The sequence below is a fragment of the Pangasianodon hypophthalmus genome, chromosome 6 (assembly GCF_027358585.1).
Source record: "Pangasianodon hypophthalmus isolate fPanHyp1 chromosome 6, fPanHyp1.pri, whole genome shotgun sequence".
NCBI classification, from domain to species: Eukaryota; Metazoa; Chordata; class Actinopteri; order Siluriformes; family Pangasiidae; genus Pangasianodon; species Pangasianodon hypophthalmus.
The window spans coordinates 8,917,942-9,488,302 of NC_069715.1; the positions used below are offsets into that span (position 1 = coordinate 8,917,942).

The 570,361-nt window shown below is 38.5% G+C and overlaps 20 protein-coding genes and 1 pseudogene across 33 annotated transcripts in view; 10 read left to right on the plus strand and 11 right to left on the minus strand.

The window, feature by feature from the left end:
• Nucleotides 1–41,902: 41,902 nt before the first annotated feature.
• On the minus strand, nucleotides 41,903–81,172 carry sema3d (sema domain, immunoglobulin domain (Ig), short basic domain, secreted, (semaphorin) 3D). 3 transcript variants are annotated; one of them, XM_026927334.3, is made up of 18 exons: nucleotides 80,954–81,172; nucleotides 69,979–70,182; nucleotides 63,861–64,021; nucleotides 59,456–59,518; nucleotides 59,153–59,272; nucleotides 58,908–59,001; nucleotides 57,081–57,209; nucleotides 55,120–55,262; nucleotides 53,757–53,871; nucleotides 53,533–53,602; nucleotides 53,008–53,152; nucleotides 51,446–51,668; nucleotides 51,134–51,222; nucleotides 51,011–51,052; nucleotides 50,223–50,380; nucleotides 49,232–49,296; nucleotides 48,558–48,694; nucleotides 41,903–43,510 (listed from the first exon to the last, which is right to left on the minus strand). In XM_026927334.3, exons 2-18 carry the CDS (start codon nucleotides 70,091–70,093, stop codon nucleotides 43,115–43,117), a joined length of 2,265 nt encoding a protein of 754 aa, XP_026783135.3. In that variant the 5' UTR covers nucleotides 70,094–70,182; nucleotides 80,954–81,172; the 3' UTR covers nucleotides 41,903–43,114. The 3 variants fall into 3 exon arrangements, with proteins under 3 accessions (XP_026783135.3, XP_053090972.1, XP_026783133.3); XM_053234997.1 differs by having other exon boundaries at nucleotides 50,223–50,377; nucleotides 58,908–59,007; XM_026927332.3 differs by having other exon boundaries at nucleotides 58,908–59,007; nucleotides 80,954–81,171.
• An 83,188-nt stretch (nucleotides 81,173–164,360) lies between these two features.
• Nucleotides 164,361–204,300, plus strand: grm3 (glutamate receptor, metabotropic 3). Of its 4 annotated transcripts, XM_026927502.3 has the most exons (7): nucleotides 164,375–164,489; nucleotides 164,814–164,956; nucleotides 175,216–175,816; nucleotides 178,215–179,088; nucleotides 197,236–198,311; nucleotides 200,333–200,510; nucleotides 201,842–204,300. In XM_026927502.3, the coding sequence occupies exons 3-7, from the start codon at nucleotides 175,361–175,363 to the stop codon at nucleotides 201,916–201,918; spliced, it is 2,661 nt and encodes an 886-aa protein (XP_026783303.1). In that variant the 5' UTR covers nucleotides 164,375–164,489; nucleotides 164,814–164,956; nucleotides 175,216–175,360; the 3' UTR covers nucleotides 201,919–204,300. The 4 variants fall into 4 exon arrangements, with proteins under 4 accessions (XP_026783304.1, XP_026783302.1, XP_026783303.1 ...); XM_026927503.3 differs by lacking the exon at nucleotides 164,814–164,956 and having other exon boundaries at nucleotides 164,361–164,489; nucleotides 200,333–200,539; XM_026927501.3 differs by lacking the exon at nucleotides 164,814–164,956 and having other exon boundaries at nucleotides 164,361–164,489.
• A 1,228-nt stretch (nucleotides 204,301–205,528) lies between these two features.
• elapor2a (endosome-lysosome associated apoptosis and autophagy regulator family member 2a) lies at nucleotides 205,529–232,213 on the minus strand. Its single transcript, XM_026927453.3, has 22 exons — nucleotides 232,042–232,213; nucleotides 226,331–226,451; nucleotides 223,706–223,895; nucleotides 222,871–223,018; nucleotides 222,653–222,742; nucleotides 222,396–222,501; nucleotides 222,109–222,261; nucleotides 220,407–220,495; nucleotides 220,122–220,302; nucleotides 219,766–219,894; nucleotides 219,431–219,521; nucleotides 218,091–218,193; nucleotides 217,798–217,935; nucleotides 216,533–216,796; nucleotides 215,226–215,399; nucleotides 214,954–215,134; nucleotides 212,548–212,644; nucleotides 212,310–212,411; nucleotides 210,805–210,931; nucleotides 209,393–209,571; nucleotides 208,688–208,853; nucleotides 205,529–207,040 (listed from the first exon to the last, which is right to left on the minus strand). Exons 1-22 carry the CDS (start codon nucleotides 232,186–232,188, stop codon nucleotides 206,972–206,974), a joined length of 3,045 nt encoding a protein of 1,014 aa, XP_026783254.3. The 5' UTR covers nucleotides 232,189–232,213; the 3' UTR covers nucleotides 205,529–206,971.
• Nucleotides 232,214–235,832: 3,619 nt separating this feature from the next.
• tmem243a (transmembrane protein 243, mitochondrial a) lies at nucleotides 235,833–237,643 on the minus strand. Its single transcript, XM_026927775.3, has 4 exons — nucleotides 237,181–237,643; nucleotides 237,031–237,081; nucleotides 236,816–236,920; nucleotides 235,833–236,583 (listed from the first exon to the last, which is right to left on the minus strand). Exons 1-4 carry the CDS (start codon nucleotides 237,256–237,258, stop codon nucleotides 236,461–236,463), a joined length of 357 nt encoding a protein of 118 aa, XP_026783576.1. The 5' UTR covers nucleotides 237,259–237,643; the 3' UTR covers nucleotides 235,833–236,460.
• A 2,728-nt stretch (nucleotides 237,644–240,371) lies between these two features.
• On the plus strand, nucleotides 240,372–256,913 carry gan (gigaxonin). 2 transcript variants are annotated; one of them, XM_053234653.1, is made up of 12 exons: nucleotides 240,372–240,472; nucleotides 240,600–240,833; nucleotides 242,773–242,887; nucleotides 242,968–243,318; nucleotides 244,495–244,715; nucleotides 245,740–245,861; nucleotides 247,752–247,864; nucleotides 248,097–248,249; nucleotides 248,357–248,493; nucleotides 248,894–249,028; nucleotides 249,135–249,244; nucleotides 252,112–256,913. In XM_053234653.1, the coding sequence occupies exons 2-12, from the start codon at nucleotides 240,634–240,636 to the stop codon at nucleotides 252,291–252,293; spliced, it is 1,839 nt and encodes a 612-aa protein (XP_053090628.1). In that variant the 5' UTR covers nucleotides 240,372–240,472; nucleotides 240,600–240,633; the 3' UTR covers nucleotides 252,294–256,913. The 2 variants fall into 2 exon arrangements, with proteins under 2 accessions (XP_053090628.1, XP_026783579.1); XM_026927778.3 differs by having other exon boundaries at nucleotides 240,384–240,833.
• Nucleotides 256,914–259,611: 2,698 nt separating this feature from the next.
• cmip (c-Maf inducing protein) lies at nucleotides 259,612–289,785 on the plus strand. The gene is made up of 21 exons (XM_026927673.3): nucleotides 259,612–260,600; nucleotides 274,918–275,043; nucleotides 275,336–275,386; nucleotides 275,993–276,154; nucleotides 276,767–276,808; nucleotides 277,079–277,141; nucleotides 277,378–277,458; nucleotides 277,564–277,667; nucleotides 278,404–278,508; nucleotides 279,247–279,585; nucleotides 280,022–280,087; nucleotides 280,661–280,687; nucleotides 281,585–281,633; nucleotides 281,809–281,916; nucleotides 282,038–282,154; nucleotides 282,256–282,396; nucleotides 282,671–282,718; nucleotides 283,805–283,951; nucleotides 284,988–285,093; nucleotides 286,384–286,454; nucleotides 286,562–289,785. The coding sequence occupies exons 1-21, from the start codon at nucleotides 260,256–260,258 to the stop codon at nucleotides 286,613–286,615; spliced, it is 2,352 nt and encodes a 783-aa protein (XP_026783474.3). The 5' UTR covers nucleotides 259,612–260,255; the 3' UTR covers nucleotides 286,616–289,785.
• Nucleotides 289,786–290,477: 692 nt separating this feature from the next.
• plcg2 (phospholipase C, gamma 2) lies at nucleotides 290,478–318,077 on the minus strand. Its single transcript, XM_026927401.3, has 33 exons — nucleotides 317,824–318,077; nucleotides 312,713–312,910; nucleotides 311,676–311,825; nucleotides 311,341–311,434; nucleotides 309,425–309,472; nucleotides 309,255–309,339; nucleotides 309,031–309,114; nucleotides 308,892–308,935; nucleotides 308,694–308,766; nucleotides 307,985–308,086; nucleotides 307,773–307,891; nucleotides 307,566–307,651; nucleotides 305,712–305,829; nucleotides 304,996–305,164; nucleotides 303,946–304,041; nucleotides 303,046–303,129; nucleotides 302,729–302,907; nucleotides 302,243–302,443; nucleotides 301,262–301,381; nucleotides 300,839–301,019; nucleotides 299,973–300,041; nucleotides 299,492–299,601; nucleotides 297,731–297,827; nucleotides 297,549–297,615; nucleotides 296,913–297,079; nucleotides 296,702–296,804; nucleotides 296,386–296,589; nucleotides 296,039–296,178; nucleotides 294,850–294,964; nucleotides 294,516–294,695; nucleotides 293,133–293,221; nucleotides 292,723–292,919; nucleotides 290,478–290,917 (listed from the first exon to the last, which is right to left on the minus strand). The coding sequence occupies exons 2-33, from the start codon at nucleotides 312,888–312,890 to the stop codon at nucleotides 290,875–290,877; spliced, it is 3,792 nt and encodes a 1,263-aa protein (XP_026783202.1). The 5' UTR covers nucleotides 312,891–312,910; nucleotides 317,824–318,077; the 3' UTR covers nucleotides 290,478–290,874.
• A 697-nt stretch (nucleotides 318,078–318,774) lies between these two features.
• meak7 (MTOR associated protein, eak-7 homolog) lies at nucleotides 318,775–324,768 on the minus strand. The gene is made up of 8 exons (XM_026926968.3): nucleotides 324,422–324,768; nucleotides 324,128–324,290; nucleotides 323,670–323,897; nucleotides 323,022–323,166; nucleotides 322,344–322,742; nucleotides 322,096–322,214; nucleotides 321,579–321,761; nucleotides 318,775–320,482 (listed from the first exon to the last, which is right to left on the minus strand). Exons 1-8 carry the CDS (start codon nucleotides 324,583–324,585, stop codon nucleotides 320,366–320,368), a joined length of 1,518 nt encoding a protein of 505 aa, XP_026782769.3. The 5' UTR covers nucleotides 324,586–324,768; the 3' UTR covers nucleotides 318,775–320,365.
• A 6,178-nt stretch (nucleotides 324,769–330,946) lies between these two features.
• On the minus strand, nucleotides 330,947–336,518 carry cotl1 (coactosin-like F-actin binding protein 1). The gene is made up of 4 exons (XM_026927586.3): nucleotides 336,133–336,518; nucleotides 335,364–335,446; nucleotides 332,048–332,205; nucleotides 330,947–331,913 (listed from the first exon to the last, which is right to left on the minus strand). Exons 1-4 carry the CDS (start codon nucleotides 336,207–336,209, stop codon nucleotides 331,803–331,805), a joined length of 429 nt encoding a protein of 142 aa, XP_026783387.1. The 5' UTR covers nucleotides 336,210–336,518; the 3' UTR covers nucleotides 330,947–331,802.
• Nucleotides 336,519–339,050: 2,532 nt separating this feature from the next.
• klhl36 (kelch-like family member 36) lies at nucleotides 339,051–343,047 on the plus strand. The gene is made up of 5 exons (XM_026927429.3): nucleotides 339,051–339,432; nucleotides 339,794–339,879; nucleotides 339,969–341,042; nucleotides 341,440–341,597; nucleotides 341,727–343,047. Exons 1-5 carry the CDS (start codon nucleotides 339,411–339,413, stop codon nucleotides 342,307–342,309), a joined length of 1,923 nt encoding a protein of 640 aa, XP_026783230.1. The 5' UTR covers nucleotides 339,051–339,410; the 3' UTR covers nucleotides 342,310–343,047.
• zgc:56622 (uncharacterized protein LOC326033 homolog) lies at nucleotides 342,693–347,412 on the minus strand. Its single transcript, XM_026927430.3, has 10 exons — nucleotides 347,147–347,412; nucleotides 345,813–345,983; nucleotides 345,450–345,566; nucleotides 344,971–345,048; nucleotides 344,765–344,881; nucleotides 344,282–344,394; nucleotides 344,071–344,158; nucleotides 343,892–343,975; nucleotides 343,076–343,158; nucleotides 342,693–342,962 (listed from the first exon to the last, which is right to left on the minus strand). The coding sequence occupies exons 1-10, from the start codon at nucleotides 347,234–347,236 to the stop codon at nucleotides 342,929–342,931; spliced, it is 975 nt and encodes a 324-aa protein (XP_026783231.1). The 5' UTR covers nucleotides 347,237–347,412; the 3' UTR covers nucleotides 342,693–342,928.
• Nucleotides 347,413–349,316: 1,904 nt separating this feature from the next.
• Nucleotides 349,317–358,130, minus strand: tat (tyrosine aminotransferase). Of its 2 annotated transcripts, none has more exons than XM_026926992.3 (12): nucleotides 357,997–358,130; nucleotides 356,884–357,189; nucleotides 355,718–355,822; nucleotides 355,355–355,422; nucleotides 355,070–355,228; nucleotides 354,442–354,580; nucleotides 354,233–354,285; nucleotides 351,689–351,841; nucleotides 351,468–351,596; nucleotides 351,226–351,309; nucleotides 351,015–351,113; nucleotides 349,317–350,829 (listed from the first exon to the last, which is right to left on the minus strand). In XM_026926992.3, the coding sequence occupies exons 2-12, from the start codon at nucleotides 357,182–357,184 to the stop codon at nucleotides 350,689–350,691; spliced, it is 1,431 nt and encodes a 476-aa protein (XP_026782793.2). In that variant the 5' UTR covers nucleotides 357,185–357,189; nucleotides 357,997–358,130; the 3' UTR covers nucleotides 349,317–350,688. The 2 variants fall into 2 exon arrangements, with proteins under 2 accessions (XP_026782793.2, XP_026782794.2); XM_026926993.3 differs by having other exon boundaries at nucleotides 356,884–357,201; nucleotides 357,997–358,109.
• A 3,521-nt stretch (nucleotides 358,131–361,651) lies between these two features.
• LOC113534306 (uncharacterized) lies at nucleotides 361,652–367,320 on the minus strand. 2 transcript variants are annotated; one of them, XM_053235049.1, is made up of 8 exons: nucleotides 367,057–367,320; nucleotides 366,595–366,899; nucleotides 366,057–366,280; nucleotides 365,788–365,889; nucleotides 364,477–364,578; nucleotides 364,025–364,138; nucleotides 363,388–363,496; nucleotides 361,652–363,206 (listed from the first exon to the last, which is right to left on the minus strand). In XM_053235049.1, exons 2-8 carry the CDS (start codon nucleotides 366,701–366,703, stop codon nucleotides 362,005–362,007), a joined length of 1,962 nt encoding a protein of 653 aa, XP_053091024.1. In that variant the 5' UTR covers nucleotides 366,704–366,899; nucleotides 367,057–367,320; the 3' UTR covers nucleotides 361,652–362,004. The 2 variants fall into 2 exon arrangements, with proteins under 2 accessions (XP_053091024.1, XP_053091023.1); XM_053235048.1 differs by having other exon boundaries at nucleotides 361,652–363,302; nucleotides 367,057–367,308.
• Nucleotides 367,321–369,376: 2,056 nt separating this feature from the next.
• zgc:112052 (protein C19orf12 homolog) lies at nucleotides 369,377–371,741 on the plus strand. The gene is made up of 3 exons (XM_026927505.3): nucleotides 369,377–369,511; nucleotides 369,748–369,924; nucleotides 370,640–371,741. Exons 2-3 carry the CDS (start codon nucleotides 369,765–369,767, stop codon nucleotides 370,903–370,905), a joined length of 426 nt encoding a protein of 141 aa, XP_026783306.3. The 5' UTR covers nucleotides 369,377–369,511; nucleotides 369,748–369,764; the 3' UTR covers nucleotides 370,906–371,741.
• Nucleotides 371,742–373,607: 1,866 nt separating this feature from the next.
• LOC113534316 (cytochrome b-c1 complex subunit Rieske, mitochondrial) lies at nucleotides 373,608–376,564 on the minus strand. Of its 2 annotated transcripts, none has more exons than XM_026927010.3 (2): nucleotides 376,361–376,564; nucleotides 373,608–374,293 (listed from the first exon to the last, which is right to left on the minus strand). In XM_026927010.3, exons 1-2 carry the CDS (start codon nucleotides 376,503–376,505, stop codon nucleotides 373,683–373,685), a joined length of 756 nt encoding a protein of 251 aa, XP_026782811.1. In that variant the 5' UTR covers nucleotides 376,506–376,564; the 3' UTR covers nucleotides 373,608–373,682. The 2 variants fall into 2 exon arrangements, with proteins under 2 accessions (XP_026782811.1, XP_026782810.1); XM_026927009.3 differs by having other exon boundaries at nucleotides 376,334–376,563.
• Nucleotides 376,565–376,961: 397 nt separating this feature from the next.
• Nucleotides 376,962–383,945, plus strand: rxylt1 (ribitol xylosyltransferase 1). The gene is made up of 6 exons (XM_026926966.3): nucleotides 376,962–377,197; nucleotides 378,573–378,743; nucleotides 379,489–379,591; nucleotides 380,706–381,020; nucleotides 382,440–382,610; nucleotides 382,892–383,945. The coding sequence occupies exons 1-6, from the start codon at nucleotides 377,053–377,055 to the stop codon at nucleotides 383,292–383,294; spliced, it is 1,308 nt and encodes a 435-aa protein (XP_026782767.1). The 5' UTR covers nucleotides 376,962–377,052; the 3' UTR covers nucleotides 383,295–383,945.
• Nucleotides 383,946–384,969: 1,024 nt separating this feature from the next.
• Nucleotides 384,970–479,205, plus strand: srgap1a (SLIT-ROBO Rho GTPase activating protein 1a). Of its 4 annotated transcripts, none has more exons than XM_053235094.1 (22): nucleotides 384,970–385,582; nucleotides 416,382–416,577; nucleotides 425,337–425,499; nucleotides 432,438–432,500; nucleotides 436,841–437,023; nucleotides 438,599–438,727; nucleotides 441,344–441,565; nucleotides 442,191–442,292; nucleotides 447,964–448,161; nucleotides 448,329–448,413; nucleotides 449,960–449,987; nucleotides 451,303–451,399; nucleotides 453,488–453,548; nucleotides 454,791–454,868; nucleotides 455,224–455,358; nucleotides 462,127–462,232; nucleotides 462,478–462,702; nucleotides 464,580–464,659; nucleotides 470,395–470,575; nucleotides 472,536–472,667; nucleotides 474,562–474,916; nucleotides 476,390–479,205. In XM_053235094.1, the coding sequence occupies exons 1-22, from the start codon at nucleotides 385,513–385,515 to the stop codon at nucleotides 476,741–476,743; spliced, it is 3,243 nt and encodes a 1,080-aa protein (XP_053091069.1). In that variant the 5' UTR covers nucleotides 384,970–385,512; the 3' UTR covers nucleotides 476,744–479,205. The 4 variants fall into 4 exon arrangements, 3 of the variants coding, with proteins under 3 accessions (XP_053091069.1, XP_026782923.3, XP_026782922.3); XM_026927122.3 differs by lacking the exon at nucleotides 451,303–451,399 and adding an exon at nucleotides 452,311–452,344 and having other exon boundaries at nucleotides 384,973–385,582; XM_026927121.3 differs by lacking the exon at nucleotides 451,303–451,399 and adding an exon at nucleotides 452,311–452,344 and having other exon boundaries at nucleotides 384,975–385,582; nucleotides 474,559–474,916.
• Nucleotides 479,206–481,122: 1,917 nt separating this feature from the next.
• LOC113534324 (protein mono-ADP-ribosyltransferase PARP12) lies at nucleotides 481,123–487,385 on the plus strand. Its single transcript, XM_026927019.3, has 12 exons — nucleotides 481,123–481,628; nucleotides 481,885–482,020; nucleotides 482,111–482,408; nucleotides 482,500–482,595; nucleotides 483,410–483,542; nucleotides 483,650–483,818; nucleotides 483,920–484,040; nucleotides 484,134–484,230; nucleotides 485,464–485,539; nucleotides 485,712–485,842; nucleotides 486,167–486,318; nucleotides 486,588–487,385. The coding sequence occupies exons 1-12, from the start codon at nucleotides 481,309–481,311 to the stop codon at nucleotides 486,866–486,868; spliced, it is 2,010 nt and encodes a 669-aa protein (XP_026782820.1). The 5' UTR covers nucleotides 481,123–481,308; the 3' UTR covers nucleotides 486,869–487,385.
• A 1,672-nt stretch (nucleotides 487,386–489,057) lies between these two features.
• LOC113534814 (protein mono-ADP-ribosyltransferase PARP12) lies at nucleotides 489,058–498,582 on the plus strand. The gene is made up of 12 exons (XM_026927784.3): nucleotides 489,058–489,482; nucleotides 491,161–491,296; nucleotides 491,443–491,719; nucleotides 492,934–493,032; nucleotides 493,233–493,365; nucleotides 494,764–494,932; nucleotides 495,133–495,253; nucleotides 495,355–495,451; nucleotides 496,707–496,791; nucleotides 497,096–497,226; nucleotides 497,330–497,481; nucleotides 498,113–498,582. The coding sequence occupies exons 1-12, from the start codon at nucleotides 489,175–489,177 to the stop codon at nucleotides 498,364–498,366; spliced, it is 1,962 nt and encodes a 653-aa protein (XP_026783585.3). The 5' UTR covers nucleotides 489,058–489,174; the 3' UTR covers nucleotides 498,367–498,582.
• A 1,082-nt stretch (nucleotides 498,583–499,664) lies between these two features.
• On the plus strand, nucleotides 499,665–505,278 carry LOC113534705 (protein mono-ADP-ribosyltransferase PARP12-like; annotated as a pseudogene).
• A 1,472-nt stretch (nucleotides 505,279–506,750) lies between these two features.
• The window catches only part of tbxas1 (thromboxane A synthase 1 (platelet)), a 64,678-nt gene continuing 1,067 nt past the window's right edge, over nucleotides 506,751–570,361 (minus strand). The window contains exons 1-14 of one of the 2 annotated variants that reach the window (XM_026927328.3): nucleotides 567,556–567,627; nucleotides 567,330–567,414; nucleotides 553,518–553,611; nucleotides 546,135–546,187; nucleotides 542,792–542,888; nucleotides 539,003–539,119; nucleotides 532,170–532,258; nucleotides 531,836–531,984; nucleotides 531,434–531,564; nucleotides 530,153–530,476; nucleotides 512,381–512,469; nucleotides 512,072–512,209; nucleotides 507,376–507,538; nucleotides 506,751–507,225 (exon numbers count right to left, since the gene is read on the minus strand). In XM_026927328.3, the coding sequence (XP_026783129.1) occupies nucleotides 507,127–507,225; nucleotides 507,376–507,538; nucleotides 512,072–512,209; nucleotides 512,381–512,469; nucleotides 530,153–530,476; nucleotides 531,434–531,564; nucleotides 531,836–531,984; nucleotides 532,170–532,258; nucleotides 539,003–539,119; nucleotides 542,792–542,888; nucleotides 546,135–546,187; nucleotides 553,518–553,611; nucleotides 567,330–567,412 (1,626 nt within the window). In that variant the 5' untranslated portion in view covers nucleotides 567,413–567,414; nucleotides 567,556–567,627 and the 3' untranslated portion in view covers nucleotides 506,751–507,126. Of the gene's footprint in view, nucleotides 507,226–507,375; nucleotides 507,539–512,071; nucleotides 512,210–512,380; nucleotides 512,470–530,152; nucleotides 530,477–531,433; nucleotides 531,565–531,835; nucleotides 531,985–532,169; nucleotides 532,259–539,002; nucleotides 539,120–542,791; nucleotides 542,889–546,134; nucleotides 546,188–553,517; nucleotides 553,612–567,329; nucleotides 567,415–567,555; nucleotides 567,628–570,361 lie in introns of those variants that run through there. The other variant, XM_026927329.3, reaches the window with a different exon arrangement.

A 570,361-nucleotide genomic window follows, 5' to 3' on the forward strand; every position in this document is an offset into this window, starting at 1 on the left:
ATAAATTACTAAGTGATAAGTTTTTTTTGTTTTTGTTTTTTTTTTTTTTACATAAGAGAAAATCTATGATTATGATTTAACATGAATCCTAATTTTCACATCCTAGTTTATTCTTTTAGATTTTTATATTGTGAATTTTAAACCACCATTTCAACAAAAACGATTATACAGTTTATGTGCTGCCCTAGTATAAGTGGTATCAGTGTAATGAACACACTGGAGAAGGATAATTACCTTCATTATTCCAGTGCCTATACATACTTCACCACATAATTAAACTGCAGTACTATTTTTGAAAAAAAAAAAAAAAAGTTAATTTAGTAAGATAAATGGTTGCTTATCTATCTTTAAAATTAAAGTGAGCAGAAAAGCTGAGTACACCTTGCTAGTTAAGCTGCATGATGGATTGTATTTGCTTAGGTAGTCAAACATTATAATTCATCTAGTTGGAAGTGTCTGGGCTTACATTACATTAGCATGGCTGCTGCAGCTCTGTGGGGAAAAAAAATTGTAGCTTGTGACTGATGGCTTGCTCTTGGACAGGATCTTTTCCATCAGCAAGAACTCATTTTAGCTATACAACAGAATAATTACAAATAAAACAATTTCATACATTTGACATGGATATTTTTCAGTAAATATGCAGAATAATTCCATTTAGAAAAGCTGATTTTTATAAACACAGAAAGTTGGTAGTTATGTTCAATAAAGAAACACACGTCTTCCTCTTTTTTCCCCATAAAGTTGTCAGAAATGGCAAAAAGTCCATAATGTTTGTTTATATGCACGTAAATGCATTTTAATTAGATTAAGACATTAAAACCTTTCACCATGTCCAAACCAGCTTCATTAAAGCTCCATAAAGTGTATTTTAGCTAGAAATAATACTGGATAATTCAATACGGTTAACAAGACTGATATTTATTGCTTTTGGAGCTGCTTTAATTCATTGCTTTAAATGAGCTTTTCACTCCTATGTAAGCATAACAATGGACTAAACACATGAAACTTTCATGCAGTCTACAATTAAGAATGAAAAATAAAAACACTGTAAGAAATTATTTTGGTGATTGAAATTTTCACTTCCTAGCCCACTTACATATCTTTCACCATTTGTCCATTATTATAGATTAGTGAGGCTGCGTTTTTGTGAATGTGTGTTTCTCCGTTAAACACACCCACCGCTCTGGTACATATTCTGACCTTGACATGCGAACAGGGAATGTTATTTCACAGAAAAGGTGAAATGTATGCTCATGTACCAGCCGCTCTCTGCAGGTCAGAGGAAAGGCATTTGAGTGTATGAGAAGCGTATCTTTGGTCACTCTCTTCAGATCAGAGTACAGCACTGTCAGCTAGCAGTACAGACACACATTTCACATCAATGGAGTCCAAAATGCTCAAGATAAGCAACAATGGTCATACAGTATGTAGGTCAAAATGCTGTTGTACATGAACATGACCTTCATTCATTCTGAGTACAAAAGTTAGATTTTTCAACCCGACTCTGGACTGGTAGTGTACACTGATCACAGACTCAAATCTGAAACAAACAGAATTTCAATAAATAAAATTTAGAGACTGGAAGTAAGCGATTTTAAAAAATGAATAAAGGGTAGTAATTAGCATCTACAGTGGATGTATTGAATATTGATTCCTTGCAGGAGCAGGAGCCTATACAATGTTAACTTGAGGAATTATCACAACCACATTTAAGGGAAAATGGGGGGGTGAGGAGGAGAACAAACTGCATAGCTGCTATTGCTTCTAGCAACATGGAAGCAAATGTTTGTGTGAGTTTGGTTTCAATTTAGCAGCAAATAACAATGTGGTTAGTGTGTGAGCTCTGGTCATTTACTGTGTGGAATTCGTAGTCATTTAGGTTGTGTGTGTTCTCAAATGTTTCAGTCCACACTTCAGTCCAAAATTAAATTAAATTAAAACATTAAAATAAAAATTAAATAAAAAATAAAACTAAAATAATTTTCATAATCTGTTGGGATTTTGAAAGTTGTATAGTATAAATTAGGTGAAGTTCAATAAGTCAGTATATAAATATAATATAAATATAAATCAAAATATTTTCAGAATTCTTATTGTTTTGATGAGCGTCACTGTTGGATCCTGTTCCCTCCTTAATTTTGCACTGACCATCAGTTGTCTTTACAAGCAAGATCACAAGCAGTGCCATAAAAAGTTGTTGGTTTTCTGAAGCTGTACCTTTCCATGTGTGAATCATTACTGCACAGAAATGTATAAAAGAAATAAACACATCCTACTAGAGCCCATCCGGACCAGTCACTGCGTTTATTATTTCAGGAAGTCAGGCAATCACTGATGGGAAATTAGAGCTGTTCCAGAGTACCACTGTCCTTAACCATATTGCATAATGAGAAGCTTTGTCACATGTGCATGTGTTCCTGTTAGAGAGCAATCAGAGGAATGGTCCCTAACTTGTCCATGACCAGCTGATGAAACAGAACTGCTATACATACACACCCATAGTTGGCCTACTACAATGCTAGAATGCTCTGCCTCATGGAAATCCTTCACACGTTAAAACATGACACTGTATTTGTTTAAAAATTCATTTCTGCTTATTAATTCACTATGGACATCACATGACCCTGAGTTCACATAAAGCATCATGGGACTCTCAGGATATCCTACACAACAGGAAGAGGTTGTATGGCATTGAGGCAGTAGCTTGAGTCATCCACAGCTCAGCGTATGACTTCCTGTAACTGTGCTTCACTATTTCGCCTTTGCCCATTATAGTCACTACATGACAAGGATATTTTGCTGCTCCTCCTGCTGAACAGCAAACTGTCAGCATTTCAGATAATATAGTGTCCATGAAATAAAAAATAGACCACTCTGCAAATTTACTTGGAAAATCTGCCACTCTGCAATGCTAGTAAGGGCATTCAGTCTCATGAGGAGACTTTTCAGTAGAAATGGAACAGGAAGAAGTGTCATAGGAAGGGAGGAAGGGCACGAGATGAAAATGGGAACATAACGGAAATGTAATGCTTTGACAGCAATAACAGTTTTTGAAGTAGGACGGATGTGCGTGGTTGTGAGTGGGGGGTGGGGGGTGTCTAGGGTTGAGTCATTCTTATCAGCACTCGTGTGTATGAGTATGTGATGTCAGATGTGTGCGCAACAGTATGTTATGTAAGAGCAGAACAGAAAGGAGTCTCTCATCCGGATGAATTTCTGTGGTGCAAAAGCACAACACAGCAATCCTGCCCATTTAGGAGTGGTTCTTGGGAGATCATATGTGATTCTAGCTAGATGAAGCTCAAACCCGAGGTCTTTAAAAAAAAACTTCTAAACTTTCTCATATAGTTGTGTCAAGAATAGACACAGCTACTGCAGGGGTCTTCAACTAAAATTGGTAAAGTTCCAGTAACATAAAATTCATTGCTTACAAAGGGCTGGATAAACCATTAATGATTAATTCATAGCAATAAATAAGACACATCAGTTTGAAGTGGTTATGTTTTGTTTGGTAATGGCACTTCATGTTACCACTTTTAACTAGCGCCACAGACTCTACAGACAAGAAACGTGTTTACAATTTGAAGTGAGGAGAATAAACATACACTTCTCTGTCCATTATGTTTTTATCAAGGACTTTTTTAAGCAAGTCCTGTCATCAAGCCGCAAATCAGACTAGAGAGGGTTAATTAAATAGAAATTTCTGAATGTTTGTGAAAACGCTCCCTCTTCTGACATAATATCTCTAACCCTGTATCTAGCCTTTTGTCTGATGAGCTGCCTTCAGCTAAATAATTTACAGAAATGCATGTGATTGCAGCAGAGGATCATTTACCGACACTGCAATGTTTCATATTTTGAACACTAGAGTCATTGAACAACAGGTTTTTTCATGTTTAATGTCTGTTCTACAGTATCTTTTCAAGTTCTTAATTTGGTCCAATGAAATACTTTGCTGGGTCCTCATCCGGACCACAGATTGCTGCAATAGTACTTCTTGTATTTCATAGGGTGCACGCATAGAAAAAAGGTCAAATCTAGACTTCTTAAATGTTCTTTAGTTCACCCCTGTGGGGAAACCCTGAAAGGTTCATGTGGAAGAAGGCTACAGAGCATCTGGGTCAAATCTAACAGATTCATGCAGTTTGTTCCCATAGACAACTGGACTCCTAAACATATCTACCTGATCACTATTTCACTTCAATTCACTCTGCTTATCCTAAATACTCTACCCACTGCACTCTATAGTCCAGACTGAGAGGCAAAATCTATACCAAATTCCCAAGCCACTTTCAAACTGCTGCTCAGGACGACTAACAGAGCCAACATTATCAAAATACTATGATGCATTAGAGTTTATTGTGTAGAGCTTAATGTCAGCTGTATAGTTTATTGTATAGTAGAGTCTAATGCAGGGGTTTTCGAATGGCTGGGCGTGGTCTGGATTTTTCAGAGGACCTAACTTAATCCTTGAAAAAATATTGTAGCAGAACTGATAAACATATGAAAAAATTGTCATTCAGCGACTCTAGTTTTTAAAACATGAACAGGCTCAGCTTCTGTAGCAGATCCTATGTTGTGGTTTATCCAATCACATGCATTCATGTAAATTATTTAGCTGAAGGCAGCTCATCGAACCAGAGGCTAGCTACAGAACTACATGTCATGACTTTCTTGTCCGATTAACAAACTGACAACATGATTTGTTTTTTAAAAAAATAATAAATGACAATCAGAATGGACAGAGAGGTATGTGTTTATTCTCCTCGCTTCAAATTCAAATACATGTCTCATCTGTTGAGTCCATTAGTCAAAAGTGGTAACGTGGGGGTTCCCAAGTGGAGCAACAGAAGAGCACTTGCCCTATCATCCTGAGATCGCAAGTTTGAACCCTGACGATGCTACAGCCGTCCGACAGACTGAGAGAGCAAAACTGGCTGTGAGGGAAGGAGGGGTGGCATACTCTCTATCTATCTCTATCAAAACTCTCTATCAGCAAAACAACCAATCATGGGCATCTGTGAGCTCATGCACTCTCAGAATGTGTTGCACCGCCCCTGACATTTAAAAAGATGTATTCAGCTGGCTTTATGTGCATTGAGGAAGCACATGATAGCCTTCACCCTCCCTGGTTGGTAGCTGTCATGTGATAGGGGAGCCGTAACTGGAGGGTGAGAATTGGCCATGACTAAATTAGGTTTAGGGAAACAAAGTGGTAACATGAATCGCCAGTGTGAAACAAAATATAACCGCTTCGAAATGCCTAATTTATAGCCATAAAATAATCATTACTTGTCTATATTTAAAAGGTAATTGAGTCATGTTAACTGCTTATTCAGAAATTTGTAAGTAAGGAATTTTATGAAACATGGACTGGAGGTTGACTGAATACCCCTGGTCTGTTGTCAGGATTTATTGTATTTGACTTTCCACTGTTAGTCACTGTTTTCTAATCATCTTGTCTGTCACTATTTGACGTTAAGTGAAGCACCATGATTCTGGGGAACTATATTTCATTCCTAATATTGCATCTGTCTGTGATGAGGAATGACAGAAAACCCAACTTGGCTTGAATGGAACCCCTATAGGAAGCTAAAACCTCCCAAATTTTCCAAAGGACCCTAGAGGAACATTTTATAAGAGTTTTGTCTCCACCTGAGAGTGATCAGGTGAGGGATTATTTGTAATGGCAGCTGGGCAGAAGTGTATGATTGAGAAAGTGTGTGTGTGTGAGCATTTGAGGATTGATTGGGAAACCACATGGACAATTGAGAGGGAGATGAAGACGAATGAAGAGGACTGGCGTAGGTGCAATTGGTCGTAGTAAAAGGTTAACGCAGTGTCCAGATGCAACCTCAGCTCCATTCTGTGAGAACACACATTCTCACGCTCACAGGTGGAACGGTAGAAATCCAATCCTACAATGCCAACCTGCACTACAAACAAACACAAACCAGACTTCCATACCGCTGCTGGATGCCAAGTGAGCACTTTAATTCAAGATGTTTATTACAGCCATTATCTGCTTTAGTTGTAAAGGTGGATGTGACATGATGCATAAAGACTTGATGGATTAGACCTGTGTCCATACATTCAGCTAAGGGTTCACAGGTTAGTGTTAAGTCATGTGTATCGGGTTACTATTCCAAAGCAAAACTCATTTCAGAGATTCCATTCCGCTTATGAGATTCAGTCCTTCCTGTTATGAGCTACACAGTCTCATTAATGTCCTCATATATTAGCAAAGCATATAAGGTCACACACTGTTCATTTGTATGCTTGCGTAAAAGAGGTGAGATGGGAGATTGGAGGAGAAAGAGGATGAAATGCTGATGGGAGTGAAAATGTGTGGCATAATGATTTGCACATCAATGAGTCAATGAGCTTTGAGACATCGGAATGAAGGCATGCGAATGTTCAGACCAGTAGGTCAAATCTGAATTTCTGGCATATCCAATTTGAGCAGGAAAGATTTTCTGCAGTATTAAAAACACATGAAATCCAAATATTTTTCCCATCGTATTCGACTCAAATCTTATGAACATAAACTGTATGCATATACACAGTCATGGAAGAAGAGATCATCTAACTCTAGTACCCACAGTGGCAGCTGCACCAAACATGGCGTAAACCAGCCTCTTTAGCTTTCGTCACTGTTATCTGTTCCAAATAGGTGACTGCATATTTATCTAAACGTAATCTATGGCAAAATCTTCATGGTTAACAGCCTCCAATTGCATGCCTTAAAATACTCACAGTCGTTACTATTAAAACAAATGTGCATATGCATGCAAATGCACCTACAGTCTAAACCACAAGACACATCCAAAACCTGACCTGTGACTCATCTGCGGTTTGTGTTCCCTGATCATTTCCAGGCAAACACTGATGAAGATGATGAAACTACATACTTAAATACAAAATGCTCAGAAGTATCTCTGTGAGTGTACAGCAGCCAGCTGTTGAACACAATTGGTTAGATCCTGGGTTCAATCCAAGCTTGTGTTACTGTCTGTGTGGAATTTCTGCACGTGTTCTCCTCATTTTTGTGTGGGTTTCCGCTGGGTTCTCTGGTTTTCTCCACTGTCCAAAAACATGCCAGTAGGTCGCCTAGTTGGCTACTGCCCCTAGGTATGAGTGTGTGTTTGACTGATCGGTTACTGAAAGTGTCTTTTTCCTGAGAACTTCATATCTGACCTCTTACAGGCATGAAAGTGCTATTCCAGTGTGCCTCCTATATGTATCAGCATTTATATCAGTTTATTCAGTTACATTCCTAAATGATGCACAGTGAAGTTTTTAGATAAAGAGTGGATGACTTGCTTACATTGGGAAGGAGATAAGAGGGAGGCTCATCACCGCAAACCCTCTCCACCCCCTCGGCCCCTCAAACACACACACACACACACTGAGTTGTATTGTTCACAGGTGGCAGCAGTTAACAGCAGGAACTAACTTTTTACTCTCGCTCTCCCTCTCTCTCTTTCTGATTCAGTGCACACATGTTCTCATTACCAACCCTAACATCACTCATTATCCATTTACAAATAGTGTGGAACAGTAGAGGTAACACTGCACTCCAGTGCACATATTTAACACACTCATCCACTTTTCAATCTGATTTCCTCCACATCAGGAGCTGTCATAAATCATCCTTAACAAACGATGTGTGAACACACCTCATTTACGATATGTAATTCACAGCAAAGGCTGAAATATCCCCCTCTCCCACCTTCCTCTTCAATCTCCCAGACAGGCCTGCAGCAAAACGCCTCACCTGTTCCCAAAAAAACAGAGTGGGAAGGAAAAAGCTACTGACTTGTACAAGTGTTTAGGTGGCTCGCTCTAAACCATTTGCTGTGGCGATGATTTATGCAGACAGTGAAACAGTGTTCTCTCTGTCAGCCTAGAGAAACAGCAATGGCACAAGTGGTAAAACCATCAGGCTGGAGTGTGTGGGAGAGAAAGTGAGACAGAAAAAGAGGGGGGAGGAAAGGGCATAACATTATTGTAAGAGTGTTTGGGTCATTAGTATTTAGAGAAGAAACTAGGAGGGAAGAATCAACAGGAACAGCCAAGATATGAGCTTAACCATGCAACTATGCACTTGGGGCTGGAGTGCTGGGGCTGGTTATAACAATTAATATTTTGTATATGGGGGGGTGGCATTTAAAGTCAGACAAGGCCACTTAAATTAAGGGTATTAAATTTAAACATATTATTTATTGATTAACACCAGTAACCTAGGCTCTGAATATAAAATATGATGTTTCTAATAAAATGAATGGCTTTCAGAAACTATTCTGCCTAACTGCAGGAACTATTTATTAAAATGCTAACAATTATTATGATAATGTTTAATAAAATAGTTTTTTTTTTATGTATATCAGTCTTCCAAATATAATGTAACACAGGATAATGTCTGCTAATAACATATAAGCCCTTAGTCTGCTATCTCTCTTGTCTTCGCAATCTATCAACACTTTTTTTAACATAATTTTAGATTTCTACATTGGGTGATACTTTTCAAGTTTGGAGTCAATCACTGAGTCACACTAAAAGCTAACACCTGATGGGTTTCTGAATCATTTTGTCTGATTTGCAAATACAAATCAAATCAAATACAACAAATAGGTGCAGATTTTATCCAGTGTTGCAACCCTGTAAGATGTGAGCGCATGTGCTCTGAACACTACAGGTCTGCTGTGAATTCTAGATACTGTGAAAATGTTGAGTAGTCGGCACTATGGGCTGTATATTATTCAATATTATTTTTTGTAAGTTCAATCCTTGAGTTTAGCACTTTTCGGTTAAAGCAAAGGGCAGGAGTAATTTGAGATATGGATTAGTAAGATCCATATCTCATTCTAGTCTCAAGTGTTCCTCATCTCCACTATCTCATGTATATTGTACATTTTGTTAGCCACAACTATCATAATCTTGCCATTTGGCTATTGGTGTGTCATTGGATTCTCATGGGGTCTTCAGTTCATCCCTGTGGACAAACCCTTGAAGGACTCATGTACAACACAGGGTTTCCTTACAGAGAGGGTTGCAGGTAAAACCTATTTATATATATATACATACAACACTTCTACAGTTTAAACACTTCTACAGCCCTTTCTGAATGGGAGACTACAAAAAGAATAGAGGAACAAACAACAACTTTAAACATCAACAATAATTAACTTTTTTTTTTTTTTTGGAGGAAGATAGTATAAGTGCCTGGATGAAAAGGAAGCTCTGAGGTTCCCTGCATCCCGTCTTTAAAGGTTATTCAACAATTTAGCATGAAGCTAGATTTTCTACCAGAGCATTCAAGGGTGAGATTGCTGTATTGTTGTTCAGGGACTTTTTGTTGTAACACTATTTTCTCGAGTGTCTACCACTACATGTCTGCAGTTTATTTGCTATTTCAGACAAATGGAAAAGGTGTCTCAGGAAACGGTTACACTGAGTGATGAAAACTATCAAACTACAACTAATAGAATTGTTATTCTAATGAAGGTTGTCTTGCCAAGGTTGCCATTTGTAAGCATGAGAGTGTTGACATATTGAGCTTCCTTTTAACCATTTTAAAAGGTTAAAAGCTTTTTTTTATTATTTCATTTTCACAGATGCGAAGGATTCATTTGAACTGTGAGACATGTCCATAATCTGATCTGTGGATCATCTGCAAAAGGTTGGTCTCTGAACAGTTCCAGTCAAACAGGATTGTGGATCACTTTAACAAAAAAAAACATTTAAATACTAAATGTTAACTACAAGAAATGTTCAAAATGCGCATTGTAGTGTGAGGGTACATGTAGAGCTACATGACACATGCTTAGGGTCAACAAAAATGGTTTGGTAGAAAAAAAATAGCAAAATGAAAGAAAAGAAATCTGAAATTTAATAAATAAAAGGAAGTTCTTAACTATGCCAGTATTAAGAGGTAAGTAACTCAATAAATTGTGGCAGCATGAGGATTCTGTTTTTATTATATATAAAATATTTATTTCTTCACAAGTAATGTCCAGTGCGTAATATCTTTCTAAAATTTATATACAAATGATTACTGTAATATCTACATAAATGAGTTGTCTTGGAGAGATTTTGCCTTTTATGAGCTGATTTTCACAAGAGAAGTATTAAAATACACAGGACAGAGCATGCACAGATACATTGTCCACATGCACCTGGACTGGACAATCAGTATGGATGCAGTTCACTGAATCAGAGGAAAAGCAGCACAATGACCTCCTCCTTCTCCTCCTTGGCTGAGTGCTTTGGAACATTCACAGTCGAGTGTGTTCCTGTGACATTGACCATTCTCCCCATATCCTGTGCTTATGTGCATTTTCATCAGAGCTCGTCAAATGCTGCCACCAACATCTGCAGCCCAACAGAACTCAGAAACACAACAAAAAGCTCCTTGGAACTCTTGTCCTTTGGGATCAGCTGCACCTTTGTCCGTCGTAGCCGGTTTCCTGAAGAGAGATCCTAAGCACAGCCACTGAAACCCAATCTGAAGGAGTGCAGATGAAGTCCAGAAAACACTTTCCCCACAGGCCTCTCCAGTTTTACACTGCTGGGGTTCCCACCGCTGCACGTCACCATTAAAAACTACTCTTCACCTCGAGGGAACAAGAGAGGAAACTCCAAGGGCATCTGAAGAAACAAGAAAGGATTATACAATATGGTAAAATATATAGTATACCACAGCACTGAATTCTCAATTCTGATTGGTTAAAATGTGTTGATTAATTTTCTAGAACAGCACAGCTCTGACAGGACTTTCTGGCTGCACGGTTTACATTAATACTCATGTCCTAGAACATTAAGTCATCTGCTCCACATAAACAGATTAAAAATGTATATAATCACTGATATTGTAAAGTTTGTTCTGAAGAGGTGTTTATTTAGCTTTTTTGGAAGGAGTCCCAGCATCAGTGGTTTGTAATAGAGCAGTGCTTTTCAGTTTTCAGACACAGGAAAGTCATCAGGAAGAACCTTTTTTTTACTTTTTTATTAAGATGACAAAAAGGCTGGGGAGGGAACGGCTGTTTATTGCTCTTATAATGTAAGTGATAACAGGAGCTAACTTGTTTCACAGATGTTCCACAGCATTAAATATAACTACAACTGAATAATAAGTATGATGTGTCATTGTTTAAACAAATGTAATTGGCAAATTGCTGTATTATAAGAGTAACAAGACACTTCAGGGTGTGTTGTTATTAGAAAATAATCGACTTTCTTGAGGTAACAGTGACTCCGCTTTGCATCAGCCCACATCACAAAACCCCACTGTTGATTATTTTCCTATAACAGCATGCACTGTTATGTTTTATTTCTGACTTACATATATAAAGGGTACCTGTTTCACACGTTTCATACGTAATAGCAGTTAAGCAGGATTGCATTAATGTGTTGTGGTTTAAGGTAGAATCTTATTGTAAACTACTGAGGTGCTGAGCTCAAAAACTTCTGAGCTGTCTGTTCTCCATGTGTTTGTTCATTTTTCACTCAGAAAGAATTGCTCAGTTAAAAAGAATTGCTTAGAAAGTGATCTTTATTCAGCGGCCACCTCATAAAATATGCTTCTAGACTTAATAACAAATTTACACTTATTCTACATTCTTTGATTTGATTTTTTTTACAGCTTATATATTTTTAATTATTCAGTGAGTAGAAACATTGTGTATTTTGATTTTCAAGTTATTTTCATTTCCCATACAGGCACAAAACATCAGTATGAAAGCCATAGAGAGCGAGACCCACAGCAGCCATAATGGAAAAAACATTCCATGAACAGAATCCCTTAGAGGACATTCTCCACAACATAAACATGCTGTATAAACTCCTGATAGATTATTAAAGAGCTTAACGTACTAAAATAATGAACAGATGAAAGATTGAGTTTTCACATATCGTGTCATAAATATAATGTGCAATATGACAGAGTAACAGCTAGTCCATCAAATCATTTGCAATATCCCAAAAGTGTTCATAAACCTGTTTATATCATGTCCGATATGCCAGCTCATGTTCACACACAGCCAGTGTGTCCTCGGAAACTGTGTGATGGGAATAGCTCTGTCACACGAGCCGTACGGCGCTGCTAGAGTTACACACGCTCAGGATTATTAATTACACTGTCGCCAAAGCTGTGTTAAACCACTTTAATGGCATACAACATAACTATGGATATTCTAATTAAAACACTAATTAAAACCTTCATTTCAGCATCCCATATATAACAAGAAGGAAATTTTTTCCAATCTTTTCGTAAAGTTGTGTGTAAATGTTTTCATAGGCCAAACTGACTTAAAAATTCCTGCCAGATTTACAAATGTTTCAGTAATGTTGATTTTCTTTGTAATTACTTGTATACATTGATGAGTGCCTATCAGCCGTAAATTGTAAATTGCATATTACAGCTGCATATTTACAACGCCTCTATTTTATGTTTAGTGATGCGTACAAAACTCCAAGGCAAAGCTCACACTGAAATAACTGAAATAACTGAAAACTGAAAATGAAAAAATGACTACTAACCAGTGAAACAGCACCTCCTAAGCATGGTGTGTGCTGAGTGTTTCCAGTACTGCAGCTCGGCCATTGCAGTGCATCAAGTCTTCAAGTATTTATTTGTCATATACACAGCTGCATAGGGTACTTTGCTTATTACAGAATATGAATGTTTTTCTGAACTATCTAGATTTTCATGAATACCACATTTCTTAAGCATTATTAAGTAGGATTTGTCAGTTGTAGTAGTAAAACTAGCTGTTACAACTGAATCCACAGGTAATCCAGGAGCCACTACAAATCCACAATCCAGTCCAGACCCTATGTTAGCTTGCTCTCTCACCTGTCTCTCTAACTCACCTGTTTCCTGTTCCTCACATTTACTGATGTGTATTTATACCAGTTCATTCACCACCTATCTTTTTGATGTTTCTCAGGTTTTTCTATTTGGTTTTTTTTTCTGTTTCTTTTTTTATTTGTTTTTGATTTAGATTGTCCTGCATTGCTATATTTGCCTGATGTTCATTTAACCATCTGCCTTGACCAAATCTCTTAGTCTGTATCTATTTCAGTCATATATATTAATTGCAAACTACACCTACAAGGTTAAATTATTCTGTCCTAAGCAACTAAGTTCAGTGATAAATTGTATGTTTCCTCCTGTAGCCAAGTCCAAGGTCAGGTGTCTGAGGATTAAGTCAGAAAGAAAAATAGAACTTGGCAAGCAGGTTTGCAACCTATCTATCTTTTCACTAGGAGTGCTTAATAAGGATACAGATAGTGTGGGTGTTAAAATGATATCTAGATGCTACAGACAAAATACAAGACCATCTTATCAGATTTGAGCAAATCACACTGTATATGCTAGTATAGTCATATCATAGTTAACTGTGTGATGATAGATGATGCAAAAACTGGGAACTGCGGAACGCTCTCCAGGTCTTCACTTGTTTGCCTGTTAAGATCTGAGCTTAAATTTATGGGATTGAACTCATAATTTAGCTTTCAAATGTAGTTTAGTTTGGAAAAGTACAAGCTATTCCTTGGGTTTAATAAATAACCAAATCAGAGCTCTTTGTTTCTTTTGCTTTGTCATAACCACAGGTTCTTATTTGGCATTTCAGTCATACTCCAAGGTAATACAGTCTGACATCGCTGACATATTGAACCCCTCACCGTGGGTATGTGCCCCCTCATGAAGATGAGTCTTGGCAGGATGATCAACTGGATGTGTCAGCATTAAAAACATATTCATTACCAGCTCACAGCCAGACTACTGGTCTCTGTGTTATTCTATACGCCCATTACTCATTACTAAATAGCCAGAGAACACACACACATACAGAATATACAGCCACAAGCTGAATTTCCAATATTATTAGCAAAAAATGTATTATAATTTCTCCAACCAGGACACTAGACCCGGTATCTGTAGAACCAGTATCAGGAATGATCTGTATAAATGCAAGTGAATTTCAGAATGTTACAGTGTCAGGTAAGGGTCAGTCAGTGAAATAGTCCTGTTCTCTGTGACAACACCGTTCCTGCTTCAAAGCTTCATCCTGGACCAAAAGTGTGTTATTACACTGTCGAGCCTTCCAAGAGAAATCACAACCAAGCAGCATGTTCATGTTTAAATGAACAGTGAGTCCCTGCCAGAGAGTCTGAGTTTGGATTTGCCCTCTGTAGAGAAAATGAAAACAGTGCAGATCGATGAGGTCGAGGATAAGAACAGACAGAAAAAAAACACCTTTGCACATGGACCAAAAGAGTTTATCGATATTAAATTCTGTATTACAGGTTCCCCACTGTGGCACATTGGGTTAGATTCAAGACCACCAGGTGTTTTATTTCCTGGCAGGATGTTACGTTTTTACGAAATGTTAGTGACACTTCCGCATCAGGGCAAGACCACATGTCTGTACGTGCATGGCAGCAATAAGGCTTGCTAAAAGTTAAAAAGCATGCATGTTTGGATGTGTCTGGAGGAAATGAGACACCAGCTGTTGGGCCAGGGCGGAGATGATGTGTCCGGGTCCTCTATGGTCTCTGAAGAGAGGAGTGTGTCTCTGAAAGGATCAGATAACCTGGTGTGTTTAGCTTGAGCTGCTCTTCTTGTGAAGGACAGCAGCTCTGAGTGTTTATCTAACCAGCGTGTGTTTGCATTGGACCAAGCTTCTCCTCCTTCCACTGAACACTTTCAGACAACTGGAGTGCTCACTGACTTTAGTGGAAGATGTGCCAGTTTTTTGCTTGTTGCATATTGCTTAACTTGCTTGTCTGTTTTTATATACAGTACAGCAATTTTTCATTTCAGATACTGCATTACTGTCTCTCCCTCATCCACCTCTTTTTTTTCACCTTTCTTGAAGTTAATAAGACAAAAAATGTAGCTTGTCCTGTTACTGAAAAACTATAAACCATAAAGTTGTCCATCCTGAATACTTAAAAAACTTAAAAAGTTAAAAAGTTAAGAAAACTTAAAGTTACACATTTACCTCTGACTGCTACAAAGTGCTGACACTGGAGACTCCTTCCAAAATGCTCAATCAAAGAAAACATAACGTTGTCAGCAATTACATTCTCTTTTTTTATTTGTTTATGTGGAGCGTCTACCATATACAGTAAGTCCCCACAAGGAAACTATAACATGTTACATCAAGTGCATTAAAATAAACCATGCAGCAGGAACTATTGTCAGTGTTGCTGTTATAGAAACTTAATTAACACCTTCAGACCAATCAGATTCAGGAATTCGACAGTGCTATAGTGTAACTATATTTAAAATATCACATCAAATCTACAGGAATCATCTATGCATAAAGCCTGGTTATTAGACTCATTGCTCTGTATTCCTTGTCCTCTTCATATTTTAAGATACAAATGGTACCTCCACACTTAACCCCATCCTTAACCCTTGAAATATTCATATTCAGTATATTCAGTTGTGCATATTGTTAAGACTTTGCAAATGTGAGAACTGGAAAATAACCTGACTTCAGTTGAAATAATTAGCTTTTTTTAATTTAGTGTGGAAATTGTACAGCATAATTTTTTCTCTACCTTTTCCACCCCTGGCTAAAGTTAGTATCCAGTATACAATTCAAACTTTGCATTTCTATAAGGAAGTCCATGGACAGTCATTCACAATTCCACATGGGAGGAACTGAGCAATAGATATTACAAAGTTTGTTTTGTGTAGAGATATATTGATTCAGCTAAATGTCTGCTGAGAATCTGAGTGCAGCTCTTGGCCTACAGAATTTGGTACAAGTCCTACAGTTGAGGCTATAGACTTCCCCAAAGGGTATGAAAATAACAAACACCTAAAAAAAAAAAATGCGCTCCAAAAAAAGAGATATGTTGTTTTACAGTACATGCACAATCACAAAATTCATTACTCAACCTGACAAAAACTTATCTTCCCAGCAAAAAGTCACATGAAAGTCAGAGGGGGGAGAGTGAGACTGGCTGTATCTCTTGCCCACGGCCCAGTTTTGCCAAGCGAGTGAGTGTATGAGACACATGCATGTTGCATTAAAGAGGTGCCCGCTGTCCGTGTGGTCTGTAAGACTATCCCCAGCTCCTGCAGATGTACGTGCCTCTTTCCCCTTTCACACCACTGTGGCTGAAACTCCAGCCAGCCTGACTCTTAGAAGCACTCACTCTGCTTTTATGTGTTAAACGTTATGCATGTGCCTGAGTGGCTGTAAAATAGCATTATGTCACATCTACAGTCAGGGCTGTTGTCACAGCTGATGGTCAGCTCTAACTCAACAAGTCAGAGAGTTTCCATAACACGATACATGATACAGTGAGTTAAGCCACATATTTCCAATGCAATTTAGATTTCTTTAACCAAATGGATTAGCTTGTACAGCTTTTTATTGTTACTGCTTTGCTTAAAATATCAGTTGGCATTAACAGTATCTAAAGTACTTTTAAGACTATGTACCACATCCAAATAGGCTTTTTTGTCATTTATTAATATGAGACTTAAACGGGCAGAGCGTATACATCATAAACAATTTTTTCATATAACATTTTTAGTTTAGAAAATATTCAAATTTTATGAGTAAATAATTAGGAAATAAAATATATTCTACTTTGCAAATTTCAAAAATAAAAAAAATCAACAAATCCTCTCAGAATTTTATTTATTTATTTATTTATTTACTTACTTACTTACTTACTTACTTACTTACTTATTTATAATTGAATCAAGGCATGAATAAGATGACCAGTTATAAGGCTTCCACATTACAGGTTACAGTTTAATATGTTATTTTGTGTAATTATTCAAACACACTGTTTTCACATGCAAGATAGGTGAATAGTTTTTGTTTCTTTGTTTGTTTCTATGTTTCTTTGTTTTTTTGTTAAAAGTCAGACTTTAAGATATGTGAACCAGCATGTAAAATGACACGTATGTACTTATTTGAAGGGTGAGAAAAATATCATGACCTACGAATGAATGCAAAGAATCTTTCTGCATGACACGATTGTGTGATTTAAGAAAAAGCCTATATAAACAATCCTTTTTTATTCTTCTTTATCTTATTTCTTCTTTATCTGATTTCTTTCTTTATTTATTCTTTATCCTTTTTTAGCCTTCCAATGATCGTTTCAATGCCTGAAAAATAAATAAACAGTACAACTAAATTTATGCCAGCTCTTGGGTTTTTATATCACCAACTCGTAACATCTAAAAGTGTCTACAGCCTAACACAACTAATATTTATCTTTATCAGGAAAGCTAGAAGATGATCTGGTCCACACTTACCAGCTTGCTGTATCTGTAACAATAACTATCACCACAAATGAGCCTGTAAATAACTTACATTTTACAGTGTTAATAAAAATTAAGTTAAGATGTACCAGGAAGTGATAAATCTTCTGCAATCCACCCTTGTGAAAATTCCTTACACTCTTCTCCGAGTGCGAAGACAACGTCGACACTCTTTCTCAGGAACCTTACTGGATATCTGGATATCTGGATAACACATGAGCTCTGTCTCTCTCTGCGTCTTCATTTCAACTGACATGAAGGAGGTCAGCATGTTTATGGCCAATCTCTTATTTTTAGTGTGAGTAAACAGCAGCTACAGGGATGGAGAGAGGCATAGACAGGCTAATTAGTCAGGGTCAAGGCCTTTCTTCAACATTCCTCAGCTGAACTCTATACCACACAGGGTTAAGGCTCCACTGCACAGACACGGGTCTCAGGATGGGTTTCCTGTGTGTACCGTACACTGTACAACTTTACACACACAATATAAGCGATAGTAACCAATACTCAGGATCGACCCCCTGCTGTGCTACAGTGTCACTGAGATTTCATGCAAATGACATCAAAATGAATTGTATGAATGTTAACCCTGCCTCTAACCCCAATCTTTATACGTGTGTGTGTGTGTGTGTGTGTGTGTGTGTATATGTATATACACACAGTACTGAGCATAAGCCTTAGGCACCCTATTTTTTTTTTTTTAGTACAAACTTTGTTATTGATTTTTATTTTATGACTTCTACATTATTGATTCAGTACAAAAACATTTTAGATTTCCAAACATTAGTTTTCCAGCACAAAATTAAATGTTACAGAAAAATGTTTGTATGTCAGTAAAGAAAGCAGCAGATTACATAAGAGACACTTTTCAGACAAAAAAACATAATGAAGGCTGCTGGGTTTTGCTGCAAAAATAAGAAGCAAGTGTGACAGTTGTACCTGTAAAATTGTACCTGAGATTACTATTTTTTTTAATCAAAGGGACACCAAAAATTGACTTTGTTTCACTGGTTACTGTTTAGTGCTCTTTATAGCATTTTTTAAATGAATAAATATTTAATTTCATTATTTTTGAAAGCATGTTTGCTCTACAGCATTTCTTTGCATGTGCCTAAGACTTTTGCACAGTACTATATATATATATATATATATATATATATATATATATATATATATATATATATATATATATATATATATATAGTGTATATATAAGAAGGCTTTATTTGTCACATATACATTAAAGCACAGTTCTTTTCTTCACATGTCCCAGCTTATTAGGGGGTCAGAGCACAGGATACAGCACCCCTGGAGCAGGAGTTAAGGGTTAAGGGCATTGCTCAAGGGTATAACAGTGGCAGCTTGGTGGTGCTGGGGCTTGATCAGTAACCCAGTGCCTATACAGAAACATGTACAGATTGAATTGTTTTATTTAAACTAAACTGTGCAGCTTTAAAACTGTGATGTTTCGCCTCTTTTACAAAGGGGTGTTCCAGGGACTGAGAGCAAATGAAAAATAATATATGAAATATTTTTTCCATCTATTTTTAATATTTCTTGGGTGTCAGTAATTTTGGATGTACAGTATATGTTGTTACAAGTTTATTGTTAGATTTTTTTTTTTTCTGGTCAAGTTGTCTAGTGGACCAATTATACTGTTACACTGCAGCTAGTAATTAAAGAAAATGTGTCTATGGATTACTGATGTCGCTTTGTGCGACCCCAGATAGCAGGATGCATTAGAGTAATGTTTTTGTAGTTGTTGAAGTGGTTGATGTGCCTCTTCTACTACCAGAGGAAAATGGCTTTCGTATCAGTACTTTCATATCAGCGTGTGTGTGTGCGTGTGTGTGTGACATTCATCCTGTCCACTCTTTCAGCATGGAGTGGGTGATGGTGAAGCCAATGACCTGATATAGCACAGCAAAGAATTACTGACACTGTGTTACTGAGTTATCACTCAGGATGCAGGTGTGACTTATAAGACAAAAATATTCCCCATACAAGCCTCTAATTATTACTTTTGGAGAAAAAAAAAATTGCGTGTAATTTCTGACATATGCGCAAGTGCACTTCTTGTAGTTCTCCTCTGAGGCCCTGAATTACTAAAGTTTGCATGTGTAAAAACAGACGAACTTGATAACTAACAGGGTCTGTTGAGGAGTGTGTCTTTCAAATGGTGTGTTTTGCATGTTTGCTGCAATAAATTTGCACTCTGGGACATTTAAGGTAGGTGCAAATTACAGTGTAGTGTCTATGCAAATAGACTCATTTTGCACCTGCAGTGTGATTTGCTAAAACAATGTCACTCTGATGATATATTTATATATTAATATAAATGAAGGGTCAGTATTAAACTGGCTAAAACAGTATTTCAGTAAGAATTTCTCAACATTATGGCAATATTACTGCTGTAAAGTTTTATATTAAAGTTTTATATTTTGTACATCCAATACCAATGTCACAAATTCCCTTCCTAGCATGTGTCACAATTCCTAATGCAACAAGGTCTGCTTCTGTGTTTTGGGTTCTTGTTGTGTTTTTGTTTACTATGCCATGTGCTTTTGTATCTTTTTTGGTCAGTTCTCCACCCCTGTCATGTCACTGGTCTGTTTCCCAATTGTATTTACCTGTTCCGTGATAGTTCTTAAATAGTTTACCATTTTGTATCCTCTGTGTCTGTTACTGACATGAAGCCTCACAAATAGTATCATATCTCTCTGACTATGTTTACATGCACATCAAATTCTATTTAAGGTCTATATTTGGGTTGCAGTCATACTCCGAATACGATGTTTATATGCGTACTGGAATTGGAATATTCTTGTATACATGGTTGCTGTAAGTATGCCTGAGTTGCCATTCCTAAATACCTAGCCTACAGATAAGTATCTGTCAGCACCCACAATTCCTTGAGGACTGAGCATGCAAGGAATATATCTCCTTTCAGTGGATTTTCTGAATAAGGTGTTTACATGCAACAAATTTCCATTTGGCATATAAAATGGGCATATTCCAGAGGTGGGAATCGGAATTTTGGGAATTAGAATATTGTCTTAATCTGAATGGGGCAATCAGATTGACAGATTGAAGATCGATGTGCATGTAAACATAGCCAGTAAGCCTTTGTCATTGTGTCCCTATTTTTTTTTAGTTTTGCCCATCTTTACCCTAGTATGTGAGTATTGAATTTTCCCAAATAAATCCCACACCTAAAGCTCTCATAGTTGTTTCCTGAATCTACACACCATATGTTAGAGGCAACAGAAAAAAGAGCCTGTTAAAATGTTTACTTTACTTTCTGAACTGAAAAAACATTTAAGCCTACACTTTTATTTAGTATTCATATTATATTTTGAACAGTTTTCCGACACATCCCACTGCCTTGCACTGGTATTGTACTGGTACACTTATAATGTCTGTGTGTGTGTGTGTGTGTGTGTGTGTGTTTCTGTTGCAGTTGCTTTTGCAGGGTTTCTGAGATTCAAACTCGCCATAGCTTTGGAGAAAATTTAGCACAACCTCCACACAAAACCTCTTTGTTTCCTCCATGTACTTTGCATATGATGTCATTAACGTATTTTTTTTTCTATGCAGATCATCTGGAAGACTTCTTCCACTTACCGCACATGCAGTTTATCAGATTGCACCTGCATTATTTGGGATCTGGGTTTGAGTATGTTGGGGCGTGATAAGCGGCTGGAGGTTCACACTGTTTTATACATGTGGAGGAAACACGTGAGGTCTTAGCTCAGGGAAGAGATGGAGAAAGATTTTGGCTTTAGCAAATAAAAACACAGTCAGAATTGTGACCTTGTGGCAACATCACCGTAAACCAAAATCAAACATTTATTTGAGTAATTACAGCCGTTTCTTGTAACACGGATTATGGAAAATGTTCTTATGTCCACAAAGAAGGCTTTCTGATTTAAACAGTCAATGGTAACACATAATCTCTGACTGACTTGGCTTAAAGTAATGGCACCACTGCAGAGAGCATTTGGCTGCCATATCCTTCCCTCTCTGTCTCTCTCTAACTCCTCGTTCTTTAACAGCAGGGAATATGTAACACTCTACTGACATCCCACAGATCAAATGAAATGGCTATTTCCTCTAAAATATATCTTTCTGGCAGCTCATCCAATGGGCCTTCAAACTGGCTCCAATTTCCACATCTTGTTCACACACTGACTTGGAAAGAACGTAGTACGAAGAGCAATGATGATCATATCCACTGATTGTTTTCAGCACCAGTAACCATGCAAGGCAGATCAACTAATGTTTTATGTTTTATGAGATCAGCATTCATCCCTGAGGTGTTTTGTCGAGGGTATTGAGTGGGAAAAAAGGCCTGGCCCTTCAGCAGCTGTATCCTTCATGCTTTCTGGAGTATGAAATGACTCTGTCATATTGGTGTTGGATCCATGCAGTGAAAAACAAAGGCGGAGGACAGAGCTAAGGGCTTTGCCTGCAGCCATCAGCAGTGCCAACTTTTTTGGCTTTAGTTAAAGGATGGAGAGGTTGGGTGCTCTCGGCTGAAGGATAATGTCTTTATTCTTCATTACGCTGCATCTGGTGCGTCAGTGGGGTCCAAATCTCCTCTGGATCCTCTGCCTTCTGCTGTCACAGCGTAGTTTCTCATATAAGCCCACAGAGCTAGGTGGGGATAAGCGACGAATATCATACTGCATAAGGTTGGGTGCTACGTCGATGGATTAAGGGTATTCAGTGTTGGGTTTAAAGGCCTTTTATTCAAGCTGATATGCTGAGGAATGAATGCTGATCTCATAAAACATAAAACATTAGTTGATCTGTCCTGCATGGTTACTGGTGCTGAATGCAGTCAGCAGATATGATCATCACCACTCTTCGTACTACGCTCCTCCCCACATGTGGAAGAAGAGTTAATAACAACGCCCACTAGCCGCAGTCACATGGCAATAAACTTCTATTCTATTCTATTCTATTCTACTTTGTTTAGTTTGACTTTGTTTTGTACAAACTAGAACTTTTCTGTTCTAGTTTGTTCTATTCTGCTTTTTTGTTCTGTTCCGTTCCTTTCAATTCTACTGTATTCTATTCGATTCTGCTCTGTGTTGTTCTATTCTATTATGTTCTTTACTGTTCTGTGATGTCTTTTATTCAATTCTATTCTTTTCTATTCTTTAGAATATTCTATTATGATCTATTCTATTCTATTCTATTCTATTCTATTCTGACTTATTTTATTCTATTCTATTTTTCCTTTCTATTCTAATCTATTCTGCCTGTTCTTTTTGTTCTATTCTATTCTATTCTATTCTATTCTGATCTGTTTAATTCTATTCTGTTCCACTGTATTGTATTGTAATGTATTGTATTGCATCGTATTGTATTGGTTACGCACTCTAGCCCCTTAGAGCTGTGACTGTTCTTTACTGTTCTTTATTTTAATAGTTAATATGTTGTTCTTGGTTGTGTTGCTGTTTGGTCTCTGTGTCTCTGTTGCATGCTAGGTTCTCTGTGTGATATCTGGATCCTGTGTGGTTCAGGTACAGAGGAGGAACACACCAAGTGCTGAATAACGGCACTTCAAACAAACCGCCATCTGTTTCAGATTATTGAGCCCAAAGCAGTCTGCACACTCTAATATAACCAGACGGAGCGGGCACACACACACTCAAATGCCATCATCAATCACTAGACTCATTCCATGTGTGTACAATGGAGTACCATTTTTATTACCATTATTGTCTAAAGTCTGTGTTCACGGTGTTGTGAGATTTCAGTTCTGTTTTAATGGAGTATAATTTGCTCTTTTCTCTAACATACATTCCCACACACATTGAAAAGTACTTGTAATGCATGTTTTTTTGTTGTTTGTTTGTTTTTTTTTAAATATTTGTATAACTTGTAGAGCAACATGGTTTTACAATAATAAGTTTATTATTAGTAGTAGTATTAATTTATTTATTTACTTATTTTTGTTTGTTTTTTTATATATTATTATTCTGAATGACAATCTTGCACTTTTTATGCTGTTATCTTGGAAAAAAATATCTTTTACAACATCATTAACAGTAGCTGTTTTAATGCCATCTGCTGTGGCAACTCATAAATGATGCATTTTGAAAAATGAAAACATCTGCTTGTTTTTAGATTTACATTAGTGGTGACAAATTACCAGCTCCCACGTGTCCTTAAAAAAAAAGATACCACCTGACTTCCTGAATAACATGAACATTACTGATTACATCAATAAAGAGTTCCAATGATAAAGGCCATGTAGTCTTAGATGTAGCAATAGATGTTTTAAGCAATAGATGTTTTTAAACCATGATTTCTCAACTTCAAATGCTGAATTCTCTCCATGACCACAAAGACATAAGATATTATACCAAAAAAAACATGTGATGAAATGATTAAGTGGAGGATATACAGTAAGTGCTTGTCAGTTTATTGACACTTAAAGACAAGCCTGAAATACAAACAACAGGCGCCACTAATTCAGCTGAATATTCACTTCATGGACTTCACTTGTCACGATGACACGTTCATTTACATTATAAAAGACACACGCAGAAACATTTTCTCTCTAAGTGTTCTGAAATGGACTAGCATTGGCAAGCGATAAATAGAGCAACCAAAACAAAGTCATCTGTGACAGGAGAAAGCTGGAGTTTTGGACATCGCCCAGTTAAAGCCCAGTGAGGGTCCAGTGGCCTCTTTGAGTTAAAATCTAAAAGTTACAACATGCCTGCAGATACTCCGTCCTCTAACCAAAAGAACGACACACTAAATCCTCTAATAAAAGAAACACGTTTCAGTTTGAAGTCCAGTTGTTGCACAGTTGGAATTGCACTGATTGGACAAACTGCAAATAAGAAACATGAAATTAGGTCCCATCTTTCCCATTACTTTTTTTCTTGCTAATAATGACTGATGAATCAGTATAGAGTTCACATGGCATCAGTGGGGGACTTTACAGGAGGCCAGAAGTCACTCATGTCTAATTGCATGCTATCTGCGTTTGCTCTATGAGTACTATTTAGGTTTTATTGACTGAGTTGGCAAGCTTACTGCTTTTCATTTACATAAAAGTGGCGTGTAAAGCACAGCAGTAAAATGGCTAACGAAGGCACACCATAAAATCAGACAATTGTATAACTGAAACCTGGATGCCCATAATTCAAACAATGCCGATGATTACGATTACGATGAAGTGCATTACAGATAATGTATGAAGCTGCTGTAGAATAAAGGCTGATTGTGTGCAGTCTCATGGCAGACTCCCAGCAGGCAACATTCACCTGAACAAAGGCTTTTCAGCACTCATTACTGTTTATTCAGCTGAGGTTATTCTCTTATTCAACACTTTAACAATGTGCAACACACAATGACTCGAGAGAAACATAATGGAGCGGTTCCACATCAAACAGAGATATAAAGCAAGATATTAAATTGAGTTTTCGGCTTATTACAGGCTCAGAGTGTCTCAGCCCGCAGCACACTCACATATCTGTATGCAATCATGTGATTACTTAGAAATCATTCAACTGTGCTAACGTTAACAGGGATATAAAAGGATATAAAGCATTAAATTGTGTCCATGGTAACAGAGAAATGTCTTCAACTCAGTAAAACATAATGTTATGTGTAAAGCACATTTATTGAAGTGTAGTGATTTTAATCCTGAAAAGATTAGATCAATTTAAAGGGATACTCCAGCATGTTCTCAACCTAATTTGTAATTATAAAAGACAAGAATTTTACATTTTAGTAGAAATTCTATGCTGAAAAAGCATATCACTTATAATGGAAGTTTAAGGGCAGTCAGTGGAATGGTCAATATACTTGTTTTGTGAGCTATATTTTGCAGAACTTGTTTATTAATCAGTCAAAGGTATGTGCAAATGAACCTGTAAGACTCTAAGTTATTAAAATTACTAAAGAAATAAAAGCAAATTTACTAACAGCATCTACAGAGGATTATGCCTTTCAAATGAGGAAAATAGCATGTATTGTTCATTTTGTGTTTAAACAATTCATTTGCAGCCACACTGTGATGTCCTGCAGCGTATTAGTACAACCGAAGGGGGTGTATTAAATGTGCATTAAATTAGGAAGTCTATTTCTTCCACTTGAAGACAAAATAAATCAATTAATTTATTAAAGTTTCTTAAAATTGTATTCCAGTATCTCAAACTGTTGAGAACTATTCCTGTAATTATGATGTAATATTATTTATTGCACAAATTGGTATTTTTATTGGATAAATTGGTTTTATTTATTGATTCATTTATAAATTGGTATTATTTATTGCATAAATTAGTTTCATATTAGATATATTTACCACACGATGACATCCACGATAACAGCATCCAAAGATCCCATGAGAAGGTTTTTATTCACATGTACCCTATGAACAAATCACACACTCATGTCTGCACTCTTCTTTTGCATCTATTTCGTATTTCGTTTTTGGATTTGCCTAAAAATCTGAGTTATATTTAAGTTTCAGTTTCATTTTTTTATTCCAGGAGTGTCTTGGATAACCAAACTTTCCACAGCTATCAATAGCAATTAGCACACACAAACCTTAACAAACCTTATTTACACTCATGGTGTATTCCTGCCTCATGCCCAGTATTCCTGGATCCACCATGATCCTGACCAGGATGAAGTGGTTAATACCTCTAACTTCCGTGTGATGCCATTTTCCAGTTTTACTGGGTGCAACACTCCCACGAACTGCACAAGTAATTCATCAGATGGATCCCATAGAACCAGACATAACCAGAATTATTTTCCTGTATTACTCCAGCTTTGAAAAGATAAAAATGCACAAGAAGAGCTTTGATAAGACATGCATAAGATAATGTCTTATCATAAGACCTTTGTTGTTGAAATTCTTGGTTGTAGTTTTGAATATGAGATTATATTTTTACATGTTTCAAACACTTATTAATGGAATTCCACAGCTGCCCTTATCAAGAGCAGTTTCTTTATTCTTTTCTTATGTGCTAAAATCTTTATCTGTGATTATCACACATATACTACATATGCACTGGATAAAGGTATTCCTTCGAGGTATTCTAGACATCAGACATGAGATGGCCAGCTGAATCATCCTCACCCTTGTCAGCTGGCTAAAAATTATATAATCCATTGCTCTAAGCCATGAGTGTGCTCAATGCTGTCTAATTATATTAGCCAATATGAATACTATCATTCAGGCTATTTACAGGCTGACTCTGATTGTGTCACCAAGCAAAACTCAACTTTAAAAAATAATAACATAAAAAAGAAGATGGTTTATTTCCTTGACCTAAGCAATCCTGCTCAAAACAGTTTTGTTGGGGACAAACATTGCTCATGGCTTGTTCAAAAGCAGACAAAAGCAACATTTGTGCAAAACTACAAAGAGTTTCTCAGGTGATACCCCCACAAAAAGGAGTGGTAATGCTAGCTCTTACAAGTTTAGCCAGCTAACACAAAAGTGAACTAGTCCCTGGCCCCAATGACCACAACAAACAAACAGGTGAGCAAACACTGGCCAAACCTTTTTTTATGTTTACGATATTCATTATTTGAAGGCATACTGTAACATTGCATTCTTCAGCATTATTAGCTACCTTTACAATTATGGCATAGGCAGACACCTTTATCTAGATCAACTTACAGAAGTGCTTTGAAGTCTCTATCAATAAATACATCCTAATACTGATTCACTAGGTCAAGTACTAAGAGTACAATCAGTCTAAAAACCTTGTTGGGGAGGTGATATAGTATGAAATAAAAACACAAGACAATGTTTTTTAAGTGGTAATTTAAGTTCTTCATGAAGAGGTAGGTCTTTAGTCATCGTTTTAAAACAGCCAGTGATTCAGCTGTTCGGACATCTAGGGAAAGTTCACTCCACCACCAGAACACAGAAGAGCCTTGATGTATGCCTTGCTTGTACACTGAGAAATGGTGGGTCCAACCAAGCAGTACTAGAGGATCAGAAGGAGTGTGGTACAGTGTGGTGTGTTATAAGTGCTTTGAGGTACAGTAGGTGGGTGCTGGTCCATTTTTGGATTTGTAGGCAAGCATCAGTGTTTTAAATCTGATGCAGGCAGCTTCAGGCAGTGGTGTGTGAGAACTAGGGAAGGTTGAAAACAATTCTTGCAGCTGCAATCTGGATCAGATGCAGAGGTTGTAGGATGCTTGGAGGCAGACCTGCCTGGAATGAATTCCAGTAGTCCAATCTCAAAATGACAAGGGACTGAACAAGCACCTGATTGGCGTCGGTGGATAGAAATGGAAGAATGCTCCTGATGTTGTATGGGAGATTCTGGCATGAGCATGTCAGTTTTTAGCAATATGATGTGAGAAGGACAGCTGACTGTCCATGGATACTCTAAGGTTGTGTGCAGTGATAGATGGGGAGATCTGAGAGTTGTTCAGGGAGATCATGAGATCCTGATGTGGGGATGCATCTCCAGGGATGTACAACAGCTCAGCTTCTGCTGGGATTAAGTTTCAGCTATGAGCTGCCATCCATGACGAGATGTCTTCCTGACATGCTGAGATCTGAGGGAAGAAACGAGAGGATGAGTTGAGTGTCATCAGAATAGCAGTGGCATGAAAACCCATGTGAGGATATGACTTCACCAGGAGATCGAGTATAGAGAGAGAACAGAAGAGGACCAAGTATTGAGCCTTGTGGGACACTATTGGAGTGAAACAGATGTGGATCCATGTCACCTGAAGCAAACCATTGCCATGCCATGTCACAAATTCCAAGACTCATGAGGATGGACTGTATTGAACGCTGATGAAAGGTTGAGAAGGATGGGGACTGATGATAGTTTGGCTGATCTGGTGATGAAGCTTCTCAGTGATGGCCACATGGGCAATTTCTGTGGAGTGTGCCACTTTGGAGCCAGACTGCTTAGGATCTTGGAGGTTGTTCTGGGTGAGATAGAGAGACTGTTGTTTAGACAGTGCTTGTGAATTTTAGAAAGAAATCATTAGCTAACAATGTTGAATTTGTAATGCTAGTGCTCTTCATACGACATAGCCTAATCTTAAGTTATCTATGACTTTTTTGTTGCTTGCAAGATGACAGACAAATGTTATATGGTGTAGGTAAGTGGTGTATGGTTTTTATGTCCAACTACTCAGATCCTCCTCAGGCCATACACAGATAGGGGTAGCCACATGTCATTTTCTATGGAGGGGGTTTAGTATTTTGCCTACATTGCCACCCCTATAAAATCTTTGGGTCTAACCTGGGAACTCTACTGTAAACTGGCTACAACCTTGAAGTAAACATGTGACACTGTGAATAACTTGATCACTTGTGTAAAATAAAACCACATGCCCTACATGTGAAAAATTACCATATGAAAATGAATAAATAATGTGAGCAAATGATGTGTGGAAAGATGAAAATACATGCGCTACACGTGAAAAATGTGTCTACAAACCACATGTGAATCATCTGATTATCCCCATGTGATATTTTTCCGTAAGCGTTCTTTCCATAACTGTAAAACAAATAGTTAAAAGTAAAATAAAGTGCTTCTGTGCTGTTCTGAGAAGCTTGCTACAAGATCTCAGAGTAAATCTGATCCTGGCATCCAGCATTGCACTCTCGCTCCACGAGCATGTGAGGCAGTGGAAATATAGCAGTGATCGATAGGATGCCAGAAAATACACACAGACACACACACACACACACACATACACACCTTTAAGGTTTTGTTACATTGTAAGATCTGTTTCACTATAGACTATCATAATTAGTGAGAACAATCGCATGTAAGGCTGTGGGGCAGTAGATGTAAAAGTAAAGTCGATGGGAAAATGTGGGGGTGTATGGCTCCTGGTTGAGCTGTAAAAAAAAAATAATAAAATAAATAAATAAATAAAAAAACAGAAGAAGCAGATGGGCCAGTTCATCCTGCCACTGTTCATTGAGAGAGCATGTGGTGAGAGAGAGTTTTTACGTTCTCGGCACCTCAGAGATCAACAGCTTTGATAGAGACAGATGAGTTTTTTGGTTTTTATGGACGAAACTGCACAGGACAGCTAGAAAAATGCACACTGATTTCAGCACAGATCAAATCTGCATGGACTCAATTAAACGGATCAACTTACAGATAACTGGACAAAATGCTCTATTCAGCATTTTCCCTCCACAGAGAAATTCTACATCAGTCTCCAGAAATATTAATCATTCCTATCATCCAGTCAACATTTCAAGTGTGTACACAGCATCTTCTACAAACTAATTGATCATTCGGGAAATCAGAAAGAGACAGAAATGATTACATTCGTAGAATGTTATTTCTATGAACATGTTTAACAGTCCCATGTGTACGCTGGATTACAGTTGTGTCCTCATATTATATGTATGCACATGTGCGTGGTGTTGTGATAGGAAAAGTCAGCCAAAATTCACTTGCATGTCTGTCAGCAGTAGACTGTCACAGTACAGTGTGTGAGTGTGTGTGTGTGTGTGTAGGGGAAAGAGATAGTAGATCTGCGGATACTAAAACATAGTGCTGACATGTGCAGCTGTCTTGATTAATCACACTGATGTACTGTTATAGTGAGCCACTAGATCTCCAACATTTGGCACATTTTTACCAAACATGCAATATGTTACAGTTGTGTGTATCATGTTTCCTTCACTGCTATACACTAGTGCTTGCTTTTCCTGCAAATTTTCTAGGATTGGTTCCCACTGCTGTCACTAGAGTACATCTGCCCCGCATGGTTTGTTGTTTTTCCTGCTCTAACACATTTATACAACTGATCATTGTATTATATGCAAAACATTTGAATTCAGAGATGCAGAATTACCTGTTAAAGGAGAATAATCAACGTTGGGTTGGTGTGATGGTGTGTTAGCACCCCCCAGTTGATTATTTTCCAATAACAGCACATCCCAAAGTGTTTTACTCCTCTTACTGTACATTCACACATGCTACGATTTTATCACTGCAAGTTGCCAGTCTATGAAGTCTGCAAAGTCTCCAGTAGGCGTTCCTGCTACTGGGCAACTGGTGCAACTAGCATTCCACTTTTGACAACAAATCAAAGGAGAGCATTTGCATATAAAATTCACCAGTGAATATATGCATCATATCGTACGAGATGTCGGAGAAGCAGTGTGTGCTCTTTGCCACTGCGGCCATCTATCTGCGGCGAAAGTGCAAGCGCTGGATCTGGGTCTACGAAACAAGTCTGACTCGCAGGCAGCATAGCAAGTACAGGAGCTGCGGTTGGATGAGGTCCAGTTCTAGCAGTCGATCAACCAAATCTGAGACATATCATGAAGAATTGGCCAATTGCTAACTGCTAGAATTAATTTTTCCTCCATCTTTTCTGCACAACAGTATCTGACATGAAACTGATTAATTGCGCTCTACTGTCTTCACTCCCATTGGTAGTCACTGGACCCATCGCTCCATATTTGCACAAAGGTAAACTTTTCTCAGCTTTGTCGCATCTCTGGACTCTCCCACATCTACTCGCCAACAGTCACTGTCACTCATCTCACCAGACGTTTCATTGAAGAGCTACCATTTAATAATCTCTGTGTTGTGAGGGTTTTGGGAAACTCAACCCTGAATCTAAGACATTTCTATAGACAATAATAAGATAAATGTTATGAATGTTAGGAGTGACGACAGGAGGGAGATTTCCAGAGACATATATTTACTCTCATACACACTTATGTAATAGCTGGAAGTCTGTGTATTATTCCTTTCTTTCATAATAGTGATCATAATCAGAGCATAAATCCACACTGAAGGAGGATTTGGAGGATTGTAGTGGATTGCAGTGAAGGAGGATCATAAATCATAACATGGTGTAATACTAGTAATGACAATGATGGCGTAATACACTTTCGTATTGCTTTACATAGAAATATGTTCACTCGAAATTCTAAATTTATTTTTCAGTCAACGAAACTGATAAATGCTGTAAGCATGGAATTAGGCATTAAAGTCTGTTTATATACTGTGGATGCCAAAACTGACAAACAAGGAATACTGAAAATATAGGCTAAGTTGAATAAGATTAAATTAAGTATAGATAGATAGATAGATAAATAGATAGATACTGGCCACTTTATTGAGACTGGCCACTTTATTGGAAACACCAGTATCTGCTCAATCATGCAATTATTCAAACTGCCAATCATGTGGCAACACTGCAATGCATAAAATCATGCAGGTACAGATCAATAGCTTCAGTTATGTTCACATCAAACAACAGAATAGGAAAAATATGTGATCTCAGTGATTTTCACCGTGGCACGGTTGCTGGTGCCAGGCAGGCTGGTTTGAGTATTTCACAAACTGCTGACTTTCTGGGATTTTCACACACAGCAGTCTCTAGACTTTAGAAAAAACATCCAGTGAGCATTCCACAGCTCTGTGGGTGGAAATATCTTGTTGATGAGAGAGATTAGAGGATAATGGCTGGACTGGTTTGAGCTGGCATGAAGTCTACTATGGCTCAAATACTAACTCTTTACAACAGGGGTGAGCAGAAAAGCATCTCAGAATGCACAAGATGTTGAACCTTGAGGCATTTGGGCTACAACAGCAGAAGACCACCTCAGGTTCCACTTCTGTCAGCCAAGAGCAGGAATCTGAGGCTACAGTGGGTACAGGCTCACCTAAACTCGACAGTTGAAGACTGGAAAAACATCAGCTGAACATGCAGGTGGTAGGGTCAGAATTTGGCAGCAACAGCATGATTCCATGGACCCAACCTGCCTTGTTTCAACAGTTCAGGCTGCTGGTGGTGGTGAATGCTTTCTCGGCACACTTTGTGTTGAATCGTGTGAATCTCACAGCCTATATGAGTATTGTTGCTGAGCGTGTGCATCAAAGTGGACCAGAATCTCTAAGGAAGTTTTACAGCACCTTGCGGAATCCACTACATGAAGAATTTTTAATAATAAAATATAAAATGAACAGTACTGTTTTCAGATTGTTGATCTCTATATAATAATAATAATAATAATAATAATAATAATAATAATAATAATTATTATTATTATTATTATTATTATTATTTAATTTATTTATTTTTTATTAATGCTATTCATTAATATCTACTCCATCAGTACTGCAAGTTCACCTAGAGGAAAGTCTTCATCTCCATGTCCGTGACTGTATTAAATAGATCCACAAATAGAGAAACTACTGTATTATTTAGCAGTTGTGGATTCTACAAATCTACATATTTATGATCAATTCCTGAGCCATATCTTAGAAGATCTTGCTGCAAAAGTATGTGGGAGGAAAGGAGGATTTCATCTAAAACAAAAATGCAAGTTAGAAATATCCAACCCCAAGATAGAATGTGCATATTTAGAAATACTTGAAGACTTGAACTTCAGCATTGTGATAATACATTCACTCAATACTAATGTGTGAGGAATTGAAGCTGTGTGTAACACAGTCAGTGCTGGACGAGATCTCTGCCACAGGCAGGGTTACTACAGGGTCGGCTCCTATTGTGCGAGCAGTGTGTGTGTGTCTGCCTCAGCCAAGCCTGTGCTAATGTACCATTACACAATAGACCTAGTCCTCTGAGCTAAACCTAAGTGTAGCTAGACTTGAAGATGGACTGCTTGAAGATAATCACTTTTTAATGGCTACAGATTGTAAATCAGCGTGAGATCAAGACCTTTCCTCTGAGAAAGATGCATGTAATTCATTTCCAGTGCAATGATGTGTAACTTTGCAAGTAATCACACTGTTTTGTTAGATGAGAGATTATTGTCTAACTGAACTGCCCATACTGTTCACTATTGTGCCTGGTGGGATTAAATGGGTTAGTACGTCAGGGGTAGACAAATCATACATTTATTAGCTAGCCCACTGTGCACAGAGAAGCTCCCCAGTCCTATGTTTTGTTGTCTTGGAACCTAACTGACTAAAAGTGGTAGCTAATGTAATATAATGATGTATATTGAGCTAGTTTGCTAGTTAAGTACATTAATACAGACTAAGGTAAACAAATCTCTATTCTCTTCTAAAAACATTTCTAATGCAGTCCATCATGTTTGCAGCCTAGTCAAAATGTCATTGTTGAATGTTTAGGCTATAAGGTGCAGAGTTCTGTCCTTGCATTGAGTGTAAAAGACATTAGAGTCTGACTAGCTTTATTTTCAGTCATGCTAGCAGGAGATTTTATTATTTAGGGTTTTGCATTTTATTTTGCTAGGGTTCATCAGTGTTTCCACAGACCTGTGTTATGTAAGGAATAACACGCAACAGGCCGTGCTGTTATACGAAAATAATGCACATTGGGGGGGTGTGATGTGGCATGGCGCGCAAGCAGAGTGACGCATCCCCCCCTCCCTAGTATTTTCATATGTGGACACAGTCTGGAGTGTGTTATTCCACTTATACCACAGCAATTTGCCAAAGATTACAACGTTTAATTCATTAATGTATAAACATTGTGCATTTTATAGTTTATAGCAATGGTTTATGGTTATTATTTAATGTTGTGGAACGTCCCAGAGACAAGTTAGTTCCTGTTCTCCCTTACGTTATTGCCGCAATAACAGTCATTCCCTCACCAGCTTCTATCTCTGTCTCTCGCTATCATTCTGTCTCTCGTTCTCTCTCTCTCTCTCTTGTTATTTAACCCAGAAACTCGAAAGTGTTAACTTCTCAGTGCTGAAGACTTTCCTCTGCTGATAAACCTCGCAAAGCACCATGGCTGTTACAAAGCGCTTACAACCAAGACTCTTTCCATAAATGTTAAATAAACATCACCTCACAAAAAAAGTCACCACATCAATGATGGTAGGGTTTACCTTGTTAAATAACACATTTTTTATATCCATGTATTATTAGTCTTAGTCAAATCCCTGTGTATGAGCTGTTACTATAGTAACAATAACATATTTGAACGAATGCATTAATATTAACCTATAGTTCATGTTACAGCCGGAACTACTTTCCAAGCCGAGCTGTTATACATAAATAATGTACACCTTCTGGCCAATCAGATTCAAGCATTCAATCATGCTCTGGTTGAAAATTAAATAAATAACTGATCAAAGCAAATACTTTTGGCTAGATTGTATGAAACTGCACCTGGCAAGCTGAACATACAATATACATCAGGGTGTGATGATAATGATGTGAATGGATTTGAACAATGTGGCAGTCAGGATTGGATTAGCTGATCCATGTGAGGTGTGTGGACTGAGCCATGCGCTGATTGAGCTGATGAGGCTGATAAATCCAGACAAACATTCTCATCATCAAACCTAGACAGACTGGAGCAGAGGTCAAACTGATTATTGGAGAATGTTGTTGACTGACAAGTCATTCTCTTGTCTGAAAGAGACGAATGTTCAGAAGTCATAACTTTTCTGTTTTGTGCAATCATTGAATTGGATCTGCTGTAATGTAATAATTGCACTCAGTAAATAACAGTAATCATTTTGAACAGCTCAGTATTATGTGTTCTTCTGATTATTTCAGATAGAATCAGAAACAGCAGATTCAAGCCAAAGCCTTCTGCTGAGGCTTTGATCTCGTTGGCCTCTTCTGCAATGCTTACAGTCCAGATCAGCAACCATTTACCTTTCATGCCTGATCAAAACCCTGGCAAAACTCAGCAGAGATACAGATAGGCTGGAAAGATTTCATCCTGTCTTCAAGCATCAACCTAAAATGACTCACTGAATCTGAATCTTACAGCTGGTCTATTCTTAATTATTACAAATAACTAAAAACTATTCAATCTGACATGACTACTGTTTTGTGTATATTTGTTGATCTTCCATCTGTCTTCTCAATCAGACCTATGTATAAAAGACTGAACAACTGGCTAGAATGAAGCCTGATATTTCTTTCCTTGCTTTCATTTATTAAACTAACAGTGGCTTGTAATGACAGGGTGTGCAATAATAAATAAGAACATACGTTCATGTGTTTCCTGTGAATGAAGCCATCACTCAGTCTGGATGTGTGTGCTGCGGGTGTGTAAGTAGAGTGTTGGAACCGATGTAAAGGGACAGAGGCTATAAATCAGATGTGAGCTTCATAGGTAGTCATTACCCTCTCACAGAGAACAACTGTTTCACCCTCTGTCACACATTCTTTCAGCTCACTGCCCTCAGGACACTGTCAATATTCCCCTGTGTCACTGATTTCTCTATCGCTCACTCTTTCTATCGCTCTCTCTCTCTCATCACATCTGTCTTGCTCACATCTGGAGAAGTGCAAATGCCCTGTAATACTGCACTAACTACATAAGCAACTCATTGTTATTCCAGTCCTGTACTCAAGTGTCAGTTTACATCATTCTTGCTGCTCTTTTGACCTGTATAAGACAAATACGACCTCACTACTGCATTTTTCGTAGGAAAGCGCTCGCACCATTCATCGCGAGATGGTAGCAAGTTCAAATTCAGACAATGCCACAGCAATCTGGGCCAGGAGCCAAGGGAGCAAAATTAGCCATGCTCTCTGGGTGGGAGAGATGGCATCCCCCCGCCTCCCCTGTCAATCATAAAGACACTAGCCAATTGTGAGTGTCTGTGAGCTCATGTATGTGGAAGAGGGCCGACAGTGCTTTCCACTGAGTGTGCTATGCTAACCTGTGACACAGCATGAGCAGCAGTTTGAAAAAGAAATGCACTTGGCTGGCTCAAAGGGAGCACATGTTATGGGGGGGGGTTGGCTGGTGGCTGAGAATTGCCAAGTGACTAAATTGGGGAGAAAATTGGGAAAAAGTGACACATGAAGATCAGGCTGGTTACAACCACACACATGTATCTTCTTTTTGTCTTCTCAACAGCCTCTGAATCCTAAACAATCAGCATTACTGAAACATATCCGAATAAAAGACCCACGGACACACAGCCTTACCTAGATTCAAATGCTTACACAGTCTGTAATGTGGTAGGCACTACCATGGCATCTGGACCACAATTACAAACACTTTATTCAAGTTACACAAAGACAGATACAGTGGCTGATTAAAAACAAACCTCTTTGTAGTTATATTGTACTGTATCGTCCCGACTATGTAGGAAAACACAAAAAATAGGAGTAGCCTACCTCTTCAGGACCAGCAAGATAATAAGTCATGTCATATTTTTTATTTTTATTTTAAAAACTAAAAGAGTAAAACCATTTCTTTGTGATTACTGAGTTTAAGGTGTGGGTTAGATTTAGAATTAGGTGTAGAATTTTCTTATTACATATAGCTAGTTGCATAAGTACAATACATATGTTACATACAGTATATATAGTGTACAGTGGGTATAAAATGTCTACACACCCCTGTTAAAATTGCAGGTTTTTGTGATATAAAATAAATCATGTCAGATCTTTGTCCACCATTAATGAGGTTATAGTAACCAACAAAATCCAAGTGAAAAACAAATGGAAACGTTTTAGGGAAATGTTTCCATTTTTATGCAAGAGTCTACCAACTTAGCACCTTGATTTTTTTTTTTATTATTATTATTCCACTCTCCCTTGCAAAAATGCTCCAGATCTATCAAATAGCAAGGGGATCTCTGGTGCACAGCCCTCCTCACATCATTTCACAGGCTTTTGATAGAATTTAGATCTGGGCTCTGACTGGACCATTCCAAAACGTTGATCTTCTTCTTCTGAATGCCATTTCTTTGTTCACTTGGATTTGTGCTTTGGGTCATTATTCTGCTGGAAGGTGAAATTTTTCTTCATTTTCAGCTGAAAAGAAGCAGCCCCATAGCATGATGCTGCCACCACCGTGCTTCACCATGGGTATGGTGATCTTTGAGTGATAAGCTGTCTTGTTTTTGTGCCAAACATGTCTTTTAGAATTATGCCCAAAAAGTTCTACCTAAATAGGATTGCGAAAATGTTGATTTGCATTCCTCAAGATGTAATGAAGATATGCATCAAGACTCTGTTCTGGCACCCAGGTGGTGGAATAAACTTTCCCTGGCTGCCAAATCAACTAAGGCTTCAAACAAACGCTGAAGACCTAGCTCTTGATAGCATTCATAAATCCTATACCCTGCCCTGTTTGTACTAGATGAGGATATGGTTTTGTTTCATTCGATTTAGTTGGATATGTCCGGCTTATTTCCTGTAATAGAAAGTAGTTGGCATAAATGAAAATGTTTATCAGATCTGGGGTTGTGGTGACTCAGTGGTTCTGCACTACTGCTTGTAAGGTTGTGACTTCAAATCCCAGGATTGCCAGAGCACCTCTGTTGGGTTCTTGAGCGCCAAAAATCTGAATGAACAGAATTGCAGAAATGTGCATGCTATGTAAAAAGATGCCCAATCATGCATTACCAAACCAGGACTACAGCCACCCAGCTACAATCAAGTCATTTCTCATTGTAGCAGTTTCAGGTTTCAGGCTTAATGCTAAATTTGTATCCACAGTGTCCCTTTGTCCCTTCCAATGTGGACGTCTAGAGCCAAAACCATGATCGATTCTGACACTGAGCTCTATAATAAGCACAGAAAAGCCACAGCAGTTAAAATACATTTATTTGAAATGAAAAATAGCTTTTCCAGTATTATATTTCTAATTCAGCAAACCCACTTGGCCTCCCTCTTTTCTATTATTTTATTTATTTATTTATTTATTTTTAGAGAGTGTTTGTTACTTGTTTGTACTTTCCATGGGGTCTGCTACAGTCTGTCTGGGTTCTGCTTCTATTTTTATTCTTTTTTTCTCTCATTTTTAATGGACTCATGAGAGCCAAAGTGTTTAGAACATTCTATTATGTGTTTTCTTGCGTCTTCCTAATGAATAAAAAGGCGACATGAGTATTGGGCATGGGACTCATTCTGTTACATTATATTTCATTTTATAGCCTATTTGTCTGCATATTCTCGCCTCTGCCTCCAGTCTGTGACTGCACTGCTCACAAAATATGGCACTATATTACTTAATTCTCTCGCTCTTTCCATCTCCCTCCTGTTTTTATAGTCAACGGTGATTTGTCCTGAACAATAAATAAGCCATGGGCCTTCAAAAACCCAACAGCCTGCAATATTAATTAGCTTTGCTAGCGGAAAGAAAATGGTTGTGGGAATGATTCATATGTAAATATGAATAAATATTTCATAGGTCATTTCTAACCTTGTAAAAATATTTAATTGAGTCGAGTAAAATGTTCTGCTCAGCAATTCAAAAAGACATTAATTCCAGAAGGCAGACACGCAAATAATTATCCGTATGACTGTGACGGAGAGCCTGACGCCCACTGAGAACATGTCACACTAGTCTGAAGCAGAATTACTGCAGCAGGGAATCACACCATGTCTTATTCACTGACCATTCACTCAGCAAACACTCACTCAATTATAACACACCCGCAGGAGGACTGACCTGATAATGGGTTGTCAAAGTTTGTGTCTGTGGCCACAAAAGCAGTCAGTCTGAGTGAAGAACAGCTGATGGGATTGTGCTGTTCTAGAAAAATAATCCAGGATAGGGTGTTGTGATGCTGTTACCACCCCGAATTTGGTAACTTTCCAATAACCGCATGTCCTGAAGTCTTTTATTCATCTTATACCATAGCAATTTGACTAAGTTTATAAATTTGATTTATTAAAGTCATATCATCATATTTTCTTATCGTTATTATAATTTTATTGTTACTTTTAATGTTGTTGGATTTCCGCAAGACAAGTTATCACTGACAATATAGCAGCTACAATCAGTCGTTCCTTCTCCAGCCTCTTTTTTTCTTTCTCTGTCATTTCATCCATATACAGCTAGTTAGTACTCAGTGAAACGAAACAACGTTCCTCCAGGACCAAGGTGCTACATAAAGCAAACACAGAACTACAGGGGACTACATATATTTACATAAAGTGCACAGTGCAAACATGTGCAGACAGCACAAGACAGTATGAAACTACCAAAACAAGACAGTGGGCACAGGAAGTTACAGTGCAGCGCCCATTAGTCCACTAAGTTACTAAGACCAAAAAGAAAAAAAAAACACACACTGCCCTCTGCCCTGAAAACTCTTCTGAATCTGAACACTTTTATAAAGACTGTTACAAGGTACTGACACTGGAGACTCCTTCCATAAATGTTAAATAAACATCTCCTAATAGAAACATTCACCATATCAACCATTATATGTTTTTCTTTGTTACATAACATTTTTAAATCCATTTACTGGTCTTAGATTATGTGGAGCATCCGCTGAACGTCCCGTTGCATTCGTTGTTACTATAGAAACATAATTATTATAAAACAGAAATAGAACATACATACAGAAAGCACATTATTATAAACCTGTGATCTGCCCTATTAGAAAATTACTCAACACCTTCTGACCAATCATATTTGAGAATTCAACAGGTTTGTGGTAGAAAGAAAAAAAGAAAGAAAGAAAGAAAGAACATAGTCACATAAGACGTCACACATACACAAAAGTGAAACAGGTCAACAGGGACTATAAACACCTCATGCTTTCAGCTTTCTGCGTGCTATGTAGTCATTAAAATAAGCATGATTGCTAAACCTAAAATAATAACATATCATAACCGTCTGATTCAAATTCCTAACCAACCAAGTAGAATAAACAGATTGTCTGAACCAGAACGAAAGACACACCCGGGGCAGTCAGACACACTGCTAATGACCCTGCTGACCAGGTCAGTTGACTCGCTGCCTAAACAGGCCCCATTAGCAAAGAACTTCATTTTTCTCCACTACGCCCAGCTGGACCAAATTCACCCTGCCATAATCTCCCTCCATCAACAGCACTCTGCTTCACTCATTGTTTGGAGCATTGCGGATGATTTTTTAAGGCTAAACGGTACTGATTTATGACCTGTGCAGTGTGACATGATTGGAATGATGTGAATATATCATGCTCTGCTTGTGTTGTTGCTCATACAGGAAGAAGAACCAGTTCAACAGATTAATGAGTTTTCCCATCAGCCAAAAATCCTGTTTCCTCTAACAGGCCCCATGTGGTCATCACAGCAATCCCCCTTACCCTGGCATGACACATAGAAGTCCTGCTGTCAAGCATAGAGCTGGTGAATTCATGACAATTCACAAGAGTTAAGTCAGACAGTGTTGCGAATTATTGGAACGTGAGTGAAAGGTTACTGACCGTGATTCACTTGTAGGAATTCTGCATTAGATTAGCTTGAGAGTTGTTATAGCTTGGTAGGTATTTTAGTCTTGTGATAATTTTTCGTTAACTTTCTACATGTGTGTGCAATTGTATGAAGCCAAGATCATATCTAAGCCAATTATTTATATATTATTTTGTGACAAAATAATATAAGCAAGGAATAATGTTATTGATTATTATCTAATAACAGGATGCCCAGACGTGTTTTATTCCTCTTATACCATAGCGATTTGCCAATGATAACAAATTTATTAATGCAACACTTTTTAACTGTTAATAGTTATATTCACTGTTGTGGAATGTCCACGAGACATTAGTTCCTGACAAGGTAGTCCACTGTGCTCTTATTGTGACATGTCTTTGTTTTTGCTTCCTGGTCCTGTCATTTTCAGGTCACCCCATTGTTTCCAGCTGTTTTGTGTTAGTTTGTAATTAGTTTGTCTATTTCTACATTGTTGTGTCTTTGTCCCAGTGGTATGCCCCTAAGTCTTTTTGAGCATCTTTTGTATTGTTAGGTTTTGAGCCGTGGTTTCCTGTGTCATGTTCATGCTGGTTTTCATTCTTGCTCGTGTTTTGCTTTTGATCATTGATCATCCATGTTTGTCTCTACCTGCTTGTGTTCTGACCCCAGCATGGTATTATGACAACAATTATCAGATTTGTCCAAATAAACATTATGCTTATTATAAATACTTGCATCCTCCCTCCAATATGCACATATTACAGTTACAAAAAAACCTGAAAGCACAAAGTCTGCTGTCCTGAAACTTTCCTGTGGTGGAAGCTTGCTCTTACGAAGTGCTGACACTGGAGACTGTTTGCTATTAATCTTGGAAGGTGTGGAGTATCTGCCATATAAGCACAACTGTCTGAGATACTGGGACACATTCTATAAAAAAATATTCTGACCAATCAGATTTAAGAATTCAACAGTGACATGGTATAATTATGGATATAACCTGTATTGTGTAGGTGCATGAATAACTTGTTAAACTTGACCCCTTTTATAGGTCAACAGAAGCTAAACCAACTGGTAGTGAGAAGTGAGTCCTGATGTGGACAGAGTCTCGACCTTGAACAAATACTACACACACAGTGTGTGCAAGAGTCACCGTTCCAGGCTGGAGGGTAATGTGAGGTCAGTCTGTGAAGAATGATGGATGGCAGTGAGGTTCACCCGCTCCCTCTAATCTCATCTCCGTGTGTTTGACTGCTCTTCCAACTGACCAGACTGGCGGCATTTCTCAATCACAAGAGCTGGAGAGCATGACTTTAGTGTAAAATTCCAGCCACGGCATCGGATGTTTGTGTTTATGCTAATTTCTCCACTTTAAAAAATAAAGAAATAATACTAAGAAGAAGAAAAAGAAGCAGATTTAAGAGGACAGAAACAATAGATTGATCTTCCTTCAAGTATCAGTCCTCAAGTATTTGGCAAAAAACATCTGGAGTCAGAGAGCTTTAAAAGAAAGAGTTTATTCCAACTGTGTTGTAATTATAAATAGTTTTATATACCATAAACAAACAAACTAGCTACAAAAGACACAATGGAAATATACAGAACTATTATACTTCTTTCTACCAAACCTTTATTATATTGCTTATCATCTTAGGTTGTGTTCAGACAGTCAGGCAGTCAAGTTCTTTTTTTTTTTTTTTTTTTTTACACAGGAATTATTTTCTGCAGTCTGAAAAGCAAAAACACATGAAACATATCTTTTTCCAATCAGATTCAGGCCACATTTGTATGTAGTTTCAAATCTAGTTAAAACTCCGATAAGAAGTTCTGGAAATGCGAATCAGTTTAACCAGTCCAAAGTTCAAGTTTCTTTTCGTCAGTCATCTTCAGTAAGCGCTCTATCCTGGTCAGGATCACGGTAGATCTGGAGTCTGTCCCAGGAATACCTGGTGGGAATACACCCTGGGCAAGACGCCAGTCCATCAGAGTACATGCACATACTAAAGGGCAATTTAGCATAGCCAATCCACCTACCAGCATGTTTCTTGGAGGAAACCGGAGAGTCCTGAGGAAAACCACGTGGACACGGGAGAAACATGTGAAACTCCACACAAACAGTAACCTGAGCTCAGGACTGAACCGGGGACGCTGGAGCAGTGAGGTAGAAACACTACCTATTGTGCCACCATGCCACCAAACAAAACATATCAAATTTAATCACTTTTGCAATACAGATCTATTTAAGAAATTGATTTGCCCTTCTATGTGAACACCACCATAATCTGAAAACAATTAAAACGTCAACAATTCTACCGCATGCACAATCTGCTGTACAAAACATATATTTACAGTCATTCAACATGAATGCACTTTCATTACTGGTTACAATTAAAGCATTGTGAATGGGAATCCTCTTGCTTCTCTGGAGACGTAGTGAATTTACTAGATAAGTATATGAGCAGAACATTTCTGCTGTAGGTCTGCAAGTGGAACCTGTTCTTCACTTACACAGCTGTTGTAGATTTTGCAATTTCATACTTGAGTGTGTCTTTGTTGTGTCCCGATGACAGGAAGAGATACTGCTTCTGCACCCCGACAGCCAGAGTGCTGGTTCTAAGAGGAGTTGTTTCACCCCTTTAAATAGTTGAAATAGGTTAGATTTGGGCCATTATCCCTCCCTCCCCTACCTGCATTTCTAAGTACCATTCACTCAGATGGCGGCTCCCTGGTGGTGCCGTCGGTTCCTGCTCTTTCGGAGCTCCTGGACATGTTTCCACTTAGCTTTCTGCCTCTGCTTCTTCTCCTTATGCCACAGCACTTCACAGTACTCCTCCAGAGAGGGTGTGCTCATAGCACGTACATAATCCTTATAACTGTGCCGCAACTCTGACGTCATGTCCTGAATGGAGTGATCAGGGGGTCCGCTGGAGACTGAGTGGTGCCCGGGAAGGTGGCTGCGTTCCAGGACTCTCAGTGAGAGGTGGAGGAGAGTGCGGGTGAAGCTGTGCTCCTGAGCTGTGCACACGTACAAGCCAGCATCGCTACGCTGCACCCAGCGAATTAGTAAACCTCGCTCTGTTACCAACACCCGCTCATCCTCTTTTACCTGTAACACACAAACATAACATTTCCTCTTCATCAACACACTAACGACAAAAAGATGCAGCATTACTGCTTTCCAATCTAGTTTCAAAATAAGTGCACTTTCTAATTCTGTGCAATAATTAGGTGTCACCTCCAACTGCATATGGAGAATTCACATGTCACCTGTGGCGTTTCTAGCCATAAATCATTCTGATGGTTTGTGCACAGCCATGCCGAAGGGAGCGGTGCACAGCATGGCTCCCACCCTCCTCCAAACACAGGGGCAAAGGTCACTCTTTCACCTTTGGGTTCAGCTTCCTGCTGACCTCTAATTACTGCATTTGATTGGTCATTACAGTCTTATTAGATACATCATGAAAACTGACTTTATATTAATAATAGTTAAGTGAGAGAGAGAGAGAGAGAGAAAGAGAGAGAGAAAGAGAGAGAGAGAGAGAGACACATCCTTTAGAATGATTACTTGGCCTGACCTATCTAAAAAGAGTGTGTCTGTGTGTGTGTGTGTGTGTGGACAATAAGCAGATCTATGTTCAAGGTGCGTGTTCACTTCTTTGGTGGCCTCTGACACAGGAAGTTCACTCTGTGTGCATGTAAGGGTCAGCCCTGGGAAGGCTGAGAGAGGATGCAGTGTGTTCCAGTAATAAAGACGCGATGACATGGTCAAAGAGAAGGCTGTCTAAAGCATGCTAATAACTGTCTCCTTACTGTCGCACTGTCTATCAATTGCTGTCTCATCCTAGACCTTTCTCAGAAAACCTAGATTCCTTTACCTGAAAAGTGTTTATATGCCTGCCAGTTCTTCATTCACTTCATGCGGTTGTCAAGAGCTAAAACAATGCAGCTGTGCTCTAGAGAAATGAGGGGGCTTCAAAGCATACCAACTCCTTTTTAAACAAGTGCACACTCACTCATTCACACACACACATATGTGCACACACAAAAAAATTCACACTCAGGTAGGTTTTATTATACCTCAGACACAACTTAGAATTGAACAATGTTTATAACAGGAAGAAATACAATCTCTCAATGGAAGACTACTCTGAATCAATAGCTTTAGCCAATTAAGAGTTAAAGCTCTGACTTTGGGTCTTGTGATGCCTGTGACTGAAACACAAGCAGCCTGAGGCATGTAAGGATGAAACATGTGTGTGTATATGTCATGGTGATGTCACAGTGTCTGTGTGTAATAAGGCCATGTGTCAGATGTATGTCATATCTGATACTGAAGGGTGAGAGTGAGGCATTGGATCAGCTTCTCTGTGTAAAAGCAGAACCGGGTCACAGTTAAAGCTGTGGAAGAGGCCTCTGACTCTTTCATGTTCTGAGTGAGGAGAGCAAGGTCTTCTGTTCAGAATCAGTCACAAACACAAGTCATAAAGCCTTCTGGGAAATCAGTTCAACAGAGCATACATAAATACAGAACAGGACATACAAGCCTCTCTCTCTCTCTCACTCATTCACTCATCTTATGTTATGCCATGAAGAGGATTTGGAAGTGACCACAGTCCAGTAACCATACACATTTTTGAAGCATAGATGTTGGGCAGTCAATAAGCGTTCATGCTATGTGTGTATTTTTTGTACAACACTTTCACAAACTCAATTATTTACACTTACATTCTAAATTTGTTTGTCATCCTTTCACAGATTAAATTACTTTTTATAAGGAAATAATCTGTGGTTATGGTTACAGATATACTTGATATATGTGTATATCACAGAACGCACAAAAGGTCGTATGTACTGTTTGTATACGAATCTGAATTATATATTCACATATTTTAAATGTTTACTGATGGAATTCAACGACTGTCCTTAAGACGTCCAACCCAAGTGAGCAGGTTTCTGTTCATGCACGGAAATGTGTTAAAAATGTTGTTTGCCCTAACTGCCCATACTCTACAGATGTGGTTTATAGAGATTACATGGCATGGTTGGAGTATTCCTTAAAAACCCATGAGACTCTCAACAACTCCTGTCTCTCATAACAGTGCCCTGAAGGCTCAGAATTTCAGCGCTGTGGGAGGAAAACATGCTGTTTTAGGGATGGCATGCTGCAATCTGTATCTGTTTAGTTTGGATAAACATTTGCACCAACTCACACACTATATTCACACAAACACTAAGGATGAGTTCCTTTCCCATCACTCAGCATGGTTCTTTACGAGTTGAGGTGTTGGGTCATATTTTAGGATTGCACTGCAGGTGTAAAGTATGTGAATGTTTGTGTGTGCATGAGAGTGTCTGTTTTGCAGGTGCTCTGAGCAGCTGGGTCATCCAGCATCTGTTTGTCCGGGAAGGCCAGATAAAGGGAGATAGTCGTAAGAAGAAGAAGGTGATAAAAGAGAAAGTGTAAAATATAACCAAAGCTAAAACAGGGGGCTTCTGTTTACTCACAGAGCGACTTTAAACAGTTTTCTGTGAGCAATATATAGCACATTTCTCTAGACCCCCGCAAAGGTTACGCAAAGCCTGACACACATACACACACACTCACACACAATTCATGCATGAGTGTTCTGGCTATTCAGGAGTGATTAAGTACAGTAGTGATGGATCAATACAACAATGCTGCTGATATAACACTCAGAGGAGTTAGTCCAGGGCCTATCCATTCATCATAACACACAAGCACACACAAAAACACCCACACGGTGCACAAGGTCAAATCCTCCTTCATATCCGCAGCATGAACCACTCTCAGAGAGAAAGAGGAGGTGAGGATATGTGGGTGATGAGGGTGTTGGATTAGTAGCGGCAGTGCATATATGAGGGAGAATAAGGGCAATGGAATATTTTCAAATGTCCAGGGTAGAAATGGCTTTAGGGGATAGATGGAGAAATGTGAGAGTCTTGAGAAGTTGAAGAAATACTAGAGGTGAGGTAGGGTCAGGTTCAAAAAGTGAGAGAAAATGGTGAGTAGATGACAAATGGATTCTGCAATCTCCCTTTCTCCATCCTTATCAGTTCATCTGTTAATCTCCCTACCCATTATTTTAGTTTTCATTCTTCCAAATGCCTTTTTCTGAATAAAAAATAGCACAGCCATTAAAATAAGATCAGCAATAATATCCATCTTCTTTATGGAGAATGGCAACAAGAAAAGTCAGTTATCTGAGGAATGGAGGTGCTTCAGTTTATGTTCACATCACTCATTAGGATGGGAAAAAATGTGATATCAGTGGCTTTGACTGTGGCACAGTTGTTGGTGCCAGGTGTGCTGGTTTGAGTATTTCAGAATCTGCTGATCTCCTGGCCAGGAAGGGGAATCTGAAGCTACAGTGCACACAGGCTCACCAACACCGGACAGTTGAAGATGGGAAAAACAGTCTTACCAGTTTTCTTCTAGCAACAGTCAATTTGAACTAAAAATAGACATTTAGCCTTATACCATTCTGCATAATCATACTATATGACCTTAAAGCACAGTTTTGTTTTATTGAACACATATAGGTGGACAAAGAGTTAAAGCAGACTTGTTTAACCAAATAATTGTTTTCCCATTTCATACACATCAGTAATTTGTACTCAAGATAATGTCCCGTGTAATCTCTTGAGTTATGCTGATATAAGTACTTCAGTTATTTTCATTAGCTGTTTCTGTTATTCATCTGCTTGTACTGTAAACTAATCCCTTTTCATTGATGGGGTCCATACCATATTGTTGTTATGTAACCACTGAATTTTAGAACCAGAGATATGAACATTAACATGATTCAACTGTTGAAATATGCTAAACCCTGCAGCACCAAACACTTGTTATGATGGAGAAAGTTTTAGCCAAATACACAGCAGCATGTGCTTTCGATAGACCCACTGTGTGGGGGGGCAGAGTGAGAGCAAGTGTAGGCATGTTTACGACCTGGATTAAGACTGTCTTAAAGCATTGACTGCACATGTTGTACTCTCTTGCACCACAATGTTCCACAGAAAGAGCACAAAACTTTAAATGAGAGGACAAGCTTATCTGGCTGCGTCCTCACTGCTGCCAGCATCTCTCAGGTGTAGCCAGGTTATAATCAAGCTGTGTGTTTTATTTAAGGGAGACATAGAGACAGGACCTGTGATTCAGACTTGCACCTTTAGCACTTACACTACAAGTTTCTCCAGCAGTTCTCCTCTCAGTGGTGGTGTAGAGAGTGAGAGCCTTAAGGACTTGCCATAAATATCTTGAACAGGGACTTTTCACACATCTCACCTATGGAACCTGTCTGACATTTAATTTTAATGCTTGCATTTAACAGCCCTTCACACTGTAATTACATGTAATAACGGCTGATGTTTACTGTAAAATATTGTATATTTACTGTATATTGTGTAAAAGTATTGTATATTGTGTGAATTATGTTCTCTTTTATTGATTCCAATACCAAGACAAATTCCCCGTACACTTGTACTTGGCAAATAAAAAATCTGATTCTGAAGTACTACTTCCTGTAATATATACTGTACATCTCATAAAGTATACACAATTGACTAATACTAAAGCGTATTGCTTCATAAGTTTTCTTGACGTAAGCCGCAGTTACATTAAAATGTTGAAGACTATGAGTCTCCATGAAAAATGAGAGAACAGAATTTACGGTTCTAATTCAAGTCCTACATACTCATAACGTTTGTACATTGACACTTTGTTAGCAATCAACCATGCTTGCCAACCTGTCCAGGTGCATTGCTATCTATCTTTGCAACCATGAACACTAAAACAACAACAGCAAAAGGAATACTATGCTGCCCCTTTTTGTGGAATAATTTATAGTCAGACCAACCAAAGGAGTTTACTCATTGGTCAAACATATAAATTTTCACCAGTGCAAATTCATACCACAATTTGGTGATGTGAAGTCACTGATCACAACAAATTCTGTTGAAATAAATGGAATTTTGCTGATAAAAAGCTAGTGTGTCTGACTAAGTTTGAGAGAATGATACTGCGTGCATATTGTTTTTTTTTTTTTAGCATTAGCATTAAATATTATTACTATGGCCTTGATTGTAAGCAAACGCATGCTCACATATACAACCAAACAGTGTGTGTTAGTTACCTCTTGGCGGTGGTCTGCTCCTGGTCTTTGTATAAACCAGCGAATGTGGGCCTGCTGGGATTTAGGCAGACACTCCAGAAAAGAGGAGTTATTCTCCACACCATACAGCACCTTCTCCTCTACGTTCTTCCCCAACACTGCTCACAATTGTAAAGGAAAGGTAAGAGAGAATGCATTTAGATGATGGGGAGTGTAAGCACATGCGTGTATGCTTGAGTATGTGAATGACAGAGGGAGAGAGTAGTTTTAAAATTTGTTTGTGAATTCCATTACATGAGCACCTCTGGAAAATGCTACATTTTCTCTAAAGTACAATGCAGAGCTTTTAACACACACACACACACACACACACACACACACACATACACGCGCACACACACACACACACACACGCACACACACACGCACACACACCCCTTTGCTTGTCTTACTATCCTTGTGAGGACCTTCCATAACAATAATTAGTGCAGCAAATGGTACACTACACCCAAACCCTAACCTTATCCTCAGTAACCAGAAGGAAACCTTCTGAATCGTTTTGGGGTTTTTTTATAATCTTTTTTTTTGGGGGAAAAAAAAAAGGCAGTTTTCCTCATGGGGACCAGCCATGTATTCATATGGTCAAAACTCGCAGATATTCCAGTCCTATCACACACATACACACACTTTCTTACCGTCGTCTGCGTCCCAACAATGGCTGGATGGGTCTCCATGTTTGATGTCCTGTCTGCGAGCCCTCCTATAACAAATTTCAAGAGTTTTGCTGGGTCACATGATTGGAAAAGGAAACAAGTGTCTGAAAGTCTCATCTATACTGACAATATAGTTCTATACCTGTGCTGCTGTTTCTGCATATGTTCTTGTAAAAATTTCTCCTTACTGTCTTCTTACTGTTTCACAGCACTCCATTTTATTTGATTTTATCAGTTTTGTATGTTGGCAAGGTATTTTTGTAACAGTAAGAGGTAATGAAGTTGTGTGCTTGAGCTGCAGACCACCTGACAATCAGTATGTGCAAAACATCTACTAAACTAATAACGCTCTCTCTTTCTCTGACTCAGCATCTGCTAGCAATGACCTGACCTGCTTGTGTCAGCAGCAAACCTAAAAGTGAGAAAAGGGCAAGAAAACTTCTTTGGCAGCTCACATACATCATCTCAACAACAAAGCTCCTCTAATCAATTTGCCTGTCCAGTCCACTCCCACAACACCCTATAGCACCAGAGCTGTGGAGCAAAATCAAATATTTATCTTTTCTTCCTGGGCTGAAATCTGGAGAAAAATTGAAGAAGTAGGTCAGAGTGAGGGCATGGTGGAGAACACTTGCTCTCTACTTTAACTTCTCTACCCAAGTATTTACTAATACTACTCAAGTCTACTAACTCATACAGGCTACACACTAACACTACTTTCTCATACCACACCCTCCTGCATGTACTATGCCCTTACACTCATACTTATTTCTCAGGCTACTCTTACATTGCTTATCTAAGCTGTACTCCTCTCACAATACTAACCCTTACTCATTTGCACTTTTGCACTATTTGTACTTTTCCTAGTCATACTATTCTCAATTGCTGCTCTCACTGAATAATCTACTCAGCAAACTATCACAATATTGCTAACCACCACAAATTGTAAACATGTATGCATGTGTGTTGTCACCTCTTTGATGCAGGAATGTATCTGGAGCAGTGGGAGCCATCCCAGGCGCAGTATGGGTCTCTGGCCAGGCAGCATTCAGCGCAGCCCTGACCGTAAATGTGGCACCTGTGCAGAGCCACCAGCACCAAGCCGTCTTCCCCTCCGACAAACAGCTGCTGCTAAAGACACACAGTACAACACACCCTCACACACAGAACAAACAGACACAAGGCCAGGAAAAGTGCTTGCAGGCAGTATCATAGCTGTTTTATTTATATCGTTCTGAAAGAACCATCAGTAAACGTGATTTATTTGCTCTGTCCTTGTTGCTCTGTAATTTGTTCAGATGCTTTCATCTTTAGGTAAACATTGTTTTTATTTGTTCTTTCACCCATATGCCTAGAGAGCTCATGTACTTTGAGAAAATGCAGACTAGGCAGAGAATAAATACAAACGTATATGGAAGATGCAGGGTCTAAAAAAAGTCAGACTGAAAAGGGGAGAGAGTGAGTGAGAGAGAGAGAAAGAAGAAGAAGAAGAAAAAGAAGAAGAAGTGGCCTGGAGAAAGTGACCGAATTTGGTTTGTCCTGTGACTGACCCAGCCACGTACTTAAGCAGATAATGAGACAAACAGGAGAAGGAGGAATGTGTGTGTCATGTATAAGAGAGAGACATAATGGTGGAAATTTTGAGAAAAAGAGGTAATAAAAGTGGAGTTACATTGCAATCTCAAGGACTCAAATATATCAAACAAAATAATTACACAGAAAGTGTAAACATAATACCTGTCAGTATCATATTGTTTATACCTGTTTAGAAGAGATTTCCATATTGAGGATGGGAGACGGATTCTGAAATAAGACACAAAGCAGTTGTGAAAGATAAATTTAAGAAACAAATTGTCTTTGTTTCTTTGTTTTCTTTATCTTTACCTTGAACACTTGTAATTCTTCTAACACCACCTCTTCTGCAGCCCAGTTTTCCTGTGTGATGCTAACCACTTTTAAAATTGAACCAGCATCTATAAAACACACAAACACCAACACTTTGTGTGCTTTTTTTTCCTGAAATTTGACTCACTTCGCCCTCTATTGGTGTTTTTATTTAACACTTTGTCAAACATATACATGCTGTATGTATTTATGCAGGCCACAGTAAGTACTGATCTTTATCATGAAGACACTAAACATCCCTCTGTGCATTTAGGAATTGCCAGTAATTTGCCAGGATGTGTGTAACTTTACCTGTGCCCAGGAACATGACAGCGTAGTGGCCATCCTCAGCAGAAACACGGTCTACTGCGATCTGCGTCAGCCGGTACTTGGTGTTGATCCTCGTGAAGATGGGCCGACCAGTGATCGGGTACACAGAGTGGTACATGAGTGGGTGCATGCGGATAAAGCTAATGACATCATCTGGGAAATCTTTAGTGGTCTTAATACGTGGGTCATATGTGCGACTCGGACACTGTTTGGGAGAAAGATTTACATTTAGTCATTTGGTAGATGTTTTCGTCCAAAGCAACTTACACTATAGTTGAAAGTAAAAGCTATGCTTAAGAGCCAAGCAGTGGTTCTCTGGCAGCTGTGGGATTTGACCTCACAACATTCAGATCACTAGCTCAGAACTCAGCCACTGCTGCCTATTATATCTGAAACACAAATATAAAATGTCCTATACAAACATCAGAATATGAACATATACAAGAAAAAAAAAACGTTAGTGTTGTGGATAATGTCCTTCTGTTTAGAGAACTTGTTCGGGCTGATACAGCATAATCCTTAGGTTGTATCGCCCTCTAGTGGTGAATCCTAACGCTACACTATACAGTCAGGTCCCGAAGTATTTGGACAATGACAGAGTTTTTGTGATTTTGCCTTTATACACCACCACAGTGGATTTGAAATTAAACAATCAAGATGTGATCGAAGTGTAGACTTTCAGCTTTATTTTAAGAGAATAATGATACAATGATATGCCTACCTTCTCCAGAGTATTCTTGACTTCTGCTGATGTTGTGAAGGGGTTTTTCTTCACCAAGGAAAGGATACTGTGATCATCCACTTTAGTTGTCTTCCGTGGTCCTCCAGGCCTTTCGATGATGTTGAGCTCACCAGTGCTTTCTTTCTTTTTAAGAATGTACCCAACTGTTGACCTGGCCACACCTAAGGTTTTTGCTATCTCTCTTATAGATTTATGTTGTTTTTTCAGCCTAATGATGGCCTCCTTCACTTGCATTGAGATCTCTTTGGACTTCATATTGGTAGCTCCAGTCGAACAGCTGCCAAATGCCAACTCAATACCTGATATCAACTCCAGACCTTTTATCTGCTTCATTTGTTTTGAAGTAATGAGGGAATGGACCGCACCTGGTCAATTAACTTCTTGTCAGTCAGTTGTCCAAATACCTTTGAGCCCCCGAAAATGGAGGTACTTTGTTGAAAATGGCTGTAATTCCTAAATGGTAAATACCATATGTCTGTGGAACCTCTTAAAATAAAGCTGAAAGTCTACACTTCGATCACATCTTGATTGTTTTATTTCAAATCCATTGTGGTGGTGTATAAATGCAAAATCACAAAAACCCTGTCATTGTCCAAATACTTCCAGACCTGACTGTATATGAATACAGCTGTCTCTTCTGAAAGTCACTCTTCGAGTAGACTAAACTTGTTTGTCATTGTGAAGAATATATTTGACATTTGAACAAAAATGACAGAAGGTACAGCTGTACAGAAAAGATGCTACTAAAATGTGGAATGGTGAAAAGTAAAAAAAAAAAAAAAAGAAGTAATGTGGTCCTGACCGTGCCAGGTCTTGGGTAGGGGATTTTCCCCTCATATTCCACCCAGCGATGATCTGGTCCCTCTTTATGGGCATAAGGCCCATTAAATACAGCACGGATGTCCTCCATATTGTACAGACACACTGCTGATCCTTTAAAGATAGAGCTGATGGTACACAGAAGAACACAAACAATGGTAAACTTTCATGGATATTGTGAAATACAAAGTAATTTCATTTACATTTGAAGCAAACTGTGCTCATTCACCTTATCTTTAATGTAAAATTTTGGCAACATATTTTAAAACACAGAAAAGCAGAGAATTGGAGAACTGGAGGTCTGCAGAAATGGAAGCAAATCTTTGTATGTGCTGTGTCTGTGTATGTTTTGACATTTAGATGAGCTGATCATAATAAACTAAGTATGCAACACTGCAAGGCTGCTAGAGTAGTAAACACTGTGGAAGCCAGAGCTCTGGGTGGTTTTATATCCAGACTCGTAATTGTGCCTGTATTCTTCCAGTGACAGCAATAAAAGAAGGAGTACCTAGTAGTGGTGAAGACTCCATACACTTTGGGGTTTTTCTCATCTCTAGTTGGAACCATAAAGATGTCCTCTATAATTCACACATACACAAACACACATGCATGCTTTAAGGTGGCTAGAAATACAAATATGTGTGGTTATGAGATAAAACATTGCATCTAATAAGCACATCATTTGTGTGTGAGAAAGTGTGTACTTGGCTGTGTGTAAAATCACCCACTTACGGAGCTCATCAAAGTGTGTATCCACACCATCTGTGCCTGGAATGGAACACACCAGTCGGGCCTTGAGGAACGTTGTCCACTTGTTGGTCAGACTTCTCAAACCACCTACATCATTCTGAAACACACAAATACATACACAAACATGCAGACCTTAGTCAAGCATCTTAAATTAGCACCCACAATCAAAACCCACAGGTGTACCTTTTTAACAAACCATTACACTTTATTTTATAGACTCCATAAATAAACTCCCATTATATGAAGTGATCTCCATCTGTCCTTAATCAGACTAGCTTATTTAACTAAGACAGAGTGGGGAGGAGAGCTAACAAACATCAATTACCTACAGAGACAGAAAGAGAGAAAATGAGAGGGACTTAGAGTCTAAATCTAATTTCTTCTGTTAGTAAGAATGAGTATGTAGGGGCCTCTTTGTTAATTCTTAGAATCAGGTTAACTGCAGCAGCAGTTAGGCAGCCTGTTAATGGAGAGATTTGCTATGGGCATGAGCTAACATCCTTGTTATTTCTCAAGAGTGTTTGATCAAATGCATCCACTGAAGTCTGCAAACACACACTGTTCTATTCTTTGCCATTATCTGTACTGAACAAGACACTCACTTGAGAGCAGGAGAAAAAAAGTAGAACCATAAAAGGGCTTAGCAGTAGTGTTTTTAAACACTTTAAACTACAAAGATTCACTCTCTAGAGTGAGAGGAATCTGGCCTTGGCTAGCTTTACAGCTTACTTCTTAAGTATTAAAAGCCTCAGAGCAAAGATTTTGCAATCTCAGAATGTGTATAGCATTTATACAAAAAGGGGTAGGAGAGGATGTAAGTGTACAGCACAAAGTAAATACAGATAGCTCAAAAACCCTTGATAAGCAGCAGTGATGATGACAAACGAGTACTCAACGACTGCAAGTAAACAGTATACTATTTCTTTTAGTTTAGAACAAGGACCGTTTTTGGGTTTGAGAAAGCATTACTGGTTATGTGTATATGACCAATTTGACTCCTGCAATGAAGCCTTTTTAAGGCATTTCAGCACTCTCCTATCAGAAGTAAGAGTTCGGTTAGCAAGATTATAGTCTGGCACACAGGAGCTCTGGTGTCATCATGAACAATGGCTCAGACCCTGACTACACAGCCAGGCCTCTACTGTGATTTACCCTGCTGACAACACTGGTTTAGTCTGTTTTCAACAGATCTTGTCACATGGAAAGTACCAGGAAGCCTGCTCTCCCAGGAGGAACATAAAATGTATATGATTTGCTAATAAAATGACTGAATCAGAGAAGTGGTGAATGTTTTGATCAAGAGGAGCAAGGATGGCTGCATGTCTGGTCCCGCAGGGATTCTTACTTTACAGACACGGGCTACACGGGACAGCACGCCTTTGTCCATGGTGCTCCCATCCCGGGACGCCTCGCGGAAGAAAAAGTAAATCTTGTCGTCATCAGGGTTGTAAGTGTCTGCAATAGGATGAGCAGCTATAAATTTGGCCTCTGTGGAGACAGGAGATAAAAATCAGTGAACTCTTTTTCATTGCCCTTTTAGATTATATCTGCAGAAATAAGAGAGATGAAAAGAGAGTGAGAGATAGGCAAAGAAAAACCTAAAAAGTATATAGTAAGTATAATAATATATACTAATATATAGTAATTAGCCATTCTTTTAAACAGAATACATCTTTAACCTTCCTGTTCTGTTCACAACTTAGTGGTCCATCCCGTTGGTTTAGTCCATCTATTTTGACTTTTGAGAATATTGTATAACCACATCTCTTTTTTTATTAAATAAACAATATTTATGGAAGAACACACAAAACCCTTTCCCAAGATTAGGGATCCTCCTGATGGCAGGAGAAAGTGGATTATAATCACTTTTTTATTTCATATTTGCAAAGATTTTTAACACTTTTATTTTACATGGTTACTCTCAGGTTAAACTACCTGAATACAAATGAATAGTGTGCACTTTTAGTTAGGATGATTAGAGAAATTGAGCACAGCACATAAAGTTTCATAGTGCAAAAATAATTTAGTTTGCATTTGTATTTAGTAATCAATTAGTTTTTACTTTTGGAAAAAAAAATCAAATGGGTCACTCTGATATAAGCAAAACGTAAGGGTTAATGAAGGAAAAGCAAATAATATATATGTTATTTAATTCCCCCCCTAGTTATAAGTGGTTTTACATCCAGATGAGAACCTCTTCAAAAAAATAAGTTATATACACACTGTACACAGAGGGCCTTTGTACCTCAACCAGAACTTAGCAGTGCCTTTAAACCAGTTCCACCAAGGGCAGGAAAGGAAAGGGGATGAGAGAATATAAAACAACAAAGTAGACAAATTATTGCACATAAAGCAGGAAAGTATAAGATCTATGAGTGCTGTATAGCTCAGACCGTGAAGAAGGAAGATAACATGATACATGATGCGATGATCCAACAAATGATATGAATTAGGTGAGAGGAGGCACAATGAGCTGTAGTTTATCACACACTCACACACAGTGTAACATGTGTGCACACATTGACATTCATTTTTCTGTAAAGTAGCATCGGAACCAGAAACTAATCTTGGGTGGAGCTGGTACAGGCATTGTGTGAATCTTTGTGGTATTTAATCTGTTGTGCCTTTTGGCTTGTCTGGAAATATTAAATTGTCATTGGTTTTGGTTTCATTCTTCATACAGCTTGCTTATGTTTGTAAGGTCTTATCTGGATTTTCTGAGGGGTAATTCCACTGCAATTCAACCTTTCTTCTGTATATAAAGAAGATCTTTGTAGTAACCGAATTGGTGAAAATTCATCCAGACTGTCTACTCATATATTGCATTTTTCATGTGTCTCTGGAGACTTTTCCAAATGATTTAAAAAAAAAATTATTGAAAGAACATTTGAAGAACAGTGTGCGTGTCTATATCATATATAGCCAGGTCCATATTTGTTATTTTAGCTGTCTACCACAGCATACTGGAGTTGAAATTAAATAATAACATGAGATCAAAGTACAGACTTTCAGCTTTAATTTGAGGGTGAAAATCAGGTGAACAATGTAGGAATTACAGAGCTTTTTATATGTAGCCCCCCTTTTTAAAAGTAACTGGCCGAAAAGTAACTGGACAGTTCCATGCTCAGCTGTTCCATGGCCAGGTGTGTGCTATTTGTAGGTAAGTCATGTAAGTCATGTTTTGGTATAACACTGTAGCTTGATTTACTCAGTGAAACACAGATTTTGCGAAATTGAAGTGTATTTCTGTTGGTTAGTGTTGTGCATATTTGTGTATATTGGTTAGTCTTTGTGTATAATTCTGACCATTGATCCAGTAGTCCTCTGAGATGTCTGTCCGGATGTAGTGCTGATCTGGAGGAGGACCCAGAGAGCGACCAAACATGCTGTCCTTCCCCAGGAAATCAGATACTGTTCCAGCATACAGGTACTGATCTAAGAACAGATAGTAAATCACAGACAGTAAATCACAGTAAAAATTTACTGCTGACCAGAAAATCTGTCATAGGTACAAGAAGATTACTGTTTGGTCTCCTGTCTGCATCTACTCTCTCTCTCTCTCTCTCTCTCTCTCTATCTATCTATCTCTGTTTGATATCTGACACCATCTGAGTATCTTTCTTATACACGCATAAACAAGTTACTCTTAGTCGCAGCCATCTCCAAGGGAACCACACCAGAAGAAGTTTGGGAACATGAGTTACTGCTACAGAGATTTAAAATATACACAATCATTCAGATGTCTGGGTTTCACTGTCATATTTTGTTCACAAAACTAATAAACCATACCTGATTTATAGCAATATCTATTAATGAAAATGAGGGTTTTGGATCACTACATTATATATATATATATATATATATATATATACACACACACACACACACTCACACACAAACACTAATCAGCCATAACATTAAAACCACTGACAGAGTGCCCTTGCGGACCCCTGTCCATCACCAAATGTGCCCATTAGAACTGGATGATTCGCATTTTCTTTTACATCATAACTGGGGAAGAGATGGTACCAGGATGCACTATGGGAAGAAGACAAGCCGGTGGAGGCAGTGTGATGCTCTGGGCAATATTCCGCTGGGAAACCTCGGGTCCTGGCATGCATGTGGATGTTACTTTGACATGTACCACCTACCTAAACATTGATTGCAGACCAAGTACAAGCCTTCATGGCAATGGTATTCCCTAATGGCAGTCACCTCCTTCAGCAGGATAATGCACACTGCAAAAATTGTTCAAGAATGGTTTGAAGAACATGACAAAGTTCAAGGTGTTGACTTGGCCTCAAAAGTCCCCAGATCTCAATCCGATCCAGCATCTGTGGAATGGGCTTGATAATCGAGTCCGATCCATGGAGGCCCCCTTCTCTCTACTTACAGGACTTAACGGATCTGCTGCTAATGTCTTGGTGCCAGATACCACAGCACACCTTCAGAGGTCTTGTGGAGTCCATGCCTCGACAGGTCAGAGCTGTTTTGGTGACATAAGGGGGCCCTACACAATATTAGGCAGGTGGTTTTAATGTTATGGCTGATCGGTGTTTGTATATATCTACATCTATCTATCGATATCTACATATCTATAGATAGATAGATAGATAGATAGACAGACAGATAGATTTTTTTTATTATTATGAACATCGATTCCAAATCTTTTGAGCAATGTTTCCACACCAAACCAATAAGTGATATCTAGTATATGAAGGCTCTCCCACACACACACACACATACAGTATAGACACACAAATACATATTTCTGTTTCACTATAATCCACTCCTTTTCTTTGGAAAGACCATTTACCCCCCCCCCCCCCCCCCCTCCCTGTTTCTGCCTGCCTGTTGTGGTATAAATCTTCATGGAGGAGTGTTTGTATCTCCCTGCGAGCACAGACTTCCATGCCCTCTAGTGAAGTTTTAGTGTCCTCCTTCCTCAGTCGAGTTTTCCTTTAAAGGCTACAGTAAACCCATCTAGCTTTTACCATATCTGTCAAAGCATTTGCTGTGAGTGAAAAAAGCTGATCTGGGTGCATTATGCCAGAGAAACTGATTCTCAGTGTGATAAAAGGTCAAACTTCCTGTGTGAGACGCAGGAGAGCATTATAAAAAGTCCATACTCACCGGTAAGTACTGAAGCAAAAGGTTGGCGGGGGTCAAAAGGGCATTTCAGCCTGCCTGACTCCATACTGCTGCTGATCAAGTGAAGCCCACCATCCTTTACCTCACAGAACAGCCATCAAGCAAAGTTAATACATGGAACAGGGTGAAAACTATGTAATTACTCACATAGCTACAACCTGCAAGTCACATAAAGAAATAGTCATTATGCAGTGTTTGGTTGAGAAACCTATAGGTTGACCTCTCACCTCTTTGTGACCCCTGACCTCCAGGAAAGCACATGTAGGATGAAAGGCTCCAGTGCCACATGTGTAGACGTGAGTACGATTATAATTGTGCAGAACACGAACAAAATTGGCACACTCGGTCTAAAAGATAGAGGGACAGATAAAGAAAAAACAAAGCATTAAGTGAAAGCATAAAGAATCAGAAAGGGAGTCTGTGTTAAATCTGTTTATAACTTTCATGTGCAGTTTAATGAGGTAAAAAAACACAGTGGGCAGTTTGCAGAAATGTTTGCTTTACAGTCATATATTCTGGGTGTTACTTACAAGAGAGTTTTTACCAGCCAGGATACACATATCCACCCTGTCTCTGGGAGCTGGCCAGCTCAGCTGTTAAAGAAAACACAGAGAGAGAAAGAGAGAGATGCAGAGAGAGAGACAGACAGACAGAGAAAAAAGAGAGAGACAGACAGACAGAAATGAACACAGAAAAAGAGAGAGGCAGCACAGAGAGAAATAGCGAGAGATAACAGAGAATTGTGTTGAGTGTGTGTGCGTGTGAGAGAGAGACAGGTAGACAGACAGAAAGACAGACAGATAGACAGAGAGAGAGAAACAATCAGTGTATGCTAGAAAAACAATGTTGCTTTGTTGAAGTCATGTGATTGTGTATTGTTATGCAATGTGACTGAAATGTCCATGCAATGTATTAAAACAAGCTGGAGTATGAACTGGAGATGTGTCGAGGTTAACTGGTGGGCTAAATTATTTAATTAATTCAGTCATTCCTTTACTTTTCATTTATTGGGATTAATCAGACTGCTCACAGAACATAATAAAATGTGATTTGTTAAAAGGCTTATTAAAAAACACCAGCACTGTAAAAGCCAATACTGCTCCAACAATTAACACACCATAAACTGTCCAGCACTAATTTATAGTGTAAAGGAGGCTGTGCCAGTTCATCTTTTCTGTGCACATGTGTTATAACAGGCTTAAGAGCTTAACATGTACTGGGCCCACCTCTAACCTTGACCCCTGAGAGCAGTCTCCACATGCAACACAAAATCCCACAAACTCCTCTGACTAAACGGAATCAGGCGTGCACATGAGACGACTTTACACAGCCACACTTTGAAGCTGCGCACACTAACACACTCTGACAGAACCTCTCAAACCCCTACAGTTCCTCACACGCTTATGCACATGCACACACCCACACATGTTATGTGACGGTATGAGCTCAGACACATGGACATTTATGTTGATTAAGATGGAAAAGCTATCATGCCGTGTTTCTCACACACACTGAAAGGCAAGACCAGGCGGTAATTAAACGGCATACATACATCCCACAACCCTTTGCACTCTAATAAACATCATACATGTTGCAGCAAACTTGCACATCCCGGCACAAGCACGCACACTAGCACATGGCTTGAGAGTTCAAAGAGGGAGAAAGAGACAAGGCAGCTTTCCAAGTAGCTGTTAGCCTGTGCAGCTGTGTCTGTTCATTTTGATAGATCAGGGTGGAGTGCACTCTTCTGACGCTTGCGTTTGTGGAAGTGCACATGAAGGGCAGTATGACAGACTGTAAAGAAGTAGTGTTGTGTGTAAAGTAGAGGTTGCATAGACTAGTTGACTAATATATTCACTAGTTGTCGGTGTGGAGAGATGTCGACTAGTCGGGTGGTGGAAAAAACAGGGGGTTGACAATAAAACATACTCTGTTCGTCTGGAAAATATTTTAAACTAGACAAAACCAATTCTGCACAAGAATACACTGTGAAGTCTTTTTTTATTATCTTTTGATTTTATGGACTGTTAATGCATTTATATCACTTGAACTAGAATCCTTGCAATCAATTACCTTTGACAGAGAAAATTCTGTTGTGAAAGAGCACTTTCGGAGCCATGGGGTGCACTTCAAAATCCAGTCTCACTTTTTGCTTATCCAATTTGTTTTCAAATGCTACAAATGCTAGAGTTGAAAAGGACGAAAAAACTTCTCAGACACTGCTATAGACATTGCATCCTCCATCCAACATTGCTATAAGGAGCTTTGCACCACTCCGCACACTCTCGGTTTCAGAATCAACTTTCAGCTGAGCCACCATCTTGTTCACATGATTACATTTCAAGAGTTGATACGTCCTTAAATTGTGCAGTTTGATACATTCCTTAAATTACATAACATGATACTTTCATTGTTAGCCTAAAAGCTTTAAAGATTAAATGTGTAGCCTTAAAAAAACAGCAATGTCCTGAAACTGTTTTTTCTTTAACTATGGAAAAGATGACTAGAATTACTGGTCAGTTAGTAAAAATTAGTAGTCATGCAACTGCTATGTGTCACAGAGTTACAAGCATTTATCCTGAAATATCTCCTTTCAAAAACGTGGTAAAATCTGGCACTGGATGAAATCTGGCACTGGCACATCTCTGCACCACTGGTAAATGTGAATGAATATATGCTGTGGAACATCCACAAAACAAGGGTATTCTTGTTATCTATTTTGTTATAACAGCTATAAACTAGCCTCTGTTTTTACTCTCTCTTGAATGAAATAAAATGCAATTTGTCACATAACTAAGAAAAGGTACAACATTACAACATCACTACAAAAAGCACAACATTTTTTGTCAAGTTTTGTCAAACTTAGAGGAGCAACTTTAACTCAAAGCACTGACTGAAGTCTTCTTTTGTAATTGTTAAATTAATGTATATTAACTGAAAATAGTGATGTTTATACATTTTTCATTGTTAAATATATGTAAAAAATGTTACATTGCTTTTTTAAAAATGTGTGTATTGTTAATGTTAAATGATATAAGCGTCCACTCTACAAGTCTGTGCAAATGTATCAGACCTGGCAAATTAATATACAGTATATCTGAAATTTGCATTACTGGCGATATTACTGTCAGTGCAGTTATGGAAAATTAATCAACACCTTCTGATAAATCAGACTGAAGAACTCAGTAGCACTATGGCATAATCAATTTTAACATGTCAGTGTAATCCAAACAAGAACTCCTACATGTTTTTTGTTATTGTTTTTGTTTTGTTTTGTTGTGTGTGTTTGTGTGTGTGTGTGTGTGTGTGTGTGTGTGTGTGTATACGTTAGGAGCGTGAGTGAGAGACAGCCTGTGCATGCTCACTGCTGAGCTGTGACTGCCACAGGACTATTGTAGCAGAGGCATCCCGTGTCGTCATGGTGACAGTGATTGGCAGGTGTAAGGGGAATGACGTCCGTGGGATCCAGAGGAACTCAATGGTTCTATAGAGGGATGTCGTGGGAATATCTAGATCTGACACAAGTGTGTTGTCTTGCTGTGGGGCAACACAGGAGATGGATGCATATATTTTGTTGCAAACATGAGTGAATTATGCGCATGCACTTACACACACACACACAATAAGAAAGCATTACCTCATCCTTCCAGATATTCATAAGCTAATAACTCTCACACTCACATCATGTTAGGCATTTATGTAGGGTTACCATAGACAAGGCAGTAAACACCATGGCCTATAAATTTCTATCACTGTAAATTTTCATTCATCTCTGGCCTTTAGCAGCAAGACTCAATATTAATATTACATTTTTTTTTGTTATGTACATATTGCTATCACTAGAAAAACATGAATTATTAGTGGGGCAAACTGCAGTTACAACTAGCATTATGCTGTGTTCAATTAAGGTTGGAATTCCAACTATGAAAAACCAAAGAAAAAGAAAACCAAAGAATTCTTACTCAGAAAGTCACAAACATCTCCTCAACCCTGGAGTTCAGCATGTCACATATATCTGCTCATGCCATGAACAGTAAACAAAGAACCACTTCTCCACTACTGTACTCAAACACTAAGCGTATAGTAGTGTTTGCTTTAGATCTATCAACATACAGACATGTTAGTTGGTTAAATCTATAACATTAGCTGGCTATCTTGTTGCTAGTTTATGAGCTTTTGGAGCTTGGACAGAACAAAGCTGTCATAGAGCATGAGTGTTTATTTGTGGCAATTCTGATAATAAATGCCAACAAATCACAAATAAGGAATGAGTAAGAAGTTGTTTTTTTTAGGACATTTGCATTTGTCCACTGACCATGTACACACTTTATCTGTTAATCTTGTAATATCAGATCCAAGTCAATGAAAGCATTCACTAAACCTGCCTGAACATGAGAGCGTTCCATCCTAGCTTGCACCAGACCTTAGACAGGCAAAATCACTTGGTGAGAAAAGAAATGTGCAGGATACATGAACCGAGACTGAAAGTAACTGTTTCACTAAAATCTATTTACTCCTGTCATCACAACTTTAAGCCTACACACAGGCAGGTGATGATGAAACAGAAAGCAAAAGAATGAGCAATCAGGTGCTAATAACTTGCATAGTTCTAATCAAACAAAACACACACACTGTCACATACAAGCATGTCTTTTTTAAGAGAGCAATTAATCACTACTGTGTGTATTGTAAAACAGCATACCATGATTTGCGGTTTAGCTACAGTGTCTGACCAACTGATTTCCCTTTAATCTATGTGTCAGGCAGCTAAGACACATTGTGTGTTTTTATGGATAACTCCATGGAAAAAAATTCCTCACATTTAGCCCCAGAGCACTCATAGCTAAAGTAACTAAATACCTGGCCTGCAGGTGTGCGAGTGTTTTTGTGAGCATCTGTGTGTGTGTGTGTGTGTGTGTGTGTGTGTGTGAATACCTTTCTAGGGTTCTTGTTGATGTTGTCTGGGTCCAGCAGGTAGATGTGATCTTTGGCCCCTACAAGCAATCTGCTCTTCTCCTCATCTAACAGGAATGTCTGAAACTGCATTCCTTCACCGGAGCCTATAAACGGCACCAGACTGCCTGAGTGAACCAGTTCTGCAAACGAGAGACAGCAGTTAATAATGCAGACACACAACTGTGATCATAGTAGGCTTATACATGCATATTACTGCATCCATAACCATTTTTAACTCATTAGGACAGCCATGAAGATTCATTTATCTTCAGTAACTGCTTTATCCTGGTCAGGGCTGTGGTGAGTCCAGAGCCTATCCCAGGAAAACTAGGTGTGAGGTGGTAATGCACACTGGATGGGATGTTTTTCTCACATGTTTTTGTTTTTTTTTTCCAGACTTGAGGCTGTTTGCCCAGAGAGTTTGTACAATTAGTGAAGTGTGAACACTGTTTACAAGCAATGAACTGATCGAGAGAACTGATCCCTCATCCTCTTGAAAGCGTCGTTCTGTGGCTTGCCTCCATCGAGCCATGGTCCACAGCAGGTGTGGAAGCTATCCACTCTCAAAGCTGCATGCCAAGTAACACAATTGGTTCAACTTGTCATGTTACTTCCTGTTTCAAGTTTTGTGATGCCGGGGAAAGGGTTGTTATGGTTATTGATAAAACTAAACTTACAGGTCTGGAGCACTGCAATTAACTCACCTTTGTAATTAGCTCACTGAGAGTATCGCGAAAATTGTACGTCTCATGCCAGCCTGCTTGGCAAAAAAATCTTCTTATACAAGAACAGCTCCTCGTTTGCAGGTGTTTCTGCACAGTATGCCATTCATTCAAAAAGAGCTGTACCTCATTGCTAAGAATGACTAAAACAGCAAATAACTGTACCTACTGGCTACTATTTTGCACACCTGCATGCACAAATGTAATGTACTGAATTGCACAATCAATCCATGGATCGGAAAGGAATTCTTCCTATGAAGAAATCATGTGAAGAAATAATTCATACTGACTCAAGTATTCATGGTAACTGTGAAAAGGCCCGTAGACAAATGCCTCTACAAATGCTGGAATAAATTAATCAAGGTTTAAGCCTACTCAAATAAAAAGTTTGAATAATTGCTCCATTTACTTATTACTAATCGCTATTAAACAGTATTTTGGAAAATTTTTGGAAACTTTTTTGTAGGCAGAAAACACTCAAATTTCAGCCTTCCAACATATTTTCTCCAGTCCATCCTCCCTTCCTTTGGCCCTCACACTGCCTATCTAATGTATGCAAAGTAAATCGATGACATCAGAGCTTAGCTATTCACTCGATTCCGATCTGTCTATCTCTCCCAATCTATCCTTGTATAATACACATCAGTCTGATAGGCCACTTACAGAGTCAGGGCTTGTGCTCCCTCTCTGCTGCTCCCTGAGGGAAAAGAGATATTGCAATTATATCTGTTTAATCTCGTCAGTTAGCAAACAAGCCAACTACGATGGGAAGCTGTGAGGAAGAGTGGCCAAAATTTCAGTAAGTGATTGCACATGGTGTCCTTCACACACAATAGGCTGCAGATTCAAATACCCATAAAGTCTCTAAGAGAAAGTCTCGAAGACAACATGATATAATTTACTGTGCTTGAAGACATGCACATAATTCTTACATCTTTCATACAGATGCAGAGCTGTCAAAATAATGGATGTGCTTGGGCCTGTTTGGTATGCTCACTTTCAGTATGCTCTGTCTGCTGGTTTATGACGCCATGAGATCACTCTGCATCAAGATCGTGGCATTTCTCCTTTGGAACACACTCTTTACAACACCTGCTCATTGACATTCTTACACGCTTCCTAATTTCCACATTCCCTCCATTTCTTTGTTCTGATTTTCCTTTCTCTCACATGTGCACGTCCTACATGGCAATTCTTCCTTTGTCATGTTTCTTAATTCTTGGTCTGCGGTAGGTATTCAGTAAGCCTCCATCCTGTTTAAACCCCCAAGCCCATGTCTATGAGTGTTATGAGATGAAAAGATGTGTATGCTATCTAAATATGCAGTCAGATTGACGCAACCATTATCCTCCTGAGGCGTGAGGGTCTTGGATAGGTTACCCACAATCAATATTTATACAAAGAGACCCTCGCTAAAGAACCTAATACACCTCCATCCTGCCAACCTCAGCACAGCCCTGGCTAATCTGCTCTACAAACAGTGTCAAGTCTGATCCCCACTGAAAGATCAGTGTAGTCTTGCAGCCCACAATATCCTATCTGTGGCTAAATCTCAGGAGACTCAACCCCTCGGTCTGACTCAACAGCCTACGATTAGCTCTTGTGCTCTAGTTAATCCCCCGGTTTGTTTATGGCCATCAATGCAGTCTCTTGTGCTACAGTTGCACATGGGATGTTACATGGAATTCTTGTGTTTAAGGGCAAGTAATGGTTAGCAAGTGTTTTTTTAGCTCATACCAAAGCTCAACAATCATTTTAGATAACTAATTTGCTCAAATCTTTATCACAGCTGTAATATGGACTGCATATAAACAGTTTCACAGGTTTGTTTATTTACTGGACAGTTCACAAATGAATTTAATTTATGTCTGGACAGAGTATAGTATAGAGTATATAGAGTATATATAATCAGATTATAACCTGCTTATGTTATTCCTCTGAAATATCAAGCTGTTGTAGTAAAGAGTTGTTTTTAATAATAAGAGTTCCCAGATCAGACTCTTTAGTGCTGAAGAAAAGGAAACAACAGTATTTTGAATCTATTCTCTGAAAATATTCAGAAAAAGTAAAAAGGTTTTTGTGTCAGCTTTTATTTCAGTAGCTTCTAGGCTACCATGGGGAAGTGCTTTTAGTGCTTAGTAATTTTAGCATTAAATAATGATGACAGGCAGCACGGTGGGGCAGCGGTTCACTCCAGGGTCCTTGATTCCATCCTGAGCTCGGGTTCCTGTCTGTTTGGAGTTTCACACGTTCTCCCTGTGTTTGTGTAGGTTTCCCAGGTTCTCCTCCCACCTACACCACACCAATAGGTGGTATTGTGACTCTAAATTACCCTCAGGTGTATGTGTGTGTGTGTGTGTGTGCAGTGCCGTTCGATAGACTGGCACCCCATCCAGGTTGTATTCCAACTTCATGCCCATGTTCTGGATTCACCATTACCCTGACCAGGATAAAGTGGTTATTTAAGATAAATAAGTGAATGTAAGACAATTGCAGGCAATTTGTAGTGATTTTGTATGTGTGTGTGTTTTGTGTGTGTGTGTGTGTGTGTGTGTGTGTGTGTACATGCTCATTCCTAATTTGCCATAAACCCTGTAGCCCCAGACCACCAGGCATGTTCACCTTTCTCTGTTAAATGCAATAGCAAATATCATCACATTAACTCAGATGCCTGGCATACAGAAACACTGAGCATCCACTCCACATAAACTACATTATGAGGGCTATAAAAGCTTTCACTGTTATTGATCTTCACTTGCGGAGAATTAAAGCTGGGCTCAGATGTGCGAATGTTTTTTCCAGTGCTTGCACACATATGAATGGCCTCATGGCTGCCCTTTAAGTGTGAAGTTTTGTGGAACTAATATTTCCAGAGTTTCATTCTTCAGAGATGAAGCAGTCTGTTTTTAAGGTGTGCAGTGACACAGAAACGATTCTGATGTTTTGAGTTCACTGATTCAGAGATGATGACTCAGGGCTATTTTTTTCTTTCTGCAATGCCATCTTCAATAGAAAGATCAGACATGGAGAAAAACAAATCTTTCCAAGTTCACTTAACATGAGCCTGAATTAATCCATGTCATCAGCCATATCTTTATTTGTCTTAGCTCATCCAAAGACTTGATGGACCCCGATGATATTCGAAGATAACTTGAACTTGCATGGCTAAAATGGGAAAGCTTAGAATGACAAAATTTCACGGATGTGCTATGAGGTCTGATTTGTCTTCTAAAAGACCACCCATATACAGACAGGTGAGTTGAAGAGGGAAGGATCACTGTAAATTAATACAACATTCTTCTGTCTGATCACCTTAATTCTATAATGAAACATTTTTTATTCTGATGGGAGTGGTCTCTTCCAGGATGACTCCACCCCCATCCTCAGAGCACGAGGTCTCACTGAAGGGTGCGATGAATATGAAAAAGATATAAATCATATGCTATGGCTTATATGGAGACAGGGGATTTTAGAGAGAGGTTAGACCGTGCTCTCCACCATCATCATCAAAACACAAACTGAGGGATTAATAGTGTTCTTCTCTCCAGTGCAGTTCCAGTAACTTGTAGAACTGAGACCTATGCATATTAAAGCTACTCTGTGACCTATGGTGGCCCAACACTTTACCAAGACACATTATAACCATTTACACATATTTAACCATTTACCAATTAAAATTGTTATTTTAAATTAAAATAGTTAAATTAAATGGTTAAATTTTCTATTTTCTAACATCTTCTATTGACCCTCTGACCTGCACGCATTTACTGAATTAGCAATTCAGCATTTCTATAACAAGCACTATATCCCCTTGTATTCTGTCTGCCTAACAACCCCTTATACTCAGAATGAAATACAGCCCATGCACTGTACTTACACACCTATATTTTCTATATGCTATAGAATGTCAAAATAAATGGTGCTTTTCCACCACTCATATTTTCATTGACCTAAGGCTGTTGATGTAAATGTGGCTCTATTTTGAGTAAAGCTAGCTTGCCAGAGCTCTCAGTCAGCAAGGGTTTTGGGGGAGCTTGAACTTTTATTTCCCTTGGTGGCAAAAACAAACATGCTGCACATTTGCATAGCTAAAAGCCACAGCAGAGTCTGAACATGAGGCATAATGAAAGGAAGGGCAGAAAAAAAAAATAAACATGAAGAAGTCTTTAATCATTCCTTTTTGGAGCACAGAGAAGATGTAATTAAGAGATTTACTGGTTTATACATCCACGATTACAAGTAACAATGTGAAGCTTGGCTTAAATGAGCCAAAATGTATAAAATATATAAAAATGGACCAGTGCACACAACTCACGGAGTCACAAAAACCTACAGTGCTCTCTTAAACTTAACTATCCATGGCCAACATGTGACATGTTTCAAATGAACCATGACCATTTCTTTTTGTTTCTTTTACGCCTCATATAGACTTCAGTAGCGGCACAGGTTTTTCTATCCCCTAATAGCTCCTATTATCCACATTTGAGGGTTGTGTAAGTGTGTGTTGTCACAGAAGTGTGCTAGACCTCCCCTTAAGATAAAGGGTGCAGGATTACCTGGGCTTATACTAAAAGCTTAATCTAAATTCAAACACATTACAGCTGTGAAGTGACATTTTGCTGGTTTCACCTCAAATTAACCAAAATAAAATAAATATATTTGTAGAGTTCAGAGGAGAAGATTTTGGAAATCGTATAACATTCGAAAAGCTACATGGTGGTTAGGAAATAGTCCTGGAAACAGCCAGGTGTAATGAGAGACTTTCAATTCTTGAAAAACCAAACCCTTCAACCACATCAATGTGCCTCTTTTTAATGCCACCACACCCAAAAAGCCAAACACTAAATGAATAAAACAGAGACAATGAGAGTCATGTAGAGAGTCATGTGGTTTTCTCAGAGTTTGCTTTGTTAAAAAAATTATGAAACTGCATTTATTTGAATGAACAAAAATCTCTTTTTATGTAACTTTGCTCATTTTACTGTACATATTAAACATAGGGGTATATAGTCTATATTAAATAGATACATAGAAAACCTTATAAAGAGTGCTTGAGTGTGTGTTTTAGTGTGTGTAGTAAGTAAGGTCCACGCTTTATTGCACACACACAAACACTGGGACAGCAGCCCCATGCCCAACATTACAATAAATCAAGTACAGAGCATAATATTTACATGTAAGTAAACAACGAACCACCGAAAAACCAAGTCCTTTCTAAATGACTAATGGATGTTTAAACCCAGTAGAGATATATCTACCATGCAGGACAATGCTATACTGCACAACCATGGCTGTAATGATCAAAAACTATTTTAGGATGAATATGTCATTATGCTGTCTCTCTGAAGTATCACCCAGTAGGTGTTGGTGCCTACCTTTATAGCCGAGTTTGACCCTAGGGACACTTTCTTTCGTGCAGTTTACATCAAGCAGACAGAACAGCGACAGCATCCCCATCACTCCCATCCAGGCTGATGAGAGTCCAGCCATCCTGGCGTCTTCAGTGTGTGTTCTCAGTGGTGTCTGATCTCCTCTCACTGGTTCAGGGTCGCTGTCTTCACAGTGGGGGACAAGCAGCCCTGTGATGTAGAGAGCAGAGAGTCTTGTTAACTTGTTAGGGGCTGAGCATCTCCGTGGGAGGTGCATGTGTTTCTTTGAGTGTGTGTGCACGTGTGTAACCTTGTTATCCTGTATGAATGCTAGGCCTTTTTTTTTTTTTTTTATATATACCATGGTCTCCTTTAGGCATCTCTGTCCATTTCAACACTTCTATATCTGCTGCTGTCCTATTCAGGTCCATTCTTTTGTACTCAAACACACACACTCTTTCGCTCCCTCTCACTCTCTGCGTCTATTTGTCCCCAAACAAAAGATCAGCTTGTGGAAGACTGCCACTTCCAGCCTCTTTTTAAATGCCTGTCTTTCTTTCTCACATTCATGGTTCTCTGCTCCTTTATTATGCTTCTCCACTCCTTTTACAATATAAATGGTCTACGGTACTGTGAGTCAGTGATGATGTCTGAATTCTCGCTTCATTAGTCAGTAAAGTGGTGTGAAATTGTGGGAAAAAAGGAATACTACACTATGAGAATTTATTCTGGACTAGGACATCCTCTTCAACAAGAAATCATTCCCCTCAACTATTCATGAACTTCCCTGAGAGAATTCCTCCAATTCCAGAAACTAGAAGTTGAATTCCTTTAAACAAATGAATGAATGTTTGAGTAACCACACAAGACACTCCTGCTTTCTGTACGCATTCATCTTTTGCATTGCCATAACTAAAGAGAAAGTCTGTAGCAAAGAGCTGAGACTTGCTGTTCATTCCACAACCAACATTAGGACTGACTGACAAAATTACTAAAAAATCAACAAAAAAAAGAGTTTCACTATTGATTAGTTGGGCTGTGTTATGAAGCATGCTCTGGCGCATTACATCACACTTAGTTTAAAATGCTTTTGATGGAAATGGCAGAGCACATTGCAACCTCTCAAGTATGAAAACGCTTTACATTACACTATGCTGTTGGCCTCATGATACAACATGTTTTCATGTGAGTAATATTTGTTTGTGGGAATGTGACAAACAATAGAACAGCATTGTCCCTGGTTGAATCATGCTTATTAAGCACTGTGTATTGAGTTATATTACCTTATCTGGTTTTCTAGCTGTATCACATATTCTTAGTTAGACTTCACTATCAGAAAATATTATCTCATGCGTCCTTGGCCCAAAAAGTTGGTAGATTGTAGGAAAACTCAATGGGTTAAAAATGACTGAACATGGTCTCAAATGAATTAGACAAAGTAGTTAATCTAATTTTTAATTGATAAATGCAATATTATTTAATTTTCATAGCATAAATGATAGATATTTTAAAACAGCTTGTGTCTTCATGTCACCATCCTGCTTTTGGTTCACGTCGAAATCGATCCCAAAATTAGTCAGTTCACTGATTCAAGGCATTGAAAACTTCAAAACTATGAACTTGATTTCACAGTCCAAAAATGATAAATGATAGGCAGTAAAAAGTGTGAGGCACCAATAAAAAAAATGCAGTCACCTTACATTAATGTCTCATTTGGTTGACATAAGCACTTGATAATCTTCTCATGCTGTGATAGATTATCTAATAAATATCAGAAATGTTGTACTGCAATTAGTGACCTGTTATTTAATTAAACCTAGTTAAAGATGCATTAGGTAAGATTAGCCTCTAACAGTAAGGTGGGTTCGACAATTGAATGTTTTTTTTTAATCCTTAAGCCCATTCACACCCATGTTCACAAAACTACCCCCAGGATCTACGGTGGCCCACAGACTCATCCAAACACACATAAGCATTTCGGACCAGAAGTCCATTTTCCAAACAGGTATCCAAACAGGTAACTTAATACACTTTTGCTAAGGCCATGACTTAATCCACTTTTTTTTTTGTTAGATTCATGTTCTACATATCTTCCAGGTTATTTGTACAAGTAAGGAATGGACTATTGCATCTTTAAGAGTTCTGTAGTAGTATTATCTGACTGAAATGCTGGAAATAAATATTTTTTAACAAAATATTTTAGATAAGTTAATATATACATCTTTCAATCTAATCTTTCAACTAATTAATTAAAAAATCATTAGTTGCAGCCCTAGATACTGTACACATGCTTACACACATTCTGTCCACATTCCTAGCTGCGACATCCCATCCAGGCACAGGTCTGTTTACTCAAGGAAATGTTGCTGTCCTCTTTTGACCATGGTAGAGGAGATAATGTTGGAGGTGATGGATCATACAGCAGCAGAAACACGCAGCAGTGCACAGAGGGCATGGGGAGTGAGCAGGGAGTGAGCAGGCAGTGGCATTGTGGGAACTGAGGTTATCTGGTCAATTCACTCTGGGCACACACAAAACTCCAATACAAATGATGTGACAGATAAATTAGTGGTTGTTGTGCCCACTGTTCATGATCACTAGGTTGACCTGTCATAAATCATCTTATATATGGAGAACATGCTGATTTCTTTACTTTCATCCTTTTCTACCCCATCTCCCTTTGCTTCTCGTCTTCTTTCTTCATTACTCTTCATCATGTTCTTCTTCTCTATTTGAACAAATTTGCTTGTTGTTACTGTGCTCTATACTTGTGTAGCTTCATTTCTTGTTTTACTTTTTTATTTGCTGTTAGTCATGTTTTTACTGTTTCGTAAGTCGACGTAAGATTTTTTTTCTTTTATTCTTGACAGCACTGTGAATTAGCAATTGCTCAGTAATGATGGCACACACAAGTTAGATTTATAAATGACATGCAGAAAAAAACAAATCTGCCTTCATTAGTACAAGTGAAACTTTGGATCATACACATAAAGACGAGGACTTTCTGAGACCAGCATGGATTTCCAAAGAGGAAAATTTAATTTTTCTTGCAGAAAATTTATAGCAGAGTTACGTAGAAATAATCTGAGTTAAGGAAACAACCGCACACTACTTGAACACAAGAAGCTCTGTTTTGTTGTCTATAAATGTGGATGTTTATGTTCATCAGACAGTCACATATTTCTAGTGAACTTCTTTCTGCACTAATAAAGAAAGAACACTCTTCTTGTTTCTTTTCCCCTTTTTTTTCTTTCCATTGCAGGGTGTCTTACGACTGTCTTGGGAACAAAATGCCTAAATATACTAAATTAGCTTGTAATTGTTTATGCTGATTAGTTACAACATATGCTTTAATCAATCAAATAATAATGAAGTAGTATTGTCCAAACGTATCAAATTGGAGTGAAGAGTTCAATGTTTTATGTCATTGCTGTGGCAAAAGGGCTGGTATAGAATGTATGTAGTTGAGGTAAAATTTTGGTGTACCAGAGTTTTGATAAAAAACTGATAAGTGGTCAAGACATCAAGTGAAATATTGACCCTCAAAAATCTGCTGTATGGTGAGAATGGTGCAATTCTGTCCTGAAAAGACTTGTCAATTCATAAAATAGTGGTTTAAGGCATTATGACTAAAAGTAAGTAGATGATTCACCAGAAACAACAACTCACATTAATAACTAATGGCATGTCTGTAAGTAAAGGACACATGATACTGATCTGATCTGTGTGTGTGATCTGTGTGTGCGTGTGTGAGAGGACAACTTAACTCGTGTTATTAGGAAAGCTCCAGTTCCTGCACTCAACAAGCCACTAATCATCCCTATATATCATACTGGCAGCACAGCTGGCAGGCAAGCATTTGTTTATTTTGTGCATAGTTATTTAAAAACATCAAGTATTTACTTTTCTTCTTTCAGCTATGTTGCAAAATCTGATGTAAGTTGATGTACTATTAATTCTATATCACTTTATATAGATATATAAACCTAAATATGGTTACATTTTTAGACTATACTGATCAAATACACTTGTAACTGCATTGATACACTATATAGCCAAAAGTGGACACCAGTTGTTGAACATTCCAAAACTATGGTCATTAATATGGAGGTTGTCTCCACTTTGCTATAAAAGCCTCCAAAACAGCTCTTCTGAGAAGGCTTTCCTCAAGATTTCTGAACATGGTTGTTGGGATTTATGGCAATTCAGCCACAAGAACATTAGTGAGGTTGGGCACTGATGACAGTGTGCAGTGTGCAGTCGCCATTCCAGTGCAGTCAGTTCTTCCACTCCAACCATGGGAAACCATGTCTTCACGGACCGCACTTTATGCACAGGGGCGTTGTCTTGCTGGAACAGGTTTGGGCCTCTTAGGCCCCGTTAACGCCTGGTATTAACATGCTTGCTGGGTGATCAGATCATAAGTGGTCAGCGCTAAGAACAGGTGTGAACAGGGTCAAATCTGTCTCGAAGACGCACTGTGATCCGTTTACTCAAACCACATTCAGAGGTGGGCTGAGACAGTAATGACAACATTTCTAGTGTGAGTGCATCTCGATGTGTCCCAGTCAGCAGCGAAGGACCACCTGATCGACTCTGTCATTGCCCTAACCATTAAATATTTAATCATTGTGAGACATTGCGCTTAACAGCAGACCTCTCTGCCACTAGGCTAATAGATAAAGGTGAAGATGTAACATGGTGTAACACAGATAACACAGATCACAGTCTTAACACAGATAACAACAACACAGTCTAAACATCTAAACTCCTATTTCCACAATCTGATTTGAGAATTGCTGACTTCTATCATGTTAAACAAATAGCATTATTATATAATTATTTTTATTATCTTATATTAGAAGAGCATATGAACATTTGCCTCTTATTTGAACCCACTGCACACAAGTGATATACTGATTCACTGTATCCCAACACATTGAGAAGAAAGGTTACAATAATCTCTTCTCAAATTGCATACTGTCAAAATTGGTAAGACAAATCTGTAACTGTAAGAATGCAATATCTGTAGGGAAGGTGATTGAAGATATCAGTTCACGGATCACTGCCCTGCCACTAATATAGAAAAGACATTCAACAGATAAGGAGTGGAAAAGTATCAGATATCGCTAAAAACCCGGTGGATAAAGTGAACGCTTTCTGCTTTCCTCTTCCATATTTTCTTTAGTCAAATCCATGTTTAATGGCATGTTTTAAACCCCCTCTTATCTCTGCAGAAGGAAAACTCCCATTCCTGTACTCAGCTGGGAGAGATCCAGGTAGGTATCTCATGACCAGGAGAATGAGGAGCAAAGAAATTCCTTCAAGCCAAAAACTCCTAAAGCCCATTACATGCACAGAATGCCTGATCTCTGACTGACAGACCTTTGGAATTATGGGTAACTTTAGACATCCTGAGAGGAACCCCGATAGCTATAATTAAGGAGTGACAAAGTGAACCTACTCTAAAGTGCTGGGATAATGTCTCTACTCTTTAGTGAAAACTCTACTGTTTCCCATGTGCGGCTTTAGAGGGATCAGACGGTGAGGAGTTCACTTGCTTACATACTTAGTGTCAGAGGAGAATAAAGAGGAGCTGCTTTACTTTGTTCGCTGCTCGTTGGGGTGTTTGACAGTACTGTCAGGGGGTCTTAGACACGAAGAGAGCCAGAGAGCATGAAGTTAGTGAGTTAGGTTCATTTACACGCAACAAACACAGAACCAAGAATACACACTAGTGTACAAGCAATCAAATGTTCCCCTTCTTTCTTTCTCTCACTCTGTTCCCATGTACTCTCCTCACCCTATTTAGCTTTCTGTCAAAGACACACACTTGTGTAGTAATTACCCATTCAGTGTACTGATTTTGTCTCCATGAAAATCCTCTAATGCAGGGTTTTTCAAGCCCTGGGACACGACAAAAATAGGCCTCAGAGAACACAAAAAAATGAAACCCGTTTTAACAGGTACAAATCTGTATCTTCAGATAATGTAGATGAAAACATGAAGTGAACCTGCTCGTAACCTCCATCTTGAGCGGCGCTTGTGTTCCTTTATTTAATATGAATGACATCGCTGCAATCCAGTCAAGTTTATGTCCGGTTCACCTTGCTGAAACTGTTAAACATTACATTACCTTTTCAAGAAAAAGACAGACTAAGCCACTGGCTCCACGAACAACTGAAAACGTTTGCCATCCTTCTGAGCAAGCAGGAGGAAGCACAAAAGAAGATGGCAGTGAGCAGCGAGCTTCTGAACCAGCCAAGAAAAAAAAAGGGAGCTATGTTAAGAATGCATTCTTAAAATTTGAATTTGTTACCTATTACACTATTAATCAAGATGCTAGGCCAATGTGCTTTATTTGTGCAGGGCAGCAAGGGCTTAACGGTTAGGGGTCTGGGTTATTGATCAGAAGGTCAGGGGTTCAAACGCCAGCACCGCCAAGCTGCAAGTGACTATTCGGCACTTTAGCAAGGCCATAAACTCTATCTGTTCTGTGGTGCTGTCTCAATTCCTAACAAGCTGAGATATGCAAAGAAAAGAATTTCTCTGTGCTGAAATGTGCATCAAATGTGCTTCTTCAATTTCTAGGAATATGTTAGTGAATCATGGTTATTGGGCAAATAAACCCCATGGGAATTTTTTTTTTCAAAGATAGCAAGTTTTCGTTTTTTTTGTTTTGTTTTTATCTGCCCTTTACAACTACAAATACTGTATGTATAAAAGTGAGATTCTCCATTCCTACTCAGTAGAAGACAAAGCCAAATGAAAGCTGCTTCTGATACTTCTTACAGAGTAGACAGGCCCAGGCTGTTCATTAAGTATGTGTATCTCCTTTAGTGAAGTAGTCATTGTTCAGTTAGACGCATTGTTTATGTTGTATGCGTCATGTTAAAAATCAACGTCACAAACATGGGTCATCTGAAAAAATAATGTGAGAAAACCTGTTCTAATGCAATAAAAAGTAACATTGCACTGAAGTTCTCTTCGCAGTTTCACAGGATGGGACAAAACTGCAGTGTGAGTTGCATGTGAATCTATCATTTCATAAGAAAGTAGGTATTCTTCAGAAAGTCCTGCAGTATATCATTATCCATCTGTTTTCCACACATGTTCACATATTGGGATCTTCTTCAGCAGCAACAACGGGTTACTTCAATCTGAGAGTGACTTTTGGTACAACTTACTTGACCCCAACCTGCCAAAAAAAAAAACCTTTAGAGTGTAAATGTTCGAGATGGAACCCCTCATTGTGAACTTTAAAATGCACAGATATTTACATTGTGATTTATACAGTGTGAGCGTAAGTCTGTCATGTATCTCTACTACTAATCCAAGGTGCCATCACTCACCTTTAAACATGTGTTGAGCAAAAGGAGGATGCTAGACATATGTGCAATGCTATCGCCTGAATTCGAGTACCCATTTTCTTTGTTGAGTACTCGAGCTGTCACAATGACCAAAATGGTGATGAGGGATGCACCAATCCCACTATTTGCATTTTTGATACAATACCAACATCGCAGCTTGGGTATCAGCTGATACCTGATGCTCTTGTATTAAAAGTAAACAACTTCACAAATTCTTGCCAAGTATGGAGAAACATCAGAGGCGCAAAGTTGTCTTCCAAACCAAATCGAACATACCTAACCACCTACTGAAAAGAAGGATTGGCTCACACAGCACCAGGGACATTAAAACCTCAGTGAGATCTGATTGAATTATCTTTGTGCAACATTTATTAAAAATTCCATATCACTATGGATGGGAAAGGCCATACTGAAAGAATCAAAATGAAATGAAAACCGAAGAGATTCACAATGAGCCTAACAAATTACCAAAACTTCCAACATTTGTATATTTCTTGTGACTCCATCATTCCATTCCATCATTCCTCAAAGGTCAGCAAATGGTGTTATGGAAACCACAGCAGAACGTTTGTGGAAACCTGTTCCATCCATCCCGAAACTCTTGAACTTTCATTACATTGTGTTTTTCATTTTTGCCTTCTTGGCTCTTGTACAGTTGATATAGTGGAAGATAATAGAGGTGAGGGGAGACAGACAGGGCGAAGGAGTGAGAAAAAGACAGCACACAGACAGAAAGATTGGTAGCACCTCAGTGTTATGAGCTTTTACTACCCAGACACCATAGTGCTACCACACACACAGACACACACGCACACGTACACACATCACACATAGCATTCTTCACGTTAGCTCTAACTGGACAGTTCTGGGAACCTTTCTTCTGCTTAGAACAGCTATCATGTTTTGTGTCATTAACCTACATTTATTTATTAAAGTCACTTACAAGTGAAACAGAGTACACTCTCTAGACATTCTCAAGGGCACTCCTGGGAACTAACAACCTTCATAAATTCATTAACTAAGTTCAATAAGACAATAAAGGTCCATTTTTTGCCCAGAAAAACTATTGATCATCACATTCATATGTGCTTTTTGAAAATCCCATTCCAGATTTAGTCCCCCTTTGCTGTTATAATAATCTCCACTGTGGGAAGGTTTTCTAATAGATTTTAAAGTGTGGCTTTGAGGATTTATCCAGTCAACCACAAGAGCATTAGTGAGGTCAGGCACTGATGTTGGGTGAGGAGGCCTGGGGTGTTGGCATTCCAGTTCATCCCAAAGGTGTTCAGTGGGGTTGAGGTCAGGGTTTTGTGCAGATCACTCGAGTTCTTCTACTCCAACGTTGGCAAACCATGTCTTCATGGACCTCACTTTGTGTATTTTCATGCTGGAACAGGTTTGGGCTCCTTCGTTCCAGTGAAGGGAAATCTTAATGCTACAGCACACAGACATCCTATACAATTGTGTGCTTTGATGAGGCAAAAACTTGCGACTGACGCAGCAAAAAAGTTATACATATAGCAACATAATAAGTGGACTAATACAGACTAAGAGGAATGAATGAACGTATGATTATCCTCTTCTAATAAAATTTCTAATGCAGTAGGTCATTGTCCAGCGTTTAAGCTATGATTTGGGGTATTCTGTACTGGCATCATGCATACAGTTTATGATTAGACTGTGGTTAGTGTGTTTTTCTCAAAATGGTTGTAATATAATCAGTAATATAATGGCTTTCCATCGAAACACTAATGAAACTTCAGGTTCATCAGTGTTTCCATGTACCTGCATGTTTCTGATTCAGAAAATATAATCTGCCATGTACAAATGCTAATTAACACGCTTAGTAAAAACAAACCAGCCAGATTGTGACTCAGTTGATGTGTATTAAAGCACAAGCTATATGTAGAGCATCATGGTGCGTCACATTGCATATGTGTGTTTTCTTTTTTCTGGTTGCTACACATGCTTGTTAATTGAGCAACTATGCATAAAAAACTAAAAGCCTGGACATGAAATGTGCTTGTCCCACTGACATGGGCTACTGAAGTTTCAAATCAAAAACATAAATTTTAGTAAATTTTAGACAGTAAATCATTACTCTGAGTGGAAATTGAGTTAGTCGGCGTTAAAAAGTACCTCAGAGTAAAAAACACTCAGAAAAGTGTGTAGTTTATCATGATATCAATATTATATTGTCATATTGTCCAGTCTTAGTGTTTCACCATTATTAATCAGACTGAAGGCTGGCATAAATGAGAAACTCCACTGTTTATTTACTCCTGACTCCTCTTCAAGCTGACGCCCTGGACTTCTGCCAGCGGCGCTCTCTCTTCTCATTCCGTCTCTCTCTCTCTCGCTCTCTCTCTCTCTTTGGATCACTGACCACACAGCTCATGACTGGAGCTTTCTGTCTGACTCCTCCTGTAAAACACCAGGGCGTACGAAGGAGACTTTCCACAAAGCGTCTAAGCATCACAGAGAGTTATTATCTGGACGAACATGTCTTGGAGAAGAGAGATCGCTCTCAGTGGTTTTAGATTCAAGCCAGCGGTGTTTCCCCTCTTCAGTCTGAGAGTCCACAGAGTCAGCAGTGAACTGGCGTGCTACAGCTCTGCTCTTGGCACAGAGGTGCGAGACGGAGCAGAGGCGGACTGCGGGACGGCTGTTCTCTCATTCCTCTGACACTCAGCCCTGATCTTTTTTACTCCCTGTAAACATTCCTCTCCCCAAATCTCTGGCTCAGCCTGCTGAAAATGGCCCTTATCACCTTTCATAACCCTGTTAATCTTTCATTAATTGAATTGCTCGTTCTTATCTGTTTGCACTGGTCTAATGTGGAGTGGAATGTTTGTCTTGCTCTAGGGATAGTGGATTAATGAGGTGTGTGAAGTTTGCATCTCACAGACATAGGCAAAGAGCTTATTAAAGCTGAATATAACCTTGGTGTAGAATAAGGGCAAAATACTGTAGAGACAGATACAGGGAGAGGTGGTGTGGAAAGAAATAAAGAATTATTCAGTCCTCAGGAATTTTGTCCTTCCACTGAGTCTTTTATTACAGTTGTTTCATGCACTTGTTAAAAGCCAAAAGCGTTTGTTCTACAGTAATGATATGTCTGATAATGTTTATTAATAAGCCACAGGTCAGGGGTTCTCTCAGGAATCCTCCCAAAACCTGACTTTTCATCACATAAAAGGAAAAAAAAAAGAAGAAGAAGAAGAAGAAGAAGACAAACAGGGAAAGCAGTCAACTCCCTCAGAGAAAACCCGCACAAATAAACAAAAAAAACCTGCTCCTTCACCACACTTATTTATTACTATAGCAAAAGCAGTTAGCAACTTCATGGCTGTCCTAGGTAATAAGTATCAGAAGTAAATAAAAAATATGTCATTTCTGTCTATATACATCTTATACTGTCTGTCCTGGCTTTCATTTATCACCACTCATAGCCTATAGCTAAAACAAACACTCAAACAAACCAAGAAGACACCTAAGAGGCGCTTACTTTCTGTCTTTACACATCTTATACTGTCTGTCCTGGCTTTCATTTATCACCACTCATAGCCTTTAGCTAAAACAAACACTCAAACCACCTCAGAGGCGCTTACCTTTCTCTCTGGTACCAAACTTTTTTTTTTTTTTTTTTTTTTTTTCCAGGCCGAACTGTTCCACGTTATTCTATAACACCAAACGTCTGTTCGTTTACGTGTGAGGTTTTAAAGCCTTTTAATATTTAATTAATAAACACCGGGGGAGAAATCCGACCGCTCTGAGTGAGACTGACTCACTTTCTCCTAACGGAGTCGAGCGCGTGCCGATTTAACTCCTGCGCTCGCGCCGCAGAATCGAGTCACAACTGGAGAGCGCGCGCGGCCAATTAGCGAAGGGTGGAGAGAGAGAGAGAGAGAGACTGAGACTGACTGTGTGTGTGTGTGTGTGTGTGTGTGATGTATCTAATGTAAATCCTATAGGTTATAATCTTAACTGACACACTACTGTACAATACTGTGTGTTAAAATAGTACACCACCATACACATACCATAAAATGACCAAATCAGAGTTTATATGTATAAGCTACAGATTATGCAGTAGGACTTCTAAAACCAAATAGTATAAATAGCATAAGTGCCGTCTCACAGCAGAGTCCGTGGTTCAATCTTGTGCTCGGGTAACCTATGCCTCTATGTAGAGTTTTGCATTTTCTCCCTGAGTTCGGGAGATAGGATTCCTTCGAGTTCTCTGGTTTCCTCCAGCTGTCCTAAAAACATGCAGGTAGACAGACTGGCTATTCTAAATTGCACCTGAATGAGTGTGTGAATGTGTGTGCATGGTGTCCTACAATGGACTGGTGTCCCATCCCATACTGGGATAGACTCCAGATCCACTGTGGACAGGAGTGGTACTCGATGTGTTCTCCTGCTGTTGTAGCCCATTTGCTTCAAGGCCGTGCATTCTGAGATGCTTTTCCGCTCAACATGGTTGTAAAGAGTGGTTAGTTTGAGTTACCGTAGTGTTCCTGTCAGCTCGAACCCTTCTGACCATTCTCCTCTGGCCTCTCTCATCAACAAGATGTTTCCATGTAAAATCTATAGATCAGCAGTTTCTGAAATACTTAAACCAGCCTGTCTGGCACCAACAACCATGCGAAGGTCAAAATCACTGAGATTACATTTTCCCCCGTTCTGAACCTTAACTTAATTTCTTGGCCTGTATCTGCATGAATTCCTATGTAAAGCACCTTGAGAGGCCTTTTCAAAGGTGCTATATAATATATGGGTTGATTATTATTATTATTATTATTATTATTATTATTATTATTGCACTGATACCACATGATTGACTGTGACTGACTGGATAATTGCTTGAATGAGAAAGTGTACAGGTGTTCCTTTTAAAGTGGCCAATACATGTATATGCTACCATAAATAGTACATCAGCAAGTAATCTTTAGTGCTATGTAAGGAGTATGTACTGTATGTGATTGTATACAAAAAATCAAATGTAATATCAACCAAAATGGACTTAAATTTATGAGACCAATTGAGGCAGACCAGGATCGGCTTACAGTCACCCAATAACAATGTGTGTTTGTGGGCCAATTTACGTCATGCCTAATATGGTATGCATGTCAGGTCCAAAACCACATGTGATCATAATGAATAGTCTGCCAAGTAAGGACTACTCCACTACAGAGTTTGGAAGTAACTGCATTCATTTACAGACTTTAAACTACACAAGTCAATTATTTGCAAGTATTTTAAACAAAACAGAAACAAAACCAGTATAGCAAAAATAAGACCGATGCATTGGTGGTCGTGGTAGTCCTTAATGAGTGTGAGGATAATGAGTAAAAGTTTAAACCTAACCAATAAAACCCCTAGTGTTGAATTAACTCTGCCAATGTTGGAGTCCAGTGAATACCATAAGAGTTCCTTCAATGTTGGGGATTGTACTGTGTATACACAAAGCTACAATAAACGTCGTTTCAGTCATCTGGGGCTGTGATGTCATTAGGTCTGTACAATGAGTTATACTGGGCATTATGAAGGATGGTACAGTCATAAAATTCCCCAGAGCTCTTATAAAAGCTACAATTCGGTCATTGTCTGGAGAGCTGTGCCATGTGCATAGTCCAGTCAAACAAAGTCTTGGTGTACAAGAGAGATATTCTGCTTTATGAGCTGTACAGTGTAATGTGGAAGTGGATTAGACAGGTCAAGAATAAAAATTCAATTAAAAAAAAAGTTCTCAGAACAGAAAATGACTCAATGGAGAATTCCCATGTAGGAGCAACTAAAAAAAGTTACTCCTAACTAAACCTTAAGACCAAAAGGAGCAGCCCGGAAACTATGATTAAGGCACATGATTATATGTTTCTCTGTGTGTGTGTGTATATGTCTGTGTGTGTGTGTGTGTCTCCATTTAGTAGAATGAACCACTGCACTTTAACCTACATTTCACATGAATTTCACCATAAGACACCATTTCCTTAACATACTGGCATGAATAGGAAATGTTCATGGAGTAATATAACTGGTTTTGTACAGTACAACTTTGCTCAAATGAGCTAAATGAAACACTATGTCTTTAAAAACCCAAATCTGCAGATAGGAATCTCTAAGGATGTATTTAGGCTGTTAGGGGAATCAGATTTGATTTGATTTATAACATTTTTCTTGTCTAAACACATAGAATTTAATGCATTTCAAACCTGAACATGTTTACATTCACACATTGGTAGCTTGTTGAAACATACAAGTCTGATCATGACATGGACATTACAGATATTCCAGACTGCTCTCGAAAACACGAGTCTCTGTGTCTGACAGTAAACCGGTGCAAAGGGCGTAGCACAGTGAAGAGCACATTCTCTGAGCCAGCAGGGTGTGTTCAGAGTGGACTGACCCGTGTGTGTGTGTGTGTCAGTCTGAGAGATGACCTGGCTTGGGTGTTGATAGTGTGAAGTGACTGGATATTTTCTTCACACTGAGCAAAGGTGGGGACTTTTTATATGGACAAACTGTGCTCTAGGCTATAATATTTCACAGTTTATAATATGAAGCTTCAAATCAACACCAGATGGAGTTTTTTTTAACATACTTCATATGCAGACCTATGAGACATATACATTCACATAGCGTAGTTTCTGACAGAAATATTAATGCTTTGAGACCAGTCACCTGTCATTGCTGGTTTTGCAATAGTTTGAAGAGAGGAGGATTTATTTTTCCGATGTGAAGCACCTCATCGACATGGCTTTTAACTCCCTCACTCACGATTAGCAGGTGGAGGATTGTCTAGAAATCTCTCCAGGAGCTATTACTCAAACAGCTTTGGTGTGCTTCGTTGCTGAAACGAAGGAAACTGCACCTGCAGGATCTGATTAATGTGTATATTATAAGTAGCCAAATGCAGGCTACATTGGAATCTGAATTTTAATGTTTTTACTGACATCTGTGACATTCACTCAGTCAGAACAGCTGTCAAACCAAACACAAAAAAGCCAATTTACTCATTCACTCATTTACTTCTGGTAACGAGTAATTTCTTTTCACGCTGACTTCATCTAGGTGAGCATTAAACCCTGAAAATGCACAATGTTCAGAAGCATGACCGTAGAAAATAATAGAGCAAACCATGGTCTCTCCATGTGAAAAAACCCAAAATCTTAAGTATCACCTGACTTTTGCCTCACTTCTTACTAAAAAAAACCTATATAGGTAGCTAAAGTTACCACTACATTTTCTCCAAAATCGCATATCTACCTATAATCCTCTGTTTTTGTCCAGCAAATAATGGGTGTAACTTCTGTTTAATGATCAAAGCATTCACTGAGCTAATTAAATATGATATTATACACTGAGTCTAAATCACATCTGGGTATAATTCACATAATAATATGCACTCATTAACCAAATGCTTCTGTCCAGGATAGATTCTCACATTACAAATACAAATTACAGAGCTGTCAGGGATAATGTATAAGCTGCCTTTGCACTGAAACTGTAAAGAAATAACCCTCAGGTATAGAAATTACTTTATTGCTGACTTCTTCTTTGTAATAATTTGGATAGATTTAAAGTCAAGTTAAACTGAATATTAAAGGTCAAATATATGATATGATATAAGGTCATATACACGAATAATTAGTTAGGTAGTAATAATTGTGAATGTAGTAAAAGTGTAGAAAAAGTGCACAAAAACTACAAAAAGTTACCAAAGAAACAAGATCTTCGTTAGGTGTGCTAGCACTTTTATGGCTACAGGAGGTGAAGCCAGTAGATTCAAAATATACGTATATACAGGGCTGGAAAGCATGAACTACATGTAGTCTCATTATGGTACTTGAGTACATGGTTCAATATAGATGTACTTTTTTGAATATAATTAAATTATAGTAATTGACTTTTATTTGAGTTAAAGACAGTTCAATTAAAAGACAGTAAGTGTACATTTTAAATAATTAAATTTCAAGACTTGATCAAAATAAAGCAGTTTCCTCCTGAAAGTCTGCACTTCAGGCAGCAAATCAGTCAGCAGCAGCAATGTCTGAGACAGTGGAGACAGCCGAACATCCCCTGCCCAATTTATTAGTGTGATAATGATCTGCTAATTATCAGACCAAATCCTGTGGAGATATTAGCATTTCACAGTTCAACATCCAACCTGCAGAAACACGTATCAGTACTAGTTTTCTGAGTGAGCTAGACTAGCTAGTCAGATCTGTTAATGTTTTGCTCTGTACTAAACTTAAGATGGTACTTCAATGTTCTGTAATGGTAAATATATTTAAGCACTGCTCAGGATAATGTATTAGGGGTTTCTTTTCTAGATAGCTAACTATGTAGCTAGCAGTGTTGGATAAGTTACTCCAAAAAAGTAATCCACTACATATTACTAATTACTACTTTAAAATTGTAATTTGATTACATTACTGATTACTACATGTCAAAAGTAATCAGATTACTAATTACTTTACTTTCCAGTTACACTGAAAACATCAAACGTAAAAAACTACAAAGTGAAACTCAGTTCTTTCAGTAATTTAATTTCGACTGAAAAATATTACAGAAGTATGAAAACTGCAACTTGACTTAAAGATGTAATCAATCTCTAGAAATAAAACTAAACATTCTTCATATAAGCCTGCCTAACAATGAAAATGTATCTTTAAATGTGTCTGTACAATGTATTATTTTCTCAAGTATGTCTCTGAATGACTGCGATTCCACGGCATTCACTAAATTCCAGGGGTTTCACTACCACAACGTAACATGGGCGTTTCTGGAGGTGTTGGGAAAACGCCCCCTTTCCCAGAAAAATAAAATAAAACAAAATAAGAGGTCACCGATCATGCACAGAATACTGTTTTTTTTTTTGCGCGGGCATTTCCAATCCCAGGATCAGCTCAGATGGATAATGAAGGAGAAAAGCATACCTGCGTGTTCATCTTTTTTTTTTTTTAGCCACAAGTTTGCTAGCTAACTGTACTGAATATTTATATTTATTAGCTAGCTAACTGTACTGAATATTTATATTTATTAGCCAGCTAACTGTACTGAATATTTAGATTTATTAGCTAGCTAACTGTACTGAATATTTAGATTTATTAGCTAGCTAACTGTACTGAATATTTATATTTTCCTTCTCAAACAGCGAGTATAGTAAATGTTACAGATTTAACAAACGAATATGTCTGTATGTTGACTGCTCAAAAGCAAACATACTTGTATATACAGTATAACTCATTTAGAATAAGAAGTGCGATCAGGACAGGTATCTGAAGTTACTGTATATAATATAAAAGGTATTTGACACGAAACCCCTGCGATCAGGACAGGTATCTGAAGTTACTGTGTATATAAAAGGTATTTGACACGAAACCCCTGCGATCAGGACAGGTATCTGAAGTTACTGTGTATATAAAAGGTATTTGACACGAAACCCCTGCGATCAGAAGAGGTATCTGAAGTAAATGGCTTTTCCTAAACTGCGCATGATCGGTGACCTATGCAGATTCTCTCAAATAGGCCACGCCTGCCTGATGACGCAGTTTCGATTACGCTGTCCTGAAACCCCTGGAAAAAAGTGAACCCCGCGATTCCTCCGTGGACAAGAGCAGCATTTCTTCACTTGTTCTGAAGTTACTTTCCCTCCCGATCCTGAACAAAAATCCAATTTAACCTGTTTAGGCTTGGGTGGGCCGCTTTTTTTTTGTTGTGGAATGCTTTCTGCTTAAATGGCTCGTCGAGTTAAGAGCGCTAGAAAGTTCTTTAGGAACTGCACACAGTTTGCATTTAACAGTAATATTTTTGTTTTTACGCTCAATGAAATCAAAATAATGTCTGTATTTCCACTTGAAGAAACAACCACCACACTCTGCAGCCATTTTAGCTCGCGTTCTCCGAGGATTGATTAAAGCGCATGCTCGTTAACTGACGCTGCCGCGCAAAACGTGATTTTTAAAATGCATTTTAATTAATTTTTAAACACTACATTTGTAACGCTAGTAACGTAATGTTATTGACATTGGTAACTGTAATCAAATTACATAAATTTAAAATGTAATGCGTTACATCACTGCGTTATCAGGAAAAGTAATTAGAATACACTAACGCGTTATACCCAACTCTGGTAGCTAGAAACATGTATGAATTAATATGAGCTAGTGAGCTAATGAACCTAGCCACCCAAACCCCAACAGAATTTGGCTAAGCTAGCTAGCCAGCTAGTGTTTCTTTATAATGTTTATATACTGTTGATAATAGAGGTAATGTTCACTTCAGTGTAGCTCACTTGGTATGTTAACGTAACTGTTCAGTCCTCAGATATAGAAAATGTTAAGATTAGTTGTGTCAATTGTAGACTAGTAGTTTACTCAAGTAGTTTTCTACTTGAAGACTTATATACTCTTATTTGAGTACTTTATTTAATAATTTAAGCATATTACTACTAGAGTAGCAGTTCTTTTACTCAAGTCACTAAAGTTGGCCTTGAGCATTTAGACAAAAATATTTTTGTGGAAATTGAACATATCTGCAGCTCATTTCAGTGTTCATTACTATGTAGGTTTCGTCTGCCAGACTGTGCTGCTATGTTGCATGTTTTCGTCTGTAACCGTATTGCCCTTTGGGAGAAATCTGTGAGTAATTTCTGCTTTATCTAAAGGAGATCTTTCATTGAGTGCCTTTAACCAAAAAAACAACACCATGGGACTACTTACACCCCTACTTCTCTTACAGAACAACATATTAGCACTAAGAGAGAGGGGCTGATTAGACAATCATACTATTAGTGCACCATAAGAGCCAGGGCTTTTTTCTAAGCATTCCCAAATTGCAGCATGCCACATTATCATTACCAATAATTAGGATAAAATCAGTGATAAGGTTGGACCCACTCAGATCGTTTTTTGGAGCTTATGGTTATATCAGGCTTGATGGTCCTCAAGGAGTTTGGATATGTATGAGGCAATAAGCCACCCAGAAACAGTCACACAAACACACTGGAAACATTTTCTCACTGATAAAAACCATTCAGTTTTATGATACAACAAAAGAATGCTTATGATACAGTGTTATAAACAAGAAGAATATTTCAACATATGATTCAGCTTTCTATCCGCCCAAACAGATTGCATGGTTTCATTTTAATTTAAGATCAACATGAAGAGCATCTGAGATATTTCCTAAACAACCAATGAGCTCAGAAGAGTCCCAGGCCCTGAGACTCATGGGGTATGTGCAAAATAAAGCATGAGAGTGGAATATTATAAATTCTTGATACTTTTGTGATGTCTTAACACGTTAACTCCCTCCTCTTCCAGGATCACCAGAATATTAGATATTAGATATTAGCTAGCTGCCCAAAATTGTACTTATACATCTTATTTTGGCATACAGTATGCTTGCCCCTGAGATAAATATGGACTACCAATAAGTTCATCTGAAGGTAAGAATAAAACTATATCAATAAAATCTCATTTATTTAGGTGTTTTGGTCTGGCAGTGGGCTTTGTGCTAGAGGGCACACCACACTCTCATCCATGTTGTGGTCCACCCAAGACGGGCTCTTTAGCATCTCTACCAGAAGTAGAGTTATAGCAGTTTTAAAATATGGTTACTCCCAAAACCAAGGTTTAACACATCTTTAGGCAATAGCTTAAGCAAGATTAAAAGGAAAATAAAAACATTTCCACATAGTTTCAGTAAAAATATTTATGGATTCTTAATGTTAAGGTGTCAGAGTATGTTATAGGCAGAAAAAAAAAAAAAAAACAATTTTGGCCAAAATCTGATGTTGCTGTTTGCCAGAATTCAGCCACAAGGGGTTTTCCCAGATCCCCACACAAACAGTATCCACAACTGAGTTGTTTTTATGTGCTATGGATAAAATAATCTGATCAGTTATCGATTGAGGTGATACAAATACTTCCACAAAAACATGCTGTACTGTATGAAATAAGACTGGTCTTTTAAGTCTGCACTTGAAGTCAGGAGAATATCGATTTACCCTTGTTTTGGGTCTCAAAAGAGGCAGTAATGTAAATGTCAATCCTCGATCCAAGTGTGTTCAATATACCACTACCAGCAGAGTTTGAATTTCACACCATTATGTTGTAGAGGTCCATTCATTTCTTTTTATCCCCTAGTTTCTGCCAGTTTGGTCGCCTGCCAGTTGGCACCCACCAGCCAGCTCTTTACTATCATCCTGTAGACCAAAAGACCTGACCATCACACCCATATGTGGGTCTTTCCCAAACTGTATCCACAAAGTTGGAAGCACACAATTGTATATTGATGTTATTGTATGCTGTAGAATTAGAGTTATGGAGTCCAGGTCTATTTCTTATAAGAAAAATACATACTCATTTTTTGCACAAACAGAAAAACCTGGAAAGGGCCCGACAAAATTAGCAATGCACTGGCATTATACTGGCAAATTGTGCTTGCACCAGTAGGAAAACAGAAACTTTACACTTATTCATGTTTTAACAGAGTAGTAGGTTTATGGCTATAATTAATGCATTGTGGAAGTACTGTCAGAGATGATCATTAAATTACTTTCATAGCTGGAGAACATGAGAACAAATAGCATATTATAACACTGAGGATAAGTTGCTCTAAAAATATGAGAGTGTGTAGACAAAGCATGTGTGTTTTATAACTTGTCGTTCTTGGAATGTGCTTAGGGAAGATCTGTGTGCCAATGTGGGTGTGTGTGACCGGAGTAGAGGGTCATCTCAGTATGAATGAGAGACATAATAAATTGCCATAATGTCAGTAATGATGTAGTAGTAGTGATATCCTTCCTCTGTCTCTATCTTTCACATATCCTTTGATGTCTTTGCTGAAAATCCTAAAAATCATATCATAGCTTTAAAATGTTTTATGATGCCCACACAAATATTTTTCAAATATGTCAGAATAGCTTAGCATTTTGATCAAAGCATCAAATCAAAGTTCATGCTCTGCTCTGGTTTTCCCCTTGGCTGTATTCTTTTATCCAAAACAAGTCATGTTTGGATAGCATGTATCCAGCACCAAGCCATTACGAATCCACTGTTTGCATTCTCAGAGACTTTTGGGTCATTCTTCAGTCCGTATAATCTGAAACCATGAGTAAATTACCAGCAAATAAACAGTCTACATAGTCTTATTCTACCATAAATAAACATACACCAGGAAAGAACCATTAAGTCACAACTGCACTGAAAACACAAAAACAGGGGAAATAAAGATTTGGCCCATTTTATCCAGGCTTTATTTATACCAACACTTTGTTCACCATTGGTAAGCGTCTGTGCATAGGATTATTTGTTTGTTTCTGCCAAGTCTTCACAGCTGAACTCTTTAGTGTTGTTGAAGCACTTGTGGACCTGAACGATAGGGATTAAAAAACATATGAGCTCAAGCATGCCCGCACAGGCACACACAGGCACACACACACACACACACACACACACACACACACATAGACACATGCACAGTGTTAGAGAGGAGCAAACTGTCACACAGAAATATGTGGATTTTGCTTGACGTCCGGCTATTCTGCTCTATAAGCAACTCAAAATAGCAGTGTCTGAGGTGTGTGTGGGGTTTTTTTAGCCCTTTGTGCAGACTAAATGTCTCCTTAATGATAGGAATGCAAGTCAATTTTGCGATTTTATTCAAAATGTTGCTTTCTGAAAATTTTTCCAAATTTTCTTTTGGTTACTAAGGTTACGGTCATGATGATGGGTACGCCAGCATTCTTGTGGTGTGTGTGTAGATGGGATCTAAGTACAAGAATGTGTTCTTAATATACTTCTGTAATCCTGTTTTTTTACAGGATTACACATCATTCATTCGTTCATCTTCAGCAATCACTGTATCCTGGTCAGGGTCATGGTGGATCCAGAGCCTCTCCTGGGAACACTGGCCGTGAAGCGGGAATACACCCTGGATGAGATGCCAGTCCATCACAGGGCACCATGCACACACACACATTCACACACTCATGTACACCTAGGATCAATCCAACTACTGGCATGGTTTTGGCAAGTGGGAAGGGAAACACTCAGACACACACACACACATATGGGTAGAACATGTGTCTAGACAGACAGACAGTAACCAGAGCTCAGGGTTAAAATTGGAGCTGTGAGGTGGCATCATTTCTATTTAAATAGACAGTTTGGGGTTTTTTTTCATGCTGTTTATCATGCTGTACACAGACATTTTTTTACAGGTTTTTTCCAGACAGGCCTTCTACTAACATCTGCATTTTTCATTCACATTCTCTGGCCAGAGAAGAACCACTATATTTCATTGATCTGAATCATGATCACTTATAAAGTTTTGAAGTACAAGAGAATGCCATTATATCATATTGTTTTATGATAAACACACATAAGTAGAACTGGATGTTCTTTACAGCTGCTGTGTAAATTCATACTGTGAAATGGGAACAGGATTCTTTTTGTCTATACCGTTAGATGCACTCCTTAGATTTTTAAATGGCTAAGAACAAATTCCTGTATTAGACTAATAAATACCAATAGGGCCATTATTAACAAGAAATTTCCCCATTGTGACTCAAATAGATATAACAGGAAAACTGAATTAATTTACATTCGTTCACTCAGCCTTCTTTAGTAAGTGCTTTATCCTGGTCAGGGTCATGGTGGATCTGAAGCCTATCCCGAGAGCACTGGCCATGAGGTGGGAATAAACCCTAGATGGAATGCCAGTATATCACAGGGCACCATGCACACACATAGTCACACACTCATTCACACCTAGGGGCAATTTATAGTAGCCAATCCACCTTTTTGGAGGAAATCAGAGAACTCAGAGGAAACCCACACAAATACGGGGAGGCCCCAATTGCGCCATGGATTAAATAAATGAATGAATGAGTTAATGAATGAATAAATAAATAAATATGGTGCATGGTAGCATAGTGTTTAGCACTGTTGCCTTGCACCTCTGGGGGTCGGGGTTCGAACCCCGCCTCCGCTCTGTGTGAGTGGAGGTTGCATGTTCTCCCTGTGCTTTGGGGGCTTTCTCTCTGAGTCCAAAGACTGATTTGCATATCCAAAATTGTCTGTAGTATGTGCGATTGTGCCCTGCGATGTGTTGGCACTGCCTTGTGCCCCAAGTCCCCTGCAAGAGGCTCCAGGCAACCCTGCAACCCTGTGTAGGATAAGCGATAAAACATTATTACTGATAAAAATGAATACTACACCAAGGGTCTATATGAGCCACACAGAAACAAATATTCAAATGTAGAACCCAGACAGAATGTGTGATTTTTAGTGGAGGATCTTCAGTCATCAACTCACAATTATGTTGCTTCCACATGATTAGGAAAAGTTAGTGAGCATCAGACTGATGAAACTGAGTTGTTAAAGAGCGTCTCAGATATAATCTGGGAATTTTCTTTTCATTTCGGTTATTTTGTATTCTTATTATGTCTTATTTTGTTATTTTGTATTCTTATTATGTATTGTTATTATGTTCCTGAAGTTGCAGAATTGCACATTTTTGGTGCAACAGTACACTCAGTGTGAACTGAAAAAGCGAAGCAAAAACTCTGCTACACGACATGGGAGTGAAAAAATCTAGCACCACATCATAGAGCAGAGATTTTTTTTTCTCTACCAGTAAAGCACCCAGCAGAAATTAAATGGGCCGAATGCAGACCTACCGCTCCACAATTACCCACAATTACTGCCGAAATAATCAGACATGCCCCCAGTGACTGAGCGTCTATGTGGCCTTGAAGCTTTCAGAATCGCCTGCCAATATCAATAGGATTATTCAGACGATATCGCAGTGCATGAGGGGCAGAATAAAAGGAACAAAAGTGGGAATAGAGAGCAAGGTCTGTGGAGTGGGAGATGTAGAAAGCTGGGACGAATGAAATGTGATTATGTGGCTTTGAGCTACAGGCAATGTTTAGGAGAAAATCTGCTCAGACGGTAATGCCAGCCAGCTGCACTGCTGATTGTGTTTCTATAATAATAGATGGACAGTGTGTGCATGTGTTTAAGGAAAAAAGTGTGTGTGCAGGAACTTTGTGCACCAGGTGTTATGAACCTAAGCCCAAAACCAAATAATAGTGTAGACCAAAGGTGGAGACATTGCAGTATTGCTGTCTAAGAGTACATTCTTACCTCCTTGAGCTGCCAAAGGGCCATTTGTTGGATTTATTGAAATAATCAGAATGTGCAAGTTCATTTAGAAATGTACTAAATTCTTAGTTAAAAGGGGTCCTCAAGGTTACTTTAGATAGTTAAGGGTTCTTAGCTTTCTAAAGGGCTTCTACTCTGACAAGGGAACATTCTGGTCTAATAGGTGTCAACATAGAACTTTTAAGGGTTCCTATAGGAGGGACAAGCCAATGGACCCTCAAGGGTTCCAGATTTAACCTTCATTTCTAGGAGTTCATTACATTAACATTACATTTAGTAATAGTAAATTATAACTTAAGGGAACAAAACAGGATTTATCTTCTATAGGGTCCATGTCTTTATTGCTACCTGCACATGCATTTGTTCGGTGGCCCATATGTGCAAAACACATTAACGAACCACAAACACAGATTCAGAAATACAACAGTAAAACCAAAGATACAACAACAAATCCAGAAATACAACAGCATCACCTCAAAATGGAAAGGGACATGCTCGTTGCTGATTGGCTAAAGCATGCATCAGTCTGAGAGAGTGTGCTTTTGCTGTAGTTTTTTTCTGAATTTGCTGTTGTGTTTTTGGTTTTGTCACTCTATTATTGACTTGTTATTGTTTTTTGCCCTTCAGGCCACCATACTTTTGAATGTAACTCCTGGAAAATTATTAACACACTTTATTTAGTATGTTCATTGAGTCTTTTTTCACCCTTTGTGTTTGTAAATGATCAAACTTTACAAAATCAGACTAAAATAAAACTGCTGGAAGTGTAGGGACATTTTCATGGCTTGTCCACTGTTCCTGTTATGTATTACATAAGTACAAGCAGTTGTATGACATCAGGACACCAGCTTCATCTTTACAAAAAGACTCTAACATGCACCCTAAATAACTGATGCCTTCAACTCCTACAGTGGAGGGACCTTTAGAAATTTCTGTCAGAAAGATATAGCCTTATCAGATAGAAGAGTGCAGTCACGATCATTTCAGAATGGGCTTGAGCTCTTCCTCGGCTCCTGTTTGGCTCACTCCTTCACTGGCTGCTCCAGGCTGCACCCCATGATCAATGTTCTCACCTGTATCTCATTTGTCTCACTTACATTCTGTTGTTATATTACACCAGTCTATATACGTCCAGTGCCTCTAGTGTTAATATTTCTTTAAAGTCATGCATGTGTTTTTCATTACTAATCCATGGTTCTCAGTTTCCTTGCTTTTGCCTTGGTTTCCTAAACTTCTTATGTTTTCTGGTTTAAACCTCAGCAGGCCTGACTGTTGACCATGACTACGGATATGTCCCTGTTAAACATACTTGCCTGCTTTTCAGCCCTGTTTGGAATTAGGACTATGGCTGGAATGTTATTGGAAGACCGTGATCGGAAAAAGACACACATCACAAAACTTTATTCCATATACTCTCACTGTCCACTTTATTAGGAACACCTGTACACGTGCACATTTATGCAATTATCTAATCAGCCAATCATGGGTCAACAGTGCAATGCATAAAATCATGTAGATAGAGGTCGAGAGCTTTAGTTAATGTTGAGAATGAGAAAAAATATGATTGTGACCTCAGTGCCTTTTACTGTGGCATGGTTGTTGGTGCCAGACAGGCTTTTGAGTATTTCAGAAACTGCTGATCTCCTGGGATTTCTAAAGCTAGAGTTTACACAGACGGGTGTAAAAAACCATCCAGTGAGCAACAGTTCTGTGGACAGAAACGCCTTGTTGATGAGAGAGATCAGAAGAGAATGGCTCAGACTAGTTCAAGCTGACAGGAAGGCTGCAGTAACTCAAATACCCACTTCTTACAACTGTGGTGAACAGAAAAGCATCTCAAAATGCACAACACATTAAACCTTGAGGCAGATGGGTTTCAACAGCAGGAGACTCCACTCCAGCAGGGATTCCACTCCTGTCAGCCAAGAACAGCAACCTGAGGCTACGGTGGGCATAGGCTCATCAAAACTGGACAGCTGAAGGCTGGAAAAAGACCACACAAGGTTTTTCCAAGCTTTACCTATACAGGTTTGGTGAGTCTGTGCCTACTATTCATATTAAAGTGCACATGTTTCAGAGTTTATTATATATTATTACATATTTCCTGTACACCGCCTGTCAGCATTTTTTGAACACCCTGTATTAACATTTTGGGTTAAACTTCAAGAAATGGATTCAAGTTGAATACTCTAAAATTAGAAAATCTAAGTCTTTAACTGAGAAAAGGTCTGTGATTTTACTGGAAAAAATCTAGATCTAAAATCTAATCTGGATTACTTCAACTAGGCACTTATAGTCCACAACATATAGCTGTCTTACTGTTGATAATGCTGTAAGACAACAGTAAGATAAATATACACTTACATTCTTACAGTAACTGCTTCACCAAACAAGTGTACTTGCCTTTATTAAAGCATTAATTTAGAGTCCCATTAGAATAGGGAGTAGACGATTCATGTATTCAGTAACCGCGTTATCCTGGTCAGGGCTGTGGTGGATCTGGAGCCTATCCTGGTAACACACACACATTTTATATATATATATATATATATATATATATATATATATATATATATATATATATATATATATATATATATATATATATATATATATAAGCCTCCCCCCCCCCCCCCCCCCTCTCTCTCTCTCTTTTTCTCTCTCTGTATTTGTGTGTGTTTTGTGGCTGTCTCCCTCAGACAAAGCTGCATAATGAACGTTTACACTTGGACTCCATGTGCTAACTCGACCTGCCTAACTGTTTGCTATGTAGAGCCAAGCGGGACCTGTGTGTGCACACACACAACTGCAGCTTCCACTCGTTTATTCTGATAGTCTAGACTTAGGTGTATACTTACTACTGTACTTACTGTGAGTATGTTTTGAGAATATTTAAACTTCAAATCACAGTGGAGTGACTGAAGTGTGCTTCATAGCAGTAAACCATCCATCTCCATCTCCAGGCTTTTGTGTAGTTAAAATCAACAAAGTCATGTAAACACACACTACTTTATTCAGTAATTTTTTAAACTAAATTTAGTAACTGCTAGCAGTTAGCTCCTTCCCCACTGAAATAGGATAGCTAAAGTTATGATGGTTAAGAGCGTCCAAGCTATGTGGATGGTATGAGAATGAACCAACTCATTTCAGTTCTTTATATCTGGAAAGGTTGGAGTTATTTCATGACTGCTTAAATGTATGTTGTTGTTCTTCTTCTTTCAGCTGCTGCCGTTATGGGTCACCACAACGGATCATTGGTCTGCGTATATTTGATTTGGCACAGTTTTCACGCCGGATGCTGACACAACCCTCCCTGGTTTTATCCGGGCTTGGTACCAGCACTGAGAGCGCACTGTTACACACAGCCCCAGTGGCTAGGGTTGGTTCCCTGGCCAGGAATCGAACCTGGGCCACAGAGGTGAGAATGCTGTGGCCTAACCACGAGTCCTCCAGGGACCCTGACTACTTAAATGCATGTACTGTATATAAAAATATAGTAATTGTATTTTTTTATAAAATATAAAAATTAACCTTCCAGATAAAGCAGGAATAGTGTGAGGAGCCTTCAAAATGGCTTATTCTTTCTTTATTAATATCTTCTTTATTAAAAAGCATATTGTGTTTATTTTATCAACACATATATATCAACAAAGTACTGTTGGGGGAAAAAATTGTTTAGCAGGCAACTTGTTCTTATAAGAAAATGTTTTGAACAAAAATGTGTGTAAAATCCTACAGCTTTTACTTACTTTTTACTTTTACTTGTATATTTAAGTTATTTACTTAAGTTACATACTTAATAACTAAAATATCATATTTAAGTTGTTGTCTCATGGAGTGTATTATCTTTTGTCGCAGTCTAGTAAGATAACTTTACTTTTATTTAAATTTGACTATTGTGTGCTTTATACAACACTGTGTCCTTGGATGGGCCGATCCTCAAAGCTACTCAGTGTAATGCATGAGTAGAGGAAATGACAGAGCTGTGAAACTGTCGCCATTCCTGACCTTTCTTGCTCCATGAGATCTGGCATCAGAGTAAAGAGCCAGTCTCTTCCTGCTGGAATCCAGATGAGAGGGTTGAATCTGCCCATTAACTGGGTGTTTTCTCCTCCTCCCATCCTTCCCGCCGATCTCTCTCTCTGTCTCTTCTTATGTTACAATACTTCTCATTCTTTCCTCACAATGTTTTTGACATTATTGTCTGTTTTGGCATGGGATACAGGGAGATTTTCCCCTCGAAAATCATTTAAAAGTCATCTCTGCTGTGACTTGATTATCTAATTGAGCACATTTATGTTTCACCAGGAAGACCTCGGAGCTAAGTGTGGTGTTCTGCTGAAGATGATCATGTTTTCAGGAATGTTCTCTTTACCTTTGTAGGTTTATTTTTTTATTATTTGAAGTAATAAATCATTTTTAAAGGCAAAAGGCATACATCCAATTCGAACCATGAAAATGTATTAAGACAAGACACTACAGATGGAAAGACACTACAGATGGAAATATACAATTTCTATAACATAAAATCTATAACATGTCTTTTCTTAAACTGTAGCAATAAAACAAATTTCAAATCTCAAAAGAAAAAAAATGACTCATTTCACTCATGACTCATGATTTGATTTGGATTTATGTTAGATTTTATACTGAAAAATGGCTTAAAATATTTTTTATAACAGTGCATGATATTTTCTTGATTAAACAATCAATAAATTATATTCCAACAAATTTTTCAGTGAGAAAATTCCAACAAACTCTTTATCTTGAGAGCCTATTCACAGTGAAATAAATATTTTAATTCTAACAACATTAAATGACTAGAGTTTTAATAATTATGCAAATTTGTGCATATTTAGTTAGACCAAGCTTCATTTGCATAAATAAAGTTAAATAAAAAAAATTCCAATACAAAACAATACATCAATCAGCTGGCAAATATTGAGTGTGATATCTATAGTTTAAAAACCAATGCCTCCAAACCATTCATTGTGAAATTTTATCAGCATGCATGCATGAGCCAGTCAGAAGTATGTGTTTTGCAGGTCTGTCAAAGTTTATTAGCATTCTTAACTCTTTACCAGTTTGAACATGCACAGCGTCGACAAAGCAGCATCATGACAGGTGTCAGAGCTCGTAACTATGTCTCATTCCTTCAGTTCATTTGTCATTTTGCTGGAGAGCCCCAGCCTGGGAAAGAAGAGAGCCGTAAAAGAGGAAGTGGTGGTGAGAAACGTGTTCTCAATGCTTCCTGTTCAGTCTGAGACTGATGGCCACTGTTGGGCTTTAGCCGTCTCGTACAGTCAGTCTGCTGGGTCCTCTGTGGCCTAATGGCTGTCTGATTGACTGATAACCACTTCCGTTAGGACAGAGAGGAAAAGGAACAAATTTACAGTCCCCTCAGTAGAGATCTATTTTATAGACATATTCCAACTACTGAACTGCTATGTTAAGCTCATGATTCAAAAGAGTACTATAATATTTTGGCTATTTCTTAGAGCATTACAGCTTATTATTTTGGAATTTTCTAGTGAAAATATAGGTCCAAATTAACATTATTTGTAGATTATATTTTTTTAGTTTTGGATCAAACCCATTCATTTGAAGTGACAAATCAAACAGGTTAATAACATTGAAAAAACTCAATAATAAATATGATCATTTTGATATTGGTGGGTTGTGATTTCTGCCACTGTAACAAAATTAAAAGAACACAGACTCCCAGCTATGCTTCGCAGACCCCTAAGAGTAACATTAGTGGGTGGAGCAAGCACTTGTATCTTTATCTTTTCTTACTCCCTCGCTTGCATGATTTTGTAATGACATCAGGTTGGCTTGAGTGTGTCTTTGGGTGTAATGGCATAAAATGAGAAGAAACTGTAAAATTGAATTTGACGTCACTGTCAACAAAATGTGGTTTTACTGACAACAAAATGAAGTGTTGGTTTATTGTAATTAAGTATCGAGGGAAGAGGACTCAGGAGGAAATTTATAATAACTAGATCAGGAATCTACTCAGCAAATGAAACATCCATAGCAATACTAGCATGTTAATTATGATTGGATTGGGGATTAACCCTGGCTAATTTTCAAACAAAGTGGAAAGTATTGAGGCAGCTGAGAAATTATCTAATATAACTGATAAAAACTGATTGTACCATTTATGTGCATTAGTAATATTACTGTATTAGTGTATTGGATTGGATTGGATTGGATATTAGTGAATTTGGAAGCATTATAATGGACTTTTTTTTCTCAGTGATAAAATATTTTAATTTGTGCAGCTTTTTTAGCACCAGTGCAACCTTCTCAAAGCATTATCCTACATACTGGTGACACTGGTGCCACATATTTTCTGCCAATTACTCCGCATTAGTATTACCAGTAAGACTTTTCCCAAAGTGTTTTTTTTCTTGTCACTGTGAGCATGGAATGCAGCCACATCATTTCCTTCAACCAACTCCCCTTCCTTATTGCTGAATGGCCTTAACAGGAAGCTATAACATGATCTCTGCATCCAGGCTTCATTAAGGGTCAAGTCTACAAATAACTCTGGAAGATAAAATCACTCTACTGAATATGTGTCTCCAATTCATGCCACCGTATAGAGAGAGAGAGAGAGAGAGAGAGAGAGAGAGAGCAGGATACAGTGCGACATTCCCAATGCCTGTGGTCTAGTTCAATCTGAATGCTGCAAAATTTGTTCCTCTTATCTGCCATCTTTTTGCTCTAAAGGGAAATTATAGTCCAGAAGACCTCACGGCCTGTCCATAAAGTTGCTCGCCATTGATAGAGGTGCCTTTGGAAACATAAGCACACTCAGGTTTCTGCAAGACTGTGGGATTAGTGCATACATAACCAGATCTGTAGGCATGCATCGATAACCACATTTGTGTGTTTTGGACTATAATGCTGATCGTCAAAATGTCAGTGACCAACAGAGTAAAACCCAGGCATTTATTTGTATAAGCATTTGAAACTCTGATTCTGCATTCAGATTGACAAGCTTCTAAAGTTTTGGTACTAACTTATTGTAATGAAGAAAAATAATCAAAGCTCTCATCTTAACATGCGTATCTGTGGGTTCTTCTCTGCATCCGGGTGTACGTGCGTATACTGGACGTGGTTAGAGTGTGTGTGTTCTACATTCCTCATATGAATCAGTTTGAGCTGTGGCTGTATCCTGTGAGAGGCTCTAATGACCACTGTTTGTAATTGTGCTCACTGGAGTGGAAAGTGTAGGCCAGCGATAAGCTCTCTGTCCCTGGTTAAGTAAACTCAGCTGGTCAGAGGGGAACGGGCAAGGAGATGGCCCGTTTTATTCTGTCTGACCATTAAATGTTTTGAACAAAATGCTTTTTCTGCCAATTTCTCTCTCAATTTTTCTCACTATAGTTTTATCTTCTCACTAATGAGAACCTAAGGATGTTTACTTTCAGTTTGTTCAGTAACTTAACCTGCAGTCTGACCTCACACATTGTGTATACAGTAAATATTATATATAGCTTAATTACAAGAATACAGTAATATGATGATGTTAGATTGCTGCCACTTATCACCACACTCTTAGCTTGATGACATGTTTCAAGCTCTGGCCAAATTAAATAGAAATTACCAGATTTGTATTCTCAATGAGAAATTGGCAGTAAGAAAGAAAAATAAAGAAAAGCATAATGTAATATTGTGTCAAAAGTGCAGTCACTAAGGCTCTCGCTGTATAGAAGTGCAACATGGGAAAATGAGTAGACAAATATCAGCTTACAAAAGGGTTTTTTTAACATAACCAGAGCGTGTAAGACACATAGTTAAGCTTAGCTTAGATTACGGGTAATACCATAACATGAAAATGACTCTGCTCTACTGTACTATGGTTACAATATGCTATGGTATGCACATGTGAAAAATGTGGTTACTTAATCATAGCATAGACGTCAAACAAGCATAGAGGACAAGCATTACAACTCTATTTGCCTTTGTGTGGATTCTTTCATGTTAATTTGCAAATGTAATCTTAGCAAGCACCATACAGACACAACAAACTCCTTCAAAGCTTATAAAAGCTTTTATTTGCTTTTTAAGGTTCCAGTTGCAAATTACCATTAAAGAACCCATGTACCTACTAAGCAGAGATCATTTATGATCTTGGGTGCTTTTGTGCCATTTAAAACTACAGTGCATATGATTTTTTGTTTAAAAAAAAAATCAAGATTATTGAGTCAAAGGACAAAAAAGGCTAAAGTGTGATGTTTCTGAGTGTGATAGTGGCAGAATTGGCAGGAATATTTTCTATGCACTTGTACGTCAAACGTCATCACGTCCCAAATTCAGGCATGAAAGAGGTTCAAGTACACAGTGACAGACCAGAGCTGGAGCCAATCAGGCATGAGACACAATGAAAGAGTCCTACAACAGGTAAGATACTTATTTCTCCTCTAATGTGGCAGGAGAAAGTAATGAATAATCATCTAATATAGCCTTGTTGTGAAATTTGTATCGTTATCCAGTTGCAAAGTTGTTTTATCTAAAGAAATTATGATATGTGAGTGTACGAGTAGTGGATGACTAGTTGCGTTTCTGTGTACTTCTGTACTTCCAGCATTGGTGGTGTATTTCATCCATCGTTCTGTGTTTTTTAGCAAACAGATATAGCATTGTTCTTGACGCTGTATTTTACAGGTAAAGTCACTATATGCCTAGAGTCAAGTGGCAGCTGCGTGCTGTGAGATTACAGTGGAGCAACCCTTCAAACAGAACTTATATTTTAGCTACCTAGCTAATGTCAGGTGAATAGTTTATTCTATAGGATATGTGTTGTTTATGACAATACAAAGTGATCACATTTATACCATGCATGGGTACTGCACTCGCAGTCATGAGACTAATCCATGTGGCGCAGCAAAACCCATGTAACATTCTTCAGCGAGTAGCGTGCAGTACCACTTTTCTACCAGAGAGGGCAAAGTTATAGCTTTAATTAAAACTAAAACTTTACTTACAGTAGCTGGCTAACACTAATGGCATCACTTGTATGTAATTAATGGTATTTGTTTTAATATTCCAACCTATTTAAACAGATTATTAATTTATAAATGAAGAGTATTCAGCCTTATCAATATGTTTTATCAACTAAATTAATAAATCAGAAAAATGTACAAGGAAATATGCAGCGTTTATGTTCTGGCTGTTTATATGCATATGTGTGTATATGTATTCTCTGAGGTAATGAGGGCCAGTTTAGAGGAGGTGTGTATGTGAGTTTGTGCATGTGTATATGTGTGTGTTATAAAGAGGTGACAAAGCTGATGCAGAAGAAGGCTGTCTACAGCAATGTAGCAGTGCCTGACTCTGACTATTGCCAATGGTGCAATAAAAAAGCTTTTCCCTGCAATTAAGGAATAATGCCACCACTGTGGTATAAGCCAAGCAACAGTGTGAAATAAAACATGTGCTGCCACAATGGCATTCTGTGTGGAGGTGAAATGGACTGGAATGGCTTCACTGTGGTCCAGGTTGCTGGTTCTCATTAACAAAAGGGTGAAGGTAGGAATGGTACTCAGCTACAGCTACAACTACAACTACAGCTTTGTGATCAGGCTCATTAGATTTGGACTGTAACAGCTTCCCTGCCATACGCCAGAGTCTCATAATTGCAAATCATACCTTTCACTTTCCATTTCTGTCTTTCTGCTTTCTCCATCCAGGTGTGCTGCTAGTGGCTAATGGTTAGAGGGTGGTTATGAATGAACTGGTGCCTTGGTGGCTGTGTTTTTAATGTAGGTTCCCTTCTGGAAGGTATAATATATTTTAGTAAGTGTAATAAAAGGTCCCTTTGGAAAACATATCACATGTTCATGATTCCATCCCAATTTATTATTTTGAAACTAATCAAACAAGTTGTGAACAGTGAATTAGCCCTGAATGGCATGTACAGTCATTTGGTTTCTATAAGGCAGGTTTCATACAGCACATGCTTGTTCAATTTTGTTATAACAAAGTAGCACTTCCAAAAAAACCCAAGTCGAGTTATAAAAGTTAACTGAAACATATAGAACAGCCAATGTGGCCAATTAAGGTACCCAAATAGCATGGTAGTGTTCCAGCACACAGTGTTAATGTCATTCATTAGAGGAAACCAATCCTGTTATTTTGTTCCTCTATAATATTTTCAAATCCAGACTTGACCTCAGCCTTGCTCTCCCTGACCTGTCATTAACGGCATCTGAACACTCTGGCACAAATGTGTGCATATGTGTTTGCGTGTTTGTTTAAAACATGTGTAACAAAGTTCAGAAACGCTGGTGTATCCAGCCTCATTAAGGAGGACCAAACTTGGGCACCCTGGGAAGGGAAGGGCCATTTGGCCATTTGACTCATTGACACCAATAACTTTACTGCCAAACTAGCGGTAAAAGCCAGATGGACCATAATACTTAACAAAGCCAGATTCAGTTTCTGAATGGAATTTACCATTGATGAAATGTGTGCTGATTAGTTTTAATAAACTGAATTTAATCAAAGCCATATGGTGGTGAACCCAGAAACAATTAACTGATTCAGGGCTCCTTCTTAAAACAGTGCTATGGTTGTCTATATGATTTGGATATTTGATTCCAGCGTGGTCATACTTTAAATTAAATTTTCATTTTAGTGCAACCATACTTATAACTTTACTTCTTTCTGCCTCTCTCGGTTTTACAGAAACTAGGCACAGCTTCAGAGAAGTATCAATGTGTGATGTAACGTTAACTGAAGCATTATTAATTCTGCTGCGGTTACAGTTACTACTGTGCGGTAGTATAATAATCTCCCTCAGTGTATTTTATGACTGCTTAGTGGTCTGTCATTCTGTGATTCATGCCTCTGATGTTTCTCTGGATTGCTCAGATATAGGCTCTGATTTGAGAGATGTTCAGTAAGCACTTTATCCTGGATCAGTCCGAGGGACACTAGATGTGAGGCAGAAATACAACCTGGATGGGACGCCACTCACAGCTAAGCACAATTTAGCATAACCAGTCCATCTTCTGGCATGTTTTAGGAAGTGGGAGGAAACCAAAGAACCTAGAGGAAACCCACATTGTGTGAAACGCCTCACAGACAGTAGCCTGAGCTCAGAATCAAACCATATGAAGCGCCATGGTACCTGCCATGGAAACCATTTCACTGCTAACTATTAGCAGTGGAAAATCATCAATAATTATAAATATGACTTTAAAAGGCTCCTGTCAAGTTAGCTTGTGTTAGCTAGCTGGATAGAATTAGAGGTTTATGAATGTTTATGAACTTAAAAATCTTCTCAGAAATCCTGTCAGGTTTGGTTATATAGCTAATTAATGATAGTTTATGTATATGACTTAAAAATACAATCAGTAAAAGGTTAGCTTATGTTAACCAATAGCTAGCCTTAGCAGTAGTGCAGATTATGAGCATGAAACTTATGAAACCTAAAAATCTTTCTGAAATCTTGTCATATTAGCTCATGTTAGCTAGCTGACTAATGTTAGTAGTGAAGATTATGACCATGAGTTTTAAAAATCCTCTCAATAGCATGCTAGACCTTATTGTTACAGTGTATTACATGGATTTGTGCAGTCATCAGGATTTAAGTATCCTAGATTGTCCTTTTTTCATAAAAAGTTTCTTTCTCTAGTGTTACATTCAGAGAAATTCAAAAGCATTCTCTTGCATACTGTAGCCTGGTTTGCATAGTCAGAAAAATGATCATGACTGAAATAGATAAGGAAACAGGTATAAATAGGTATTCAATAGGTATTAGTAGTATTTTGTGTAAAGTGTATTTTTATTAAACCGTTAAAGACCAAAGATCCGTATGCGGGTCCAGACATTTCTCATTCTCAAAGCTACATACGTTTCCTCATAGTTTCTCTGTTATTACTGAATAATTCATAGTAAGTATACATAATATCCTTTAGGATGAATAACTAAATAATAATACGCTGGGACTTAAACCAAAATCCAACTTAAGTAATTATGATGTTTACTGCTAAATACTCGTAAAAGGAACATTTACAACTACTTAGCTAGCTAACAGTGTCTGTTAATCTCACTAATCACATTTCCATGAAATCACTGTTAAAAAAAAAAAAAACTACATGCAATAAGACATAAATTGCACAATACTGTTCCTACATTGTTGACACTCATTAAATAAATATGACTTCCCTACCTTCTGAATCACAGGTTAACCTCTGGCTATAACTGACACCACTATTTGAAAAATAATACAAATACACAGTTCCCCAGGGAATTATCTTAAAATACTCACTGAGACACTCATTTCACAAGTCAGGATTTCTGTGTAATATTTCTGTGTATGTGGAATTGAGTTCATTCATTTTTATTTGAATGTATAATTTATACTCACCCTGGGAATATCAGGCTCTTAAGCATGATGAAGCACTTCCTGTTGAGCTGAGCTTAAGCCATTGTATCCTGAAGGCTCATCATGCTCATGACCTTTGTGTGTGTGTGTGTGTGTGTGTGTGCGCGCGTGGATGTGAGGTTAAAATGAAGGGTGGAAGGTCACAGGAAGCCCTAAAGCAGTTAAGAGGCTCAGTGTGTATTAGACTCAGTGCACCTGTGTAGTAGCACCCAGGGGTTAGTGTGCTGCAATGGCCTGTGGGCTTTGCTTCAAATACGCCATTCACACTACACACATTACCATACGTCCTGTTCTTCCTCAGCATACACACTAAACAACCTTGTTGACGATATTAATGTGTGACCTTTCAAGCCTACAGTGTTTCTTGTATGTTGAGTATTGATGTGATTGTGTTAGAAACTGCTAGATAATTAACAGGAAATCCACTTCCTGAAAGTGACATTTGAGTAAGGAATAAAACATGATGGGGAATGCTGATATAGGAAAATAATCGACAATGCGGTGGTGCAATGCAGCCTGATGTGAAACCAGCCTGAAGCTGATTATTTTCCATTAACAGCACATCTTGAAGTATTTCGTTCCTCTTGTGACACATCATAATTATTCTATCCATTTATAGTTAGTTTTAATGTTATGGAACATCCACTAAGCTAGCTATCATTTACATTATAACAGCTATAAACCATTTTTTCCCTCACTGGCTTCTCCCTTTTTTTGCAGATTGCCAGGTTACCAGAAAACAGCAAAGCCCTCTGTCCTAAAGACATTCCTGTGGCAGAAAACTTAAATTTAACTCTGTTGCAAAGCACTGACGCTAGAAACTCCTTCCATAAATGCTAAATATATGTCTCCTCACAGAAAACATCACCATATCAATAATTACACACATCCTTAAATCCGTTTATGTGGAATGTCCACCAAACAAGTCCCTGTGTTCACTGTTACTATGGAAATGATTAAGTATTAGACATAGTGCATTAATATATACCTGTGATTTGAATAACAGCCAGCACTACTGTCAGAGCTGCTGTTAGAGAAAATTCATCACCTCGGCACCAATCAGAATTGAGAATTCAACAATGCTGTGATATAATAGTATAATATTCTTCTTTAGGAGGGCATTTGAAAGGACTTTGAACACATGCAAGGACAGTTGAGAGCATCTGCGTGACCTTTAGCAGCAATGCAGTGTCTCTGTAAGAAAGCCTTTTTTGTGAGTTGACCTCATTTTACCTTTGTGTTACCAAGAAATCCACCAATTACCTCCTAGGCAATATCTGTCAGCCTGGCATTCTAATTGATCAATAACTCTTCCACGCATCGTTAAAACCAGAGCTGAAACACAAGAGGTCCAGAGAGCTTGTACTGTCCCTTAGGCAGTCTCAGATAAGGAGCCGGTGTAAATGACATTCTGGGAGGCCCACTGGCAGAATGTATGGGCACGAGAGCGATACCTCTCTGAAAGTATGAAAGTTTGTGCTTTTGTAAGATATAAAATGATGACATACAAGCGACTGCACACTGATATACCATGAGAACATACCTTAAAATTCTTCTGGCCAACTAGTGACTGGCAATACACTGGTCTCAGATTTTAATAATGGATAAGGCCACAGCATCATGTTGAGCAACAAAGTCCTCGAGTACACTCTGGTCTCAAGTCTGCACTCATGATCAATGTTAGTCTTGTTTCAGTGAACATAATCGGCAATTTATACATACAGTAAATTAATTTCTTCCAAACTACAACTGCACAGATTTATTGATCACTTTTGCTGTGCTTGAAATCTTTTCAAAACATGAGATAATACACTCTTAGGAAAAGAGTGTAGGTTGAGAATTCTTGTAGGCTTTATGAAGGTCTCCCATTCAGGAAAGTTTTATAAAAGAATGCTTTAGGAAGCTAAAACCTTTTTAAGGGTCTTTATGGGTCTTATTAATGTCTTATTGAATCAATGTCTTATTTATTCAGTAGTTTTGCTTACCACTGAACAAAAATTTGGGTGAGTCCTTTTTGTAAAAGCTGCTTGTTTTTATCCTAAAATAATTCAGTGCACTTACCTGTTTGCTTTCTTTGTTTCAAATATCAAAGGCATTTTTGAAGGCACTTAAACCACAACATGCCTTTTCCCGACCAATCATTTTTTTTTATTCCTGGTCCTGGATTCATAAATGATACATTTTGCCCTGAAGATCACCATTTTGAAATGAATCAGTGATCAGCTCCCTAGACCACACCCAAGCTGAAAACGCTCAAGCTTGACTTAATGTACTGGCGAAAATGGCCTCAGTTTCCAAAGAAAGGGCCTTAACCCAGTATTAGTAAGTTTGTTATTCTGTTGCTGTTTATTTCTCAAACTAATGATCACACAGTGTATTTATGCACATCTTATGAATCAGATATTATAGCAATATACCACCTCTCCCTAACATCCCCAGAGAATTAGTCCACTTTGTACTTTTAGAAAACGGTGACTAACTCAATGATCTCAAAGCAAAGGAAATATGTGTGTAGCTTTATTGTGTTAATACATGACTAAACACTGACAGCTCTGTGCTAACTCTGTGTTAACATATCTCACTCAGTGTGAGCCCTGGCTACCTCTTCTCCTCTATCACTCTATCACTGCAGGGTTCAGGAGCACTGCATGACCTAACGTCTATGCCTCTGTTTGCAGTCACAGCATCACATATTTCACTCCAGGGCAGGGATATCCAACACCTCCATCCATCTTCCTCCGGGGACAGGGCTTGGCCTATAACTCCCAACAGACATCAGGAGGAAATAAAGTGTCACTGTCCACCAGGAGAAATGTTTCCAGATTCATCCCTCTGACAAGTCATCCACTAAACCAGATGAACTTTCTTCTCCATCACCAGAGGTCTTACACTTTAAAGCAAGTCCCTTTAATCAGTCATATTGCTGAGATCTTGGCATTTTTCATCTGATTAGCTTGGTGAAAGTGGAGAGGTCTGGGAACGATTGCTGTGATTGGGAATATGCATAAGTCTATACAGTGTGATATGACTCACCTGTCCTAAATGGCTTTGATGTATTTTCTACAGAAGCCTGAAGATTAAACAGAAGCGACTGATTCTTTTGGTTTCCTCATTAGGAACACTTTTTGGTAATACCAACACATGTTTCTGGAATGCTGACAATCACATAATCTGGCCAAAACCAACTGTGAAGTGAACCATCCCAGGAAGAAACCTGATTCTCACCTCCATTCCCATTAAAATGCCTAATAACGTGCTGTGTATACTTATTGAAATGATTTCTGTAGGTGTGTGTACTAGCACAAGTCTTTGTGGGGATTTGTTAACTCGTGTTAGCTAAATATCTCTGAACTCGATCTATAAACACACTACTTTTGAATCATGTCCATGAACTGTTTTATATCAGTGACAGTATTGCTGTTCAGTCTAAACCCACTGTTTCTACAAAAAGAGCCTGACCTCATGGGGTTTCACTGAGAACCTTAGGAAATATATGTGTGTAAACAGAACATGTTTAACATAGACAAATGTACTCAAGAGGGAAGAGTGTAACAGTTCACACTGGTGTGTGTCTGTGTGTACTCTGCTAAATGGACCTCCATGATGATGTTTGTTCTGATTGTGTTTTAAATTTTATCCATGGAGGAGACATGAGACTTCTGGCAAAGGGAAAGCGGCCTTGGCTTTTGAAGTGCTGATGTAGTGGCTCCAGCTCTGGTGGTCTTACAGGGACTGACTGGATCATTTGACAGATAAACACACCTGCAAAGGTTTTGCTCACAGTTGGATAAATTTTGGGAGGGTTTAAGTATTTCTTTCACCATTTACATGCCAAACTATGCTGCATCCACTCTTAGGAAAAAATAAGCTTCCATCAAACACCTTAACGGATTCTGTGTTTTGTCTGTCCGGATGAACCCTAAAAGGATCTACATAGAACCCAGTGACAAAGTGATAAATAAATTATAAATCAATAAATAAATAAACTTTGCACCCTAAAAGGTTTTTTTAGTTTGTACCTTCAGTAACTCTTAAAGGTTTTGTGTAAAACCCTTTATACAGAGTCATTATCTTACAAAGTTCCAAGTAGAACTCCTTTTGAAGCTAAAACAATTAAAACTCTTGAGGAACCCTTTTTTAAATGCTAGAATGATTAACTATCCAAAGAGCCCTTGAGGAACTCTTTTTGAAAGCTAGAATGATTAGCTGTCAAAAGAGGAGCCCTTTTTGAAAGCTAGACCCATTATTTATCCAAAGACCGCTTGAAGGACACTTTTTGAAAACTAGAGCCCTCAACTATCCAAGGAACATATGAGGAGCCCTTTTTTGAAAGCTATAACCTTCACTATCAAAAGATCCCTTGAGGAAGCATTTGACATTGGACATTTACAAACATTCAAGTGTTTCCAAGTTGAAAATGATTACAAGTAGAACCAGTTATGAAAGCTAGAACAACTGGCCATCCAAAGAACCCTTAAGGAATGTTTTCTGAAAGCTAGAACCTTTAACTATCCAAAGGAACTTTATGTTTAATAGATCTGAAACCGTATTGAAAATGTAAGGTAAAATTGGGAGAATGTATTGTGGAAATGCGTCAGATGTGCTGGGTGCGTGCAACTTCACAATCACAAAAAGTGTGTGTCACTGTTGTCCTCTCAGTGACATGGGGATGGGTGTGTTGCAGAAAGGTCAAAGTTCAATGGGCCATGGGTTCATTTTCAGTCTGTTTCCTGTCTGCTGGATGCTGTTCTCTTCTCCATTCAGTCACCAATCTACTCACACACGCACACACACACACACACGCACACATATTCTCATATTTCTGCCCTGCTAGAATGTGGTGGTGGTGTACTGGTGAATGGCATGGTTCATTAAGATGACATATTGAGGCCATTTTGATCAGGGTGGATCTGTCGCCAGCCCAAACAGCAAATGTGTTTGGACTTTCATGCACAGAGGTTTTTTTATTGATCTTGTGTTCTGCTAATCTCTCTTTTTTCTTACACACACATACACACGCACACACTCCCACTGTCAGGACTGTCAAAAGGAAACCACGTCACTTATGATGTAATGCAACGAAAGGTCTCTCGCAGGTTCTTCATAACATTCATGTTTTCATTAGTGAGCGCTGACACAATGATAAAATATTGCAGAGAGGAAATCAAATGCTGACACATCATTTATAAACAATAAAGCTTGGACCAAAAATAATATGAGCCACAGGGCACCAAGCACATTTGATTTTCTCAATAATTCTGATATTTCATAACCCTGTAACCTGTTGAACCTAAACTAATGCAATGTAGACGCATGACCATGCACTTTGAGACCTTCATAGCAGGGTTGTTATAAATGAACTATCAGGACTAACCTCTTCCTCTTGGCTTAAATTGGATTTTTTTTTTTTACTTTTGTGGAACCAAGAACAACAGCACCACCAGGTTGTATGTAAAAATCAGAGAAAAATATAAAGTAGAGGCTGGGGCTGATTTCATTCTAGCCCAGATTGTAGATTCACACAGCTTATTTTTTTGGTAGTCATGTCCAGTGATTACCCAGAGTGAATTGCCTCCTAGATTTCATAGATACCTGGGCTAATTTATTTAAGCCATCTTCTCTGAGACACCCATAGCACATCATCAGCAGTGACTGAGAAACATACATGAAATACAATATTGGGTAATAAACATGAACAAATTTTTCAAAATGTCTGTGGGAGATAAACGAGAAGTAAATAGACTAAGCAAACATTGTCAGATTAAAGTGTGAAATACACAAAGGGACAACAGAACTGTAAGTTTTATGCCTATGATGAGACCCAATGCTGCCATTTCAACCATAATGGTTTCATAACAGTAATGCCAAGTTGCTGATAAGAAGTAGAATACAATTTCACAACCAGCTGTCACTACTTGATAGCTTTTTTTCCACCAAACCATCTCACTTCACTTCTCACTACACAAACCAACAACACTGAGAGAATGGCATTAGTTAAGTGTTTATTATAGCCTCTACCTCTTAAAAGCTGTCCCACATGGCATTTATTAACTAAAGAATTTAATATGCTATAAATCAGGTTAATGGTATAGACTGAATGTGGATTTCCAGACACAGACCGAGCCTAGTTATCAACTTTAATTAACTTCAAACTTCTTAAGCATATTTATTATAAGCTACTTAAAGATTCACTAATATCAGTTTTGCTCCGTTATTGGATAGTTTGATCTGATCTGCATTTTCTGATCTACCAGATGATGATAACCCTCAGTAATTTTGCATTTCATACCCAAATTATTTGTTTAGATATGAAATACAAAGCCAGTAATGGTTATCATCATCTAGTCATGCCAATGGAAGATGAGGAGCAGTGGATTATGTAAAATTTTCCAATAATAGAGCACAACTATTTACTAGCAATATACTGAGCATGAGAAGTTTGAAGTTAATTAATCCTGATTTATAAGGTCAAGGTCAACGCTTAGGCTAAGGCTATGTCTGGAAAAACCATACGATCCACTCCACACCATTAACCTGAGTTATCTTGAATTCCTCTAAGCTTTGATGAAGAATAAGTGTCTTGAAGGAGGTGACCACTAAAATATTTCTTGTCAAAAATAAACACTTACTGTAGGTTAAGTTAAAAATAAATATCAATGTCAATATAAAAATAAACAGTTAAGGATATACAATATTGTCATGGTGCTAGTAGCTACATCTACTTTAATGAAATTCTGTGTGAGTCTGTTAAAAGTTTTTGTTCTCCAAACTTTTTCAGAAATGGATGGTTTGGCTGCAGGCTCTTATTCCAATTAATCTTGGTATATAAACATGTAAAGTTGGGTTTATACTGTAGGACTTTTGGCCTGATTTTGCTCTCACAGACAAAAATTGCCCATTATAAAAGATTTTTTTGGTCATTTGGCAGTCTAAAAATGCATTATTAGCAGCTGATTTAGTGCCATTACAACCAAACACAGCCAACAGCAAAGTTCTGGCAATTAAAATCTAAGAGTGCGAGCGCTGCTATGATGCTTAGCTAAAACTGACCAATAGTAGGGCAAAACTCCTAAAAAAGCTAGAAATACAACACTACTCATAGCAAAATATAAACAAAACATGCTAATGGACAGAAGAATACAGTAAATCCTTTATACCTCAAGAAAGAAAAATGTTTCTGGTTAGGCGAGCCCATTTTCTGCACAACCCCAGATGATGTAATCAGAACGTAGCAATTTTCTTTAATCTTCCACATATAATCTAAAATGGAGAACTCATGTTTGCTACAGAATTTGGCCAAGATTTTATTGGGATCATGCACAGCATAATCTTAAAAGCCCACTGTGAACATACAGTGTAAAACTTACTTTTTTTAACATGGCTGGAATAAAAATCCCACAGCCACACTGACCCTTGTAGATAAAACTGAGGAATCTTGGTGCATGGATGCATTATTTGTATATCATTATTGAGATAACATTCTATATTATTAAAGTATGTTTACAGTGGCGAATACTGGAAACTCCTAATACTGAAGGAATGCTGAAAAATCCCAAAATGCCTAAATAAAATTACTCTCACCTCCCAAATATATACTGCGACTAGAGTAAAAGTATATAAAAGTCCTAAAAACCTACTTAAGAAAGAGTAAGAAGTTTACAAATGTAGCTCATAGATTGTAATCCACGTTCCCTTTTATCCCTGTTTATCAAAAAGAATGAACATAGGGATATTTTAAATGCCAGTGTTTACAATCCACAGGCCTGTCAAGTATAAAGTTTCATACATATAGTAAGCATTAAATGTAAATAAACTCTGGTTCAGAAGTTATATGCGTCTACGGTATTTAGCTAGTTAAGGTAATTATTATAAAACCAAACCTTGCCGCTATATGTTTCTTCAGATCAAAGGCTGAATTACTGAATGCCGGTCTCAACGGGCTTTGGAAGGTAAACCTGACATGACATGCAAACGCTATTGTTTTTCTCAACTTGAAGCTCTTGTTCAGTAGGTGCAGCCATGGATGTTCTGCTGTGGTAAAGTTAACCACTCAAATTTTCTATGTAATTTGATATAACTGGCTAAGGAGAATAAACAATCCAGTCACTGTCGGTGGACTCAAAAGATGTGGAAAACAAAGGACAAACATAAAATCAGGAGATGGTCATAGCAAGCAGATTTGAAGCAAACTAGTGGAGTAAAAATACTGTTACTGCACTTCAAACATACTCCAGTAAAAGTATATCCATTTTAACTACATAATAAAGAATGATTCCTGAGGAAGACTACTTAGCTACAGGAATGAGAGTATTTCTAATTGCACTGTAAAAAAAAATTATTGGTTCAATCTTTGCAACTGTGCTGCATTGGGTTTTTTATGTTTAATGAGCATAAGATTTTTAGTTGTTGGGACTAACCAGAAACAGTTGGGTTACCAATATTTTGTTAGGTTAATTAATCGTTTTTATGCTGTTCTCACTTACCAAAAACAATTCAGTTAACAATGCTTTGTCAGGTTAATTAATCTTTTTTATGCTATTCTAACTAACCAAAAATAATTCTGTTAACAATTTTTTTACTAGTCTTAGTTTATTCTACTTAAAAAATTACAAGTTAATTCAACTTAGGTGGAGATTACCATAAATGTTTTGCCAAAACTAATCTAGATTTATGTTAACCATCTTGCCCAGTTAAACTATACCTATAAATGTTAAACTGTAATTCAAACACTATATAACTATACATTGTACAGTTGATTCAGTCAGAAACATTAAGTGAAGCAGTCAAGCACATTTATTAAAAGACATTTCCTTCAGTCTGTATGTTATATATTCTTAAACATTAATGAACAAAGTAAGGGTGTAATGATAAACAGAATATACTATTTTTTCCAATGTTCTACCTCCAATAAGGCCATGCTGACTACATTATCAAAGTACTTGCTTCTAGGGTGATGGACTATTTGTGCCAATGGCTGTAAGCTACTAGACATAATACAGCAGCAATTAACACCAGATACTTTTAACAGCTAGTGACACAATTAATTGTAACCTTTTTGCTGATGCTAATATAATTAGCAGAGTGCTAGTCATACAATGTCCCCATTGCATTAGTTCTGTACTGAAATTGAACCAAGGTGTGATGTAAAAATGATGGTATATATCAAATACTGTGCAAAGGTCAGAGACCAACCTTTTAATTATTCATTTTTTTACAAGGCTGGAAACTCACACAGGCCATCAACTCACTGCATCAACTCCGTGAGCTTATTTTGTGCAGCTCACTGCTTTTTCCACCTCATCAAGCCAGTTAGTTTTAGCTGTTTAGAGGTTATACACTTTCCAACAATGTGTTACTTTACACCCTTTACATGTCTTTATATTTCTGCTACCAGCATTGTTTTTTTAATTATCATTTTTAAAAATCTTAGTAGCTTTATTTCTACCTCCACTTGATTGGGATGATCTACTCTGACTATGCACTAAGGATTGTCCAGCTCCACCTTGGGAGGATTTAATTCAATGGATAATTAAGCAGTGCTTCAGCTCATGGTTAATTATCAGGCAAAGAACTACCACAGCAAGGGTCATGCTGAACTCCATAATGCTTCAGACCCTTAGGACTTGCTCACTGAGCTAATTAGCACTTCATTAGTTTCTACACTCGCAGACACTTGACCAATCCCATTCACACTTCATTAAATGAGATTTCAGACGATGACTGAAGTTAACTCACTCCATGCCTTCCAACTGCACAGTTAACATCTCCATCTGGACTTCTAAGGGTTTATTGCCTTACTCTACTCGTTATGATAAAAGACAAAGACTGGGGTTAAGGAGCTGATAAAAATAAACCCGCAGAGAGACACAGAGAGAGAAACAGCCTGCAGACGAGTTTAGGCATTGTGCCTATAAAAAAGAAAGGTTTTCTGACAGTAACACAGCAGTGTCGTAATTACACCTACACATGGAACTGCTCAGAACCATCCAAACAAGCTAAAATCAAATATGTAAGCTGTCCAGGTCAGCACATAGATCACAACACACACATTCAACACGTCATTACACAGTAGAACCAGGACTATATGATACCACAATTCAGGAGTGGAAATATTTGCTTAATTGTACATTGTTACTGTATTTAAGTACTATTTTGGATTATTTGTACTTGTATTAATACTTGTACTCCTACTTGACTAAATTTACAAGAGGAAAAACACACTTTTTACTCCTTAGATTTTCATTTTGACCTTCAAATTACTTGTCACAGATCTCAAATGCCATTTTTTTCTCCGTAAAGTAAGTTTTGTAAATTAGCTTGTTAAACTGGTTAGCTAGTTAAGTTTTGTAAATTAGCTAGGAAGGTTAGGTTTTGTTTTTGTTGTTAATTTGCCTTAGCATTCATTCCAAATGGGCTATTAAGCATTAGAGAAGCAGCAAACCAAATTCTAGGTTTGCCTGAGTTATCAGAACATCTTCCTTATGACTCATGCTTAGCTTAGTGAACTAGCGAACTAGCCAGTCATGGAGGGTTGGGCATGATGAATTTGTGATCAGCTCTTTTCATCAGTTAAAAATATTTAAAAAATAAAGAACTTTACTTGTGGTTGAGATATATGCAAAAAAGAAAATCCTGTAGTTTGTATAAAGGATTTTCCCAGGCTGTCCACACATATTTTTCTGGGGATAGTATAGATATTTATTCACTGAAAATAAGCACCATTGCCAACGTAAACTTTTACCATTTTCCAAAGAAGAAAAGACTTTTTAAAGGCATCATTAGAAAAGAGAACATCTAGACTAAAACATGTTGGCTTGTTCTTCTTATAACTATAAACGGGTGGTACTTGCGAAGAGTGAAAGCAGTAATTACTATAAATATTAGAGATTGAATACAAGCTGAGCCTGATATTAATTTGGCATAAAATTAGAGTGAGGAGAGGGGAAAAGTGGAGATTCTTAATGAAAACGCCTGCAAGCTCCACATGTGTGCAACTGAGGTTGATTGGAGTTCGCAGGTCTTATAAACGCTATGTGAGTTCAAGAAATGCCTTAGAAATGTCCTTATATAGAAGAAATTTGGGGGGAAAAAATCCTTATTATCTTCTAATCTAATGCACTGATTGTTGCAATATTTATTCCTGTTTAAAAATCAATAAAATCTATGTTTAAAAAAAATTAGTTCTAGTCAACTTGGTCAAAAAACTAAATTTACCACCTAAATTCTTTGGGGTTAGTTTATTAAATTCATAATGTAAGAAATAGTGAAAGCTACCATTACAGTTTTGTGAAGACTTTGATGTGGTATATAGACAGAGACGATGAAGAAATGGAGGTGGTGTATAGACAGAGACAGTGAAGAAATGGAGGTGGTGTTTGGACAGAGATGATGAAGAAATGGAGGTGGTGTTTGGACAGAGATGATGAAGAAATGGAGGTGGTGTATGGACAGAGACAGTGAAGAAATGGAGGTGGTGTGTTTGGACAGAGACAGTGAAGAAATGGAGGTGGTGTTTGGACAGAGACAGTGAAGAAATGGAGGTGGTGTTTGGACAGAGATGATGAAGAAATGGAGGTGGTGTTTGGACAGAGAAGATGAAGAAATGGAGGTGGTGTATGGACAGAGACAGTGAAGAAATGGAGGTGGTGTGTTTGGACAGAGACAGTGAAGAAATGGAGGTGGTGTTTGGACAGAGACAGTGAAGAAATGGAGGTGGTGTATGGACAGAGATGATGAAGAAATGGAGGTGGTGTTTGGACAGAGACAGTGAAGAAATGGAGGTGGTGTTTGGACAGAGACAGTGAAGAAATGGAGGTGGTGTATGGACAGAGACAGTGAAGAAATGGAGGTGGTGTTTGGACAGAGATGATGAAGAAATGGAGGTGGTGTTTGGACAGAGATGATGAAGAAATGGAGGTGGTGTTTGGACAGAGACAGTGAAGAAATGGAGGTGGTGTATGGACAGAGACAGTGAAGAAATGGAGGTGGTGTTTGGACAGAGACAGTGAAGAAATGGAGGTGGTGTTTGGACAGAGACAGTGAAGAAATGGAGGTGGTGTTTGGACAGAGATGATGAAGAAATGGAGGTGGTGTTTGGACAGAGACAGTGAAGAAATGGAGGTGGTGTTTGGACAGAGACAGTGAAGAAATGGAGGTGGTGTTTGGACAGAGATGATGAAGAAATGGAGGTGGTGTTTGGACAGAGACAGTGAAGAAATGGAGGTGGTGTTTGGACAGAGATGATGAAGAAATGGAGGTGGTGTATGGACAGAGACAGTGAAGAAATGGAGGTGGTGTTTGGACAGAGACAGTGAAGAAATGGAGGTGGTGTTTGGACAGAGACAGTGAAGAAATGGAGGTGGTGTTTGGACAGAGACAGTGAAGAAATGGAAGTGGTGTTTGGACAGAGACAGTGAAGAAATGGAAGTGGTGTTTGGACAGAGACAGTGAAGAAATGGAGGTGGTGTATGGACAGAGATGATGAAGAAATGGAGGTGGTGTTTGGACAGAGACAGTGAAGAAATGGAGGTGGTGTTTGGACAGAGACAGTGAAGAAATGGAGGTGGTGTATGGACAGAGACAGTGAAGAAATGGAGGTGGTGTTTGGACAGAGATGATGAAGAAATGGAGGTGGTGTTTGGACAGAGATGATGAAGAAATGGAGGTGGTGTTTGGACAGAGACAGTGAAGAAATGGAGGTGGTGTTTGGACAGAGATGATGAAGAAATGGAGGTGGTGTTTGGACAGAGATGATGAAGAAATGGAGGTGGTGTTTGGACAGAGACAGTGAAGAAATGGAGGTGGTGTTTGGACAGAGACAGTGAAGAAATGGAGGTGGTGTTTGGACAGAGATGATGAAGAAATGGAGGTGGTGTTTGGACAGAGATGATGAAGAAATGGAGGTGGTGCTTGGACAGAGACAGTGAAGAAATGGAAGTGGTGTTTGGACAGAGACAGTGAAGAAATGGAGGTGGTGTATGGACAGAGATGATGAAGAAATGGAGGTGGTGTTTGGACAGAGACAGTGAAGAAATGGAGGTGGTGTTTGGACAGAGACAGTGAAGAAATGGAGGTGGTGTATGGACAGAGACAGTGAAGAAATGGAGGTGGTGTTTGGACAGAGATGATGAAGAAATGGAGGTGGTGTTTGGACAGAGATGATGAAGAAATGGAGGTGGTGTTTGGACAGAGACAGTGAAGAAATGGAGGTGGTGTATGGACAGAGACAATGAAGAAATGGAGGTGGTGTTTGGATAGAGACAGTGAAGAAATGGAGGTGGTGTTTGGACAGAGACAGTGAAGAAATGGAGGTGGTGTTTGGACAGAGACGATGAAGAAATGGAGGTGGTGTTTGGACAGAGACAGTGAAGAAATGGAGGTGGTGTTTGGACAGAGACAGTGAAGAAATGGAGGTGGTGTGTTTGGACAGAGACAGTGAAGAAATGGAGGTGGTGTTTGGACAGAGACAGTGAAGAAATGGAGGTGGTGTGTTTGGACAGAGATGATGAAGAAATGGAGGTGGTGTATGGACAGAGACAGTGAAGAAATGGAGGTGGTGTTTGGACAGAGACAGTGAAGAAATGGAGGTGGTGTTTGGACAGAGACAGTGAAGAAATGGAGGTGGTGTTTGGACAGAGATGATGAAGAAATGGAGGTGGTGTTTGGACAGAGACAGTGAAGAAATGGAAGTGGTGTTTGGACAGAGACAGTGAAGAAATGGAGGTGGTGTATGGACAGAGATGATGAAGAAATGGAGGTGGTGTTTGGACAGAGACAGTGAAGAAATGGAGGTGGTGTTTGGACAGAGACAGTGAAGAAATGGAGGTGGTGTATGGACAGAGACAGTGAAGAAATGGAGGTGGTGTTTGGACAGAGACAGTGAAGAAATGGAGGTGGTGTATGGACAGAGATGATGAAGAAATGGAGGTGGTGTTTGGACAGAGATGATGAAGAAATGGAGGTGGTGTATGGACAGAGACAGTGAAGAAATGGAGGTGGTGTTTGGACAGAGATGATGAAGAAATGGAGGTGGTGTTTGGACAGAGATGATGAAGAAATGGAGGTGGTGTTTGGACAGAGACAGTGAAGAAATGGAGGTGGTGTTTGGACAGAGACAGTGAAGAAATGGAGGTGGTGTTTGGACAGAGATGATGAAGAAATGGAGGTGGTGTTTGGACAGAGACAGTGAAGAAATGGAGGTGGTGTTTGGACAGAGATGATGAAGAAATGGAGGTATATACACCTAAACAAAGTCTTATATGGTATGTATCAGTGTAAAAGCTTGTCATGAATTAACCATAGAGGTTTAAAGTGTTATTATAGAGTTATTATATATGCTATTATATATAATATATTATAGAGTTATTATATATGCTGCATGGATTTACAGTATAATTATTTAAACATAGGATACAGCGGAAGGCGGATGCTCAGAGGGTACAGGGTGAGTTCCTCTTAAATCCCGTCACTCATCTGAATGAGTAAATTACTCTAAACAGCAGGAGTCCAGAGAAAGACCATGACTCTGTGACACCTATATAGTGAGCTATATCATCACCATTTTACTACAGCGGCACATGGGGACGTACGGATGTACATCTGTGACACACCTATATAGGAAACTACATCATCACCATTTTACTACATCCGCACATGGGGATATGTGTGTGTGTGTGTGTGAGAGAGAGAGACCATAATTTAAAGAATATGTGACTGGTGAACTAGTGGGGACTTTTTTGCCTGGTCCCTATTGAAAAACTGCTTGGTTTTTGTTTTGTTGTCTGCTTGTTTTTCAAAAACAGAAGCCTTTCTTTAATAAAAAGTACATGAGCAAAAAGATTTATTTTAACTTACAGACTCAGAGGGTAGTGTTAAAAGTAGGACATTTAGCTACACTAGCACAACCAGGCAATGGAAATACCCATATCTGTACAGAACAAAATTCCTCACAATAAGCCTCATTTATCAAGCTGAATACACACAGATTTATTCATAAATATTTTTGCAGGAGCATTTACACAAGAAATATGGTGTTCATGAAAATCCAGTTAATTCAGAAAACATTCATATCCTACAAGAGCTCCCTGAGACTGTGTAAATTTACATCTAAGGAAACTTGTTAATGTGAACGTTGATTGATCGGCTTCAAATCGTATAATCAGCAGCAAGTTACTGTAATTTTATATATGGATTATTTTGTCAGGTTTAAATTTCATATGTATTTCAAACTCACACACATACAATACATAATACATGTATTTAAAGATAATTTTGTGAAACTCTGTCACTTCATGTTAACGACTTGAAAGAAAGCAATCCAAAACAAATCCATACATTAAGACAAGTAATGGCACCATATAAAAAGAGGAAGAGTTAGTGTGTGTCTGTGTTAGTTGATGCATTGCAACGGGTACGCTACATTACTGGAAGATTTAGCTGCACTTAGAAGGCGCTCTTTGACCAGTTTGTCATCATGTTATCATTTTCAGCTGCATGAAAAGGTTTGCCTTTTATGGAGTTTTTTGGACATCACTGAATGTTAATCAGCTGTGCACTTGAAATGTTACAGGGGTTTGGCATTTATCAACATATGGCCCACACAAATATTTACACACAAATTTACTAAAAGACTAAGAAATGAGATCCAAAGATAGCATAGTGTCAAATGTCCTCTTAATCACCTGGTCTTCAATACAGTGTTTTTACACCTTTTTTGATAAATCTATTGAGGGTAGAGTTGTGTAACATAGCATTAATTAGCCACAGTAATCATTATGCCTATGGGAGATTCTCACAGACATAGAAAAACCAGTGTGTGTGTGTGTGTGTGTGTGTGTGTGTGTGTGTGTGAAATGTGGTTCTAATGAGAGCAGCAGACAAGGCCAGCACAGACACACAGACTGTCAGCAGTTGCTTAGCCATTTATACAGTGCAAGCATCAGTGTGTCTCTTCCTCTTAAACTGATGACACCAGGCCTGCTGCAGCCTCCAGTCCCCCAGCCCCAGATAACTCATATCTCTTTTAGCCTAGAAAGAGTGGAGACATCGGAGCGTCGGGTTCACCGTCAGGATGAAAGATTCATACACACACACACACACCCACACAGACCAGATGTACTGCAGAGAAGGAGCAAAGCTGAACCAGCTAATGTAAAAGCACAGCCAGAGCACTTGAAACCACAGACATAAGAGTAGAGAGAACGACTCATGCCTGGAATACTAATCCCACATTGAACAGAACAAGAGCAGCTTTCAATACACAGGTGTGTTCTAGCTGTACAGTGATTGCCCATGAGACAAGGGTTTTACTGTGCAGAAATACAGACACTATCACACATACATATGAATCCAAGATGTTAAGCGTACACTATAGTTTTAATCCAACAAACGGTTCCTTAGAAGTTTATATGCCAGAAATTTTAGGACCGTAATTTAGAAGACAACTACCTGGACAAGCTTGTAGGTATGAACATACAGATTTGGATCAATAGAAATTGTAGTGTTAAAGAAGCAATTACACACAACGGTGAACAGGAACATGATGTGTATTAGAATTACAAGGCTCAATAAATATATAAATAATAATAATCAATAGAAAGTGTACAGATTTTTTAAAAAGACTATAAATTCTAAAATAAAAGGTACCAGGATTAATAGGAAAAATGTATACTATACAGTTATACAATTATATGGCTTGGGATTCCCTTTATCCTCTCTTCTGCTTGAGTTCCCTGTATTACCAGGATAGTCTCTGGATCCACAACCACCCTGACCAGGATAAAGCAGTTAGTGATGATGATGATGATGATGATATGCCATTATAATATGCATTGTCACTTCGCTTTTTACTATCGGGATCAACTACAATGTAACAAACCAGACCTGGCAGCTCTGGGTTCTCCAGTTTCCTCCCACCTCTCAAAAACACGCAGGTGGATTGACTACACTAAATTGCCCTTAGGTGCTAATGGGTGTGTGTCAAGTCAAGACAAGTCAGGTCAAGTCAAGTGGAGTTTATTGTCATTTCAACCATATACAGCCAGTATATAGTACATAGTGAAACGAAACAACGTTTCTCCAGGACCAAGGTGCTACATAAAACAAACACAGAACAACACAGAACTACAAGGGACTACATAAATTTATACAAAAAGTGCACAAGTGCAAACATGTGCAGACAGCACAAGACAGTACAATGACTACTGCGACAGACAATGGGCACAGTAAGTCCCAGTGCAGCGCTGACCAGTACACAGTTCTGTTTAAAAGTGAATCTTGTGACAATAGTGCAAAGAGTACAAGAGTACAATACAAGTAGCTGAAATAGTGTAAACATAAGAGTAGCAGCCTATGTACAGCATAAGTATTGTAGCAGAATAATGTAATGTGCAAAAACTTGCAAAAAAATTGCAAAGAGGTTGGAGGATGCTCAGTTGTGTGTATATATGTATGAGTGTGTTCTTTCAGTCCAGTTTCTGAGTATTGAGGAGTCTGGGTATGTGTGTACCTGTGATGGACTGGTGTCCCATCTGGGGTGAATTCTCCCACCTCTGCTGCCAGTGTTACTGGGATTGGCTCGACCACGACTCTGACCAGGATAAAGAGTTACCAAAGATGATGAAAGTTTGCATCACCCAAAGGAAAGGAAAACAACAGGATACCTATACAATTCCTCAGAGGAAAGTGGTATGAACATCTCCATTTCTATCTCAATCACAAATATCATTTGATTGATATCAGGTTTTATTTATTTCATGCTGAAGAAACACCCATAAAATCTAATTCTGTTTTGTTGGTCACAACATTCTGAGATAACGATATATATGGTTTTCGCCATAAGAATTATGAAGTCAGGGTGTATGTAAAGTAGAGATGTAAAGTTTTGGAAACATTAAAGTCTACTGTACTTTTGTTCCTTTTGTAAACATTTAAAATAATCCAACACATATACACCATTAATGTAGCTGCAGTATGGACTACTACTAAGTTATAATGGAGAATTGCAGCTTGTTTTGTTTCTAAAAACAAACCAAGGCTGCCCTCTAGTGCTAACCTCAGATATGCAAAATTGTGGCTTTAAAATGATTAAAATGATTACTTCTATCAATCTTGCCAGAACAGATCTATATAAACCAAGTTAGGTTTTTGGTGTTATTATATATGTTCTCAGCCAAAAAAAAAAAAATTATAAAGGTAGAAAAGAAAAATGAAATATAGTACAGGGTTACGTTTACATGTACACTCTCAGAAAAAAAACTGTGCTAAACTGTACCTTGCTGCTGTAGTAGTACCCTTAAGGGTACATCTTTTGCACCTTTAATACATATCTTTCACCTGGAAATGTGAATAAAGTGTACCCTTACAGTTGATTTAAGATACATAAATGGTAATTGGAGTAAAGCTTTTAAGGTACACTGCATGCACCTTTCTAGGTAACACATACTGTACATACTACAGGTACCTGAGGGTTCCACCCCTGTAACAAGGGAAAGTACAGCTTACTACCCTTTCTTCTGAGCATATGTGGTGTATCAAAGGATATCAACACAAATCATCTAAATGTGATATTTCTTGATTTCTACTGCATTCGTGAAAAACAATATTTTTCTCCTAACTTAGTGTTCAAGTGAGAATATACAAATTATGCACTGACTTTCTTCAATTAAATCTTATTAAATGGTATTTTTTAACTGCTCAGCTTATTATTTAGTTATACTCCAAAGCATATTATTCAGAAATTACTATAAAAGATAATACATTATGTACTGTATATAATTACAAGAGTGATGAATCTGGCCTTTGGAGTCTAAGGGGTTAACTTAATAACTGAATAAGGACCTGTGTTTCAATCAATACAGAGTAAACCAGGAATGATTTATAATGTATTATAAAAATGCTGTATTCCTAACACAAGGTGTAGCTGTTGTACATTTAATGGTGAATTTTTTTTCTTTATTTTTTTACATCAAACTTAGCAATGCATCACAAAAACTAATTCCATGACATTTGTATATGTCATTTCAATTTTCTGTTTTATTTATATTTTGCTGATCCATATTATAATCCTATATGTGACGTTGACGCATGTAGACATGTGTTTTCTGGTTCTTTTAAGTGAAGAAATACAATGATGCTATAAGCCTACAATGCACACTGAAAGAACTATAACCCAAAATAAAGTGTTAAAAATAGAAACAATGAAGTTGCATAACAAAACAGTCTAACATCTTTTGGCTTGTTAGCTGCATATTGCTGCAATCCTCTACAAGACGGCGTCTTTAATGAAATTCTGCAAAGCTGTGCAGTAATCAAAATTCAGACTGAAATAGTTTAAGAGCTCAGTGAGCCAGAATAAAAGGTTGGGGATTGAACGTCTGAATTTGTCAGTACTGGAATAACAAATTAGACACAAGAGCAAAGCATTTGTAAGTAAAGCAAGTTATTTTATCTACAAATGCTGTTCGCTGCCTTTACAAAAGAATAAAACACAGCTCGCTGTGATGAGCAGAAATAAGTAGCCAATACAACTAAGGTAATACTTTCTTTTCTTTATGTTCTGAAATCTGCTGGAAATGTAATCTTTTCTGCCAGCCATAGGATGTTTTCTTTGACCTCTGTTTCACAGATCCATGGTATAGGACACAGCCCAGGTAAACAGAGGTTGTGCATGGAGCAGTGGTGTGTGTAATGGAAACAGGTAGTGTGGCGTGGAAGGGGTTGAGGTGCGGCCATTCATCTCAGGTTTCATCTCAAGTAGCCAATGTTCAACTGTTACCCGAAAGGTACTTCAAGAAATGATAAGACGATACATCTTTTTGTCATTTGTGTGTCAGGGTAAATTAATCAATTGTCCATGAACATCATCAGGTCAGGATGGAGAAAGGATCAGGCAGTGACTACAGCACTATTTTATATCATTAGTGAGTCAGCAGAAATTTCCAGCATTTTTTTTACAAAAATGAATTGTATGCGTGTAATTAAAGAGACTGTCTGTGAGTCCTAGGATAGACTCCAGATCCACAGTGACCCTGACCAGAATAAAGTGATTACTGAAAATGAATTAATATAGTTTAAAAAAATAGATATTAGGTAATAGAATACATTTGGGTTAAAAATATCACGGATGCTGTTTTTGGACTAGAAGAAGAAGTAAGTGTGGGACCGCACTGGGGATTGGGACCACACAGCACTGCATCATTCAAGAAGGAGGCACAAATTAACTCCCAGGGGTGAACAAACTTTGGTCCAAAAGGTTCAACTGAACCCCAAGACCACAACAAAGAAGTGGTGAAGGATTTGGAGGCATCAGGAGTCTTGCATCGCTATGGCCTGGGAGGCTTTCATGCAAGGAAGACACAGTAGACTAAAGTTTGCAGGTGATCAACAGGATGAATACCTAGCCATGTGGAGGATTGTTCTGTCTTCAGATGAAAAATTAAACTATTTGGCCAGAATCATCAGCATTATGTACGAAGGAAAAAGGGTGAGGCTTTGTGTGAAGCATGGTGGTGGCAGCATCATGTTGTGGGGGTGTTCTGTTGAAAAAGAGATTGGTGCACTTCAGAAAATAAATGAGGAAGAAGGATTATGTAGAAATACCAAAGCAACACCTCAGGACATCAGCCGGAAAGTTAAAATTTGGCCACAACTGGGTCTTAATTGGTCACAAATGGGACAGTGATCCTAAGCATACCTCCAAAGTTGGTAACAAAATGGCTTAAAGAAAGCAAACAGTGAAAGTACTGGAGTGACCATCACAAAGCCCTGACCTGAATCCCAGAGAAAATTTGTGGACTGAACCGGAAAAATGGAGTTCTTTAAGGAGCAGTGCAACATATAGTGAGAAGCTTGTGGAAGGCTACCCCAAGCGTTTGACTCATGTTAAGCAATTAAAAGGCCAAGCCACCAAATACTAAGAATATGTAAACTCACTGAAAATCTGGTGTTGTAAATAAAACCTGAAATAAGTCTGTCTCTTAACTATTATTTTGAAATTGCCTCTTATGGAAATAAGAGATACTCTGATTGACTTATCACAGGAAGTATGAAATCAGTTTGCATGGTTTTTATGAGTGTTTTCAAGTCTACACGTGATTTTATACAAATAACCCTTTAATAAAACAAGGGCCTAAGTGAATCTCAGTCTTGTGGACATCGGAATGAGGTCAACGTCATTCTTGATCATCCTGTTCGAGCAGTGGGAAATCAAGAAACACACCGTGTTAACACTTCCTCAGCTGGTTCTGCAGTGACTCCCAGGAGTACTGCTGGCATCCAGATAGTCTGAAAGTATCCTATCACCCATTTAATCAACTTTCCTCCACAGCTTTCCTGCACAAACCTTCCTCCAGCAAAGATGCAATGATAAAAAAATATACCAAATAAATAAATAAAATTGAAATCTCCTGCCTGCATAGACTACACAAGGTAGTAATCAGATTTGATCTACTTCCGCATTATTTGAACAAACTGCATAGCCTCTTCTCTACTCAGGTGAGGTGTAGCTCATGAACATTCAACAGACATTATCAATCAATTAGGAGTACATGGAGGGTATTAGACCATCAGAACCATGCCCTGCTGATCCAATTTAGATTAGTTTAGGAAAGGGGGCATGGGGACAAGGACTGAGCTGGCTTGTCTGTGGAAAAACTGTCACACTATGGTTGTTACAAGCATAGACAATGTGCTGTAAATAAAGTCATAACATTCATACCAGTTAATTCTGCATTTCTTTTTCAGGATAGAGATTGTTTCAATGCAGCCTGAGTGCTGAGTAGGCATTTGTTTAACACTTTTGGAAAAAGTCTCCAGTGTCAGCACTGTGTAACAGTCAAATATAAAGTTTTCTGAAGCTTTCTGGAGGGCTTTTCAGTTTCTCGGTAACATGACCAGCTGCAGTTTTGGTCTTGTTAATTTCAAAAGAGAGTAAAAAGAGATGCCGGTGAGGGAAATGCTGTTTATAGCTGTTATAACATAAGCAGGAACAGGAAATAACCGGTTTCACAGATTTTCCATTGCACTAAACATAAATATAGATGGACAAAACATACAACAAGCAGATACATAGCTATAGGACAGGCGAGGCAGAAAATTGCTTGGGGCCCCGAGTTTTGCAACCAAGTCCATGAAAATGTCAAATCTCAAAGTACAGTACTCCAAATCCTCCAATCTGTCATGTACAATGCTATACCAGGAACTGGTCTAAATAGGAGATCCTTCTCACTAGCATGTGGGGCTGTTGTGCGTTTCAAAATGAAGAGAACCTACCTGTCTGGAAGCCAGAAAAGTAAGAGAAAATAAAAAGAAGAGGGAACGAGTAAGCAGAACTATGGTTAGTGATGGAGATTGTCTAATAAAGGATGACAACTGTAAGCTAAGCCATAAAGTAATATAACACTAACTCAATTCATTTTGGCAATCAAGCAGCTAGGAGCTGAAGCTTAAAGTTTGGAACACTCAGAGTTTGGAGCATGTAATATTAATTATTTACAAGCTTTCTTGGTAGAATTTGTCATTTTGCATTGATAGTCTTAATAGCTTGGTCTTTTAAAGTGTATACTAAGTATAAAAGGCAACAGTTTACCGAAAGTGTTCTGTTATAGCCTATGTGATGTAACGATAGTTTATCAAATTTGTAAACTAGCATGCAGAATATGAGTTATGAGTCAATGAGTCATTCTTTAATAAATAAAAATTATAATCATCGACAAGTTTCTGTGGATTAAAAGGAGTAAAACACTTCCAGACATGCAAAAGAAGCAGCTTTGGTATTATAATAGCATCTCACTACCCCATCATTGAGTGTTTTCCTATAACAGCACACCCCATTGAGTTTTCTGAGTTCCTTACTTGATGAATGAATTATATATGTGAACTTTCCAACAACTCAAAATCCAGCAAGGATGCAGTGATTTCTAGATTAACAAATCATTAGCAATCGTAACAGTCTGAAGAGTTTGATGTTCTGCTGTGGACGGCAATCCAGTTTTTTTTTTAATGAAGATCACAGAACATTAAAATGCTTTTACAATTTCTAATTTCATATTAGATTTATATCACTTTCTTCCTTCACATAAAAAGGGTCAAATTAATTCCCAGTGGATACAATTCTGCTTTGGATGACCAAAGCACTGAATATGGAAACATTTGAACAGATTTGGATTTGTTTAGATGACACAGATCTGGAGAAACGCAAAACACAACGGCACCTTGTGATGCTAATTTTATAACAATAGTGCCTATTGAGGAAGGTTCTAGACCACCACACCTGCTGCATTCTTCTGCCGGTGTCCTTAGCTATAACATCTGCTTTATACAGGCATGATAGGACACTCAACTGGACACAACACTCACAATAGATATCAGCTCAGAAATATTAGCATCTCAACATGACCCTTTAGGATTGGTCCTGTTTGAATTGAAACAAAACACTATTTCGGGAATACGAGTTCATTTACAGGCAGTAATTGTTAATTAATGTCCATCTCTAGATTGCTCCTGTTTAGCATATCATAGATTTGGCTTTAATTAGCCTAGTCTTAATTAGCATTTATGTGAAATCAGCATCCACTTTAAATCAGTAGGACTAGCCAGGTCAGCCCTAATGTGCAAACACAATGAAAGCAGGGTCAGAGAGAATTCATAATCAAGCCTTTTTTGACTGATGCAGTGCCACCGTATTAGCAAGTGAAAATATGTTGTTGTTTTTTTTTTTTTCAATGACACAGCTGGGTCTTTATTTTTAGTGAATAAAAAAAAAACAGGAGAGCGCAGGAGAGAGTGTGTTGTGATAAGGTTTCGTCCAGGCCACTTGTCATCAAAACCGCATTAAGAACAGTGTCAGATAGCATCAATGAGATCATTTGCTCATCCACAACGTAGCATACTGTATCACAGCGCATATTCAGACATCCTCCTTTGACACGCTGTGACGATCGAAACGAACTCAGGCTGTAATGTTGTCCTGCCATGTTTTGTATTGCTTTAGCTGCGTGTCCACTTCCCATCTTTAGCCTTTTAGTCACGGCGATGTGATAGTGGTCTGAAGCTGAAATCGAGCTTTTTGCTTCATTATTTCATTACAATCTGAATCACATTATCATCACTTCACTCCTGCAAGCTGATTCATGTTTTACCAGAATGCAGACGAGGCGTGTTCAGAAGAGGTGAACACCATGCAACAGTGAATTAAACAGCCATGAAAATAACTCACAAAACAGTGAAAGATTAGAATTCTAACAAGAATTAAACTTTTTTTCTTCACTACACTGAGAGTTTTGCTTTTCCAGCTTTTAAATAGCACGCTTCTGGGTGAACTTCACGTTGTTTTAAGACATGACCCTGTCATATTGGCTCTTACAGAGCAACATACTAATGAGCAGCTTTCTGGTATCCAGCCCTAACCCCAAACTTCACATGGCTTCTAATGTGCAGCCTCATTAAGTCAATGGAATATAAATCCCAGGCAATTACAGGCTATTCCTCCTCACATTTCCAAACAAACAGGCCTATTTGCATATTGCCTAAATGGATGGCATGCTGGCAAGAAGGGACTAGATAAGAAGAGGTAATGCATCATATACTCGTTGGAACTGTAAGAAAAAATTACCTATATGTCTATATAAAAAATGATATATCAGATGTAAGAACGCAGATGAGATAGTTGAGAACTGATAAGAAGGTAAGTTATTTATGGAGAAGATTCTGTGCCAGTTAGAAAAGTGATCACGCAGAGGAGAAGAATTTGTAATGCAATACAGTACATTTGCTGTCGTTGTCACATAAAGACAACATGCCACACTGAAAAGCAAAAACTCTGACTGCAGTGATCTTATGCCACTTCATCTGCTCAGTGAAAAACTACTTTTTTTAAGAATTAAACACTGACTTTGCATCAGCAGTGAATGTAATTCTGTCTTGTATTGCTTTGCAGTTGCATCACTGTGTTGCAGTAGTGCCACACTGAAATGCAATCACTATCCAAGCACAGCACTGTACAACACTCAGGAGAGTGTTTGTAATCAGAAAAGAGTAGAAGGGCCTGTAGGAATCATTTTCCAGGAGGCGTGGCCATCATTTTCCAGGAGGTGTGGCTGCCAATATAAGGGAACGCCCTCTACAGGCCCATCATTTCTTCATTCCTACTGCATTGAACCTTTAATTATCAAGCTTTTCAAAACAACTAAAACATGATAAAGTGTTAATTTGACAAAAAAAATGCTTACAGCTCAATGCAGGGCCTAGGAGCTATGCTATCAATTTCTTAGACTTTCAGCATTGTTGTATCTTTAGACATCATAAAGAAGGCATTTGTTTATGTTCTAAATGTGGATGCTTTAATAATACATTGTCCTCATGTCACAAATGAAAAGCAATACTACCTGAGTATTGCATTTCATGTTTTTCTCCTGGTGTGATTGCTCGTCTGCCTGCCACGGATGCTCCTCCATAGTTATGGGAGCTGAAAACTAAAGATAACAGATTTATGGTGCAGGAAAAAAAATGTATTCAGGTCAGAAAATGACTGGGAATCAATCCAGGATAAGTGTTGCATGACACACACACACACACACACACACACACATACACAAAGTATCTTTATTGTCTCTATTTTGTTTCACAGTAATAGAATGTGCATCCTTTGTTTAATAGAAAAAAAAGTTGAAGAGCAAAGAAAAGAGAGGGATTGATGTGTCTTTTTCATCTCAGTTCAAACGCACCAAGCGACAGACGGAGCACCTGTGCTGCAGTGGCTCAGGATGATGACCTACTGGGATGTGTCTCCCTACACAGACTGCTGAAGTCGACTACACACTTAGTAATACTGCAGAGAAAGTCGTTAAACCAAGCTTATGGTGTGATCGTGAGGCTTATCTTTATAGTGCAGCTTATCTTTTCAAGTACTTTCCCATACCTGCAGTACAATGTGCAGTGGTATGAAGTGTATTTGGAATTTTTCAAGCGTGTTGAATTTCAATCTAAAAATCTTTTAATAACTAACCCTAAAATTAATAATTTGAAATGACTACAATTATCAAAATTTCATATATTTGTCTAAAAGTCAATGAACTTGACTTTTCCAGTGTATGGAGACCAAGTCCTTTCCTGCTGTAATATTCTATTCATTCCTTCTTCATCCTCATTCCTGACCCAGTTTATAAAGTGAAGTGCCTTAATGCGAGATAACATGAAAGGTTATAAGGGTAAACGCATGATAAGTGCAGGTAGAGACTATCGTTTAAGTGGGTATAAGAAGGTCATAATGTAACCCGGCTGTAGGCGGCAGAATCTGGCAATATTTTGCAGTGATTTATTGTATGCTGAAATGGTTTACATTGTCCCACAACATAACCATTTATCTAGTGATTAGATCAATCTTTTTAACTCCCTCCATTCCTCCTTCCCTGCCCTGATTCCCACCCTCTCTCCCAAAGAAGGTAAAAAGTTGTGTACTATACAGTCAGCTAGTGTATATTAGTAGAAATCAATCATTGTGTTTTAGTATATGAGATGGACACTGGTGATACTCACATTATAACTCACTCAGGATACTCTAACATTACATCTAAGTCAATTACTATGATTACTACTATATTATAACACAATCAGGGTTAAAATGATAACTCATTACAGGTCAATCAGAGTAAAAGCACCATTATAACCCACATTCTAACTCAATGATGGCACTGTGACCATTATATCCTACATTTTGGTCAATAAGGATTTAATTGTACCATCATAACTTATATACTATTAATCAATCAGGGTATTTTCAACAATCCAACTTAAATATTGTAACTTAATCATAGTATTATTACTGTTATTCCACAGCACTGTTGAATACTTGACTCTGATTGGTCAATAGGTATTGAATAATTTTCTACAGCAGTTCTGACTGTAATTCTGGCTGTAATTCAAACTGCAGGGTTATTAATGTGTTTGTTCTAATGTGTTATCATTTCTACAACTCATTCACAGGGATTGGTACAGTGGAAGCTCCACATAATCTAAGGTCCTTTTCACAATTGAGGTTTTTTTCTTTTCTTTTCTGGACTCTTTTTGTGCCATTAGTGCCCAGAGTTTGATAAGTGTAGTGGAGTGTGAACACTGTTTTTGAGCACTGGATCTGTCCAGAGAACAGTCCTCTTATAAACAGCATTCCCTTCAACCAAACTGTGGTGTGGTCTGCATCAGGCATTGAAGCTATCCACTTTCTGTGCTGCGATTCCAAGTCATGTGATTGGTTCAACTTGTCAAATTACTTCAAGTTTCAAATTTGGTGACTGCAGAGAAAGAATGGAATGCCTTACTGATATATAAAACCAGACATTCATAGGAGTTCACCATTGTTGGGAGAGTGCATGCACTGAGAACATCACAAAAACACACATCTCATACCATTCTGCATTGCTAAAAGTCTTCTTATATGAGACTGACTCCTTGTTTGCAGGTTTTCCTGCACAGTGGCATGCCATACATCTAAAAATGCCAATATACTCTGCTTGGGTGTTTGTATGAAAGGAAAATAATATAACACCAAATTGATAACCATAGAATGTAAAATTTTGCAAACACGCATGCACAAAAGTGACTTATGGAATTGCACAAACAATTCACAGTTCCAAAGAAATTCTTCAATATGAAAGCAAACCTCTGATTATGAGCCGTTCCCCCAAATGAGCCTAGAATCGGTCCTGGTTGGCAGAATCAAGCATTGGACCAATTGTGAAAATGCCCTTAGACTAATAATGAATGGATTTAAAAACATGTTTTTTTTTATTATAATCCATATAGTGATATGTTTATTTAACATTCATGGAAGGAGTCTCCAGTGTCAGTGCATTGTAACAGTCAGTAAGTCTTCCAGCACAGGAAAGTCTTCAGGACAGAGAGGACTTTGCGTTCTATGGTTTCTCAAAAATATGACATGCTGCATTTTTTGGCTTATTCACTTAAAGAAAGAGAAAAAAGAGAGACCATTTAAAGCTGCTATAACCTAAGTGATTACAGGAACTAACTTGTCTTGCAGACATTCGACAATATTAAATATAACTATAAACGGTTAAAGGTATGATGTATTGCTCTTTAGTAATTTTAAAATGTAATCGTTGGGAAATTGATGTGGTAGAAGATGAATAAAACATTTCAGGATGTGCTGTTATTGGAAGATCATTAACTTTGCATCATTCTACCCTGTCATTGATTATGTTCCTATAGCAACACCATTGTGCTTTATTCCTTACTTATAAGTCAAGCAGTGGATCAGTGTATCATCATATAACAGCTCGATCAGCAGGTAAAATATTCCTGTTCTAATACTATATTCCGGCTTATAGTAAAGGCTGTGGCAAAATGTGCCTGAAAGATACAGCCAAAGTAAATTCCATGTATAGGTTATTGTAGTATAGGTAATTCTGATGTTTTTTTTTTTCTGAGATGAGCCCCAAATTTTATCTGAACCATTTTGTTCTTTTGGACATTTTGGCTCCATTTTGTTCTTTTGGCTTAAGCTTTTGTTCTGCTTTTTTTTTTTTTTTTTTTTTTTTTTTTTTTTACAGTAGCTAAGCATATCAGCTCTGCCTGGCTCAACAGCCGTTTTTAAACCTCAGATGTTATGTAAGAGCTGTTCTACTCTTATTCATAACTCCTCTATTCAAAACTCTGAGAAAGTTGCGGATCATGAAATAAAAATCCTGCTGTCCCACAATGTTCTAAAAAGCAAGCAGGAATGAATCATCCAGTCAGCAAAATAAAATAAAAAAATCCTAGAGAAAAACATTCTTCCACATCTCAACAGAGCCAACATTCAAGCAGTTGGGAAAGTTTGTCACAGGTCCTTTAAATGTGCTTTTAAAGTGCAGGCTGAATGAATCCCTCCACTTCGGGTAAGGCCCTGCACTCTCTAATCTGGACATTGGTATTCGTGGCCGTCGGCATTTGTGCTGATTGTGTAGTGGGATTTGAAGACGGGCAGGAGGAGAGGGGCTCTGTGAGAGGCCAGGAACATTGTGTGCTGAAGTGATACTGGCCTGTAAAGGTGGGCTTCTCTGAGGAACTATACACACAGGAGCGGTTCCCATGCTCCGGTTCTCTGTGCAACACTACAGTGTGTGTGGCCTGTACTTACAGGCCTGACAGAAGCACTCCAAACTCTCAATTACCCACAAAATCCTCTTTCTGTTTCTCTGCCTTGCTTTCTCTTTCTCTGTATGGACATTTGCTTTCAGGGATTTGCTATGCTAAGATGAAACCATGATATTTTTCCACATGTACTGTTGCTGTCCCTTACAATTCATGCTCTCTCTTGTCATGTAGTTGAGGGTCTCAGTTAAATGTTCAGCTATAAACATCATGTGTATTGCTAATTAATTTATACCACAGCACTGCTGAATGCTTGATTCTGATTCTAACTTGAAGTTTTCTGCCATGGGAAAGTCTTCAAAACAGAGGACTTTGCTGTTTCTTGTTAACACAGCAAGCTGAAAAAAGGGAGAGACCAGTGAGGGAACAACTGTTTATAGCTGTTATAATGTAAGTGATATCCAGAACTTGCTTTGTGGACATACCATAACATTAAAAGTAACTATAAATTGATAAAAAAAATTATGATGTGCTGTTCAGTAATTAGAAAAAAAATCAGTTTAATTGTTAGCAAATTGCTGTGTGCTGTGGTATAAGAGAAATAAAAGGCATATAAGAATAAAAAATAATAGAAAATATAAAGAAAATAATAAACTTAGGAGTGGTAATAGTAATTCCACTTGATGTTGGGCTGCATCGCACCACCCTATCGCTGATTATTTTCCTTGAATACTGACCACAGGGAATGAAAAAGGAAGCTCTTCAAAAGTTTTGCAGAAAAAAGTCTCCTCACAAAGGGTGTTATCACTGATGTAACTCGGCCTTTCACATATATGTAATAACATGAATATTTAAAATACAATCAAAGAGACGAGAGTGAGCCACATTTGAAATATGAATTTCCACATTGAGCCTTATAAATATTAGACTTAATAAGCAGCTGGCCTGATTAATGATTAGCTGAGTTTAAATTGTTAATAGGGACACAGAGATGGCGAGAATGAGTGCCATTATGTGCAGTCATTTCTGTCATTATAACATCAAGCTCAGAGCTCATACAGAACCAAAAAGCCTAGGACTATATGATGATGCACTGAGATCTCTCTCTGTCACCCTCAGACAATCCTTACTGTGCTCTTTCCCGGAAGGACATCGAGCAAATGCACATAGATAAAACATTTTAAAGCGTGAGTTATGACAGAGATGATGCTCTGATTGCTCTATAATGTATGTGCTATAATGTATGGGTTATGATGGTTATATTTAAATGCTGCTTGAGCTATAAAGTGTGAGTTATAATGTGTGAAGTAGAATAGAATGTCGTAATAGTGATGATACCCTGATTGAATTATAATGTGTTATAATGTACAAGCTATAAAGTGTGAGTTATAACAGTGATGATATCCTGATTGAGCTATACTCTGTAGAAGATTTGAAGCCACATAGAAAAGGTTTTCTTCCTCCTGACTAATAAAATAGCCTAGAAAACTTTGGAAGGTTGACAAGACTCAATTATCTTTACTTTGTTTACCATTTAATAGCTTGGTACCTAGCTAAGAGCATCCCAACACTATAAGTGATAAGAGTTTGGTGCTAGTCAGCATTTTGGATACTGAATATTTCATTTCTAGTTGGCATTGAGGACTGAGGATCACACAGTCAGACCAGTGCATCCAACATCACATACCCTGCAGATACTCTCTCTGTCTGAGACACACACACACACACACACACCTCTGCATTGTAGTATCTTAACCATCTGCTGCTACTATTCAGATCAGCTCAATTTATCTGTCTCTACTAGTACAGAAGGCTGCTCCTGAAGACCTCAATTAGCTGGACCAGAGCGTTAAGGTCAGTCAGCATGTATATGTTATAATGAATATATTATATTCTTACAAAAGAATGAACGAGAGAGAAGGGTGCTGTCTTCACATGCTCAATGAATAGCTCTTTTCATTGAAATTTGTCATTACAAAGTAACCTATTTTCCTATCATTTCTTTTTATTTCCCCATTTTCTCCCAATTCCCACCCACTAGTAACTCTCCCCTATCACATAACAACTACCACCTGGGGAGGGTGGGGCAAATGTGAAGCCAGCCTCAGCATCTTTTCAAAACTGCTGCTCATGCTGCTTCATAGGTCTGAGTAACACACTCAGAGCTATCTGCGCTCTTCCTCATACCTGTACATAAGCTCACAGACACCCATGATCAGTTAGTGTCACTGTGACTGCGAGGGGAGAAAGAGTAATGCCATCCCTCACACTCCATAGAACATGGTCAATTGGAATCCTCAACGATAGGATGAGCACTTTTCTGTTGGCCACTTGGGAACTATTTTCCTCATATTTTATCCTATATTCCTCATATATTAAAAAATATAAATAATAATACAATTAATGGTTAAATGACATGGTTGGCATAATAATTACTTACAAAGCTCCCATTTATATTTGGGTCATTCCATATATATGGTACCTATAGGCCTATCCCTGAAGAAACCATCTTATATTAACTATAAAACATAGTTTCAGAATGCTTTTAAAAATATAAAACAAATATATTCATATAATTATACAGAACGGCACAGCCACTTCTATTGTTTTTGTTATACACTAAAGACACTTGGGTATGAGATCGAAAGATGAATATGAGACGATAGATCAGAATTTCAGCTTTCATTTCCTGATATTTACATCTAGGGTTAGACAACTTAGAAAATGACACTTTTCGTTTGAACCCACCCATTTTTTCAAATGATCAAAAATATTGGAACGTGTGACTGTCAGATATTTCTTGTTGCGCTGTTAGATTGTTTAAAGAATTAATAGCTCTGAATGTCTACTGTTGTTTTGAACCCTGGGTTTCACCTGTGAAGACAGCACTTCTTGTTAAAAAGGATAAACCAACATGAAGACCAGAGAGCTGTCTATGGGAGAAACACAGAACCAGTGTGAAGCTGAATAAATAAAGAATCATAAATATTTTTGAAATTTTATTAGAAAGCTCCCTCAACATGTTCCATTAATACACATTCCACCCTGTTTGGCAAAATCACATAGGAAATCAATTACATTACATTAAATTAATTACAGTACATACAATTACATGATAAAGGTCAATCATTATTATTTTTCTACTCAAATTATTCAATTTGCTGATGAGAGAGTTAATCTTGTATCAGTATTTCCACTTTGTCGGGCCACAAGAGGATCTCACAAAAGAATGATGGCAGCATCACTGTACCAGGCTTCTCAAGGCAGTGCTCTCTCTCTCTCTCTCTCTCTCTCTCTCTGTCTCTCTCTGTTACCTTTTGTGTTAGTGGGTGCACACAGTGTCCTCTGTTCATAATGTCCTCACTCCGATTGTCCCCTTGGGGAGTTAAACAGGCACATTCATGTTCACAGTCATATCCTCAGTGTGTTAGTGTTAGTCCTCAGATATCCAGCACAGCCACTCATGACCCTCTCTCAGGTGAAACCTCTTTGCTTTTAGCACATGTAGCACAATAAAGCTGCATGATGTGCACCCCCGAGGATACAGTTGGCTCTTTTGGTGTGTAGGTGCCCTTGTTTATTTGTGAACATGTGAAAAATAGCAGAAAAGGACATACACAGTGAACTTTTAAATCTGATTCCACATTCACACAGACCCATATACAGACGCTTAGGTGAAAAGAGAAATACATTGGGGTATTGATTTCTCTTTTCTGACTCACTAACTCAATGCTTCCCAGCTCCAGTGCTGGAGTAACCCTATCCTACACATTTTTGTGTGCTCCCTGCACAAACACACCAGCTGTGTTAAAATAGCATGCTTGTATACTGTAAACTGCACTAGTATATCCTGTACTCATATGCATAAATACATAGTAGTGAAAGATGTCACTCAAATACACTTGTGGATGCAGTTACCTCAGATTTGCTTTAAGTCTTTTATGTTAGTGCCATGCATTTTCACAGTTAAATATAATGGGGGCATGCTGTTATAGGAAAATAATCCATGATGAGGTCTTGTGATGCAATAATCAAATGGATTATTTTCCTATAACAGCACAACCTTTAGTGTTTTATTCCTTTTATATCACAGTAGGTCTCCAGAATTACCATTTAAATTTATTAGGTAATGACACTTTGTACTTTTTAATCAGACACATTTAATGTTGTGGAATGGCTGCAACACAAGTAAGTTCCTGTTATCACTTCTGTTATAATAGCTAATAGATAAACAGCCCTTCTGACCAATCAGATTCAAGAATTCAATAGTGCCATGGTATGAATAGTACATGTTCTATAGCATAACTAGTTAACTAGCATAGATTTTCTGCATCAGAAAAGCCATTAAAGTCAGTTATGATTTATAGATTTAATATATGTAATAGTAACATTTGAGAAAAAATGTTACTATTACATATATTAAATTGTTAATAATTGACAGTCACAACAACATATAAGAAGAACTAGCAAGCTAACAAGGTACTAAGCTGCTGCTACTAGTTATTAGTTAACATTAGTTAAAGATACATTTGACTCATGGTTGCACCTTTTAGAAGAAAACATACTGCAGTATAACCATGGTTTTTACCTGTAATTTCTGCTACTTCAGCTTTGACTGAAATTTAGAGATTTGGGAAATTTTCAGGAAATGTAACCTGAGTAGTAGGCTACATCATCCAATTATCTTCAGTTTATTTGTCATATTGATTCATAGACTGTGTACCACATACTACAAAACAACAAAGGCTCTCTCAAGTGCTGCAAATGAAAAACCTTCTTCCTATTATCGGAAGATCAATTGATCAAATCCCAATTATGCCACAGCTATCCATGTCTGGGACACATCTCTGAGCTCATGTATGTGGAAGAGGGCAGATAGCGCTTTCCTCTGAGTGTGTTATTCTGTCCTGTGATGCAGTTTGAAAGGATGCAGTAAGCTGGCTTCACATGTCTCAGTGGAAGCACATGTTAGCCTTCACCCTCCCTAGTTGGTAGCTGTCATATGATAGGAGAGAACTTGCTGGTGGGTGGGAATTGGCATGTGAGCAAATTGGGGAGGAAAATGGGGAAAAAGCCAAGAAAAAATACACAAAACAAAAAAAGGGCAGGAATGCACCAGGAGTTGGGGACTAATCAATTCCATTTACTTTCACAGAGATGACCAAAATAGCAGAAAGAGTGGGGGCATAAACAAATATTTACGCAAATATTCAGCAGCGCTCTGTAATCAGGTGTGCCTGCTGTAGACAACTCTGTCATCAAGCAAGGAGAGAGAATATATCAGAAAGAAAAGCAATGTGTTTGACAAACATTTGAAAAAAACCACAGCTGTTATGAGGTGTGAGGCATCGTCCTGGTGTGGTTTGGAAGCACTTGTTCCCTTATACAGAAAATCAATACAAAGTTCTTCTGAATGATAACCTTTATCTCACGGTGAAACAGTTCTCTCCTGATGGGAGTGGTCTGTTCCAGGATGAGGCATGAGGGCTCACTTAATGGTTTGATGGAATGAAGTAAATTATATGCTATGGCCTTCACAGTCACCACAATCCAACTGAACACCTATAAGAGATTTTGGAGTGACATGTTAGACAGACCATCATCAAAACACCAATTGAGGGATTTATTAATTTTTTTTGTAAGAATGGTATTTAGTCTCTAGCACAGTTCCAGAGACTTATAGAATTGATGCCAAGCAGCACTGAAGCTGTTCTGATGGCTCGCAATAACTCAGTACCTTACTAACACACTTTATATTGGGTTTTCCTTTATTTTTGTCATTTGTGTGCTTGCAGCATAAAGGCATTACTTTGTTTTAAGTCACAAAGGCACCACAAGGAATTATGAATAATATTTCATATCTGAGACATCTGTGGACAACTTTTGCATGGGAAACCTGTATTTATTTATTAATTCCAATAAGCACATGAAGGATGCTAGAGAAAAAAAGGATGATGGACTCGTAATGTGAAATGAGATTGTGAAGAGCTTTGTGTACTAAAGTGACACATCCATTCATGTTTATGTGCTGTTAAAGCTTCTCTATTCATTCTCAGCCACCAAACTCTTTAAGAGCTGGGTCTTCTGGGGGTGATCATCATACACACACACACACACACACACACACACACACCTTTTCCTATCTCTGGACAGCCTCCAACAGCACATGAATAGCAGGCGTTTAAAGTGTGTAGCGCCATAAAGAGATGTATCATACAGCGATGCCTAGCTGCCATTTTCACTCTGCATTGATTAGTTACACACCCACACACACTAACACTCCCTACGGAATTCATGTGTGCATACATTTGGAAGCACATACACACATATCAGAGCCGGAAGTCACACACATGCAAGCGTTTCACTGTTCTATATACAGGCTGTGAGTGGACGTGATTGCTTTTTTATGCTTGCATTTACCACTATTTGTCAAGCCGACCTTTGAGACCAAAATGACAATGAAATTTTCAAACCATAAATAGTCAACAGAAAATTTTGACCCAGCTATGAATAAACAACACATTTATGTCCCAACTGTAGCACCCACACATTCAGTGACATACCGCCAATGTTCGAATCACATGGACTCCATAGTCAGATCACCCACTTCCTATTAAACGTTCATTTATCAGTGTGTAACATATATATATATATATATATATATATATATATATATATATACTTTTTGCTGTGTTAAAAAATAGTTAATCCCAAAACTTTAAATGCATTCATTTAAAAAAAAAAAAAGCAATATGATTTGATGTAATATAATTTGGAGTGTAATCTAATTTGGGTAGCTTAGCGGTTAGCACTGTTGCCTTGTACTTCTAATGTGTTGGGGGTTCAAATCCCACCTCCACTCTGTGTGTGTGTGTGTGTGTGTGTATGCTCCCAGATATGGCAGTCCCCACCCCCAGTCCAAAGACATGTGTTGTATGCTGACTGCCATTTCCAAATTGTCCATAGTGTGTGTGCGATAATGCCCTCGATAATCCAGGGTGTTCCCCGCCTTGTTTCCTGAGTCCCTGGGATAGGCTCCAGGCTCCCTGCAACTCTGTGTAGGATAAACGGTACAGAAAATGGATGGTTGGATAATATAATTTGATATAGCTCGTGTTCATTTTGTTTTTCTGTGTTAATTTAACATCAATAAATTAACTAGAGACACATTTGAACGAATGAATAATGCATTTATTAAACATAAACTCAGGTTCATTATATATTAAACACATTTGTGTAGTGTAGTGTTGTTGCATAAATAATGTATGGGTTTGTTTTTTTAATTAATTTTTGCTTCAATTTGCATAATGGTAATGAAAGTCAAGGTTTCTTTTTTTCAGTGTGCATATTTTCTATGTGTTATTGTGTTTCTGTGTGCTTCCATGTCCAATGTTGTTTTGTCAAATTTTTCTTTTATGTGTGTTAAAGACTCCTGTGCTTTTGTGCGTCAAGTGTGTTTTTGGTATCTCACCAACTCTCACAATTATTATCACATTACTGTCCAAACATTCTACAATCACTGCAATACTGATACACTGGAGCTGTCTTCTTGAACAAACTCAAAATATATGAGGAACAGAGTGGCTTGCAATCAAACACATTAGCCGCTTTCATTAATGCTGAATTGAGCTTGGCAAAGCATAGTCGTTATTTATGTAAATCATGATTCTATCAGAAAATGTTCCAATCTAATGCTGAAATCTGAAAAGAGAGGATGGTTTACACTCTGTATTGCCAATGGCAGAAATGGGATAAAACACAAATGAAATTAAAAAAAAAAAAAACACTGAACTGTCAGGAGAGGATTACAGGTTTTGAATATCTGGCATTTAAAAAACTGGCAATAAAAACACAGAAAGAAGGAGACAGATTTTTAGAGGCTCAGTAGGTTTAGGGTGAACTGAAAGAAGTTCACTATGCTCTACTGTAAGAAATTTGTAAGATAAGATGTTAGAAGTTCATTTTAGAAAAACATTTTAAATGGTTTCTATTCACAGTATTCACAACAGCTCTGGGCATTTAGTGCCATTTTATTAGAAAGCTCAAATAACACATGTTAGGGATGGGATACTTTCCAGTGTTTCTGTGTGTGTGTGAGAGAGAGAGAGAGAGAGAGAGAGAGAGGGAGAGAGAGAGAACCATGAACTTCCTCAGATATCCTTTCCGAGCAGCTACGTTTTTCTACCTGCTGCTGTTTTTGCAGGAAAACCTCCTGACCTACAGCATTCACAAAATAAAGCTGGAAAAAATCATTCTTTGGGTTAAATCAATGAAGGGATGAATGAAGGAATGAGAGTTCAAAGAATGTCAGCAAAACAGAAAAATAAATCTGGAATTTCAGAATACCTTGCATACCGGATTTATTAAAGACTTTGAAGAAAGTCAGAAAAGGATGTGCAAATGATTTTGTACAACCATGCAAAAAATATGTGATGTCACAACATCATATTTGTTTTCACACTAACCCTTCAGAGCATGTCATAGAGTATATGTAAATTTTTTGACATTTGGGTTAATGGGATCATAAGATTTCACAGTTTTTGCAGTTGTTGTACATATCAGGGGCAAGTACATTTGAAACGGAGCTTCATTTTATCTTCTCAAGCTGTGAAATGAGGCTGAGAAATCATCCTATTTGTAGCCGATATTAAAATCCTATTAATGACATTTTAACCACATTATGTGCCGGTTTATTAAACTGATTAAAGGAGGCTGTGTGGTTTTTTTTCTGCTCTCCTCTATATTTAGCTGTGAAAGTGTTTTGGCAGGGCTCAGCGTGTGTGATTAAAATGTTATTGAATGCTTTATGTCAATGATATTGCACTGCTTTCTAAAGGAGACAATTTGTGCCAGCTCAGAACAAACAGCCCACGCTTTCAGCTGAGCATTAAGAAGATGGAGGCAGGCTTATGAGTTCTAATGGTGTGTATTGGGATATGAGATAATCTAACTGTGACAGCGAGGCAGGTCTGCGCAGAAAGGCAATTTCAAAAGCATTGTCCCAGTTCTCTCCTAGAAAATCCAAACGCACGACGGTAGAGTCCTAACAGAAAACTGCCATCACAACACATTTCACAATTCCAAACAGTTTTATAACCAAATGAATGCCAAATCAATCAAATTTAAATCGTTTATATTAATTTACTTGTCTTCCCAATCCACAATCCATTTATCGGTTGTTTTTCTCTGCACATACCGTGCATTTTCGAGTCAACTGATTATATCACTGTATGCCAATTAGACATTCCTGACTACATTAGCATGTTAGCCAAGCCGCTTGTCTCTCAGCTCACATCACATTACACAGGAGAAAATTCATAAAACGCTCCCGAGTTTACTTCGTCAAACTGACACTTTAGAGGAAATGAAACCTCAAACGTCCTGCAATGCACAACGCTGATAATGAAGTGCTGAGTTTATTAGAAATCAATCTAAATCATATTGGATGTGTTTATTTCCGTCATCTCTGTGGGGGTGTTGGCCTTTTTCTGTATAGTTGTATGATTGATTTGGTCCAGCTATCATTAAATATGAGTGAACAAGCTGTTTCCTCAACAAAGCTGCCATCCATCATTTATTTTAGCTGCATTTCAACTGCCCATGGTATTCCACATGCCAATAAATTACTGCCTTGGTGTGGTGTTTCTTGTGTTTGTGTGTGTGTGTGTGTGTGTGTGTGTGAGAGAGAGAGAGAGAAAGAGAGAGAGGGAGTTAGACAGTAGTGTTAGTGGAGCACAGAAGCGATATCTCCAGAGAAACAGCCCTGCAAACTCACTGAACTACGGGCCGTTGCTGAGAGGGGAATGCGTCCAGCTCTGTGAGGCTCAGAGATAGACAGCAAGAGAGTGAAGGAGGGATTCAGGCTATTCTCTTCTACTCTTCCGCTCTGGAGAGGCTCTTTTCATGGCGAGCAGCTTGAGTCCTCACAAAGACATGAGAGCACAGTTTGTGTAGGCTGAGTGGCTTAGCCAGCACTAGCCTGTTTCAGAGAGAGACAGACAGATAAGAACATCATAACGAAAAGAGGTACATTAGGTTTGAATTTGATAAATGATTCCAAAACCATACACAGATAGTTGGCTTATTTTGTGTTTACTGTGTTGGCTGACATTAGATTTCAGCTGAATGTGAGCTAGACTGCAGCTCTCACAAATACACACACAAAGAGTCAACAGCATACAGAGTTTCAACAACTCAGGTTCTATGCATTGGAAAAGCTACGAGTGTAAAAAAAAAAAAAAAAAAAAAAAAAAAAATCTGTGTATGCTCTGCACAAAGATGTGTGTGGGTGTGTGTCTATATACTTTAATGCTTCCATCGTGGCCGTAACCAGGATCAACATTTATTGTCTGTGCATGTGCTCATCCTCCTTTCTCTCTAGCTTCTCCTGATTGATTACTGAAAAATCATACATTAAAAATGGCACAGCTAACACAATGTACATCATCTAATGCGATCAGCTAATGATACTGCAATCAGATAATATTACTGTGATCAGCTAAAGCTACTGCGATCAGCTAAAGTTAATGCAATCATCTAACATTACTGCAATCAGCTAATGTTACTGTGGTCAGCTAACTAGCAAGCTGATTTGGTTAGCAATGTAACAAGTAGGACAAGGTGTAACAACCACCAGTTGGACTCATAAATTCTCACATTTATATCATATGTTCTTGCAAAAACTCAAACATTTGAATCATATCTATGTCAGATGGGTGTCTGGAAGCAAAGTGTCTCGTGAGCACTGAACATAAAGTCTTTGGGCAAACCTACAGTGTCTTCCTGAGCTGCTCTGAGGTCAGTTGAGAACTGATCATCACTATGATTGAGTATCCTTGAAATTCAGGTTTTTCAGCATATTAGGTAACATCCTGCCACTACATTGAACTATATGAAAACTGGAAGTAAATAAATAAATAAATACAGAGATCCAGTACCTCAGTGTCCTCATAGTTAGTTACAGCCATAGTTACCACCATTGGATTACAGAAATGACCCAAATTGGTTTAGCATCTTTGACTTATGGAAGTATTTGGTATATGTAGCTATTAGTGGAACTGAGGTTTTGGTTATTATTATTGGTTACCTCTTAATATATATTCTGAGACTATCCACAGTGGATGTACTTTGAAATGTTTTGGGATAATTAGTACATGAAGACAAAGAAAGCCTTGTGGATAATAAAGAGCAGACAGGTTACTAGATGTGCATAATGCCCAAAACGTGAACATTACATACCTACGTTATAGAAATAGAAAAATATAAAATGTCCAAAAGACAGCAAACTCAATATTTATATACACAGACTGTGACTGAATTTTCAAAGAGTTTTTAAACTCAAACATTTTACTAGTGATGTTCAGGTATAACTTTTCTCAAACTTGCAGACAAAGTAAGATAACTGAACAAATCCCACACATGGTCTATTTTTTTTTTTCTTTTGGTGTTTCGTTCGTGGAAGACATGAAGTGTACCATTCATTTTGTCCTCAGCACAAATAACCCACAGCTCCATTATTTCTGAATCCAGTTCTGATTTCCTCTTCTTCAGCGACTTACTGTACTATGCTAGGTTTGAAATCACCAGCATCAAAAGATTTCAGCAATAGGATAGTCATACAGATGTTATACTCTTTCCTGGTAATGTACTGGCTTCAGTTCACACGAAAGGCCTCATGATAATTTCCAAGTAATTGTACTAGGTTAGTTGGTTCCTGAGATTTCACTCTGGCAGAAATCTTACTGTTGTATTCCAATGTAAATGTGGATATGTGAAAGAAGCTATAATGTGTGTGGTAATTGCAAACAAACAAATGTGTGTGGTGTTTGGGTTCGACTGCTTCCTATCGTATCCATTTGCGCAGTGTTTCTGGAATCGACTTACATCCAAAAACAGTAGAGCCCATCATCACTCCATAAAGAAGAAAAGTCAGCTGGAATCAGAAAACAAATCACATAAACAGAACAGTATTCTTGAGAGAACAGACCTCTAGTGCACTGACTTTCAGTTTTCTGAGTTTTCTGACTCCTTCTGCATTTCTTTTGCTCTAGTTGAAGTAAGGGAAATGGAGAGTGAAACAAGGGATGAATTGCTGGCCTTGTGCAAGCCCTTTGGAGGCCAGAGGAACACACAGAGAGAGGGTAATTAACCCATTTAATGAGCGGAGTGTGCTGAAGTGTGTAAATCACTTTCTCAGATGGGCAGACGATAGGACACGGTCACTGTGGACAACCACAGAGTAGACATCTGAGACCTGTGAATAGCATCACACCTCCACATACACAGAGCAAAGTGGGACGTCATCAGTTTGGCCATATGCAATCTTCCCAAACTCTAGCATGTTTTGTAATGGCTTATAATTGACCACTGTGAAAAGCATACACATACACACACTTCTCTGACAATTCAGCATCCGAAGGCTAAACTGGGCCAACATTTCTGTCATCTGAATCTGAGAAGAAAGCTGAAGAAAACATCTTTCAGTTAGAGGAAAGTTCAGCTGAAATGAATGTGTCTGTGCGACCCTGAGACAGATCACTTCATAAATGTTACATCACTTTTTCAGATCGCTGAATTAAATATTAAAAGGAGAGATAATGAACTGCACTGTACCTTATGCTGAACTCTGAAATCTTCCCAGCTTTGTCAAATATGACAATCACTCAGATCCCACAACTGTCTAAAGGAGACATAAGTCATTACATTTATCTATTTGCTATAATAAGCTTATAACCTTCATAACAATCAAGCTTTACAGTTTTGTCATACATAGTATGCCATGTTTATTGCATAGACTTATTTTAACAAAATAAAAGAACATCAAAGATTTTTGGTCCATTGTGAGCTAAAATAGTGACAAAAGCTAAATACAGAGCTGAAGAAAGTCTAAAAGATTCCTCTCATGTGTGACATTTTCCCCATTACCTCTGTGACTGCTGTGCTTTATTGAGAATGTATCTGCAGCTCAGATCTCTGGCACTCTCTGTGTGCACCTCACGCTAAGAGAAAAGAGTGACACTATCAGAGTCTGGAGCCAAACCTGGGGAATTTGCTTCTTCCACTCTTTGACCTCTAGTATCATACTGCACCAGGCCCACAATTCAATTCAATCTGATTTTATTTGTACAGCACTTTTAACCGACATTGTCACAAAACAGCTTCACAGAAACCCAGGTCTAGACCTATAATGAGCAAGCCAAAGGTAATAGTGGCATAAAAAAATTGCTGATGGCATTTGGAAGAGACATTGATAGAAGCCTGACTCAAAAGGGAACCATATTTTCCTCTTATACCACAGCAATTTTCCAACACTAACTTTTTTTTTTAATTTATTAAAAAAGGACACATCTTATATTTTACCCATTCATAGTTACATGAAATGTTGTGGAACATCCATATAACAAGTTAGTTGCTGTTATCATTTACATTATAACAGCTATAAACAGCTGTTTCCTCACCAGTCTCTTTTTTATGTCTTTTGATGATAATTAGACAAAATGCAGCTTCTTATGTTATTGAGAAACCAGAAATCACAACACATCTCTTCCTGGCTTTACTGTGTCGGAAAACTTAAAGTGCTGACTCTTGAGACTCCTTCCAAAATGCTAAACAAAGGACTCCTCACAGAAATCATAATCTTAAAGATCACACATTTTCATGTTTATGTTGAATGTCTGCCTTGAGTCCCTGTGTAAGTCATTATTATAAAAACAATAATGTATTAGAACTATCATATTAATATAAATGTGTGTAGTAATCATATATCATCACATACAGGCAGGTTTTCATATTAGAATTGACTAGAGTTGATCCTCTATCACGAAAGTTATTCCATAGCTGGAGAGGGTAGCTGTAATTTTTGTTATTCTAGGTGCTAATAAAGAACCTGCACCTTTTGATTCAAGTAGACATTGAAGATCTTAATTGACAATGAGTTCAGCCAGGTACAGTGGGGCAATATCTGAGAGCTTTAAATATAAGTAGTAGTTTGCTGTAATCGATGCAAATAGACCAAATATAGTCAACATTTCTTATTCCATTAAGCACAGTGGTTTCTGCATTTATTCTAATTGGAGTTTATTAAGGTTCCAGAACATTCATACAGCAATGTATAGTGGTATAGTTCCACCAAGAGATGATATAGCTAAGGACACCTTTTTGCATCATGTAATTACAGCCACACTTAATGAAACTAAAAACACTTTTGACAAATCATCAGACAGATTTTGTCATCATCAAGAAAAAGATCATCAAGAAAAAGCATTTGTTTGGGCAGATCTGGTGTGCTTTAAAAATCAAAATAGTGTTGATTATCTGGTATGGCTAATACATACAGATGCATGTCGTCAGAAAAAAAGATGCAACCTAATATCAAAAATTGTACTCCAGAGGCCACATATGTAATGACAAATGAAATGGACCTAGAACAGAGCCTTGTGGCACACAAAACTTTTCTATCACAAATTATATGTACAACCTGATAAGATTTGAGCTAGGACAATGCAGTTCCCTTAATCTTAACAAAATTTTCTAGACTATCTAATAGAATTTTGTGATCTCCTCTGTCAAAAGCCATATTAAAACCAAGTAGCAAAGAGATGTGGCCTTAATTGAAGGCCAGTAACTGGAATTTTTACTGAGGCCTAAATCCAAAGTGAAATATTTCACCGATGCCTTTCCAATAGAAGTATGTACTTAGTGACTGACCTCAGGACAAAAAGCGGGTGGGTTGAAATAATCAGACAATTAAAAAGTCACAGGAGTCAAGGTCAAATTTCTTAGTCAACAGTTTGGTAACTGCTAATTAGAAAGTTTTTGGTATATAGCCAATGATAATGGAAAAGTTTACTATGGACTGATTACTTCATACGCCATCTTTGAACAAATGCATAGGGACCAGATTTAGTTAATAAGCAGATCATTTTGAGGAGTAGATTGGTCAAACTTTCTCACTCTGTTGGACTGTAAAGGATTTCAGCCTTCACTGCTGACCTGGCTATATTATATCTCTGTGTTAATGCAGGCCATTTTAGGTATTAGATTAGATGTGGTTAGAGGCATACTCTAAATCTTTTCGTGTAATTTCTTCTTTTTTTGTCTACACACTGTGCTTTAGTGGCTTTTTGGTTCCTAGTTAATTTAGCTACTGTACTGAATAATTATCTCGATCTTTTTGCCTATCAGGCTTTGTTGTTGCTGAATAAGAAGAACCCTATTATAGTCCTTCGATGCAATTTGGAAAATTACCAATTTAAAATGATGTGATTTACATTCCAGTTTTCAAGTGGTTTGCTTTTTAGTGCAGGTACTATCATTTTCTTTGTGAGTGGGGCAACATTATCTGGGGTGAAATAAAAAGTAGACTCTAAGCTTTCAGTCACTTCAGTCATCCTGTGTCATTGAAAGGCAAGCCAATCAAGGTTTAAAAAAATCTGGGTGACATTCAGTAAAGCTGATTTCTGTGGTAGATGTGATAGCACGCTTAATGTGGTAGTGAGGTAAAGACATTATAGATAAAGCACAGTTAATACAAAACAAGATAATGACCTTAGGTAATGAGATAATCTCAGCCTGAAAAAAAAAAACATTTTTCATATTGATGCCAAACATCAGTATTAAATCAAGTGTATGCCCACAGTAGTGAGTTGACACCATTATTTTTTGAGTGATGCCCTGAGATTAGACTTAACCCGTATCTCACAGGGTCTTGTGTATTATAAAAATTAATACTAAATTCTCAGATTATTGACTGGAAAATTTAAATTGAGACAGACATTGTAGAATTACAGCTTCAGGGCCCCTGGTTCAACCCTGAGCTCAGGTTAATATGTGTGTGTGGAGTTTTGCATGTTCTCCCAGTGTGTGCATGGGTTTCATTCTCATCTGGTTACCTTCCACCTTCCAAAAATATGCTGGTAGGTGGATTTGCTATATGCTAAAATGCCCTAAATATTGTCTGGATAAAAGCAGTTATAGTTCTATTTACATATAATGACTGCATTAAATATAAGGATCTAATATTGAGCAGCCCTAGGCTCAGATCAGTGGTCCTGCAGCATACCTGGCATGATCTAATATTGCTAATTTGAAAAAAGAACAAAAGATGTTTCCTGTATTTTTCCTTTATTAGATATAGAAATTGTTTTGAGAAGATGGAACCAAGTTGGCAGAACTAGCTAGTAAATGGGTCAATTTAGTGATTTTGTCTGCCATGGCCCTGGATCATCAAAGACTACGTAGACCTCCTCTACGACTACGAGTAGCAATTTCCCAAAATTAGCCTAATTTTTGCCACAGTGCCGAACTGGACCAGGACCATAGTTTTGGCTAAAGCACACATCTCTATAATATTACTCTTAGTCATTTCTACAGATACTTTTGCAGCATGAAGAGTATTTGAAGCGTATGTAAAGTACTTTTATTTGTAAGAGAAAATGTCAAGCTATTCCGAAATGCACAGATTGGTGTAACAATGAGATACTGTGTTTTATAGGTATATTATTGGCAAAGACGTGAGATTTCAATATGAATAACCATTTTAATTTTAAGTAGGGCTATGGTTAGACTAACTGAAGTTAATGTTCTGCAGAAAAGTGAGGGCAGCCTGTGGGACAGATGTCCTCCCTACAGGAGGTTAAGGGACAAAAGTAACAGAGCAAACCAGGCACGGCACCTCTCCAGGCTTGAGTCGCCAGCTTAGGGCCTTCTCTGTGGGTCACCTCCAGAAGCTAATGACCCTCTCTGGGTCTGCGCTAGCCCCCCACAGGAGCCACCTCATTCTCACAATCCTGAGGAGAAAGCATGTGGCGAAACATTGCAGGTCATTGCACATAGTGATAAAGGATGAGTTACATCATGCAGACTTGCAGTTTCTTTTCTGCTACTTTCACAGTTTGTCTTGTTACTTCAACTTTAGAAACACTGCATGGTCTGCAGCTCTAAGCAATATTCGTGTACAGTGGATCATACTGACATACCAACACAAGATCCTACACTCTTACCAGAAACTACCACTTCACTGATGTCCCACATTGTGAAGAAGTCTCACAGAGTTGCTGTATCAGTAATCTTGAGGAATCAATAATTCAGCATGCCAGTGTTAATCTTTGATGAGCAGGGCTTCTGTGGTCAAGCACTAATGAATAGTGGCCGTGCTGGTTAGCAAGCTGTGTTCACTTGAGACTGGATGAAGAGAAAGCACACAGAGTGAGAACACATAGTGACATGCTACTGCGTTACACACACTGACCTGCTTACTGTCGCCCAAATGCAAATCACCATCAGTCAGCGAGTCGAGCTCAGAATCAGTGTATTCATTCATGTGTTAGTGGTGCTGGCTTTGAACTGCGAACTGTGATTGTCCCAAGTTATTTCAAGTTAAAGTTTACCTGTTAATAATGTAGATGAACTTTATCGATACTGCATAAATCACTTTATTAATTAACAGAATGAGTTAACAGAATATGTTAATAGTTATGCTTCATTATTTCCTGATGATTAGTGCATGTTAACTCATTAATGCATTATCATTAGCTTATTAGTGTATGTTTATTTGTGAATCTTATAGTAAAATGTATATGAATATAGTTCATAACTGCTTGTACACAGATGATTTGTCAGGCAATAGGCTGTATCAACCACATATTAAGTGAAACATTACAGAATTAATTATCTAATTTAAAAGAAATTGGAAAAAGGTTTTACAGTTCTGTCATGAGGTTATGGGTCACTGGTGAGTTAAGAAAAACAATGGGAATGTGAAATTCCCATTTCCAAGAAGACGAAAATAAACTTTCCATACATTTTATGTTTCATTATAAAAAATAATACAGTTGAAATTTTACTCTCAAAACAAACTACAAGACTTAATCTTGAACCCAAATTGGTCTTTGAGAAAACCTTAAAAGTTCTATGTAAGACTATACATCAGTTTTCCACTCAGAAAAGACCATCAACCATAAGCATAAGTAACTCTTTTTTTCTAAAGGTGTAGAAGTAAAGTGAGTTGTAATTCAGCCTGCGCCTTTATTTTTGCAGCACTCTGATTGTTTGAGGTCATATGCGTCCTGCAAAGGACTTTTATTGCCTCAATCTGGCACCCATGCTTGTGTTACCAGGATTAATTACTGTCCAGCCCTGCAGCCATACAATCTATCTACATAAACAGCTAACATATGCCTCCTCTCCTTCACTTGTCCTATACTGAGAGAAAGAACATAGCAAGCAACAGTTACTTTTGTGTATGTATATGTGCGATATTTAAGTTCAGACAGTTTTACTTCTGAGTATAACTCATGAGGGGATATAAATATGTGGTATATGTGCATTAAGAAGCTAAGTAATTTGAGCAATTCCGGGGAAGAGCTGCAGGAAATGTTTGGTAAATTGACAAAGATTGCATTTCTAGAGGTATCTGAATGATACCACATTTCTGGGCATAGTCTAACATGACTATTTTAATTATGAAACAATGTGCCATCTTTGGGTTACACATTACATTTTTGTCATGCTTACATTTTTGTCATAGGCTATTCAAAAGCTTAGTTAAATAATGAATAAAACACAATGGGACAATGGGGTGTGATGTTATAGGAATGAAATCAATGATGGGGAGGTGTAATACGGCCTGACCCAAAGTTGATTATTTTCCAATAACAGCTAGTTTTATTTATTCACACTAACAGTTTTATTTATCAAAGAGTGACATATTGTACTTTAAGCCATTTATAGTTACTTTTAATAAACAAGTTAGTTCCTGTTATCACTTACTTAATAACAGCTATAACCAATCAAAAAACCTCTCTTTTTTAATAATAAAAAAAATGCATGTTATGCTAAAAATATATCACAAATCCCTCTGTCCTGAAGACCTTCCTGTTCTGGAAAACTTAAAGGAACAGCTTTAGCTCTACCTGTTACTGTGACACTTGAGACTCTTTCCAAATATGTATATATATCGCCTCATTGAGGAAAAGTTCATAATATCATGAATTACTTTTTTAATCTGTTTATGTCAAGTGTCTGTGTAAATTGTTACTGTAGAAACAGTAACATATTCAAGCAACTGCATTAATATGAACTTGTGATTTGAATTACAGCTGCTATTGTAGAAAATTAATTAACACCTTCTACCATGCCAATCACATTACCATCTACCAGTCAGGTTCAAGAATTCAACAGCACTCTCGTATAATAATATCCAATATCTAATGTTTTATTAAGAATAAAATTTCTTGTAGATTATGTGATTTGGGTCTGTCACATTTGATGTGGCAGATTTATTGAAGTACGTGTTATAAACATCATCTTTGAAATATTTCTGTGCTGATGTAAAGCAGGTACATTGATAAAAATAGCCCAGTGCTCAAAAGCGAGAGTCAGTTAAAAAAAAAACAAAGATGAGTGTGTCACACAAATCTTTCCCCCTCAACCTCCAACTTGCAGTTAGCTGTAGTCAAACAGATGCTTGCATACTGAATTTGTTATGTTAAGTGCTGCTTTAAAAAAAGAACAAGCAGATGCACAATATATCTGTCCCTCCTTTATGCTGCAGCAGCATCTACTAGTTGTTCTATCACTCCGTAGGCCATTTTCAGACAGGAAGATGAATGACTGTGCAAGCTGATTTAGACATCTTAAAACCGGGTGTGACCAGGGGTTAAATTGGGGTGAAGGTCAACAGAGCAATTTTAAACAATGTAGAGATTTGCACGTTCAAAACTTTTCAAAAATTCAAGCTCCTCTGTCTCCTAAATCCCAATTTAACCCCTGGTCTTACACTGACGTGTATCAAAACTATTGAGATAGAAGCATATTGAAGCTTTTTTCGATACTTTTTACTTTTTTTGCACACTTGTTTTTATATATGAATACCTATTTTACATACTTAATATTTGGTATCCATGCTTATTTTAAATTAGATCAGTATACACTTATTATTATGCACTTTAGAGAATATAATAATAATAATAATAATATTAATAATAATAATAGAAAGAGGTCTTATGTCTTACAAATATGTTTTTATAAATGCATGTCACACTGTGCCAATTTTATATTTATTGAAGCACTGCTTGCATGCTTATTTTGCACACTTATTTTAATTATGCACACTTATTTTGCATACTGTTTTTACTATGCATACTTATTTTTAAGTGGTAGGCCAGTTGGAGGGCATTTGGCATGTGATGGACAGTCGGAGACCCTTGGAATGCAAACTGACTTTGGGAATGTCACTTCACTTGTGGCAAAAAAGCCTGAATTGGAAAAGTATGGACTAGATATAACTGGCCTTACAACCACACACAGTAATGTCTTGATCAGAGCTACTCCGGAGTCCCCACAGGAGAGCTAGTCCCTATAGGAGCGCTAGAGCTCAGTCCCAGGCTGAGGGACTTGCAGTGGGAGTTTTTCCCAGTGGACCAGAGAGTTTCCACCATGAGATTTTGAGTCTCAGGAAAGAAAACTCTAACTGTTGCTTGTGCATATGCACCAAATAGCAGTTCGGACTAATCCACCTCCATAGTGTTCCTGGGAATATAATCATTGCTGGGAATGAGGGTAATACTTGGAGGGGTGTGATTGGGAGAATCTGAACCCGAGTGGTGAAATATTATAAGACTTCTGTGTAAGCCAATAATATACCAAGTGTACTTGGTGCCAGAGTACCTTGGGTTAAAGGTCAATCATCAATTTTGTGATTGTATCTTCAGGCAATATGCATTGGACACTTGGGCAAAGAAAGGGGTATAAGGATACATATGTATTTTGCAGGAACACCTGGTGACCATAGATTTTGGTGCAGCAAGACAATATTAATAGAGACATAGCCACGCACATGATTATGCTATAGCTACTATCTAGTACATTTTTAGAGAAACTCCATAATAGGCAGTTGAGATTCGAATCGACAACAGAGTTCAATATAGCAGGTGTGCTTCCTGTCCTAAAAAGACCTCAAACTAGATCAAAAACTTCAGGAATATTCAGGAGACACATTTATCTTCTTTTTCTCAGCCTTTGCGTGGGAAACACAGCTGATGTATGGACATTATCCACTCCATAATTCCCCTTTTCCTCTCCCAAGCTTTGCAATTATGCTTAAAATGGAAATAATTCTGTACATCACTGTATGCATGTAAAAGATTTGATTCCAGTTATTTGCTACAAACCATGATCTTGATGGCAGTTAAGAATTTTTAACCTAGCCTAATTTGGCTGCCCTGTCATAAACTGCCCTGTTCGGTGCGCCTCCCTTTTCTGCCCCTATGGATGAGACACCAGTGCTATTTTGCTTACTTAAATTTTCAGTATGCATACTTAGTTTGCACTTTTATTTAATTTTAATTTTAATTTTATTTCTAGTTTTGTTTACTTAAGTTTGTTTTAATCATATTTACATGATATCAGTGTTAATGGCTCCATCTAATAACACAGAAACTGAACTGTACAATCCCCATGTTGTTGATACCCATGAATTAAGTGAGGTTTGCTTACCTACTACATCCAGGTTGAAGACTTTCCCGTGTCAAAAGTGTCTCCTGAAAACTTCACCACATCCACATTTTTTTACCTTTTCATGTGGCACACCAGCTGTAAAATCTCTGTGTGAGCTGTTACTATAATAACGTAATATACTGTAGTAATATGTTAGAATGAGCATATTAATATAAACCTTGCAGTGCTGTGAGAGATAATTAACCAATGCCTTCTGACCAATCAGATTTGAGAAATCAAAGGCACTGTGGTATAAAGTAAATTAAAGATTTTTTTCACCATTAATTTTTGTATGCATATTTATTTTGCTGTTTGTAACATCATTGCACCACTGCAGAATTTTAGGGCATAAACACTAATTATTCTGCAGAAATGGATACTTCCAATCAGCAAAGCATTCTCAGCCATCCATACAAAGTCATAAATCATGCAGTTTGCTATCTCTTTCTCTGGTGAAGCTGCACACAGTCAGGTCTGAAAGTTTTGAAGGTTCTGGATCAGCTGTTTGACACACACAGTGCATTTCCATGCTACATAACACGCGCCTCATGAATTGTTTTGTTGTTGTTGTTGCTCTGAAAAGCAAATCAGAAAACAGTCTTCAATAAAAGCAGGCAGTCATGATAGCCAGGCTTTTTGTCTTTTGACTTCTTTTATAAACTGTTCAATGCAGAATGAGTTTAAATACCCGGGTTACTTTCTTCCGTGCCCCTGAATAACACTAGTCCGTCTGGCCAGTGAGGAATCAACATGGATAATATCGATTATAAAGGAATAGCACTGGAAGTAAACAATTACAAATATGCACAGTAAAGAAATCACAGATGGATTTAATAGTGCGTAAGGCCCGATTTTTTAAAAAATGTGCTGACAAACAACAAAATAATTGGCCCTTAAGAGAATATAAAGTAAAGTGAGCTTTGTATCTGTATGCAGTTTATGATGAATATTTTATTTTGATTTTGTTTTGAAAGAGAGAAAGAGAAAAGGAGTGCGCAAGCATCCACTGAATAATAGTCAATCAGTGGGTCATGGCTGCCATTGCACTGATGATAAATGAGGCATTGATAATTGTGTTAATACTCTGATTCGGTCGCTTAGTTAAACATTTGGGCTGTGCTTGTCTACAGAGGGAACAGCAGATGGACTCACCCTATGAGGGGGAAGTGTTCAACTCTCTCTCTCACTGCAACACACACACACACACACACACATACACACACACTTTCCTGTCTAAAGCTACTGATATTTTCTTCTCTACTTCTAATTCTCCTGTCCCTCTCCTCATTCCCATTTTCTCCCTATCCGGTATCATCTCCTTCTTTTTTTCATAGACACCCTTTTTCGCATTTCTTTCTGCTGTCCTTTCCTTTACTGACAGCTCAGTTGGATCCTATGGAGAGTCACCAGCACAAAAGCGCCTGCTCCTGCTCTGCTGTGAGAGAGGCTTCTGACCAAACAAAGCACTTCTGTCCAGCATACATGCATGCAAACACACAAAGCTGCCATTCTTCACAGTCCCAGCGTGCATGGCAGAGGATAGCTTAAGACTGATCCATCAAAGCTCCAAACCAACAGCAGGGCTCTGAGAAAGGGGACTGGAAACGTCTCCGAGTGACAAGCAGATCAGAGCACTTCCTTGTAGTCAAGGAAGAAAAGTCAAGAGTTAGCCAGTTTCTGATACACATTTGGTGCTGTTTTTTTTGTATTATTAAAATAAAAAATAAGAAAAATGAGAAAATAAAATATAAGTTTGGGGTTGGGGTATGATAAGGATTCATGTCCTTTTTACTTTGATACATTGTTTTCCTGAAATTCTGGTTGAACAAGTGAAATTACATTTTAAACTCATTTTCTTCCCATTTTTTTTCATGACTAATTCTAAACACTAGCTAATTCTGCACTACCAGGACAGTAAAAGCTAACATGCTGCTGATATAACATTGCAGAGCGGTGCTTAGAGGAGCGTTCTGACTGTGCTAAATTTTCTTAGACCACAGCACTGTTAATTTAAAAAAATTCTGATTGGTCAGAAGGTGTTAATTTTCCATAACAGTAGCTCTGACAATAGTGCTGGCTGTAAAGCAAATCACAAGTTTATAATAATGCGCTCATTGTAATATGTTACTATTTCTATAGTAACAGCTAATTCAGAGGGAGTTGTTTAGTCGATGCTCCGCATAATAAACTGATTAAACTTGATTAATCTGATTAAATAAATAGACTTAGTATTTAGCAAAGAGTCTCCAGTGTCAGGGTTTGTAATGGTCAGTATGTTTTCCACCACAGGAAAGTCTTCATGACAGAGGACTGTGCTTTCAGGTTTTGGGTTTTTGTTTGTTTGTTTTTTGTTTGTTTGTTTGTTTGTTGGCTTATTAAGAGAGGCTAGGGAAGGAACAAACATTTATAGCTGCTATAAAATGATCACATCAAATAATCAAATAATCACAAATCACTCCATAGCACCCTGTTGTTGATTATTTTTCTATGACAGCAGAAGTGATTTATATTTCTTTGCTTATTGATAACCTCATAGGTGCCCAAAATTGGGTAGGGTCTTGGATCTTTATCTCAGTATAACACAAAGAAATTAGTTGCTCTGGCCTTTACATCTTTAATAGCCAGCCGCTGTCTGTTGCTCCTTTGGAAATCCTCCAGACCACCAGCTGTATGTCAGTGGCTTAAAGACACCATGTCATTTTTAAAATTGGAACAAAATAAGATACTCAATTAGAGGAAACTGTGAAAAATTACCAGTAGATGGCTACCATTTCTCTGTTTTCATTTATTTTTCTTTTGCCTTTTTTCTTTCATCCTTTTTTTCTATCTATACTAACTGGAGTGGGAGGGGTTTGTGCTGGTCTCTTTTTTCTTGGTTTTCTGGTTGTATTAGGAATAGCTGTAGCACCATGCTATTCTCTTTCTATGGTATTTATTAGATTTGTTAATTTGTCTACTGGTAGAAGAGGTAAATTGCTTTAATTGTATTAAATAAAAATGCTTTTCCTAATAAATAAAAAAAAGATTCAACAAAAAAGTGGGTAGTGTCACTCCAGGGCCAGCTCTTTCAGACTCCCAGCCAAGAAAATGGCATCAACATGGCTATGCTGTCACTGAAAGATCGTGAGGGCAAACACTTAGATTGTTGCACTAAGTCTGGGAAGAAAGCTTAACAGCATAATAAATACTCCATGATCATTCTAAAGCCATGTTAATGCATTTCACATTGCACATTAGTGTTTAGACATAATATTCACTCTGCAGTGGTGGCTCAGTTGTTAAGAGGTTCTGATTAGACGGTTGTGAGTTCAAATCCCAGCACCACCAACATGCCACTGTTTGGTCCTTGAATAAAGTCCCAATTGCACCTGTCTCAATTTTACATCACTTTGGATAAAATCATCAGTCAGATATACCAAAGTAAATGTAAAATGCAAAATTTAACCACATATACAGTACTTATAAAGTACATTTAAAAAAATTGATATATTCTATTCTGAAAACCTCTGCAATAACACATGAAACAGGTGCTTCATATTCCTTAGTAGACATTTTCAACTTTGACAAAAAGATTAAATAATTCACATTAGGAAGCTCCTCATAAATGCCCTATATCAGGAAGTCAGCATCCATTCATAATAACATACATCCATATGCAATAACATAGGAGCATTTGTACATGTCATGTGTAGCTATAAATGGTGTGTAGGATAATCTATCATGTCTAGATGAGAAGAAGGTGGAGAGACAGAGATCCTATCCCTCAGGGGATCCTTACTGAAGTGCTGTCTTTCTAGCTTCGTTGTTTTAGATGCAGGTCGAATACAGGTTTAATAAGCACTTCCTGTCTCTCCTGCCACACTGTAGGTTACTCTAATCATCTAAAGCAGATGTTGCTATACTGGGTCACCAGCACACTGACACAGATTCTCACAGGCCCTGGCATGGGGAGTCCATGTTTTTATGTACAGCTGCTACATGCATGCATGCATGCTGTCTCAGTAATGCCTATGATTTCTCCCTCGAGGCTAGGGATGGAAGAAACATTTATAGTTGCTATCAAATGATCACATCAAATAATCACAAATCACATAACATCACCCCATTGTTGATTATTTTCCTATGACAGCAGAAGTGAGTTATTTTTCTTTGCTTTTTCTTTTCTTTGCTTACCAAAATTGTGTATTGGGTAAAATCTTGGATTTATCTCGGTACAACACAAAGCAATTAGTTACTCTGGCCTTTACATTTTTAATAGCCAGAAGCTATTAAACCATATAATATAACCATGTCATTTTTAAAATTGGAAAAAATAAGACTCAATTAGAGGAAACCGTGAAAAATGTACCAGTAGATTTCTATCGTTTCTCTTGTACTTTAACTCTCTGCAGTGTCTGTCCCCGGATTAATCCCCCCTTTTTTTGTTTGTTTGTTTGTTTGTTTGTTTGTTTGGGAGTCCATGTTTTATGCACAGCTGCTACATGCATGCATGCTCTCTCATTATTGCCTATGATTTCTCCCTCGTGCTGCATCCTGGGCTCGGGTTACTGTCTGTGCAGAGTTTTGCACTTTTTCCTCATGGGTTTCCTCCATATCCTCTAGTTTCCTCCTATACGATGTCCTATCCTGCGTGTATTCCCTACATCACACTCAGTCTTCCCAGCTCCAGATCCACCGCAACCCTGACCAAGATAAAGAGTTTACTGAAGGTGAATGAATGTAATCGCTTAATTTTGTTTGCAAAGTGAGTGAATGAAGATTGGGAAAAGATTTTCTCTTCTGTCCAATCAGCTATTTCTATGATACATTCTGATCTGATACATTTTTATCTAGTTGTTTTTTTGTTTTCTTCAGACAAAAAAAAGTCATGAATAAATATTTTTCATCTTACTTTTCATCAGCAGTATTAACACAGGCTGTGTAAAAGAAAAGCTTGTACATGAAGACTCTGTTCATTTTTATGTGTGCATGGGATTTCTCTCCTCTCACATGCTTTTGACAACAAAATTAAAAATCACATTTTGTCAGATTCCCTTCCACACCGTAATGACTTTGAGAGAGATTTTCTCCTCTCACATGCATTTGATGCTGAGTTCAAGTCGTTGGTGCTGAGCACAAGTGCACTAACAACTCACCATGCATGTGAAGCAGCTAATGAAACACACATACACACACACACGCACAACCTTTTTAATTTCACATGGAAAAGAAATTAAAAGACATGCTAATTTCTAATTCCCCTCCACACTTCAGCAACTTCACAAAGTGCTAAATCATTAATACGGAGTGAATTATTACATTTTTTCCTGAAATGAACATTTTGTATTTTTCACTTGGTTGAACATGGACAAAAGTGGGAGGGGGGAGTGCGCTCCTGTTCAGCCATGCATGCGTTCTTCCCTCGTCCAATCCCGGCCCATTCAAGAGGAAGCACAGGCTTAAATACTTGCATTTTAATGACACATGCTAAACAGTTCTGCCTTGACGCCCAAGACCAGCGTCCACAGCAGGAAAGAGGGATGAGGTGAGATGGGAGAGAGAGATAGGAGAGGGAATTTAAGAACACACAGCTCCTGGAAAAACTGTGAAATTCATTCACAGAACTCCAGCCAAATTGGCCAGATGACTTTTCCTCCCTCTGTGCGAGTCACGCCAGGGCCGTTACATCGATGCGCAGGGTGAGACGGAGGTTACTGGTGATGTCATTCGGATGGATGTTTTAGGGCTAATCATAGCCAATGGTTGTCATTATGAGCCGATACTTGATATGTGTGGTGCTCTTCGAAAATCCTTCACATGATCAAATGTGATATTTTCTACTATCAGGTTTTCCTGAACTGAAATATTTTATCTTTTGCATGTATCTTGGCGTGAGAGCATCAAGTCAGTATCTGATTTTAAACTGAATTGATTAGGCTGATGTCCATTTCACTGCAGCACACTGCTATCCAACACCTTGATCAAAGCCTGACATTCATTGTGTGCAGAAATCCCATGTAGCTATCAGGGCTTAAGACATCTTTAGGCAGATTGACTATTTCTACTGCTATGTTTGTTTACATTTTCTCAGAATTTGGTCATTTGACAATTCCCACCCACTAGCTAGCGTTCCACAATCCCATGACAGCTGGCTGGACAGGAGGGTGAAACTTAGTACCTGCTTCCTTCTGGACACATGAAGCCAGCCACCCACATCCTTCCAAACTGCTGCTCATGCTATATCAGAGTGCAGCTGAACACACTCAGAGGATAGTGTTCTCTACACCCTTCTGCATACATGAAATCACAGATGCCCATAGATTGTTCCCCTGTTGCTATGATTGACAGGGGAGGGAGTATGCCGTCCCTCCCACCCTGAGACCACGGCCTATGATGTTCTCTTGAATTCCTGCCCACGATTGGCTGTGGCATCATCAAACTCACTTTAAAGCATAGGCAAGGTTAAAATGTAAATAAAATCATTCAGCCACAGAGACATACAAGATCCCAGATCTCCATACATATATGAGCTATGTGGGACCAGTTCATTTGTGTATTTGTGTATTCTCTCTAATTGTCAGTGTAGACCATTCTACATACTTGGAATCTAGTACTCTTTGAAAAAATATAAAGCACAATATTATTTGTAGTGTGACATTTCTGGAAATTTTTCATTTTTGGTCTGAAGTTTACATAGTACTACATATATTTATTTCACACATACACAAACTGACTTTGCTGGGATGTATGTACATTGTACTGAATTATAAAACCATGCACAGTGATCAAACAGTCAGTGATTTTTAAAGTCGAAACACTTTTTTGTAAGACTTGAAGTTTTTCTCATTTCATTTTACAGCTGTCAATAAAATATCTGCTCAGAGGAGAAACTCCAGTCTCTGTGACACCCCAGGTTCTGTAAGCACGAGGGAAAAAAAGCCAATGACCCCTAACACCAAACCAATGAGGACAAGGAGAAACCTCTATTTATTTGACAATTAAAGCTATTAAAGCTTGAGAAAGCTACCCCTCTTGCACTAGCGTTCAGGTGTTCCAGCCTAGCCAGTGCACATTCATGTGTTTTAGGGGGAGGGTTTGGAGGGAACACTGAAAGGAGAGGTTGCATATGTTTCCATCAGTCACTACACTTTTAAAGATGTTTTGAAAAAGCTTGTTCTGATGTAGGTGGTAGGGAAACAAAGCTACTCGTGAAAATTTCTTTTCAGAGCAAAATCATAAAGTTAGAATTATGTACATGTATATTCAATGGCATTCGATTCACCTTGGAGCAATGGTTGTTCAGTTTGTCCAGCCTGGTCGTTAAATGAAACAGCAGACACATTTTGCATATACAGCATGGTCTCATGCTTGTAACTTCACAACCATTTGCATGACTCAGTTTGTACTGAAAGTTAAACTAGTTAGGGTTAAGGCTGTTCATGGTCTACATTTTCTTAATATGTAGGCTATAAAATTGGACTACATGCAACCACATTATCCTCCCTCATTCAGATTGGTCCAATGCTCTGTTTACACCATGGTGCATAGTTATTTGCAGCCAAACGCCCACTCTGAGTGCATACACTGTGCAGGTGGAATACTTTTTTTTTGTCTCTCACCCTCCCACACATCCACATACAGTCATTCATCACTTCCTCTCCCTGCCTCACTTAAAATAGTCTGATCCAGTTGTTGTGTTTGTGCTTATACCTGAAACCGTGTGTAACCTGGCAAAGGTGAGTCTGAGCGACTTCTTCTGTCTTCATCCGATTCTAAGCGCATCCGCACCACATCAGCTTTTGTTGCTAGGAGACAGAAGCATCCTGAGGCGAGGCCGCCTCCTCAATGCCAGACGCGTTTTTCCCCTCTCTCTCTCTCTCTCTCTCTCTCTCTCTCTCTCTCAGTGGCTACAGTGCGTTCCCGTGTGCGCACCCACAGAACTGGAGTTTATCTTCTCAGTAAAGACGGCAAAATGCGGGATGTGACCCTCTGGGATCTCTGCTTCAGGTACAGCTGCGGCATTTTAAAGAGTTATTTTTATTATTCTTTATGAGAAGGTTAGTAGCTACTTTGTAATCTACAGTGCGGGAATTCCAAAAACGATGCTCTACAATAAACAACATACAAGGTATATTAGCAAATCAGGGACTGGATGAATCGCATGGAGAATATTACTTTTTTATTCCTAGAAAATCTGCTGTAGATAATAATGGTTTCGAGTTGCAGTGTTAGTGAGGGAGTGAGGGCTGAAGTTGCAGAGGGAGTTGTAAGGCAGTTTGTAGTAGGCGAGCATGATGTCAGGAGAGTAAACTTTGCTCTGATCGCCTCCAGCTCAATTAGAGGAGCGCTGATGTGGATGCCCATGCCAGTCGGGTGTGCGCTTAGGACAGTGAGGTGAGGCTGTAGCCTATCCCTACGCTTACCTGCGAGATAAACAGATGCTGATTGGACTTTTCAGCCTAACTTTAAGTCAGGTAAGTCATCCTATAAATGCGCTGTGTGTGAGTGATAGGTCTATTAAATATTGCTTTGCGCTTCCCGAGGCGCAGGTGCGCGCGTGTTTGCGCATGTTTGCGCACTGCTTTATCACATTTTTGTTCATTTGGTATGCTTTTTACAGAGATCCAAAATAGTCGAGTAGGACTAAACTACCTGATTTGGGTATTCAAAGGTTTTATTTACTCCGATATTGGCTATTTTAGTGTGCAAATCTTAATCGCAGAAAAATCCCGACTTTTGAAATAACACCTGCAGTGTTGCCAGGTAGACTTCTAGAGAACTAAAAAAAATAAAAGTGTAGCGTATGATATGTTAATGCATCACTTGGAATTTTAGTGTGCATGAGAAACCCTGAAAATATCGAGCGAAGAGGGAATCGATCCATGCACCTCAGGTCGGGTTAGTCGGGAGCGTTGTGGAGAAGCGCGGTGTGTAACAGAGCTGAATGCTAATACTGCTGTTTACACAGCACTGCCGTCACACCGCGGGGAACTGGGCTCGGAAAACCCACAGAAATAAACCAGTGATGAATTAACACCATTCATCACTAACACTAACAGCGTAAAATGCATGGACTCAGTGTAGAATACAGAACAGAAAAAAATGAACACAGGCTTGGTTTCCTCCTGCCCGTCTTGTAGATATAAAGGTGAAGCTTGGTTAATATGAGGGAATGCCCCAGCGGTGCCTGCACACCTACACACTTCATTTCATGTGTTCTTGGTTTTCTTGCTTGGATAAACCTTGTAGATGTACAGGATAAGCAATGTAGAAGATTTCAGATTTATCTTCTGTTGTGAGGTGAGCAGTAAGTGGCAATGTAGAAGATTTCAGATTTATCTTCTGTTGTGAGAGGTAAGTTATGCAATTGCATTATAGTGTGTGTGTGTGTGCTCAGCAATCAGATACAATTGGTGGCCTTGGACAGGATAGAAGTCCTTGCTGAGATTCTGTGTGTATGCTGGACAGTGGGATGTTTTTACTTTACATGTGCTGCAGGCAAACTTGTAACAGTGAATACAGCCTACTCAGTTCACACTCTCTGTGTGTAGTAGACAGTCAACGTAAAATGCAAAACTACTTAAAATGTATATGAAGCAGTTGTGTATAAATGCATCCTTGTATAGACGGGTGACAAATCAAAGGAACAACCAATATAAAGTGTCTTAGAAAGGTTTTAGGCCACCTCAAGCCACCAGAACAGCTTCAGTACACCTTGGCATCGATACTACAAGTCTCTGGAATTCCACTGGTGAGATGAACACCGCTCTTCCAAAACATATTCGCTCAGCTGGTGTTTTGAAGATGGTGGCGGGGAATGCTGGCTAACACATCGATCCAAAGTCTCCCATAGGTGTTTAATTTGTGTTTAATTGTCAACCAGCTATTCAGTGAGTCCTTTTGTGCCCTGTGGATGGGGGCGGAGTCATCTTCAAAGAGACCACTCCCATCAGGATAGAAATGGTGATCAGTCAGAGGAACTTTTTATTCATTTGCAGTGAGACTTCCCTCTTAGAGTTAAGTGGACCCAAAGCATGTCAGCAAAAATAAATGCCCCCTACAGTATAACAGTGCCACTGTTTTTTCTCCTTTAATTTGTCACCCATTTGTAAGTGTGTTTGTACTTGATTCCTCACCAGTCTACATCCTCAGATGTGCATTTAATTTCTTGGAGGTGGATGTGACCGAGAGCTGCACTCGATAAGATCATGCTTAAAATGACGCAGTGAAAGGACTGTGTTCGAATAATTTGCTATTCAAGAGCACAGCATGCATTGTGCATATAAATAAGTCCCTGAAACCTGTCTAAAACACTGTTTACTTTACAGACACATCCGCCGGATGCTATCAGCTATTCAGACGAGCAGGGACGAGTTCACAATAAGAGTTCACGCTAATGTACACTAACACCAGAAAAAAATATAATGTAGAAAGATAGGTAGAAATATAAGGTATTTGAATGCATGTCCAAGTCTTGATAGCTCCGTACGCTAATTTATATTCATCTGTGTGAACCTGAGAAATGTTCTTCTTCCTACGTGCATGTCCTCAATAGAGGTAACCCACCTTTGTCACTTTCTTCATGTTTGCCTCAGACGGAGCCTCGGGGTGCGGAACTGTGTTATCAATTCTGCCTTAATCACATACTCAGAAGGAGCATCAGCTTGCTTGTACCTTTTTATAATTATGGAGGAAAAGCAGCGCCTTAGGCATGTTTCATATCAAGACCTTAGTATTGTCAGATGGTGTACTGTAATAATTCTGTCTTCATCCAGATCGAGCCATATAGTCCTATAAGATATTATATAATACTCTCTCTCTCTCTCTCTCTCTCTCTCTCTATATATATATATATATATATATATATATATATATATATATATATATATATATATATATATATAGTGAGAGAGAGTATCATTTCAATGTAGATTGAATGATGAATGCCTTCTGAAAATGGTTCTGTAAATTAAGCTCTTAAATTTCCACCCAAACAGGCGGCAATGCTGCATAAGTCTTGCGTCAAATCAACAAAGCGCTGTGGTGGTATGCGTCTATCTGTGGGTGTGCACAAGCAGAAGTGTGAAGAGATTTCAGCAGCCTGTCAGTCCCATTCGCTGCCAAGCAAATCTGAGCAAAAAGAAGAGCAGCTTTGTAGTTGTGGAGGTTTTTTTTCTGGGTCTGTTGAGGGGGGTGGGTGTGTGGGGTGGGGTGGGGTGGTGGTTGCGGTGTTGTGTGTTGTTGGTGCAGAGCAGAGCTTCACATTTCCTATTCTGCATGGCTCACACGTACTTTGGCTTTAAAGCACGACTAAGCTTTTTACACGCTTAATACATGTTTCACATGTGCAAGTGTGTTTCACTTTAGTGCAAGTGGAAGTTTCAACCCAAATTTACATTTTTTTTAAATTTGCCAAGCCTGTTGCTGTGATAATAGTGTTTGCCGGAAAGTGGTGCAACAAGAGCGGACTTAGCCATCGTATCTTGATTGAAGAGTTTGCTTTCAGGTGATGAATCAGTACGCATTTGAAGAGGTGATGGTTTTGCCAGATAGTAATGCACATTTTGGAAAAACAGAGATGAATCTGCTTCCACTCAGACACACTTGTGCATAATGATGGTGATTATTGGAGATGGCCAAAGCATGGCGAACAAGATTACATTTCCTGTGCATGAGCCGGAGGAAGGGGGGCAAGGGGGGACAGTTCATACTTCATTCAGTATCTAACAAACCATCTGTAAGGTGTTATCACTGTCAGGTACAGGAAATGTTACATAACTACACTCGTTAACAGTTTAACTTTTAAACTTTACCTGATGACAAACAGCAATCCTTATAAATATATTAAATCAAGAGTCATTTCTTTGCTGTTATTTCCACCATAAACTTTGGTTCCAACTTCAGCAATTCTACAGCTGCTCTATAGGTAGCCTATATACTCAAATAGTGCACTTTTTTTGCAGATTTGTGCAATTCATATTAATATTTGTACACCTGACCTGCTGATATTGATCCAATGTCGTCTTATACATTTCAGTATACCACAGTAATGTTGAACACTTGTGCCAGCTGCTAGGCAAATCACAGGAACGACTGTTTATAGCTTTTATTACGGCTGCAAGACTTGAGTCTAGTCTCGAAAAATGTTCTGTATTGACTTGGACTTGTCTCGGCCTTGGGAAGTTTCCTCGTTAATGATGGTCTTGGCTTCAGCCGAGAGTTTGTAAAAAAAAATAATGTTCATGTTCTTTTTTGTTTTTGAATGCACAATGTTTGACAAGAAGTAATTTGTTCTTGTAGAAAACAACTAATTATTGGTGCAGTGCAAGAATTAGTTGAAGCAAAAGCTTGGCCTTGAAAAGAAATTCATGGTTTTTGGTCTCAATCCTGAATTGTGCTCACTTTCATCTGGACTCAATCTTGCCTTGCCCCCAACCTCTTTCAGTCATGAGATTACTGTGGATGGTACCACATAGAAACCATAAGGATGGCTGTGGATGTTCTTCCTGAGCACTTTTTGACAATATAATATACAGTTATAGAAGAGAAATGATTTATAATAATGACTGCACTATCTGGTGTCCCACAGATGAGGATGGGTTCCCTTCTGAGTCTGGTTTCTCTTAAGCTTTCTTCTTCATGTTGTTTCAAGGAGTTTTTGCTTGCCGTTATTGTCTCTGGATTGCTCATTAGGGATACATTTATATATATTTATAAATCTAGATCCAGAATTTATATATTTCTGTAAAACTGCTTTGTGACAATGTGCATTGTTAAATGTGCTATACAAGTGAAATTGAATTGAACTAGACAATAGCAGTCTTGACTAAAACCCTAGCTTATATGTAATGTTACAGTGATTAAAGGAACTAACCTCTTTTGTGGACATTCCATAACATTAAACATAACTATAAACATATAAATGTACAATATGCTGTTCTTTAATAAATAAAAAAATGTATTAAAGAAATTAGTGTTGACAAACTGGTCTGGCATAAATCACTTACATGTTGTTGAAAATAAACACTTTTTCCTTTAACAGCATGTCCCATTATGTTTTATTCTTTACATAAGGCACAAATAACCTTCCATATAGTGCATACTTTATTTATGGCAACATTGTATATAGTAACTTTGATATAATGCATATACAGTAGTTATGGCAACACCAGACGTCCTGTTTTGTTCTTATGTATATAGACGTTTATATTTCATAATTCACCTTATTTTGTAGTTTATAAATTTCACACCCAAGGACTTTCACACCCAAGCAATCCGGTTTTGTTTTATACACAGTAACAGTGCATAAAATATTTGCATTTGTATGTGTTTTGTGTTCATTCACGCTCATCAGTGGCCTGTGCGCTAGAAATACTAAATCAATGTGTAGTTCTCTCTCTCTCTCTCTCTCTCTCTCTCTCTCTCTCTCTTTAAAAAAACAGCAGTAACTAAAAACACCTGATTTATTTCAAATGCCATTAAGGATCAATGCTATTAAGCATATGAGTTACACATAATTGCACACACACGAGTATAAAACCACCTCTCTTCCTTTCTACATTTCCACAGAACTTAACTTCCTCCCAGTTTGAGTAACACACTAACACATAATCAAAACCTGCCTATTTTCTGTCCTTTTTAGTTTTCCACTCTACCTTGGGGTCTTGTTTATGGATCAATAGCCTTAGTGCAGTAAGGAGTGTTGTGTTAATATTTAATAGTGTCCCTCCCCTATGGCTGTTAAAAACAGAAACACACTCCCTCAACTCTGACTTCATCCAACATCTCCAACATCCACTGTGGTTAGACAGTGTGTGTTGTGGTGGTTTTAAATATTTGCAGGACATAAAACAGTGGGATCAGTGGATTGTGTAGGGCAACTAGGCACAGCAGGACTTGATATTACAGCAGGATCGTGTGTGTGAGTGAGTGAGTGAGTGAGTGTGTGTGTGGTATCAGGTAGTTTTGTGGGGACATTTGGCTGGTCCCCACAAGGAGAGAGAAAACAGGTACCCAGTGCAAACAAAAATGTTTTTTAGTGTGTTAGTGAATTATTTAATTAAGATATCTTACCAAAGCAGAATATTTTGTGCTATAATGACTCAAGAACCAACGACAATAGTTTTTAATAGGCCTATTCATAATCACTTTAATATTCCTAATTCATAATCATCCTAATACTTTTCAAAATATATATATTTTTAAATACTGCTACTTGGTGACAACAAGGATGGCGAATCAGTGAAGTATAATAATGGCTTATCATCCGTTCCTGCTTTCCTCAAGTCTAATGGGATTTTCTCTTTACAAATAAATGTAATATTCAAGGCAAAACAGCGCAGCTAAAGAACATTGTTGCTGTGGTGAGAGGCAGTACTTGGGGATTTGGCGTCTGAGTTTGGAATTGATTTTGTGAGCTGACTGTTTGATTTAAGCATGGCGTTAAGGAACTGCCTGCAAGCAAAAATCCAATTATATTCAGAGCTTCTCTGTACCCAAAAAAAGCCCCGTACCCCCTCCTGACCCACCCCACTAAGCTAATTAACACGATTAACCAAGGGGAACTGCTAAACGTACGTGGCTCAGGGAGGGACCGAGGAAGCATTTGATTGCTTGCTGGCGAAACTTAGCAAACTCCTCTCAACTTTGGATTTGGGGAACTGTTGTAAATGTGGGTGATTTGCATGAGCCTGAGTTTTATACTGATGGTGTATTACAAGGATGCTCAACTATACTGTATGTCTGGAATCCAGCAATGTTTGTGATTTCCAGACTCACATACATTACACCCAATTAAACTCCTCAGGTAATCAGCAGACTTACTAGAATATGGAAAGGACCACAGTGTGCTGTACCCCGGAAAAACTTAGCTACTGTTAGGCTTTTCTTGTACATGCTAACACACTATAACTAGACTGAATAGTGTAATTTGACTGACGTTTTGTTTTCTCTGCACAGACAGTAAATCCAGTGTGCTTTGTGCTTTGAACATATCTTTTCCTGTGGAAACCAGTAGGAATTAAGTACGCTCTGTGCCTTTTTGTACATTCAGGGCAGCTTTGGCACCAACAAAGAGCAGCAACTTGAACAGTCAGACTTCCGTAGTCTCAGTGTGCTAAAATGACACCAGTCAGCTCTTTAACAGTCCAAGTTTCTGTCGAAAATCAAAAGATTTCACCCCTAACATCTTCTGCTGATCGCTCAGGGGAATGTGGAAGAGAAAGGCAAAAGGACACACACTGAAACGCATTGCACACAATCAGTGTGAGAACTTTTGTGGCAGCTTGGCTGGAGCCTGAAGTTTGTGGCTGGCAGACCGAATCGGTACAGAGAGATAACAAGGCTAGCTGCTGTTAACGTGCAGTCACCAGAGGCCTGTGCGTCTCGTTTTGTGGAGGATAACGTGCTGAAGATAGCATCACAGGGGATGACTGTTATCTGGCACCAGAGCCGTCTCCAGTGCGGTCCTTGAGGCTTTGTTGAGCCTGCCAGAGTGCTGCAAAACCCAACTGGCTTCTCTCAGGGGCTCGTAAATGCCTCCTCCACAAGGGAATGTGGAAAAGAAATCAGATTAGAGAAGCTTCTCTAAGCTCCAAGATCAAAACACGGGCTTAGATATCATCTGAGCAGCTTCAGCATCTCATCACCAGGAGTGGAACAGCGAGCACAGATTTGAGCCATCAGTTAGGAAGCTAGAGCATCCTGAATGAAATATGCTATAGTTATAGATTTTAGTTATTCATTCATACATCACTGAGTCACCACAATTAAAAGGGAATAAATAAAACTTTGAATGGAGACAAATAGGTAATTAATTAAATATAATTTAGTGGAAAAATAACATTAAAAAATGTAAACAGCATATTGTAAATATATTTACACATACATTATTTAGCAGATACATATAATAAAATAAATATAAAAGTAAAATGTTAAAATGTTAAATGTTAAAAGGTAAAATGTAAAAATATTAAAATGTAAAATATAATGTAAATAAATAAATAAGCATAAAATATACTATATACAGTGTGGACATTAATTTAGTAAATAATAAATAAATGTAAAGTACAGTATAAATATTGGCATAATAATTAACTATATTAGACTATAATTTAATGTACACTGGCATTCAGTAAGCTTTGTAAAAAATAATAATTCATTAAATTATTAATTAATTAATTAAAATAATATTTTGAAAAAATATGTACTATATTACATGCCATGGGAATTTTTCTTTTTCAGAGTTAAGTAGGTTGGTTAGTAATCTTCAAAATAGCTTTTCAGTAGGTCTTGCAGGACGTGGCAGCTCTTTTAGCATCATAGCTCCCATACAAAGAAATCCCCTGCTGTAGAATCTTCCACTGTATCCGTCACATTCTAAATACTCTTTTTTTTCTCCCATCGTTTCACTCTACTTCCTATGACTTTCCCATTTCTCTTTATTCGTTGCTTTGTTCTGTGCTCTTGTGATTGTGTTGTGTTGTTGTTGTTGAGATGTGGCTCAGTGTCATGTGTGTAAAATGGCCATGGGATTGATTTGATCTTAGGCAGGGGTTAAGTTGATTTATAAGGTAGGAAGCTTTACTTCTTTCATGAGTGCCAGTGATGTGTGAGCAGTACAGATCAATTATGGTATTAGCTCTTAATATGGAAATGTGATTAAAACAAGGTTTGGCTAAATTAAGCCCTAACAGTTTAATTAAACTTACTATCTATGGATAAAGTACCTATGAAATGGTTTTCTGTACGTTGACGTATTTCCTTTTGAAACAGGAGGTCAGAATGCAGTGTAGAAATGTTTGACTGATTTAGACAACAGCCAGTAGCATACTAGATACTCCATACCCCAGCAAATCTAAGCAAAATTGCCACTATCTTAGCAAACTAGCTAAATACGGAGAATAGGGAAAAGTTTTAATGAAAGCTTTACCCAACTGCTACTGCTCCTAACAAGCTAACAAACTGCTACTGCTGTTAATGAGCTAACAAACTGCTACTGCTGCTAACATGCTAACAAATTGCTACTGCTGCTAATAAAGTAAAGAGCTGCTACCGTAGAGCAAGACATATATGGTTCTAGACAAACTGTATAATTGAACCAAGAATATCTCCAAAACAATTTTGTTGTATTTTTTTCTAGATGAAGTATCGTATTGGTGTCCATAACACTAAGGGACAAAAAGCTGAAACATTGATTTCACTGGCACTTTAAGTTTTCTTGTTCCTTGTTTGTCAGTGTTAGCAATTTAGCATGCTGTGTATCATTAGCATTTTCGTATAATTTTTAATACACAGCAGTTAACAGTTGCCTAGAATGAACAGTTGCCTAGAATGATACGCTTCATTCATTCATCTTCAGTAATTATTCTGGGAACACTGGGCATGAGGGGCACCCTGGATGGTACAACATCACAGGGCACCATACACACACACATTCACACCTAGGGACAATTTAGAGCCACCAGTCCACCTACTGGCATGTTTTATGATATGGAAATTAAATAATTTCTTTATAAATGTGAAACTATTGTACTATTATTATTATTATTGTTATTGTTATTGTTATTATTATCATTATTATTATCACCATTGTGACATGATTTCTTTTTTGATCTTAAGATTTTTGTGTTTTTTCCTTGAATTTTTTTTTGTATATTGTAAAAGTATTTGTAGGATTTAATAAATTGTTCAATGTTTAAACTGTACAAGTGCAATGTGTATAGATATACAGTGGGGTCCAAAATGGTCTGAGACCACACTGAAAATCTGGGATTTTTTTTTTTTTTATTGGAAATAAACTGAAGATTTTAGAATTCTAAAATATTTAAAAGAAAGAAGCTAAATGTTAAATTTCTTAAATATTTCAACATTTCTAGGTCCCTCTTTAAATGTAAGCAAATTTGTGATACTGACCATTTTAACTGCTTTATACAAAAGGTCAGATCTCTTCTACTGAAGCATGCGTTCAGACGACACTCCGATGGATCTGAAATGGATCATAAGATTTTCCACAAACGTGTGTTCATGCCAGCTCCAGTACACACTGTCGTTAAAGTAAAAAAAGGGATGTCCCAAATACTAAGAAACTCTGAAATTCATGTAAATATTTATATTTATATTTATATTTTATAAGATTTTACTTGTCACTCACATTATTGTTAATAATATAATTTGTAATGAAAATTGTTGTATTAAATTAGAAAAGAATGCAAAATAGAATTTTCATTTTCATTAGTGCTCTCAGACTTTTAGACCCCACAGTATTTTAGGGATAATAGGAAAAATTGTTTACCTTTGAGCAGAAATCCTTATATACGTTTTCAGTGTGCAACAAGAATAGAATAGATTTGTTGTGTAAAGTTTTATTGAGTGAGATTTTGTTTTCCGAGCTGTCCAGCAGTGATGGATTGTATTCGCTTCTAAAATTCACTTTGTCATATTCATTCAAGATTTTTCATTCCAGTGTTGTATTCTTGCCTTCTCTCAGATGCTGTGTACTTATTGATTTACATGTTTGTATGTTTCTTCATCTTAGTGTATCTGACATGTCGATTCACAAATGAGGGTAGGATTTTGGATGTTGTGTGTGTTTGTGTGTGCTTGTGTGTATGTGCTTAAGCATTCATCCAAGCACAGACTTAACAACCAAATTTTTATCTTCCATCTCTCTCTGCAAATGCATGCCTATTTTTAATATTTCTCTCTCTCTCTCTCTCTCTCTCTCTCCCTCCAGGTCCTAAGCTGACTCCTCATTAGAGTATCTTCATGTGTGATCATACACCCTTCCCTGTGTCCAGTTCATGGCTCTTCCGTGCCTCTGACACTCCCTCATAAACCATTAAACTGCTCGCCTGCTCTCGCTTTGTCTCTGTGTAACCATGTCATCTGCAGTTCGAGCCCTGTTGCTTGTGCTGCTAGGAGCCGGAGTCCTGCTGTCCAGTGGCGACTCTCCACGCCGAGAAATTAAGATAGACGGAGACCTGGTTCTGGGAGGCCTCTTTCCCATACATGAGAAGGGCCTGGGCATGGATGAGTGTGGGCGCATCAATGAGGACCGTGGCATTCAGCGTTTAGAAGCTATGCTCTTTGCAATAGACCAGATCAACCGAGATGTTAGTCTGCTGCCCGGCGTCTCTCTGGGTGTCCACATCCTGGACACGTGCTCCAGAGACACATACGCACTAGAGCAAGCACTCGAGTTTGTCAGAGCGTCGCTGACCAAGGTGGACGACACCGAGTTTATCTGTCCTGATGGTTCGTATGCGTTTCAGGAGGACAGCCCATTGGCTATTGCTGGAGTCATTGGAGGTTCCTACAGCAGCGTCTCCATACAGGTTAGTGCTGAGCTACTGAGCCTGGAAAATGGTTTCTGTTTGGGCCCTTGAAGAAGGTCCTCAACCTTCAACTGATTTAGAGGTAGTCCACAGTGACTAAGTGTACCAGTTTCTTTACAAGTTGGGTATGCAAGTAAAGCCCTATTTGGTGATAAACAGTTAGGCAAGTCAGGTTCATTCATTGGTAACACTTAACACTACGGTCTATCTGCAGGTAAAAATTTAATGCTCCATTAAATATCTAATTAAAGCAAAGATTCCTTCCGTCATGTTGGCTTATGGTACAGGCTACCTGCAAGTTCTCCGCTCTGCATATGAGTCATCAGTGGAGCACTCTGCCCACTTTGGAGTGTAATCTCTCTCGCTGTGCAGTGTTGCATTTAGCCAATCAGGTAATGGCTTTGTGAAGGGAAAGACTTTTTAAATTAGCCATAACCAAATCAATGAAGCTGTGATATAAATGCCCACTAGACAAATAATAAACCTATCAACTGCAAGCTTCAGCTGGGGGAGGGAGGCATGGAAACGTTTCTACATCTCAATGAAAACAGAGAAGCGGCAGTTTTTTTCTCCTCGTGGTTACCGTAAAACCCTGCACATACACACACTCCAGTATCTATCATGATAGGCTTGGCCGTGCTGTTTGAACGTGGTCAAAGTTTTCTGACTTTTTTCTCTTTCAGCTGAAAAAGTGGCATTCTTGACCATTTGCGATCTAAAATTTTCAGTGACTTCTCCAATAAATATGCTTAACTGATGTCAGCTATGTCAAACATGCATTGTTTTTTCAGATTTTATTTCACATCAATGAACTCGAAATATTCTCCATTTATCAAAAACCCAATCTCAGTGGATGACACCTATCAGCTGAAAGTGAAAAAATACTCTGTACACATTCACAACCATCTACAAACATCTCTCTTTTAAGTCCGTGCATTGCAGGCACAGCTACATGGACATGAATTATTCTGTAGTGCTCTTTGTATGCAGAGGTAATAATCATATATTCTCACAGAATTACTACAGGCCACTGAATGATTTCACCACCCTCTAAGAAATGAGCAAAATACAAGAGTGTAAAGACCTTGCCCCTGTACAGCTCTGGCATACCTGATCCATTATTTAAAGAGCAGCATTTGGGAAAACGAATATACACACCACCCCTTATTCATTCCTCCCCATTTAAATACAGCACGCTTGCTCCAGTTCCTTCCCTCATGCATACGTGCCTGGATTAGCACTGTGGCTATGCTATTGTGTGCTTTGTCTGTTGCTGCCTTCTTGCAGCACTGGAAACTGAGCACAGCGCTGGGGGAATTTGCATAGTTTTACATAACCTCCTCCATCTGGGGCTCCACAAAAGCCAGTTTTCCCTATCGGTTCTAAAATCCATAATCTGTGTTTTTGTCATTCTCTCTCTCTCTCTCTTTCTCTCTCACTCTCTCTCACTTTCTCCTGCCTCCCAAAGTCTCCCTATTCTCTTTTCCTTCTGTGATTTCTTCAGATATACTGTTGTGTGTTTCTGGAGAAAGGCAGTGAGGCCATGACCTCATCATGATCTCTTGTTAAAAAAAAGCATTGTTACTTATGGGTCTCTTCTCTTCAGCAACAATTAGTCACCATTTATTTCCCGCTGCTGTTGTTTGGCCATCGTCTCTATGTTCACCTTCTGACAGACACTCATGAGAGCCTGTAGAGCCTCCTACACACCGTCTCTTAATGCCAAGCCACTCTTTTACTTACCACTCTTAAGAAATGAGAGGCTGCTTCAGGTTTATGTACCATAAAACTACAGAAAGCACAGTGATTACCTGAGTAATTTACACAGCAGTGCAGAAATCATGTCAGACATTTACAAGCTTGTTTCTGAATTGCTATGCACTGTATCACAGCAAATTATCGCTTTTTATAACAGTACATTACTGGAATATGAGTTGCTTAATCCAATTGTTCAATTATTTAATGTTAATTTCAGATCCATTCTTTCATCCCAGACTTGTCCATGCTACAAAAAGCTTGACTGCAATAAGATGAAAAAAATTATTATGGATTACAACACAGTGACAGTCTGGATTTCTGCAAGCTGACAGTGAAGTGCTCAATACGAGCTCAGTCTTGCAGCAGCATAAGGCAGTGGCAGCTCGTGTCAGTTGTGCCTCCGCACTCAGCGTGAGATGTGATGTGCTAGAGCCAAGCTTAGTCTGACCACAGAGAAACCTTTTCTCTCCTTTTCTGCCTCGCTCTGTACACTCTTATTGGCCTTATCTGATCTCATAAATTGCCTTAAAAAGAATGTTTTATGTACGATACACTTTCGCTAAATCATTCAAAAGGCCCTGATTTACTCATTTCAACAATATGTGTCATGCAGTGCCACCATTTGTGTGTTTACTCCTAGGTTGCAAACTTGTTGCGCCTGTTCCAGATTCCTCAGATAAGCTACGCATCTACGAGTGCCAAGTTGAGTGACAAATCACGCTACGACTATTTTGCTCGCACTGTCCCTCCGGATTTCTACCAAGCAAAGGCCATGGCTGAGATCCTACGTGCCTTCAATTGGACATATGTCTCTACAGTGGCATCCGAGGGTGATTACGGTGAGACAGGTATCGAGGCCTTCGAGCAGGAGGCACGTTTGCGCAACATATGCATTGCTACGTCAGAAAAGGTGGGTCGCTCCAATGCAAAGCGCTCCTCATATGAAGCAGTGGTGCGCCAGCTTCTACAGAAGCCCAACGCCCGTGTGGTCGTGCTGTTCCTGCGCAGTGATGATGCCCGAGAGCTGCTGGGTGCTGCCACCCGCCTCAATGCCTCCTTTCTCTGGGTGGCCAGCGATGGCTGGGGGGCGCAGGAGAGCATCATCAAAGGAAATGAGTTCACAGCAGATGGCGCGATCACATTAGAGCTCGCAGCACATCCTATACTCGAGTTCAACCGCTACTTCCAAAGCCTCAATCCTCTTAACAATCACCGGAACCCGTGGTACAAAGACTTCTGGGAACAGAAGTTCCAATGCTCTTTGAGCACAACCTCACAGGCAGGGACAGGAACTGTGAAACCACCCTGTGACCCAAAGCTGGCGGTGGATGATTCGAACTTTGAGCCTGAGTCGAAGATCATGTTTGTGGTAAACGCAGTGTACGCTATGGCACACGCATTACACCGTATGCAGAGGACGCTGTGCGCTAACACCACACGCCTGTGTGATGCCATGCGTAGTCTCGATGGCAAGAGGCTCTACCGGGACTTCCTGCTTCACGTCAACTTCAGAGGTAATGTTAATCAATCTGTGGGTTTCTTTATCCCTCTACATTTCTTATAGACAAACATGATTTTTTTCACGTACAACATGTTCCTGGATCAACATTATTTTTAACCAGACACTGTCATCTGATGTCATCAGCCCTGCAGCTTGGATTGACCAACTACCAGCTGCCAAAACACAGACCAAGCTGGTAATAACAACATGCTTGCCAGCTGGAAAGTGCTGGTAAATGCAAACAGTTTCTGAATTACTGCTACTTAAGCAAAATTGTAGCAACATATTCTAAAAAAAAAAAATGTAGCAATAGTATCATCGCAAACAAATCTCAATCAATTATTGATCAGTTTAGAGAAGAGAAGTCTAGGAGTTTGACCAGAGCAACCTGTGTTTTAGCTAGTAGCTACTTAGACCCAGCTCGATTTTTCCACAGGAAGTGTACATCTCCTACTTCCCTTCAAAAAATATCACTGATCCTCCAGACAACAAAGCTATTTGTAGCTCTTAGTTATAGTTCATAAAAGTGAGGATTACTTCTACATTATATTGAGCAAATTTTGCTGCAGTCAGATATTTCAGTTCAAAGAAGCACTTTTTGTCGCATGTCTGCTAATGCTAAAGCTAGCTAATGTTAGCTTATCAAGCTAGACACAAGACAAATACTGAGTCTTGTAAATTAAAGATGAAAGAGGTGGAACTTCTGTATTTTTAATAAATGCTGGTTTTGTTCAGTTTTTATGAACTGAAATGTTCAGTGCTTTCTGTGGAGTGTTTTATGGTGTGCAGCTAGCCAACACCTAAACAACATAAATGCTTTCATTTTTCAACAAAGTTAACCATTCTGAGTCATTTTAGGAACTAAAATGCAGAGCTCTGCAGTAAGCTTCCCTGTCCGGGAGCCAAATGGTGTGTCTGGAGGGAATTTTCATGTGGCTCGGGAGAATTAGGAGGCGCACACTGATGACACTGATCAGATGGCAGTGATTGATTAAAAGAAATGTATTTCCAGGAACAACAAATGTTCCTCCAGGTACATGTCCTACTTGAAGAAATCAGGTTCACCATTCCATCTTTCTGTGATACTCAAACTGCATACTGCCTTTGCCTTGTTATTTGCAGTGGTATGTACCAGGATGTGTGTAGGTCTACAGAGTCATGCTGCGTTTCTGTGTCAGTCTGTGGTTAATGTGTGTGGAGGTGCACAGTGGCGGTGTAATTAGAGCCAGTGTGAGAAGTGTTTGCTGCGCTGGCAGACCTGTGGCTGTGACGGCAACATGAGCTGAGACACTGCGCTCACTGCCGCTGAGAGGATTGTGTTTGACTGACAGGTAGAGAGCAAAGGGAGCAGGTAAAAATAAACCATGTAAAAGTGCTCAGGCTGGCATGGCAATATTAGATGAGCTTATGCCACACTTAGCCGTGACTGTACACAAACACACATGGAAACCGAGTTAAAGAAAAGCAGGGAGGGAGCGGAGAGGATTCTTAACTCCGTCAAGGCAATGCAGAGATGTAGATGTTAGGATGTGGGGAAAATATACTCTATTTTTCCAAGAAGATATGATTTAGAGATATAAGGAGAGAAAGAAAGAGTATATAGGTTGTGAATATGTACGTGCAATAAGAGTGTGAATCTGCATCTGTTTGTGTTTCAGTGAGAGAGAGAGAGAGAAACTGAGAGACTTGGAGAGATAAAACGATGTGAGTGGGTTGGTTTGTGTCAGCAGAAGAGGATTCTCTTTGAAATTCACCATCTTCATTTTTCAAGCACAAAATCAAAGGCATATGGGGTTTGCAGTCTGGGCCAATCGGGAAGAAGGAGCAAGCAATGCAGGAGAGAAGAAAAATGACAGGAGCTTATAGGAAACAGAAAGAAAGGATGGTGTACATGGAGGAAAGAGGTGAGGAGAAAGGAAGTTTTAAGAAATGCTGTGTAGCCATCAAAGAAAAGGAGCAGAAAGCTGATCTAGAATGGAGAATGGAAGATGGAATAGGGAGAAGAGAAAGAGAAGCTGAGGAAGGATGAGGTCCACGTAAGCGTCCAGTAAAATTCCACTTTTCTGAGATATACTCTCTGCTTCTCTATCAATTATTCAGTCCAGACTCAGGCTATAAACGCCATGGGGAATTAGTAGTTTCACCTGATTTATTGAAATTTCATTCCATTGAAACTTTTTAGTCAGCAGGATTTGGCTGACTGGAGGAAGACCTTTAATCTGAGGCCCGGGTGCTACATGTCTTTTTTTTTTTTTGTATGTGTGAATCAAATCTTTTACTCCTCAAATCATGCAAAATATCCCCATCAAACAAGCGGTTTAGAATTTGGCACACTTGAAAGTCCTCTTAAACCCATTTTGTTTTTTTGTTTTTTTTTAAAGAAATTTTGACAGATATTTTCCTGTGTCTGCACCCTAGATAGCTTATGTAACATTGTTTTCTTGGCAGATTTATTGGTACCCTTCCGGAGCATGGACAAAAATGTATATTAAATAAATAACTCACAGCTCCAGGTTCCTTGGTTCATTCCTAAGCTTGGGTTACCGTCTGTGTGGAGTTTTGTATGTTCTCCCTGAGTTTGCGTGGGTTTCCTCCGGGTTCACAAAACATGCCAATAGGTGGACTGGCTACTCTAAATGGCCCCTAGGTGAGAATGAGTGAGTGAATGTGTGTGCACGGTGCCCTGTGATTCCTGCCTCAGTAAAGATTAAAAGTTTAAAAGATAAGTTTGTTTGCATTTATTTAAAAAAAAAAATTAATTGATATCCTCGAAAAAGAGCTATATTTTTTATTGCTCTCAGTCTACAGGATTTTTCTACCTTAGGGAAAAAAATATGAGGTTGCACATACTGTGTGTAACTAATAAACCATTTCAAATATCAGTAAAAGAGGCGTGAGCATGAATTAGACACTATATACACAACGACAATAACTAAAAGCTCTGACAAAGTGTTTCACAAAAGAAGAGCAAATTCAGCAACCATCACTAGAATTACAATTAGAATCAAAATCTAATATATATATATATATATTTTATGACTTCTACATTATTGATTCAGTACAAAAACATTTTAGATTTCCAAACATTAGTTTTCCAGCACAAAATTAAATGTTACAGAAAAATATTTGTATGTCAGTAAAGAAAGCAGCAGATTACATAAGAAACCACTTTTCAGACAAAAAAAACATAATGAAGGCTGCTGGGTTTTGCTGCAAAAATAAGAAGCAAGTGCGACAGTCAAAGTCTCCAGAAGAACTGTGGCTGCTTCTGCAAGATGCTCAGTAAAACTTACAGCTCATTTCCTTATAAAACTGCACACACTGTACCTGAGACTACTATTTTTTTTAAAGCGAAGGATCGTGACACCAAATATTGACTTTGTTTCATTTATTACTGTTTACTGCTCTTTATAGTATTTTTTTAATGGAGAAACATTTCGTTTCATTATTTTTGATGGCATCTTTGCTCTACAGCATTTCTTTGCATGTGCTTAAGACTTTTGCACAGTACTGTATATAAATGAACAGTCAGTTTTCGAAGTTGATGTGTTGGAAGCAGGAAAAATAGGCAAGTGTAAGGATCTGAGTGACTTTGACAAGGGTCAAATTGTGATGGCTAGACAACTGGATCAGAGCATCTCCAAAACTGGTACCTACAAAAAGTTGTCCAAGAAAGGACAACCAGTGAACCGGCGACAGGGTCATGGGCACCCAAAGCTCATTGATCCGTGTGGGGAGTGAAGGCTAGCCCGTCTGGTCCGATTCCACAGAACAGCTACTGTAGCACAAATTGCTGCAAAAGTTAATGGGCATCAATAATTCTGCAGTTAACTGTATCTCTGGCAGCACTGTGGCCTTCCCTGTGTTGAAGAGATCAGCAAACCTTTTTTTCTCTAAATTAAGATTCTTGTCTGTCACTGGTGAAGGTGATTTTTCACACAATGTTCTGCTGCAGTCTCATCTTTTAATTCACTTCCTTTCTATCAATTCTATAGAATATGTGGATGAAATAATCTGACTTGTTTTGTGCTTCACATTTACCTGTGCCAGTGGAGCACTGAAACATAAGTGTGGCAGAATTATAGGTTTACACCAAGAAATGAGTTTCTACTTTGATTTCTACATCAGTCTCTGTCTCATCATCTGAGTTAAAAACTTTGTTATCTGTACAGAGTGTCTGAGCGCTCTTCTCTGTTTTGATGATGATGATGTGATGGTGCAGGTGCATTGTGGACATTTTGACAGCCGGTATCTGATTACAAACGAAATTGCTTGGGCTTATAACCATTTCAATATGGCCCGTAACTATCCAATGACTTAATTAAATAATGCCATTCATTGTCTGACAAAAACACATTTAAGTCTAATTACACTGTATGATTACAGCCACCATTTAAAATTATTACATGTCATATTGTACAACATGATCTTAATAAAATCTTAGCCAAATTCTATATATGACTGTGCGATAACGAGTTCTTTATGTCAGATTATGCAATGAAGATCCTCTAACAAAAGACCTGCGATTAAAGAAAATTACTACATTCTCCTTACGTCATCAATCAGAGCGATCTAAGAAACCAGGTTTGCAGAAACAGAAACAAGCCCTCAGTAGAATGCTAGCAATTTTATGCATTGAGAAAACATATTTTAAAAGGCAAAAAAGAGGAATGCCCATTCTTGAAACGTGAAATGCCCATTCCTCAAACAGACCTTGAGGCAATAAGAATATTTTTTCTGTCCATTAAGATGCATCGTAGCTTTGCAACTCACTGTATGAGGGGACAGGCATGAGACAGCTGAGACAATGCTAAAAAGTAGCCTAAATAAAGTATACTGATATTTTCTTTAAAAAGAGACATCAAAGTATATTATTGGCAGAAAAAATCATTTTTGGCCATGTTCGAGAACATAATCCAATGGGTTTTTTCCATCCGATTCTTATATAATGGTCAAGAGGTTCTATTTGATGTAAGAAGTTGCATCAGAACTTATGTCTTTAGCATTCGAGTGTGTCTCCCAGCTCCGCAGATTGTCATTTTTTTCAAAGCCGGGCTCTTCACTCAGACTAATGTACTGTGGCAACATGCCGTTGCTATGGTAATTGGTTCTGCACATGGCACCATTTGGTGAAGTAACCCAATAGAGTGCAAGGGGGATGATATGTCCACAGCTGAGAGAGAGAGAGAGAGAGAGAGAGGAAAACGGAAAGAGAGATACTTCAGATTGTAATGATCCTACACCTACTGAGTAAACACATGCCCATGCACATGTAGCGATGGAGGAGCACACACACATACACACACAATCAACAGGCCATTCGGGACATTTGTGGTTTTGCTTTTCTCCCATAAAAATCTCAGACACCCTCCACCCACATGCAACACTCTCAGACCTACACACAAAGATTAAATCTCTCCCTATCGGGGATGATTTAATATGATTTATCCTACATGGATATTATTATTATTCATGTGATATCTTGTAGTGTGTGTGTGTGTGTGTGTGTGGTTATACCTGTTATGCCCTCAGTCCATGCTCACACACGTATACAGTATACTTTTCATCTTTGTCGTCCTTTGTCTCTCTCATACCTTCTGTTTTTTCTCTCTGTACTTGATAGATAAATGCACACAGACATGCAGGTGTCTGAGCTGAAATTAAAGCATTCCGCGTTTGTTGTTTCATTGAGAATGCCCTGCAGTACATTTAGGATAGAAGAACAGTCAGCCCTAGATATAATCTTCAGTCTTAGTCTGATGTAAGCAACTGCATCTTACATCAAAAAGTGAGGCAAAAAAAATCAGCATACTGTATAGCTGAACAGAGGAGAGCTAAAGCCTGGTTTATTCTTCCATCTGAAAGATGGGCTGGAATCTTTGTCACTTTTTAAATGAGGTAGCTGTTCAATAGTGAAACGGTTTGAGTAGCTTTTAAACACTACATTGTTTACTTCCTTTACATATTCGACATTGAACTGATGGATTCACATATGAATGCAACCATGTAGTGTTTATTTCTGCTAATCCTTTATTAAAATAGTTTACCAAGTTGTTGGTTAGAGGTGCTTTTCTCTTTCAATTCAGTGCAGTGCAGCTGTTTCCTATGGAATCAGTGTTCAGAGACTGTAACTTGATCACTAACTACATTTTAAAGCTGCCTATTCAAGTTTTAATCATGATATGGGCTGAATCTTACAGTCATTCAACTTTAGATAAGGTCTAAATAAAATCCAAAGGCACAAGCTGCAGCCTGATGATCACGTAACACTATAATATATAAATAATTTTACATCATCTAATTATTCAGAACATGCTTCCAAATAAATCTTTTCCCATTAGCCTGTATCATCTTTCATGGTTGAGGATATGACAAAATTCATGTCTCAGTTGAAGCACCACATATTATTTAAATTATTTACATTTAAACTGACTACAAAAAAATATCCAAATATCCAAATATCATATCTTGCTGTTTACTGTTAGGTGTCAAATTAAATCAGTTAATCTTTGGCTAATGAGTAGGTTAGGTTAGTAGCCTTCTAACTCTGCTGATTAGCCTTCTTCTGATTAGCTGCTTCTAACTCAAACTGTTTTTAATAGGGTTCCCAGATATTCTTAACTTCTGAAATAAATTCAGTCATTTCAAATAAATGCAGAGGCAAATATCACACAGAAGAGGAATCTACAAAAGTATAAAAATGCAGCGTAGTAAATTGCCCTTATCTGCAGTCACCCTGTCAAATATTTGTCCATTCTGAAATCAATCTGAGCAGATACAGTAGAGATTATCACCATATAAGCTTGTTCCGTTTTACTGTAACACGTTTATCTGTCAAAGACTGTGATATAATGACACTAAGGGAGTTTAGAAATCAGTTTATGGGTGACCGCGCATGTTGGTCAACAAAAACCTCATGGTGAAGGAAACGAACTGTTCAAAGCACCTTAGAAATAATGGCCTCGGTTAAACCATTATTCTCACATTTTCTCCTGGGAATTCACCAAGTCACTGGGATTTTAGACCTGACTTCCCACAGATTGCCACAGAGTCCATGTCTGACAGATTTAAATTTAATAGAGTCATCAGTAGGATAGGACACCAGTCTGTGTTCCTGCTTGGTGTGTTTCTTTTTAAGAAATATGATGTGTGTTTCTGTCAAGCTTAGAGCAACACATCTCATTTCTTACCCTCTGTGATAAAACAATGGACTGATCCTATGGGAAGACAGTTAGTATACATTTCCAAGATTGTGTTTGCCACTTGGCCATTCCAAACACAATGTATTTCAAATTTAAAATGGGAAAGATGTACAAAATCCAAGTATGAAATAAGGAAGCATTGAGGGTCTGTTTTGAAATCACAGACTTGCATGTAAGACTTGCATGGTTTCCGATTTATATATATATATATATATATATATATATATATATATATATATATATATATATATGTAAATCGCAAACCAAAAATCACAATTGGCTTTGTCAAATTTAACATTAGATTATGCAGGATGACAGAGTTAGTGTTAGAGTTAGGGTTAAACAACTAAAACAAAAGTTCAAAGTTGGAGAAAAAAAGAAATACAGTAAGAAAGTGGGCGAGATATTAATAGTCCTGACTCTAACCACTGCATGTTCATCAGGCATGGTATGCACCAGAGCCACTCCATTAGAGTATTACTTGCCACTAAACTCTATTATTGTCTAATATTGTGGATCCAAGTAAGGAATGTGCACCTTCCTGCTCTGATATCACCCGTCCCCTGTCAAGGGCCAAGTTTAGAATCCCCAGGAAGGTTCCTAAGCCTGATATAGGTTTAAGTGCACTGTGCTCCAAGAGTGCCTGGCACAGCTACGGCTGTGTTTTGGCACAGCTTTTCAGCTACTGCTTGATTCCAGCTTTGATAGACTACTATCAGCCCTCTTACCAAGAAGGTCAATGCTAAAGATGGAAGAGACGATAGGCCAGTGGTGTTGACATCTGTATTGAGCCATGGAGAGAGCAGTTTGCCAGCAGGTCTCTGTGGAGGTAAGGGATAACCTGGCAGCATGATATGATAGTTTGTAGGGCTTAAGCATGGCTCCTGGCAAACAAGGAGGACAACCTGGGATCGTTGCTGTTTGCCTAAAATGTGGAGTCCAGGATACCAAGTTGTGAACCTCCTTGACTCCCCCACTAGGATAGAACTAGGGGTGTAATGCAGTGCGATTATCTGTATCTGTGTCTGTTTAGTGCGCCAAATATCCATCTCTGTGGCTGTATTCAGATTTAAACCCCAAGTGGGTGTAAACCAGAAGTGGTTTTCTTTCTTTTCTTTATTAAATATGAACCCTACCACTATGGCACTGGAAACACTGGAAAACAGTGGGGGAAAAAACAGAGGTAGAAATGCCTTCACTGTCAGTATGATGTGTGAATTCTGGCTTTGACGGTTTCTCAGCCTCATCAACATCAGTTCATAATTGGTGAAATCCAAAACCCATAACAAATTTAGTTGTTCTGTTTCCAAAAGTATAAACACACTAGTAGCCTAACTTAAATCACACTAACCCTGACCAGAGAGGTTAATGAATGTGGCCTTTGCTTGTCCCACAACCTTCATTTCAAGACTGCATGAAAGTAAAAATCCTTGTCCTGATGCACACTTCTAATCTCAACCAGATGCCATTTGAACCTTCCTGGTGTTCTCGGTGTTCCTGCTATTCATATCTGTAGTTATATCTGTTTAAAACACATTATCTGTTCATTCCAAATAATGTGTTTGTGTATTTCTTGTGTTTCAGTTACATCCCTAGTTAGAACAGACCATCCTGAAGCAACTTGATGATACAAAAATTTTTACGTGACAGGGCACAGCATGTGGTAAATGGTTTTATGCTGACTATAAAATCCAAATGCCCCCCCTAAGGCTGCTTCCTATCTCCTGCACTGTTTTTAATTTACACCAGTGAAATAACACAAAACAGCAATCATTTCAAATCTGCATAGGCATGGCACTTGTGGGATTTCTAATGGACAACTCTTTTATTCTGCGTATGTGGAAGCACTCACTATGTGGTTAGAGGAGCGCTCTCTGAAACTGAATATTACTAAAAATAAGGTGCTGTGGTAGGGGTATCAGTGCGCTGAAAGCCTCGAAACAGGTTGTCAGAATCCAGTGCTAATCCAGGAGCCACCACAAATCCACAATCTAATCCAGTCCAGACATTAGTTCACTCTCACTCACCTGCCTATGGAATTCAGCTGTTTTCTCTTAACCCTCATTTACTTCCTTGTATTTATACCAATTCAGGCAGCACTTTGTGAGATTTTGTCATTTCTGTGTGCAATACTGGGTGTTGGATTCTCTGTTCATTACACCTGGCTTAGTTTTTAAGCTTGATAATACACACCTAGATTATTTACATCAGTCTGCCTTGGCCTTGTGACAGTATGCAGTAAGAGACTTTTTCAATGTCGTCAAATGTAATTTAAGACATTTAATGATGCTCTGAATATAAAACACTTAATACTTCAAAATGATCTATTTATGTATATTCTATGGCTAGAAAAAAATGTAAATTATGTAACACTTATCATGAAATAAAAGTCTAAAATCATATATTTATTAAAAACAAAAGGGAGTAGTCATCCTTTAGGCATCTCCCAAGTGGCATATATTGCTTACCTGCATTTTATTAGTTGACATAAAACTATTTTTGAGACATTTTGTAATCATTGTAAAATTCTCCAAGCCATCAAGTTGCTTCAGGATGGTCTGTTGAAAAACTAATGGCACAGCCTGCAGTGAGTTTCAGGGTGATTAGTGGACAGGATTTAACCAGTAAGCGTGTTCGTTGTTCTAGAGCTGCCATATGTAGGTGTGACATGCTGCAAAAGTTTTCCACCCGGTCACATATAAAAAGACAAATTAAGACTGTTAAGCACCAGCAGACACTCTGTGGAAAAGAAATAAGGTTGTGTAGGTGGGAATTTGAACCCCATTCAGATCCATCATGAGTGAACAGAGCTAGTGTGAGTACAGGTCTGAATGGGGTCAAATGTGCCTTGTCTCGTGATCTGATCATTCAGTTCATGTGAAGAGGTGGTCCAGGCATGGAGATTGATTCACAACACAAAAAAAGATCCACAATGTTCAGAGAAATCTGGGAAGATTTAACATAAGTGAAGACGTTATAACTGCTGTCTACAAGTCACTTATTGAATCTGTGCCGTTTCGTATTACATCCTAGAGTAACATTCTGTCAAAAGCAAATATAAAATTTTATGGATTATCACCTGGCAGAAAAATAAGTGTCATCACAACAAATACAGCTCTTTGAATGACATATTCAGACTGTGTAAAGAAATACCTCTCTTACAGCAGACTCTTCTTATTCCCTATAAGTTCAGCTGCTTTCCCTAGGATGCCTTTTTACATTCCCCTTGCGAAAATAACGTTCTTCAGAATCTGCTATTCATCTGCAGTTATTATCAACCTTAAATGATTTTACTGTTGATTTGCAATTAATTGCTGTTTATAATGAATCAGTGTAATTTTACAGTAAGCACATACAGTATGTTTGCCTAATTAATGTAGTGTATGTAAACTACAAGCCTATATATAAACAAACCCATAAGCAAATGTTTCATTTATTTTACAAGCTGCATTTTTTAATTTTTTTTTTTTAATGAACAATGTGGATACTTGAAGAATGGCAGTATAGCATAAAAGTCGCTTTGCTAGCAGTAAAGTAGCATTGTTAGTGCCTTCCACTGCTAATGTTCAACCCTGTATTGAACAGCTCAATGATCAGGTGTCGTCACTGGCAACGAGGCTCATTGTGATTTGCATGACAACAAACATGGCCGTCAGATACCATCTGTTGTTGTTAACCATGATCGCTTCCCCATGGCATATTCCCACCCAATCTGAGACTCCATAAGATCCAACTTCATTATGCCATTAAGGACTTGGACTAACTGTTTGACTAAAATCCAGCTTCATTATGCCGTTATGCAGTTTGACGGGGACTGTTCCAGATTATGAGTGTTTATGCTGAATACAGCAAGGCCTCATCTCATAAAAGCAAGATAAAAAGCATAAATGAGTCTATGCAGCTGCTCTGATTCTGTTCGTGTTTCAATTAGTCAGAGCGTCTAATGAGTGCTGTGTAAACCTTCGGTTATAATGCCTCATGTCTGGAATGCGAGGATAGTTTTGTGTCTTTTGAAAAAGTTTGCTGCAGTAGTGAAACAATATGGCTTTCTAAGCTGAGAGAATAAAATTGGTCCTTTCTTATACAGAATACATAAATACACCAGAAACGATTAGACATTCACACACTGATCCATGAGCTCAGAAATGAGTGGATGTGAATGTGTTTGGTAGGAATTTGTTTTAGACATCATTCACTGCAACTATGCAGATGATGGAAAATAGTTTTATATTATAATGGTTGTAAATTTACCTATTTAATTTGTAATAATACACTTGCACACACTCGTTCAGTCATCTTTCTTCAGGTGAAGATAGAACACCATCGTTCATATTTCATTTCTCTTTTTCTGTGCCTATTTATTTATTTAATTAAATAATTAATGAGTACCTGGGTTTGTTATCTGTATAATGAAAAATTTGCATTTCCAGCTTTTTGTCCAATTCAGAGTGCAATATGGAGTGATGGATAGCTAGCCAGGTCTGAATGTTTCAGCAAATGCACTAAATTAAACTAATAAATAACACAGCAGATAAAGGGTTGCCAGAGATGGATTTTATTGACCAGACGATTTACATTGCTGAGGACATATTTCTGTTTCTGTAGAAATTTTATGATTTTTTCTTGGAAAAGCACTGACACCCTACAAAGCTATTAGACATTTTGTCTCCAAGGAAGAGACTCGTCCATTTTTAAAACTTGTGGGATACATTGGAATAATCTTATTATAAGCTTATTTTCTAATTTTTTAAGCACCTTGCATTTCAATTTCATTTCTATTATCATTTGTTTTCGTATATACCGAAGCAATTCAGATACAGCTCACGTTTTAGTACAAGGTGAGAATGGACATCAATCTCCCATTACTACGATATTCATTCATTAATTTTCAGTAACCACTTTATCCTTACCAGTGTTGCGGTGGATTCCCGGGAACGCTAGGGATGAGTTAGGAATATATCCTGGATGGGATGCAACACACTCATGAAACACCTAGTGGCGATTTATTGTCGCCAGTCCACCTACCATGATATTTTTGTGAGGGGGAAAGAAATCGGAGAACCAGGTGGAAACTCTGCACAGTCAGTAACTTGAGCGCAGGATTGAACCAGGGACCTTGGAGCTGTACAGTGGGAACACCTCCATGTCATCCTTCATCCCTCACACTGTAATATTTCCACCTAATTTCACTACAAACCATTTCTTTACACATTCCAGTCATTTATGGTATTTTACTGTATGTATATATAATAATAATCCATCTTAAACATATGCATATCCTTTCTTGTGTCTTACCCTGGAATATCAGCTATAACGTCACTGAACTCAACACTCTCAGCTGTGACTTGCTAATGTGGGTTTCCTCAGCCATTTTGTTTTCTTTATTTGATCATATAGCGCAAGTTAGGCTAGCATTTTTCCACTGGAACATGATCTTGGCTCAGAGAATGAGCGTTATTTTTTGATATCAGCAGTGAGACACGTTCCCAGGTGCAGCTTCAGTGATGCAAGATGTTGCCACTAAGGGAAGTGTTGAATATAAGATTACCATGAATATACTTATTTCCTAGACATTCTGAGTTTGAGGCACTTTGCCGTGTATAACCGGTGACCCAAGAAGTTGTAGAGTTTGTTTGCACTCAAGCGTCACCTCTGCTACTGAGGAGTAACAAAAACAAAGGTTTTTATTAACCTTCTTATGGGCTGTGCTTCGTGTTTGTTTTATCTCTTCAAATATCTGGTAATTGCATTCGACTATTCCTGGTGTTATATTATTTCTATTGTGAATATTGAGAAAAAAATGTTTTGTATGTGCACAACATTAATAGGGCTGATATACCAAGACCTTGGGCTTTGTATATTTTTACACTTTAATGTTATATTTTAGTGTAAAACTTATACAGATGGGTGACAAATTAAAGGAAAAACCAATATAGTGATTTAGTAAGGTGTTGTGCCACCAAAACAGCTTCAGTGCACCTTGGCATTAATTCTTCAAGTCTCTGTAACCATACTGGAGGCATGAACACCATTCTTCCAAAAGATATTTCTTTAATTTGTGTTTTGACTATGATGGTAGAGAGCGTGGACTAATACATCACTCCAAAATCTCCTGTCACTGAGCCCTCGTGCCCTGTGGAAAGGGGCGGGGTCATCCTGGAAAACACCACTCCTATCAGGATAGAAATGTTTCATCATAGGATACTGGTGATCAGTCAGAATAACTTTGTATTGATTTGCAGTAAATTTTCCCTCTAAGTGGACCCAAAGCATGTCATCAAAAATAAATGCTCCCTACAACATAACAGAGCTAATATTTTTTCTTTAATTTGTCACCTGTCTATATATTCAGTGGTATGTAACTAACAAGTCTGAATGGAGATTGTGTGGAGGAGTGAGAGGATGTGAGAGTTGGCTGTTAGAGCTGTGAGAGTCGTTTATTCCTCACCACTTGTAAGATGTTATGGAACCTGAGTCACTGATTGCACAAGCTCAGTTTCTGCATGACAAAACTGACAGGCAACAGGGCACCATGTCACCATGGAGTGTAAGGAGTTTAAAGTGACCTGACAAACAGTACTTTGGAAGAGAGAGAGAGGGAGAGAGAGCAATTATGACACAAATAAAAGTGGCACTCATTTTGTGTGACTATGTGACAGAAAAAAACTGTATACTTTTGTTAAAGGTAGAACAGTGTTTGACTCTTTTTTTTTTTTCTCAGAGGAGGAGATGACCTTCAAAAAATTCTGCTAAGCTATGTTTGTGTCTGTGTACTCAATAGCTTAGTATATACAGTATGTATAATAATCCATCATTATCTCCACATAGTCTCTTAACATCATCTACTATTCTATGTACCTTCTTTTTCTTTCTGTTAGGTATAATACCTTGAGCTCCATTCCACTGCTGTGGTTCATCATGCCTACTTAGAACAACATTTACTACTAGAACACTGTCAGCTGGATGCATAATTCATTATTTTCTTAGACAAACTGTGTATAAACAGTGAATGTTTATTCTCACCTAGACTGTACTGTTGTTCCAGCTCCATTCAGATCAATAGCTACAATTGAGTGCAGTTTGCACACCACATGGTGTGGGGAAAAATGAAAATGTACTTCTATTTTTACAATATAGTATCTACAAAAAAAATTCCAATACGTTAAACATGAAATGTAATTGTACCCAGAAAAATGGAGTTATGAAATAACTTAAGTATAGGAGAAAGATCATGAATGAAGCTCCATCTTCTGATTGTGAGACAGTTTTAGTTTTGTGTTGACAATATTTTTTTTTTGTTACTGCAGGAGATATTAGTGACATTTATTTCAACACAACAGGTAATTGGGGAAATATTACTAGCCGTCCTAATAATGATATTTGCAAGATTGCTGTCCTCAGCAACCAAGATTTTAGCTGTCTAAACTCCCACACCTTAAACTAGTTAACATCCTATAAATTCCCATTTCTCTCTCTCTCTCTCTCTCTCTCTCTCTATCTCTTCACACCTACCACTTCCCAGTCTCCTCCCTTGTATTCAACAAGTTCTATCCAAGGCTCTTTAATTAGAGCTCCTGGTTGACTAGTGCAAAGCAGAAGTCACCCAGATCTCAAGTCAAAGTTACAATCACTCTCCATGCCATTTAGCTCCATGCCCTTACGAAAAAGTTGGAGCAGTCCCAAGAATAAAGAAATCAAGGTTTCCTCTGACAAACTCTGTCTCCAGACTTTATTTAAATAAGCCAGTGCATGACATCTGGCAGAGTTACAGAGATGTCAGGAAGAACGAGAAAAGACTGGCCCAGCATTTTGGCAGAGTTAAAAAAGAATGAGAAAGTATGAAGGATGAATATTACAACTGAAAGATCAAAAGCTGTTCAGAAGATACAAAAGAGGTTGGGCATACACATTATCCCAGAATATATATTTATATATCATATTCAGAAAGGGAGATGCAAACTTATGAACTGGTTTTGATTTTTTTTACTCGCTGTCTTAAAGGAAAAGTCCACCATGAAGCATATTAATGTTTATATGGCAGTATCTGTGATATGTTTAGTGATTCTGTTTCTAATTTGTTGGTTGATGCTGTAAATAATGTTCATATATTTAAGCACCATTTTGGTGTAAAGCATACAGATTCAATCTGTATGCATATCAATACCATAAAAAAGGCAGAGCCTTATAATTCTAAAGTCTTGTATTTTTCTTAGTGATAACTAAGAAACTTCAGTAAAAGGTCTGTGAAACCTAACACATTAAATGTCTGTAAATAGTGTAAATTGCCTTTTGTCAAGGGTATGCAAATGTTCGCACTCAACTGTATATAAAGTTTCACTTGCTATCCTGATAATACACTTATTATACTTTAATCATATAAAACATTATTTTGATAAATAGGAATGTAAATCCTCTTTGTTTTGTCTTGCCCTGTATCAAGAAGCTTTTGATGCTTTACAAAATGTTCACCACTTCCCCTGGAGCCTCAGTGCAAGCTGATTAACTGCAATTTGTGTTTGTCGTGAGTAATTTTATTAAAGGTAATTATCCTGTTACCAGATGCTGATTACTTAATCTGAGGGCGTGTGGAGCGTCTGCTGAGTATAAAGATTAATGCTAAGTGTTGATGATGTAAAATGAGATGAACAGATAAACTAAAGGTTAATTTGTTCTAGTAAGATGAAGTGCTGAAATGTGGGGATTGTATTCTTGCATTCTTGGAGTACATGTAGTGTCAGAAAGTGTGTGTGTGTGTGTGTGTGTGTGTGCGCATGTGGGCATTTGTACAGTATGTGCATGTGTGTGTGAGTGCTCAAGTTGATATTATCATCGTGATGGATGGGGTTCATAATGCCTAACCTCTTTTCCCTATCTGACGAGTCATCATTCCCCTCAGAGCAATTATGCTTGAAGTGATAAATCACATGCGGACTTTCCTGAGACCAGTGTTAAGCGCCATTTAATGCACTCATGTCCATGTTTCTCATAATAGACCGAAAGATTTTCGTTGCATTGTACATAATCATCATATGAACTGAGGTTTTACACTTCTTTGTCCCTCTTGGTACACTACAGAAATATTTCACAGCCTCAGATGCAGCATTTTTTTTTCCACAGTGTGTGATTTTCCAGCACATCCCTTTACTCCACGAGACTGAAATATCAACTGTCTATCTAACTGAGTTGATTTGTTTATTTTGCTCTGAAGCACGAATGTGTTGACAGGGGATACATCACTTTTCAATCCTTTGTTATGGTAACTGTTTCCATGACTACGACCTTGGTTGTTATCCATGTGTACATATAGTGCTTTGCTATGTACATTCACTGTTACCTATACATAGCACTAATAATGTTTTCATGTCAAACTGGAATTATGCTAACTACAAGATGATTTACTTCAAGCTGTTTATCACCTCAGACTCTAAATTAAACCCAAATAGTGATGTAACCAAATACAAATACATTATTCAGGCTGAACAGATGATGTTCTATATGGATATAAATACAGATACATATAGGAGATGCCCTATTCAGGGTTTTAGTTTTTTTTGGTGAGTTTTTTTAGAAAGCTTGTCAGAAAGGTACATAGTGTATCTGCTTGAGAGTAGAGGTGTGCATCAGGATCTCACAGGAGGTTTTTAGCTGTCGGATCTGAAGCTTGCGGGAATGCCTGGTCAAGGTCAAACTGGTTTAAATTAGGATGCTAGTTTGTTTATATTTTGGAAAGTAAAACCAACTAAATTCATTATAAAATATCACAGGCAGGTACAAACAAAAATAATTGTGCAGGCGCGCCGCTCTAGTTGAGACTAATTACGAGTGATGTAGCTGAGGTTGAGGAACTGTCAGAGAGAATTCAAAGACTGTACTGAGAACGCTGACATTTCTACCCCTGGGTTTTTCCAAGTGTTGGTTTACAGCTCAGACTTTATGCATTTGGATTTCTTTGCCTCTTCAAATTTACAAGTGAACATCAGCTTCTGAAATGGGTGGCGGTGTGGGGGGTTTTTTGGTGCTCAGTCCATTTGTTAATTAGTCTTCAGAGGGCGAAGGGCATAGTCATGATCACTTCAGAATAGACACCACCTATTCCATTCAACTGTCAAAATTCCTGAATATTCTGCAATATCTTTTTGGACTTGACTACAAAATAGGAGTGTAGATTTGGACGTAGCTCCTGTGTCTGTACAACATCTGGCTAATGCTAGCAAACCTGGATATGTTCATATATCATCCTAGTCAGTGGTCTAGTATCCTCTAGTGTAGTATACTCAGTTTGTGTATCTCACCTGGCTTTTGTGCTGTTTGTACTTCTATTATACGATAACCGAAAAAAAAAACACTTACCTCCTACCTCTGTGTGTCCTAAGAGAGTGTGACATTGTGTGGGTGTCAAGTTTAGGAGAGATCTCATAACTCACGTAAGCCAAATGGCATATACAATCAAACACAATGAAAGAGCTTGTAAAGTCTAAAGCAAATGCTTTATACCATGAATGCATTTGCTCTCACAGACTGATGGTGCTGTTTATAGTAAGTCCTATTTCAGTATACTGGCATTTTGTTTAGAATGTGTAACCATGGGGGTTCATTATGCTCCCCTATGGTTTTAGCAGCCTACTGTTTAATTGCTTTGTGTGCCTGCAGCCATGTTGTAACGCTTACTGATTATAATTGAAGTCAGTATTAGACACAGAGAAGTACACATTTTTCCTTTTGTGGTATTTCTTTGTTGTGAATAAGAAGCATGCAAAGCAGAAACTCACAGTCTTTTCTCTTTCTTTAACAGTCTTGTAGTTACATATTTATGGTTGGTATCCAATTTAGCCTTCTGTCCTGATGTCTCTTTTTATTATTCTTCCCCTTGCTCATTCTCTCTCTCTCTCTCTCTCTCTCTCTCTCTCTATCTATCTATCTATCTATCTCTCTCTCCCTCTCTCTTTCTTCTTCTATAGCTCCATTCTCCCCTCCTGGCTCAGAAAACATGGTAAAGTTTGATCAATATGGAGATGGCATGGGCCGATACAACATCTTCAACTACCAGAGAATGCCAGGTAACGACCGGTTTGGCTACATCCATGTTGGCGAATGGGCAGAAACGCTCTCTCTTAATGAGTACCTGATTGGCTGGCCACGTGGAACAGGTGTACCCACCTCACAATGCAGTGACCCATGTGCTCCAAATGAGATGAAGAAGATGCAAGCAGGGGAGTACTGCTGCTGGATCTGCACCCCTTGCGAGCCCTATGAATATCTGCCAGATGAATTCACTTGCGCACCCTGTGCTTTGGGCCAGTGGCCTCGGGCAGACCTGAGTGGTTGCTATGACTTGCCTGAGGACTACATCATGTGGGAGGATGCCTGGGCTATTGGTCCTGTCTCTATTGCTTGCGTGGGCTTTATTTGTACTTCACTAGTCTTTGCCGTTTTTATCCGCCATAATGAAACACCACTGGTCAAGGCCTCTGGCCGGGAGCTGTGCTACATCCTGCTTCTTGGAGTCCTCATGTCCTACTCCATGACTTTTGTCTTTATTGCCAAGCCCTCACCGGCAGTGTGTGCATTGCGGCGTCTTGGCCTTGGAACCTCATTCGCAGTCTGCTACTCAGCGTTGCTGACGAAGACCAACCGCATCGCCCGCATCTTCAGTGGTGTGAAAGATGGTGGTGTACAGCGACCACGCTTTATCAGCCCTAGCTCACAGGTCTTCATCTGCCTGGCACTCATCTCTGTCCAGCTTCTGCTTGTGTCCATGTGGCTGCTGCTGGAGGTGCCTGGCACTCGGCGCTTCACACTGCCTGAGAAGCGCCAGACGGTCATTCTCAAATGCAATGTACGGGATTCCAGCATGCTGTTGTCACTCAGCTACGATGTTGTTCTGGTGGTGCTCTGCACTGTCTACGCCTTCAAGACCCGCAAGTGCCCTGAGAACTTCAACGAGGCCAAGTTCATCGGCTTCACCATGTATACCACTTGCATCATCTGGCTTGCCTTCCTGCCCATCTTCTATGTCACATCTAGTGACTACAGGGTATGTGCCGTCTGTATACTGAAAAGGGATTAACTGAATTGACTTAAATGTTACTGAATCAGCAGGGCTATTGAAATTATCAGGAAATTGTATTGCCAATGCCCTGTGATGGGCTGGCATATCATCCAGGCTGCATCCTGCTTATGCTCAGAGTTCCTGGAATAGGCTCCACCACAACTAACAGGTTAATGCAGATGAATAAATGAATGAATTATTTGTACTTCCAAAGCATAGATGCATGCCTAAACAATAGTATAACATCCTAGGACACACAAAGGATGCACGGAATTAGCTGAAAAAAAAGTAGAGAGATGTTTAAATCCCCAATAAACATGGCACAGAATCAGTCAGCCCTTCATAATGAATATTAGTGGACTGCAAGGAATGAAGCTCATCAGCATTTCCCAGATAATTAGTCATGTATCATATGGATTGCATACACAGTCAGAAGTCACACTCTCTAACTCCGCACTGCTGTATAGACACATGACCTGCTGACGTGAGCAGGACATTTCTCAGTCTGCTCAGTCTGTTCTGTGGGTCTTTCAAGGCTACAGTCAATGAAGTGAGGAAAAAAGAGCATTTCTGTAAGAGAGGGTCTGGTCTTCTGAGACACGAAGTTGTAACAGAGAGTGCTGACGCCTGTAGAACCACTGCGAGACTTTAGAGATATGACCAGGCTGAGAAAAAGACAAGACAGAGAGGAAGACAGAACAAAGCAGGTGAAGGAATACCAATTCCACTATCAAGAGCTGAGACAAGGGGCAAAGTCACGTATAGTGTCATGCGCTTGCTATTATGCCATGTGTCCAGTGGAGTACTCAAACTAAAGATAAACTGAAACAGTTACCATACCTTTATTCCCTTCAATATGAAAGCATCCACACTCATAAAAACAGGGTTTTCTCCTATAAAGATGATCTCAAGTAAAACCCTGTTAGAAAGATAGGAACTCTTAATCATCCAAAGACCCCTTGAGGAACCCTGGGTTCCCATTCAAAGTTGGTTTCAAGTAGGACCCTGATTCACCTTTAGGTGAAAGCATCCACACGCTTAGAAAATAGGGTTCCTCTACAGTCTTAGAAAACAGATTTCCTCCACAATGTTAGAAAACATGTTTCTTCCGTACTATCAAATACAGGGATCCTTTACAGCCTTAGAAAATACTGTTCTTCAGTGGTTCTTTAGATGGTTAATGGTTCTTACATTTCTAAAAGGGTTCTACTTGGCATGATATTTGAAGGGTAAACCCTCTATTCTCTTAGAAAACAGGATTTCTCCACATTCTTTGAAAATAGAGTTCCTCAGTGGTTCTTTGGATAGGTAAAGGTTCTTAAATTTCTAACATGGTTCTACTTGAAACCGTAGTTGAAGGGGAAACCCTCTATACTCCTAGAAAACAGGTTTCCTCCACATTCCTAGACACCAAGTTTCCACCACAATAATAGAAAACAGGATTTCTCCACATTCTTAGAAAATAGGGGGTTTCTTAGTGGTTCTTTGGATAGGTAAACATTCTTCTTGAGACCATATTTAAAGGTTAAACCCTCCACACTCCTAGAAAATAGGGTTTTTCTATGCTCTTAGAAAAAAAGGTTCCTCAAGGGTCCTTTGAATGGCTAGGGGTTTTTAGCTTTCTAACAGGGTTTTACTTGAGGTCATCATTGAAGGGGAAACCCTTTGTTGCATTTCAGTGTCCTCAGTTCCTGTCTATTCTTCAGTCATAGCTGTAATCCAGGAAAGATTGGCAGGGAGGCACTAAAAGAGAAAATCAAACCTTCAGGGGAGAAGATTAGCCTGTTAATGGAAGATGTCCAAATAACATCTAATCAAACACTATTTATGCAGCCACAGTGTTAACTACCATTGTAATTATCCCCCATGTTCACTCAATCACTCTCACTGTTCAATGCAACTCCCCTTATTCTACTTCAGCTAATAGCATTTGATGATCAGCATGATTATAAGTATCTGTGGAGGTGTTTGAAGTATTGAGTGAACTGTCACTGTCTCTCCACCAGGTTCAGACCACCACAATGTGTATATCGGTGAGTCTCAGTGGTTTTGTGGTACTGGGCTGCATGTTTGCTCCTAAAGTCCACATCATCATGTTCCAACCCCAGAAAAACGTAACCAGTCACCGGCTCAACCTGAACCGCTTCAGCGTCAGTGGTCCACCTGCTACCTACGCGTCACACGGTGAGGAGCCATCAAAGACTTCTATTGCAGTAAGAGAACACAGTCTATCAGAGCTTGCATAAAGAAATATCCCAGATCATCATTTTTCATATTTGATTTTTTGTGATTACATTGCACATTGTATATGAACCAATATAGTACAAGAGCTATTTCAGCAAGTTCACTTCCTCATGAGGTTGTACAAATTACAAATGAGTGGTTTAATGGACTCCTCAAATATTACCTTAATTTTTCATCTGGGTAGCTTGAAAGCTGATTAGGTTCCTTTCCAGGTGTCAGCCAAATAGTTTCAACAGAGATGTAAGATTTGACTTCTTGCCTTGACTAACCGAAACTATAATATTAACCTGGTATTTTGGTTGAATGCAAAAGTTTGTACATGATAAAATAAATAGTATCAGTTTAAAAAAAAAAAATGCATTTCCCTTTCTTAATGTGATGTCCACCAGAGTTCTGGTCCTTAAGTAAAGCATGTTTTATATCTATATGATTTTTAAAAAATAATTATAACAATCCCAGGACACTGTAATGGCAGTTATGTACATTTTTTTCTTATAACATCCATGACATTTGTCATGTGACTTAGCTCAAAGGGACTAAAGCAGCCTTAATGACATTGCCTGTTGACATTGCCTGTTGTAATAAGCCTTTTATACCATAAATGTTAGGTACAGTAGATTTGTCAGGAAAGGCATATGTATGTGTCGTGAATGCCACTCTAAAGTGCTCCCAAATTAACAAGCAACACTTCATCTTGGATTATTTGTAGGGAGAATTGTGAGATTCATTTCAAGAAACAATAACAGGTATCACAAAAGGCTGAACAGATTCTGCTTCCGCTGGTTAAATAAGCAGCTTGCAGTGATTGTTAATTATTGGTTTCTCTACGTGAGGCATAATTTGTGTATCAGTATTGTCACCTGATGAAGACGTTTATATCCTGGAGCTGAGAAGAGAACAGTAATTCCCGCTGCTGAATATGAACAGGCCCAAGCAGAGCCCAGTGCCTTGACTCTAATGATTAATTCATAGGCAAAAAAAAACAAATCATGTAAACAGTTTCATCTTTATTTATACTTTATTTCTCATAAATAATATGACAGACACAAAGAAAAGGAGAGACTATTTATCCTGGAGGAGTGAGAGAAGGTGAGATGGATGAGCAGTGGAGGAAAAAGTCTAAAAGTCTTTTTTTGCTTTTTAAACTGTAGTTAGCTGAATTAATATTGTGGTGTTTTATTTTCTCTTCTTTGATCTATCTATCTATCTGATTCTCTCTCTGATTCTCGTTCTCTCTCTCTCTCTCTCTCTCTCTCTCTCTCTCTCTGCAGCATCTGTGAGTGGCCACTGTGTTCCGACGGTGTGTAACGGCAGAGAGATCGTCGACTCCACCACTTCCTCTCTGTGACCCCTCGTCAACGTTTTGCTCTTTAGCGACTGTTAGCCAATCAGCACACATTGTGCTCCATCCAAGAACTCCTCCTGTCCACAGTGTGTAGAAAGTGTGTATTATTATTACTATTATTATTATTAAATTATTTTCTAGGGCTTGTACATATTAACTGAAATTGTTGTAGAGAAACAGAGGAGCAAAAAAAACTATAAAACATTTCTAGGGTGATTTTGGAGACCTTTTGTTTTTTTGATAGCTTTATTATGTTTGTTGTAAAAACTATGATAAAATGTTTCACCATTGGACTATAATGAATTTATTACTGAAGGGAAAGTGTTGAGTGGCTATGCCTGCAATACTGGACAAACCTGGTCATTTTCTTTTGTAGGCCTCATTGTAACAATCTATTCTGTATGTATTTCTATGTTGTATATTTTGTAAATAGTCTTACTGACAGTTTTAACCACACAAGGTGATAGTATTATAGGAGTGAAGTTGATGTCGGGAGTGTAACGAGTGGCTGACCAGAGGAGGGAAGTCTCACAGTCCTTTTAGTAAGCTTTCATATCGTCCGCTAGTGCTTTTCATAAACTGCTTCTCACAGAGCATGCACAAAGTGCTTCTGATTGTTAAACCTTTACAAATGTGGTATTTCTGCAATGCATAAAGTGCTTGGTGAGACAGGAGGGAGTGTAAATGGTGATCCAGTGTTAATGGCTCTTTGTGCCTTATCATGTGTGTAGTAGTTTGATATGAAAGCTTCCTCTAGACCTTTAGGGGTTGCTGAGCCACTTTTTTTACATGTGTATTATTTTTTACATCTGAGTGTTTTATACATTTCTACATTTTGAAGGAGGGGGGTACATTTTATGTGACAGGTTGAAATGTGCAGTCATATCACTGGGCTTGGGTCTGTGTTTAATCTTGCTTTGGCATGCAATCATCTCATATGACAGTTTACTCAAGTGTTAAAGACAAAGTACATTTTAAGTTTTACAATTTTAGAAATGGAATGTAATAACTTGGGGCAAATGCAACACTGATGTAGAAATGGCGCGTTCATGATTTACTGCTGTGACATTAAGCACAAACAATGTAATGGTATGGAACGTTAAAGTAAAAGAATCTATTTGGACCCAGGTACATATAACTATTTGCACCCTTAAATGACAAAAAAAGGGTGCATACCTAACAGATTGGGATGTAACTGAATCAAACCGAGACTACAGGTATGCATTGGAGACCACATTCATTCATTCATTCATTAATCCTCAGTAACTGCCTGCTTAAGGTAGCTGTGGTTTAAATTAGGCTACTAATTTGTGAACATCACCTCTTCAGTAGCAGCTGTAATTAACACCTAAAAAAGCTAGCTAACATTAGTCTTATTATTGAGTAAACCTGAGGCCAAGTGTTAGCCCTTAAACTCCCAGACTGGTGGCAATATGGAGACCCAACTAGTACACAGAAACTGGCCAAAAAGATCGGTGCAAATAGTATACATTTTATTTTCACCTGGCTACAAATAGCTTCTGGTTAAAATAAATACAGTTATATAGTAATACAGTAGTTATGGGGGAAAAGGTCATTTGCCAGATCAACAACATGGACTTTGTCTTCCAGTAAGATAATACATGCACACAAATATACTTTTCAGAGAATACTCAGCAAGTTTCATCCTAGCTGCGTTTATTATAGAACAACATGCAGGAATGAATCCATATGAATCCAGGAATGTTGTCCATTTTACTGTAAATCTGTATTGTAAAATATTCTCTAAATCCCAGTGTGAACTGGTAAGTGTCGACAACGCAAGAGAGACATGTAAAGCACAAATAGAATGTTGGTGCTTGAAATGAAAGTACAGCAGACTATGTGTGTATGCAGAAGGAAAAAAGTGTAGGATTATGGACAGCGTTTTTTTTTTTTTTTTCCCTCAGTGCTCCACCAGCCTCAGCAGTCTGAGGCCTATCTGCAATGAGGTTTGCACCTTTCACTCCCAAAATCTGCAACTCCCTGATTCTTCCTGCATGTCACGTTGCTAGCAGAGTTGACAAAAATATTCTACATAAAAATGAGCAGACATTTTTATTTATGGCTGAAGTCAAAGGTTTATCACAAGTAATGCTCTTCTGATTGTGACTTGGATTTGGATCTGTTATGATGAACATTTACGTGTGGATCCAGTGTGCCAGGTGTGGATTTGATACAACACTCTTGCAGAGGGGCGTTTGTCTTCCTCTGTCTATCTGTATGCTCCCAGTTTATATACAGTGTAACGTATTGTTAAGGAATCCTGTGTTGAATTTTTGAACTCTGGTCAAACACAAAGCAATAGAACAGTACCCATGGTGCAGTGTGTGCAATAACAAGGATATGATGATATAATAAATAATAACCTACTGTTGTTGTATATCTGTTGTCTGTCCATTTTTTGGTTACAGGCTTATATACACTCCTGGGCAAAAAAAAATGAGCCAAGCACAAAATGGCAAAATATGAAGCTTGTAATAGTCTCAACAACAAATCATTGGTCAGGAAATTAGCAAGAATTAAACAAATACTGTAAATCTCTCACTGTTCTATCAATCCTGGTTCCATTCATGAGCTTATTAACGCGGGCCCTTGATGGGCTGCATCAGGTGTGGCAGATAATCAAATAATGATCTTTTAGAGAAAAAAAACATCCCAGAAGATATTTTTGGAAAATTTTGTACACCCAGACATGTGTTAGTATGAATTTTACATCAAACATTTTAATGATTATCATGATTTTACCTTTGCGACTGTATAAGTGAATTTTCCTGTTTCTAGCTTTTCCCCAAACAGTTCCCTGCAGCAAAAGTAAACAAGCAAATGGAGGCACAGGAGCTCTCAGGAGAGCATTTGTTTAATTCTTGCTAATTTTCTGACCAATGATTTGTTGTTAAAAGACCATTAAAAGCTTAATATTTTGCCATTTTGGTCTTGGCCCATTTTTTTGCCCAGGCGTGAACAGTATATAGGGTGAGGGCGACGAGCAAAAAAATAGTGTATGGTTATGTCCTTCAAGACTATCAATAAGATCTCCCTGGAGTTCTTTGCGCTCAACAACTCAAGAAATTAAGGTGTCTTGCAATGACAAAAAGCCAAAAGCTCTTTCTTCAGAAACTTCTTTCTGCTGTGAATTATTCTGCTGATGTCCAGCTGAGTTTCTAAAGTGGCCTGAGCATTAAATATGAGCAGGGAAAATGGAGAGCAATTTTTTTTTGCTGGAGATTTTCCAGCCGGAATAATGCAGTGGAAGTGCTGAAACCTTTGAAAAGCCACCCTTTTATCAACTACAGCGCTTCTTCTGAGGAAAAAGAGGACAGGTGACTGAGTGTGAGTGAGAGCTAGTGTGTGCTTGGCAAAGGTGTGAGTTTTTGGGTTGAACCTGTGAATTGCACTTCCTCTGTTCTCTACAGTTTTCTAATGGATCTTGTGAATGGTTTTATTAAAAAAAATAACAGCAGGATTGCAATTTCTCAAGTTTCAGTCAGTCCATTCTAGTCCAATCTCAGCGGAGTGAGGAAATATAGAAAAAAGGTTATACATGTTCTTATTAAAAATAGTTCAAAAGCCACTGCAGAAAATAATGACACAATTTCAGTGCAAATCGTAATTTAATATCAAAACCCAAATCGGAAAACCCACAGTTCAGTTCAACACAATGGTATGGCTTTCATTTCACTCCAAGCACAATATTAAATAATATGAATATTCACTCAATACTATTAATTACTTCACTGGCGTCAAAAGCAGAGGAAAAATGAAAGGGAACAACAAAGGCACTCCATCTTCCTCTACTAGAATCAGTTTATCCTGTCTAAAGAGGTCTTATCTCCTAAATGTCCATACATAGATATCGAAGCATTCAGAGGGCAGAGTTAATAATCATAATAAGTACAGTGGGGTCCAAAAGTCTGAGACGACTAGTGAACATGCTTCTATTTTGCGTTCTTTTCTAATTTAATACAACATTTTCAATTACAGTTTATATTATCAGCAACAAATTGAGTGAAACATAGAATCTTAGAAATAAGTACAGAAATTTTGCTTTAATGACAGCGTGAACTCAAGGCATGTATCCACAAGTTGACGTGATCTTTGCTTCAGTTTAAATAGTGACCTAGAACTAGAGCAGAATCTTTCATCATGAATAGTTGAGATATTCACATGTCAAAATTCCAAAACTTTCTGTTTATTTTCAGTTTTAAGTGGAAACAAGAATCCCAGATTTTCAGTGTGGTCTTATACTTTTGGACCCCACTGTATGTTTAGACCAGCTCCAGTCCTAGAGAGCTGGATTCAAGCACTGAGTTTCATGATTTTCCTGCTCAAAAATTCCTACAAAGTTAAATTGGGTGCATTTCAGCAAGAAAAACCTCAAACTATACTGGACTGCAGCTCTTCACGTGTGGTATCAGGGAATCCTGATTTAGATCCATCAACTGGGTGCCAAAGCTGGCAGGTTAATTACTCCAACATACAGCTCCCCAATTTATAATATAAACAGTTAGATCTCCTGAAAATACTTTGACTATTTAATTAAGAGAGGTGTGATCACACTGGATTTATTTGGGTTGCTTTTCATTTGTTCAGTTGATTTGGAGTGTCTGGCTTCCATTACTACACTGTTGACAGAGTATCACATTCAAATATCACAGCCAGTATATCTAACATCGATGCTATTTTCAAATATTTTATAATTGTTCCTGAATTCCAGCATTTGTGTACAGCCCAAAGTACCATAACCCTTCTAATAAAGTCCCAAATCCTAAATGGTATAATAATATTATTACAAAAGGAGACACACAACCCAACAGACAGACAGATTGCACAGCGACATGATAATGACATCAAACAGAACCGTCTTACAGGCTCTGCTTTTCTGTTCTTCTGGCCCAAATCCCCACGGCTCTTTTCTCCAAAGCTCTTCCACTGTCTGGCTTAGTGCCACTGCATGCGTACATGTTCCCAAGTGAAGAGCGGCTTCAAAGTCTCTATCCATCCATCCACCATGTCTCTTTTGCTCTTCTTCCTCCCTCTATCCCCACACCCATTTCTCCGGCTGGGAGGATTTCAACTGGACAGCCTCGGAGCTCTGCTCGTTGCCCTAGAAACAGCGACATGCAGTTTACATGGTGGAACAAATGTAGCCAGGCGCACGGAGCTGGACCCTGGCCCATGAGGTCAGCTCGCTTCCAAAAGCACGGCCCTTATCCAGCCCAAGGAAGAGGCAGCATCGCTGCAGGTTACCTAGACAACCAGCGCACACATTCAACTGTATTCATGAAGTGTGTGGCTGTGGACAGGAAAAGAAAGGAAGGAATCTACCACCAACGGAGTCAGAGCCCAGCAACATGCCTACACTGCTCAAGGGCATCATTACTCAATACCGGGCTCTTTTGTTTGTTGAAAATCCCAGTGCTCTCAAGACAGGCTTTTATTACTGGGTCCACTTTAACAACCTTCACTTATTTTTACAAATTAAATTGGAAATCAACGTGGTGCATATTAAGCATTCCAACATCTGTGGAAATCACATAGTGAATATTTACAACTATGATTAACTGAACTAATTTAGTTAAGTTTACTAGCTTCCACTGATTAACTTGTTTTATCATCCTTAATTAACATTTTGTGGTCTGAAAAGGTCTCTGTCTGCTAAAGGAGATTTAATTGTGTTCCCACCCGGAGACTTCTTCATCTTCAGCTTCAGTCTGCATTCTATATTCTTGTATATCATTAAGTAACAATACCACTTCCAAAGGGAAAAAAGTCCTTCCTAGCACACTCTCGGTCTGTCTGTATTTCTGTCTCGCTCTCTCGCTAATTGGCTGCAAACACGACGTGGCACGCTGCATCTTTCCCTGCAGCTCAACATAGTCTTTTAATCTTAAAGAAGCCCCTCAGTGATTACTTCAGCGGGCTTCAGTTAAACATCAAGGCACATACTCACACAGCTGCGCGCACGCACACACACACACACACACACACACACACACTGATTTTGCTATTGCTGTGAGCATTAAAAGGGAAAGGGACCCAGACATCAAGAGAGGCAGATGGAAGAAGTCTGTCTAAGGTTCATCCAAGGTCTCTGTCTTTCTAAAAAGCATGCATTTCTTGTGTTCAGACATTTTACACAGTAACCACAGATAAGCAAGGTTTAATTTCAAATGCTAAGGCAACAGTTATACACATTAACTACACCAGCCTTACAAATTACCTTTGCCTTCCCCAATAGTCCACATTTAAGAGAGAGTCTCGCCACAGCACATGATAAATTAAGACTTAAGAGTTCCTTTAAACCTCTTTATACCACGGTCCCGTTGAATTCTCAGATCTGATTGGTCATTCTGTGTTGATTAATTTTCTATAACCGCAGCTCTGACAGTAGCCTAAGCTGTAATTCAAATTTCATGTTTATATTAATGTGCGTGCTTATTTCTGTTTCTTTATTTTATTATTCACAGGGACTTGTATGGTGGACACTCTACATAATCTAAGTCTAATAATAGACAAATTAAAAATGTGTTAATATAAACCTTGCAGCTAAAACTACTGCCTGAGATGCTGCTATAGAAAATGAATCAACACCTTCTGACCAGTCAGAATCAAGAATTCAACAGCGCTGTGGTATAAAACTCTTGTATGATGTATGATTTCCACACTGAGATCTGTATTCTTAGTGGCATTGGACATACTGAAAGAACAATACACACAATTCACCAATAGTATCACAAGGTGGAGCATGTACCTTGGTAGCGATGGCCTTCAGCTTGCCCAGTAAAGAGGGCTTGGTGTAAACTACATCATCCTCTACCTCCTCTCCCTCGCCCTCCATGATGGCACAGCTGTCTGCTCCTGGTAACTCACACTCCTTATTGGCTGACATCACCAACTTGGAATACTTGTACTCCAGCCTAGACACAGAATGATGAAAAAAATGGGAATCACCATTCGTATACACACGTTTGCAAACAGGTACTGAAACAGCTAATCACGCAGCATAAGCCAGGTTTACTCTGGAAAGATTTAGAGACAATTTTGCCTTCGTCAACTACTTGTCACACTGTGGCTAAATCGCATTCCATTAAGGTGTCAGAGATTACAACAAATTTCTGACAAGTCTGAAATTTGAATTGAACACCAGGAGGTGTGTGCATTGTCACAAATCAATGTATGTATCAGAAGCCTTGTTTTCATGGTCAGTTTGCCATGATAGCATGGTGTGCATATTCACATACTGAAGGCTGCGCACGATGAGTGACCAGCTTGTTAAAATAGTTTGAATATAACCGCAAACTAGATAAGCAAACTAGGTGCTTAAGCTTCATAAGAAAATGAAAGGAGAAAGAAAATCAATCAGTGCTGCTAACATACCTGACATTTTTTAAAACATTTTTTTTCAGACTAAGGTGACTAGTGTTATCACTGGTGTTTACCCAGCTGAAGGTCTTACTTTTTGTTCTTCTTCCAAAAGTGGCACGTAAGTGCGATAAGGAGGGCGGCACTGAACGCACCCACTACAGCTCCCACCTTCAGCCAGAAATCGATCATCTCACATGGCTTGCTCCTCCTTGCTGGCAGAGAGACACCTCCTGTACAGAGCCGTGGCTCTGTCCACACATACACAGTGTCCTGAAAAGAAAAACATGCCAACACTTACACATTCAATCACATCTTAACTATTCCATATATCATCATGTGGTTTGGCCGATTCACTTAAAAAGTCTCTCAATCTCTTTTGAGAAACTTATGGTTCAGGATGCTGTTTTTGGAACAAAATAAAAGTGAATTTGAGTGTTAGAAATGCTTTATATAAATGGAACTTATATAGAACCTACTGTAATATGAAGTCTTAGAGACTGTATTTGTATTTATGACACATCAGGGCTCATCTGAGACACTTCATTAGTTCAATACTAATACTGAATACTGGGGAATCCACACTATTTAAACACTGTATGTTTATACACTGTACATTATGTGATAACTACGATATCAGGCTCTAGAGGTGTGTATTGACCTAAAATCACCAGGGTAAATATGCCATGACAGCTCAGTAAGTAGGGGATTGGTGTTTCACATAAATGGCCTAATTCATTCACACTGGGAGGAACATGAAAAAGTGGCCAGATGTCATTCATTTTCAATGCATGGTTTTCAGCAATAAAAGGTGAAGTGACCACCGGCAACGAGAAATTGGGGGGACAAACAACAGAAATAAATTGAGCTGTGTCTAACTTAAATGAAAAGTGAAGCAATATGGTGACTAAAGCACTGAAGACCAGTGCTACACTTCTCATTCATTTACTGTATAACATTACTCATGTTGTTTGTTGCAGATATTCTTGAAGTGTTGGGTTTGAATTGTTCGATATAACAGAATATATAACAGTACTGTGCCAATGCTTTTGTCGCAAATAGATGGCAGTAACTGAAGTTAAAGTTTTTGGCTCATTCTGATGCACTGCACGGATGCAATTTATACACAAGCATTTCCCTGCAGAATTTTTTTATTTTTAGCTGGAATACATCTTGACTTGCCAAAATAGGCAAGACTTTTGCGCAGTAAGAACACCCACTGGCAACTAAAGTAGAGCAACTTGAGGATCATGAGGCAAAAAAATGACTGTGATGTGAACACAGGGTGATGTGAACACAGGGTCATCGTCTTTGTCCAGAATGTGTGCATTGTTTTGTTTAAGGAATTGTCTCTTGCCCATCAGGTTGACAGGTTGACATCCAGGAGTCCTAACCGGCTAAGTGGTGAAACATCATCACGAAAAGTCCAGCTGCCAAGATTACTACTACTAGATATTGAACATTATCTCTATGCCTGAAATCTTTCACAAGCTAAATAAAGAGCACCTGCACTCCTCCCTTGCAGGCTCCCTCGATCTGGTGGTAGTCTTCTTCAGTGCAGTGTGGGCAGGCGCTTGAACTCTCCCATAGGAAGTGGAAGGTGCAGCCATCACAGGTTCCTGCAGGACACTCCCTGAAAATCAACACACACAACAACACAGCTCTCAGCCAAGCCATCACTCCAACCCACTTTGCTACTCAATTATACGGAAGCTCAGAGCTGTCAACTGACTTAAATCATGCAGTACAGTAAACACACCAATAATCAAGAATTTAACGAAACTTTTGAATAAATAATTCAACTCTGAATCGTTTTCAGAATAAGACTCCCAAGTGGGAAAGTGTTTGCCTTAATAGTGGCAACAATGAATGCCACAGGCATTGTAGCTGACAGTCCAAGATAGTATAATTGGTCCTGCTCTCTGGCTTGAAAAAACGATCTTCCTTCGTCTGTCAATCAGAGCAAGACTAGGAAATCATAGGCGTGTGTGAGTGCACAGAAGAGAGCAGTTGGAGCATTCGGCTGCCCTGATGTTGCATTAGCATGGAGGAAACGTGTTGGATTTCACATTGTCCATTAGAGGTTACTCAGCCAGGGACTTGGGGATGTCTATGACTAAACTGGGAGAAAACTGATGGTGTAAAAATGATTCACAATCATGAAAGATCTTGAAACAAGAAAACAATTATCAAAAACATCCTGTTTTTGAAATTAGAAGCTAAAGAGAGAAATTAGAAGCTAAAGACAGTGTCTCAGTGCCAGTGACTCGACGTCATTCATTCATTCATTTATCTTCAGGTCAGAGTCAAGGTGGTTCTGGAGTCTATTCCAGGAACATTGGGCACAAAACAGTAACACGCCCTGGATGGGATACCAGTCCATCACAGGAAACCATGCACACAGACAGATTCAATTTAGCATTGCCAATCCACCTTCCAGCATGTTTTTGAGAGGTGGGAGAAAACCGGAGAACCAGGAGGAAACCCATGCGGACACAAGGAAAGCATGCAAAGCACTACACAGACAATAAATTAAGCCCAGGATCAAACCGGGAACCCTGGAGCTGGGAGGCGTCAATGCTACCTGCTGCACCACGTCACCCTTCAGAATTAAAGCAAATCATTATTTAAACGCAAACCCCACAAACTCTACAGTGTAGAGACTTTCACTGTAGTCAGAGTAATATTACAAAAGTTGAAAAGTAACACAAGAACTTTAGCAGCTGGTTCTTTAGCAACAGAGCCAAGACACAAGCTTTGTTCTAGTGGCACAGTCTTTATGATATATGATCCAATATAAGAACTGTCTTATTGGGACTTCATAATACAAGCCCAATGTTTAAAGAACGAATGAACCCCATAGTTCCATGAGGGCAGGCTGGTTGCAGACAAAGCAGAAATATCACTGCGGTTCCCTCGCCACAGCGACTTCCACTACAAAACAAGATTAATGTTCATTTAAAGCTTGTACTGTAAAGACTCGGCACACGAAGCATATGAAGGTAGTATACCTGGGTACAGATATTTCTCCTTTAGAGGACTTCTCAGGGTTACAGCGTAGCGTGAGCACTGTATTTCGCCCGTTCTGGCAAGAGGATGTCGTCTGTGGAGATCTGCACAAGTTAGCACAACACTAAATCTTGTGCATTATGTAAAGAACAGTATGGCCAAAAACAGAACGGCTCCCACATGGATTTTATATAATACTAATAAAAAAGGAGAAGAGTTTAGTGTTTCTATCACTGATACCGATAGAAGAAGTTGACGTCTGGGACTCTCTTGGATGAAGCGGCAAAGAGTTCTGGTCTAGCATTTACTCCATTGAGTGATTTCTCCACTGTGGCTCCTGGAAAACAGATTCAATGAGTTATACAAGGCTAAGAAATGAAATTTTACTCTCAAACATATACATAAACACAGCAAGCATTATGAAAGAAGACAGGAAGTAAGAGCTCAGCGAATCCTAGTCGTGGCTTAGGTGAATGTGTATATCTATTTTCTAGCACAAAACAATGCCAAAGTATTATTTGAAAAGCAGCTATCAATTAAAATTTTGCAGTATGTAAAATACAAACGTGCCGGTAAGAATGAGGTACACTGAAAGATGGCACGCTTAGTAAAAGAATAAGTGTGTGTATGACCATATGGTTGGATTAAACAGCCACAGAATTGTAAAGTTTGCTCTGGGCACCACTGTATCCTCTCTCATTAGCAACAATGATGAAACCACCTACAGCGCAGTAGCAGAGCTAAAGCCACAACAACCGCCTCACACTTAACACAGACAAAACAAACCAGTTTGTTGTGGATTTTAGGAGACACTGAGGGAGTCACGATTATAGGTTTAATAGGTTTATTATATTTATTTTATAAGGAACCAGACCAAACTCTCAGCAACAGCAGGGTTCTCAACATCCACATCGTTGAGATGCTGAGGACTTGTCCACGTTGGTGTGAATACATTTTAAAATGCATACAGGTTTACCTTGTGTCCATAATAAACCTGTTTGTGATTACACAGTTTTTGAAATGTGGCGTTTTTCTTTTAAATATGCTGTCCAGGGCCAGAGATATTCGAAAACGCTAATGTCTGTGGTCACCTGTCCATCATGTTACCAACCTTGACTATTTTTTTTTGTCACTTAAATCACATTACTCTGTGAATCGCATTACTCTGTGAATGGCGTAACCTTCCTGGTTCAGGTAACATGCTCAGTATAGTCACTTTTCTCTAGTAATTTCTCTTCTTTTAGACAAAAAGAAACACATACAATGTAAAAAAAAAAATGCTAAAGTAGACAACACTGTACTGAAAATGACTTTCTCGAATGTATCCGTATTAGTGTAGCTATGGGCCGGGGTGGTGTGAGAACAATGCTGCCATCTTCGCTAAAGACAGACAGCATAGAAATTCTACTGTAATATCATCACGAGTGTCCCGAATGCTGGTATAGTGCAGTGAGGCAGTACAAAGGGATGTAAGTATCTCTGGAGCGGAACATCAAATTTTTCAACTACACAGACATTTTATTTTTTTTGTATCGATGTTATTTCTGAAAATTTGCTGAAAGTTTTATTTGCTGTCATTGTTCAGCTCTCCTTGAAGGCAGTGTCATTCGGTCTCTCTTTATTGCAGCCAATCAGAGCAAGCCTTTTTTTTACACAGCTTTAATTTGACTTAGTATAATTAGACTTGGGTATAATATACTATGGCAGGCGAACAACAAATAAAAAGCGCATGGCACAACTAATCTCCACTGAAAATCCCTGTCCCCAAGCTACTGAACACTCTGAAAGCATGTCCACAATCTGCTGTTCCTACTGGGCTTTCACTGGTCATACGGCAGCTTTGAAAACACTGACCAACACATTTAAGATCTGCTTCTACTCCAACGTGGCTCGTCAAACATTTGCATAAAGATCATAAGCATGGTAAGGATCATAACTGCTGGACTATTGCACAGATTGCAAATGTTTACAAATTGCTATCTGGGGTGCTGGGACAAGGAGATTATGTATCCACCAATTTTTATTCATTATTGCTCAGAGGACATGTGACCAGTGTTCTTTTCTCTCATACATTAACCAGAGCTAAAACTCTATTTGGTTTCATTTTAGAACAATATTTTAAATTTGATATGTACTTTTGGGCACAACACTTTCTATTTATTGCTTGTGTGACTCACTTCAGTGGTGTATTTTAACTCCTACTGGTAAGAACTCTTTTTATTAGTCAGACAAATAACAGAAACTCTAGATTTACTAGTTGAATAAATTATATAAACTCTCAATATACCTAGCTGATTAGCTTGTCATATATTTGGGTTAAATTACGTTAGTTAATTTTTTTGGCCTAGTTAACATTGCTAACATTGCAACTAACTAGATAACATTAACATTAACAATAACGTCTGTAAAATATGCAACAGGATTAAAAAAAATTATGCATTGCTATATGGTCAGTCAACTAAACATACAGTTCCATATTTGATTATGAGATTATGGAGTTTTTGGACCACCAAAAAAGAGACACATTAATTATTGCAGGTTATGTCTCCATTAGAGTGTTTGTATTGTTTAGCATCATTGTAATGTCTGAATTATTTTTCTAATATTGTAAAGCCCTTCATCTGTAAAATCCCGTCACCAACTTACCAAGAAATGTGTCTGCCAAACTGATCGACTGTGAGGCAAGAGCAGTCCTGAAGCCCCGCCCATCAGAGGGAATGATAGTTGATTGACAGATAAAGGTTTCTACATAGTTGGCCTCACCACTGTGAGAATCTTTATCAGATAGGTCTGTAACATTATCTGTACAGATCGCTGGCCTGTGACCCTAGTGGGAACAGAAACCAAACAAGAACAATAAAAAACGGCTTTGAAAAGCATCACATAATCCCAGCGCAAACCTGTGTGTGAGTGTATACCTGTGTCCCACACAAGCTGATGTTGAAGAGATGGTAGTACTTGGTGCCCTTGGAAGTGAAGCTGGGGCCGTTCATGACGGAGCCAGTGGAGCCCAGGGGACTGAAATCATACTGCAGAGTTCGGTTGAGCTCCGTGTGTGTGAACGAACAGTCACTGTAGCACAAGCTGTGCTCCTAAAGCAAACAGAATACATTTCAAAGCCCAATCCTACACAATACATTGCAATTTCACTACCAGAGTAATCACTGTCTACAGATTGCCTTATTTAAATTCCATTAAATAGACCTTCACTTGTTTCGCTCCACTGGCCACACATCCAGCAGCTCAAACTCTGGTACTACCAACCAAATCAATAAAAAGCACCGTTGAAGTTTATAAATAGGAGCCAATCAAATCATACACATCTACAAGATCCCATTGTTCTGCTGCAGGGCTCCAGCATGAAACATCTGGAGTGGTTTGATCTATTTTTGGTCTGCACTCCTCTCTGCTGGAATCAGCTACTACAACACTACCACAGTGATAAATAAAAATAGCAGGAGCTCTCCCAATGCGCTTATGAAGAAAAATTCTATTGCTGTCTTAATTGTGATTACCAAACTGATAATACCACAATAGAAAGAAATAAAGTGAGTACTGTAACCACATTGCGATTTAAAGAGTATTAGCGTAGTGTGGGAGGAATTTGTTTATTATAATGTAACAATAACTATGGCTATTATTCATGCCATAAACAATCATTAAGTGATAGCAAGAATTTTGAAAGGCTAACTTCCAGAGTGGTTGTGTGGAATGAACAGCTGGTGTGGAATCTTTGTTAAATCTTTGGTTATGATGGAACTAGAGGTTCAGTTGAGCACAGTGTGTTTAGATCTCTCAGAAAATAAACTTGCTACTAGATATTTTGGAGCATTTTTGCTGCCAAGACAGACAAGACCCTACACACCTTATACATAGACTGCACTGCAAGATTTGTACACTCCTAACTGACGTGGAAAATGTGATTTTTCCACAAGATTTACTCAGAATGAAAACACCACACACTTTACAATTTTGCTCATGAGTTCCAACTAATCAGAATCCCACCTTTTGGAACCTGGGATCTTCCAGAATTTCTCAGGAACAAACAGAGGATGACAATTCAAATACGCTGTCACTGAATTTTGGACTTTCATATAGTATGTCAAACCTGTGTTTTCAGCGTTCCCCCCGCCCTACACTACAGGATGTTGAGTCCTAAACACTGGACATCAATAAGATCAGCAACCTGATTATCCTCTAGCATGGCTAGAAGCAATGACTGTACCTTGTTGCTGCGGCCACCTGGTCCACAGGGCTGGCATGCTTCTTGGCCATAGATATGGTGTCCTGAGAGGAAGGTGTTGGGTGGGCATTCCTGGCACTGATTGGTTTCCTCGTCTATATAATAGCCGGCAGGACATGGCACGCAGGCCGAGCCAGGCTGCTGAGACTCAATAGCACAAGCCCTGCATGCCCAGGCTACACCGTCCAGAGCGTTCGTTACCGTAATTGAGTAGATCTTCGCCATGTCATTGACATATTGACGCCCCTAAGAAAGACACACAAAGTTCGTTTATTAGGTTTCTCCCTTTATAAAGTGTAGTAGGCAACTACACTGCAAATACACTGTTGCATATAAAGCCCAGATGTAATTATCACATTAACGTCCATGCAATATGGTTTCCACCTTCATTATTCAGCAGCTTATAAAACAGCACTTGATTCAGCACATCCTATTTTGTTGCACAATGAACTAGGCATACAGTGGCAGAAAGCATGAAGGTGTGAAAAACTCTATATGTACAAGTTAGTGTTGTAGAAAGTGACTAGACAAGCCACAAGAATGTATTTTGCTTTTTTATTGGGCTCAGAATTTAATCTGGCCACAAGATAGATATTCGAACTCAAGAAGCTGTAATATGTACACGGGATGCAAGCTATTTTATCATGCTCATATTTCATTATTTGACGTTTCAAATTTATAATATAATGCTAATGTTTTTGTTAAAAAGATGTACTAACTGTTTAAAGGATAAGCTGCCTGAGCAGTTATGCTACACTTACAGTTTACTTTATCTAAGTGTTGTTCATAATTTTACCCATAAAAAATTTGGTTTAAAATCTGTGATTAGATGCTCCTCTGATCTCCTCTGTGGAAAAAAAAAGTTTAATGGATAATATAGGGATGAGGCATATAATTACTTAATTAATTGCACCATATTTATGTCTTTAATGTTGGCCACAAATGGTATTTGCAGTCCAAAACATACATTTTAGCATGACGTGAACTGTCAGACAGTGGTGCTGGACTTAATACAGCTCCTCGCTTGAGTTGATATCACACAAGAAAAATGGGCTTAAGTCTAAGGTCAGAAATGCACATAACTGAGACACAGCTTTTTTGTTGAGGATAAATCTGTAGCTACTGTATGTCTGAGGTCTGAATACCAATGAGCCCAATTTCAGTATTACATCCTCACTGCGTGCTTAGCTAAATACTGAATATAGCCATACATATCTATGTATGTGAGTCTGAGTGTGTACACATACATCTTTAGCCTGGTTAGTGCGTTGAAAAGCCCATGTGTAAGACACAGATGCATTCTTAGTCATGATGTGCGTGTAGGACTGCTTCTCCTTACTGCCTTCCCACGATTCCACCACATTGGTGCTCCGTCTGTCTGTGTCCTGCAAAAACAACAACACATATGCAAAAGAGCTTCCTTAGACAGAAAACTAACCCAAACTAAAGTTGGACACAAAGCATGCCAAGGATGATAAAGTGCTGATAGAAGTGTGAGGACCACACACACACACACACACACACACACACACACACTCACCATCATGAAGTAAAGCTGACAATCAGCTGAACATATGGTTTCAAACACAAAGGTGATGCGTCCAAACTCAGTTCCACTGGTTCCACTAACTGATGTTGGTAACCTGAGACACATAACCAGAAAACTTTTAAAAACTGCGGCCTTTCATAATATGACTGCATGTGATCTTTCATAACTGAGACTACAAGCTAGCAATAAGTATTAATTGGTTTTTGGTTTATTTGTGTTTTTTTCAAACTGAAATTAAGAAGGTTTATCCAAACTCATCACTTTTATCCAAAATCATCACTAAACAGAGGAAATCACACCACAGCACTGCTGAATGCTCGAATCAGATTGATCAGAAGGGGTTGATTAATTTTCTATAACAGCAGTCCTGACAATAGTGCCAGCTGCAAGGTTTATATTAACACACTCATTCTAATGCATTATCATTTCTAAAGTAACTATCACATGGGAAATTGTATGGTGGGTGCTACACATAAACAGATTACAAAAACATGTGCAATAGTTGATATGGTGAGGGGATTTATTTAGCGTTTATGGAAGGAGTCTCCAGTGTCAATGCTTTGTAACAGTCAGAGGTAAATCTGTAAATTTATGCTGTCAGGTCATGGGAAAGTCTTCAGGAGGGAAGGGTTTTACAGTTTCTCTGTAAAATGGCAAGCTGCATTTTTGTCTTATGAACTTCGAGAGAGAAAAAAAGAGGCTACTAAAGTTTGTAGCTGTTTTAACATCAGATATAACAGGAACTTGTTTCACAAATGTCCAACGACATCAACAATGTAACTATAAATGAATAAAACGTATGACGTCATTCTTTTATTAACTAAAAAATGTAATCGTTAGAAATTTGCTGTGGTATAATAGGTCTAATCACTTCAAGGTGGTAACAGTAATGCCGCTTTGCTTCAGACCACATCACACCACCCCAGTGTTGATTATTTATCTTATAACATCATGCTGTGTCATGTTTTACTCCTTACAAATCATTAGGGACAGGACTCTGAGTATTGGCAGACACTGAGTGGACACTGCCATTCTCACAGAATGCTCACTTCTGCTTCCAAGTTATACAAAAACTTTTTGCAGACATGTGACATATTCTAAGACAGTTTGTGTCCTGTGCTCACACTAACAATCTGTGTTGGTGTCAGTAAACATTATGGCCATTTTTTTTTTGCATAAATACAAGACTGCCTCTTAAAATATGTCAAATGCAATCCAATACCAATACATTAAATGCTCTTCATTAGGTGCAAACGTCTTTCTCTTGATTTTTCCACTGGAAACCTTTACCTGATTTTACCTGATCATTACAGAGAGCTGGTTTGTCTCACCTGAATCCAGGCACTTTAAGGTTCAGGATGAGATAATCATTATCTGAACCTCCAGCTCCAGAACGAATGTGATCTCCTGCCACCTCCCAACCTAACACACACACACACACACAAATCAGTAAAGTATGGACTGCATAAAAAGTGCATGAAAATGTATATGCTCACAAACAAAGCACAGTTTCAGAAAGAGTCGACTTGTTTAGCCTAGAACAGCTGCTCATGGTGCAACAGTGCCATCTGTCTGTCACCAACTGGCTCTGCATCTGTATGCCACTGGGCCGTAAGCTGTTTCCTACAGTTTCATACAGATGGATGTCGTGCACTCTGTCTCTCACCATTCATGCCATCACACTTGGTGTTGGCCACATTGAAGCAGGATGACTTCATGCCAGAGGGCAGAATGTTCCACCACTTATACTCATAGCCCAGGGCTGGCTCTGTGCCCGCGGGACAAGGCTGGCACTCTAGACGGTGACACAGAAAATCCAAAACACATACCACATCAGCACTAGCTTTCTATTCAAGAAGAAACAACAAATATATTTTGTATTTATTCAGTTCTTCACTATATTTTATTAAAGCCCTCACGCGTGGATACAACACAACAAATCAGCCTCAATGACTCCACCCACTCAAAGCCCTAACATACTTGAAAAGACATTTACATTGAAGAAGGAATTCTGGGAATAACCTTTGAGGCCTTCTGAGTAGGTTCCTTGTGGGCAAGGAGAGCATGTAGCAGTGTTGTTGTTATAAAAGCCAGGGTTGCAGGGTGGGCATGGCTCCCGTTTTCCAGAAGGGGGCAATGTTACAGCATCAGGAGCGTCTTCCAGGCAGATCTTAGGCTTGATCCATTTATACATAACCTGTGTCTGGGACACACAGACAGAGAGAAAGGTCTCAACACATTTAATTAATCAGCATTATAAATAGATCATTAGATATAAGATATTAATGTAAAGTATGATTGCATTACCTTGCCCTCTTTATCACAAACACTGTGGATCTGGAAGTAGTCTTTCTCTGAGCATGCAGGTCTGGGCTTACACTCTGTAGAGCCCTCCACTGGCCCATATAGAAGGAAGAGACAAATTTCAAAACACATTCAGACTATTGTATATTATACACATGGACCTGGCCATTATCAAATCTGCCATCATTAATGTTCTTTGGACTTATAAACTTTCATGAAAATGTTGCTGATAAAGCACTGACAATATATCATTAATGTTCCATAGAAAAGCTCATACAACATGTTTTTATAAAATCATGCTCTTTTGGATGAATGTGGCATCATCAAGCTTCAAACATAGAATTGATAGATAGATAGATCACTATAGATAAATTACTGGATTAATCCCAGAGGGAGATTAACAGTGATGGATATATTGACACATGATTAATCATACTGTTATCATTATTATATAATGTGTGGATCCAGAGTCTATCCTTGGAGCACTGGGAATAAAGTGCCACTATGGAACACCAATCCATCACAGGGCCCCATGCACACATACATTTACAGCTAGGGGTAATTTAGCACAGCCAATCCACCTACATGCATGTTTTTGGGAGGTGGGAAGTAACCGGGGAACCCAGATGAAAACCTACAGGGGCATGGGGAAAACTCCGTACAGACAGTAACTCAAGTCCAGGATCGAACCAGCAACCCATGCTGCACCACTGCACTGCCGGATAAAACTGTAAAACTGCACTTCATCATTTGTAACAATTCATGATATTCAGCAACGTGTAATATTTTTCTGCATATTTTATATTTCATCCATATTATGCAGCCCTACTTGCAATCCCACAGACTTTAAAATTGCTTTTCTTCAAACGTTCAGCATTGTTAGAGTTTGTTATTTAGTTATTTTAAAGTAGTATTTTTTTTTTTTATAAAAGATTTGTTTTATGTATATGGCTTTTGCTGTTAAGCCCTATTTAACCAAACTTACTGGTGTCTGCTTAATTTCTGATCACCTATAATCATTCATTCATGAATGCATTTATTTTCAGTTAGGACAGTATCCTGGTCAGAGTTGCAGTGGATCTGGAGCCAATTCTGGGAACTCTTGCCGTGAGGCGGAAATACACCTTTTATATGACACCAGTCCATCACAGGGCACCATGCACACACATTCTTAGCTCATTAAAACCAATAGGGAAGTGGGCAGTGGTAGCCGACTGGTTAAGGCTCTGGGTTACTCATTGGTAGGTCGGGGGTTCAAGCCCCAGCACTGTCAAGCTGCTGCTGTTAAGCACTTGAGCAAGGCCCTTAACCACATCTGCTCCAGGGGTGCTGTATCATGGCTAACCCTGCACTCTCACCCCAGCTTCCTAGCAAACTGGGATATGTGAAAAACTGCATTTCACTGGCTCTGTACTCGTACTCTGCACAATGACAATAAAGCTGAATCTTAAGATTGTTATTATTTAATAAATTTCATACTGGCGGGGCCATTTGTAGACCTACAGACATGCAGTGTAACCGTTAACCAAGTTTGATTTCAGCCTAAGTTGATCTGACTGAGCAGAATACTGAACACACTGTTCTCATTTGGGGAGGAACTAAACCTTATATCCAGCAACTCGTTACACCTCCAGGGCAGCAATCAACATTTAAAAGCACTTGTGTTAAAAATATACGGTATATATTATAGTAGTGATATGCTTACGTGCATAGTGTGTGTCCGTGTCACAGGGAGTGCAGGAGCTGGCTCCTCTGCCTGAGTATGTGTTTCTGGGACAGGGTTTACATGAGGAAGAGCCAGGAGTGTTACTGAATGTGCCCGGCTTACAGGGCAAGCACTCTGACATGTACGCCACACCTGAGAGGGAAAGAGAAAAAGAGAGAGTGGAAAGAAGGAATAGAGAGGAAAATTACATTAGGAAGGATAAAAACTACATTAGAGTCAACAAAGCCATTTAAATTAGATCAATGTTTCCTTTTTTTGTACTGCACCTTCTATCTGGATGTTCTTTAGCAGCACTGGTTTGACGACTTTAGCTCCCACAGTAACTCCTGTGGTTCTCCAGTACAGCACGTTTGTACCAGATTTCAAACTGACCTACATGGGTGAAAAAGGCCCTGCTGTAAACACACACAATCACTGATTGCAGAACAGATTTTACAGGATTTTACACTCTACACTTTAACAAATACTTCAGAGGGAAACGCAAAACAAGCCAGCATGTGTAGGAATTCGAATACTTCTGTACCGTGTGTTTGGCCCACTCTCCATTGTTTGTCAGCTTCATCCATTTCCTATCAGAAGTCTTGTCCATTTCCTGGCACTGGTCATTCTGAATCTGTTACAGTAGTCACCATAATAAATTGAAACACATACTCAATGTCTTTCAAATCATTTAAAAAGCTCCACCACCTCCTGCCATGGTTGCACAATTAATGAGGTGTTTAAGACAGGTGAGCTACTTACAAAGAACTCGAAGAAGATGTTGTTGTCCACATACTGATAGTCAAAGGAGACAGAGCCTGGCTTCTTGAGATGAACAGCATAGACAAGAGAGACACTACACTCATCTCGGTTCGACTCTACATAACTACCACGAGTGATCCATGAGGAGCTGAAAGGAAAACGGGACAACACGCACACAGAAAAATAACAGTCACACACAAACAATGCAGGACAAGTACAGCTTGACGTCAGCAACTCGATACCTCTGCCGCCAACAAGTCTAGTCCTTCTTGTTACTAGTTCATAACCCTCAAATACCCTTAAAATATATTTCAAACAGGAAAGAACCTATTGAAGAAAATCTATTTCAGACATTTGACCTTGCTGTGACCTTAACCCTGTTTGGATCAATTCCAAAATCTAAACAGTTCATTTGGCGGTTACAATGATAATTCCATAGAAACCTTACAAACATTCAACCACAAGTTCTTGAGATATCGCCCTAACAAGAAAAAAAAGATGGACACACAAAAACACTTTAGGTTTGACTTAATATCTCATATGACCTTACGCTATCAGACTTCCAATCTCTTATGTATAAGAGATTAGAAATTAGCAATTGGTGTAGTACATATTCAGTGTTGTGGTATATTAACAATGAAGTGGGTCACATTTTTGCAATAATGTGGACCTCACTAAAATTTTGATCCTGTCTATGGCCCTGATTTAGAACCAAAAATTTAAACAGAACTGAATTCTAGATGAAATCGGAAAGTAATTTAAACAATATAATAGTACAATGACTTAAAATATCAAAAATGTGATAACACTGCATAGAAATTTACATGCCACTCACCCATTACAGCTCGGCCCCTCGTGTCTGTTTGGTGTGTTATCAAGAGATGTCACCAGGCTGCTGAATCCAGGGGGAATGTCATCCCACTCATCAAAGCGGATACCACTGCCAAGAGAGAAGGACCCGGCTGCACACTGAGTGCACTCTTGTGAAGACATCTCCAAAAACTCCCCAACTCCACAGGAGAACGCTGCCAAAGCCAGGTTTAATCACTCACAAAATAGTAAAATATCACTAAGGAAAAGCTCACTATACCCAGATGACATGAATCTATATTGCAAAAATTTAAGAGCATTTTGATAGACACAGTAATAGATACACAACCAAACGGACACCTACACACATAATTTCACTATAAATGCATACTGCTAAGTATGGGTGTAACATTTGTAGATATTCTGGTGAGAATCACTTGAATACATTGTGAACTTACACTTGCAAGCCTAGACCTTCCTAGAAACTCACATCATGTTGTATAATGCAGTATTTGTAATAAACGCCTTCGTTCCCTGGAACCTTCTCACATTTTACTGCTTATTTCCAAATGACAAGGAACCCAGTGGTGGTTATCCATTGTACATAGACCAGAGTTATTGACACAATCATTCTATTTCACAGCTTCTAAAAACCATCAGTGAAAACTGCCTTCACCACTGCCTTGAAAAGGTGTTCAGAGATGATCACTGCACTTATTCCACTGAGAGGGGCACTGTTAACCTTGTAGAAGTCACACAGTGATTTCCAGGTAACAGAAATCAGACTTCCTGAAGCAACAAGTTTCTAACTAATACCCATGAGGAGAAGGCACTCCTCATAAAGTGGCAAATCACTGTAGGCTCTGGGCATCCAACCCATCTATTAGATCCTTGCGATGACGTCCACCACCAACTGGCCATTCACTGCTTAGACAAGGAAGCCTGATGGCCAATGGACAGTTCATCTGATGATCTGATATGTGCTCTCGGGTCTAAACAGTAGAGTAGGGTACGTGCTGGCACAACAAAGAACAATCTCTAGACTTGCCTTAATGGAACACTGCAAGGTCCTCAATTGATTTACATAATGAGTCATAAGAGCTTAGGGAGAAATCCATATTTCACTCAAGAATCATCTGGCCGTCTATTCCTTCAGGGCAAGCTTATCAGCAAAGCATGCTGTTCTCCCACTCTGAAGTGATCACTTGAAAAAAGCTTACAAAGTTTTCAGATACCCATTTCAGACTGGCTCATATAGATGGGCCTTAAGGGACCCTAGCACAAGGGGGAGATCCCACACCAAGCACTTGGTGAAATGTGGTGAATGGAGGAAACTTGCCCCTTTCAGAAAGGTCCTAAAAATTATAAGAGCCCCCAGAGAGATGCCATCATGCTGTAGTGTGTGGTGATGATCCCAAATATGCCTTCACTGTAGATTGGGAGTTGCCGGGATCTAGCAGTCCCTGAAGAAACATTGTAGGCAATGCACTGAATCTAGATAATGAGGTGCACACCATTCACAGAACAGTTTCCACATAAGAGCATACAAGGCTCACATTCAGAAGTGCCTCCTGGACTGCTACTCCTGTTCTCAGTTGGGTATTCAATTAAGGAGTCAAACCCACAGGCATAAATGATTTTGTTGGGGCTGCCAAAGCTCTCCATCCATTTGGGACAGCAGATCTGCTTGAGGGAGGAAATAGCCAGAGTTTTCCAACCACTAGTGAAAACAGCAGTGGAAACCAAGGTGTTGTTGACCATCTCTGGGACACATCCAGGACTCAGTGGCTTAGTTACTGAATTCTGATGAATGTAAGAAGAATCAGTCGTAGAGGAGGAAAAGTGTATAGTAAGTAGACGGTGAGGCCAGTCTTTGGCCAATGGTGCAGGAAGCTGTCCAGGTCTTCTAAGAAAAACCACAATTGGCAATGCATTGATTTCTACCATATACTCTACCATACCATGCAAGATCTTCACTTGTCCAAGGGCAGCATTTTCTGTATTAATGCACCATGTTGGTATATAATCCAGGACCCAGAACCTACCTCAGGGGTAGCCAGGTTATAACCTGTCTCTTGCAAAGTTTCAATAATCTGGCCTTTAACCTTAGTGAACCAGTACCTGATGCACCACAAAACTTGGAAAATTTATTACAAATTTTGATGTAGAAATATAATATTCGCAAGATTCTCCATTGACGCTATTTTCAAAAATATTTTGGACATATTTTGGAGAGCAAAATACTGGTTGCACTGCAATTAAATTATTTCAAAAGATCAAGCGTATAACTGGAAACTAGGTACACTACATGTTTAAGGAAACAATAATAGACCATTATCTGCTCTTTGCAGGATGACAAAAAATATATCACTTCAGAGAATCAAAAAAGAAACAGTTAGTTAAAGAACATCCAAGAGAGTCCAAGAGGAAATTCCTTTCAGCAGATAAGAGTGAGAAATGTATTAGCCAAAGCACCCTGCTGCTGGAGTGTTGGAGTGTTTCTGATACTTGTTCTTGTTGCTGTCGTGATTGTGAATATTCAAACTCTTCTTGGCTGTTGGCCAACAAACAATGAATAAAATCTCTCCAAAAATATGAACCCTCTATCTTTCACTACTTCACACATATACAGACACACAAATGGACCTACTGCAGTCAGTGCCCTGCACAGGGTCTGGCAGTCCCTTGCACTCGCCTGGCCTCTGAGGAATGGCTACTCGCCATCTGGAGCCACTGCTGTCACATTCTGTGTACTCAAAGTAGTAATCCCCCTGCAAACACAAACACACTAGCAATTTAACACATGCACACACAAACACTCTCTTTCACACTCACACTCCTTGTGGTTACTTTGTTTTGGCTAAAGCAGCCAGAGAAACAGAGCTTCTGTATTACTGGATATGGACAGTAGGTGAACACTGACCGTAAGTGCTGCCAATGTAAACACAGCTCAACAATAGACAAAATGTAATGAATGTGAGTCATATGCTGCAGTGCCACCACACCCTTTCCCCTACAGATACCCTCAAGTCCAACACCCTGGCAAATAACACCACATTAAAGCAATTAGAATACCTTACCTACAGTTTATAGTAATTTTGCTACAGAGGAGAAAGACAGAGAGGAACACAGTAGGAGAGAGACGAAATATTAGAATAAGACAAAGGCAGGAAAAAGTTCTCATTTTCACAACATGAGAAATGATGCATTTCAATACAGCTTTAATGGTATGTTTTGAACTGTAAACACATTCATAAAAATATTATTTCTGTATTCTGTTCATACAGATTATTAGCTCAATGCTTTAATAAAAATATTTTCATTCATTCATCTTCAGGAAGTGCTTTATCCTGGTCAGGGTCCCAAGAGGGATCTTGGGAGTTCCTCCATACAGAACATTTTAAAATCCTTTATACATGTTCAACACCAACCTCAGCACAGACCACAGGTTTTCACTAAAATCAAATTCAGGGACTGATGTGGGTATTTTTTGTCTTGCAACCAATTCAACCATGATTTGGGGGCATGTTTGGATGTTGAAAGACTCATCTATGGATAAATGGTGTATTGGAGTATTCTCATTAATAGATTAAATACTGTAATTCATACTGTAATAATTTGAAGTGTGCCGATTTATTCTGGACTTGATCTGAGGGCTAGAGGAGTCATGCGATCCTGTTTTCATCTCTCTAGCTGCTGACATATTTCAGACAGACTGAGACATGGGCCTCAGTGTGTGTACTTCACAGAGTGATATTGGTATAAAGCACACATTCTTTTGCTGACAACACACAAAAACCAGTCTCTTCCGGTGGTGATTGAGGCAGAAGGAAGGAACGGCTGCCGTCAGGAGGAAACTGATAAACCCCTAGAATGCCCTGCAAATCAACTACACCAGAGCAGAGTGGAGTGCAGCTTAACCAACCCACATGGCTCCAAACGGACAGCTGCACTCACTGACACAGGAGGCCCACAGTACACAGAGTGCCAGGCTACAGGTCATCACATTAACATAAAAACAGTGGCACTTTCAGGAGAAAAAAAAAAACATTAAATGTAGAACCCTTAAGTATTTGTCAGTTTGTCCCTCTGGATGAAACCCGTAAAGGTTGCATGTAGAATCCTACAACAAAATGTTTCCCGATCAAAGAGGGTTACACATAGAATGCTTAACTATCCAAATAACCTTTTGAGGGACCTTTTTCTAAGAGTGTACCCTTAATCTTAATGACTAATACTGGAGCCTTGTATGGAATCTACTGTAATCTACTACAAATCCAGACAGAGGAGATAACATGGTTATTCATCCTATTATTCAATATCTACTTTCCCACCATTTCTAAAAGTAATGCGTGTGCATGCATGGTTATCTCTGAACCGCAAGTGACATTAAGTCTCAGTCAACACGTGAGGGAATAATCTTCCCATGTACAATATCAGCAGTTCAGCAGATTAAACTCCATGAATGCATAAAAGCCAAAAAAAAAAAATCACATATTTGATGAGATTGCCTTATGTTTGCCCAAGTAACAGACTTTATTAAAAAAAATATGCTTTCTAAGTATTTCCTTTACCCTAACTCTGACTCTTTTTTTATCCTTAATGCTTTGAGCTGAAGACTTCCGATCATAGTCTGAAGAGGACTAAAGGACTAGACTCTGTTCCCTCCAGAATTACTGGCTCCCTCAATTAACCTGAAAGAAAAAATGCTCAGAAAAATGCACTTCTTTGCTTATTAATTACTTATTAATACAACCTTTATACTGTGATATCAGGGCTCAAAAAACAGGTTTATTAGCCCTCTTTTAATTTTATTCATATACTGTATGTATTCATTATTACACTTTATTCCACATCAATGTTGAATGCTCGATTCTGATTTCTCAGAAGTTGTTGATTAAAGTTGTTGATTAATTCATGTCATATTTTATTTTTTTAATTTTGCTAATTTTATTAATTTTAGCAGCACAAACCTGACAGTAGTTCCGCCCGTGAGGTTTATATTAATGCACTCGTCCTAATACGTTATCGTGTCTATTGTAACAATTGACACAGGATTTTATGGTGGACGTTCCACATAAACAGATTAAAATACATGTAATCGTTGATATGGCTAACTTTTTTGTGAGGACACATTTATTTAGCTTTTTGGTAAGGATTCTCCAGTGTCAGTGTTTAGTAATATTCAGAGGTAAAGCTGTTTCTTTATGTTTTCCGACATGGGAAAGGCTTCAGGGTGGAGGGCTTCAGGATTTCTCTTTAACATGAAAAAACTGCATTTTATTTCCTTCTTAAATTCTAGAGAGAGTAAAAAAGAGAGGCTGGTGAGGGAAAGACTATTTACAGCTGCTATAACATAAGTGATAACAGAAACCAGCTTGTTTTGTGGACCTTCAACAACATTAAACTTAACAAATAAAATGTATGGTGAGTCATTCTTTAATTAATAAAAAAAAATTACCATTAGTAAATTGCTGGATATAAGAGGAATAAAACATTTGCTGTTATTTGAAAATAATCAACTTTATGGTGGCAATGTATCACACAGCATGCTCTGTCATATTTTATTCCGTACTTGGCCTTTTCTGTAATCCTATATAAAGTTGAGAACATATTGCACAGGATTTGAGGTCACTGCATAATTCTCTGTACGCCCCATAATTCACTGATTTTCATTTAAATTTATGTCTGTGCACTGGGATGGTCACTGGAACTGCTTTGTCAAATCAGTCATTTTTGCAAAAATCTGCTTTGGATTATTGTTCTGCTAGAAATTTTGTGATGACCAGCTTTTGCTTTAAAAAGATCTGGCACCTGAGGAGTGTCTGATGGTATGCATGTTTAATGAAGTTAATGGACGCAGGAAGCAAAACAGAACTATAAGAAGGTGCCGTGAGGAGTAGGTACATCAATATGTCTGTTTTATGGTAAATTGAGCTGACTCAATTTTTCATTTGATATTAAAAATAGAACCCATTTGCAACCGCATATCCAGGAGCCGCGCCCTAGAAGCAATGATCACTACAAATGTAGAGTCATGCATTTTTAAAAACATTTGACTATTACTATTTCAGTTTTTTTTAAACAATACATTTCCCCATGGGCTTTATGCTCTTTTTCACCAAAGGTGGAACTGCTTTCATAGAACACTGTATAACTAGACGTTATCATTAATGTAGATTATCATTAATGTAATGGATTAAAGCTTTTTCACGCCAGTCTGCTGACTCATATTTAAAGAAAGTAAAGTCCTTGCATGCACGTTTTCATTATTGTTCTGTTTTTTCTCCTTGCTAATTGCATATTAGCCTCCATTCATTCTGCCTCCTAAGGAGCAAACACCCAAGGATGTATTCAGATTTAAAAAGAGCTATGTGAGAGATGCTATTTTTGGCTTGCCTATCATCAAGTACTTGAGATGAGAACGCAGACGTGACCCAAGTGTTGAAAATCAGCACTTAACACTGCAATAGAAATGGTCTCATCCATTAACATAATATTACAGATAGCACTGCCAGTCCAGAATTTAAAGCACCACAGACAGAATATTCTTCTTACATAAGATACGTTAAAATCAAGAAAATAGTTTGTCTCAGTGTGGTAAAAAAAAAAAAAAGGAAATTAATGTAGTATGGTCTCTGCTGTTATGAATGTACGACTAAGAGAGAACTGGGTTATATCAAAATATACTGACTATAGATGTATTATAGCTGTAGATGTTCACTGAAATTAACAGAGTAATGCATTGGCCATATCTGAATGATGAAAATAATATGAAAAAGTCAGAGTCAGCACCGTGTCAAGTACGTCATGCTGTATTTGTTGGGATATTTCCATTACACATACATTATTACATTACGCCACTTCAAACATCATCATGCCCCAGATTCAGGCACAAAAGAAGGCCAACTACATGGAGACTGGCAGGAGACACAGCCAATCAGGAAAGAGAGAGTATACAACCATGGGAGAAGTCTGCATTACATAAAAATGAACAGAGTAGTGCATAAGCCACATCTAACATCATTAGTTGTGCATTGTTATTACACACATTTAGAAAAAAATGGAGGGTTATTGGTCCTAGCTTTCTAAAATGGTACTCGGAATGGAAAATATTCTGTTGTATATTTCAGAGTACATACAGTCCTGTAAACAAACAACTACTTTGAACACAACAGGGCACACTGTTATCGTGAAAATAATTAATGATAGAGTGATGTGATGCAGCTGAAGGCTGTTACCACCCAAAAGTTGATTATTTTCCATTCATTTTTCAATTTATTTAATAAGGAATGGGACATCGTACTTTCTATTCATTTATACTCAAGTTCATTGTTGTCTGTAAAACACGTTACTTCCTGTGATACATGGATTATAACACTTATAAACGTCGTTCCATCACCAGTCTCTCTTTTTCTCTCTTGAAGTTAATAATAAAAAAAATTAGCTCGTCACGTTAGTGAGAAACCACAAACCCTCTATGCTGAACACTTTCCTGTGTCACAAAACCTTAAGCTTTACCTCTAACTGTTACAAAACTCTGACAATAGAGACTCCTTCCAAAAATGCTTCCCAGAAAACTTCCCCATGTCAACAATTACACACATTTTTAAAATCTGTTTATGTGAAGCATCCTCCATTCACTAATCCCTGTGAATTAGCTGTTACTATAGAAACTATAACCTAGCCCATAAGAACAAACACTTCAATATAAACCTTTGATTTGAAATACAATCAGCACTATTGTCAGAGCCGAGCTGTTCTAGCAAATTAACACCTTCTCACGAAATGTGGTCTGAAAATTCAATGGTAATAAACACAAACATAAACATAAACAGGCTATAGACACCTCACTTGTTCACTTTGCACTATAGAGAAATGCAAGGGAGAATAGTTTATTTGGAAGATCATGTCTCTGTGGGATTTTAGGAACACATAAAAATGCATATTTATTAGAAAAAGTATAACCAAATCCATTAGGATTGATAGACAGAGTGTGTTTCACATTTTAGCTAAGATGCAGCAGTTTCATTTGTTCATGGAATATTCCTAATTATCAGGAAGCTGCAGAAAGCCTTTAGAAGCATGTGATAATCTGGAACAAACCAAATCAGCACCTCATATATTCATACACACACACTCAGTCACACACACACACATATATATATACATACACAGTCACACACATATATTCACTCACTCACACACACACAGTCACACACATGTATACATGCACACACATATATACATACACACACTCTCACACACACACACACACACACACACACACACACTCAGTCACAGTCTCACACACACACACACACACACACACATTAAGAGCCGGTGTTGATGTGTTCTCACCTCTGCGCACTGAGGCAGGTTATGCGCAGTGCTCACCGGAGAAACAGTGCCTACAATGATGAGACACATCCACGCCAAACACCACATTAACACCATTTGCTTCCTCAGATTCTCCTTAGACCGGCTGAGAAACATTAAGCCTACCATTCAGGGATAAGTAGCTATCAGCAACGAGAGAGAGAGAGAGAGAGAGAGAGAGAGAGAGAGAGAGAGAGTTTCTATGGAAAGCCAGAGGTGTCAAAAACAGTTTCTCATATCCACCTTCAGAACAGAGCACTCTCACTGGCAGGCCTTTTAGTGACATCACTCCTCTTAAAGTCCCCATGAAATCAAAATTGAAGTTTTGTGGATTTTAGTATGAATTTGTAAGCCTTACGTTTATCTACACTCCTGAGCAAAAAAGTGGGCCAAGCCCAAAATGCCAAATATTAAGATTTTAATGATCTTAACAACAAATCATTGGTCAGAAAATTAGCAAGAATGAAACAAATGCTCTCCTGCGAAAAGCTCCTGAGAAAAGCTAGAAACAGGGAAATTCATGATAATAATTAATGTTGGTAAAATTCAAACTAACATGTCTGGGTATACAAAATTTTAAAAAATATCTTCTGTGTTTTTTTTTTTTCTAATAAAAAGTTAGAGATTATTTGGTTATTATTTTCGACTTAAACAGTTCAAAGGGAAATCAAAGGGAAAAGTTTCTCATACTAACTTCATTTATCTGTTTGTTTAATTCTTGCTAATTGCCTGACCAGTGCTTTGTTGTTAAGACCATTAAAAGCTTAATATTTTGCCATTTTGGGCTTTGCCCAGGAGTGTATAAATTCTGCACTTCAGCTTCTCATCAGATTGCTGTCCAATCAAATGCTCTCTAGAATGTGAAGTCCCGCCCCCAACATTATAAAAATCACCTTGCCAGAGTTGCCACTGTTGGGGGAGAGATATCAGCAAGCTTGGGTCGTACATGTGTCTTTGGCTGTTCGAACATGCACGTTTTATTCAGTTTTCCAACTGTAAGGTGGTTAAGAAGGAAATGGCTTGAATTCATTCACTTTGAAGAATGTGGTATTGCTCAGGCTCGCGTCCACGGTACTAACTGTCAAGTACAGCTTAGCCCAGGCTGTGAGGTAACCTAAACACTACTGGCTATTTAAAAAGGGGGAGGAGCCACTCAATATGTCCCACCCTGGGAAATTACATCAGCACTTGACGGGGACTTTAAGCCAGTTTTATGCTGTGCAATCCCATAGTCTTTTATGATTATTACTTGTCATGCTGTACGAGATGATCCCAAAAAAATTCTGTAGCAGAATGTGTGATAACATATGTTTTTCATATCAGAGTTAACGATGAATATAGCTACAATGTTCTGCCATACTGAGGGCGCAGCGACACAGCACAGGCTTGTAGCTCTTCAACTGGAAAGCATAAAAATAGTTTCACGTTGTCATAACAGTAAAATAAATAAACTCTATGAACAGAGTGTTTGCATGCTAATTAGCTAGTGTGATGAGATATTATAGAGACATTCCATCCGCTGCCGCAACTCAACAAACTGCACTTCTTTGCCCTACGTTTCGCCATCACCACTATCGTGTTTGTAGCTGTCCTGTGAGTTTTGTGTAATCATATGGCGTCATCATATTGGTAGGTTTTAGCTGATTGTCGTAGAAGCGGTGACACTGAGTGACACTGTAATATTTTCAGACGACCGATCTCAGCTCACGACCAGTGATTATCCTTTGTGATGTACGATTGTGCCTGCGACAGCAAAATCAGGCCGACAGCATAAACCCGGCTTTAATTAAATTCAGACCTTGATATTAAAGGTTCGCTGTGGTCTTTAAAAGAATCAAACAATGAAGCTTGGGATTTCTGTATTGCTTTCAGAAATATAAGACCTCTGAATTCATAAAGAATTCATAAGAAATTTCAGACATTTCAGACACAATATGGGCAAATATTGTGTTTATTTGTATGCCGTTAATGGAAAAATAGAGCACCGTGTGTTGCCATGCAGTGCACATACTGACTGACGGCCCATAGTAGAATTTTATGTAGCGAACACAGACAAGCAGAGTGATACAAACACTAAAATGCAACAGTGCTGTTATACTAAATATCAGCACTCTTGTTACGCCACTTGTCCAATCAAATTAGTGGACCGGAACCTTTGTATAAATAGTATTATATTTAAGCAGTTGCAGTTAAAATAGCTCTACAGATTATATTGCATAATTAAAAGCATCCAACTACAATAAAATTAGAATTTCGCAGGGAAATTACTCTAAGCTCCTAAGTCAATTTAAAGCTACAGTTCATAAAATATTTTGTTAACCATGAAAAAAAATGATGAAAAAGTACTGTATAATATGATGTTTTGGGGCTGCTGTGAGTAGCCCTGGCAATCCTGTAATAGTAATTCACAAACAATGTTGCGTCACATACAAGCCAGCTCATTTTAGGCACAAAAGAAGTCCAAGTGCACTGTGACAGGCAAGAGTTGGCAGTCAATCAGGGGAGACAGAGAGTGTGACAGTCTCAATAAATGCGAGTAAAAGAGTGAAATAGTCAAATTTACCATACCAGTTTTAGGATTTTTCTTAGCAAACAGGTATGGCATTTAATTGTTCTCTAATCGGATGAGATGTTAGTGAATGTTGGATGATAGTCAATTTATCCTTGTACCTTGTATTAATTTGCAGTGACCCTTTCGTCCAAGGGGACAAGTGAACTCAAAACATTCAAAATGCCCCCTACATCACAACAGAGCCAAGAAACACTCTTTCTGTAGGGGTCGAGCATTCAGGCTTCTCTTTGTGTTCGCCACACACGCACCCACCCACTTGTTGTGACTATAGTGAAAGATGACTCATCTTACTGTATCACCGTGGAATTTTTTGCACCACTGAACTCCCAAATGTGCATTAATCATTGTAATGAGGGGCTTATACACTGGTCTTATACACTGAGTCTGTACTACTATATACGTACATACATATATATATGTATATATATGTATATATATATATATATATATATATATATATATATATATATATGTGTGTGTGTGTGTGTGTGTGTGTATATATATATATATACAGTACTGTGCGAAAGTCTTAGACATCCAATTCCATCACAAAATTAAATGTTACAGAAAAATGTTTGTACGTCAGTAAAGAAAGCAGCATATTACATAAGAAACCACTTTTCAGACAAAAAAAAAACATAATGAAGGCTGCTGGATTTTGCTGCAAAAATAAGAAGCAAGTGCGACAGTCAAAGTCTCCAGAAGAACTGTGGCTGCTTCTGCAAGATGCTCAGCAAAACTTACAGCTCATTTCCTTATAAAACTGCACACACTGTGCCTGAGACTACTTTTTTTTTTTTTTAAAGCGAAGGATCGTCATACCAGATATTGACTTTGTTTCATTTCTCACTGTTTACTGCTCTTTATAGTATTTATTTTAATGTAGAAACATTTAATTTCATTATTTGTGAAGGCATCTTTGCTCAGCATTTCTAATCAGCATTTCTTTGCATGTGCCTAAGACTTTTGCACAGTACTGTATATATATATTTGTGCATGTGTGTGTGTGTGTGTGTATATATATATATATATATATATATATATATATATATATATAGATATAGATATATATATAGATATATATATATAGATATATATATATATATATATGCCAATCTGATCACCTCCACTGACATCCTCTGTCACCTCAAGAACAGTTGTGTTTCTGTTTTTCTTTACACTATTGCACAAACATCCCAGTCATTGCATGTGCACCCAATGTACAGATGTCTTTCCCAATGCAGATGTTACTTTAGTCACTGTTTCTATTCAGTCCAGAATAAAAATGGCCAACAGTCTTTGCAACTGAAGCTCCTGCATCCGTGCCACAATAATGAACCCTCTTTTAAAGTTATTTAGCGCTTTTCCTCTTGTCTTCTTGATCCAACTTGGTCAGGTGGGCCTGCTCAGCATTTTTCTACATTCCACAGAGCATGGCAGCATGTTCATTGCTTAATTGTATCATGCAGTACATCAATCTGGAAGCATCTGTATTCATTTTGTTTCTCCACTCATTTACTCAGGTTTTTCCTTTAATTTGCCATCCATCTGTACATATTTAAGGTAATCTACCATAAACAGTGTAGTTTGACAGTGAGCTATGTGTAGATACATTCTGTCCTTATACATAAATACATTCATTTCTGTTAGATGTGTCAAACAGCATAATTAATTAAATAGGTTAAAGATAAAGCTCTCAATTTTCTCTATAATATGAATTCTCTCTACTCTGAATTTCTCTCTACTCACATACATGACGAATCATTGGATTGCTGTGAAAAAGATGACAAACGTTTTTTTTTTATAGTTTTAAGGTGTATGAAAAATGGTTATCTCCCAACATCATGGAAGTAAAGGTTTGCGCATAAACAAAGCAGGACGATCGAGGCTATGGTGTAATAGATGAGGTGTCTGAATTTGGGCTCCAGGTCACCTTGGCGATACCAATATATCTGCAAATTAAGAAATGTATTGTTAATTGGTCTAATAATAATAAGATTTTTTTAAATAATCAAATGACATGATACTGAATAATACATTTACAGTTTTAAAGAGATTACAATGGCGCTCAGTGTGAAAGATCTGTCTGATGAACCTGTGATAATTATCATAAGTAATCAGCTGATATTTTATATCCTAACCCAAATGGAGAAGAATCAAAGAGCTGAGGTTATCAGTACTAACCAGAACCAACACTGAAGAGCAGATCATGATGATGCAGATCCCAAAGAAGACGTTTAGAGCATTTGGAGCAGGTGTAGGAAAGACAAATGAACTGATGATGGTTACCTTGTGAAGAATAAAATATACCAGATAATCATATTAAGATTCTCTCCTCAAGCAGTTTCAGATGTAAACTAATCATGTCTCCAAGTTTAGATTTAAAATAATTTACTCACAATCACTAAAACAGATGTAAATCCACCAACAGTAAGGTTGACGATTCGATTCTGGAAGAAAACAACATTTGTGTCTCACATACAACCAGAATTTCTTCTGCATTCTGAGTTTAGTATAGTATAAGATCTCTCTAGCGCTCTATCGCTCACCCAGGCAGATGTTTCTCCAAAAAGTAGCCTGCTGTCTGACATTTCGGTGCCATAGCTTCGTCTGATGCGGTCGTCCATTTTAAGGGCTGAGTTCTCTCAGATCCTGGTCATGAGCACCGGCTAATCCCCGAGCCCAACCCCAAGCCCCTTGAACTCATGAGGCTCACCAGCTTCCATCGTTCTTCCAAGAAAAAAATGCATTTCTCTGCCCAGACACACACATGCATAATTTTTTACCACTGAAGAAAGAAAAGGAATGTCCTAAATAGTGAATTCTGTTCTAAATAAACTGATTGTTTTAATGTTTAAAAGGTTATTAGAGGAAAGAAAAATAATCATAATACTCTATGTGATGTTACAATGAGTGCTAGAGGTCACTGTAGTCCAGGGTACTACAAAACCCATAAGCCTCATCACTGGCCATGGACAAAGTACAGACTTTCTGTGCTAAACAAATATATTTGTTATATTATATTATTAATTTTAATATTATATATTACATACACATGTAGCTGCTGATAAGACCTACACAGCACTTAGGAGTTCAGTCACTGTTTATCCTGCTCACCTTCAGCATTTTCTGAGAGAGAAAACATAAGTGTAAAATACAGGTGTGCCGCATCACCTGTCAATCTTTTGGCTCCTCCCCGAAATCACACCCTACCCATTCTGACTTTAGCTAAACCACGCCCCCAACTGCTACAGTGTTAGTCACCAGGTAACGTCATAGAGTCAAAACTTATTTCTGTTGAAGGAAATTAATTGGTAAATGGAGGGGTTATTAAATGGAAGAAGATGATTGGAGGTCCAGTTGTAGCTTCTTCAACATCATCTGCACTAGAATGGCCAGGCAGAATCTCCTGGACGTTCAGTAGCCCTGTGCTCTACTGAGGCCGGGCAGGATCTCCTAGACGTTCAGTAGCCCTGTGCTCTACTGAGGCCGGGCAGGATCTCCTGGACGTTCAGTAGCCCTGTGCTCTACTGAGGCCGGGCAGGATCTCCTGGATATTCAGTAGCGCTGTGCTCTACTGAGGCCGGGCAGGATCTCCTGGACGTTCAGTAGCCCTGTGCTCTACTGAGGCTGGGCAGGATCTCCTGGACGTTCAGTAGCCCTGTGCTCTACTGAGGCCGGGCAGGATCTCCTGGATATTCAGTAGCCCTGGATTTGACTTCAATTGTGGCCATGATTGCTGAGGCTTCATCAGGAAAGATGATACAATTCAAGCAGGGTCTTGCAAGTTCTTGAATACAAAATGGTTTGAATGACAAGTGTGCAAATTTCCCTAGTTATTGTGAGAGACCTTTATTTACCCCTGAAAACTAACTGCCTTTTAAGGAAAAGAGGTAGAAATTCATTCCAGATGGGGATAGAGCTCATTTCTGGGCCAGGAAACTGTAAATAGTAGCATAAAATGACAACATTAGTGAGATCCATTGCATTACAATAATTGTGAATCAAATTTTAATAATGCCTGGTGGTGTAGCAGGTAGTGCTGATGTCTCACATTGGCAGGCTCCAGGGTTCGATCCTAGACTGACAAGGATGAAACAGTTAATGAATTATTTATTGACTGATTTTTTTTATATGATTGATTATTCAATCAGTTATAAATATTTAAAAATGGCAAGCACGAATGGCAAGCAGAAGCTATTTCCAGTGCTATAATTTGAAGAAATCTAAATCACAGCAGAGCATAATGGTAATAATAACAATGATGATGTAAAACAATTTCACACTGCTTTATAGAAAAAAATTCATATAAAATCTGAAACTCATTAAATGAAAATAGGGTTCTCATTTTGCTACTTTAAAGGCGTTACTGTATCATCATCTTTTACAATAAAAATCAGATATCAGAAGAAACTGACAAACAAGGAAATCTGAAAAATTAAAGAAAACCCCCACCATGAAACATTAAATATGTTTATACACACCAATATTTCACAGTGATAGTGATTCTCATGCTAATATGATGGTAGGTGCTGTATTTTTGTTATTTCTTTGAGAAGTTGGTGGCTGTGTACCACGCTGACATCACAGGGTGACAGTGCTAGCTCAGGTACAATGTTGTTTAATAGAAGAACAAAAAAATTCAGTGATCTCAGATATAACAATCATCAACAGAAAAAAAAACAAGCAAAAGACCTTATTTTCTCACTATTTTCCAGCGATGTTCATTAATGAGAAATCAGTAATGTGAAGCAGTGGAGAGAGCAAACATTGGACTCAAAGTTCCAGAATGCAAGGCAATTATGCGCCACAGTTGCACTGAGTTACGGCGTAGACTCTGCTCGGCTAGTTAGTGATCTGCAGGATGACAAGTGTAATGGCACTGACGGTGATATTAGCATGAAAGCTTTTGTACCTGATCTGTTTGAGAAGAGTGTATAGATGAGGAGATGAGAGAGCTAGACAGACTAAAGGCCTCCGCATACAGGATAATGTGGGAAAACATCCTTTGCAAGGGTTGCACAAAGACCAAACCACCTTCTCGCATACTCTACAGGTTCCTACAACTACAGGAAGAAGACCGCTCCTCCCTGGCATTCATCTTGGAATGAATCGGCTTGGTTAGTTCATAGCTTGATCATCCTCAGAGCTCACAGAGCTGCCCTGTGCACGACACAGTGAGCGAACCCTCTGTATGACATCTGCTTGTTCTGCCATCACGTCACACTTTGTGTAAGCCACCCAAATGCATTGTCTCTGCATGAAGTATGCTCAGGCCTTTAAGCGCTGCTGCATCGCTCTCTTTAGGCAGAAATGAATCAGGAGCTAGTCAGACGATTTATTGTGTGTAATGTAGGAAACATTTTACTAAAGTTAACCTTTCAATAGACCAACAGATCTAGGAAAGAACTTTAAACTAAAAAGGTCAAGGCAGAATTTTATTACAAAATAAATCTTGGATGGCATTGATGTTAATTTTAAAGATTAATATGAAGGATGGATTTTATTTATGGTCTTAGGACATAGGCATTAGGCATATTAATAAAAAAAACTTATAATCACATTTACATTGTATCATTGTTGATGATATTAATAATAATAATAATAATCTAAACTCACCTTATTGACCCATGAAAGACCTCTAGCTCCCTCGTGTGCTAAATCCTATTGAGCCCTGTGTACACTGGCTGCTGTTTGCACTCTCGGCCAGCAGGTGGCGGTAAGCAGCTCTCCACTCCGCCATAACCCGTAATAAGTGACGAGGAAGAAGAAGTTGCTGTATTTACATTCGTGTAGCTTTAGCAGTGACTAGAGAATCCTCCCCGGAGCATGAAGTCATAGGTGGGGAATTAGATTATAAAAACTAATTATACGACTCGTTCTATTTATAACACTAGCTAATATACGCGAATTGCACTTTAATCCAGATTGTTTACTCATGTTATGGGTCCTCGTTAATGTTTTATAGGTAATTTTCTTTCTAGTTAGATAGTTTGGAGAAAATGTCGAAAGCCGGGGCAGAGGCTGGAGCTGAGGCTGATCCGGGGTCAGTTGTCTCGGATCCACAGCATTCCCAGAAGCTTTTAAGATCCCTGCGATCCTTCAGAGAAGATGCCAGCTTTCAGGACGCTGTTTTGGTCCTGGACGGAGAAGAAATCCCTGTGCAGAAAAATATCCTGGCAGCCGCAAGTCCATATATCAGGTACTAGAAAGACATTTCCAGGAAAATGTCACAAGCTTGACTACATCTCGCTTACATCTCGCCTACATCTCGCTTACATCTAGACTACATCTAGACTACAACTTGTCTACATCTATGCTACATCTTGCTTCCATCTTGACTCCATCTTGGCTACACCTTGACTACATCTAGACTACATCTTGCCAATATCTATCCTACATCAAGACTACATCTAGACTACAACTTGTCTACATCTATGCTACATCTTGGCTACACCTTGACTCCATCTTGGCTACACCTTGACTCCATCTTGGCTACACCTATGCTACATCTTGCCTACACCTTGCCTACATCTTGCCTACATGTAGACTACATCTTGCCTACATGTAGACTACATCTAGCCTACATGTAGACTACATCTTGCCTACATCTTGTCTACATCTAGGCTACATCTCCCATAACAGTGTGCTACATGGTGGTGTTGACATGGTGTTACACTCTAAGTGGTGCTCAGGTTTGCATAACACTGTAGCATGAGGCCTTAGTCATGCTTGTGAAGACATGCTGGAGCAGCAACAGGGTGTGTCATAACACTCCACTTCTCTACCTTTCCTTCAGGCTCATATGGAAGGATTTCTTGCACGTGGTGTAGCTTTTGATAGAAACAAAGTCTCAGTGATAAACACTGAAGAAGAAAGGGTTTCATGCAAGCTGATTATGCACTTGTGCAGCAACCAACATAAAAACTATTTGTTGTGGTTTGGCATGATGCATAAGAGCTGAAATAATAAAAACAAAAGAAAAAACAAAATAGGTTGCCTAACCCTGTTGAGGTTACATTATAACACAACACACTGTTTACTGGCTGTGAGCTGGATCAGGTGTGTCAGTTCAGGGTGGAGAGAAACCCTATTAGGCTACTGGAGCTCCAGGAGCAGGGTTTGTTAGTCACGTTTCATATCTTTATATCTTGTCGCGACTATTCACGTTCCCATCCTGCATATTACGTACTCCTAAGCTTCAAGAACAACCTGTTTTTCAACCTAATTTCTATGCACTGCTTACGTAGCCTATCAGCTGCATCCCTTTGGGACAGAAAAGCTGTTTATGTAAAACTCGCTTATAACGGAAATGTTAGGGCAAGTGTTATTTTCCTGTAATTGCACACACTGTAGAGTATAAAACGTGACAGAGTGTGCAGTTATAGCAAAATAATCAACAACAGGGTAGTGAGATGCCACTACCGTTTTTCAAAAATGGCACGTTTTATTCCTCTTATACCACAGAAATGTGCTAACTATCCTTTATTTATTAAAGAATAACATTTCATATGATTTATCCGTTATGTTTAATCTTATGTAACGTCAGCGAGGCATGTTAGTTCCTGTTATCACTAACGTTCCCTCACCAACATCTCTCTTTTTTTTTTTTTTCACGTCTTGATGTCAAATTTTAAAAATGCTGTTTATCATGTTATTGAGAAACAGAACAAACAACTCTGTCCTAATTTTTTTCCCATGTCAGAAAACTTAGTTACAGTTTTAGTGTTGAGTGTTACAAAGCACTGACACTGGAAACTTCCGTAAATGCTAAATAAATGTCTCGTCAGAGACAACGTCACTACATCAACAATTCCATGTTTTTCTTTCTGTTTTTTTTTTTTTAATATAGAAATAAGTGTCTCGTATACAAGTCCCTGTGAATGTTATTCATCTGAAAAAGTAGTGCCATCTGCACGGTGGTCATTTATAGAGGTTTAAACCTTTGATCAAAGAATTCAGGAAAGTATTATACAAAAATGCTTTGGATAAGTGTGTTTTAACTGCCTTTAGACATCGATTATAAGTGAGTTTGGAGTAAACAACACTTTTCCGTTCTTTCCTTGGAAATGTGTCAAAATTGTAATCATGCATATGCTACCAATTGCTCAATTTTTCCCACCATGTTTACAAATTTATAGGACCAAGCTAAATTACAACCCACCCAAAGAGGATGGCTCCACATACAGAATCGAGCTGCAGGGCATCTCTATGCCCATCATGAAGCAGATCCTGGACTACATATTCAGTGGAGAGGTGATGTATTTGATTATCTGGATGTGTGTGTTACTAAGCAGCTGTCAGGAAAGCATGTCAAACCTCCTGTCTGTTTATAGATCTCTCTGAGTGAGGACACGATCCAGGACGTGGTGCAGGCTGCTGACATGCTGCTCCTCACGGACCTCAAGTCATTGTGCTGCCAGTTCCTGGAGAGCTGCATCACGGCGGACAACTGCATTGGCATCCGGCTCTTCTCCCTGCACTACTGCCTGCACCACGTGCACCACGTGGCCACCGAGTACCTGCAGACGCACTTCAGGGACGTGGTGGACACGGAGGAGTTCCGCGAGCTGCCGCCCGAGCGTCTGTGTGAGGTGTTAGCCATGGAGAAACTCAACGTGGGTAATGAGAAGTACGTGCTGGAGGCCGTGGTGCGCTGGCTCGGCCACGACATCGAGGCCCGTCGGGTGAGAGAGGCAAACTCTGTCATTAATAATTACATATTATAATAGTATTAATATTATTACTAGTAATAATAAAACTTTTTAGGGTTAGGGTTTCCCCATTTTCTTTCCTCTTTGGTCATCTGCCAACTCCAAGCCAGCTTTCCCCTGTCGTACGACAGCTACCAAAGTGCTGTCTGCCCTCTTCCTCATATATGAGCTCACAGACGCCCACGATTGGCTAGTGTCACTGTGATTGACAGGGGACAGAGAGCAATGCCATCCCTCCCTTCCTGAGAGCACGGCTAATTTTGCTCCCCTGGCTTCCGGCCACAGATGGCTGTGAACTTGCAATTTCCTGATGATAGGGTGAATGCTTTATTGTTGAGCCACTTGGGAGCCAAACCTCTATTTTATTTTTATCTCAGTTTAGTCCTGAACGGTTCCCTTATAGCACAACAGGCTGCCCCTCATCTCAGAGGACGAGGGCTGTCACATGCTTCTTTTAGCACCACAGCTGTCTTGTTCTATGTACGTGTTCTAGCTGTCTTGTTCTATGTACATGAACTGACAGATAAATGTTCATGATAAGCTAATAATGTTGCTCTGATTGTTGCTCTGCTCTACAGTGAAGGGAAGGGAAGGCTGTCTTTCCTAGCTCGAGAGCAGAACTAATTATTATAGATTAGTAATAATGTAAATGAAAATATTATGTATTAAGGAGTAGATATGGGGACAAATAAGGATTGCATGGACTAGTTGACTAATGCATTCACTAGTTGCCACTATGGGGAGCTGTTGAGTAGTCTGGGCAGTGGAAAAACACAGTAGCAAGGCAGACAGTAAAGAAATAATGAATTTATTTGACATTTGAACCTTTAAAAATCACTGCTTGCTTCATACTGTACAGAAAGGACATCCTTTCTGACATTCTCAGAATGTTCCAAGAACATCTTTCTGCTATTATAGAAACATTTCCAGGACCAAATATATCTGTTGTCGAATGCCTTCTCAATGTCAGCAAACTGCAACCTCATTCTGAAACATATATAGGACCTGTGTAACATTTTATAAAGATACCCAAACTTCCAACAGACCAAAATCAGATCTCTGATTCTAGGAATATCCGTTGTTAGTTGAGATGTTTGCTGTGATGTGTGCAGTCGTATGTATTTGAATCCTCCTGCTCTCTGGATGTAGGTGCACATGAAGGAGGTGATGTCTGCAGTGTGGGTGCAGGGACTGGACCAGAGCTACCTGCAGGAGCAGATGGTGGGAGACCCGCTCATGAGGGAGGTGATTGGCGAGTGCTGCATGGAGTCATTGAGAGGCGCAGCGCAGCAAGGAGAGGCACTGCTCGCTGCCTTCAAGCCCCGCGGCTACTCCGAGTGCATCGTCGTTGCAGGGGGTGAGGACAGGGCGTGAGTATTAGAACAAGCCACAATCAGAACATGGTGCAACGACAAGGTGAAGCGTTTATAGCCAGTCAAACCTGGATTCACCCTGATCACGTCCAGTATTGTAACTGACAAAACAAATCTGATTTCGCTACCAAGATCTGTCATTAAAAATCGTTCATTAAAAATCGTTCATATTTGAAATTTAATAGGAACAAAACACAGCATGGTGTGCTGTTCTGGAAAAATAATCCAGAAGTGTTTTATTCCTCTTACACTGCAGCAATTTACCAATGACTACATTTTTAAAAATATCAAAGAACACCCTATTGTACTTTAATAAACAAAAAAAAAAAAGGAAAGTATCTTGTCATGTTGCAGAGAAACCGTAAGAAAGTGCAAAGTCCTCTGTCCTGAAGAATTTCCCGACTTCACAGTCACAACAAACTTACAACTTTTCCTCTGACTCTGGCACTGGAGACTCTTTGAGAAATGCTAATTACTCATGTACCTCACAGAAAACTTCAATATGTCAATAATTATAGAAGATTTATAATGTTTAACATACATTTTTGTATAGCATCCCCTGTGCACGTTCCTGTGTAAATTACTATAGAAATGATAGCATGCTAGAACGAGCATATACATGTTGAACTACTGTCAGAGCAGCTGGTTTAGAAAATGAATCAACATCTCTGGGTCAGAATTAATAATTCATCACTGTGAGGTATAAGTAGATTATTATTCATTATTTGAAACTGAGACAAGTTGATTTTTTTTTTTTGTTTAGTTGTGCGGGAAATCATAGTGTGAAATTTTAGAAGGATATCTGAATAAATATTCACACGCCACTTGTGTCTTCTTTTCTATTGAAATACAGACACAGTGCTAATTTTTGTCCCTTAACTAGTCTTGGTAGTCTTATTTATTTTCTTTTTGTAGGTGTCAGTCCATGAATAGGGCATAACAATGCTATATTCAGTGTAATTTTTTATCATCTTCATGTCTGCTCACACTGAGTGTGTTTTCTGCTCTGTTTCCTGTTCAGCACTCGGAAACCATCTGCAGTGACACGCTGCATGTGTCCTCTTTATGACAGGAACCGGCAGCTGTGGATCGATCTGCAGCCCATGAATGAGAGACGAATTGGTCATGGGGTGGTCACTGCCGGTCAGTACCTTGTTCAAGACAGAGCTTCATTCCTCTCGTGTATTTATGCAGAATATTATTTATGTAGAAACACCCTCTGCAGAATATCTTGAAATGATGATCATTTTCTTGAAGATATCTCTGTTATCTCTTGCTCTTGAAGATATCTCTGGTAATGCTGATACAGCTCCAGTGCTTAGGGTGGGAATGCCCGGGCCTGACAGTGCTGGGTCTCGACAAAATGCAAATTCTTAAACCTGTCTAACCTGTGTGCTTGGGTGCTCTTATCCATCAAAGTCAAATGATCGTTATCTGATGTCACACACAGGGAGCTTAAATTGGGTAGGAGGACACAGGAGCTGCAGCACATTCCTCTTACCTAAAACTGCACGCAGATCTGAGAACTAGTAGTATAATTTAATGAAAATGTTAACCATAACTAATGACCTTTATTTATTTAAGTGAAAAACCACACCTGATGGACTACTAGCTGCAGTCCACCCCTTCTCATGCCCTGAATTTTTTGAGTGTTGCATGCTTATAGCTATGATTCTTCTCAGCAGGTTTTCTCATTCACAGAACCTGTTGCACGGTATTTCAGCTAGTTATTGATGGCTTAACCGATACAGGGCCTAAGTTATTTGCATTGTGTTTTTCTTTTACTTGCTATTGTTATCCAAACTAATTCCAAAGCATTCAGCATTCTGCATGAATAACTAGCTTATTCTGCATCACCAGAATAACTTGTTCAATCTGAATAGATATGTATTTTGAGTTATTAAGGCAGTTTGAGTACGACTGTTCATTTTTGTTTTGCCACCAGCTGTTGCCTCAACTCAGATGCGTATAACCAGACTAGTTAGTTATCTAGATAACAGTGTAGACTAAACTAGTTAATTATATTCTCAATTAGAACAGAAACGTACAGTACTGTGCAAAAGTCTTAGGGACCCTATTTTTTTTTTTTAGTACAAACTTTGTTATAGATTTTTATTTTATGTCTTCTATATTATTGATTCAGTACAAAAACATTTTAGATTTCCAAACATTAGTTTTCCAGCACAAAATTAAATGTTACAGAAAAATGTTTGTATGTCAGTAAAGAAAGCAGCATTTTACATAAGAGACACTTTTCAGGCTGCTTCATTTATTACTGTTTGCTGCTCTTTATAGTATTTTTTTAAATGTAGAAACATTTAGTTTCATTATTTTTGAAGGCATCTTTGCTCTACAGCATTTCTTTGCATGTGCCTAAGATTTTTGCACAGTACAGTATATTGAAAACTTGTTTTGATCCCATTCCCATTATGTAGTGGCTCTCATGAAAAAGCTTTTCATAATTTCATAAGTTTTTTCCCCTCAAAAAATTTTTAAGGATTAAAGTAGCTCTTAACAGCTAGCTTAGAAGAAATGAGTTTGTTTGTCCTAATGTTAGTACTAATGTTTTGAGAGTACTTGAAATACTAGTAATAAAAGTATTTTAGCACGAAGATCAGCTGAACCTGGACTTAGGCACAGTCTAAGTTCTACCTGTTGATTAATGATACAGTGTGTTAGAAATATTAAATGATAATGTAGGTTATTGTCTCAGTTACATGAGTATTGTAATAATTGTTACTCACCTACTGAGAGAAGCACTGCAATACAACAAGAGATAAAGACTGTGTATTTGACAAGTAATCTAGTAAGTATCTGGATTTTACTGTGCGAAAGTAGCAGCATGGCCGTTTTTTTTTTTTATTGTAGTATGTCACTTGGAGTTTTTTCCTACTGTTGGTGGAAAGATAAAATCTGATTTTTATAATGCTAATTTTTATTAGTAATTACAGTGAATACCGTTCACTAATAAGAGCGAAGAAAATACTCATTGTACCCTCGTGAGAGGTTCATGTTTACTGTTCCCTTGATCAGATGGCTGCCTTTTTGCGATTGGGGGAATGGATGAAAACAAGACTGTGTTGAGTAGTGGAGAGAAATACAACCCAGAGACTAACACCTGGACGCATATTCCACCAATGAACCAGGTATCTTTAGCAACACCAACAAAGGGCTTAACCTTCAGGAAAAATCTTTTCCATTTTATGTAAAAGCTTCTTCCTGTTTATTGAATAGTTGTGTTACCTCCACTAGGGGCAGTGCACACAAGCTTTTCTACTTGCATGGTGAAACAACATGGCTGCATCAGATCTGAAAAGACAAACCGTAGCTTAACACCAGATGTCAGTGTTTGACCGTTGTTGTTTCTGGTGTGGTTAGGCGAGGCAGCACTTCTGTATTGCTGAGATGGATGGACTAATCTATGTGCTGGGTGGGGAGAATGAGGACACTGAAGTCCTCCTCACAATGGAAGTATTTGACCCTCACCTTAATAACTGGACAACCCAGACCAGCATGACTACTGTCCGGAAGGTGAGACAGAAAAACACAGCAGTGTGTATGGTGTTGCAGTGTGATTCAGTGGTTTAATCACGCAACTGGTCAGTGTTACACAAATGCATGCTTGTCTCGTTCTTCAGTTTGGTTGCTGTGCTACAATGAAGAAGAAGCTCTATGTCATGGGAGGAGGGTCTTACGGGAAAATTTATGACTCTGTGGAATGTTACGACCCCAAGACTCAGCAATGGACTACTCTCTGCCCTCTAAAGGAGAGGAGGTAGAAAAACATGCAGAGAAAATTACTGGTTGTGTTGAAATGCTACAAAAATGGAAGTAGTGTTAGTATAAAGGGAAGCACTGACACACTCGGGTAAAAGGGGAACATGCATCAGATTATATCCTGATAATATTTCATACAACAATAATACTTTGTCTTGTTTCCTAATATTGTGTCTTGTTTTCCTAATATTCATCTATGTTGTGTAAAATGCATTATTAAATGTACACATACTAGAAAATGGAATGACCGGATCTTCTTGTTAGTGATTGTGTGCTTGTGTGTTTAGGCAGACTGGAGAACAAGAACATGATGTTTTGTTTCCGTTTGTCTCAGTTTGAGCGATTGTGTTTGTGTATACTCCAGAGAAGCTAACATTAGTTATGGATGTTGGCCACAGGTTTGGCGCCGTGGCCTGTGGTGTAGGTCAGGAGCTCTATGTGTTTGGAGGAGTGAGGAGCAGAGACGCAGACAACCCCGAGTCCAGTCAAATGACTATCTGCAAATCTGAGTTCTTTCATGATGAGTTGAAAAGGTGGGTTTTTCACGGTGACAGTCTCATAAAGATTTCTTATTAATACATTATGTTATATAATGAAATACATTCCTGTAAATCTCTTGCTTCTATTATAAACCTACAGATGGGTGCTGCTCGACGATCAGAATCTGTGCATACACACCACATCATCATTCGTATATGGTGCTGTTCCCATTGGGGCTAGTATATATGTGGTAGGAGAACTGGACACGGGTAAGCTCGGGACACACATCCAATTTTTCTAACATTATGATCTCTCTCTCTCTCTGGGCAAACTTGTTTCTTTTTATGAAACCTCAGATACCCCTTTTAGCTTCGAATCTTCACTTTCAAGGTCCAAAAGCATGTATTTTAGCAAATGGACTCTCATGGCCACTCATTTTTAATTACGCTAAGATCTGAAATTCCAAATAAAGTAGAGATATACATGAGTGAAAAATGCTCTGCGCTGGACTGCCTTCCCTTCCAGGGTGTATTCGCCCAGTGCTCCCGGGATAGCCTCTGGATTCACCACAACCCTGACCAAGATTCCATTGTACTATAGAAAAGAACGGAAAATCGTTTCAGTGAGAGTCTAAGGGCAGTTGTTGTAAGGGCATCTCACCAATAAATGTTTAAACATAAATTAACGCCTTTGGCTGTTACACAATAATAATAAAAGTCTTACAATGAGACAGACTTGGGAAAATGTCTTACTAAAGCTTTTATAGAGGTTTGGCCAACTCAGTAAAAAAGTAATTCTGCTTACTTCCACTTTTCCGAAGGTTCTGTGGTGCCATCATGTAGAAACTGAGGCACTTGCAAGTTTAAGACTTTATTGGTAACATAAAAGCACAAAGTAAACAGATTTGTAGCTTAATTGGAAAAAAAGCCTTTGACTGAAGAATTCATGAAAGTGTTTTACAAAAATGTTTTTCACTTGAATGTTTAGCTCCATCAACTGCCCTTAGACATCCATTATAAGTAACTTTTAGGTAAACTGGTTTCCCTGTTTAATTAATTAATTAATTAATTAATTTTGAAAGTACAGAGAAACGTGTTCGGTTTTGGTCTCTTGTAGTAGTTGCACATATGCTACGGATGCAGTGGATAGATATTAGGTTAAAAATGTTGGAGTATTCCTTTAACTGCTTTATAACAACTGCGTGTAGTAAAGCCCTACGTTAGATTCTCAATTGGATCTGAACACAAAGAGAACACAAAGCTAAATGTATTTAGATAGTTACGAATACCTATTTTCTATTTGTTTTCCTTATGCAACTCCTTATTTAATCCTTGTTAACATTTAATTTAATAATCCTTATTTTTTAATCCTTGTGTACGTGTGTGCGCGCCTCTAAACATAATTAAACTGTAATAAAACAAATGCCAGGTGTTCGATAAGAGTGTATGTTGAGTGATTATCTCATTATGAGCATGTTAACTAAGTTGTGTAACATTACTAAATTGAAGTATGTGTAGTAATTAGATCTTTATGAATTTTTTAAGACATCACGGCACAGATGTTTTCCGAATCACTAAAGACTTAGATTTTTATGACTGTTAAACGAGCTTTAAATGAAGGAATAATTGCTGTTGTGGCAACAGAGAAAACCTTGCTGTATGTGTTATGTAAACTTTTTTCTCTTTATTTTTTCTATTTAATTTATGTCTTGCTATGTTATGCTAATACAGAAAACCTCACCGGTTGGAAGCTTATTGATAGATGTTGGCATGTTAAAAATTCAGCCACTAGATTCCTAAACAAAACACAGAAAAGCAATTGAAACTTCTTAAAGCCAGCTCATGAAGTTTTTACTGTATCAGCACCAGAGTTTCATACCGATATTTTAAAGTATAACTCAAGACATGCTGACAGATCCTCAGTTGTAGACTGTATTCCGCAAAGGTTAAACCCAAACCAACAAGCGAGGCGTGTCTTCATTAGCAATAGGGAATAAAATTCCACTGTTCAGCAGAGGTGCAGATTCAGTAGAGGCAGCTCAAAACTTTTCTATAATCTTGCTTTTAGTTGCTGCTTGATGGGTGTTTCTTTTTGATTGTTTTAATTGTTTCCGTTAGTGCTGTACTTCTTCTTCTTGTTCTGTGCAGAGTCTGTACTGAATGTAGTAGTGGTTGGCTGTTGCACTAAGCTCAATAACGCTACAAGGAAGCTGGAGCTAGATAAATATCACCTAGGGGTTTTTGCCAGGACACTCGGTGAAGCAATCGACCTCTTGATAAAAGCTCATAATAGACTGCAATATGTGAAATGAAGTTCAGTGTTTAAGTGAGACGTTGATATTTTAGGTGTTCAAATGTATGCACGCTTTGGCTTTATTCAGAGTTGTAAACATGGTCTTTATTTAAAAATAGACATGAACAGATATTAATGTTTGCTCCATCGTTTGCTCAAAGGAGAATTTGTTACTCATGATTGGTTCCATTTGCTTTACAAGAAATATTGCTTTTTTTTTTTTAAAGTATTTTTAAAATATTTTTATATGACTTTAAAGGAAAAATCCACCCTCAATGACTTGCTTATTAATCTTTAGATTTATCTTTAATCAAATTCAAATTCATCAAATTCATAGAGGTGCCACTGAGATTTAGCCCTTGCTTCATCTCTGCTAAACACTGATGCAGCAGCGCTTTAGTCCATCAGTCTGTCCAACAGAATAACTCCAATAGTTTCAACTTTCACACAAACACCGCTGTCAACACCACTGCGCCCGTCATCTCTTAGATCACCAACTAGCCAAGCCGAGCCTCTTCCGTATCTCAGCTCAACTGTGTCTGTAGCTGCATTGCATTCTGGAACTTTGAGTCCAGCGTTTGCTGTCTGTGTTGGATTTCTCACCAATATGACATTGAAAGTCACTAGCAGTGTCACCCTGTGACATCAGCGCATCACACAACCCACTAACTTCTCACTGGAATACTGTAAACACAGCACCAAGCAACAAACTAGCACCAGAATCGCCAAACACATCACAAATATTTAATCTGTGTCAGAGTGGAGTTTTCCTTTAAATCCTTTTTGCTCAGGATGATAATGTTACTGTAAAGTTTTTAAGGCTTCTCTTCCACTGTGTGTGCAGGCACCAGTTACGACTACGTGCGAGAGTTTCGGCGCAGTACAGGCACTTGGCACCCGACTCGCCCCCTCCTGCCTTCGGACCTGTGTAAGACCGGCTGTGCTCCTCTCCGCATCGCTAACTGTAAGCTGTTCCGGCTGCAGCTGAAACAGGGCCTGTTCCGGATCCGAGTGCCATCCATGTAACGTGCACATCCACGCCCATGTAATCATCTTCTCTCTGCTTGCTGATTGGGTAAATTAAAAAAAAAAAAAGCACACATGGCGCTTGGGAATCGCTGGATTTTAGGCGAGGATGCTTACTTGAGTGAGCTGTGTAGGGACATTTTGTCCACTTTGTTTCATGTCTTCTTAAAGGAATGTGTCTTATTTTCTTTACTTCTTTTTACTGTAAGGGATTTGAATGTCATTTTGATATGTAGCAGTTTAGCTGCTTTTTTTTAGTGTTAATACTGTGTTTTTAGAGTTGACCACAGGTTGTTGCTTCCTGCCTTTTGCCTTTTAAGCCAGCACTACTACATATGATAGCTTTGACAAGTAGATCACGATGAGGAGGCAGATTGACTGCGTTTTTTATTTTTTTTATTTTTATTTTTTTTATTTAATAATTTATGAATTGTCTTACACTTGGATATACTGTTGATGGGAACAGCTTTTGACTGTCAGGAGAAGAATGATGGGAACAGTGGTGTATTTTTAGCCCATATTAAACACAGCTTGAGATATAGAAAATATTAGCCCTCATGTCAGTCTAGTATGAAAAGTATTTGGGAGAAATGGATGAAAGTGTGCATATTTAGCAGTGGAGATTGTTTGTATAGCATTATTAACTTCATTATTAACACTATACCTCCTGGAGTTACTTCCATGTAATACACTACAGTAGGGCTTAGGCATGCTACATGTGTATAACCGGTAGTAGGAACTGTATTTCCTGTATTGATAAAATCGTACTCAAGGATTCTCACTCACGTATAAGTCGCTGTGTGTTTTGAGGGTGACCTTTGAACTGGCTTTCCAGTCACTGCAGACCGTTTTGGCATCCGGTGACCCCATTTGTTGTGTGCGCGTCACAGCTGCTGCTGTCTATTCTAATCGGTACAGATTGGCTTCTAGAGAAACTCGTAAGCACACACGACTGCCCAATGATAGAAACAACTCATGTTAAGCAAACATTTGTGATAGCTTTGTTTTAGGTGTTCCTAATATAACGTTATATGATCACACCTTCTACGTACACGACTATTTTGTGATTCAAGGCTGTTTCATTGCACTAAAGAACTCGTAGCATAAGACTAAATGTTTTTTTATGATTATTGGAATGAGATAGCGCTGATAAATTCTACATGTTCATCATGCACTGGGTTAAAAATCTGTGTAAGACGTATAATATTCCTGTGTTTCAGGTATGAACAATGGCGTGGTGTTTTCATGATCATGTATTTGTTGACTCAGGTGTCTGTGAGCTGAGAGTCTATCTGTGGCTTGTGTAACACTCCTGCATCGTTTTCGAAGAATTTATTGCAATTCTTCCCAGTCTCATTGTGCATACCTCTGTTTTTAACCTGACCCTCTCATCTTCATGCAAAACACAGCCAGAGACTTGATATGCAGAAGCTATCTACAAGATAGTACATGCTATACTTTATCACTATTTGGCTTGATTATTTATATGTTTTTCCTCCTCACTATGCATGATCAGTGATAACGTCCCTTCCCTCATCTCCTGTTAAACAGCCTTGACCTTTGCTCTAAAATTGTTAAAGCACGGTGTGATGCTTCGGCAGTCAGTAGGGACGCCTCTCTGCAAGGGTTTGTGTAATAATGTAACACTAGAACGGCTGTATGCACCTTTGACAACTTGGCTCACACCCAGCACTTAACCATACAATGTGTGCGTGCATGTGCAAACATAGGATAACTATCAAAACACACTACACATTCCTTCATGTGCCATTGTTTACAGTACACGCTGGACCCTTCAGTTAAAATGTGTGAAGATCTAGTTACAGAAAATTCCTTGCTTCCAAATAAGCAACTAACGTGTCTGAACGGTGACGACTTTTACTTTTTAATACCTGTCTGTTATTGCTTAATCATAAATGGTTTATGCTTATAAATAAAACACCTCGAAGTAGGAGTGGGCCATATGAGAAAAATACATGAAGCCATTTCTGATGCATAATATGTATCACTATATATAAAAAAAACTACCATCAAAACAGTAGTGTTGTGTAAAAAAAAAAAATAATAATAAGGAAAAAGAGATTTTATCTTATGTCTTGAGTAAATGAATTACTTAAAACTGAGAAGGAGAAAATAAATAAATTCTACAATTTATATTTTATAATTTTAAAATTAAGATTTTTTAAAATAATAATAAAATTTTATTTAAAAAATGAAATAAGACCGAAAGGTAGAAAGTCTTTGTAATCTGTAAAATTGTTAATATTTTACGATTTTAAGCATTTAAACCAGCAAAAATTTTTAACACCAAATCAGCTTCTTCTAATCAGTTTGTAACTAGTACTAAATAATGTTAGAAAAAGATATCACAATACCTACTGTTAAATAATTCATCGTATATTGTTATATTGCCCAGCCCTACTTCAAAGCATGTATTGTTTTATACTAGTATGTCACGTTACTGCTTTTGACTAGCACCATGGACTCTGAACAGATGAGATGCATCTATTCTGAATTTGATGCAGAAAGAATAAGCCTGCATTTCTTTGTCCATTCATCTTTCAAACTAAAAAGTAAAACAGAATCTTTTAATGTCGTCAGTAGCTAATCAGACCAGAGAGGGTAAATAAATTGCAAATCTATGAAAATCTGAAAATCTCGTTCCTGTCTGAACTGCTGTCAGTAACTCGTCTCTGGTCCGATGAGCTGCCTTAAGCTAAATAATTTTACATATACGCTATATGGCCAAAAGTTTGTGGACACCTGACCATATGTGCCATGTGACCATATATATTGCACCAACATGTGCTTTTTGAACATGCCATTCCAGATTTATAAGCTTTATAAGAAGCTCCACTCTTCTGGGAAGGCTTTCCACTAGATTTTGGAGCATGGATATGGGAATTTGTGTCCATTCAGCCACAAGAGTATTAGTGAGGTCAGGCACTGATGTTGGGTGAGGAGGTCTGGGATGCAGTCGACGTTCCAGTTCATCCCAAAGGTGTTCAGTGGGGTTGAGGTCAGGGCTCTGTGCAGGTCACTCGAGTTCTTCCAGTCCAGCCTTGGCAAACCATGTCTTCATGGAGCTCACTTTGTGCACAGACGCATTGTCGTGCTGGAACAGGTTTGGGCTATTTAGTTCCAGTGAAGGGAAATCTTAACACTACAGCATAAAAAGACATCCTATGCAATTGTGTGCTTCCAACTTTGTGGCAACAGTTTGGGGAAGAACCACATATGGGTGTGAGGGTCAGGTGACCACAAACTTGTGACCATATAGTGTATGTGTGTTACAGGATAAACCACAGCAGAGGAGCTGCTACAGAAGCCAATATGTTCATACGTATCAGTATTTTTAGTACCGGTTCAGCCTAAATACTTAGCTGCGTCTTCATCTGTACCATGGTCCACAAGTTAACAATCCTGGTCTAAAGTAGGGGTGTAAACCTCAGGCTTTCATTCAATACGACACAATTTCAAGTCATAGAGCAGCGATTCGATATTTGGCGATGCCACTGAACCTGCTGCTATATGATACAATTCATTTTAGTAGCCTCTGACAGAATCTGGGGTAAGCCTACCGATAATTTGTGAATGATGGTGATGTAGAGAAGGACTATTTTTGCTAATTAATTTTAGTCATTGCCTTTTAAATCGGTTGGATAATTACACCCTTAGTCTAAAGTCAGAGGTGGATTCTCACACAGTACCTACACAGGCACCCCGAGGATGAGTTTGCACATCAGTCGATATTAACCAGAGTGTACTGAAAAATTCCATCTTTACTCATCTCATCTTGGTTGATGATGTTCATTGGGCAGGTGGTAAATGAGTAGGTACTATTGTATTATTACTTTTATTTTGACACAAATATTAATAAAGTGACCACCAAACAAAGCTGTATGTCATTAGAAAATATTCTCTCATACAGATTGAGTCATTTGTTGTGAAAAGACTGCATATGAGTGTTTGCATGTCGTGTGTGTGTGTACTACAGAAACGGTTGGGATTAACACAACAGGTTTACAGAAGATGGTGGCATTAATCATTAAAACCAAATTGCTCTCATGGTGAGAGTTAATTTAACAGGAGTTCTTGTGACTTGGGACAGTGATGAAGCTCAGATTGGGGCAATCTGGCCTCTAGTGCCCTACATTAGGAGCTTGGGAATTATCCTCTACGGCCCAAAGCCGTCTGGGTGAAACACAGAGCAGACCGGACATGTCTACGTGTCTATACTCTGATGTGAATGCTAACCCATCTGACCTGTAAATGAATTTCATAGGTGAGGTCAAAGGAGTTTGGGGCTATTTGAACAAAACCATGGGTTAAAGCATATGCAAACTGGACAAAAATGTCATCCGAAATGCTTGATATTGTTTTGTTTGTTGTGTTTTGTTTTATTTAATGTGTGCCAATTTGTCTTCCTGTTCTTCTTCTTATAATAGTGATAATCATATATGTATATACAATAATATCCTATACAGATCTGTTTACAGGGTATAACATTCCCTTACAATTTTACCGTAAATATTGGCATAAATACATCATGTCAAGTTAGTTGAGTAAACCTGTAAAGAGCATACACAGAATAAAGGCACTGCCTGCTTATACACAGTCTGACATTTCACACTTGTGCCATTTTTTTTTCCACACTAACCTGAAAATGTGTTTATATGACTACTGCATTTTGTCTAGTGTGTGTGTGTTAATAAAGAGTGGCATATAGTAGGAGCTTTCTGTAAAGATCCACAATCTGATCAAGTCATAACAGATGCTTGTTTCACTGTCTACTCTAACATGTGATTCTGTTTGTGGCTTGTGACTACATGTTGCAAAAAAAACCCAACCAGACCTAAATCTTTTCAGAGTAAATGCAGCAATTCATGGGTAAGGTTGAGTAATGAGAGTGGGTGGTCTGGAAAAAAAAGAAAAAGGGCACACTGTGCGAACTATGTACAGATCATCCTAATCTCAAAATTGAGACAGTTTAAACATTTGTTTGGTTTTTTTTTTCAGTGTCCAGTCCACAGCCTCTTTACATCCATAACAAAACACTTCCTGTGGTCTGCTTCCTGTGCCACAGTCAGCCATGTGACAAAGTGCTAGGTCACTCTGGCTGGTATCGTTTTGCATGATATGGTAAGTCTTATTCATTCCTGGTTGGGAAGGATGACAGCCAGGCCGAGAATGCCAAGTGGTATGGAGTGCTTTTTGCCTCAGCCTGGGCTCTGTGGGACTGCATAGTCTATCATCAGAGTATATCCAGCAGGGACATGAGCACCTTGTCTCGGCAACCACACGCAGTTCAGACTGTCAACAAAACAAGAGCGCTTAAGATCTTTCTCATGGGTACTAATCAAGCTAGTATCTTTGCTTGGTGTCATGACATCATTGCCTTTATGAGGTAAAGACAACACACGGTATATGTTACAGTAAAGTTTCCCACTGCATAAGTAGTCTAGAGAGGAGCATTCAGATGCCAGTAATGTGTAACTGTTTGTAATGAAGGCCTTGGGTTTAGAAAGATGAATGCAAGTTGAAACAAAACATCTGCTCTTCATGGCAGCAGTGAATTAGAGAGGAGATAAGGATTGCCTTTCCCTGGCTGATATGAAATGCGATTTTGTGAGCTAAGGTATAGCTGGTGTGTGGACGCAACAAGGGCTGACACATTAAATTTCATCAAATCCGGCTTTTTTTTTAATGTTGCTCATCTATCCCTCAGCGTCCCACGATTGAAGACAGTTATGACGTCAAGGGAAAAGATGTTGCCACATTCTTAAGGAGTGTTAGTAACCGTTCTTTGTAGATTGCACTGGATGGCTTCCTGAGCAATCTTGTGCCGTTTCAAGCGTGTCGAAATGGATCAGACACAGTGGCTGGTAATCACGGAGGTGAAGTACGTCAGATTCTGTCAGAATATTTCTCTGAAAGAAGACCAAGATTAGAGAGTTCTTATTTTTTCATAGTAAATGAATAAATGAAAAGCAAAAATAGATTTATGACAAGCTTATGTCTGTCAGGACTAGGGTTGTTATGGTGTCGTGGTTTCAGTCACGGTGTATGATCAGATGGTTAACTCACAGCTGTCTGTTTCAAAATACCAATTAAATTGCATCTCTGTCTGTTACAGTCTGCTTTCTTTTCTAAACGAGAAATTTCCTTATTCCACTGGTTCTCATTCCTTTTGTGTATGACTGCAACTCTCCAGAAATTTCGCAATTTGCTTCCTCCCTCAGGACTAAATCATACTACAGCAACCTCCGTTTCTCCATGCAGGAGACACGGACTGCACTGAAAACCCTGTGTAATCTGCTCCTGTTGTAAACACGTTACATTTCTATCTCTGTTGGTGCGCCTAGCATGTTTGAAACTTTAGTATTCATGACAGCTATCAAACACAGATGAACATTGCTTTGCTGACTATAACTAAGTGAAACATCTGTCTAGTTTTGGCTAAGCAGCTCTGCATAAATTCGTTTTTTTTTTTCCCAGGTGCACCGCAGTTTCTCGTCGGCGTGCTGTCTTTCCGCTTATAACGACAACGTGATAAATACAGACAATCCCAGAGATTTTATGGAAAAGTCATTCTGAAAAATATCTTTGTAGAAAAAAAGGACAATTAGTAGATTTGAACGTTTTCTGTTAAATATACGAGGATGACACTTGCAATGACACTTTTGTCAAAGAATCGATGGATAATTTTTTTTTTTTTTAATTTAACTGTCACCGCCAGCTTGTGTGTGTTTTAAACAGAAGATTTAATATTGTAAAACTGTGATTTTTTTTTTCAGACTAGTTTATCATACCATTAAAGGACGCAGCTGTAATTGGTAGCCTGGAGGACATTCCTTTTTAATTGAGGCCCTGTAGCGTGGAGGCTCCATGCCCACTCTTGTCACTGGTCTTTTATTAGGCTAACTGTCTTTGAACAACCTTCACAGCAGAAATGTAGCTGATAGACATGATGGCTGGTAGATCCAGACAAATATCACTTCTCAGGCATTAGATTAATCCTACACTGCAGTGGTGTTGGACCTGCTTTTAGTTTCAACTTCATTAACTTGAACTGTTAACAGGCCACTACACAATTCACAATCTTGGATTTTCTATTTTTTATTTACTTATTTATTTATTTATTTATTTACAGTATACCCCAAATTCGTGCGCCTTCTTCTTTCTCCATTTTGTGTGAAGGGAAATCTATGGCCTTTCTCTCTCTCTCTCTCTCTCTCTCTCTCTCTCTCACACACACACACACACACAGTGGTGTAAAGACGCACAACAGCGCATCCGCTCGCCTCCCCATTGACGTCACTTCGAGGTCATGTGACCAGGCGTGAACCAATCAGAAGGATGCTGTCGAAGCGCTTGGTTCCTTCACCGAGATAGAGAGAGGAAAAAAAAAGAGAGAGACAGAAAGGGGAACCATGTCTACAAGCGTTTAAAAAACAAAGCCAGCAGAGGTTACCTGTCGCGCTTTGGATTGTCTTTTAGGCTGACGTTAAACGCGGTGTTGTGTTGGAATACCTCAGAGGAATATACCGTCGTGGAGAGTGACAGAGTGGATATGGATAATGGCCCGAACATATTGAATAGCTTCGTCAGAGGAGGAGGAGGAGGAGGGAGTGCTACAGCGCGAGGAAAGAGGATTCAGAGCGAATAAAGGCAGCGAGACTAAAAAACTAAAACAAAACAAACACTCGGACTGCTCTTTATCATAGCTCGCATTTCATGTAGACGGCTTTCACAGGGATTTCTGAATGGCTTGTCGGTTTTTCGCCCTCGCTGCTAATAAAACGACCGAGGTCGAGTCGCGGTAGCTCTCCTCTCTTCTCCTCTTCTCCTCTTTTCTCCTCTCCGTCCCAGTAAAAGCCTGCGCTAATCACCGAGGCGACCGGTTTAGCCTCTCAGTGTTTCCGTGTGAACTGACCGCTCTGCTCGGAGCTCGCCCTCGACATGGATTTTAACGGCAGCGGCTTGGGCAACGAGCTGCACAATAACCAGACGTACCAGTGCGAGGAGAGCAAGCCTCTGCTGGAGCCGGAGGGTAATAATAATAACAGTAAGGTGGGCGCGGGGCCGTGCCGCCGGAGCGCGCTTCACTGCAGCGGTGGTGGTGGAGGAGGAGGAGGAGGAGGAGGTGGAGGTATGCGCTATAAACTCCTGCACGAGGGAGACATCCAGGTGTGCGCCGTCAAACACCCGCGCACCTTCCTGAGCAAAATCCTCACCTCCAAGTTCCTGAGGAGATGGGAACCCCACCACCTCACCCTGACCGACAGCAGCATCGTGTCTGCCACGGTAAGATCCCGTGATCTCTCTCTCTCTCTCTCTCACACACACACACACACACACACACACACCTACCTCCTCCCCCTTCACGATAGCCATGTTGAACCACTGTTACAGCAGCTACGCTATTTCAGAAACAAGATGTCGAAGAGCACTGTGGCTTTGCTCCTACTGCACCTCCTCCGCCATATCATTTGCTTTAGAAAGCCAGAAAAAAGAAAAAAGGAAAAACGGCCACGTAATTGAGACGCCGTGTCCTTGTTTCCTCGTTCCTCACATTCAGATTGTCAGCTGATAGGAGATGATGGCTACACTGTGGCTTTGTCTCCAGCCTGGCATTCACAAGGACCATTCCAGCTTTCCTCAGCCTCCATCCACTGGCTCATCCATCCATCTGAGCATGTTGATCATGAATACAGGGCTTGATTAAACCATTTTGTCCATCTGAACATCTTGATCATTAATAAAACCATTAATAAAGGGCTTTAGTAAGCCTTTCTTTCTATCTGAACATCATTAATAAAGAGCATCACTAATCTTTTCCATCCATCTGAACACTTTGATCATTAATAAAACCCTTTAGAAAGAGATTTATTCATTTTTTCCATCCATCTGAACACCTCGGTTGTTAATAAAATGCTTTATAAAGAGATTTATTAATCTTTTCTATCCATCGGAACATCTCCATTGTTATTAAAACCTTTTATAAAGATATTTATTCATCTTTTTTGTCCATCTGAGCACTTTAATTGTTAATAAAAACCCTTTAAGAAGAGATTTATTAATCTTTTCCTTCCATCTGAACAGCTCGATCGTTAATAAAGCCGTTATTTTCGCACAGTGAAAACCAAAACGCTGCTGGTTGACTGTTTTGTCTTTCTTTTTTTTCAGTAAAGGCCTGAAAGGAAAGCAGAAATGTCTTTAAAAGCTACCAGCAGCACTTGAAATTATAACATCTAATGGAAGCCAAAAGATTTTGAGGCCAATTTGATGTCCATGCATAATAAGTTGTTTTGTTTTTTTTTTAAATGCACATTTTCTGTGTTGAATATATTTCGGTATGAATGGGGCCTTCTAGGATATTTAGTCATACCACCGTGGGTTAAAGATGAACCAGATTCTGGGGAAACAAAGCCAGACTGGTTTGTACATGTTTACACATTTTATGAGATGGAATAAAATGTAATCATGTAAACAGACATGGCAGCTGATCCTACACTGGTAGTTTAGTCCTGTGCGTCATGTGGATCCTCTTCTACCATTATAGTGACTACAAAAATAGATGTTTACAATGGATTTCAGTTTAATTTAAGCCAGTTTTGAGCGAGTGTGGTGTGGTGCACCCAAGTTTAGTCAGCCAGTCAGTAATAATTAAAGGCAAGACCTTTTATTTATTTTTTTAAGCAGTCTTTTACTGATGTCACACACTTTTATATCTCACTCCCTTGCTTCATGTTGTGCCGGTGTCAAATCAGTGACTCATGGTTCACAATAAATGTATTGGAGATATGGTCTTGTTGAAACACGTCAGATAGACGCAGCACAGGCAGCGTACAAAAGGCATTCGACATGCTCGTGGAAAAGTGGATTGTTTTTTTATCAGAATCAAGACTTTTTCAATGTAGTCGTGCTATCAGAGTTCTGCCTAAAATGGTTCAAAATAACCCGTGTTTCCACGTAGGCGTAATATCAGTGCGTTTCCCATGGATGGGTTTTCGTCCAGGTTTTTGTTGAGTGACTATATTTAGTTCCTGGATTTTTTTTTTTTTTTTAAATATATTCATGAGCTTGAAAGATTGTTTCAGGTCGGTCTGGTCTAACTTTGGCTTTAAATCTGTAGGCTTTACTTCATATACCATATCACAGTGAACTGTTTTGGCAGTAAGAGTCAGCTGATTGCCCTGTTTTCTCTTCTCAAGCTCTCTAGGCTAATAGCTGTTTAGCAGGTGACCTGTGTTCAGTTGACCATAGCTAATAGAAGGGTAGTTGACTGTGGCTAATGTTTTCTTTTGGCGAAGGTTAAGATGTTTTACTTGGCGTCTGTAATGTTTGTAATTTAAGAACATTCCCCACATTTGTTTCAAGCATTAAACCTCTGAACTTGTGCTCTTTCGAGTGATGCAATTATATTTTTTTCCTATAGCTCGATGTTTTTTCCATTTCAGACTGAAGTAGTGTGTATGTGATGCTAATCTAACAAAACGTAGCATTTTACTTAAATACCTTTTCATCCATCTCTGTTTCCACCAGACGCAGTACCCGGTATTAAAAACCAAAGCCTGTGACATTTTATAGCTTTTTCTCAGGAAATGCTGTGTCTTTTTTTTTTTTTCTTTTTTCTTTTTTTTTTTTTTTTACATCTGATCTCACTGAAAGATATGAAAGATGTGACTCACTGTTTTCCTTAAGCACAGAGGACCTACATGATATTTGTGTAATGCTGACATATACACTTCCTGTCAGCCTTTCATGAAAAAGACACTAAAAAGCTTTTCCTCCTGAGGTTCTTGCGTGAAGCTGTTCTGTCATAGATGGAAGAAACAGTTTGGTTTACCCATCCTGCCACGTGTAATCAGAGTTTTTCAGTAGGATCAGATCAGAATAGCCTCATGATGAAATATAACACCAAGTGCAGGAACTAAAGGAACTGCCATTGTCCTGGAATTAACGAGATGAGTGGAGGGTTTTCCAGGATTTTATGGTAAAGCTGGGTTCAGTATGAGCCGAATGCTGGAGACAGAAAAAGGCCACAATAAAGGAAGGGTCTTAAGACACTGCTATTAAATCCACCACTTTGTTTGCCACAGACATCTCTAATCAACATTCTCAAAATTCATCTGTACTAAAATGTTCCCCATGTTCTTTAATCAGTGCACTTTTTTGTATCTTGTTGTCCAAATCTCATTCAGCGTCTTGGTAATTATCCAGATTTTGGTTGTTATGGTTGAGATAGAAGAGATGAAGCACCTCTTTTGTTCTGCACAGATCTGCCATTACGAGGACATTCTCAAACACTGGCACGTATCCATGTGAACTGTTTTTCATATTTCCACTTTTGGCCTACAGTAGTATTTGTTAGGGGATTTTTTTGCCACGGTTATCTGACAGGCCTGGTATGCTTACAATTGTTTCAGTGCAATATATTTTAATAAAGAGTCGCATTAATTTGCACTTAATTTGTGATAGCCTAACTTAGTAGTAAGTTTCCTCTGGTTTATACTCATTGTCAATAAATGAAACTGAGTTTCTTATTGAACATAGTGTATAATTTTATACATGGCTTTTTTTGTTTTGTTTTGGAAATGTTAAAACGGTTATATTTTAAGGACTAGTTGAAAAAGAAAAGAAAAAAAATCATATTAAAATTGCAACAGTAGGCCTAATTCGTTCCATCGTGCATTGTTTATTAACAGCCTCAAATCTGCTGAATGAATCAGGTAACCCTTACATAAAACCAAGCTGTGATACCCTCCCCCTCATTCACTGGGACCACTGAGCAAAGCCATAGTACCACATGACCTCGAGCACGCACCTGAAGCACTGTGTGTACAGATATACAACGTTGGAAAGCTGTGGGTGAACAAATCCCAAACCCAACACAAATTTGTCTGGAATAAACACTTCATGCGATGTACTGAATATGAAATTTTAGCAGAGTGGAAAAAAATGGCAAACGCTACAGCTTGCCATCTCTTGCTTTCAGACAGTGATGTGCTTAAGATGGGATATAAAGATCATAATCAATTCTGGTTTTAATTCATTTCTCTGCAGTGGACTGGCAAAACTGAATCCCCACACTCGGGTTAAAGAAAAATCATTTAATTAGACATACAGTTTGGTCACACTGTGATGTCTAAAATCACACATCCAGTCTGTGGACTGTTTAAAGCTGCTTCAGCCTTCAGTGCAGTCGGTCTGGAACAGAAAGTAAGAGCATAAATAAAGAGTGGTGAAAGAAAACGCAGCTGATCATATGGCACACAGACTGCATCAGCTTCCTCACTTGCCGTCATGTGAGAGCAGCTGGAAATTCCTCCACGGCTGGAGGAATTAGTTTTTATTTTTACTTTTGTTATTGAAAACTAATTTAAAAAAATTATTAAAAAAAAGATATTGCTATATCTCCGAAAAGCTTATTATGACAATATAATTTATCACAGTATTGGTGTTATATTGTCATATCGTATCGCCCAGTCCGAATTCCCACTACACCAGATTAGCATCTGTAGCTTTATATACTAGAGATCGAAAATAAATATGTTCATAGAACAAAATTAAAATAATGGGATGCACCAAATGTTTGGCCACCAAATATACTCAGTCAGAAATTTCAATAATTAAGACAGCGTTACGCTAAATTAGTAAGGATTCCCAATATTTTGACTGTTTTTGTGCTTCTGAGTGGGTTATTGACAATTCGTTTAAACAGCAACAGCATGACGTTCTTCACAATGAGAGAGCACTACACACCAGTCATCTCTGTAGTGGTACTCTGTAGCTAATGAGTTTCAAGTTGTAAGAAAACGTCAGTAGTAACCGAGGTAAAAGTCTCAAACTGTATCTCTTATGTAGAATTGGTGAAGCACTGAAATAAACATTTGAGGCCAAAGAGAAAATTGTGAAATAAATTGCATCTACGTGTGAAATTCTAACTTTTCTTTTTTTTTTTTTTTTTGTACAGATAGTATACTGATATTAGAAACTCTAGGTATTGGAGCAACAGTAAGGTGTGGCTGTAGTGTTGAAACCACACAGCACTTTGGGGCCCAAAAAGCAGTCAATCAATAAATTCTTTGCAATAGTACAAAAATGAATAGGAACACATTCTGCAGATGTTTGTCACTTAGCGGTCGGTATTGAGCTCTGTGTTTCCTGAAATTTGGCTTTGGACTCGATCTTTTATTTTATGCATTTAGTGCATAAGTGCAGAAGTCCATAATAAGTGCACTCTACATAATTCTACATAAGACGTACATTTTTGGAGTTAATAATGATTTATCTCAAATGTGGAACAATCATTAGCTACAGAGTAATGATTATAGAGTAGACATTACTGATAATTAAGCAGATGGTGTATTATTGTGTCAAGGGCCAGACTTTTTTCATGGACTGCTGAAGGTTTTTCAGTTATTTTGTAAACTGTCTATTAAAATGTGATTGTTTAGTGAAAATGAGAGCGAACTGGGCAACAAAGGCTTTTAAAGCTGTCATAACTGGCTTTTCCATTCAACTATTTCATGTCGTCTGAATTTGCAAATTTGTTTCATTTTCTAAAAATAAAATTGATGATGATGATGATGTGTGTGTGTGTGTGTGTGTGTTCCAGTATCTCATGACTGTGTGCATTTGGCTCATTGCGCCTCCTCAGAAATTCACATAATTACAGGACTTGGAAACAGAATGGTTTGCATTTTCTTTTGCAGGCTTTTTTTTTCCCCCCCCCAGAAATTTGCTTCGAAATTGCAAAACATTTGGACAGAACCATAATTACAGAAATCATCTGTATGGATCTGTTCAAACATTACATTTAGTTTCAGTTCTAGTCAACCAGAGAAAGGCTGGTTACCTATCTACAGGTAACATCTCACATGTTACCCCATTACAGTAAATGTGACGAAACAATACTAAAAGTATGAACAGTGCAGTGTATACCAGAGAAGGGTTGTGTAGCATGCTATACATGATATCAATAATGATATATGAAATGCCAGGCAAAACAGTAGTGCCGCATTAAAAAAAAGGACACTTTAAGTTAATGTCTACAAAAATATGTTCTTTAACACTGAAAAAAGGAAATAATTCTGTGAAATCTGTTGCGTATATATTTTTAACATAAATTTTTAATTGTTAATGAAGAAGTTATTAAAAAGAATAGTGCCATACCATGATATTTATTTATATACATATATAAAAGTGTATTGTGAGATATTTTATCATGATATGGATATTATGCTGTCATATTTCCCAGCTTTATACCCCTGGCAGTAATTTCTAGGTTCTGCCATTCGAGTGCGTGACTCTGTGGTGTTCCTATTCTTCAGAGAAAGAGTCATGTGATATTTCATGTTATGATCGGGGTTTTTTTGTCATATTGTATTCAAAATGTGTTGCTGATCTAACTGACATTTTCACCGTCATCAGAGTGAACATTTCTTTAAAGGTATAGCTGAGAGGTTGGTCCGTGTGCCATCACTTTCTTTCTTTCAGCCAGTGCTCTGCTTAAAAAAGATAAAAAAGATCTTAACTAATCTAGCTGACATTGCATCATAAAGTAAAATAGTCAGTCAGTGTCATATTTATTCACTGCATGTGTAAAAACACCTCAGATTCTTTCAGTTAACTGAGAACAGTAGTAGTTTCAGGCGAATGTCAGTTTGATTTTTTTGATACTCTTTTAGATCTGCCATGTTTTTTGTGTGTGGCTTTTTGGGTTTTACCTGGTCTACACCGTTTCTTATATCTAGATTAGATTTCTGTTTGCTACCTTAACACCATCCAGACTTTATAACTGTAAATTGCAGTCAAGTTTAGTTTTACCGTGATGCTGTATTTAGTCTCATTAAAATAAACGATCATGCATTTTAACACACACGACCTGTTTTTTAAGGGCTGCACTGAATATTTGATAATTAAATAAATTCAAAAACACTAAAAACATTCTGTAGCTGCTGTAAGAACTCTGTAAGACGGCTTGACCAGCATTAAGCTAGCTGTTAGTAAAACAAAGTTGAACCACAGCTGATATGTTTACTGCAGCCTCCATAAATGTACCATGTGTCGCTCTTTCCAGGCCACATTTAAGTCTTAACACCAGACGTAATCTGAATAAGTGTCCTAAACTGCACCGGTCTGCTAGCTAGCATTGCTGAGAGGCTGGAATTGAGTGTAAGTAAATGAGTGTGTGCTAGCTGTCTCTCTCCGACCCCCCTGCAAGCCCCCTCCTCTTTTCTCACATTAGTTTTTTCAGTTTTTAGAAACGCTCTCCTGTCTTGATGTATTTGCTTGAAAGGTGCGGCTTCGTATGTTTGCATGCATGGAGAACGTTTTGTTATTAATTAATCAATGAAATTAATGAATGTTCTGTTATTTAACTGTATGTCTGACTTGGCTAACATTAGGCAAGTATATATTTAACAACAGTTATATTACTGTTGTAAAACTATTGTTATAACTATTATATATCATATATTACAATATTTATTAATGAAATGCAGATTTTTGGCAGAAATTAGTCAAAAATGGCTTTTTTAAGCCTTTTAAATCTATTTTTCTGTCAATATCTTTTGCCTTTTTTCTGTTTTTATATATATATATATATATATATATATATATATATATATATATATATATATATATATATATATATATATATATATATATATATACTGTTTTTGGTGAAGATTCTAATGCTAATGATAATTCAATGGTAATCTTAATGGCAATGATGATTAGCCATTGATTAAAAATGCTGTGCCAGTCACCGCAGACAACTTTAAATGGTGCAACGGCTTCTGGAAAGAATGGTGCATGTATGTGTGTGTGGTTTTACATAAAAGTTTTTTGCACACTTTCTGAGAAAATTGCTGTACGCAACACATGTTTTTCCTACAACAAGAAGAAAGAAATTGTGCATTTTCTCCTGTGTACATTTTAACTAAAACAGATGAGTGGCAGCCTTTTCCCCCCTTGTGCCTGGTTGTTGCCGTAAAAACCCCACATACTCTTGTGCTCTCTGGTTTTTACTTTAGACAAGTTATTTGTGAAAGGACTGTATTGAAAAGGTGCTGCATCTCCCCCACGAAGGGACTTCACATTATTCCTCCTCAGGGCTGGCAGGTTTGCACGCTGTGAACATGAGGTAGGAACAAACAGTAACAAAAAGTTTCTGATGAGGCGGTGAAAAATATGTGTGAATTAAATACACAGTCATTAGATTGTCATTTGATAACCATTTATAATTTATGCTTTTTGTTACGTCTGTGTCGTTTTATCAGTGAAGCAAGCATTTTGACCTTTAGAGTTTAGAGTTTGGTATGGGGAGTGAATGTTATTGGATGGATCTTAGTTGTTAAAGAAGGATGAGAGCAGAAACTTGGAAAATACAGTCTGCTGTAAACAAGTTGTCTTGTTTGGACAAGTTTATATTGTAAGTTTGTGTGTTAATGGGATCGTGTCTCACAGAATTGCCTTTTTGTGTGATTTATATTCTACCGTTGGTTTTGTTTTATTCCATTGAATGAATTCTTTGAGCTTTTCTTATCTTTATAGAATATTTGAAACAATATCCAGCAGAATATTAAAAATAAAGAACTAAATCAGTCAATAGTTGGAGGCTTACTGTCAGTGGCTGACCATCTTCCAGTAAAAATTTATTTATTTATTTTTTTTGAAGCCTGGTTTATATTAGAATCATTTTGATTGAATCGTTTTAACTGATCTTTTGTCAGTATCTGGATGTGTCCTGATGACGTTATGTTTCTGAAGTATACAACACATTAGAAGCACACAAAGAGCCCTATAGTCAAAAAATTGAAGTAATATTTGAGTCATGCAGAACAGTCATCTTAAAACAGTGCTGACACCAACGGTGACTCTTTCCATCGAATTCTGAACTCCATTTTAGCAATCATGGTTTATCATCACACACACTCATTGGAGATTATTTCGGAGACTTGTTCATGCTCAGGATGACAGTTGGGGTTGTGTGTGTAAATTTAAACACAAGTAGCTTCATGTCATATTTTGACTTGCTGTCAGAAGGACCAAATCAATACAATCAAAACAGGAAAAAGTCAAAATGTGAGGTTCTGTGAAAGGCGTCTGGATGAGGATGAACAGACCATGTGTCAGAGGTGAAAGTCACATTTTTAGTAATTTCATGAGGTGTGAAAATTGTTTTCTTTCCATTGTTTTCATTCATTTGTGAGGTTCCAGTTATTTTTAAAAATCCTTAAAAGATCAGTATAACATTAGGACATATACAAGTGCACATACAAGAAGTATAACAGTTGAAAACATTCATGGACATCATTCTCAGTCTTCAGTCTCAGTCTTCAATCTCATGTAGCATATTTCTCTCATGTAGTGCTTCTCCATCTCTCTTCTTTTGTTTTACTTTTCTTCTAGTTACAGTTCTCATTTGTTGTCTGTATCAGTCATTCATCAGTTTCATCCAACACGACAAGCCTCGAGTAAACTTTCAGTCGTAACAATCAAACATGTTTGAAAATATTAGGAGGCCCATGATCAATCTGGAGTGAGATCATCTTTGTCGAGTGAGCTTCCGACCTGGAAATGTGCTTCCAATTTTAAACATTTGTCCAAAAGGAGAAAATGTGAGATTTGTGTTATAGATGTGTCATTATCCATGTGAAGTGTCCTGTTGATTGTGTACAGAACATTTTCTGTTTTTTCTCACAAGTAAATTAAGATGTCTTAGCTTGTGACCTGTACAGTTAGCTAAATGTACATGGCCTGAGCCGTTGCCTAATTTGTACTTCTGTTTGCCTTAAAGTGATTCTACTTATAAACAGAGCTGAGCTCCACCACTATATAAAGGGTTGAACAACACTGTAGCTAACAGCTATACAGAAAGGGTTGTGGGTTTTTTTTTTTTTTTCAGTTTATGTCGACAACAGTTGTTGAATGTAGCAAAAGACTAGTTTTTACTTCACTACAGAAAAAAGGGGTAGCATAAAGTGAAAGAGGTAAAGGAAGAGGTAAAGTGGTCAGCGGTCCATTTCCACCACAGCTGAACAAAACTATGAAGGGCATTTAATGTGTTTTGTCGTAAAGTGTTATTTGTCCCCAAAATGCTGTACACACATTAGTGGCAAGCGTGTATATTTTGTCTGGTTTGCTTTTTAGCTTATCCATGTAACTGACAACAAAAGGGTCACATGGTTCTCACAATCAAAAACTAGTTCCACAAATTTTGTATCACGATGTAGCAGATCAATATCTGTGTGATGCCGAATCTCGTGGCCGCATCATCTGTTGTTTTAACCGTGCTGCCCTCGAGCCTTGGTGCATCCATCAAGCATAAATCAAGCATTTTGTTCAGTGACTGCAGCTCTTTCAAATCCATATGACAAACAAAATGAAGACAAAGAGCTCGCTGGGAAGAGTGATCTGTCCTCAGTCATGTGGAATAGGTTTTTTTTTTAACAGTACATTGAGGGATTGTTGCACTGCTACCATACAAGTTTGTGGCACAGCACCTCGAAATTGCTCACAACAAATTAATTGATTTATCAATCACTTAAGAAATTTGTAGAGCTTCTTTCTTGGTACCTTATGTTTCACAAAAATGTACTTTTTGTTTAATTTAAAATTAGTCACTATTTTAGTATTTTTAGATTGCATTTCCGTAACCGTTTTAGATTGCATTTCCGTTCACGTCCAAAAATAAAATGAAATATAAATTGATTAAGTACAAAAATGATTTAGGTTATTTTGTCCAGTTGATGACAAGATGGAAAAAGAGTCCGTAAGTGAAGGTTTTTACTTCTCACTCTACAGTATACTTAATGATTTCATTATAAATTTGGTGAATAACAGCTCTCACTCAAATGCCTGTGTTCTCTCGGAGTTTATAACTCTTCTAACATTTAGCATCTATAGTACGTTGTGAATATTGCTAGCAATCACAAAGGGCTCTATGTAGTGTGCATTGCGTGTATTAGGTTGACATGGCAAGCTTTCTAGCACTTGTGTTAAGCAAACAGGTAGTGTTTGAGATAACACACAGATGGGTTTATGTTTTCCCCGTTCTATTAAAGTGTTTATCGCCTGCACAGTGAGGCTGATTATTAGGTATCGTGAATGCCTCGTGTTTGTTAACAGAAGAGTCAGAATCAATGACATGCAGTGGTTTCAGTATCTGTATTAAAATTGTTTCAAATAATTCTTTAATTTATAATATAATAAGTATTTACTTTAGTTTTACGATTGCAGATGTCAACTTTTTTCTATAATTAGCTTCTTATTGTTATCTGTAGCTTCTGTTTGAATTTAACCCCAACTGCAGCAAATGTTTTTTTTTTTTCTTTGAATTTTTTTTTCCCAACTTTTTTTTATTTATTTATTTTTTGGCCATTTTCTTCTGGCAGATCTGAGATTGGCAGAAATATATTTGTTAGGAATGATGTTAATGTTACCAGTCAGAATTCGCCATCTGCTTATGTCTTGGCTTTTGGATGTGCCTAGATTCTGCCTTTGTACAGTGTAGATCATGATTATTTCACTTGCAGTGCAGCTGCTACTGCATAAACTACTGCACTAAAATAGCGTATCTAAAATGCAAAAAAAAAAAAAAATCACAAGCAGAGGCTGAGTAGGCAGGAAAGAAGTCACTTTCTGTGGTTGGGGTTAAAAAGGAACTGACATAAGCAGATAGCAAATTCTGACTGGAACTTTTGGTAACATTGACGTCATTCCTGCCAAATATATTTCTGCCAATCTCGAATCGGCCAAAAGAAAATGGCAAAAAAAAAAGTTCAAAAATTCAAAGAAAAATGAAAACAGATTTGCAGCTGGTGTTAAATTCATAACAGAAGTAGTAAGCCACTCGCTGAGGACAGTAAGACGCATTTTAGTTTATTATATCAATCCAGTCGTGATGCGCGCTGCTTCTGCATGTTTACATGCAAATTTTCGCATGCACACTGCAGATTAGTGCAGCTTTTTAAATCCTCTGGAAAGTGGAAGTAGCAGTGGATTGCACACAAACCACATTATTAGCTGATTTTACTGCCAGATATAATTACAAATATACATACACCAACACACCACACAGCGTTCATGATTTATGTGTAAAACCAAACTACAAACAAAGTGCTAGTACTAGCACTTTTCCAGAGTTGTTTACATTACCGGCGAGACGCTGCTGTCAATCATTATGCAATCTGATACGCCCACACAGTTCTGATCAGAGACAGAAAATTGTAACTTTTTGTGGCAGTTGTAAAGACTTTTGTGGCATTTAGTTATAATTAAAACGTAGCTAGGGATATTAATTTCTTCAATCTACTACTGATGTATTCTTGCTAGAAGCTCGATCTTTAGTACTCAAAAGTTTTTTTTTTTTTTTTTTGTTTTTTTTTTAACATTTGAAAGTGATATATATATATATATATATATATATATAATCATGGCCATGATTAAATTTATGCAAAACTGAAATTGATGCAAGTGCTAACTGTACCACATGTAGGCACATAATGACTTGTCTGCCTTATGTTTCTCCTTCTCTTTATGTGTACGAAGCTTTTTTATTGCCCTCAAAGGTTTGCCTGCAACATCAGGTTTTATTGAACCTGTTCGCTCTCACCAGGGCTGAGTTGATTTAGATTCCTGCTCGTTATGGCGTGTACTTTGCCTCCGCTGGGCTCTGCAGTTTACTTTAGGTGTGCATCAGACACAAGACGAAGGCAGCCAAGCTCAGTGGTTTATTCAGATCCTTACACAGTGCCAAGACACTATTATGACAAGCCTCTTGTATGGCTGTAATTCTACATCATCAGATTTGCATTTAGTTTGCATTTACATCATTTGTGTGTAACAGTGTGTTGTGCTGTTGAGTCATACTGTTTAGAGTGTCTACTTGTGTACTTTATCTTTCATCAAGGTCCTGGATGTTGTTTCTAGCATTTCAGATGAGAATTTCTTTGGAAACAGCATAGCAACTCCTCCATGATATCCACTCGGGGGCTTTGCTTACGTATCTTAAACTCCTGTTTATATTCATATCCAAAATAGGAAATTTGCAAAAAATCTAGATCTGTCCATCATTTCCAGGGAAAGGATCTGAATATACCGACGTTCAACCCCCACCCCCAACATCTTTTTCCATCTGGATCTCCCTGGTAACAACAAAAAAAACATATGTCTCTTTTTCATCTTTGTTTCCATGGCAACATGGCAATGTGGCGACAAGAGCTGTTCAGCTCCTCTTTAAGGAAGAATTGCAGCATGAAAAAGAGGCTGAATGTGATGAACCAGAGGGATACAAGGAGCTTGGGGAGGAGGAGGAGGAGAGTGCAGTAAGAGAGGGAGATGGCCACAGATCGAAGTGAGAGCTAAAGCAGAGTTACCACGGCGAGCTGCCGCTCAGGATACTGTCACTATGACAACCTGGCCAAGAGGTTCAGAGCCGTGCTGTACGCTCACTCCCATGTTCACGTATTGACTTTTTATTTCCCCCTTTTTTTTTTTTTTTTTAAGAACGCTTCTGCTTCCGCAATTGAATGTTTTTTTTCCACCTTGCGTGGTCATCGGTCTCTTCTCACATGCCGCACGTGTTGAAGGTGCACATTTAACTGCAGCAGCAGAGGGAGGAGGGCAGACAGGAACAACAGCCAGTTGCTCCATCATCTAGAAGAGGAGTTGTAAATAAAAGAATAGCCCATTCGATTCTGTTACGAAAGGAGAGATAGAGGGAGGAATCGCATATTTGTTCGAGAGAGAGACAGCGAGCAGAAGCGAGACATGCAGAATGAGTCAAAGAAAGGAACAGCTTGTTTGCTCTGTTGAACTGGGTGGCTGACACAAATACAGGAACTGCGGTTTGGTTTGAGTCTAGAGGGAGGGCAGTGCAAATCAAGTAATAGCCTTGTTTGTTCAACATCAGGGGGAGGCCGCATCTAATAACGGAAGAGCCTGTAGCCGAGCTATAGAGGCGGGAGGGAGGCTAATAAAGGAACAGCTCCAGTGTTCTATTGTAGAGAGATGGAGACCGGGAACAGCCTGTTGACATTTGAAGCCATGTGACCACAAGCACTACAGGCAGGATCTGGTGAAGCTGAAAAAAAAAAAGAGATCCAGCGGCCTGGGTGATGCATAACGAGAACACAAACTTTTTACAGTCAATCTGAGATCAGTTAAAGCGGACAGTTATAGTGAAACTGAAATAACCACAAAGGAGATGTTAAGAGCAGATGATTGGAACTTCACTTCTTTAAGATGTTTAAGGTGTAAGCAGTTTTTCTAGTTCAGAATGTATGCAGACCTCTTCTAAACAGATGTCTGAATACTTTCCAAAACCACTGTATGTACAATTTATATTGTAATGTTATATTGCAAATAATATAACATGACTTATATCATATTATTTTTAGCACTGAAAATATTTACTCGGGTTGGTAAGGACTTATATTCTGATTGAAATATTTGTAACTGTAAAGACATATGAGCAATATGAATTTGCTTTGAATGTCAGTTGAAGTAAATAATGAAGTGCGTAGTGTTTACACGGTGCATCTGGTTGACTGTGTTGTATGTTTTTTCACATGAAATGAAATGAGTTTTTCCTCTCGTGTCTCTCTAGCCTACAGGCTACATGGAGGCAGCTCTGTCCTACAGTACTATAGAGGACCTGCAGCTGTTGTCTTGGGACAATGCCCCCAAATACTGTGTCCAGCTCAGCGTCCCTGGAGGGACCGTTCTTCTGCAGGTACAGCTCTGTCCAGCTAAGACGTGCCTTATGACTGCATTTTGTATTTCATAGAGCATACATAATCTTCTCTGAATTCTAGCATTGTATAGAAATATAATCAGATTAAAGGTAATGTGTTTTACACATAGTTCTCCATTCCAGCTGTTTCATTTCTTTGACAGTATTTTCAGTTGTAAACAGAAACCTGTTTATATTCACATTCTTCTCACTGACAGACACGCATCTAAACAATTCCATGACGCTCACACTCGTATACAAATGCACGGGGTGTGTGTGTGTGTTTTTTCAGGCCGCCAACAGCTATCTGCGGGACCAGTGGTTTCACTCTCTACAGTGGAAGGTAAGGTTACTGACATTAAGTATTTATGTAGGCTTGAGAGAAACATCATGTATTTACACTTTGCTTAACATTCCATAAACCACAGATTGTTATGTGGATGTTATAGACATGATGCGTTCAGTAAAACGTTTAGTTTATGTTGTTTTCATGATTGATCCGTAAAAGCCATTTATGGCTATATTAATGGCACCCTTAAAGAATATTTACAATCAATACAAACACATTGTTATCCTTGGCAAGCATAAGTAACTTGAAATGTTCTGCGTGGAGAGTCATCTAGGCTCAGTGCGGCTGTTGTCTCCAGGGATGCTTCAATAAATATCCATTTTTGGGGTAAATCAGTGAAACCAGTTGTTTGCAAAGAAAAAAATACCCTACTTAAGAAAGCACTTTCAGTTTAAAAAAATACTGGGTTAAAATAAAACTATAAAACTATGCAGCATCTCCATATGTGTTTTCCTTTTGTTCTTCACATGAGGGGTACTAATGCTTCTGGAGTTGACTATTTATAAGCTTACAAATTAGTGATATACATGAAGCTAAATGTTTATTGTGTGTAAATTGCATCACTTTTTTTTTTTTAACCGGTTTTCACCCTGTCAACAGAAAAAGATTTACAAGTACCGCAAGGTCCTGAATAATCCCAGCCGCTGGGACGTGGTGCTGAAGGAAATCCGAGCTCTGGTGGACATGGCACTTACCTCTCCACTGCAGGATGAATCTATCCACCAAGCCCCGCTTCACATTATCTCCACCCTACTCGCTGAGGTAACACACACACACACGAGAAAGAATTTGTGCTATAATTAGGATTCTACTGCATTGCTCGTGATTTCAGAGGTGCCAGCATTTAAGGTTTAGCTTTAGCGTGTATCATTTTTTCACCCTTCGCTATAGCAATGCAGGAGATACCTGAAAACTACACTTTTCTGCTTTTCCATCTAAAATTACCTTTGGACAAGTCAGTTCACTGAAAGAGAATGGATGCAGTATGTGAAAGACACACTTGTATCTTGTGGCAGTTACTTTCACATTGCCTCACCTATATCTAGACTATGATTTGCAAATTTCAGAACCTCAGGTCATGTGACCCAAATAGATAACAAGAGCTCATTACTGTGGTCTCTTTGGCCAGTATGAAGGAGTCACTGATTATTAAGCAGCAGTCACACTGAACTTTTGGCTTGTGTTTTCTTACTGTGTATATACACACACACACACACACACACACACACTATATAAAACAGCACAACAATACAGGGTATTTATGTTGGCTGGAAACAAGGCTTGTTGAGTGTCGACTCATTGCTCCATGGCTGTAAGAGGGAAGAAACAGGCCCATGGATTCTGAGTAATCTGTTTATGTCACTTCCTTCTCAGAACACCAACCTCAGTGCCCAGGACCATGAGAGCATCATTGTGGTGAGTGGGTTTGCTGAGTTATATTTACTTCCTGCTCTTAGAACTGGGATGTTTTTGAACTGTAAACTTAGTATGGGATAGTCCTGGGACTAAATTCAACAGAGTGGTTATTATGTCTTAAACCTATGTAAAATGAGCTTTAAATAAATTATGACTTTATATGAGCTGAAAATGGCATACATACTATATTACATACTATGTAATGGGCGAAAAAATTATTTTACGTACTGTGTGTGTATGCTCAGTAATGGTGCTGTTATCTGCCCGTAGGCGATTGCTCCCCTGCTGGAAAATAACCACCCTCCCCCTGACCTGTGTGAATTTTTCTGCAAGGTAACACGCACCTGGTTTCCCCACTACAACCGCTAACCAGGGCAGGAAACACTGAAACAGCTGATTGATTGCACACATTCTTGGTTCTTAGGAAGTTATTTGGCTAGATTATGTGTGAAAGTTTCACTCATTGGTGACTACACTGTGATTCACAAGTACAGCATGAGTCTGTGCAGAGGATGGTTAGTGTTAGCTAAGTGGCACTCAGCGTTCAGAAGTTCTGTTTCTTTCCACAGCACTGTCGCGAGCGTCCACGCTCCATGGTGGTCATTGAAGTGTTCACTCCAGTGGTCCAGAGAATTCTCAAACACAACATGGTGAGTGTGTGTGTGTGTGTGTGTGTGTGTTTGTGATGGCCAGTGCACTTACATGTACACACAGACCACTGCTGTTTGATTTAGCAACTGTTCTCGTCTCTCTAGGATTTTGGGAAGTGTCCCAGACTGCGTCTCTTTACTCAGGAGTATATACTGGCTCTGAATGAACTTAACGCAGGCATGGAGGTAGTCAAGAAGTTCATCCACAGGTCAGTATTGCTACTTGTGAATGTGTGCCCACATCCTGTACAGCTGAACTAATTACCCCCACACGGCTGATAAACTCAGAATCTACTGGCGCCCTTCAAATGAATGGACAGAAATCATTGTATTAAATCAATATACACTATGAGTAAAACAAGAAACCACCTTTCTTTCTTCTAACGAAAATCAGTCATAGCTTTTTGGATCTAAAACATCAAAATTATTAATACTCCTAAACAAACTGTCGGCATTTTATAAGTGAGATTGCACACGTAAAAATCCTTTGTCATCACTGTGGGGAAACTAAAGAGCTTTCAACACAAAAGATATGTTAGTTGCTGACCTGCACATTATAATGAAGATTTAAAAAATATATATGGCATAAAAATACCATTATGTGTGATCAGGCCTATTTTATGTTTTATATATTATGTTAATCATAAAGGGATGATGTATAATTTTATTTTGGGATCAAAATATCACTTTTTACATCTCTATCTATGTTGTAATCTTTATGTTCATAATGGGTGCCAATAAGTCTAGACTGTGCACGTACAAACTTTCCTATCACATACATGTTTACACACTGCTGCACACCCTGTTAGGTCTGTCATATTAATGGCCTGTTTAGTGCTGGGTGTGGCTAATTCATGCCCAGGACCTTGGTTTTGTACTGCTGGATTTAGTGTGTGAATTGTAAAAAAAAAAATTTTTTTTTTTGGCATGTGTGTGTTATTTCAGCATGCATGGCCCCACTGGACAGTGTCCTCACCCTCGGGTTCTCCCTAACCTGGTGGCAGTGTGCCTGGCTGCTATTTACTCCTGCTATGAGGAGTTTATTAACAGGTGAGTTCAAGGAATGTGAGCTGAGCTCTGAAAATTTCACTTAAAATCTCCAACTGTCCCACGCATCTGTGTGTTTTAAACTCCACTAAAATCTAGTGAAGTTTTGGTGAGAACATACAGTTGCATTTTGTGTTTCAGTCACGTCTACATTTATGTGTTAACAATCTGAGATTGTGTGTGTTATTTTCAGGCTTGCCTTTAATAATTACATCACCTCTTTGAGTCCTTGGGCCCTCTTAGGCATACCTTGTAGGAACTATGCTCAGATTTTCCATGAACTATTAGTCACCTTTCTGTCCCGTGGGAATGAGATGTCCCAAACCACGTCTTTGTTGTTCCCTTACCTCCTTTTCTTAATTTGCCTGTTTGAATAGTTTCCATTTTCTAGTGGGTATTTCATGGTCTTTGTTTGATTTGGACATGTAGAAGTGTTTATGATGCCTAATGCATTATTCTTACAATCAGATTGATTCAAGTGTTACATTTGTTTACATAAAAAAATGTGTATTTTTTGCAAGGCTGTAGTTTTATCAGCTAAATATAAGCTTGCAGGTATTGTTGCAAACTGAGGCTTCCTAAAAACCAACAGGTTTTGTGTATTTGAATGTTAAGTCGTGTAAATTGAGAATGTACTGTCATCTTTCTCATTTTCTTCCTTATTCTCTCTCCCTCCCTCTCTCTCTCTCTCTCTCTCTCTCTCTCTCACTCTCTGTCTTGCTCTCTGTGTGTCCCTGTCAGTCGTGATAACTCTCCTAGTCTAAAGGAGATAAGGAACGGTTGTCAGCAACAGAGCGAGCGGAAGCCCCCGATGCCCATACGGTTGATGCGTCCCGATCCTCCAACCGCCCTTTCGCCCCCTCCTCCCTCTATCGTCAACTCCAGTGAGATCTTGGTTGAGCTGGAGCGCAACAACAACACTGCCAACACTGCGTTGCGTAAGGCGCCCGCAGGGGGCGACAGTGAACCCAGCCTAATCGAGTGCTTGCTGGTGAGCCCAGCTCTCAGCGCTCTGTCCATTCAGCTCCCTGCCCAGGCTGACCGAGTGCTGGCCTGCTTTGCTCTCATCCTCAAAATGCTGTGAGTGTCTGAGCTCTGGCCTCCGATTATTCAGAACAGTAATAAATCCTGTATGTCCAAAAAGCAAGACCATGCATGTGTGTAGCTGATCAGGTGCACATGTGTTTAAGGCTGCCTTAGCATTATTTAGTACATTCATTGTATGGTGAGGTTGTAAGCATGCTGAAAGAACTAGTTTTTTCTACACAAGAGTGGATGAGGGACCTGAAACCTGCTTGTAACAGCAACTTGGTTAAATAAGTGCGCTAAACTGCAGTACAGTTTAACACCTGATCCTGCAGCTTGGCAGTGTTTGAATCCCAGCACCACTGCTCAGGTTTCATCTCTTAATTTTATGTCTTGCTCCCCTGACAAACATAAGGCTTTGATTTCCTCCTTTGTTATTCTTCCTGTGTATAACACTAATCTGGTGTTTCCTCTGGCCTGCTCTCTGCAGCTCGGACTATGATGACTGGAGACCAGCGCTGGCTAGCCTGCTGCAGCCCATCCCATTCCCCAAAGAGTGAGTGTTGCTCTCTTTTTTTTTTTTTTTTTTTTTTTCCCCCCTAGCACTCAGCCTTCTCTATTTTCACGTTGTTTGATGCAATTAGAAAAGAATATCTCTACTTTAGAATCATTTTATTAATAGAGATTATATAATTTCTTTTCAATGCCTGCATCCTGTACTGCGGAGGTGTGTGTATGGGAGGGTGGGGTCGGTCTCACTGGGGTCAAGGAGTCAGGGAGCCTGCTGACGTGGCTGAGCCGTAGCTGGGCTCTGCAGGGGGACGGTGTGTGTTGGGTCTACAGAGCCCACAGCACCCGAGAGCTCACTGTAATTGGCCCTGCTGGCCGGGGACTCATTATGTGTCTCATACAGAGCCCTGCGGTTGCCACAGGTGGGGAACTCACCTGCGTTCACATGTTAATCTGAGCCTTCAGACCTCATTAAGAAAAAGGCAACAACAGGCAGACATCCCAGGGCTCATGGCAAAAACATGAAACGTGCACACGCACAAGTACGGATATGCTCACAGACTGAGTTATGTGTTTCTCTCTCTCTCTCTCTCTCTCTCTCTCTCTTTCTTTCTCTTAGGGCCCTTGCTCATGCCAAATTTACGAAGTAAGTGACATCAGTAATATCTCTGTGCATTGTTTACCTCTGTTGTCTCAACTTATAGTTTTAGGTGGGGCTGGAAGATAAAGTTAAATAATAGTCATAATTAATTTGCTCACACACATTTAATCAAAATAATAGACATGCACATGTAAATATGCCACCACGGGACTCCGGTTTAAGAATATTAATAAGGAGCATGTGATTTAATGCACCAGAGTTAACTGTAAGCTTCCCAGTATCACAGTTGATTATGTTCAGTTAATTGAAGAAGCCATACGCATTCTTATTTTTGCAAGAGTATAAAGACAATTGTGTTATAAAGGGAAAGTAGAAAGATGAATATGAGCTGTAAGTGTTTAAGAAAATGTAATACCTAGTGTGCTGAGTTATGTCCAGTAGGCTTGTGCGATATTGATTTTTTTTTTTTTTTCCCTGCTCACGATTTACCATTTAAAGAAATCGTGAAACTATTTAATAGTCCAGAGCCTAAAAAAACAAAGGAAAATGAGAATTTCCACTGTTTCAGGTTTAAGGAGAGTAGAGGAGGGCAGTATAACATTATCGGATGTACAGTATTTTTCCTGGCAGAAAGCGAGGGCTTCCCACAAGTCTAATTTAGAGCAGATGAGATGGGGAGAAGGGGGCGGAGCTTCCAGGCAGTGTCAGTTAATATCAGAGAGTTCAAAACACCTGTGCAAATCATTCAAGATTGATATGTTGATTGGCTAATCTTCCGTTTTATGGGGGAGAAAAGGACCGCTCTTTTGGCATATTTTTTGAGTGACTCTTGGCAGGTCTGGTAATATAATGGGAGTAAATGTCACAGGATATCATGGCAGTGTAAAATCGTGTAGGGATGAATAAATCTGTGTATCACACAAGTCTAACATGTTTTTGCAGAGAGCTGAAGTACGTTATTCAGAGGTTTGCCGAGGACCCCAGACAGGAGGTGAGTTTACTGGCCTACTAAAATTTCTAACATGTCCCTGTTTAATCACTTTTTATTGCTGATGTTATCTTTTCAGTATTTTTCTTCTGAGAGAAGAATATTTGTAAATAAAGATGTAATTAATCTGGTAGCTTAGAATCTACGACACTAAGGTGTGTGCTTGTGTGTTTTACAGGTGCACTCCTGTTTACTCAGTGTGCGTTCTGGAAAAGATGGCTGGTTTCAGCTCTACAGTCCAGGAGGCGTGGCCTGTGATGATGATGGAGAGCTGTTTGCCAGCATGGTGTGTATATGTACAATGTGTGTATGAGAGAGAGAATGAGAGAGAGCAAGAGAGAGCTACTCTCGTCTGCTGCGTTTGCAGTACATCTGTGTTAATAGCTGACACCTCAATGCCACCACAGGTTCACATCCTCATGGGTTCTTGCTACAAGACGAAGAAATTCCTTCTGTCTCTGGCAGAAAACAAACTGGGGCCCTGCATGTTGCTGGCACTGCGAGGGAACCAGACCATGGTGGAGGTTTGTACTTTTGTGCATGTGTGCATGCTTAGAGCAAAAATGTCAAACAGTGTTAAAATGTATAGCAAGGTCACATATTTATGTTTATATGTGTGGAGCAGATCTTGTGCCTGATGCTGGAGTATAACATTATAGAGAATAAGGACACTCAGCTACAGATCATCTCTACCCTGGAAAGCACACAGGTCGGCCTGCGCATGTACGAGCAGCTGTGTGACAGACAGCGAGAACTTAAAGAGCTGGTACGTAAACATATGCAGACACATGGTCGAATGATCATTTTATGGAAACCGATATTATCACACCACACCACAATATGGTCGTGGCTCTGTTTCCTGAGAATATGCAAAGTTACACATTGCTATGGCTGGTTTAACGCAGTGCTCTCATTTCCAGACCTCTCAGTGACCCATTTAACTGTCCCACATTCTGATCTCACACACGCCACCTGCTGGTGAGCCGCAGAAATTCAGAAAGTCTGTAATCTCGCCTTCTCTTTCTCCTTTACTTTTATAGCAAAGAAAAGGAGGGCCTACCCGACTCACTCTGCCATCCAAGTCCACGGTTAGTCTTTTATTTGTACTTTAGTGTATATCACTTCTCCTTCCTTTAAACTCTGTGTATTTATTTATTTATTTATTTATTCTGGACATTCTTTTGTCTCTCTTGTAATGTGATAGTTTATATAATCTCCTATAGTCTGTGTAATTATGTAAAATGGTAACGTCTGCTTAAAGTTGCTTAATTAACATTGGTAAATTATTATAACCTGCATGTTTTAGTTGTGTGTCAATATTAAAATAAATATTAAAATAAATTCCCATGTTTCTTTCTTAAAGTATCTATAGTGTAAGGAATTTGAAATTTAAATGCAAAGATCTTAAATTGAGCATTATTGTCTTTGAAATTGTGTCATACCATCTGAACCTGAAATTGAATTTTGTGGTTTGCAAAAGAGTAATCTGAATCTGAATTTCACACTTAAGGATTTTTTGATTCACTAGATTCACATAACATCAGGGTAAATTGCAGACTAATGCAGTTGAACACAGAACTCATCTCCTGTCTTTTATAATAGAGGATAATAAAAGAAACATTTTAATGATTCATTTGCACAAGGTGGTTAGTGATTACAGTGTTACTAATGTGAGGCTGGGAACATCCCGCATTCATGGTTTCACATGCATTTACTGCAAAGTTTTTTCTACTGCAGCAAAATGCTGCTGCTGTGTCTGTGTGCATGGGGAAGGGAGAGGGCTTCTGTGTTTGACTGCTTTTGTGTGCAAGTTACATGGATGATATTTTGGAAACAAATATAAAATGTGACTGGATGCTTTTTTTTTTTTTTTTAAACACTTTTACACATACTTTTGAATTTCAAACATTTGTCTCAAACCCTTAAGCTTGAAACTCAGCTGCATTTAGTCTGCACTTTTGCAAACCACAAAATTCAATTTCAGATGGTATTATAACTTATAAAATTCAAATAAAATTCAAATTCACGTTGTTTGCATAAAATCACCTTTCTAAATGGCATTTTTCTAACTACATGGTTTCTTCCAAGCGCATGTATGAATACTGAATGGCGAACAGCAGCCAGGCTGCACTCTCGCTCATGTCACATCTGACTGTGCTGTGACCCTTGTGCAGGACGCTGATCTTGCCCGTCTACTGAGCTCTGGCTCCTTCGGGAACCTGGAAAACCTGAGTCTGGCCTTCACCAACGTCACCAGTGCCTGCGCTGAGCAGCTCATCAAGTTGCCGTCCCTCAAACAGCTCAACCTGTGGTCCACTCAGGTAATCCTGGAGGCTTGTGCGTTTAGATAAACTGCCAGAAACCCCGTTTATCACATCAGATCATAAATAAACCATTCTGTCATGTTGGTTAAGCCAGTCTAAAGCCCTGTTCTTTCTGACTGCATGAGGAGTCGCAGTATTTCCAGCCTTTACTTGTACCACTCAGAGATGTAATTAACATGCTTGTTTTTCCGCTTTCATTCCTGACAATATATTAGGCCAAAATACCTCATTTTTCCAACTATTCTTGCCTACCAGTACACACTGTATTTAATCTTTGTACGCATATCTAGTGTATTTCCAACAATTACTGTACATGACAATTAAATGACACAAAATTCAGCTTGGATGGGTTGTAGCACTTTATCTCATTGGGAGCCCATCAGAAGAATAAAGAGGAGAAAGGTCAATGATGAGTGTGAGCCTTAGTACTGTTTTACTGTATTGTATACTGTAATGATTTAATATTATAATTTTGGGTGTCTCCCTGAAGACGAAAGGTTCCCATATGAGTCAGGTTCCTCTCAAGGTTTCTTCCTCATGTTGTCTCAGGGCATTATTCTTGCCAGTGTCACATCTGGCTTACCCAATAAGGATCTAAATCTAGATCCAGATTTCTGTAAAGCTGCTTTGTGTCAGTGTCCATTGTTAAAGGCACTGTGCAAATAAAGCTGAATTGAATTTATTTTGCAAGCAGATTAAATGGGTGATTGTAATAACAGCTTACAAAATGTACACCATCACTTTGTAATATCATGTGCACTTTGTGCTCTGTAAATAAACAGAAACATATTATCATCTGTGATACACAAACACAGTTTGTTATAAGCTCGTTTGTCCTGAGATTCATTCATAGCCAGCTCCAGTTACATGAATTTTATCAAGGAGTAAATACACAAATATTTTATTACAGATGACCCCTGAGAAATGAATTCCATTTGAGCAGGGCTCAAGTTAATCTCACCTGTATTCGTCACACACTGATTTCTGTATCTGCACTTTAATAATTGACCAACTATTGAATTTTCTCTGTCAGTTTGGAGACGCAGGGCTGCGACTGCTTTCGGAGCACCTGGCCTGCCTGCAGGTCCTCAACCTGTGTGAGACACCAGTCACTGATGCTGGTCTGCTAGCCCTCAGCTGTGAGTGTATACACACACACACACACACACACACTTGTCTCATTATCCTTGTATGGACCTTCTACTGACATATTTATTAATGCAGCTAATTAATGGTATGCCTATACTTAAATCATAACCTAACCTTAACCACAGTAACCAAAAAGAAATTTTAAAATTTTATTTTATTTTTAAATAAAAGCTGCAGTTTTGTATAAAAGCAGTTTTCCTCATGGGGACCAGCCAAATTCCCCCACATGGTCAAAATGTCAAGATATTCCTATCTGTAGAGATTTGCCCACTAGGACTGTTATTTGAACAGTGAAATTCATACTACTATTCAAAATTTTGTAATATTTATACATTCGCATTCAAAGACCAACAATTCACATTTTAGTTGCCTAATATGTCATTCGCTATGTCTATCCTAAAATTTGTATGCTAAGTTACCATTGCCAATTGATGTCCAGAATTGATCTTAATAAATGCCTATTGTTACTGAAATTCGTTTTCATGTATATTAAAATTTTTGCAATATGTTTTACCGCACAGTTATTTTATACTCTGTGTAGTGAGCATATACAATTTATACTCTATGTAGTGGGCATGTATAATGACTAGAAAGCCATTTGTGTTTGGCCTGTGTTTTGAGAGGAATTAGATAAAAGTATTTTTGTGTGGAGATGAGTTGAAGATCCCAGTTATTGTATGAAATGAGTTAAAATATAAGTGACAAGAAAACAAAGTGTGTTATGTATCGATGTAGTCAGCTTCTCCATCCTTGGTTTTTCCATCTGAGTTCCATCAACATTTTGGTTGATGGAGAACAGTGGTTCTCAAATTATGGAATCTGTGAATCATAGGGAAGTGATCTGTGATGTTTTGATTTGGTTACAGCAGTGGAAATCACATCTCGCTATTATCAAAGGTATTGTGTGTGTATATATATATATATATATATATATATATATATATATATATATATATATATATATATATATATATATATATAATATAATATACCTTGAGTTCTTGTAGTTATTGGCCTATTTGATTAATACAAACCTAAAATCAGAAAAACAAGTCGGACTCTAAATAATGTCGACATAGATGTAATGTGTTCTGTCAGTTTAAAGTTCAGGAATAGAAAGCGTTATGGCTCTATGACAAAAAAAAAAAATATTGTGCATATTTAAACTGAACTAAATCTGTCCCAAGGGTGTCTGTGGAATGGGTTCACTGACTCTGCGCACCCCTGATGTAGAAGTACAAAATAAACCATTAGGTTTCTTACTGTGTTTTGCTTTACAGCGATGAAGAGCCTGTGCAGTTTGAATATGAACAGCACTAAACTCACTGCAGACACCTACGAGGACCTAAAGGTACCATATTAACCCATGTTCTGAAAATCCAATTGATCCAAACCGATTCTTCTATAAATACTTCAGAAAAGTATTATCTTCATACTTGTCTCTCCTCTACCCAACAGGCCAAACTCCCCAACCTGAAAGAGGTGGATGTTCGTTACACAGAGGCCTGGTAAACCTAATCAGCACCCCCCAATTCTCAAGGAATCTCTGACATCATATAAGCATAAGGATTTGCTGACGCCATCAACACACCAAGCCTTTAACATCATCACAATCAGTAATTTGCAGACAAGGACTGTCTTTATAGGAACATTATTCAACACCAAGGACTTTCTGGTGACATGAGCCCAGCATTTGTGTATTGTCATCAACAAAACACAGAGAGGACTTTCTTTGTAGCCACATTAAAAGCGCAAGAATATTTATAGTGACATCATCAAATGAAAAGGAGGCCCATTCTATTTATATCACATAAGGAGACTTTAGCTTGTTCTCTTTTTTTTTTTTTTTTTTTTTGTCTTTCCTGATTTTTCACCTCTCGAAGGCAACCCCGTCAGCTCCAACTGGTTCTCCTTGCAAGTGTGTCTGACCAAAACAACACCACTCTTTTTCTTTTCCCAAGATCAGAGACTTAAATGCTCAGAAGCTGACTCTCCTGCCTTCATCCTTTTCTCTTTTTTTTTTTTTTTTTTTTTTTCTTCCCTTCTTCTTCTTCTCCATGGGGAGCCATTTCCCCAGAGGTGCACCCTGACTGGCGAGAGCCACATTCCAGTACAGTTTTGATGTCGCCTCCCTGCGGAAAAGCCGTGCGTTCGTGCTTGGTCGTCTCAATTCTGATTCTGCCATTTTTCTATCCTTCATCACAACTTGATGCTGTTGCCTCTGATGTAGAAAGGTGGTAACCTGAGTGTCCACTACTGTATACACTCATTTTAACCTCTCTCTTTCTCTCTCTTGAAAATTTTTATCAACTTGAATGAGCATATTTTTCCACACATCTCTGCTTTCATAAATTGTGTGTTTATACAGTATAAAGTATATATATCGATATCTATATTCCCTTTTGACATTTTAACAACTTCAGGAGCTTGGTTGTACAACCTACTAGAAGAATTTTATCTTTTTTTGCTTCTTTGTTTTGTCCACATTTCTCTGGTCTCATTGTACAAAGTACAAGTTTGTTCCTGCACCCGTATTTAAGTCAGCGGTCGTTTGGAAGGTAGTCTGGGACTACTCAATATTTATGAAGCCTCTTTCTTCTCAGTTTGGGCCCTAGCTTTTCCTCACAATCCATCTCTCTCTGACTTTTTTTTCTTCTTTTCTTTTCATGTTTGTTAAATCAAATCAGCCAAGATGGTGCCTACAGGACATTTTCTATGAAGAGTGCACCTCTTAAGAAGTGGCGTCATGATCGCTGGATGCAATCTGTGTAAATATCTCAGCAAATATCATCAGCTTTGGTGAAATGTTTGATTTCCTATAATGCTTGTTTTACAATGCAGGATTATCACATATGACCTACTACGAAATGTTGTGCACATTTATAAGAAATCAAACATCAAGCCATAATTTGTAAAACAGTCAAAAGTTATTCATGTTCTTTATTTTCCCACTTAACATTTCCAAAGGTTCTACTGTTACTGGTCACCAAGTCAGGTAAACCTTAGAAGGAAGAGATCATGGAGCATGTTGTTGAATTGTGCAACAAAGTGTCTTCTGTAAACATCCATATATAATATGCAAACGTTCCTGTAGGTGGTGGGCCAGTTGGTTATAGCTGATGGCTAAATGAACGCTTTGTTTAGATGTAATAATAGATTTGGATTACAGCGCCCTCAGAAACTGTACCAGTCTGCTCGTCTCTTCTCTCCCTGCACTTCCAACTACAGACAGATCACGCTCTGATTTGCTACCCCAGTCTGCTTGACCAGTCTCTGATTGGACAGTTTAATTTTGCCATTATTACGATTGGTCCAGTGGAGGAACCTGAACTGTGCGGTAGCTTTAAACAGAGCGTGGAGATGGACATCGTGCACTGAGAGTTTAATACTGTGTGTATCGTGGATGGTAGCGGCACAGAGGTCCATCGTGTTCTACCATCTCAGGTCCAGATAAAGACGCTGCGTGGTTGCATCCTGTATAATGTACATACAAGTGTATATAATTTCCCTCACCCACTCTGTCTGTCGTATAATTCTTTATTCCTTTCTTTCTCTCATCTTTTTGAGAGACTGCTGTTGCCTTCATTTTCAGGATATGTCTGTGTGTGTGGTCAGCTTTTCTTTTTTTTTTTTTTTTTTTTTTTTTTCTTCCCCAGACCAAGTGCACTGTAATAACCTTCAAAATGTCATCTTTTAATTGTTTTTGTCACTTTAGTTCATGTTTTGTTGCTTGTTTTGAAATGTTTTTTCTTTTGCTGCATGTACAATGTTGCATTAGCAGATGTTTTAATTTTGTAATTTCATTTCAAATACTTAAATCAGATAAGCGTCAGAGCAAGGAAGAAGTGAGTGTGTAATTACAGACCAAGGACTTCAATAACTGTAAACTGTAGGCAGCAGAAATGTAATTAGTTGCCATTATAAACGAGAAGCCAGTTCGCTCGGTATGAGAGAGTGAACTGAACGCTATAATGGTTGTAAACTAGTGCGTTGGCTCAGTAGAGGAAATCTGCTGTCTATGCCCCCACTACAAGTCCTCGGAGAAGATGTCTGGAATGGTTCTACTGTGTAAAGTGGACCATATCTCAGTGAGAGAGAGCTACATATCGTGAAGAGTTTCCCAGCCATTGTTTTGTTTGCAGCCTCTCAAAAAAGGGCAATGGGGCTAGAATAATTTGGGAATCAATTTTTTTTTTGTATAAAAAGTGGGGATAACTGCTTTTATGGAGCTTGTCAACTATTAGTCATCTTTCTGTTGTCACTCACTGCTTTTTGCATTGGTTTATCTCCTCTCACACCCTCCTACCCCTCTCTCACAATAGTACAGTTTTTCTGCAATTTCTAAAAAAAAGAAAAAAAAAAAAAAGCTTTCTATCATTTTGAATTGTGACTGAGTCTTAATGTGGTGATGAACGGGACGTCTACCACTGCAGTCCCCTCCTGGGCGCAGTCATGTACATAAATTAACTACATTTCCCATGATTCCTGGAGTTTTTTGCAGATAGAACTGCTGCCTTTATTTCCTCCTGTCTGTGTTTAACTGCTTCTACAGCTGGGTCGCTGCTGCTGCTCTGTGGCTGTTGTAATGACAATACAAGACCTTGAACAGGAAAATAAGTCAGCAAAGATGTGAAATAATTTCAATCAGAATAAACTCTCTGTGAATATGTTTCAAATGCAAATCTGTGTTCGTTATTGCAGTGTATTTCACAGCACAACAGACAGATTCATACTGAAGCAAAAAAGAGACAAAGATTTGAATGTTAAAAGCCTTTGAATAGATTCTCAATAATGACACTTATACACTACTGAATTCATGAAATATATTACTAAAATCTTAATAGTATCAGTTTGTTTTGAATTAATACTAATAAGATTTTAGTAATGTATTTCAAGTCTATGAATTCTAATCTTATTAATATGTTTTGAATGAATATACTTGAAACTCAAAAGTAGTTGCAGTTTCTTTGTTTCTTTTTAGATTCAGTAGTTGGGTCAGATATTTGTCCAGTCAAATTCAGTTTGCAAAATTTACTTTGGAAAAAAATAAAATGTTAAGAGATTGTGCAAACTAAATTTTGCTGGTTGAATAACTGAAAACCTGAATTATTGAATCTGAATTTTTGTGAACCCTGGGGAAAAACTCCTATTTGAATATAGCTGTTTGGGGTTTTGTTTATTTGTTTTTCTGAATATCAGTCTCTGAACACTGAAATAAATGCGTTTGTACATTTAACTGTGATCAGGATAAAGCAGTTAACAGTGTTATCAGTGTTATTCACACATTGGGCCAATTTAGAGTCACCAGTCCACCTAGGAAAAGACTTTAATCTTTTCCTTTTAACACCAGGCATCAAGATTTATCAAAAGAAAGTTCTTTAGCTTAGTTCTTTATTATTATTTCATTAAACAATTGGCAGTAAATGAACCACAAATGTTTATTACACTGCAAACAAATATGAAATGTAGTTTGAGTAAAACGGTTCAGCCAAACTGCTTTTCTTCATATAAAAGCATCTCCAGAATCCCAGCTCTTCACAATAAAGGATTTTCTGCTCAAGTCAATAATCAGTGTCATGGAGCGTCTGACAGCGTTCTCACCCCTGAACTTTCCTCTCAGGAAAGCAAGACTATCACAACTCCCATCCAGTCTGCTTTTATCTGCCTGTTCTGTGAGTTTCGGCAGTAGGGCAGCTGAGCGAGGGAGAGGAAGCCTTATAAATAAAAGATGTGTGGAGGGGTAGTGAGTGAGGGATGTACTGAGCACTTCTTCACGAGTAGAACTTGCTGTTGTTGATCTTCTTCTCTTTCATCCTGCAAGGAGAAAGAGGGCACACATCAGTCTTTTTTAAGGATCGCATACACGCACCTTCTTTAGATGAGCAAATTCAAAACTCAACTGAAAAATGCTGCGTTTGACTAAAATTTCCAACCTCTGACTAGGACAAACCAAAGAAAACGCCCCCACAATGCAGGAAGTCGGGAAGGCCTACTCAACCCTGAGCTCAGCATGTGATGTCAACACAACATGGCTGTTCACAGCATCAACAAGAAACAAAGCAGCACTTCTTACCTTTAAATGAGTTATGCTGTATACACTAGTATTTGCCTCAGATCAATTAATATACAGACGTATTAGCTTGTTAAATCTATAACATCGATTATACACATCACTCATCCCGGTTAGCACAGCGGTAAATACGTCACTCATCCCAGTTAGCACAGCAACAAATACAGCACTCATCCCAGTCAGCACAGAGGTAAATACGTCACTCATCCCGGTTAGCACAGCGGTAAATACGTCACTCATCCCGGTTAGCACGGCAATAAATACGTCACTCATCCCAGTCAGCACAGCGGTAAATACGTCACTCATCCCAGTCAGCACAGCAGTAAGTATGTCACTCATCCCGGTTAGCACGGCGGTAAATACGTCACTCATCCCAGTCAGCACAGCAGTAAGTATGTCACTCATCCCGGTTAGCGCGGCGGTAAATACGTCACTCATCCCGGTTAGCACGGAGGTAATAAATACGTCACTCATCCCAGTCAGCACAGCAGTAAGTACGTCACTCATCCCGGTTAGCACGGAGGAAGGAAATTAAAGAATTCCCACTTCCAAGTTAAGTCAAATGCAGCATAAATGAAGGCGTATGTTTAAAAGTAACAATACAGAAGTAACTTTAAACTTAAATGCCCCTGAAATTAAAATTGGTGTTTCAGAGTCTCCCAATATTATGGACACCAATACAACACTACATCTGGCAAAAAAATTCTAAAAATTGTTTTGGAGATATTCTCATATTAATTTCCTACTTCATCACTTCCAGGAAGATGATCAGCAATTTTTGATTATTTGTATCTAGGCTAAACTTCATGATCGTCCAGTTAAATGCTCTCTAGAACAGTATGCTCCGCCCCTGGAGGCGGGTCTTGCTCTATAGTAGCAGCACATGAGCTTGTTAACAGTAAACATGGTCAGTCTGTGTGTTTTTGGCTGTCTTCCTGCACACTGTTCACTTTTCTATCTTTCCATTGGTTGAAAAAAAACTGATTGGAGTTTATTTGTTATGAAGAGGGAGGAATTAGTACAAGGTTTAGGCTGTGACAGGGGCATTTCAGAGGTGTTTTACCGACTTGGGAGCAGTTCAGTGCTGGAATATATCGCTTCCTGAGACTGAGTGAGTTTCAGGAAACTTAAGAGTAAGAACAAGGCTCTCGTTAATCTCTTCGCTCTTCTCCATGTGTAGCTAGCTCGCTAAGCTACTGTCAGGTTTGTTTCTTTCAGCAGGGGCGTGGCATATCTCAAATATTGGCTGCTGTGACTTAAACACTGAAACTAAACAAACCTGACAGTCAGCGTCACTCTGACTTCCTGTTTCAGAAGGAAATACGTCAACATATGGAATCAAATCACAGCTAAGAAGCCATTTCGTGGGGATTGGAAGTCTCCATGCTGCTGATATGCCACTGAACACTGATGCCTCAAGTCTGACCACTACAGCAAGTTAAGCATGATATTTAAGTGTGTATTCCTGGGGTTCTGTCATTTATGGATGTTAATCAAACAAGCTAGGACATGATGCTAGTGTGAGCTGACTGAGTTTATTGGCACTCACTTCTGCCTGCATGCTTCGTTGATCTTCTGGAGCTGATTTTCATTAGATCTGAACTCCTGCAGGAGGACATCGTGGCGATTCGAGGGTGCAGCACGCTGGAGGCCGGAGTGTGTGTCGTACAGGAAGAGCTCGCTGCACAGCTCAGCCTGTCTTTTCCGCAGTTGGCTGGAGGAAGAGTACAGCTCCTCTTCTGCTTTCTAGTAACCAAACATTCACCAGAACATTTTGAAAAAGAGATAAAATTGCAAATCATGATGAGTAATTATATTTCTATGACTAATTACAGGATATTCGTATTCTGTTAAATCGTGTAGTGTAGCTGTACTGTAGGGAAACGGCTTACAAAATGTGAAATTCTCACAAAGTGAGAAGTCAATCAGACATCTGTGTAGCAAAGCTGACAGACTTACCTCTACCTGCTGGATGTCCACATACACCAGAAGAGAAGCAAGCTCCAGGTTCTCACTGTAGCCGTTCTTCAGAGGAACTGAGCGATATCCTGACAGGGAGAGACACAAACACACACCACTCCTGCTCACCTCAGAATGATCTGTTCTGACATGGATGAAACTAGCATATGTGACACAGAGGGCTTGATCCCTCTGTGTGATAATACTATTACCCATATATTAAACCAATTCATGAGATTTACACACCATATTGCCATCGTTGGGATGTCAAACCAATTTAAATTAGGATTAGGGTACAGCATGCGTACAGGTAATGTAGAAATCAGATTAGATTGGTTGTTGGCTGCCTTATTCACTCACAGTTTAAAACCTGAGCCATCTCAAGCTGCCGCCAAATTACATCAAACAAAATCTTCCTTCTTATATATATATATATAAAAGAATGAAGATTGTTTGTTTCCAGACCAATGGGATTATGAATATTCCAGTTTGTGCAGCACAGTCTGGCAACCCTACAGAAATCCACCCTTGTGGAATTCACCCTTGTTGAAAAACCCAAAGTAAACAAGATGTAGACTTTGGTTAAAAATGAAAAATGACAGGTCTGATAACTAGTGCTATCTAGTGATAGAAGTCTGAAGTGCTGAACTCTGCTATGTAAGAGTGCAGTATTCCGTACACTTGACCTTTTCCCACTAATAAAACAATAGAATAATAAATTACACTTGACAGTCTTGTAGTAAATATAAACTGATATTTTAATTATTTATTTAAACCATTTATAAGGCACACTGTCATGAGTGGCCTTATAAACGGTTAAATGGCTTTATAAATGCTATGGGGTGGGAAAACTTTCTGCTTAAACTGATTAATCATTCACATGTTCTCTTAACTTCAAATGTGAGGACATTAAATAGAATGTTTTTTACACAGAAAACACAACATAGCATTATATTAGATCTCAAAAAAATCTTAAGCTTTTATTTAATGGAGTAAAAAGATATGCTGTAAGGAATACTGTCACTCCCATGTAAGCATTTGCTTGGAATAATGATTCCACATACTTGATTAGACAGGAGACCTTTTCTATTTTATTCTATCACTTAATCAAATTGCATTTTGTTTGCTGGGTAGATTAGATTTTACATAACCCAGACAATCATTACAGCCTGTATCAAATCAGGAATTTCCATAAAATCACTGAAAGGTGAAGAAAAAGTGATTGAAATATTATTCTCCTATGCCCAGTGGCTTATGGAACTAGCCAGTTGCAGCTAGAGCTCCCATCCTCCACTACAGTTTAAACTGTTTTTTTTTTTTAACCACTGATATTTTATGGTTTACAGCTGATATTTTATGGTTTACAGGTCCTGAGTGTCTTACCTGTGCGAATGCCCTTCACCGGGAAGGTAGCCTGAGCGAGAAAATTGGGGTCTGAGAACATGTCCTCCTCAAAAACCACAAACCGCAGGAAGCTCAGCTCTGGTTCATATACAGTGAAGGTGACGGTCTCTGCATCCTGGCGGTGAGGTCCGAGCCACACAGGGTTCAATCCGTTATCATCTACACACACACACATACACTGAAATGCTGCACACACCGTTCCAGACCCAGTTTCTTCAAAATGTTTAACAGTGTATTATTATCATTCATGATTACAGTCTTTAAGAAAATGTTTTGCTAAACTATTGCTACTCATCCATCCCCCATTTCTTACGGCAGACTGTGGTCTTGAACTTGGAGGTGTCGTCTGTCTGGCCACACAGCTCGATCTCCACGAAGGGGTTGGAGATACTGCGGCCTGTCTTGGGCAGATGTCTGGCTGCTAACACCTACAGCAAATGTACACATTACCTAAAATTACCATGGTTCTCAAAATGTAACAATGGTAGGTATCACTACTAACATTTTACAGTTGTTAAAAATTACTTAATTACAGTTATATAATATATATTTCTGTGAGGAGATATTTATTTAGCATTTTTGGAAGGAGTCAGAAAGTCTTCAGGATAGAGGACTTTGCGGTTTCTCGCTAACAAACTGCATTTCTTTGTCATTAATTTCACAAGAGAAAAAAAGAAAGATGGTGAGGGAGTGACTGTTTATAGCTGCTGTAAAGTAAATGACAATAGAAACTAACTTCCTCAACATTAAATGTATGTAAAAAGTATAATGTGGTGTTCTTTATTAAATAACAAAACCATTAACACTAGCAAATTGGTATATTGGTATAAGAGGAATAAAACACTTGCTGTTACTGGAAAATAACCAGCTTCAGTGTGGTAACATGAAACTTCACATCAGGTCACCTCACACCACTCTATTGTTGATTATTTTCCTACAATAGCATGCCCCGTCATGCTTTATTTCTTACTTAGACTGTACGTATAGTCAACAGGTCACTGGAACTGAATGGGTTTAAAAGTAAGAAGTTATTCAAGAAGTTAATCATATCCTAAAAATGAGTAAACATAATATGATTACTGTTATAATACGATTAAATTCTGTTAATATGACAAAGAAATTTTAATCAATATGTAAATAGTCTTGGGTCTATGAGTGAAAAGAATAAAAAGCAGCAACAGGAAAAAAATGATGTATAATAAAACGAAATAAAATGATGTCTCGTAATGTATTTGTACTCCTAATGTAAATCTATTTTGATCATAAGGGAGGGTCCAGGAAAAAGTATTTCTCACTGGAAGGGGTCATGCAATTTAACTACAAGCATCTAAAGTATTGATAATAATGTCACTATTTTATAACTACAGTACATATGACTTTCTGTTTTCCAAACCATCAGGAAAATAAATTGAACTATAATATACATAAGTTGAGAGATATGGAAGAGCTGTTTGTAAAAAATGATAATATAATAGTAGATATGTAATAGATCATAGTCGTACCCTGACAGAGAGGGTGAATTTGACGGTGTTCTTCTCCTGCTGAGGGTCGTAGGTGTCTGCGCGCATGAGCTCAGGCTGTAGCACATATCCTGTGCCTCCGTTCAGACTAAAGAGGGCGCTGTTCAGCTGAGTAAACTTATCTGAACAGAATGGAGACCAATTTTTAACACCTGACCCCAGCTTTCTTATACAGGCTCTCAAACATAATAAACAACAGTCAACCTGGGCAATATTATTTGGTAATATTGTAAATTAAAAAACTAACTCAAAAGATTTGAATATTCCAAAAGTCTACATAACACATCACATTTCAGAAATGCATGCTATGCTTTTCCAATTTCACCCACCAGCAGTTTGGAAGTTGAGTGCTACCATTTGGCAGCCACATGTCCATAGAGCATAGGGGTCATAGTTGGAGGAATCCACCCGCTGGCCTTTGGGGTAGATGCGGCTCAGGGCTTTGCGGTTATACAGCAGGAATTCTCTGGACTTGTTCTTGCTGGGATACTTATTCTCCACAAAGGAGCGGACTTCTTTATAGCTGTAATTTTCTAATAGGAGGCACAGAGACACAAATTCAGTTAGTTCGTAATTTCCTGGTTACATGAAGTTTACTGTCACACAAGCCAATTTCAATAAAATGAGTGAGAAGTTGAAATGTACCAAATCGATCCTTGTCTTTGCTGCGTGGCAGACAGTACACCACCAGATCAGACATTTCTTTGGCCACCTCATCTCTGATCTCCACCTTCTCCTGCTGCTTTTGCTGTATAAAGAAAATAATGGCTGAATACTAATGATCTAACGGCTTTATTCTTATTCGTATTTTTGTACAATGTGTAATTTGGCATGTGTGGGATAACATTATGATTACCTCAAACTCACGGGTTCCCTCTCTCTGAGTGATGTCCCAAGCCACCTGGTACCATTCGTACAGGTCCTCTGTGGTCTCTGTGGCCAAGTGGAATGGCAGTGTGTTCTCTTTAATGTCCTTACTCTGCAGCGTCACCACCACAGGCTTGCCGTGTTTGGCTGAACGCACTGAGGACCCCGATAGAAAGATGGTATTAAATTAGTATGACAAATACCAGCGCAGTGTCAATGTAGTTTAGTAAGTTATAGTTGAGTGCAAACGTTTAGATCCCCTGGGTTTCTGGTTACTGAATGAAAAAAATCACCCAAATTTTACAGAAATTAAGCCAGCAGTTATCTTTATAATCAAGGTGAATAACTGCAAGTGGAAAAAAAACTGGAAAAATGCAGAATAAAAAGCAAGAGACCTGAAAGAGTCATTAGACCCAAGTGCACATTTACATTATTCAGGAATTTCATTCTGATACCGGTATAACACTTGTTGACCTTTTTGTTACAGAAATATCTGTAAAACCTAGAAAAACCTATGCAAACTTTTGCACTCAACCATAAAACACTAAATGAAATTTCATTTTCTTCTTCTCTCTTTTCTTTTCTCTTCTCTTTTCTTTTCTTTAAACATTAGAGAAACTCTTACCAACGTTGCACTTGGAAATATCCACTACACCTTTACACAAGTCACCCAATGGATTATCATCATCAGCCTGAAACAGAAGCAAATTTGTTGATAAAATATGAATTTAAATGACTTTACATAATCACATATACAACAGAATAAAGCACAAGCTCTTGTATGAAAATGAGACAGGTCTTTCTTACCAGGTCTTTCTGCTCAGCAGCAGCAGAGTTTGCAACTTCTTCAACATAGTTTGATGGGAAATAGAGCTGCACCTTCCCACCATAATCACCTTTCCACCTGCAGGAGAGAGACAGACAGAGAGAGAGAGAGAGAGAGAGAGCATAGTCTTTTAGGAACTACTAATTTTACATTATTTTACATTATTATAACTTTTATTTAATAAGCATCCACACATAAAACATTTCAATTCTATCTGCTGCAGTGGATAATTTCACCTGAATACTACAGAGACCTGCAGGTGATTGTAGTGTTTTCTGCCCATCTCGTTTTTAACACATTTACTGCATATACACTCACGGAGCACTTTATTAAGAACACTATAGTAATACTGAGTAGGGTTTCCCTTTGCTCTCAAAACAGCCTCAATTCTTCATGGCATGGATTCCACAAGATGTTGGAAACATTCCTTTGAGATTCTGGTCTATGTTGACATGATTGCATCACGCAATTCCTGCAGATTTTTCTGGTGCACATTCATGCTGTGAATCTCCTGTTCTACCACATCACAAAAGTGTTCTATTGTTTTCAGATCTGGTGACTGGGAAGGCCACTGAAGAACACTGAACTCATTGTCATGTTTATGAAACCAGTTTCATGGTGTGACATGGTGCATTATCATGCTGGAAGTAGCCATTAGAAGATGGGTAGGCTGTGGCATTCAAGTGATGATTGGTTGGTATTAACAGGCCCGAAGTATGTCAAGAAAACATTCCCCACACCATTACACCACCTCCACCAGCCTGGACTGTTGACACAAAGCAGGTTGGGTCCATGGATTCATGCTTTTGGCCAAATTCCCTACCATCTGTGTGCCTCAGCAGAAATCAAGATTCATCAGACCAGGCTACATTTTTCCAGTCTTCAACTGTCCAGTTTTGGTGAGCCTACGCCCACTGCAGCCTCAGCTTTCAGTTCTTGGCTGACAAAACTGGAACCAGACCAAGGTCTTCTGCTGTTGTAGCCCATCTTCCTCAAGGTTTGACATGTTGGGCATTCTGAGATGCTTTTCTGGTCACCACAATTGTACAGAGTGGTTATTTGAGTTACTGTAGCCTTTCTGTCAGCTCAAATTATTCTGGCCATTCTCTGTTGATCTCTCTCATCAACAGACTTTTCCATCCACAGAACTGTCACACACTGGAAGTTTACTTGTTTATTGCACCCTTCTGAGTAAACTCTAGAGACTGTTGTGCATGAAAATCCCAGGAGATCAGAAGTTATAGAAATACTCAAACCAGACCATCTGGCACCAACAATCATGCCACGGTCAAAGTCAGTGAGACCACCTTTTTTCCCCATTCTAATGGTTGATGTGAACATTACCAGTAGCTGCTGGCCCGTATCTGCATTATGTTATGCATCGCACTGCTGCCACATGATTGGCTGATTAGATAATTGCATGAATGAGTAGGTGTACAAATGTTCCTAATAAAGTGCTCTGTGAGTGTATACACCTATATATACAGCATTTGTCAATCTCACTATCTGGTTTCACCCAGAAGAGTATGAGTTCCTTTTTCAGTCTGTTTCTTCCTGATTCTATCTCAGCAGGTTTTTCCTTGCCAATGTTGCCTCTGGCTTGTTCATTAGGGGTCTATATCCAGCTTGATTTCTGTAACACTACTTTGTGACACCGTATATTGTAAAACGTTATAAACAAACAAACATAAATAAACTGAATTAACTCTCATTACAAAAAAAAAAAACCTGGAGTGTCTCACCATCCACTGCTCTCTTTGGTAACGTTGTGGATCAGAGCGCCCTTGCAGAAGCTGAGCTCGTCTGGCCGCATGGCCCGGTAATCATAAAGAGCTTTCACTGTGCTCTGAGGCTGCAGAGAAACATATCATCATAAGATCAGGAGCTGTCACAGAACAAGCTAGATGTTTATGCAAACTTTCAGCACTTTTGGAAAGGGTCTCAAATTAAAACAGTGAATCACCCTTTGACATGTCAAATATGAACGTGCAAGATCACACACTGCAAAGCTACATAGCTGGAGGAGAGAACATAATCTAAATACGCTCAGGCATGACACTGCTGTATTAGCCGTGGCACGTTTCCTCTTTACTAAAGATCCATTTCCTATCTGAGAGACAGTGATAGCAAACAAGTACTTTTCCATCTTAGGCTACTGCTAATAATGTAACATGGGGCTTCACCGGATTTCAACATGTGTGTGTGCTGCATGACTGTACATACCGGAGATGGTTCAATTTCATTGGCCTCTACATACTGCTTGCTGTCATAAATCGAAGCACATTTGTCCGTCTGCAACAAAATAAATGAAAAACCGTTTACAGAAAGCTCCATTTTATTATCACTAGGGCTGCATCGATACCACATTTTTCAGAGTGAGATGTTTTCTGACACTCGTTGATACTGATAATGATAATGACATGAGTAACCTACAGGTGGCCAACCTGAGCTCACAGAACACAATGCCTTGAACTGCACTTTAACGCATCAGCAGAAAGGACAGGAAGCGTGCGTGTCTCAGGGCTCAGTGCTCGCAGAACTGAAGTGCTCTCAAGCATGACAGTTTCTCTGCACAGTCACTTCATTGCTCCATGCTTGTGAATACATTTGTGTGAGCATTCTGTGAAACTGTGCTCATTTTTAATAGCCACGCTCGGTGATACTGCTCTGCTTGCTCACGTCTGTCATCTTTTCACTCTTTATTAAAGCCATTATTTAAATGCCATAAAATGTATTATCAGGTTACTTGTATATTAGTACGATGCTCTAGTAGCTCCTCTTGATATTTCCACAGCGCACAGGCTGCAGGTTGCTCTGTTTTGACTGCCATCATTAATTCAGAAATACATCCAGATCGCTGTCAATTTTGTGTCATCTCTTCATTATGTCACATAGTACTACACGGTATTAGATGTTAGTATTGAAGCATTTTTACAAGTATGAGAAAATGATCATGGTATCGGACCAATATCTGATACCCGTATCTGTATTGATGCAGCCCTAATTATTACTGACTACATATCTTGGCTACACATACTTTGTTATGTCATTTTGTAAATGAGGTTTTGAAACATGACAGAAGGACTGACCATGCTGAAGCGCTTCACTAGCTCTGGTGTGACTGGGTAGCGCAGTTTTGTCTTGCGGTAAAGAGGTTTCTTGCGGAAGTAGTTGACCAGCTCCACCAGACTCTCAAACTCGCTAGAGGAGCCCAACACAAAGAGGGATCCATCTTTGTGGATCCGACAGTGCTTGACCATGCCTTCACCTCTGCAAGACCACAGAATCCCAACAGTTTCATTCCCCCTCGTTAAACTCAGTCATGCAAACAAAGTCAGCTGACATTTTACTGGTGCAAAAATAAGAGCGCACTAAAGCCTCATTCACACAGATTTTAACATTAATGCAAGCTGAATCTGTGAACCACAATATCGTGTTCAGTTCCTTGATGGAGGGATGATAAGGAAGAAAAGTGAGTGAGAGTAAAAAGAAGACAGAAGCTATAAGAGCACCTGAAGGTGATGGCGTAAGAGTCTGATTCTTCCCTCTGTCTTATGAGGAAGGCTCCATCTCGAGGGATTCGCAGTAGGTTGTCTTCTGCCTCACCTCGACTCATGTTACTGTAAAACCACCTGCACAGGAGAAAAGCACAGTATTATCAAAGCGCTGCTTTAACAATGAACACATCTGAAACCATATTTAAATAAGTGCTATGTGGTGATATGTGAGTAGTCTTCCTTGGAACAGGGATGTGTGTGCACTATAGGGAACTATTGTAAAATTACAGTAACGCTGAAACAGCAAACTGTTGTTTCACAATACAGCAGATCTCTCTCCTGTGGGATTTTAAGACGCAGTGCAAAAGACCAAAGAGGCTATTCTGATCAACTGATCTGAAATTGTACTTTTAAAAGGTGTGGTTTTCCAAAAAAAGAAATCTTATACAATTTTCTTCGATCAGAAAAAAAATGTTTGTTCCTAACCTTATGTAGTTTAAGGTTAATATAGTTTATTTTTACCACATTTTCTCCTGTATTTAATTTATAGCTTAACCTTATTTTCAATTTAGTCTGTGTTAAGCACAGCTGGATTTCTGTATGAGCTAAGCGGGGATGAGATGCTGCAACCTGAGCATTCAATTCAGCATTTAACTACACAGTGAAATTTAGTTCTCTTTTTTATAGAGTACAATAAATCATACTATGTTCTAAACCTTATCTCAAAGTCCGTGTTGCATTACTTATGACCCAGATGTGGTTTATAGCAGATATTTACAAAAAACATTATGAGTAAAACTTCCATTAATCGGTTAGCTATTTTAGCCTTGCTCCAGTTCTAATCTAAATGAACAAATATCAGACATTAAACATGTCCTTGGCTGATCCACTAGATTTGAGGAAAGTTGTATATTTAATGTTTGACCAAATTGTTCCTTTAGGTAGGGCACAGTTTTCATAGACTTTTTCTTATTGGTGTCCACAGTAGTCACTGACCCTTCATTGAGGTGCATGTTGGGCCGCGGCACAAAGTCAGTGAGGCGCAAGTTGAAGTCATGGCAACGGAGTGGGTTCTCTCTGTAGTGCTGGATCAGAGCATACACGCTGGGGAAGTGCAGGTTCTCCGTCAGAAAGAATGCGGTGCTGCCCCCGTCTGAGGCTGAGCGAATCCGGCAGTGCTGTACTCTACCACTGCGCCTACGCAACACACAAACACAAATGATACAACCGCTAAAAATTTATACTAGAAATTTATATAACTATACAGAAGTGCCAAAATGGATGCCTGTGTCTGTGGAATATGGTTCTGTGTGTGGAACAGTTATGTGAAAGAGGCTGGTTAGGAATATTCACAACATTATAATTCATATATGTTTTTGGATTCCATACAGTTAGAAGTATGTTATAATGAAAAGATTAAAGCAGCTGAATTGACTGTTTACCACTTGAACCAGACTTTTTTACTAAGCTTGCTGGACGTACCAGAAGGACAATGTGCAGTCAGTAAGGAAGGTGTCACTTTCTCGCACCAGAAAAGTTCCATCTCTGCCCCCAGACTCAAGACAGAATTCCTGCAGCAGTCTCTCAGCTCTCTGCCTGCCCTCAGCCAGACGTCCGTGGAACCAGGGCTCCGAACGGTGCAAATCCACACTGCTTATACCCTGACCATGAGAGCAGAGGACACAGCAGCCAATCAGAATACGCTTAGCCCTGACGCAAAATTCACTGAATTCAAAGGCTATGTTTTGCTTTTAAATTGTACCATTCTCAAGAACAAATATAATTACATCCTGAATTACCTTCCCAATGTCCTCATCTGGCTCATTCTCCTCTGCATAGTACAGTTTGTTTTTGGAGATCACACAGTAGTGCTTATACCATGTCTATAAAACAATTATACACATTTGTCATACACACTGAAATGATGTATGAATGAATGTAAATGCATACAGTCAACTCCAGAATTATTGGCACCCTTCAAGAGAAAATGAAGAAATGCTTGTATAACATAATCATTATGCACAATGCTTCATATTTTCAATCAAACTACTGGAGGAACTATTTAACCTCCCTCTGATATAAAACATTTGCATAAAATGTCTTTTTTGCTCTATTTTTGGTTCTCATGTGATAAAATTATTGTGAAGAATACTTTATATGAATAAAAACAAATCGTCATTTTTTTTTTCTTCTTAATTTAATCTGACAGAAAGAGGACCCACACGGTGTGTCTGTAAGGACCCAAATGTGTAGTGCGGTCAGATAAGCCCGTGCACATCATCGACATGTTTCCTGCGTAAGAGGAAACCCCCAGTGGTGGATCATTGACCCTCAGGGGCTATTTTGCAGCTGGTGGTCCAGTGGCTGAAAATGGATCCTAGCATTAATTCTGTTAAGCACCAGGATATTTTAACCATACACCTAGATGCCTCTGCCAAGAAGGCACCACTTACAACTAGGATGTAGATAGAGATTTCAACAAGATAATAACATTCAATTGTGGAAACGTAAAAAAAAAAACTCTTATTGTATCTATTATTCATTTTATATATTAATATTTATGAAGGGTACCAATAATTCTGGAGTTGATTATACAATCCAGTTAGACACACTTCTGCTCAGTATTAGTAAATTAAACACTATCTATTAATTTAAGGCCATTAAGTCATTAAGGTGGTATGATGGAGATTTTGGAGCACCTCATCAATGGGGTCCCAGATGAAAAGTTCTCCCTGCTTTTCTCCTCTGGACAGGTCTTTCATTCCGATGGTCTCACCGATATTCAGCTTTTTATGCTGTTTTAAAGAAGAAGCAAACAACCACATGTTATCCCTATATTCAAACTACCTACCACAACCTAGCAGCCTACAACCACTGCTTCTTTTTCTCCTAGCCTGTAACTACACTGTATTTCCTGTGTCTGTATACATGGCAGCAGATGAATGCATACTGCAGCAAATATAGTTTTCAATGTTCATTTTATATCTGCTTATACAATAGAAGCAATGATTTGTAACAGTGTCTGACATGAACTGAAAAAAAAAATATATTGCCAGTGTTTTAACACAAAGAGGCCGTTGACCAATAATCTAGTTTTATTTTTTAATAGTTTTTGGTTTTGATAAAAAACTGAATTTTAAAATATTTAAGTTTCCATTGAAATATGTTTACATAATTTTCAATTCCAACTACCACCACATTACAGTGGGCTTTACAACTGACCAATCAACAGCTCTGCTTTAAAAACACACACACAGTGCAGATGCACACCGCAGGACTGCCCTTTCTCTCACTCACTGTATCTTCTTCATTTCTCTATTCTCTTCTTTTTATATCTCCTTCTCGTTTTCTCTCTATCTGTTTATCAGCATTTTGTCTTTTCTCTGTCCTTATTTCTATTCTTCCTTCCTCTTTGTCCATTTCCTTTCTTTCATCTGTACTTCTATCATTTCTTTATGTCATCCCTCCATCTCCTTCAGCTCCTTGTAAGGAAATGTAGATCTAGATTAACTATTACAAACACCTCACCACTTAAACCATTAACAGATATATAAGCCTATAAGCAGGTTTTCATGTAACCGCTTGAAGTTATTTATGCTAATATATATTATTCAGTGAAGCTGCAGTGAAACTAATATGAAAGGTATGTAGTTACAATTGACCTGGAACCTTACGAAAGCTGACACAGCATCTGCTTTCCCGCTAAAATCCAGCATACTTTAGTATGAGTGGAGTTATGTAGTGAGTACCTTGATGATGATCTTGCCCTTGAGCTGGTTGGGCGAGGGCAGCTGCTCCGCTTCCAGCTCCACAGGGTCAGTGAGCAGCTTGTCCTGGAACACTTCTCTGAAGTACTGCGCCATCAGTTTCTGCTGCTTCACATCACAGTGCTCTTCTATGGACAGCACCACGGGATACCTAACCACAGTCACAAGCTGCATTCACAAATCTGGACACACATCTGCCATCAACATAACTCCCAAGCATTTGATTTGATCATTTTGATGTAATTATTTAGATTTAGATAAACAGGGTGCCGTGAAAAAACTCATAGTGCTGTGAAGACATGAAGAAATTCAGAAGAAATGGCCTGGGTGTAAATATGATATCCAGTACTATATAAGACAAGACTTGAATAGACTTGAGCAAGCTAACAATGTACACCAATTGTCAAAACCAAACAGAAAGATACATCATAATGTTGCCACTGTGTGTGAGAAAAACCCAGAAGAGATAGTATCATGTCAACTGTCCTGTCTGCTGGCCCTCCCCCACTCATAAACAAAACTTTCACAAAGCAAGCATGGGGCAAAGTGATTCCTGCCCTCTGTTAGAGCTTGCTGTAGTTCCCCTTTTTGACACTAGATGCAATAATTACACTAGAAAGCTATAAAGGAACCAAATCAATGTCACATCAGCTTATATGGGGAAGGGGGGGGGGGGGGGGGGGGGGAGGTTAACTTACTCAGATGTTACAAAGGCATGATCGTTGATAGCCTTCACCACGTCTTTAAACTTAATCTTGGTTGTTCTTGTCCATCCGTGGTAAATGATGGGCTCCTCTGGCCCATTCCAGCAGTCCACTGTATTACAGCAAGATAAAGCAGTTACTTTTGACAGGCCATAGAACAAAACCTTTCTAAAATGTATTCACTTCTATGAATGACACTTTGCAGTTTTATTTACTTTATTTGTGCTTCTACTAACATTTTGCTTTATCAGTTATATTCCTAAATTATTAGGATTATTCTGGTTCAATCTGTTGTGCTTTGAGCTTATCTAAAGGTCTGTTTTCTGCACATATTTTCAGAGGATTATTAGGGTGTCCTAAACAATATTTCTGAGAATGGGGCAAGTGTGAAAGACATGAGGAGTCAGATTTTTGAGAGTAAAGAACAATAAAAGCAACCTGATCACATGAAAACAAGGCTAAAGTGGTTGGATTCTGCTCATTCTGATGTTTTGTACAAATTAATTCGAAAAAAACGGTATGAATGTTAACCCTGTTCATGACCCTAACCACTGCATCATTTCATATGCAAACTGTTACAAATTTCAAGGTGTCCGTGCATGTTAATAGCTGGTGTGTTTGTGGACCAGGAGTGAGGAGAAAAATTGACTAAACTTTAGTACTAGCTAGTTTTAATTCATTTTCAAGTAGCTCAAGGATAAAAGACATGGAGAGGAGTATTGCAAATGCAAGAGACCAAGAAGCACTGAGCTATATCATTTAGAGAGTTTGAAATTTTTTTGCCACCCTCAAATGACAAATGAAAGACTGGTGAGATCAACACTTGAATGTATTTGTTTTTTTTAATGGTTACTTAATCACATAGACATTCCTTCATTAATATTAACAACCAGAATTCAACAGGCTAAAAATTAACAATTAAACTTAGCCTGCCTCAGTAATCTGTGAAATTGCTGCACATATTTTAGGACTACCAAAAAAAAAACCTGCTTGAATGAAACGTAATATGAGGCTATAACGTACAGGTTATAACGAAATGGCACATTTCACTCACCAAGGAGGAGCTTGCAGCTGCTTTCATTTTTAATGCTTGTGCTGCTATGAAAGGCATCTCTGTTTTGTGCAGACTGCATCGTACCATACTTACTACCAGTGGTTTTATTTTAATTTCTCTCTCGTTGTTGCCATCGTTAAAAGATCTGTCTACAAGAGAGAGAGTGTGGCTCTCACACTCAAGAGATATGAACTTGGCACGAAACAACATTAAACCTTTTTTTCACATTCAATCTGGCTCCGTTTGGCTTCCAATTATCTAAGTGAAAGGCCTAAATGTTGCAAGTGAAATCTGTGAATCCATTTTTGTGTACTTCCAAACTGCCTCAACAATGTTGTGGCTGAAAACAGCTTTGCACACAGTGCTGTTTCAGTGCTGCTGTTTACATTTCTGTTATTGGTTGACTAGCCGAATATAAAAATCCAAATTGATAATTTGTCATAATCAACATTATTGATTATTCAGACTAATTGTTGAAGCCATAACTGGTTTGGTTAAAGTTTTGTTATGAGTTTTTTTTTTATTTTTATAATGTCAGTTAGGAGCACTGCACTGGGTCTTTAATGTGCAAAAGAATCAAATAAATCAAGTAAAATTAAATCTATAAGGTATCGGACTATATTTAAGGCTTCACTGAGTTTATAAAATGCCTTATTTCCTTATTAGCATGAATAGCCTGTCAAAGAATATTCTCTCCCTACCCCTTTATTTTTAATCAACTACTGTAGCAGAACTATAAGAATAGTTATAATATGAAAGGTGCCATATAATAAAGGTGTATTACTGTCACTAACACTCAATGCAGCGGCAGCCTAGTCTCAAGCAGCGCACATAGGCCTCTGTAGAAGACTCGCTGCGTAGCTGGTCACCAGTCAGATAGCTGTAAAAAAAAAAAAAAAAAGTGACACGTATCACACTCTGCAACAGGAAGTGCCCCATAAAAAGAAAGCCACTGTGTTTCAATGTGGCTTTGTGAAGATTTCTCAGAGGTCCATACTCACGTGTTGTGAGACGAGTTGATCCAGTAGTGAGACAGAGGGTTGTTCATGTCCAAGCTAGACAATTCGGAGAACTTCTCATCCCAAATGGAGTTCTCTTTTGAGAACAGAAAGCTGAGGAACTAGAAATAAATGATAAAAAACAGAAGTTAAGAGGTCCAAAATTACGTAAAGGTACTACAGTGTAGATGTAAATAACCTTGAAGATTTTGTACCTCCCCAACTGTGAACTCTGGATCGTTGGTCTTTCTCATGGTGTCATCGATGAAAATGGTCATCAGCTCTCGCACCTGGTTTGTGTTGTTAGCCCAAGTCTCCTGCAGAACAAACATTAAAAAAATGTATTAAAATCTCAATTAATCGGGAGCGGTTTATTACCATAGGTTTTGGTGGGAAAGGACAACATTAAATAATGACATAGCCTCAGAAAAAATTAAGTAAACAGGTTATCACACTTGATTCACGCTATAGCTTAGAATCCTGTGAGTAACCCTGTAATAGTCAGTTGACAGTCAACAAGATTTGAATGGATTTGAACAAACTAATTATGTACACCAATTTCCAGTGAGAGAACAGAAAGTTTGAATGGGTTTTTAAAGAAATTCATCTGTGTTTGATATAGCCGGTGTGGTTACCGTCGCCATTTTCACAGGGTGCGAGGCAAACACAAGACAGGTATTATCATCAACTGTTATGTCTTCACTGTCAGAGTGATCCCTGCTCCAATGGGCCTCTTCTAGTGCTTGTTGTAGCTCCTATTTTTGCCCACTAAGTGCAATAATAACTCTATGGAGCTAAATGGGGTAGTGAGTATTCTGCCCCATGATCACTATAAATTCTATAAAGATCTATAAAGATGACCAAATCAACAATGGAACAGCTTATATCTGTCAAATAGCATCTACACAAAGACATTATTCTTACTTTTTGCTGATAGAGAAGGAATCGTTGGAAGTCATATAGGAGAACTGCAGAGGAATCTGGCCTATCTGTGTTACTACAAATACAAACACAACATTCCCATTAAAACTACAGACAACACAATTATTACAGGCTAATATACAACCAACACACACTTTATTATGTTTGGTGAGCAAAATAAAATGAGGGACTACATCTCACCCCATGATGAAGGCACAAGACTCCTTTTTAAACTCATCCAATATCTAATAAACATGCAGTACAGTACACATGCTTTAGATCAACACATAAAAGTGCATGGTTTAAAGTGAATAACTTATAAATCAAGTGTAACACTCACCGACTTCTGGTTTTCAAACATTAACTCATTGTATAACTTGTGAAACTGCTCAAAATCAATGGTGTCTTTCTTCCCTCCAACAGCCTGGAAACAGGACACAAATATACACTCACATTGTTCAAGAGTTTAATATATTTTTGAAAGTTGGCATCACTGGGATTCTGAAATGCTCCACAGGTTTAATATTAATGTAAAAGGTGGCTCCATGCTTGGTGTATTAGTACCGTGAGTCTGTCCTTCAGAAATCGTCCTCCAGGCACTTTATAGTTGCTCTGATTCAACAGAGACTTGACCTCCTTCTGAGTGATGCTGTGGAATAAGACAACATTTCCTCAGTGCAAATTTTAACATGGAAATCATAAGACAAGAGGGCAATTAAGTGGAAGAATAATACCTGTTTTTCTTGGTTTGATCAACAGAGTACATCTGCTTCCGCAGCCAACTACACAGGAGAAAAAGCTCACAGTCAGTGCATGAACAGGAAACAAGGAGGCAGCGGCAGTATGAGTGAGTATTTATACTCAATGTATATGTGCTATACTCACTGGCTTTTTATCAGATAAATCTACAATATACAGTAGGACCTTTTGCAGGCATACACTTCCTGACTTGCATATCTGTTGCTGTGTACAACTTTTCAGCCTCATTTTACTATAACCATTAGCAGACCACATGAATATCACTGACCAGATATTATTTGACTTGTGGACTATTCTCTACACAGCAATAATAATTACATGTTAGTGAAATGGTAGTGTCTGTTTCTGGTTACTGGGGTTTTAAACAGTGCGGTTGCTAAGTTAAGAAAAGACTGCCAATAAAAAATATCCACCCAACACTGGTGCTGTGGTCAGAAACCAATACTGATAAAGCCTCTACAGCAGAGTTACTAGGGCAGGGGATGCAAATGGCGGACCGTGGTCATAAATGTGATCCAACAAAGTATTTCACCTGGCCAAACCTAGCTTTTAAAAAAAAACTGTCGCAGAAGCAATCAGTGAGTAAAAAAAAAAAAAAAAAAAAAATGTATGTAGTTCAGTGATTTCAGATTCCTAAATATGAACCACTGTGGCTTCTGTAGCCCTACTGCAGCCTATCCAATCACACACATTTATGTAAATTATTTATGTGCAGGAAGCTCATCGGACCAGAGACTAGCTACAGAGAGAGCGAGAGAAGTCAGAAAGGGATGTTTTTCATTTCATTGGTCTCGTCTAAAAAAAAAAAGTCAACAGCAAAAACAAAATGTTTAAAGAAGAATGGACAGAGAAGTATGCATTAATTTTCCCTGCTTCAAGTTCAACACAGACATCTGCTCAGAATAGAGGTGTGCATCAGAAAGTCGTGGATGAAGGCGGTTTTTACTTAATACAGTATGAGGCTTGACAATTCATTAACATGGGAGTGTACAGGTTGCTCAAGTGGCTCTGTGCGACACATTTACAGCATCAATTTATTCATCTTCAATAACTGCTTTATACTGGTCAGAGTCACAGTAGTTTAAAAGACTAATGTTATTATTTATATATTTTGGGAAAGAGTGCCATCTAAGTTTGTTAGAAAATATCACAGGCAGGTACAATCTAAAATAATAATTATATATAAATAAAAACTTCAAACTGCCTTATTTATAGCCATGAAATAATCATTAATGGTTAAGCATTAAAAATTAACTTAGCTGAATACATTACATCCGGTCTAGAGGTTTATGGTGGCATTTTAGAGAGTTTGTGAGACTGTGATGGAAACGTCAATGTCACATTAAATTACAATTTAATAAAAAAAAGTTAACATTGTAATATAAAATTGTAACCATTATCATATATTTTACAAAGCAAGAGAAACATACTCATTGTACTTAATGTAACCTACTTAAAATCTCAAGGAGAACTTAAGGCAAATAATACACGTTAAAGAGGTTCAGCTAAAAAAAAAAATTGGTACTCAAGAATGACAGCACAAATTTTGCGAGGATGAAGATTAATAGAAAAAAGAGCTATAGTTTATGATTGTAAAGCATGGTAGGTGTGTCAGTAAGTCACAGAGAATAACACATAAAACGTTATGGTTGCTGATGTATTTGATACACATACCAGCACCACAACCACTGAGATGCCACTAATATGTCAGCAGCAATGCTGTGCTAAATATCTTGACCACTCAAACTATATCTGGTCAGTGGTGATTCTATGGTGTCTCTTTTCAATGATGCAATCATTAGTGACCACCTGATAAAATGTAGCTAAAATAAATAAATAATGTTCCTTAATCAACTGGCAATTCAGTATAAATGTACACATATAAACATACCTTTCTATAATTTCTGGTGTATAAGCATACAGTGTCTCTTCTCTAAGCAGCTCCAGTCCTCTTAGCCATTTCTCTGCATCTTCTACTGAGTCCACTGTAAAACAACACACACAATCACATTCAGATTCATTACAACTCATTCTGCTTATTGATTTGAAATACCATCTAGAAGTGCATACATTTTATTACATGCCACTGTTGTGATGTTAAATGTCATTCCAGTGCACTGAATATAATAAAACAATAGCATTCAGAGAAAGACATCAGTGATATCTGGAGATGATTCGCACAGCCCTGCATTTAGCCCTGCATTTAGGCCATGGAGACACACTCACCCCCCAGGCTCAGGGTATTAAGGACAAACTGGGAGCCGTAGAAAATGGTGAAACACGTGTTGTCTACATGCTTGTCCTTGCTGTCCTTAAATCTTTCAAAGTCCTTAGAGTTTTTTCCTGGACGTATCTCACGGATCTCTGATAGGTCCACTATAAAACACCAAAACAGATTTGACCAAGGATCATAATCATATAGCAAGCCACAGACCAACAATTTAACATGTCACAATTTATAACCTTCCCAATGAAATCAAATAAAAGCAGCAAAAGTTTCCAAATTTATTCAAATTAAAAAAAAATGTCATAATGTCTACTCTTATTGAGGAATTCCTAATATCACCTAATTTATGGAAATTTAATGGATAAATCCTCATAAAAAACTTGTACTTATGAAAAAAACTGAGAAAAACCTGCAAACAGAATATGAAACAGTTACAAGAGGATTCTCTATTGCACACTCGGGGCAGAAAACAGGAGTTTAAGTTCAGTGAGGAAAGGAAATAAACAAATGTGAAAGAAAACAGATGACTAAGAATAGTCAGTGAGAGAGGGTGATGGTGCAAGTAGACTTGTGAAATTTTAGATAACAGAGGTGTCATAACACTATTTATACCAACTAATACTATAATGAGATTGACTTTAAACTAAGTCATTAAACTAAACACACTCTCTAAAAAGAACGTATAATGATGAGACAAAATATTATACTGTGCTTCTGGGGTCTCTTTTCTCCTTAGCTACAGAACAAATAATAAGAAACTAAAGTTTAATGAAATTGTCAAATGCTTGATATTAGTAGCAGCCCTAGACGTGAAATGGGCAATGGCACCACAGAGTTTGCTTTGCTCTGTGCTTTAACACACCTGACTGAACACATCAATCAAGCTAGGTACATTTCCATTCTGCATTTTGTAGCCTTCCTTGCCTGAAAATGTACTACACTGAGTATGGCAACAAGATTTCTTTACTCTGATCCACGCAGCAGCTAAATCAAGACCCAGGTCCAGATCTAAGTAAGTCCAGGATGAGTTACTCACACACTCCATCTGTTTTGCCAGCAACACGCGTCCACGCCACCTGCCTGGTCTCCATAATGACTTGTACACTGAGCCTCTCCATTTTCTGCCTGTACACAGTCATTATGATCCCACTCTCGAGGTAGCGCTTTATCAGACTTTTCTGATACTCCGTCAGGTCTCCGTGTCGCCCTGCCATCTTGGCTTCTGGCACACACACTGGTACACACACACACACACAGAGTTCATATATTTAGAGTTCATGTATTTACCATGCATTGCTTGCTTTGCAGCTTAGAAAATGATGATGCAAAAAATGGCAGTTTCTAAGACAGTTCTGGGCAATGGGCAATTCTGAAATATCTGACAAAGCAACACTTAGGGTATGTTACTAAGAAAAAAAAGAACGTTGCATGTATTGTCTTAACATGTCTATTTGTGTCATTTTGGTCTTCGTGGCTGGTGAGACTGACAGTAAAGGTATTGTGTACCACACAGAAAGACAAAGTGAGAGGACAAAAATCAGCAGTAGACAGCTAGCTCTCTGTGGGTTTAATTAAACAGTATACTTTTCTCTGTAAAAGTAATACATGTCTGTTTTTCATAATGCTTAACCACGACAGGCAAAGCAGGCGGGGACGCTGTTCCATACAAGAGCTCGCCTTTGCATTGCAAATGAAAGTGAATAGCAAATCGTGAAGACCCAGACAGTTGGGAGATTAGAGTCCTTCAGCTTTAGTAAAGCATTAACCCAGTGAACTCAGCAGTACGCCTCTAGAAAAAAACTCTCTTGTCAAAGCAAGAGAGAGTGAGAGAGAGAGAGAGGTAAAGTGCGAGAGAAAAAAATGTGTTAAGAAACATCTTCACATACAGTTGAGTGCAAAGGTTTTCAACACCCCTCCCCAGTTATTGATCTATTTAAAAAAAAGTATTACAAGAAGTTACAAATGAAATGTGGGTGTATCCAGCAACAGAACAACAATCCAAAACACAGCAAAAGCAATAGAAAAAGATTGAAAAAAGCATATTCTCTTATAACTGATATTAGGAAAAAGCATTTTACAATGTATGAGCTGCTCAAAGCATACAAAAAAGACTGGAAGCCATTTTACAGGAAACCAGTGGGCATACAGGTTATTAGGGATTTTTTTTTTAATCACATTCAGAAAGTACAATGAAAAGGGATTTTTTTTTACTATTAATATCACTAGTACTAATAACACTAGTACATTATTTGATTATTTTTGTTACTTGTGATAACGAACACACATCTGTGAAACCTTACATATTAAATGCTACTTAATCATTGTTTGACTTCATTTTGTGAGAGAACTTATGAAAATATGTGTACTCAATTGTACACTAATACAATTAATACACATAAACCAGTATTACCTGTGAAGGAGGAAACAGAGTGAGACAGAAAGAAAGAACCTGCCCTGGGCCTACGTTAATGCCTTAAACTCCCAGGACCTATCAGTAGAGCCACACTTTCATTATTCTCTTATGGGTACATACCTTTTTTATTCATTTCACTGTAGTTAATGAATAATTTGTAGTAGTTACTGAATAATACACTTTACAAGAAAACACTGAATAATAAGCCAGGAGTTTAAGGGCTTTTTTGCTAAATCCCAAGCATCTCCCCTATGGTATAGATGACACTATTTTATGCAATATTCTCAATTGTTTTGCAGCCAGGAACTTCTTCAACTGTAACATAATTTGCACAAACCATCGCAACACATTTTATAATTGAATAGTAATACAATTAAATCTCCAATATGACCAATAATATTTTGGCGACCCATTGGAGCCATAGACGCAGCAGGTAGTGAAACTGCCACAAAGCTCCAGGGTCCTTGGTTCAATCCTGAGTTCAGGTTACTGTCTGTGTGGAGCTTCTGAGCATGTTCTCCACATGCTGGTAGGTGCACTAGCTGCACTAAACCCTAGGTTTGAATAAAGGTGTGAGCCCTGTGATGTCTAGTACAACCATCCATTGTGTGTCTCTGCCTAACACCTAGTGTTCCTGGGACAGGTTCTTGATCCACCTCTACCCTGACCAGGATAATGTGCTTACTGAAAAGTGACTGAGTGATTTGAGCCATAGAGGTTTTTAATTTCTTAACTTTCCAATGATCGACTACATTGGATTAAGATGACATCATTTGTAACTTGTTCTCACTTATGGAGGTATGGCGTAAGTCCATTTGATTCAAGCTCCAAGTCAAACCACCTAATAAGTTTAGAATTTCAATAATCAATGTAATAACTTATAATGGTAGTTATGATTTCTGACATGGTATTAAAAAAAGAAGAAAAAAAAAATCCCCTTGGCTATGCTTCACTGACCTCACTTTGAAAACCACAGCCCTATATAGTTAACAGAGGAGATATGCGGGATACTTCCTGTAAAAACTACGCAGTGCTAAAAAAAAAAAAAAAGTCCAATACACACACACACACATTCAACAGCACATCTGTACAAAAATAATTGTTCAGTCTGGTTAAGTCTGGTGTCCATATTACAAGAAAACACAGCAAAAACTAATATCGCAGGCCAAATGTGATTGAGTTTAGGCACATAATGATCAGTTATGGCAATGATAAGTGTATTAGGACCCCAAATGTAATTTAGTTTGGGATGCTTGTGCAGCATTTGAGTTAGGAATGGCTCCAGTCCCTGTTATACCTGAGATCAGGTCTCATCAGGTTTGAGCTGAGGCTGTGTTCAGGCGTTTAGACTTAAGCCTTATTCGGATCAGATTAGTTTTACATGGGAGAAGGAGTGTACAGTGGATATAAAAAGTCTACATACCCTGTTAAAATGGCAAATTTTTGGATTAAAAAAATGTAACCAAGATAAATCATGTCAGAACTTTTCCCACCCTCAATGTGAAATTACAATGTGTAAAAATTAAGTGAAAAACAATCAGAAACATTTTAGGGAAAAATAGGAAAAATAAAAACATACGATAACCCAGTTGCATAAGTGTGCACACCCTTTTATAATTGGGGATGTGGCTGTGTTCAAAATAAACCAATCACATTCAATCTCATGTTCAAAAGTAATTAACATACAGCTGTCATCAGTGCAATTATTCTGATTAACCCCAAATAAAGGCCAGCTGTTTCTGTAGGATTTTCCTGACATCTTCTTGGTTTCATCTGACTGCTGAAGCCGTGATCTACAAAGAGCTTATAAAGCCTGTACAGGGTCTCACTGTTGAAAGGAATCGATCAGGTGAGGTGTACAAAAAAAATTCCAAAATATTAGATGTACTATGGAATACCGTGAAGGCCATCGTCAACAAGTGGAGAAAATGGAGCACCACAGTGACATCACCAAGACCAGGACATCCCTCCAAAATTTACGAAAGGACAAGACAAAAACTTACCAGGGAGGCTGCCAAGAGACCCATGGAAACATTAAAGAAGCTGCAGGAATATCTGACAAGTACTGATTACTCTCTGCATGTGACACCGATATTCTTCACATGTCTGGGCTATGGGGTAGGGTGGCTAGACAGAAGCCCTTTCTCACAAAAAAAAACATCCAAGCTCAACTAAATCACCTCAAACCATGTGGCAAAATGTGTCACGGTCTGACAAGACCCATTCCAAAAGATATAATAATTCTATAATTCCATAAAGGTATGTTTGGCACAAAGAAAAAGCACACCACCAAAAGAACACCATACCCACGGTGAAGCATGGTGTTGGCAGCATCATGCTTTAGGGCTTTTTCTTCAGCCAGAACTGGGGCTTTTATCAAGGTGGAGGGAATCATGAATAGCTACAAATATCAGTCGATTTTAGCGCAAAACCTTCAGGTGCCTGCTAGTAAGCTGAAGATGAAAAGGCATTTCACCTTTCAGCATGACAATGACCCAAAGCATACATCAAAAATCAACAAAGGAAAGGCTTAACCAAAAGAAGATCAATGTTTTTGAATGACTTAGCCAGAGCCCAGACCTGAATCCAACTGAAAATCTGTGGAGTGACCTGAAGCATGCTGTGCACAGGAGATTCCCTTACAATCTGATAGATCTAAGAGCGAGAAAATATTGCCAAGTCAAGATGTGCCACGTTGATAGACTCTTTGCCAAAAAGACTGAGCGATGGAATAAATTCAAAAAGTGCTTCAACAAAGTATTTGTTTAGTTTTTTTAGTTTTTCCTTTTCTCCCTAAAAAAGTTTCTGATTGTTTTTCACTTTACGTGTATAATTTGCAAGTGCACATGAAGGGTGCGAAAAGATCTGACATGATTTATCTTAGTGCCATTTTAACAGGGTGTGTAGACTTTTTATATCCATTGTAACTGTTACCGGAGTATCTCTAGAATTTTAGTCCTGTCCAAATCTGTCATGTCAGTAATCTTTTACAGACTGTGTGTGCATGCATCTATAATTTCTATAAAAAGGACAAATAAAAATAACTCCAGATAATATATATCCCATCCAAATTGATGACGTAGATGCAGTTCTTTACATCACATTATCCTGTAGTCTATTATTATGTTCCTTGTTGTGTACAGTACTCATCTTGTTCTATGATATGTGTTTGTGTGTGTTATTTTAAATCATTTTAAATGAGGTTATCCCTGTTATTCCATGGGGCTTTGTGTCTCAGAATGTCAAAGTGTTAAATAAGTGTAAAACAACCCTGCTGAAAAAAAAAAAAACAATAGAAACCATCACAGAAATTCTAATGGTTTCCACTACAGACACCACTACAAACCAATCAGCCTTAATGGTATCCATTAGACATCAAGAGAAGAGAAGGCAGTATAGGGGACCCTATAAGGGACCACTAGGGTTTCCATTAAAACCAGCAGAAATTCAGTGAGGGTTTCTATTGTTTTTGTTTGTTTGTTTGTTTGTTTTTTTCAGCAGTTTAGAACCGGCTTAGGGTCATGAATGCTGTCTGAACCATAACAGCTTTCCATAACATCTTATAATATACACTTCTGTCTACTTCCTATAATAAAAAAGTGCCCTCGCCCTCTCCAGCTCTCCATTCAGTACAGTTTATACACAGCGACCTACATACAATGTACGAAAAACTTCTCTTCCCCTTTTACAGTAACTTCATTCCACTACACCGCAATTAATCAATTAAAACTCACCCGCGTCCAAGCTGAATACTGGTCACGTCGAAGTACAGTCCTCCCCAACACACAAATTCACATTTTATATTCAGGAAAAGCTCCAAAACTTGTTTTAAAAAAAATAAATAACACGGTTTTCTCTCAGCTTAGTTGAGCAAAGTGCTCAGTTCCTCTATTCTCTAAACACAAGGAAGTAAGCCTTATAAGCTACGTCCCGGAGCCTATACTATTGTACTAAGTAGTGTGTCAGTGTAAAGAGGCAGCAGAGTGAACTGACCCGTCAGTTGTGACATACTATGAAGTACGGTAGTGTGCGGTTTGGGACGTGGCCAATAACCTTAATAAAAAGACACGGAAGTGAAGATGCTATCGATGCAAATCACCACTGAGGAAGGGAGAGCGGCGCGTAGGGTTTAGTTTCAGGGCTTTACCCTTTTTTGTTTTTTTTAAAGAATATCTCTCTTTATAAGGCACCTGAAGGGTAAACTTTAATACAATGTGTCGTGTCATATGTTTAGTTTAAGTCAGGACGCATTGTCTGTGAGGTGTTTCTGAGTTGAGGTGAAAATGAAAGCACCTGTTCTCTGCCCCTCAGGGTGCACTAAGAGAAACTACAAGAGGGAGGGGGGGAGAGGGGGAGGGAGGGGGGAGGGGGGTGTCGAAGCGAAGGGAATCAGCCAGCAGCTTGGACAGGACAGCCCACACACTTCTGTAGAAAATACTCCCAGAAAATCATGTAAATGTAGTGGCAGGAAGAGCACAGACAACGAAGAGAACACGCATGTAAATGTGAGCTCTGTGCGGAAACCCAACATTTGCGTATCTAACGTCATTTTTCCATAATTTGCATTGGAGCAAAGCTGGAGCTACCTCAGATAAATCATTTTACAGAAGATGAACACATGAATGAACTGTAAATGATACACATTAGGCCTTGAAATGTTGATATGAAGCCAAAAACATCCTTGCATTTGTTTTTTTTTAACATGGGAAAGGGAAAAAACACTACTGGATATATGCATCAGGAAACTGAACATATGAATGAACTGTAAATGATGCACATCAGACCTTGAAATTTTGATATAAAGCTAAAACCATCCTTGTTTTTTTTTTTGTTTTGTTTTGTTTTGTTTTTTTAACATAGGAAAGGGAAAGAACACTACTGGATATATGCATCAGGAAACTGAACATATGAATGAACTGTAAATGATACACCTCAGACCTTGAAATTTTGATATAAAGCTAAAAACATTCTTGTTTTTTTTTTTTTTTTTAATATAGTAAAGAGAAAGAACACTACTGGATATATGCATCAGGAAACTGAAAGGTTTCTGAGCTGACTTCTGGAGTGTGTGTGAATTATCAGTAGTGTGTCCTGTAATTACAGAGTAATTCACTGTCAAATATTTAGGTAAAGGTAAACAAAAGAATGATGGCTTAAACATTTCCCCCTATGTGTGGCTGGAAAGTGTGACATTCAGATGTGGGTGGTGACATTTTAGAGCAGTTAGATAGGAATCATATCTAACCTCTACAAAAACACAACATTTCATTGTATAAGCTTTGTCTACTGCATGTACCTGTGAATTCCTTCAAGAATCATCAAATTGTTGTTGTTGTTTTTTTTTAAAGAATAAGACACTTACTATGCAACACTGAAATGCAACACTGTAATACTGAAATGTATAAATCTAGTCCCTTTAAAGGAAAAGTCCACCCTGAAACACATTAAATATGCTTATGTTTAAACGTTTGTGATTTATTTAGTGATTCTGGTTCTAATTTATTGGTTGGTGCTGTATTTTCGTTATTCCCGCGAGAAGTTCATGGTCACGCTGACGTCACACTGCTAATGCAGTTACAATGGCACTTAATACGAGAAAAAAAAAAATCTACGATCCGAAACTTAAGGGCTAAAAGTCAGGTAACAGTCCGTTCACTAGCTACTAAAAACAAACTAGCAAGAGCTTCTTTTCTCACGAATCATTTTCCAGCAACCTGTAACGTCATAACAAGAAATTCAACTTAGAAATAGTGGAGACAGCAAATGTGGGACTCAAATTGTGGTGTGGGTAATGGACAAAACTATTAACCAAAGTGAAGACAGACCAGACTTATCGATGAAAGAAGTTTAAACTAAAAAAACTCGACGCAGAATTTCATTACAAAATAAATATTGGACGCTACTGAAGATCGCATGTTAATGATAATTTTTTAATATACAAGTCGTTCAGGGTGGATTCTTCCTCTGAATAGTGTCACCAAACATATTTATTACTACATTAAACATTATTCAACAACTCATTAGAGCTTCTGCATTTTCTTCATATAGACGGAAACCAGCTCCATTCCTTTATAAATCAGCATGACAGCTTCAACAATATCTATATACCTTGCTACATATTGCACCTCTTGACTTTATTATATTATGAAATTATAGAAAAAAGTATAAAGACTACATATTTTTTGTCCCCCAACCCATCCATGTAAAAGCAGCACCAGGGTTTTTTATGTGTTGCATAAATCCATCCATTCTCTGTCTTTTTTCATCCTCTCTTCCTCATCCATCATCTTCTTCTGGTTCTCGGAGGCCTTGGCTGTGCAGGGTTTTCCCAGTCATCTCCATTATAGCCTGCACCTCAGGATCGATGTCCAGAACACTCTTTTTATTCTCATCCTGTAAGCAGAACAGGGAATGCCAAGGTCGTAATCTTCCACATTAACAGATTTGCCAAGATTTTAAAATTCACAGAAAACTATTACTTCTGAAAGATGAAACGGTTCTCATCCATTCTCATCCAAGAATTAACAAAACAATTACAGAAAAGACAAATCGATTACTAAATATGAATGAATTAACAAAGATATTGTACAAATAACAAAAATTGAAAAAACTAATTGGCACGACGGCAAACTATCAGCTATCTACCAACTATCAACTATTCCTACCGGAAAACTATCTGTAGGACTGTAGAATAACAGCTAAAATAATAATTACAAATATTTATAGAAATATACTTTATATATATAAATCTTATGAATAAAAGTAAGAATGGTTGTTAGTCACTTTACTTGACTAACGATGAATGGACAGATGGACATTCCACTGTAGTATACATATGTTAACTATAATTAGCTAGCTATAGCTACGCTTACCAATTTGATTATGTAAGGAATAAAACACTGTGGGATGTGCTGTTATAGAAAAATAATCAATGACAGGGTGGTGTGATGCTACTACCCTGTTACCACCCATGAAGTTGATTATTTTCATATAACAGTACATCCTGAAGTATTTTATTCCTCTTATACAACAGCAATTTTCCAAGAACGATACTTCAGACTTTTTATCTGTTTATAAATGCATTTAATGTTGTGGAGACTCCACAAAACATTTCCTCTTATCACTTAAATTTCAGCAACCCCAGTCTCTCCTTTTTTTCCCCTATCTTGAAGTTAATAAAAGAAAAAATTCAACTTGTCATGTTACTGAGAAACCGCAAAGTCCTGAAAGTCTTTGACAAAACACTGACGCTGGAGACTCCTTCCAAAACTGCTAAATGAACGTCTGCTCACAGAAAACTTCTCCATAACAACAATTCCACGTTCTTAAGTCGGTTTATTTGGATTCCATGTGCAAGTTGTTACTATAAAAATGATAACGTATTAGAGCGCATTAATATAAACCTGTGATTTGCCTTGTAGCTGGCAAGATTAACAGAAATTAGAAATAAATCAGTTCTTAATGAAAATACTGTAGGCACGTCACTGACCTGTTCCTGTTCCTCAGGAGGCACACCGACTCCCCACACCTCCACTGTGTCCACTGTGAAGTCCTCATCCCCTGAGAGTTGAGGACTACCGTATGTGGTACAGCGTGGACGAGCTCGACTGTGACCACGGCCAAAATCGCCATCCAGCCACAAACCGAAGTATCCATGCTGTCCACCCATACCCTAAAATCAGACAGCAACAAATGGCATTGCTGTTAAAGGTATAGTCAGTGCTATACCTTTCAAGGACGCCAAGCCCCCAAAACATATGCCTAGTCTAAAACCCCTGAATGTGAGTGCAATCAACAGGCAACATGACTGACAGGTGAAGAGAGACGCCTCTATGTCCTAACTGGTTGGATGTTCCACATCATTTGCTTTTTTTTTTTTTTTTTTTTTTTTTTTGAAAGAGCATGGGGTGCTACAGAGACTAATTTTGCCTCCAAGCAAATATTTTGTTTCATGTTGCTGGAGGAGAACTTAGAGCTGGAGAATACAAAGTGATGTATAGTCTCACCAGACCATTGGGCATGGTTTGCTGGCCCTGGTTCAGGTACATGTAGTGCTTGTTATAGCCGGTACTTGTGAACACTCGCATAGATGGTGACACAGAAAACAGGAAGCACCTGGAATCACCTAGAAATAAAGGAAACGAGAATGCATTGATAATTATGAAAAAGCATAACCTGGAACACTCATGCAGTAAAAATACATCAGAAAACACACAGTCTTTATGAGTTTGGCAGCTCTCTCCCCATCACTCACCCTGAAACTGAGGTTTGAGCTCCCAGCTGTGAGAAGCAAAGCCTCCAAATATGTGGCCCTTGGTGTCTTTCACCAGTAACACAGTGGAGCCCCGGTTTTTACAATTTCCAACCAGGCGGGTAAAGCTTTCACCGTGTACATTGGTGGAAAACAACAGCCTCCAGGGGGCAGTGTGTCCTGCAGGCAACTGAGAGGTCAGGAACATGAGAAGTGGTATATCTAGAAGACAGCGCAGCTCGGTCCAGGGAGTGTCTCGGCACTTGGGTAGCAGAGTGGGAGGTGGGCGCGAGGTCAATCCAACATCAAGACCCTCACCAATCAGGAGCTCCAGGAATGTTGACACACCCGAGACTCGAAATAGCCAGTCCTCGAGACAAGCAACGTCACACACGTCCTGATCTACAGGGAAGAAAAGGGGAATCTGTCAAATCAAATTTATCAGTGCGTGTTTAATGTGTAAATCACATTTATTCAATATTCATCTTTATTTTAAATGCATTATCCTAGTAAATCCTGTATGTCTAAAATACAGCCTACAGAAATCTCATTATTTAAATTTAGATGCCAGCTATAAACCTTTTCTTTACTATTTCTACTCTTTAGTCAGTGTAAATATTTATGCAGAATTTAATGCAATATTTAAATATGAGTCAAATAAATTTAAGTGCTATCACTAACCTGAGGTTTTTAACTCCGAGCTCAACTGCTCGGCCAAAAGCTTCACCCCCTGAGCACCATGACCCATGCGATCTGGTCTCCATCCTCGCAGACGTCCCCTATGTGTGAGAGTCTGAACTACAGCTGAAACCAAGTCCTCTAAAAACTGTAGATAAGATGTCAAATAGAAACCACAAATGTCTCTGCAAATGACTTTATATCAAACTAAATTAATATGCTTTTTATTGCTGTTAGATATATTACAGATTATATCACAATCATTATTAGTAAACGATAGTGGCTAAATATAGTTTATCTATTTGAATTTATTTGGGCTTTTCACAAAATAGCAGAATGTGCTTTGTATTACTTTGTTTTAGCATTTATTTATTTATTTTCAGCAATAAGCAAAAAAGTTTTTACTTCTTATTCTTGAATTTCTCAGAGTATAATTAGCCTAAAACTCTAAGCTGTTTCCATATCGTACAATGGCATCATCAATGTGGAACGACAAAACAAAGCGCACACACATTCCCCCAATGCCTCCACAAATTCTCAAGAAACCACAAAGAAAATATGTGCCTGCAATGAGCCAAGCGAGAGTCACACAGGGGAAGGAGGACAATATTTGGACAATGTTTTGAAGCTCCAGCCCGTACTCATACTTACTTCTCTTATCTGATCAGTCGTAACTGTTGCTTTGGTCCTGTGTGCCATCGCCATGACAAGCGGTGCTCTCTCCTCTGCTGTGCCCCGAAGAGCATCTGCCAGGAAGATCACCAGCCGCTCTCGACTTACCCCACCACCAGGTGGCACAGACACTCCAGGGTCAATACTGCAGATTCCCTCAAAGACTCGCATAATCATTGAGTCTGAAGCCATTTTACCCATAGTTATCTTTAAAAAAAAAAAAAAAAAAAAAAAAGAGAGAGAGAGAGAAAGAAATAATTTTGTACAGAATGTGATGTAAACCACATGGGACAACTTCCTAATTCCAAATCCCTGTTTACTAAGTGCTACATAATTACAGATCACACTGATTAATTAATGCTCATCACACATGCAAGATGATGTGCATCTGTATCTCTGTGCAGAACTGGAAAGAGCTGCAGATGTTTTATTCCAACCTTCAGCGTGTCTATGTATAAAACCTCCTCTTTTCCGGGAGGCCCAGACAAGCTGCTGATGCTCTTAAGTCTGTCAAAGACCCCTTCAATAACAGGTCGCTCATCGGGACGAAAACGGACCAGCCGTTTCTGCACTACAGCACTTTCTGTGTTTCCCATGGATCTGAAGGGCAAAGCAAAAGATGCATAGCTATAGAATGGACAGCGAGTTCAACTACAGAACATAACATGATTACGATTCAAGGAGTTCAAATTGAAGGGAATTACTGTTAAATCGGTAGAAGAAGCTTATACCTGCAAAATGTCTGAAAACAATGCCAATTACTTATAAATGAACAGGATGTTGAACGAAGAAAATGCAACACGTGATCACATTTCAGCGCTGGATGTAAACAGAGCGATTTACTTCCTGATTCCCGTGACGCGTCATTCCCGGGTGACCAATAAAACTGCTGCATATCTAAGCCAACTCTGATTGGCTAGACTGTGTCCAATCATTTACCTGCTTGCCGTGCTTCCCTATATTGATTGGTCCATTCTGTTTTCTGTTTGCGGAAGTGATACAGTCAGCGTTTTTAAATCGTCAGTTTTTAATGTAAAGGTCTATGAATGTATTTAATGCATATTACAAGCCAAATGATGATCAAATATGTTTATTAATTTATAGTATCCACCCTGATTTTTAGAATGTTAAAGAAATTAAGTGTCCCGCTTTAGCAGTATCAATGTAAATATATACAGCAATCACTGTGGAGAGTGTAAAATAAAATGCTTAAGCTTTGCAATATATTTATACTTGAATAAATAAAAGATCATTTTTAAAGATAATTTTTAGATACTATAAATTCTATAATATTTCAAATAAATAATGATATTAATTATTAATATTAATTATTAATTTCGAAATAATAAATTGTCAACATATATTTAATAAAATAGATTTATAGATAAATTAGATAATAAATTATTAAATTATAAATTATAAATAGAAATATATATATCGCTATTTACGAGCTTCTTTATCTTGATATTTATGAGCTCATTCCTGAGCTCCACCGGTAGAGGGCGGTCGTGTTTAGGCGATCCACAGGGCGCCCTGTCCGAGTTTGCAGCGCTTTTCCTCAAACCAGCAGGCGATGAAAAAGCGCCTTTTAAGGGCATGAGATATGGCTGAGAGCTGGGCGTGATGAGGGGCTGAGCTTAGCACTGTAAGAGCTACAGGCAGTAGACGTGGGCCATAAGATCTCAATAGATTTCAGTACACAATTTAATGAGAGGGAGGTTAATTCAATTGAATGAAACTGAATAAAATGCAAAGTAGCATTAATTATAAAGACATGGTATTAATATTGATTAGCAGTAGTGGTGCCACTCCCTAATATCCATACTCCATTCATCAATACTAACCTTTTTTGTTAGAACTAATACTTGCTAATACTCTGAAGCACTTTTGAAGACTTCAGCTGGACATCCACTCAGCATGTCTTGATGACCTCTTGAGGCTGAGCTGTTAGGATTCCCTGCTGGCCTGTAATGTAACTGCAGACTGGCTGAGGAGGGCTGGCCAGGCATCAGCAGGGCTTCACCTGCCCCAAAGTAGCTGACATAGTGGCTTTTACAGTAAATACTGCTCCAATCTTTACACACAGCTCATAAGGAAGTATTTGGTGCTCCAGGTTTCCGGGAAAGAACCATACTTGTAATTACAATTATACCACTGAGCTGTTGAATTCCTGTGAGCTTTCTTGTGAGAAGATTTTATTTTATGTTTATAGAAGAAGTCTCCAGTATCAGCACTTTATAACAGTTAGAGGTAAAGTTGTTCTATTATGGGAAATATCTTCAGAACCGAGGAATTTGCACTTTCTGGTTTCTCAGTAACATGACAAGCATTTTTTTTTTTTTTTGCATTTTTAACTTAAAAAGAGGAAAAAAAGAGAAGCTAGTAAGGGAGTTGCTGCTATAACATAAGTGATAAAAGGAACAAACTTGTTTCATGGGCGTTCTGCAACATTAAATGTAACTATAAATAGATAAAAAGTATGACATTCATTAATGTTCCAACTATAACAATTTCTATTTTTTAATGAATGACATATCATTCATTAATAAATAGACGTTATAATTGGCACATTGTTATAGTTGCTGAGGTATAGAGGATGTGTCGTGATAGGAAAATAATCAGGATAATAAATGCACCTTTGTATTTTATTGCTTTCTTTGAGAGATTTATTACTTGATGTTGAGGGGTTTTTTTTTCGGTGAGAAGCTTTAAACACAGATGCATCGCATGTGCCATTACAGTGTTAAAGCTCCTTTACACTTAACTGTAGGTACTGTACATAAAAGCCCCAGCAAATATATAGATCAACAGTAAGTGCAGTGTTGCATGCAAAGCATGCCCACCACAAAGAGGTGCAAATCTTTCTGTTTCATTTTGGGTAAATTGCTCTAGTTTGCATTTTACCTACTATCTATAAGAATGCAGGAAATTGAACACCTCGTAGTGAAACAGGTATACCATACTGAGCAGAGTTCTTTATGAAAGGGAAATAAGATATGTGGGTCATAGCCATGCCCACATGTCAGTCAGAGCAAAGATTTAACTACAGATAAGACAGTTGTAGTAATATATTCAGACTGCTCCTGATTCCAAAGCTCAGCCCACAACATATTATGCAACTTAGACCATACATTGTATTATAGGTATCCTTGTACACCCATGATAATGTCCTACTTTTAATCCCTTTCACATTTTCTTCAGTTTTTATATGTTTCTAAACATAGTTCTTAATCTGCTCCTATTTCCTTAATCTTTCTTGCAATACATCCTGAAATTCTAGTACAGAAACATTACTACATTATGTTGTTAACAATGCATTAACCTTTAACATATTGATGTGAAAGTCCTGCATTACCCTGTGAAAGTAGGTTAATAAAATAGGTTAAGCAGTAAATTGTCTTGACTGAGTGGTTAGGTTTTTCTACATGGACCCTTCATATCTCTTTTCAGGCATGTGTAATGCAAGCACAGGCAGAACAAAATGTAGCAACATTTCAGCTGTGCACATGCACACAAACTCATAAAACACTCTTTACAAAATAGACGTCTCTGGCAGTAGCCTTACAGTCACTACCCACACCAGCACAAAGGTGCAAGTTGAGACATGAGAGTAGTCTCTTTTTCTTCACTTCTTCTTTTCCTCTTGCTCCATCTGCCACCTTCGCTTCACTGCCGTATATGGTAAAAGGCCTTTATCATAGCAAATGTACAGGAAATGACGAAGAACCTACGCGCAGACATTCATTCATGTGGAACATGCAGCACACAAAATATCACCAAACTAATTACACATGCAGATTCATGCACAGGTGGTGGCACGCACAAGCCACACATATACTCACAGTTGTCTTCGTCTTCCGTCTGTTGTTTCATCGGCTGATAGAGCAGTATTGACCAATCAGCAGATGCCGCTGTTTATTGCAGCCAATCCACTTCAGCTTTAAACAGAGAACTCAGATAACATTCTTCACTTTTAACTTTTACAAACACTCTTAACACACGTGGCTGCATATTCTCTGTCTGTATGAATTATATACCCCATGGCGTGTGTCATGTTTTTATTTATTTATTTATTTATTTTCCTGGAGCCCTGTGGCATACAGTCTCTGTCTGAGTGTATATGTTGACTATCAGAGTAGTTATGTGTAGTGTGACTAAAGCATGACTAAGGTGTCAAAGTCTGTGTTTCACTGCTGAACTTTAGAGGTCATAGTTAAACAATTTGCCTTGCAAACCTTTCTGAGGTAAAATGATCTGTTTGGATTTTAGCAAATATACAGGACTCTCACAGCCAGCTTAATAGATAATCCTGGAAATTACATTGCTTGAGGTTATATGTTGCCCAAGATTGAATGTCCATGGCTACATGAGTCATGCTCACTACAACGCCCAAAGAGGCTTGATGAAACACTGAACCAAGACAAAGCTATAGCACTTGAAACAAACAAATAGTCAGGTCACGGGTACTTGCATTGCAATTAGTATGTTTAGATGAGCCATAAACGAAATGCGGTATGTAGTATCTCTATCTAGTATCTCTTACACATTTATACCTGTTCTTTGTAAATGCAGGGCTCATTTTTTGTGTACATGTGCTTACATGTGCTGATAAGTGCCCTTGGTGTTCAATACCGTGACTCACCAATCAAGCCATAAAAGACTGAAAGACAGAACTTTAAGACACACATGTACATAATCTATAGCATTTTTCTAGAGGCTGATGATAAAAAAAATCTTATAGCAGCTATAGAGTCCCTCAGGGCCCTTAAAAAATGACCTTTTTAAATGATATTTGCGACCTTTCACGTGGAAGCGTGTCTCGTCTTATTAACATGCTAATATTAGAGGTGGAATCAATAAATGAATAGCTATTTTATGAAGCTCATTGATCCATACTCACAAGAGTTATGGCTTAATTAAATGCAATGAGACAGCCGCGTGAATGTGAGTGTAGTGACATTTAAATGAGAACTACAGGAAGTCATATGTACATCTCTATAGGCCAAAGTGGATTTATATCAATGCTTAGTTTGTCCTTCGTGTTGTTCTGATTCCTGACCACCCGAGCCCAATCACCAACCACAAAAACAAGCTTTAAGGCCATGTTTGAGGTCAAGTTATTACGTAAACAAGGTTTACAATGAAAGCCTTGGTAGGGATTGCCAAACAAGCAAGTTGTCCAATGGACATGACTAGAATGTACTAATATTTTCTTAGAATGTGGTGTTGGTTGTTGCAATGCCTAAACCTGTCAGTTGCACCACTTGAACAGTATTTTGTACAGGGAAATTCTGGGACGTGGTTGTTGAAGCAGGTTATTGGATTGTGTTTTGGCAGCAGTTACTTGGTGATGACGAAACCTCGGCACCGATTTGGAGATTTGTGGCTCAGCTCATTAGCTGCTGACAAAAGCAGCACTGTGCCATAGCTTGAGTGTCACACAGGAGCATTGAGAAATCCATTCACTCTTGCATTCTCTCCCCATTCACTCAGCCTCAAAGGGCTCCCCTTGCTCGCCCCAGAGCCCTCCCCTTCCTCCTACCCTAAAACATCAACCAAAAGGGCCAACCAAATCAGCCTCCAACTCTGTCTCTGAGACTAGGCTGTCCCTTAGTCCAGCAAGGCAGCAAGGTTGTCCTCATCTCTAATTCTGTGTCCTGAGCACGTAAGGACAAGTTTTAAACTTGCTTGCTGCTGGCCAAGTCATAGTACATGTAAATGCATGTGGTTGGATGCATGCAAATCCCCCACTGACACTATGAATGGAGAATTGCAAGATTCAATAACAAGTACATGGCAACAGTAGCCTTGTGTGAGATCTCAGGCAATGTCACAGTGGTCATTTGAATCTCCTCCCACTAACCTCGTGTCTACATGTTGTCAGATTTTTTTTTTTTTTTTTTTTTTTTTTTTTTAATTCACAAACACTGAAATGAGTCAGGAGCTACTCGGCTACTCAGGCTCAGCTATAAATCTGCAGTGACACAATTACTAGGATAACAGATTATTAGAATAACAGTGTATTCACACACACACACACACAGCGCATGATTCCAGAAATGTGTGTGGGCTATGAAATATCTGAGAGGCCCCTGGAATGCAGGAAGGATCTGAGGAGAATAGCTAGCAGGGACTTCCTTGTGACTCTTATTGTAAACAAGATGCTAAGCAAGCTTTCGAAATATGCTCATACACATACACACACACACGCACACACACACACATACACACACAAGGATCAACAAAACCAAACAGCAACCCTCGCGAAAAGAGCCATGGAGCTGTTTGAACATGCACCAGTCTGGAATCTCTGCTGAGAGGCAGTGAGACTAGACCAAGGTTGCCTCGAATGTGTGTGGAACCGTTGAGTCAGTACACAGCTTGAGACACTGTGACAAGAGACTAATCAATCCCCAGCAGTCATTAATCTCATTAATGTAGTCCCGGCAGACACAGAGGAACACCTGTCCCACCCCTAAACGCAAGTGCGTCTCATTCACACTACATAGTTACTCCCACGTATTCACCTTCCTGATCAGTTTAGAGAAAGGTGTCATCTTGAGCAATGCACAGACTTGTTTTTTTTTGCCCTCAGAGAACTAGAACTATGCTAAAGCCTTTCCTGGCTGCTGTCTCATTGTTTTCCAGCCAGTTAACATAATCCAAACAACTGTAAACACTGAACAAATACATAACATTGCATGGGACAAAGGGGAAAATGTTTCCCTTCATGCCATCGCCTACTCCATTCTTTTGTTCTCATTTGTCTCTATATACTGAGTGTCTTAAAAGCAGCCTACAAGGGGCTTATAGATTGTAAATTAAGTAATTATGCAGTCATATTCACATCTGTTAGACCAAACGGTTGATGGGCCATGCAAAGAGCAAAGAGGAGAGGTGGGGGAGGAGTGAGAAAAATCAGGGAGAGGAGACAGTGATAGAAAAAGGGAGTCAGTGGACAGAGGGGTAGAGGAAAGGAGGGGTAGATATTGACAGGCGTTGGAGCAGAACAGCTTGGCTCAAGCCCGTGATTGGCTCTCAGTCTGGCAGCATTGTTGACCATGATGACCCATGGGACTCCCCAAAGTCCCCAGGGCAGTTAGCGTGAGTGGAGTGGCACTGTGATGAGCAGCTTGCATTACATAAGCCAGATTTTCGACCGCACAGGCTCAAATGCAGCCTAGCCAAGACACCAGAGACGTCACTCAACACAGTTCTGTACAAGTACAGTGCAAATAATTATGATACAACACATGTTTGATAAAAAAAAAAAAAACCTTTTATTCTGAAATGAATCATATTGTTTGTGCACAGGACATGTTTTCTTTCGTTGTTGACATCTTCCATTTTCAAAAAAAGAAATCGCTGAATAATTTTTTTAAATGAAAAAAATAAAAATAAAAATTGACTTTATTTCAATTTAAATGACTAAAAGAAAGGTTACACCAGAGCAATGGCTGCTCCACAGTCAAGTTGAGCAACAACACCACAGCCTGCACAATGAAACTGCTTTCTGGGGCAATAAGGTGTCTGAAATGCCAATAATCACCTGGAGCCGAGTGAGTCACAGTGCAGTGTCTGCAAACACACAGACTCATACACATACACACAAACGCATACATCCAGTGATGCACCTCTCTCCATGGGAGATTAAGGCCGTAAACACAGTGGTCTGTATTTAGATAAGGAAGAACAATAAAAGAAATAAAGTGGAAGAAACCAATGAGTTGAAAGAAACTTCACTACTTGAGGATGTAACATTGTCAGGTCCAATCAAGAACAAAAGGAGCCTCTTTGACTCAAACTCCAGTTATAGTTGTTATACTAAACACAAAAACAAGGTCTGCACTCGAGATGAGTGTGAGATGATGCACAGTACAGCAGATAAACCAATCATGACCACATCGGAAGAAAGACAGAAGTGTGTGTGTGTGTGTGTGTGTGTGTGTGTATGTGTATGTGTGTGTGTGTGTGTGTGTGTGTGTGTGTGTGTGCATGTATGTGTCTGTGTATAGGTGTTTGAGGAGAGTGTGAGATGAAAAGTTTCCCCTACACTTTCACCCAGTTTGGATGACCCCCCACCCCATTCCTTTGTGCGCACCCTGCTAGAATCTATTCTGCCTGAGCATCGTAGTTGGCACCACCAGCCTTCTTCAGCTCATTACGGATGTAGTCTTCTTCCAGTTCCCGAATATCGCTCACCATGAACTCTTTAGCAAAGTTCTACATAGAGTAAAGAAGGTCATGTCAGGAACTGTGTATGATGTACACATATAAGCTGAAGTTGTAAACATGTCAGTGATTAACATCTAGATTAAGAAAACATTAAAATACAGTAAAAAGCTGATGAGACCCACCTGACAGACGTCTTTCACCAGTGTTTTGTCTGTGCTAATCTTAGCCCTCTGCAGTCCACTCACATTCTCCCCGATCCAGGTGATGAGGGTGAACTTGGCCCGTTTGCTCATGGCATCTCCTGTTGTGATCCTCACGAAACCAAACAGACGGGCGTCGTCTGGAACAGACAGCAGACATTAAGAACTGCGACTATTCATTTGTTGGCATATCTGAGTAGGGAGAGTGTTTCCTTATTTGTGACCATGAAAAATAAAAGAATATCCTGGAGGAGGAGTCACAGGTAAAGCTGATAAGACCTCTTGTATAAACAGAGGAAGAAGCTGGAACGGCATATAACTTAGAAGTGTAACAAGCAGGAACACAGGCACACTGCTGTCTTGTGAAAGTGACAAATCTCTAGACATGCATCCAACACAAACAAGGGCGAGAGTAGTATTCAAGTCAAGAGACTGAAATGAAGAGGAGAATTACAAGTGCACCCCTTAGCCCACTTAAAGCTAGCTACTTTTTGTACATTGTTCTCTTTGTTAGGAAGTACTGGAGTAAATTTCCTGACTTTTAATCATTTTTGGCACTGAGGACCCAAATTTTAGTCAGAGCAGCTTTTATCCTAGATCTGATCTGATCAATCTATTACTAACTAGCCTATTTTCTAATCGTACACACTTTTTCTCATTCCTGAAAATGTCACATTCTGTACAATAATAATTTCTAACAGATTCACCATCACCTTGCCTGAACAACACAGTAGACGCAGGGTAAGTTTTTTTTCCCTGAATAACACTTATTTCTCTATAGACCTCACTGTCAACAATGCCATTGCCTTGGCTCTGGAAAACAAAGGACTTTTGGAAAACTAAGAAAAGAAAAAAAAATTCTAATTTGAATGTGCTACAATCCAAGTCTACTTCAGTTGATGTCATTATACATGACCTATACGTCTCATACCACACTCTGCTTTACTGAAAATATCCAATGTTCATTAGAGCCATCTGTGAGTTACATACACATTAATGTATTCTGTGGGAAAATGCTTTTAGTATTTTTTTAACTGGAAGTTAATTTTCTCTTAGAGAGACAAATGCCCATTTGCCTGTCTCTCTAGGGTAACCACTAAAGGTCTGATCTAGAAACCTACAATAGTGATTTCCTGTCAGATCTTTAAGTTAGCTATGTGAAGAAATTTTTTATACATACATACATACATATATATATATATATATATATGTGTATATATATATATATATATATATATATATATATATATATATATACTGACACAGGGCCTAAAATAGCTAGTGTTACTACTTCAGGTTAAATGGCCACTAAAGAGCTGAAGTAAAGAAAATGCATGTTCAGGTCTTATCAGTTTGTGTCAACACCTTGTTCTGCACTGACCTGTGCCTGCCACTAATGGTTGTTCCTGCCACCAGGCATTCTGCCCTTAAGAGAATTACACCGGCACCACGGCCCACTGTGGTATATCAGATATTAAGCGCTGTTGTTCATTAACTGGTTTACAGGCATAATAGTTGCAAAGGAAAAAAAGAACCAGTGGTGTCACTTCCTTGATATAACTTCACTATATCAAGCAGCCAAGCTATTAAACTGAATGTTAGATAAGGACAACAAAATCTAGCTTAAGATAATTTGCTCTGTAGTCATGCTGCAAACTGGAATCAAGTCCAGGAAGTGACTCATATTAATTACTAACTACTCCGAATAATCTTTAATATTAACTATAATAAAAGGAAAGGCGTGGACGTCTTTCCTAAAATGATAATGATACCTGTTACATTAGCTTTGTCCTTATTTAGGACTTTCTCACTTCTACTTCTTTTTGAAATGCCACATTTTTGAAGTGCTCTTCCTTTTTAAGGTCCAGTTAGCTTATATGCTGACATTGCACATTGCCTAACTTTAAACCAACACTGCAACTATGATGATGCAGCGAAAAGAGAAATACAGTGGTTTTAAACCTTCTTAGTTCCCCATAATGCTCAGTTTCTAGAGGTGGGAATGATCAGGTCACATGATTTATAAACCTTTAATACAGCAATGCACAAAATGGCAATTAAAATAGCTAAGGTTGAACAAGAAACAAAATCAGCACATGTAGTCCAAATAAACTCATGGCACTGCAGGTTTAACTTATCAAATTTTCTTAACTTTCTTAACTTGACAAAATTAAAGGTCTACAAACTAAAACATCCAGCTCAGCAACTAATCAACAGCAATCAATAAGACCATGTGACTACCCTCAGGCTGATTGTCTTTCGCCAGTTTGGGTGAAGTGAAAGTTCATCAAAGCTAATCAGTGTTCGAAATCCAGTTTCGCAGTTTCAAAATCGAGTCATTGGGACCTCCAGATGGTCCATATTATTTGTTTTGTTCCAGCTCACAATACACCTGAACCATGTGTTCCTGATTATTCAGGTATGCCTGACTCTGGGACAAACAAAAAAAAAACATGGAATGCTGGAAGTATCCTGAGACTGGGGTGGGAAACACCACATTAATGTATTACAAGGAGTTAAATGACCAGTGAAAATACCAGAATGGACCGTTTAGTATAGAAATTTAGCAAATATGAAGGAGTCTGGGTGATATGCAGCACCTCCACACTACTGCAACTCTCCTTTTAGAGAGGCACCACACCCTAATCCACATCAGCCTAGCAATGGGGGGTGACATCATTATTCAAATCCCAATGGCTCCATTTCAGATATTCAGTGCCCTGATACTCACAGGGTCCATCAGCCATTATTTCATACCTTATAATGCACTTATATAGATAGCAAGCAATTTGATAAAAGCAAAAGATAAAAGCAGTGCCAGAGATTTGGTCATGAGAAATTTGAGACACATGAGAAATATTAGCTTTTGCTAAGTTTTCTCAGGTGCACTTTGTTTTTCTTTCCTTCAGGGTTATTGGTTTACAGTAATAACTAGCTTTCTAGTAATTAGTAGGTTATATATCCATATAAGGTAACCTGTAGTGTACTGATTCACTTCCGTGTAGTCAGCACTCTACCAAGCGTCTAACTGATGTGAAAACCAGTCAGCAAAGCAAAGTCTGTCATAAAATGAAGTAAAGCAATCACAAATGAGAGAATTTAAACCAGGTCAGAGAATTTTAGTGTCAGTTTGCTTCATAAATAGGAGAACAGTCAAATGAATCAAACTGGAGAAAGAAAAGCAAAAGAAGCAAAGTCAGTACAGATACGAGTTCTAGCTGACTGAGTCAGCTGAAACACAGTAGCTACAAACGCTAGAATAAATACTCAAACTCAACATAACTGAACCATTGCTTACCTGTACACTGGCTTTTGAATTCTTCATAATCGGTCCCATGTCCTGCTGGCACAATTGTTGACCCTTCATACTTAAAGGATGCCCTTAGTGCAAGAAACGGAGACAACACACGTGAATACAAAACCCAGAAGCAAAAATACGTGACAATAAATCAGTTCTCTGATTATCTATAACTAGGAAGTCGTCGTGAAGCAAAGAACCCTACAGCAAAGCTGTTAGTCCCGAGTTGCTGAATGAACACCTCCAGTGTTTATATGAGCCTTGACGAATGAACACTTAGAGGGAATAACGAGGCACACAGCGGGTCTTAAACTGAGCCTGGCTTTAGGTGTGAACACACATACTTTCATAAATATGGCTGATGATCAAACTATGTGAGGTGAGATATAATGGGATAATGTTAGAGGCAGTAGCTTGTCAAACGTCTTTTGTTACTCTCAGAAACAGTCATTAGGGTGGTATCATTAAGGGTGCATGGTTTGCATGTGTGTTTTACATCTTTTACATAGAAAAGTGCATGCATCAGCATTTAAAGTGTATCTTTATTTTTTTAGAGTAGTGGTTTTTATATTATGGATCCAAATATTTTAAGGTTTCCAGGGAAAAGATACATAAAACAGTCCCCTTGATGGTACATCACTAGGTAGAATGTGTCAAGAAAGGCTGAATACTGTAATGAATGAATGGATGTATGGATGAATGAATGGATGGATGAATGAATGAATGAATGAATGAATGGATGAATGAATAGATGGATGAACAGGCTCACCAGTTTATATCTGTGTTATCATCCCGGACCAGGTTGTATGCGTCCCTGCAACCCTCTTTGTCGATCCGCGTTGCCATTTCGAGCTTTTAAAAAAAAGGAAGGAATAAAAAAACGTAGAAGAGAAGGGAAGACTTGTAGAAAAGGCTGGGTAAAATCTCGCAAAGGGCGATGCGACAGGAGGACAGACAGGACGATGCTGGCAGTGTGGCGCTATGGGGATTCTCCTCTCTCTCTCTCTCTCTCTCTCTCTCTCTCTCAGCAGCAGGCTCCTCTCTCTACACCACTCATTTCCTACTGGCTCTTCATGGGCGTTGGTGATCTTTGTCAGTCATGCTGGTGTCGAAATGGATGTGGTTGATCTCTGCGCGTGCAGCTCGGCTCACCTCCTCCTAATGGCCAACTAAGGGATTCAGCTGAATCAGATCCACCCATGTCCATAATGTCTTTTCTGCGTCCTATTGTGCCATCTTGTGGTTCATCCATTCATCTGAGAACAATGCAGGCTTACAGGGTGTCATACAGTTTCTGGATTAGTAACTATAAAAACAGTGGATCTTTTAAAATACATGTGGAAGGCAGAAGAATGATTGGTAGGTAGACTTCATTCAGTTTATATGCTATGTGAAGACGTGAAAAAAATCCAACATCACACATAAAAGGTGATCATTCATTCATTCATTCATTCATTCATTTTCATTAACCACCTGGAGGTGCATCCTGGTGTGATATGTCTTATAAAAATGTGTAAAATGCACGCACGCGCACACACACACACACACACACACACAAAAACAACTGCCTTGAAGCTGGACAGAGAAGCAGGGCTTTGACTTGACTGCAAATACTGGAATCTTGTCATAATGCAGCAATACCTTTGCACATCCACCATCAAACCCCCAAAAACCACAACAAAGCCAATGAATATGCAACAATCTCTCTCTCTCTCTCTCTCTCTCTCTCTTTTTAATTTCAATACAATATCAATATCAGAATTCTGGCTATTAAGCCAATACCTGATAATGATCCTATCCTGACATTCTCTTAATACCTGAGTGCAAGTCTGTAAGCTTCTTTTGCTGAGTTTTGTGACACATCAGGGACACAATGGCATCACGGCTTAAGACAAAATGTGTCCCGTGTTCTACAGGATCTGTGTCTTTGTCAGTCAGCGTAACACACACTCACAGCATAACATACTCTGCAGTCAGAGACTGTTGAACACATGGTGTTTCTTATGTTTTATGAGAGTTTAATCATTATTATTACCACACAGCAAACAAAATAATACAAAAACATAGAAGTTGAATAAGGAAAGCTAAATCTTTGTGATATTCATTAATTGCTCATGTTCAGATTCTAATGCGACTCTAAATGAGAGCTTTATTAAAGGCAGATGCATTTGGAGGGTAAATTTAAATCTATAGCTAAAGAGTTCCTGGGGAAATTTGTATGATAGTTTTTACTCTAAAGTAAAGAAAATACGTATTACTAGTACTTGATCTCAAGAGTAACATGTTTTTAGACTAGTGAATACGTCATTGTGGACACTAAAGTATTAACCTGTGATTTTTTTAAATGAGTATAAAATACAATTTAATTCAATTTCAGTTCAATTTTGTTTATATAGCGCTATTATATAGGACATTGTCATGAAACAGCTTTACAGAGACCTGGATAGAGATTTAGATCTCTAATGAGCAAGCCAGAGGCAACAGTGGCAGTGAAAAACTCCCTGAGAAGACATGAGGGAGAAAACAGTGCAAAACCCAGCCGAAAAGTCTCAAATGTACCACAACTAACACTTTTCAGGATGAATACAGGCCTAAAAATTATTGCAGGTCATCTATACAAACAATCCATGTTGTGTAAGTTTGAGTTCTTTACCTCCACTGGCCTCTGATCACTTTAGCCTACACATTATCTCTATTCAGCACTGATAGATTCAGTAAACATGAAAGACTTCGCGTGACTATTGATCACCTCAAACAAAGCAACTGTGATCAGTAATGATTAATAACCATCACCAGTGAGTTTAATCATAAAGTCAGGGTTTTTTTTTATCTTATAGAACTTTGGCAACTTGCTCAAGATGAATGATTTTTGTTGATCACGTGTAACAAATAGGCCTTTCGTGATTAACTATGTTTTAGCTCTGTTATTAAATCAGCTGGATGCTGTGGGTGGGCAGAACTAATGGATGAACAGAGATTAATATTAAGATAATAATAATAATAATAATAATAATAATAATAATACACACTCACACACCTACTCACTGTCACCCCATAGTCAGTGAATAGGTTACATTCTGTACACACTCCATACTCGATCCACTATACTGATCTTGCAGAAAATACCTTTAAACATTACTGTTATAATTGTATTGTATATATTTATATAATTTCATATATATTTATATATGTATCTTTTTTTCTTTTATTTAATAATATGTAAGATAGCTTGATGGGGAATGGCACACTAAACCTCACTGTACTTGTACAGTGACAATAAAGATGCTCATATTTTGTAGTAGTAGTAGTAATAATAAGAAGAAGAAGAAGAAGAAGAAGAATCTTTACTATATATTTACAATTTCATTTTGAATTTAAAATTTCAATGTGCTTTAAAAAAAAATTATAATAAAAAATAGGTTAAAGTAAAGTAAAGTCCCAATCTTTAATGAACTAACTAAAGCTCGATGAGGATTACTACATTTATATGAAAAGTAAGGGTCAACAAATTTCATCAGGGGATTTGTTGACCCTGGTTATTTGTTTTGTTTTTTAATTTGAGTTTGTGGATTAATGAATCAGAGATTAAAACCTGATCTTCTGATCAAATCTTGACCTTTGATTAAAATCTTGACCTAGAATTAATTGTGATAGTCCACCATGATGGACTCATTAATCTAAATTAAATCTAAAATTTCCTGTTAAAACTAAAACCTGAATTAAATCATTCCTTAAAGGTAATTACAGTGATTTTTAACTCGACTGAATTTGGGTACAACTGGTTGTGAATGGCTAAATTTTGATTTAATCCTGGTCAGGGTCTTCTTGTCCTTTATTTTGAAAAGTAAGCGTTAGCAGTCGACGACGCTTTTTGTCGCTCATTGCTGTGAGCTTCACTGTTCCTCGAGCTGTACGCGACAGAAATTGTTTGGATACAGCTATTTTAGGCATTTTAACACATTAATTTTCACAGGAACAGGATGACAGGATGATAAAGTGGTTCCTTCTTCTCGCAAGCTAGCTGTCATCATTTCTGCGGAGAGAAACATGCAGCAGTGCTCCTCGCCAGGTCTCTATTCACATGACTAACATTAGCAGGCTAGCTATTGTACTGCTCTGACTGGGGTTCAACTCAAAATGGCTCCCTGGCCAAAACATAGTGCACTACGTAGTGTGCGAAAGGCATTGTTTATTACATTGTGTAGTGCACTAGTGTAGGAAGTAGGGAGCGATTTGGGATTCAGACTTGTTCTTCTAGCTTATTTATTAACTAGTTAAACAGCTGTTCTGACTTGTCTTTAGGTTTGTCAGTCAGTAGTGCAGATAGTAAACACACTCTACTTTTTAGACTTTATCACTTGGTGTATGTGCAGGATGGATACACATGAAATTTGAAAGTGTTGTGTAATTGTTGGCATGTTTTTGGACAGTAATACAGGGAGGTGATGAGATGGATGGTATTAAGGAGAAGCAGAGTCGACTTTCTCGGCCACACAGAATCAGTGAGAACTCAAAGGTTCGGTTGAAATCTTTGCTTCACCCTTTTGATGGTTTTGTGTGCTGTAAAATAGTGTTTCACCGATGGCACTTTTCCTCTCATGGCAGGTGTATCGATGGGCTGACCAAGCTATTTACCTCCTGCAGGGTTTAAATGAGCAGCGAGAATGTGGTCAGTTGTGTGACGTGGTCTTGGTGGCGAATGGACAGCGGGTTCATGCCCACCGCGCCCTGCTGGCCGTCTCCAGCCCGTACTTCCAGGCCATGTTCACGCTTGGTATGAGAGAAGAACGCCAAGCTGAGGTGGAGCTTGTAGGTGCTTCGTATGTGGGGGTTAAGGCGGTCGTGGACTTCCTCTATAGTGGCGAGTTGCCCCTGGATGGTGGAAACATTGACTACGTGCTGGAGACGGCTCACCTGCTGCAGGTCTGGCAGGCTGTGGATTTCTGTTGCCAGTACCTGGAGAAAGAAGTAAACGAGGACAACTATCTGTACCTGCAGGAGCTGGCGATGCTTTACAGCTTGGAGCGTCTGGACGCCTTCATAGACCGCTTCGTCCTGGAGCGATTCACCACTCTCTCCTGCACGCCCAAGTTCTTGAAAGATGTGGGATTATCCAAACTCTGTTCCTACTTAGCCAGCGAAGATGTGCAGCATGAGAGTGAGCAGACTCTCCTCCAGGCAGCCCTCCAGTGGCTCAGCCAGAAGCCCGAGCGCTTGCCATTCGCCCACCAGCTCCTGTGCCATATCCGCTTGGCCCTGATCTCAGCTGTGGAGCTGGCGGAGCATGTCCTGCCTGCTGTACGCTCTTTACTGCCTCCAGATTCAGGCTGCCAAGCGCTGGTGGAGGAAGCACTAAGCTACCATGCTCACGTCACTGCCCAGCCTGTACTACAGACAGCACAGTCAGCCCTGAGAGGAGGGGTGGAGCGCCTGTTGCTGGTTGGAGGAGAGGTGTATGAGCGTGGTGAAGAGCTGAGCACTGATGTGAGCTGGCTGGACGAAGAAGCAGGAGTGTGGGTGGTAGAGACACAGCTACCCGCTCAGAGGAGCCACCACTGCGTGGCAGTGCTGGGGGGATTCATCTTTATCGCTGGAGGGAGCTCATCACGTGATAACGGGGGAGACGCAGCAAGTAACATACTCTACCGATACGACCCACGTAACAACACGTGGTCCAAGGTAAATAAATCAGAGCTGTTTTACAGAACATGGAGATTTGGTAACAGAATAAGCAAAACATAATTAAAGGTGCAGACAGCAGTTTTTAAGATGATAGATTTTTCTATTTTAATATTCATGTTTTGGAGGCTCGCCAGAGAATATCTGCTAAAATTTGTCATCTTTGACAAATGATGTGGACCACCAACATCTCTGTTTGCCTGTCAGTTCAGAACGCACCAGGATTCTAGCCTAGGCAGTGTGTGTCCAAATTCCTCCAAAATTGCTGACAGATATAACAGATAATTAAAGAAAAAACATTAAGATTTGTTGTGAAAACACAAGCTGTAACTTATTGTAATGTCTAACTATAGCATGATGCCGTAGTTTCTAAATCTTGCCACTTCTCTTGCTGTAGGGTGCCAGTATGAACCAGCGGCGAGTGGATTTCTATCTCGGAACCATAGGGGACTGTGTGATTGCTGTTGGAGGACGCAATGAAAGCGGTGCATTGTCATCTGTTGAGGTCTACCATCCTGTGGAGGATTACTGGACCTATGTAGCAGGGCTTCCAAGGTCTTATGTCTTTTTGATTACAGATTTAGGCTTATTAAGTAGAATAGAATTAAGGACATAGTTTGTTTGCAGCTGTTATGGTCACGTGAGAGTCTTAACTAATTCCGTTTTTGATGACTCTTCCTTTAGATTGACGTATGGCCACGCAGGCACAACACATAAAGGTGTAGTGTACATCTCAGGAGGTCATGACTATCAGATAGGACCTTACCGACGTGACATGCTCAGTTATGACCCAAGCGCCGGCGACACATGGATGGAGCGGCAGGCCATGACTCTGGCTCGAGGCTGGCACTGCATGGCCTCACTGCACGACCGAATCTATGTAATTGGTGGCAGTGATGACCACGAGGACAGCATGGAGCGCTTCGATGTTCTAGAAGTAGAGGCCTTTGACCCGCACACTGAGCAGTGGAGCAGGGTCACCCCACTGCACTACCCGAACAGCGAAGCAGCTGTTGCTGTATGGGATGGCAAGATCTACGTGATGGGAGGCTATACCTGGGAGCACATGGACTTCTCAAAAAACACTCAGGTGTTTGTTCCAGAGAAGGGCCAATGGGTGGTGGGACCCAACCTGCCCAGGTACATTGCTGGTGCCTCGGCGTGTGTGTGCACAGTCCAAGCTCGGCAGTCCTGCAGCACTGAGCAGAACAGGACAGGAGTGAAGGAGAAAGACAAGCAAAACACAAGTCAAGGACAAGACAGATGAATGGAAGTGCAAACATAATGGTTCGATAATGTGCCCTGATGGGGCAGTTATTCTCCCAACATGCAGGTTACAGCACCAAGGATACAGGCCCTTATCAGATTTCAGTATATGTAGGCTGCTTATGGAGGACATAGACTGAACTGAGCTGATTCAGTTTGGAATCTGCTGGTTGCAAAGGTGTGATTTTAGAGGTGCTTCTTCAGGCATTTAGTAATCAGGGTTATTCCGTGTGTAGGAATAATCTGTAATGTCACTCAAGCTTTTGCTGAAGAGGTGTGTTCCATCACTGGGTTGTGTGAAATGTTTGCATTTCCCAATAATTTCATGGACTAATATGAGCAATCGATTTCAGTATTAGATGAAAACATTCAGAATGTGTCATCTTGGTAAACAACAAAAAGATGTTTATTCATTCTCTCTAAGGCTCAGTTTAGCACAGTGTATGTTGCAATCCCAGTTTGGCACTAACACTCTTGTGAGTATTTTAATTCAGACAATTAGTTGAGCAAGTTAAATGCCTTTGTTGATAATCTGTCATCATTTTTCTGTCATCAGAACAGCTGCACTCACGATGAGACGCAGTGAGCTTCCGTCTCAATTATCCACTACTAACAACATTTTACTTAAAGGGGTAGTAAGGATGAGATTCCAACCTGTGGGACAAAAACATACCATTGTTAACAAGTTAATGTGTATTCTTTTTTAGGCTGCTCTGTTAAAACAGTTGTTTGATTAGTACTGCAGTGAGATGTGTATTTGCTCTTACTCTTCAATGATGCAGGCCCTCCAGTCACGATTCAGAGACCTGAGTGCACTCATATCCTCCAAGTCCAGGCAGAAATCAAAGATCTGCAATCATACATCAGGACATTATTGTAGACATTACTGTAAATGGCTTTATTTTAAAATCCTCTTCATCTAGACCAGCCTGCAGGTCATCCGTGTAAAAATAAGACTGAAGGTTAAGACAAAAATTAAGTTCCGATTTTTAATACCAGTTGTCATCATGAAAAACCAAATCTAAAACTGGATCATTTCCGAATCTCATTCTTTCTCCTCCTCCAAACAGCAATGTTCCTATGCAAATTCAGTAAATTTCTGGCTGGTAAAATAAATATTGAAACAGTTTAATTTGCCCAGTCAGGTACTCTAATAAAGAAGCGTAACTAGTAAGTGAAAGTAAAATGTTAATTTTTTAAATTATATACCAGGTCCTTAAATTTCGCATATTAAACTAATGGCCTAAGTGATAAGGGTAATCAAGCAGGTCTATTATATATACTGTGTACAGCCTGTGGCCTGTAACTACATATTTCGTATTGGCTTCCTGACCTTTTTTTTTATTACCCTGACATTACCTTTTTAATCCATGCAGTTTAAGGAATATGATAAATTCCTAATTTTAACAGTGGTACACGTAAATACAACCTGCACAATGCTTCTTTAACTTTGGCGTACACTTTAACACTTTGGCATACAGTTCTTTAACAGTTTGGCATACACAAATGCCAGTCCATTTGGCATGAACAAATGACAGGGAGAATATGCAGACTGTGTAAGTTTCATGAGAGGAATGGATTACCTTTGTGTTCTCCAGAATATGGTTGGGTTTAACACTCTTTGGAATCACTGGAATATTCTGTTCAATGTGATACCTCAGCAAAATCTGCAAAACATCCAAGATTCAGGATTTTTAGTGGCCGGTATATACACAGAAAAAATCATGCGTCTGTTCTAGCTGTGTGAGAGTGGATGTATGACCTGTGCAGGAGTCCGTCTGTGTTTTGCAGCAATTTCCCCAACAACAGGGTCTTCCAGCAGCTTTTCAGGATCTTTGTCTCCTCTAAGACTGCAGAATTTAGAGAAATTTAGATTACTTCAAATGAATGTTCATATAAAAATGACCACACTTTTGCCAGTTCAGATCCAGTGACAAAAGTGGGTTAGTGATCAATGTGAAATATGAACTCACTACTCTTTGGGTCTTCCTGGTGAGCCAAAGGGACTATAGGCTGTGAGAGTAATGTTCTTCGATTTACAATATTCAATCAGATCAGACTGCACAAGATAAGGATGAAGCTCTACCTGTAGATGAAAAGATTCTACTTACAGATATCACTCGAGCTGGCAAACCCACCATTATCAAAGTTATTATATTCATTATTAAGTTATGACAGTTATTAACCTGTTTGACTGAATGGGTTTAACCCAAAGTTGAGTTTAATCAGTAACTCAAAAATATATAGGCCTATAAATAATGCCAACTTGGATGTCTTTAAATTAAAAGCTCTGACAAACTATGATAACTGTATTTTTCACATCTGTATTTTTCAATTACGACTGATATGAGTGAAACAAATAATATATATATATATATATATATATATATATATATATATATATATATATATATATATATATATATATATATAATATGCTCTAAAATGTTCAGTACCTGATTGACAGCTGGTGGAATTTTAGCCACAGACAGCAGCCTTTCCAGTTGTTGGATTGAGAAGTTGGACACACCAATACTCTTTACTTTTCCAGAGGCCTTCAGGGCTTCCATCCCCTGCCATGTATACACAGTATAGTTACAGTAATTCTCAATATCCTTTTTGTGGTATGTGTGTTTTTTAGATCCCAGATTTCTTTCCTTACCTGCCACACATCCACATAATCAATGTCTGAAGTGATTATCTTTCCATCCTTCATTGGAAAGAGGTCATTATCAACTTTCTGTGGGAAAGTATTGAAGAAACATCAGGTTAATCTCTTTCTTAATCAGTTAATAAATATATTGCAAACACAAGAAGTTGAGCATTTTAAAACTTGACGGTTAAACTATGGCTACTATTAATCAGTGCTCATCACTTTAAGAACATTCCCACACTGAAGCCTGGTGGTGGTAGCCCCACGTTGTGAATTACCCTTGGAATCTCTGCCCTCCGTACCCAGTCACTGATTTTTTGTTGGATGGCCTCCTCTAGGGAGAGTCCCTTCTGTGTCATATTCTTTCCATTGCTTAATAATGGATTCAGTTGTGTTCTGGTGGATGTTCTCCACAGTAATGTGAATAATACATTTAAAATGCCCTCATTTCTGACCTAAGGTGACTGAATACAGTTTTATTGTGCAACCTGTAGTCCCACGGGAAAGTGCACCAGGTACAGGTCCAGGTACTCGAGTTGCAGGTCACTGAGAGATTTATTCAGACACAGAGGGATGTCCTTAGGGGCATGATGAGTGCCCCACAACTGCACAAATCAAAACGGAAATACTTCATTAGTTTGTCCACTGAGATTAGGCAATTATGTACCATTATTACACAAGAACAGCTCAGGGCGATGCCAAGTATCAGCAAATGTTTATGCCACAGCAGCATGCAAAGACTGTATTGAAAGTTTTTGTGCTAAGTGTTGATTCCTCAAATCTTAATCTGTTTTATTCACTCTGGAGTATTCATTTACAGCAGCCACAGAAGATTTGTTACACAGACTCACCTTACTCACGATGAACATGTCCTGACGCCTAATGATGCCCTGCTTCATTTTGGAATGGATCGCCTTCCCCAGCTCCACCTCATTCTGGTAACTGTAGGCCGTGTCCAAGTGACGGTAACCAGCAGCTATAGCTGTCTCAGCTGCACCTTGACACAGTTCTGAGCTTGTGTCCTGATAACCATTTAATAAAACAGTAATATACTGCCAGTTCTACTATACACACTGATAAGGACAGAAAGAAATGCTTTATATTACATGCTCCTATCAAGAGGTTTCTTTAAATACTAATTTAGTGCCAAAGGTTGATTTCACAGGAGTCACTCCCATTGTATTCTTATCACACATTATCATAGACCAGCAGAAACAAGTTAATACCCATTAGGACCAAAACATTCCATTATACTACCATCGCAGCCCTCCAGAAACCGTGAACCCCACCAGGGCCAGTAAATTCCATTAAACTACCATCTCAGACCCCCCAAAAAACAAATCCATTAGGGTTAATATGTACAGTGCAAACTGCTGAAATTCTGATTTACCAATAATTCAATTAGCATGTTTACAGTCTTACAGTTCTCAAATATCTTAATCATACAAAAATAAAAAAGTAATAAGATTCTTGTATTATTTTTCAAAAATGTGAGCATGTAGGACTTTGTGTAGTCCAGCCAGCTACATACCCCATAGAAAACAGAGGAAGTAATCTAGACCAATCAGATATCTCCATCTCATCCGGTATGCAAGCTGTGCAACACCTATCTACCTAAGATAAAGACGACATAACTGTCTAATTGAAATAAACTTACTTTGGTTATTGTAAAATGCGAGAAGACAGGACTGTGGTTTTTATTTAGTAAAGACTGCTCATACACTATCACTAGCCATGCTAGAAGGTGGTTACTTATTTATAGGAGGTGTAGTTACAAAAGACCACTTGGAAAAGTAGCCTTGAGTTTAGTGAGTGAGAAAAATCGCCTATAGCCAAAATAAAAGAGAAAATTCACTTTTTAAACCATGTTACTTTATGAGTATAATAACTTATTTCTGAATCTTTTGCAGAGTTTTAACCATGCAATGTCATTTACTATTTACCTGCCTCATTTGGTTCATGTGGGTATTGCTGTATAAATTCTGTATAAATTCTTTTAAACTGGACATATTCTAGTCCAGTATTTTTGGGAAACAGAGCATGAATCAGGATTTTGATACATCCTCATAAGCAGTTCCATATCTACTGATAGGATTATCTATATATAATTTTATGTATTCGCTATAACTATGTATAAGGCCTACTTTAAGCATGTACATTAGAGAAATGTAATGTGTAATGTTACCTTTCCCTTCCATGTCCCCAGGCCCAGCAGTGGCATCAAGTTGCCATCATTTAGTTCAATCTTCCTGGGCTGTTCACTAATCTCTTCCATATGGGAATTATTTTATTAACAGATGAATAAGCTGGTTTGTCCTGCGGTTTCTTAGAGTCCTTTTATTTTCTGTCTTTCACCCTTCCCTGTTTTACTGCTCTTTCCCTCTCCACTCTCCACTGCTGTTTGTCGCTTACTTTATCTAGACAGTTAATCATTCAACTTTACTCTCTCTCTCTCTCTCTCTCTCTCTCTGTGTGTGTGTGTGTGTGTTCTTTACCACTATTGTGCATGTATGAACTGCAGTCTGTTGGCAAAATTGAGGAAAGTGACCTTAACAGCTGCGCCCATGTGACACTCTCCCATTTCCTCGGGAACAGTGTGAAAATCAGGAAGTAAACTTACTCTCTTGATCTCTTTCTCTGTCTCTCTCTTTCTGTCTCTCTCTGAGGACATAATTCTGCATTGTTAATTATATAAAATTATATTATACAAAACAAAATTAATTATATGAAAATGTTGTCATATCTTAGATTCTATAATATAAATATATTATAAGGAGATGTATATAATTATGTTGTATATATTAAAATTATTTCACACACGCACACACACACACACACACATATATATATATATATATATATATATATATATATATATATACATACATATATGTGTGCGCGTGTGTGAAATAATTTTAATTATATAATTTAATTTATATTTATATATCATTTGCATAATTTGCTATAAAGTAATCATTTATCAAAAGCCAATAAAAATCTATCCCCCTTTATATAGAACTCTTCTTTCTTTGTGTAATTCATAGATCAGACAGCAGGGAGTAGCAGGGAGTTATACATAATGTTATAAAGGTTCCCTCATTCCAAAGCCTTCAGGACTAAAGTCAAACCCTATTGCATTAACTAGTACCAAAATACATTTTTGCTAAGTAATATTTTTTCTAAGGTATGTCTGTAGCAAATCTAACAATGAGCTAGAACCTAGACACTATCAGTAGCAAGGCATGCAGTATTCTATGAATTGCAGTTAAAAACTTAATAATGCTTAGTCAGCAAATAACTACAGCAAAGGAGACCTTCCCTGTTGGGATGTCTGGTTTGACTCCAACAAATCAGATTCCAGCTCATGTAGATTCTGTTTCAGGCCTACTTTACTATTTTACTATTCTGTTTTCTCAAAAATATACGACCAACTTTACTGGCACCCTTAAGGAGAACAGGCAAAATTCTATTCATTCGGTAACCACTTGATTCTGGTCAAGTGGATGTGGAGCTTATGCCAGTCCATAGCAGAGCATCACACATATTTACATCTGGGGCAATTTACCAGAGCCAGTCCATGTGTCAGCATGTTTGTGGGCAGTGGGAGGAAACTAGAGTAGCAGTAGGAAACAAGGAGAACATAAAAAAACCCATACAGACAGTAACCAGAACTCAGGATTAAACCCCAGACCATGACGCAGTGAGGCGCCAACACTACTGTGCATGCTGCTTCACTTTGTTGACCAGTGTGGGCAAAAGTTTTGTACTAAATAAATATTTGTCTCTATTTGGGACTGTATATACAGCATAATCAATTATTAACTACGGTGGTGCTTTTAGAAACCAGTTTTTGCAGGGAAAAAAAGCACATTCTGTTTGAGAAAATATTGTTTTAAAGTAAAGCTATGCAATATTCTTATATGCATAAAATTTCACTTATCAGTTTTCTTCATTTTATATTTGTTTTGCTCATTTTCATAGGGGTTGCCAACATTTCTGAAGTTTACTGTAGCTTTAACTAAACGCAAGACTTCTTTATGCATTTATATCTATATATTTCTGTTCCTTCATGCCTGCTGGAGTAATGGCCTTTTATTATTTATTATTAATTATTATTATCCCTAAATCACCAACCGCATAGACAGGTGTATGTTTATTGTACTGAGAGAAACTCATGAGGCTAGATTTGGAGTTAAATAACAATAAACAAAATGAATGAGCATGAATAATAAAGAAACGATTAATAACTTTGTGTCCATAGTTATTTAGACTTCATTTAGATTGCATTAAGTAGTATCTAGTAGTTTCATGTGTAAATATGGATGTATGTGTATTCACAACACAGTGCTCCAACATTTATTGTAAGATTTTATTTAAATAAATGTTACTATATAATACTGAAAAATCATATAAAGTAAATACAAGAAGATTAAAAAAAACATATTTGAGTCTATAAAACCTTGTTTATAAAATGGTGGGGTTATGAAAGTGTTATACAGATATCTCAAAGATACCTGAGCATCTTTGAGATAATTATAGGTTCAAAGACAAGTTCTTATGCTCAACAATCAGTTCAGCGTATTGCATGTTATGCAGGATAAAGAGCACATGGTATGAAAGTTAGGGTCCAGCAGCGGCATTCATAGCTGCCAATCAGTTTGCAAAGCTCTTTGGCCTCTAAACCAAACCAGGATGGAAGTAGATCAATCATACACATACACAAAAGAAATCACTACAGTGTACAAGTGATAAGCACGAGATTTACATAAGACAGTTTACTGGTCCATATAAAAAAAACATAGAATAGATGCATAGCTTACATAATATAAATGGGGTAGCAGGGCTAAGCTCATCCCTGTCTTTCAATGATTAAAAAGACATTAATAAAATGAGTCATTTTTGGCATCCACATCAGATTGTTTTCTGTTAACAAATGTTTTAAGGCAGATTATTTTTGGACATTTGTGAAAACATGATCAACAGTATCACCGATTAGTACAGAACGACATGAAAAGGTGACACTGGGGCTGATTTATTTCCAGCCCAGACTGTAGATTCATGTAGCCTATCAGTGACAGAAGTGTCAGGTGATTACTCAGAGTGAAACCTCTTCTAGTGTGAATTTGGGCTGATATTTTCCAGCCTGTGCTACTGACACATCTGTAATATGTCATCAGCAGTGATTGAGAAATACAGTTGTGGGTGTAATGAATGCGAATGAGGTGGATTATTTGGTCTATCGTCTTTCTGATGGTATGCCTTTCACAGGAGAATCTAAAACTAGATAGACTATGCCCACGATGTCCAATCAGTGTACAAATTACACAAAAGGACAGATGACAAAACCATACTGTCTGTTTACCATTATGTTTGGTATTCAAAGTAGGGTGTTAAAAATGAATAATTAGGAATAATAGAAATGCCTATCTGCCTTTAAGTGTCTGTGTGTGTGATCTTGTAATACAGACCTTGTGATATAATGCATTTCTCAGCCCTAATAGTTCATTGTTGAGCGATTGATAGATATTAGATTTTAGCCTTCCCTATCATGACCATATCATATATCTGTCATCACTAGTGCATAGAAATATTTTATCTCCTTCAAAGAACAAACATCAGTCCTCACTCAAACCGTTAGAAGTGGATCTCCCTGTCTACTACATATACACTTTCGTGTGTCCCTTTATTGTTTGCTCTTTCTCTCTAGCTTGTTCACCGAATATCCCTTCACTGGTCCAGGTCGTTGCTGTCTTGGCTGCGAGGTCTGTAGTGGCGTGCACAGAATTCCCTGATCCGTTCACATGCTTCCACCATCATTTCCTCTGGAACCGTCACCACAATCCGGAAGAAGTTTGGGTATTCAAATGCCTGAAGGTGGAAGTATGACTGTTATATCATGTGTTTATAATCTTCTACAGCTTCACCACATGGAATGCATAGATGGACACTTTTATAACTTTGTGAACTACTCCTCATTTTTTATATTTCAACAGATGTAGAACAGATAATAGATGTAGAACAGATAATAGATTGAGAAGAGCTGAGTGATGTACCGTGGCAGGTAAGCAGAACACAGACTGTTCAGTAACTAGCCTCTCTGTGAACTCCACATCATCCTGGAACTCTGGAAAGTGCTCCATTTCAATTCCAACCTAAAGTTGAACACAGATACATATTATCTTCCTATATGATGACAGTTACAAGCTGCTGTAACACTGACACCAGTATAACTATAACTTGTTTTGGTCAGTATTAAAATATTACCATGAGGTACATGGCTCCAGATGGCATTACCGGATTGAGCCCAGGAACAGTGGACAGCTCTGAGAAGCAAATATCTGCATTTGACTGTAGGAGATGATGAAAAGTTACAATCAAATATAAAGGAGGTCAAAGCAAAAGGTTATATCTCCCTACGGATTAAATATATGTTAGAGGTTGACTTTTGCAAATGTTCGCAACTCAACATATTTTCTATTTGTAATCAGTCACACAGGTTTTCTTACCTTTAGAAAGTTGATTGTACTTTGGTAGAACTCTGAGGGGGTATTTTTAAAGATGCTTTCTAGCGCCCCCTGGATAACTGTACAAGCTCCCAAAATGCGCTGACTGAGCTTCACAAGACCTTCTCGAATCTTAAAACAAAATCAGTCAGAAATATGTAAGGTGAAAATAAAATGCTGTTGATATAATTAAACAAGATCCTAATTACTACATTTTAGCACACCTCTCGTCCGAAGATATTATTGCGATCGTGGATGAGGATCCAGCCCAGTCTCCATCCAGGAACAAGCCAGCGTTTAGCCAGACCACCACAGGACAGAATGGGTACGTCACTGCTGAGAGGAGCCAGGGCATGAAACTCACAGTTGGGAAAGACCTGAGAAAGTACAGAACTACATCAGAGATGTGTGATGCAATGCATCATAAGGTTAAAGTTTTGTTTTAGGTTATTTTTAAGATTTGTGACTAAATATAAATATCAGCAACTCATCAAATAAAGTTTAAACACCTTTCAGCTTGTGAAACTTAAAGAAATTGTAAACTAGAGTAATATTGGACCATACAACTTAGCACTTTCTGAAATCTGAAATAATTATAAAATAATTCTAAAAGTAACAATAATAATTTAAAAAAATACAAATAAATTAAAAAAACCCACATCTACTAGCATTACTGTCATCATTATTATTCCTGTCATTAACATCATTGTTGTTATTTTTATTCTTTCATTGTTATTATCATTGTTGTTTTTGAACTGTTATGCTTTTGTAACTAATGATTTTGGTAATATTGTGTCTGATAAAGTCCTGCCAATAGAGCTATTTTGAATTGAATAAATGTGTCATTTTGTAAAGCACATGTGAAGAGCAGTAACAGCATAAAATACCACAGATATCAAATCTAATAAAATGGCATTCTGTAGAAGAGACCACTGGAATGCTTTTTTAAATAATCTTTTTTTAAGTTAAGTGATACTGTTAGAGAATAGTATCTTGTGTTGAATTTTTCTTGCTCTGGTGCTCTGTACTCTATAATCTTCTTGCAGTTAGAAAATGAAGGTGGAAAAAAAACAATAAGGAAAAGGAAAGGAGGGAGAGAGAGGTCCACTCATGTAATATGTGAGGAAGGCTGTCTGGCTCTCATTAGCATGGAGCCTTAATGTTGGGCTGATGGAACCGCCCCGCTTCCCATTGGCTGTTGGCTGAGACTGTAAACTGGGGTTTTTCGAAAAAATCAGTTTCAATGGCTCATTTACACATACCAGAAGAACACATGTGATTTCATCCATAAAGTTTAAACTGCAAGAAGATGTGCCTTCCTCCAGTTACAGCTCTCCATGCTGAAGCCAGGGATACCATAAGCACAACACTGAACAGGTCAAAACAGACCACATTGTAAAATGAACCCATCTCTCTCTCTCTCTCTCTCTCTCTCTGTGTGTGTGTGCCTTCTCTCTGACCTCAGTCCTACATGCATATTTATGACAAACACATGTGAAAAGTGCAAAGTCATTGTGGGTGGAAACTACAGGCTTTATATATACGACATAACAAATGCCGTCCTGCTGTACGTATCGAACAGAAGTAATTCTCCTTTATAATAATTTGTGATAATTTTTCCAAGCCTTCAGTGCACATTCTATGCTCTCATACGATGCATGCTGATAAATCTAATTTGTTTTAAGGCTAATACGTGATATGGCTCAATCGTCCTCAGCTATATCCTTGCCATACAACTTGAAAAAGACATCTGCTCCCTTTACCCCTTTACTGATACACTTCTATGTGATTATTCAGATCTCTATTTTTCTTGTCTGAAACAGGACCATAAAGGTGAAAAGATGTGTCCCTATCTTGACTGTGTGGTTTATTACTGCTTAAGAAATAAAAGCAATTGCTTATGTTATATATTCATTTGTACTATTTGCACTCATATGTTACTTTCCCTTGTTGACCTGTGGCTTGCTGCAGTCTGATATGTTGCCAACCTTCATTTCATACACACGTGTCTGTAATTCCTTCTGTGCTGCTGTGGTTTCCTCTGCTGAGCTGAGCCAGGGAAAAGCAGTTGGCCATATTCCCTCTCACTCTCTTTGTTACAAAGCATGTAATGCCAGAAACCACATCCAAACTAAAAAAAATATGAAGCTGCAGTAGCTGTAACCCAGAACTCATCTCCTGAGTCTGGCATATTGTATCTATAACTGCAGATGTTAAAGAGAGGAATCTTTGTGTAAAATTATATTCTGGGACTGATCTGATTGGTCAGAAGATTAATTTACTTTCTGTAACAGTAGATCTAATAGTAGTGCTGGCTGTAATTCAAATCACAGGTTTATATTAATGCATTTGTTCTAATATATACAGTATACATATAATCATTGATATGGTGTGGGAAGCTTTCTGTAACATTCTTGGAAGAAGTCTCCACTGTCAATGCTTTGTAACAGTCAGAGATCAAACTGTATGTTATCCTCCAGGGGAAAGTCTAAGAACAGGCTTTGCAGAGAACATTTAAATGCGACTATAAACAGATAAAAAAGTATGACGTGTTGTTCATGAATAAATAAAACATGGTAATCATTGCCAAATTGCTGTTGTATAAGAGGACTAACCATGATAGTGGGGTGTGTTTTTATTGAAAAATAATCATCTTTGGGGTGGTAACACATAACCCCACCACCACCACCATAACAGGCCCCATTATGGTGACAGTACTATGAAAAAAGAACAGATCGCATAGTGTGATTTCTGTGTTGCTCACTCACCATGTCTCCATAGATCTCATCTGCCAGGATAGGGACACAGTGTTTTGAGGCAACTACAGCACAGCACAAATGAATAGGTTAATATTCAAGAATAAACAGATACAGTACAGTACAGAAAAAAAACATGGCATAATCAATTAAACTAACTTGAATTAATCTTGAATTGAAATAATCTTGCACTGCATTGAACTGAAACATTCTGTACACACCTGAGAGGATGTTCTGCAGGTGCCCTTTTGTAAATACAGAGCCACAGGGGTTGGACGGGTTGTTGACAATCAGACAGGTTGTCCTCTCATCAATCAGACTCTCCAAGTGTTGGAGATCAATCTCCCAGGACTTCTCCGGCTAAAGACAGAGAGCCATGTTAATTTACACATAAGGATAAAAGCTTTATCTGAGTAAATTCATCACTGAATGGTATTTATTGTCTGCCAGAAATCTTTTATTTGAGTTGAACTGATTATCTCTTACATACAGTACAATTATATACTCTGATCAGATTTGGATTGTACTGCAAGAGAGAAATTTTGAGATCTGTCATGTTTGAGGTCATGTGTACTAAAAAATAATTGCACAGTTGGCTTCTTACTTGTTTCCTGGCCAGCTATGTTATTGTATGGTTACTTTATTCAAAGAGAGATAACAAATAGTCTAAAATTATGTGTCTCAGTTTTAGTGGTAAGTATCATTGTTAATGTACATACAGGGTTACAGCAGAAATCATTCCCCATGGTGTATGATGGGGGCATATGTGACCACAAAAAATCAATCAATTGACTTCACTCCTTATTGTTAAACTCTATTGAACTGTTTCTTTTCACTGCAGTTACGTACCAGTAGGTTGTACAGTTTGACCTGGATGCCCATCGACACAGCCAGGGTTTTGTAGAGCGAGAATCCAGGGCAAGGAACTAGGATGTTGTCTCCTGGATTACACAGTACACTGATGGCCAACTCGATAGCCTGGCTACATCCACTGGTCAGGATTACATCCTAAGGACAAGACAGATATAGGAAAAACTTTTATATTTCCTCGCTGTTTTGATGATAGTAATCTGTATTCATATATATATAATATAGAGAATATATAATAGAGAATCTGGAAATTGGCTCACTCACATTAGCTTCCAGTGGAGCACTTGACTGGCTGTAGAAGTTCGCCACAGCCTCTCTGCTCTTATGGTAACCTGATAATGATAATGTTAAGATTGAAGAAATGACGAACGCTTTAATATTACACATTTTTGTGAAAATACAATAAAAATACAACAGGAATAGGAAAACAATGTAAACTAGTACTTTATACTTAAGTAAATAAACCAAAGCTACATTAAATACAATTAAACAATTTCCATGATTCACATGAAAATTTCACAAGGTTAAGTTAAAGTTAGTGGCAGGGTAAGTGCCTTTTGGGATTCATGTGAAGTCCTGCCATTCTTTTTCATTAGACCGAGCAGGCTGGGATGTGTGATGTCTCACCTACTGAAGGGGCATAGCCACTGTATTTGTGTGAATCTACAGCTTTCTTCACAGCCTGTAGCACACTTTCATCTGTAGGCAAGTTTCCGAATACTGTGGGGTCACCTGAGGAAAACAAAGAGAGATGGAAGGAAAGCAATCAGACACTGGAGCCGACTCTGGAATGGGAGTGAATACTATAATATAGCAACAGAAATAGCTAAATAAATGTTTTACAACAGACTCGTTAAGGCAAAGTGGAAATGAATGGCAAAACATTTTGATGCTGTTTAGCTGAAATGCATATTCTATTCTTCTAATATTGTTCTAAGGTATTATTATGTATTATTCTGCCTGTATTATGTATTATTCTGCTTGGTCAGAAGGTTTCGATTAATTTTATGTAACAGCAGCTCTGACAATACTGTAATTCAAACGATAGGTTTATATTAATGCACTCATTCCAGTAGTTATTGTTTCTATAGTAACAGCTAACACAGCAACTTTTATGGAGGACAGTCTACATAATACTAATAATAAATGGATTATAATGTGTTGCTATTTAACAAAGAGAAAGATATGATCATTAATATGGTGACCTTTTTCTGTAAGAAGAAGCTTATTTAACATTAATAGAAGGAGTCTCCAGTGTCACCGCTTTGTATCAGACAGTATGTTTTCCAGTTTTTTGGTAATATGACAAGTTGCATTTTTTATTTGTTTATTTGTTTGTTTGTTTGTTTGTTTTGTCTTATTAACTTTATGATGCAAAAAGAGAGGCTGGTTAGGGAACTACTGTTTGTAGCTCCTATAATGTAAGTGATAGTATAGGCAACTAACTGTTCATTAATAGGCTATTAATACTGGTCATTAATAAATTAAAAATGGTGATCATTGGTGAATAACTGTGGTAGGCTATAAGAGGAATAAAACACTTCGGGGTGAGCTGCAATAGGAAAATAATCAACTTTGGGGAGGAAAGGGCACCACCATGTCATTGACAGCCTGCCTGCTTACATGTTATGGACAGTTTTATGTATTGTGCCACTGTATGTTTTTTTTTCTCACTATGGTGCTGAAGAAACGACATTTCAAAGGTGTTATGAGGGAATGACAGTAAAACTCACTTTGGAACCACCTGTTAGAAGTCATCTGGCATATCGCTTATGTGTATACTGTTCTCTTACCGATGGACAGGGCGATCATGGGCTTGTCAGGGTTCGGGGTGAGCTTCATGCCGTCGACTATAGCGCGGATAGGATTGAGTGTGTTCTTCGCCATCTCCGACGCTCGCACGCTCCAGCGCTGCCCGCGCGCTCTCCCTTTAACGGGGCTGAACGGAGCGCGCGCGCTCCCGTTCACAACAGTGACACCATTTCCGTTCATTCCGTTCACACTGTCACCGTTCTTCATTCCGTGGCCTTTGAACTTCTCATCTCCGTGAAAACCGTTCAGTGAGACTCCATTCATTTTCCCGACACGTGACATTTTCTCTGAAAAACAAACTAATAATAATAACAATAATAATAATAATAATAATAATATGCTCAGTTAAGCACGTTGTGTAGCCTAAAAACCCAGCTAACAGTTATTGGTTAGTTCTTGGTTTCCAGAACATTCTGGGAACATTTGTCTTCCAGAAATGTTCTGAGAGCAGATCTTTTTAATTTCCCTTTGTCTTCTTCATGAAAGTTTACTTTATGGAAATATATTTATGGAAATTGTGCATTACCTGTTAGTTTCCTCTAACATTCCCATAACTTGAACCTTGAAAACCTTTAAAGTATTTGAACCTCTCGGGAACCTTTCCTTAACGTTAAGAGAACATTGTCCAAACCATTCCCATACAAACATATTACAGAAAAGTAAAACTGAACAGAGAAAAGTAAAAATTGTTCTTTTGCTGACTTTTATTAGAGTTGAAACAGAATGACAAGCATGAAAAGCCCCAAAAAACACAAACAATTCTGCCATAATTCAGAAATAGGCTTTGAAATATATACATTAGGCTGCTATACAGGGGTAGGGTCATAATAAAATCCAGTGGTAACTGTGCATCAACAAATATGATGAATTATCGTTTTAAGACTATTAAATCAAAATTATGCCACAATTTCCTAGAAGAAACCACAAATGTTTAACCATCTAACCACCTTCTGCCTTACCAAAAATGTTAAATATATTGCATCTTTCTGCATTGCATAATTAAAAAAAAATTTATTGAATTACATTTTAGTAATATGTTTATTAGAAGTGTATTAGAAATGCTTGTAATTGGTCAGTAATAATGAGATAAATACCTTTCAAAGGTGCCTCAAAAGAATCCTTAAAAAAACTTGTCCCTACAGGAACACGAATAAATTATGCACTGAAATGTGTTGTGTAGTATTGTGGCCGGTTTTATAGACAGCCGCCACAGAAATAAGTGCCTGGCTATACTACCCATTTTTTCATTGGTGGAAACTGAGGGCTGTCCTACACACCCCACTTACATGATGAGCAATGTAAAACAGATGTTTTTTTTGTTTTTTTTAACAGGATCCTAGTTAGGTAAGCTTAACTCTTTCTAGGAACTGGAATTTGACACGTGGTCTGAACCAGATGCTGATTCATTCCAAATTATCATATGCTTCTTATATTCTACTGCACAGTTTGTAGGCTGAGTAGATTCTGTGCATTAAACGTGGGTCCCGAATGTGGTGCTTAAATGGTGGTAAATCAAGAGAGGCTGCAGGATGCTTTTACTCTTAGCAAATCATATGCTGTCAGCTGAAGTGAACAAAACTGAGAAAGAACTACAAGATCTATGGAGTGATTATACATTCATCTACAGTAACCATTTTTTCCTGGCCAGGGTGAAGGTGGATCTGGAGCATGTCCCAGGAACACTCGGTTTGAGGCGGGAATACACCCTGGATGGACAAACACATTCACACCTAGAGTTCATTTAGAGTAGACAATTCAACTACCGGTGTTATGTTTTTGGGAGGTGGGAGAAAACAAGAGACCCTGGAGGAAACTGAATTGGACAGAGGAGAACATGGAAAACTCAACACAGAGAATAACCACACAGGATTGAACCAGAGATCATGGAGCATTGTCACTCTGTGGAGGATTTAGCAAAGGCTTTAACCATCACTTGATACCTATTTTAGCAATTTTTAGTTCCTCGTTGCTTTTAAGTAACAAGACACAGTGGAACTGTGAGTGTAAAATGCAAAACATCTGTCCTGCACATGCTACAATTACGTCAACCAATGCTGTTTGGCAAATACATAGAGGTAGCAAGTTGCATAACCTATGTAAACAGATGGGCAGTGCTTTTAGGAAATGTAAAGTGTTTTTGGCTTAGGCTATATTAATATATATATAATATATATATATATATATATAAGTATTTAATATACTTCCAGTGCATATATTCATTTCAAATTTATACACATAATGTATTTTGACTTTCTTTGTAAATATACTTTATTTTCATAAATGTGAACAAAAACATATGTATATCTAAACATAAAGAAAGATATGTTTAAAGGAAATTGTTATGGAAAAAGTACTTGAAACCACAAATTCATAACTTTAGTACTTTGTTGCAATGTAATTAACTTTTAGCAGCATTGTGGTTCACTTTTGGTCCATTCTTCTTGCCAAATTGTCTTCAGGTCTTCAAGGTTACGAGGTTTCCACTGATGGACCCGCAATTTCAGAAACCTCCATCAAGTCAGAAGATTGACTAGTCCATGCAAGGCATTCTTGAGTTATTTTGGCTGTATGTTTGGGGTCACTGTCTTGTTGAAATGTCCATCTTCTCCCAAGATTCAGTATCTTGGCCAATGATAATAAATTCTACTCTAATATGTTCTGGTACTTTGCTCCATTCATATTTCCTTCGGTGTGTAATGTCCTAGTACCATTTGCAGAGAAGCAGCCCTATCTCGTGATGCTCCTTTGACAATACTTTACTGTTGGAATGGTGTTCTTGGGATTCCTTCTTTCTCTAAACATGACAAGCTGAATTATTGCCAAAGAGTTCTATTTTTATTTCATCTGACCAGAGTATATTGCTCCAAAAGAGTTCTTATTTGTCTAAATGCTGTTAGATCAGAGGAGATTTTTGTAAGATGTAGGAATGGAGATCATTGCGGTTCAGTTCATTATTAGTTCTCTGTTGTAACTGTTGTTCCTGCTACTTTCAGTTCATCCTGCAACTCTTTTTGAGTAACTGCTGGCTTCTCTCTTACCTTCCTTATCATTAGTCTGAGTGTGTGTTGTGAAATCTTGCATGGCATACCCATCCAGGGATGATTAGTAATAGTTCCATAAATTTCAACCACATATTATTGAACAAATTGAATGGACAGGGATGTTTAAGGACTTTGCTATGGCTCTGTTGTGTTTTCCACTCACATGTTGCTTAATACTTTGGTCCTGAGCACTTTTGGAAGCTCCTTCACCATGATTGCTACTTGCTGCCTAAAATCTTTCCAGTGCAATTTTGTTTTTAAATATACAGTATGTTTTCTGCTTATGAATATTTTTTGTTCATAAAGCACAACGTCAAAAGACACTGTAATCTGAAGAGGACATATGCACTGCAAGTATATTAAATAAATAAATGTCCAAATACTTATTTCCACTCACTGTATTTAGCTAATTAGCTGAATAAGGAGGGTTGGGTGCATGTGCTGTAAAGGATAATGAGAAAAAGTGAATGGTCACAGAACTATTTGCTCAGCAAGGTCACTGCGTGTGAAAGGTTGGTTTGGCTTTAAAAAAAAGGAGCATAATGTCCTTAAACATCACAAATTAAACATCAGTAGACAGCACCGCTTTAGAGAGCCAACACAAACATCGAACTATCCTTGAGCTTTTATTCTTGAATGCCTGCCAACACACTCACCTATTCTGCATCAGTTTTGCTTTTACCATCTCAGTGTAACCTCACATCATTATTACGTAAAAGGTGGTCTGGCCAAAAATTGGGCATCGGTTTTGGCTTGAAATGTAAGATGGTCAATGATGTAAGATGGTCAGAATTGCAACATTTAACTTGTGGCAAGTTTCAGTGGGTTATATAATCTCATTTGTTCAGATCCATAGTTTATTTTTCTCACACTTTGTTTGTGTACAAAAGTTTGTATTCCCTTTCCTGTGGTCTCTGGGGAAAAGAAAACTTACAAAAGAATTTCCAAAACATTAAATGTACCATGGAACACTGTGAAGGCCATAAACAACATGTGGAGAAAAATGGGGCACCTCAGCAACATTACCAAGAACAAGACGTCACTCCAAAATTGACGAAAGGACAAGACAAATACTTATCAGGGAGGCTGCCAAGAGACCTACAACAACATTAAAGATGCTGCAGGTGCTTTAACAAAGTAATAGTTAAGGGGTGCTGGAACACTTACACAACCAGGTTATTACAAATTCTTTCTTTTTCTGTTTTCCCCCTAAAACATTTCTACTTGTTTTTCACTTGAATTTTGTTGGTCGCTATATCACATTAAAGATAGAAAAAGATTTATATTTATCACAAAAACCTGCAGTTTTAACAGGGGTGTGTAGACTTTTTTTATCCACTGCACACTATTTGACCAGTCTTATTTGTGATAAAAGAACCTTTGTGAAACCAAACACAATACATGTCGTCTTGGTATAAATAAAAAATACAATTTCTTTGTCTTCTTCATTTTGTCCCAAAGGTATGCAAACTTTACAGTGACCCATGCTATTCACCACTGTACAACTGTAACTAATTGTCAAGTCCAGTGTGTCAACAACCATTGTTTAATAAATGTGATAACCTTTCGACTCCCCGGACACAAGTGCAAATGTTCATGAACCAGCAGTAAATGTGATCACTCATGGGCTACGTGCAGTTGTCTAAAAGCTTTGTCAGAATGCCATCAGAGTACACAAACATACTGAGACGTGATTGGACAAAAAACATCAAGTGGAAAGTTTTATTAACTCACAAAGACTTACAAAGGTGTTTCATCATTTATCTTTCACAGGAAAAAACATATAATAAAATGTCAAAATGTTCTAAGAATTAAATAAATAAATATTTCTGAGGTATTTAAAAAAACCACATCAAGTTGTCTTCATATTAAAATGTATACAATTGCCTGTTTGAACACTGTTCTTTTTCCAGATCTATACATCTAAAAATAACATCAAATGTAATTTATGACCCAGGTCTGCAGTTTGAGGAGCAGCATTATTAAAATGGAGAGCACCACAGAAGTCTGGTTAATGATCAATAATTGCGCATGATGAGCAACAGTCACTAGATTTGCACTTCACCTATACCTGCATCTCTTTGACGGAACATAATCAGAATCATCAGAGTCTTGTGTGTCTGATTCAGAGTCTGAATACAGTAAATTGACATCGAACAACGCATCTTCTTCATCTACCTTTTCCTCTTCCTCTTCAGATGACTGCTCTGGAGAATGATTTGGCAGTGTGGCTTGATGACACTCATGCTGGCTCAGTCTGCAGAGCTTCACTTCAGGCTGCAGCCACTTACACACCAAAAGGAAAGCCTGAGTCTCTAAAGACAGCCTGGGTTTGCCTGGTAAGGCACTGCTTGACTCTAAAATTACACGTGAATCTAAAGAGACCTGTGCATCATTTTGGCTTGGAGTTAGAGTCACTGCTGGAGCTGCGAAGGATGATGATGATGATGATGATGATAAACCAGGCTGATGGTGTGAAGTTTCTGGACACATTTTCTTTAAGGACAGCATCGCTGAGGATTCCTGCTCAGTCGAGGATGATATTTGTGTGATATTCTTTTCTGGAAATGGTGAAATATTGGTTGAAGATGAAGATGTTTGAGATAAGGATGGCTGAACTGAAGATGGTGGTGAAGGGGTGACTAGCTGTACTGAATATTCTGAAGAATGTGATACTTGTAATGTCAATGCAGTGCTACATTTTTGGCCTGAGAAGCGACTAGAATTATTTTCTTGTGGTGAAGATGTCTGCGAATAAGCCATCAGTTGTGGAAGAACAACCTCTTCATCCACTGAAAGATATGAGAAAGACTCTGGCTGTGAAGACTGAGAAATATTTGTAGAAGATGAGTCATGGAGAGGAGATGCTGAGGTCAGTTTGTGAGGCGTGGACTGGAGAAGTGGACGGTGAGGTGATATAGGAGTGCATTCCACCTGCATCAGTGAAGTTTCACCGTCCTGACTCCTCAGCTCCTCGGAGCATTCTTGGAGGATACTCTTCATTCTCTTGCCATGTCTGGAGCACAGATGCTCTGTTAAGTCATCTTCAGCTTTCTTCTCTTCAGTAACAAGTCCAGTCTCAGTTGTTTGAGCACACCGTTCTTTAAGTACACATGGATGTTTGTCAGTCTGATCTAAAACACCCTTCTTCTTTAACCTTGTCATCTGTTTTTCCACACTCTTATCTCTATTCAGCCAGGAGCTCTGAGAGGATGCCTGGGACAGCCAATCTTCCTCTGCCTCTTCCACAGGTGGTCTAACAGCTAAACAAAGACGCCCAAACACTGGTCCATCAACTTGAGCTCCTTTCTGTTGCTTACAAATCTCTGTACTTCTACGATCTATGCAGCTTGCCATAGCTAGACAAAAAGCAAGAATATATAATGCAGCGTTTTGAACGCAGGGTCAACAATTTACACTGAGACACACTTGAGTGAGACTTACCACATCTCAGCAGTTTCTTTAGAGCTGTGGCTGGAGACGCACTATTACAGGTAAATAACTGCTGCAGTAACTCCTCTCTCCCCTTCAATGGCACTGACTGCTTTAGAACCTAAATGTGTTCAGATATTCAATTTATTTCAGTTGTATTTGTATTTTAACAACAGACAATGTCACAAAGCAGCTTTACAGAAATCCAGATGTAGATTTATATTTAGATTTCTAATGAGCAAGCCGGAGGCAACAATGGCAAAGAAAACCTCCCTGAGACAAACCAGCCTCTTCTGAGTGACACCAGATAGTGGGATTATAAACCATTACTCACAGTTGCATACTATAAAGTCAAAACTAAGGGTCTTGAAAGGATGTTCAGAATGAGCATCATGGTCTTTATAAATATAATGTCAATAAGCCTAGCCTAATAGTTTTTAGGCACAAATCTACAGTATCTACTTGAGATTATCCACTGATGAAAGGGTGAGACCAGGGCACTAACTGTTTCTCAGAAGTGAAAATCTTTACACTATCCATGTAGGATATTCTACATAAGATAAGGACGGACAAATAAACAAGAACACAAATGAGAATTTCATACTTGTGACACACACACACACACACATAGGTATGCACATGGCCTTACCTGGTCAATGTAGGTGGGCTGTGGAAGAGCTTTGTTCAGCTCTTCTAAATAATGTAACAATCTCTCTTCCAACTTCATTATGTAGCGTTCACCGTACTGCTCTTCCATCAGATTCTACAAAGCATCAAGGAAATTGGGAACTTCAACCTTTATTCTTAAGTTTTTATTTTATTTATTTATTTTTTACAAACATTTAAAAAATTTCTTAAGTAGGGCATATTTCCTGCAGTACAATGATTTCAAAATTATTAGCACCCTAAAAATGAACATATAGTGTCAATCTGAATTTATTGTAAATGTTCTTTATAGGTGCAAAAATTTTCATTGCATTTGTTTTTAAGGGGGATTGAATATTGAAATATTTGCCCAATTTCATGAAGATTGTCAATAATGCTGGAGCTGACTGGGTAGAATTTAACATTACAATGACATCAAAACACATTTTCACTCACTCTAATATAGTTTTTGCGCATTTCTGGGTTTCTTGTCAGTAACTGAGCAAAATTCCTAAAGTCCCGCTGGGCCTTCTGCATCAGCTCCATATGCCTGTGACTCTGCAATTACAAAAGAACAAATTCAACCATCCTCAAATGCAGTACATGTGTAAAGGTCTGAGAAACCTGGTCAGTTCTTCTTATGTTTGAACAAATACTCCAAAATTACAGAAATAATAAAAATTACATACATTTAGATTTACATTTGAGCAACATTAATTGGTCATAATACAATACTTTTTTTGCAAGCCTTTTAATTTAATAACGTGAATCTTTCTTCCTACTGTGCATACCATGATTTAATTGTCAAATATATTACAGTAACAGCCATACATTCACTGGTAACTTTATTAGGAACATCTGTACGCCAGCTTATTCATGCAGTTATCCAATCAGCCAATCATGTGACAGCAGCTCAATGTATAAATCTATCACACAGATAGAGGTCAAGACTTTCAGTTAATGTTCACATTAAACATCAGAATAAGGGAAAAATTGGATCTTAGTGACTTTAACCGTGGCATGGTTGTTGGTGCCAGTCTGGCTGGTTTGAATATTTCAGAAACTGCTGATCTCCTCGGATTTTAACACACAACAGTCTCTAGAATTTACACAGAATGGTGCTAAAACATCCAGTGAGTAGCAGTTCTGCAGGCAGAAACACCTTGTTAATGAGAGAGGTCAGAAGAGAATAGCCAGACTGGGCCTAGCTAACGGGAATGCTGCAGTGACTCAAATAAACACTCTTTACAGCTGTGGTGAGCAGAAAAGCAACTCAGAACACACAGCCTGTCAGTCCTTGAGCTGGATGGGCTATAACAGCAGAAGTCCACATCAGGTTCCACTCCTGTCAGCCAAGAACAGGTATCTGAGCATATAGTGGGTACAGGCTCTGGAAACTGGACAGCTGAAGATTGGAAAAAGACCAACTGGCTGACTGGATAATTGAAATAAATGTGCAGATGTATGGGTGTTCCTAATAAAGGTGTATACCACAATGATATGACCTGGAATGGAATTATTGGCATATTTAAATGCATGTTTTCCATTATTTGTGGAAATGGACATACATTAGCTATATTCTAAAAGAACCTGAATCCAGAAGAACATTTACTTTTCAGAATTTCTTACTGATGAAAAGGTCAGAATAGCAGCATGTGAAGGTTTTCACAGGCTGTGCACATGTATGAATGAAATATAGTGTTTTATTTGTGCTATTCTTTGTAGTTTTAGTGTCCCCTAGAGGAGAAAACTCCGACATCTACTTACACTTCTACGATGATACTGTGGGAGGCTGTCAGGAAAGAACTTTACAATCTTGTCTGTAATGCTTTCTACGCTCTGGTCATCCCACACCATCCACATAATAACCTGAAACAGACACAGAGCCATAAAAATGTCAGCACTACATTAGTTAATACCTTGACCTCATGATGTTCGATGATTCATTGTGCTAGACTACAAATATCAGACAAGCTCTATGAGGAATGCGTCATAAATAACTGCACATCACCATAACATCATTAAACCACATTTACCAACGTTTTCAGGCCGAACATTATCTTCATGTGCTTGATGGGGGTCACTAGCTGAGGTAGTAAAGTGTGAGTAACATCCAGGAACTCCATGACTTGCTCAAAGTGTTCGATGTCTCTGGACCGGATGATCATCCAGGACTCGGCCGCAGTCACACGGATGCTGCATGGATCCTTAAGAGTCAGGCTGCTCCGGTCACCTTCCAGCCACAGCGGGGGGCCTAAAACTGTTACACAAGACAACATCGGGCTTCAACATTCAGTGGATTAACAGGTCTGTATCCTTCTGGATGCTGCTGAAGATACGGATCATGTGCCATGATGACTGTACAACAACATGACTTTCACATTAGTATAACATCTGATAACAATACAGTATATTTTACTAATGAAATACTCGAGCTGTACACCTGGAAGGTGCACCAACCATAAGGTGGGTGTATCTAATAAAGTCAGTAGCAGTATCTGATACACTCTTTTCAGCACCACACACACACACACACACACACATACACACTACTGAAACATGTAACACACTTACCTTGTAACACCTCCATCATCCTGTTAGTCCAGGCATATTCAATTATCCACACTGGTAAAGGAGATATGACGCTGGAGGAAGTTTTCTCGCACCACAAACTTTCGTCCATCCCAGAATAACTCAAACATTATATCACACACATATTTTACTGCTCACTATCTGTGAAGTTTTCTCTCACACCGCAGGACTGGGTTTAATGTCTCCATCCGGGATGTTGCTATACTGTTGCTATAGTGTCCACTGCCTCGCGCTCTGCCCTCATGAATATTCATTTCCGGTGGACATGTACGGGCAAGTCCAGACAGCTGAGACAAAAGAACATAAATAAATAACAAACAAACTTTAAAACTTCTTCATGCAGGAGCCAAACCTAGCACCAGTACAGAAAGTGATAATGCTAGAGCTGAGTCGTCTTCCACCAAAAAGTTTCGCTACTTTTCTTTCTTTCTTTTTTCCTCTTACCTTATACAGTCATGAAAGATGGAGGCTGAAATACAAATGTCTCGCTGCTCCCTACACAAATACACTACACAGGGCAGGAAATACCGGCTCCCACTTGCTACCTAGTGCACTTTATATCCACCGTGGAACCATCAGGGGTTCAGCCTGGGATAAGGCTAACGCTAACGGCTAACCAAATAAATTTAAAAATGGCAGCCAATGCAGAACAACTTTCATAATTAAAGTATCTTTAGGTCATTAGCTTCAGACAGTTGTAAGACATTTTCAAAAAATATGTAGTTTAGTTAAAAGTTATTTTTTTGTGCTGCAGATAATAATCCAACAGATTTTAAAGAGTCACAAATGTTTCATTTTCTTGTATTAAATGAAATAAATATGTAGTAAATTGATGACTTTTATTTCTGAAAATTTTTGATGTACTCCAAAGTAGTAAAAAGAATTTAGAGACTCTACAAAAGAATGTAAAAAAGTATTGGCATTGTTTTATCAAATATGTTAATTTTTATATTACAAGTTATTTTTACTGAACAATAGATCAGCAACACTGATGATAGTCAACAAACAAACAAACAAACCTTTAATATAGCTCTGAAATGACAAGTATTATTTGAAGATCTCAGTTTACTGTGTTATAGTGAGGTGTTTAATACTGAAACAGGCTGCTGAACACTTGACAAGAAAAGTAAAATCCATCTTTATTGATACTTTTCTAAAGTTTCAGTCCATGGGATTGGTTTTAAATCCCATTCCTGTACCTACTTGCAATATTTTTCTAATGAAATTTAATTGGTCATTTTCCACAAAAATATAAATAAAGTAGTGCTTTAAACAAAAGCCCCAGCAGTTTCTGTTGACACAGGTAGTAAAGATGAATGAATGTACGCACTCAGTGAATGTAGTCTTTTTGTCCTGCGAGCTTCATATCTGTCTGCCAGCGGGATCCCAGTCCTGCTGCACATCTCTATTTCACATCAACTTAGTGAGACGTACGACTCACGTTTTTTCAAAACTCTTCTGCTTCATTTTTAATGAAATTTGAACTCTATAGTAATCAATTCAAATCCCAGACTCTTACTGTCTAATCCAAGATCGAAGATGGCGTCGCTAAGGAAGGCCATCTATGTTAGTGCTCGCAACCCACACTGCAACTTTTGTGTATTTTACCTTGTTTTTTTATCTTGTTTTTGTCTATTAGATCCTATTCTATTTTATTTTTCTATTTTATTCATTATATTCTGCTTTTATTATATTCTGTTTTATTATGTATCACTGTTGCACTGTGGGACGAGGCACTAAGGAAAAAGGTTTCACTACATAAATACAACACATGTATGTAATGTATGTGACAAATAAAGAACCTTGAACCTCTGTATGCTCTAAACTTTATTCAAATCGTAATATACGACAGTGCTATGGCTGTACAGGCTTGCAGTGGTATACTGGCCTATTTTAAGACATGGAATAAACACAGTATGCTGTTTCACTGTCTTATGTAACATTTTTAAGTGAACTGTGTTGAAATTTCAACTGACCTAATTCTGACTGCCATTCCATGTTTAGAAGTATGAGCATTATAAAAAATAAGTAAAAAACATGTATATTTGTTGTTTAATCCAGATTTAGTCCCCCTTTGCTGTTATAATAACCTCCACTCTTCTAGGAAGGCTTTCCACTACATTCTGTGTGGCTGTGGGGATTTTTGTTCATTCAGCCACAAGAGCATTAGTGAGATTAGGCACTGATGTTGGGTGAGGAGGCCTGGGGTGTAGTCAGTGTTCCAGTTCATCTCAGAAGTGTTCAGTGGGTTGAGGTCAGTGATCTGTGCAGGACACTCAAGTTCTTCCACTGCAACTTTGGCAAACCATGTCTTCATGGAGCTCGCTTTGTGCACAGACGCATTGTCATGCTGGAACATGTTTGGGCTAGGCCGAAATTCCAGTGAAGGGAAATTGCGTTGCAAAGACATCCTAAAAAATTGTGTGCTTCCAACTTTGCGGCAGTAGTTTGGGGAATGCTCACACATAGCCGTGACAGTCAGGTGTCCACAAACATCCGGCCATATAGTGTAGCTCTTCATCCAAATATGAAGTTTGATACAAATATATGAACTTTCAGCTCAATACATTTATAGTATTACTGCAATATACAAATGTCTATATTACAACACAATATTACGAATGTTTATGTTTAATGAAATGTTTAATTATTGAAAACTACAGTAATTTTATTTTAAGGCAACATTTTACACAACCAAGTCGTTCGTTGCCATGAGACTTTTATTTTGAAAGATTCTGTTCTCGTCACCATTGCTGCAGACTTCCTGTACATGGTGCTGAACAGTGCGCGTGCGTTAACTTTATTTACAGTGGATATGCTGATGTAGGAGGCTTGATGCAAATGGTTAATGGAGTTATTTTCCCTTTACAGATAAATATCTGAAGTTTGAATTCAAAAGGTACGTTTTTATGTTTTATTAATTTATTATTATTGTGTGTGTTATTTTGTGAAACTCTAATGAACTCTTATGAACTCATTATTTTATAGTATTGTATTAATTTATTACTTTATCGAGGATGTTTCTTACACTGTGTCACGTGGTCCTGTGTGGCGTGTTTATTCTTAAGGTTTATAATCTAATGAATATGGTCTATACGTTTAACTACAAATGAATCTTCTGTCTTGTCCCCAAAGTGTATTGATCACCCAACATGTCTCCCCGCATTGATGACGTCATGAAGCTGTGTTGTGAGCTGTCTGCAAATCAGCAGGTAAAGACTGCCGTGAAGCATTCTGGGAAGGGAGCGATGACTGCTGGAGGACTTGCTTTTGCTGGAGGATTGGTTGGGGGACCGCTTGGCATCGCCGTAGGCAAGTATCAGTAAATCGCACCAATATAAATATTAAAAAAGGAATAAAACACGACGAGGCATGCTGTTATAGGAAAACAATCAGCGACGGAGTGGTGTGATGTGGCCCGGTGCCAAGCAAAGTGGTTTATTTTCCTATAACAGCACAACCTGATGGGTTTTATTCCTCTTATACCACAGCCACCTGTCAAAGATTACAGTACAAGATTACAGAAAATCTGAAGGCAAGTTAGTTCCAGTTATCACTTATATTATAGTAGCAATAAACTGTCAATCCCTCACTAGTCTTTTTTTTTCCTCTCTTGAAGTGAAAAAGACAAAAAAGAAGCTTGTAATATTACCAATAAACTAGAAATGCACGTTCCTCTGTCCTGAAGACTTTCCCATGGTGGAAAACTTCCTGACTGTTACAAAGTGCTGAGACTGGTGACTCCTTCCATAAATGTTTAAAAACATCTTACAGAAAACTATTATTAGTCTTAGATTATGGTGGTCATACACATCCATGTGAATGAGTTGTTGCCATAGAAACAATACCTTATTAGAATGACTGCATTGATATGAACGTATCGTCTGAATTACAGCCAGGACTACTGTCAGAGCTGCTGTTATAGAAAATTAATCAAAACCTTCTGATTTGAGAATTGAACAGCGCTGTGGTTTAAGTTGTGTCCAAATCCTTTGATATGAAATTGATCTTTGCGCCTGGTTAAAAGGCGGTGCTGTTGGAGGACTTCTGGGATGTTGGATGACAAGCGGTCAGTTCAAACCTCTTCCTCAGATCATCATGGAAATGACACCAGATCAGCAGCAGAAGCTCTACGAGGACGTCATGGCCATCTTGGGCTCGATCGAGTGGACTGATGTAGCCCAGTTATTGGCCATAGTCACAGGAAGCGCATCACTTCAGCAGCAAGTAACTGCAGCTTTACTGAGCTACGTTCACAAAGAGCTTCAGGCTGAGGTTCATTATGTGGACTGAGCCACATGATCAGATCACTCGTTTGGACAACATATTCTATTGTGAAACCTATTTATTTTAAACAATGGTTTACAATGTTTTAATATCAACAATTTTAGGAACAAATTGCAAATGACACACTACATTTTTGACAGTGAGGATGAATAAATCGAACTGTTGACTGTTACAAGATAAATGTTTTTGCTCACCAACTCCTGTAAAAGGGGGCCACAGTGGCTTAGTGGTTAGCACTATTGCCTCACACCTCCGGGGGTTGGGGTTCGACTCCCACCTCTGCCCCGTGTGCATGGAGGTTGCATGTTCTCCCTGTGCCTCAGGGGGTTTCCTCCAGGTACTCTGGTTTCCTCCCCTAGTCCAAAGACATTCATTGTAGGCTGATTGGCATTTCCAAATTGTCCGTAGAGTGTGTATGTGTGTGTGAGATTGTGCCCTGCAATAAGTTGGCACCTCGTCCAGGGTGTCCCCTTGTCCCCCGTACTCCCCATGACCCTGTGTAGGATAAGCGGTATAGAGAATGGATGGATGGATCTCCTGTAAAACACTACTTAAACAATATTCTCACTAAAATTCTAATGCTTTGGTTACTCACTGATTTCCTTATTTATTTAGCTTTTACTCCATTTTCTCACAGTTTAATCATTTCCAGTTCCCACCTCTATGTCATCAGTAGGTGTGTTACAGTCGCAGTCATGGGTGTAATGAACTTAAATGAAGTGGATTATTTATTTTTTATTTTATTTCATTTATTTTTTTGCTAAAATGTGTTTGGAGGAGAAACTAAATGTTGACAGACTGAGCACACATTGTCTAAATAAAGAACAAACTACACAAAATGACAGACGACAAAAAAGTTACATTTTCTGGTTTTTTTTTTTTTTGGTTTGAATCAAAGGGTTACAGCTTCTCTGTTTACTGTGTTTGCAAGTGTAGAGGAAATGCAGCATGAACCCAGTAGAGCATTACAGGCTTGAAATATGAGCTTAAAAATGTATAAATCACTAATGTAGCTTCCTATCTGCCTTTATGTGTATGTGTGTGTGTGTGTGTGTGTGTGTGTGTGTGTGCGCATAATAATTTGTTTAAATTTTTTTACATTTACAGCATTTACCAAACACATCCAGAGAGACTTACAGATTATTATTATTATTATTATTATTATTATTATCATCAGTGAGACTTAACAGTTTATTTGCTGAGCTATTGATAGCTTAGCCCTCCCATCTAATATCACACCAGCTGCTAATGAGTAATAGATAACAGATCTGAACAAACACAGTGTGATGTGAATACACACTGAACTGACCTTAATTAAAACATTATTACACTATGTGTACATCACATGTTTAATTGTTCAGGTTTTAGCCTATACACTCAACACATGATTTCTCATTTGGCTGTTTATATATATATATATATATATATATATATATATATATATATATATATATATATATATATATATATAAAGCCATTTTAACTTACTTATATCCAAGGATTTTATTTGCACCCATTGTTTCTGATTTTGAATTATGTTTAGTCATTTTGTATTTGTTATTCTTATTATCATATTTATTGGAATTTGTTTTTTGGAGAAGATTTTTTGGGGCGTTTACATCTTAAAAAAAGACTGGCACGTGAGACTTTCATTTGCGTGTTCTTGACCTGGTCACTTCAGATTTTTGATCTAGAAGCATTACATGATTATTCTGAGTGCTCATGATTACTAAATGGTGGTATTCAATTCAATCGATTTCTGGGTCCCAGCTGAAGGATCAAGGCAGCAAGGAGACGTCAGAGTATTAGGATGCACCCAGTGTTGGAGGAACGTGATAACTGCATTCTTTAATTAAGAGTTGACATGCTTGTGATAGACTGGAGTGTTACTCTGACAGAGAGAGGAATACCATCCCAGCCATAGAGCAAGGCCAGACTTGCTGTCTTCTGGCCATGAATGACTAGCGATCTTCTGACAATATGGCAAATGCGGGGTGTAAGCCGACTTGCTCGGTGTCTGGTCCTGGCAGATCTCAGACAGACCTAAGACAGAACTGGAGAAACTCCTGGCCTTGGTCTTATGTTTGTCAAGCATGCTTTCAATATGTACCTGCTCTCCACTGTGTGTTTCAAACTATTGGTTCTTCATGTTCCCCTGCTAATAATGGATGAAACGTTTGCTTTATTCCTCGGCTTTCAGTTTGAGCTGACTGTTCACCCTGTTCGTCATAGTCCAAGCCATCTCATTGGCACTGGATGGCGCAGTGCATTTGTGGTTGCTCTTCATGGTGCTTTATGTGGCTCTGGGGCTCTAATGTTCTTGAAGCTTCCCAGTGGCACTGTTAATTAAAAAAACTACACTCTTGGAAAAAAGGTTCCATCTAACACCCAAAAGTGTTTTCTTTTTTATCCCTCTTGGGAAACCATTAAAGATTCTATGGAGAAGCCAACATCAGAGGGCTTCTGAGTCAGCACAGGTTCCAGGTCTAGCCCCTTCAGAAAAGCTAGAACCATTAACCATCCAAAGAACCCTCGAGGAAGCCTGTAAGACCGGTAAAGCCTTGTCTAGAGTGATGCTGATAAAAGCACAGCTACAGCTTTTAGGTGACTGTATTGACTGTAGACCCCATTATACTCAGGAAACTGCATTGTGAAAAGAAACACTTGCTTTTCATATACAATGTACTGGTTTGAAAATATGAGAGATGTTTGAGTGGTTTAAAATATTTATTAGTTTGGCCAGACACACATACTAATATTTAGCAATTAGGAAACGTCCACATCTAACCAACGACCACTGTATCTTCATCAGGAAACTCATAGTACGGCACCTCTAAGTTGAGGGGTGCAGGTCCCTTCCTGATCCTCCCAGAGGCGTCGTAATGTGAGCCGTGACAGGGGCAGTAGTAACCGCCGTACTCCCCAGCGTTTGCGATAGGAACGCAGCCAAGATGAGTGCACACCCCAATGACGATGACCCAGGAAGGTTTGACGACTCGGTCTGTGTCGTGCTGTGGGTCGCGGAGCTCTGACAGATCCACGTTAGCCTCAGTTGCGATCTCCTTCTCGGTTCTGTGGCGAACAAACAGGGGCTTTCCTCTCCATTTGAATGTCATGTTCTTCCCCTCTGGAATATCGCTCAGCTTGATCTCAATTTTGGACAAGGCCAGGACATCTGCAGAGGCGCTCATGGAAGAGATGAACTGAGTAACCGCTGTCTTGGCGGCGTAAACCCCCACCACAGCAGTGGAGCCAGTGATCAGGTAGGAGAAAGCCCTGCGAGCCTCGCTGCTCTCTTGTGAGGACGCTTTAGGATCCTGTACCTCAGGACGACGATAGTCAGAGAAGTCAGGGATCCTGATATCAGTGTGTGCAAAACGCACTCCAAAATGTCCTAAAAGACAATTAAGAACAGCAATAAGGAATGTTATGTGAATACGAGATAAGCATTACCCTGCGTTCACACTAACCATTGACAAAGTGACAGGGTCATTCATTTTCTCAATTATCTAGTAAAGCAGCAAATCCAAACAACTGGCTCTAATGATTCCTCTGACCAATTCTGTGACGCATGTGGTCCGACGTTTTATCAGTTCCCCTCTCATCACATAATGTAAGAAAAATCTTAGCTCTGGATTCATATGATCTCTCATTAAATTTATATTGGGATATAGCAAAGAACTGCTCAGAAGAAAGTAGCAGAGATTGTTGGTGAGTTAACTTTAACAGTTAGCTTGCCTTGTTAATCTGCTAACAAAGCTAGTATGATGTGTAGCACGTAACGTAAATAATAATAAAAAAAAAAAAATCACACTGATTAGTGCATTATTTAGCTTCTAGTACAATTTCACTGCAACTCAGCAAACCTAAAAAAAAATAAATAAATAAATAAATAAATAAAAAATACACAAACAAACCCAAAAATTCACAGGGTAGTGAACGCCCATATGCCCATATGCACTGCAGCAAATATACATTACCTGTGTTAAGTCAATTAGGGTATCTACATTATTTCCAAATTAACAGCTAAGAAACACTTTTATTTCAGATTTTTACTTTATCAGATTTTCAGTGGCTCAAATATTTACATACACTCTGTTAGTTTTTGGTGGCATTGCCTTTTATTTACTACAATACAGTTCTCTGGGACTCAGGTCAGGTCTTTGTGATGGCCACTCTAGTACTTTCACTTTTTGTCTTTAACCCTTTTTGTTACAACTTTGAAGCTCTGCTTACGATCATTGTCCTGCTGGAAGACCCAGTTGTGACCAAGTTTGACATTTCTGGCTGATGTCTTGAGGTTTTGCTTCAGTATTTATAGCTCTTCCTCATGCTGCCATCTATTTTCGGAAGTGCACCAGTTCCTTTTCCAACAAAACCCCCTCACAGCATGATGCTACCACCCCCATGCTTCACAGTTGGGATGGTGTTCTTCAGATTAAAAGCCTTACCCTTTTTTTCCTTCCACACCGAGTGCTTATCATCATGGCCATACAGTTTCATTTTTGCTTCATCTGAGCAGAGAACACTCTAAAAGGCTGCTGGTCACCTGCAAACTTCAATCTGCCTTTTTTTATGCTGGTCTTGGAGTAGAAACTTCTTCCTTGCGTAAAAGCCTTTCAGGCCGTTGTGGTGTAGGACTAGTGGAGTTCAGCTGAACCTTTCAGGGCAATGTTCGTTCATCCGTGGGAGTTCGTTTGTGCCTCTGTCCTGAATGACGCATTGTCTGTGTGGTCCCAAGATTTTTAGATTTGCATGAAATTGATGGTACACATGCCTGTGATACCTTCAGTTGTTTGGAAATTGTTCCTAAGAAGGAACTGGACTTGTGGAGGTCCACAGATTTTTTTTTTTATCCGGTCTAGGCTGAGTTGTTTAGATTTTTTCATGGTGTCATAGGCAAAAAGGCAGTGGCTATTAAAAACACCCACAGCTGCACTCCCAGTTAACTCCTAATTATGAAAATTGGCCAATCAGAAGCTTCTAAAAGTCTACATCAATTTCTGGATCTTCCAGTCTGTTTAAAGAGTCAGCTTGGGATATGTAAACTTCTGGCCCACTGAAATTTTGATATAGTGAATTAAAGCTGAAATAAATCTGCTCTGATGAGAGCAAAGTATACACCCTGACTGACTTGCCAAAAGAAATGTCTAGTAACATGAAATGTGTGGAGTTGTGAAAAACTGAGTTTGAATGTCTGTAGCCTAGGTTTATGTAAACTTTTTGGTTTATTCCGTTTAAAATCAAAGCAGACTAAAATCTGTCCCTGTTACTCTATTTTGTCTGTACTCAGATGTTTACAAACACTATCAGCATATGAGCACAATCAACACCTATCCAAAGAAAAGCTTACACGCTGTGACAGGAGAGCAGAGCTGTGCTATCTCAGGCTAATTTAAAGCAGCTAAGCAGCAGAGCAGCCACACACACGTACCATGCAGAAGACCTGAGACAGACTGACTTCTGGCAGATTTTCTCTGATTCACCAAGGCATCTCCCGAGTTTACAGCTGCAGGAACTACAGCTGTCAGGGGTCTGGATATGATAAAGTTAGTTGTGTGTAAGTAAGGGTACAAAAACCCAGAACGACCGACCAAGGACACCATCTTCTGCAGTTGAAGATTTCGGTCACAGCAGCCGACCCTGCTAAGGGCCTTCCACACGACACCGGTTTACAGGACACCATATCGGAAGCCTGATCACATCTACACAAAAAATGCAAATTATTCAACTTACTATCATAACTATAGATTTAAGTTTATACATAATGTAAAAAATAATGATTCACTTTCTGTTTTGTTCCTAACCTTCTAATTTTAAAATATTACAAACATAATTATGTTCAGGCAGTAAAGTGTACGCCTATGTGACATCTGCTCTTGGGTCCTTTTTCTCAGTCGCGCTCCATGTAAACAGTCAGTTGCTACATTTTTTCCCACCGCATTCCGGAGAATCCCGCCTTCTTGTCGCTGATTGGCTAGTAGCGTTCCTTTTCCGTTTTCATTGGCTGGTAGACAGTGAGGAAAGGACGCGCGTGAGAACAAACCCATTCAGTCATTTATAAGAACTAGCACAGAAGGCGTTGTTTGGCGGAATGCGGGCGGGATAAAAGAAGGTCTCAGCACAGGATGGCTGCTCAACACCTTTTTAATAATGAGATTAATTCGTAGAAAGATAGCGATAATTGTTGTTTTGGCGTATGTGGTTTTTTCATTGTACGCTGCATACAATGTGTTTTTCAATAAGAAGGTTATTACGCGCGTGCACAGAGTGGTGAAAAAGGGCTCTGCACCTGCAGGTATGTTGACTGTGATTAGCTCGCTAGCTTGCTAAAGTCATCATAAAGGCTCTGTGACATGGAAGGCAGAGAGACACAGACTCATCAGGAAATTATTTAATCTGACGCAGTTAGTTAAGCCTCTCCACCTCCTGTAAGAGTGCAGGAACTGTAAATCAACTCCCAGAGTCACTGCAGCATTTTCTTAGAGCTTAAGGTCTCCTGGTGTTTATTTTCACGCATACTTAGACTTTTTTTTTTAAAGAGATGATGGATCTGTTGTCAATGTAATGCAGACTCGAGATACCTAAATCTGATGTCTTTAGGCGTGCCCTTATTATTTATTCTCTCTCTCTCTCTCTCTCTCTCTCTTTTAATTTGCAAGGCAAAACAAAACATTAAACATTTACAAGGGTAAATATAATAACAAAAAAAGTCCAGAAGGTTACAGTAAATGAAATTCTGAAATTTCAAAGCATATTTTATTAATTTATAAGTTAATAAAAGAGTTTTACAAGCAAGTGGATTATTTAAATTCTTCAAAGAATTCAAATATAGATCAGCATCTTTCTTGAAAATAAAAAAGAAGGTATTTCTGAAAATGTACACTTATGAATATAAAATTTTGCAAGGAGTAGCAATAAAATAATTATAAACTTTACATGGGAAGAGTGATAATTTCAATGAATCACCATAATTTATTCTCTGAACTCATGCAGCCTCCATAATGAGTCGGTGATGAGTCGACTCTTTGAATCGGCTCGTGTAGGTGAACACTGAACCGACCCGTATATATGAGTCGTTTGTTGTTGTTTTAGGCAATGCTGTGATACTTGCACCGTAATTTAATCAAAATGCATACATGGGAATCTCTCTTTAAAAATCTGAGCTGAATGACGAGTATGTACAAGTATGATTTGTGAATTCTGGTGTATAGTGAGTGAACAATGATATAAGAATATCAGAGCAATTTATATGAGTGATAGAAGAGTAATTTAAATATAGGCATGACAGAGAGTAAGTAAAGTGTATAGTGCAGTCTATATGCTACAATACAAGAAAATGTACCCTTAATGTCCGACCCATGTAGAGTATGCTTACTCAGTCTTATGGTCTGTTAATGAGCTTTAAAATAACAATATAATTAAACTGAGAACCTTTAAAGAAGTCTGTGATTCTTTCCACAAAGAAAGGGAAACACTCCTGTAGATAGCAGAGGTAATGTTTTGCTATAAACCAGAGGAACACAAATGAAAGTGCATGTAAAAAAAACATTCATAGACAGTAAAATGGGGATGTTCATAGATCCTGGTGTAGTCCAGGAGATTGTATGTTATGTCTTTTTTCTGATTGAATAATTTTTCACATTTACATTTACATTTATGGCATTTGGCAGATCAAGCCAGAGCAGGAGAGGAAGAATGGAACCCGTGGGAGGAGGACGAGCGCGCACACTCCATCTCTGTACTGCAGAAACGGAGAGAGGCTTACAGATCATATCAGGAGCGAATTGCAAAGAGCAGGCCCAAGAGATATAAAGTTCAAATCTGGGGAAAAGCAGCTATAGGTAAGTGTCTGGTGATTATATTACTGCCCTCACAGGGATGGAGGTGACTAGTGCTGTGTGATGGCTTTACACTTGAAAAACAGAGAATCCAGTTGTTCTTCAGTGATCTGATTTAGAAGATACGATATATGACCAAGCGTGTGTGGACACCTGATTATCACAATCTTAAGTGCTTGTAGAACATCCCATTCTAGAGTTTAGTCCCCTCTTTGCTGCTGTAACAGCCTCTGGTCTTCTGGGAAGGCTTTCCACTAGATTTTGGAACATGGCTGTGGGGATTTGTCCATTCAGCCACAACAGCCACCGAGGTCAGGGCTCTGTGCAGGACACCCAAGTTCTTCCACTCCAACTTTGGCAAACCATGTCTTCATGGAGCTCGCTTTGTGCACACGGGCATTGTCATGCTGGAGCAGCCTCTTAGTTCCACTGAAGGGAAAGTGTAATGCTACAGCGTACAAAGACCTCTATACAATTGTGTGCTTTCAATTTTGTGGCAGCAGTTTGGAGAAAGTCCACATATGGATGTAATGGTCAGGTGTCCACAAACTTTGGGCCATATTACAAACCGTATGACCGTATTAATTCTTGATTTAAAACCTTGAATTTAGTCACAATTTATTGGGAATCTGCATAAAAACATTTGAAATGTATATGAATTATTAAATGTGAAGTTTTGATAAACATGTTTAAGCTGAATTGAACAATATTGTTACAGAAAATGTGTTTTTCTTCTTCTTTGTGCTAGGACTATACTTGTGGGAACACATTTTAGAGGGGCCTTTGAACCCCACTGATAAGACGGGTCAGTGGAGGGAAGGAGAGATTCAGTCGGGGAAGATCAATTTCAGGTAATCTGTAACCTATTGAAGGGGTCAGGGGTCTTATTTATCAATCACGTGTACACAGTTTTGTGTGTCAGCCGTGCATGCGCACATTTTCAGGCACAGAATGTTATTTTTTTGCAGACAGGTGACAGATGAAATTTAAAGTAAAATCATTTAAAAGGCACATCTAAAGAATGATTGGGATGATGGCATGGATAAAGATTTCAAGAAGCACAGGGATCTCTTTGCTGAGGGTGATGAGTGGCTTATCAGTCGATTTCATTTGCCCAGTGCAGTTTTAGTTTAGGAGGGGTTTATGTTTTTTGGAAGTGGTTTATCCTATATGGTCATTTGGGGGCGTTTTTTTATGCAAAAGAGTGTGGTGCCGCCTCAAGCAGAGCAGTTTGTGTGGAATCTATCAACATCCCTTGTGTACAGCTGTATGTATGCACATGTGATAAATGCCAATAGGCTTATGCATACTGGTGGTTCTTTTGCACAAATTTAGCACTTGTTCTATGCACGCTTTGATATATGAGACCGCAGATGTTTTAAAAACAGAATACTCAATACTATGCATAATTTTAGTGTAAGCAGTGTTTACAGGTTAGGAAATTCAGCAGGATGTAGTGCACTAATAAACCGGTATAATGTACTAAAACCAGAAAATAATGAAGCGTGGTCATTGTGGTTTAAATGGCTGATGCGCCCAGTCACAATGGCACTACACTGCTGATGCAAATCAAGAGGAAAAACCTAAAACATATTTAGACACAGTAGGCTCGAAGTCAGTGGATTTTTTGTTTGGAGGCTGTTCTGGTGCAGGTCAGTGATGTGAAGTACAGAGCAATAATTTGTGTGTGTTTAAAGATTATGTTCCCATAATCAAAAAAAAAAAAAAAAAAAAAAAAAAAACCCCGAAAAAATAATAACCCATAACAATAGATTTAGATGTCTCATTTATAGGATAATGTCTCTAAGATGTCAAAACATGTAGATAGACAGATTTATTTATCCCAAGGTGAAATTCAGGAAAAACCTCTGTCTTTAAATAAAACATCATATTGATTCAGCTTTCATAAACAGTATGAGAATTTTGTGTTTAAAAAATTACTCACAAATATTCCATTTCTTCCAGTTTCTACACAGGCCCAGCAGTGGTGCAGGGTCACATTCCTCTGGACACAGACAGTGTCGTGTTGGTGTTGAACGGTCGTGAACAGCAGAAGATCTCCTATTCTATCCAGTGGCTTCAGCATCTGCAGACTCTTGTGCAGGCTCACACTGTCTCTAAAGTGGCTGTGGTCTTGCTGGGCAGTGAGCAGTGCACTAATGAGTGGATCAGCCCCTATCTGAAGAGATCTGGAGGCTTTGTGGATCTGCTGTTCCTCGTCTATGACAGTCCCTGGGTCAACGACAAGGATGTCTTCCAGTGGCCTCTTGGTGTAGCCACGTATGAGCTTAATTTCTGATTCAGTTCTGTTTTATTAAGAAGTTATTCAAGGCTCAATGCCTTTCTGGCAGTATATATTATTACAATTCATATTAGTTTCAAAAAGCTTTTCACCAGTCTAAATGAATTCTTTCTGATTGTTGATTCAAATGAAATGTTTATAGATATCCTAAATAGGAAAGTCTGACAATCTATACTCTTGGGCAAAAAAAAATAAAAAATGGGCCAAGCCCAAAGTGACTGTCTAATGGTTTGTCTAATGCAGGTTTTGTGTCTAGAAGATGTGTTAAAAAGCCATTGCTGTCTCAGAAATTCATCAAAGACAGACTGAAGTTTTTGGCAGAATATGGAAAGTTTGATTCAGAGTGGTTCAGCAGAGTTGTGTGGTGTGATGCATCACTATTTGAGTTTCATGGTGATGCTCCAGAGAGGTGTCTTTGAAGATCTGGTGAGGAATACAGTGACGAATGTGAATGCATCTCTACCACAGTTAAGCATGGAGGAAGAGGTGTCATGGTGTGAGTAGCCTTTTCAGCTGCTGGTACTGGTGAGCTGCTTCACTGTGAAAAGTCAATTAATGCTTTGGGATACAGAATATTACAGAAAGGCTTGCTTCCCACAATTGAAAAGTTGTTTTCTAAAGAGGAACGATCGGATGTTGTTTTTCATCAGGACAATGCTCCTGTCCACACTGAAAGACCACCAAAAAGTGGCTCGAGAACAAGTCCATCAGGATCATGTTTTGGCCTGGTCAAAGTCCAGATTTGAACCCTATAGAGAATATGTGGTCTCACATTAAACATAAACTAACCAGGAAACATTTTTCAGCTACTCATCAACTGTTTGAACCCATCATCACTGAATGGAACAACATTGACTCTTCTTTCTGTAAAAAGCTGTCCACGAGTTTACCCACAAGGCTTAAACATTTAAAGAACCCAAAGGGAAAAGCAATCTCATACTAAGTTACTTTATCTATTTGTTTAATTCTTGCTAATTTCCTGACCAATGATTTGTTGTTAAGTCCATGAAAAGCTTAATATTTTGCCATTTTAGGCTTGGCCCATTTTTTTGCTCAGGAGTGTATGTTTTTATGCATGCTATATGTAACCTGATGCAAAATTATGCACATACAGGGAGCAGGGTTTCCTGTTAATTTTTTTTTTCTTCTTTTTTTTGGTTTTGTTTGCACAAGGAGCACATTGTGACCTAGACACACATGCACAGATCATACACTCAGATTCCAGTAGTCAAAGTAATCAGGCCTCAATGGTTTTAATCTATTCAGATTGAGGTGTATTCATGTTTTTATTCTGATTAAGCTGTTATTCAGATTATTAACAGATTATTAAGATGTTAATGTATGTAAATGTAGCTAATGACAGTGATGTTAATTTTTTTCACTCTCTTTGCCAACAGGTATAGACACTTCCCAGTTGTCACACCCAACACACAGATGGTAAGCACTGTGCGACCGTACATCTGCAACTTCCTCGGCACGGTCTATAAGAACTCCTCTCGGGAAACTCTCATGGGCATCCTGAAGCAGAATGGCTTGGAAAAACAATGTCTCACAAATGCTCGGGAGAAGTATGTGTTTGTGTTGTTAATTCATCTTTGAAATAGAAGGTTTACAAAGCATTTACCAAGATAAAATGGCACTGAAGCATAATATGTATTCATGTACTATTAACTAGGAATTGTCTTTTTGCATTCTGGTGTGAGATTCAGAATGATTTTCCATCACAACTAGGCTTAGCCTACATCCTGATAATTTGCCCTTGCAGTTTGCATATTTTCCACAGACAACAACGAACCTGTATTCCCAACATGATTGTATCCAAGGTGACATGATGATTCCTGTCCCTCAGGTGGCTTCCTCAGGAGACCGCAGAAACCTCCAGACAGTACCAGATGGCTCTGGCTCAGAGCGACTTGACCCTGTGCCCGGTTGGAGTAAACACTGAGTGCTACCGGATCTACGAGGCCTGTGCCTATGGCTCTGTGCCTGTGGTGGAGGACGTTCTGACTCCGGGAGCCTGTGCCAATGGCCGCAGCTCCCCTCTTCGGCTGCTCAAAGATGCAGGGGCGCCCTTCATCTTCCTCAAGGATTGGAAGGAGCTGCCAGCCATCCTGGAGAAGGAAAGGGTGATGACTCAGGCCGAGAAGACGGAGAGGAGAATGAGGCTGCTGGAGTGGTACACTGGATTCCGTCAGCAGATGAAGGACAAGTTCACAGAGGTCCTGGAGGAGTCCTTCTTTAAACTGAGCTAGGAAGAGGCACTGGGTCAAAATTTCATTTCGGATTTCATTTGAAACAATACTACATTAACTTATGATTGAACTTTAACTTATGGTTAAACTTATGTAACTTAGGATCATTGATAGTGGTGCACCAATCCTTTGTTTCCGATTTCTATACAACTTCAGTACTAAAGCTCTTGTATATTTGCCCTTACTGATCAGATACTGACATCCTCACAGTAACTGAGACTCTGTAAGACTTATGTGAAACCTCACATGCATGATCTTGACAAGCATGAAGACAATTTGTGTTTATATTTGTGCTTATTTGTGTTATATCAGTCAACAATATTGGCCTGTTACGCAGTACTGGATAGGTGCATCCCTATTCACTGATCTTCCTGCATAAGTCCAAACCACTGCTTATTTACAGAAACGTATTTATTAAGTTCATAAATATTTTGGTGTTAATATGTCTTTGTATACTAATTTCAGTAAACTTTATCTGTTGTCTCATTTGCTGCTGGGCAATGATGTGTATTATAATACTCATCTTTAACCTTAAATTGTGTTTTTATGGCCTTTTATGATTTGGGCTGATGTGTTTTCTTTAATAATTTAATCATCATTTGATTCGTCTCAGTGCAATAGAATTAAAAGAATGTAACCTGTAATGAAAGGGTTTCTTTGTAATTGTGTTTATTTGAGATCAGAGGACAGATTTGTAATCAGTACTGCATTTGGCATATAACAAAATTAACCCTAAGTAATGACATGCTGTTGCAGTGTGTAGAGTTGCCGCTTCATGACTCTAGGGTCCCCAGTTTGATCCTGAGCTTGGGTTACTGTCTGTCCGGGGTTCCTGAGTTTCCTCTGGTTTCCTTCCACCTTGCAAAATCATGTCTGTATTCTAAAGTGTGAAAGAATGGTGTCCCATTCTGGGTGTGTCCCTGCCACACATCCAGTTTTCTGGATCCATGGTAACCCTGACCAGGATGAACTGATGACTGAATAAATGAATCAACCCTAATAATAATAATCCTAATAAACTGCAACTAGAATCAAATTTACATATTTATGCCAGACTAATACTAAGACTGCATTTTATGAATATGATAATAGCTTAATCTTACATGTTTAACTTCAGATATACTGTAAGTAGAGCTAAAGAAAACACTTCAAAGTGCATGGTGTATTGACTTGTAATGACGCTCATTGGCCACCAGATGGCAGTGCGGGAAACATCTCGAAGAAGAGTTCATACTGAGGGAAAAAAATCAATGCTTTGAAGAATAACGCTTAATAAATAGTTAACTGTTATACTGCGGGTTAATAAAGTGTGTCACTTTTCTCTCCGTATAAATAATCTTCTGAAACAATTACTAAGCATGTCTCTTTAGGACAATTCAAACAGCCCAGCCCAATCCCGTTGCAGATAAAAGTTTGTATTTCAGGGGAAGCCGAGTCCATTCACAGCTTCCGCCCGCGTGCTGCGCCGGGACAGGGTTGCCAGATTGGTAGAATTCACAACCAAATTAGATTAACCTGTACTTCATTTGTGCGTGGGTAATGAACCCTAAAATGATAATGAATATCGATAAATATCGAGTGTTGTCTTCATCTTGTTTGTTAAGTGTTGGACGACTTTTGAACCGAGATTAGCTCTGCTGCTGTAAACCCAATCTGGCAACCCGGGCTCCGATCCCTCCCCGTTCCCACAGAGTCTCTAACAGATGCACTGCGCTCAAATCTGCGGATCCGCTAGAACTCGAGCTAAAGCAAGGATCCTGCTGGATACTCCACCTGAACACACACACACAGAAGGAGAGAGAGAGAGAGAGAGAGAGAGAGAGAGAGGGAAATCTGTTTTAATTACCAACAGGTCAAAGCATGAGTGAGTAAGCCGTGTGAAGGATTAGTTACAGAGATGTACAGGTAGTTGAGTGAGTTAGCCGGATCACGCCTGGTGGGTCGGTAGTGTTTGGAAACTCGGCGCTCCTCAGGCGGTTTCTCCTGCGAGCTCACTGATGGTGGATCCCCTGCGGCTTGAACACATCGCTAACGCAGACGTTCTTGCAACCCGAGCCCAAGCGCCACGACTGTCTGTCTGCTTTCCCCATTTCCAGCCGAGGAAGTTGAAAATCCCCGGGATGCTTTGGTGCTAAAGGCGAACTTCTTCTCGGATCACTGTTTACAAAATAAGCCACTTAGCAACTCCTCTATCGGCTACACGGAGCACGGCTGGAAAATGTCGCATCCTCCTGCCAAGTTTAAAAAGGATAAAGAGATCATCACGGAGTACGAGAGTCAAGTCAAAGGTAAGGGATGAAAAGAAAGAAAGAAAGAAAAGTTACAGGATTGGGTTTATTTATCGCCCAGAATAGGATATATTGTGTAGCATAGATAGATAGATATCTGTGTAGCTCAGCTAGCACAGAGCAAAAAAAATAAAGTTATTTTTATTCGTGAGATCTGAAAATATTACACACACAAACCATACACATAAATCTGTAATATATGAATTTCTTGTGAGAGAATAGTTTGAGCCGCCTTGTGATTTCTAGTTGTCAAATTAGGGATTTGCTCATTTGAATAATTCCCGTCATGCTTAGCTGGTATATCAGTTACTACATCGTTTTCTGTCACGTTTAAAATAAAAGTTGTTTTCAATTTCTTGTTTGTGGTTAAGTGTTCGGGGGTATTTTTGGTCATGGTTTTTAGCCGTGTTGTGTTGTTTTTGTGAGCAGTGATCTTCCCCACCGTTTTTGTGTATGTATAGATGGAGTGACTTGTTTGCGCTGTGGGTTTCGATCCAAAGTTCATGATAGAGATCATTCTGGTTTATAATGGCCATAGTTTCAATAATGACCCATTGCTTTCCAATTTAAAGTCTTCATGGTTCTTTTCCCCAAGTGTACTGCTGTGATTTAGTAAATGCTGTCTTGCAGATTCGTAGCAACCCTGTGTGTTTTGCCAGGATGGATTTTTTCCCCAGTAGAATTATTTTAAATTGGTATTAAAACTTCATACAGTCATTTTCCCTTCATACTTCTCTGCCTGTTTCCTCCTGTAGCTAGGGAAAGAAGCAGCTGCTGCCATGGAGTAACTGTAGGGATTTGGCCTTAAACCATGGATGACACATTTATTATTCATGTTTCTATAGAGCGAGCGTGAGGATGGAAGGAGAGATGTACAGTTATGAGCTGGCGTTACTCAGCAGTCATATGGCAGGAATGTGCCAGTGATGACTAAGGCTTTAATAAGCAGTCATGCACAGTTATTCACACAGCAGCTCATTAGAGATGCAGGGCCAGCCACACAATGCTGTAATGGCAACACTTGGATCATCATGCCTTACTGCACAACTGTAGGGGAAAAAACTACTGTAATTAACTTTAGGAACTTTTTTCCCCCTGTTTTGCTCATTATAGATAAGTGAATAGGCAATAAAAACACAAATCCACAATGAAGTCAGAAGGGTTTCTTAAACATGCCTGATTTCTAAAGTTGTGTTTTTTTGTGATTGATTTTGAATAATCAGCAGGTATAATGCTTGATCTAGTGGACAGGAATCTGACAGAAAACAACAGCAATTCATTTTTGCATTATTTTGTAACTGGTTAAGGTTATCTTGTGTATGTTGCGTGCCCACTGAGCTTTCTGGTCTAAACAGGTTCTAGATGGAGTCGACTGTAATATTAATCTTAAAGGAGAAGTTTTATTCTGATATTAGCACTGGACATACAACATATTGGGAGGTGATTAATACCTTATGGGTTTCACACATTTACTAATGTTACACCAATATACCTGGGTAATGGTAACATTTAAATTAGTTAGAAAATAACTAGACACTGAAAACAACATCCTGACAGCTATAATTTGAAACAAATAATCTATAAACGTCCTATATGAAGAATAAAACATGACAGTGCATGCTGTTATCAGAAAATAATCAACAGTGCCCTGATGGAGTTACTATTACCACCTTCAAGTTGATTATTTTTTTATAACAGCACGTCCCACACTGTTTTATTTCTCTTATACCACAGCAGCTTAATAATTTTTCATTTATTAATGAATGGAACATTCTACGTTTTATGTACTGTTTATAGTTACAGTTAATGTTGTGGAACATCCACACGACAAGCTAGTTACAGTTATTACTTACATTGTAGTAGCTATAAACAGTCAGTCCCTAACCAGAATCACTCTTTTTTTTCTCTCTTAAAGATAATCAGACATTAAAAATGTAGATTGTCATGTTACAGAGAAACCAGAGGCACAAAGTCTTCTGTCCTGAAGACTTTCCTGTGGCAGAAAACATACTGATTGTTACAAACACTCAAGACTTCCATAAATGTTAAATAAACATCTACTTACAGAAAAAATCACTATATCAATTATTATTTGTTTGTTTAACAAATAAAAATGTAGAACACCGATGGGATTTGAGACTGATCAGATTCCGACCCATCTGACCAATCATCTGCCCAATCAGATTCAAGACAAATTAGATTCGAGAATTCAACTGCGATGTGGTATAAAAGTGGCATTGATTTTAATTGTAAAATAATTTAAATTACAAACTGACACCTGGCATGATGTTACCTGACAAGCTAGCAGTGTTTCAGGGCCAAACCTTGTGATGTGTGTTGAGATTAAACGATAAGCTGCATTTTTACTTCAAGGTTGGGAACATGAATCACTTTACCCTGCTGAAAAACTGAGACATTTTGTTTCAGTTGAGATTTGATTGCTTTCTAAAAAGAAGCTCAGTGTTTTGTTTGATTGTGCTTGAATAATTAATGATTTGCATATGATTTGCATCACTTTCGACTGTTCGGTCATCTTTGCATTGCAAATAATCTCTAACTTGTGTCCAATAGCTTTGTTGTGGTTTGTTTACCTGGTGTCACCATCTGGTTATTCTCAGAATCTGCTGGTATAGAGACTTGATGGTGTGTGTCAGTAACAATGTGGTAATAAGTATGATAACAGTGATCCAGTAACTTAGGGCAGCCAGGGCGATGATTGGAATGCATCTTTATCAGTTTATGTCTGGCCAGTCGTGACCAGTGCTGTGGTGTTTGGATCCCAGCCTGTTGGCATTGTTACCATAATCCTGACTTAAGCTCAAGCAGCTTGCTGTATCTCTTGATCTATTTGGCGTTGGTGTTGCGTGTTGGTCGTGTTGTCTGAGATCATCCCAGTCTTATCAGGGTTCCCCTTACAGTGAACGGGAACTCATGTGGTCACTGTTGCCGAAATGTCAGGGGATTCCTGTTGGTCGTGTAGCATTTCCCAGAATGATAACTACTTCTAGTCACCATACACTTGCATTTCTCTCAATTCAGACAATTTAAAAATAAAATTGACCTTTTGTTGGTGCCTTAGTCCTCTGTCTCGTGCATGGACATTTACAGTGAGGAGAGAACAGCACACCTAGCACACTGAAATGATGCAAGTGTATTACGTTTTAACTGCTGGAGTTCAGTGACCTCTACAGTGTTAAGGGACATTCAGGTGGGGCAGGTCTCTTGGAGGATTTCAGTCTGGCTCATTGAGCTGTTGGAACATCCATATATCCTGCCTCATCAGCACACAGCCGGTATCAATCACACACAGTACATGACTACAATTGTGAGGAAAAACAGTTAGGCTCAGTCTTTAAAATAAGTCTGTGTCCTTGTCACTGCTTGCTGACAGCTATCGAAAGTGTCAGGGGAGCTGACCGCAACAGATTGCAAACTTCAGATGGTATAAATGCAGCTCTGCTCCGTGTATTACGTCTGTCAAACTCACAAATACGTGCCAGTTTTATTACATTAAAAAATTGTACTTGATTATGCCAGGCTAAAAATGTTTTACCTTCACCTTAAAGTAAACCAAATATGCATTCATTAACTCTTACAGATTTTCTTATATTAAAATTAGGCAGAAAGCACATTCCTAGAAGGTGTATGGCATTTACATTACTGAAATCAATACTGCTTGATCAGTATTTGCCAGACTGTTGACTGAAGCTCTACGCCAGATCTGCAAACAAATTGCCTTTTGTACTGCTACACTGGCAGATGGAGAAAGTTAAATACTGATGGTACCAAACTTCTTGCAAAATATAGGGTATGCTGTAACACATTATTTATATCTCAGAGAAAACCGCATCAGTTCGTAGATCATTAGAAAGAATGTGTTCATGTTTTGTATAGCTAACTGACTCTCCTCTAGAGCAGGTGCAGAAGAAGAGTATGCGACAATGTGTTCTCTGGGTTCGCTGAGTGAAGTTCTGTACTCTTGTTTTATCTTGGCCAGGCCATTAAGGTGTTGCCATTTCATTTGTGACTGTGGGTTATGACTCACTGGCTCTCTCATGCTGCCTGCTGACATCAAGCTACCCCCTGTCGTCATAAGATTTGCCCTTGTAACCTTCATTCACGCTGCTTTCTGATAAGATGTGTGTGTTTCTAGATGCTACTAAGAAGTGCGGTTCAGTTCACGCGGGTTAGCTTTGCCTTCTAGATTAATCTATGCAGGCACTCTTTATTTTTTTTAACCCATCTGTAATTTTTTGCAGAATTAATTGCTGTATTAGAGATACAGGAACTTCAGAATGACCTCATGTGTGGAAATGGTTTGCAGGATCTTTTAAAGAATTCCATACACCATATGTGGTTTATCGCTCAGTCTCAAAAAGAAAATGCTTTAACATATGACATTAGTGTCTAAATATGCCTTAATATGTGACTAACTGCAGTGTAACAGGTCATTTAGCATTAGTCATTGGGCTAATATGATTTGGGTTTCTTAACTCTACGGGGCCATACAGTTGAGACAGCAGGGTTCACATCATTACTTAAAATCAGTGTATCACATATTTCACAGTCCCATAAAGTCTTCATATCACCATCTGTGAGGATCTTGGAGGAGCAGGAGAATACACTGCAGTTTTGGACCCATTCTTTGATTACACACTGCCTTTATGGCAGCTCTGGGATGAGTGAAATGCAGGCTAACTGCAAGGCATTGGGTAATGGCCATAAAGGCTACACATTTCAAGTGATTTCAAGTGTGGGTTTTGGAAAAGAAAAGAAGAAAAAAAAAAAACAAGAATTTCTTCGTTTTCTTTTTGTGTTCTCGTCAGAAAGCAAGCTCACTGACAGAAACAAACATGAAATCCGCTTTAGTCAGATGGAGTTGCATGTTAGCTGTTCAGACTGCTGAAAACCTTTCCTTCTCAAATCAGATTTGTCCATAAATCGGATTTGAATCTTTGTCTAAACATAGGTTTACTCTTGATTTTATGTGTCACTGTGTTACCTTTGTAGTAGATCATGCATAGTAAGCATTTCAGTCCACTTTTCCTCATGTCAACCCATTCTCTGCTGACCGAGACTGGATTAATGTAGTGTCCCTGTCATCCTGTGTTACTAATCTAAAGTCCCAATAAGAAGATACAGCGTGTTGATCAAAACTGTAGACTCACGTATGCTAAACAGTATACCTATTATAATGTTAAAAAATTAACGCAGGTCCAGGGTTCCAGTGCAATTCTGAGTTCAGGTTACTGTCCTTGTGGAGTTGTGTGTTCTCCCATGTCTGTGTGGGTTTCCTCCGGGATGCTCTGGTGTCCTCTCATCTCCCAAAAACGTGCCTGTAGATGGATTGGTTATGCTAAATATCTGAAGGTGTCTGTCTGTGTGTGTGTGTGTGTGTACGCACATGGTGCCCTGCAATGGACTGGCTTCCTTTGGAACACCGCGACTCTGATCAGGATAAAACGGTTACTAAAGATTAATGGAAGAATGTAGGCTTTCAGATGTCATTTATTTTAAGTGGAAAGAACACTGAATGTGATTTGCTTATTGGGCAGCTGATATAATTAAAGCTCGCTCTGAATACTCTAGTTTTCAGTCAATCAATTAAAATCAATTAGGCTGACATCACTTCTTGACAGTTGTCCTCATCATTCACTAGCAGGTCCTGAGTGATCCTCAGCCTCTCTCTCAAACCAGCTAACCAATTCCTACACTTCATCCTGTAGATACTTCAGGTCATGTTGTTTTACTGGCACACACACCTACCATCTGCTGTTTCCTCTTAGTTCTTATGCCACATTCAAGCAGTCAGGGTGTGTGTGTGCGTGAGTGTGTGTGTGTTCCCTGTTGATGGCATGGTGGAGGGCGTGAAGGTTATTGACGGCACCATCTGTGGCCACTCTCACTCTCTAGTGTTTGATAGACTATGCTCAGCTCCTGACTGGCCTTTCAGCACATGCTGAGCTTTTCACCCCAGCCTATTAACACTGCTTCCCTTCCCCACATACCATCCCCACCCCACACAATGAGGGTCAGTGACGTAGCATGATTGCAGGACACTGACACCAGCTATTGTCTTCAGGCACAAATGGTACTGCTTTTGGATTTAATTAAAGGACATTTTGGACAAGATTTAAATTAAAAAATTTTCCCCTTACCCCATCTTCATCACGTTTGCTCCTGTAGTTTGACACTGGAGCTAGGTTGATGTAGTTAACAAGTAGTTTATCATCAGTATAGCATTGTGCAAACTGTATGCCTAAATCATCACATACTTGGCTCAGTATTACCAATTCAGTTAAAACCAGATGTCGCATACACACGTTCAACACACTTAACTGTACACCTTTTCTATATATAGCTGTGGACAGTACTGATATATAATTCCACGATCCAGAAGAGGATGAGTTCCCTTTCAAATCTGGTTCCTCTCTAGGTTTCTTCATCATATTGTCTCAGAAGGTTTCTTACCACCATCACCTCTAGATTTCTGTAAACCTGCTTCATAAAAATGTATGTTGTTAAAAGAGCTATGCAAATAAAATTAATTTAAATTGATTCTAAGCTGAGGTTACTGTCTGTGTGGGTTTCATCCGAGTAATTTGGTTTCCCCCCACCTCTGAAAAACATGCTAATAGATGTAGACATGCTGGTGGATTGGCTATGTGTGTGTGTGTGTATGTCCTTCTGTGTGATGTCCTGTGATAGACTGTCAAGGATTTATTTCTGTATTGCATCCAGTGTTTTCTTCGAGGTTACTGAAGAAGTTACTAAAGATAGATGAATGTATTAATTGTAAAAAAAAAAAAAAAAAAAAAAAAGACTACTAGAACATATTCTGTCAAAAAAGCTGTAAAAAATATCTCTTTTTATCCATTTAGCCATTTTAGCCATTTCTGTGATCATTTGTTTGCTGAAATTTGAGTTCACCCCTAAAAGAAATGTTTATGTTAAAGTTGTCAGCATGAGCTGTACTATGTATTGTAGGACATTTATTTTTAAACATTACCTCTTTTTACCCTATTACACATTATGCTGTCAGTGTTCACAGGCTAACAGTCTAAGTCATACGAGTAATCTTACCAGGAAAAGCGCATCATCATACCCTCAGCTTGTTGATTGCATAACCCAAATCAGAAATGATTCAGTCACTCGCACTATAATCAGGTGACATTTTCAAGACTGTACTCGCTGTTTGATATAAATAAGCCATCAGCTTTGATAACTTTGATGTGCTGATTTGGTCTCGAGTGTGAGCGGTGAGAAGCAACGAGGAGTCAAGACAACACGGAATAGTTGCTTCATTAGGTTTTGTAAACACGCTCTCACCCCTCTCCCAGCTGCGTTCACGATAAGCAGGTTGTGCCGATGGTTGAGTGTATGTTTCCTAGGCAACTTGTGCTGATTACCCACGGTTGTTTAGAAACAGATGAGGAGCAATCAGAGACGGCTCGACACAGCACCTGCACTGTTTCTCATCCAGAGACCCTGGTCAACACACACATGCAAGGTTTTCTACTAATATGCCATTCTTTTGCTCATATAGCAACACTTGCACTCAAAAGTGCTACTTTTGAAACCTGATACAGGCTTTAGGTATTCTCATTTCTAATATGCAATTATTAGATGTTAGGATAGTATAAATAAGATCACACTGCATGGTGAATCAGTTTGCACGTATAGTAATTTTTTAATGGGAAAGTTCAGGAAAACTGACTCATGTTGCCTAGTGATTATTAAAACCTGCGCTAAGCATTGTAATAACATTTCTTCTCTGGAAGCCAGTTAAACCTACTGTGAGATACAGGGGTAGAGTTATTTAGAAGATCTTTATTTGATATTTGAAGCCAGACGATGCCTTTTAGATTTATTTCTTCAATACTCTTACTTCTTCTGCGTTCTGCTGTGTTTATGTTCATAGAAACCTTGAAGTTTTTTGTTAGTTTTTTGTCGGTCCTGCTATTCTTTCCCTAAGTTGGGTTAAAATGCAGCAGAAGGCCAGAATGGGAACTGAACTGAAATATCATCCATAAGAGTCAAAATAACTAGAAGGTTTTGGGTCTTTGTGCAGTGGTTAGGCCTGTTTGCAAAGAAACTTAGATTATCCTGTACTGCCTAGTTTGGACTATGATTTGCCATCAAACTCCACTTTAATGATGGAGAGGATATTAATCTACATCCCCAGTCACCTTTGACCCCCATCCCTTCCTCCTACCTTGACCTTTTGAACCTTAAAGGGGGCAGGGTGCGTAGGTCCTATATAATCAATAGCCAGGGGCCATCCTTTCAGTAAGACTCCCTTTAGAGGACGTCTGGGGCCAATGGACTGAGTGGGTGGGGGAGCTGATCTTTACAACCCAATAGTCATTGAGATGGCAGCAAAATGCCTTCTCTAGTCTTTGACTGTTTTAGGCCTGACTGGTTATCATTGGAGTCAAAGGCGTGGCTTCACATTTTATTTATGTTAGCCATTCAATGCAGAGTAGCAGAAGATCCCCCAGGGTTTCTGCCTTTGCCCCCTGGCCCTTGGATCTGCTTTCTGAGATGACGTGGATGAGTGTTTGCCATGGGTTCTGACTATCTCACCACAATAAAGCCTCCTTTTGTGGTCTGAGGTGAAAGCTGCAGTCTTTGGGTGAACCGTGCTGTGCCCACGCCGCAGGGAAAAACTGTAGCCGGGTTTGGTTTCAGCCATAACTATGTGGGGCTCTCCCATATAAAAGCCCATTTGGAGATACAGATCTGTTCCCCATGCTCATATCCTCAGCCTCCAGCAGTTCCACATATGGAGCTTTTTTTGGAGTCTTTCTTTTGTATAATGAATGGTCTGCCTTTTTGTGGCTATGGGATGTGCAATTCTTACATGGGCCATTTCTGCATTTGGATGTTGTTAGAGGAGAGAAGTTGTTGGTTAACCAGCATTCACATAATTTTCCTATTGGAGATACATTTTTATAGGTCATGTCCTGTGCATCCATCTCATCGCCTGCTCTGAGCCCATTTAGGCCTGCAGGGTTTGTCATTATAAAGAGTCCAAGAACATTTTTAAACCTGACAAACCACAGGGATGTACAACATAATCATACTTTAAATCTTGTGAGCTTAACACTCTTATTACCTCATCTGTCGATTTTCCACATTCCATAGCCATCTGAATCCTGGCGTATGCTGTTGTATGTGTGCTTTTAATTTTTCCTGTACATTTGTATCTAGTAGCATTTGATACCTGTGGAAACTAGGCAATGTGCTGGAACGGAAAGTAATTTGTAAAAATGTACACAGGATCTCATGAGAATAAAACTGTTCCAACTGAACTTCCTCGTTTTCTAGGAAGCAGCTCAAAATATTTGGACAGACAGCAATTTTGACTCACTTTAATGTAATGGCACCACAGTTGGACAGTCTATTGAGTCACCAGTCCATTTCCAGCCCATTCCAATTTACTTTGTTTACTTTGTATCCAGACCTCAATGCAGAGCCCATAAAGACTGTAAAGTGGAGTATTTTTGCAATAGCCATTGAGACAGCTATTGTTGTATAACGCAGTACAGGATGCGGTCTTAAATCCTTATTTTGGCCATAACAATTTGCCCCCACCCAGGAATATCGCTGTGGGCTTTGACAGCTGGGTCAGTGGATGTCCTGCAGTCATTCACATGTATTATTCATCCCTTACACTGAGTTCTATAAGTACCAGATATGTCTTTTTTTTGTCTTCTCTTGTGCTTTCAGACAAAACATCCCCAGAGACATGACGTTACCAAACGACTTTCTTAATTTGGATTTGTAGACTTCTTTTTTGCTGATTTTCCTGTGAAACGTGACACAGAAAGCAGTTTAAGTGATGTGTTGTACTTGCTGCATTCTCTTCACTTTTATCTCAGCATGTCTTTTGCAGGTTAGACATTTACTTTCTGCAAAGGCTCCCAGAAGGCCTGGCTTATTTCCGTAATGGCTTTGAGGAGCTATAACGACAATACCTCTCTGAACTGTTATTCAGGGATGGCAGAACAGCAAGCACTGAAAATAGACTGCACTTGACACTGCGTTCTGTGCCCAAGTGCTTTGCTCTTACTCATAACCCGAACGCAGTGCCACTCAGTTCAGTTGGAGAAGAGACTCTTCAGTGAGAGGGAGTAGAACAGCACAGGCTTTGATGCAAGGCTCCATTTTGTGAATGTAACTTGTTTGACATGGATTTACATTTTGAAAATCACTTCAATATGGATGATTAGGAGTCTAAACTGTGTTCTTGCTAAGTCAGTTATCTCATTTACGTAAAAGTTGTAGATTGTCTGCGGACTGGAAATTAGAGCTGGAAATTAGGAAGCCTGCCTAAAGTCTTAGCGGGCCTCAACCTGTGCACCTAAATTGATGTTTTATTCCTTCTCATATGAATACACTAGAGCATGCTTTGTCTGTGTGTGATAGTATATTGTAATAAAAAATTACTCTACCATCATAACCATGAATCATATGTTTTTATCGGCACACATCAGGGAAGTGCCACCTCCTCGGGGGCTTGACTAAATTATAGTGGTTAATAATGTGTCAGTGTTGTGATGAATGGTTAACTGGCCTGATGGCACAAGTGTGTTACCACAATGCAGTGGTGTGGCACATGTGCAGAGAGGGAAGATGGATAGATGGGTGGATGGATGGATGGATGGATGGATGGGTGGATGGATGGATGGGTGGGTGGATGGATTGGTGGATGGATGGGTGGGTGGGTGGACGGATGGATTTGAAGTCATTTGTTTGAAACGTGTTTGTCAGACAGAAAAGCTCAAAGATTTTGATAGCGTGGAATGAATTAAGCCCCGCCCCCAGAACAGGTTGATGTCTCAGTCCTTTATTCACATCTAAGGCCAACCACAAATGCTAGTAATGGAACTTTAATGCTAGTAGTGAAACATTAATATTGTTTGAAGTCAAAAATGATCAGAATAGGACATAATACAGTTTAAAATTTGGCTTTTGGTACATTTTTCATGAAATCCACGGGAATTGCTCTTTGTCAGTATATGGACTCAAATACACACCCATCTGTAGCTCTAGAAGACAAGCCCAACAGTCTAGTCTGCAGACATACCTGTCTAGCTAATTTAGCCACAGATAATATTTTCAAAACCAAAGGATTTAAAAAGCCACATGAATGCATATGTAGAGCACACTTTATATATGAAGGTTTTACTGAAATTATATTCACAAATCTGTTTGAGCACCTCAGCCTATATTCTTTAGGACAAAACTAAGTTATTGGGATTTTGAGTAAATTTTCCGTCAAAACTGGAGCCTCATAGTTGTTCCAAGAAGTCTGTGGGAAGACAACAGAGGCTGTAAATATGCCCTGAGGTGACGGTCCCTAAAGATGAAGGGATGTGGGTTTTCTGTCACTTCCTCCATATTGCTTTCCACTGTAATTACCTGGGAATATGGCTGCTCTGAAGCCTGGCCTTGGCCTGAGCAGCTCTCTGGAGCCTGATTGGTGTGATTGGGGGGTGGGTCTACATTAACTTATCCACGGCCTACAGGAAAGTCTGTCTTTGTCCTGTTCCATGTACTTCTGTCTGTGGTTTCAGATTCCATCTGTGAATTCGACACCACCGTGGGGGAGAGCATACTCAGTGGGTTTGCAGAAAGAGATGTATCTCAATAGTCCTGGGAATGGTTTGACAATGTAGCTTAAACTTTTTGAAAAGATTGGTTGTCAGATAACATGTGCAAAATCTGTCCATCAACACTCCTGTTTATGCCTTGCTTCTCTGTGAAACTTGCAGGTGTAGCTTTTTCTGGCCTGACTCCTCCAGCAGTTACAAATTGTCATCCTCACAGATGGAGAAGCTGCACTTTCTCTCTGCTGGCTTTCTGTTAGCAATGACTGAAAATAATTGATGTACTGGAAAGTGTAATGAATCTTCCTAAGGGTGCTTTCAACATATGTAGCTTTATGTTTGAATAGAGCCCTGGTTTTCCAATCCTTTTGGGAACAAACATTTAGATTTCTCTCTGGGGCATATTCTACTGAAATGGAGCTTGATCCCATCCTGGGAATTCTGGGAGTGGTGATGCAAAATTGTAATAATTTTCAAAAACAGGCCATTTTATTTTGCATGATATTATCAAAAAAGCTAATATTACAACTATGGAAATCAGAATCTGTTCTTACTTTTGAGATGTGGGCAAGAGAATTGGGAAATTTGTTATATCTGGAAGAAATAAGATTTGCAATAAGGGACAAATTAAGCACTTTTAATAAGATTTGAAAAAAAAAAATAGACACTTAGAAGCCAAACACTTAAATTTTAAGGACTAATAAATATCTTGGTATTTGGCCTACAGGAGTCTAGAATATGTAATGTGTATTTTTTTTTGTTTGTTTTTTTTTTTTTACAATTTTTAATGGCCGGTAACTGTGCATAAACATTGAGTATTGTTATTTTTGTAATTTTTCATTTAGAGCATATTCAATATACTACTTATAATGTTGAGTAGTTTAAGGGAATGTATGTAAGTGTCAATATGTTTTTAGATATTATATAAGTAAGCAATGATGTGTAAAGTTCTAATAAGTGGGGTAAGGTTAATATTTGTGTATTTTGTGAGAAGTATCAGTGATTCAGTTAACTGCATTACATTGCATGTTTTATTCTCTTGATGTTTATTTGATGGTAGACAGAATATTTGCAGCAGGTGTACTATACCATCCTTATTGTTATTAATTTAAATTGATGTAGTTCCACTATTGCACATGTCCTCCCTGTATGAGAAAAGCTAAAATAAAAGGGTTAAAAAAAAGAGAGAACCCTGGATTTGACTCAACTGCAAGACGTGAACCAAGCATGTTATGTATTATGGATTTTGTAGATGCTAGCTGCTAAAATGATCCACTGGGACAGAGCTGTAGTGCAGTAAAATATATGATGTGTTCTAGACATTTGGACAAACAAAAAATGGAAATAACATTGGATGTGATACACAAAACATTTTAAACTAGTTATTTAGATAATTATCTAATAATTTATCCATGTTCTCCATGCCGGGGTGAGCTGTGATTTCTACACACACTTGGCAAATGGTTTGTTTACATTTTTCCCTCACTGTATTTCTGACCGATGGATGGAAGAGATTTGAGAACTTTTTCTGCCCTACACGCCCCTCAGCCAATGCTTGTTTGCTTTTGTGGTTTAATTATGTACAGTGTGAAACCAGAGTAAATATCAAATGAGCCAGATGTATTGATTTCCCTCTGATTTGGTCTCAGGCACTAAAATGGTTTAACTCTTTACAAGCTTTGATTTAAAAAGTACTGCCATGAACACCACACCTCACCGTACAATTATACTTGAAATAATGATTTTGAGTGTAGTCAAGGTACTGCCCAGATTGCTGCTGTAAGAAGATAAACTTGCTTAAAAGGACCGTTTCGTCCTGCTTCATACATCAGTATTAGCTAATCACTCCAGGGATGTCTTCTGAACTGCCTTTCCCCCACTTCTCCAAAGAGCTTCCTTTCCTCGGCCATTTGAAGGCTACAGGTGTGTTTAGAAGGAAGTGTACTCAGGAGAACACTTTTTCCCAAGGAGAGGTCTATGTCCTAGAAAATTAATCTGTTAAATGGGCAGATCCGCTGTTGCTAAAACTGCACAGATGTTGATTCTTTTTCACTGAAAAACTTGCCTAAAATCAGCGAAAGAGTACAAGGTTTCAAAGATCAAGTGAGAGATTGATTCTGTGTATTGCAGTGTGTACATGTGTCCATCTGTAAAGTGCCCGTGGCTTATCTCCCAGCTGCTCTCTTGAGATAAGAAGTTCATTCACATTAATTTCAACTCTTTCCCACAAGCTCAGCCTTTTACAAACTTTCCCAATACAATAAGATGAAGCATTTTATTCAAGTATTTTGTGTCTTGGTGTTGGAATATCATTTGCAGTTTTTGTTGTACCCATGATTTTGGGTTTGAAGTGGAGAAGGAAAGCTGCTCTTCACTAATATAAAAGGACTACCAGCATGCACAGACATGATCTAAAGTTGAGTGCTGTTGTTTTCACCAAGGCTACAGGTTCCTCTACTGGGGTAAAAGCAGCTCATGGGAAATCAACACACATTCTTCAGTTTCTCTCAGATCCTAATCATTGTTTAAAATAATTCAATTTCAAAATCATGTTGATTCTCATCTGCCTTCCATAGAAAGCTATCCTTTTGGCTGCTGTCCCCTTTTTTAATCATGCTGCCATTCCCCACATCTTTATCCCCATGAGACAGGAATGACTTCTCTCATCTTACCTTTATGTAATGTTCCTTTATTACTCCTGAATCCCTCTCCCTCCGGCTAACATAGCTGGCAGATACTCTTGCACTGTGGTATGGGGCTGGAATATAAATGATGCCCTGAGTTTGGGCTTATCCTGTTCAAAGAGGGTTTTTTTTTTTTTTTTTTTTTTTTTTTGGGGGGACACGTGAGCCAGAAGGGGGTGAAGAATGCAGAGATGAGAAGGACACCTCAGGAGGGAAATGGATTGTTTTTGGGGAGACTACAGTAAATGTCCAGCTGAACAGGCTAATAGCTCTCATGTGGTTACAAAGCATTCACGCACTGTTTCCCCTTGAAGTCTGTAACGATGTATTAAAGGGTGCGGTTTGAGCTCTTTTTTGGTCCACATGTTGTCCAACTGGGCACATTTTGGGGTAAATAGCTGTAGTGTATGATATTTCGCTTGCTTTGTATTTTGCCATGATGTTTAGATTTATCACAACATGCTACATGCTGGGGACATGAACATTTGTGTATTCTGGCTATGTTTTAAAATCAAATTTTTTGAATAAGACCATCAACTCCTCAGTTCTACACTTTCTACAGGATAATATCCTACCTACAGTTGTATGTTTCTTTGTCTAAACTGTCTGCCAAATGAATAAATGCACATGTACAAAAAGACATTGTTAAATTCCTGTTATTAAATTATTAAAATCAAATACAAATCATATCCAAAGCTCTACTGTAACTCCGATTAGAGATTAAAAAAAGGGTTGAAACGTGTGTTAATTAATGTTTAAGAATAATACAGGCTTAACACAAATTCAAACCATTCACTTTAGCACGTTTTAATGTTATCATCAGATTCAGTGTGTTTTGAAGCTGCTGTTTTGTTCTGTGCTCTCAGCTGAATGTAAGTAACTAGCTATAGTGAACTTGCCAGATGAAAACCTTCCTTTAAATGCAATGATGCCACATTGCATTTAAAAAATTAGAACATGCAGCCTGGCAGGATTACAGAAGTTACTGAGGTTTCATACAAGTAATTGGTCTTGATATCAGTTCAAAGATTAGGCCAGCTCTAAATTACACATTCTACACTAGCAGCAAAATTACTGTGGTGATTTATCAAGATATTTGTAGAACATCTATTTCCTCTGGCCAACAAGTCTTTGCTATCCAAATGCAAAAACGCTGCTGGGGGTGATCTGATTAAACTAGGGTAATATTACACAACACACAGTCTCCTCTGTAATGACCAGTGAGTTTCAGTGCAGGAAGAGACTGTGAGGACCAGAGCTGCTGAATCAGAGGGTTGTGGGAGTCAGGAAGAGGCCCAACACTATTTAAATCCAGTTAGCATAATGGCTGAATATTTTGTTGCTTATTGCTCATGCTCATTTGCGGGGAATAAAAACCATGCATAATGTCTACGAACCTTTTATTTTCTGGATTTAGGTTTTTTTTTTTTCTTTTCTCTTTTCTTTTCATTCTTTGGTCGACTGACTTATTGACTCAGTTTCGGGTCTCAGTTGATAGTTTTGGTGTGTTTAGTTCTGTCAATAGCTAAATTTCCACTGCCTTTTTGCAAATAATGCAAGCAATAACTTTTCTGTTGGCAGCTCATTTCCATTAAATAGCTGTTTTTCAATTTAAACAGAAAAAGGTTTTGTGTACTGACTCTGCTACCCACAGCGGCTTGCTGTCTCATAGGTTTTGCTTTGTCTGTAAAAACAAAAGTCACACACTGTCAGAACCTGTATATCACAACTTTCCCATCTTTCCCTCACTACCTGATGCAGATGATAAAAACATAACGGTAAGAATAATTAGACAACTGAGCTACAGTTTACTGATTAATCTGATTAGGCTAGTTTCTTAGGCTACACTTTTTCTGTCTCAGTGAATCTCTGCAGTCAACAATATCCATAAGATGATGGCAACTTGTCGCTTGAAATTACAATTTAATGTGCTGTAGTTTCCCACTGGTGATTTAATGTGTTTTGTTGAAGCAGCGGCACTTGACAAATGATGCAGTGTGACCCATAATTTATGTGTTTGCAGTATTTATCTGTCAAAAACGTTTCCAATATAGTTTCTTCCAACGTTTTATATGTTGACCCATATTTATCCACAAAAGTTAAAATACTGCAGATAAATTACTTTTCAACTGCCTACATCTGCAAACATTTCAAATCAGTAATGCATTTTTTACAAATAATCACTTGGATGGAAACCTGGCTACTGATGTCAAACCGCTTGGCCCCGTGGCACTAAAACAGCTCCAAACCATGGCACATTGATGACCTTATTTCTTGGTTTGGTTGAGGTCCTTGTGTTTAAAATACAGTGTTTTGGTTTTCTCATTTAAGCCAGAAAGTTCTATTTTTGACTCATCTGTCCACAGAACATTCGTCTAGTAGTCTAGACGTTTGTACACTAGCTGTGCTACAGTAGACTGGTTATGCCAAACTCTTTAGAAACTTTTTCTGAGTTCCTTAGAAATTTGCTTTGAACAAAGCATGGCAAGCATTCACAAAATTGTGTGGTGAAGACCAGACTTTAATAGTGAAGACCCTGGTTTATGTTTAAAAAAAAAAAAATAAAAATCAGGACCACCCAACTCGCCTCCTGATTGTTATCACATTGATTAAATCTCCAGACTCTACTTATCCTCTTGTCTAAACTGGTAATCCTAGAAGTACACATATTTTTGCTGACAGTCATTTTGTGTTTGATCGTTCTGTGCAATAGAAATATAATATCTGTATAATTGCAGAATTTTATGCAGTATCTGTTGTATTGCTGATATCAATATCTGAACTACTACACATAATATGGCCGTTTTTCTACAATTATATCTTCATGTCTTTTTGGAGTGTGGATGTTTAGGGCTATTGGTTTGTGTTGAGCCAGGCAGAGGTAGTTCAGTGACTATCAGAGCATGTCCATGAAGGCCTGGACAGCAGGTGGGACGAAAAGCAAGAGACTGCTGATCCGCTCTGAATCCACAACCATGTGGTTGGAGCCTTCAGTGATCCGTATGAAGTTTATTTTGGGTTAGTACATGATGTTTGTGTGGATCAAGACATTTAATTTGTTATACATACTTTTTATATTACACATATTGAAATTTCATTTGCAGTGCATTTTAGTCATGCATGTGCTTTTATAGAGAACAACAGACATGGAAAAGAGTAGAAGATATAATATTCTTATATACTGTATACATGGAGATCTGGGAAATTCAGTCAGAAGTCGCTGCTGCTGAATTCTGGGAAACGACCAGAAATCTGGGTTTGACCAAAATCTGTTTTTTACGCCCATAGTAATACTTTGAGATCTCTACATTAAGAAAAGAAAGACCTTCTACCAAAACAATATAGATGGTTTTTTTTTTTAGGTTTCTTTCTAACCTTGCCTTTGCTGTCTGCCTGCAAAGATTATGTTGTGTATCTTTAACAAACACAGAAGTAAATGCAGTCAATAAACCTAGCCAAAAAACCCTGCTACCTAGATGTGCTCTTCTCATAATTTGATTTGAGTATTTGAAAAGTTACAATGAAATTTTCTCCCTTTTTAACTTTTGAAGGTAACCAAATTTTAAAATGCTGTACTTTACTTATGGTTGAGACACATGCTATTTCAGTTCAGGGCAACCTGTAGCTTTCAGCTTTATATAGTTGAAATGTCAAAATTTGACCATGTGAACGGTTTTTCCAGGCTGCCACACATGGAAAATAGAAACTGAAAAAATGAGAGATCATTTGGGTCTTTTAGTTCTGACTAGTCATAAGACCTTCCCATATACAGTCAGGTCCATAAATATTGGGACAGTGACACAGTTTTGGTAATTTTGCCTCTGTACACCACCACAGTGGATTTGAAATGAAGCAGTCAAGATGTGACTGAAGCGTAGTCTTTCAGCTTTAATTCAAGGGGTTTAACAAAAATATAGCATTAACCGTTTAGGAATTACAGCCATTTTTTACAGAGTTCCTCCATTTTCACAGGCTCAAAAGTAATGGGACAAACTAATATAATCATAAATATTAGGATTATTTTTATTACTTGGAGGTAAATCCTTTGCAGTCAATGACTACCTGAAGTCTGGACCCCATGGACATCACCAAATGCTGAGTTTCCTCCCTTGAGATGATTTGCCAGGTCTTTACTGCAGCCATCTTCAGTTGCTGCTTGTTTGTGGGTCATTCTGCCTTCAGATTTGTCTTCATTAAGTGAAAAGCAGCTCAGTTGGGTTGAGGTCAGGTGACTGACTCGGCCATTTAAGAACATTTAATTTCCAAGCTCTTGGACTGCTTTCACAGTATGTTTTGGGTTGTTATCCATCTGTACTGTGAAGTGCTGTCCTATCAGTTTTGCAGCATTTGACTGAATCTGAGCAGAAAGTATAGCTCTGTACACTTCAGAATTCATCCTGCTACTTCTATCAACAGTCACATGATCAATAAACCCCAGTGACCCAGTTCCATTGGCAGCCAAACATGCCCATGCCATAACACTGCCTCCACATGTTTGACGGATGATGTGGTATGCTTTGGATCATGAGCCCTTCCTTTCCTTCTCCATACTTTTCTCTTCCCATCATTCTGGTACAAGTTAATCTTGCATCAGAACTGGTCAGGCTTTTTTTAGAGGTCTAATCTGGCCTTTGTGTTCTTGAGTGTTACCAGCGGTTTGCATCTTGAGGTAAACCGTCTGTATTTACATTCATGAAGGTGGCTCTTGATTGTAGACTTTGACAATGATAGGCCTACCTCCTCCGGAGTGTTCCTGACTTGGCGAGATGTTGTGAAGGGGTTGTTCTTCAATAAGAAAAGAATTCTGCAATCATCCACTTTAGTTGTTTTCTGTGGTCTCCCAGGCCTTTTGGTGTTGCTGAGCTCGCCAGTGCATTCCTTCTTTTTAAGAATGTACCAAATTGTTGATTTGGCCCTCCTAAAGTTTCTGCTATCTCTCTGATTGGTCTGTTTTGGTTTTTCAGCCTAATGATGGCCTCCTTCACTTGCATCAACACCTCTTTGGACGGCATATTGAGAGTTCCCATGAACAGCTCCAGACCTTTTATCTCCTTAATTTATCATGATATAAGGAGGAAACAGGCCACAGCTGGCCATGAAACTGCTTATCAGTCAGTTGTCCCATTACTTTTGAGCCTGTGAAAATGGAGGAACTCTGAAAAAATGGCTGAAATTCCTAAACGGTTAATGCAATATTTTTGTTAAACCCCTTGAATTAAAGCTGAAAGTCTACGCTTCAGTCACATCTTGACTGCTTCATTTCAAATCCACTGTGGTGGTGTTCAGAGGCAAAATTACCAAAACTGTGTCACTGTCCCAATATTTATGGACCTGACTGTATGACTTGAATATGAATAATCCTTTTGTCACTCCTAGAAGAAGATGACCAGGTGTTGATAAGCTGAGGAGATATATTCTGTTGAAATATATAGCCAGCATTATGCATAATAGATTGTCCTTTGTGTGCCTGTGTGTGTGCATGTGTGCAGGTGTTTGAAGAGTCTTAGTACTGCACAGGTGTAAGTATATTGGAAAGAGAGAGTGTGTGTGTATATGTGTGGAAGAGCATATAGAATCATGAAACTATGCAGGTGTGTGTCTGAAGGCCCTGTGTGTGGCCTGTTGGACCTACTAGGTCTCACCCAAATCCCTCCAGCGATGAACGTTGGGGATTTCTGAAACTATTCCTCACTTTAAACCTGCTCTCTGGAGCTTTGGAGCAGTTTAGTGGTATCATAATGCTCACTGAAGTGGTGTGGTTTTTAAGAACTTCTTTTATCCTGTCCAATTCAGAATATCCTTTTGATCCTCAAGTACGGATGGGTGCATGATTTTAAGAATGGAAGTATACGTCGGGATTTGTTTATAGTGTGTTCTGGATGACTAGATGCTAGTGGTGAAAAAAGAGCTAATTACAGGAGATCCATCAGCTATTCACTTCCGTATAGTTTACCACATAAAGTGAGCGAATGTCCCACCGGGCAGGAAAGATGTGGGAAAGAAGTCTCTTATTGCCGTAACTTGTCTTAGCAGGTTCAGTCCTCAATCTGGCCACAGTTGAGACACGTTCCTGGGGCTGAAATGTGATATGTAGCCCTGTTTTATCACTCTCCACACTGACATCATTCTCCAAACAAAAGTAAAGTGCCCGATGTCGTCATGAGCAAACAGCATACAAATAAAGCTTCTGTCTGTTTTTTTTTCTTTTCTTTTCATTGTGTGGCACATGAGCCCTCAGTTCTGCTACACACCATGTACTCAGCAATGACCAACTTTTCAGCTGTCTCAAGGCACCTATTAAAAATGCAGAATGATCTTATCTTGAATCAATTAACTGAAACCATTTTCAGCAATATACTGACCAGCCTTGATACAGTGCCTTGTGTCACATTTGGGTGGCACAGAGTGGTGGAACTATCTAGTTTGCAAAATTATCTACAAATAAACAATGTAAAAGTTGATTTGCATAAATATCTAAGCCCACTGCTGTGAAACTGCTGAATTAGTTTGGTGGTGGTTCAAAACCAAGAATCTGAATTTGGAAGAATGGCCCAGTTAAAGCCAAGACCTCAATCTGAGACTTGAAAATTGCTGTTGTTCAATGGTTTCCATCCAGTCTGACAGAGACCGAGCAATTTTGCCAAGATGTATAGGCAAAAATATCAGGATCCAGATGTTTAAAGCGAAAAGTGACATAGCAGACAAGTTATATACTAGTCTATACAGCTATACTTGTAACCAAAGGTGGTTCTACCAAGTGTTGGCCCAGGGGGCGAATACTTATACAAACAACAGATTTCTGCTTTTCTTTGTTTAATTAATGTTTGTGTCACCATAAAACAATATTTCACAACTTCAGATGTTAGACATATTGTGTAAATTAAATGGTAAAAGTCACAATGAAGCCCATTTCGGTTTCAGGTTATAACACAGCAAAATGCAGAAAAGGACAGTGGGGGTGAAAACTTATGCAAGGCACTGTAACTTTCTGCTATTAAAGGAGCTCACATTTGTCAGAAGTTAACATGATGCACTGTTTACTATTTTATTATTTCCAAAGCAGATCTAGATCTATTTCTAGATCCTCAACCTACCACTGGATTTCAGCTACAAACGTTAGGTCTGAGATAGGAGTCAGGCTGACACTGTGAGCTCAGGTAAAGTCTGGATCCAACAGGCTCTTATTCACTGTGCAGTTTGAGCATGTACAGCACCGGTTCCAGTGGTATTTCCTCCTGGACACGGTTTGCTATGGAATGCCTACAAACCTGGCTTAGCATAGATAGAAAAACATGCTCAGTGCAGCAGAACTGTGATGGGGTGGCTTAATGCCTTAAAGATAGATATTCACTTTCAGTGAATAGGTATAGCTGTCAGTTTCGCTTAAAAATTGCATTACAATTTTAATTCTTTAAAAAGATTTAGTATTGAAATTCCCGTTAGTAAGACAGAATGCATGACTTTTTCTTGAGCGGATAAAATCACAAAAAGGCAGTAACATAATTTATCATATACAATAATGTTTTGGATAAATTAGACTGATTAATCTACAGTAATGCTTCTTTGTTCTTGATAAACATCAACATCCTGCAACACATGGTTGAAGGGGTGGATAAATAGCTTCCTATACACGTTCCTATACAGCTTCCTCACTACATATGCTCACTACATAGCATGCAATATCACATGCTAGAACATGTCTAGTGCATTATATGTAAGAAATAAAACACAACAGGGTGTGCTGTTATAGGAAAATAATCAATGATGGTACCTCAGCCCACGTCACACCACCCCGTACATCCTGAAGTGTTTTCTTCCTCTTATATCACACAAAATTGCCAACATAAAACATCACATACTTTTTAACTATTTATAGCTACATTTAATGTTGTGAAATGTCCGTGAAACAAATTAGTTCCTGTAATCACTTACATTATAACAGCTATAGACAGTCATTCCTTCACCGGCTTCTCTTTTTCTCTATCTTAAAGTTAATGAGACATAAAAAAATGCAGCTTGTCATGGTACAGAAACCACAAAGCCATCTATTCTAAACACTTTTCCATATCAGAAAACTTAAAAGAACAGTCCTAACTCTGACACTCTGACACTAAGCGCTTATACTGGAGACTCCTTCAAAAAATGGTAAATAAGCGTCTCACAGGAAACTACATCAACCACATCAACACCTACATATGTTTTTATATGTTTTAAATGTATTATTATTGTTGTATGTATTTATTTGTATGTATTTATTATATTGTATTTATTTATTTATTTATTTTTGAGTGTCTGTCGTACAGGGGGACACGGCAGCTTAGTGGTTACCATGTTTGCCTTGCACCTCTGGGGTTGAGGACTCGAATCCTGCTTCCGCCCTTGCATGTTCTCCCCGTGCTTCAGGGGTTTCCTCTGCGCACTCTGGGTTTCTTCCCCCAGTCCAAAGACATGTGTTGTATTAGAACATATTAGAACAAGCGCATTAATATAAACCTGTTATAATAAAGTATGCCTAAAAGGCATTCATTCAGACCTATTTTACCTCTGAAAAGTTTAAGAAGCGTACATTTTGATAGGCAACTAAAAGTAGAAGATTAGATCCTAAACATTTGAAAGTGGATGCATGCAACAACAGAAATAGTATGAAAGTTTGAAAAGTATTCAAATAGTGAGATTTGTTCTGGCTCGTTGAAGGAATTTTTATACAATTCCAAGTTCTCAGTCAACAGGATGGAGATCGAGGACAACAACTGCAGCATATTTCTCACATGCACAAGACGCCATCGCTGACCCACTCCCTCACTTCCTGTCATCACTCTAGTCGTCCTTAGGTACTTCCTAGTCCCAATTTAGCAACACAGCAGATGGAAAAATAATTCAGAACCAAGCGTGGACGTTTTCGCTGTTTAGCCCTAGAGGTCTACAGTCTATTGATGAAAGCGGATATGCAGCGCTACTGTATACCACATGTTTAATCTGGCTGTAATTTCAGCCACCATCCCATATTTTTTGCTCCATGCATTCTGCGCTCTCCACCTTTCTCTTGGCTGAGGAGTTCACAGCCCTGTCCAGCATAAACAGACACGCAGGATATCACACCACAGCTGAACAAACACCTTTTCTTTCTGCTTGTTTCTCCCATGTCTCGTGCTCCTGCTGCAATGCTATGCTCCTTTATTTGGCTTTATTTGATGGGTCACCATCGTTATACACAGTGATTGATCCCTCACGCATCTGCTTTGTATAATCACTTAACACTTGGCCCATATGTCTGTTAAGCTCAGATGAGGTAATAATGGCAAAAATAATCCATATTTAACTGCAAAATACATTCTAATTTATTGGTGATTTTTGCTCGCTAATCCAGCACTAGACTGAAAATGATGGGAAATGCAGCAGAGGTCAGTAACCCACAAACCCAATTTGATTTGAGGCCTAAATAAACATAAGTAGTCTGAAATTTTTTTTTCATTCTTTCTGTATGTGTGTGTGTGTGTGTGTGTGTGTCCGCAAATGTCTCAGGAAATGGTAATGGGCTAATAGCAATACTGTCCCTACCCTCCTGCTGCGTCTGAAGTAGGCTAGCACTCAAACAAACAAATCTTTTTATCAGACTCCCTGTGTTTGGAAAGGAAGTCTAGAGTAAAGTAGAACGTATAATTTTAAATCATTAAAAACAGTCCGTGTAATTTACTAAGTTTAATATGCTCAGAAACTACTAAAATGGCTTAGAAACATTCCTACAACTTTACCCTTGTTTAAAAGACCAGGATCTATGAATTTAGATATGAATATGTCCCAAATGTCATGTCCCTAATGTCCTAATATGACTAGCATTATAACAGTTATAGCTAACTGCTAGAAAACTAGCTCTCATTCTCCCAGCTAGACACAAGTGGTATTTCAGTATCAAAGTCTTGAAATTCAGTGTAATATTCTCTGCAGTTTATTTTAACTGAATCCAAAGCTTTAAAAATATACATTAACAGCAAACACTAGCATTAGCTAGCTTAGCTAGTCAGCTGGCTAACTGCTAGTAGACTAGCTCAATTTTATCACAGCTAGACACAAGTTGTATTTCGGTATTAATGTTTTGAATTCCATCTTAATCTTCTCAGCAATTTATTTTAACTGAATCCAAATTTTTCAAAATATGCATTGGCAGTAGTCACTAGCATTAGCTAAATGGTCAGCTTGATAACTGCTAATAAACTAGCTTGTTTTTGTCACAGGCAACCAGAAGTAGTTTTTCAGTATTAAATTCTTGACAGTTTATTTTCACTGAATCCAAAGTTTTGAAAATATACATTTATAGCAGTCACTAGCATTAGCTATGTTAGCTAGTCCACTAGCTATCTGTTGATAAACTAGCTCTTATTTTTCACAGGTCAAATGTCTGAGCATTGATGTACATACAAAAAGAAAAATGTGACTTTTACATTGTGTTAACAAATCTGACCCAAACACTAATCAGAATCAGTCATAAAAGAAGAGTTAAACCACATGTTTAATCTCAGGGCTACACCTCATGGTTATTTCATGGTTAAGTCTGTAAACTCTGAGAAATTTGTTATGTTCAGAGCATCTTGCAGTATTGTTTTATATTATTCATAGATCCAGTGTGCTGCGAGGACTGTTAATCTGTTGTCCTCTCTGTAAAATGAGTAGATAACAGTTTCCATATATGAGCTAAAACTCAGAAAGGGCTATGACTGTCTCTTCTTTGGGATTAAGAAAGTGAAATCCCAAAGAGAGTTCTAAGAGTTATGAAGCCATTAGCAGGAAGCTTAGTCAAAACACTGTCAATTATGTTTTTCTTTGTTTTTATAATTGAACCATGCCACACCACAATGTATCTTCAGTATTGCTCGTTTCATAGTTGTATTTGTCATTACACAATAAAAATTAAACTATTAATAAAAAGCTTTAAAATGGGTAGTTTCAATAGGAATGTATTCTTGCTGTTTCTGAGTGGCTAGTTTGTAAATATTGACCTGTAGTTGACTCTAATGTGACTTGGGGCCAGTTTGGATCTTACTGACTGAAATGTGACTATGAGCGTGTCATGTTACTCGGGTATCACATGCCAAAGTCCTGATGGGAATTCCCTCAAATGGTGACTCTCTCTCTCTCTCTCTCTCTCTCTCTCTCTCAGTAACTTCAGTTAGAAGATAAAATGACCCAATGGAAAGTAAAAGCAAATGTTGTTTAACATATTGTGTGTACGGTATCCTGGGAAAACCCCTCACAGGGTGAAATTTTGGTACTTTACACGTTCTGTTTATATATATATATATATATAATATAATATAAAACTAAAGGTTTAAAAAAATTAACTGAAATATGTTTTACTTGAAATCCTGAACTGAAATATGTTTTACTTGTATATATTTATATCAACCAGAAGTAAAATTATAACATTTTAAACTCTTTTTGGGGGAAAAGGAAAACATTTAAAATTTACATTCTGACTGTAATGAAAGTCAGCAGCACACTGATTTCACTCTCTGAAACTATTTATAGATTTATTTTGCCTTTAATTTTACAAAATATAAAAATAATAATGTCTATCTTTATACCTGTCTTTATTCATAAGCTACAGGTTTGTTAAACTGGCTCCTTATCTACATAACATGACCTTTCTAGAGAGCCAAGGCAAGATTAGAAGGTAAATAAAAACATTTCTACATCGTCGTGATGAAATATATTTATGGTTTTGTAAAGCTGGGACATCAAAGTATGTTATAGGCATGTAGTATATATTACAGGAAAAACATGATTTTGGTTTAAACCAGCTGTTTAGCTGTTTGTCAGAATTCAGCTGGTGTCTGATGGGTTTCCTAGCCCCATGCATGAAAAAAGCCTTTACGGTCTTTATTGATAGCATTACATTATCTGTTTTTACTTATTTATGAATGTTTAATTTAACCCATATGAATATCAGGTTAATCTCGCATCCAGGAGCATCTTAAAGTGAGAACTGTATCTGTCTCTGAGTACAATAAAAAAAACAAACAACAAAAAAGATTTTTTAATAAAAAAAAAAAAAAAAAAAAAAAAGTAACTATTTCTCTGGCAGTTATTGGAGCTCTTTTGTTCTGTGGTAATAACTAATTACTGTTCCTTATCTCTATAAATGCATGCTCATACACACAAAGTTAGTGCCCACTATTTGCTGGTAATATGTGTTATTATTCTTTTTTTTTTTTATGGAATGCTGAAGCTTCACTAAATATACATGAAGTATTTTTCCATCCACAGCACATTGACCCAGCACTCCAAAGCTTTTGACCTTGTGAGCAGATTTTTAAACAAATTTCAGTGATTCTGACATTTATAATTAGGCTGGTGTGTGGATGTTTTTTGTTCGTTCGTTTGTTTGTTTGTGAGAGCGTAGGCTGTGATTCCCAGCAGTGTTGTAAAGTAGATGGTGATCTGGTGCTGGACAGCCCTCTACATTAAGTGTGCTCTTGTGACTACTGCTGCTATTTCTGGTGCTACTGATGCGCCCCATTATCATGACGGATTCTGGTATGTTATGGCCCAGATAACTGGCACACACCCAGATGAGCTCGCTAGATCCTGTGAAAAGTGTGTTTCTGGTGCCAAACAGCAGCAATTAATGAATGGGAAAGAAGTGCTTCACTGAGATTTGCACTGTAGACCTGGAACTTTGCAAAAAGTTTATCTTCATGGTAATATTAGCTCTTGATGTAATCTAAAGATTGCATTTCCTAAAATCAGTTTAAGCCAAGTCTCATCCTTGCTTCAGTGGATAATCTCAGATTTGTACCTGAGAACTGGTGCTATAATCATAAAGATAACAGCAGCCTGTTGAAACATCCTTTCAACACTTAGTACTGTTTGACCTTATAGTACACAGTTGTAGAAGAGTAATGATTTATAATCTCACTATCCTCAGTCACCTCTGGCTCTACATCTGGATTTCTGTGAAGCCACTTTGTGACAGTGTATATACAAATAGAATTGAATTTGAATTAAAAAAACATCCTGTATAATACACTTTTTGCTCCGGGGCAAATAAAGGGCAGCTTTACTTTTCTTAACAAAATCCCTTTTTTATTATCCGGCACATCTGCCATCAGAGGAATAGTCGAGTGGCCACTCAGGACCTGTTTCCCATGATGAAAGGGGTGGTGGCTAGTTTCCCTTTGTTTAGTGTGACCTTCAAAGGGGATACATCAGATACTATTCACAGGAACAAACAGCCTTTTTGTTCAAGCATCAGGCGCTACAATAATGTCCACTGAGCGGACATGGTCTTACTGGACACCTCTCATTACTCCTTCTGTTAAAAGTACACTGTTAAACCACTCACCACGTTGACTCCCACCACCGTAACCTGCTCCATTTTTCTCCATCCTGCTCCTTTGAGCTATTTTCTTGTGTTGTAGCTCAGATTTTTAACTCCAGAGTTACACTACTTACACTTCTTGTTTGTGTAGGACTAGATGGGCGCACAGGTGTCCTCAACTGTCTCTGTTTGAAGTAGATCACAGGGGCTTTGATCATGAAGGCACACACACACACGCACACACACATACGCACACACACACAGGCAGTATGACACCGCACAGATGTTTACCATACAGGTGACCTCATGGGTCGAGGAATTTTCTTTGTCTCTGAGGGCTACTTGATACCAAGAGGTGATGAAGGACGAGAGAGGCAGAGTAATCCTTAAGCCATTGCTTTGAAGTGGCAGTAATATAGTCGTTTTCTCTATTTCTAAATAGAGAAATCGACTACATTACTGCAACTTCAAAGCAATGGTTTAATGGTTTAAGGCATCGTTTTGTCTGTGCAGTATTGGTAGATATGTTTGTTTAGGTTTTTTTTTTTTTTTTTTTGGGAGTGTGCTGCTTATCTTTTGTAATATGCATTTGATATGTACACATGAGATTTTGGAAATTTGACTTGATTGACTGTTGAACATTATATCCACACTGTTTTATCCATCGATGGCAAGGGACACCCTGGACAGGGTGCCAGCCCATCACAGGGCACAATCGCATACACACACACACACACACACAATTTAGAAATGCCAGTCAGCCTACAATGCATGTCTTTGGACTGAGGGAGGAAACCAGAGTACCTGAAGGAAACCCCTGAAGCACAGGGAGGACACGCACGCTCTGCGCACACAGGGCGGAATTTGAACCCCTGACCCTGGACGGTGCTAACCACTAAGCCACCGTGTCCCTACACTGTTTTATATAATACTTCAAATTGGCAGTTCATCTCCATTTCAAAAAGCAGCTCAAGTAGCCTTCATGCTTAAAGGCTAAAAGGTAAAGGTTCAGGTTTAAAGCGTATACATATATGAATGTTCTGGGACTAGGTTTATCTAAATTTCCCTGCTTTTCTTGAGTTACGTAAGGCTTTTTGGTTGCTTGTCCCTGCCTCTCAGTGGGACTAGTGTTGAAGTGGGCAATGTGACAAAAATATCATACCACAATACTTAAGACATCTTCATGATATCACAAAATATAATTATCATTGAGGTTCTGCTAACAAAAAGTGCCAACACTGGTCACTGTAGGTTCAGAGATTAAAGTATTTCATGAAGAAAAGTAAACAGTTTGGTACAAAAATAGTTTTTAATATCCAGTTCGTTACATTTTACAGTGAGTCACCGACACCTGTCAATAATGGCGAGTTGTAGAGAAGTGATCACATTCTTCTTCTATCAAATTATCAATAACATATCATCGTATTGCCCAGCCCTAGACTAGTGTCTGGTTATTTAAGCATGTAAAGCAACATTTCATTGTGATAAACATATGGAAATGTTTAGGTTTTGGATGCTAATCATTTGGAACATTTCAGAGTTGATTAAAGTAGAGCATTTCTCAGTGGCAGTGTAATTAGCCCAGAAGCTTCACTGGGAGCTGACACGTGTCTGGTTTCACACAGAGCCTTCCGCTGGCTTCCTTTAGGCCATGCCTGCATTTGTGCAAGGGTTGGAATAAAGCTTGTTTTAGTTTAATCACTTGATCTTAAAAAGACTAACAAAGACAAACATCTCTGGCACAGTAATACACACACTATCATGAAGACTAATAATACAATTATCTTACTTTGACAGTTACCAGATTACTCAAGAAGTCATGTAAACAGCATACCCTGGTATATCAGATTATTTGATTTCAAGCAGGCCGTTGTAGACGTCTGCATTTAAGTCCAATAATTAAGCCTTTCCATCTTACTGATGACGTACTTATGTACTTACTACCATCAGTATCATGATTTATGAGAGATCTCAGTTCTGCAGTTCCTGGCTTAAATCCTTGTTGTCTGTGACAGTAAATGTCGCATTCTTATTAATTCACATGAATTAGCTTAGTTAAAAGCCTCAGTTTTTGACAGAAGACATTCAAAAAGTTTCTTCCCCCTTTTTTTGAGCACATGCACTTTAAGATCACCTCATTAATCTGTTTCCTCCCGTAGTGGAAATGTCAGGGTCTGATGTGGCACGTTATGGGAAATCCATTAAACATGGCAGGCCTCTCAGGGGAAATGCAAGAGCAACTGCATTTAGTGTGTTTAGTACAGTGTAGAGTAGTGGGGCTTCTGGGAGCCGCAGCCTTAATGAACTCTGTTCTTTATATTCTTTATGGCAGGTGCGCTGTTACATGAGGGAGTGGGACATGGGTCAGCTAGAAAAGCTACTATTAAGTGTTGTGATGTCTGGTTGCATTTCTGCCAATGTGTGACTCTTGACTAATACATAAAGACACAAACACACACAAGAGATGGTCAAAGCTGCCAGTCTGAGTTCTATGCGAGAACATGATCTAAGCTTAACTGTGAAATTTGTATGTAATGTTTATGGGGTTGCTCTGGTGGTGCTTAGCTGTGGAGAAGGGAATTTTTAGTTGCCTGGTGGATAAGTAGGTTTAACAACCAGAAAAACAAAAACCCCTACTATATTACTGACTTTAATGAAACAACAGTTTTCGTTTGCTACATATGGTTAAATGTACTGCGCTTAACCGTAACCATAGTGTATGCTACTCATTCCGATTCCCTCCAAGCCATCATATAACTCTCCTGCTTACTTCAGGCTGTCACCTCATGGTTAAACATATCGAGAGAAAATAAAAACTCTAGCCTAAGTTACTATTTCTTGCAATGCGAGGAAAGAGCACCGCAGATCACACCTGAATAGTGGTCAATGATTTTCATTTTTTTTATTGAGAGCTCAAACACAATGTTCTACATCAGAAACTTTGTTTGCTAAGAATAACAATAATAAACTCCTTCATTCCTTTTAGTTGATATTAATACACTTAACTACCAAACTAGCTTATCATACATTATTACATCATGTTAGCTACTACCACTTTTTTAACCTAGTCAGTTACGTTTTTGGACAATACTGGAGCTTTTACTTGCTGGGTCAGCTAGCCAAGGAATTTAAGATTTGTCCGCATCTGAATGTTTTGACTGACATTTTTCTTTGTCTCTGTGCAGAGATTCGAGCTCAACTGGTGGAGCAGCAGAAATGTCTGGAGCAGCAGACAGAGATGAGGGTCCAGCTTCTGCAGGACCTCCAGGACTTCTTCCGCAAGAAGGCTGAAATCGAGATGGAGTATTCCCGTAACCTGGAGAAGCTAGCTGAGCGCTTCATGGCCAAGACCAGAAGCACCAAGGACCACCAACAATACAAGTGAGTGCTGTGTTTGTGGTTATGAGTGATACATCACTTGGTGTGTTGGGTGACACACAACCTGAGCAGACAGCTAAAATGTAGTTAACCGACTGAGCACAGTTTGATTCATCAGACATAGTGGCTTCTTCATACATGAACGAGAAATTTATTCGATTGCAAATAACATGACAGTCTAAAGATTCTGCTTCCCATTGATTAACCATTTACTAAAATACATTTTAATCCCACGCTGTTTATTTCCTTGTCTTACATGGCAGAAATGGATGAAAAATGGCATTTTCAAGTGCCATTCTTGAAAAACCTATTTGTAGATTTATTTATAAATAAATTCAAAGGAAATGAAATGCAATATCCTGTGTGGACAGGCAGGACTGTTTGGTTTCACACTATTAAACTATATTTATATTTTACGGTTTCCTCAGTCTGCTTTAACAAGCTAACTTTTTTGTGTTTTCTCAAAGAGAATTAAAAGAGAATTATAAAATTATTTGACGATTGATGATGATTTTTCATCACAGTGGCATTTAAATATTACTTTTTATTTCTGACTTTCAGAACATATACACCCAAAAATTGGAGTCTTAGGGTCTTAGTGTAAATATTTTATGAAGACAGTTTTAAAGGTGGTTAAGGTGTCATCTCTGTGTTGGATCATTGATTTGTGTGCCATTTACTCATATGAGCACAACTGGTGCATTGATATGTCATGAAATAATTATAGTCTTTTATTTTCTTTTAGCATTACTGTGCAAAAATCATTAAAAGTTCAGTTTGAATACTTCTTGTGGATGTAAATTAATGGACTATAAATCTAGCTTTAGAAGCGTCTATAAACACTTTCCTTACAGCTAAAATGAAATATTATGATACTTCAGGCAAAGTCCTAGAGTCACTGAGGTTAGTTCTCTCTTGAAAGTTTTCCTTGAGTGAAGACACTGAGCTACAAGCCGGGACGGTAAAGCAGCTGGAATGCTGAAGTGCTTTTAAAACAAGCCTGTGGTCTTTTTGTCCTGTCGGAGTTCACTATTGTCAAGAAGACCGCAAGGCCCATATTTGCATGATGTTTAAACTGGTTGGATAGGAAATATCTAAAGTCTGTTTGCCTTAAGCTTCTGTAAATAGAGCAGACGGCTTGCTGCTGACCCAAATGAGTCCAGCAGCTGTGAGTCTGACTGTAACGCCTGCGAGTCTCCGCTTTCATTGTGTGATATACTGGCCTGTCAGAGTAGAGGCAGTCTAAATACTGATTGAGCCTATTTGAATACGTGTGAAACTTGTGGAGATGGGAAGCCAGGCCTGTCCTGCCTCAGGCCATAGACGGATATGCGGTAAAGAAAATATTGAGACAAAGCACCAAGTCCTGTGTGGGTTTTTGTCAATTTCATGGCTTTCCTTTGAAAGGTTTTGTAGAGTAAGAAGTCTAGAAGGTGCTACTATGAATCAAGAAATGAGGGCTAAATCCACATTAGTATTGCTGTGGATGAACAACAATCAAATTCAGTGTGTCTGTGCTGAAGAGCAGTAAACTTTATAAGGTTTTTACAGTGAAGTTGTGCTGTGATTTTACAAGACATTAAAGTCATTATATTGATTTACAATATGGCAAAACAAACCAAAATCAAATACAAGTGTATTAGCTAATAAAATCTCTAACATGCTGCCAGTACCATGTTTTGGTGTTTTGGTTATAACTAGGCTAAAAAGTTGTAGCTAATGTCAATGCAATATAATGATGTATGGAGAGCTAACTAGCTAGTTATGTGCATTAATACAGAGTTAATACACAAATTTTCTAGTGTAGACACGTTTGAGTCCTTAACAAAAATCAGCATAACATTTCAGATGTCCTTGCATTACACACATAAAATAATTTGAGTCTTGCTTTCATCTTCATAATCATCTCTCGATATAGTTAATCGCAGGAGGAGAGTTATATGACAGCTTTGCACTGCAGTTGATTTTGGTCAGTTTCGTCAGTATTTCCACTTACCTGAGTGTTACTCATTCAGGAAAGATCATCATCTTTTGTCAACGGTACACCCCAAACAAATCCAGTGGGATTCAGAACAAGTAGTGTTAGCTACACTTACAGCATTGAGGTACAGTGCACCACCTTGAAGCTCATAAGGTTTTTTTTGTTTTGTTTTGCTTTTCAAAAGTCTATAAGGGTAGGGTTATTCCTTTTCTGGTTGTTGAAACAACTTGTCCACCAGGCAACTATGAATAAAAGACTAAAAGCCCGGACATGAAATCTGCTTGTCCCGGCCACCCAGGCTGCTGATTTGTCCACCCCTCTTACAGATCTTGCCGATGCTGTGATTTCACCCAGAGATAACCTAAGAGACTGCAGGAATACTCCCAAAACACAATAAAAATGATAGTGCCCAATACTGCAATAATAATTAGCAACCAATAGTTTTTGTTCAGCCCTATGCTGGAGAGCATCTTTCTTATGAAATGCAGGATTATTGATAAATCATGATTTTATGCAAATGGAAAATCTCAAGCCCATCTGGCAACTATATTACATGTATAGTTATATTAGGTGAAGGTCAGTTTTGATTCGAGGCTGTCTTTAAGTTCAGAGTAAATGGCTTAAATAGGGCCTTGAAGTTGAGATTAAATATACACCTCTGTTTGTGTATAGGTCTGCAAAGACAAATGTAGTTGTCTATACTAGCTGTGTGTCCTATTTAAAGGTCATCCCTTTTGTCGTCATTTAACGTAGCCCAACTTAAAGACTCGCAAGATTAGACGTGAGGAAATCCGCTTGAGGATATAGGGAGAGGAATTCAAACAAAGTCAACTAGCATCCCACTGACAACTTTTAAGTGTTGTCTTGGGAGTGCAGTACGTTGTCTCACGTGAGCACACTTCCTCATGTTTGTGTAGTGCTACTCTGATCCTGAGCGCACACAGACACACACGCAAACATGCACAAACAGGGAGACAAGAGGCAGCTGGATCACCAGAGCTTTGGTGCTCAATGGTTAGTGTTCTTCTATAGCCATGTGGTGGCCTCATCCACAGAGGACAGCGCAGCTGTTTGCTGAACTAACACATCCGGCTCTGTTTGTTCAGGGAGGTGTGCTGGGATGGGGACGGCAACGATCTGATTACGTCCAAAGTCCTCCTCCTCCACTACCTCCTAGAGACTTCACAAAGATACCAGATTTTTTTGTGTGCAGAACACATATTTTATGGGATCTGGCTCACCAGTTTTGTCCATTTAGGGGATTATGTGTTGGACATGATGCTTTGGTATTGGCCATATTACAAATATCATTGGCCGGATCACTATACAGCATTCTGTGATACAGTATAAGCACTTCATACAGGCAATTTATCTACATAAGTTGTTTTGAATAAGCTGGCGTTCCACTTTGCTAAATCCTCCACTAAGCACACTGTACTGGGTCTCTGAGGACCAATTAGCTCCCATTAGTGCGCCCACTGGCTATATCGTCCTGCCATGCATTAACTGTTGAATGGGATTCCTTTCCTGTAGGTAAGGGGTGAAAGTAAATTACCAATATCAAAAGTGCCGTCTTTATTTTTCTGCTGAGTTGTGATTGACTTTGTGCAGTCAGCAGCAATGGAGCTCATGAAGCTCGCTGGGTGTAGCAGGGAAAAAGGCTAGCTAATGAAAGATCTGTTGTACCAGCGTTAACACTCCTCTGAATTTTACTTAAAACAGGAATAATATTGTAATCAAGATCATACTTTTCGGTTTAGTGTTTTATTGTTGGTAGACCCACAAGCCAGACTTCTAGGTACTGCTAGAGAATCTGGAATTTTTCAGTCTCTCAATGTACCCAGCTACGTCTGCTTTCACAGCAGAAGGCTATTTGACCAACATTGCAAACTGCTTTAAACAAGCTTTTATTAAATCCAGTGACTATATCTTGCCTTACTAGACGCTTACTTGAAACCAGTATATGAAAGTACATATACATGGAAGTATGACTAGCCAATCAGATTTCCACCTTTAAGATTCTGAAGCTTTTGGCCAGTAAAGTGTACAAAAACTTTGGGAGCATCTGAGGCTGAGACTAAGTTGTTGAAAACTCACTTCACTGCCCCTTTCTCTTCATTTCTTCCACTTTTTTTGGCTACAAAATGACTTAAATTTAATTACATTTGGCATTTTTTCCCCAGCTCAACAGTGAGTTCCAAAAGCCCACAGCACCTTGGAACATGGCTGAATCAAAGGGACACTTTGTTCTCAACTTTTAAAGAAATATGAGCGGATCTTACTGTCCACCCAGTGGACACCAGGCCATCTTTTTATTCAATATTGGATAGATTTTGCACAAATCTTTACAGTGTTTAGGTTCAGCTGTTATCTACTGGCCAGTAGTTTTTCAGTAAGATATAAAATAATGCCAGTTTGGATTTCCTCACCTTGTTGTTTTGCTGCACTGGGATACTTTCACCTTTTCTGTTTAACTGGCGTTTGCACACATGTACTCTTGACCTGTTAATGCAATGGTTGTGCCAGAACATGTCAAAAGCATGTTCTGAAATTCGTGACCTAGGACAGTGGTTCCCAACCCTGGTTTTTGAGCACCTTTGCCTTACATACTTTGTTTTCTCTTCTCTAATGCACCTGGTCCGACTAATCTTATAATCAACAGTAGTCTCGCAAACCAGATCTGTAGCTTTCACTAGAGATTTTTTGTACTTCAATAAACCTGTTCAGAGAATTGCATGCTTTACCATGAAGAAGCCATTTGACTGACAGCGCAGACGACCAATCATAGACTTGCCCTTAGCTCACTGACAAATATGCGAGTATGTCTCATTTATTTGCCAGTAATAGTTTTTAAACAAAATTTGGAATAACTTTTAAAGATAGAAATCTGTGAAATTTTGTTCAGTCCAGAGACTGTATCTTGCTCTGGAAAGCTTCTTGCTTGGAAACCAGTACATACAAGTGCTGACAGCCAACTAGATGGTAACAGTGTAAAATTGTTTAAGCTAGTGGCTGCCTAAATGTGAAGCAGGTATCAGGCACTCCATGGGAAGTTGGAGCATGTTAGATTGAGTCCACAAGGATGTATCTAAGTTAAAAAAAATAAATAAAAATTTGCAGAACATGTTGTCTTCTGGATTATGGTTGGGATTCATTGATCTAGGAGATGGCCAGGCCATTGCAGGGTTAGCTTGCTTGGCGTTAGTGTGTTGTGTTTCCTTTGAGTGTGTGTGGTATAAGACTCTGGGAAGTCACTGGTGGTCACAGCAAGATTGCATGGCCAGGTCAGAAGGTCATCTCATCAGGGAACAAAGCTGCCACTGCTTTCTCCAAGAGCATACTGAGGAATTGTCCCTTCTATTCATTCAGTTCAGTCTGTGCATTCCTAACCTCACCTCATCACTAAGTACCATATTGTTCTCAGGAGTAGCTGTGACCATAGATATTTTGGTGGGGCAAGACCACATTACAAAAAAACATAACCTCAAACAAAATTAGGTTGACACCCTATCATAATTGACATATGCTGTAGGCTAATAGTCAACAAGACTTGAATGCACTTGAACAAATTAATAATTTACACCAGTTTCAACAAGAGAACAGAAAGTTGTAGTCTGGTCTAAAAGCTAGCACCCCAGCACAGATGAATAGACTGAAAAAAAAAAAAGGTCAAACAATACAGTTCACTTAGTTGATCAGCCTGAATATCTCTGATATAACTCCCACCTAACCATTTATTTTGCGCTGTAAGCCAGGTATTTTGTTCGTAGAGAAAGTACCATAAGTGGGGATGGTGGTGAAATACTATACGTTGGGACGTTGATGATTTCTATAGTCTGAATGTTATCTGTTGTAGTTCGACCCTCATGGCTGTGTCTTCACCACTGTTAACTTGCTGTTGACTTTTTTTGGTCATAAATTTCGTCTTTGTTCAATTTATCCTTGGACGTGCTAAGTAAGTAAACTCATTGTCCTTGCCAGTATTAAAGTCAGGTAGAAATATGATGATCTATGACCAGTTTATGATGGCAGAGGCTTCCGTTTGTTTGACTTATGCGTGCCAAATACGTATTCCATACAGCTTTAACCACAAGTTAAGCAGGATTTCACTTCATTATTCAGCTTCGTCACATGCTTTCCATATGTTCTGCAGTATGAAAGAAAAGTCCCTAGTGCCTGCCTACTCAGGATACTGATCGAGTCTCTTGAAAGGTTTTATGGTAATTGCCATCCGACCAAGCCTGCTCGTGCTGCCATAACTCTCACGGTCTGAAATCTCCTCTTGTGAAGTGTGCTCCTCCAGGCTTTTAGTTCAATTAGATTATCCATTTCATCCAGTCTGGCATGACTGATCTCCCTCCCCATGCTGTTTTGTTTTTTTTAACTTTGAGGATTGTTTATCACCTTATGTATTCAGTCATTCCATCCAAGAGATTCGCTTCCTGTTTCTGTTTTAGATGCTGTGGTGTTCATGAAAGTATGACTGAATATGTCAACTCAGCTGCTCTCTCTCTCTCTCTCTCTCTCTCTCTCTCACACACACACACACACCCTCACTCACTCACTCTGTCCTGTCTGCGTGGCATGTGGATGTCCGTGTCATACAGTTCAGGGCTGGGATGTGTTGACCCACCGGTTGTGTTGACACGTGCTGCCTGTTTTGCAGGCGTGAGCTCTGGACCAAAGGTTATTCTAGCGTTTAACCCTTAGTGAGAATGCATGATATGAAAACAGTGAGGAAATAGCAATACCTCTGCAGGTGAATGCAAAAAGGCACAGTCACTTTTATGTGTGCACGTTTGTATTTTGTGTATGTGTGTGTGTGCTTGTACACTATATCACATCTCTTGCCTTCAGGAAATACACAATATTAGCAGTTTGGTTGTTTAAAAATGTGTGAGGTTTCAATTGATTAACAGTAATCAATTACAGTTTTCCAAAACAAAACCACCACAAGGGTAGTTTCTATCAAAATGGCAAAGACTCTCCGTGTATAATAAACTGGAGGATAAAGTGGTACCTGTCAGACTACCTACAAGCTTCGTCTTAGAGTTTTGACTATTTTTACTACATCTGGCTGGAAGGCAAGTTACAGGATTGCAATAATGGAGTGAAACTCTTTAAGGCACTCAGTGTGATCAGTATACAGTAGATGCTACTGCCTCTTGCACTTTTCTTGAATACCTGTTCATTGTCTCACAACACAACTTCAGCGTGTTAGTTAAAGTGAATGCAAATAATTGACTAAGAAATTATAACGTTAGTTAACTTCGTTGGTGTGCTGACAGTCTGTATTTGGTGTGGTTGATACATCCTGCTGCAATGATATAGCATTAGAAACAATCACAGCATTATCAGTCAACATTTATTCCTAACTTTAGAGAACTTCTATCCATCTATCTATCTGGCTAGCTAACTTACTTGGAAGATATCCACACCTCAGTTCAGTTCTTCTGGCTCCCAGTGTGGCTTCAAATGTTCAGTGAAGCTTAAATGAACACAAATCAGTGTGGTGGCTGTTGTGTTATGATTAGCCAATCAGGCAAGAGCTTCAGGGCTTTTAATTCTCCATATAACCAAATCCATGTAAACGACATAGAAACATCTGGCATCAATGAGCAGAGAGAGATTGTGCATGCGATGAGCAGACTTGTGACCTGAGTAAAGATTCTGGAAAGATTTGGTCTCATATCAAGATATATCAAGCTGTATCTTATATCCTATTTGGTTTATATCAAGCCATTGTGAAACAAAGGGGAGGAGTCTTTTGAAAGTTTGTGGATTGTTTACTGCTGTGCCACTTGCTTTGTCAGCTTTCAAAATTATAGGCAGAAATTACAAAATGGAAGCAATTTAATTGACTGAGAGAACGTAACCCCAAATAGGGTCTTGAATGGCCTGTGCTCTGGCCTATGGAGTGGTTTAGATTATGCTGAGGAAGTATTAAACAGATAAAGAACGCGTTACACACAACCGAAATGTTCTCTAAACTAAAACGGCTTTAAAATAGTGTAAATGTTCATCTTTCCTTATCTCTGTTTTCCACACTGCCCCAAATATTCCCTTAGCAGAATAAACTTCCTTGAGTTTCAAAGTACTTCATTTATGCCCTTTAATGGAATTCACATATTTTGATTAGGTTGTGTTACTTTGGCTTCTGTAGACTTTATTTATGTTCTGGCAGCTCTGTGCCACACTGCGGTATGTTGTATTCTGTTGATAGTTCACTGTATTGCGTGATTACATTTGGACAAGATAAATACTGTTCTGTTTTGTCCCCATGTCAGCTGAATGTAAAAATGTAAATTCAGTAGAATTCAAGGCACTTTAGCTAAGACTGTAATAATTATTTAATAAATTTCATATTAAAACAATGTAAATACTCTAAAATGAAAGAAAATCAGAACATCAGTACTTTAACTATTAAAAATAAACTATAGCGCCCCCTTTTTAGTGTTAGCAGTGTTTGACGTAGCATCCAGGAGGTTTTTATAATGTTTTTGGGAGGTGAGAGGAAACCGAAGAACCCAGAGGAAGCCCATATACAGAAACTTCACACAGACAGTAACCAGAGCTCAGGATCAAACTGGGGATCCTGGAGCTGTTATGTTTATTGAAGATAATAGAGTAATAAATTGCAATAAAATTGATGATTATAATTTCAGTATTGAGTTCAGTTTCAATATTGAGTAGTGTTGCAGTTTTTTTTTTTTTTTCAGCCATTATCTAACCAACTCCCCTTTCTATGTTCTTACATTTTTTCCTCTTTCTTTGTCTGCAGAAAAGACCAGAACCTCCTTTCCCCAGTGAACTGTTGGTATCTGTTGCTGAACCAGGTGAGGCGGGAGAGCAAAGACCACGCCACGCTGAGTGACATCTACCTGAACAATGTCATCATGCGCTTCATGCAGATCAGCGAGGACTCAACACGCCTTATGAAGAAGGTTAGAGCCGCAGATGTCCTGCTCCCTCAATAGACAGACCAGAAAGCAAACAACACGAACACATAAAAGCAGTATGCTTCTTTACATTCATTCTGTTTCCTCGTGGTTAACTGAGCTCCTGAGGCTCCCATGTGGAATCACATCCGCCATTTGGTCTCTTTTAGGTTTGCTCTTTGTTTGGTCTGTGTTCCTTTCAAGTAACTCTCACCATGTCCCTCATATACACTAGACATCTGTTCTGTGCTGTTATATTCAAAGGACTAGAGCGTAAAATACCACCCACTCGAGACACGACTGCCCTCTCTGCAGTTAGCCCTTTGTGAAGCAGGATCATGTGCCTGTGCTTTTTGTGGTTTTTGCCTGTCTTTTGAGCAGCGCCAATATTCTTCTCGACAGAGTCGCGAGGTGGGTCTGACCATATGGCCAGTTGTGGTTCCACTCTTAAAGAGGAGCTTTAATCATGGTTCCCTCAGGCCAGTTGACGTCTGTGGCCCTTTTCGTCAGGAAGGACAACTTCTTGAACGATCATGCGCTCCTGTATCAATTTAAGTTGACCACAGGACTAAATTACAAGGCCCAAACGTTGCAGGGAAATGGTTGGAGTCAATTAAGGGAACTGATGAGCTGGGCTGTAAGGCCTCGAGATGGGGAAAGCCAGAGGGTCCCTTCCAAAGCAGGGAAAATACTAGCCTTCTCTTGATGTAAGCCAAAATGCTATGCTCCGCTCTTACTGTTTCCCTGATGTGATTCAAAGGTACTTATTATTGTGTGGGATGTTGAGGGGCCTATGATAAAAGAACAGATGTGCCATGTGTGCACCACAGCTGCTTTCAGCAATATGACTGACTGATAGTGGAGCATAATAACAGAGACTGAAGACTCATGAGTCATTAGTGTACTGTATGTAAGTGAATACTTGTGTAGCAAGGTCACAGTCACAAAGTGTTGTCCTCATTTATTCTCTTTCCTGCTCGCTCCCTTTCCTCACCGTCTCTAGCTCTGTCATTCTTTTCTCTCTTCGTGTTGTGACAGGGCGCTTGTAGGGCAGAGACAGTGGGTTGTGCTCCTAAATTGCCTTGAGTCTCATGTGTCATGCTTAGAAATTTATAGCAGGGTTAAAAGTGTCTGCACCCTGTAATCAGCGATCTCTGACCACAACATAGTTTCAGTAATGATCCTCACACGCAGGCCATACATACACACAGCTGGCTCACTGACACACTGTTAGTGTGTGTGTGTGTGTGTGTGTGTGTGTGAGTGTGAGTGTGAGAGAGAGAGATCAGGTCAGCTAACGCTGTGTGTGCTTCCATGCACGGTGATCTTTATCTGATTTTGCTAGTTATCAGAATAAAAGCTTATCAAGTGGTCATGCAATGATGAAGTACAATGAAATTATAATAAAGCCAATTAAATCATTTGAATTTTAGCCTAATAATCAGATTATCCAGGTCATGTATATTGTTATTCTCTAACATCTTTTTATGTGCAGCTGTGCCTGTGTGCAGACATTACTGGTGATAGAAAAAGGCTTGAAAAAAGGATCAAAATAGAGAAAGCCTGAAGACAGACAGCAAATATATGAAATTATATTATTATTATATAGATATATATTTGATAGGCATGAGACGATGCGCAAAAGCCACAATATGAGACTGACCCAAATAAAATATGAAATTTTAATACATTTATTTTGTAATGACAACAAATCGAACCTGCAATATCAATACATTGTATTGTCTTAAATGTATTTCATGAAAACGTTATTATTAATATGGAAAGATTGTTTGATGGTAGATTGTGCCTTAAATTATTTAATTTGCCTTAAATAATAAAATTGATCTGAAAGTGCCCATCAGATGGCTACGCTGTGGATCTGCTGTGAATTCCGGATAGTGTGAAATGTTGAGCAGTAGTGTACTATGGTCCATTTCTGTGTAATTTTTTTTTCCCTCAAGTTCACGCAGGCCGAATGAAACGAGGCGGCAGGCCTTGTGCTTGACACATGTGCCATAATGCTTCTTCTGATTAGCTTAACTTTATGGACTATTAAGTAAGCATGCTTACTTTGCGCTCTGTATGCTACTACCTCTGGGGCTGCCGCCTTGAGTGTAAGAAGAGGTAGAGCTCATAATAAATATTAACTGGAAATATCACAATACATGATATTATGAGCAGAAAATTCATTTTGCCAGTATTTTGTATGGCGATATTCAAGACAGCGATATTCTGTCTCATGCCTGCTTAATATTTACCAGAAAAACAACCCAAGAGCCACTCATTGGCAGCCAGTAACCTCAAGTCAGTTGTCCTTCAAATTGATAAAAAAAAAAAAATACAAGTGATTCATTTAAAAAAAGTTGTGTTTGTTAGAAAAATGGAAAAAGATTGAACACTACTTTACTTTTTGCTCAATAAAGAATAATTTTCTTCAATTTAAAAAGGCTACCATCTCATTAGTGGAACATTACTCCATGCTTATAGCAACGGTACTGAAAGAAATACAATTATTGACTGACTCATGTGGTTTCCCCATTATCAGATTGCAGAAGAACATGTAAACACATTAATTGGATCTGTTTTTTCCCAGTAATATTTGTAAACACACTCAATGCGCTATTTTGGTGTTGTTTCCAAGTGGGTTATTCTGTAACTTGTTTTGTGGTCAATCTTTACCAATTCAACCTGTATACATAAAGCATTTTAAAATTTCACCTTTCTTGAATTTTACTATATAATTTTCAACTATCTATTATTCTGAGGTATTAAAAAAACAAAACAAAACAAAACAAAAAAACAGGATTTTGGCCTGTACACAATACAGCTTCTTATTAAAAAGACTGATTATCTAGCTTGACAGTGTGCACTAAAGTAGCTGTGGTTACTGTGGTAAAAAAAAAACTTTATTCTTAAAAATGTTGAAGCAGCTTTATTTAATCCAAACTCAAACGGACTTTGGCATTAAAGGAATGCTTTGCTAAATGCAAATATGCATTTCCAGCATGAAGTCCCTTCATGGATGGTCAGGCTTTAAAACATGTATTTTGTTTTCATTATTTATTCCTCTGGCTTTTTCTGTGCTTGTGGGCTATTTTAGGGAAGCAGTGGTCTGATGGGAAGTGAAGGTGAATTTCCGCACTCCTGGAAGCTCAGTGAAAAGAGCACTTTTTAGAGCCGAGTTGCAGAATAAACACTTAAAAAATACGCGTGTGTATCGAGTAAAAGTTGCTTCTGTGTATTTTTACTGCACTCTAGCTATAAAATCACACCAAGATTTAAAAAAAAAAATTGTAGCAAGCTCAGTGTGTCCTCATTTGCAGTATGGTTCTACGATTTATAACCCGCTGTCATGAAGCCTCTGTCAGCTCCTGTATGGCTGCATATTTCACCAGCGCTGATTTATGACTGGGTTTGACACAGCATTGCAAATGCTCATAACAATCCCTACATAGAGCCGTGTTAGTGACGACACTAGATAATGCTAGGGCATGGTGTTTGCTTGATCATCGTCTAATTTCCAGCCTTTTGGTGTGCTGTGATGCTCAGTGTATTCATATTTCACAGTGATTAATGCGAATGCGGTAAGATACAGAGGCTTTGTACTTCATTTCCAGCTCCACTGGGTGTTACATACAGTATGCTGCTATTCTTCCTGGGCGCTTCATAAATGTCTGAACTAAAGTTTATTACAGCATAAATTTTGTGACAAAAAATATGGTAAAAAAAAATAATAATAATAATGTGCCAACTAAATGAAATGATACCACAGAGCTTTTAAATTCTCCATTCTGGTTGGTCAGATGGTGTTGATTCTTTTTTTTTTTTATAACAGCAGCTCTGACAGTAACACCAGCTGCACGGTTTATATTAATGCATTTGTTCTAATACGCCATAGTTTCTATAGTATACTTGTATTTTGGATGTCCCATATCAACAAATTACAATAGGTGTGTAATTGTTGATATGGAAAAGCTTTCTGTTAGGAAAAGTGTCAGCACTTTTGCAGAAGTGAGACATAAATCTGTAACTTGAAGTTTTACGACATGGAAGAGTATCCAGGATGGAGGGCTCTGAGCGTTCTGGTTTCTCAGTAATATGACTTAAATAGAGAAAAGAAGAGAGGCTGGTGAGGGAAAGACTGTTTATAGCTGCTATAAATACAAGTGACAACAGGAACTAACTTGTTTTGCAGATGTTACACAACATTATACGTATAAAATCGCCGTGGTGTAAGAGGATTAAAACACTTTAGGACGCGCCGTTGTTAATAGTCAGCTACCACCCCGTTGTTGATTGTTTTCCTATAGTAGAACTTCACCGTCCCGTCCCTAACAAGCTGGGATATGCGAAGAAAAGACCTTCACTGTACTGTAATGTATAAGTGACAAATGAAGCCTTATTATTTTTCTTCTGAGATAAAATATACAGCAACTTGACTAACCATTCCATTAATAACCATTTAGATTAAAGGAATACTCCAGTGTCTTCCAACATAAGCGAAATACTATATACCTTATGATTACTTATGTTTACTACAGACAAAAATTTCAACACGTTTCTGTGTATTGAGGAAGAATGAAAACCGTTTCATCAAAACCTGCTTATAGCGGAAGTAAAAGGGCAGGTGTTGGAGAAGTCGATAAATGATTAGGTGTAACACTTTTATACACCTTCTCATAAAATCCTCAGTATTTGTAAATTATGCTCTGAACCTCTATAATTAAGCCTTTGTAAAGGCTCTAAAGGAAAGAATTTGTGGAGATGTGTTACCAATGTAATCAATGTAGCTCAAAGTAAACACAGATGTGCCTGAGTTTCTGAGGTCAGCGAGTACCCAGACCCTCTGGCTTAATCACATTAATCTGTGGCAGTCAGTCTGTCTGCTATTAGCTGCAGATAGCGGTGTTACAGGCTGAATAGACACTTGATCTCATAGCCTGAGGGCTTTACTGATTACGACTGGCACGGACCTGGAATTTATCTCTCAGTGCCTGTTTGGGGTCATATGGACAGTGTGTATGCCATCACACAGAGGATGTGTTTTGATCCATCAGAAGCATCACACACATGCACACCTGTTTGAGTTGTGTGGGTATTTAGCTGGATTATTGTGGCTCTTGACCTCAGTGCCAGCACAATGCTTATGATTTGAAAGCACAGCTTTGAATTGCAGGGTTTAGTTACATGACAAAGACTTAAACCCTTAAGACACATCTGTGTTTACAAAGATAATATACATAGTAGAAAACACAGAGGATTGTACAGGGGAGGCTTGTAGGCTTGCATTTTGTTGTGGCATGCAGTGTTTTCGTGATACAGAATTTTATATCTCAATACAAAATACCAGTACCACCAATACCAAGTGCCAAGATATGTGTATTAATCATACAAAAATATCCAGTAAATTTGACAATGGAAAACAATTGAGATAAAATGCAGATTCTCCATGGTGTTAAGTAAGGAATAAAGCATGAATAAGGTGTGCTGTTACAGGAAAATTATCAACAACGGGTGGTTACAGCATGGCTCCTAGTGTTCTTTTTCCTCTTTTACCGCATCAGTTTGCCAAAGTAAACAATTTATTATTTATCACAGAACGACACATTGCACTTTTCGTCTGTTTATTGTTACATTTAATGTTGTGGAATTTCAACAAGTAAGTTCCTGTTATCACTTATGTTATGGCTGCTGTTAACAGCTCTTCCCCCACCAGCCTCTTTTCTTCCCCTGTCTTGAAATTAATAAGACAGAAATTGCAGAAAGTCCTCCGTTCTTTGTTCTTTTTTTGTCAGAAAAATTAAAGTTTATCTCTTTACCTCTGTAACTGATGGTTACAAAGCACTGATACTGGAATCTCCTCCCAAACATGCTCAAACATCTCTTCACAGAAAATGTCACCATGCCAACAATTGAAAAGTTTTTATTCCAATCGTGTGGAGTTACAAATCCGTGTGTAAGTTTTTAGCACAGAAACAGTAACATATTCTCACCTTCTGAGAATTCAACTGAATATTCTCACCTTCTGAGAATTCAACAGCACTGTGGTATAACAAATTGTAGCCAAATACCATTCTGTGTAATCAGAATTATAAACGATAATAAGTGTCAAAAAATCATCACAGTCAATAAACAATGTGTCCATATTTATGACGCACTTGCATGTGGTGACTTCAGTTGTTAATTAATATCAATACTGAAGCATTGCAGTATCATACGGTTATATTGTACTAACCTGTATCCTGTTTAACCACAGTTACAGTTATATCAGTACTTGTAGAGGAGATTGAGTTGCTCACTCCTTTACTGAGTTATTGCTGGGAAAGATCTTCAGAATGAGATTAGTGGAAATATGATTGAGTTAGTGAGAGACTGGAGCAGCCTGTAAGACAGGAAGCCATTACTATAATCCTGCTTATCCACACAAGTTACAGGACTGTGTAACAGAGCTCCAAATGGTCAGGTTCATTAAAAATCTTTTTGAGATATATAAATTTAATTTGATGTTTTTGCTTCAGGGTTTTTTTTTTTCCCCGAATTCCGGGATATGGGCGTGCCTAAACCATGCTTACTGTTGATTATAGTAGTTTTACTGCTCTTCTTGCTGAGTGATGCTTCCAATCAGCCAACATAGACTCCACTGAATTATGCCAGATTTTAATTTGCAGCAACCTACTGAGTGCGAAAACCCTAACATCTGTCAGCAAGATAAATGCTCTTTATGAAGCCTAAAGAGAGAAAATGTGCTTCTGAAATGAACACTTCAGCAGAACTCACTTATTGTTATAAACTATATAAATGTATTAGGTCTGATTAAATCCATATGTGGCTGATATTCATGCTCTGTAGATTGTCTGATTGTCATTAAGTGTGAAGAGGGTAGATAACTGATGTGTTTTTTTTTTTCCCTCTCCTTTCCTTCCACCCCCTTTTTCTTCCTTTAGAGTAAAGAAATTGCATTTCAGCTGCAAGAGGATCTGATGAAAGTCCTTAATGAGCTCTACACGGTGAGTACAGAAGTAATAAACTGCATTTTTCCATAGCACTGTAGTGGTCTTAGAAATTCATAACCTTATCTCCCAGCCAGCTCTAGCCTCAGGTTACACACAGCACTGCACACCATGCATTAATAAGTGCACCCTGTTCCCAAGCATGAAGGCTCCTCAGAAGTCTGTTTGCTGGACTACGGCTTTGAATCTTCTGCCTTTTCTGTCCAGTTAAACCGTTGATCTTTCCCCTGTTTTAATTGTGGATGTCAAGCTTGCTGTGAGTGCTCTGAAGATTCATGCACTTCTTATATCCTTCAAGCCATAGTATATTACTATACTATATATATATATATATATACTTGACTGCCTGAGGCACTCACATACGAACAAATAGCACTCTGTTTGTATTGATCAAAATGGTATAATTACATGCCGTTATCCAGATGTTCATCTCCTTCGCCAAGTGCCATCTTTGAATACAGTTACTGTTAAATGGGCTTTGAAGGGTCGATCCATTGATTCGTCTAAATATCCCGAGGACAACTTGACTCCAGCCACTCAGAGATGACCACCATTCACGTAAAAGCAGCTGTGAATTACAGGCACACTCTCGACAGGAAATGACACGGCTGATGAGCAGTATAGATAAAATGCTTCCTGTAGCATGGTAGCTTTTCATATTGCTCATTAGTCCTTTAGTGGTTGGCTGTGTACTCACAGGAGATATCCCCTCCCTCATGTACCAGCTTTGTTTCCTCTAGTCTAAGAGACTCCATGCTCCCTCCCATAGGACTGTTCTACTCACTAACGCTCTGGTTGAATTACATTAACAGCTAGAATGCCTTACAAGGGTGTGAGTGGCTTGCTCAACCTTTGGTTTAGCGGTCATAGCATTTGATGTGTTTGGGAATCTATGGTGATATCCATGTACTGATAAGGATGTCAATTGTCTATACTAGGAAAAAAGTAATACCAGTTGAAGGTGTACAAAAGTAAATCATAATTGTGTCTTAATCTGTGTTTGGTGTTGTTGTTTTGTAGTCCATGTTTCAAGGGTATTTAACTAAAATTGTAAAGGTCCAGTTATATAAAGTTCCTCCAGATAAGCAACTAATAAGACTTTTACCACTTTTAATTAGTGCCATGGACCCTGAACAGATGAGATGCATTGGTTTTAAATTTGGTGGAGAGTAAATGCATGCTTCTCTTTTCATTTGTGTTTAAATATTTTGTTTTCATTTTCACCTTTTTTTTGAAACAAGGCACATCTTCAGTTCTCTATTCAGGCCAGAAGGTAAATAAAAGGAAAAATTTATGACATAATGTGAAAATATTTTCCCTTTTCTGACTTAACGTCTCTAGCCCTGTAGCAAATCTCTGGTCTGATGAGTTGCCTTCAGCTAAAAAATTTACGTAAATGTACGGGATTAGGTAAGCCGAAACAGAGAATCTGCTACATCAGCTGAGGTGGTTCATGTTTAGGAACCTAGAGTTACTGAACTACGGCCTGTTTTTTTTTTCATACTTTTATTGACTTTGCTACGGTATTTTTTCAAGTACTTGGTCTGGTCTGCTTAAATACTTTGCTTAGATTGGAACTGGACCACAATCCACCTGTCTTCAAAACAGGGCAAAGCATCATTTTTAGCTTCTTCTAATACCATGTTTCTCAGTTTAGTTTGTGTGAAGCACACTTGAAACAACCTTTTTCTCTCTAATTTTCTGCAAAAAAAAAATTTCCCCTAACGTTGAGGCAAAACCTTTCTGTTGATCGGTTAACCTACATCCCTATCCTTACCTATGGTCACGAGCTGTGTTGTGAGTACAGACGTCAGAAATGAGGTTCCTCTGCAGGGCTTATTCTTCGTGATAGAGGCAGGATCACGACAATCTAGATCATCCTCAGAGTAGAACCACAGTAGAACCTCCAAATTGAGAGGAGGGGCAGTGAGGTAGCTGGTTGGCTCCTGCTAGAGCTGTATCAGTCACATCCCACTGGATGGAGACCCCTGGCCAGACCCAGGACCCACTGGATTATATCTTACCAATTGGCTTGGGAACATCTGGTCCCCCAGGAGGATCTGGAATGTGTGGCTTGGGGATAGAGAAGCCTGGACTGCCTTTTTCCAGTCTACTGCCACTGCGACGCCCACCAGGAAAGTGGCAGGAACATGAATGAAATGTTTATTGGTTTTCATGAAATCCGATAATGGCTTTAATCCAATTTGAAATATTGTAGTATTTGTTCACATGTCCACTGGAATAATCTGATAACAGCTGAAATTAGATAATGATTGAATTATTAGTGTGCGTGTAAATTTACACATTGATTAGGGCATACCCTACAACACAAATAAACCTTTTGAGCTATTTTAGCAACAGCCATATGAATTAGCTTGCTGTCCCTTATTTATTTTGACCAGTATAAAAAGGCATGTGGAAGCAAGATTAAATCATTTACTGATAAAACTGGCTAGTCTCAATAAGTGATACTCGGTGGCTAGTTTGTGGGAAGAGATGACGCTATATTTGACTTACCTTTTGTTCTTCTGTTTAACCTGGAGTCTTTTGGAAAAGACTCCAACTGTTGCATCAGAAACTCGCCACTCAATGCCGCCCTCAGCTTGTAAAATAACAGGTCTTGCATGTCGCTAAAATCAGCTGTTCTAAAACGAGAAATCTAAACACAGTTCCAAACCAGTAAGTGGAGAGTGGGACGTGTGGTTTGGTCAGCCATATATCCAATTATACAGCTCTGCACATGAGAGGAGCCAGAATTGCCCAGCAAAACCCTGCTCCTGCTCTATACGTCTCCCAACTGTGTTTGTTCTGGTAGCTGTTTTATAGGCAAGCCTGTGTTTTGAATCCAGTTGTGGCTTTACTGCTGCATGTTTTATGAGTTCGGTAAATGTGAACATTGGTTATGGCCTAGCGTGACCCTGGATGAGAGCTCTGCTTTTGAATTTGACATTGTTTAGTGCTCTGGAGTCAAGTCACCTTACTGAGGCGAAGAGCAGGCAGGTGGAGGAACCTCATCAAGACAGAGACTGCATGTAAACAGCTGAAATAAGTAGAGCTGGGCAATATTGACAATAATAATAGTAACGATATAGTGATAAATTATGCCCTGATATACTTTTCTGAGATATTTCAATAATCATGGTATCTTTTTCTAACACTTTAGTTTTTTCTTAAACAAGTACAATGGCTGATTAAAAAATTTGTATGAATCTTTAAAATGGTAAAATGTTACAAATTAAGTAGAGTTTTTAAAAATATTTTTCCTTTCCATTCAATATTAAATAATTTATCTTTTTAGACATCAAATAAAAGTATCATCAAACACAGTTTTGAGTGCAGCACTATTGTTTTGATGAGAGTTTGTTAGCACACTTATATATTATGATATATTGCATATAATGTATCAGAGAAATGTATTGTTATATTATCCCACAAACTAAACATTTGACTATTTATCTTCAGCATAATGTCAGTGAAATATGAATATTATTAAATAACCAATTCTGATTCTTTGATCGCCTGTCATATTTCTCTGGTCAATGTTGCTGAAATGGTGTAATTAACCACTCGCTACCTGCCTCGTACCCGATGAGTCATATCCTAATGCATGTTTCTGAAGTCACTCTAGTGTTACTAATAGCCCAGTAACAATAACAATGACTCACGCAATAGGAAACAGCTTTTAACAGTTTATCCTTCACAGTTGTGGCTGCATGGCAAGTTCCAAATTCACTATTCAAGTTGAAAAGGTTCTCTGTTGCCCACGTTGTCTTGCACAGTACACGTGATTTTTTTTTTTTTTTTTATATGCAGACCCCCTTCCAGAGGGTTGAGTCCTCTCTGCTTGTGGTCCAGGCTTGACTTAGGTGGGGGAGCTGAGGGTGAATAAAGAGCTCCTCTGTGACCCATTAGAGGTGTAGTGTTTCTTATGCTAGTGGACTGAGAAATGGGAATAACAGTCTCTGTATGGTTACAGTATTTCATAGTAATAGCAATTCAATGCACGAAAAGCCTGCCCTCCTTTAACCTAGACTGCTGTGTTGGAGCTTTATGGTCAGGAGAACATGGGAATGTACATTTTATATTAAGATTTAGATATTTATAGCAGAAGGAGTTATTGGGGCAATGGTGGCTCAGTGGTTAAGATTTAGAAAAAAATTATAACAATGGAACTAACAATTGGAAAATTATGAACTTTCCACGCATGGAACGCGTTGTTATTATAACTGTCATTAGACTCCGGTTGGCATAAAAACTTCCATAATGATGGATAATGATGAATAACTGAGCTAAATGCAGTGTGCCTGAACTTTTACCCCGATCTCTGTGCCTCACAGGTGATGAAAACCTACCACATGTACCATACGGAGAGCATTAGTGCTGAAAGCAAGCTGAAGGAGTTTGAGAAGCAGGAGGAGAGGCAGATCGGCCGTACAGGAGACCCCGCCTTCAACGTACGTCTGGAAGACAAAACCCCAAGACGCAGCTTTGTTAAGAAGATCGAGAAGATGAAGGAAAAGGTACTAAACAAAACCGTGACTGACTTTGGTGGGTTTTTTTTCTTAGGATATTCAGCTGCTCATTGCAAATCTGTTTCAGAGACTTTAAAATAATCACATTACATTTCTAGCATTCCAGAGTTTTGAAAAATACAACAAATCTAACTCAGGCCATGTGCAAGGCCAAGTCTTCAAACTCATTTTACAGTAATTATCACACACATTTTGTAAAGAAACACAATGGCTGAGTCAGTGCTGCCTGCCTGACATGTCTAGGCAGTTACAAATGTCATCCCAGCCTTTCATACCCTGGATCTGTTTTAGATGGAAACCGGTAATGAGAAAGAAGGCCAAGCTTTATTCTTTTAAATGGTCTGTTTTTCACTAATGGCTGTGACAAATGGTTTTATAGCTATGGGAATGCATGCGCGTTTGTTTTTTTTTTTTCCTTTCTCTTGCCGCTTCCTGGAATGTAAGAGTGTGGAGTGGTTAATATATGGAAGTCAGGGTGAGTCAGTGTCTGTTGCAGTTATGTGACTAACTTGCTTTTGTGTGGGATTGGAGCAAGAGAGGAAACAGTAACTGAATAGTCTCTTAACATGTGTTTGTTTACTTTTTAAAAACTCTATTTTTGTCCCATCAGCCATATTTTCGTCTCGTGGTTTGGTGTTGTCTGTCTGATGGTTTAGTCCGAAAAAAAAAAAAAATTTTTTTTGCTGGGTATTTTCAAAAGTGAGCACTTAAATGCCCATCATCTTAGTAGAGATTGTATAAAAGATGCAGAGTTTAAACAGGCGTGTAGATATTAAATAAGGAATAAAACAATACAGGGTGTGTTGTAATAGGAAAATAATGACAGACAGGATGGTGTGATAAAGCAAAGTTACCGTTACCAACACAGAGTTGATCATTTTTCTATAACAGCACATCCTGTTGTGTTTTATTCTTCTTATACCATAGCAATTTGCCAAAGATTGCATTTTTAATTTATTACTGAATGGTTTTTAAACCATTTGTAGTTACATTTATTGTTGTGTACCTTCTGAAAAACAGGTTCGTTCCTGCCATCACGTATGATATAGCAGCTGTAAACAGTCATTCCCTCACCAGCCTTTCTATTTTTATCTTTTTTGAAGCTAATAAGACAAAAAAAAACAAACAAAAAAAAAAAACAGAGAAACCACAAACTTCTTTGTCCTGAAGACTTTCCCATGGTGGAAAACTTGCTGTCACAAAGCGCTGACACTGAGGAGTCATTCCATAAATAACATCTTCACTATATCACCGACTATGAGTTTTCTTAAATAACAACACATTCTAATGTTCATTGTTGGCCTTATATTATGGGGAGTGACTACCATACAAGTCCCTGTGGATAAGCTGTTACTATAGAAACAAGAATGTGTTAGAGCAAGTGTATTAATATAAATAAATACCTAGTAAGTAAAAATGATATTAGTAAATACCATCAGACCAATCATATTTGAAAATTTAACAGCACTTTGGTATAATAAAGCATAATTTTGTTTGATATACTTGTCTAATCTCTTATGTTTTGTTTTTGTTTTTTTTTCCTCTCTTCTGTTCTTCCATCAGAGGCAGGCCAAGTACTCAGAGAACAAGCTGAAGTCGATCAAAGCCCGGAACGAGTACTTGCTGACTCTGGAAGCCACTAATTCCTCAGTATTCAAGTATTACATCCATGACTTGTCTGACCTAATAGACGTAAGTAATGGGGATGTGCAACTGCAGTGTCATCGTTTGTTGAAGATGCTTTGCATGACCAATGGAACAGTTTTTGTGTAAGACAGGAGCGACAGTGTTGCTGCCATATGTACGGAATAACTTCTGCATTTTCCTTTTTTATCCACTCTGATCTTAGAATATAAACACACTCAGCAGAAGCTGTGCAACAAATGTGTCAGATTGTGCTTAAGTTACAGCTCTTAAGACTTCAAATCTGTTTAAACCATGCACGTAATTGCATTTTGGTTTTAGCCGCACTTCCCCAAACCGCACAGCAAAGCCTCTATTAACAAGGTGCTCCCTGAAATGTTTTGATAAGGATTTAATATCATACTCATAACATGTCTGAGTAGAATGAGAAAAAGAAAGTTCAGTTTAAAAAACAGAACAAAAAAAAAAAACAAAAACAAATAGAATTCTTAGAATTACAGGAACACAAAAAGAGAAACTGTGGTTGTTGTGGTCATGAGAATGGACAGTCCTAAGAATTACTCACCCCATTTTCTTTTTAGGTCCTATTGCTTTTAGTTTTACAAGAAAATAATCTGATTTTTCATATGTATCAGTGTGCTTTTTAGTCAGTGCCCCTCCCCATTTTTCTTTTTTTTTTTTTTTTTTTTGCTGTGTGCCACTTTGTGTTATAAAATACCTGCATATTTAAGGTAAAGGTCTCTGTCCCACTTCTGTGATTTCATTCAAACTATGCATGCTGCTATTTCTGTATATATGGTTATTTTGGGATGGATAAAAGTGTCTGCACTTAAAACCCAGTTTCTATGAGTGTCCCTTTTAGGTCACCCCACATCCAGTATGTTCTTGATGCGCTCTGTCCTCCCAGAAGAACCTCTCTCTGTTCCCAATACTGTAGCCTAGTTCAGAGCCATCCAAATTCAGTTATTTATAATCCAACCTCCTGGCAGTATTATTTTCACCTACAAAACTAAAATGTCCCTGCAGAGGAAAGATCAGCTGTTGGGGTAATGTGTCTACGTTCCACGTACCTCGGGGAAGGAAACGGGCAGGGTGACCTTGCCTCAGTGCCGGGCTGTCAGAGCCGTCTGAGTAGTGGGCATCAATCTCTGATCGGGCTGTTTACTTCAGATGCCTCTGAGATGTACTGTCTCGGCCTAGAGTGGGAGAGAAAAATGCTTAAAGTAGAGCGTAGATTAAATTCACCATTAGGCCTGAGGCAAAGTGTCTGTGCAACTCTTCTGTCACAATGCAGTGCTACACTAAATCAGCAGGCTGGTCCTACATGTCCTCCACACTTGTCTGCCACTGTTTGAGCTGAACATGTAATCATCTAAACAGTCGGCAGACAGTGTAGGCAGAGGCGCACTGGGAGCCAGTATTCTTAGTCACAGTGTAATGACAAGTTTCATGTCAAATGCCCTCAATTTCCAGAATTGGTACTTTGTAATGATACACTTATTGTGGTCTGAAATACAAGTGCATGATATGATTGCTCAGTACAATTAACTATAAACCAAGCATACAGAAGAAAGAGGCTGAAGGAAATGTCTGGGAAAAAAAGTAAATTTATCATATTGTAATGGCAGTCATATTCCTGCCATAGTCATAAAAGCCATATTACATTTTGCTGTCCTATCTTCATTTCCTCTCTTTGAGGTCAGCGTGACTTATCCTCAGTGTGTTTTTTCCAAACCTGAAATAAAATATGACATTTGCCTACAAGGTCATCAGGTTCTTGGTTCTGCTAGCAGTCTGGATCTGTAGGATAATCAGCATTGAAGGCCAAAAAAGGACGCCACGGGCAGTGCAGAAAACATTACAGATTAGGTCATCTGAGGCTGGTCAAAATCAAGGACGTGATTAGTGTCATGACTACAGAGACTGATAGGAGAGTGTGTTGTAGTGCCCCAGTCTGCTCATGCCTAATGCTTTAAGAATGTCCTATGTTGGCAATGCCAAAATATTCACTTTAACTTAACATAAGACATAGCTTACTAATGTGGAAATGTGCTAATGGTTTTTTTTATATACAATGATCATAAAGTAGTACTTTATAAATAAATTACTACCCTTGACAAACATTCTAACATTTTCATCTATCTTATCTATCTATCTATCTATCTATCGTTCTCTTTTGCATGCATGCATCTCAACCAGAAGTAAAGTTCTAGCATTTTAAAGCATACTGAAAAGGAGAAAATTGCATTTAAAAATTCCATATCAATTCCACTGAATTGAATTACTGCTAAACTACTGTGTTTACTGTTCAACTGGCTGCTTACACGATGTGATCTTTGCAGGCAGATAGCCAAGGCAAGGTTAGAAATTAACCCATGTCATTTTGGTAAAATATGTTTGTTTTCATAACTTGAGTATATTGGCAGACATTTTGCTCAAAACCTAATCTTTTGTCATTTTTGGCTGTTTTCCTGAACTCAGCCACAGGTACATCAGATTTATTTTCCCAAAGTGCCACACAAAGTGCCACAGAGTAGTAAAAGGTCCATGAAGTGATAAGATAATGAGGGCATCGTATATACACAGATGCTGTTGTGTTACTGAACAGGTACTGATTAGGAAACATCTCTCCTCTCACCTTCTCTGTGTACTGATGCTAAGCAGTGCTGTGATCTGGGCTATCACGCCTCTTTAAACCGGGCTTTGCGCACCTACCTCTCGGCTGAGTATAACCTGGAGACGTCTCGTCACGAGGGGCTGGACATCATCGAGAATGCTGTGGACAGTCTGGACCCTCGCAGTGACCGTCAGCGCTTTATGGAGATGTATCCCACCGCTTTCTGTCCTCCGGTCAAGTTTGAGTTCCAGCCACACATGGGAGATGAGGTTGGAAATGCTCTTTCTGTCTCTCTCTCCAGCACATTATATGAAATTAATATTTATTTCTGTGCATTAGAATAAATTAGATAGCTTTCAGATGTTAAACATTGACCAATATAGAAATTGACAATCAAACTTCATCGTAAAAATTTCTAACCACACCACAGTTCAAATGATACAAGATATTATACCACAGCCTCTTGAAAATGGTCCTGCTACAAGTTTATATATTATTGTCTGTGCTGTGGTTTTAAGAGCTCTGTTTTGTGTTAGTGACTCAGTGCAAATTAGAAAAGGTATGCAAATGAGAAGCTGGTTTCAGTGTGGTTATAGCGGTTTCATTTCCCTGTTTTAATATGTCTCCGCTGCTAGGGAGGCATTTAAACAGAGAGCCTAGGACAAATCACATTACAATTCTTTCCCTGGAGGTGTTTATTGCAACTTTATTGAATTTTGCTCCCAAATTTGCAATGTTTGTCACTGATATCATGTCCGTGCCTATTTTACATGTAGTTTCTTTGTGGTTCTGGTGTCCTAGTGAGTAAAACCAGATTGGATTGAATATTGGGCTTATGGTTATAAGGTTATTTTGTCCTTTCATAAGTGTTGATAAGTGTTTTCTCTCCTTCAGGTGTGCCAGATCACGGCACAGCCTCCAGTCCAGGCTGAACTGATTCTAAGGTTCCAGCAGCTCCAGTCACGCCTGGCCACACTGAAGATTGAGAATGAGGAGGTGACTAAGCCTGTGTTTTTCCGTTAGCTTTGTTGTAAAACACTATAACATTCCAATTTTGCCATCTAGCATCACAAAGAGCCTAGTTACATTGTCTTCTGCTTGTTATCACAGTCCATACCTCTAGATTTCACTGGATAGTCTGGGACATTTTGTCATTAAATGGTGCCAAGAATTGCCTACTTTAACCAGCACCTCAACTAAGCATCGCACACCTGCCTGCCAGCCTTTATTCATGTTGCATGATTTATCACTCAAAATTGCAGCAGTCTTTTTTTGGGACCATTTCACAGGTTCTACGAGTGCCATCAGACAATCAGCTGGCAAAAGAATTATATCAAAAATGTAGTCTTGTGTTTTTTTTTTTTAGAATTTACAAAGTAAAATATGCAGGACTGCAAAATATTCTTCTTTGAGATTGATAGGTCTGCCATAGACTTTTCCTGGAGTATCACATTTACTTCCCAAAACACTTTTGTTAAAAGACATATCAGATACTCTGTAGGCTGTGGCAAATAGTCTGAGACTGAGGCTAAGCCCTCAAAGACTTAAAGACTAAGACTACACGGCTTATTGTTGCATTAGAGTGAGAAGGCAGTAAATGTGTCTGATGCCCAAGAGAGACTGGCAGTGTCTTCTGTCCTCTTGATGATCCAAGTAACACACAGCTGGGCTCCTCTCTATTACCCCATTTCTTTTTTTTTTTTTTTTTTTAACTCTGCCCAATTCTTTTTCCTAAACGTTTATCTAACGCTTATCCTGGGGCTGTTAAATTTCTGGGTGCTTGCAAGTGGTTTGGAAAAAGAGGCTCATCAGACAGTCATCAACCTGCTTTTATCCTCTCTGCCTTTCTTCTTCTATCTTCATTCCACATTTTCCCATTTTCTTTTCTTCTGGCTGTGTAAGAAGCCATGTGGGCAGGCTGGTGGGCTGCTGAAAGTGCAGAAGATGACTTTGATAGAAGATGGGGGGGCTGAGAGTTAGCCTTTGGTTGTTCCATTGAACAGCTTGGGGAAGTATATGTATTGTCATCCTTGCATGTTTTGTTACCACTTAAAGGTTGATAATACTGCTGATTTGAGTCTAGCTGGTGGACATTTGGTTCCTAAAGGTTCCTTGCACCGTGACTTAAGATCTGTCCAGGATGAAAAGTCAGTAGACATGCACCATAGAGGTTTTTGGTCCTAAAGGTTGAAACACATTATCATATGATATGAGGTTGGGGTTATTTCCTGGACTGCTGATCAGGTCTTCAGTGGGAAGAGATTTCCTGTCTACTGCTCACAGAAATATCACAGTGTTAAAAGTACAGTCAGAAAAAGAGCATGCTGTATATCCCGGATGCAAAGCAAAGCATTCTCTGGGCCACAACCTTGTTACTTTCCTTTTGAGTTCTGGTGCAGCTGTTTCCTAATGCCTACTATGCAGTACAGGACACAAATATGCTAAACCCTGACAAAAACATATGAGGTTTGCTGTCAATCCTTACAGACCAATTACTCGTATTCCAAAGCACTGACATTGGAGACTCCTTCCATAAACTTCTCCATATCAACACTTATGCATTTTTCTTTGTTAAATAACAACATTTTTTAATCTTTTTATAATTAGGCTTAGATTATGTGAAGTGTCCTCCGTACAAGTCCCTGTGAATGAGACGTTTCTATAGAAATGATAATTTATCAGAAAGAGCACAACAGTATAAACCATTTCATTTGAATTACAGCCAGAACTACTGTCAGAGCTGCTGTTATAGAAACTTCATCAACACCTTCAGATCTGAGAATTCAAAGTGCTATGGTATAAGCGATTTATCACCTTAATATGCCTTATAATTTACACTGCATTCCAGGAGACTACCATTCATCTAACAACAAATTTTTTCTTTAGTACATATAAATCAATCAGATTTTCAGACATGTTACCAGTTCTTCATTTACTTTAGGCCTTTCTTCTTGTTGTTGTTTCATGTTGCTAATTTTTTAAATCTCTCAAACTTAGTGATAAGTGATAAGTGAAGTGACTTGTGGCCAAGTATGGTGACCCATACTCGGAATTTGTGCTCTGCGTTTAACCCATCCAAGTGCACACACACCGTGAACACACACCCGGAGCAGTGGGCAGCCTTTTTTTTTTTTTTGCTGCGGCGCCCGGGGAGCAGTTGGGGGTTCGGTGCCTTGCTCAAGGGTCTCACCTCAGTCGTGGTATTGAGGGTGGGGGAGAGCGCTGGTCATTCACCCCCCCCCCCCACCTACAATCCCTGCCGGACCCGAGACTTGAACCCACAACCTTCAGGTTCACCTTCGGGTTGCAAGTCTGACTCTCTATCCATTAGGCCACAATAGACTGCCCCATTAGTGTTAGTGTTAGTGTTAGTGTGTTTTAGGATAAAACTGTCATCAAGCTGTCATTCTCATTCCCAGTTATGGAATGGCTTCTGTTCACACCTGATATTCCAGCCCTCCTGATATTCCAGGAATTATACATAGTCCAGCAGTCTTCAATTTCAACCCGTAGCTCCTGCTCGATTATTTATCATTAAATTCCTCTAAAAGGAAAAATAGAAACTTCCTCCCATGTTTGTCACTGGACACTTCATCTCAGTTCAGTGCCTTATCTTCTAATGCCCTATGCTTTTTATCCTGCTGAGCTACTAATTTGATGTGTGTGTTTTTTGCTGGAAGGGTTAGGAGATCAGACATTAGACAGAATGACGCACACTTTCTCTTCCATCTCTTATTCACTTGATTTGCTTTCCTTATTTAATAGATATTCTCTCAGAGTTTCACACTAAATCCACACTCGTTTGATTCTCTGGCCTCTGCGGGAAGAATCTGTTGGTTTTGCTGGAGATAAACCTCAGCGAGGCAGATCAAAGCCAGAAAGCTGTGCTCTCTGCACCCACTGCAGTGCGAAGTCACGGATTGCTGATAACTTGTATAACAGCAAGCTGTCTGCTGTTTAACAGGCTGCCACGTACATTCACACCAGCGCTAACAACACTAGTGCTAGAGAAGTGCTTGTCCTGTGGGCTTTAGTTCCCAGACTGAACGAATGTGTTTAAAAAAAAAAACAAAAAACGGTAGTGTAATTTGAAATGGAGATGTCAGCAAAGGTATCTAGTATTTTAATGAATAATACTTTCAGTGTATAGACTGTTGAATAGGAACACAATGTTATGTGTAGAAGATGTCTGCAAAACTGACAGCTGGGATCAATAATTTAACTGAGACTAGATACACACATGTTTATAAAACCTTCCAAGTCTGTAGTTGGGTTCCTCTGTCTTATGAGAAGCAGGACATTCATCAGAGCTCAGTTCAAAGAGGTGATTGATAAAGTTTAACAAGCCCTCTTATTTTTTAAGGCAGCTTTGTAATGCTGCTTTTTTTTTTTTCAGTTCGGGTTTGCTCTCTGTTTTGGCTTGTTTAAAGCAAGTCCTTTAAAGCGTGTACTTTAAACATGCATGTCCTTTTCCTCGACTACATGAATGAAGAATGTGCACACAAACAGGTGTGGCGGCTTTCTGGAGAAGAAACTGTCACGGAAACTTAGTGATTAAGAGCTGAAAAGCAGAAGAGTCTTAAACATGCGAATGGCTTAAAGCGTGCTTAGACCAGAACAAAGCCAAATGAGTCATGAAGGTCAAAGACAGGTAGTAAAGCGACATCAGGGTTTGTTCTGGTGTTTTACGTCTCCAGTGATGTTTAGGACAAGCATTCTCCTTGTAGGGTTTAAAAGTGGAAAATATTAATGAATTCATAGCTTATTTCAACATGCTGCTGTTTAATTCATTGTGTAGTAGGGGAAAATTGGAAAGGTTTCCCAGTTGAGAATGAAATAAGACCAAAAGTGTTCCTTTACATCAAATTATGATTTAGAAAAATGATGTCTAGCAAATCCAAAATCCAAATGACCCAATCCAATGATCATTTCTTTGATGGTGTCAAATAGTTTTGTTTTTTTTTTTTAATAGAAATGTATGTACTCATTCATAAATCTTAAGTAACAGGCCAGCGTCAAGGAGGATCCCGAGCCTATCTAGGGAACACTAGGTATAAGGTGGGAATACACGTCCAGCGCAGAGCACCATGCACACACGCATTCACACACATTCACACCTAGGGACAGTTTACCGAATGGGCTGTTGGTGGAAACTAGAGAAAACCCACACGGACAAGCAGGAGAACTAACGAAGACAATAACCTGAGCTCGGGATCAAACCAGGGACCATGGAAATGTGAGGCAAAGATGTAACAGTACTCGCTGTTAATATATTTATATGCCAAGTGGAAAATATACTAACCTGAGCCTACTTATTTTATCTTTTTCTGCTCTGTTGGAGAAGATCATTAAAAGTCAATGACACAGAAACAGACTTGCCTTTTTTTTCTTTACATTTTCCTGTTAGAGAATCATGGACACTTCAGTTTCTTAGGTTGAGATGGGACTAGACTGTTAGTCTCCATTACCTGGAGTCATCTTCCATTAATTTGTATGGGATTGGGTGCAACTCTGTGTGACCCTCAGGGTTAATGAGGGGGGTGAACTTGCTGTGTGTGTGTTGGAGTACTGTCCAGAATTTTTACTGCCTGTAAAAACCTGAGGCTGATGCTCACAACTTGGCTTTATTAGTCTCCTCTGAGCGTCCCCCAAAGGGTATAAACGATTATATACAAGCTGAATATGCTTGATAGTCTCTTTCAGAGAGAGAGAGTGAGAGAGAAAGAGAGAGAGAGAGAGAGAGAGAGAGAGAGAGATAATGAAAGAAATGTTCCAGCTTCTGCATTACTCTGGTCCAGGAGCAATATGTGATTCTCCTGAACAGGCTGTTCCTATTTCTCCAACCTTCGATTTCCATTCCTTCCTCTCATTTATTATTGTTTCTTATTATTGTTACGTTTATATTTTGTATACTTTTATGTTACTTTTATAATTATTTATTATTACTGTACATTTTTTATACAGGTCATTGTCTGAGCAGTGTTTCAGATAATGTGCTGTTTATGGTGTTTATGGTAAAAACTGGATTATGGAATTAAACATTTCCCGGTTCCAGCATTCTTGAGATTTCTAGCTTTTTGGAACTGCAGAGATGCTGGTTGGGATGTAGCTAAATGAATTCTAAAAGCCTGAGTGAATAACAACCCTCTCAGGCTTCCTGCTCTCTGCACTCTGAGTTCTGCAGATTGATTGCTTTGGTCTGGTGTCACGTTCAAGGTCGGATGAATTTGTACATGGCAGACAGGAAAGCAGTTTTCCTGTATAGCTCTCTGTCTTAACCTGCTTTTTATTTAAATTGTTGATTTAAATGCTTGATGGGGAAGCAGGATTTTAAAACTTTACCGATAAAAATAACAAAAAAAGCACAATTGAAATGTTTGCACAAATTAATATTGCTTATATGACATCAGCAAGGCAAATGAGTCATTTCTTTTTTCCTTAAATCCTTTTTCGCTTGTCTGTGTATGATGCGTGATATGGTATGTTTTACCAATCAGTAATAAACAGTGCTCCTAGCATCTATTTCCAGTTGAGCAGGTACAGAAAACCATACATCCCAAACTACTGGTACTGGATCCTGGTGTCAAAAGTTCATTGTTGCATGTAAATGAGACTGGAAACCAGGTAGTTTTTTTTCCCTAATATCAGAATCGTTGTTTTCTTGCAGATCAAGAAGACCTCTGAGGCCACGCTGACCACCATCCAGGACATGGTGACTATCGAGGACTACGACGTCTCTGAGTGTTTCCACCACAGCCGCTCCACAGAGTCGGTCAAGTCCACCGTGTCCGAGACGTACCTCAGCAAACCCAGCATCGCCAAGAGACGTGCCAACCAGCAGGAGACTGAGCAGTTCTACTTCATGGTGAGTGCAGCTGTAACTCAGAATGTGGTACTCAGGGGACTCCAGAGAATAAAAAGGAAGAAAAGTACAATTGTGCATTAAATGAATCCCTGTCAATCATACAGTTTAACTTTAACCCTCCAGCTGTTTGAGTGCACTGATGCTATACTGCTGTGGTCTCTTGTCAGAAATTCCGTGAGTTTCTGGAGGGCAGCAATCTGATCGCCAAACTCCAGGCCAAGCATGACCTGCTGAAGAGAGCACTGGGAGAAGGTACCTCATACAAATACTGGCTTTTACACATGCTTAGTTAGAGATGGCCGTGTCATTGCTGACCCTGCTCTCTGACCCCAGCTTAAACAACTTTATTGTACTATACTGGTATATGGAATAATGTCTCTCGCTGAGTCCCTTTATTCTGAGAGTAACTAGCTAGCTACAGTCTTAAGACCATGCAGTGATGTGGATATCCTTATAAAACAGAGCAATTTAAATGCAACATGTTGAGCAAAAACAAAGAAAACAATTCTCAATAGACTGTGTGTGTATATATATAGAGTCATAGTGAGATCATCTCATCAGAGATGCGATTTCTCATCAGAGTGCTGTCGAAATGAGCAAAATGCACATCCCTGTTAATTACAGTTATTTGTTTATTTATTTATTTATATATTTATTTAACAATTTAAAGTTACAGCACTATGAACACAGAAGATACTTTTGAATGGATAATTATGATTATTTAGATAGGTGTTTAAGACAAATTTTTTAACACGGTGCAAAAGTAATTTCCTTCCATAAAAAAATAAAACTCATGTGGGCAGAATAAACTTTCAAATGTCAGAAAATAATCTTCCAGGCTTTCAAATTGTAATGTATGAGATTAGAGGTGTGAAGCTGGAATGGTTTTAGCCCCAGAATCTCTGTGCTAAACTCCTGGGCCTTGGGACTAGCCTGCATGTGACAAATGTGAGCTAGTTAACTAGCTATCAGGTAAATTGCAGGCTTTGTTAGTGATATTAGGCTAGCTGGGATTTGCATGAGGACATGAGGGATTCCTAATAAACATTCATAAAGCTTGGCATGTTATGTTTAATGAGAATTAATATAATGTGATATTTTGTGATTATTTTAATGGGTTATAAAAGCTGTCAGTGTTGCTAGTGGTATTGTTGCCGTACTGGCAGTTTATACAAGAGAAATGAAAACCTTGAGGAAGATCACAAATGACAACAATAATACTATTTAATCAGATTCTGTAACAAATGTTGATGAGCTTCATGAACACTGCCCCTTGTTCAGTAATGATCAGCACCCCGGGATACACTCAGCTGTCCATGCTGTCATGCCTGACTGCCCCGGAGCGCATCTAATATAAACACAGCTGCGGGTGGCGTCCAGGCGTGCGCTGGTGTGGTGCTGGCGTGTGTGTGGGCTCAGTGGGGCTGTCAGTGGAGACGTGTTCAGTCTCCACTGTCCAGCCTCAGCCTACTTCCACTACTACTCTACTACTTGAGGCCCTTCAGAAGACAGATACAGTTTAAAAGGCTTCAGAGAGGGGTGAAAGATGGGTGAATTAGATATTGCTCTGGTTACCACTCTTCACATTCTCTAACTTTTGAATTTGAAACTCAGTAAGATGGGAATGGATGCGTGCACCCAATTTTGAGCCAGATGGTATACGCTTCACTGAACGCGTGCACAAGCCTCCACAGGGCCTTTGACAGCCAAATCATTCTGATCATGTCCTCTCTGTCTCTCCGTTTCCTCTTTGTGTGTCTGTCTTTTCTGTCCTTCTGTGTCTGTCCTCTTTGTCTAGGTCACCGAGCAGAGTACATGACCACAAGGTAAACTCATTCTCTACTGAATATGAGATTTTAAGTGCAGTCTTTTCAAGAACATATTGAAAGGCATGTGTTGCTGGGGAAATAGCTTTTCCAAAGACAGCTTTTGTTTTTTTCGAGGTTACAAGTGAGACAGATGCACAGTTCACTTCAATTATCCTCACTGATGTTTGCATATTAAATGTACTGTTGGTTTTATTGGTGCATGTATTGTGTTTTTAGATTGTATAATTCGATCAAACATTTTCTTCATAGATGGGAGGATCAAAACTTTTATTTGAAGCTTTTAGTTACTCTTAAAAGCTTTACTGAGTTTGGTGTGTGTATAGAGCATACGTTCTGATCTCCCTCTGCTATAATGCGGCACAGACACTGTGCGACAGGCGATATTCTGGTCCTCATGGGGTACCATCCTTCAGTCCTCTATTACACTGCACCACCACAGCTCTCAACTCAGAAACAGGGAAAGAGGAACAGGGCACACTTTGTGATCAGATGAAAACGCTCCCACTGCGATAGTGTTGTTGCTCACAGCAGGTGTATGGGTGGTAGATCTGTGTGTGTGCAGTTCTGACTGAACCCTGATCATCTAACTCTTTTACATTATATACATCTTAAACAGGAATCAATACCTTTATGTGAAACATAGGTATCCTTTTAGCTGAAATGGTCAGTTTTATCCTATTCTTGTTCTCATGCTAACTGTAATTTGCACGCCTTCTTGGCATAATTGTGAATGTGATGCCATACGAGAGGACTGTTTGTTACAGCACTGATCATAATTTCAGCAGAGACTCATCAGCATCATAATGTGGAAGAGAGCAACTCAAGGTGTTGATTCAGATTCAGATCACATCAAGCCTACCCCACCTTTCTGGCAGACCCTGAAATTCCTCACAAGTTTCCTGAACATGGTCAGGCCCAGCCTTAGCCTAAGTCTTCTTACACTCCCTGAACTTCTAACACTCTCTGAACTGACTTAAAGGACAAGTTCACCCATTACTCAAATGTTCGGTGTCTTATCCATGACAGCATATCATCCTGAGCTCTGAGAGCTTTTTTCTGGCAGGCCTCGCAGTGCTGATTACTGAGTTTGATGTAATATAAGCTGTGTAGTTGACTCTAATCAGCATCAGCATTTTAAAAGGTCAGAAGACAGATTACATGCTGGCTCATACTGTGCTTTCTGAGAAGCACAATGGGAAAAAGTAGATTTTAGTTTTTAGTTTTGCATTAAATGTTAAGAACAAAGGAAAATATCCTCTTGATGTTTTTTTTTTTTTGTTTGTGTGTGTATAAACATTTGTTTATTTTATAGGCCTCCAAATCTTCCTCCTAAACCACACTGGAGGCCCAGACCTCGCTCAGTTTTTAACAGAAAGCTATTTAATGGCAATTTGGAGGCCTTTATAAAGGTACAGAATGCAGCAGATAAGAGAAAACATGCGCAGGCCACCGTCTAATGAGCCAGTAACCTGCTTTAGCCTCAGCTTTTCCTGAGATTATTACAGTCTGTCTGTTTAACCTGTGACCTCAGTCTTCACACACAGGAGAAACATGGGGCTGTGTTTGTGTGTGTCTGTGTGTGTGTGTGTGTGTCTGTGTGTGTGTCTGTGTGTCTGTGTGTGTGTGTGTGTGTGTTAGCCCTTTTTTGTACTAATACAGTTCTGGAGTCTGAGCCAGTCAGGATTCTGGGAAGCAGTGAACCGTTTTAAGAATGAATTTACTAGCGGATTTATTACTTAATCAGATGTAGGAGTGTAATGATTCACAGTGTAAAAATAATAACTAAAGGTTTTAATAAATTTATGTCTGACTTTGAGAACACTCCAGAGATCTGTACCTAGCACAGAGACGATTATGTCGAAGATACATATTTTATTGCTTTGAGCTACTTGTTGTGAGCATGTAGCTATTATTTTTTTTGAAGAAAGTGCTTTTTCTTACTTGGACCAAAGCTTCACAGTTGCTATTTCTTGCAACCCACAAAATAATATAGTCATGAATATAAGGAGTTGTAGTGAGAAAATAACACTGATTGGTTGGAACTAAACTGACTGAACAGCCAAGAGCCTATTTTACAGGTTACAGCACTGACACTTTGCTGATGGAAAAGGTGTTTGTGTTTGTGTGTGTGTGTGTGTGTGTGTGTGTGTGTATATACCCCCCGTGTGCTCTCTCTGTAAGGCTGACTCTGCAGTGCCTTTGGCAGACTGATAATAACGTGTGGGCTGTTATTGGTGGCTTGTAGTGCTGGGACTGAATAACTGGTTTTCTTTCTCTTTTTCTCTCTCTTCTATGTTCTTACTCTCTTCTTTGCTCGTAGCCGTGGACGGCGGAACTCTCACACCCGGCACCAGGTAGAGCCTCTGTCATGCTATAACTGGCTTATGCTGCCTCTTGCCCTTTCTTGCAATCTGAACATGTTTAGTTTATTATTCGTGAGTATTTTGTTAAGAGTGAGAGAAGAACACTTTAATCTTTACAGACCCACTGTATGTCCAAAAGCACAATTTATTCACTGTATAGAGTACAAATTCTACCATTTTATGATCATGTCTAAAAGAATATTGTAGAATCTCTGGTGCACCTCTGAAGTCCCACACTTTATTTTGATTTTGATTGTTGGTTATTACACTTTTACTTTTTTTATAACGGTTTTTATAACCAAATCAACTCAAGCAGTTTGCTCTCAACTGTCAAGTTAAGAATCAATAGGATAAGGAAAACTTAAAAGCAGAAACAGGCTGAAAATTAAACACAGCAATACAGAGAATTTCTGAAATTCTGAAATTGCACTCAACTATAGATAAGGAAACAATCTCAACCTAATTTGTATCACATTAAAATGAAAACCAAATCATTTTTTTCTGACACGCAAAGTATTCCACTATGAGTCTCAAGCCAGGAGATTTGTATAAATCAGTCTAAAACGAGCTGCTCAATATTTTGACATATCCAAGTTGGAATATTTTCCGGACCATGCTGAGAGAGCTTGTCTCCAGCTGGCGTGTCCACATATGCATGGACTCCCTGCACATTCTCTTTATTAAAAGCATATAAAGAAGAATAGTGCCAAGACTAGAGCTAACAGTGGCAACTTCAGCCAAGAGAGAGATGATTATTTACCCTGCAGCAGGCAGAGATGGTCTTCTCAGTGAAGAACACACTCCGATGTTGTCTAGGATTTGTTAATGTTGTCCTGTTGAATTGTTTAGCTCAAGCTATTACCGTGCACAATGAGGTGTAGAATTAGATTCTGTTCATTACATGTATTCATTAGTAGAGGTGAAAATTCTATTTTAAGCTAAATAAAATTATCCCCGCTGGGTCTGTAATCACTTTTCTCACACACTAACACTCAAAACAAAAAGCATGCATTATAGATTAAAAGGGAATGCAAAGTTTTGCTTGGTTGATGTAAAAAAAAAGAAAAAATTAATTTATGCATCACTATGCAGCAGTGTGTCAGTATTTCATCAGTGTTAATTTTCTTTTAAAAGGACTCTGGCCAAGTTATACCACGAGTGGTAGAGAGCTGCATTCGATTCATCAATCTTTATGGTAAGCTGTATTCTAGTTATATCCTCGCTACTCACAGACAATTACATGGTGCAAACTAGTGATTGTTGTCACTGCAGCATGAGAATCGCTCTGAGAGGAAGTTTACTGTAGTGCTTGTGTTCCGGCGTCTCTCTTCTTTATTGCCTTGTCTGCGCAGACTGGCTCCAGCGAAGGCTCAGACACTGTCTGCAGTTTGGGTGTGGCTCTGTGTGTCTTGATTGAATATGTTGCAAACCCCAGCGGAGTCAGTGCAAAGAAAGCCCTTATATATTTCAATAAGATTGGAACTTAAATCGTATGTGCTCAGGGGAGTGTGGTAATAAGTACGCAAATCATTTTTCTATTTAATCCTGTCTACCTATTTTATTAAATTCTAATTTGGACACTTTTGCTAAAGGTTACTTCAGCCTTAAGCAGCATAGTGGCGCAGGAGCTAACATTGCCTCCTCACATCTCCAGGGTCCACAGTTTGATCCTGAGCTTGTGTTACTGTCTGAGCGGAGTTGTTCATGTTCTTTGTTCAGGATTCTCTGGTTTCCACCCATGCTGCTCCTGAGTGAAAGAGAAAAGCATTCGCCCTGTCATCCTGAGATCTCGAGGCATCCATGGCTGGGAGCCAAGAAAGCAAAATTGGTTGTGCTCTCTGGATGGGAGGGATGGCATACTCTCTCCCCTGTCAATCACAGTGACATTCATGGTCATATATGCAGAAGAGGGAAGATTTCCTCTGAGTATGATGCTGCCCTGTATCGTAGCATGAGCGGCAGTTTGAAAAGACACAGTGGCTGGCTTCACGTGTTTTGGTGGAAGCAAGTACTAACCTTCACCCTCCTCAGTGGATGGGAATTGGCAAGAACAGACTGGGTAGAAAATGGGGGAAAATCCAAAAATGTGCATCCAATCCAGAGTGTATTCCTGCCTCACTCCCAGTGTTCTCGGGATAAACTCTGGATCCACTCCAACCCTGACCAGGATAAAGCAGTCACTGAAGATACATGAATGAATGACTTCAGCCTCTCTGACCCTCATTAATTAAATCTGAATAGAGAAAGTGAGCATTTTTGTAGGCGAATGGCCTTTTCAGTTTGTCATTTTGCCATTTCATGCCTCTGCTTATGTGCCAAACTCATCTTTTCAGCCATTCTGACAGGACATCTGGACCACACTGCGTGTGGTATGAGTTTTCACTTGTTTGATAGTTTTCTCTCTCTCTCTCTCTCTCTCTCTCTCTCTACACCACAGGTCTTCAGCATCAAGGCATATTCCGTGTATCTGGCTCTCAAGTTGAAGTCAATGATATTAAGAATTCATTTGAGAGAGGTGGGTGGTGAAATGTTGTCACAGTGTCGGGCTTCTAATATATTAATGAGGAGTGAATGTTGTGTAAGCGTAATGACTCTTATCTGCTACGACTCACATGCTGAGTTTACACTGTGAGTGAAGATTATAGTAACGTCTCTAATATTTCTGTTTATTTGTGACATTTATTTATGCGTGAATAGTGCTTGTGGTTGTTTCTGCGTTGTCATTTGTTTCACTTGAGAACGTATGAATATGAAATTGTATCAAGCCTAGGGTTCCTGTATTTATGCAATATGGCATCTCTGGTTATCTCTGAATATAAACAATCTGTGTAGAGTATAGCTTAATTTACTGAAAGCTGCTGTGTCTCCAGGCAATGACCCTCTCACAGACGATGAGGATAACCATGATATTAACTCGGTGGCAGGAGTTCTCAAACTCTACTTCCGAGGTCTGGAGAACCCCCTCTTTCCAAAGGAGAGGTTTAATGACCTCATCTCCTGCATCAGTAAGTGCACACATGCATACAAAAGTCAGAAGAATCATGGTCTGAATCATGAAATTAAGACATAAATTCTTTTAGTTAGTAACATACACATGCACAGAATCTGCAGATAACACAGAATCTGATAAGGAAGATTATTTCTTTTCTAACATTTCTAAACATTTTGAGCAGTTTTGCTAATTTCATTTAATTTAATGCTAACTTAACTCCGAGCAAGTGTAGCCATCCCCACATACGCACACACACACACACACACACACACACACACAGATTCGGCAGGTTGGTTTCTTTCAGTACATTATAAAAAGCTTTCAGAGACACAAACCCTGCAAGTTCAGCTAACAATATTGTTCTGTAAAACTTCTTTAATGTAGTAATAAAAAGTAGTTTAAAACAGTTAAAATGATGATCTAATCTGTTTTAACTTAGATTTTATTTAAAAAGTCTTTTTTTTGACATTCAAATTTTAAGAATACAAATGTTAAAATTAGAAATGGCTCTGTTCCAATACCCGGGATCACTACTGGTCTGATATCAGCAAAAAGTGTTGGATCGGATCTCAGAGAAAACAAGACTGTATTATGTATAAATTATGTAGTCCCTTGTAGTTCTGTGTTGTTCTGTCGTCGTTATGTAGCACCTTGGTTCTGGAGAAACGTCGTTTCGTTTCACTATGTACTTGTATATGGCTGAAATGACAGTAAACTCTACTTGACTAACAAATGAAAAAAATGGAATTGGAAAAGATCTGGAAAACATTTTTCTAGAACTGTGAATGATTACATATAAAGTTTTTTTTTCTATTTAAGACTGATCTTTATTATATTTATAGTTTCAACATCATTTTTGTTTGAAAGCTGCAGTTTTGGGTCGTGTTTTTAGCTATGTATTTTTTCCTGTATTTTTTTACGTGCTTCAGTTAAAAATAATTTTAAAGTTTCGTGGTTTTTAATTAATAAGAAAAAATATTGGATGCGTATCAATACTGGCTGATTCATAAAGATTCACTGACCGTAACAGTATCAGAAAAGAACAAGTGATATCGTGTCATTTCTAGTTAAAATTCAAACCACATAACAGTAAATTAAAAAATAAAAAAAACATAAAACGGGAGAAACTAAAATGATGGGAGAAATGAATCCAAGGTCGAACCTTGGATTCATACGAACATACGAACCTGCACTTTAGTCACCGTCTACTATGGTTTTGGCTACTCTAAATTGCCCCTATATGTGAATGTGTGTGTGTGTGTGTGTGTGTGTGTGTGTGTGCTGCACTGGCGTCTCAGTGTTTCACGGACAGGCTTCGGATCAGTCACAGCCCTGAGCAGGATAAAGCACATACTGATGATGAATGATTGAATGAATCAAATGTAATTCCATAGAGTTCTTTGTATGTGCGATGAGCGGGAATAAGTTAAGATTAGTTGTTTTCGTGCAGCCTGTGCTGTGTGTGGTGTATTTCTCATCATATCAGTGTTGACGAATTTTATTCATTCCTACGCCTTTAGTCTTTTGTTCTCACAGTGAAAGCTCTCAGTAAATAAAGCCATTAGTTCCTCAGTAAAGCAGAAACAGTGGTCGTATTTAATACAGATCTGTAGCCTCAGGCTAACACTGGCAGCTTCACTATGCAGCAGTGTGTCCATCCATGCCGTGACACATAACCGCATCAGCTCGGCTTTGTGCTGGAGTGAATGGCACATTGTCGCGCTGCTGGTTTAGACGGTTTTGCGTGATCAGAGAGGTTTTTATGTCTCTGCTTGATTTCAGGATTATTTAGCGTAAGGGAAACTGTGTTGGGGTATAAAGGGGCGTTTAATGGACGAAGTGGTTATGAGTTAATGGATATTTGTTGTGTGAGTGTGTGTGCGTGAGAGAGAGAGTTTGTTTGTTAGAACTTGTGTGTGGATGTGGATCAGGATTATTGCAGTAGGGTGGGAGTCTCTGTGTAGGCTGGTCAGTCAGTGTGACTGATAGGGATTCCCTGCTGTTCACACACACCCCGTCTCTTCCCCCTGCTGTCAGAACTCTGGCCTATAACTCGGGCAGCTGCATGCCACACTCCTCCCTCACTATCATTCACTCGTTCCCTCACTCACTCAGTCTCATGCTCTATAATACAGTATATTATTATTTTCTTGTGCGTTTATTTGAGTCAGTTCATAGCAGCAAAAAAGAAATTCTCTGTATTGCTGTGTTTAATTTTCAGCCTGTTTCTGATTCTTTCTCTGTCTCATAACTCACGTACAGACACACAGCCTAGCTCTCTTAGCTAATTTAAATTCCTTGCTCTTTCCACTCTAAATATATCCAGTCTGAGTTGTTGCAATGAGAACTGTGGCAGAGTTTAGAGTCTGTTGTGTAGCTTCAGGCTTCCAGCTGGTGTGTCTCTCATTCTGAAATATTCAAGTCAGACACGCAGGCACGTGTAAGACAAAGTAATGTGGCATGGCAAATTCCCAAAAGCCCATCTCTCAGAAGGCACAGCAGGCAGCTTTTTTTATTTATTTTTTTTACCGTGACATGGCTATTTTAAGCTGCTATGAGCGGATGAAAGGATCTGCAGGGGCAGATATGGATGAGCACAGATCCCCTGTGTGTGTGTGTGTGTGTGTGTGTGTGTGTGTGTGTGTGTGTGTGTGTGTGTGTGTGTGTGTGCGTGCATGCCTGCCTGCCTGCCTGCGTGTGTGTGTGTGTGTGTGTGTGTGTGGCAGGCACAGAAGTACGGCACATCTTGTGCCTTGTAATCTCCCATCGTAGCACCACAGTGAAGTGCTCACTGAGTCAGCAGACATTTAAAGAGACAAACTCTATTATTTAGCTCAGAGCTGTAAAAAGTGAAACATCCTGTTTGACAGCTTTTTTTATAGATGCTGTTTTTGCCAGTTAAACTCAAAGCTGCTTTAATAAAAAGCTCCAGACCTCGCTTCTTTCTCTGCTCTAATAATCAGCTTTATTAAGGTGAGAGGTGCTGAGAGAGGCAACTGCATTATTAAAAGAATACCTGTGAATTGCTTGATTTATTAATCACCTTCCTTAAAAGAGCATTTGTCTCATGTTGGATGGCTGGTCTCTGAGATACTTTCTTAGATTATTCTATGTGCTGTTATAGGAAATTAATCAACAACATGGTGGTGTGCTGCATCCTGCCACAGAGAGGAGTTACTGTTACCATGCCCTATAATGGCACGCCCCAAAGTGTTTTATTCCTCTTATAACACAGCAGTTACCCAGTGATCATTTTTATTTCTTAAGGAGAGACAAGACGTACATAGTTATATTTAAAGTAGTGGAACATCCATGAAACAAGTTAGATCATTTTCGTTAAAACATAAACATGGTCATTCCCTCACCAGCCTCTTTTCTTTCTCTTGAAGCTAGTAAGACAAAAAATATTAATGAAAAACCACAAAAGGCATCATCCTCCAGCTCTGAACTCTGTTCTTAGACTTACAGATATACGGCTTTATTTCTGATTGTTACAAAGTGCTAACCCTGGAGACGCCTTCCAAAAATCTAAAATAAAGCTGCCATGAAGAAATAATAGAATCCAGTAAGATTAAATAAAGCATGCATAAATTCAAACAAGCATCTCAGATAAAAGTAAATAATACCAAAAGCCAGTTAAGGAAATAGAATGACAAATAAACCAATCTAGTAAGACTAGGTCAAACCTACACATCACTGGAAATTCAGAAAACATTTTGGGAAAAATATTGATATCGGTATGAATATTCCATTGTGAAGACACTAAGGTTGTAAATCTAATACCTTTAGACATTTCTTTACTTAGACTTATTTTCTAAACATAAACATATTTGCAGAGGTCCAGATTGTTTTATGAGGAAAGGTCAAGAATCTCAAAGACATAGAAATAAAACCCACAACTTGAACATAAAATAAGTTTTTTTTTTTATTATTCTCCAAAGGGCAGAAATAGAAAAGGCTAGAAATTAGGAAAATATTTTACGGTATTGGATTATAAGCAGTGATGCATTGTGTTGATCTGCGGCACCAATTAAACGTCAGATTGTGTGTCTGTCTATAAGCGAATGATGTACATGGATCTCTATAAAGGCAGTTCTTCTCCAGTGCCCATTTTGTGATTTTGTAGCAAACTTTGCATCTGTGTGTGACAGGGCGAAAATTCAGGCATGCTGAGCTGGACGTAGGATTTAGTTTCTGTCAGCCAAGTGCATTTGAATAGTGTTCCGCATGTGTGCTAATTGAAACCAGTCAGATTCCACTGCACTCAATCCCACAGTGAAACTGTAGCACATTCACACTTTTTTTTTTTCCAAACTCAGCTGGAATTAAGAATGATGCAGGGTTATTTTATACCAAAGGCAGCGTGGTATGCACATATTATATACGTCTGCACTGCTGGGTCCAGTTCACTGGCGGTAGCATAAAAACCTGATCATAAATCTGATCCCACTTTATTTATAGCAGGTGTGAGTGGGCACATTCAGATAGAGAGGTGGCATTAGATATGCAGAGCTGCTGATGTGCCATTGCTGACACATTGTAGTACAAGGACAGGACTGAATAATTATTCGTGAATGTCGTGCCATTCACCATAACAGAATGGACCGAGAGTGTGATTGAGCATGGCTCTGTCCTTCTCACTCCCTTGTTCACAGATATTAAATGTTCTATTGAAAGTGTAATGTTGAAATGGCTGGCTATCCTCTGTAATTAGATCACGATTCATGACAAGTTTCAGTGTGAATGCTGTGACTGAACACTACTGAGAATAAAGCTTAAGTTCTTGAGCTTTTTTATTACCTGAAACCTACAAAAGAATACCAGATGGCTGTAGCGTGCTTAATATGCTGCAGGAAGAGGAGACGTGTATCATAGTGAATAATTTACAACTAATTTTTAATTTTATGTTTTTATAGATTTTATTAGGCTATGTTGAAGGAACAGAATGGTTCCATGTTTTCATATATAGGGTCCTTTAAGTGTGTTTAAAATAAAAGGTACATTATAGGAAAATATTATAGGAAAATAATCCATACGAGGGTGACGTGACGTTACCACACTGAAGTGCATTATTTTCCTATAACAGCATGTTCTGAAGTGTTTTATTTCTTTTATACCACACCAGATTGCCAAAGATTATGATTTATTTATTTTCTTAATGAACAACACATCATTCTTTTTTATCTTTTTCTAGTTACATGCAGTGGAACGTCAATAAGACAAATTAGTTCCTGTTATTGCTTAAGTTATAACAGGGTCCCTGGAGGACTAGCGGTTAGGCCACGGCACTCTCACCGCTGTGGCTCGGGTTCGATTCCTGGCTAGGGAACCAACCCCAGCACATGACAGTGCACATGACAGTGTTGGTCCCAAGCCCGGATAAAAATTGTGGAGGGTTGCGTCAGGAAGGGTATCCGGCGTAAAAACTGTGCCAAATCAAATATGCGGACGAATGATCCACTGTGGCGACCCCTAACGGGAGCAGTGGAAAGAAGGACAACAGCATTGGTTACATTATAACAGTCTTTCTCTCACCAGCCTCTCTATTTTCTCTGTCTTGAAGACAAAAAGCACATCTTACCGACAAACCAGGAAAACTCAAATTCATCCTGAAGAGTTTCAAGTGGTGGAAAACTTACTGCTCTGACACTGGAGACTCCTTCCATAAATGTTAAACAAATGTCTTGTAACAGAAAGCCTCATCATATCAATGAATATGCAGTTTTCCTTGTTAAAAAAACATCAAGTACCAATGAATGAGTTGTTAGTATGGAAATTATACTAGAACAAGCACATCGAAACCTGCGATTTGAACTACTGAGGTAATAATGTCAGAGTTGCTGTTATAGAAACTTTTCAACACCTTCTGACCAATCATATTTGAGAATTCAACAATGCCGTCATGTAATTATAATCGATGCCACTTTTGATTGGTTGACAGTTTGTGCATACCTTTAAAGTAGATGAACGTAAAAATGTAAACACAGTTCTAAACCAGTGCTCCTGATTTCCTGTTGTGTAAGAAGTTACAATGAAAATAATAGTTATATAATAAGGTATAATAATAGCTTAGGCTAGATCTATATTTATGTTATATATATTTAATACACAGCTACATGAAAAAACGAAAATAAATGCCATGAATTTTAACATCAGTTTTAATTTCTCGGTATAGGGGATTGTTGATGTAGGGAACTAGGAAGTTAGCTATATACAATAACAATGAGTTTAATATGTTATATAATTCAGTTATCACTAAAGCAATTTTTAATGCTGGTAAGTGGCCATGGTATGTAAGTAAGATAACTCCTTCCCAATATCTGAAAATAACAGACAGCTGATGTGCTGAAGTGTGTGTGTGTGTGTGTGTGTGTGTGTGTGTGTTTTTTTTTTTTTTTTTTTAATCTTTTATTGGAACATTTCATAAAAGAATGGATATGTCAGCGCTGATGACTCAGGTAACACTTCCACATGCTAGGACTCAGATTAGGAATATAAAGAGCAGCTGAGATGCCACGAGCCTTACAGTCAAGTGTCACAGTGACTAAATTCCAAAGCCAGCTCTTATGATGCAGGATTTTTATTTTATTTTATTTTTTTTGGCACATTCAAATGTTTCTAAAACCAGACACTTGACTTCTTAACTGGAAATTTGAGCTTAATCTTTCTCAGCTTCTCAACTCGTGAGTTTGCATTGACTGATCTGTGTTTGATCTCTCTCCCTTTCTCTGTCTCTGTCTCTTTCTCTCTCTCTCTCTGTTTCTCTCTGTCTGTCTCGCAGGAATAGATAACCTGTATGAGAGAGCCTTGTACATTCGTAAGATCCTCCTCACAGTCCCCAGATCTGTCCTCATAGTCATGCGCTACCTGTTTGCTTTCCTCAACCAGTAAGTCTGAATACACACCCTCATGACCTTACACAACATGCTCAGGTAATACACACACATAGAGTACGTGTATGTGTATTGCAGCCACATGTATGTGAACCCACAAAAGGACGTCTGTTAGAAATACCATTATGTGTTTGAGATAGTTATGTGAGATATTTAATGCCTGCCATAATACTTCTCATGACTTATGTAACACTCTCCAAAAACTGTGTTCCTCATTGCTTCCCACTGTGCATTTGCAGTCTGTCCCAGTACAGCGATGAGAACATGATGGACCCCTACAACCTGGCCATTTGTTTCGGCCCCACCCTCATGCCCACCCCTGACACCCAGGACCAGGTGTCTTGCCAAGCCCACGTCAATGAGGTCATCAAGACCATCATCATCCACCACGAGACCATCTTTCCTGACGCCAAGGAGCTAGACGGTCCTGTGTACGAGAAATGCATGGCTGGAGGAGACTACTGGTGAGAGACGTGGGCTGAATACATCTGTTCCCTTGGCACAGTAAAGATTGGATCAGTGCTACTGATGGGAGCAGCATGGCTTAGAGGTTTAGATTAGTTTTTGATTTGTGTGTTGTGTGTAGGGTATGAAACATAGTGCTGAGTTCAGCTTTAATTCATTCAACAGATGTTTAAGTGTGTTTTTTAGGATTGCAGGAGTTTGAAACAGGCTCAGCATTAGAGGTCTTTGTAAGAACTAGGTTGAGGAGTATGTGTGTGTGTATGAGAGAGAGAGAGAGAGAGAGAGAGTAGAAGCTCAGCAGGCCATGTGCTCCAGAGTCTGTGTAGGTAATTAGATGAAATGATGAGGTGACTGTAGTAAGAGCTTTTGACGGGCCAGGACGCTTTTGTTGAGAGCGGTTCGCATGGCTGCTTCAGCTAGGTGAGACAGACCAAAGTCTTCCTGAAAATTACAGTCATTAAGATAAGAAATACTTGAAAACAAAAAGATGGTAATACCTCCTTACCTTAAGGAGGAGTAGAGGAAAGGCATAATGTCTTTTGTGAGATCCTACAGGTGTGTGTGTGTGTGTGTGTGTGTGTGTGTTTGGTGGGGGGTTGGGGGGGAGTGTGAGAGAGGGGAAAGCATATCCTTCTGTCATCTTAAAAAAACACCACAACTCTGGTCTTTAGAGAACGGCTGAAGCAGTTCAAACGTATCTCTTTGCATCTGTCCTTGAGTTGTTTAGAGTTGTTTTATCTCTCTCACACACACACACACGTACACATGGACAAAAACCTTTCTCTCTCTCTCTCTCTCTCTCTCTCTATCTCTCTCTCTCTCTCTCTCTGTCTCTCTTATGACATGGCATATGGGTGGTAGTGTTAAGTGAGTGGTGTGTATCAGATATTATGGCCGTTAGTTCCACTGTAAACACACGCTGCACCTCAGAGAGCATCCCAATCACCCTGACAGCAATCCCCAGAATACTAATGATGGCCTCCATCATGCATCATCACCACACACATGCTCTGAGAATCTTAAGTGTAGTCTGTGGGAAAACTTCCTCCACCGTATATGTGGCACTTTGGGAGCTGAACAGTGCAGAGCAGGAGACAATGCACACAACAGACTCAGGGTGTAATCAGAAATCTGTGATTTAGTTTGGAATGGTTTCTAACACAGTACAATTTATTGCAAAGGTTTGCATACTCCTTGGACAAAAAGAAGACCAAAAAATGCAATTTATAGCAAAAAGGTTTCCTTCAATATCAAAACTAACACAAATGGTTAAACAGTGTATGTTATGTTATTAAGAAAAAAGACAAAATATTAACTCATGTTAATCTCATTTTCTGAATATGATTTAAACTTCAAATCAGGTCTGGAGACCAAATGGAGCAACACACAACCACTTCTTAAACATCTCATGTCTTGGGATCTTGTTTTGTTGTAGGATATAGCCACATTTTATTTTATACATCTTGGGATGTATTCATTTTGTAAACGTCATCTTAAATAGAGGTGCATCTTCATTTTTTTCAGTCAGAAACCATGGGGGATGCAAACTTTTACACTCATCTGTATTTAACTTATTGTGAAAGTCTCACCTATTGTCATTTTCACTGGTTGCTGCATTTAAACTTTCACGATCATTTTTCCACCAGACTGATTCTGACCGGCTGCCTGAGAGACATCATTTTATCTACGTTTTTGAAATGCTAGGCTGTTTGTCGCAGCGCCCCCTGGTGCCTGCTTGGTACAGGACTCGACTGAAACCTGATCTGTTTAAAAGCACTTGGCTGAATTGTTTTAGTGACAATTTTAACTACTGTGTCATGTGTGTAATATATTCAGTGCCATGACCTTTATCCTCCTGCTGCTGTTTTCTCTGCAGTGAAAGTCCTTATAGTGAGCATGGAGTCCTTGAGGAAGTGGACCAGGACGGAGGTGCAGAGACACACACCAGTGAGGATGGTGAGTGTGGCTTTAATTTAGTGCTCAGACCTGATTGGATGGTAGTTGACATAAACAGTGAAATAGTTTGTGAACTAGAAAGTTTTTGATTTAAGATAACTTAAATCTCAATTTGTCTTGTGCAGTGGGTAATGTTTTGCTTCATCATAGCTCCAGGGTACCCGGTTCGATCCGGTTTCCTCCCACCTTCCAAAAACATGCCAGTAGGTGGATTGGTGACTCTAAATTGCCCCTAGGTGTGAATGACTGCATGAATGTGTGTGCATGGTGCCAGGGTGTGATGGGTCCAGGTTGTATTCTTGCCTCCTTCCCAGTGATCCTAGGATATGCTCTAAATCCGCCACCAGCCTGAGCAGTATAAAACACTTACCGAAGATGAATTCTGTTTGACCTGGATTCAACATTTCCTTTTTAAGCTGCTTGCTGAATCAATGACAAGTCCCCATGAGTCACACAAGCATGTGTTCAATCAATATCTTGTTACTCACCATTTCTAGTGATGTGTTATAACTGTATAAAGTAAAGTAACCAGGCTGACTCAGTTCACTCTAATGCCTGTCTCCAACCCTGAGATTCATTAAAAAAATCTGTATTAAAACCTAAGGAAAGATAATGACTAGCACTATTTTTAGTTGGTGTGGCTTTGGGTATATCCTGGTAGAGTTAGGATTCTCCTGAAAGTATGTGAAGGTTAAGCGGAGTTCACGCAAGCTTCTGTGGCTAATCCTGCCTTTCGTAATGAAATTGCTTGGGAGTGGGAGCAGAGCACAGCTTTGGTCATCCTTTCATATTACTGTATAATCTTGACAAATGTGGGCCTCAACAAACAGAATAGAGCCTTTATCAGTTCTGTGACGTCCTTCCTAAATCTCAAAATAAGTGCCAGTTCCTCCATGAGTAATGTGTTTGTAGTGCTGTAGTGTACAACAAGATTCATCAGTGAATTTAATATTGCTTCCAATTTAGTCAAAGTTTTATTTATTTATCATTTTTATAGAATGTTGGATATATGTTTATTGAAACTTGCTTGTGGTCAGGCTCAGGTAGAGGTAGCAACCATGTAACAATCAGACACTAGAGTTGTAATGCACAGTGCCAAGTCCAACAACATAGCGTTTCTTGAAAAGTTTAAAAAAATAAAAATAAAAAAAAGATTTGTGATTTAAAATCTCTTTCTAGTCCTTTATCCTACTCATCTGTGTAGCTCTTCTTCAAAGAAACTGAGAGGAAGCAGCTGTTAGAGCAACAAAACTGAGAACAATTCCCTTAAGTGCGGACATGTTTCCTGTCTTTCAATACAGTAGTGAATTCTGCTTATGCTCCCCTCATTCGAGGGAGCAAAAGGGCGTCATTTATTGCATTGATTTTCTATTAGGCCACTCAGCGAATAATGTGTTATTGTAGGGTTGTTTAAATGTTGATTTCTCAAGCATCATTTGAAGTGAGTTTCATATTAATGCCGTATTTATTCCTGGCAGATCTTAAGCGAGCCCTTGTAGAGTCAATTCTCTATAACTAAATTTCATTTCACTTTTGCTTTAAATGGAAGACACTGGTCTTCTCAACAATCATATTTCATATCAAAACGCAGACATGTAGACCCATTAATGAGGAATTACAGGAAGTCCAAACTCGTTCTGTTAAACGTCACCCACCTCAGGCGCCTGTGTCCATTCCCAACGCTCCACATTTGTCATGTGTCCTATCAGGGTTTCTCCAAACACTGCCAGAAAGATGGATCTCATTTCCATGGCAACTGTAACGGCACCCAAAACCTTATTAGCCCTGTTCATACAAGCTTTTCACTTCCAAACATCAGTCCTCATCAAGTCTTTAAACAGCATTTCACCATGCCAAGGATTATTTTGGCCTGTTCTCATCTCACTGCCTGTTCAGACCCCATGAGTCATATGTATTAATTCATTCAGCCACCAGAACCCACATAGACTCCTGATTGTGTATGTCATCAGCTGAGTTTTCCATCAGCTCCCACAGATGTAGGCTTACACTTACAGGTCGCAGTTCATTACTGTCAGCTGCCATGGTTTTGCTCCAAATGTTTTTGCTCCAGCGGAGTGCTGTAGAAGGAGTTCTTTCCAGGACTCACTGTCAAAGGCATACTCATAGCATGTTAAACCCCACTGTGAGCTTCGCCTTGACAGAACTCCCTTAGGCTCACCCCAATTATGTGTGAACTGCTAGCAGTGTTATTTGTCTGTCTTTTATAGAAATTAGCCTGGGTTTGATTACTGGTATTAGTTGCCACTCAGTCCATCCTGGAAACATTCCTCATTGGGCTGTTATGTGTGCAGTGAGACCCTGAGCGTTATGTTTTAACCAGTGCTGTTTGTTCCTATGGACTAAATGCAATGAACAGACTGCTTTTAGAGAGCAGAACAGATATCAGCGTCTGAGTGAGAATTTAGGGGCAGACACTTTTTGTAGACTTTGTGTACAGTCTAGTACAAAAGCTTGCACATGCGTAGAACAAAATGAAGAAAACTTAAATTTACAGCAGAAAGACCTTTAGTGTGTTAGGTTTCATTGATGGTGCTTCAATATCACAAGTAAAAAAAAAAAAAACAGCCAAATAGGGTATGACAATATCGAAACAATAATAAGATATCAGTTTAACTACTTCTTTTCTATCTCTCTTTCTGAATGTCCTATAAATATTTTCTAATAACTTCTATGCCTTTATAACTTCCTCCTCGCTTCTTCATATCTACATATCTGAACAACTGTTAGATCCTCTTACATGTAATATACAGCCTACAAGTTGTCAAATTTTATTTTTACGTGTATTTAATAGAACATCCTATCACCAAAGAAACAAATGTAGAAGGCATGAACATATTTACCTCCTATAAAAATTGAGACAGTGCTCAACATTTTTGCAGGTTAGCTTTTAAAATGTTATAACATCTTCCTGTTTTTCGTTTCACTTTGTGGAATAGTAACAGTCACACTTTATATTTGGTCTTGTTTCACCAAACTGCAAAAGTCTTACTATAAAATATTTAATGAATGGGTGTAATCTACTTCAATATGTTTCAATTGTACTTTCAATACATCAGTGTTCCATCTGTTAGTAATATGTCTCTGGGTCAGAGGTCAATAGTCCTTGGTGTTGATTTACAGTAAGTGGACACAATGCGAGTGCTGTTTGGAGTCACAGTTAGAGCTGTGTGTCTTATTTGGACTATTCTGCACGGGTCATTAGTTCCCCCTCGGTCACCCGCTAGTCCATCTGGAGACAGGAGGCTGTGGTGAGTGCAGTGGAGCCTGTTATATTTGGTTGGCGGAAACTGCTGAGTCGTGGATTTTTAGCCCTGCTTGAACCAGTTTAGTCAATTTGATTTTTTTCTCTACAGCAATCAGTTTGTTAATCTTTATATTTGGTGAATTCAGTAGGTTGAAATGTAACCTAAAACTGGCAGTTGTTCAAAACTAGCCCTTTTTTCCAGGTTGATTGTTTGTCATTGTAGTAAATGTAAAGGATGGAGTCTTTAGTGCCAAGTCTTTGTTTTGTGTACTCACTGTTATTGAAGGTTAGCCTCCACCACAATGCAGAGCTGATTTTGGCACCGTATGCTCAGCTCCATCCAGCTCAGCCCTGATGGCACTGAGGCAGCAAGTGATAAAGATAAAGATAGAGTAGTAACAGAGAAAAGGACTATGCACAACACATGAACATATTGATCTCCCTGCCATCACCTTTATCAACTGACTGTCAGCCTCAGACAAGGTCTATTAATTCAGACCGAGCAAATTCCTGCTTGTCACGTCCTATTGTCTGCATGTACTGACAGTCACTGAGAATGAGATGAGGTATTTTTTACCATGTCGACGTGAGATGACTTGTATATTTCATGGCTCTTCCACTACAAAACTTTTGGTACCAGATAACTGAAACTGTGCATTTATTTTTAATTTCTTAACCAGCATAAACATTTACGTTTTTGATTTTTTTGTTATGAATACACCACAAGTGAAAGATACACTTTCATTTTCTGATTATTATATTTTTACTACATTCGTAATGTCCTTAAGACTATATATTTATTTAGCTGTATTTGCATAAAATAAGGAATAAAACTTGATGTGGTATGTTGCCAATAAGAGCAAGTCCCGAAATAATTCCTCATATACCACAGCTTTTTTATTTGCCAATGATTACAATTTTTACTAATTAAAGAGTTACACATTTTTATCTGTTCATAGTTACATTTAACATTGTGGAATGTCTACAAGATAAGTCCTTTCCTGACGTTCCCTCAACAGCATCCCTTTTTTCTCTTGAAGTTAAGAAGATAAAAAGTTCAGCTTGTTATCTAGAAACCGGAAAACTCTCCACGCTGAAGATTTCTCCGTGTTGAAAACCTTTACAGCTTTACCTCTGCCTGCTACAAAGCAGTGACACTGGAGACTCCTTCCAAAAATGAAACAATAAACATCTCCTAACATAAAACCTCACAATATCAACAATTACACATTACAGATCTGCCAAACAATTCCCACTTCACTTGTTCCTATAGAAACTATATCAAGAGCATTAATATAACCATGTGATTTGTTGCCAGCACTGCTGTCAAAGAAACTTCTGACCAATCAGAATTGAGAATCGTATTGCTGATGAAAATTTAAAAACTCTTTTGAGCTCTTTTGTAACTTTCTTACAGGTTAACCAAAAGGCCTGTAGACATTTCCTCCATACTGAACATGACAGTGTTGTCATTATGTCCCAGAAGGATGATTCAGTATCTTTTGTCATCACTGTGTTCATTTCAGTCAGCCCTTACATTGGTGGAGAAGAACTAGAAATATGACATTCGAAGTTTTATAGGTCGCCAGTTCTTGTTTTTGAATGTGCAGTGGAAAAAAGGCCTTTGTGGTTTGTTCAGATTGTATTTGCAAAGCACACATCTCATAGTGAAGGTGTGCGGCAAGTAGGTAGCAGCAGTGGAGCTGGCGCTCAGGGACCCCCTGTCTGACTTAATGGGGTTTTGGAGATAAAGGAGCGGAGGCTATTTTTAGCTCTGCATTTCACTTGCTGGCTGAGCTACTTCACTGCTTCACTGCTGTACACCTATATAAGACTGTTGGGTTTTAATGTTTCATGGTTGCTGCTGATTTTTAATATTTCATGGTTGTTTTGTTTCACATATTTTTTTTTTCACTGAAGTAATTCTGTGTAGCGTGTGTGGTTGTACTCAGCATTTTTGTTGATTATTAGTTAATAATTATTCATCAACAATAATAATTATATTCCACTCACGTACTAGCAGTTCCTCTGAAAAGCTGTGATGTATTGGGTTTGAGCACAGCCTAAAACGGGCCCTGATCCCAGCCTGGACATGTTGCTAAAGCAACAGCTCAGGATGGGAACAGGCAGTGCTGCCAGGACCGCAGCTACTTTACATGCATCGAAGCCCTTCACGCTCCACTGAGTTCTTACATAAAGGGTCAGAGCAGGAACTCTAATCTCACTGCATTTAAACAATTTTATTCAAGTTCTGCCAATGCAGAGCCTATGTTGAGTGACATCAGCTGTTTAGATATATCCTGTGAGGTCTACATTCTTTCCCATGCCTAAATGATTTTTATGTGTTAATGGTTTATCACTGCGACTGAAATCAGCAGATTCAACCTGAATGAAAAAGTCCATGTGACATATTCTAACTTTCATTCTGGTTTCTATGTTTGAAATTAAATGTATTGTATCACCTGTGCAGAGGGCGAACCAATTGAAGCCATTGCCAAGTTCGACTACATGGGCCGCTCTTCACGTGAGCTGTCCTTCAAGAAGGGGGCGTCTCTGCTGCTGTACCAGCGTGCTTCGGAAGACTGGTGGGAGGGCAGACATAACGGCATCGACGGCTTGGTGCCTCACCAGTACATTGTAGTGCAGGACATGTGAGTATGACTTACTGTACATTAGCTCATACAGATGAACCACTTCTTCTCTCCAAAATCTATCGGAAAGCCTTCCTAGAAGAATGGAGGTTATTAGTTATTCTAACGGCAAAGGAGGACTAAATCTGGAATAGAATGTTCAAAATGCACATGAGTGTGATGGTCAGGTGTCCACAAACTTTTGGCCATATAGTGTAAATACTTTTAAACTTGAGTTTGAATATGATTGGTTGACTCTAAGAACAGTCACATGCCTCATTATAAAAGGGTATGCACACATATTGAACCATGATTTTGTATTTTTTTATTTTCTTTTCCCTCTTTAATTGTTTCTGTTTGTTTTTTGCTGGTTGATACATCACATTAAAGGTGGAAAAAGATCTGACATGATTTATCTTGGTTTCTTTTTTTTTTCACATCACAAAAACATGCATTTTAAAAAAAATGGTATGTAGACTTTTTTAATCCACTATATAGTATGATATGGTAAATTAGCTAGTAAGTCCTTTTGTTTGGACAGAGACTTCTAGGTTCAATCAGCTGTCATATTGATCAATTCCTCTGTCAGTCATTTATGCTTCTTACTAAGACTCTAAGCTTCCCAGGTTCTGGGAGAAATCCAAACTTGGCAAGTGAAGGATTCCCATTAGTAATACTGTTTCATGGGATTACTCAGAGCTAACCCCCCACTGGGTGTCCTCCCCTGGTTTGCTCATCTTGGCAGTGCTTAGACTGCTTTTTCACTCTCCTGTGAACTCTTCCTTTAACAAATCCCAAAGTCATGACAAATACTGCCTGGGCAACCTGTGCAGCATAATTGAGGTCTCATAGAGACACTGCCTGAGTAATGCCTGATCCTGAGCAAAGCCATGAGTGTTGATAATGACGTTGGGGTGAGAGAATTTATAGGCCAGCACAGGGCTGGAGGGAGTTGAAGGTGCAGAGGCAGACAGTGTCAGGCATTCTGTCCTGTAGAGAGATGGTTGGAGGGAAAGGAAGTCTGCAGGACAGCTCCCACACAGGCAGGATTTCCTTCCTCAAGCTCAGAGCCTGGAGTGACCTCAATCTAAATCTCATATGTAGCCTATTGCTGATTTAATGTGCTAGGTAACTAATAATACTGCACGCATGAGATTCGACTGATAAATTGGGTAATAGAAAGTAAATAATTTAGACCTCAGAAGATATCTCGTATTAATTTAGTATGCTGAGCAACTGATGACGCATGCATGCAATCTGCATAAGCTGTTTACTTGAGGTCTAAGCACCAATTTCTTTTTTAATATGTAAAACATCTTTTTTGTGAAGTTGTCTGGTTGTTTTTTTAGAATGACTGAGATTAAGTTTCACATTTATGGCATTTGGCAGACACCCTTATCTAGAGTAACTTACGAACTTTCATAAACAGTGTGGCCATCAGATGCCAATGAATCCTTTCTGGGTGGAGCTCAGGTGCTTTACTTGTTGTTACTCAAAAATGCTTTCATAGATTCTCATGAGACTTGAACAGGACCTGATTCTAAGGAAGTTAACAAAATTTGTGTGATGTTTGTCCAAAGGGATTGTGATAACATTTAAAATAACTTTCTCCAAAACTGCTTGTCTGATAGAACTGAAATTTTTTACTCTTCATTTTTGTGCCCATCAGTAAGGGATGATGAACAATTTTGACAGAGTTGTTCTGTGCAACAGTCAGCTGACTCTGATTTAATTAGCACATAGTTCAATAAGCAGTGTTGTAGCTATAGTGTAATGGCAATGTCAGGCCTACTTGTGAAGTAATGCTTGGACCCTGATGATCACCAGTTGTGGCCAATTTGTAATTGTATTTATTGTTTGTGTCACTCTAAGCTGTAAGACATTTTATAGGTTCAAGCAGTGCAGTACATGAGGACAGTAGGCTTCCAGTAAATAATGATGAAGCAGAGTTTTGATTCTCCTCCTGCGTGTTGTGTCTCAGGGACGATACCTTCTCAGACACTCTGAGTCAGAAGGCAGACAGCGAGGCGAGCAGTGGACACGGAGGAGATGAGAAGTGCTCCAGCAGAGATCTGACCTCTCCCGCAGACAGACCTGACGCATTCATCAGCAGGTGAGACACTAAAAACCTTCCCACAATAATGTTATACTTACACATCGCAGCTACCGATGTATCAGTGTATCTCCATTTCTCAATATATCAATCTTCAGCTGCAGAGCTCTAAGCCCCTTATGCAATATTTATACAAATATTTAATACAAAGTCCCTTAAAGCTCTCAACAAGACCCTAATCTAATACAATATTTATACCAAAAACTCCCAGTACACTAACACTAAATGGAGCAATGGCCCAGGATGTGCTTCCTCTCGTCTCACCTACCCCGCCCAACTGTATATCCTCTGAAATCTCATACAATGAGAGTCCAATAACAAGCATATAGTAATCAGATAGTCCCTGGTTCTTTCTACATGCCACTGAGTTCAGCTTTCACCATTTTTTTGTGGCCGTTGCACGTGTTCTATGTGTTTTAAATCATTTGGAGTTCAGAACACACTATCACATGAAAATGACCTTTATTTCTGCAGTCAGTCTTTTCCCTCGTTCTTTCTTGCAACAATGTCTCCTCACTTCTTCTAAATCATTTGCCACATTTGTCTTTATTTAGACTTTCTCGTCCTTCCGTGAGTGCAGTGAAGAACATGCTGTACTTCCTTCTAAAAACAAGAACTTGCTGCACCAAATAGCATGTAATGATAGTGATCAAATCATAACATATTTAGTTTAATGCAGTGATTGCTGGTAGACTCAGCAAGGAAAGTCAGTTAGAATGTACATTAGTAACAGCTTGACCGCTCCCACTTCTTCAGATAGTCTAGTCTGGTATGTCGGCTGTATCTAGCTTACTGTTTAATGTCAGTTCTTTCAGAAGTCACCCAGCTTTAGATACTTGCAGATCATTAGGCTGTGCGTTATAGAGTGTGAGCTTGTTTCTTCTGTTTGCTCAATTGAATGTAAACACTAAGGCAGTGTGTTTTGAGGCAGCAAGGGAGATTATGTGCAGTGTAGAGCGCGCTCTGCTGGTCATAATGCGTATTATCATGTTTTTGCCAGCCTGCCACTAACTTTGCAGTCAGGTGCAGATTTATTGGCACCCTTGATAAAGCTGTATAAAAGGTTTATGGAAAAATATTTGGTTAATTAGCTTCATCTCAGACTGGAAATGTGAGAGGTAGTAATAGTAATATAGCGAACAAAACATGTCATGCAGTTTTGCAAAAACATAATATTTTTACATCTGGCCTATAAATCATTTTTACATCTGTGCAATATAAATCAGCACATTAAAACCAGGGTATTGAAAGTTTCTCAGAAAATTAAGCAAGGATAACATACTCCATCAGAAAGAGACATATTATATCAGGTGACATTAACAATACTATCTACCCAGGTGTAAACGAGGAGGATTTTTTGGAGCCTATACAATTTATTATGTATTCATAAATATTGTCTGATATTGCACATCGATACTTGTTATTTTGTGCCTGATTGAGTTCTGTATATTTTTATAATTATGCTGTGTGATTCATTTTGGAGTTACCTGTATAACCTGACATTTTTCTCAGTAACGTGCCACCAAAGTTTATGGATATGATAAAGTTTAATGCAGCAACTGGTCAGTTGTTACCCATTTCAGCAGCATTATAATGTGTAAATTAAATGCACTCCAAAAAGCATGCATTTTTCATTATTATCTTTTCTTGTGCTAAGTCTGGTTCATCTTGACCCCTGTGACCATGATTTATCTTTGGGTACCACATGCCAGACTGAGTGCAAACAAAAATAATGAGCGGAAGTACTCATCTGAAGGTCAGACACAAGTAGAGAAGGGAGTGAAAACCATAAAATACAATAAAAAGGTTATTATGCATTAAATCAGGAATGTGAAAAGATTGCTGTTTATTGCCTTTTCTGTCACGATTATCTCTTTCTTACTTTCCCCAGTAGTCGTCACAGGAAGAGGAGTGACCCTCCGAATCGCAAGCCCCCAGGACGCCCCAGCGATGCCCACTGCATGGTCCATCCATCTCAAAGCCACGGTACTCATGGGAACCCAGCCCTCGGCTCACCTGTGCTAGGCCATTACAGCCCTCGTGAGGTAGTGCGTGGCAGAGGCCCGATAGTCACAGACAGTCCGGAGAGACGCAGGCGCACGGGTCACAGCGGCCTCACAGGCCACAGCAGCCTCACCAACATCAGTCGTCATGAGTCTCTGAAGAAGATGGAGAGCCCCCCGATCCGCAGATCCACTTCCTCAGGCCAGTACATGGCTAGGGGTCTGGACCCGGAAAGCATCGCACAGGTCAGCGAGTGGCGGCATCCCTCACACCACGCCCTGTAACACAGTCAGTGACTGCCTCCTGCTCCTAACACCCACGTCCTCTTAAAATGTTCTGGCTTTAAGGCGAATGGATCCGTGTCATAAAGTTTTGCCAATCATACAAAGGGCGTCATGAGTGAACTGATTAACTCATGAAGGTCTTCAAAGTCCATTCACCTTGACTACTATTAGTTAGGGATGGGAAAAATGATTGATTCTTAGATGCTTCATGATCCTCTATTGATTGCACACAAAATGTCATAACTGGACTTTTATATAGGCTTATGTTTTTAAATAAGTAGTAGTCAAAACATTCTGATAAAATTATAGATTAGATTTAGTATTTGAATGCTTTAAAATGTTAATGAGCACTATATATTTTACTGCCACAGACGAAAATTAGCTGTAACACCACACTATTGCTGTGTTTCAAATGTCACACTTTGCACATTTGATAGATGTGAGTGAAATGTACTGCTCTATTAATAACCAGCATCCAAAAAACAATCAGCCGTATCTAAAACTCATTTTCACTCAGGGATGTCACACAGTGAGGCTGAATCCCAAGTGGCTTCAAGTGGTCTCAAGTGACAAAAAAAATGAGACAATGAATCCTAACATAATTGGCATATTTCTTGGCATATTTTATACTCTTTCTGTACATGATGGAATGAGGGTCATTTGGCCAAAACATTTAGGAAATGCTTGTTTTGATAGACTTTTATACTGAAGTTTGTAGTGAAAGACCTAATGCACAAAAATCTTATTCACAGTAGATGAAAACGATGATATAATCAGGCACATACTGAGAAATGGCAAATAAAATATCAAGATGCATTAAGACAGCATGTATAATCACATCATTGCAACTGAAATCAAGTTGAATCCTCAAGTCGGGTAAGATTCCCAACCTACCACTGATGGGCATTATTACTGATTCACACAGTGTTCAGTTCAGTCAGTTCAGTGTTATTCTTTGTTGGTGGTATCTGGTGCAGTATGTGCTGTGGATTTCACACACAAAAAAAGTTACATGGAGCTGGTGCTGTTTGACAGGCAGTAGGGGGTGTGGTGTCTGTCAAGTCATGCTGTATAATAAGCTCTGGCTCTTGGTGGGCTCTTATTAGCATCTCAGTAATGAGAGAAAAATGGTGCTGAGAACATTGTCAAGCTCCAGCAGCAGCTACAAATGACAGCAGCACAGTTCAGCAAGAGCACACACACACACACACACACACACACACACACACACACACTCACTCACTCAAACAGACTATCATCTAGAAACACATAACAATTCATATTTATATGACTGTCTCGAATCTCTATATATTGCATTGTTTTGCAAAATAATGAGGAGACATTATAGTGTAGTCACTGTAACTTTACCTGATTTATTATAGTGTGCTGTGTGCCATTTGTCTCATTCCTTCTTTTCTTTGTCTCTCTCACTAGGACATAGAGGAGACAATGAACACGGCTCTGAATGAGCTGCGTGAGCTGGAGAGACAGAGCTCAGCTAAGCACGCCCCTGACGTGGTTCTGGACACGCTGGAGCAGATGAAGAACTCTCCGACTACAGCGGGCAGCTCTGCTGAGTCTGTGAATCGTCACCCGCTCCGTCGCAGCACCAGCTCCTCCAGCGACGCCATGAGCACCTTCAAACCCGCCGTAGCCCCGCGAATGGGCGTGCAGCTCAAACCCCCGGCTCTCCGTCCCAAGCCCATGGTGGCACTGCCTAAGGGGGGTACAGCTCAGGCTTCAGCATCACCACCCCAGGATCCTCTCGACAAGTCCTGCACCATGTGAACCAATCACAGCTCAGCAGTGGGAGTTTTTTGTTGATTTAAATGGACTGCTTTTTATCTGTTACATCTCGATATTCTACATCTGGACTGGACTGAAGAACCTACTGTTCCTCTGTTCCATTGCTATAAACAGAACAAGTGCTGATCATCAGCCTGGAGGGATGTTTAAGCTTCTGTACATGTACTACTAATAATTTCACAGGTCAATAATAAACTGTAACAGACAGCAGAACTTTGTTTAAACATGTTTACTTGCCTAAAGGATTTTAAACTTTCTTTCTGCATTGAAATGTGAACCATTCTCCTGTGTGGTCTGCATTAGAAGCCACTCTTTGATCCAGTTTTGGTGCAAAACACAAAACAGTCACAGCGTATAGAACGTGTTCACGTGACATGAGTCTGATCATTTCTTGCATGTATATAGACCAGGTTAATTTCTAATGTAATTCTCAGTATGAATAGATAAGGAAACTATAACTAGGTTAAGCAACTGTATTATAAAAGAAAGCAACAAATCACAAAGGCTTCCTGCGTGGTTAGAATAATTTGTTCATAGTTTACATCTAGTAGAGAAATGCTAAATGTGAATAATACAGGAACAAAGCAGGGTTTTTCGTTTCTTAGTTTACAGCCTCAGGATTGTGTGAAATTTCATTTCTTTCGTCTCAAACGGACCTGAGCCTACAGCTAATCAGTTACTAAGCAATGAATGTGGTTTACTTGTAACAAAGCAGCACTGCCGCATGAAAAACTAACCCTGTCTTTGGTGGTGTCTCAAAAAAAGCTGCTAATTCCTTGTTCTGAAAAGCAGTTGCAGTTTTTTTAGACCAAGAGAAGTAGTGTATGCAAGGCTTTACTTTGAATATTATATTTTTGATAGTAACAATAGTAATATGTATATACACAGATATCACCAATGAAAGTAGAATGATTCGAGTAATAAAACAGTGGTTTCTGATTTTTCTTTTTTTATTTTTTTAGTTTAATACATCCAGTAATATTACTATCACCATGAGTCGAATATAGAACAGTAGACTGAGGAGTGCAAGTGTGAAAGATTTAGCTTTTTCATAAGTTTTTGTTATTAATAGAAAAACCCCTGTGTATTCTGCACAGCTAATCAGAATCAAATGTCTCTTTAGCCATTATGATATGGTTATAAATTGTCCAGTTTAGCTGCCAGAAACAACTCCATTATGCGTTAATCCACACTACTGCTCTTACAGACGGTACAGAACTTCATTGTTCAAAAATCTCTCAGATTTCTACATATAGAGCATGAAGTATGATACTTTTTAGTTATGATATGCAAAAAGCTTTTATTAAGTCTTAAAAAAAAGACTCAAGGCAATATTTCTGTAATTTCACCAAACAAAGGCATGAAGCCAATAGCCATGGACTCTCTGACTGTTATTATAAAATGTCAATGTTATCATCCTTATTGCTACATGTGGTGTGCAAGTGTGGGGGCCAACCTGCCTCAGTCCGTGCTCTAGATCAGTGAACTGCCTAATATTTAAATAATATGTAAAAGCTCTCAGCATCTTAGAAGCCTTTTTTAATGATCTTAACTATGAAATGTATTGAAAGCAGTTGCATCATGCAGATTTCACTGTAAATGTGTAGCAGCTGGTCCCAATTGTACAGTTCAATATACAGAGTGACCACTGAGATTGAAAATGTAGTTAAATTGCACATAACAAAACTGGCATTTGCAAATTGGGCAGATTTTACATATAGTGACTACACTAAAACAATGTCGGCAAATGGGACGGAATGGTGTGTGTGTGTGTGTGTGTTATATTAATAATCATAAATCATATGCTTATACTGAATTTTAATATACAACAGTGGACCATCTGTTGAACCAGTGTTGTCAGGAAATAAGTAACACTTGTTGCTAATATTTCATATTGTATTTTAAACATGATTTTGCCTTTTGAATGACTAACTGTTAAATTGTAATGATAACATTTTAATGTAGGTTCTCTTTTTTGTAATAAGGCATACAGTGCATTGCAGACAGAACTTGCTTTATTAGAGAGTGTATTTGTTTCAGGGTTTATTCCTGGATTTATCTCTCCACAGGTGTACAGTATCAGACTGCTGTTATATCAATGTGGCAATGTTCATCTGTAGTATGGACTTGTGAAAGTGCCTTTAAAAGCCGTTTTAGAGGAGCTTCAAGCCAATATCCTCTGTGCTGTCATGCTCATCTTTCATACCTGTGCAGTACATAGGAAAAGACAGTGAATGCTTTATTGAACAGTAGAAGTAATTCGATAAATATACTGCTTATTCATTGTGACATTGCACTTTTCTGTATAAGACTGTATATATGGCATGCAACATTCTAACAAGTTATGGAGCTTTTTTTTTTTTTTTAATTTAGTTTTATTTTATTTGGGCAGATACACTGCTCTGTATCATGTCTTTCTAATAAAGAACATAGTTTGATCAGCATGTTCTTGTCCTGTATGGTTGTACGTGCTTGATAGACCATTAGGAATTAGACAGTATGCAAAATGGACTTTCAGACACTAAATGGAGTGGCTACACAAAAGCAGACAAAAGAAAGCAAGTGTGCTTTGGCTCATTGTCCTCTTGAGACATGTATGTTTGCCCTAAATGCAGATGTCTGTTCAAAATTACCAAGAGAGAGAATTTTGGTGATGGATAAAAATAGACAGTGATTCCTGTGAGCCTGATTTGAAGAAAAAAACAAACTTCTATGACTCTGTGATTAGTAAATGAATAACAAAGGATAGGATTTGTATGATTTAGTATGCCGAACAGCTTTTGATACAATTATATAAGAATTTGTAGAAATAATTTAGTCTAATGAAAGGTTACTGCATATAATAAACTGATCTGTAAATAATCAGTAAAAAAAAACACCATATGAACATTCAGCCTAATTATATAAACTGATGTTCCTAATGTCTTTTATGTTTGATTTCTTGTAAATAACTAATTGCTCTCCTAATCGTAAATCTATACAGAAGGAAAAAATGTTTTCAAAATCATATTGGGATCAATACCAAGGAATAACAACAGAAGGGACAATAGGGTGGGATTCATCAAATTAATGATTAATGGTTAATGATTCATTTCAAATGACTGTAGATTGCACTGACATGCTACCTGTGTATTTAAAAAAAATTCTAATTCATAGGCAGATTGTTATAGAAATGTATATTTTCTATTATTATTATTATTATTATTATTATTATTGTTATATCACCAGGAGGTGGTGTCATAGCACAAGCTGTCTCATGTGTGGAGTGTAGTAGTTCCAGCAGTTACGAAGTGTTGACATTGTTTCTAACAGGAACTGTTTGTGTATCCAGGAACACAAAAAACATGGTTACAGAACATGGTTCTGTAATTTTGCATTTTGTCAACACAGCAACTTACACATACAACCAGTTTGACTGCCACGTATAAGGCAGGTGATGATGTACATGGGCACATTTCTCTAAAGTGGGAATACAATATGAAGGAGGCATTAATTGTGTCAGTCAAACAAAACACAGCTACAGGAGACTGAGTGAAAGCAGTAGCCCAGGTTTTGGTACAATTACAGTGGTGGCTCATCCATAGGAACAGGTGGAGAAAAGCCCAACCAGATACACTATATAGCAGAAAGTTTGTGGACACCTGACCATCACACCCTCATGTGCTTCTGAACATCCCATTTCAGATTTCGTTAAATTATTTATAAATATGTATATTTTAATATATGTATAAATATAAAATATATATATGTGTGTGTGTGTGTGTGTGTGTGTGTGTGTGTGACCCACTGAGCTTTTACAATAGTTATTATTATCAGAACTTTATCAAAGTGGCGTGAGAAATGGGTGTAGTCGAGGGCTGAGGTTCACGCATGCGCAACAGATTTCACTTGGGAATTTAGTTACATAATGCTTATTCAGTGAGCAAAACCTTTTGCAAACATATTTCTGGCAGTGTATTTCTACATTTTATTTATTTATTTGTTTGTTTGTTTGTTCCAAATAAAGTATAGTTGGAGTAAGCTTAAAGCTATGAAACTAAAAATTATGAAACTCACTCATGAAACTCGGCTCTTTAATTAATGAACTAAAAACACAGATTGTGCCTGAAGAAAAATGAATCATATCGCTTGTCTAAACAAGCCAGAATCCCAAATATCTACGATGTAGTGCACTTGTTAGAAATAGTGTGCATTTGGGATTCAGCCTCAGTGCCACTGGACTTCTTCTCGGTTTCATTTCCTGAAAAATCCGCTGCTGTTGGACGCGTCTGGGTTGCCAGATTGTGCCGAAAAAAATCCACCTCTAACTTTTTACAATTATCTTAATATTAAAATTAGAATCTAGATTTACTTGCACTTAAATATTTATTAAAGCAAACTCTGTGATGATTAATAGAGAAAGCTGTGAATCTATGCTTATAGACTGTTGTCATTGATCGAGTTGAGTGAAATCTGGCAACCCTGTTAAAAAGGCTGTCACACTTACAGTACTGTGACGGTGTCCTGCAGTTAATAACCGAGACACTGAACAGTTTCTACTCCACACCATGTCAAATGCAGTATCATCATATATGTTCCAGGCAGTTTGTCAGCATGGAGGCAGTTTGGATTTTAAAACTTTGGAGCAGATCTTGCGGAAACGGTTCACAGTAGCAGATGAAGTGCTTCGAGAAGATGTGTGTGATGTGGACAGGCTGCTGGTGGTGGAAGGCAGTGAGAGAAGAGCAGACATGGAGCTTTTCAGTGCTGACACTGTGATCATCGCTAAAACCCCTCTGAGAGTTTGTCAGACACTCCCTGGCCAGTGTGCTGGCTGTGAAACTCTGCACCTTTGCAGGTATCTGGTTTGTGGGAACTGCAGGTTCAGGTGAGTAAATAGAGTCCACAGAGAGGAAATCTGTTAGTAGCTCTGATTGTTAAAACTCTTCAGGTTTCACTTCTGACCCTTGTCAGGATCAAATAAGATCCTACAGGACAAAATTTAAAAGTTTAAGTTTAAAAGAATCACTGTGTCCATTAAGATTCTAAAATCTTAAAATCATATACGATCCTGAAGGATAAACTGAAATTCCAATAGGATTTTTTGACAAGGGGAAGTTTTAGAAACCATCATTTTCTTATAGGGAAAAATGCAAAAACTCCCACGCCTTGGATTCCTCTCATAACTCAGCACTCCTGCGCAAAGTGGGACTCCAGCAACTCGGACAGTCTGCACTTTTCCAGCTATTGCTGCAGAATGACCCCTACCTCCTGCCAGAGGTCAGTGACAGACATCAAGTACACAACATGTGTTTATCTGATCAAACCAAGTGGTCATAATTTTTTGACTCATATTGTGCATGGATTTAGGTTTGCACCCATTATAATAAGGGGAATGGAGAACATGGAGGCTGTAGGTATCAGGCGTCCTGCACCAACCTGCACGTCTGCCAGCACTTCCTACAGGATGACTGTAAATTCGGTGCTGCCTGCAAAAGAGCTCATTCATTTGATGCCACTGCTGTCAAAATTCTTAATGGCAGAGGACTCAGCCCAGAAAACATCAACAACTTCCGCAAATTTTACAAAAACAGGTTTTTGATCTGTTCTTCTAAGGAAAAACCACCTGGCCCACATCATCTGGCTAAAACAGTCAGTCCTGAACCAGGTTAGAACTAGATGGCCTTGGGCTTCAGCTTGATTAATATTTCTTCTCATGGTTTTTGTTAGAATCTCATTCTAATCTTTTGTTTATTCAGTATCTTTGGCTGCTGGAGAAAGTCCAAAGCCTGCAAACGAACCTGACCCAAATGAGATTTGCCTTTTCTTCATTCGCAGAGGTTGCAGCTTTAAAGGTATTGCACAGATCAGTAGATACTGTGGGATTTGCTGAATGATAGAAACTACCTATTTACATTGTGTTACTCACTTTCCATTGTCATTATTCACTCTGACTTAGGTTTATTTGCAAATTAGTACTTTGAAAATTTTAGAAAATAGTAAATTTTCGTAAAATTTATATTTGTTGTAAATTATATGTACCCAGTGAGCACTGACTGACCAGAGATGCCCATGTACATACATAATTGGGCCAGTCTGTTCTGATTTATATTTGCCCACAAAAAGCAGTTTTTGATTGCAAATCATGATGTTAATTAACAGAATGAATGTCAATGCTTAACTGTTATGATGTCAATGCTTAACTGTTATGATTATTAATGACTATTCATATATGACTCATACATTTACTCATGTGATAATAATCAATACATGTATTCATTTATCATTATTGAAGCATTAGAACTAATATTTCTGGACCATAAAATGGTAACACTTTAATTTAAATCAGGACCCAAAATATCTTACTGTCATCCCAGTCCCTTCACATGTTTGAGAATCCCCATGATCAGAGATGGAGGGAATGTAAGTGTGACTAAAAATGGTTCATATTTATAACAAGAATTATACTTTAAAACATACTTTGTATTGCTCAAAATAACTACTATAACAAAATAACAGTCACCCTAGTTTAAGTATATATAATATAGTTTATGTTGATTAGAGAAAATGTGTCGTGCACATAAAATATTTTTAGTATTGTTCCACTTTCTCACTTAGTAAACTTATTATATTATATTGTTTGTCTTTTTTGTTTTTTGATCTTTTTAGATAAGTGTGTCCGTGTTCATTACCACTTGCCATATAAATGGCAGGTTTTAGATAAGAATGGACAAACATGGAAAGACTTGCCAAATGGAGAGGTAATTGAGGGAGCCTTCTGTAATCCAGCTAATGAAGTGAGGTAAACACTGATCTTTTATTCTGAAGTAGTTGCATATGCATTTAAGTGCAAAAAGCCAAATTTAAGTGTAAAAATATTAACACTAAATGGTGAAATTAAACTCTTAGTCCAGGGCCTGAGACTGTCAACTTCATCTCCATGACATGTGGAGGGAGACAAGTTCGTCGTCTGTCCACAGCATCGTCTGTTACCAAACCCCCTAACTTCATCCTGACCACTGAGTGGCTCTGGTACTGGAAAAATGAAAAAGAACAATGGATTGAATATGGACAGGGGGTCAGTGACTTTCCTTCCAGTCCGTAACTGGGACTGAGTGGTAGTTCGTAATATATTTTTCAGTAATTGAACTCAACACGACATGATGTCATTGTCTACAGATGGATGCACAGCTGGCCACTCCTCTCACCTCTCAGACCCTAGAGAACGTTTACCAGTCGGATCCGCAGAGTGAAATCCCTGTCAGTTCTGAGAAACATACATACATGCTGTACTTGAAAGGTAACCCAAGCAGGATATTCTCTCTATTCTATCATTGCTGTATTATAAAATGCATATATGCTCAGTTTCTGTTGTGGTATATTTGATTTGCAGACATGTATCAGCAAAACATTCTGTACCAAACAAAAAGAGCGATTCGGAGGAGGCCACGATTTGTCTCTGCTCTAGAGGTTGAGAGCAAGCTAAAAAGGTATCAGGCTAAAACTGACTGAATCACTGTTGTTGTGATACATATTCACAGATGCTCAATTTTAGCCTATATGAAGTGATCTGATGCAATATCACAAGACGAAGGCTTAACCAACATTAGAGCAATCTTAGTTAAAGTTTTGAGTAAGCGTTTGCCTCAGGATAAGGACCAAATGAAGTGTCGGTATCATCTTAAAGCTGAAAAATTGGAATAAATCATTCATCTTTAGTAGCCACTTTGTACTGGTCAGAATCGTGGTGGATCTGGAATCTATCCTGGCAACACAGGGCATGAGGGACCATGCACGAACATCACACACTCATTCACACCTAGGGGCAATTTAGCATAGCCAGTCTACCTACCTGCATGCTTTTGGACAGTGGGAGGGAATTGGAGAATCCAGATGAAACCCACATAGACACTGAGAGAACGTGCTGCTCCAAGTATACTCTACACAGACAGTAACCCGAGCGCAGGATCGAACTGGAGACACTGGATCCACTTCAGTTCAATTCATAAGTCAATAAGTAATTTTGTTAGATGTGTCAGAATCAGCTGTTACACTGAAAGAAGCCAAAGCTTGTCACTGAGTTTAGCAATAGCAAATAATCTTATAAACCTTGATGTGATGCGTGTGCCTCATCCTGTCTCACCCTCTGCTGTTGTGGATGATATCACATGAATACCCTAAAGATCTGCACTTTCCAAAAACTGCTTTTCACCCTTTCTTCAGTGGTTAATCTTACATGGATATTGTAGATTTGCATCTAAGAGCTGCTGCTGTAATCAAACATACTGTTCTGTGCTGATCGCAGGACTCAAAAATATACATATTCACAATATGCTCATAATGAACATCCTTTCAACATACTTACTACTGTTTGACTTTATAGTTGCAGAAGAGTGAAGCTTTATAATCCCACTAACCAGTGGCCCTCAGAAGAGGATTCCCTTTTGAATTTGCTTTCTCTCAAAGCTTCCTCCTCATGTTGTCTCAGGGAGTCTTTTCTTGCCACGGTCACCTCTGATTTGTTTATTAGGGATCTGAATCTACATCCAGATTTCTGTAAAGCTGAATAGTGAATTATGTCTATTATTAAAAGTGCTATACAAATAAAATTCTATTTAATGAAACCGTGTAAGACAACAATAGTAAATGACCATATATCTCTCATATAGATGTTAAGGGTGATATAAACACAAGTCTTTCTTTTGTGCGTGTTTTCTTCATAGTGAAAGCTCCAGCTCCTCCTCTGTGGCAGTTCCTGCTCACTGGGATAAAGGAGCTTTACCCAGTTTCTCCTACAAGGTACACATCATGTGTTGTTTTATTTCTGGCTATGCTATGATTCCAAGCTTTGTGTTGTTAGCGTACTGTTCTGCTTAGTGGCTTATTTATTGAGTGATTGCTGTTCCCTACTGCTTCAGTATCCTTAATTGTGGTTTACAAATAGTACAGTAACTTGAACTTTGGTTGCCAGCTGGTTCCCTTATCTAGGACAGACGCTGAATTCCTCATGGTAGAGAAGCTCTTTAAACAGACCATGCCAAAGTACAACGTCACCAGCATTGAGAGGAACCAGAACAGCTCTTTATGGAAAGTTTTCCAGTGGTAAGGTCTACCTTGCCTACCTTGAGTCATGAATTGTTATCAAAGAACATTATTTTAACAAGGTCACTGCACTCTGAGAATGCTTGAGAAACACATTTACCTACTCAACATTGTTAGCATACTTAACAATACCAGTGCCAATGTACTATTTATGACACAGATGAAACGTAGAACTTGAATGTGTGTGTTGTGAATACAGTTTTATTTCACTGTTTCATTTCCCCACTGTGAAAAGCTTAACATCTTCACTGCTCCTTGGATGGAGTCTAGTGCAGTATAAGTCTAGTCTATACTCCAACTGCACATTATGAATCTTCTTTTCAGGCAGAAAGAGCAGATGAAAGAGCGGAATGGAGGGAGAGATGTGGATGAGAAACTCTTGTTTCACGGCACACAGCAGTCTCTAATAGAGGTCATCTGTGAGCAGAACTTTGACTGGAGGATTTGTGGGGTGAATGGCACGTTATATGGAAAAGGTGAGAGCAAATGAATAAGTAATTATTGCTCTGTATAGAATATTATTAATAGTTTTAAATGATTATATATTGTAGACCAGTTCCAAAATGTATTTTTTTTTCATGTTCAAGTATGTTATATGCAGCACAAATAAATACAGGTATGCAGACTGTTTTGAGTATAAAATACATTTGGTGTCAGAATCATTTTAAATCACATTTAATAAGGCAGTGCACACTTAAAGTTTTATTTTTCTCAGCATCAGTGTGTTTTTTTGTTTCTTACTCAGGTAGTTATTTTGCCAGAGATGCCTCCTACTCTGATCAATACTCTCAGTCTGCAGACAGCAGCAAAAAGATGTTTGTGGCACGGGTTCTGGTGGGTCACTACACCAGGGGCCACAGCAGCTTTGTCCGTCCTCCGCCTAAATCCATGGGCAAAGGCTTCTATGACAGCTGTGTGGACAACTGCAGCAATCCAAGCATTTTTGTTGTCTTTGAGAAGTACCAGATTTACCCTGAATTCATAATAGAATATGCTCCTGAGGAATCCAAATGTTTGATTTCATAAATATTTGTAGCGTATCATATTTTATTTGATTGAAAGTATGGAATATAAAGCACATACTGTATAATGAAGGAATTAAAAACTTATTTAATACACTTTTCTTATAGCTGCAATATTACAACAATCATAGATGTGGAATGGATGTTGGAAACCAATGGCATGAGTATTATACGATTTAAAAGCATATGTGCGGATGCATTTGTGCTGTAAAGATGAAGGAAGATGACTTATACTTTTCTTGTTGGGATGATAAGCTTTAGCAACAAAAACACTATGGATTGTGTCATAAACTTGGTAGTGAATTTTATTTGCCCTGAAGAGTTTACTCAGCAAAACCCACCCAAATTATGTCCTCATTGTATTTTGTCTCTCAGTTGTATACATTTAAAACTTGACTCCAGATACTCCAGGTACTTGAATGCATATGAAAGACATATTGTTTTGGGCTTTTATGTCAATTTATACATTTATACTAGTTAGAGGGTTAGTTTTATAGATCAAATTGAAGATTGATTGTTATTGTAAGTACAACTTTTCAGTGTTTGAATTTAATAACAAAATTAAAGATAAATAAAGAAAATAAAGTCATCCATTTTTGTGAAAACTTCTTTGAAACCATTTTGCCACAGAACTCTGGAAAAGTATCTTTAAAAAAAACAAAAAAACTTAAGAATCTTCTCTGAAAAGGGGGCAAAAATATTGACCCCCATAAACACTAATTTAATTACATTTGTTCAAATTTTTTTTTTAAATAGTACAAATTGCAAAATCTGACCAAAAATTAGGTTGCCCACATGGAAATCAGTGTACAGTACGTACACCGATCAGCCATAACATTAAATCCACCTGCCTAGTATTGTGTAGGTTCCCCTTGTGCCACCAAAACAGCTCTGATCCATCGAGTCATGGACTCCACAAGACCTCTGAAGGTGTGCTGGGGTATCTTGCACTGGAAGTTAGCAGCAGTAAGCTGTGAGTAGGGGCCTTCATATATCAGACTTGTTTGTCCATCACATCCCACAGATGCTTGATCGGATTGAGATCTGGGGAATTTGAAGGCCAAGTCAACACCGTGAACTCTTTGTCATGTCCGTCAAACCATTCCTGAACAATTTTTGCAGTGTGGCAGGGTGCATTATCCTGCTGAAGGAGGCCACTGCCATTAGGGAATACTGTTGCCATGAAGGCTTGTGCTTGGTCTGCAACAATGTTTAGGTAGGTGGTACATGTCAAACTAGCATCCACATGATTGCCAGGACCCAAGGTTTCCCAGCAGAACATTGCCCAGAGCATCACACTGCCTCCACCGGCTTGCCTTCTTCTCATAGTGCATCCTTCGTGCCATCTCTTCCCCAGGTAAGCGACGCACATTCACCTGGCCAGCCACATGATGTAAAAGAGAACGTGACTCATCAGACCAGGCCACCTTCTTCCTTTGCTCCATGGTGCCCGTGCTGCATACAGTTCTGATGCTCTCGAGCTCATTGTAGGCGTTTCGGCGGTGGACAGAGGTCAGCATGAGCACTCTGACCGGTCTGTGGCTACACAGCCCCATATGCAGCAAGCTGCGATGCGCTGTGTGTTCTGACACCTTTCTGTCATAGCCAGCATTAACTTTTTCAGCAATTTGTGCTACAGTAGCTCTTCTGTGGGATCGGATCAGACGGGCTAGCCTTCGCTCCACACGCGCATCACTGAGCCTTGGTCACCCAAGACTTCAAGATTTGGTCTTGAAGCAGATTTACTCACTATGTATAATAGGCCTACCTGTATTGCTACATAACTGGTGACTTGATATGTGCAAAAGATTGATAATTGCAGTATCACTTGTGATGATGAACAATAAACACAAACTATTGTGCATGAATTAATAACCTAAATTTTTATTAAAAAAAAAAAAAAAAAAAAAGATCTAAAAAACTTACTAGTCTTACTTGTCCACGCTATACATTTAGGTCATGAATTGAGCTTTATTAATTAAATAAGTAACAAGACCTTTAACCCCTTATATGTGTTCCTTAAAATAAAGTGTTACCGTGACAAGTAAATTAATAATAATAATAATAATAATAATAATAATAATAACTCACCACCGTAACAGAAACAGACTGTGGTAGTAAATAGTGCACTACATAGGGTGAAAGTAGTGCACTTCTACAGAAACTGGATGAGACCATTTGAGATAGTGCTCTTGAGAAGCCTTCCTCCAGCAAGCACCAGAACAACAGCGACAGTCTCACTTTCGTTTTCTTCAAACAGAGACTAAACCAATCAAGGAAGGAGGTTCATGACGACGACTGGGTGAGAAAATGGCGACTCTGGTATCTAACCATATCCTGGGGCTGCTTTGTAATAACCAGTGCTGTTTGGAGTTCCAGCAGCTGGACAGTATATTGCGGCAGAGTTTCACGGTGGATGAGCGGCTTCTGCGGCGCGCGCTGCTGGACAGCGCGAGCTTCCGTGTTGTTGATGAGGACTCGGCCGAGCACGCGCTCAGTCCCGGCGCTTTGATCATTGCGACAACGCCGCTGCGAGTGTGTAAAGACCCGGCGAAGTGCGCGCGCTGCGAGGAGCTGCACTTGTGCCGCTATCTAGTGTGCGGGAAGTGCAGATTCGGGTAAAAGTTTGTTTACACCTGATAGTCTTTTATCATTCAGCGAAGTCCTTAGTCCTGAATTAACACTCAGAGTGAGGAATGCACACTTACTGTGTTCATTTGTGTCCAGCTGACTAACATAAACACTGCAGGTGATCAACACTAACAGCTGATTCAGCACTATACACTTACCGTCCACTTTAATAGGAACACCGTTGGTGCCAGATGGGCTGGTTTAAGTATTTCAGAAACTGATGATCTCCTGGGATTTTAACACACAACAGTCTGTAGAGTTTAAACAGAATGGTGAAAAAAACCAAAAATATTGTGTGAGCGACAGTTTTGTGGGTGGAAGCACCTTGTTGAGAGGTCAGAGGAAAATGGCCAGATTGGTTCATGCTGCCAGGAAGGATATAGTAACACATACAGATCACTCTTTACAACCGTAAAGGGCACAGGCTCATCGTGTTGTTAATTAAAAAAAAAAAAAAAAAAAAAAAATTGGTCTTTTTCCAGTCTTTAACTCTTCAGTTTTGATGAGCCTGCGCCCATGATAGCCTCAGATTCCTGTTCCTGGCTGACAGGAGTGGAATCCAATGTGATCTTCTGCTGTTGTAGTTGCTACACCTCAAGGTTTGATGTGTTGTGCATTCTGAGGTGCTTTTCTGCTCACCACAGTTGTAAAGAGTGTTTATTTGAGTTACTATAGACTTATTGTCAGCTCAGACCTTTCTGGTCATTCTCCTCTGATGTCTCTCACATACAAGGTGTTTCAGTCTGCAGACCCTCCGCTCACAGGATGTTTTTTCCCCATTCTGATGTTTGATGTGAACATTAACTGAAGCTTTTGACCTGCACTGTGCTGCTGCCACATGATTGGTTGATTGGATAACTGCATGAATGAGTAGGTATACAGGTGTTCCTATTAAATTGGATGGTGAGTGTAGGTGTCAGTTCAGTTCTGTTATATTGTTGTATTGTAGAACTTTATACATTAAGTTGGACCATTGAGTAATTGTGGCTTAGTGCTTCAATTAGGCCAATGCTGGGCCAAAAAAAAAATTCAAGCAAAAAGTAAGGTACTGAATCTGAAGGAAAGTGCAGGAAGGAAATGGGCTGTATCCTGTATACATTTCTGGTAGGTAATGATGAAAGTTTTAACAGCATTGTGAAATACTGGCCATGTTAAATTTGCACCAGCTGACAGATGAATTTCCGTTTGGGTGGGAGGACAGAAACCTGTGATTTGGTTTATTGCCTTTATATGAAGTCAGAAAATTTCTTATGAGTTTTAAATTATTTTGGTTGTATCTAAAAGATATGGGCTTAATGACAATGCTGACAATGCAATCAGAGAAGTCAGAGAAGAAATAAAACCTGTTTATTGGTTGTACTCAGACCGCTCTACTTTCAGACACCACATGAAGGCCTTCCGTCAATGATGATAGCAAAATCAAGTATTATATATCTCTGGGCTATATCTATGAGCACAGCCTCAGCTCATGCCCAGAATTATTTAATTGAATTATCTAATTATAAAATGTGGATATCTATAAATTTATCAACTGTGTCTTTTTTTCTTTTTCTTTTTTATTTTATTGTATTAATTCAGGGAGCATTTGTAATTCCTACAATGTATGTTTATCCTAGCCCTATCTCCGATGGTCGACGAACATAATCTCTTTTCTCTCGACCCCAGGAATAAATGCAAAAACTCCCATGATTTGAAATCTGCACACAATTCTGTTCTCCTGAAAAACAAGAATCTTCAATTCCTTGAAGAAACACAGTTGTTTCAACTTCTGCTCCTGAATGATCCTTCTCTTGTTCCAGAGGTTAGATTAGCTTGGATGTAGCTCATTAATTTTACAGAGAAAAATTCAACACCACCGTAACACAGTGTAACTTTGCATACACTTGTCAGTTTCACTGACGCTTATGATCGTATGCTGTTTTTTTTTGTTTTTTTTGTTTTTTTCAGATTTGTTCCCACTATAATAAGGGGAATGGAGAACACGGAAGCTGTAAGTATCAGACTTCCTGCACCAACCTGCACGTGTGCCAGCACTTCCTACAGGATGACTGCAAATTTGGAGCTGCCTGCAAGCGAGCTCATAATTTTGATGCAACCGCCATGAAAATTCTGAATGGCAGAGGTTTCAGTCAAGAAAATATTCGCACCCTTCAGAAAACATACAAGAATAAGTTTCTTCTCACCAATCAAACTGACAAGTCTATCTCCAAAGGAGCAGAGAAAGGTTTGGCAATCTTTGATGTGATTTTATCATGGCCATTGTTTATCATTATTATCATGTTTTTGATTAGGTTTTTAAAATGATTTATGCTGGGTTTGTCACACAATAACAGTAACAAAGAAATGCAAAACGAATAGCTTCTTCTTTCCTATATTGTATGCTGTTGACTTTGGCCCAAATATCCATAAATTTTGGTGGTTCACTTTTGGTTATGTAAGAAATACAATGTAACAGACATGCTGTTATAGGAAAATAATCATTGTTAGAATAGGATGATGCCATTACCACCCTATTTATTTCCAATAACAGCATGTCCCAACGTGTTTGAATTCCTCTTATACCACAGCAATTTACCAGCAATTAAAATTTTAAATTTATTAATGATTGACACGTACCATTTATGGTTTATAGTATAGATCTGAGGAACATCCACCCAGCAAGTTAGCTCCTGTTATCACGTACATATGTTACAGCAACTATAAACAGTCATGCCCACATAAGTCTCTCTCTGGAAGTTAGTAACATGAAAAAACACAACTTGTCACATTACCAAGAAACCGGCAAACCTTCTGTCCTGAAAACTTTCCTGTAGTGGACTGTTTATTACTGACTGTTATAAAGTGCTGACATAAATGTTAAATAAATGTCTCTTTATAGAAAACTTATCATCATATCAACAATTGGGCATTTTTCTTTGTTAAAAAACACATTTTAAAATCTGTTTATTATTATTCTTTTACTTTGTGGAGTGTATGCCATACAAATCCCTGTGAATGAGTTTTTAATATAGAAACAATAATGTAATAAAATAAGCGTATTAACACAAATGTGCGATTAGCCTTTCCACCAGCACTATTGTCATAGTTGTTGTTACAGAAAATTAATCAACACCTTCTGACGAATAAGAATCGTGACCTAAACAGCACTATGGTATACAGTAGTTTACTGCACTAAATGATCAGATGTTATTCATTACAATCATAGAAAAACACACTATAGCAAAGATTCACCCACAAAGTACATTTTATACTCTCTCATGCCAGGCACATGCAGTATTTTACCATGTGACTAATACTTATCTTAGTTTATCCTAAGTTAGTCTCACAGGAGTGGAAGCTAATGAGCAGATGTACAGAGTACAAGGTCACTCGCAGAGTACAGCAATACAAAACAGCATTTTCACACCCTAATTTCTAACAGTGTCTCTTCTTCGCTAGACAAACAAGTGAAAAGGCAGCATTCCAACAGCTCAGTGAGTGAGGCAGACCGCAATGAAATCTGCCTCTTCTTCGTGCGCAAGGGATGCAGTTTCAAAGGTACTAAGTGTCTCAAAATTCAAAATATGACTTCATGCTCAGGCTTTCAGTTACAAATTCATCATAGGTGCAGGTCAGATTACTCTTTTAATTTTTATACCTCATAGAAAATTGACCATAATCTAGAAATCAGATAACCGCCAAGTAAACTAACCTTGTTTTTAATGATCATGGGACCAATGTCTTGATCTCTCCATTAGAGAAATGTGTCCGTGTTCATTATGATCTACCTTATAAATGGGAGATTCTGGATAAAGATGGAGTGACATGGAAACACTTTCCCAATGAAGAGGATGTTGAGAGGGCCTACTGTAATCCAGCTAATGACACAAGGTATTTCACATAACCATATGTGCTACACGTCACATCTGCATGGTGGCTAGTAGGTGTGCCTTTGTTTGTTCCTTTTAATGACATAATCTGGTATCCTCCTTTCACCTGAAAATATGTTACTGGTCTTCTTTCGAAGTCAGTAATAGCACTTTTCCACTAGGTGGTGCAGCATAGCACAGCTCAGCAAGTGAACCATTATCCTCCCATCTCGTAAGGTACCACTGTGTCACCTGAGCTGAGCCAGAACATGCAGGTAGAGCTAGAAATAGTGCAGACCATTGATGTCCCTGGCCGGAATTGTTTCTCTGTTTGTAGTAGCAGAAAGCTAATAGTAACTGCCACTCACTGGGTTGCAGATTTATATCGACACCATAGTTTTACAAAGCAATCAAATTCAGGGGTGGCACGATGGCGCTTCACAGCTTCTCAGGTTACTGTCTGTGTGGGGTTTGGTGCATGTTCTCCCCAAGTCCATATGGGTTTCCTCCATTTTTTTTTAAAGAAATCTGAAGCTGGTATTTATTATTACTGCATGCAGGGGAGCCCACAACAAAATGAATGCACCAAGTTCTGTGGTTGGGGCCTTTAAATATACATTATATGGCCAAAAGTATGCGGACACCTGACAGTCATACCCATGTGTGCTTTTTGAACATGCAATTCCAAAATTGGTCCCCTCCCTTGCAGCTATACCAGCCTCCACTCTTTTGGGAAGGCTTTGCACTACATTTTGGAGTGTGGCTGTGGGGATTTGTGTTCATTTAGCCACAAGAGCATTAGTGAGGTCAGGCAGTGATGTTGGTTGCGGAGGCCTGGCTCCAAGTCAGTGTTCCATTTCATCCGGGGTTGAGGTCAGTGATCTGTACAGACCACTCGAGTTCATCCACTCCAACATTGGCAAACCATGTGTTCATGGACCTCACTTTATGCACAGGGACATTGTCATGGTCTAACAGGTTTGGGTCTCTTAATTTCAGTGAAGAGAAATCTTAATGCTCAGAATACAAAGACATTGTAGACAATTGTGTGCTTTCAACTTTGTGGCAACAGTTTGGCGAAGACCCACATATGGTTGTGATAGTCAGCTGTCCACATACTTTTGGCCATATAGTACAGCTCTAATGAAATATACAGTATGTTGAAATGCCAGATATGTGAGCACTTTGTGGACCTTTCAAGATCAAGGGAGGGTAAGAACAAATGGGGCATTTCCTGCCACAGACCAGAAAGCGATGATTACCACAGATCATTGCTGAGATACAGGAGTCATTAATATGCTAATCAGCTAATACTAAAACATGAGCCAGGTTGCTTCTTAGAGCTTGATTTAAAAATTTGTTTTCACTATAGAGGGAACTCATGATGACAATATGACCATACTGTGTTTTTGGACTGCAGCTTTGGGCCTCTTCCTGTGGACTTCACTTTAATGATGTGTGGAGGGAGAGCAGTTCGTCGTCTATCCACAGCGTCCTCCGTTACCAAACCTCCTCACTTCATCCTGACCACTGAGTGGCTTTGGTACTGGAAGAACGATCAAGGGCAATGGATTAAATATGGCCAGGGGGTTAGTAAAGTTCATTAACGATTATTTAATACTATAAATTTTAAATATTAATTTAGATAACTACAAAATATATTTATATAACTATATATAATTGTTGCACATTTAATAAATACCCAGAGTTTCATTTAATGTACATCAGGGCTGTTTAGTAACTTAGTAATTATTGTTACACCAGATAATGTTAAAAATATTTTGTGTAGGAAGATGAAAAAGGTTTGGCATCAATCACCTCAAAAGCTTTAGAGAATGTGTACCTCTCTGAAATTGAAACTGAAATTCCATTCAGCCTGGGTGGGAATAATTATGTCCTCAACATAAAAGGTAGTTATCTTTCAGGACCTGTACATAAAAAAAATTAATATGTTTTTTAAAACAAATTGTATTTTCATAGTGTTCACTCATATAAAATTTTTAATTTTCAGATATGTATCAACAAAACCTAAGGTACAAAACAAAACGAGCTGTTCGGCGGAGGCCACGATTTGTTTCTGCTCAAGATGTTAAGGGAAAATCAAAAAGGTACAGTCTTTATATAAACCATGTGATTTGATGCATTTGAATTAGCATATGTCATATAATGTCATAATTGTCAGTGCCATTTTTTTTATGGTGCAAAATGGGTTTCATGAGTACAGAAAATAGCCCACCATGGTACTGGATTCAAACAAATATTGATGATCCCAAACAAGAACTAGCCTCAGGTATGAGATTGGCTATAAAATAGAAATATAACATACACATACACACACACACATATATATATATATATATATATATATATATATATATATATATTTTTTTTTTTTTGTCTTCAGTATCCTGAAGTTTGCATACATTGCAAGTTGGGTAACTAGCTACAGTGTTGAAAGATGGTTGTTAGCAAGCTAGCTAGCTAGACAGCTCAGAGTATATAAAACCAACCAGTTAGACCATCTACTCCAAACTCAATCCTTAGAATTTGCAAACTACCAAGACAAGACTTAGACATTGTGCTAATGATAAAAACTTCCTCCATTTTAGATTTTACACTACACGAACAACCACAGGTTGGCTACTGGTTTATGGTGTGAATTTTTTTTTTAAGTTTGCCAAACCTGAACTTAAAGTGAAATTTTTACCTACAATATTTAACCTGCAATGTCAATCCTCTGACACAATTAAATGAATGTAAGTTTGCATGTGGAATTTTGATGCGTAGCTTTAAAAGACATTAAATGTCGACCTTTACATTTTTACAGTTTAGCAGTTTAATATGTAGCCTATGACACTGAACTCGGATAGAAATACGTTTAATTTAGAAAAAAAATATTTTAAGAAGTCTGTCTGCCTTTGAATCCACTTGCACTGAGAAATATTATTTCAGATGATAATGTTTATAATTAATTTGGGAGTCTGTAAGCAAGAAATCTTTTTAAAACTTGAATTTAGACCTTGCTGGACTTTACACTACACATAGACTGCCACTCAAAAGTTATTGAAGGTAAAAGAGTGCCTAATTAGAGTGAAAAAGTGGCTTTTTCTAACTAGATTAGATTTTGATTGTTCTAATAAAGTCTTTTCTAACATTTCTCAATTCACTATAATTTGATTTCTTGGTTAGATTTTTAAATTATAGAATATTTAAAATGGGGTCATTTAAACAAAAATATACTGTATGGTGTTCAGTAACTGGCACTGCATGTATTAAGGTGAATGATTTGCATTGCATAGTTAATACTGTTACACAGTAATTATTACTACAGTATGATCCTAATGGATAATACTTAATCATTAGTGATGCTCCAGAAACCACCAGCTCCTCCTCTGTGGATGTTCCTGGTCACTGGGATAAAGCAGCTCTGCCTAGCTTCTCCTACTCGGTACACAACTCACTCATACACTGCGCATAAATGAAACACATTCAGAGTGTACAGAAATTTATAGATCGGCTTCAAATTTAGAAAGTGTCTTGTGCCTGTATTACATTAATTCTGTTGGTATAAACATTCACTCGTAAAACAGTGAATACACACCAATACTCACTAAAGAACCAGCTCTAACATCTCTGTTAGTTACAGAGAAAATTTAGTACTGTGGCTTTTTTAAATAGTGCCTCACCAGTGATTAGAAAGCTATTTTCACTATATTAAACAGAATGTTGATTAACAAAGTGTATCCCTTCAGATTGTTCTTCTGTCAAGTTCTGCACCTGATTATAAAACAGTAACCTTACTGTTCAAACGGACGATGTCCTCAAGCACCATCCACAGCATCAAGAGAGTGCAAAATCCTTCGCTCTGGAGAGTTTTTCAGTGGTGCGTGCATTTTTACCCATGACGCTATTATCGCTGACACAGTGAAGTTACAGAACCCACCTACTGGGCATTAGTTTTAACTATTTGAATTATTTTTTTCCAGGCAAAAAGAACAGATGAAGGAGAGGAATGGAGGGGGAGATATAGATGAGCGTTACCTCTTCCATGGCACAGATAAGTCTCTAATAGAGGCCATCTGTGAGCAGAACTTTGACTGGAGGGTTTGCGGTGTCCATGGATCACTTTATGGCAAAGGTAGCTTACAGTTTTAATGATTAATCTAAATCAAAACTCAGCTGTATCATTTTTTATACTACAGTGGTGTTCATTTCTCAATTCTGATTGGTCAGATGTTGATTATTTTTCTATAACAGCAGCTCATAATATCACAAGTTGATATTAATGTATATGTTCTAATGCATCATCATTTCTATAGTAAAAGCTAATTGACAGGAATATGTATAATACACATAATCTAAGCTTAATAATATTATAAAATTATGTTTTAACATTGAGAAGAAGAAGCATTTTGTTTATTTAACTTTAATAGATTTATGATTTATGTAAAGCTTTATGTTGTCTGCCAAGGGAAGGTCTAAGGATGGAGGAGTTGTAATTTTAAGTTTTCTTAGTAACAATCTGCATTATATTCTTATTAACGACTGTTTATAACTGCTATAATGTAACTGATAACAAGAACTAACTTGTTTCAGGGATGTTCCTAAACATTAAATGTGTGTGGCTACAAACGAATAAATTCTTTTATAAATAAAACATTATAAATTTAAAAAGCACATTTAAATGTTCCTTTGAAAAATGGATTTATTTCTTACAAAGTGTCTTCCCCATCATACTGTAATATATTTGTTTTTATTCTTCTGTATAGGAAGTTACTTTGCCAGAGATGCCAAGTACTCAGATACATACGCTAAATCCAAAGGCGGCACTAAGATGATGTTTGTTGCACTTGTCCTTGTTGGAGAATTTACCAAAGGATCCAGCAGTTTTCTCCGACCTCCCCAGAAGACACAGAAGGAAGGGTTTTATGATAGCTGTGTGGACAATGCAAGCAACCCAGCTATATTTGTCATCTTTGAGAAGTATCAGATCTATCCTGAGTACATCATAGAATACTCTTAAGATCTAGATACGTATGTGCGTGGACTGTGATGAATGTGGTTTTTAATTCACAACATCATAACTACTTTGTTTTTAGAGTTTTACTGCTATGAACGTTTATGAACAAAAAGCTTAATGGTAGCTTAATACGGCACTTTTTCTTGTCTAGTGAGGTCACTTATTGCTACAGTGTAATTATTTAAACTGGTTATAAATCAAAATGTACTCTTAAATATTTCTTATTTCTATTGTTTGTTTAATCAAGTGTCTACCAATGCATCTCCCTTCTGATACATTTTCAACACCTTTCTTATGACCATGCTATAACTGTCTTATAACTAGGAGTGCACCTCTTTCCATCAGTTTTTTCTGCTTACAGACAATATGTCAGGCTACCAGTCCAGGCTAAATTGCTGAAAGCATTTCTAGTTTTTCATAGAATCATTTTAACTTTAAGATTAATGTGTTATAATAACCTGATCATGAGGCTCTGGGTTGGTTAGGTATTTATTGTCAGCTCATGAATTTTCCACATTTACCAACAAGACATTGTACTCAAATGTTAATGAGACAAATAGAGAAAGATGGTATTCAGAACACTTAATGTACCATAGAACTGAGTTATGAAGTTTTTATGAACTTATTTAGAGATTCACTAAGCATCATGAATACATTTTTACCCTTGAAATTGTTACTGTGTCAGTTACTGCCTTCTCTTAATGTGTTAGAAAGCAACACACAAACATTCATGTTCTATGCAATTTCGCTACATCAAGAGTTCGGCAACAGCAAGAAGCAGCTTGTACTGTAGTCTTCATGCGTTAATATACAACCCTGTCATTGATTATTTTCCTATAACAGCATGGCCCATTGTGTTTTATTTCTGAATTTACCGCTAGTTAACTTAGCTATTGGTAGCCAGCTAACATTAATCACTAGCTAATTTAGCTATTCTTAGCTAGCTAACCACTTTAGCTAGCTAACAGTAACCATGAAGTAACTTAGCTAACATTAACTAGCCAACTAACATCAGGATTTAACTTAACTATTTAGTGAAATACCAACTTGTAAGTTCACTAGATGGCTGTAGTTTGAGGTAGCTAACATTAGATGAGGTAGCTAACATAAGGTGGAGATTTTTAATTACATAATATTTGATAGGTGGGTCTTTAGGTGTGTTAGCGACTATGTTATATTAGTTACATGATGCTGTATTTCATTTTGAAAGTGCAATTTACTCCTACATTGTGCACAGTATGTGCTACACTGAGGCAGCTACAAAGATGGAGGTTGCAGATAAGACTATATGTTAGGCAAAGATGACAGAAGTAAGACAAAGTAAGAAAAAATGCAAATTTACAGAACCAAAATGTTTTTGTGTGTGTGTTTTCCTGGATGCACAAATCATTCCTGTCAGAAACAGTCACCACTTGCGACTGCTGGAACAACTACACTCAAAATATGAGGACGATTTGTGCTACAAGACCACCTTCTGGTGATATTATAATTAAAAAAAAAAAAAAAAAAAACTCCTGCCCATATAGTGTAAGCTACACAATCATTGAGCACTTTATTAGAAACACTATACTAATACTGGGTAGGGTTTCCCTTGCTCTTAAAACAGCCTCAATTCTTCATGGCATGGATTCCACAAGATGTTGGAAACATTCCTTTAAGATTCTGGTCTATGTTGACATGATTGCATCACGCAATTCCTGCAGATTTTTCAGGTGGACTCATGATCATCACTTCAGATGGATTCATGCTATGAATCTCCCGTTCTATCACATCCCAAAAGTGTTCTGTTGGATTCAGATCCCGTGACTGGAAGGCCACTGAAGAACACTGAACTCATTGTCATGTGCATGTAAACCAGTTTAACCAGTTTATGACTTTTGCTTTGTGACATGGTGCATTATCATGCTGGAAGTAGCCATTAGAAGATGGGTAAGCTGTGGCAAGTGATGACTGATATTAACGGGTCCAAAGTGTGCCAAGAAAACATTCCCCACACCATTACACCACCTCCACCAGCCTGGACTGTTGACACAAAGCAGGTTGGGTCCATGGATTCATGCTTTTGGCCAAATTCTGACCCTACCATCTGTGTGCCTCAGCAGAAATCAAGATTCATCAGACCAGGCATCAGACCATGTTTTCTTGATGATTCCAGTCTTCAACTGTCCAGTTTTGGTGAGCCTACACCCACTGCAGCCTCAGCTTTCAGTTCTTGGCTGACAAAACTGGAACCCGACGTGGTCTTCTGCTGTTGTAGCCCATCTTCCTCAAGGTTTGACATGTTGGGCATTCTGAGATGCTTTTCTGGTCACCACAATTGTACAGAGTGGTTATCTGAGTTACTGTAGCCTTTCTGTCAGCTCGAATTATTCTGGCCATTCTCTGTTGATCGCTCTCATCAACAGACTTTTCCATCCACAGAACTGTCACACACTGGAAGTTTACTTGTTTATTGCACCCTTCTGAGTAAACTCTAGAGACTGTTGTGCATGAAAATCCCAGGAGATCAGAAGTTATAGAAATACTCAAACCAGCCCATCTGGCACCAACAATCATGCCACGGCCAAAGTCACTGAGACCACCTTTTTTCCCCATTCTAATGGTTGATGTGAACATTACCTGAAGCTGCTGGCCCGTATCTGCATTATTTTATGCATCACATTGCTGGCAATTGCATGAATGAGTTGGTGTTGGTAATTGCATGAATGGGTTGGTGTTCCCAATAAAGTGTTCGGTGAGTGTATGTAATTTTTTTTTTTTTTTTTTGTGAGACTGTGTTGCAAATTGTTGATTTATCTGAGAGTGGCTGAATACTGGTTATACCGCACCATCAGGATGACAGATACCTAGACCAGTTTCAGTTTCATCTATGAACAAATGAAAGTCAACTTCTTAAGGAAAGTCTTAAGGAAAAAGAATTATTTCAACTCCTGCTACAGAATGACCCATCACTGCTGCCTGAGGTTGAGTGTATTATGCACCACTTTGTGTTCATAATGTTTATAAATTATAAAAAGGTTTCTGCATCCCAAGCAACTACTCTGAGTTTTTAACTTTTGTAATTTAACATCATTTAGGTATGCCCTCACTACAATAAAGGAAATGGAGAACATGGCAGCTGTAAGTATCCAACGTCCTGCACCAATCTGCATGTCTGCCAGCACTTCCTGCAGGATAACTGTAAATTTGGACCTGCATGCAAACGGTTTCATATGTTTGATACAAACAGCATGAAGATCCTTAGCCATCATTAATTTGATGAATCCCACCCTATTGTCCCTTCTGTTGTTATTCTTTGGTCTTGATCCCATGGACTTGGCAAAGATGAAGTTAATAAGTTCTTTAAAACCTACAAGAACAGCTTGCTCATTTCCTGTTACAAAGGGAAACCAGCTCAGAGAGTAGAAACAAGTAAAAAGTGACACACACACAAATTTCTCATAGTGAATGTTCTCTTCTAATCTTGCCATGCCCTCTGTTGCCTGAATGCAGTTAAACCAGCACTGAGCACCAAGCAGCCAGACAGCAAAGCAGTGTGTGAGGCAGACTCTGATGAAATCTGCCATAGTAGCTAGTGCATATAAAAATAAGGACAAGTTCTCCCATATTTGCACAAATTTTGTAAATGTAAGGCAACAATTGAAAAGGGAGACACGTGTTCTTCTTTTTTCTCAGCCGTTGTGTAGGAAACAAGGTCACCATCAAACACTGGATGTATTTTGCCTTTGCAGAAATGTATTAGTTTTAATTCAAAATATTTGCTATAAAACAAGATCTTGGCGATCATGGAGTATTTTTTAAAGTAGCCCAATTTGGCATAAAAATCACTGACATGGCAAAATGATTCTGTCCGCTGCTCCTCCTCCCCTGAAAACTGTCATAGACCAAGTATGTATAGTGCAGCGTGATTCCTGTCTCAGTGGGCCTCTATTAGAGCTTGTTGCAGTTCCCATTTTTGACCACTAGGTGACCACTATTGGTCACTGAAAAAAAGAGTTAATTAGCATGTCAATGGAATTTCAAAGGCATGGAGTTGTGAATAAGGACTTAACATTTTTGAACAGCTGATATATATATGATTGTGCTTTGCCCCACCTGCTCCTATGGATGAGCCACCTCGTTTTTGAGTACCAAAACCTGGGCTACTGCTTTCACTTAATCTCCTGTAGCTGAGTGTTTTGTTTGATTGACACAATTAATGCCTCTTTGATCTTGTATTTCCTCTTTAGAGAAATGGGCCCGTGTACATCATCACCTGCCTTATAAATGGCAGTATTTAAAGAGTGGAACCTGGAAAGACGTTCCAAATGGAGAGGATATTGAGAGGGCCTACTGTAACCCAGCTAATGACAAGAGGTATTAGTAAGACCCAAGGAGGCGCGTGCACATCGTGAGGCTCGGTGTCTCACTAGTTGTTGAACCTAAATTATTGAAATGATAGCATGATTGTACAAAATCCTTACTCATAATAACAAGTGTGTTCTTGCCCTAGTATGGGGTTTACAGAGGTTAACTTCAACTCTATGACATGTGCTGGGATGCAGGTTCGTCGTCTGTCCACAGCGTCGTCTGTTAACAAACCTCCTCACTTTATCCTGACCACTAACTGGCTTTGGTACTGGAAGGATGAAAAGGAAAGATGGATTGAATATGGCTGTGGGGTTGGTTATTTCTTTTATAAGGACTAGATTAGGTTGACATTATGCAACTGTAACCAGTATGTCCATTAGTGTCTAGCAGCATAACTAAAGTCTGTTTTTCTTTTCTAAACACCATATATTCATGTATTTCATGTAAGGCAATTTCTTACTTTCTCATTTCTGATATCAAAACATTTCGGTAGAAAAAGTACTTAAAAATCAAGTCAGATGTTAAGTCAAATGTGTCATGTAGGAGGATGCAAAGCGTAAGGCCTGGAAGAGGTTTACCTCAAAGACCCTAAACTGCCATTCAGATCCGAGAGTCATGAGTATATTCTTAACTTTCCAGGTATGTCCGAAATCCTAGATGTACTGGCATATTTTCAATTAAAATGCATCCATTTTGGATTTACATACTGAGATATTTCAAATGCAGAAATGTATCAGCAAAACATTAAGCACAAGACAACACGACACATTCGGAGGAGGCCTAGGTTTGTCTCTGCTGAAGAAGTTCAGAGAAAGCTAAAAAGGTATCATCTTAATGTAATACAGTGTTTTTAAGGATGTCAATATTATCCTTAATGTGTTCCTACATTCCCACACCAGTCAGAGCTGCAGCTCGTCCCCTACAGATGTCCCTGATTACTGGGAAAAAGGAGCCCTTCCCCAGTTCGCCTACAAGGTATACAGTTTACTCAACTTTAATTAAAGACTGATGAAATATAATTAAAATGCCTTTGATTATGAAAAATTGGTAGACTGCAAAAAATTATATCTTAGAAAGTGAAAATATCTTGATTATAATCAAACTAATCTAGTATTTCCTATTACAATAAACAACATTTATGATTATTAATCCTATTTCTAGACTTTTTTTTTTTTTTTTTTACTAATTTAAAGCTTGAAATAGTCTTGTTCTATTGGCAGATATATATATATTTTTTAATTTTAAGCAAAATGATCTGCCATTACAATAATAATTATAGAATGAAAATTTAAAGCTTGAAATGTGTAAAAGCATCGAAAAACAGGCTGAATAATATTCTATTTGATTTATAATAATGTTATTTTAAGAAATTTACCACATTCAAAATATTTTCACTTGCTAAGATATATTTTTCAGTTTATTACAAGAACTGTGTCACTACTGGATTACTGAAGATTTGCTTAAATATTCCTTTCAGCTGATAACACTTTCAAGTGTTACTTATAAGTGTTATACAATATAAGTGTTAACTTATATTGTACCCTTGTACTCTTTGCACTATTTGTCACTAGGTTCACTTTTAAACAGAACTGTGTAATGGTCGGCGCTGTAGTCATTGTACTGTCTTGTACAGTCTTGTGCTGTCTGCACTTGTTTGTTGCACTTGTGCACTTTATGTATATATTATGTAGTCCCTTGTAGTTCTGTGTTGTTCTGTGTCATCTTATGTAGCACCTTGGTCCTGGAGAAACGTTGTTTCGTTTCACTATGTACTTGTATATGGCTGAAATGACAATAAACTCCACTTGAACTTGAACTTGAACTTGAACTTGAAGTGGTACAGACGAGTACCGAAAGGTGGAGTCACGTTTTAATGCTACGATGCCTTCTAGCAGAATTCACAACATCCAGAGATTGCAGAATCCTTCTCTGTGGAAGGTCTTTCAGTGGTATGGACATTTCTAAAAACCAGTTACTTCCCTAACAGTAGAAATTGCTTCAAAGATTTACAGTTTAATCCATTTAAGCGATCAATTTTTTTCTCCAGGCAGAAAGAACAGATGATGGAGAGGAATGGAGGAGGAGATATAGATGAGCGTTATCTCTTCCATGGCACAGATCCATCTCTAAAAGAGCCTATCTGTGAGCAGAACTTTGACTGGAGGGTCTGCCGTAAAAACGGAACAGCTTATGGGAAAGGTAACATCATATACACCATATCCAACAACTATACAAAAATTCAGTGACAAAATACAGAATTCTTTTCACAAATATGCAAGTTACATTTATATGTATTGTCTGATGCTTAACAGGAAGTTATTTTGTCAGAGATGCCAAGTACTCAAATACATACACTAAATCCAAAGGCGGCACTAAGATGATATTTGTTGTGCTTGTCGTTTTGGAGAATTTACCAAAGGAGTCAGCGGTTTTGTTCGACCTCCACAGAAAAAAAACAAGCCAGGTTTTTATGATAGCTGTGTGGACAAGGAAACTGACCCTAGTATTTTTGTCATCTTTGAGAAGTACCAGATCTATCCTGAGTACATTATAGAATACTCTTAAGGAGCTGACACACTGGCACCTGATGGAAATACCTACAAGACACATCAGTGTCCTCCAATGCTGATAATCAGGGTCTTTTAAAGTCACTCTAAACATTATAAAATGTGACCATGAAGTCCTTTTCCTAAATCCTTTTGTGGGAATTAGGTTTGATTGAGCAGTGTGAAAACAATCACTGCAATGGTTTTGCCACATTCTTTTAAGAAACAGGGAGCTGAAAATCTCACTGGAAAACCTAAATTATTATTGAACACAAGATTGTTGCATAACTGTCATAAAATATAAACGTCTATGAGGTTCCAATATGCAAATGTAGGGGTTGGAGGATTTCCAGTTTGCATTACCAGTGTAATGCATTTTTCTGTTTTCTGATGACATTTTTGTTGTTGTGGTTGTTGTTGTCTGCTACTTTTTAAGGTCTTCAAAGTTACAGGTGACTTTAATGATTGATACTCCTATATACTGTATTTATTTACATTGGGTTCTGAAGGTTTGGGATTTCAAAATTACTGTATTAATGAAATCCTCATTGTTATACTATTATACTTAAAGCATCACTTCTAAGTACATTTTTTTCCACTCACATATACAAATGTAAATTGATGGTGTAATTTTGGGGAAAATCATTTAATTTTATGGCACCTTTAATAATAAAAAGTGAGATTTAGTGTTAGCTTTAGTAAATCAAGCTCACACTAGGATGCTTCCTGCAACTAAGGCCTGTGTAGCTATACAGTTATATTCTATTACACTAGTGCACTAAATTCTGTCAGTTCTGCTAGTGAAGAATAAAAGGTCCTACAAGAACAAAAGAGCATCTTTGGTAATTCTGGATATGTTTAGCTATATATTAAAATGACAAAATCTGCACCATTGGCATTCCTCGATGTGTCCTTTTCACCTTTTTGCATTTCGTTTTGCCACGGACATAAGTGTCCAGCTTTAGATTTTGTCTCCCAAGTGTAGTGCTATCAGCTGTTATCTGTTATTTAACTGGAGTAGGTACCTTATAAAGCCACAAAGTGGTGATGTAGGATATATCGTGTAACAATTACAAAGCTTTACATCTATAAATAGAATTTTTTTTTAGAGAAGTTAGTTTGGGTATGCTGTTTCTAACCCAATACTGGAGAATCCACTTCATTTATCATGCCTCAGGTAGACTCCTCACTGGTCAAACTGGTCATATGTGACAATGCCAAAGTTGCTGTGTTAACAAATGCTAAATTAAATGCTAAATTACAGAACCATGGAGTTTTTGGTGCTGTTGGATACACAAATAGTTCCTGTTAGAAACAATGTCAACACTTTGTAACTGCTTGAACTACTACACTCCACACATGAGGACAGTTTGTGCTACAACACCACCTCCTGGTGATATAATAATAATAATAATAATAATAATAATAATAATAATAATAATAATAATAATAATAATAGAAAATACACATTTCTATAACAATCTGCCTATTAATTAGAATTTTTTTAATACACGGGTGCCATGACAGTGCAATCTACAGTCATTTGAAATGAATCATTAACCATTAATCATTAATTTGATGAATCCCACCCTATTGTCCCTTCTGTTGTTATTCTTTGGTCTTGATCCCAATATGATAAGATTTTGTCCTTTTGTGTAGATTTACAATGAGTAAAGCAATTTGTTATTTCCAAGAAATCAAATGTAAAAGAGATTAGGAACATCAGTTTATATAATTAGGCTGAATATTCATATGGTGTATTTTTACAAAATTATATCAGTAATATCCTCTATTATTCACATACTAATCACAAGATTATAGAAGTTTTTTTTTTCTTTCTTAAAATCAGGCTCACAGGAATCACTGTCTATTTTTGTGCATCACCAAAATTCTCTCTCTTGGCAATTTTGACAAAAACTCCATTCTTGGGTCCGAGGGTGGTATTTGACTTTAAAGTAAGAGGAACCTGTAAGACATAAAAACTGGCATGTTAGAGAAGATTTAACCAGGAACATAGAGAATGCCTTTAGAAATCTGATTCTGATTGGCTGTATGTAGGTTATGTTTAAACATAATGCCTTTTTAATACTATAGTAACAGTGTGAAATAAACACACCTCGGTGTCCTCACATGCCATCAGATTAAATGTTTTAAAGATGTTGACCAGTGCCATCCTAATCTCCAGCTGGGCCAGTCTCATGCCCACACAGCTGCGAGGCCCTGCTCCGAATGGCAGGTACACGAAAGGGTGTCGACTGGCCTTGGCTTCAGGGGTAAACCTGAGACAGGAGGGAGGTATTAGCAGCTTGCAGACATTACAGCTAATTCACTTCAAAGTTCCGACTGCCAAAGCAGGTAACATATCACATAATACACCACTTTTCAGGCAAAAATCATAATGAAGTTTGTCAGATTTTACCTGCAAAAACAGAAGACAATGCAACAAGAACTGGAGCAGATTCTCCAAGATGCTCAGTAAAACTTACCTTGTTTAATTTATATGAATATATTATATATATATATATATATATATATATATATATATATATATATATATATATATATATATATAAAATATAGAAAACAGATGTCATTATTTTTGAAAGCATCTTCCCTTTACAGCATTTCCTAGCATGCGCCTAAGATTTTTGCATAGTACTGTATGTATACAGTGTGTGTATGTATGTGTGTGTATACAATGCCCCCAGAAAGTATTCACCCCAGTGACTCTCTAGAGAAATAAAATTTGATAAAGTATTTATATGTTCTCTGAATTATTTCAAAAATAAACAGTCTAAACAGAAACAGTCCTGTCTTTTAGTAATCTACATTAGGAATAGTAGTTAATTTTCGAGAGCTCACACTAAATATGTTAAACAGGGTACATCTGCGTTCATTTTAAATTCACATCTCTGACTTGGTGATGACACACAACTAAGTGGCAGATCAGATGACAATCTTGCTGTCATGAAGACAAAGGAACTGCCTGTGAAGCCTGGAGATGAAGGTGTTAGGAAAAAAAAAATTGAAGGTTATAAAAAAGATCAGCAAAGCTTTGAACCTTCGTTGAAATCCATTACAACAAAGTGGAAAAAATATGGCACAACTCGGACACTACCAAGATCAGGCCAAACCGAGTGCTCAGGCAAGAAGAGCGATATAGGAGAACCTGTGCAGACCTCAACAATATCATCAGCTCTTCCCAGATCCAGCCTCTATGAGAGAGCGGCCAGAAGGAAGCCACTTCTGAGAAACGCCATGTGAGAAAATATTAGAGCTTTTGAAAAAAGATTTTGTGGTCTAATGAGACTAAAGTTGAGCATAATGTTTGGTGCAAACCAAATACACCCCAAAGACTCAGGTAACACCATTCCTACAAGCCTGTTGGTGGTAGCTTCAGTCCATTTACATCCCAACATAACAGTGAGCCAAAGCACAGGGCAAAAACTACAAAAATACAAAGGAATGGCTTGGAAAAAAAGAGAAGGTTTTTGTTTTGGAATGGCCCAGTCAAAGCCCAGACTTAAAGCCAATAGAAAATGCGTAGTATGACTTGAAAATTGCTGTCCACCAACATTCTCCAAATAAAATCAAAATGTGCAAAGCTCATAGAAACACATCTGAAAACAGCTCAAAACTGTCTCAAATTAAAATTCACACTGGGGGGTGAATACTTATCAATTATGCAGTGTTTCATTTAAAAAAAAAAAATTCTGAGGACATCTAAATACTATACTTACTTTTACATATGTAGAGACTGACTTCAAATAGAGCAGAAAAAATCCCACTCTGATTTGCTTAAATTTTATGTTGCAATAAAAAAAAAAGTCTTGCATGTAAAAAAAATACATCTGCAAATATCAGTAAACAGCAGTAAACTAAACAAAGGAAATATTAGTTGTGACAGCTCTTTCTCTTTCAAATGCATCAGGTACACTTCGTCCAATTTTATAAGAACATTGTTTTAGTGTTAATGAGTATCTTATTGAATCCATCACAGTTTTTCTGGAGACTTTAACAGTCACCCTGATCTGATGAATCAATGGATTATAACTCTATTATATTAAAATCATAATATATTGTTTTATTATGCTTCATTTTATGTTTTTTAAATTAAACACTAAATAAATTTGAAATCAGTCCATATCGGATGTCTTATCTGAGTCATTTCTGATGTCTTACTAATGTGACACTATTGCTAATGTTAAATGGTTCTGTGCTACATGATCAACTCATGATTAAATCTTTATTTTAATTAAGGGGTGTAGTTGACATAAACATGTCAGTAACAGATATGCAAACATTTATGGCTATATATATATATATAAAAAACAGAAATTGAGGCAACCTGTAACAAAACCTAAGGGTAGACCTTAGACAGTAGACAAAACCTGCTCTGATTTATAATCGAATTCCGCCCCTTCCAACATGACGGATGCGTTGACATGTCGGTGTACATATCAAAAGAAGTGAACGTGCCCTCTACTGTTTTCTAATACATGTGGATGTGATAAACCTGATACGACCACAAAATGTCTTTATTAACTTTTTATCACCATAAGCATTTCATTAAACACATTCATTATTCCTTACTGTCTTATTTAACACCTAGTCTTCATCGTGGATTATTTGAGCTTCAAAAGTGACTTTTTTATGCTGTTGGACTTCCATGTGCCACCAAAACAGCTCCGACTTGCTGAGTCATGGACTCTACAAGACCTTTGAAGGTGTGCTGTGGTATCTGGCACCAAGATGTTAGCAGATGCTTTAAGTCCTGTAAGTTGGAGGTGGAGCCACTGTGGTTTGGACTTGTTCCCGCACATCCCACACATGCTTGATTGGAAAATCCGGGGAATTTGGAGGCCAGGGCAACACCTTGAACTCTTCATCATGTTCTTCAAACCATTCCTGAACAATGTGTGCAGTGTGGCAGGGGGCAACATCCTGCTTAAAGAAAACAGAAAAACGGTGCAAAAAAGTACCTGGCTATCCACTTGATGTAAATAAAACAAGACTCATCTGACCAGGGGACCTTCTTCCATTGCTCCAAGATCCAGTTTCAACACTCACATGCACACTGTATGTGCTTTCGACAGTGGACGGGGGTTAGCAAGGGTTAACTCTGACTGGTCTCCAGCTACACAGTCCCATATGCAGCAAGGCGCAACACATTCCACCTGTAACCATCATTAAATTTTCTATGACTTGTGCCACAGTAGCCCTTCTGTCAGTTCGGACCAGATGGGATGGCCTTTGGTGCCCTCACACATCGATGAGCCTTGGGGGCCCAACACCCTGTCACCGGTTCATGGTTTGTCTCTCCTTGGACCATTGTCAGTAGGTACTCACCACTGCTGACCGGGAGCATCCCACAAGCCTTCCCTTTTCGGCGATGCTCCGACCCAGTCGTTTGGCCATAACGATCTGGCCCTTGTCAAAGTCAATTCAAGTCAAATAGATCTTAATTGTCATCACAGCTATATACAGTGTGCAGTACACAGTGAGGTGAAATAATGTTTCTCCTGGAGCCAAGGTGCAAGATACATGTATGACATACACAGTGGTGGCAGGACAAAAATAAAGATGCTCAGGTCTTCAGATCTGCCCGTTTCTCCCGCATCAAACACATCAACTACCAAAAGCGACTAATGCTTACCGTCTAATTATAAATAACCAATAAACTTATATAATGGATTTTTTTTTCTTGGCAAATATGTTATATAATGGATGGCTCTGGATTTAGTACAATCCTGATTTTCATTTTCTTGCATGATTCATGTGAATAAAAGTTTATATGTAATTACTATTGATCAAGTGTAAATATTATGCATAATTACATCCATAATGACTATGGATTTTGTAATAAATATTCCTCTTTGGTCAAAAATAGATCCTCACTATGCCTCCTCTCTGTAAGTTTACCAAAAGAAGTGTTGTCTAAGGGCATGATGTGTTTCGTGCACATGAGCCCAGTGACCCTACTAACCTTCTAGCCATCTTGAGATGCTACTGAGAGAGATAGATTAACAAGCAAAATAATTGTGTTCTGTAGTGAGTGGGGACTGATTGGACAGCCAGAGCCTAAGGTCATGAGCTGGTATAAAAAGACTGGCTCTTTTGAGAATAAAAAGGGTAAGGGCTCTGAACTGAGGAACGACGGTGTAGCAGGTAGAGATAACGGGGAAAACGGAACGTTTAGAGGTAGATGAGGCCTTTGTCCAAAGATGGATCAACTGTATCATTTTAAATTTTTTTTTTCTTTAATTTAATCTAGCTTGGGGGCACTGTGGCACAGTGCAGTATTGTTGCTGCCTTACATATCCAGCGTCCCTGGTTCGATCCTGAGCTCGAATTACTGTCTGTCTAGAGTTTCTCAAATTCCTGCAATGTCTGTGTGGGTTTTCTCAGGGTTCTCTAGTTTCTTCCTATCTCACAAAAACATGTATGTAGGTGATTTTTTTACTCTAATTTGCCCCCAGGTGCAAATGAGTGTGTGAATATGTGTGCGCATTGTGCCCTGCAGTGGACTGGCATACAATCCATGGTATATTCTCGTGTCATGCCCAGTGTTACCAGGCTAGGCTCAGGATCCACCACAACCCTGACCAGGAAAAAGCAGTGATCTATTTTTAACTTAGCTTTTTCCTGTTTTCCTTCAGTGTAATAATCTGCCACTTTTTGCAGGAATTACTCATCAATTTTTTTTCATAATTACTTAAAAATACATGCAGGAAGACAGACAAGTGTTATGTCTGTGGAGGTGTGTACGTATATCATGACTGACATATGTAAATGAGTTAAAGACCTCGTACCTTTCAGGTATGAATTTCTCCGGCTCATGCCAGTGCTCTGGGTCAGAATGCAGGAAGCCTGCTGGGATCTCTAGTGTAGCTCCTTTAGGCAGCAACTGTCCATTCACCACACAGTCATGCTCAATAGAGCGCATATATCTGCAATGCAACAAAAGAGAGGCACTAGCACACAAAAGTAACATTACAGTGAATACATTTTAATGTAAATCTACATTACATCTCGGTTATACATTTTTGTAGAATAAAATAAATCAGAAGCAAAGAGACTTCTGTGATTGGGTAAACAGACTTGCTACGTAGCTGTCATACCTAAATGCTGGTGGATACAGTCTCAGAGTCTCACACACCACCATGTCTAAATACTTCAGCTCCTGAATATTAGTGTAATCTACGGAGCCCTACAAGAAACAGTGAAAACAGAAAATTCATCAGAAATGACACTGGAAAACAAGGCATGCATTTATATTCTAATGGGAAGCTTTTCCCTTTGTTATTTATAGTGTAATAATAGCTGACTTCCAGCAGGGGGAAACCGTGCAACATAATTCAAAGCCCTTTTGAAACTAAAGGTCATTTAATGTAAATATCCCACTGACATGAACTCTATCAGTTCACCAAATAATAATATTTTTACCAAATTTTAATAGTTAAATACTAAACCATTTTCTACCAGTGGTCCCATATTTGCATATGCATTTGACAAATCATTTATTAAAACAGTTCATTTATTCTGTTTTAGTGCCCTTTATACATACATGTAGCACTACACAGAGAAGTAAAAACATTCAGTGAGGTCAAGGCTTAGCGAATATGGGGTCATGGACTGTCTACGAACCCCTCCAGCCTCCTCCTTCCCCCCGTCACCGCCTGCCAGACAGTGTGTGGCTATAATAAATGGCTCGGCTGCCTGAAATCACTCTGCTTTCTCACTGAAAGCAGAAGCCGGAGGGCCAAAAGACCAGGGTGAGGGAGGCTGCCACGCTAAACACACACACACACACACACGCACACACGCACACACGCACACACGCACACACGCACACACACTCTACAGACGCCCTCGTCGTCTGGCTGGACTGTCACTTCTCGTTGGCAGCTGCACTATTCCAGACCAGAGTGACATGTCCTTAACGAAAGGTTAGGTGGAAAGCCAGAGAGGAAAGAGACATGCACTGTGAAAGATGTGCCTTTCAATAAGACATTCACTGAAAGGCACACTGGGAAAATATGGAGTAGAAGTTGCTCTGAGGGCAATATCAGAGAGAGAATAGTCCAATATGAATGCAGTCACTAATACAGTCACCTAAGGGGTCATCCAATATTCATCTTTCCATCTCCTACATTCATCAAAGAAGTCTCAATGTCCTGTGAGAGAGGGGTCAATTAAGATAAATATGAGTTATGCATCATTCTTTCTGCTTGTACAAAGCCTACAGAGCGATCACATCTGACCAGCGAATGCATAATGTGAATAATGTATACTATATGAGTTTGCCAAGGTGCGTAGGTGCACCAGATATAAATCTTCATATCTTCATATGTCTCATATATTTCTTTCTCTCTCTCTCTCTCACACACACACACACACACACACACACACACACACACATACACACTATTGTTAAGCACCATGAAAACTAGACCTCATAATATATATCATATCATATATTCGACTTTAACAGCTCCAGAATTATTGGCCCCCTTCATTACAACAAGCAAAGTTTAATATCCTGTATAAAACGAGTAACACATGCAATGAGTGATATTATAAACTTAAACACATGGGGACCCTATACAGTTTTATATTTGCACATATGAAGTTTTCAATGTTGGACAATTTCGTAGAATTTTCTGGTTACAGAATTATTGGCACCTACCACAAGTAACAGTTGGAGCCAGAAATAAACCCTGGATGTGATGCCAGTCCATCGCATGGAATCATGCACATACATTCACACACATATTCAGTAGAGATTCCATTGGCATGTTTTCTGGATGAAACCCATACAGATATGGGAAGAACATGCGAAACTCCACATGGACAGTATCCTGAGCTCAGGATTGAAATCAGGACCCTGGGGCTGTGAGACTGCAACACTACCAGCGGTGCCACCGTGCTGCCAAGACTGAGATAATTTAAAGGAAAGACCAGGAGACAACTTTTCAGTCTTCAACTCTCTAGTTTCAGTGAGCCTGTGCCCACTGTAGCCTCAGATTCCTGTTCTTGTCTGAGAGGAGTGGAACCCGATGTGGCCTTCTTCTGTAGTAACCCATCCACCTCAAAGTTTGGTGTGTGGTGTATTATGAGATGCTTTTCTGCTCACCGGGGTTGTAAAGTGGTTATTTGAGTCACCATAGTCTTTCTCGAACCAGTCTGACCATTCTCGTCCTACCTCTCTCATCAACAAGGCATTTCCTCCTGCTGTTCCCTGGATGTTTTTTGTTTGTTTTGTTTTGTTTTGCACCATTCTTTGCAAACTCTAGAGGCTGTTGTATGAAAATCCCAGGAGATCAGCTGTTTCTGAAATACTCAAATCAGCCCTGTCTGGCACCAACAACTACGCCACGGTTGTAATCACAGATATCTCATTTTTTCCCCCCATTCCGGTGTTTGATTTGAACATTAACTGAAGCTGGTGACCTGTATCTGCATGATTTTATGCCACATGCTTAGCTGATTGGATAATTGCATTAATGAAAAGATGTACATGTGTTCCTAATTAAGTGGCCGGTGAGTGTATGTGCACTAACTTTCCCCTGGTGACACTGGGCATGCACTCAAGGCCAGGCAGACTCAACACAAAGCCAAACATAAAACAGACAGCTGGCTGTATCCACAGCATAGGGTAAAGCAGAAATATTTCCGGTCTAATAAATGAGCTGGGCTCTGTTTGGAATTACATCCCTGCCTGGAGTGAAGCTACAGCAGAATAACAGAAGTTTGTGAAGCGGCACTAAGCTGCTAATGGAGGACCCAGTGAGGCTGGAGGCTGCACATCACTGAACCGTAAGGCACTACAGGACCAGGGCTTGACAAAGTTATACAAGTTTGACTATTCATAGCTGTGTTTTTATCAGCCTTTTACAGGCATATGCACATGTCCTGTTGCTGGATTTATATAAAAGGATATTGATGCGGTCATGGGAACTAGGGATTGATATCATATTTCTCTAGGCCTGCAGCTCATGAGGGTTTCCCTGATCCCTCTCTTTATGTAACAAAAAAAACACTGTAGGAGTCAGATCTAGGATATAAAAATATTTCTACTAAGCAATAAATGTTTACAAGGCCTGACATTTTTTGGTGTAAGAGTAAGCATAGCTACAAACTGCACTTTTCAGACTCCTTAAAAGATATAGTAATACAATTTCATAAAGTAAAAAGGAGCACATTTACACAATTCTTCTGTGTGGTCTCTTTTAAAAGCCCTAACATACAATCACTAGGACAAAAGGCTTTACAGTGTAGCACAAAACCTTAACAAAAATGTGGTGAGCTAAAATAGCTTATGCATATTGCCTTCAAACATATTGCTAGAGGGGAAAAAGGAAAGGCTTTGCTATGTTCAAAGAGGCACCCTGCAAAAATAACTCATTTTCTTTGCATATTTCTGAGCCCCTTGATATTAATAATGTCGGGCTCCTTTCAGCAAATGAAATTCATTCTGCCTGTGTGTGAGGTATAAGCTGGGCTTAGAGCAGAGGCCCTTATCAGCAGCCTGCCTTCTCACATCTGCCTGCCTTTCTTATTTATGCCTAGCCATTCATTCACATCATAGCCCATCAGGGACAACAGACAAACATCCAATTACTCCTTGATTTTTTTTGGAAGTGTAACCTCATCATTCTGTGTCTGTGTGCGAGTGAGCAACCTTGGTTTTCTTGTCAGATTGGGTGACCACAGCGTATTGGACATCAAACCTTCATTCATTATTTCATCATTAGCCTTGCCTGCATATTTATACTGTATTCCCACATTTAAATACAGACCATTAAGTGTTATTGAAAATAGTGCAGTGAGTGCCAGGCTACCAGCAGGTGCCCTTCCTGATCACCTACATGCCATAGGGTTTCCATAGAAACTGTTATTTATGGTTATTGATAGTGATGGAGGCATATGTGCACAAACAAGACAAGCCTCAAGGGTGCTGTTAATGCACAAATGCAGTCAGTGTCAATGTGCATTGTTTTCTAACAGCACGGAAAGCAGCGAGGCTTTCTCCCTTTCTGAATGAGAAAAAGTACTCTAGAGAAAGTCAGCACGGCCATGAGAGACATGTGTGCCATCTCTGATTAACTGGCCATGCAAACAGCAGATCCTTTTCAATAAGTGTAAGGAGAGAGAACAATCAGTACTATAATGCAGTTAGACTGTAAAATAAGTCATGATGTTTCACTTCAGAACAACGCAATCAAATGAGAGACTCGAGAAATATATCAGTCACGTGGAGGTCAGACACCTTAACAGTTGAACCCATGCCCTTGGCTCTCATTAGTCTCCTCGGTGTCTGTGTTTCCATGGCCAAATTGCTAATTAGCAAGTTTAAGTGGAATGACTATCACTGTCTTTGACTGTATCCTTATCAACGAGAGACAGCCCTGGTTGAAAGAATGACAGCTAGCTGGATGATACAACACTGGCCAATGCTCAAGCCAGACAAGGCCAAAACAATGAAAAAAGAAACATAATTAGAAATTGCTAATTAAAATCCCATGGCAAGAAAAATCACTGTTCAGTTTTGTTTGAACTGCAGACACAATAGCCCTCATGCTAACTCTTTTCAAGATGATGATAATAGGAAAAGCAAACATTTGTGAGAGGTGTAGACAGAAGGAACAGCTAAAGAATGTGACTGAGGATTCAACCTGAGATCTGAACATCAGCAATGTACAGAAATGGAAAACATCTATAAGGGCACTGCATGGAGCAGAGACAGAATAGATGTGAAGGAATAAAACATGATCAGTGTACTCTTATAGAAAAATAATGATGAGGTTGTGTGATACTCTGAAATTGATTATTTTCCAATAACAGCACATCCCAAGGTGTTTTATTCCTCTTACACCACAGCAATTTGCCAATGATTACAATTCTTTATTAAGAAGAAAGATCTGCATTTTGTACTTTTTATCTCTTATGTTAATGTCCACAAAACAAGTTGCTTGTCACCTACATTACAGCAGCTATGAACAGTCATTCCCTTAGCAGCCTTTCTTTTTATCTCTCTTTTGAAGTTAACAAGACAACAAAAGCAGCTTGTTATGTTAGAAAGAGAAACCACAAAGCCCACAAAGTAAAGTTCCAGCTTTACTTCTGCCTGTTACAAAGTGCTGACATTTCAGACTCCTTCTGAACATGCGAAATAAATATTGTCAAACAGGAAAAACATTAGTACTATAGAAATTATAAAGTATTAGAACAAATGTATTAATATAAACCTCTCAGCTCAAACACCTGCCCATGCTGCTGTTATACAAAATTAATCACCATGTTCTGACCAATCACAAGTGAGAATTCTGCAGCACTGTTGTATAAAAACATTTAGAAACTGTTTGAACTATCCTGTATATCAGTGTAACAAGGAAATAAGGAATGAGAGCGATACATCAGGTTGCAAGCATTATGTAGTTAGATCAATAAAGCACATCTATAATTCTTTTTAATCTTCTGAGTTCAGCAATCTTATTAGAAGATCTCTAGGTAAGGATTACTCTGTCTTCTAATATGGTTCTATCTTATTAGAGTCAGAAATCATGGGCTAGACATAGAGCATTGCTGCAGAACCGAAAATTACAGTTTCAATCACACTGAGGAATGTGCACATATGCACACACACATACTGTCCACCTGCCAGGAAGTGGCTGCATTGCAAACAGTGCTTTTCAATCACAAGCTTATGATTCAGCCTTTGAGATTGCCCTCATGCATGAGAAAATAAGTATGTGCTTTCCGAAATACCAGAGGGTAAAGCAAAAAATAACATAACCACATGAGATGGTCACAAACATAATATAACATAATTTTTTGCAACAACACTCCCAAGGAACACTTCTGGGAATCAGTAAGTCAGACCTAGAAGAGAGAGGGGTTTATGTGTTAAAAAATAAATAAATAAATAAAAAAAAATTGTTTTACATGGTTTGCTCTGATTTATTTCAGCTGCATGTTTAGAGAAGATTCAGAGAGGTTTATATTGAAATGGATGAACTCAGGGGTGGTTGAAGAAGATCTCTTCTCAATCCAATTCCCATGCTCCTCACCATCTTGAGCCTCATCTACTATAATCCTTCCGGAAATCACCCTGTTCTCTGTAGTCCTGTGTCTAGCTTTGGCCAGTTTCAACTCTTCCAATGTGTTAGAGTCTCATTATGGTCTTCACATGGCCCCTCTGTGCGTCAGGGATAGAGCCATTAAAGCAGCCAGCACAGGCTCTGCATTTAGCACTTACTGCTACTGTGAGCACCTTTTATTCAATTTAGTTTGATGTGCCTGAGAATAGAGCTGTAATGGAAATTCAAATGACAGGTCATAAGGCTCCCCGTAGTCAAAGCAAGTATGCAGGTTTTGCCATAATGATAATAACATACTGCTGGTGAGCACTTTGAAAATGGCTATTACAGTAAGGAAAACTAACATTTGCCAGGCTTCTAATAAAACTGCTTGCCTTCAGTTAACAAACATTACAGAGCTGCAATAAACAGTATGGATTCAAAACCTGGGCCTTCCTGTGACAGTACATACCAAAGATTCAAGTAAACGCTGTAAAGCCCAGCAACATAAAATTCCTTGGTTACAGACATCTGGATAAGAAACTAACATGACTGAAAGGCGGCGAGAGTTACCTATTAATCTTTAACCATTAATGATTACTTTGTGGTTATAAATAAGATTTTTAAGTTATGTTTTGTTACACACCGGCACTTCAAGTTACCAATTTTGACTAGCATTACAGATTCTGAACAGACGAGACACCTGTTTTGAACTTATTGAACTGTTTTGAAGTGGAGAATAAAAGCATATTTCTTAGATTTTTATAGAAAAAAAAATCTATAAAAGTCTGTGAAACATTTTTGTTTCTCAGTGAGCTGCCTTCAGGTAAATAATTTACATAATGAATAGAATACACAAAAAAATGTATTGCATAAATGCAATAAATACAGTAACTGCAATGTTTAGAAAACTGGTGTCTGAACTACAGGCAGTTCTTTTTTCATACATTGATCAATTCCCCTACAGTATTTTTCAAGTACTTCATTCAATCCGCTGAAGTACTTTGCTGGGTCGGCATCTGGACCACAGTCCACCACATGATGACCCCTGGCATATGCAGTCTTAGAAAATATCACCTTGTTGAATAACTGAGCAGGCTGAATCTGCAATCGACCATTTGTTCCAAACCTCATGCTGTACCATATTTTCACTGTAATTCCTTAGGGATAATTACCCCCATTTCCTTCCAAATTTGCAGTTCACCATATTGGCAATTCCCATCCACTATTTAGTTCTCTCCGCCGCATGAGAGCTACCCACCAGGGAGGATGATATCTATCACGTGATTCCTATGAGGCACGTGCAGCCTCTTTTGAAACACTGCTGCATATATATGTGTGTGTATATATATATAAATATATATATGTATATACACCTGTGCTGAGATCCAATGTTGATTAGTGCCATTCTGATCGACAGGGAAGTGAGTAAGTGTGAGTAAGTGTTTCATACCCAGAGACCAGCATTAATTATCCTCTTTGACACCTGATGACAGATGGCATCATCCAGATTTGAACTATCATCTCCTGATGATACCACAAACGCTTCTGGTAATGTTTCAACCTTTATCCATTACAACAGATTTCACATGAAAACATTTGTCTCTCAGCCATGGGCACCAAAATCATTTTAAAATGAATTAAATTAAGCCGTGTTTTTTTTTTTTTTGTATATAGCATGCACTTTATTTTATGAGCTGCACTAAACCTCTTTAACAGTAAAGGAAATTCCACTAACCCCATTCAACTAAGGGATTTATTTTATGAACATAAACTACTCACATATTAGGCTCATTAGTACAATATTTTTGCTATTTACTGGAGCCATAGAGCTTCTTTATCTTTTACGTTTCCACTGACAGAACACAGTTTAATTAAAATTGTCATTAAATTCCAGTAGACATTATTTATAGGCCTACTAGGTTTTGAGTTATTGAGTTTTGGATTAAGCCCATTTAATTTAGGTGACCAGTCATATAGTCAAATAAAGTCTCAGAAATGAATGTAATAGGTTTGAATAATGGATTGTTACCACTGTAACAAAAATGAAAAAAAAAAAAAAAGAAAAAAAAGAAACATGGGCCCCCAGAACCATGGTGGTAGACTTCCCCTGATAAAACACAACAGAAAAGGTGGGGACAGGTCAATAATAATATAACACATTTCAAAGACGTATACAGCGGCCACCCTTGAGACAGCAGCAGTAAATAGGCTAATTTATGTACCCCCCAGGAGAGAGCAAAAGGCGTACAGTGGGGGGTTAACAATGGCTGACGTCTGACAGCTGTTGACATTCGGGACCCATCAGTCAGGAAGGCATGGCTGAATTACACAGCACATGTTTATGGATGTTTAAGTTACAGGACCGCCCTCTCCCCAAGGGCGTGAGCATTTTCATGGGGCCTTCCACTGTGGCAGCAGCATTTTGATGACTCCATCTGCTCCAATCCATTAGTGCAGCCAAGTAAACTTAAATAGCCAAAGTAAAAAACACCAAACAACGTACAAGGGAGTCGTATTTGAGGTCCTGCAATATCAACATCGTAAGAGGAAAGCTATAGCATCTGCCCGAGAGAAAACTTTTTCTTTTTATCTCTAGGACATAAGACTGACTTACTTAATGAAATCTATGGTCAGATGTAGCATTGCCAGGAGCTTAGCCCACTAGTCTGTGCCTTGTGAGACAGGAAGTAAGAATATTTTGGAAAAACTCAAATGAACACAGTGTAAAGCCTTACCTAAAGTAAAAGCACTGCAGTGGGATTCAGATTTGTGCTACTGAACATTACAATAACTGTTGTTCAGCTTGTATAATACGCTGAACTGCCAATTTATTGTACCTTCATTTGACCATTTTATTAGGTACATCTACCATATGGGTCACTTTTTAGGTACAAAAATTCACCTGTCCATCAGTAGAAACAGACCATCGTAAGCCCACTGCTGAGGTTATTTGGACGATGGATCATTCTCAGTGCAGCAGTGACACTGACAAGGTTGTTTTTAAACAATAGGAATGTTTATTGGCCACATTATTAGACAAAGCCCTTTTGTGGGTATATATTTAGACACTATAGCTTTCTATCCCTAATGCCCGGTTCTCCGCATCTGTGTCAGTTTCTGACCACAGGATGTTGTGAGCTGGATTGTTCTTTTGCTGAACTGTTCCAAGCATTGTTATGCTTGATACTCACTGCATCATAAGTTGGGCTACAGTCAGTAATTAAAAAAAAAAAAAAAAAAGTGCAACTAAATAAATTCACAGCTCAATTAGTGCAAGCTACTGCAGAGCGACTTAAGATCAAACTAATCCAAAATTGGGGAAAAGAACTACTCAAAGTGCTGCAGTTATTAGTACGCATAAACTTCGAGAAAAATACACTATTTCAGATGTTGTATGAACAATCAGGATATTCTCAGTTGCCAGTTGTAGTATTAGCTACATCCACATTGCCCCTACACTCACTAGCCATTTTATACAGGTATATACGCAGGTCACTGTGAAGGTGTTCAATTACTGGCAGTAGTCCATTCATAATTTGTCATGCTTCTTGCATCCAATCCATCAGTGTACCACTGCTGAGCAGAGATTATTTGGATGGTAGAATCAACAGTTTTTAAAAACTCCAGTACAAAGGAAAAGCTGGACTGCATCTTTGGACTTTATAAAACAGCCAGCTATTGTAGATACAAATAACTGGCAATTAAGTGTATACTGTGTGTAGGTGGTGATTATAGTGTGTGTAGCAGCATGATTTGTGTTTCAGTAAATGGGTAGAGTGCTCATTTGCTCAATTTCGCTACTGTGATTAGACATACTACTACATAATACAATAACTGCATGCATTACGTATTATAATATATACCAATATTGACAGAAATAGCAATTAACTACACAGCAAATAAGCAGTCCACTAAAGCAATTCCCATTAGCAGCTCAGATGCTCCTGTAAGCATTCTGACAAAGTCCATGCAAAAAGATTTTATGATGATTTTACGATGCTTTTAAACAGCTGACATATTAATATTTATGTCATACTAGTGTATGACTAGAGCTTTATCTAGAGCGACTCAAAGAAGTGCTTTGGAATTTCTATGGATAAACAGATCTTCATGCTAGTACAAACAGATCAGGGTCTGAGAATACCAGAACATTAAAACCCTGCTAGAGAGGAGTTAGTATGAAAGTTAGTACAGTGCTAACTACATAAGTTGATTTTTTTTTCTAAATGTGTATCTTCTTTAAATAAAAGTGTCTACCAAATATATAAATTCTGTCTATATCTTTCATTCAATTATTTATCTTCTGTAATTGCCTTATCCTGGTCAGGGTCATGGTGTATCCAGAGCCTATCACGGAAACTGGGTGCAGGCCTGCAATACACCCTCGACATAATGCCAATCCATTGCATGGCACCATGCACACACAAAATCACACACTCGTTCACTTCTAGGGGCAAATTACCATAGTCAATCCATCTTGTGTTTTGTGCACATTGTACATGTTTTTAAGAAGTGAGAGGGAACCAGAGAACCTGGGGGAACCCCACGAGGACACAGGGAGACACTGGGTATGGACAGTATGTATGGTATATGGCAGAAATGACTGCTAACTGCTGACCTATCATGATTTTCCTTGAAAATCTTAATTTTCCATTATTATGCTCCCACTATTCTGAGAGTGAAAGGGAGAGCGAGAAAGAGAGAGAGAGAGAAAGAGAGAGAGAGAGAGAGAGATCAGTCACTTAACCTTCCTGTCACAAGCACTGGTCTCAGCTCTCTACACACCCTTTGCCTTTCACTGTTTCCGCAGAATGCATATCCATCTCTTCTGTGTTGTCTCCTCATCAGAGTGTGACAAACATGCCCAAGCACAGGATGACTGAGAATGGAAAAAAGTGCTATACAAATCCTTTCATCTGTTTGAGGAATAGCAAGTATGGCCATCTCAATAAAGGTCACGCATTAATTCATGGTGTGACTCTATTTTTAACATTCTTTGCAATGCCTTAAACCTTTCCCTCCTCTCTGCCTCTCTAATCATTTTTTCTTACACTAAATAAACTCTTCTGTGCCAGTTTGATGAGATGCTGGATGAGAGTTGGCTGTGAGTGTGGTTCAGTGTCTTTCACCTGCTGAGCTTCAGCTCTCCTAATCAAAGTGTCCAAGCTTTGCAATTCTGACCCCAGGGGTGCGGGGCTACTCACACACCAGACAGCCTTCATCTCAGCTAGTGAGAGAAAGAGAGAGATCCACAGAGAGACACATGAAGAGGGAAAATAGAATAAGAGTGTGACGCAATTGTGAGTCTTGTAGTCTCGTCCTCTATCTTGCTCTCTGGAATTACCAAGCACATGAAATTTTCTTTAAGAAAACAAAGGATCCTTCACAATCAGGAAGTGTTGGGAATAATTTCTACACTCTTGCTTCAAGGCTCAGAAAAAGCTACAAGACACATAATAGCACTTTCATTAGAAACTGACAGCTGTAGTGCTGTGGTGTGTGGTATTTTATGGGCTGCATTAATGAATTTAGCAGTCGAGATGTATGGTCTTTATTTGGGGGTGAGTGATATGAGTGAAGGATGATGAGTGAGGGAAAGAGCCTCCTGGAGATTCAGCCTCACAGGCACAGCACGGCTGAATTATTCACACACAGGAAAGCCAGGCTGTGCTCCTCTCGCTCTCTCTCTCACCCCCCTTCCTCTCTCTCTCTCTCTCTCTCTCTCTTTCTCTCTTTCTTTCGCCCTCGCTCACTCCCACCTCCCACCAGTCACCGTTACATCCTGTCTTTGTTTCTTTCACCTCTTTCTTTGCTTCCGCTCATTCTATCTGTTTCACACCTTCCTGAAGCTCTGTGTCATGTTCATATTTTCACCCTCTTTATGGCTGTCTAACCTTGCCTTTGCCTTTCGTCTTCTCTGAAGAGCTGCCATGATCTGTATATGTTAATTTTTAAAACATAAAATATCAATTCCTCTGTGTTTTAAACCCAGCGTGGAAAATTACTGAGAAATTATACTTAATTGAAAGTATATAGATAATGTGTCAAACTGTCATACTCAGTTAAAGGTGGAAGTATCCAGCCAAAAATATATTCAATTCAAAGAAAAAAGTAAATGTTTTGACTGATGAAATTACTGATGAAAACTGTGATGATTTTCACTTAGGAAGGCAGCAAGGAATTTGCAATTTTACCTCTTAAACCACCGGATTGTAAAAATGCTGCTTGCTGGAGCTCTCAGCCAATGACACTGCTTATGCAAAAAAACAGAGGCTTAGTAAGAGTGACATTCTGAAGGTGAAAGATGCTGCATTCCTACCTGTCTACTAATTTAGCATCTAGGATCTACAGCCAAGAAAGCATGACAGCGACTGCAGAACAAATAAATCTTTTACTGTATCTATCATGTACAGTATAAAACATGACATGGTAGTTATTTTTTTTGATAACGCATAGCCATGAATTCATATACTGAGGCTACGAGTTAATTATTTTGAGGTATCTCATGGAATTATTATGCTGCTGGGGTAATATATCAAAGCTATGGCCACAAGCTATGTGCAACTTGAGCCCATGACTTAAAACGTTTTGGGAACCTCATACTTAACATGAGGCCTCCAGTTAACTATTTGGCAGGCAAAAAATCGAATCACTTTGAGAATTCACTTAAGCTGACATGAGCTTATGTCCAGTATATTTGTGCATTATTCCAAGATTGAAGTAAAGAGTAAAGTGCAATATTATCAGTCATCTCCATGCTTAGATTCTGCTGGCCACAATGGTCTAATTCAATTGATTTCTTTTTAAAATTTTAAAATGTAATAGTCGCCATGAGTTACACTTTTCATGGCCATGAAATAGATCTTGAGAAATAGGTAATGTGTCAAAATTGTACTCAGTTAAAAGTGGAAGTATCCAGCTAAAAATAAATTCAAGTCAAAGTGACGCAATTATGTTAGTCATATTTTCATGTAAAAAGCAATTTTTATTACTTATCAAAAACTGTTAGAAGATGATTTTCGTTTTTTTGAAAGCAACTTAGCCATTTTGCCTAAAAACATCATTCAATCTCTGTTAGTTTGCTTGTTGTTTGCATGACTAATGCTACTTGGTTTGCTAAAGAATTAATCAGAAGTAAAATATCATGTAAATAACCACTATTTACCATTAGCAAGATTAGCTGCCTAGCCAGTTTAAGTTGGCTACTGGAATCAGTGCTAGTCTAAGCTGGTATTAGCAAAGAAAACAGTTAATATTAGCCAAATGGAAACATACCTAAATATACTTTTTCAAATTGTCTGGAGTTCATGCCTTCTAGGGAGGCAAATGAGATGCCGCATTTTACATGAGCCTTTGCTTACTTCAGCATATTGAAACATTCTCAAGTACTCAAGTAATTACCCTGTTAAACCCCAAACTTTTGTCAGACTAAGATATATTTCCTAGTCTATGCTCCTTTATTTCCCTTAAAATAAGATAACCTTGTCACTCTGTCAGACAGACTCAAGATAATGTCTTAGAAAGCTTTTCCTATCAATGAAAAACAGTTAGAAACCTCTGAAGGCAATTGAGTGTATATGAAAACAGATGAAGGTTAAGTGTCAGTGGCCACCCATTTTGTTAAAATAGCAGGCTCTATTAATATTAATCTACTCATACATGAATAACATCAGCTCATAGCTTTTAGCCAAGTGTTCCTTCATGACCCCTACACTGTGTATTAGGTAACAGCCATTTCATAAAATTACTACATCATCAGTCTGAATTAGAAAATCATACTATGCACTTCTGCTGTATGTTCGAAGCTCAGAGTGGTAGTGGTGGAAAAGACATATCTATGTAAATGACTGGATTTAACATACTTAAACCACATTGAATTCTGAGACTGTTAGACACTTTAGTATGGGCAGTTTAAAAATTCTACAGTGTGTCTGAAATCACTCCTTCACCCACTAATTTACTACATAGACGGTTCTACACAAAACACTACATCGGGCAGCAGTAAGGGAGACAAATTTGATCCAAAATCGTATCAAGGCATCTACACAACAATTAGTGTGGATGCCATATTTTTTATCTAAGCCAGATTTGCTGTGATTAATGTGATCATTACCATTAAGACAGCAATATATTGCCAATATACTAGACTCCTATTAGATGTTTATTTCAGTGCTTGTCATCCTCCCATTCATACTGTATATTGTATTTTATATGTGCATAACCCATCTCTGAATACAGAGAACTTTCCCAGTGTAAATACTGAAGTAACTTTTGAACTTCATTCACCAAATCAGAAACTGAAATCTGAATAAAAATGAAATACACCACCATGTACCTGTTGGCTTTACTGGTACATTTTATGTTAATATTTATATATGAAGTCTCCTGAGTGTAAATCTAAAGCTAAAAGAAATCACTGTGCTTATTGTGGAAGTAGAGTGCATCAGTTGTAGCCTGGATTTATAAAATCGTGAACACCCGAATACTGCACTGTATGGTAAATAGGGAATGAATTCAGACATGAATTTTGTCTTTTTCTTCTCCAAAGCTTTCTGTTTCAGAAAGCAGGAATGGCTGAGGCTGTAAATGTGTAATTTTGCTACATGGCTCGCCTTCCTGCCCTCGTCTCCCACCTCTGGCTGACTCATTAGGTGATGCTCTGCTTCATCTCACTCTGCTATTTATGCAGATAAAAAAAGGGCAAATTAATGAGGGACACCCTGGGGAGCCACCGCACAATGCAGGAAGAGAAAATGAGAGCCTAGACACAATGTGTGCCACACACTCTCTGATAGGCAGCAAAGAATTTGCGTTTTTACTTTTTAAACCACCCAATAGTAAAACTGCTGCATGCTAGAGCTCCGAGGCAGCTCTGAGTCAGTGATTCTGCTTATGTTAAAAAAAAAAACAAAAACAAAAAAAAAAACCAGAGGATTAGTAAAAGTGACATTCTGAAGGTGAAAGATGCAGCATTCCTATCTGTCTACTAATTTAGCATCTAGGATCTACAGCCAAGAAAGCATGACAGCGACTGCTGAACAAATAAATATTTTACTACTATGTACAGTACAAACCCCTAAAGTGATATGGTAGTTATGGTAGTTATATTAAGTGATATGGTAGTTATGGTAGTTATTTTTTGATAAGGCATGGCCATGAATTAATACACTCAGGCTACTATTTTACTATTTTGAGGTATCTCATGGAATTATTATGTTGTGGTGGTGAGATACCAAAGCTGTGGCCACAAATTGTGTAACTTGATCCCATGACTTAAAATGTTTTGGGAAAGTCATACTTAACACGAGGCCTCCAATTAATTATTTGGTGGGAATGGAAAAAAAATCTATTCACTTTTAGAATTCAAGTAAAATGCAATATTATCAGTCATCTCCATGCTTAGGTTGTGCTTGCCATAATGGTCTAATTCAATTGATTTTTAAAAAAAAAAAAAATTTTCATGGCCATGAAATAGAGCTTGAGAAACATAGCCTAATTTGTGGCCTTAATATTATTAATTCCTGACCACAAGAAACTTAACTTGTGGCGACAAGAAGTTTAACCTGTGGTCTCAATATATTAAATTGTGGTAATAACCACTATGTCACCTCTGCAGTGGCATAACAGTGAAGTCTATCGGACATTACCAAACAATATTTGGTCTCCACTTTGAGATATCAGTGTTCTCATAACTACCATCTAGAAGAAGAAAAACAGGGCCATGTATGACACCCAATGATGCACCTACAGCCAAGAAAGCTAATGACACTAACTGTTAAACAAATGAACCATTTAACAGCAAATGATGCCATTTTGGGCTCAAGTCAGCACACAACTTTAACATAAATGTAGTATTAATAAATCGGTACACAATAATTAGTCATTCAAATAGCATGATAAGTACCAATTAGGTAAATAAAACATTAAAAAAAGGTTGACATTTTAAAGTGTTTTTACTTCATCTGTGTACATCAGTGTTGTGGTACAAACTCGGCGCTCTGTGCTGCTTGAGCCGGAGAGTGACATTTGAAAAGCTTTCAGTGCCGAGGAGCATTCAGTTTGAGCACAGCAAGATGCATTTACAAAATAAACTGAAAGGCCCTTTGCTCCTCAGTGAGTTAAATTCAAAAGTTGTGCCAGGCAGTGCAGCCTCAGCCGGGGGGAACGCACTGACCTTCATATCCACTATGGTCAGATGGCTTGCTGTGGACCAATGCCCAGCTGCTCCATGTAAAACTTAAAGAGCACGGCTATTGCTGGGTATGCAGTCACATCTCCTAAGCACACCAACAGAAACCCAGTCCTGCTGACACCATACACAACTGCCAAAACCGTGAAATAACTTTCTTTAAAACTTTTCAAAATGTACAAGCATTAACGTAATGTGTATGAAAGCACCCTATTACATAATACTTCAAAAGAAGAGGTAAATTGCAGGTGTTTAAGTCATTCAGTTGAAATGTAGTAGCGCAGGGATGAAGAAAACAAGAATAAAATAACTAAATGCTGAATTCAACATCATCTGTTTGACTTATCTAATAAAAAAGTCCCGTTTTAGAGTAGGTAAGCAAAAAAAATTAATAGCATTCATCTCACAAAAAGCATGACTGAAGAAAAAAGGAGTTTCATGCGAAAGCTGCCATTGGTAACAAATGATGCCCCAAATGCTGCAGCCAAGGTTTACATTTCAAAAACTCCCTGTTGCCCGAAAAAGCTAAAAAGACCCAGACTTCCTGAGCAGGACTAAATGGAGCATGTGAGCGTCAATGGGAGTAAGTGTATAAGATGAAAGTGGAGAAAGGGAGTCATTGAGATGGACTAGCTCTGCGTTTGATCCGAGCGGCTGCCTGGCCTTGGCTGCGGGTATTAAGATTCAGCAGATGCAGGCGCGTGTTTAACAAGGCTGGGTTTATGTGTCAGCTATTACGGTAGCATTATGAGAAAAGAGGACAAGGAGTTGAACAGAACTGCCAGTGCTCTAGTAGTCAGAGCTGCTAAAACACTTCATGCTCTCACCGTTCTTACATTTTTCTCCCTGAGCTGTTTATCTGAGCACGGAGTCATGCCGTCGCGCCCACCAGTCTTTCTTAATCATAGATTTCATGAAAAATTGCATTATGCAGTTTTGCTTATCCAAAGCCCTGACGTTGGAATGCTATTTTGCAGGGTAAAGTGACTTCACAGTGAAGTGAAGATGACTGAAAAAGCAATGTGGGTCAGCCAGAGACCTTTATTTCCTTTAGCAGCACACACTAAACATACCTGCTCAGCCCCCTCTGCTCCTTTCCCACCATCACCCTTCCTCTCTCTGCACAAAGATTGCAGGTTTCAGCAAGGAATTGTCCCTTACCATTCTCTATTTCTTGCACTCTCTTGCCCACACACACACAAACGCACACGCATGCCCAAGAAGCCGAAGTGCCACCATTATTGCAAACCTGTGCTATATTTATGAGTGGGTCTGTGCGTTCCATGGCACTGAGTGCTTGTATGGAAAAAGGCAAAATGCAGGAGAACGCTCAGCATTCAGACAGACAGTACCCACATTGTTGAGGCTACATAACCAAACACAGCTTGCTTTTCAATGCAGTGGCTGCTCTGAAATTTTTATTTGTTGGTCTGGCATACAGCATTTGCCCTGGAAACAACAGAAGGCACAATACAGCAAACTACAACAAACTTAAAATGAAGAGGTGATTTAAAATGCAACCCTCCTTTAGAATCTTAAGGGTGGCAGCTCAAACATATTTACATATTAACTCAGGGTAGACTTAAATGCTGGTGTAGGTTTTTTTTTCCCCCACTCACGTGTCTGCTTAAGAAGTTGTCCAGCTCTCTCTGTACTTTCTTCTGACAGTCCGGGTGGGTGGCCAGCAGGTAGCAGGCGAATGCAAGAGTGTTACTGCTTGTCTCATAGCCAGCGACGAGGAAGATGAAGGCCTGGCCTACGATCTCATCCTCCGTCATCATCCTTTTCTGCTGGCTGCGTTTTGCCGACTCACGGGAGCTTTCTGACTTTCCGTCAGCCACAACTTGCTCATCTGCTTGATTGACCACGTCAAAGTGATCCAGGGATACACATTCCTTACTGCTCCTCACATCCAGCATCAGCTGCAGGAAGTCCCTCCGCCTCTATCAAAGCCATGGGACAAAGTTTAAGACAGGAGACTATTAGGGGAAATACAGTACACTGTAAAAGTTAGGGCAAAATAAGACAAAAATGTATTCTTTTAGGTTTCACAGATAGTCACAAGTAACAAAAAAGATCCAATTGTGTGGATGTTTAAACTCTGAAAAAAATAAAAGTGATATCAGTTTAGCATTTCCCTTACTGAATACGATATAAATGTTCTCTAATAACTTGTATGCCCACAGTTTGCCTTTAAACTGCCTCCATCCTCTTTGTGTATCACATTTGTAATATTCATTCCCCATTCCTCTTCACATATCATTATAACCCTGCCAGATGTAAGGCGCTGCTTTCTTCAAATCACATCTGGAAAATTTCATTTCTTTTTTGGTTCTTTTCAAACCTTGAAAAACAATTTTGATATCTTGTTGAAGGATAGACCATCGAGGGCTGTAGGACTTGAGTCTGGTCTTGGTCTTGAGCACTGATCTTGCTAAATATGAACATATTTATGTTCACGTTGTCTTTTCTTTTCACAAAGTTTGACATGATGTAATTCCTTCTTCTAGAAAACATAGCCTAATCATTGGCGTAATGTACAAATGAAACCAACTAGTTGAAGTAAAGGCTTGGCCTTGAAACACATTTGAGGTTTTTCGGTCTTGATATTAAATTGGTCACGCTTTCATTTGGACTCAATCTTGACTTGGCATCAACCCCCTTAAAATTCAGTCTTGACTCAATCTTGGCTAGTCCTGGTCTTGGACGTGACAATGGCAGTCTTGACTATAGCCCTAACACCAAAACTTCATTTGTCTGTTTTTATTCGTAGATAAACTGCAAAATGGATGCACAGTTTCCATGTATACACAGAAATCATGGGGCATACAATTATATTTGCACTCAACTATATGCATGACTGATTTTTTTTTTTTTATTCCTCCAAGGTTGTACTGTACCTGACTAGGTGGCAATTCATCCCTCTGCTTTATAAGTTTCTGAATGCAAGTGGTGAAGAACCTGCTCATCGCACTGCTGTCTTTATCTCGCATCAAGCCACCGAACGGCCCAATCAGGAACGGGAAAGTCACTAAGAGCACAAAGGACAACCACAAGGCCTTTTACCAATATTCTTAAGTCATAAACACAAGGTCAAAGGGATTTTAAATGAGACCTCTTTCCCCAGCCTGCAATAAATGTGCTATATCTTTATATTGCCTTCATTAAAGTTCATATCAAATAGTCGTTTATGGAGCTCCCTATGTGATGTGACCTCAGCTGTTGAATAATTAAAAGAGAAATAATAGGCACTGAAGGGTGTTTGGATTAGATGAATGGCTAAATGTGACAGTGTAACATACTGAAGATGAACATGATGGGTCGGAAAAAAGAGAAGGCAAAGAACTTGGAGGCGTAGTGCACAAATGGGTCGCTGGGGTTGTTCTGGGAGTCCACTTGCATGCCAAACGCCACACTTGCTATCACATCCATAGTGAAGCAACCAAAACACCTGCAGGAAAATATTAATGCATTACCCCCACAATCTTTTAAGCAGTACACACTAAAAATCACTTTTCCTCATGGGGACCAGCCAGACATCCCCACAAGGTCAAAAATGTCAGATATTCCTAACCTTGTGGGGACATTTTTTCTCTATTAAGATATAAAAACATGCCCACAGACATACAGTCATACCTGTAGATGTCGACACTCTCTCCAGACTCCGCGTAAGCCTTCAGGTTGTTCAGTAATGTTTCTGTAGCTACATGGATAAGAGGGACCATCTGTGCCAAAACACACAAACATTGAAATCACGTACTGTCTTACACTTCAAACCTTTTATTATCTATGTTAAAATGTCAAAATATTTAAGCACTGTCTTTAAAAAAAAAAATAAATAAATCCACCGTAAGAGATTTAGCATAAACCCTAGATAAAATTGTGAGTGATATGAGAAAGGCAGTGCTTGAACAAATCTATAACTTGCTAGAAGAGTATGGGCGAGGCTACTGCAAAGTGAAGAATCAATTAAAATCCCATTTAATTTTGCAGGTCATCACCAAGGGCAAAAAAAAAAAAAAAACACCCACGATAATAATGGATCAAACCACAGCTAATTAAGTCATTAACTTTTTTTTTTTTTTTTTTTTCACATTTAAAGAGCACATATACATGTTCATGTACAGTGCCTTGCATAACTATTAATTCCCTTTGAGCTAATAACTTGGAATTTAAACTGACATATTTGTGATTATATGTCATGAATATACACAAAATAGGGGGGGGGGGTTAATTTGGTTTGCAAAATTATTTACAAATAAAATGGTAAAAGATGGGATTGAATAAATCTTCACCCCATTGGTGTGAAACACGTAAATTAGTTCTGGTTGCAACTCTGAAAAATGCCATCGTTACCTGGTCACTGACTTTTAGTGGACAGCCTCTTCTAGGCAGAGTCATGGTTGTGCCATATTCTTTCATATTTTTTAAGGTCATGGATTTAATGGTGCTCTGTGGGATGTTCGAATTCAAGGATGTTTTTTTATAACCAAACCCTGATTGATACTTTTTCAGACTTGTTTTGTTAGTTGCTTGGTCTTCATGATGCTCTTAGGTATGTTCTCTACCAAAATCTGGGGCTGCCCAGAAACAGATGTATTTATATTCAGGTCAGCAAGTCAACTCCAATCAACTTGCACCAGAAATAAAGTAAGGATTTTACAGCAATGAGGGGTGAATACTTGCACAATCACAACATTTATTTTTTTTAACTGATAAACAATTTTGTGAATTAAATTAATCTCCCCATCTTAAATATTATTAGCTATTTTGTGTAGATTTATGTTAATAATCCCAATTAGGTCCATTTCAGTTCCAGATTATAACACAAATGCAGTACATGTAGAAAGGTTCAACTGGGTGAATATTTATGCAAGGTACTGTAAACCTGTCTGGCCTCTGAGTCAAGTCAGTGAGTGAGTACAGTGCACTAGAGTCAGGTCACACTACTCTGAGCAGAAGTACTGGTGATCTCTCCCACTCACTACCTCTTTTCTCTCTCTCTCTCTCTCTCTCTCTCTCTCTCTCAGATGCAGCACTGTAGCTTTCCCCTCAGATGCCAATGACTGACACTGTGAAAAGCCTCCATCTTACACCAGACCTGCCTATTGATCCTGCTCACTCAGGAAGAAAGAGATGAGGGTGCAAGCAGCAATGACAAAAAAAAAAAAAAAAAAGAAAAAAATAGGCAAAGGGAAGAGAGGGAGAGACTTTATGGAGCACTGAAGCAAGACCAGCTGACAAATTCTGAGTGGAGAAAGTGCAGGCTGACCTGAGCCACACTAATATCCTAACTAGGGCTGGGCCATATGACAATATAATATAGATAGTGTGATAAATTATGCCACAATACACTTTTCTGAGATATCGCAAGTATCATAATATCTTTTTTCTAATGTATTTTATGTGTGTTTTCTAATGCATTTTATGTGTGTTTTTCTAATTAGAAACTGATTAGAAGCAGCTGATTTGATGATAACATTTTGTAGTGTTTTAAATCATTAAAATATTCTTATACAGCTGTTTCCTATTGTCCACTTTTTATTTTTAATTTATTTTTGTAGCTATTTTGTAGCTATTTTTAGCTATTTTTGTAGCTAAAAGTTATTCACTTTTTTTAAATGCAGCACTACTGTTTTGCAGGCAGTTTGTTAGCAATCTTATGTATTGTGATGCATATCGTGTCTCATAGAAATGACGTAGATCTATTGTGATGTATTTTAATCCTAATCGTCACTTGCTGCCTTATCTCACAGCATCCCGTCTCTCACTGTGCCTATCAGCTAGCCAGCTATATTTACCTTAAGCAGAAGATTTCTCCACTCCCGATCATAGAAAAAAAAATAAACAGCAACAAATAGAAAAAAAACTCTTTTATAAATATTAATTATATAATATTATGAATGCTGTATCCAGGGCTCCGTTAAACCAATAGGCTTATGGCCCCTCGCCCAAGGTCACTCCCTTCAGGGGTAGCACTGCATAACAGCTCAACATAAGCCATGACAGTAGTATCGTTTAAATAACATGAATTATAAATGAACAAGAGAAAAAAAACAATAAACAGATTAAGAAAAACACAACTAATTTGACATACAGTGAGGGGAAAATAAGTATTCACACACTTTTATTTTTGTTATTTAATATAATCCCACTGCATATATCCACTCGAAATTTACACACATAATGTCTTTTGACTTTGTACTTATAAAAATGAACAAAAGGTTATTCATAAGCAGAAACAAAGATGTTTAAGAAATGAAAATGCTAGGGAAAATGTATTCTGACACCATAAATGAACAACACTAGTACTTTGTTGCAAAGCCATTGTTGGCAATTACAGCTTTCAGACATCTATGGTATGCAGCATTGTGGTTCAATTTTGGCCCATTCCACTTGGCAAATCATCTTCAATTCCCCAAGGTTATGACAGTCCCTCTGATGGACTCGCAATTTCAAAATTTTCAATAATGTAGTATATACAGTACTGTGCAAAAGCCTTAGGCACATACAAAGAAATGCTGTACAGCAAAGATGCCCTCAAAAATAATGAAATTAAATGTTTCTACATTTAAAAAATGTGACGACCCTTAAAAATGAGTAGTCTCAGGTACAATTTGTGCAGTTTTATGAGGAAATTAGCTGTAGGTTTTGCTGAGCATCTTGCAGAAGCAGCCACAGTTCTTCTGGAGACTTTGACTGTCATACTTGCTTCTTATTTTTGCAGCAAAACCCAGCAGCCTTCATTATGTTTTTTGTCTGAAAAGTAGTCTTGTATGTAATATGCTGCTTTCTTTAGGGACATACAAACATTTTTCTGTAACATTTAACTGTGCTAGAAAATGAATGTTTGGAAATATAAAAAGTTTTTGTACTGCCTTGATAATGTAGAAGACATAAAATAAAAATCTATAACAAAGTTTGTACTAAAAAAAAAATAGAGTGCCTAAGACTTTTGCACAGTACTGTATAGGGGGCACGGTGACTTAGTGGTTAGCAGGTTTGCCTTGCACCTCCAGGACTCGGGGTGTGTTGTAGGCTGACTGGCATGGGTGTGTGCATGGGTGTGCGTGTGTGTGATTGTGCCCTGCGATGGGCGGGCCCCCCACCCAGGGTGTCCCCCGGCTCGTGCCCCGAGATCCCTGGGATAGGCTCCAGGCTACCCTGCGACCCTGTTTAAGTTAAACAGTATAGAAAATTGATGGATGGATATAACTATATAGTGTCTGAATACATTGTTTCATAGGAATTTCATTTTTAAACATGTTTTTTTCATGCTCATGCATACTTTATTTGTTTATAATTTTAAGTTCAAAGTCAAAAGACATTTAAGTGTATGCAAACTTGAAGTGCTTTATATGCAATGGAAATACAGTATATTAAATAACAAAAACAATTGTGTTCAAATAATTATTTCTTCACACATAAGTCCCACATATATTCATAAATACCCTATTACAGATAATCAGTACACATACACAAAACAATTATTTTGGTCCATTCAGTGAACTGTAGGCTAGTTATACTGTAGTTTGACAGCTTTTATGTGCTCCAGGAAGGAGTTTTAAGATTGGGGCACAAACACACCATTTAAACTGTTTAATTCTAATGTTACTGGAATATGATCTTCTGAGAATTACTGACTTCAGCAATCTACCTTTCTGGTAGCTAGTAAAATGTTTTTTCCTGGGTTTTAGTTTGCCTGACTGGCTTTAATTACAGGTTTACGGTAGTGTTATTACAATATGGTGGTGAATGTGAGCAGAGTGAATGTGGTTGTTGTGCATACACTGATGTAATGCTCCACTGCTACTTGTGAAAAGTAACAGTATGTTGGATGTTTTAAATGCTCCATGTAGTCACTTCGACATAGTTCTGAAGTGCTTAATGTGATCCCCTCTGCAACACACAGCTGTGTGGAGAGATGACCTGTCTGTTCAGATGGTGTACAGTCAGAGACTTCGTTCCTTCAGGCAGATTTCAATATTTGTCATCAATTCAAAACAGATTCCTAATTAAAATAATGACGGGAAAACAATTCCTATTCATTGCCTCTATTTTGTTGTGTCTTTGTGTATGCTCGTATGTTGTAGCAGGATGTGTGCATCAGATCAAATCAGTGCTGGGCTTGAAGGCAAATGAAGAAGACTAGAGAAGCTGATGGAGGATGACAGGAGCAAAGTCCTTTGTCTCTTCCTGCAACTCCAACACAACTAATGAAAATCAATACAGGATGCAAGATGTTTGAATGTTATGTCAAAGTCCTTGAGATTTAAAATTAAAAATGCAGGCAAGTATTGTGTATAAAAATAGCACATCACTTTCCAGGTATTATCTAGATTTAAATACAGGTTCTCTGAGTGATTCTCTCACTCAAAGAGAATTCTCGCAGTATCCTGCCTGCAACTATTTAAATGGAAAAACATTAAATGCTTTAATCAAATGGTTCTTTTGCTGTTTGAAATAATAATAGAAACTGTTCTACGATCTGTGGCAAAGTCCCTCAAACCACAATACTGTGAGTTTAAATTTGATTCTACTTCACAAAAGAAAGCCTCAAACAAACATCAGATACTCATATACATTAATATTCCTGATTTATAATGCTTTTTATCATTATACTCTTTAATACGTCAGCTCTGGTTCCACATCCAGCTACACAGTGTGGTCAGGTCTAAAAGCAGCGGGAGAAAGAAAATAATATTCTGTGTGCTGTAATTAAGTTAACAAACATGCCCTGCATGCCTGGACTCGGGTTTGGTGTTGACAGTAAAGATGTTTATGAGGTCATTAAATATTTAGGACATTGCTACACTGTGGCCAGGATTTCACTCTCCCATGCTATTCCGCAGTGAGTCTGACGCTTGTGGTTTTCTCTCGCTTGGAGTCACCAAATTCTAATGTCACCTTATCTGATGTCACTCTCCCAATACAGTTCACGAGTCACTATTTTTACCATTTCACAAAGAAAATCTCCCCTTTACAGGTAGTAGAATCATCGGAGAGAACTTTCTATAGATTAAAACACTGCAGTGTCTATTTATTTTGGTGATAAGGCTCTTCATACAAGGAAGTGAGCAATTATTAAAAATTAAGAGCTGAGAGTTCATTTGTTTGAGAAAAACTAATGAACCTCAAGTGTTTTAGTCACATGAAACCAAAAGTCTTGCCCTACAAATCACACAAATTTCACTCTAACTCTTTCTGGGCAGTCTCAGCCTACAATTGCTTATGCCAGGATTCCTGGGGTGTTCGAGACCAGTACTGTTCTTCCCCAGCTTTTTATTTATAAAAAAAAAAAAACTGATTCAACTCACCAGATAATTACCAGGTTTAGTGGGTGTGTTAAAGCAGGGAAATCACCAAACTGCACTGGACTCTAGCCTTCCAGGACTTGATTCAGAAACCCATGCCAAAGCCAATAGCTTTATCTTTCCTTAGGTATTTCTTTTATGTTGGGTATCAGCTTTATTGAAGCTGAGTCAATGTTTGTTTTGCTCTACTTCTGTCCCATTTCATTCTTTTATGCTTCTATTCTTCACTATTTCTTATTCTTGCTGAACTGACAGCATGTACTTGCTCTATTGCTCTTACCAAAATACTGTATGATTCAATCATTTTAGTAATCGCTTTGTCCTGATCAGGGTGGCAGTGGATCAGGACCCTATCCCGGGAACACGGGGATCATATTCACACACTCATTCAAACCTAGAGTCACCAGCCCCCCTACCAGCATGTTTTTGAGAGTTGCGAGGACATCAGAGAACCTGGAGGAACCTCTGCAAACATGGAGAATATGTGAAACTCCACATAAAATGCAGCCAAACTGTCTACTGAATATTGAGCAAATAATAATAAATTGATGGCTGCCACTGACTGTCCTCTCTCTATAAATAAATAATATTTAAATAATAAGACCTTTGTAATATCATGTACTGTAGTTCCTAGCAACAGTGTGTGAACGAAAAAACTTGTCAGATTGATGTAACTGAACATTTTACAAATACCTCTACACCAGGCATCATTTTGTTCTTTTAATAAGAATCCTGTGTTGCAATTTCACAGTAGCAGTTTAAATAAGTATATTCTGCTCACAGCCAGTGTAGAAGATTTACTTGTATTCTGCAAACCGAGGCAGATCAAACACTCCATAAGAAAGAATACAATAAGATATACACACTGACTGTTAATCTGATCTCTTATAATGCATTATGTATGCCATAACAATCCTCACAAAGCATTGCTGATAAAAAAGAGACTGAAGTTTACACTACTTCTATGACAAGTCCTTTATATCTCTAGAAATGAGATGATCTACACTTTTGTTCCAAACCAATAACCACATTCAAGTAAATACACTCCCTTCTGCAGTTACGGTGTCAACAATCGACATTTTTCAATCGGATTTCACGCATCACAGATTTCAATAACCAAAATGGTGAGAACACAGAATTGGTGCGAGAGTTTACCTCTTTCATCTTGGCTGCGCTGAAGGTTGGTGTGAGGATGCTGCGTACTCGTTTCCACTGTTCATCCCTCAGCATGACAAGACTGTCCTTCATCGGCTTTGTAGCCATCCTAAATAACTAAATAATTAGGAAGACAAAGATGAAAGGTCATATTACTGTTTCAGGTTTAGTCCATATACAGCACACTGGTGGTTTTCAGGCTAATATCTATCACGGCGTCTGTACTGTATTTATGTATTTTGACATGTTTACCTGTATTTATAAAACAATGGAAACAAAATGTACTTATAATAATGCAACCTCGCTACCAAGTGGTGCAACAGAAAAGCAGTCACTCTAGCGTCGGGAGATCGTGAGGTCAAATCCTAATGATAGCACAGTCATCTGTGGCCGGGAATCCAAGGGAGCAAAATTGTCCATTCTCTCTGTGTAGGAGGGATGATGCAACTGTCTCTCGTGTCAATCAGAGCAACACTAATCAATTATGGGCATCCATGAGTTCATGTATGCAAAAGAGGGCAGACAGCACTTTCCTCTCCTCTACTGCCCTGTAACATAGCATGAGCAACAGTTCGAAAAGTTATGGTGGCTGGCGTCACATGTCTTAGAAGAAGCAAGTGCTAGGTTTAACCCTCCGTGGTTGTTAGGTGTCATATGGGCAGATGGATGGGAATTGGCAAATGACCAAATTGGTAGAAAATGGGATAAAAATTATTAATAATAACATTCTAAGAATAAAGATCTTATAATGAGACAGACATAAAAGAAATTCTTACCAAAGCTGTTATTGTGTAGTTTTATCCAATTTGTCCTACACAATACAGTAAAATATGTAAGCAATAATGTAAACACACAATTCAAATTATTTATGATTTCCCAATGGTTTAGTGGAATCCAAACTACAGCACGTAACTACATATAACTAATGGTCCCTTCATCTGAAACATTGGTTGAATTCTACAAATTTTGGGGATTTAAATAAAAGGTTCTACAAAAAATACATGTTTGTGATATAAACAGTTTTGAGTGCCCAACATCTGCCCTCAGACTTCCATTATAAATGCAAACAGACTTTTCCTCTTCTATAAGTACAAGGAATTCCTGTTTGTGGTAATCACTCATATGCTCCAGAAGCAGTGGATAGAGATTAGGATGAAAAACACTGGACTATTTGAAGAATTCAAATAAAATGTCAGACATTCTTGTCTTTCTGCTGCTATCTATCATTGCACCCTTACAAGATATTTTGTAAAAAAGAAGTCATATGAGATCCAGCCTAATGGGATGGATAAGCCAGCGATAACTTAGTGGTTACCATCCTGACCTAGTCATCAGACGACTGTAAATTCCACCGTGGGGCCCTTGAACAGTTGATTTAGATAAAAGCATCTGCCAAATGAATAAATGCACGAGTGTCATGATCTCAGTCCTTCACAGAAAGCATTTTTCAAGGTTCTGTTTGACTCTAAAAGGATTCCTCTGAAGCTGGTTTGTCTGAAGCTTGTTCTTTTTTAAAAAAATTTTTTATGAAAACTGAACTTTGACTGCGGTGGTTACACAGGCTTATTTAATACAGTTAATTAAAGCAACTGTCCATCTGTTAGTCCGTGTCATGTCTACAGTGTGAGAATAAAGATAACCGAGAGCAGGCTCAGCTCTACGGAGTATTGAGTACATATTTCTAAATGTGGGTGTGTATCTGGTAGGGGAATGTCGAGTATTTATTTGTTCACACAGAAGCCAACACATTATGTTTGTTTCTGGGCTGCCATGGTGATCCACTTTATGAGTTTTCTCCTGCTGTCTGTCACAGATGGTGTGTGTATCATGAGCTTCTTAGTAAAACTCACACACACACGCATACCACACTGACCAAACGTCCCACACCACAGTGCTCTGCAGGTCACAGGCTGAGATATGATATGAAGATATAAAGATATTTATAAACTACTGGGGTTTTATACATGGCAAGGCACATGGTCTCAGTATTGATCTGCTCCTGCTGTTATCCTTACATTACCCAGAAGGCTCTGCTCCCAGACCCAGGCTAGCTCAAAACCTGACCTTTTGTTTTGATAAATAAGTCATGTGATCATTAATGGTGACCGCAGTGGCTTCAGGGAGTTGAAAGTGCAGTGGTGCCAGTGGTGCTTTGCTCACACTGATGCCTCACTGTACACACACACTTATTGAGTCTTCTTTCCAGAAACACACATACACACACAACCTGAGCGAAGCAGGAATTACTACCAACATGCTGTTTTATGTAATAAATAATCTTGATCTGGGATTGAAACGAACTGCATTGTAGCTCATAAGACACAATAGCATTCAGCATTCCTTCAGTAAGTTAGTTGGTGAAATGAATTGGATAGATAAGCCTAAAATGTACTCTTTTTAACATGCTGTTTTCTTTAGGAGTAAATTCCATTTCACTAAAATCATTTGCCTAAGTTATCGAGCTAGTTTTGTTTACTCCACGACAACAGTTTCACCTAAAGTATGCTCGTTAACTATTTTATTGAGTTAGCTACCTCAGCTAACAATTTGGTTAGTTGCTGTTTTAGCACAATTTACTGTTAGCTAGCTATTTAGCGTAAATCCTGTTGAGCTAATGCTCTGTGCCCTTTCACTTTACTGAATAGTAAGTTTCAGTTTGTAGTTCTGAAATGAAACTCCTGGTTTCAGGCACAACATTTCAGTGAAATTTAGTCAGCATTTTCACTATAAAAAACATCATCACAAATGATTCACTTCACCCAGAAGGGGTTGAGCAGTGAAAATGTTTCTCCTTCAAAGTGTTATATCAGTAAGTTAGTTGCTGAAATTAGCTAGAGACAAATAAAATGTATTGTTTTTAATGTACTTTAAGTTAGCTAGCCAGTTTTGTTTTTTTTTTGACTCCCTAACAGCAGTTTCACCTTCAAAATATTCACATTAATTATTTTACTTAGCTAGCTACATCAGCTAACAAGTTAGGTCTCTGGACCTCTGTGTCGTCTCCCTTTCTTGAGTAGTAACTTTCAGATTGTTGTTCTAAAATGAAAACCCCGGGTTTCAGTTTCTGGAATAATTAGGGGGAAATAACCATTGTGAATTATTAACATAAAATGTGACATTTTAAAAGTTACATCTATTGTTTTCCCTGTTGAAAATTTAGTCTAGTACAATTCTTGTCTTTTGAAATCAAAAACCACTGAATTTGATAGAATTTTGCATCTAAAATGTAAGTAAAATTGAAAATATAGTATAAATTGAAAAAGTTAGTAAAAAGTAATGTAGTGTAAACCTATTATTCTTCTGGCAGCACTGCTGTTGATTTACAGTAGCATACTGTATAAAAAGTAAGTACAGTACAGTACAGTAAGAGTTACAGTAGATTACAACTGGTTTCATTTACATTTTCTTTTACTGGCAACTGTGTTGCCCATATTTTACTGTAAACATGTTTACAGTGTATGTGGTACACTGGAGTAGAATGGTCAAGCTAGTGAAAAAGATGCACAAGGAGGCATTCTAAAAGCTCTACATATGTAGACTTTATTATAAATCTACTTGAAAGTGGAAATTATTAACCCTATTGGTGAGTAGGTGCTAATTTCAAGTCGATATATAATATATAATAAATATAATATATGTGAAATATATTTCTTAGTAAACTGATGTTGATGCCTACTATAGTGTCACCCTTTTTTTTTTTAAACCTACACTTAACACGATTGTAAGTGTGCATGTGTGCATGTGTGCATGTGTGCGTGAATATGTCATCAGTAAGTATGTCACACTCACCATTCTGTTTGGGAAGTTATGAAACTCCTTCACCATAACCTGTCTGAGCATGTCTGGGTCAGCTATCACCACCACTGGCTGTCTGGCTAGATAATAACTAGAAACAGAGCAAAACAGACGCACACACGCACACGTGCGTGCACAAACACCCACACATACACCCACACAACCACACACACACACACACACACACAGAGTGAATAAATTAATAACAAACAGGGTGCTGTTCATGACAATCACAGCAAAATAACAAGCATAGCCTCTCGTTCACTCTTTCTTAAGCACACACACGCGCACACACACACACACACACACACACACACACACACACACACACACACCCTCTCTCCCATTACTGGGACAGACCAGTAATGACTTCAGACATGTCCCACACACACCCCATGTCAGGGAGCTCACAGTGCCTTATTTTATTGATTATGCAGTAATAAAGCATGCATTTTTGTTTGCATGCATAGGCATGTTCTGGGATTTCTCTCCTCCCCACACAGGAACTCATTCCTATTAGCAGATTTTTTTTAAAATTAGAATTGGTTTCACAGAATAAAAGTACATAATTAAGCGTTGTTATTAAGCAGTAAAAAACTTTTACAGGCAAATTCTGAAACAATTAAAAGCTCTAGTCCACACTCTCCACAGAGACTTCCCTTTGTAGGAGGCTATGGATTATACCATTAGCAAACAGGCATTTATTTCACTTATTAAAGAAATACTCCAGTGTTTTAAAACCTAACCTTTATCACCACTGAAGCAAACCAAAGCATCTCTGTACTTACATAACTACACATTCTTCACTCTGAAAAAGTAGCTCTATCTTTGAAAGGCCCTTTTCTTGTACAAGATCTGAATTTAGAGACTAATTTAAAATCACATTTGACTAAAGAATCAATGAAAGCACAATTTTTTTGCACTGACTTGGCATATTGACTGCCAAAGCAACTGCCCTTACATTTCCATTATATGCATGTTACTCAATAAAGAAAATATGTGAAATTCTTATCTGGCTTAATCACACATACACTCACCAGCCACTTCAATAGTAACACCTGTACACATGCTCATTAATGAACTTATCCAATCTTAGCCAATCTTGTGCCAGCAGAACAATGCATAATATGCAGATCCAGATCAAGAGCTTCAATTTATGTTCAAGCATCAGAAAGGGGAAAAAATGTGATCTCATTGACTTTGACTTTGTGACATGGTTTTGGGTGCCAGACAGGCTGGTTTGAGTATTTCAGAAACACAACAGTCTCATCACAGTTTACACAGAATGGCGTGAAAAACAACAACAACAACAAAAAAAACATCCTGTGAGTGGCAGTTCTGAGGGCAGAAATGCCTTGTTGATCTGAGAGGTCAGAGGAAAATGGCTAAACTGGTTTGAGCTGACTGGAAGGCTATGGTAACTCAAAATAACCACTTGTTACAACCATGGTGAGCAGAAAAGCATTAACTAAAGATCTTGACCTGTCTCTGCAATATTTTATGCGTTGCACTGCTGTAACATGATTGGCTGATTGGATAATTGCATGAATGAGTACAGGTGTTCCTATTAAAGTGGCTGATGTGTATGCTACAGAGGCAGTAGATAGTGAAGTAGAAATATGCTGGGTTATTCCTTTGAGCTAGGAGAACAAATGCTAAAGGTACCCCTTTAACTGTAAAATAAGTTCCTTGGACCTCCTTAGCATCAATTTATTAATTCATTAACATTATTAAATATGTACAAAATATTATGTCTATTTATCAGAGCTATAGTTTTTTTTTTTTTTTTATTCCTGAACTAGGTTAAAGTTGACATTATTTATAGGCCTACTTAGTTTTTTAATTATTAGGGTTTGGATTAATCCCATAATGGTGGGTTGTTATTTTCACCACTGTAACTAAATTTAAAAATCATGAACCTTCTATCTATGTTTCACGGACCCCTGAGGGTTCCCGGACCCCAATTAGAAAACTAGTGCTTTAGAGAGCCTGAATTTCTTGAGAACCCAGATGTCCAGTGCCAATGCAATGGCAGTAATCCCTTTAACCATGTAATTTGTGGCAATCCTTTCCTTCTCACTGGGAAAAGAAGCCTTTTTTTAAAAATATGTGCAGTCTCTGGCATGCAGCCAGACACTTAGACATGAAAATGTCTTGAAAATGAAAACCTTCATTCAGCACGAGACGAGGAGTTCTGCTGAAGTGCTGAATTTTCTAAAAGAAGTGTTTTTATTAACTTCAGTTTTTCTGAACATTGATGAGCGATCCTAGGCGTACATACAGTATGTGAGAGTGCATTACTGTAATATATATTTCAGAGTGTTTGATTTTGAAATGCACTCTCAGCCTGTTGGATTACTCTGACTGAAAGCTGTAGTAATGTCTCCTGACATCTATCCCCGCATTTCCGACTTACTGCCCTGTTTTCTGCTCCGGGCACTAAATCTAAATCCACCCCCCCTCCAACCCCCCACCCCCCAACCCCCCTTTAGTTCCTCCACACAGCTCACATTGAACACAGGAAGCCTGGTGCCTTCGTAGCTTCTTTGATCTCTTCTGGGCAGGCGGTGGTATCAAACACACGCTAATCTCACTGCCCATCTTACTGCACTGAACTAAATCAAAACACGCTAAAAGGCCTGTGAGCTGCTCTCACTTCTTGATTATGAAAGAGTCTAGCAGGGGACATAAAGGCACGTGTGTTACACACAGGCACGTAACTGTTCATGTAAAGTTAGAACGGTAGGTATGCCAACCTATCAAATCTGGACAAATATGTTGATTCAACTTAAAAACTACAGAAAGAGGACAGTTAATAATGAATGAAGGTCTATGCGGAGGAAGGACAGATGAAAGAGTAGGGATGGAAGTGAAAGTGAGGCCATCGGTATGAAAAGCAGTGCCATGTTCTGTTCAGTAGCCTGAAGCTTTATAGAAAATGTGCTGCTGTGGCTTTAAAACTCTAAGAAAGGGAGCAGTTTGGAGAAAATGGGCCACTTGCCTAAAGCTAAGTTTGTTGGTTATTGTAGCATTAAATGTCTGTGAGGAAAGCAGGAGAGAAATAATTTGAAGTGGGTTCAAAAGACACAAAAGACTGAATAGTACAATTAGGATTGATACACATTTTTTTTTTATGACATTAGGGGTCATTTTTGTTTTCAAACTGCAGACACATTTTCATTACAAACCTTTAAATTATAGGTATAATAACTTACTACAAATCTGAAAGCTAAAGCTTGATGCATAAATATAAAAGTCTCTCTGTTGGACCTTATCATCAAAACGGGATGATTAATAGTTGATGAAAAGATGTGTCAATTGATTGTAGTTGACATACCCACACACTCGGCCGTACTGCTTGACCAGGTCCTTCTGAGCTTTGAAAAAATCCTAGAAGCAAGCGGAAAGATGTCAGTTACAGTGTGTAAGCTGCAGAGGACACACAGATGTCACAGTAAAAAATATGTAAGGAATGTCACTTGACCATTTATAATCACTAAGAAAAAATTCATTAGGACTGATCAAGCTTTGTGCTCTGTTAGAGTCTGTGTGTTGTTTTAAATTCTACCCAGCTGCATTTTTTTTATACGAGCATGACAGTTGATTGACAGTTTAATAAATCTAACATCACAACCATTGAAAAAAAAATCCAAGTTCACTCTGTGTGTATGTGTGTGTGTGTGTGTGTGTGTGTGTGTGTGTCCTCAGTCACCTTCTGAATTCTTGTGCTGCTTGTAAAACAAAAGATTTTCTTTAAGCTACAATATGAATATGTAATATTAAAAGATCCAACCACTTTTCTGTTGGTTTGCACCTTAGTGTGGTAACAGATAGTGATGATAATTAGCACTACAAATGCACAGAGCTTGTGAGTTTCAGAATAGAGGAAAACAAATTAGGGGTTGGAAAAAAAGCAAAGACAAAGGACGACCACATGAAAAAGGAGAGGAAAATAGAGTGAGATAAAGAGACAGAGTTGAACATGAACTCCTTTTGTTCTCAGTTCTCAGTGGGTGGGCACAAAAAAAAAGATTCATATATGTCTCTCATGTTGCCATGTCATTTATTCAGCTTCTATTAATTGCCTTTCATGGCATGACTGACACCACTTACTTTCCACCAAGGTCAGTGTGTGCTCTCACAGATTTCATCATTGCATGAAGGCTCCACGAAGGATTTTACAAAAATATATCACGATTCTCAAAAACATTTCTACAAGACGCTATATATATATATATATATATAAAATTTCATGATATATAGGTTTACTAAGAATTTTCCAGAAATTCAGTAGTGTTGCATTAAAAAAAGTTTGATACTTTATACAATGTTTATTGTTATTTTTTTATATTTTAAAATAAAATAAATTTAAAAATTTAAAAAAATTTAAAAAAAAAAAAAAAAAACTGTAAAAATTTTAAAGATTAAGTACAAAATTTTAACATGAAATCAGATACTTCCAGTCAGTTTGGATTACTAAATAAATAAATAAAAAGATATTCCAATATCAGCAATATCTCAGAATAGTGTACTGTCACATAATTTATCACAATATCAAAACATCTTCATATTGCCCAGTGCTAACATTAAGCATGTGATACTAATTTCTCTAAATGGAAATGATGATCTGTTACATGACCCTTTAAAACATGCTTCGCCCCTATTTATACACACCCTCAAGGGTGAAACTCTAAAGCTAACAACACCTGACACTGCAAAATGTCTAGGCTATTTAAACCACTATAAAGCCACGTTAAAGGCTGTGTGTTCTAAAGGGATGTGACAGTTAGCTGAGCCATCTGATGCAGAGGATTGTGAATAAAGCTGATCAGAGGCTGAAAATGAAGGGCTTCATTCAGCCACTAGGGGGCAGTACAGACAGGGAGGGACTTGTAGCTCAGCTGCAGCTGATTTGTGGTGAGGGATATACTGAGAGTGCAGCAGTGACACATCTTGGCATTTCCTTCCTCTGAAATAATAAAGAGGTCCCTCAGTATTATCGTAAATATTCGGTTCCATAGCAATTCTGAGAGTGTGTTCATTTGAGGATAAATTTCAGATAAGGAATAAAATCAATTTAAAAAAAAAATCTTGCTAGAGTAACACACATGCACACAGATTCGCACACAGTACTGATTTTGTATGCATGGCAGCTTGTGACTCTGCCATCTCTGAGCTAATGAAGGAGCCGAACAGTGCTGGCACCATGCCCTCTGCCCTCCCCTTTTCTACCCAGAGATGCTAGCCAGTGCCATTCCCTGGTGGGCATTAGGCAGTGATGTGTGTGTGAGTCCATTCCTCAGTGAGCATTAAGCAGTGGGGTGTGCCCTTTTGTCCTGATCTCGTCTCTCCAAGGCTTTTATTACTGTTCCGTCATTCGGAAGAGACAAGAATCTGTGCATTTGTGCATGTCATGTATGTCCCTGGGTGTCTGATGCTAATGTGTGAAGTATGTGCCTGCATCAATGCGTGCATATGTTTGTAGGCATATACACACATGCGCGTGTTTGTGTGTGAGAGCTAGACACAGAACAGAAGACTGTGCAGCATGGCTAAACTCAAATGAATGGCTCGCTCACTGCAGTCTGCCAAAGGCCTAATTGAGGATTCATCACAGATGGGTAAGATCAATAAAGCCGGCCTGACTGAAGCAGACAGGCCACATTGGAAAGTTGGTCCTATCGGAATTTTCTTAATCCAAAAAGATTAGCCGCGTTCACTTGTTTTGCTGGCACAACTGTTTGTCCTTGATCTTCAAAAAAAGAGGTTTTCTCATATTTTTGGCAGTCTCACTTATAGCTTCTCACGTGTCTAAGTGGCACACTGTGTGAATACTGTGACAGCTCCTGTGCCCAGACCTCAATTAAACCTGGAAGACAAAAGAAGATGCACTGGAGTGAGAGTAACGTGGATGTGTACAGTCTCTCTCTCTCTCTCTCTCTCTCTCTCTCTCTGTGTGTGTGTGTGTGTGTGTGTGTGTAAGACAGAGAGTGAACGGATGATGTTTGGAGCTTTAAATGGACCTAATATCACCTTCATGAGTGTTATATTTCATAATGGAGGGCATCTTGCTAATGTGCTGCTGTCGGTTTTTGTGTGTGTGTTTGTGTGTGTGTATGAGTGTGTATGAGTGTGTGTGTGTAGGAGTTTGTGAAAGAGAAAGAGAGAAAAGAATCATAGTAAAATGAAAATGAAAGAGATGTCAATAACTTTTTTTCCCCCCGTTTTCTTCTCACCCTATCTCTGTTTGCTTCACACAGATCTGTTTTTACTTTCTCTCACTGACATTCAGTCATTTAAAAAGAATGATTCATTTTACCTAAATCACATGGTCTCCGTCTGGGATTGAAGCTGAAAATGCACGTTGTCTAGCACTACTGACTCCACAATGACATGACTAATCATTTCCTAATATAATATTTGCATAAATTGCTTCTTTTACTAGTTGTATTACCTTTAATCAAACACTCTTTCTATCTTAAGGTCAGATCACACAGAATAAATCCAAATTACTATGTGTTGTGAAAAATATTTCAAGTTGCAGTCTACAGCTATGTTATTACTGTGTAACAGTACTCATTACACCAACACAGGTAACCAGAATAACCAGAAGAATCTGGCACGCAAATAGCAAAAGACATGGTTGAGATTTTCCCTAGGATACCCTCTCAACTGAATACAAGCCCTTCTGCGACACAAATGGACTATCCACAAAAAAAGATGGCAGAACAAATTCCAACATCTTTAGTATTCAGGACAGCTCACTGCTGTTCTATGTGTGCTACTAAAAACCCCAGGAGGTGGTCCAACATCTTATTGGATCGAGTGTCATTCATGCCAGCGATGGTTCCATGTGTTGTGCCCGGGCATAACAAATAATCAGTTTAAAGAAGCACAAAAGCCTCAGTGACTGTGGTATTTGTGCAGTGAATGCTTATGTTAATAACAAACACTACAAACTTTAAACAAATGAACTAGTATCTTATTTATTTTTTAAAACTAAATACTTAAAGTAGACGAAGCTCGATTAAAACCACTTTGCATTATACTACAAATGTGTTTTTTATAGCGCTGAAATTAAAATCATCTGAGCTCATGTAAATAAATAAATGTGAGGTGGCCTAGAAAACCCCATCGGATGTGGCTGAATTCTGGTAAACATAAGTAGAAATTATCAAAATTGGGTTTTTCTGCCAAAAATATTATTTAATACATGTCTACTTTAAGAAAACATAAATATATATTTTGACAAAACAATGTAGATTTTTTATTTATTTATTTATTTTTAAGATAAATTATTTTTTTAGATAGATTATTTAGGCTACTTTCTAATCTTGCCTTAGCATTCTGCTTTCAAGTTGTTGAACCAATTCTGGTCATAGTAAAATGAACAAAAGCCTAATAATCAATTCAGTTTGTAATCAGATAGCGACTGTCAAAATGTACACACCTTGTACAGATAACATTAACAGTGTTTTAAAACGTTTAAATAACCTAATAAAAAGAAATTTAGCTAACAGAACAGAACTGATTGAATTAATCAGCGATTACTTCCTCACTTGTTAGCGTGAACAGAGATCAGTCAAGTGAAGAGCCAAAGAGACTTGTGTTTAAATGAAGTGAATGACTTTTACCTCAGTGTGTCAAAGTGAGAACCCATTTTTCATTGTAAACTTAGATTTCTTTAAAATTTTATAATAATGTTTTACTATAGGTGGATTAGGTTAAAAATGTAGCGGTAGATGGTGGCACTTTCAGTGGAATTGGACAATAACCAGACTTTAAAATGCTAGAACTACTACTACTGGCTGAGATACATGCAAAAGGGAAACATATTTCACTTCAGGAAAACCTGTAAACCCTTTCAGAACTTTCTATAGTACAAAATATCAAAATTTGACCTTGTGAAGGGTTTTCATAGGCTGCTACATTATATTGTGTGTATATGATTTATTTTTTTATTTGGCATTTTAATTGGTATTAAATATAGTTTCATTGATATGCCCCAGTTTCGACTGTCCCCACCCCCATGTGTCATAAAACTAATCTCGTACAAAGTTGATATAGATTTGAAGCTTTTTTAAATGAAGAAATGGTTTAAAACAAACAACAACAAAAAAATACACTGATTCACCCCAACCCAAACCCTAAGCTTAGCCTTTATAATGTTTGTGCTTATAAGCTTCAACACCCCTGATAAAATCACACTGTCACCCCAAAGAGGATGGCTTCCCTTTTGAGTGTTGTTTCCTCTCAAGGTTTCTTCCTCATGTCATCTCAGGTTTTTTTTTTCTTGTTACTATCATCTCTGGGTTGCACATTAGGGGTCTAAATCTACATCCGGATTTCTGTAAAGCTGCTTTGTGATAATATCTATAGTTAAAAGCACCACATACATACAATCGAATTGAATTAAACAAAAACTATGCACGTTATTGCTCTGCTATTGCTCTGTGCTTTCCTTCCTTTTTTGCTCCCCAATGTATCATCACTTGATACTCAGGGTTGGTTTGTGCTCTGGCTCACTGCTGATACTAAAGACACACACACTGCTTCCCTCTTACACACACTAGACTTGGCTTAAAAGATGATCTGTAGAACTAGGTCAAAGATTTCTGCTATAATGACACTGGGTTAAAGTTTGTTGGCATGTGGTCATACCACACACACACACACACACACACACACATACACACACACAAGCAGTAATTATGCAAGACAAAGCTCCTTGCATATTCATTTCTTGCTTCACCTTGAAAAATCTGTTTTGTAAAGACAAAAAAGAGAGAAACATGAACTGAATGTGACAGGGGGAAGCAGGGACAGACAGAGATAAAGATGCAGACAGACAAATAGATCCATCTGAAAAGCTAAATCTGATGACCCACCTCAAAGCCAATTCCTGTCTCAGTGTTCACCCTGAATCAGATTTTATGGCTTCAGTGGATCAGGATTTGTCTAGACTAAAACATTTAGGCTTATTTATTGTATAATCCTCTTTTCACCCCACAAACACATTTGACATACATTATTTTGAATAGCACCGTCAATAGGACTCTTCTCAGAATTAACAGGGAGATGTGAGGAAGATAGAAGAAAAAAATGAAGCATGAAGAAGCAGTCTTTTCACAAAACAGAGCGATAGAAAGGTACAGAGTGCCATAAACGGCAGGTCACCCAGTCCAACATGGCTACCTGACAGGAAAATACTGATGTGTGAATATAATCCGGGCCACAGCAGGAAAGCCCAGATTCATCCATAAATCCCATTCGCTGCACATCACCATAGTCCAAACTATCAGAAAGCTAGGTTTGATGTAAGGTTTCAATGCTATTGGACAGTTAGCTGAAAATGTACAAACTACACAACCAGGGTACTAAGGAAAGAAGTGTTAACTCACTTGAAAACATATTCAAGATATCTATGTGCATGTTTTATTACAGCAATGAATCTAGCTTACTTCTGCGTGTAAATGTCTTGCTTCATAAGAGCATAAAGTACTGAAGCCTTCCCTCTATCTTCTTTCTCATATTATTCAATTCATCATCTTTTAATGTCAGATATCAATGTGAAAATCATGTAGCTCCAACACACATAGAGCCTGAATAATTTTTTTTGCACACAGTCCTGAAGAAAAAGTGTATAGAAGAGCATAAATCTAATATTAATCAACTAATATTAAATATAGACACTCATCTTAATTCCTTTAACCTAAAATAAGCAATTTACAAATTAATACATTTAGGAATCACATGGCACTCTAAATCATTACACATTTTGAGTAATGAAGTGCAGTTACTGGAGATTTGAGAAACTTGATCAGGCAATTTGGTGATGTCCGGGGTCCAAGCACTGTTTGACACTGCAAATAGGCAGTGGAATGACTGCAAAATTTGAAGGAATTACAGGGTAGAGACCCATTCAATTCAGAATGCTATTGTAATGAATTTCTAACAGCTCATTTTCAAACAGATTTCTTTTTCTTCATGCCCCAATTGGTATAGCAGTTACACGTACACAGGTATTATGTATAGTGATGACTGGTTTTGCACTGTTGTGGTCACTGTAGTTCTAAAAATTCCCGATTGCATGCAGGATTTAGAAATACGCTTCTGTTGGCAATGCTGTGTCTTTTGACACCAGTGGTGTTTCTCTATATTTGAACAGAGTGAGCCATTTTCTCATTGTACTCAACTGAATCAAGATTCAGCCCCACTGAGGCTGGTTCAAATTAAATTCCTCAGTCTTTCCCAGAATGTAACTACTTGTATGTACAAAGTAGTAAGGTTTGGTAAGAATATTGGCTGGATGACGTTCAAGAAGCAACTTAAACATAGATGTTTAGGAAGTGGTGCCCAAAATGTAGATTACACACTACAGCATAGACAAATCAAAAAAAGCATTCAGTTCACTTTATTTCCATGATTAATAAGTGGGTAGTATAATTGTGCTGTCCAAGAAATGTGGAATTTCTATGCTTTTTTTGGCAACCCACTGTGTATTAGGGCAGGAGAAAAGAGGGAAAAAATCAAAACAAAAACAGCAGGGTGGCAACAATACACACCCGATCTCTTAATAGACACCATTTCCATTATAATGTATTATGCCTCATTAAGACAAAAGACATTTTTACAGGGTGAATCGCTAAAAAGATGGGGTGCTCGGCTGTCACATGCTAACTTCCCTCTGCAAATGATATGACGAAGTAAGCAGACTTACATGTCGAAACAGCATCATGTTTCCGAAGAACGGAGCTGGTTTGGGGTGTCGGATGCCACATCGCTGCAAGACCGAATAGGGGGAGGTGGAATACCTGTAACAGACGGAAAGATATTGAGTGAAATGTGCAAACGAGACCAAGATCATGACTGACACTGTGAGGAAACAATGAATACCTGAAGCCAGTACAAACAAATCAACCAACAAACAAATAAATAAAAAAAGAGAGGAACAGAATGAAAAAAATGATGAAAAATATGAGAAAAACAAGCTTGTTTTATTTGTGCACCACAAGCCAATTTAGAGTGATGAATCAATGTTACAACAGATATGACAGGTCCTAATTGCATAGATGTTCTGTTTTAAAACACTTTAGCATCATAATGACACATAAAGAGTCTGTGAACACAGAGGAGCGCTGCGTTTACTCTATGCGAAGAGAAAGAGTGCTTTATGCATGAGCACTACCTCTGCTAACATAATCGCTCCTCGAATTCAGCATTTTTATAGTCAGAGTAGGTGACAGATCAAGCTCCAAATGAGTCTTCATTAAACAAATCAGCCATGTTAACTTCAAATACAGTGCATCAGTACTTACAATGCTCTTGATATATGTAATAACTTAATGACTACGCATACTTCAAAAATACATTGAAGCCCTGTTGATCAGACAATCACCAAATTTTTACTGTAACTAAAAAAAACCCCATCAATCTCTCTCCCAATCTCCACCTCCACAGGAGTTCATTACCATTTTAATTGCCAGATTTGGCTGAGGAGGTTTTATCTATGCTGTAGAAAAGCTGAAACAGTAGCTCATTTTATGACACCTCGTTAATTACTCTGCGGCACTAGGCATCATAACAGACTACCCCACTAACGAATCAGGATGAATCACCGGTTCGCGCTGCCTATGTTTGGACTCAGACCCATTTTTCACAGATATATTCACCAACTGCCAGACGCTGCCGAATATGCCATTGACAGACAGTCCCGATTCATTCAGCTCGTAATTACTTTTGGGCCACTGCAGGAATTCTGAAAGAGGTGTGTATGACTGGACTTTGACAAGCAGTCGGAGGAGATGCAGTAGAGACGATAGTACATTGCTGGCAGACGTAAAGGGTTGGGGTTTGGAATTTTGGAAAACATGACTCTGATTCTATTAAATTTCTCCTTAGGGAATGTTGGAGTTAGTAGGCATTTAAAAATGGCATACTGTGCCACATAATTGTCTGAACTATGGCATAGTCTGAGGCAGCAGGTGGGCTACAAATGCACAGCTGCGTGTAATGGTGAAAGTAAAACACTTTGCTGCTTGCTCTGCACTATTTTGCCAGTTCGAATAATGGTACATTCTTCAGCTGGAGTGGAAATATATTGCAAAAAGACAAAGTTGTAAGTTATATGATGAGTATACAGTAGATATACAAAACTAAACAGTTCATTCAAAAGTTTCCATACTCTTAGGACAAAACAGAGAGAAAAAGTAAGGAGTAAAACACTCTGGGGGTGTATTGTGATGGGAAAATAATCAACAACAAGGCAGTGTGATGAAGTCCAACACAAAGCAGAATTAATGTTACCATGCCTACGTTGATTATGTTCCAATAACTAGGTGTATTAGTCCTCTTATGCAACAGCAAGTTGCCTTTATTAAAGAATGATATGCACATTTATTCTTTTATAGTCACATGTAATTTGTGGAAAATCCAAAACAAGTTACTTCCTGTTATAACTTATGTTATAACAGTACATGTCGTTCTTTTATAACTTGTTATAACAGTCGTTCTTCCACCAAACTGTCTTTTTTGCTTGTCATCTTATCAAGAAACTGCAAAGTTGTCCATTCTGAAGCTTTACAAGGTCATTAAACCTTTACCTCCTTCCAAAAATTAAAGAAAACTTAAAGAAAACTTCAAAATATCAACAATTACACACATTTTAATCAGTTTATGTCAAGCACCCACCATTACTATAGAAAAAGTAATGTATTAGAACAAGCGCATTAATATAAACCTTATGGTCAAAGCTGCTGTTATAGAAAATTATTCAACACCTTCTGACCAATCAAGCATTTAATAGTGCTGTGGTATAAAGAAATTTAATTTACACCATCAGGACAGTGTGTCAAATGTGGCAAGGTTTTGTATGTAAATTGTAAAATAGAGGAAATGAATATGTGCCTCTATTCAAAAGTGCTGAGGGATGCAACACTTTGCCCTCAACTGTATATACTATGTAAACATGTACCAAAAAAAAGTTTAACATCCTCAATTGTGAAGAATCAAGCTTTCACAAGTGAAGCAAAGTGGGGTGAAAAGTTTGCAGTAGCAACAGAACACAGCTATGTTACACTCTTGGGACGTCTCCAGTCCAAACACACATGAGGCCCAAATGCCCTGTACATACTCTTGAGCTTGCCTGAGCTTTGCTTTGCCAGTTTGATGTGAACAACATGTCAGGAGACTTTACTTTCAGGGTGACCTCACTGAATGAGCAATGGCTGTGTGACTTTCAGAGCTGGAGCTGCTCTGTGAGAGAGAACGAGAGAATGGGAGCGACACTTCTGACTGACTGACAGACTGTGAGTCATGGGGGTGTTTTTTCCTGAGAGCAGAAAACACACGGGTCAGCCAGTGTTCTTATTAGGCCTGCGGACAAGTGCTGGGTAGATGGAGACAGAAAGAATGAGAGAGAGAGAGAGATAGAGAGATAGATAATGAGGGTACAAGTGAGGGAGGGAAGAGAGTGAGTATGTGAATTTGAGAGAGAGGGATAGTGTGTGTGTATGTGTGTGTGTGTGTGTGTGTGAGAGAGAGAGAGAGATAGAGAGAGAGTAAGAAACAGAGAAAGAGAGAGGTCTTTTGGGGTGAGGTGTAATTGGTAGGTAAAGAGCAGCACAGAGCCGAGCGGCATTAGACCCCAGTGGAAGTTGCTTTGCTTAGCTCAGAAGAGAGAAAAAGAAGAAGAAAAACCCTAAAGTAAGTTAGAGGAAAGACAAAAGCCAGCATGATGGAGGTTTTTAGTTAATAGACATGGAGACAGACTGACAGACTGACTGACAAGAAGGAAAGAGAGAGCAAGATAATGAAAGGGAAAGGGAAAGAAAAAGAAAGAGTGAAAGAAATTGTGCTTAAAAGACAGTCAACACGACTCCTGTGGATGTCAGGACAGTCTGTACTCATGACAGTGCAGAATAATAAGAGCAGCAGTAAGAGAGCCTTTTATACACACACACACACACACACACACACACACACACACACAGGTCTCTCAGTAGGATTAACAAAGATACAAGCATTGGTTTCACTGTGAGTAAATGTAAACAGCCCCAGTGTGTTTGTGGAAATCCAATTTTGAAGTGAAGCAGTGAGGAAATAGCTGCACTCCTGATAGAGATACAGCACACGGAAAATTCTGATAAGGGAGCTAAAAGGGTTAGACACACTGCTTAATGATTAACAGCATTATATGCAGATGCTTCATGGCTTTAAAGTGTGAAGACCATTAGTCAGAAGTGTTTGCTGTACTCTTTAAGGTCTTCCACCTCCTACAGAGAACATTTTCCAGCACACACTTAGGGGCTCGCAGACAGAGGTGTGTGCAGGACTTTTTTTTTTTTTTTCGTACCTCACTCGTTCCTTTAGTAATTCTGGCCAATCCCGCGGACACTCTTGACCAATCCTGCACACTCCAGCAGTTATATTTTTTGAACTCACATGCCATATTATTTAACTTATTTAATTACAAAATTAAATAACTTGGTTGGTACTGTTTCCTTGAAATATAGAGAATTAAGCGATTTAAACCAGAGCAATTATGAACAGGATGAAGCAGATGATGAAGATGAGGAAGAAATGCAGTAAACGTGTCTCCTAGAGCCACTTGACATGGCCATCCTTTGCCCTATAAGCTTCATATCTGCCTGCATGAGAGTAAAAACCTGCTACCACATCTTTTTTTTCGGGTCCTGGAGATCCCATACCTGATACTCACCTCTACTGGCAGACATAAGCTTGCACACACACACATACACACACACACACAAACAAGCAAACATGCACACACACACATGCAATCTAATACAAGCGGTAAACACATGCAAGCACACACATGCAAGCACACACATATGCTTGTCTTACTATCTGCGTGAGGACCCGCCACTGACATAATTATTAATGGAGATAATTAATGCTATGCTACATCTATCCCTAACCTTAATCTCAGTAATCAAAAAGAAATCTTTTGGATATTTTAGTTTTTAAAATAAAAGCTGCGGGGTTTTTTTTTTAACTCATGGGAACCTGTTAAATGTTCCCACAAGATCAAAACTGTCAGATATTCTGATTTTGTGGGTTGTGTGGTCCTCACCAGGACATAAAAACATACACACCCATACACAAACACACCCACATCCATTGTTTTGTAATTATCTAGAATAATACTGATCAAAATCTAGAAAAAATGTAATGTTACATTTCACAGAAAGCAACACTGCACAGAGTGCAAACAGCTCCTCAAGCACTGAGCGATTCACATTGATCATGGCAGCTTTAATTGTTCATAGGTCCTTTTAGTGTCTCTCTTTATCAACTGTGGCATGTTTTAGGTCTTTTCTACTGTTAAGTGCCTAATGAAAATGGAAATCAATGATGGCGCACTGCTTCATACAGGATTAGTCTGACAGATTTTAGTACAACCAAGAAATCACATGCACACAAAGAGATATGAATAAAAACATACAGATTCTTGGCACTCTATCCCTACATATTCCTGTTCATACCTGTTCATAAGGCTCTATAGAGGGACTTTCCCCTCTGTCTGCCTTCGTAAAGACTCACACATACAGTACACACTCCCCACAGAGAGCTGCCACCTGGAGCTTTCTCACTTTGTTTTTTGTTGCTGGTAAGCTACCAGAGGAATGACCGTGCAGTTGCTGGACTGTACCTGGAGATTTGGCACTCAACACTGACGTAATGGGTTGAAAATATGTATGTGCTTATTGGAGGGAGCAGTGTGTTCTCTCAATCGATCAGCTGTGTGAGAGAAAAGACCGCAGTACAACATCATGCCAAGTAACCTGGAACCACAAGATTAGCAGCAGAGAGCAAGCAAGGGAAGTAAACAACTGGGAGATTACAAAAGAGCTTTCAGACCTGCCGTTACAAGCCGACTCACACAACATCCACTACATCGTCTGGCTGAAAATCAGGATTATACTACATGATATTCAATTCATTTATTACAATTATTCACATGATTTAGATAGATAGATAGATAGATAGATAGATAGAGCCACATAGTTAAACAGCTGAAACTTATGAATGCAAGCTAGTGATTTAATGCACCACAGGCAATCTATATATATTTAACAATAAAAGCCACAGCTGATTATGTTTAATTAAAAATCATTAAAATATTATTAATTGTGCATCCATATTTCTTTTATTGCATATGTTATTCTACTTGAATTTAGGAACTATCTAATAGTACACTACAGTACAGGACTAAATAGGCACTAGCAAATCACATCAACCTGTGTGATGTATCTAATCTCTATTCCTGATCACCATCCACATTCATGTTCATGCATAATCTCAGCGAATGAGAGAAGTGCTTAACACCCCACTCAAACCTGCCCCATAATCCCAGAGTGAGTAACACAAATGGGAGTGTCACTGAGCAGCCGTGCACACAGGAAGCCTAAAGAACGCTTGTAGCTACACATTACCGCCATTCGGTATGATCACATTATCAATCATCTTCACAGCATGTGAAAGCTCACGGCCCCAGCGCTGCAAACCGAAGCCTGTGCTCCCTCTACCTTCAATAATAGTCTTGATTAAACAGCGGCCTCACAGAGCAACACACACACCATATGTACAGAAGTAACAATGTTACAAAAAGCTGGCGGCAACACACCCACTCCCCACACCCCAGGAGTACAGTATGATGTAGAATACATTCCTGGTAGGGTCTATAAAAATTATTGGCAGTTGTATTTCTATATTTCACGCCAGAAGAAGCCAGAAGAGATGCATATTTAATGACATTGAGGATTGTATTCACTGTAAATATCAGTCTTAATCTGTAAGAAAAGACAACATTTAACACTGTGTGTTAATTAATAGCATACATGTGTTATCTATGTGTTAACCGAATATTTAAATTTCGTTTGGGATTTCATAAGAGGAAAGCACATTATACTGTAAGAAAAAGTATTAGGTATTGACAAATGATTAATTTTTCAAATAGATCTTGACTCAATTATCGATGCAATTTTGAAAAATTTATAATTAATCAGTGCATAACACATTTTACTCATAATGTGCTCTTCTCTTATGAAATCCCCTTCTGAATTTAAATATTCAGTTAACACATAGGTAACACATCCTGGGGTCCTGAAGGTTTTCCCTCTTCTAACACACACATGTTAAGAGTCAGGGTACTTAACTGATTTGTTGTATCAGGTGTGTTAGAGTAGAGAAAACAAAAAATAGGATCATCAATGGGGGGGAAAAAAAAATCAACACTACTGCTTTCAGTAATGTTACTGCATGCTCTTTGCTATTAATTTTTCATTAATTATAGAATAAAAACAGTGTCTCACCCACCCATGGCCCATATTTCTGCCTTACAGATATGGATTGATGGCAAATTAAAAAAAAAAAAAAAAAAAGGATAAAGCATCTCTTAGTAAGATGGTGGGCCATCATGAGCCACCAGAACAGCCTAACCGAGCCACCAATTTTTTTCCTTTAATTTGTCATCACATCTGTATAGTATAATGGTTTTACTGTATTTTTTTTTTTTTTTGGTGAAGCAGTTGGGTCTACTTTTTTATCCCTCGACTTTACAGTATGGGGTTTGCTGGAGGACAATGGATAGTGACATGACCACTTTGGACATCAAAAGCACAGCGACTGCTGAAAGCACATCGATATGAGCACTACTAAAGCTTTCAGAAGACTCAACTGACCTTTTTCCCCTCCCTTTTTTTCCTTTGTTGTGTAGCTTTGTAAGAAATGCAGTATGTGCATTGTCTCCCTGTGTCTGTGTGGGTTTCCTCTGGGTTTCCTGGCTTCTTCTCACCGTCCAAAAACTGGCTACTCTAAATTGCCCCTAGGTGTGAATGAGTGTGCAAATGTGTGTGTACAGTGCCTGCCTCACACCCAGTGTTCCTGGGGTAGGCTCCAGATCCAACATGAAGAGGATAAAGCATTTACTAAAGCTGAATAAATGAATTAATTATTATGATCTATTATTATCTTATACATCTGAGAGTCCCTGGAGGAATAGTGGTTAGGCCACACCGCTGCGGCTTGGGTTTGATTCCTGGTCCAGGGAACCAACCTCACCCACTGGGGTTGCGTGCAACAGTGTGCTCTCAGTGTCCGTCCCACACCCAGATAAAATTGGGATGGGTTTTGTCAGGAAGGGCATCTGGCGTAAAAACTGTGCCAAATCCTGGACCAATAATCCGCTGTGGAGACCCCTAACAGGAGCAGCCAAAAGAGGAACAACAACAACAACATCTTATACATCTCTGTCTATCTGTGTGTGTGTCTCTCTCTCTCACAACCACACATATGTACACCTCGCATGTTTTTCAGAGGTGGGAGGAAACTGGAGATCCCGGATGAAACACAGGGAGTACACTTGAAACCCACCATCATTATCTGTAGTGGGAAGGTTTATCATAAACAATTTAGCATAAACTGTTTAGTATACTTGCATTATACTGATAATATTTAACCCCACACAGGTGTCAAACTGGAAGGCCACAGCTCTACAGATATTAGTGTTTTTCCCTTTTACACACCACTGACCCCCCCAAATGATTGAATCTGATGTGTAGAGGTAGAGGGAGGTAGAATATTACATTATACTATGCTATCCCCCTTCCAAACATGAACACGGCACCTAGATGTTATTCAGTGGATTCAGCAGTCTCAGGTAAACTGTAATTAAACACGGAAACATACACGTTGTCGCATATGCAAGCAACATTTCATGAGTCATAAAGCTCATAAAGTAGAGCTTCTGCTCCAACAATGCAGAGTTGAATGATGATTCTTTACTAAAACAATTTAAAGCAACCCTGAATATGTGTGCCTTTTGAATGCAAAACTAAGAAAGAATGCATCTTTTATGGAGGATCATCACATATTCTGTTACGAGCTCTGTCTGCAGCTACAGTGCACTGAGCATGCAGGTGCATGCTGTAAGATAACAATAACCAAAAATAGAGGTGCAACAGACATGTGAGTGGCCCTTCTGTGATATCCCTGCAGTTTATGTTAGTCACACAAGTCCCAGTAGTTCCATCACACCTCTCCAAATCCCAGGCCTGCTCTCTGGGGGACTCACCGCAGCAATAACATTCTGCTATTTCCATTCGTCTGCAGGGACTCGCCAGAGATTGTTAGATACATAGCTAGAGCTCTGTAAAATAGAGGACACGGTATGTACTGTATGAGAATTGAATTTTTTGCTTTGTATTGTCAGAACTTCCGTTGCAGACAGAAAGCTCCAGAATGTAAGAGGAATTTTCTAAAAAATTGCAAAGAAAGCTGTGAATATGGTGAAATTTAATTTGTTTAATTTTAGATTTATTTAAGACCAGCCAGAATTTTTCCAATCTTTATCTGTCCAGTTTTGGTGAACCTGTGCCCTCTGTAGCCTCAGATTCCTGTTCTTGACAGGAGTGGAATCCATTGTGGTCTTCTGCTGTTGTAGCCCATCCACCTCAGGGTTCAATATGTGGTGCATTCTGATATGCTTTTCTGCTCACCACAAACATGAAGAGTGGTTATTTGGGTTACTGTAGCCTTCCTGTCAGATCAAACCAATCTGATAATCCTCCTCTGACCTTTCTCATAAACAAGTTGTTTCCACCTGCAGCACTGCTGCTCACTGGATGCTTTTGTTTCTGTGTAAACTCTAGAGACTGTGTGTGAAAATCCCAGGATATCAGCAGTTTCTGGAATACTCAAACCAGCCCATCTGGCACCAACAACCATGCCAAGGTCAAAGTCACTGAGATCCCATTTTTCCACATTCTCTGTTTGATGTGAACATTGACTGAAGATCTTGACCTGCATTCGCATGATTTTATGCATTGTGCTGCTCCCACATGATTGGCTGATTAGATAATTGCATGAATGTGCAGGTGTGCAGGTGTTTCTAATAAATGGCTGATGAGTGTATAAACAAGCTTTAAAGGTTTTAGATAAAAAGTCAAGCAGATAATATCATTGCTAAAATGTTAGAAAGTATGGATTTTTAAGCTCTGGAAATTCAGTGAAATTCTCAAATGTAGTAAATCAATTTTGAAAATCCTAAATAGCTCTTCTGGTGCAAAATCACAATCACAAAAAATGACTGGAATAATCTTCCAGCCAATTGAAGAGATTTTGAAAATGAATGGCTTATTCTTTAAAAAAAAAAAAAGACATGAGTGTTAGACATGATTAGTTATATAGCATGTTTATAATGTTAAAATAATAGTTATAATTTATCAAAATAAGATAAGTAAAGTAAAAATGTCCTCAAATCTGCACAGGATAAAATCTGCTTTAAATCATCACACAGATCTTGCCAAAGGGGTTCATCCAACAGTGCTGATTTTCACCTGCTGCATTTTCTATCTTGCATTTTGAGATTCAGTCAACAGCCTCCTCAAATTGAGCTCATCAGCAGCACGAGAAGTGTGAAGACAACTGGGCTTTATGCTGTATGATGGGGTTCCAGTCCCCATTAACAGTGCTGTCTGCAGTAGCAACCTGACGCATCCAGCTGAGAGCTCATTTACAGTGCTAGGTGGATCTCGGAGAAATTAGAGTAGATTACAATATTAGTTTTATTATCAGGCTATTGCCATGGAAAGGGCTGAGGGTAGCAGGTTTCTCAGGGAGGTGTGAACCCTTGATATGATTAACATCCGTGATGGATGGGCTGTCCAAGAGCCCTCAATTAAGCAATAACAGCTCCAATGACAAAGAAAGTCAATCTGGCCACATAACTGCTGGGCTGCAGAGTCAGCTATCCACAGACTGATACGATCACCACCGCCTGGCGTGCGGTGGCAGCACGTGTTAGCACACAGGAGGGCAGTGAAACTCAGTTAACATGGCTGTGAATAATATAGTGCTGCAGGATGGGTGTATACCAGCATCACTATGTGAATAATGTCGTAATGCTTGAAATTCCTAAACATAATGGAGGAAAGATTTCATCTGAGGAGACAGAACACATTGTGAGACACTCGAGGAATGTAACTAAACCTGAACTTGAACTGAAGGAGAGTTTGTGGCCTTTGGTAGCATCAGGAGTTGTTGAAACAGCTGATTAGACAAACAGATGGGTTAGACAAACAGTGAATATGTCATCCTCTCCACCATATCATTTCAAATTCATTTACAGTTTTACAGAACGTTGTCTTGTTTCGCAATTTATCTAATCACATACTAACCTATAACTATTTCTCATATTTCACAGGAAAGTAGTTCTTAACTGCAAGAAGACTAAGCTCTATTTTGAACTTCATAATAACGCCACGGCAGCATAAAAACCAGCGAGCAACACAGGAAATGACACAGCCAAGATTATACAGAGATCCAGCATGAGTGCTGTCTGATTGCCTCATATTAACCCACATTTAGCCCAGTTGGCTTTAAAGCACATTCCTCAGCCGAGCCAAATCAACTAAATTATATCTTATCATATCAGAGCTCCAGATGAGTTGATTATATTTAAGAGCTTTTTTTTCATCTAACAGCTCATATGTTCTTATTTACGTTCTGTTCCTCCAACCATGCATAGTTCTCGGGAAAAAAGAATTAATCTCTATTTTTCTCTTGTCACTGCGCTGGTTCCCTCAAAGGAACAAATTTTGTACCTTTAGTATGTATAGCATATATCTTTTACCTAGACAGGTGTATGTGTACGTGCACCTTTAAAGCGTTATTATAAAAGATAATAATAGGCGGAACAGTTTGCTTAAAGGGAAACTCCACCCTGAAACACATTAAATATGTTTATACTGAACGATAAGTTATAACAGAGACTCAGCTTGGCACCATGACATTGATGGCGTGAAAATGTATTAGCATGAAAGTTTAGAATCGTTTCTGTTTGAGCATAATATTCAGATGAGTAGCAGAGAGCCAGACAGACTAAAGGATTAAAGTGCTGCTGCATTGCTCTATTTAAGCAGAAATGAAGGGCTAATTCCTACTGGCGCCACTATCAGCAGGTAGTCATACGCCATTGTGGGTCATGTAGGAAACTCTTAACTAAAGTGAAAACATGTTGATGAAAGAAGGTAAGATATAATAGCAAAATAAATCTTGAATGCCATTGAAGATTAAGCCATTTGTATATACAGGTTGTTCGGGGTGGATTTTCCCTTTAAATACCAATTATGTACCTTAAATCATTTTTGAAGGTACACTATTTTCCCCCCTACAGGTAAAAGATACATGCTTGAAGCCGCTGCCTCAGCAACAGGAAAAAAATTTCCCTCTGAGAATGTACAAGCATTTAAAAAAAAAAAAAAAAAAAGATGGATGTTGGCTGTATTTGCATAGACATGAAATTATGAGACCTACTTCATTTTACTAGCCAGTAGGGGGAGATGGTTCAGATGAGGCTCAGCCCTGTTTCACACACATTACATTCACATATGATTAGGGAGACTGGCCTCTTTAAAAAAAAAAAAAAAAAAAAGCCCTGTCTGCGCTGCTTCTATCCTGAACCACAAAAGCAACCTACATCAGCGGTAAAATCAACTCATTTGATCAGCGCAGACATGAAGGAAGCCTGCAGTTTCTTCACTCTGCGATGGAGCCGTTCCAGCTCCTCTGTCACTCAGAACGTTTTCATCCATTACATTAGCACATGTGGTTTGCAGTTTAGAAGTGCATGGCATGTTTGACAGGAACAGTTTCAATGACACCAGGCTCCTACTTTACAGTGCCACAAAGTTTCAAATCCAGAGACTAATCCTCTAATGTGGCTTATTTCTGCTCTGGAGGCGTGCCAGAAAAGCCCATCAACACGGCCTATCCTAAATCCTGTCTATTTTTTTTTAACTTCAGTGTCATAGCTGTCCTCATGTGGGAGGGTTTCATCCACTGATATAAATCTTCATTTGTAAGATGACAGCATAACAGGCCTTTACATAACCAACCTCCTTCAGTCCAATGTGAATTGTAGCTGCGCTTTTGCCAGCAGACAGGAATTTACTTGTTCCGAATGACCGAATGGGTGCAGAGATGCAAAAAGCTGGAACAGGAACATCTGAAGCTCATAATAAAGAGCTGAACTGCATTAAAACATAATACAAAAGAGTAAGCTCCAAGAACACCATAAAACTCAAAACTGCAAGAAGTTTCTGACACAGACATTTAGGAGAATTACAATTGAAAGTAATATTTTTCAAGGCTGTAAAGAGGATTTTTCAAAGCTGTAAAAACAAGTGCTACAATTATTTTCAAATTGTTATAATTATTATATATTAATTGTCAGGCCATGGTCTACACAAAGGTAAAGAAATACCTAATTGACGCAATCACAGATGCTTAATAATGTGGTTAATTATTAAAAGCCTCAAAATAATATTATGCTCTCTGAAGAGCAATAGGCTGCCCTCATGATCATCTCTTTAAATTGAGCAATAAACTAGCTGTGGTGTAACATGCTGAAACTAGTCACACCATACACGAAACTAAAATGATTAGACCTTGATTTCAAATTATTCCATTTCATTAACTCTACAGTAATTAGTTGCAACATCAGTATTAAATCAAATTGCAAGATTGGTAAGAAGTGAATTAAGTCTTAAAATCTACTAAGAGTAGGGAATATTTTTTCCCCCATAAGTCTCGTTTTATTCCTTTTATTTGTATTTGCAACCTTAATATTATTCCAGTACGTAATTACTTGTTTATGAATCTTACAATTACTTTAATACCTTTGGCACAAAAGGACAGTCATACAAAAACACAGTGGGAAGCTCTCACTTACTGGAGAGCCCGCTGGTCAGTTTTACTATATGGCAGAGTATTACAAACCAGTACTGCTCATTACTGAAATTGAAATTATGGCTAAGATAAATGCTTGGCTTATTGGGCAGCCCTAGAATTTTACTGAAATCACTTCCCACTGCAGCAGCCATGCATCTGGGTAACCTTAACTCCTTCATAATTTTTTTTTTTTTTTTTAGAAATGCATAGGTATAATCTCATATACACCATTATCCTAAATTGTATTACACATTTTTATTAAGTGGTGCTCGTCCCAGTCCAACATGGTGATGGTGACACATGCAGCACATCTCAGGCATTTCTGTCTAAACTTTCTACACAAAAAGGTATAAAAGTAAGTATAAAACTTTAAAAGATTATACAGTACAAAAGATATCGTATACAGTAACATCATAACGTATAACTTCAGACCTAAACTTCATAATTGCTGTATGTTAGAAATGGTATTTTTAATCATTTTGGACATCAGGGCTTTTTTTTTTTTTTTTTTTAAAGGTTTTATAATTTATGCATGGGTTAAAACAGGTTTCAGTGAGTGAAGCCCATATTCATATTCAGTGTGAATCATCAGTAAATCTCATAGCACTACTCATCATCTCTACTGAAGATATACAAGTCTTTAGAGCCTTTAGAGACTGGCTACCTATGAATGAAACAGCAGGTGACTCTCTGATGGAGTTATGTATAATTTATCTCTAAATAAGTTACAATTGTAAAATGATTTAGTTTTACTTTAACTGTGTGTGACTTAACTCACCAGTACAGAAGAACCAAGAAGAGCAGGAAAAGGCCAAGGGACACGGAGAATCCACTTGGCTCAGCACCGAACATCATCAGCATGTCTGTGACCAAATACAAAAAAATGTGTGATACACAACCCCCCAAGAACTTGCAGTAATAAACAAATATTAACGAAAATAAACTACAGTGCTCTTAAAAATGATTTCAATGAAAACAGCAGATACGAGCTGCTTTGGACTTACCAGGATGCAGCACAAACTGAATGAATTGTAATAGACAGTACTAAACAGCTCTGATCAATGTTTTGGCTTTAGTTACCACCCTTCACTTACTTTTCTACTGTTTACACAAAACTGTTAATGGTTAATCAGAGGAAAATGTAAGTCAGAGGACAATGCAATCCAAAGTGCAAAGACAATCTCACCATAGTGCTTCTATCCATTAAAACTGCATTTGAATCAGGGACATTATCAGGGATTTTGTTGTGTTCCTACTTATTAATGTAATAAATTCAATCGATTTCCTCAAGCATCGTCCACATGAATCTACTGTAAACAACCCACATTTAAAGACACATAATTCAGAGATGTGTCGAAAGTGTGGAACTGTTACAGCATCATTAGAATAGAAACACAAACAGAATTCACACAGATTACTGAGCAAAGTTGGAAATGTTTGGCTGTAAGAAGGCAGAGTACGCTATTAGCTCAGATTCATGTTCAGAACTGAAGTTAAACAAGTTCAGCAACACATCCATAAATAAACATATAATGAAGGAACTAAAACGATAAAGTATCATTATCCTAAACCTGCATGAACACATGCCTCAGCACAAAGAACGTATTCAACGTGCAAACCCCCACCATGATCATACAGTATATAATATTACTGAGGGACAGAGTTGTGGTTACCCAGTTGCATAAGTAAATTATGGTTCCTGGCACTTCTTCAGCTTGTTCCTATCCTCCTGAGACACAGACAATGCTGTTGGGTGGGTTTTTCATTTCTACTTGATATCTGTATCTAGTAGCACCTGGCCAATGCAGGTTGTAAAAATGTTCTCTTGTGAGTACCTACGTTCTCATGAGGGTGTAGTGCTTAGTGTTAGGAGAACCCTTATAGTACCACCATGCAATAGATCCATCTGATTTCAATCTTCATGAATCCATTCTGGAGGCTTAAAGTTTATATGGCTGTATGCAGAACTCAACAAGAAGCACTATTTTAAGAGTGGAGTTAAAAGTGTAGTTTTATGGTTTAATTAAATTCTTCACAGCAAGCTAGGGGATGGTGTTGCACAGTAAAGAATTATTAAACAAAAGCCACTTCAAAGAAACATCTGGATAGAGTAGTCTGTTTAAATAATGGCAAATACTTTAGCAAAACACATCTGGCTTGGTTTTCCAGACACTTAGCCGGATATAGGCATACAATTAGAGATACATACAGACAAGAGACTAATTAAAGGAAAAACCAACATAAAGTGTCTTAGAAAGGTGTTGGGCCACCACAAGCTGCCAGAACAGCATCACTGTGCTCCTTGGCACAGATTAAACAAGTCTCTGGAACTGTACTGGAGGAATGAGCACCATTCTTCCAAAAGATATTCCCTTAGTTGTTTTGATGAAGGTGGTGGTGGACAGTGCTGTCTAACATGTCACTCCAAAATCTCCCATAGGTGTTCATTTGGGTTGAGATGTGGTGACTGTGACAGCCATAGCATATATCATTTTCATCTTCATCACTGTTGCTGGGGTTTTTAATCACCTTAGTGCCACTGTTGGGTTAAGAAACAACCCACTACCCAAAAAAAGATCCAGCTAACGGTGGTGCTGTGATTAGAAACTGACCCTTACACTGATGAAGGGTTAGAAGACTACCAGATTAACAATCTGTGCACAGGAAATTATGAGCATAGGAACAGACAGACTGCAGTCATAATTGTAGTTACAAACTGACCTACACTACCAGTCATAAGTCCGCTCATAGAAGTGATTCTTCATTTTAGAATAATAATGAAGACATTAACGCTATGAAATAACACCTATGGAATTATGCAGTGACCAGGAAAAGTGTTCTTCCCAAATGAGCCGAGCTCCTCACTGCTTTTCATCCATCCATCCATCTTGTGTACCGCTTATCCTACACAGGGCTGCCAGGAGCCTGGAGCCTATCCCTGGGGACTTGGGGCACCAGGCAGGGGGGGTGCCAACCCATAGAAGGGCACACGCACACACACACACACACACCCACACACACACCATTTACTCACTATGGACAATTTCGAGATGCCAGTCAGCCTACAGGGCATGTTTTGGACTGGCGAGGAAACCGGAGTACCCGGAGAAAACCCCCAAAGCACAGGGAGAACATGCTCACTGCTTCTCCTAAGATCTAAATGAAAACTTCTGGTTTCGGAAAACAATTTAATTCTAAGAAAAACTACATATTAAAAACACATTTAGACTCAGAAATACATCTCTGAATGGCCATTAACTATATTTTTGTGCTAGAAACAAATAGTTATCTTTACAGATATGTCTTTAACACCATTCAAATTATATGTTCAATCTAGTGTGTCCAGACTGCATATGACATGATATGATATGGTAGATGTACCTGATAAAATCAAGCTAGGTTTAACTAAGGAAAGCCTCATAAAACCCAAATTTAACATTTCAAGCTCGGGTCTGTAATAATTGTTGAAGCCTGCCAAAAACTGTGTGAATAATTAGTGGTCATAGTTTTCTGGTTACTGGGCATGCGCGTTTCTCCATTTATAATTGGTCAGACCAAATAAACACGCTGGCCCCTACATTCGTGCAGTAGATAGGGCAAAACATCATCACTTCCACACTTCAGTTAGTGCACTGTATGGGGAAGTGGAAGTCGTTTAGGATTCGCTCTACGGTTTAGTTCCCCTGAAGTTTAGCCAAAAGTTTATACTATTACAGTTTATTTCCATTACAGTTCATAAATATTCTTCTCGGTTGGGATGTAATAGCTGAAATGAAGTATATGTTAGTAATGTATTAAACAGAATGGTGA

Bases quoted from the DNA above. Each gene is read 5' to 3' on its own strand.
- grm3 (XM_026927501.3), top strand. From the start codon at position 175,361: ATGTCATCTGCAGTTCGAGCCCTGTTGCTTGTGCTGCTAGGAGCCGGA. The intron at 175,817-178,214 runs GTTAGTGCTGAG...GTTTACTCCTAG, and splicing joins ACAGCAGCGTCTCCATACAG to GTTGCAAACTTGTTGCGCCT. The intron at 198,312-200,332 runs GTATGTGCCGTC...TCTCTCCACCAG, and splicing joins TCACATCTAGTGACTACAGG to GTTCAGACCACCACAATGTG.
- tmem243a (XM_026927775.3), bottom strand. From the start codon at position 237,258: ATGGACGACCGCATCAGACGAAGCTATGGCACCGAAATGTCAGACAGC. The intron at 237,082-237,180 runs GTGAGCGATAGA...GTTTTCTTCCAG, and splicing joins TTGGAGAAACATCTGCCTGG to AATCGAATCGTCAACCTTAC. The intron at 236,921-237,030 runs GTGAGTAAATTA...ATTCTTCACAAG, and splicing joins TTACATCTGTTTTAGTGATT to GTAACCATCATCAGTTCATT.
- LOC113534814 (XM_026927784.3), top strand. From the start codon at position 489,175: ATGGCGACTCTGGTATCTAACCATATCCTGGGGCTGCTTTGTAATAAC. The intron at 493,366-494,763 runs GTATTTCACATA...TTTGGACTGCAG, and splicing joins AATCCAGCTAATGACACAAG to CTTTGGGCCTCTTCCTGTGG. The intron at 495,254-495,354 runs GTAGTTATCTTT...TTTAATTTTCAG, and splicing joins TTATGTCCTCAACATAAAAG to ATATGTATCAACAAAACCTA.
- LOC113534306 (XM_053235048.1), bottom strand. From the start codon at position 366,703: ATGGACGAAAGTTTGTGGTGCGAGAAAACTTCCTCCAGCGTCATATCT. The intron at 365,890-366,056 runs GTAAATGTGGTT...TGTCTGTTTCAG, and splicing joins TGTTCGGCCTGAAAACGTTG to GTTATTATGTGGATGGTGTG. The intron at 363,497-364,024 runs GTAAGGCCATGT...GAACACATTTAG, and splicing joins AGCCCACCTACATTGACCAG to GTTCTAAAGCAGTCAGTGCC.
- gan (XM_053234653.1), top strand. From the start codon at position 240,634: ATGTCGAAAGCCGGGGCAGAGGCTGGAGCTGAGGCTGATCCGGGGTCA. The intron at 243,319-244,494 runs GTGAGAGAGGCA...CTCTGGATGTAG, and splicing joins ACGACATCGAGGCCCGTCGG to GTGCACATGAAGGAGGTGAT. The intron at 249,245-252,111 runs GTAAGCTCGGGA...CTGTGTGTGCAG, and splicing joins GGTAGGAGAACTGGACACGG to GCACCAGTTACGACTACGTG.
- plcg2 (XM_026927401.3), bottom strand. From the start codon at position 312,890: ATGGCAGGGCGACACGGAGACCTGACGGAGTATCAGAAAAGTCTGATA. The intron at 311,435-311,675 runs GTGAGTGTGTCT...GTTGTTTTACAG, and splicing joins TAATACCCTGAGCCTGGGGG to TGGACTCAGTAGAAGATGCA. The intron at 305,830-307,565 runs GTTAGTGACAGT...GCTGTAATACAG, and splicing joins AGGCTGCCGCTGCATTGAGT to TGGACTGCTGGAATGGGCCA.
- zgc:56622 (XM_026927430.3), bottom strand. From the start codon at position 347,236: ATGGAAGAGATTAGTGAACAGCCCAGGAAGATTGAACTAAATGATGGC. The intron at 345,049-345,449 runs GTTGCACAATAA...ACTTTCCCACAG, and splicing joins ACTTTCCCGTGGGACTACAG to AAAGTTGATAATGACCTCTT. The intron at 342,963-343,075 runs GTAAGAGCAAAT...TTTGTCCCACAG, and splicing joins AGGGCCTGCATCATTGAAGA to GTTGGAATCTCATCCTTACT.
- rxylt1 (XM_026926966.3), top strand. From the start codon at position 377,053: ATGAGATTAATTCGTAGAAAGATAGCGATAATTGTTGTTTTGGCGTAT. The intron at 379,592-380,705 runs GTAATCTGTAAC...CATTTCTTCCAG, and splicing joins TCGGGGAAGATCAATTTCAG to TTTCTACACAGGCCCAGCAG. The intron at 382,611-382,891 runs GTATGTGTTTGT...CCTGTCCCTCAG, and splicing joins CTCACAAATGCTCGGGAGAA to GTGGCTTCCTCAGGAGACCG.
- meak7 (XM_026926968.3), bottom strand. From the start codon at position 324,585: ATGCAGCAGTTTTATTGGTCACCCGGGAATGACGCGTCACGGGAATCA. The intron at 322,743-323,021 runs GTTAGTGATAGC...TCTTCCCTGTAG, and splicing joins CTCGGAGTTAAAAACCTCAG to ATCAGGACGTGTGTGACGTT. The intron at 320,483-321,578 runs GTCAGTGACGTG...TTCTGCTTACAG, and splicing joins CTCCTGAGGAACAGGAACAG to GATGAGAATAAAAAGAGTGT.
- zgc:112052 (XM_026927505.3), top strand. From the start codon at position 369,765: ATGTCTCCCCGCATTGATGACGTCATGAAGCTGTGTTGTGAGCTGTCT. The intron at 369,925-370,639 runs GCAAGTATCAGT...CCTGGTTAAAAG, and splicing joins ACCGCTTGGCATCGCCGTAG to GCGGTGCTGTTGGAGGACTT.
- cmip (XM_026927673.3), top strand. From the start codon at position 260,256: ATGGATTTTAACGGCAGCGGCTTGGGCAACGAGCTGCACAATAACCAG. The intron at 279,586-280,021 runs GTGAGTGTCTGA...TGCTCTCTGCAG, and splicing joins GCTCTCATCCTCAAAATGCT to CTCGGACTATGATGACTGGA. The intron at 282,719-283,804 runs GTTAGTCTTTTA...ACCCTTGTGCAG, and splicing joins CTCTGCCATCCAAGTCCACG to GACGCTGATCTTGCCCGTCT.
- elapor2a (XM_026927453.3), bottom strand. From the start codon at position 232,188: ATGGTAGGCTTAATGTTTCTCAGCCGGTCTAAGGAGAATCTGAGGAAG. The intron at 226,452-232,041 runs GTGAGAACACAT...TTGTGTTTGCAG, and splicing joins ACCTGCCTCAGTGCGCAGAG to GGGGATTACTACTTTGAGTA. The intron at 207,041-208,687 runs GTACATGCTCCA...CGCTGTTTCTAG, and splicing joins TGAAGGCCATCGCTACCAAG to GGCAACGAGCAGAGCTCCGA.
- LOC113534324 (XM_026927019.3), top strand. From the start codon at position 481,309: ATGTCAAATGCAGTATCATCATATATGTTCCAGGCAGTTTGTCAGCAT. The intron at 482,409-482,499 runs GTTAGAACTAGA...TTGTTTATTCAG, and splicing joins AACAGTCAGTCCTGAACCAG to TATCTTTGGCTGCTGGAGAA. The intron at 485,843-486,166 runs GTAAGGTCTACC...TCTTCTTTTCAG, and splicing joins TTATGGAAAGTTTTCCAGTG to GCAGAAAGAGCAGATGAAAG.
- klhl36 (XM_026927429.3), top strand. From the start codon at position 339,411: ATGCAGCAGTGCTCCTCGCCAG. The intron at 339,433-339,793 runs GTCTCTATTCAC...GTTTTTGGACAG, and splicing joins GCAGCAGTGCTCCTCGCCAG to TAATACAGGGAGGTGATGAG. The intron at 341,043-341,439 runs GTAAATAAATCA...CTCTTGCTGTAG, and splicing joins GTAACAACACGTGGTCCAAG to GGTGCCAGTATGAACCAGCG.
- cotl1 (XM_026927586.3), bottom strand. From the start codon at position 336,209: ATGGCAACGCGGATCGACAAAGAGGGTTGCAGGGACGCATACAACCTG. The intron at 335,447-336,132 runs GTGAGCCTGTTC...TCTTGCACTAAG, and splicing joins GATAACACAGATATAAACTG to GGCATCCTTTAAGTATGAAG. The intron at 332,206-335,363 runs GTAAGCAATGGT...TGTCTGTTCCAG, and splicing joins ATTCAAAAGCCAGTGTACAG to ACGACGCCCGTCTGTTTGGT.
- srgap1a (XM_053235094.1), top strand. From the start codon at position 385,513: ATGTCGCATCCTCCTGCCAAGTTTAAAAAGGATAAAGAGATCATCACG. The intron at 462,233-462,477 runs GTAAGTCTGAAT...GTGCATTTGCAG, and splicing joins CTGTTTGCTTTCCTCAACCA to TCTGTCCCAGTACAGCGATG. The intron at 470,576-472,535 runs GTGAGTATGACT...GTTGTGTCTCAG, and splicing joins TACATTGTAGTGCAGGACAT to GGACGATACCTTCTCAGACA.
- LOC113534316 (XM_026927009.3), bottom strand. From the start codon at position 376,505: ATGGTGTCCTTGGTCGGTCGTTCTGGGTTTTTGTACCCTTACTTACAC. The intron at 374,294-376,333 runs GTACGTGTGTGT...ATTGTCTTTTAG, and splicing joins TGTCTCAGGTCTTCTGCATG to GACATTTTGGAGTGCGTTTT.
- tat (XM_026926992.3), bottom strand. From the start codon at position 357,184: ATGTCACGTGTCGGGAAAATGAATGGAGTCTCACTGAACGGTTTTCAC. The intron at 355,229-355,354 runs GTGAGTGAGCCA...TCTTGTCCTTAG, and splicing joins GTGCTCCACTGGAAGCTAAT to GATGTAATCCTGACCAGTGG. The intron at 351,310-351,467 runs GTAAGAAAACCT...CATCTCCTACAG, and splicing joins GTACAATCAACTTTCTAAAG to TCAAATGCAGATATTTGCTT.
- sema3d (XM_026927332.3), bottom strand. From the start codon at position 70,093: ATGGCTGGACTCTCATCAGCCTGGATGGGAGTGATGGGGATGCTGTCG. The intron at 53,872-55,119 runs GTAAGAATCCCT...TGTGTGTTTCAG, and splicing joins GTGTAGCCCGTGTCTGTAAA to AATGATGTAGGTGGTTTGAG. The intron at 51,669-53,007 runs GTCAGGACCACA...TCTCCCAAACAG, and splicing joins CCTACCCAAGACCTGGCACG to TGTCCGAGTCGCACATATGA.